The following is a 506,409-nucleotide window of genomic DNA, read 5'->3' as shown; positions in this document are numbered from 1 at the left end:
TGAGACAGCCAAGTTACAATGAAACACTCATGATGGCATTTTAGACATTGTGTGTGCAGGTGTGCTTGCCTGTGTGTGTGTGTGTTTATACCCCAAACCTTCCCCAGTGGGAGGACGAGTCCTCAGGGCACACTGAAGAAGTCCTGTAGGGGAGAGGGAAGAGGAACCATGCCCCTGTGCTGCTTAGGTTTTCAGGGGAGCACTTGGGTAAACAGTGGTGCCCTTTACTGAGATAGGAGCAGTTTTGAGGGGATAAGAAATAAAGGCTTCTGGCTATCTTCAGTTTATTTGAAAACTGTCTGCCCTGACTCTGCCTGAGTACACTGCCCGGGTACACTGCCCAGATACACTGTGGGATTCACCATGCTGTCCAGTTCCTGGCTCATGGCCCAGGCCCAGGGCCCCCTCCCCACCTTCTTTCTAGTCTTTGTTTATGGATGCTGGACTTTAGGACAAATTTACATCATTGAATTATTATTTTTATTCTACATGACTCATCTGTTGAGAATTAACTGTATACCTGAATTCAGATTTCAGTTCTATGTATAACAATTATTTAGATTTCATTCTGTGTTTAAACTTGTTTCAGTATTGATCACCTGTCTCTCGTATCATCTTTGCCAGTGTAAATGATTTCCCTTTCCATCCACTAGAAATATAGCTGAATAGATTATAGCTCAGCTAGAATATAACATGAACATTTTTTTTCAAGGACATAAGGGACATGACTTTGCTGAACATGTGTTTCTGAGAAACCTTATCTCTTTACACACGAATGTGTGTGGAATTCTTGCTTTCTGTGGTGGACTCTACAGAGATGGCCCTGGCAGCCTCTCTCATTCTGCATACACTCTTCCATCAATAGGTCAGTCCATCTCCCCCTCCTTGAATCTAGCCTCACCCTCTGACTTGCTATGACCGTTAGAACAGGAAAAAAGTGAAGCTGGATGGCTTTGCCTTAGGACTTCAAAGCCCTGGCAGCCCCCATTTTGCCTTCATGAGATCCAATGCTATGTAACCTTGTGATAGGCCACTGAATGATGGGACACCACATGGAGAGAGTCCGAGACTGGCAGATGCTCCTGCAGACACGTGAGTTGAGCCATCCCGGACCGTCCAGCCCTAACTGAGCTCCCACTGAGTCAGCCCGGTGAGCAACACCAGCTGACACCACGCGGAGCAGAAGAACCACCAGCAGAGCCCAGCCAACCCACATAATGATGGAAAATAAGTGTTTTTGTTTCAAGTCTCTAAGTGTTGGAACAGCAAATAAATAACTGATCTCTTTTCTCTTCAAAACTCTATAGAATTGCTTCATTACTTTCTAATATTTAATCTTAGTGAGAAGTCTAAGTTCAGCCTGATTTGTTTTTCTTCATTATCGTAAGCACTGCTTTCCTTTTTATTAGACTTTTTCTTCATCTTTCCAATTTAAGTGCTTTCTCAGGATGTGTTAGAGGATGAGCACCATCTCACTGATTTGGTATCCAACACAGTTAAACATTTTGATTTCTGTAATTATTTATTTTGCAGCTTTTAAAAAGCTTTCTTTAGTGATATCTCTGCTTATTGTTCCTGTTCTAATTGTTGATTTCTTTGACTAGACATGAGTTAGCAAACCACAGCTCGTGCCCCAAATCTGGCTCACCACCCGCTTTTTTTTTTCTTTAAATTTATTTATTATTTATTTATCAGCTGCATTAGGTCTTCGTTGCCGCACGTGGGTTTTCTCTAGTCATGGTGAGTGGGGACTACTCTTTGTTGCAGTGCTTGGACTTTTCATTGCAGTGGCTTCTCTTGTTGCAGAGCACAGGCTCAGTAGTTGTGGCACATGGGCTTAGTTGCTCTGAAGCATGTGGGATCTTCCTGGACCAGGGATTGAACCTGTGTCCCCAGCACTGGCAGGCAGATTCTTAACCACTGTGCCACCAGGGAAGCCCACCATCACCTGCTTTGTAAATAAAGTTTTATTGGAACCCAGCCACACACATTTATTTACATATTATCTGTGGCTGCTTTTATGGTTCAACAGCAAAGTTAAGAAGCTGCAACAGATAAATGCCATTTATACCTAGTACTGTGTGTATGTGTATGTGCATATACATGTGTGTAAATATATGTGTGTGTATATATAGATACATACATATATAAAATACAGCCTGTTACTATATGACACAGGTTGCATACCTGGGATTATAGTAAGGGCTGGTGAGCTGGGGGGAATAGTGAGGATATTTAATGACTACTTGTTTTTTAATTAATGAACACTTAGCCTTTCTATGTGCATAACAGCATGGGAGTTTGACACTTAGATGTTTGACAAACTGAGACGCTTGCTGTTGAGTTGTAGACTGGGGAAATAGCCTAGTATTTGGAATTAAGACTGTCAAGGCTGGCTAGGTCTTAATCATCACTCTCTGTCTTGTCCAATGGGGGCTTAACAAAAACTTTCAAACTTCTGGTTTGGGAGTTTAGATAGGTTTGTCTTTGGGTATATGAATAGTTGATTGCTAAATTTGGTCAGATTTCTCCTGACTGACAGGCTATTCCTGAATTCTTAGGATACATCCTGGTAAATTACACTTTGTGAATTAATTGTCCTATATGTAATTGTTGCATTTTGGATGTACCTAGTTTGATAATTTTTAAAAAATATTTCCATTTAATGTATCTGTTTGCAGGTCAGAAAATGAGAAAATGTAATTGTGTGATGCTCTGAAATGTAAAGAAAAACAAGTTGTAAATAAAATTGACTAAATCCAGAAAAAAAAAAAAAAGCTGCAACAGAGACCATATGTATTAGGCTCGTCTTTTTACTCTGATGCTTTGACATCTTGGGGCCTTGCTGACTCTGAACTGGACTGCTCTTCCCAGAGTTAGCTAATCCCTAGAGAAAGCAAACAGCTTATCCTCTGAGCCTGTGTTTCATATGAAAACCCACCAGTCAAAACCCACACCCCAGCCACTTCCCTCATCAGGCTTTCCCACTTGGGCCCTGTCTACCTGCCCTAATCTGGCACCCAAGGTGAGGTACCAGGCAGCTAGGGACAGTCACTACACCTTGGAGCCCACTGAAATTATTCAAACTTGCCAATCCTAAGCCTGCTTACCCAGCCTCACCCACTCCTTCCTGCAGAAACCACAATAAAGTCTCCTGCCCACATTTTCCCATGGATCCCTCTGACTCCTGACCCACCCTGGGGCTTCCCCACGAGCCCCCCTGTGGTGTGCTGTGCCCCCTCCTCTTGGAAGCTGTGAGTGACAAACTGTCTTTTCAGTGTCAGTCCTCCCCTGAGCCGTTGGCCTCACCAAACCTGAATAATAATAAAACCTACATTTTAAAACATCATCTTTCAGACTTCCCTGGTGGTCCAGTGGTTAAGACTCCATGCTTCCAATGCAGGGGGCTTGGGTTCCATCCTTGGTCAGGAAACTAGATCCCGCATGCCGCAACTAAAGATCCCGCATGCTGCACTGAAGATCCCACATGCAGCAATGAAGATCCTGTATGTCATAACTAAGACCCGGCACAGCCAAATAAATAAATAAATATTAAAAAAACGAAACAAAACATCATCTTTCTCACGAAGCCTAAAATATTCACTACCTGGCCCTTTATTGAAAAGTCTGGGGCTTCCCTGGCAGCACAGTGGTTAAGAATCCACTTGCCAATGCAGGGGATGTGGGTTTGAGCCCTGCTCCAGGAAGATCCCACATGCTGTGGAGCAACGAAGCCCATGCACCACAACTACTGAGCCTGTGCTCTAGAGCCTGCAAGCCACAACTACCGAAGCCCTCACACCTAGAGCCCGTGCTCTGCAACAATAGGAGCCACCTCAATGAGAAGCCTGCGCACCACAATGAAGAGCAGCTCCTGCTCTCCGCAACTAGAGAAAGCCCACACGCAGCAACGAAGAGCCTACACAGCCAGTAAATCAAAATAAATAAATAAATAAACAAATTTATTAAAGAAAAAAGTCTGCTGCCCCCTGGACTGGGCCACCAGTAACTCTGAGATCACCTCACTCTTGTCCCAGGTATGCATCTCCCTCACCCACCATTTGCTCTGCTGCTCCAACCTGCCCCTGATGTTAGGCTGAAGTGGCTTTTCTCAGTCACCATTGCCAGGACGTTGCCAGTTCCATGGGCACTTCCCTCTCTTCATTCTACTCCACGCAAGTCGATTTCTCTCGTATAATGAACCTCCATTTTCTCTTGGCTTCTATGCCAACAGCGTGTTCTCTGGATCTGCTCCCCCTCCTGGGCTGCTCCTCTTCCTTCTGCTTTGCTGCCGCCTCCTGTGTCACCAGACTCCTGCGAGTCCACCCCGTCCCCTGCCTCCCCATCTCTGTACGCATTCAGTCCCTCTGGGTAATTAATCTCACACTTTATCTATACCAACGATCATGCATCTATAACTCCAGCCCTGACCTCTCACGTGTTCAACAAACCTCTGTGCTTGACAATCCTCTTACATCTTCTACGCTTGGGAGGTAACAGCTACCCAGTGTTTTCATACTAAAGTTAGGACTCCTTATTTGCTCCCCTAAAACTCTCCCCAAACTTCCCTATTGCATTATCCTTAATTTCTTGTTTTTCCTTCTCTCACCTGTTTTTCTTCCAGTTTTACTGAGATATAACAGTATACTGATGTGACCTACAGGCCTCATGCAATGATGACCTCAATCAGTTTACTGAACATCTATCATCTCACAGATGGAAATAGAAATAAAAAATGTTTTCCTTGTGATGGGAACTCTCTTAACCACTTTCATATATAATGTACAGCAATGTTAATTGTATTTATCATGTTGTAAATTACATCCCTAGTGTTTATCTTATAACTAGAAGTTGTACCTTCTGACTACTTTTATCCAGTTCCTCCCTCCCCCCACCCATGCCTCTGGTAACCAAAAATCTGATCTCCCTTTGTATGTTTGTTTTGAAGTAAACTTGACCTACAACACTATGTTAGTTCCTGTTGCACAACACAGTGATTTGATATTTCTATGCATTTCAAAATGATTCCCAAGATAAGTCCATTTACCATCTGTCACCATACAAAGATATTACCAATACTTTTGCTTTTTCTTTAGTTCCAACTACAGACACATCAATGACACCTTCCTGCTCTCCCCACAAAATGTAACATGACTCTGTCCTCTTCTCTCCACCTCCATTGCCACCAGCCTCCGCTGAGCCACCACTGCTTCACAAGCCCAGGAACCTTCTCCCTGGAAAACTGCATCCACCCCTGCCCCCTACGGGTTTTTCTACACACAGCCAACAGAACGTTGTACTGCAGTCAGAAGGGAAATTGGATCCCATGGCTTTCCTGCTCACCCATCTGGCTTCTCATCATTCTTAGGAAAATCCAAAGTGTTTCTCAAGGCTCACAGAGTCCTCACACTCTGGCCTGTGCCCCCTCTTTAACCCCATCCCCCGAGGCTCCCCCTCCCCCAGCCACCTGACTCTGGTCTTTCCTTTGTTCCTTGAACACACTGGGCTTGTTCTGGCCTCAGAGCCTTTGCGCTAGCTGTTTTCTCTGCGGTCCTTTGCATATTTGCACCTCAGGCACAGGGCGTGCTTTTGAAGACGATATAGACCTGAGGATGTTTTTATGAGTCCTCACAGTTCAATGACAATTTGGCTAGTTATAAAATTCTAGGTCCAGAGTCATACTTGTTCAAAAATCTAACTCCCTGGTCTTCTTGAGCAGAATACCACTGTTGAGAAGCCTGAGGTCAATTTCATTCTTGCTCTGCTGTGGGTGGTCTGCTTCCGTCATCTGGAAGCTGAGAAATAATAGCTTTGTCTTCAATGTGTTTGAATTCCACTATGATGGGGTCTGAGCATTTTTCCTCACCCACAGTGAGGTGCCCTATGTACCCTTTCCATCTGTAGACTTTCATCTTTTTTAATTCTGGGGCACTTAAAGACAAGCCTTCAAATCTCTCCTCCTCTCCTCCTGGATCTACATGTTGACTTCTGTCCTCCCAGCCTTTTAACATCTCCAACTCTCATCTCCAGTCTCCCTCGCGGCCTCCTTGGAGAGGTCCTGGGTCACATCTTCTTGCTCGTCAGTTCTTTGTATCCGTTTATTCTTTTTTTTTTTTTGGCCACTCCGCGCGGCTTGTAGGATCTTAGTTCACCAACCAGGGATTGAACCCAGGTCCTTAGCAGTGAAATCGCGGAGTCCTAACTACTCGATGCCAGGGAATTCCCTGTATCCTTCTATATCCCACCTATCGTTTTCTGCATTATTCTTTTTCATGTAATATTTCCACTTGTTTCCCTTTTGTGTGATGTCTGATTCTTCATATGGCTAATTTCTTCTTCATGTGTTTATCGTGCTGATTTGAAAATTTTGGTGTGGCCATCCCAGTAATTCTGCTTCAGGTGGTGTACATTGTTACATTTGCTGCCCCTTTCTGGCAGTGGCACCCTTCAGGCATGGTATTCTGAGGGCACTGACTATTCTAACTTGTATATGAGTTGCGGGAGGGTCCAAGCTTGGCCCCAGGCTGTGTCACTTCTCATGAGTATAAGGAAGGGTCCGTGTGCTCGTTTTCTGTGGCCGCATGTCACATCACTCACACGTAGCAGCCTGACACAGCACACATGTATCATCTCAGTTTCCACGGGTCAAGAGTCTGGGTGCAGCTGAGCTGGGTTTCCCATCCTCACGAGACTTCAATCCAGGTGTTGGCAGGGGCTGTGGCCTCAGCTGAGACCCCTGCACCCTCCTCCGGGTTCTCTAAGCTCACGTGGTTGTTGGCAGAATTCACTTCCTTGCAGCTGTGTGGCTGAGGCTCTTGGCTCGGTGGCAATAAATTAAGATCAACCAAATGAGAACAAGGAAAGGCCATTTATTCAGCGCTTTCAATAGCAGGGGAGTCGGCCACCATTATTTGCATTTGGCAGAGACTCAAAGGCAGGTGGTGGTAGGAAAGCTTTACAGTGGAGAAAAGAGGCAACTTCGTTTCAGGTGTGCCTGGACGGGGCTGCTGGGCTGGGGACGCTGGAAGCGGGCTGACTAGCCGTGAGCATCCCACGTGGCTGGATCCGGAGGGTGTTTGGCTTCTCTGGTTGGTCCCATGTTGGAAATAGGGACAAAATCAGGAGGATGTCAATTATTAATCAAGTTCTGATTGTTCTGTCAAGGGGAGCATTAACCTTCTCTCCTTTCATACAACATAAGTTCCGGGCATTTTGGATCAATGGTTACAGGGGTCACTGTTTGGCTTCCTGAACCAGTGGCCAGAGACAGTGGTCTGATGTCCTACAAGCCTGACTTGTAAATGGTGGCCGGCTTCCTGGTCACTATAGATAATGGCTTGGTTTCCTGGGCTAGTTGCTGCAGGTTGTGGGTCAGAGTTCTTTTTCTACCTATGGCCTCGCCACTGTCTGTTAGTACATTCTGTTTTCAGCTCCTAGAGGCAGCCTGTGGCCCCTCTCCTTAGGCCGTTCACAGCATGGCAGTTGCTTCTTCAGGGCCAGCAGAGAGCATCTGTCACTCTAATGTATTCTAATATCACCAAACATTCAATTCACTATCAAGTTAAGAAGAAATAAAAGGGAATTTTATTCGAGCCAAACTGGAGATCGTAACCTGGGAAGCAGATTCTCAGAAAGCTCTGAGAACTGTTCCACCTGTTAGAAGTGGAAGGCATAGGCATATGGATTTTTGAGGCAAAGGATCAAACCTCAGAGTGACATCCTGATATTTCACATAAAGCTCACGAAAGACACATAGTCCTGGTAAGCACCTACAAAGCCAGTAGCGAGTCACCACAACTCCCTACAGAGCTGGGAAAGAGCACTGCTCTTTTAAGAAGTTGCATTGCTAGCATCAGACGAAAGAAAAAAACTGATCTTTATGGCTGGGCAGGCATGCTCACCTTTGAGGAGCTCTGGAGCTCTGGTGTAACTCAGACGCACACTGCAATCGGGGAGGGAGGGGGTCCAAACAGACACACAGAGAGAATTTTATGTTTAATTTTTCTTGTCCTGCCTTAAAATATAAATTTTATTTCATTGCTAGTAAGACGGAGTTTTCTATATCCGTCATTATGTAGTCAGAGGAGTGACCGCCATACCTTTACCATGTTCTATAGGCTAGAAGCAACGCACAGTCCTGCGCAGATGGGAGGAGAGGATTCTAGGATGAAACTCCAGGGGTGGGGAGCATGAGGCCCTCTGCCCCCACATCAGACTCTGCCCACCCCACTGGGAGAGGGAAGGGGCCCTGAGCTGCGCCCCAGGCCCTGGAGAACATCTGTTGGTCACGCCCATTACTGGCTTTCACCGGAAACATCCCTGCTCCGGGTTTCACCTTTAAACTCTTGGAAGAAGCAACACTGGGAGAAGACCACGTCCCCCCTGCTCTGCCTGCCCTGCCCGGGGGTCTGGCGAAAGGGATGCCCAGGGACTGCTGGTCCTAGGAGCCTCTTTCCAGGGGCCATCCCTGCAGAGGCTTTGGTGCTGCATCCAGGATGCTGGCTGATTCTTGTGGGGAAGGGGCCCACAGCCGCTGTTGCAGGGTAGTCAGGGGGAGACACAAGAGCAGAAATTAGAAGCTTTCTTCTAATTAAAAGCAGGAGTTGATCACGCAATCCACTCCCAGGTTCTCTATCTCTCTAATGATATAAGTGAAAAAGTCTATTCCCCCAAATACCATCACATGCCCTGTGGCTTTACTTGTCTCTTCCGTGGCTCCCTTCGCGTACAGGGTCCTCCGGCTCCTGGTATGGGGTCTCTCGCCCTTCCTCTTCCCCATCAGTGCTCTGTTATACACAGGGCAGCAGGCCCAAACTTGGCCATACATCACACGCACCTGGAGAGTCTGATCAAACCCTGAGGCCCAGGTCACAGCACTGACCTATGAGTCTTGAGGGGTGGGGTGCTGGCACCAGCAGCTTGATAGCTATCAAGTGATTCTAATATGTAGCCAAAGGCCTAAAAACGTCTAGAAGCTGCAGCCTGTAAATCAGTTCTTAGCCTTGCTATACTTGGGGGTCACCTGGGACGCTTTTGGAAAACACTAGCTCCCTGGGCGCCAGCACCAGAGATTCGGAGGGAACTGGTCTAGAGTGTAGGCAGGATTTCCAAAGCTCCCCAGGTGACGGCAGCATGCAGCCAAGGGTGAGAACCGCTGGTCCCGCACTCAGGCAGCAAGGTGCTCTCAGGGAACGGGCTGGGTCCTCTGCTCTTCTCAGTAAGAAAAGGGGCAGGTGCCCAGTTTATATGATTGCTGATGCGCGTGGCCAGAACACAAGGGTCTGTGCTGCTTTCATCCTCAAAGTTGAAATGACCAAGAATATTAATTCAAGGATAGGTCAGATTCCCTGCTGTAAAAAATTTTCCAAAGAAGCCCTTGGAATTTCCCTCTGCTACCACATTCAGCGCGCGTTTTGATTTTACAAGTAGTGTTAAGAGAACATTCCTCATCACCTCCATTGGGTAGTTGGCTTGAGCTTGTGAAGCTCACTGTCCTCAGACGTGCAGTGAGCTCACCGTGCACTGGGGTTGCTGAGAGACACGGCACGGACACTGGGGTTGCTGAGAGACACGGCACGGAGCCCGAAGGGTAGATCCCCTCGGCTGGGAGGGGAGGCAGCGGCCAGGCCCGAGGTGTGGAACTGGGCCCTGAAAGGCATGTAGAGCACCAGACAAGAAACCCAGCAGATCAGGAGAGGTTTAGTAGAGGACAAACGTCCTCTGACAGCCTCTGCGACACCGTCATCGTCAGCTACAGGTTTACTTTCACAGGTGCAGCCTGCTCTATAATCATAAATCACTTTTCTAGACCTTGTTTATAGGTTGATTCTGCAGACTGAACACCAATAAACCACATTTATGCCGTTATAGCCGGGGCGCACTCTGCAGCCTCATCGTGAGCTATAAAGAATTTTCCTTCTCTGTGAATACAGTGTCACGATTCCTGTGACATTTTTTTTTTCCGGTGACATTTAAAGGGAAATGTTTCCAGCATCAAGGTCACGAAGTCTCTTCTTGCCCTGCCTCAATTCCTCAAAATCATGATCACGCTGTATTTTAGCTCACTTCATGTTTGAATCCTTATTTTCTTAAATGGTCCCTTCCCCCCGGAGGTTTCTAATTGCCTTTCTTTTTCTTCCTCCCTCCCTCCCCTCCTTCCTTTTACAATTTTCTATTGTTTCTGCTGACAAGAGAGGACATTTACTATCACAGACCTTCAGAAATATCCAGACTTTCAATTCCACAAACTGCAGCAGGAAATCCACTTTCTCCCTGAAAAGTGCTTTCAGAGCCTTCTGCGTTTCTGCTCCAATCTGAATTGCTTGTTTTCCAGATCCGCAATGAATTATAGTCCCAAGCCTGTTTTTTTCCTGTATTTCCAGGGTAGATCCATTGTTTTCTATCAATAGATCTCAAATCTTCTTTTTTCCTTCCTCATTTTATCTCAGGAAGGACACCAAAAGGCTAACTTTCAGAGTCTGTGTATGTCTGAAAGCATATTTATTTTGCCCCTTGTGCTTGACTGATATTTTGACTAACAGTGACATTTTAGGTTCAAAATATGTTCCCTCTTAATTTGAGGACATTTCTCCATTGTGCTTCACAATATGATGCTGTTGAAAGAGATTTAATCCACGCTGCTCTGAATCTCCTTCTTAGAATTGATCTGAGTTGCAAAATTCATAGGCATGTGTCTGGGACTGGAGCGTCTCTTCATTGTGTGTTTTTTTTTTTAAGCTCTTTATTGGAATATAATTGCTTTACACTCTTGTACCAGCTTATGAGGTACACCAAAGTCAATCAGCTGTATTTATACACATATCCCCATATCCCCTCCCTCCCACAACTCCCCCCCACCCTCCCTATCCTGGTCCTCCAAGGCATCACCCATCACCGAGTTGATCTCCCTTTGTTATATAGCAACTTCCCACTAGCTATCTATTCTACAGTTGTAGTATATATATGTCTATGCTACTCTCTCACTTCGTCCCAGCTTCCCCTTCACCCCCCGCCCCCCCAACCCTGTGTCCTCCAGTCCATTCTCTGCATCTGCATCCTTATTCTTGTCCTGTCACTGGGTTCATTAGTACCATTTTTTTTTTTTTGATTCTGTATATATGAGTTAGCATACAATATTTGTTTTTCTGGCTTACTTCACTCTGTATGACAGACTCTAGATCTATCCACCTCATTACACATAGCTCCATTTCATTCCTTTTCATGGCTGAGTAATATTCAATTGTGTATATATATATGCCACATATTATTTATCCATTCATTTGTTGATGGGCATTTAGATTGCTTCCATGTCCTGGCTATTGTAAATAGTGCTGCAATGAACATTATAGTACATGCTTCTTTTTGGATTATGGTTTTCTCTGGGTATGTGCCCAGCAGTGGGATTACCGGATCATATGGTAGTTCTATTTTTAGTTTTTTAAGGAACCTCCAAACTGTTTTCCATAGTGGCTGTACCAACTTACATTCCCACCAACAGTGCAGGAGAGTTCCCTTTTCTCCACATCCTCTCCAACATTTATTGTTTCTAGATGTTTTGATGATGGCCATTCTGACCAGTATGAGGTGATACCTCATTGTGGCTTTGACTTGCATTTCTCTAATGATTAGTGATGTTGAGCATCTTTTCATGTGTTTGTTGGCCATCTGTATGTCTTCTTTGGAGAAATGTCTATTTAGGTCTTCTGCCCATTTGTGGATTGGGTTATTTGCTTTTTTGGTATGAAGCTGCATGAGCTGCTTGTATATTTTGGAGATTAATCCTTTGCCCATTGCTTCATTGGCAAGTATTTTCTTCCATTCTGAGGGCTGCCTTCTTGTCTTGTTTATGGTTTCTTTCACTGTGCAAAAGCTTTTAAGTTTCATGAGGTCCCATTTGTTTATTCTTGATTTTATTTCCTTTATTCTAGGAGGTGGGTCCAAAAGGATCTTGCTTTGATGTATGTCATAGAGTGTTCTGCCTATGTTTTCCTCTAGGAATTTTATAGTGTCTGGCCTTACAAGTAGGTCTTTAATCCATTTTGAGTTTATTTTTGTGTATGGTGTTAGGAAGTGTTCTAATTTCAGTCTTTGACATGTTGCTGTCCAATGTTCCCAGCACCACTTATTGAAGAGGCTATCTTTTTTCCATTGTATATTCTTGCCTCCTTTGTCAAAGATAAGGTGCCCATATGTGCTTGGGTTTACCTCTGAGTTCTCTATTCTTTTCCATTGATCTTCCTTTCTATTTTTGTGCCAGTACCATACTGTCTTGATCACTGTGGCCTTGTAGTATAGTTTGAAGTCAGGAAGCCTAATTCCACCAACTCCATCTTTCATTCTCAAGATTGCTTTGGCTATTTGGGGTCTTTTGCGTTTCCATACAAATCGTGAGATTTCTTGTTCTAGTTCTGTGAAAAATGCCGTTGGTAATTTGATAGGGATTGCGTTGAATCTGTAAATTGCTTTGGGTAGTACAGTCATTTTCACAATGTCGATTCTTCCAATCCAAGAACATGGTATGTCTCTCCATCTGTTTATATCGTCTTTGATTTCTTTCATCAGTGTCTTAAAGTTTTCTGCATACAGGTCTTTTGCCTCCTTAGGCAGGTTTACTCCTAGGTATTTTATTCTTTTTGCTGCAATGGTAAATGGAAGAGTTTCCTTAATTTCTCCTTCTGCTTTTTGTTGTTAGTGTATAGGAATGCAAGAGATTTCTGTGCATTAATTTTGTATCCTGCTACTTAACTAAATTCATTGATTAGTGCTAGCAGTTTTCTGGTAGAATCTTTAGGGTTTTCTATGTATAATATCACGTCATCTGCAAAGAGTGACAATTTTACTTCTTTTCCAATTTGGATTCCTTTTATTTCATTTTCTTCTCTGATTGCTGTGGCTAAAACTTCCAAAACTATGTTGAATAATAATGGTGAGAGTGGGTACCCTTGTCTTATTCCTGTTCTAAGAGGGAATTCTTTCAGTTTTTCACCATTTAGAATGATGTTGGCTTTTGGTTTCTCATATATGGCTTTTATTATGTTGAGGTAATATCCTTCTATGCCCATTTACTGGAGAGTTTTTATCATAAATCGATGTTGAATTTTGTCAAAAGCTTTTTCTGCATCTATTAATTGCTTTGTTTTATCCATCAGTATTTTTTTTTTCTTGGCCACACCATGCAGCTTGCAGGATCCTAGTTTCCCGACCAGGGATTGAACCTGGGCCCTGGGCAGTGAAAACACAGAGTCCTAATCACTGGATCACCAGGGAATTCCCATCAGTATCCTCTCACTGCTTTTATCTTCAATAAATTTATCATAGGTTCAAATTTCCTGATGAATTTCATGTAGATCTCATTGTTGTTATGAATTTGATTCCTCCTTTACACCTTTACTTTCATTTGAAGGGGACTTGGGGAGGGGAGGGAGGGAAATGTGTGTGATTAGTCTACCATTCGGAATGTAGTATTTGGATACTAAAGGAAAGTGGGAACCCCAAAGACAGAAGGACTTGGAGATCCTTGACTTTCATCTCGGAGACACTGGCTTTCACAGTGCTCACTGGTGGCCCCAAGACATAACATCAGGTGACCATGGGCTCAGCAAGCTATGACATCACTTTTCTAGTGAAGGGAAATGATTGGGAATATTCCAATATCTTCTGGACTATTTTCATAAGGCGCATGCGTATTCAGAGCATTAACTGAAGGGTGGAAATTACTAAGGGCAGCTTACTGTATGAACTCTAAGTGTCCAGTACTCCTGGAATATACCTGACGCTGGTCGGTGGGCACATCTCACAATTCTTAGAGTCCAGAGCACTCATCGTTGGCACATGAGACGCATCTGAAACGTAAACATGATGTTACTTATCTGCGTGAAAGAATGAAAAATCAACAGGCGTTGTGTAACTGTAAAGTGTCTGAAGGAAAGGTGTGGACTCCCTGAGAGTGGAAGGGGCTCTGCATCTCCTCTCCAGCAAAGCAGGCAGCCTCCGAGCCCTCCTTCACGTGACCTGACATGAGATCAGAAGAAATCTCTCTGGAGGACGGAGGTACACAGACTTACGACAGCTGCATAGAATCATCCCTCCCCAGGAGGCAGCAGGGAACCGCCTGGGCCTGTGAAGGAAAATGGAGCAAAAGAGGGCATCTCAGCAGATGCCAGAGTGAATACGTAAGGCTATCCCTGGGCTGGATGCCCCCAGAATATACCCCCAAGGCTGTGGACCGGGGTGGTGATGGGGGGGATGGGGTTTAACAGTTTCCTCCACTGTCTCCTCTGAGGGTGGGGCTGGCATGCTTGTGTTGCGAGGAATCATGTCTGCTGGGCTTCTTTTGTGCTGGTCTCCAAAAACATGGCTCTTGTGGCAAATGACTGCTAGGGGCGATGCTGCTCTCAAGCCAGAAGCCCCCGCGGGTGGACAGTTGGTGCTCAGCAGAGCAAGAAGCGGCCCCCTGCGTGCTCTGTGTCCCTGCCGGCCTTCTAGATGTCCAGAGGCTGGGCCTGTGATCCTCCCATACACCTCCAGGGAGTCTCTTACTGTCCCAGCCTGGCTCCAGCCTCAGCCTCTGCTTCTCTCAAAGGCGCTCTGGCTACGTGTCCCTGTTGGGGCTGATGTCTCCCAGGGAGAGCCCTCCCCCACCCTTTTGCCTGCCCCCGGCTTGGGCCCTCAGCCCACCCACGTAAGAGTGAATGGGAGCAGGAGTTGCAGAAGTCTGGGTCTCTCTTATGCACCCTGTCCCCATTAGACAGTGTCCCCCACAACTCCGTCTAAGCCTCATCCCACAAGCCCGTGGTCATGCCGCACTCCCACAGAATCACAGAGGGATCAGCCCCATCCTGGGCGCTTGCAGCAGTGTGTGTGCCTGGGTGCTGGTCAGTGGCCTTGTGGCCCTGGAATCTCCAGGGGCTGCCTGGATGGCTCTCCCAAAGAAACGTTGTTGCAGATAAACTCCAGGTAAACTTGGAGGGACCTATCAGGCCCGTTTGCACCATGGTCCCACCCCGAAAGGGACACGGAGGGGTTAAACAGCGTCGTGCCATTTTCCCGTGCTCACCAGTGGTTACAACTCTTCCCTGTAAATAACAGCTAAGGTCCAACCAGAGAGACCTGGTGTGTTGGTAAACTTGGTACTATTTCAGTGTGGAGCTCTGAATCGTGACAGGACTAGCTTCCCAGAGCTGCCATAACAAATTATCACTAACTTGGTGGCTAAAAACAGCAAATATATATTCTCTCACAGTTCTGGAGGCCAGAGGTCTGAAATAAAACAGGGTTGGTTCCTTCTCGGTGGTTCAAGGGAGAGCCAGTCCCACGCCTCTCCCTGAGTTACTTGGTGGTTGTTGGCAGTCCTTGGTTTGTGGCAGAATAACTCCAACGTCTGCCTCCATGGCCACGTGGCATTCTCCCTGGGTGTCTGTGTCCAAATTTCCCTCTTATAAGGACACTAGTCATTGGGTTAGGGCATGACTCCACTATGGTCTAATCTTTACTTGATTATATCTGCAAAGGCTGTTTCCAGGTAGGGTCACATTCACAGGTTGCCTAGCATAGGACATGAACATATTTTATGTGTGTGTGTGGCCGAGGGAGATATAATTCAATCCGTAAAGTTATTAAATTAGAAGATAATTAAAGTAGTAAAATGTGACAAATCTTGTTATTCTTTGGACGATAATATTGTGAAATTTTCCTAGCTTTGTCAATAGCCCCAACTTTTTCACATATAGAAAGATTAGTCTATAAATACTTAGATTACTGAAAAATGAAGAAATATTCTCATCTATGTTAAACTCCTAATTAATGCACGTAAATGGAAAAATAATGATAAACCAAGTAGTCCTCTACAACAAATGGCAAAACAAATATAGGGAAAGTGTGCTCATACAAGTATGAAAACAACGAGAGTATTGCAGAGGAAGGAATGCTTCTGAACTCATTGTACAAGGCCAGCATCACCCTAAAACCAAAACCAGACAGATACCACTGACGAACATAGGTGAAAAAATCCTCAACAAAATATTAGCAAACCGAATCTAACAGTACATTAAAAGGATCATACGCCATGACCAGGTGGGATCTATCCCAGGGACATAAAGATTTTTCAATATCTGCAAATCAATCAATGTGATACACCACATTAATAAATTGAAGAATAAAACCAAAGGATCATCTCAATAGATGCAGAAAAAGCTTTTGACAGATTTCAACATCCATTTATGATAAAAATCAGTGTATCTCTTTTAAAAAACTAACCAAAGTTTGTCTCTTGCTTCCTCTTACTTTTAAGGTGAAAATATTTGAGAATGAACTCTTTTCATAATTCTTCAATTTCTTTCTTTCTGTAGAATCCCCCCAAATAGAAATTAACACTATATCACATTTCAATTTTTCACTGTTTTGTGCACGTATTACACAGAGTCAGAAGCATCACAGGACTTTTAATTCCATACCCAGCGGGTTTCTTTTCACAGTCCTTGTATACACTTACAAACCCCAGACCCTCAAAATACTCCTCGAACCAGCTTTATCATCTCACTGGTTCCTGTGTTAATGAGTTAACAATTCTTAGACTAATACTTGTTCCCTTCTTTTATTTTTGTATGAGGGTCATCTAGAAAAACTTTTTGAAGATGTGCTTTGACATACTTTTGGGCTTTCTCTCTGTATCCTTGTTTTGGCGGTGGGATAGAAGAAGTTCCACATCAAAGCTCTGATGGTGCGATTTCTTGTACCAAGCCCTTGTAGGTCCCCCAGAGGACATCACAGACCAAATCCCCTTACCCCTTTGCTCTTACATGTGGGTAGAATCACATAAAATGCCAGAATTAAATACCTCCTTTGTTTTCACCTTGTGCTTTTTTGCAAATGAGAGTCTATAATTGCTTTAAAAAAATAGCTTCTGTATAAGGGAAGGAGAGGAGACGAATGCTGTTATGAAATCACTGAATCCGATTTCTAGGAGGCAGTACTTCGAATGGCCTGGACAGCTGTGAAAGAGGCGTTTAAAACCCATTCCCAGTTGTTTGTTTTGTGTTTGGGTTGGGGGTGCTACCTGGAGAAAGGAGTAGGGGGACAGGAGGTTCCTAGGGAAGGAAAATGCAGGGTTGTGTCTAGGCTGAGCATCCAGACTGGTCTGCAGACAGCTGTGATTCAATTACTCGCATGAGCTGCCTGAGGACCGATGTTCCTCCTCACTCACATCAAGACAACTGCAGGACACCGCCAACGCCAGGGATGACTGTTGGCGCTCCCCTGGGCAAAGAAATTATCCCAGCCCTCCCAGGCCCTGGGGGCTGAATCATCTGCTCCCCCACTTCCTGCCATCCAGCTGGGTCCCAATTATCATTTCAAAATGACAGCCTAAATGTCCTCATGCTTATCACAAAAAATTGCTGTTACATAAACCACTCCCCTCCTTGTTCTATTTTCTGGCCCCCTTTGCTACCTACGATGACTTTCTTGGTTGAGCTGTTTTTTTTTTTTTTTTTTTCCCTCCCGCATAGGAAATCTCTCATCTTGCAAGTGAAGCAAAATCTTATGGGGCTCAAAAGAAAAAATGTAGAATCAGTCCCAGATTCATTATAAAAAGGAGACAGCCCTGTTTATCAGTACCACATAGGAATTTCCAATATTAGCAGTACACCTGGTGGCATATCCACAGAAGTCCACATGTAAAGCGTGGGGTGAATGTGAAGATTGGACAAGGTTCACCCTGAGTTAAACCTTGGCCCGTCAATTAAGCTCTCTGCAGTTATTCCTTCATCCAAAGAAAATGGGAGCTGATTAGAACTAAAAGATGACTCTCTTGCCTTCCAAATTCACCAGAGCAGAGCCTGTCAAACTCCGATGTTCATACACACGACCTGGGGTCTTGCTAAAATGCAGGTTCTGATTTGGGAGGTCTGATTCGAGAGCGCTCAGGTGACGGCCTGGGGAGCGCCCTGTGAGCACAGCTGCCCTGAGGCACCCCTCCTGTTTCCTGGCAGCAGCCTCAGGACCCAGGTCAAAGCAGAAGCAGCACCTTCTTGATACCACGCAAGAAACTTTACCAGCTTTGTCGGCCAAATCGGCCCCTTGACATTCTCCATCTGCTCTGCCCAGTCCTGCAGTCACTCATCACACGTGGCTCTTTCAATGCAAATTTGAATTCATTCAATAAGATTAAAATTGTTATTCTTCGTTGCCTGAGCCACCTTTCAAGTGCTCAACAGCCACATGCACCTCATGGCTACCATATCGGACAGCACAGATGCAGGACATTCACATCATCGTGGAAAGTTCCAGCTGACAGTGCCGTTCTACAGGAATTCCCCAAATCTCTCGTTCTAGTCAAAGCTTCCAGTTGGAGGCCTACCCACCCTTGGAACAGCAAAGACTTACAGGACATACAGCATTCCTTTTTGGATCCGCACAAGAAAGTATCCTAAACAGTATGATCATACTTCCATGAGATACGATTCTGAACCAGGGACACAGGTAGAAACAGCTGGGCAGCCCGAAACAGGTGACCAGATCATCCCGTTCAGGGGTGGGGCGGGCAATCGTAAACACACCCCAGGTGATCCTAACGTGGGGCCAGTGCCCACTGCTTTAGGACTGAGGTCAGCACGTGACCTGCACTGACACACAGTGGGGAGGCGTAGGAAATGTCTCTGGGCTTGTTGTCAAGATACATGACTCAACAGGGCTGGGGGCTGGGGGCTGGGGGGGCGGTCTCTGAACAGCCAGCAGAAGATGGCTTGGTTTTGTCTACTCGCAGCTTTTTCAGTGCCCGCATTTTCAGGTGAAGTCTCTGAGACACAAGATTGCAGCTTTAACAACTATTATGACTTTAAAATTCTAACTGGAACTAAGAAACTGAGGCCCCTGTGCTGCGAAGTTCTCATGCAAGAAGAGGTGTTTTGCAGACATTAAGGGTAAAACAGAGTATCCTTTTGACATTTCTTTGCTTCAAGGGTCCCCAGACTGAAACTTGCCTCATTTACAGAAGTATAGTGGGGAGAGTAAAACATTTTTATGTTAACACATTTCTGACACCCATCAGGATCCCTCTGAAGCTACGCTCAGTGTATCTTCTGCCCCCTGAATGCCCCTCCCGCTGGAAAACAGACTCTGCCTGGGCCAAGCAAACAGTTACAGCTGAGCGAGTCTTCATGGGATTTGCGTCTCCAACTGCCCTTGTGTCCAGACCTTGCTGGCTCCTCTAAATTATGTCCTTCACAAGAAGAAGGATGCTATTATGGTCACCATGTCATTATCTAAGAGCTTGAAAGCTGGGTTACAAATGCCCTGTATCACGGAACCTGGGTCTCCCGCTACCCCAGCCCTCCCTGTCTGGGGACTTGGTGTGTCCGCATCACTGCTCAGCTGGTAATGAGAGCCCTTGAGAAACCCAGCTCTGCCCACCTCCAGGCAAGCGAAAGGGAGAAGTCAGGTCAGGCTGTGACATGTGACAAAGTGCCAAATGGGAACGATCAGGATCATTGATGGATGAGCTGTGGGGGGTGGGGGGAGGGAAAAGAGGGACCTGGCAGCGTCTGAGACAGGCCCCCCCCTGCTTTCCAGACCACTGATTCACAACCAGGAACTCTCAGGGGAAACAGTGATACATGACGTCACCTCTCCAGAGGGTGTGCAGGAAAACTCAGCACTCACCCGAAAGGCTGTCTTGTCCCAGAATTCACACGTGGAAACTGTGATACTTTCTGTGTAGCCAGCCCGCCCAGATGAAAATACCACAGGGCCAGAATTCCTTCCTGAAACAAATACTAAAACGGAGTTTACCATTTGGAACTGGTTTAGATTTCTTCTGAGAGTCATACAAACCACCCTGTGACCTGGTCATCCAAGGCACGCGAAGATCTCTTTTACATCTTCAAACTTCTTGTTCTTCCTCCTAAGAAGTGTCCTCAGTTAACATCCAGGCAGCAGATTAAATTCTGCTGGGAAGTGTAAAGAGCTACCTCCACTACCAAAGGGTCTTGGAAAAGGAAGAACCTTGCATTTAATTAAAGGGAACATGACACACGTGAGCCTCCCATTAGCAAAGCTGCCTCGGGAGCACACTTGTTACTCCACTGGCGATGCTATGGCTTCTTAGCGTAGGGAGTACTCTCCTTGCCTTGCGGGGACCACCCCTGTACCAACCAGCATAGGCCAAGTATAACGTGTTTTATTTCTGGAAAGGAAGACTTTACCTTTCCTCCTTGCCTTCCCCCACCCCAACTGTGCATACCAATACCTAAACCCACTTCTTGACTCTGAACAAAACTTTTAGTGCATATAAAAATGTGGCTTTTATCATGTCATTTTGGAGCCCACTGTGTCCCTGGAGGTTCCTGTGGATAAGCCAGGAGCCCAAGTCCAAGGTAAGGTCTGGCCACAGGTAGTCCCACGCCTGGACCCGTCTCACCTGGGTCATTTCCAGGTGGGAGCTGATCTCATCAGCCTGTGAATGCTGGTTTCTGAGTCCCAGGCAGGATCTCTAGCTGGGGGTGTTTTGTTTGTTTGGTTTGATTTTTGGGGTTTGTTTTTTTTTTTGGCAGCACTGCGCAGCTTGTGGAATCTTACTTCCCTGACTAGGGATTGACCCCTGGTTGGGGCAGTGAAAGTGCCGAGTCCTAACCACTGGACGGCTAGGGAATTTCCATTACAGGCAAGACCATGATGCAGACACCTGTGACTGTCTGAAGCACTTGGGCCATGAAGGCCGGCGCCGGTGCAAGCCTGTTACTTCTTAAATCCTGACATCTTTGTTGGATGGATTTGAATCAAAATAACATTTTTAGATCAGAAACTTACTTAGACATGCTTGTAAGTGCAAGTAGAAGTTTGTGCGTAGAAAATTTCTCCTGTGTTCACCATTACTTTGTCTTGTTGGAGTTTAGCACGAGATCTTTTTCACCTGGAATGAAATTGGCGGTTCCCTGCTGGCATCTCCCTCAAGCTAATACATCTCCAGAATCTTGGTTCTCCCGTGTCTTCATCTAAAATCACGTGCTTTGATCTGCTTTAGTTTGAATTTAAAGGTTGTCTTTGGCTGGGAGCAGAAGCACCCTGCCGGGTGATAGACAATGTGGGTTTTGAAGAACCGACCATATTGCTATTCCCTCCTCCAGCCATTCACAGATCTCAGTGGAAGTAGAAAGAAAAAGAATTTTGAAAGAATAAAATAATACATCTCTCTGTGTGTGTTTTCTATAAGCTGTAAACCAATAATACTGGTGGATGTTGGTGCAGGAAAAATGTAGCTTTATGGGCAAAGGACATTATTTACACCAGGGGTTCTCAAAGTGGGACCCAGACCCAGCAGTGGTAGCATCTGGGAGTTGGTGAGAAATGCACATTCTTGGGCCCCTCCTTAGACCTATGGAACCAAAACCTCAGGGGCGGGGCCCCCCAAAACTGGATTTTAATAAGTGTCCAGATAATTCTGATGCATGCTTAAATTTGGGAAACACCGATTTAGGCAATAAGATGAGTAAATAAGGTAAATGCATTTTGTCATATGTAAAGGTAAATAATATTTAACTTTTAAGCAAAACTGGAGGGAATAATTCAACCTGCCGTGATAATGAATTTTTAGATATTATGGAACTAGTATTTCACAACCCTGTAACTGAAACGGAGCAGGACCCTATGGTCCTGGCCCTCTATGTCCTCAGCCTGCCTTTGCCTGTGGAAAAACTTTAGCCAAAGAATAAGTTTAATCAGAGAAGTGAGAAAATACAGAAACAAAGGAAAACAGTCAAAGGAGACCAAATAATAGTTTAGTCATTAAGCACAGTCAAGGGCCTTTCGTTCTTTCTCAGGGTCTATAGATAATATTCTGAGCCATGTCCTGTGAGCTGTCTTGTAGGGGCTGAAACCCCCAGCAGGTGGAAGAAGTTAACTACATGATGACCAGGCTGTAGCCATGACATAAGATGCCACAATTCCGAGAACTGGCCTCAAGGAAATGGAAACAAACTGACCCAGGAACTGAAGATTAACTGTACCTAAAACAATCAAGATGATGCTAGTCAGATCACCGATGACCAGTTTCAAGAGGGCTGTCAGAGCTGACTGAGCTGTTTCTGCATGCAGCCCCCTCCCTTCACCTATAAAAGCTCTTGCCCACTGATTGTCAGGGGGAGTCGGCCTTTGGACAGTTGCCCACTCTCCTCACCACCACCCCCGCCCCTGCCAGCATCCAAAATAAAGCAAACTTTCCTTTCCACCAGCCTGGCCTCTTTATTGGCTTTTGAGCCACGAGCAGCCAGACCCCACTTTCGGTTACATAACCAGTGGACAAAACAGATTCTCCTAATAATAAAGCAGCAGGCATCTGTGGTTAGAGTAAGGGTGTCTGACCAGAGCACACGGTTAGCATTTAGCATTTGAAGAATGAATCATCTTCACCAGTCATGGGAGAGGGGTGAAACGTCTGACTTATGTATCAAACAGAAAGATATGAAACTGAGTGGGTACCTCTTTTTCTGCAAAAATTTTAAAATATTAGTTTTATGCTGAAAGCACTTTTGCACACATGTGCATCTCTTTTTAGCAATGACCTATAGGCATGGCTCAGAAGTATCCAAAAAACCACTGCAGGGATCCAGAAATTCCTTGTCATGTTTCATTGCCAGCTTTGTATGCCGTTCTCTGGAATCAGTTACTGGATTAATTGTCCCCCAAATTAACCAGAAGATGTGATATCACCAAATCCAGCTTTTGATAAACAGGGTAAGATGGATGTTATGTGAAGAAGAATGTGACTCATGTATGTTTGCATACGCTTATGAAATGACCTCAATTTATGCCCTAAATGGCATATATGCTGAAACTGTCATCTTACATCCTCCCCTTCAGCCCACCTGTTGCAGAAACAAAGACCAAAACCAGAACAAGTATTAACCATGATTATTCACTCTATTTAAAATCTCTACAACTTCGCAAGAGTTTTTGCTAAACTGAGGTTCAGTAAAAAGTTAATGGGACTCCTGGGTATACTTTATTAAGGAAATAAATGTCCTGAGTGCAGCAGTAAGCCATCTGAAAGATTCTGGTGAAACTTTACGACCCTGCTCTGCGTTTTGAAACAAACCACAAAGTTCAATGTGAAATCAATCCTGAGGCATAATTTATCTCGTGCACGCTGGTAATCTTTTCTGCTCGTCCACGGCCTCAGTCCCTGACTTTCCCTGCATCTCTGCAGTGCCCCGAACCTCTAGATGATGGTGCAATGGACGCATGGCTTTTTATCAGAGAAAAGCTGGCTGAATTCACCCCATTCCTGCAGCTGGGCTGTAACAGACGGCTGGATAACTGGAAATTTTTCAAAGAACTACTGGATTGTTTTCATACAAAGTTTTGGTGTCAGATGGGGTGTGTGTGTGTGTGTGTGTGTGTGTGTGTGTTGAGGAGCCACTGCAGAAAATATCAAAATAAATGAGACATTAATTAGTATGAGATTACACAAACTCCAATATGGAAATGTCCCATCTACTTCAAAATAGGTGATCAAAATGGGTCAGAATAATTGGCTAATGATCTATTAATGGGATAATCATCCTATTTTGAAAAGGCGAAAATAAATCTTAGAGCAACATCTCTCGTTTCCTACTTCTCTTTTCCCCCCAATGTATCCTCATGAACATTTAGATAAAGCTCAAGGCTACACTTACATTTATTGCAGGTTGATTGTTATTCGTATTTTATATACCACAACTGAAAACTGTCTGGACTTTGCAATATTATCCACCTCTAACCTCCCTTTAAAAAAAAATTTAGGCTTTTCTTTGAAGTCTGGGTGCTTAAAATGAGTTCACATTTGCTTTTTGAGCTATATGGAGTCTCAAACCCTAGCCTGCAAATTTAGGACTAAGCTACAAATGTCAGAAGCAACAGATTTAGGAAAACATAATAAGCAGGCCTCCAGGTCTTCTTGGAGGTAATTACAAACCATGTACATATTAAAGTGCACTCTCTCTAGAAAGGCAGGGTCACCATTTTCGCTTGGGAAGGGGCAAAGCCATCTGGAAACTTCCCCCATTGTGGCCTCTCAGTGTATCCAATGCCACGTAATGGCACGTGTGGGGACAGTGACCTCTGGCACGCTCGGCCACGTTGGGAACACACTTTCCAGAAAGAGGGTATTCTGGCAGTACCCCCTGTGGGGTCAACTAGGCAGTTAAGGGGGAAGTGCAAGCTTTGGGACACACCCTCTCCTGTTTAGGGCTACGGAGATGTCCCCTCATGTGTTAGATCAAAGCCTGGGAGTTTACTGACACCAGCACGTCTGAGAAAACTGCTGAGAGGGTTTCTCTGGTGATATTGTCAGGTTTGGGATACCGAAAAAAAGTTCTTCCCTCAAACCCATCCCAACCTCTCCCAAATAAATCCCAGCACAGTGAAAACAGCAACATCACAGTTCTGTATTGCTGGACAGCCGGCCCAGTTAGAAGCACATTCTCAACCCACAGGTCAAGACATAGTGTGCATGGGCTGAGATCTGGGTGGGAAGACCCCCAAGGCTCCTTTCAGAAAGGAAACCTCCCCAGCAATCATGATGCAGGAAATATGCAAAGAACCTCGTCCCAGAATTTTCTGAGAAATCTGGCATGGAACTATGCATTCTCAAGATTTCACAGCAAATGTGTTAAAAAAAAAAAAAGTCAGGCTTTGGATCAAATGTCTTTGCTAAAGATTAAGACTAACACTAATTAAGACCAGTATGACAGAATATTTAACCTAAAAGCATCTTATGCTTTGTAAGCACCAGTCAGCACAATAATAACACGGGGTCCACGTCTAGAGTGTATATACAAAAAGCACAAACACATGAGTAAAACATTTTTAGATGTAAACACTCAAAGCTAAATTTCTAGTATTTTCCCACCACCTGTGAAAAGATTTTTAAAAATAAAGTTGGTGCTGTGAATTACCCGCTGTTTCTTCTGATACCTATAAATCAGTTATATTGAGTTTCAGGTGGAAACTTGGCTTGTTTACTAATCTCAGTCTACTTTCAGATCCTGGTGATGATTTCTTTTCTATTTGTTGGCAGAGCAGCACATGGGATCTTAGTTCCCTGACTAGGGATGGAACTGAACCTGTGCCCCCTGCAGTGGAAGCCTCCAGTCTTAACCACTGGACCACCAGGGAAGTCCCCCTGGTAATGATTTCTTGAGTCATGCAGAATATGGCTTATTACAATTATGTGTGACTGTCTTTCTTTAGGAGTCAGCTTTGGGGAAGTCTTAATTTTCACAACTGAAAACTGCTAAACTCAGACAAGACGATGACTTGAGCCCTGCTGGACCTCACCGTCCGCTCTGGAGTGCTCTTCCTTTCAAGTCCAGTTGCAAGAATTCCTAATACAACGTCGCATGTATTCTACAGGACAACAGGCGCAGAGTCCCTTCAAGATTCAGAGGGGACCCACGATTTGTCACCTCGTACCTGCAATCTGCCAGACACGGACCAGCTTTCCGGGTGCATCAACCCACAAACAGTAAACATGCGGTGACGTCATCTTTTTACCCTCCCTGCATCCTCCTCACTCCGGGGGAGAAAGCAAAGAGCGCAGCTCAAGGAAAGATACAGAACAGATAAGTTTATTTTACACCATCCGTCCAAGAAAACAATCGCCATAAACCAGTGCAAAATGTGTAACAGAATTCATAAGTGTGTCTTGGCTCTGAGAGCCCAAAGTGGTGATTTCCTCTCCCACTCCTCCGGCCGGCAGGTGCCCCTCTGCCAATGCCGGCCTGGGTTTGCACCATCGACAGAAACATTCAACCCATTTGCAGCAGGTTATTTTTACAATTCATACCAGAATGTGTACAAGGGACGGGGGAAAACCATACCGAAAGAATAAGTGATCAGTGCTGAAAGTAAATACATGAGCCGGCATGGGCAAGAATCCACAGTTTCAATAAATACAAGTGAACAAGCATGGGTGGGTCTTAACTCGGTGGAATTATCTGCATAATTAATTCAGCATCAGACAAAACCTAGCAGGGCTGCTGAGCAGTGATCGGCAACAATGTCCATAATAACTTATGCCCTTGAGCGAGTCTGCACTGAACACATCCTGCGGTTTCCAAGGTGTCAGTTCTGTTTTCTCCTTGTCCACCCCCACAACCCCTCTCCTCCCCCAGGAAGGGAGCGGTGGCGCTGGGGCAGCTGGGCGGCGGCGTCCGGGAGGAAGGACGCTGGCCCTCGAGCCAGTGGTCAGGGTCCAGTGTACTCAGTACCGAGGGGCGACGTCTGTGCAAAGTGCGCATCTCTCCATGTTCCAAGAAACCAGTGTCTGTACCTCCTGCGTGTAAAGCGGTGGTGGCCTTTGGGTCACACTCCCTGTCACCCCAACACCCCAAACACCAAGCAAAGAGAGCCCATCTCAGGACTCACAGGCGGGGAAGCTCCTGCTGCTGGCTGCCTGGAGCTCTCCGTTGGAAAGGTAACCTGGGCCCCTTGTCAAAGGCCCTGGTAGCTGGAAGGCTACAGCTATTGCTTGAGAGGCTAGAAGGAACCTGGGGAGAGAGCAATGGTCAAAATGGACAGGTGAGCAGCTGTCTTCTTGGAAAACCCTGCGCCCCAGGGAAAGCCTGCGGGGCTTGCCGGAGGCCCCCCAGGTGCGACGCGTCACGCATTTGTTCCAGGGCCTCGCCAGCCTCTCCTCTGATCTGCACTAAATCCACACAAGCTCCAACGCGCCTGGGACTCGACCCCAGAGGACGCAGCTGGGACACCCGTGGAACATCGACGGATCCACAGCCCAGTGAAAGAAGATGCAAGAAAAACTCTCAATCTCTGGAAGAAAAGGAAGAAAAAGGGGGACCCCCCAAAGCCAAACAACCCCCAAGACCCAGTAACCTAGGAATCAGCCCCAAGCATAAGGAAATCCCAAACACTCCCTACCGTCAATGGACCTCGCTCTCCTTCCACAGTCTTGGGTCATAAATTAGGCTAGTCTTCCATCCAATAACTTAAAAAAGGACGAGGGATGTACTAAGTTTTGCCTGGCTCGGGCCAGTTAGCAGCCAGTTTTCCTAGAATCTCAGTCACTGTTCAAAAACGGAGCTTGAAAATTCACGCGGGTGTTGGATGTCTTCACGTGGAGGAGGCGGGAGGGCGGAGCCGGGGTGGGGGGTGGGGGCCGGGTCCGGGGACCGGGAACCGGCCCGGGCGGGAGCCCAGGCTGGTGGGCCGTGCAGAGGCCACGCCAGGGGGCCGGACTCGGGCGCCGGGCTCGTATTGCACAGAAGGAGGGGCCGAGGCTGGCGGAGGCCGCGGGTCAGTGGTCCCCACACATGGGCAGGTTCACGAAGGTGAACACGTTGAACTCGGTCATGATGGAGAAGCACAGGAACACTCCGTACAGGAAAAGGCATCCGCACCCGAGCTTCCGGTCCAGCTGCCACTTGTTCAGGTGGACGCCAAACACCTGCAAAGCACAGAGCGCGGTGAGAGGGTGCGGGGCGTGCCAGGGCCGCCCAGTCCTCTCCTTGGACCCCCCCCCACCAACCCCCGACCTGAAGCCCCTCCTCCAGTCGGCTCCCCGGACGCAGTGCGACCAGTTTCCTTCCTGCTTCTCCAAGGGCTCCCTCTCTGTTCCTCTTGAGGCTCTGTCCCCTGATCCTGGCCTCTGACTGTTGGAGGGCGCCGGGACTCACAGCTCGGTCTCTTTTCTGTCTACACTCGCTTCCTTGGGGGTTTCATCCAACTCCTCTGCTCTAAACCCCATCTACGTTCTGGCGTGTCCAGCGTGGACTTGCTCCTGAACGCGGACTCGTCTTTCCAACGGCTGTTCTGACCTCTCGCCTTGGAAGTCAGATGGGCACTGCAAACTTAAGCTGTTTGAATTCTTCCTCCCCAAACCGACTTCTTCTCAGCCTTTCAACAGCCCCGCTTGGGCAGCGGAGAGCCGGTCTCCCGGGATTGCAGGGCTGCGGCGCAGCGTACGGACGTGCCACAGCTACAGCTCTGAGCGCGCACTCCAATGTCAGGCACGACTTCCCTGCAGGCCCGGGTTGTGCGTCTGCATAATGGGGCTGATATCGGTGACTGCCTCGCGCAGGGTGGCGGGGGTGGGGGTGGGGGGGCGTGAGCTCCAGATGCGGGAGTATGAGCGTTAAGCAGAGTGTCTGGCCATTATAAGTATAACCCTGAGTCATACCCACCTGAAGAACCTCCTGAACGACAAAAGAGTGGATGACATGGGCTTTCACTTTTCTGTAAGGCAGCATTTGCTTTGGTAAAACCTGGACGTTGGACTTGCATCCTGACCCTGTACATCACCCCTCCTGCCCTTTTGAATTCCCCTTCTCTACCATATGTATGTTCACATGCCAGGTGTGATTCAACGAATAGTTCCTTCAAAAATTCAGGAAAAAGCACATTGCTCTTATTGTGAAAATTCAGTGACATACGTATACATTAACAGACACTTCAAGTGTGTCAGTCCCTGTGGTGGTGTGAACTTGTTCCTACCAAATGGGTCAGTTGAATTGGAACATTAACTTACACAAGTGGATGTGATGGCCAAGGTAGTGCAGTGGCTTAACAATGCACTGTCAATCAAGTCCGTGCTCAGCCTTTAAGTATGGGTCAAAGCCATGGACTTATGGAGATGTTTAGTAACCTGGAATACTCAGTTAACTGCAATATAATCTTCTGTTGACTAATCTTGAAGAAAAAGTGGGATCTCCCTTTTGCTTTTGATAAAAGATTGTGTTTGACCTGAGACAGACCCAGCTTCTGAAAGGAGACCAGCTCCTTTCAGAAAGGAAGGCTTTCTCGTGGGCTGCCAGCATCCACTTCAGGAAGAAACAGCCGCGAGATGGTGCATCTGGAGGCTGACTGTCCCCATCCACCAGGAGGCCAAGCCCATCTAGTGTCCAAATAAACTGTAGCTAGGGAACCCATGGGGGTCGGGGGAGAACATGGGAACTGGGGAGTGGAGAGAGCTGCAGACCCACCGTGACAAAGACGGAGGCCAGGAGCAAGCCCACGGAGTAGATCAGTCCCCTGCTGTTCAGCCGAATCTGAAACAAAGGATGACACGGCATCAGGCTCCTGAAAGCATGTCTGCTGAGTGCGGGGCCGTGAGTACCAGTGAGTCCAAGTCTCTCCTCCAGGATGGAGAACAAACAGCAGCTCTGCAGCAGGGAGGACGCTTTCCTGGGCACCCAGGGTGCACTCTTGTCTGGCCCACCTGTAGCCAGATCCCACCCCTCTCCAGCAGGGGTGTCCGCTGACTGCCCCTCAGTCACTTGAATTCTCCATCCTTTGTGGACTGATTCTTGTTTCCTGGGGACCTGAGCTTCCACTTTCTTGACACACAACTTTTAGGGTAAATTTAATAACATGGGTCATGGGAGCAACATTTTGAAAAATATTACTAAACTTTGTATCTCTTTTGCATTCAAATGTCTATAACCTTCACCTGAACTTGCTGGGAAGCCATGGATGAGGGTTGCTATCTTGAGCAAGAACAGAAGAGGAAAGAGTTAACGTTCCATTTCTGATATTCTGTTTTGTCTTTCACAGTAATACAGCGGGGTTAACAGGTAATCTCTGAAGAGAAAAAACCAATTTCTGGAATTCTTAGAGAACAGTGCTATCCAGTACAACTTCCTGCCGTGATGGAAACGCCCTCCATCTGTGCCATCCAGTATGGTAGCCGTGAGGGACGCGGGGCTCTTGACCACTTGAAAGGTGGCTCAAGCAATAGAGGAATGAAATTTTTAACCCTACCTTTAATTAATTCAAGTTTACATTTAAAGAGCCACATGTGATTAGTGGCTGCAGTACTGGGAAGGACAGATAGACAATATTAAGGGGCCAACTTGGCTGACAAAGGTGGTAAAGTTTCTTGTATAGTATTGAGAAGATGCCCCTTCTGCTTGGTGCTGGGTTCTGAGGCTGCTGTCCAGAAATAGGAGGTTACCTCAGGGCAGCCGTGCTCACAGGGCACTCCCTGGACCAGCAGCAGCATCACCTAGGGGCTTGTTAGAAAAGCAGAATCTCAGGCCCACCCAGACCTCCTGAATCAGCAAACTCTGGGGACAGGGCTTAGCAACCTGTGTTTTAATAGACCCTCCAGTTGGTTCTGACACACGAGAAAGTTTAAGAAAAAGTCCTAAGGCTCAACCCACTTCTGACCTCCGAGCGTCCTGGGGATGGGACTTTGACATTCATTTCCCCTGGTTCTCTTGGAAACTCTTAATGTGCATCCAGGTTTGGGGACCTCCCCCAACCCCCACCAATGTACACTGTCCTCCTGGGAGTCAAAGGCTCACCTGTACTCACAGAAGGGAAAGCGAGGTAGGTTGACTGATTTCATCAGAGAACTAGGTGGTTATTATTAGTGGGAGTGGTTTGGGTCCTTCTGACAAGGTTCACCCCTTTGCTCCAGTTCACCCGCAGGTGTGGGCGTGGTAACGTGTGGGTGTCTCTGTAGGTGGGTGTGTTGGTTCATCTTTTGGTGACAGGACACTGCATGCTCTAAATAGCCAACCCTTTCTGTGGGGACCCCGGAACATAACACATCTCACTAAGAAAAACAATGGGGAATGGGCCAAGCTCTCTCCTGCCCACACAGTCCCTGTGAGCCAACCATCTGCTGAACCCCAGCTGGGAAATTCCTCCCATACCATATGCCTCCTGAAGAATAAGGGACACAAATCATGTCTCCATGACACCAAAGCAGCGGGCTGACCCAGTGAAGCCATTGCAGACAAACGGGAGATCGGCCCCATCTCAGTCCAGCTGGCGGCCACACTTCCTGCAGATCCTCAGCCAGGCTGTGAACTGGCTTTCCCCCTCTCATCAGCTGTGTTGGTATAAAGAGGCCAACACCCAGGTGTACATCACAAATGCCTGGTACTGAAAGAGAGTCTCTTCTGAGCTCTTAATTCTCAACACTGCGTGGATTCTTCTAGGAGGGGGGCCAATGCATTCCCAGCCCAGTTTGCCCTGGGAGCTCCAGGGTCCGATCCTTGTCAGCAACAAGGACCAAGTAAAGTGATTTCCTGCCCTTAAGAAACCAAGAGCCAGTGAGAGCAAGGCGAAGCAGGACAGTCCTCTTTTGGCCAAGGCTTTTTAAAATGAATTATGTTCAACCAAAGCTTTGGAACTTTATTTACTCTTTCTACAGTCACATAAAATGTCAAAGAACAGTGCTGCTGAAATTGTAAGTCTGGCTCTAAAGACTAAAGACAACCTACTTTTGTGGGGTTTCTGGGTATTTTTCACTTTTTCACCTTTTTCGCTGCAGCTTCCTTTGGTAATGGATGGCCACACGCACCCAGGGGTGTATTTTTGTTTTTTTCATTGTAAGAGACCTGGGCTTTTAAAGGCTGCATTGGTTCCTTACTACCTGAACCCCCACTTCCCTATGGATGTGACAGTCAGGAATCAGGGTTCCTTCAGTTGCCCCTGGTCCAACCTGAACACCTCCAGCCACTGGAGACCATAGGTGGTTGGGGGCAGGGGTTGGCAAACCATGGCCCACGGGCCACATCTTGCCCATCGTCTGCACTTATAAATAAAACTTTATTGTAACTCAGCTCATTCACTGACATGTTGTCTGTGGCTGCTTTCACGCTACAGTGGCAGAGCCATGTAGTTCTGACAGAGAGGGTACGGCCCGCAGCACTTAATGTATTTCCTCTCTGGCCCTTTCCAGAAAAAGTGTGCTGACCCCTCGTTTAGGGCACAGGCTCCAGACCCAGCTTCCTGCTTAGTCACCCACTCGCTATATAATCATGGACAAGTGATTTAACTTCCCCAAACCTCAGTGTTCTGATGTAAAATGGGGATGATACAGTTCCCACCTTAGAGGGTGGTTGTAAGTACTCACTGAATTAATCCACGTTAAGCTTGAATAGGACCCGGTGTATAAGAAGTGCTCAGTAAGTCAGGGCCATTATTCTCCACCCACTCGTGATCTGCCCGGGCCCACTTCCCTGGCTCCCCTGGCTGCTACTTTGACACAGTCATCACCTGGCAGCTCCCTGGTCAATGCCTCAGTAGGTGACAAACCCCACGAGAGCAGGGACCACAGCACTTCATCCTCCACCTGGCACAGGGCTGGGCACAGACCACATGCTTGATACATAATCGGTGAATGGATCAGGGATGCCCTTGAGGTGGTGTTTTGAGTGTGGTTTACAAAAGGCCAGTGTTTCTGTGGGGCAGGGTGGACTGGCCAGAGAGACCCTGGATGACGTTCTAGAAGCAATGCGACCCGTGCCCCAAATTCCCTGTCTCCCTTCCCTGCTTTTATATGTGTGTATAGCTTTTTTTTAAATCCATTTTATTATGAACGCTTTTAACCATTCAGAAAAGCTGAAAGAATCAGAGCATCTTATTTTTTAATGAACTTCAAAGTAATCTAGGACACATCACCCCTATCACTTCAGCCTGCATCTCTCTACACAGGATTCACTTGTAGTTCACAGCTCTTTTACATTTAGATGCAATTTCCATATGGTGAAATTCACAAATCGTAATTGCACCATTCACTGTGTTTTGAGAAATGCATACATCCACGTCCCCCAAACTGCATCTGTGAGGTAGAGCACTTGCATCACCCCAGAGAGCTCTCCTGTGCCCTCCCAGCCAGTCTCACCCGGGGACAGTCACTGCTCTAAGCTTCTCCATCGTAGGTTGGTTTAGCCTGTCGTATAAATGGCATCTTACGGTGTGCACTCTCTTCTGCCAAGATCCTTTTACTCAGCCTAATTTCTTATGATTCCTTCATGGTTTTCATTGCATCAACAGCTCATTTCATTTTTTTACTGAGGTATAGTTGACATTTAACATTATATTAGTTTCAGGGGTACAAGATCATGATGTGATATTTGTATAAACTGGCAGATGATCCCCACAACCGGTCCCCAAACATAATTACAAACACTTTTCTTTCCTGTAATGAGGACTTTTAAGATCTACTCTCTCGGCAACTTTCAAATATGCTCAGTTCTTTTTATAACAGTGTACATATACGATGGATTGTTTAATTATTCTCCTGCTGGTGGACCGCTTCGGTTTGCAGCTATCACCATGTATCGATTTTATAACAGACGCAAAATGAAAAGAGGCCGACAGTGGCTCCTCCTCGCCGACAGGAGAATGAAAAGAATGAAGACAGCCCGGGACTATTCTGGGTCCTCAAAGGCACCTGCTCCCTGCCGTCGTCGGGCACTGGGAGCCCTCACCGAACTGGAGGACTCACCCACCCTGCTCAGCACACACCTATCCTCTTTGGGAACATTCAGATGGGGCCCTCTCCTTCTTCCCACCCCTCCTCTGGCCATCCCTCCCTAGGTCCCTCGCCTCTTCCAAGTTCACTGAGCCCCTGCTGGCTTCATCTCTCAGCTGACGCTGATCTCATCCTAACTTTCCCTGGTGCAGGGGCGGGGCGGGTTCTTACCTCCCCAGCTAGTCCCAGTGCTCTGAGGACAGATACCTTGGTCTTGAGTTTTCCCTCATTCCACACAGCACCTAACTCCCCCTGGCTCCACACACTGTATGTTTAAATGAGCATCTGCTAGTGATGCTGTGTGTGTGTGTGTGTGTGTGTGTGTGTGTGTGCGCACGCGCGTGCACGTGCATGCGTGTGTTGGAGGCAGTGAGGCTGGATGGCAAGGGACACGACTGGAGAGCTGGGTGGGGAGACTGACCACACTGAAGGTTGGCTTTAAGCCTGGTTTTTTCAAGCAAGAAAGTCAGAGGGCACCAAAACCACTTTTTCCCCTCAATGGAGGCAAATTTGCATATGGTAAAATGCACAGATCTCAAGTGTACTATTGGATGAGTTTTGACAAATGCATGTACCCAGGTAACTCACATCCCAACAAGAATATAAAACATTTCCATTACCCTAGAAATTTCCTTGAGGGCAGCAAATCTCACTCAACCCCCTGAAAAACTAGTTTCTTGGAGGCTTGCTAAGCCAGACAATCGCACCAACCTCTGGACCAATTCTGGAAAGGACCTGGAGCTCCAGCTGCACAGCGTGGATCTAAACCAACATCCCCCTGCTCCTGCCTCCCAGCTGCGAGGCCCAGCAAGTGCAAAGGCAGGAAGTCCCCATGGCAGTGCCCTTCTGAGAGCAGGCAACGCACTCGGAATGTTCAGCCCTGACATTTAATGTTGTTTTTACTTCTTGCCTTTAAAACTATCAACTTCCATTCCCCAATTCCCTCTTGGCAGTTGCTGGAGAGGAAACAGGAGGCTGGCTGGTTCCCAAGTCAACAGGAATTTAGGCTCCGTGGATGTGTGGTTTTTAGTACGGACAAACACAGAGACCGTGTCACCCCTGGTTTCCCATGTGCGTGTGGCTCATACAACTGCTCCCTGAATCCTACACCATTTGAGGACCCCAGCCTCTAAGACTCTGACACCCCCCCACATTACATTTTAAAATCTCTGTATGTTTTGAGGTCAGCTCCACCCAACCAGCAAATTCTTTTCGGAAAAACAAGAAGCCCCTGGATTTTTGCTAATTGGTTTATAACTTGGAACACATGTGGTGTGTCACTTTGCATTTTCTGACTTGGGTAGTTTGAACACTTGTTTGGGCTTCGGTTCCAAATGGATGTGTCCAGCCATGACTTTACGTTGTATAACATCACAGGGTGGAGATCTCTTTCCTTGAACAATTAAATGAAGTCAGAAAGTGAACAAGCAGACAGAAAAGAAGCACGTTAACCACAGCTGGTGCCCAAGTCCTTTCCTGCCCAAGTGGGCACGTGAACACAGGGTTGCACTGAATTCTAGTGGCCACTCCTCGAGGTGGCTTGTTCTGCCTGTAAAGTTGAGACAGCTCAGGCTGAGGGAAGTGAAGCCCTTAACCAGGGTAAGATTCTGCTCACCGGTGTGTGTGTGTGGGGGGGGGGGGGGCGGGGAGAGTGTTTCCCCACACACCCATCCAAGCAATTATGCAACACCACCTGGTATCTTACAATTTAACCTGACACTACCTACCTGGCGGCAGCAGCAGCTCCCACAGGTTAGAGCTCAGCCCTGCAAGGCTGTACCTGCCTCCCCCCAGTTGAAACGCCACTTGTAAGTCCAGGTTGTCACCTGTGCTTCTGACGACCAGGTTCTATAGATCAGAGGTTCCTACAGAGGCTCCAAGAAGAATCCCCCTCCTTGGGTTCTATTAGTTTGCTAGGGGGCTCACAGAACTCAGAGAAACCTTTTCCTTACTAGATCACCAGTTTATTATAAAAGGACATAACTTAGATGGAAGAGACGCACAGGGCAAGGTGTGGGGAAGGGCTGGGGGCTTCCGTGCCCTCTGGGGGGCCGGAGGAGCCTACTGTCCCTGAATCTCCATACGTTCACCAACCCAGAAGCTCTCTGAACCCTGTCCTTTTTAGGCTTTTACAGAAGCCTCATTACAGAGGCACAACTGATTAAATCTACGGCCACGGGTGACTCACTGCGCCTCTGGAGTGCGGGGACTGTGACGGAAAGTTCCAACCCTCCAATCGCAGGCTTGGTTCCCCTGCCAATCAGCCCCATCCTCAGGTGCTGTCCTAAAGTCACCTCATTTTGTAGCTCTCCTTAGGAAATCCTGAGGGTTTTAGGAGCTCTATGCTAGAAAGGAAACGCAAATGTATATTTCTTATCATAAAGCACAGTGTTACAAAAGGCCATGAAGCTGGTAAGGGGTCAAGTCTGCATTTAGTGGGGCTTCAGCCTGTAAATTCTAGATTCTTCCGTGCACCTTGCAGGGCAGAGGGAAAAAGCCAGAGTTCTCATTACCTGCGGAGAACTCCCCGAGGTGGCATCCGGGCCTTTCCCGTCTGTCATTTCTGGAAGAGTCCTGAATGCACCGCAGGAACCACAGGTGCCCGCGCAGCAGAGGCCTGGGGCCCCGCCCAGGTCCCATCTGCCCCCACCCTCTCGCGACTTTGGTGGGGCCGGCTGACTCCACAGAGCCAGTACTGGTGTCTGCGCCGGAGGGCCCCTCCCGGAACCCCGGAAGCGCCACCCGCCCCACCAGCGGCCCTCTGGCTGCTGCCTGTCCTCCAGTTACACTCCCGGCTCCCTGCTGGGCTTTCCTCCCCGCTCCCCCCGAATACGCTCCTCACCCCATCCCTGTCTCAGGAGGCAGTGGTTTCTGGGGCTCTAAACGTTGACAGACAGCGAGACTGAATCTGCTTCAGGGCTCGGTGACCCAGGTCAGCCCTTTCCTGGGGGGCCGGTCAAGACCCTGCCTTCCCTCAAATATCACCTTATTTTCCTAAAACAACGCCTGAAATCTAAAGGGCAAGATTCACCTTCAAGGGATTGGGTGTGTCACGGTAGCCCCCAGGGCCTTGTTAGAACAGCCTCGAGAAGAACTGAGAAGAAACATTCTTTGCAATGTCGCCAAACAATCCCCAGTTACCCTTCCAGGTCCGTGGGAACAGCTTGTAGACGGGCCCTGGCAGCGGTTTCTGCATTTTGCTGGTTTCCATGGTGTCAATACTCCTGCCAAGGTCAAGTGCAAGCCACCGATGCGGCCTCACGGAGGGTGGGGTGGGGAAGAGCTCCGCGCAGTCTCTTCTCCTGCACCCGCCGTCCAGAGGTTGGGGCAGGGTTTTCAGAAAAAGGAAAACTGGTCCAGCAGCTGAAGCAGGGTCCAGGTACCAGGAGCCTGATTCGGGAATCCTGGCTAAAAAGGTGAGAAGGGAGATGTGGACGCCTCGAGAACGGAGCGGTGGGTTATGAGTGCGCTGGCTGAGTCGGACACAGCTCTTGTTCTCAGAGAGGGAGGAGGGATGACAGCCCATGTGTCTGCAGAGGCAGTGGACGTGGCTGGGGCACCTTCCCAGAAGAGGTGACGGCAGGCGGACAGCTGGCCTGGGAAGAAGGACCACGTGGCCCCTCCTTCCTTCTGGAAACATTCTCCTGGGCCCACTTTCTCCCAATCTCCCTCCTTTCTGGCTGATCACTCCTCAGCCTCCTTCACTGGATGGTTTTTTCTACCTGACATCAGGATACGGTTCCAGATTCTGGGCTCTCTTCTCTATTTACACTTATTTCCTGTATGAGGTTTTATGCTTGAAAACCCACATTAATGCTCTTGACTGTCAAATGGAGACCTTGCCTCTGAACTTCAGATGCCTTTATCCCACGGTCTGCAGGACATCTCCACCAGGATGACCCTCAGACACATCAAACCTAATCTGTCCTAAATGGAACCCTGGACACTGCCTCTTAAATGTGCTCCCCTCCCCCTCCCCCAGGCTGTCTTTCCCAGGTCACATACTTTCTCTTTCCTACAAATCCTTCATAACTGGTCTTGGGCCTCTGTTTTGTGTGGCTCCAACCCTCTCCCCATGCAGTAGCTGGAATCTCCTTCCTAAAAGGACAGTCACTCCACCCTCTTCCTTGTCTCCATGACCACGGGCTCTCAGTGGCCTTGCCCACGTGGCCTCTCTGGGCTCTCATTCATTCCTGCCACTCATCTCTCTACCACCACGCTTCCCACCCCCACCGCCAAGCAGAGGAGCCGCCCTGGGGGTCCTTCCGTGCACGGAACTTTCTTTTAACTTGGTCTTCTACTAGCTGTTCCTTCTGCTCAGAAAAGGCCTCTCACCTTTACCTGCTTGGCTTCTGATAATCTCAGATTCTCAGAGGAAGTGCCACCTCCTCACATGCATTCCGGGTGCCCTGGCCCCTGCCACACACGGCCACATGCTGCAACGACCCCTGCATGACCAGCTCTCAGGAGAGCACACATCACACCTGGTTTGGAATTGCCTATTGCCTATACAGTTATCTCCTCCCAGAGGCTGGGGCTCCACGAGCACAGGACCGTGTCTGTGGGGGTCACTGAGGCGGCCCCAGCGACGGCGACCCGCTTAGCACACAGAAAGCGGTCAATTCATGTCTGACCAGAAAGAGTGAACCAGACAGGAGGGGTGGGGTGAGAACATTTCTGATCACTTCTTTTGACCTCTGTGGATTCTGGAATCAGGTGGGTTCTTGCTTGGAAAGAGACAGAGACAGACTCCTTTGCTGCCTCTGTCCATTGGTACTTAGATTTATTTTACATTTCTAAGCCCCAGCTCAGAAATCTGAGCTTTGCCCTGGCTGCCTGGTGAATTTCTTCATTCTGTGGGTGCAGGTAGAACAGACATTTGTCACCAAAATGGGACAAGAAGTACTCATTTTCCAAACTGATTTTTAGAAACAATTCTTAGGTAGCTAGCAGGCTTCTGAGCAAGACACAAGCGCTAAGAAATGTCAAAATCTGTAAAACTGCTTTCATTTCTCGCTGTCAGGTGCCTGAACCTAATCCTTGCACAAGACAGTTGTCTCAGTGGTAATTATCCAATCACTATGACCTGGAAACCCATCTCGGCGAGATGGGAAAATTGCTTCAGAATTGTAGTAGGTCGCTTACGAGGGCTGAGAGGCCGTTAAACCCACAGAGGCAGCTGGGTGCTGATGTCGGAGCTACAGAAAGATGTGGTGGGGTTACTGAAATGCTAATAGATGGAGACCCCCGAGGGTCCTTTGAGAAAGGACACGCTCTCCTGAGAAAAGCTGGAGGCGGAGTTGAGGGAAGACCAAAATATTCACGGCCAATAAGCCTCTAAATGCGCTTTTCCATGAACCTGGAACTATCTTTTGAAGCAACTTCTGCATCTTGGCATAAAATTACGCGTTGGTGCCCCTACAGTGTGGTTGGGGGTGGTGGGCTGGCCTCTCAGGGCCCAGTGAAGGCTGCGATGGGACCCAGGGCCTGGACAAATGGGTCATCTTCATGGAAGGATCCAAGCAGTTCCTCCAACACTCAGATGGAAACTGCTGTAGACTCACCACTTACTGTGGGCTTGGCCAGTGGCGATTTGAGTTGCACCAACGCCTGTAGGATTTTAGAACTGGAATCTGGGCGTCAGGAGTTCTCTTCCCTCCCAGTTCCTTCTCTCTTTCCACGAAGTTGAAGTGCTCACCGAAGCCTTAATAAGCAGACCCTGTCCTCTCTCTCGTCAAAGACTCAAACTCAAGGATGGGTCCCATCTCATGTTCCACCCCAGCAACGACCCTCACGCGCTCAGCCCCAGCAGGGCACGCCGGCCTCTGTGCCACGATTTGCTTTGGCCACAGTTCCGCCTCTCCCAGTGGAGAGAAGAAATCTCACTGTCCTCTCTCTGCCTCTTTCTGGCTGTGGGATTTAAGCCCTTGAGGCCCTGGGATCCTGGCCTGCAGAACTGGGCCTAGAATAGCACTGAATTCACAGTGAATCCGTGACCCCTGCCCACCTCACCCAGTGCCCTGGCCTTCCTTCTGTTCCCAGATGCAGCTGCCCAGCGTCCCTGCCCCTGCCGTCCCCTGCTTCTACAGGGTGCCTCCTGCCCATCACACCCCACACTTTTTGGCCACTTGCCGCTCAGCACAGAACCTACCGCCCTGGGCAGCAGATCCAGCGTGACGGGTGCCCCTCGATATCCCACACCCACCTCACTGTCTTCATGGGCTGCTCCTCTGGAGTCAGTGCCCCTGTGTTTGTGCCTCATGGATTGTCTGTCTCCCTTGACTCGGCACATGGTCCGAGGGGAGGGGCTGGCCTGCCTTGTTCACTCTGTAATTCCAGCTCCTTGCCAAGTTCCCAGCACATAGTAGGTCCACAATACGCACTGGTTGCAGAAATGATGCTTGGCTTCTTTAGCAGTTGTCAGAATTAGATGAGCCTGTGTGTGCATGGCCTCTCTGCAGTGCCTGGCGCATAGTAGGGACTCAACAAATGTTAAGCTAGTCTTAGTGCTGCTGTCTTTGTCCCCCACACTTTTCTCAGGTCAGCCTGTTCCTCCACTCTGCTCTGCTCATGTGTCTTCCTCCCCAGGTGAGGTAGTGCTGACGGGAAAGTTAGGATCCATCCATCCATCCATCCACCCATCCAACAACTATTTCTTGAGCACATTCTAAGTACCAGGCACTGTGCTAGGCAGAGAGGAAACATAAATGCCTAAGACGGGCACAGTTCCTGCCTTCAGGGAGATCACTCCTCTGGGGGAGGCTCAGACAAAGGGGCAAAGTCAGCCTTGATGGTACCTGCTGATGAAAAACACAGCACTGACACCTGACTCGGCTTTAGGAGCTCACGGTGGATATTCAAGTGTTACCTGAAGGATGAGCTGGAGAAAGAGACAAGGGGAGGCTCTGCTGGGAGCCCTTCCCACCTCTGTGAGCTGCTCTGGTTCCAGAGGGTCATCTTCTTCAACCTCTAGCTTCCAGGAAAACCAGAAGACACAGCTTGGTTGGGCCAAGTTGGGCCACTAGTTTGTTCTACTGTTATTAGACAAAGAGGTAGCCTGCACGAGTAAAGTTTCCCAGAAAATTAAAGTCCACCTTTCTACATGCCAGCACCTTGACTGCTCTTGATGAAAAGATTTTTCTTAATTTTTTTCTGGATGACTGAAAGTCACCACCATGAATATACATTGTTTAACTGGACTGAAATATGACAACACTCTCAGGAGCTACTGATGTACGAGGATTGCTTGCCCCTGCAATTGAGGAAATAAATTTTATTCTCTATTTAAACAAGGAAAATGTCCTGCTGTGTGGATGGCAAATGCAGAGTAGACAAGGTTTTACACTCAGGCTCCAGCTGCAGGGAGATGATCCGGATAAATGACTGTCAGACAAAGTAGGGAAGAGAGGGGATCAACAGGGACACGGGGAAGAGATTATGTGATATGATGCTCAGCATGGGCTGTACTTGGGGGCAGTGCCTGGAGGGATGAGAGGAGTCAGGAGTGTGGGCAGGACTTGGCGTGTGGGTTCTTCTGCTCGTGGAGATTTCCTCCCGCCCTCTCAATCAAAGAGATGAAACTATCTCAGTAAAAAAAGTAAAAAGTAGCATTTTAAAGAATGCCACTTGGAGACTTCCCTGGCTGTGCAGTGGTTTGGACTCCTTGCTTACACTGCCGGGGGCACGGGTTTAATCCCTGATCAGGGAACTAAAATCCCACATGCCATGCAAGTGAGCAAGCGGCCAAAAAAAAATTTTTTTTTAAACATTTAGAAAATGAACATCCGTGGTGATCATTTCACAGTTTATACAAATATTGAATCATTATGTTGTACACCTGAAACTAATATAATGTTACATGTCAATTATCCCTCAATAAAAAAAAATTAAAAACAAAAGAATGCCACTTGGATCTGAGGGTGCTTTGATTACTCTGCCCCTCCCCTGATTTAGCTCACCTGGCTGCCTCTACCTGCTTCTTGCCCCTTTACATTTTAGTTCTGATTCAGGATGAAAACTTTTCCTGACAGTGAAGATTATCACTATTTATTAAACACGGATTCTAGAATACACTGATTTAACCAAAATATAATCATGGGCTTCCTAACAGTTACTAAGTTGTGAATAGTACTGAAAATAAATTAACCAGATTTTTTTCCCCATAGAATTTTTAAAAGTTCAAAATGTAATCTCCTTTTCAAAAACTGATGCTGAAACAACTATATATCCGCATGCAAAAGAGTGAAGTTGGATCCCTACCTCACACCATATGCAAAGTGAAATTTCTTTGGTTTCCCTGGGGCCCATAAACTGTTTATAGATTGTATTATAGAATTTCTACTTTCAAAAGAGAGGGCCAGATCGGATGCTGGTATCCCTGGAATGAAATGAAGATCTCTCTGGCACTGGTTACAGAAACAGCAACATTTGGATGAAAATGCAACATGCCACATCTTTCTCTGGTCTTCTCAACCAAACGTTTTTCCCCAAGAGCACCCACCTGTGTGCCACAGCTGCTCATAAGCCAGAAGTGGCCTGCTTCTTCTCCTGCATTTCCCCCTCAACTTCAAAAATAACGGTGGTCTTCAACCACAGAATTCAATGTGCTCCTTGTACAATTCCAGCAGAATGACCAGACTAACCCAGTTATGTCATCCACAGAGGGAAAACATGAATTTTGGCCAGACTTCTTATAGGGCTGAATTTTTGTGTTCATGATATCACCCTGTCCCTAGAGTTGGAACCTTAAAAGGGTATGTTTTCATGGCTGTGGGTGTTACTGACATGAAAATTATGTTTAATTTTCTGCTCTCTAAAGAGTGTTGGGAGAATGACAGGAGAGGAAAGGAGGGTAGTTAGGGGATGATTTACGGCAAACAAAGTGCCTTGTGGAGTTGGGAGCTCATGTTCAATCAGGAGGATTTCAAAGCTGGTAAGAGGGGTTGGTTTACTTCCAGGACAAGTTCTGAGTCTTGTTTCTGAATGTTTTTGATTTCACCTTCTGTGACTGTACCCTGTAATCCCAGTAAAGAAAAAATAAACATAATGGATCTTAGGGACATTGGAAGGATTTGCATCCCTTGCTCCTGCCTGTCCATCCCTCCCTGGAGAGAGTCAAGGTGGTAAAAATCTATTATTCATGGACTGATGTTCCAGGTTATTTAGAGTGTAGTTTCTTCTCATCTTTTTGCTGCACACTTTTTAGCCAACACAGAAGTCAAAAATAGTTGAAATTCATATAAGGCTGAAGTTTACTTCTTCACAACTTTAACTAAGAGGAAAGTGAGAGGGTGAAACAAATAGAAATCAACCAGGTGGACTGTTGCTGAACTCAGCGGATCCACACCCAGTGCTCTGAGCTGGGTTCAGGGACACGGAAGCCAAGCAGAGTCTGGGGCGCTGATAAAGATGAGATGTAAAGATGGTTCGGGAAATGAAATGACGGACAGTATGTTGCATTTAGAAGAGCCAGAGCCCTCGGAGGGAGAGAGGAGACATCCAAGACCCAGCATGACCAGGTAACGATGGAAAGTCACCTGTAGTACATCCTAGGGAAGTCAGGGTGTGCTCATAGCAGGGCTCTTGCTTGGAGCAGGATACACAGGCTTGAGGCCCGAGTGGCTGATAATAGGGGAGGCTGAATGATAGTAATCTCCTTTCTCCATCCTCTGCTCAGGCAGCATCGTCTTGCCTCAAAAATAAATGTTGAACCAATTTTTTAAAAAACATACTGGTTTGGAGGGGCACCTACCCCTGTCCCCAGGTCTCAGCTTGGACCTGAAGCCTCCCTCTACATCATGAGAGGCAGCTGTTGGTGAGGCGAGTGCAAGTGCAGTGGACCATCTACTCAAGGCATGACATCCAGCACCTTGTTTGTGGCTCAAGTATGTATGAGCCCATCCTGTGTGCTCTGAGGATGCTCATCCTCCCCCAGCTGCCTGTGGTGAGGACACGAGGGGGAAGCCTGTGTTACAAGAAAGAAAAGAATATGCCCGTGCCATGAAGCTGCCCCCAAACCTCAGGAATGAGATTAGGACAAAATAAAATGAAACAAATATTGTCCTTTTGGAAAATAATGAGGCATGTGTAAAGAGCGCCAAAATGATCGTCTTCTCTATAGCAATTCCAACTCTGGGAAAATAATCAAAAGAAATAGCCTCAAATGTAAATACAGTTTTGTGGTTAAGTTTTGTAGCTCTTCAAACTCTGTAAGATTGATGTGCTAAGATGTCTGCGGCATCATTGGCTGTAACAGCGAAAATCTTGACACAGCATCAGTGTCCAGCCATGGCAGGATGATTAAGTAAGTTTAGGCATAACAAGGATATTAGGCTGCCTAACAATGATGTTTCTAATGAGTCTTTAAGGAAAATATGTTTGATGTATGTAAGAAGAAGTATTTTAGGACTTCCCTGGTGGCACAGTGGTTAAGAATCCGCCTGCCAATGCAGGGGACACGGGTTTGATCCTTGATCCGGGAAGATCCCACATGCCTCGGGGCAACTAAGCCCGTGCGCCACAATGACTGAGCCCAAGTGCCACAACTACTGAAGCCTGAGCGCCTAGAGCCTGTGCTCTGCAACAAGAGAAGCTACCCTAATGAGAAGCCCATGCATCACAATGAAGAGTAGCCCCCAATTGCCACAACTAGAGGAAGCCCGAATGCAGCAACAAAGACCCAACACAGCCAATAAAAATAAATAAATAAAATAAATTTAAAAAAAGAAGTATTTTAAAAAACAACATGCAAAATTGTATAGCGTGACCTCAGCTAGGTCAACCAGCCTAGGAAGAGAAAACTAGGCAGAAATGTTAACATTCGAGATCTCTGGATTGGACTATGCATGATTTCTTTTATACTTTTTTTTACAGCTTTATACAGGCTGATATTTTTAAAAAAATATTTATTGAAAAATTTTTATTTAATTTAATTTAATTTTATTTTTTGGCTGTGTCGGGTCTTAGTTATGGCACACGGGATCTTTTGTTGTGGGGCACGGGCTTCTCTCCAGTTGCAGCGTTCGGGTTTTTTCTCTCTCTAGTTGTGGTGCATGGACTCCAGAGCGTGTGGGCTCTGTAGTTTGTGGCATGCAGGCTCTCTTGTTGAGGCGCACGAGCTCAGTAGTTGTGGCGTGCTTGGGCTTAGTTGCCCCACAGCATGTGGGATCTTAGTTCCCTGACCAGGGATCGAACCCACATTCTCTGCATTGGAAGGCAGATTCTTTACCACTGGACCACTAGGGAAGTCCCTATGTGTGATTTTTATTTCATCCTTTAAAGCTGCAGCGTCTCATGGGCAGCCACAAGTCACATGTAGCTATATAAATTTAAATTAAAAGAAAATAAAAATTAAAAATTCAGGTCTTCACTTTTTGCAGCCACATTTCAAGCACTTAAATGTCTCATGGTGCAAGCAGCTACCATACTGGACAGTACAGCTAGAACATCTCCATCATTATGGAAAGTTCTATTGGGCAGGTACTGTGCTAGAGTCTTCTTTAATTAGAATTTCTCTAATTAAAGTTTCTCTAATTTTCTGTGAAGACCATAAGCTATTTTTATAATCAGAAAAAAGGAATAAAAAAGTAAAGTTTAGATTTGTGGACTGTAGGAAAAACCCAAGAGATTATTTTAGGAATGGCAAAACAGAATCAAGGTGACATATTGAAAGGAGGCAGTGAGGCTTTAATGAGAGTTTAACCACAGTGGAAAATACTGTTCTCAGTTTAAGTACAGAAAAGATGTGTTAACCAGAAGGGAGGTGGTCCACACATGACCCAGGAAAAGGAGCTCAGAGGCAGGATTAGAGGGAGTGGAGGGGGCAGCTGGGGGTGGCAGAGAGACAGGCCCTACGACATGGGTGTTGTTGGATGGCAGCAGCTCAGCAGCCCCAGTGAAAGGTTATCCAGCAAATCCCTCCTGTTTGGATTCCACTCTCAACCGGACAGCCCAGGCTGCAGGACTCATCCGAGTCTCTCTCCTTCCTGGACACACAGCTCAGCTGATGACCTGGAGCCCCCTTATATGCAGGTGGGAATGAGTGACTTATCTGGGTAGTGGGTGGGGGCAGCCAGGACACAGACCACTCCCAGGCCTCATCCACAACTGACATGCACCATCCTCCGTGCCCTTGCTCTCTCAGTCTTCTGAGTGGCTGCTGGAGAAGGACTCCAAGATGGTAGAAGCACCTGATAGGATAAGCCTCAATCCCTGAGTTTCTGCTTGAAGCGTCCATGGGAGCTGCCAGAACAGAAACATCTGCAGCAGATTTTGGGCAAGAAAAAAAGCCTTTGTTGGGCTACCCCCAGAGAGACTTTGTGGTTATTTGTAATAGAGTAGTAGCAATGCTTATTCTGAGAAATAAAATTCTAACTTGACCTTCTGTGGGGAAGGTATCAATGCAGCAGGCCTGGTAACTCAATCCTGCCTGCCTCCAGCAGAGCCTAGAACTCTCAGGCAGATCCCTGAGAACGTGGCCCTTGGAATGTTCTTTACGTCACTGACCGATGATGTTGGTGTGTACACCGGAAGCAATGGGGCAGGCTGGGCCAGTTTGGCAGGATGTGGGCAAGCTCTGTGATGTGTATCTGGTGTCTGCTGGGATTCTGAGTTTTGTGATCATGGCTGTGCATGGAGCAGGAGTGTGTCTACCTGACCAGCCCTCCAAAGAGCCTCAGACTCCATCTCTTGCACATGGCCCTGTAGCTGGGGTGGGGCAGGACCTGGAAGCCTACACCTGGCCTCTCTGGACTTCTCCTGATGCATCTCATTTTCCTGTGGCTTTTACCCAAAAGCTTTGCTCTGATAAACCTTAGCCGTGACTATGACCTGCTGTTGAGACCCATGAGTACTCCTGGTGAGTTAGTGAACTTGAAGGTGGTCACGGGGCTCCCCAGATACCTCCACACAACATCTTTCTCCAGGAAAACAGAGCACAAGTCATCGGGAATAAGTATGCTTTCTATCTGGCACTTGGATATCTTACTACCATCTGCTGGCATTCTAACATATACATCAAACTCTTGTGAATTTGGTTGATGTGAGTCCATCTGTCAGAGTCTGATTGACACAATCTCACTCTTATGAATCTTGGGAAGATCATCTGGAATCTTATGACTGCTCAATGGATGATGCTCCTTCAGGGACCAACCTATAGGGCATTCTTCAGTGTCTCTCTTACATGCACCACTTAACATGTGATAAGATGAAGCAAGTTCACAGATTTAGGACAGGAGTTATGAGTGAGACAGAAATAAAGGCTGTGGAGAGAGACCCCATTTGGTGGCAGCAGGGGTGGTGGGGTCCAGGAAGGAATCCTGAATGAAGTGGCATTTGAGACAGGCCTGGAAGAAGGGATATCACTTCACATGGGAAGAGTGATGGGGAGTGTGTGCATCTGAGTCAGAGTCTGCCGGAGGAAAGACTCCAGCAGGGGAAGCTCAGGGCACCTTCAAGGTCTGTGAGTCTGAGAGGCTCTGTGCAATGTTGAGACAGCAGGTGGTCAGGGAGCTGGATGTTTTAGGAGCACTGCTAGGGGACCATTGAAGGGCTGACCTCTGGTGGACATCTGTTTACCTTACAGTCAGCCAAGGCTAAGTGGTCCTTCTTCCTGGGCTTAGGACCCAGGATGAAAACTCACTCCTGGGCATATAGCCAGACAAAACTCTAATTAGAAAAGATACATGCACCCCTATGTTCATAGCAGTGCTATTCATAATAGCCAAGACATGGAAACAACCTAAATGGCCACTGACAGATGAATGGATAAAGAAGATGTGGTACATATATACAATGGAATACTACTCAGCCATAAAAAAGAATGAAATAATGCCATTTTTAGCAACAGGGATGGATCTGGAGATTATCATACTAAGTGAAGTAAGTCAGGCAGAGAAAGACATATCATATGGTATCACTTATATGTAGAATCTAAAAAATGATACAAATGAACTTATCTACGAAACAGAAACAGACTCACAGACAGAGAAAACGTACTTGTGGTTGCCAAGGGGGAGGAAGAGTGGACAAGGGGTGGAGTAGGAGGTTTGGATTAGGAGATGCAAACTATTATATGTATATGCATAACTGAGTCACTGTGCTGTACACCAGAAACTAACACAACACTGTAAATCAACTATACTTCAATAAAATAAATTTTAAAAAATCATTAAGAGAAAAAAAAAAATCAACTCACACACAAAACAATTAACCTCTAATAGAAAACTAGGTAAAGGGCATAAAAAGATAATTATACTAAAGAAGAACCCAAAAGGCAAAAACATGTGAAAAAGAATATTCAGTCTCTCTGGTAATTAAAGAAAGATCAATTAAAACACAGTTTAAAAAAAACTCATTCTGCTGAATCTCTCATAAAAGTCATCAAAAACATCATTTTGTAAATCCATATATCATGTCAGTTTGAATGTCGTCATTTTTTATTGTCAAATGAGCACCCACATGATACGGCCCTGCCTGCCCTGAAAATGCATCTCAGGCCGCCCCAGGCTCATTCTGATCCACTTACCCTGGACCCCTTCCTTCTCTCCATCAGGCAAGTGCATTGTTGCCTCAGGGCCTTTGCACTGGCTGTTCCTTTTGCCTGCAATGCTTTTGCTCTATGCTGCCCCAATTTTCCGATGGCTGTCTCTCTCTAGTTATTCAGCCTTCAACTTACCTCTTGTTACCTTTTCCAGACCCCCCAAGGTAATGTAATGCGGCCTCTTTCCTCATGTCATCCCCCAATTTCATACACAGCGGCAAAGAGATCTCGGCTCCTTAGGACACATTCCTGCCTCCTTCCAACTTCTTGTGCTTATCTTTACCCTTTGGTGAAACGTCTCTGCCAACAGGTAGCTTCACACGAACCAAAAATGTGTGGGCTTTCTGCATGGATTTCAATTTCACCGCTGGACACACCTTCCCTACTTGAAACAGCCATGAGTGAAGCAACTCGGAGATAACCGTGGTCTGATAAAATGAGCAACCATATTTTCTTCATAAAATACACTTACATACAACATGTTACACAGATAGACTAAAGCAGTGCTCAGTAACACATTCAGAGAAGCGCTGACACTGGGTTGGGTGTGACAACTTCAGAGGCATAAATAATACTGTTTTCTTCCAGATACAGAGAGAAATCTCTAACTGCAGTTTCTCCCTCCATCTTTGGACAGTGTCTGGGAGAGAAGTGCCTGTGAGCAGATGGGGGCCACTTTGGCAAGCTGGGAAAGAGCAGTGAAATCTACCTGGACCGCCCGTGCCACCCACCTGCATAGCCACCTGGAATCACAGTTGGCTTTGCCTTGAGAAAGAGCTTGTGCACCATCACCATGGGGGTCTGACTGTCGCCAGATCCCTGGCAGAGACAGCATCGTGTATTTTGTGTCCTTTCCTTCATGAATAAAAATATTTTGAGTGCAAAACAAATCCACAGAGCAGGAGTGGGCACGCTATGCCCCGTGGGCCAAACCTGGCCCCCAGCTGTTGCACAGCCTATTGGTTAAGAAGCGTTTTTGCATTTTTTCATTGGTTGAAAAGATTTGGAAGAATCATAATGTATCATGACATGAAAATTATATGAAATTCAAATTTCAGTTTTTATAAACAAAGTCGGAACAAAACAGCCACGCTCATTCACTTGCTGTCATCGGTGGCTGTCTCAGGCCACCACGGCAGTGCTGATGACAGCTGTGACAGAGACTGTGGGCCACAAAGCCCAGACTACCTGGCCCTCCCCAGAAACTCCACTCTCGAGTCCCAGTGTCCCCACGTGGGCCTGACCTTTCGAGGACTTGGCCACAAGAATTTGCTTCCTCTCTACGTGTTTCCATACCGCCTTTGCCCCGAGACACAGTCACAGTGGCTGAGGCCACGGAAAGCGGAAAAACCACTTACATAAGATCCATAATCCACAGCGAGGGTCTGCAAGGCCCAGGGGAGCCCGAGGCCGATGAGGATGTCAAAGACATTGCTCCCGATGGAGTTGGACACGGCCATATCCCCCATGCCTGCAAGGACAAGAGGTTACTTGAGTGAGGAAGGTGGTCCCTGGGGGTGCCCTGGCCCCCAAGGACTCTCCCAAGCCCCTGGTCTGAAAACCAGAGACCAGCCCATGTGCCCGGGTCTCTCCCAGGCCATCCATCACTGTAGTATGATACTGATTGTAAAATAGTCTATTGATACAAAAATTTAAAGCATTCCTTTCTTTAATTTTATAATTCTTTACTGTGGAATAGCTCAGAATGTCATTTCTGTTTTAAATAACAGAATTGATAACTGAGCAAAGAAACCTAATTTGGATTATAAAATTCTTGCTTTAATAAAAATTCCTTAAACAGTGAAAAAAGTCTATTGAATATGCATTTTCAATAGAATAGAATGAAATACACATTCTATTGAACTGCTATGCTTTACTTCAAGTATGATCATTGGTTAAATGTAATTTGAAAAACCAAATATGGTTCCAAAAATTCTGAGGCATCCTACAGAAAGGAATAAACTCAGCAGGCTATAAAGGGCTTGTGACTTCACTGACCCACACAGTTCAGTGTCATCACCCATCTGCTCTACGCTGTATCCAATTCTTCTTCTAAATAACTGAGCAATATTAAGGAAAATGATGTAACCAGTAAAATTTTGCGAGGACCAGTGGAGGACACTGTGCTAAGGGTGGCAGCTACATGTTGTGTTTGCTGAAAACTAATCTGCTCCCGCACAAATCAGGCACATAAATTAGAGTGGGTGCTGGGAGGTACACGGCCATCTAGGGGGCCTCCACCTGGGGGGAGGTAAACTGTGACCTTGTCAGAAACTGAAGAGTGACCTCTGGCAGCTGGCACTTTGATGGGTTCTGCAGTGGGTAAACCTTAGGCTATGGGGTCTGTCCTCTTGGAGCCTCAGTTTCCTCATCCATAAAATGGGTATAGGATTGTCCCTAATTCATAGCCTTGTTAAGTAATATCGTGTGCCTAAACTGCTCTGTTCAGCATGTGGCACTCAGCAAAGGGTAGCCACCATTGATTTATTACTATTTTTAATAACAGAAGTAGACCGCCTCCAGAGAGGATGTGGGCGCTACCTAGGAGGCATCCCTGCCTTTCTCGAGGGTGGATCTGCTGGCTTGTTTCCTTGTTATTCTGATGTCAGGAAGCCTTCGGACCAGTGTGGCACTGAAGCGGCCCAGCGCTCCTTCCCAGATGGGATTTGGTGCCCTGGTAATTGCCGTGTGACCTCCCCCTGCCCGCCAAGTAGGGAGGCCTGGCTTCCTTGCCCAGCCCCACCCCACTCAGGGCCCCACCTTGTCTGGCCACGATGAGGCTGGCCATGCAGTCGGGCACGCTGGTTCCAGCTGCCAGGAAGGTGATCCCCATGATGACGTCGGGAATCCCCAGCGTGTACCCAATGATCGTGACCTGGGGGAGGCAGGAAGAGGAGAGCTGAGGGCCGGCGCCAGCCCCACCTGCCCACAGACCCTCCCAGCAAGAAGCTGAAAAGTCTGCAATCTGAGCGGTCACTCTGGGGGCCACGTCTGCTCTCTGTGTCAAGGCAGAGGGCAAGGAACGTCTCGGAGCAGACGGGCTGCTGGCAGGGGACTGCGGTGCAGTTACGGAGCTCAGGCTTTCCAACCAAAGATTGGCCTTTCTTCCTTGTTCCTCTGGCAGAGGCAGGCAGCTTGAGAGAGGAGAAACAGAGTTTCTGGGAAAAGGCAATATTGGGACAATATCTGAACTCAGGATGTTGCTGGGAACCCCAGAATGGGTGGCTGCCACGCTGCGCTGGGAATGCGAGTACGCGCGTCCCACGCTGGCTGCATCATGAGACTTTACAAGAGCTGGGAAGGGGCTGACTGACACCATCCAGCCTTGTAGGAGAAGCCGTAAGCGGCTGATGCCTCTCCTCTCTTCCTGGAAGCCTGGGAACATCATCTCCGCCCACACCATCCTCTGCTCCACAGTGGCTACGTGTGTCTACTATTCAGGCACTTCTGTTAGTGCTCAGCAATGTTCGTGGGCTTTAACGTATTTAATTCTCACCACAATCCCAGGGAGCAGGTGCTTATATCCATTCTTCACACGAGGACAGGAGGCTCTGCCCAAGGCTCACACGCTGGGGAGTGGCCTGGGGGCGGGGAGGGGGGCATTCCCACCCGGGCAGTCAGGCCCGTGGGCACTGGCAGCGCCTCTACTTACACAGGAGGGGTCGAGCTGGAGGGGGAACAGCTGACGTGGGAGGCAGTGCTTCCATTACGTAGTAAATGAGCTCATCCTGACCCCCCCGTTTCCAGATAAGCAAACTGGGAGGAAAGTGGTGGGTGAGAAGGAGGGAGGAGGGGCTGGCGGCAAAAGAGAGTAAGTGGAAAGTAAGTGGGTCCACTGGCCTCAGGAGAGGATAACTTGCAGGAGCTGAACTGATGAGGTCATTGTGGGATGCCACGGGCCCTCCTTCACTTTCTATAAAGTGGCAAGAAATGTAAAGGGCCTGTGGTCAGCAGCCCACTTCTGCCAGCAACTCCGGGATCCTGCGCTAGAGCCTGGCCTTGAACCCTTCCCCTCCAAAAGTTTGGGGGCTGCCTGGCTCCGTCCCTTTCAAACAGAGAATGTACCTCGTTTCTGTCCAGTGCTAAACTGAATTTCGGGTGGCCTCGGGTTCTCTGCCTTCCCCTCTCCAGGGAGGAAAGTGAGCTGCAGACACACAGCCTTTCTTGTTGCTGTTCTGGAGCCTCCAGTGAAAGGGAGCTGCAAGCATCCCTGCTACCCCTTGCTTTTCCTTTCTCACCCTCAGCGGGCTCCCTGCAGGAACTGGTTTGGCTCCCTGGGGGTGGGGCTCGGCCTGGGAAGGGGCCCGCTGCCCTCTCTGTTACTGTGGTTACCATGGTTATGGCTGAGGCTGGCGTTTGGGGGAAGCGATTCTCTGAGTGGCTGGACCAGGTCACGGGGGCTTCTCCTGGTTTCCCCCTTACTGCCGGCCAGGTCTCAGGGCTTCTCCGAACCTCCCCCAGAGTGGAAGGAGGCAAACAGAAGGAGGGTGAACCTAAAATCAGTGGGCTACTCTGGGGAAAACCACGGGGCCCCCTGGAGGTCAGGGACATCAGTGCTATTCCCCAGACTTAGCACTCAGTGAATGTGTCACATGAAACTGTCAAAAAACACAGGGTGAGGGAGAAACCCCCGGCTGTAAGACTTGGGTTGAAAAAAAGTTGTGATATTGAAGGCAAGGAACAATTACGAGTTAATTGTGTCAGGTTTACACATTTGTTATTACCTCCAAAATAATCTTTTCAGAACCTTTTTTTTAGCTCTTGAGTTTAATTCTCCAGGATTTATGTTGCAACTCTACCTGACGCTCAAGCACGATTAGATGCACGTAATTTTGTCATGGCTCCTAATTTCTGCCCGACTCCAATTCTAGTGAATTAAGTCCACTCCCCAGTTAGAAACAGGAGTCGCACACGAGTAGTACACTCTGGGTGGCTGGGTTTTCTAGAACGGCTTTGGGGCAGAGGCTCTTTTAAGCAATGGTCCCTCAATCAATACCAATCCTTGAATCACTGTTTCAGCTTCAAAAGGGACCTTTGAGGGTTCACTTGGTCCAATGACTTCGTATTCTGGTTGAAGAAACTGAGCTGAGATGGGGAGTGACTATGATGGATGGGACTTTCACCACCCCGCGTGCCTCCCACCCTTCCTCCACGCTGGCTGCCTGGGACTCTGCTGGTCTTCCCACTGTAGCACGTGGACTATATTCACCCTCCCCGCCCCCCCCCCCCCCCCCCCCGCCCTGCCGGCCCTGCCGCCTCGGACATTGGGCCTGGCAGATGGAACGTGGGTGGAAGTCTCAAGCCAAGGTCCTAGGAGGCACCACGTTTGCCCTTGCCCTCTGCATTCCAATCATCCACCGTGAGAAGACATTTCCCAGGTAGCCACTGGTCCAAAGAAAATGAGCACACACACGGAGTAGACATGAATGCCACCTGCTGCCTGAATCAAAGGTAACCAGGCTGAAGCTGGAAGCAGACTGCTTAGCCAGTGCCCCCCAAGGTCAGTCATCCCACAGTCCACCTGCCGACACGTGAGCGGGAGGGTAAAGTCTTATGATTCTAAAGCACAGAATTTAGGGCTGGTTGTCATGCAGTGTGTTGCAGCAATAGCTGACGGATACAGTTACCAGGCTGAAAGCCCTGCCCCACTCCCCTCTGGCTGAGAGCGTTTCTCTCTGAAGAGATCAGCACCTCACGGGGCCCTGGACTCACCATCCACACCATCATGTAGGAGAAGGCTGCGATCCACAGCGTGGAGGAAGCAAAGGTCACCATAAACCACTTCTCCCAGCGGGGCTTGTTGCAGTTGGGGACAGTGAAGTACAAGACAAAGCTCAGGGGCCAGGTGAACGCCCATTTCACTGTTTCCAGTTTGCCAGCTGGGAAAACAACAAAGGCAAAAAGAAAAAAGAAAAAATCAGCGAGCTGCGTTTCTCTGCTCCACCCTCCACACGGCTGCCCCCAGACATTCACATCCTAATGGAAGGCCTGTGAAATAAGCCTGACCGTGCTGCTCTTTTCCCTGTAGGCGCGAATAGCTTCCCACCAGCAACAAAACCAAGCGGAATAAAAACTTACCCACCACCACCTGCAAGTCAGGCCTCACAATGACAGGATGCAACACGTCCTGAGTAAGAGAGGGCTGGGGGGATGGTTTGGCAAACGCAGCCAGGTGGAAGAGGACGAGGAGGATTCTCAGGACACGGACAGGGTGGGGGGAGAGTGTGGGGTGGGGGTGAGTGTGGGGTGGGGGTGGGGGAGGGGCGGTAGAGACCACCAGCTGCCTCTGGGTCCTTCTCCCCCTGATCGGGCAGCTACATTGTCCCAGATTCCAAGGCGTCAGCGGGCACAGCACCACCTAGTGGAACTGCTCAACATCGTCCGTCAACTTGCCGAAATCTTGAAAAGACCATGTGAAAGCTCTCAAGGTTGTCAAAACACTGCTTGAGTGTTTTGCCTCCAAAGCTGCTATGGATTTGCAACTTCATAATTGCTTCCTGGCTCTATCTACCTACTGCCATGGACAAGATGATGGATCTGTCAGTGATGACCTGATCCTACCATCTCGGCTGCCCGAGTACTGAGTGTGAGACACCCATAAATGCTTATTTTGGTGACTATATTACCATGAATTACTGTAGCCTCAGATCTGAAAAACACATTAGTTCTCCTTTGGCCATTACTACCATCCTGCTTAAGTGCTAACTCACCTCTGAAAAGAAATATCAAGATCTCCATCCTCCAGAAAGTTCCCTCTGCATCCTTTCTGGTCAACATCCCACCCCCTACCACCATAGATTAGTTTTTCCTGTTCCCCAACTTCAAATAAGTAAAATCATACAGCATTTTTTGTGTCTACCTTCTTTTATTCAACATAAGTTGAGTTTCATTCATGTGTCAGTAGTTCATTCCTAACTGCTGTGTAGTGTTCCATCCTGTCAATACACCACCATTTGTTTATCCATTCTCCTGTGGATGGGATTTGAGTTGTTGCCACTTTTCAGGTATTACAACTAAAGAGGCCGTGAGCTTTCTCCTTCAAGTCTTTTTGTGGGCGGGCATGTTTTCATTTCTCTCCGGCAAAGACCCAAGAAGAGTAGAATTGCTGAGTCATAGGGTGGGTGTTTATTTAACTTTGTAAGGAACTGCTAAACTGTTTTCTAAAATGATTATTCCATTTTGTAGTCCCACCAGAGTTAAGGAGGTATTTTTAAAACTACATTTTGAACAGTGATGAATACAATGTTTAACACAATTTATTTTATAATTTGATGCCAGCATCCAGCACTTATTTCATACACCTCTTACCAATCTCCACATAGTTTCTTAAAACTGCACAGTAAACTTATACAATGTCACTTTTGGCCCCTGGTCTCCCTAGATGCAGGGTGGTCTCTAGGGGGAGAGGGGGGCTTTCTCATCAGTGCCCTTTCTGTCTAGTGGCTCAGCTATACAAATCCCCTAAGCCTCAGTTTCCTCATCTGTAAAATGTGACACAGTAACCCTGAGCTCGAAGCGTTGCTGACAGAATGAAATGAACTGTTAGGACAGGGGCTGGACAACGTAAGTTTCCAAGTTACTGGAGTCAAACCCCTCAGAATCTTTCCTGACTCTCCATGTTCTTTCATGCCCACCTCAACCCTGGCCACCTGCCCAGGGCACTCAATCCATCTGCAGCTCCCCATCCCCATGGACTCTCGCTGGACCAGGGCCTCCATCCATGACCTGGCTGGAGACCTGGCTTCCTAAGGGGACTCCCAGCTCCCTCACCTGCCCCACCTCCATCTGCATGCACCGACAGCCAGAGTCTCAGGAAGCAAACTGTCCTAGAACCTTCCACCGGCTTCCAGCGCCCTCAGAGTAAAACCACATCTTCCCACCAAGGCAGATCACTGACTGGTTTGGTTCCCACCTACCACACCCCCTACTTGCACACTCCCCTGGCTTCAAGCCTGCTTCTGCCGCAGGGACTTTTGCATCTGCAGTTCCCTCTGGGTGGATCTGGCGGCTGCGTCTGTCCTGTCGAGCAGGTGTCCTCCCAGCTTAAATGTCACCAGACCCCACAGATCACCCAATTTAAGATCCCCACCCACCCCACTCCTTGCTCTCCCATCACCTGCATTTATTTGCTTCATGGCAAATGTTTTCTATCTGAAATTATCAGGTTTATTTGTTTCCTCACTATTTTCATTTGCCCCCAAACTAGAATATAAACTCAATAAGAATGAGTGTTTTCTCTAGCTTGCTCACCACTCTGTTTCGGTGCCACGAGCAGTGCAGGCCACACACCACACGCTGCATACACATTAGTGTCAACAGTAGTGACATTACTGTGAACAATCTAATCAAACCAAAGAAAAGTATTTGTTTTTGAGACGCTAAGTGCATCCCACTTACAGGTGCACAACAAAGCAAAGAGAACTCATTCTTAAGAAAGGGGATTCTTTTCCCATTAGCTGCTATGCATCTTGTTAGATTTAAGGTTTGGAGGTGGTAATGAACAATGAGAACACTGGCTGTGTCTGGCTGGATTACAAAGCAACGAGGCTGCCTGGGAGTTTTCTGTGAGGAGCTTTCAAACGCTGCACCATCCAGAACACGGCCAGATCCTTGGATCCTGAAAGCCTCCTGGAATTCTGCACGTTCCTAAAGTCTGCACTGTGGTAATAAGGCATGGATCCACCCCGGGCCCTCGGCATCGCCTCACCGGCCTCCCAGTCCTCCTGATGCCCTCCCAGGGGAAGAAATGGGGAGAGAAAGACAGACAGGCAGAGAGACAGACAGACAGGCAGAGAGGGGGGCTTGGTTCGTTTAAAATACACACCCAATCAAATAACAAAGAAACACATGAATGGGAAGAGAAATGACTCCAATCTGGCTCTCTGTCATTCTTCAGAAAATAGAGAAGAAAATGAGTTCAGATCTATGACTGTGAGAGCTTAGAAAATGATATTGCTGAGGGAAAGTCGCATGCAGTGTAAGTTAGCACAAATGAGTTCTGAGTTTTTTTTCTTTCAGTTGCTTTAAAAATTCTGCCTTGACACTGGAAGGGCATTTTATCTAGAAAAAGGTTTTCACTATCATTAAAAATGATAGGCTTTCTGTAACTTACAGCTCCCTTGTGACAGCAACAAACAAAGTAGAAATTCAGAGTATCATCCGGAATGAACCTTTAAATGTAATATAACAAATATAACTCCGTGAACAAACCAAGTGCTGCCGAAATGTGCTTTTTAAGTGATTTTGAGGAGCAGGAGCATTTAGATAAGGATCATCCAATTTAGCCCGTCTAAATCTCCACGTCTAAACACAGGGTAAGAATTGCTTGCTTTCTTTTTTAAGCCAACAGTATTTCTAGACATTTTCCCATCTTTTGTTCCATTGCCATGTGGTCTAAATAGAGCACCGCCCCCCAACTGTGGGAGTAGGTCTATTCATTAATTTAAAAAATATTCACTACACTGCTCTGTGCCGGCACTGCTCTTGGTGCTGAGGACACAGCAGCAAATTAAGAAAGCAACACTCCCTGCACCTAAATCTGATGTAGCAGTGATTAAGTGATGTTTCAAAAGTCAGCCAGAAGGTCAGGGGATGAAGCGAGGGCGTGAGCTGGGGACTCTGAGCACAGAGCACCCCTTTGAGCATCACTCTTCCTAAAAAGCAGAGGACTTGTTCTTAAGTTATGGTCCCTTAAAAATTTATTTTAAAACGTTTATTTTTTATATTTACTGAGTTATAATTAACATACAGTATGACATTGGCAGCAGGTGCACACACAGTGACTCAGTATTTTTGTGTCGGGTGAAATGGTCACTGCTTTGAGACAGCTGAGACCACACTGAATTACAGTCCTCAGCCAGCTTTTCAGGAAGCTTAATGCTATTGGTGGAGAAAAAGTCATTGCTCAGTATGGCATACCTAGAACTATTCTAATTATATAGGCAATAAAAATGCACATTGTGTTAAAATGGAAAGTAGAGAGAAAACAAAAATCAGTTCCACCTAGGATAAACATACTAATATTTTGGTGTATTTTGTTTCAGTTTTTGCTCCAGGGAAGTGTATTTACCTACATACACATGTAACTGTTTCTCTTTCTGTCAGTCAGTAGTAAGAAGGCTCTCCTAGTACAAGAGATAAGAATAATGTACAATTTATATGTATGTAGACATATAGACACATATATTGTGCACAGGTATATATAATAAATACATGCATGTAACCTAAACATATGTTATATGCACTTATTAACAAGCTATGTTAACATAGGTGTATGTATTATATAACATACTAAACGTGTAAATATTTGTGTATTAATATACCATATATTAAATATATAGTATATATAAAACATGTTATATGCACAAATTAAACCAATCACATGTGCACATGGTATATATATACACATACACCTATATTCATGTATACACACATGTCCTATATAGTCCTCTATTTACATACTTCCACATAATTACTTACTTGTTAATTATACACACTCTAGTCAAGTCCCAGTGGCAGAAACACAGGAAACCCAGGCCCCTGCAGGATTCCCTTGGAAGGGAAATGTCCTCACCCGGTGGAGGGGCCTTTTTCAGGCCGAAGGAATGTGGCGTGAGAGGACCCTCGAGTGCCCTCTGCTGGCCTGAGGGCCTCCGCCCGCTCACCGCTGTGAGGAGGCGGCCCTGCCCAGGGGAGGGCCTGGCTGGACACTCAGCCCCCAGCCTCCGATGGAGATGCCCAGCCCGGGAATGGGGTTTCTCAGCAGCTGGTGGAGGAGAACGGGGGGCCATGCTCGGACAAGCCCGTCCTCCACTTCAGAGGTGGAACCAGGCCCTGACCCAGGGCACCCTGGGTCGCAGAGGAGCCGTGAAGACGGCTGGTGGGACCCCGGGCCTCCAGCCCCTGCCACCTGCTGTGGGCTATGGACCCGTATCACATGGGGGCCTGTTAGACATGCAGAACCTCGGGCCCCACCTGGACCTCCCGAATCAGAGCCCACCCTTGGTCACGGATGCCCAGGTGAGAAGGGCTGGTGTAGGGGGACTCAGGACCCCACTTCCTGTCTCAGCAGCTCAGGGCCCTGGGGTGGAGCCAAGACCTCTAGGGTGAAGCCAAGACTCCTGGGGTGGCAGGACCACACAAAGCATCCCTTCTCCTTGAGGGCCTGTGCTTCCAAAGGGCAGAGGGTGCCTGAGGTGGGTACCTGAGCCCACACCTGCACACGTAAGAAGGCCCTGGGGCCTCCACATCTGCATCCTAATCCCAGCAAGGATGGGGATCAGGAGTTCAAGATACCCCAAAACCTCACAGTTAGGTCTGGCATGTACCTCATCTAGGTGAGAAACAGCAAACACGTGACCTGAAGGGGGCCCTTTTGTCCCACAGAGTGACAGGGTTTGTCTGCTCTCACACACGTGGCTCTGATGTCGTCCTGGAGGGGTGTACGTGGGGCTCTTTGGCTCTGGGGCCAACACAGCACTGGCCACTTACAAACTCGTCACCGGCCCCACGGCTTCCTTCATCAGGGGAAGACTTTAGCCAAGTAAGCATCTCCAGAGCTTGGTTACGGGCTGCTGATGGTGAACTCTGAAAACAAGGGCTGGGGGAGGCGGAATTCCAGACGTGGCCCCCAAGGTCTGTGCCCCTATTTTCTGAGCCCGCGGGGAGGATGAACCACCAGCCCGGAGGGTGCTAGGCTCTAGAGCAGAGCTGACCTCCAGACGGGCAGGTCCTGATCCATTACGGGAGCCCTCGGAAGCAGAAGGGGAGGCTAGAGGGGTGAGGAGTGTGTGTGTGTGGGGCCGGGGCAGGGAGCCAGATACAACACATGGTGCTGGTTTGAGGACGAGGGGCCGCAGGATGCAGAAGGCGGTGGCCTTGGGGCAGGGAGCAGCCGCGGAGACAGCCTCAGCCCCGCAACCACTGGAACCCACCCCTGCCAGGAGCCTGAGTGTGCTGGGGCCCCTGGGAAGGACCACAGCCCTGCCCACTCTCCCTCCATCACGGCCCTGTGAGCCTTGGGACACCCAGCCAGGCCACACCAGACTTCTGACCTGCAGAACCTGAGCTAACCAACGGGTTTAAATCGCCAGGCTTGTGCTCACTTGTTACAAAGTCATAGAAAATGAACATGACGACTCATGGCGGTGGGGGGGGGGGGGTGTCGGATCGTTTTATCCTTAACATATTTTTGTCCTGGAAGATAGGAAAGTTGCCAAGAAATGTCGCCAAAGGTAGCAAAATGGAGAAATAGACAGGATACTTTTTTTCTAGCAAGATAACCTACTAACAAGTAATGATTTAACTTTGGGCGGGTGATTCCGGAGTTGGGGGTCTAGGAATCTGGGTGGGTACTTTATAGTTAGTGTTGGTCAGCACTTGACCAGGCTGAGATCTCAGGAGCCCCGCGGGGGCCCTGGCGCCCCCCCGAGCTTGACTTGTTGTCCCTGGATACAAAGGGGGCACAGAAGGACCTTGCATCCGAAAGTAACGCGGGACTCTGACGCTTCACGCCCACCTCTCACCATGAAACAGCCTTTCACGTAGATCCAGCCCTTCCTCCTCAGAACTTACAGCCCCTGTACATCCCAGCACCTCAGAGAGGACACACAGGCTAATTAAGCTTCACACACTTGGCAGTAAATGTGAATTGGACCAGCTCACTCTTTCTTCAAACAGCCAGAAACTTCTGGAAGGTCTAGCAGAATTCTTGGGGTTTGGTCCACCTGTTCCACTAATGGGTGGGGCTGGGGGACAAGGCTGCTGGAACAGCCAAGTCTTTGTTGGAGGCAGTGGTCAGGGGAGGAAGACGCTGCCCTGGTGGCCCGGGTCCTGAAAGCTTTACCAGCCTCTGCCCCGCCCCCACCCTTCAGGGAGCCGGGAGATTCCCTGGGCCAGCCCCCCAGTGTGGTGTAGGCACTTTCTACCCAGGTCTGCGTCCCTTGTGACGCCCATCCTGGAAACAGCAGGTCCTGGGACAGGAGGGACCTGAACGGGGATGAGGGCCGACTGGGAGGGCTGCTGGGCCCCCAGGGCTGGCCTTCGCAGGACAGCACCCCCGCCAACCGCAGTGGGGTGGGTGAAGCCCCTCTCCCCCCAGCACCAAGCGCCTGGCCAACAGGGTCACTTGCTTTCCTCCTTAGCACCACGGGGCCCCGAGGAACAGCTGAGAGAGAGCCTTCCTCCTTGAAATGCCCACATTTCAACCCATGACCACATGTCGCCGTCTTGGTCATCTCTGGACCCCCTGAAACAGAGTCTCACCCACTGTAAAAAATTAATATAAATATTTCTATGTTCACATAGAGATATTTCCTTGAATTTACTATCAGAAAGGTCACCCAAATGAAGGGCATCAACTCAGTGGCTTCAAAATAGCTCCGGACCCCAACCCAGCCCAGCCCAGACGCGGGACCTCTTACAGGGGGGGTCGAATGGCGTGTACGGCCCTTCCTCGTCCTCCTCCTCCTCCTCCTCCTCGTTCTCGTCGTTCTCATCCTCGTTCTCATTCTCCGTCTCGTCGCCAGCCTCGGCCACCACGTCGTCCCTCCGCGTCCCATTCACGCCTCTGTCCGGGGCGCTGCTGGGCCCCGTCCCGTTCTCCACCATGTGCTTAATCGGGATTTTGATGGCCACCTCAGATTCTCCATTGGCGTAAGCCCTGCTGTTTATCAGTCTCTGTCTCTGGAAAAAGAAAGGCACATTCTAATATGGCCAGAGGAGCTGCAAATCCTCACACCCAGAACGCTGGCTGTTGGGATCTTTCCCAGGCAGCTGAGAAGGAGGTGCTTTCAGGAGACTCTGCAGACAAGTTCTAAGGGATTCCTCAAAGTAATAACCAACTCTGGGAGGAAGGATTAATCTTTTATGACCCACTGGAATTTGCAAATCCCATTAGAGGAGAATCCCCATGTCTCAGGTGGGCACTGCTTTTCTGTCAGGGTTCTTGATTCCCTGTGTGCTGGGTGTTAACGTTCTTCTCCAGATTGTAGGAATTCCTTGGTCTGTATGTGAGAAAGCCATACGAGTGTGTTTGGATTAGTGTATCAATAAGCCTGCCATTCCAGAGAAAGGATACCCAGGAAAATTCAGCTCAGAGCCTCTGTATTACTTTAAACTAAGGTAACCTTGATTTAGCAACTACTTCTGTGCAAGTTCACATCGGAGGGCTTTATTGCATGGAAGATAAAAAGAAGAAGGTAAGTAGAAGAGACAGAAGAGTTTTTCCATATAACTGGGAGCTGGACTATGTCTCTGGACGTGTGGAGGGAAGAGCAAGGACCGGGATGCGCAGCTGGTCCAGTGAGCAAAGATGCTGGGAAATGACTGAGGAATAATATTGTGTGAAACCGAGGTAGGTGCTTCTACTTTCAGACCAGGAAACTTTCTCCCCCTCCTAGTTTCCCACCCTGTCCGTGGCAAATGGACTGTGCTTTCCCAGATACCTCATTGATCAACATGCGACTGGCCATGGAGAGTCGGGTCTTGGGGGGAAAGTGGCTGGTGATCATGATTCGAAGACCAGCCTCAGAGAAAGAAAGCTGGTGCGGGTAGGCCGACAGCAGCTCGTCTACCATGATCACTGACGCTTTGCGGTGGAAATTGGCTGAGAAAATTAAAAACATAAAATAAAAATAACATCGAGGCTAGGAGCAGGAAAGAGATATTCATTCACCTTCCGTCCATTCATTTCTTTCCTCCTCTCTCCCTTCTTTTCTCCTATCTTCCCTGCCTCCCTCCTTCCTTCCTTCCTTTTCTCTTTCTTTCCAACCATCCATCCATCCATCCAACCATCCATCCATCCAACCATCCATCCATCCAACCATCCATCCATCCATCCAACCATCCATCCATCCATCCAACCGTCCATCCATCCTCTCATTTACCCATCTTTCCTTCCCTCCTTCTTTCCTTCCCTCCTTCCTTCCTTCCTTCCTTCCTTCCTTCCTTCCTTCCTTCCTTCCTTCCTTCCTTCCTCCTTCCCTCCCTCCCTCCCTCCCTCCCTCCTTCCCTCCAATCAACCATTCATCCTTCCTTCCAACCATCCAACCATTCATCCATCCGGGGAGGATTGTAGTGATCAAAATTGGAAGAAGAGTCAAAATCTGCTTTCCAGGGGGCTCATTGATATCTCTTTTGAGATGACTTGAAACGATGTAAGAGTCCTTCGCTGACGTGGTGAGAATGAGTAATAACATATGAGAATCCCCCTTTGTCCTCAAAGGATTCTTTTCCTGCCACTCACATCTGGGGCATAGGAAAGACCCCAATATCTTTAGTAACCCTTTACGCCCTTCAAATGTCAATGTGTTCATACTGAGCTGTTAAAAGCTGCAGGATTGATGTTAGTCCAAGCGGAGGACAGGGTGGGGAGACGCCGACGTTGCTGCACCCCAGCCTGTGAGCAGGGCTGATTGGGGGCTAGTGGGGAGCTGGCCACCTCACAGAGGCTCGAGTTCAGAGGGGGCTTAGGGCCAATCTTGTGTCACGATCTGCTGGCAGGCCTGAAAAAGAACTTCCACCATCTGTGGATGTTGCAATATGAGCACACAGCTCACGGGCACCTGGCCATGGCCTCACTCCTGTTCTCCAAGCCACTAAACCAGGAAATGATCTCTGGAAACACTGACTAACAATAGGTAGCTCTCTTTGGTTCCCTAAGAGTATCCCTTTTATGGTTATAAACTACCCTGAAGAGAAGAAACTAAATGAAATCCTTATGCGGGATGCCTCTGAATATTCATAAGTCTTTTGTTCAACATGCATATATTTAATGAGGAAAATATATCAGATAATTGATTTTCAAATTCTAATAATTACCCACAGATTTCAAACTTACATATGTATTTGAAAGTAACCTATAGATTTTCTAATTTCTTTTGTGTTGCCTGAAAAGCAAACCAAATGGGACCGAGAAGAAATAAACCCACACATTTCAAGGGGAAAGTTAAAAAGAAATTAAATGAAAAAATAAAACACATTCTAGGCAAACATAAATGATACTTTTCCATGTTCCTTGAAGAAAGAATATTATTAGAGAGCACTATGTTATTTCTCTTTGTGTATCAACTGCTTAATAAGCACCTATTGAATATAAGAATTACTTTGGAGAAAAAAAGGTAATTTTCTATGTCATTTTGCAGCTTGGAAACTGAGGTAATGTCGCCTGAAAGTGAATCTGGATATAATCATGTGCTAATAACTATAATTAATGGAGTATTTTGCATACTTTAATCTCCTTAACTTGTTACAAAAATTATCCTCATTTTGCAGAAGAGAAAACTGAGGCTCAGAGAGGTTAAGTCACTTGCTTCATGGTCACACAGCCAGAATGTGACAGAGTCGGCACCTCAACCCCCATGGTCTCCGCTCCTTTACCATCTCCCCTGTTTCCCTGTATCACCCCCGGCATATCTGGTCCAAGAACTTCCACCAGCTTTCGGAGGCTGCCCATCACCCGGATGAGCCTGCTCCCTGCTGACGCAGCCAATGGGAGGGAGGGAGAGAAGGGGGCAGGCACACCTGCGGGCTCGGCGGGGGACCTGCCCCCAGGGTTACCTCTCTTGAGTAGCACCACGGTTGCGTCGCAGTTGCCGCCGTCGTCAATCTCGGCGTTGCTGGCCAGGCCATTGACCATGTTTCCTGTGCCCCTGGTCCTCCTCTCGAAGCACTGGTGTATGCAGGCATTGTATCTGGACACGGCCGTGAGCGGAAAGAGCCCATGAGCACTGCCGTTCCTGCCTCCCTGGCTCCCCGCAGATCCCCCAGCCCTGATGCGTGTGGGGGAGCCCATGCCCTGAGTTACTACGGTTATTATTTTACCACCCTGTTTCCCCCAGAATATACAACCTGTCCATTTCCCAACTTGAGGATATACAGTATGTGAAAATAAAACCAACATCACATAGATAGATAGGGACACACTGCTTTCTCTTCAGTCTTCCATGTCAGCGGGGAGACCTCCATGATTGAGTTCCCTCACTTGGGGTCTGTGAGTGGAAGGGCTGTCATGAGACTTAAGGGATGGGCAAGGTCTCCTCCCTCCTCTGGGCCACGTCCCCGGGGGGCCTTTGTTGTCAGGGACAGGCTTGGTGGAGGAAGGTCAAGGTGTCATGATCGTGCTGCTACCCAGGGCTGCGCATCGCGGTCCATGTGCACAGGTGGGCTGGCTGTCGAGGCCTCTGCCTGCCTTTGCTTTCCTGAGGTCACAGGTTGGGATCCTGTGAATGTCTGTCACCATTATGTCTGTTGCGCCATAATTCCAGGTCTGCTGGCTCTTGGCTTTATGAAAAAATTCTGGGCTATGATTCTTCAGAATGATTGAGTGAAAAAAATCAAAACATTGTGCAGTGCTTCTTCCATGTGTGTTGGAAGGGAGGAAGCTTAGTCAAGTTCCTAGGATGTTTTGACAAGTAAATGTCCTGGTCCCTTTATCGTTGGTATTAGAAGACCCCCATGGAGGAATCCTAGGAAACTCATGGGCAAAGACAGCTGCTGGGCAGAGTTTCCAGGGCACTGCTGGCCATGCTGCTTCTTCCATTCAAAGACCGAAAGGTCTCGGGGGCATCCTGGCCATGGGACGACCCACTGCGGTGTCCAGCTTGGTCTGATGGCCTCCCAAAGAACGGCAGCCAAGCATGGGACTCTAAATCCAGCTTGCAGGCCACTCAAGCTGTGTTTCCTCCTCTTTTTCATCCTTTTTCCTGCTACAGACATGAGGCCCTTTGGAGTCCCTCCCCACTGTATCTGTGTCTGTCCTTCACTTAGGGCAGCCTACGGGTGGTGTGCCTATGGGAGCTTGACAGCCATCGCGGTACAGGTGGAGGGGTCCTTGGTGGCTGGGCCCTGCCTGTTCACCCCAAGAGCCTGTGATTCTTCCTACGGACCTAAGGGAGAAGGGAAAGCTAGTCTAAAGGGATGGTGGTAGCTGTGGAAAGGGCAGGGGCCAGGGCAGTCCTGGGGTTTACAGTCTCAGGGTTTATGAGAGGTGGGGACTAGAATGAGAACATCGCTCTTCTGCCTCCTGATGAAATAATGGAGCCAGATACTGAGAATGGGCGGCATCCAAGGTCACAAACAGAGAGACTGGAGACAGCCATGTGCCTGCTGTGGCGGGACCGACTGCCACCGAGGACACAGCCTAACCTGAATCGGATCAGTGGCTGACACACAGGGAACACAGAGGCCAGAAGAAGAGGCCACGCTACCCCACAGATGTAATCAACAACTTCCAGACTGTGGGAAACTCTGCAGAGCCATCAATCAGATTTTGTCCAAGAATAAATTACAAGGAAGAGAGAAAAAAAAAAAAAAAAACAGGGAAAATTTATAAATTCAAAGAAGTACAAAAGATGGGGCAGCCAATTTTAACGAGTGGAATTTATTTGGATTCCGGGTTTTAATATGACATTTATGAGATGAAAATAAAACTATAAAAATGATATGTATGAGACAATTGACAATTTGGACATTGACTGGATACTTAATCACAGTAAAGAATTAGCATTCATTTTAGGTATGATCATGATATTGTGGTTAGGTTGAAATGAGTCCTTTGAGAGACATGTACTGATGTTTGGGTAGATGAATGGTATGATGTCTGGGGCTTCAGGTCACGTGGCGGGAGGGAGTGTCTAGGAGTGAGGGTGGAGGAAGCGAGGTAACGGTTGTGGGGCTCGTGGTGAGCACGTGGGTTGCATCATGCTATTTTGCTGACTGCTCTGCACAGTCCTTCTTAATGGAAAGGTCTCCCCTCCTCATGGAGCTCTAGGGGAGAGTCAGTGTTTCTGGCATCTTGACTCAGAATCCATTTTCCCCACAGAAATAGTGACTCGCCTGGGGGTTTGCTTTAAAAGCTAACAACTGTGTGTTATACATTTATTTGGATTTAGATAACAGGATAATAACACTATGTATTGTATTATTATGAGCACTTTCTTGGATATTGGTTAATTACATAGCTATCCCATCACACTCCATCCTTACAAACACCCTTTCAGGGACAAAACATCATTCATTCCATTTTTAGAAGCAGAAACTGAGATTCAAAATGACTGAATCACCTGGCCCAGGTCCTGCGGCCAGGGCTGCGTGGGAAGCACTTGATCATAACCACCAGACCACACTGCCTCATCTGGGGACCAAAGCCCAGAGAAGGGACCCAGAAGTACAGAAACCAACCCTGGCCATGGCTGGGTATGCCTCAGGCTCCCGTAAGGTTTCTACCTGTTGGGCCAAATTGGAATTGCTTTTTGACCTTCAGACAGAATGTTTAAAGTCATTTTAAAGCCATCTGCCTAGGAGGCAGCTGACGATTCTAATACATGCTGTTTTTAACGGCTGCTGCTCTGTTTTATATTTTTAATTGAATGTTTTAAATTTTGTGCTTGCACCCCGAAGCTATTTTATTGTGAAGCATGCAATTTTATAAATCAGATTTTATAAAACCCAATGATTAAAGCCTCTGATTACGGAGAGGGATGGCTAAAGAGCAGAGATTTCAATTTAGAACTTAGGACCAGAATTTATGCAGAAAATTCCACGAGCACAGTGGCTGCCTTTCCCTGGTTTATTTGTATCCTGCTGGTCTGAACAGCTGGGAGATTGGTAAAGCTGAGGCGTCAGCAGAAACACACCTCATTAGTTTTCGCACTGGGCAGAGTCTGGGGTAGGGAGACTGTTCACCGTGTTATCTTCACGTCCACATGCCCCGCTGGCAACTCACGGGCGTTTCGACTGCTCAGCAGAGGGGTGCGGCGGTCACAGAATGCACGCAAGCAAAATTCCTCAGTCTTCCTTCTTTTTAGATGAAAAAAAACTTTCTGAAGACCTCATTATTCTGTGAAGCCTCTGGTGAATTCAGTATGAGACATGCTTTCATCTAAATTCAGATTTAAAACCCAAGATCCATGTTGGGCTTAGAGCAGACCCTCAGTCAGTTCTTCTAGAATAATTGACTTATTCACCTTTTTAAAAGGGAAGATGAGAGTTCTTGATTCTTTGGGGTCTCAAAGCATCAAAATGTAAAAAGAAAAAAAAAGGGGGAATAAAAAGTGCTGAAAGAAGACGTGTCTTGTTGAGGCTTCCTGACTGTGGCACCCATTCCCTAGGAGTTTTGCTCTTTGAGAGAAAGAGGAGCAAGTTGGCTGCTCCCATCTTTAAAGGCTTTTCCTTGGAATCTAGAAACTATGGAAAGCCTTTGGGCCAACTGTGGATTTCACGGGAGCTGATGTATTGGAATGTTTAAATGGAAGGTGATTTGCGGTGAAAGTACCTGGTTTCCCTGTCAGTTACTCACACCAGGATACACTTTGGTAAGGTTCTGTTCCAGAAATGCCCCCTCCCAGTCACAAGCCCCAGACACGGGGCCCACACTGACCATGTGATCGCTCCTGAGGCAGAAACTGGGCACCATATTGAGTGGAATGGCGACAGCTTACAGCCCACCCTGGCCATAGGTCAAGCCAGCTCCTACCTTCACTGTTCACGTGACGTTTGCCAACAGCCACACTGATTTCTCCCAACAGGGCTCTCAGCCACCAGAATTAATTTTTGTCAGGCCTTGACAGCAAGGAAAACTTGACACGTCAATTGCAGACTGCTACCTGATGGGTCCAAATGGGCAGCTGCTGAGAGCGGTCTACGGCCCTGCCCCCTAGAGAAGGAGGTCACTCCTGCAGTCACATAGGCTGGGAAGAGGATGGACTAACTTAGAGCAAAAGGAACAGCTCCCATGGGGGCAGCATCTGCAGCACAGAATGTCTCTGCACCATAGAAGACAGGCTCCTCATCTCGATGGCAAAACGATGAACAAGCAGATTCCGACCACAGTGCTCACAGCGTATGGGAAACATCAGCAACATAACCCTTGATACTCTGGTGAGCTGCCCAGACTCCAAGGGGAACAAGAACGCATGATGTGGAGGTTTTAAAATATATCCACACATTCTGTGACACTCCTCTCTTCAAAAGGCAAAGCAGACCCGTTGAGTGAAGACTGGACTGAGTGACTCATTTCTAATAAACAGAACACGGCAGAAGTGATGGCGTGTGACTCATGAGACCAGATCACAAAACGTGTCGCTGGGTCCTTCCTGCTCTCTCTTGAGTCACCTGCTCTGTTGGAAACCAGCTCCCTGGTGTGGGGACACTGGAGTGGCCCTGAGGATAAGGCCACATGGTGAGGAACTGGGGCCTCCAGCCAACTACCAGCACTGAGTGCGCTGTCCTGGAGCCCCTAATAGATGATGGCCACCCTGCCCAACTTCTTACCTGTAATCCCATGAGAGCCCCTAAGCTAGCACCCTCCAGTTCAGCTGTTCCTAGATGCCTAACTCTCAGAAACTGTACGAGATGGTACATGTTTATGGTTTTAAGCCATTAAGTTTTTGGGGTCATTTGTTAAGCAGCAGTAGCTGACTAATACAATAGGAATAATGGACATCTGCAGACATTTGATCCACAGTTTCAGTTATCTCTTATCCAGCTTTGGTTCCATCTTCCCTCCACCTCTGGGGAAGCATAACATATTCAGCATTATCTCCTTTCTTGTTATGAAGGTGAGTGAAAAAACAGCCAAAAGCTAGCTAGGCTGCCAGGTCCTGAAGAGGGGCAAGGGTTTGAGAGATTCCTCAAGTGAAACTCTGAAGCTTTGATTCTATCATACATTTGGGTTGGAAGGGTCTATGCTTTTGCTACAAGTGGAGATTGCAGTGATTCCTAGCAGGCTGCCCAGGGAGATGAGTGAGCCTGTGATGACAGGTACCCACCCTGTCCCCTGTTCCTCTGTCCACATTATCACACAGTGCTGAATTCAGGAAAGAAACCAAAAAGATGCTTTACTTACTTCATAATGACAATGTAGATGACATACATCAGCACGAGGACTAGAGACTCCCACCTGTGGACAAACCCAGAATGGTCAGTTAACGGAAGCCGCCCTAGACAGACATGCCACACTCCAGGTCCTCTTAGACACACGTGCTAACAGCTGAACCTGCCAAGCATGGCAAAGATGGGGCAGACGTGCAAACAAGTTACACATTTTTCCTGGTCTGCAGACATTTCCCAGGCTGCATCGGGCCTTCGAGGATCTTTCTCTTCCTTGTCTACTTAAAAGGAAAATGCTCCCTCTTCTCTGTTATTTGCTCACCCCAGGGTATTTTGAACACAGCAAGCCTTCTACAATATTGCTGAATATAGGACTACATGTATAAATATGATCACAGCTTAATCATTCACTAAAACTATTCAGCTATAGTTACAAAGGGCAAACTAGAGGAACTGACAGGGGGCAACCAAGAGACTGTTTGATACTCCAGAGCACGGTGTGCATGGGGCGGGGGGGGGGAGGGGAAGGGAGAAGGGAAAGGAAGACGAGTGGGGGGAGGGAGGAGGGAGGGGGAGGGGAGAGGGGGAGGGGGAGAGGGTGGGGAGGGGGGAGGGGGAGAGGGAAAGGAAGGAGAGTAGGGGAGAGGGAGGGAGAGGAGGAGAAGGGGGAAAGAGAGGGGGAAGGAGAGAGGGAAGTAGAGGGGGAGAGGGGGAGAGGGGGAGGGGAGAGTGGGGAGGGGGAGGGACAGACACACTTTGGGCAGGGGAGGTACTAGCAGGAAGGATTAGCGTGAATGTGTGGGAAAATGGTCAAGAGAAAGAAAGAAAAAAATAAGGAAACCTTCTGGAATGTACCTTGAACTTCTGATACTTTGAATACTTCCTCTATTTTCTTTATTTTAGTAACCTTCTGTTAAAAAGCAAGGGAACTTGATTTCTAGGTTCCTCTTTAGCTGCAGAATTTAATTAGTTAATTGAGGGAGTAATTTTGGCTTCAAGAAAAGGTGATTGGAGGATGGTCTATGAAGAAATTCTAGGTTATGCCTTTCCTTCATTTTTCAAATTCTGTGTCTAAAAACTGATCCTAGGGAGGTATGTGGTCAAATGTAAAAAGGAGGGACACACAGGGTTTTTGCTGCAGTGCTGTTTTCTAAAAATGAAGTGTTGGAAAGAAGCAAGATGGTTATCAGATGAGGGACTGGGTACATGAGTGATGGTAAGTCAGCCCACGCTTCGGCTGAGAGTGATTCTGCAGGTACGCATCTATTATAGTAAGTGCTGGTGATGCTACTGAAGGAAGAAGTCAGGGGGTCCAAACCCCTCCAGCTTCTGCCATATTTCTGGGCTTCTCTCTTAGTGAACCTTCTCTGAGGGCTGCTTGCACTCCATTTCAGTACTTCCCATTCACTTGGCAAACTTCTCTCATCCAACTTCCACACCCACCGGTCCCCTAAACACTTGTCAAGGGCACCAGCCACCTCCACCTACACAACTGCAGGGATGGTTCTCTGTCTTCCTGTCCAGTGTTTCCAAGGCATCTGCAGCTGACCCCCCACCCTCCTCCTGAGACACTCTCTTCTCCTGACTTCCGAGGGCCACACTCACCCCCGCTTTTCTTCTTATCCTCTAATTCTCCCTCCCTTTGTGTCCCCTCCACTTCTTCAGTTTGACTTCTAAATACAGCACTCCCTTCTCTTGTTACCTACACATTCTCTCTAGGTGACATCATCTGGTCCTATTGCTAGAAAACCAATGGACACATCCACCCCACACCTCTCCCTGCTCCAGGTTCACGATCCACCTGTCAATATGGCCTCTCCAAGTGGCACCTAGATACAGGCTGGAACAGAATTCGTAACTTCTACTGATATTGAGCAGGGTCCTGTGGGGCTTCTGGGCACAAAGCTTTTCTGTGTCCCCTACTTCTTTGATTATGGGAAAACAGCCTTCATTCAGCCTCCATGACCTCCCCTGAGTTCCAGTGGGCAGATTCAAGCAGTTGTTAATTAGGGAAGGGAGGGGATGCACGAGACCTGGGAGAAACGGTCCAGAGCAGCCTTGGGGCAGGTCCTGTTTCCCCAGCAACAATACACACAGCAATATCTTTGAGCTATTTAGCAGAAATTGAAACCCCCTCCAGGTGGCATAAGTTAATGATTAATGAGGGTATGCTGCCCACAAGCATGTAGACCCCAGACCAGTTGGATTTGAAGGTAGATGATGCTGTCTCCTACTTACCTCACCACCAGCCCATCAGAAGAACGCAAGACTGTTACTGCCTTGATCCTTATTGAATACCCCTGACCACAAGCCCCAACTATAAGACCTCTCCCTATTCCCCAGGGAGGGCGACACAGTTCTTGAGGCTCTAGCCACTGTGTTCCACCATTGCCTGGCAAAGTAATAAAGCTATCCTTTTCCTACTTCACCCAAAACTCTGTCTCCGTATTTCTATTCGGCATTGGTGAACAGAAGCCGGGTTTTCTCAGCAACACTACCCCCCAACTTCAGGCACTCCAGGGCTTTGCCATCTCAGTAAACTGTACCACGCCCTGTGCTGTCACACCCCACATCTGGAAATCAATAAGAAGCCCTTCTCTACCCTCCTTTATGCCCATCGGGACTCCGTGTCCAAAACATCACCGGAATTGTGGGTGTCTGCCCGCTCCACTGCTACCTCCCTCCCCCACCTTAATTTCAGCCCCTGTACTGCCTTCCTCGATGCTTCTGGATCCTGTCATTCTTCTCCTTAAGACTCTTCAACTGCTTCCCGACAGACTTGAGCAAAGAAATCAAAGGTGCCCCTCCCTGCAAAATCCAGTTCTTTCCCCTTCTCCCCCCAGCCCTCTCGTGTCCAACCCTGGCCTCCTTTCACGTGCACACGCCAAGCGCCTTCCTTCTCCTGGGAGCCTTTGCACTTCCTGTTCCCTCTGCCAGGAATGCTTTGGCCGTCACTCCTTGGCTGATCCCTTTCATCCTGAAAATATCAGCTTAAGTGTCACCTCCTCCAAGGAGGTGACTGACTACTCCTGACTACTCCTCCTTCACTTTCTGTTTGTGTTCTTTAAACCTCTGACCAGTCTGGGATTATCTTGTTTATTTACTTATTCACATCTAATGCCTGTTTCCAGCAATCACTCAGCACCACTCCTCACAGCTGATTCCTGCCTCAGCGATCTGGTTTCTCCTCAGATCTGCCTCCCTGACAGAGTCCCCCCAAGCAGACACCCCTCCCTCCCCAGCACAGAGCAGTGCTCAGCTCATCTGCACAGGTGAGACTTCTTAAACATCAATTTTCAGTTGCGAAACACCTCTGGTGGCCTGAACGTGGTCCTTATCTCATTGAAACCAATGTACATGTGGCACAAACTTAATTGGGAAAGGGGAACTTTTATTGCAGCTTTATTCTGAAGGAAGAGATGCCCAAGAGCTGAAGGGAAGCCACGTGATTGCTTCGAGGCATTTTTACAGACTCAGTGAGGGGTCATACGAAAACGAGCCAACGTCAAAAAACATCCCCATGAGGCTGAATTACATCCAGCACTTGGTGGGGAACAGATATATTTATACTCTCTAACTCCTTTAGATCTTTTTGATATTTTACAGAAAGCAAGCCCTTCCACTGCAATATTTGAGTGTCTCTGCAGTCACACTTCAGGGGTACCTGAGGAGGGTTCCTCCTCCTGCAGGCCTTTCAGGTTTGCCTTGTTGGCGCCCAGACTCAGGGCCCACCCAGTGCCTCCTCCTCACTGAGTACGCGGCTCTCTGAGGCCTCTCTGCCATGACTCTGCCGTCCCCTCTGCTTTTTGGCCTGATTCTGTGGTCGAGCATCAAGTCTTGGCTTCATCTCGTTGGTGTTGCCCCCTCAATCTCCTGCCTCTGGGGCCGAGTATCTCCAAATGACACCACGACATGTTTGCTCCCCTCTAACCCCAGATATCCTCAAGGCCATGGCTGCACTGGGTTTTGTGCTCTGTGTCCAATTCTGGAACAGAGCCTGGAAGACAGGAGGTACTTGAACAGTTTCGGACTCGAAGTGACTCCACCTGCAGACCCTGATGTCATGCAGCTCTTCCCATCTGCCCCTCCCGGACATGGCCTGCCGCTGTCCTCTGAGGACCTGGGCTTGTGTGATCTGGGCTCACCCTTCTCTTCCCGCCAACTTCCACCTGAACCACCTACAACTGGCCCCGGATTCTCCTGCTGGAGACTGCTCTTTCCCACGCTGGAGGGCTACTCCCTGTCACCACCCTCCACCCCTCTCCCAGAGGGCACATCTCTGAGTTCCTAACCAGGGTCCAGAATAGTGAAAGCCAGTCTCGAACACCGTGCAGGTGGGCACTGTCCAGGTCGTGCCCCCAAGCTCACCTTTCTCTCCCAAAGTCACGACTTGCTCAAAGAAGAAACAAAAACAGCATCCTGGATCCTTTCATTTTCTTGTCAGGACTTCAGACTGACTGAAGACATATTCTGAATTCCTTCTGGCAACAGTGGGGGCCTCGCTAAGCTGTCATTGTGGATTCAGGGGCCTTGCTGGGCAGGCTGAACACATATACTACTAGATGGACCTCTGATGCCTTCTATGTCAGATGTCTTTGGGGTAGGTATCTAACAGAAAAGCACCCAACCAGTATTCCCTGGCCTCTTCCTGTTAATGGAACCCCACTAAGTTGAGGCAATAAGTGGTGACACTTGATCTCAAGGAGGGTGGGCCCACTTCTAGGATAAATGATTGGTCTAAAGTTGTAATTCTATCCCCCTGGCCACTTATTGGTCAAGACAGGCTGAGTTGTGACCAAAGAGATATAAGGTGAAACTACATAACTCTTTCTTCTTCCTTCTTGTCTTCAATCCAAACTTGATGGCTGGAACCACAGCAGCCATCATGGGGCCATTAGGAAAAGGCCAAGAGAAATGCAGAGCCATTGTACCAACTACAAATGGGGTACTTGTTATGTAAGAAAAATAAACCACTATTTCTTTAATCCACTGTGGGGACTGGTTTTTCCATTACCTACTACTAAAAGCCTTCTGGTGGCCACTTCTTGGCTAAATGTGACGTGCTGTGGAATTCTGCCTCAGGAACAGGAAAGGAACCTGAACCAAGCATGACGAGGATCCCTGCCCCTTGTGTGTTTGTAGTTGACAAGGCTCCTTTCCTCCTGAAGAGTACTCTAGTTTCAAAATAAGCACAACCAACAGTTTCCTTTTGAGGATTTGGGGTGAATTGGTTACCTGTCTTGAAATTGCTAGAACATGCTCGAATGTTCTACAACAAGGAAAGGAATTCCCTGTTTAAGGTATTGTTGAAATATTACTGTGCTTTAATTGCACAGATGGAAGAAGCTGTCTTTGAGAAGAGAAATCAGAGAAATCAGCTCATAGACTCACCCTTTTAGCAAAATAAGTACTTGTGGCTGGCTGGGTAAGAAAGTAAGAGATGTGACAGGAAAAAATATCTTAAAGTTCAGTATATTTTGCATTCAAATGAGGAGCTGAAATCCCTGGAAATCCCAAAGCAGTGATGGGTCAGTGGTGCGGATTTTAATTTCTCATCCCCACTCGTGAAAAACGGTCTCCGTCAGCCCACCCACATAATAACCATGACTGCATAACAGGCCGGCCGTCTGAGAAGGATGCTGGGAGCCTTGAAAGCTTCCCCTAGTTCTTCCTGCAGCTTCGCCTGTGCACGAGTTATGATTCCAACCCACCCCAGGCTGGACCAAAGCTGCTCGGGAGTTTGCGACTCCTGTATCCGTGGCCCTCCCGCCTCCTCACTCCTGTGGGAGCCTGGGTGCCCAGGCTGAGGGTCTGATGACCTCGGAATCCAGCCTTCAACGCAGGCTCGGGGAGTAGCCTAGGAACCCGGGTTCTCTCCTCTGACATCGTAGGAAGCTCAGCCTTTGGAAAGGAGAGGAAATAGACACTCCCGTTCTTGCTCCGTTCCATCTGAAATATCCTAAAGGACACCTTGAGGCTAAGGACTGACGCAGGCTTGTCATGAACCTGCTTTCATTTCTTCCCGCCCAGGTTTTCAGGAGCAAAGCCAGGGAGATGTAGAGAGAGGGCTCCTTCTAAGACTAACAGATGGTAACCACCCGTGGGTCCCCTTTCTTCAGGTTTTCTGCACAAAAGCAGCAGAAAAATTTCTGAGACCAACTGTCATCACAACTTGTTTGTCCTTATGGCAGCACTGTTAGCAGAGAGTTGCAGCACTGAGCAACACTTAGGTCCTACTGTTTGCCAAGGCAGGGCACTGGCTGTGCTGTGCCATGAGTTCAAATGGAAACGCTTCTGCAAAGTCTTCTTGTGCTGTACTTAATTCCCACGGACATGAGGGGAAAATGTCACCACTCCACATGGAGACCAGGTCCAGGTGAATCCCATGAGGAGGTTCTCCCTGACCTCTGGCCTCTGACCTCTGACCTGAGGTGCTCCCAGACATCTTGGTCCCTTTCAGCCTGTTGATCACTGTTATTCAAAGGAGATTTCCTTCTTATTTTTATGAGTCAGTATAGAGCCTATGTGTCTTGGAGAAAGTTCTCCCAGCTGTTTCCCCCTCGTCCCCTTGGACAGAGGAGAGAGAGCTGGCAAAAGCACCTTTTTTTCTTTTTTTGCTTTATCAAGAAACTTCTTTTTTTTTTTTTAAGAACTTTTACTGAGATACAGTTAATATACAATAAACTGCATATATTTAGAGTGTACAATTCGGTATTTTTTTTCTTATTAGTAATGTATATATGGCAATCCCAATCTCCCAATTCATTCCCCGCCAACCCTCCCCACTTTCCCCACTTGGTGTCCATATGTTTGTTCTCTACATCTGTGTCTCTATTTCTGCCTTGCAAACTGGTTGATTTGTACCATTTTTCTATATTCCGCATATATGTGTTAATATACGACATATGCTTTTCTCTTTCTGACTCACTTCACTCTGTATGACAGTCTCTAGGTCCAGCCATGTCTCTACAAAAGTCCCAATTCCATTCCTTTTAACAGCTAAGTAATATTCCATTGTATATATGTACCACACCTTTTTTATCCATTCATCTGTTGCTGGACATTTAGGTTGTTTCCATGTCCTGGCTATTGTAAATAGTGCTGCAATGAACACTGGAGCGCATGTATCTTTTTGAATTATGGTGTTCTCTGGGTATATGGCAAAAGCATCTTAATACTCTGGATAGCACATAAGGTTTACGTCAACCCCCCCACCACCTCAAATTCTGAAAATCACAGAGACATCCTAGGACACAAGGATGTCGCCTTAGCAAAGGGCTAGCACTCATTTTGCTGAAAACAAAGACTGCTGGGCTCTGTACTTCTTTTTTAAATTAAAGGTATAATTTATCATCATCATCATCGTTATTATTATTATTATTTTCATATTCTTTTCCATTATGGTTTACTAAAGGATATTGAATATAGTTCCCTGCACTACGCAGTAGGACCTTGTTGTTTGTACTTCTTTTTCTAGCTCATTCTTAGCTGTAAACAATACCGGGGAAGTCATCTACCTACAGTGTCACAACTACCTGTTTCTGAGATGTTCTTTCTGAAGAAGTAGGTATATTTTCACATCATTCTGCTTCTGCAGATCAAGTGTTTAAAAAATGTAATGAGAACGCATGACACACTCAATTTCCATTTCCATTTCAAACACAGCTGACATACTCAGAACCCATCTCAAAAGAGGCAATTTTGGGCTTCCCTGGTGGCACAGTGGTTAAGAATCTGCCTGCCAATGCAGGGGACACGGGTTCGATCCCTGCTCCGGGAAGATCCCACATGCCGCGGAGCAACTAAGCCTGTGCACCACAACTACTGAGCCTGTGCTCTAGAGCCCTCGAGCCACAACTACTGAGCCCACGTGCCGCAGCTACTGAAGCCCACATGCCTAGAGCCTGTGCTCTGCAACAAGAGAAGCCACCGCAATGAGAAGCCTCTGCACTGCAGTGAAGAGTAGCCCCCACTCTCCACAACTACAGAAAGCCTGCGTGCAGCAATGAAGACTCAGTGCAGCCAAAAAAAAAAATACAGGCAATTTGGACGCTGACCCAAATGCAAATGTTCCCATATATTTAATTTGGGCAAATTTTTTTTTTAATCTATCTAAAAAAAAATCACTGATTTTTCAGAGCTCTAAGCTCTTCTCAAAAGTTAGGCAGAACTTTCATGTGTTAAAGATCACTGAAGTGCCTTCACCTCTGGTTCCTGAGATATACTGAATACATGGTATTCCGAATATGCCAATGTGGTTTGGACAATTGGAAAAGGTTTGTCAAATCTTAACAATGGCATAGCCCATGGCTGACTGCAGAAAGGCACAGCTACATCACACCATCTAATCTGGATGATAAACACATCGAGGTAATAGGGTCCCAAAAGGAGCCCCACCAGGCCAGCCCAAGGGAAAGGGTCTCTGCTCTGTGAAAGCTGATTTAATTTCTTTGTTGAGATGGACAGACAGTTCCCAAGAAATGCTAGTTGTTCTAAGCTGCCCCAACATTTCCCTTTCTTTCCTAACCCCTGACTGTGGTCTTCAATATACTGTCTCTGCCACATAGCAAGGGGAAACTGGGGTGGGGGGGGGGGTGGAGAGGTACTTACCAGGAAACTTGTTCATCATAAATGAACTGTGGAAAAAAAAATAAAAAGAGAAGATTAGACAGACACACACATACACATGCACACACATGCTTTATAATTGCACATTATCTGTTCTTGTGGCTGGTTGGTAGAAATCGGGGCTGGGGCTGGTTTGGGGTGTGAAGTGTTTGTTGGCAAACTCCCCTCTGTTCTGGTTTAGTCTCTGGTCAGTGTAGTGGAAGGAGGTCTTTTTGGCAGACTGGGGTGGGCATGGTTCAGAGGAGAGAGCATCAGAGACCATCCCAGCTTTCCTGTAATTTCTGTCTGAAGGTGGAGAGAGAGGGAGGCACACCCAAGCTTGTTATTTGTAGAATTTCAGATCTGGAAAGGGACGCGGAGCTTGGTGGGCGCTTCTAAACATTAGCCACTTATGGGTTCCCCGGAAGCTGTCTGCACGTCTCTGTGCAGCGAACAGCACCTTCAAGTTTTATGAAAGCACTTGGGCTTCTATGGACTCAATATCTGTCTTTCAGTCAACCTATTCTTTCGTTTCCATAAAAGAATTTATTTTCAAAGAAAACGCTGCATCACAATCGGAAGTGGAGAACCAGCACCACATGGCACCATGTGTAGAAAGAGGCGAAATAAGCTCAGTGACAACAGTGAAAATCCTGGCTGGACACTGTCGGCTGCCCACATTCTGGGGCCACAGGCCTGCCCTGTGTGAAGGCAGCTTAGCGAGGGAAGCAGTGCAAGACACACAAGGGCCAAAGAGAGATCTTCCCATATCAGTTAGGATCCAAAGAAAATACACAACAGGGCTGAATATTTTTAAGCCCTAGTCCCTACAGCATCTAAAATTACTTCTGAGTTTGGGGGGGAAAGTGGTATAATCCTGGCCCTTTGATTTGTACAAGGAACAGAGCTGCAGAGAACATGAGTAATTTCCCCAGCGCCGCTCCATTAGCTGCAGAGTTGGTCCTAGAACCCAGCCCTGGCTCTTAACTTCGTGTTCTTTCCATGACACCCTTATCTGCCCAGACGGCATGGTGTTGAAACCAAATGAATGCCCTTCTATTTCATTCAAAGAGGAAGCTCTTTCTTTCCACACTCACAGGACATGACTGATTTGAGCGTGATCATCTCTGAGCAGCTTTCTATCAGGGGCCCTCTGGAGACTCTCAGGCAGAAGCGATCTGCGTGTCAAGGGTGATTACTGCACCAATGTGGTAAACTCAGCTAACAACGGGGCATCGCTTCAGTCCCCAGTGATGGTAACCACCACCACCAGTTGTGAGAGACACAGAGAAACCCTCAAAGACCAGCAGGTGCAGCTCAAAAGGCACACAAGAGGACCTCCCTTCAATCACCCCGAGGAGCAATAGAGAAGGATGAGGAGAAAGGGGCCACTCTTCTTTGTAACTCACTCTTCCCAACAAGACACTGATCGGCTTCTCCAGTTTTCGCTGTTTGATCATCTGCCTTTATCGGATCCAACAGGTTGGCATTTGGATGAAGATGTCAAACCAGAATGGGAAGAGAAATAAAGAAGTGGGGAACCACCCCACGATCCAGGCTGGATGCCATGGAATCCAATCCCAGGAAGGCATTCACAGCCACTTTTATATAATCACTAGCTTTCAAAAAATCCAAGAAACCATGGAACAGAAGCAGTGATTTAAGTTGGAAAATGTTTTCTATTAATTGAAGTTAATTCAATATCAGTCTTGGGCAGCAGGCTGGAACAATCAATTCAGAGCCACTTAAGAGAGCACGAGATACTGGTAAAGAGTTGATTAGATCACCAATTTAATGTTCGTCTCTGGGGAGGGCAGCCGACACTGTAATATAAGAGCAGCTCTAAGGAAGCCTTATTCTGCAGCATCTAACTGACAGGTGAAAAAAATCAGAATAGGCTTAATTGTGCAAAGGATTCCAAAGTGAGAACAGAATTTACAGGGAACACAGTATCAGAGAAATTGTGGGGCATGCCTGGATGCAGACGGGTTGGGGGGAGGTGGGGAGGGACCAGAAACTTCCAAAACGAGAGAGGCAGCGACGCTGGTCTCTGACCACCCAGAGCCCTGAGGCCTCAGCTACCCTGTGGCCCGTGAGTGAAAACGGTCTGGGTTTAGCCCCACTGCTTCAAGAGGATTTGGTGGAAACACGAGGGGCCTCCAGAAAAGAACAATACAGTGGATAAAAGGGACTAGAAATCAGACCTTTGAGAAAATCTGAATGGCAAGAGGCTTTTGTGCGGTGAGGGAGACCTGCCTGCAGTCCGGTGGTGCCTGGAGGGGGCCGGCCAGCTGGCTGCCCATCACCCACTCAGAAGGACACGGCGCTGATCACAGTCTGTTCCCCTGGGAGAGCACATCTCAGGACCATCCTGGGGCACCCGTGGGACCGACCTGTCTGAAACCTTACGATGGCACGGCCGGTGACTTTCTCACTTGGTGTTGCCCACGGTTGGATGGAGCGGATTTCTTATTCTTTACAGATTTTATTTTATTCAATTCTCCTCAGACACGTGTTGCACATCCCTCTGTATTTTCATGCTCTCGGTGAGTAAAAGAAGACAACACTCCCTCCACCCCTGCTGGCTGGGTGACCAGGGTAGAAGAGAACCTGAAATCATGGCCTGAAACAAGAAACCGCCCCCAGTTCCGGCCGGTCCCACTAGGTGGCGCGCACGTCCCACTCCCGCGGCCCGGCGGCGCGGCGCAGGCGGGGAGGTTGAGATGAAGTTGGACCAAGTCCCCCCTTCGCGGCTTCATGAAATCTCCCGGGAGGGGGGCAAGCGGCCCTGGACAGACAGCCTCCTGCAGGAGCCTGCGGCCAGCCCACTGCGGTCACGGGGCGGGTGGCGTTCTGCAGGCAGCTCCTGCCCGGCGCTCCGAGATGGGGCCGGGTGGGTCCCTCGTTTACACCCACACGCAGCCCTGGACCTGCCGGGCGCGCGCCGGGCCGTCGGAGATGCTCCGCCCTTTTCCCAGGAGGGATTCCGCAGAGGAGCCTAGGGAGGGAGGCTCTCTGTGCTCTCTGGTTGTGTTTGGCCAGGCCCGCGATCGCCCCCGTGACACGTGTGGGTGGCGCTGATCTCTGGGCCTCGAATTTGCTGCACGGCTGGTCGGGGACCTGCTCTCTGACCCATATCTGGTTCATCCAGAGCGACCTCTGGCTTTGCCTACGCTTTCCACGTGTTCCGCAGACAACCTAAATGGGAACTCAAAGGAATGAATCTGAAAAAACACTCTTTTCCTCCAGGCCTCTGAGAAACGGTTGGGTACCATGGAAACCAGCGTTTCAGCGCTGGTGTCTGCTGTACAATTCTTCCGAGAGAGAGAGAGAGAGAGAGAGAGAGAGAGAGAGAGAGAGAGAGAGAGAGGGAGAGAGAGAGAGGCTTCCATCAGGCAGGTGAATCCCTGGATGCCGGAGCATCCCAGGGAACTCAAGATGGAACGGTAAGGACCAGACAGCTGGGAGTCGCAGGCAAGCGGGCAGGAGAGGAGAGGCTGGCCTGGCCCCTCAGCGCAGGGCGGCCCCTGGGTTGGCTGGTTGTAAGCGGTAACCACGGTGCAGGGCGGCCGCCTTGCTGAAGCTGAGATCGCGTAGCTTGTACCGTAATCTCTGGCACCATCAGAATTTTAAGCAGCGAAGGTAAAAAGGAGAAAATCAACAGCTCCATTCTCTTTCAAGAGACTGAAACCTTGAACACCTTCCCCGCCTTGCTGGAAAGGGAAACTGCTTCCTGAAGACTTATCCCTCCACCGCGTAGATGCCCTCAAGAGATGTACCCACTCAGAGTCCTGCCTTCCTTGGCTTTGAGGTCCGGGTTGCGGGTGGCTTAGCTGAGCCTATGGCGATTCCCTCTGAGATGAGAAATCAGATGGAATACACTGGAAAACAGCTGTGAGGCACAGATATGGTTTCCACTTGAAGGGTAAATAGTAATTCATTACATCTCCAGCCAGCCAACCTGACGAGCTGTGGGAGGGTAGGAAGGACAGCTGATCTAAGGGCAGGGCTTGAGCAGAGCTGGACATCCCATATCTACACACAGGGCAGGCCACAGCAGAAGAAACAGCGATGAGAGGACCAATTTAGGATACAGGAGATGATGGCTGTTAAAACCAAAGGCTGCGTTCACTCTGCAGTGCAAACACAGACGCAGAACTAAAGGGTCCAAGTTGCTGTCCTTGGGAAAAAGCAAGACTCCTGGAACTCCCAGGTCCAGCTGACCCGCTTCCTGGCTCTAGGAGCAAACACATGATGCCCCGGCCCCCTCTGTGACCCTGGCACCACTTACAGCAGCCCTGCCTCCTCGCCGTGGCAGGGATTAGGGAACAGGGGACCCTTTGGTTTGTTTGAGAAACTTGAACGTTCTCTCACATCCTTCCCTGTGAGGATCTCTGGTTGACAGAGTCATTCCCTCTTTGCTGGGGCCCTGAGATGTCATCTTGAGAAGGGGCTCAGGGTCTCCAAATGGGAGAGGGAGGAAGGGGGACGGGCCTCAGAGGCCAGTGGGAGCTGGAGGACAGTGTGCGTGTCAGGTGTCTTTCCTCTCACAGAAAGGGTGACACAAGAAGATTTAAGATGAGTCGTCTTAACGAAAGACTCCCATGAGAGGGAGGCAGACGTTCAGTCTCTGAACGTAAAGTACATGCTTCGGTGCCTCTGTGAAAGTGGACTGCGTGGTGGGCGGGGTAAAACCAGACTGCACGAGGGAGGTTTTGTTGGAGGGAAAACCCGAATTCTTTGCTGGGCTGATGCAGCTGTACATCTTATCCTCCTGCTTTGGCAGACCTGAGGGGTTGCAGCTCCCTCACCTCGAGCAACTCCCTGGATTTCTGGAGCCTGGGTGTTGCTGTCTGTAAAATGGGACTCCTATCACAGCTGCTTGCGCAGTGGTGAGTATTAAACAAGGAAATCTCCATCGATAGACCCAACACTGAACTCAGTCCTGTAGGAAGCATGGAGTCTCTGCTTGTTAAAAGTGCCTGTGAGAATATAGGTATACTTTCCACGGGAGGATTTGCTCTCTACCACTGTGCTATCCAAGGTGATAGGCACTAGCCACATGTGGCCACTTGCACTGAAATGAATGAAATAAGATTCAGTTTCTTGGTTGCAATAGTTGCATTTCACGAATTCAATGGCTAAATGGGAAAAGAATTGAAAAAAGAAGAGATACATGTATATGTGTAACTGAATCACTTTGCTGTACACCTGAAACTAACACGACATTGTAAATCAACTCTATTCCAAAATAACATAAAAATACAAAAGAGCTCAAAGGCTCATATGCCTGGTGGCTACCATAGCAGAGAGCGCTGCCTATGCTGTCTCCAGCGGATGGGTCAGCTGTGCTGTCTCTCTTTGTCCCCGTGGAATCCCCTTCAGAATGGGGGGCTGCACTGAGTAAGAGGGGAGTGTCACCTCGGACAAGGCTTGCTACTGCCCCTGAGGGGCCCCCCAACTGCCAATGGCCCCCCTGGCCCTTCTGCAGGTGGGCAGCACCCACCACGATGCATTTGTGAGTCCATCTAAGTGATGTGGAGCCCGTCTCAGAGGCCTCCCCATGCTCCCTTCTCCTGGTGCTCATAATCCCAATCCCGAAGCAGAGATGAAGGGTAAAAATAAAGTATTCCTTTTAGGGCAGCTGTTAGATTGACGATGTAATGAATCATTTGCATTTATGTAAATTACATGATTATGTAAATTACAGTAACATTTCAATAAAAGAGACTGTGGGGCCCTGCTGGAATTTGGAGAAAGAAGATGGGGAGGCCAGAGCTGCCACAGTCAGTTGGGGGTGGGTCTTTGGTATGAGAGAGAGGCTGCAAGAGGGTCTGTAAGAGTCTGCATACTATCCATCACGCAGATGCACACAGGACATGCTCTGAAGGACCCAGGATGCTCTCAGGACCTAAATAGCAGCACTTCTCTTGCAGAGAGAGACCCAAGTCATGGGGTGAGGCTCCTGGGCCACGCCCAGCTTCTCCAGGGCCTGATGCTTCATTTTACAGAATGTCACCAGGGCTAAAGGCGGATGCCTGATGGGCTGGGGGAAGGGAGCTGAGAGACATGCTGTATGCTTTTGTAACTAGAACCGCTTTAGATGAGAGCACGTTCTTAATTTCTTCTGCTCTTTTTTTTAAAAAACAGCAACAACAAACTAGAAAATAGCATAGAGCGAAGGTCAGGTGAATCCCAGATACCGACACGAATTGGGTCCCTTGTCTCTAAGTTAACTTTTTGAAGCTCTGTTGGTTTCAGAATATCCGTGCTGTGTTTTTACTTTTTGGCCCAGCCCTCTGCATCAGCTTCCACATCAGCTGTTTTGGAACCCAGGTAGTAACGACCCCACCAGCACTCCCTGGCTCAGGGCCCTAAGTCTCCCTGGAGATGCTGTCTTTTCTGCTCTTTGGATTCCCAGCCTCAGGGATTGTCCTCGGGGCTCCTTCTCGTGGGCAGAAGTGGCCCCTGGTCCCACTTAGTCGGGACTTGCCTGCCAGGTGAATAAGCTCTTCACTGTGTCACCTCAGGAGACTGTCTTCTGAACATTTCAGAACCAGTGAAAGGGGGAGAGGGTAAAAAAAAAAACCCTAATAATTAAAATAAATTATTTGGATGGTTGGTAATTATTTGTGGGTAGGAGGAGGGCTTCTAAATACAGGACTTTTCACTGCCCGTTGCAGGGTCCGATGGAAAAGCTTCGTGTTATACAAGGGAAAACCCAAAGAAAAGTGATGCTGTTACCATGACATTAGGGAAAACAAAGAAAGAGGAGACTAAGAAACCTTGATAAAAGATAGCGCGCGTGGTGCAGCAGCTCGTGGCTGGCGCGTGGAAGAGAGCGCTGGACGCTGAGGAACCTTCTTCGCTAAGTGCTGCTCTTCGGGTATTAGGCTTTTTTGCTCCTCATACTGATTTTAAGTCTCACGTGAAAATGACCCCAAGGACGAACAGCCCTCAGAAATCCAGACAACCAAGCTGCCACGATGCCGCCCCTTTCCAGACGATCCTTGCCCTGCACCTGCTGAACATCCAAGGAAATGGTGTCTGACCATATTTTTATTTATTTGTTTGTTTATTTATTTATTTTATTGGCTGTGTTGGGTCTTTGTTGCTGTGTGCGGGCTTTCTTTTTAGTTGCGGTGAGTGGGGGCTGCCCTTCGTTGTGGTGCGTGGGCTCCTCATTGCCGTGGCTTCTCTTGTTGTGGAGCACGGGCTCTAGGCGTGTGGGCTTCAGTAGTTGCAGCACATGGGCTCAATAGTTGTGGCTCACGGGCTCTAAAGCGCAGGCTCAATAGTTGTGGCGCATGGACTTAGTTCCTCCGCGGCATGTGGGGTCTTCCTGGAGCACAGGATCGAACCTGTGTCCCCTGCATTGGCAGGCAGATTCTCAAACACTGAGCCACCTAGGAAGCCCCTGTCTGACCGTATTTGAGGTTGAGTTTCTCCAAGTGCAGTGGGTGCCACTGGCATCAGAATCACAGGGGAAGATCCTGGTAAAAGAGAAGTTTCCTGGGTCCAACCCCAGGACCTACGGAATTAAAATCTCTGGGTTGCACATGTCCAGGAGGCATGCTGGGCGTGTCCAGTGCTGCTGAATTTGGAGAAAGCCCACTTACGGTAAAAAGAACCATGACCAAACCCTGAGGACTCAGACGTGCTCTTTTCCATTACTTCCTAACAGCGGAGAAATGTAATTTTTCTCAAGATCATAAAAATCTAGCCTTGATGTTGGGTTGGTAAATACACAGTCCAATCTCTAGGTCACGGCAAACAATCACTTGCTCTTGACTCTGTTGCCATCGGAAGGAACATGGAGCTGCCAGCATCCGGTGTGCTCTGATTCATCCTCAGCAGGTGATTGCTTTGCCCAAAGACCTCGCTCTGGTGAACGCTGCCCACAGCCTGAGGAAGCAAAACTGCTTTGCTTCTTCACACGTCATTAGTGACAATTACATGTGTTCTATCTTGAACACGTCCAGATAAATGTGACAGAAGACAGGTTACTTCACACACAGTCCAGGAGGTGTCTATGTGAAAACAGAGTGAAGCCAATGCTGGCAAATCTGCCCTCGGGCGTGGACGCTGCCGAATCCGCCCTCCTGGGGAGGGGGAGGGTCTTGGACTGCACTGTTCTGTCTCATCGCCTTGTCTCTAGGAGGGTGGGCATCTCCTTTTGGAATTCAGCAGAGTGGAGAACTGCGTTCATTGACACCATCCCCTAACACATCTCTTGAAAAAAAGTAACTTTTTTCAAAAATCATCCTAAAATACCCTGACAGTAGAAGAGCAGAGTGCATATGATCTGTTTGGGGTTGGATGTTCAAGGACAAATCTCCTGCAGAGCGTGTTCGAGCAGTCTGGGCTGGGTGAACAGAGGCTTCTAGATCTGGGAATGACTGTACCTCTTCCACAGGTACAAGAACACAGAGTTCATGGGCGTTCTTAAGTCCGCTGATCGGGAATTCAACAGACGCACTGCGTGTTCAGTCCAACATGGGCATCGGAGCCTTTCTGCTCCTTGGGGCTGGTCTCAACCCTTCTGATCATCAGTCGCCCCTGGAATGAGGGGGCTGTGGTTGTAAACCCAACATCTTCACTGTAGGAGCTGCTATTGATTTAAGTACCCACCTGATTCCTTAGGGAAAGTCTTGTATTAAACATCACTTTTGACTTATTTGTATAGAGATTTACAATTAAATAATATACAGATAAGTGCTTTGAAAACAGGTCAGTAAACCCTTCAGTGGACCTATTTCCATCCTGTAGGTAAGAAAACTAAGGCCTGGAAAGACTGACTCCTCCAAGGTCGTGAGAGCTAGTGAAAGGGGGACCACAATTAGGAGTCAGATCTCCCGGCTCCCATCACTGTTCTCCTGATTTGCTGCCTTTCTTCTCCTGGACGGCTCGGCTTGCCAAGCTACGGGGTTTGAGCTTGTCCCCACAGGACATGGAGCCATTGATCATTTAAACAAAGGACTGGTATTTGCAGGTGCTCTTTGTAGAGACACCATCTGAACGGCTCTGAGGATGATGGTGGGTGGGGGACGGGGCGGAGAGGAGTAGAGGCAGAGGGGGTGCGCAGCCGTGATGCTACTTGTTACAACATTAACCTGCAATAAGCTGCCTCAGTTCCAGCCAGAGACTCAAAAAGCCTCAAGTAAAATGGGCTACGGGGGACACACTGGAGAGATTTTTACAAAGTGAAAACCCACAGGACAATGATGCCGAATGCATATGGTGGGAGTTGGGAGGGCAGTTTAATATCATTCCAGGCTGGGTGCCTAGGATAGGAGTGGGGCTGAAATACAGGAGGGTCCAGTCTTGGGGAAGTGATCCTAAGTGTAGAGACATGTTGGGTCTGGGACATGAAGGTGTCTAGTAGAGAGTCGCTTACCCAAGGCTAGGGACACAGTGTGGGGGTGTCCCCAGAAGGTGGTAATGGCAACAGCCACTGTGGGACAGGCAGGGCATGTCCTGGGAGAGTGCACAGAGTGAGGGGGAGAAGGAAGGTCCACACCCAGGGATGCTGAAGGGAGTGACAGAGGAGCCCGTGAGGAAAGTGAGAGCAAAGGGTCAGGGATCACAGGAAAACAGCAGGGGATGCTCACGGAGCCAGGTGACCAGGGCCAGCTCCTGTTCTGAGCACCGGACCATGAGGCTGGGTTCTGGGTGATCACAGTAGCCGCCTCCCTGCACCTGCTCCACTTGGCGGAGCCGCGTGTCACCCCGAGCTAAGAAGGATGACCGGGGATAAGAGGCGACGGATCCAGGCGAGGTGCCCATCACACACTTACCACGATGAGCGCAACCACAGACAGCGTGTAGTAAATGGAGTCCCTCAGGAGGCACCAGGAGGACAGAGCCACAACCTGGGGGAAAAGGGGAAAGGGGGTGAGAAACAGGGCATTGACTGTGCGAGCGAGATAGCCTGGCTCCTGGTGCTGTGGCAGTGATGACCCAGACGCACAACCTAGCGCTCTGTCTCTGTCTGGACCCAGGCCATCTGCCCGTCGATAGGAATTTACTGAAGGTTTTTAGGCATAATAGTCTGGGTCCCCTGAAAATTGGATGCCGATAATGGGGTTAAACCTGCAAGGACTTCATTAGGGGGAGATGCCTAGGAGGGTAGATGGGGTGGGGGCCAGGGAGGCTGGGGGTGGGGTGGGTGCCCAGCCATGACTCGGGTCTGACCCCCGGAGAAGAGGGCAGGCTGGGTGGATGGACAGTCTGAGGAAGGTTCTGCAAAGCGGAGCCAAAGTCCCACGTCTCCCAGCCTCCGCATCCCTAAGGCCACGCGGATGGGAGGAACCACCTTACCCTGTGTCCTTGTCAACACCCTACCTTGGGCTGGGCAGCTGCCACCCTTCAGAAGAGGCACGGACAGCTGATGTGCAGCCCCCCCGCCACTCACTCCTTCTTCTCTCATCTCTAGCATATGCTTGGCCTTGTTGGCACTTGACCCCTGGCTTCATCAGAATTTTTAAAAGATAAATTTGCATATCAATCTGGAGAAAACATTATCTTAGCAGTGGGGAGATGTCCCTTTAAAGATGTGGTGCCTCTGCTGAGACCAGTGGACACCTTGCTGGAGGCTAAGCTGCCTTGGCCTCCTGTGTGCAGACTTCCTGCAGGAGAAGGAGACTCCTGGTGCAAAAGGATGCAAGGGGCCAGGCTGGGCATTGTGGGAGGAGGGGCTGTGGGGAGGGAGGGGCCAGGCTGGGCACTGTGGGAGGAGGGGCTGTGGGGAGGGAGGGGCCAGGCTGGGCACTGTGGGAGGAGGGGCTGTGGGGAGGGAGGGGGAGGAAGAGAGAGGGGGATGGAAGGAGGAGGGGCCCAGGTTAAGATCCCTGTTCTGGAGGAAGAGTCATTTCGCCTTGGTAAGTCCTTCAAAGTTTCTTTTGGAGCAAAAGCTGGTGTATTTCCTCTGCTCTGCAGAGTAGGTCCATTTTTGCAGACTCTCTCCCAAAGGAGCCTGGGAGAGTCCCAGCGCCCTGTCGGAGGTGCTGTCCTGGGCTGTCACTCACACTCCCTCCCACCTCCCTAGAAAAGTGTCAGCCGCCCCAGGGCCACAGGACATGTCTAGCTGCCTTCGTCCTTGGCCTCATAAGCGGAAAAGGACACAGCAAATGCCAGCTCTCAGCTGGGACAATGACAGCCACATGGTACACCACAGACAATAGGAAAAGGGATTCCAGGGACAAGGCCGCCTTGGGTGCCTCTCCCCTCCCCAACTGCTGTGTCCGCTATGAAGAAAAAAGAGTAGGAAAAGTCAAACCAAAGAGGGCTTTCTGGATTCAAATAACATGAAAGATATGACTTAAATAGAACCATAAATGAATAATGAGGCCAGCCTCTTTCCATTAACACATTCTTCCCCTGCTGTAGGGACACAGATATTTTCTGTTGCTAATTTTGCCTTACTAGGTTTCATATTTACAGATCTAAGTTACGGATGATGGGGTTGTCAAGAACTTGTGCCATGAGAATCACTGCAGAACAAACTGAGTACTCTTCACCCTTTTATCATCTCTTCTGGACTGTATAGTCTCAGAACCTGTGACCATCACTCACAATCTATGAAACGGAGCAAAATGCACTAGACTGTTCATTTTCCATCAGGTCATAGAACGTGGTGAATATTTTAAAATTTATTATAACTAGGCAAATGGATTTAAAACATGTGGCAAATATCAATTCTGAATTTTCTTAAAAAATCACTTGGGTTTTTAGTTAAAGATGGCAGATTGAACACACCCCAGTACCTTTGCTCTTTCTTGTTACACTATAACAGGGTAACAGCAAAGGGATTGTTTTTTTTGCTTGTTTGTTTTTTAACAAGACATAAACCTGGGAGGAAAAGAGAATAGAAGAGCTGATCAGAGCAACAACATTTTGGAGGCTGAAAGCAGAACAACTGGTCATTCAGTTGGCAGTGGGCCAAACGCTAGAAGTGATGGTAAATGTGGCCTGAAAACAGGATGACCGCGAGACTGTTTAAGAATTTTATCCCAAACTTCCTCCCTCACTTCAAGCAGAGCAGTGATTGCACATCCCTCACCTTATTGGAAACAGGAGACCTGGCATTTAAAGGCCAGAAGTTCCAGAAAAAGGAGAGGAAATCAGATAAATAATGAAAGAAAAATTCCAGAAGTGAAGGATGTGCATTTTCCAGCACAAAGTTGTATGCACAACAACGCATGTCATCATGAATTTTCAGAATACTGTGACCAAAAAAATGGTCCTAGAAACTACCTGAGAGAGAAAAACAGGAGTATATACAAAGGATGAAAATCAGAATGACAAGTTATTTCTCATCCAAAGCACTGGAAGTTGGAAGACAATGGAGGAACGCCTTCGACATTATGGGTAGAAAGGAAAATTATTTCAACCTGGAATTCTACACTCAACCAAATTGTTCATTAAGTGAGAGAAGAATAAAAATGAAATTTAATTACCTTAAAAAATTTACTTCCTATGTATCCTTTCCCAAAAAGCTACTGGAGGACGTGCTCCACCAAAATCAGAGAGTAAAACACTTGTTACATAGAATTATGTCACAATAAACTATTACACCAAACAATAAAAAACTATTGTAATCAGTGAAGAAGATTTGCAGAATGGTGGTGAAGGAAGATTCCAAAATGAAGGTAAAAGGAGATTCCAAATTGAAACTTTTGCAGCAGGTCAGAAGGCTGAGAAGAAATGATACCAGAAGGACAAAATTGTTGGAATATCTTATAATTTTGAACCCATGGAAAGGAGATGGGAGAGCTCTGGGAACAGAGCACAGAAACCTAAGCAAATGAGCAACAACAGAAAAGACAATTATAAACCATGGGGGAAACACAGAGTTGTGCAGGAAAGGAAGATGAATCATTACCTATTATTGGCTCAGCTGTAAACAGTGGTCACATAATCATAATAAAGGCAGCATTTATGGTGTAACTGTTTGGGGAGGACGGAGGGCTGGGCGGTCGGGGTGGGCAGGGCTGAAAGAGACCCTGACCCTCCTCTTCTACATGGTGAAGCTGTGGAGCATACTTGAAACTGAAAAGTCAAGTAACTGCCATAGAAGCACGTTATTTGGATACACTGAGCAAGGGTCAGGAATAACCAAACTAGTGGAAAGTGGTTGCCTTGGAAGGGTGGGATGGGAAGGTGGCTGTCTTTCATCATAAGCCTCCTGTAACTGGTTGCCTCTTTAAGCTCTGGGTGTATGACTTTAACGAAAATAAAAACTAAAATAAAAATAAGAAAGTATAATACAAGTTATCCACTTAGATTTATTGCTGCAAGAAATACACCTCATGCTAGGCCTAGATGTTCAATCTGCATGGATAGTGATCTAATTTATCTCTTTATAAATAGAATACTTTTCAAAGTAGAGACTATCTCCAAATTTCAGCTCCAGATTCAAAGCCTACGCTTACCAAAACCAATTTTTAAAAATTTACTTATTACAATTTTTTTTAATTGAACTATAGTTGACTTACAATGTTTCAGGTGTACAGCAAGGCGATTCAGTTATATATATATATCTTTTTCAGATTATTTTTCATTACAGGTTATTATAAGATATTGAATATAGTTTCCTATGCTATAAGTAGGTCCTTGCTGTTCATTTTGTATATAGTAGTGTGTCTGTGTTAATCACAGACTCCTAATTTATCCCTCCCCCCTTTCCCCTTTGGTAACCATAAGTTTGTTTTCTATGTCTGTGAGTCTGTTTCTGTAAAACCAATTTTTTTTCTATAGAAGCAATGAACTGGAGGACAAATAAGAAGGAGTCAAACTAGAGAATAATTTTTCTCCACACTCTAGAAGGAAGTAAAGCATCATTGATTCTGCAGTATCTCTAGTGAAAGCTGTGACCATGACCTCATGTCTACCTCTGCGTTCCCTTTCTGCGACCAGGACTCACCACAGTAGCAAAGGTTTATCTGACACTTCCTGCAAACAAGAGGACCAGAAGGGTTATTTCATTCAATCCTACAGCAACCCCAAAAGGTGGGCACTGTCACCCTCATTGGCCAGCAGTCTGGACTTGGCCAACGTGAAGTCTTGACCATGACCATACAACTGGCAGTGAGATAGGGGCTGGGATCTGAACTCAGAAGTCTGGGTCTCATGGCCCTGACCCCACACTCTATGCTACAGTGTGTAAACAGAGGCAGGGGTGAAAGCAGACACCCATTTGCGACACCTCCCATGGAGATTTTCTTTTCTCCATGGCATTAAGCCATTAGGCAGGTGTGTTAGAGATGGCAGCCAAAGGAGGGAAGAGTTGGAGGTGAGAGACCAAAAAGCAGCCACCACAGCTCAATTTAAAAATACACTGTTTTAAAGAGACTCAGGGCAAATAATCAAAGCAGAAGGAGTGATCACAGTGGCTACAGACAGGGATACGGATATGGTATAGACACATTGCAGGAGGGAGACAGTCAGAAAACTTGGAAACTACTTCATTTAGCCGGTTTAATTTAGTTTAAAAAACAAAACAATACAAAACAGCAATACAGCTGATTGTTTGGTGATGGAATATTTCACTTTTCCACAGACGTGGATACACTGATGCTTGGGTCCAAGCTACTCTCTTTGCTTCTTGGTGAAGGGGCTTTTATCTCTAGAAAGAGGCCAGCAACCATGTGATTCAGACCCCGAGCACATTTGTTGGCAGAGAGGGATCTGTCAGCACCCCTGCACCAACGTGGGAGGCTCTTTGGCATCTGTTGGCAGGTGTCACCCAACCCGGAGTGGGGGAGATGGTGATGAGAAGACAGTGCTTCCTGAGCACTTCGCAAAGTGAACAGGGGTCCTGGGAGAGAACCAACAGTGAGTAACGCTGCCCTTGACCTCATTAATCAATAATACAGATGGCGCAGATAAGAGGCCATCCACTGGCAGACTCCTCCATAAATTAAAGCCAGAGGCTCTGTTTTCCCCTAAAGCTCTAGGAATCTCTCCCAGCTGGAATTTCATCTTGATATTTCTTTTCTATTTCTGGAGTGCATTTCACACTTTTTCTATTGAATATGCAGCTTCCATTTCCTTCTTATAATTTCATTTAGTTTCAGAGTGGTATGAGGCGAAAAGAAAAAAAAAATCCACATTTCCAAAACAGAGGAAAATACCTTCTCCTTTATTCAAATGTTGAGTGATAATCTGGAATTCTGACTCCTTCCAGGAGGTTAAAGTTGTTTATGATAAAACTATATATTTTCTGTATATGGATTTGTATTGCAAATCTATATACAGCTATTGATATATATGGTAATATACTCACATCATACATATGGATAGTTAGCATATATAATACAATTTAATATTTATGATTTTTCTTGATGGGGAATGGAATTTGACACTGCAGATGCATTTTAAAAGGAACAAATACCCTCAACTTGTGAGCACTTTGCCTTTTTAAAAAGCCATTGAAGCAGTCAGAACACCATAACAGTTACATGACATAAAACATAAAACTGCTATCGTTTCAGAGAAATGTTGTCATTTCACACAAATTTCATGGAAAAGGGATTTGCAAATCATAACATGAGTTTTGTTCCAAGCTTTTGAGCTGACACAGTTCCTATAGGCAATTTTTACCTCAGGAAAGACAGCCATGCAATGTGGAGCAGGAATGGGGGCTCTGGGGTGTTCCCCACATGGTGTGAGGGCGTCCAGCAGTGCTAGGGGTCAGAGAAGGCGAGGGAGAGGTCTCAGGGCTACTGTCTGTTCATTATTCAGGTACACTTTCAATACACTTCCATCCTGGGAAAAGTCACCGAAATACAAATGGCTTCTGCTTTCTGGAAATTTACTGCTGAGAATGGACTGTAACAGTCAGGCTGTGCAAAAAGACAATCATAAGTTTTGCAAAATACAATGAACATCCTCTTACTCTTCTTCGCAAACAGAAACAGAAAATGAATTCAAATTTTAAATTTTATTTTTTTCTAAGAAAACCTATTCTGAGTTCTAGTTTTATGTAAGAAAAACAACTGACAAGTAAACAAGCTGCTCCTGGAGATACATTTGCATGAAAACGAGGCCCCATCAGGACGGTGCAGGCATACAGTAATCTCCTGAAGGCTCTTCATTGATCAAGTTGAACAATAACCACGGATGCTCTAATGACCCGAAGTGCCCGGGATGCAGAAGTGCCTTCTCAATCATTCAAAACATTAGGTGCAGGAGTTTTCATGTTGGATGCAAGTGTTGCCTGCTAGGCCTTCAAAACTTGGTTGCTCATACTGTTCTCACACACATCAGAATGCACGGGGAGTTGGCTCCACCTTAGGGGAGGACCGCGCAAGCTGTGCTCCTGGAGCCCTTTGCCAGTCACCTAGAACCAGGCATGGGGTCTGCACTCACTGCCAGGCATTGCTGTGCCAGCACTAGGGATCAGCACTAGGTAGTTTGCTCAGTAAAGGTAGGACATTTAGGGTAATTTCAGCTTGGATTTGTGTTAGCTTGGATTTACCCAGAAGCAGAGCCTGAGGCAAGGATTCGAGCATGTAGTTTACTTGGGAGGTGATTCTAGGAAACACTGTTGGGGGAAATGAGGCAGGTGATGAAAATAAGGTAATAAGCAAGTCACAGCAGCAGGGGACTGGGGCGAGATCCTGGTGGGGTGCAATCCTGGTGGGGTGCTCTGGGGGACCCTGGAGAGCATGCCTTGTCTCATCAGGGGGAGAGGGAGCTGGGGTATTTATCCATCCACTCCCACCGGTCATTGCTTGAAGGCTGCACACGGAATCTTGATTCTCTGGCCAAGGAAAGCCCTCAGACAGAGAAATGCAGGTTCTGGCAGGGGGAAGGCAGGCCAGTGGGCACTGAAATGGTAAGGGTGAGGGTCATGAGTGGGGCACCAGCAGTGTCTGCTTTAACCCTAGATATGGACTTGACACAGTAATTTGATAATCAGAATAAGCATTCACACACACACATGCACACAGAGTTTTGTAAGCTTAAAAAATACAACCCATTTTACATATGTACCACATCTTCTTTATCCATTTGTCTGCCAATGGACACTTAGGTTGCTTCCCTGTCTTGGCTATCGTAGATAGTGCTGCTATGAACACAGGGGTGCATGTATCTTTTCAAATTTTAGTTTTCTACAGATACATGCCCAGGAGTGGTATTACTCAGCCATAAAAAAGAATGAAAAAATGCTATTTGCAGCAACATGGATGGACCTAGAGATTATCATACTGAGCGAAGTAAGCCAGACAAAGGCAAATATCACATGATATTGCTTACAGGTGGAATCTAAAAAGATGATAAAAATGAACTTACTTACAAAACAGACATAGATCCACAGACATAGAAAACAAACTTATGGTTTACTAAAGGGGAAAGGGGGGGAGGGATAAATGAGAAGTTTGGGATTAACATACACACACTACTCTATATAAAATAGATAACCAACAAGGACCTACTGTATAGCACAGGGAACTCTACTCAATATTTTTATAATTACCTACAGGGAAAAGAATCTGAAAAAGAATACATATATACATACATATAACTGAATCACTTTGATGTACAGCAGACACTAACACAACATTGTAAATCAACTATACTTCGGTAAAAAAAATACAACCCCATCCCATTAACACAAGATTCTAAAGCAGAGCATATTAACTATGCTGTTTTAAGTCCAGAATAGTGTTCCCCTGGGGCCAGGGGAAGAGTCTGAAAGGGCACGAGGGGCTCCCGGAGGCCAGGACTGTTCTCTTTCTCGATCAGGTCCTGGTGACTGGGCTGTGCTCAGCTGTGAAAAGTCACTGAGCTGTACTTATGATACATGCACTTTTCTGAATCTACGTGGTACTCCAATAAAAATCTTCTTCGAACAAAACAAAACAAAAATGCAATTACAAGGTTAGTTGTTCAGATTAATTTTACATATTTATTTGAACACTAAGTACTCCATCACACTTGCAGTTGGCTTATTAGTAAAGTTGGCAGAAAAAATACAGGACACCCAATTAAATTTGAATTTCAAGTAAACAATGACTAACTTAAAAATAAAAGTATGACCTCAAATATCACCTGGAAGAATATACTGAAAATATATTTGTTGCTTATTTGAAAATTGAAATTTAACTGGATGCCCTTTATGAAATCTGGTAACACTGCTTATTAGATTTTTGGGTGTTGATTAAGATAACTATTTTGCTTTTCTTTGTATAAGCACAAAATTGGAAGTTTAGTGATTTGGGAATAAATATTCTTAAGGTGAAGGGAAAGCCGAATCTTTTCTATATTGCCTACTTATGCTGGATATTGACCACTTTTATTCTCCTTGTTTGGCTTGCTCAGAGTTTTTTCCCCTCTGTTTTTTGTTAATTGCAATAACTGCCCACATGTACATTACAATTTGGGAAGAGATTTCCACCACACCAAGACTTTTGGCTTCTCTTGAAAAAAACCCTCGAAGACCTGGCATCCGGGGGTTATTCTTATGCCACCCTGGAGACTGTCTGCAGAGCCCTCTTTAGGTGGGAAGTGCATCCTTCAGCTCCCACTGTCCCCTCCCCTCTAAGCCCTCCCCTCTGTTGCAAAGGCAAGAGCCAGACGCCACGTACTCCTGCCTTTCTGCTACTGATGTTCTCGGATCTGACTCCTTCACTCATTTATTCTGCATACCTGGGCCCTGCCGGGATAGGCGTTTGTGATCCTCGATCGAGAAGAATTATTTTATTTAGCCTTGACAATGCTGAGCACACCAGCGGCCATCTCTTTATACCCAACACTACATTTGGGATTCTAAACATTCTGTGCTACGTGTCCCTTCGCGCTCTCTGGACCCCTTTTCAGGATGTGTATTAAAAGGCATAAAGTAAATAAAGAACTACAAAGAAATGGATTCACTGAAATCCAATTAGCAAAACATTGAGAACTGAAGATATTGTTCTGTATGTTTCTTTAGTAACAAGAGCCAGGAAGCTTCTTTATTATAAGAAGGGAGTCATTTAAGAGCAGTGATCAGGGGGAAGCGTCTGGAGTATCTGCAGTAATTGTAACACAGCATGAAAACCGCTTATGTTCTATTGGAGGCAAAGTCCCAGCTCCTGTTACCCTGGTCTGTTGCTCACGAATAATGAAATGAAATGTTAAATGTAAGTGGTTAGCAAAAATAAAGATGTGTTTTTTCCTCATCCAAGTTCACAGACCCCCTAATCTAGTTTTTGGCAACAGAAGCCCTGAGGTGCTGCTCCTTCTTAGTCCCTGGCTTTTCGTCATTTAATTACTTGTCCCTCTACCAGAGAGGGGATGGGAGGTAACGTGGCTCTCCGTCCATCCTGGCTGTACTGATAAGAACTTGGATGGAGGAGGTGGAAGCTAACAGTAAAAACACGGTTTGGGGCTGCCTGTGGATTTCCATGATGTGTGCTTTCTGCTTCATCCATTATCACAGAGAGGAAGTTGGCTACGGTTATAGTTTTCCTGGAAGGATTGACCTGGCTCCCACAACATGCAGTCTCCTGTCTCAGCCCGGTAAGTGCAGCGTGGGAGTCGGTCCACTGAGAACTAAGAGACGCTCCTTCCACGGCTGAGCGCTGCCCCCGCTAGTCACCTAGGTGTGGTCAGGACAGCCTGTTAGGACTGCAACTCTCGGGCCCCACTCTAGACCTGCTGCATCCAAATCTGCATCTTAGCAAGACCCCCAGGGGAGCCATGTGTGTGTTACAGTGTGAGAAGCACTGGCTTAGGGGACAGAGAATTCTGGAGTCTGAGTCACACCTGTGAACTTGAAGTATGAACAGCAAGAGACTGGTGAGGTGGCCCATGGCCTTCACCCTGGGCTAGGGGTTCTAGACAGGATGCCGTGGGCATGGGTCGCCACTTAGGGTCTTTGCGCCAGAGAGCAACAGGGTATGTCTGAGTTGCAGGGCAAATTTGAAACACCGCTTGTCTGGTGTTTGCTACTTCATCAATTTCTAGCACCAACCCTGCTAAAGATGCTGGGGAAACCACCCCTTGGTACGATGTAGAACCAGAACATTCCTGCTCCCTCCTAAGCTCTCCTACTCAACCTGTTGAAAAGATGGTATGAGGAAGTCCAAATCAGCGATGCTGAATTTATTTTTAAATTTATATCATTTATGTTAGTAGCCAGATACACATAGGAGACAAATATTTCCTCATTTTATCAATTAGGGAGCCTAAAAGGACAATGTCAAGCTTGAGGGATCATTTCACTGTCCTAATCTGTAACAGTGTCTGGTGGGACTAGGGTCTCCCAAATGGGGTGGGGCTTCTCTGCATTTGTAGTGTTGATAGAAAAGGAAGTTAATACATATCATGTGAGCTCAGAAATCAGACAGCAAAGACCATGTATTTGAGTCGAAGCTTCTGGAAGTAAGAACCTGGCTAAAAGTACATGATTACATTAGCATTTGGTGTTTACATTACCGCATGATGTTTTCCATGCTGTCAGAAAACTGGTAATGGAAGCATGGGGGGAAGATGCTCTGTTTCCGTCTAGTCTCTCTGGAAATTAAAATGCTGGAGGCAAAGCGGATGGAAAGACAGGAGAGCCAGCTCCTTTCCAGTCCACAGCCTTGGATGTGGATTTGGAAGGGTCCATTTCATACCTGGAAGGATCCACGTTTCTCTGGCTTCATCAAGTTACAGAGGAGAGGAAATAAGGATTATGTACTTTAAAATGAAGATTTCTACCTACTGTTTGATAAAGAATGGGACTTGTGTCATATCAGGAGCTAATCTGACTTATGATGTGTCCGAAGGATACGAGGCTGGCCGCCACTCCTGGCAGTGCCAGGTTGGAAAGGAAGCACTTGTTCTCTCTCAGGTGTGGATGCAGGGTCACACCCTGATCTCGGGGGTGTGCAGTGATATTCTCATACCAAAAACACGTCTGTGTAGCTACGTATGTATGGCTCATCCGGCCCCAGTCGATCTGTCAGGCAATTTATTTTAAGCACTTTCTGTGACTCAGGGTAGGGAGAACAGGTGACGCCCATGAATCAATTCTGCAGCCACGGCAAACTGAATACAAGAACGTTTCTTTAATGGGTGCTTGGAAGACAATTTCCCGCTGCATTAAAGATCTTGAGGATTAGAATACGGTAACATCAAAACACAACTAGGTTTGATCTGCCTTAAGCAGTGAAGCAGAGACTAAGACAGCCAGTAAAACCTGCCAGCTGACAAAAGTCCCTTCCCCAAAGAGCGGACTAGTTTTTAGCCAAAATCACAGGGAGAAGTTATCTAAGTATTTGTTAATTTCACTTTGCAAATGACCATGTAAATGGAGAGGAGTTAGTGCCTTAGCGGTTCACAGGGTCAGAAGTGTAATCAAATACAGTGTGGATGTGATGCTTACCCTATTTGGAGGAAGCTGAGACCTGGGGTGGGCCTGGGGCCCATCTGTGCCTCCTCTGAGCCCCCCACTCTTCCTGGTGCACGGCCTGCAGGCCTCAGCTCCTCCGCAGCCTCCCCTCACACGTGCTGTGAGCAGGACATGGCCTGCGCTCATCCTCACTTCACTTCTCCACCTGGAATGACCATTGTTACCCGCACCGGCCCCTCCGCAGTGTGCATGGATCCACGCAAAAACACCTGAGAAGAACCTAAGGTTCTGGGGTGAGAGGAGGGTGGTGCGCGGAGACATTAGGAACAAAGAGTGGCTTTAGCTGGAGGGTCCTGTCTTGTTCCCAGGGAAGAAAAATCCTCTCTGAACAATTCGGGGCTTCAGGGACCTGGTATTAGGCTGTTTCCCAGGAGGTCATGGCCTGCGATGGAGCCCCTTCCTTGATAACCAACATTTAAAAATTGGCTCTTATGTGCCACACGCTGCACCAAGCACTTTACCTGCCTGCCTTTTTCCTTCCAACCTTTTACTCTTCCCCTCTTACAGATGAGTCAACCAGGGCTAAGTGAGGCTACATGACCTGCCCAAGGGTCACAGTTTGAAAGTGATTAAGCCACATCTTGAACCAGGTCTGAATACCTGCGGAGCCTACACAGTTACCCCCTTGCTGGGGATTACTCAACTTTGCTGGTCATAAGAATGACCCGGGTCTGTTGGGTGATAGATTCCTGGGCCCACCCCAGACTTTTATTTTTCTTTTGGCTGTGCTGCACAGCTTGTGGGATCTTATTTCCCCCCAAGCAGGGATTGAAACTGGCCCCGGCAGTGAAAGTGCAGAGTCCTAACCACTGGAACGCCAGGGAATTCCCTTTTTTATTTCCCACCCCAGATCTTTTGAATCAGACTCTCAACTGTGGCTGCACACGGGAACCATCTGGAAGCTTTCGGAAACACTCATGCCTGGGTCCCATCCCCCAGGGATGCTGAGTTAGCTGAGCCGGACTGCAGCTGGGCCACTGGGATTTTTTCAAAGCCTCACAGGGGATTCCTACCATCCAGCAGGGGCTGAGACCACTGCCCCATCCTGCTACCACCTGTTAGGCTGAGGGATGTCCAGATAATCAGAAATGAGAAACTACCAGACATCCCCTGTCCCACACAACGCATCCCCTGTGTATGAGATTTTTGAGAAATAACAACAGATTTTACATATTTCTTATGAATATTTCAGAGCCCACATGCTAGCACTGTTGCCATGCATCACTCTGCTTATAAGGTAGATCTGTTTAATATCTCTTCTGGATTTATAATAAAAATTTACTTTGAGAGTCACATCAGGATAAAACAAGAGTGTGGAATTGCTGGCTTTCACTTTTAGCTGGAAAGACTCAAAGGCAGGGTGCTGGAATCATCGGAAGATTTGTTCACTGGCGTGGCTGGTGGCTGATGTTGGCTGTCAACTGGGTTCCCGGCTGGGGCTACGTGGCCTGACCTACCAACGGCCTCTCCATGTGGCTGGGGCTTCCTCACAGTATGGCAGCCTCAGGGCAGTTAGGCCACTTAAATGAGGGCTCTAGGCTCCAAATGTAAGTGTCCCAAGAGAACAGGTAGAAGCTGCATAGCCTCTGATGATCTAGTCTCAAAGGTAATATATCAATTGCTTCACATTTAATAAGTCACAAGACTGATAAAGTCTAATCATTGTCTGGAGTCTTAAAATTGGATAGAAGTATTGGTAAGAAAGTTTTAGTACGTTTCCCTTCAAATGAAACAAATACTTAATAAAATGTTTAAATCAAATTTCCTAAGGGTGCATTTGGTTGCCCACGTCATGTACATTTATACAAATTATTTACAATCTTGGAAGACAGAAAGGTCATACATTGAATTTTCATAAATTTCTTCCTATTTCTATCTGATTTTCAATTAAAAGTCCACTGAAATTTGTAGGTTTTGTGTAAGGTAAATTTTCAAACATAAAATTGATGATCATGGTTAAAAAAAGTCAAGCAGTACAACTGAGTGTGCGTGAAAATGAAAATCTTCTGCCTCCCCTTGCCCTCAGCCCCTCGTCTCACTCACCAGCGGTAACCATTCTAAACATTTCTGCTGTTGGTTATTTTAGGTGTCACAAAACTAATACCAACTAATTTGCTTCTGCCTCTGTATCCTGATTTCTACTGACCTCTCACTATGAAATACGAGGAAAGCATGGTGGCAGATGGTGAAGACCAGGACCCCGGGCCAGAGTCCCCGAGCTCAAATCCCAGCCTCAATATTCCCAGGCATACGACCTTGGGCAAGCTATTATGTCACATCTCTGTGCCTCAGCTTCACCATCTTCAAAATGGGGCTAATGAGAGCATCCCTCTCCAGGGTTATTATGAGGATCAAGTGCATTGATCTATGTAACAGGTCTAGAGCTCTGATTAAAGCCCGTGTAATAAGAGACAGCTACTCTTGGTGTTTCTCTTCTCCCTGCTCCTCTTCCTCTCCTGGATACTTGAGTTAGTCCTTCTAGGGGTTATCTTAATGACTTTTTTTCCATATTAAGAAAATTAAATTGCACATATTTAAACAATTAGATAAGTACGTAAGGGTCTACAAGGAAAAACAACTTTGTCATCCCTTATTTTCATTTTCAGTTGTTTTATTCTTATTTCTCTAATGCCAAATAAAAGGATCATAACAGCTTTTTCTAGATTTACCCATTTTCGGCATCATCTATTGAATCCCACTATGAAAAATAAAGATGAACTCATTTATATTGTTCCTTACATCCCCTTATACTCAATATTTTGAAGGTATATTATTGTTACTGTGGCAAACATATCTTTGAAGGTTTTCTCCTCTATTTCATGTTCCATTAGCTTTCAGAAGTACTTCTTGATTCCACACTAGGTACAGCAAAAGTGTTCACATCCCCCCCCTTCAGCCACCTCTTCATCCCACCTTCTACATTCTAAACTTCTCTCAGGTATAACTTGATTTTTATGTTGTCAACATTAAAAACATTTACTTTCTAGTCTACGTCATCTTTTAGTTGTCTATGTTTTATCTAACGGTTGAGTCTGAATGTGAAAAAACAATAAATAGCAGTTATATTATTACTACTCGAGAGTGAATATTGCCCACTGTAGAGCCAAATAGTGTGCTCAGATTGTAACCTTCTCTTATGGGTCAATGTCATGACCCACTTGCCGTTTGACAGATAATGTTCTTTTGTCAAGATAGAGTCTATTACCTTAAATATCATCCTTAAAAAACAACTCTTCCATATTTTAGTTTGCACTATATATTCACAATACCTTTCCTGCATGGAACTTGGTCTTGGAGTTGGAAACTATATTTCTTTCCTTGTTGGGAGACTCAACATGTGCCTTCTTCCCCATATGACCAACACGTGAAGACACTTAACATTTGTTTAATTTGACTTGCAATGAATTCCATAGACATCTCTTTCTTTGAAAATTTGAGGCATTTCCTTTTCAGACTTGCTCAGCTGGCTTTTTGGGATTTCTTTTCATTAGACTTCTGTGTTAATTTTGCCAGCTTCTTTTTTAGATTTTACCCTCATTTTGCTGAAGCACATGCTTAAGCAGCTTCCTAAAAAAGGTTAAGTGATAGGTGAAATTCTGAAGCTTTTGCTAGAAAATATTTTTATTTTATCTCCCATTTGATTGATTGTTTAGCTAACTATAGAATTCTTAGTCCAAACTCATTTTTCCTAACATTCAAAGTATAGTTCTGTTGTCTCTGGCACTCAGTGTTGCCAGCTGAAGTCTGAAGTTCGTCCATTTCCATTCCTTTGTACAGGACCTATTTCCTTTCTGAAAATTTCAGGGTCTTTGGCCTGATGTTTCAACATTTCATGCAGTTGTTTCTCAGTACAGATTTACTTTCATCCTTTGTGTCTGCCATTGTGTCAGCTCTTTCAATATATAGGTGTATCTTTTCCTGCTGTTGAGAGGAAATTTCCTGCTATTGTATATTTATTGACTTCCTCTCCTCCAACGTCTGCTCTCTCTTCTTTTGGAACTCCAGTTAGATTTCATATTGGAGTCCCCAGGTTGATCCTCCATGTTTCTTAATTTTTCTATCATATTTCCTGTCACTTCTTCTTCCTTCTCTGAATGATTCCTGTGTCTCTCAAGTCTCTATTCTAGTCAGCAGCATGTCAATTTTATTATTTTAGTCCTTTTCACATTCTTAACAATTGGGAGTCACATTAAAATTTTTAAAAATGGGGGCAGGGGGGAGGGATAAATTAGGAGTTTGAGATTAGTAGATATAAACTACTATATATAAAATAGATAAACAGCAAGGTCCTACTGGATAGCACAGGGAATTATATTCAACATCTTGTAATAAACCCTAATGCAAAAGAAAAAAAATAAAGTGCAAAATCTTTAAAAAAGCTTTTAAAAACAGTTTACTGATTGCCTCCCCCCACCTTTTAAATAGCAGCCTGTTCTGGGTTTATGGCTTTAATATGCTTATGAAACTCATGAGGATACAAATTACATTTTTTAAAGTTCATTTCTGTCACCTGAACTATCTTTGGTTACTTGGTGGACAGCTGTTCTGTTTGTCCATTTTGATCCTTCTTTGGAAAAGACCTCGCATGCCTGATGGTCTTTGGAAGTGTGATCATACATACAAACCAGGGGCAGAGTCATATGGCAACTGGCTGAGCTTTCCTTGCAGTGAATGAGCCTACTTTCCCCAATTCCTCCAAGTGGGAGAGCTGATTGCTGGCTCTGTGAAGGAACGTAGGATGTGTAGGTAGGCACACTTTAGGGTGTGTGCTCAGTGTTGTAGGGCCCCAAAGAGGGGATGTGATACCTGAGTGTGTTTACCTGACTACTTACTTGATGAGTCTTCTGTCAGTACAATTCTGGACACTGTAAAGGTCCAGTGTTAGTGCAGACTTGGCGTTCTCAGCCACAGACTCTTATAGCAGAAGTCACAAGGCTACCTAGACAGATCGTCCCACACCTAAAGACCATTCTTCTGGTTTTGCCTTCGGAAAGCCACTTGTCAGTTGATGGAGATGGGAAAGGGCCAACTGATTCACTCGTTTTAGGATTAGGGTGGTTTTCAAACATGGTCACAAGTTCTTGGACACTCCTCTCATCAGGAGTTGGGGCTCTATGTCCCCTCCTTGTGAGTCCATGTGGGCTTGTGGCTTTCTGACCAACAGAGTACAACACAAGAGGCCACACAGCATCTGCTTTATTTTCAGAGCCCTGATCTGCCGGGAAAGTCATCTGATGCCCTAGAGCTGCCATGGTTTGAGGAGGCCCCCACCATGTGGGGAGGCCACAGGCGTTCCAGGTGACAGATGGTCCCAGCTGAGCCCAGCCTCAAGTTACCCGTCCAGGAATCTTCCAGATGACCCCAGCCCCACCATTCAGGTCATCTCCAGTCAGTCCAGTACTTCCAGTGACAATGCATAGCCCTAGTATTTCCTAGTATTTCCAGAATTCCCCTAGACAGGGAAGACCAGAGACAAGCCATCCCTCCTGTGATCTGTCCAAGTTCCCAGAGCACAGACTTACTGAGAATGAAACAGTTGTTATTTTACACCACTGATTTGGGTGGCCAGTTACAGAGCAATAGATACCCGAGGCACAAAGAGGGTCCTTTGATGAATGACTCTGATAACTCCTTCCCCAGCAACGGATTCACATGCCACACCCTCTGATTCTGTGCTGGGAGCTCTGAGAGCAGCTCCAGGACCCAGGACACCCTTGAAGTGCACCCATCTCCACCTCCATCCGTTCCTATAGGTGCTCTGGGTGGAAGTTTTCCCTGCTCTGGATCAACACAATCAGGAAAGTTTCCAGACTACTCTTGGTGTCCAAGAAAAGGCATTCACTCCCTCTGTGCATCATAGCTTCATTGCCATAAGCTTGTAGACAGGGAGGTAAGCATCCCTCCTGAGAACCAACCAGAAGAAAGAACAGATCCTCTGCTCAAAAATGGGCACATTTCACAGCCATCAGTGAATCAGAAATACCCTGTTCGTGTGAGATAAACACAAGCACAAATATGAAAAATGCAGTCAGATATCTGTTTTTTTTTTTTTTTTTCTAATTTCATGGGCTGTGAAACTGATGACATTAATTTTCTTCTGTTTGGTTGGATGTTGTTTTATCTGTGGATTGCTTTTTAAAGAAAAATTTTGGAGACTCATTTATAAGCAATAAAATGCATCCATTTAAGATGTACAGTTGAGTGAGGTATAAACAAATGTGTATGTTCATGTAACCACCGCCCCCGTCAGGATATAGAACATTTCTGTCACCCACCGAAGCGTCCCCCACCCCCCTTCCAGCCAGTCACACCATCCATCCCCACCGAATCTGCTGCTGACCCAGTTTCTAACACCATGGTGTAGTTTTTTCACTGTCCTAGAACTTCGTATAAGTGAAATCACACAGCGTGTGCATTTTTGCACCTGCTCCCTTTCACTCAGCGTAGTTCTGGGCTTCAGCTCTGCTGTGTGTACCAATAATTTGTTCCTTTTCATTGCTGATCATTATTCCATTTGTTTATCTATTTACCTGTCGAGGGATATTTGGGATGTTTTGAGGTGTGATGATTAAAGCTGCTCTGACCATTTTGGGACAAGTCTTTTTCTTCTTGGCTGTGTGGGGTCTTAATTGTGGTATGTAGGATCTTCATTGAGGCATGCGAGATCTTTCATTGCAGCGTGCGGGCTCTTCGTTGTGGCGCAGGATTCTTTCAGTTGTGGCATGTGGGTTTTCTTTTCTCTAGTTGTGGTGCGAGGGTTCCAGAGCGCATGGGCTCTGTAGTTTGCACCATGCAGGCTCTCTAGCTGAGGCGCACGAGCTCAGTAGTTGTGGCACGCAGGCTTAGTTGCCCTGCCATGTGTGGGATCTTAGTTCCCCAACCAAGGATTGAACCCGCGTCCCCAGCATTGGCAGGATGGATTCTTTACCACTGGACCACCAGGGAAGTCCCCATACAAGTCTTTTGATCTAGGTGAGTATCTGGATCCACATAGTGCAAAGCCTTTCATTTCCTCCTTAGCGGGACAAGAGTCTCCCAGGCAGAGTTCCCGGTGCCAGCTGGGCAATGGGGATCTGTCAATGTGAGAATCATTTTCTCAATTCTTCTATGAAAACTCTAGATCCCAAGAGTGAAAGGGCATGATCCAACCAGATCAAAAGTGGTCCAAGAAAATCAAAGCCAGCATTGCTGCACTGAAGACGGTGGCTCGGGCTGGCCTTGATAATGACATTCCAAAGAGATAAGCAGCCTCCTCTCACAGCATATGAATTCCACTACCATGGAGCAAACCACTCAAAACGCATCCCTTCCGACTGGCAGCATCTCAGTACTCAGGCCCGGCCATGAGCATAAACATAAACGCTGAGTAGGGAACTCCAAAGGAAATGCAAGGCACAGGAAGCTTTTCTGCCTCTTATAAACATGTGAACTATTTTATAGCAGATATAGAAAGGGGTGGGAGGGAGTGCTGGCTAACTTCCTTGGAAAAGAATAGCAGCAGCAGTAGCCTTTTATTGAATATTTACAAGTGCCCGGCCCCATCCTAATGACTCTTCCCTACAGGCTTCAGTGCATTTCATTCCCACGCAGCTCTTGAAGACGGGTGGCTGTTACGGGCTGAGTCGTGTACCCCCCACCCCCAAACTCATAATCTGTAGCCCTAATCCCCAGGACCTCAGAATGGGACTGCATTTGGGGATAGGGCCTTTACAGAGGTAATTCGGTTAAAATGAGGTTCCTAGGGTGGGCTCTAATGCCATGTAACTGGTGTCTTATAAAAAGAGGAAATCTGGACCCAGATAACACAAAGGGAGGACCACGTGAAGACACAGGAGGAAAGGGCCATCTACAAGCCAAGGAGAGAGACTTCAGAATAAACTAACCCTGCCAACACCTGCATCTCAGACTTTTGGCTTCCAGATGTATAAGAAAATACATTTCTGTTGTCTAAGCCCCCTGGTCTGTGGTACTTTGCTAAGGCAGCCCCAGCTGACTCAGGCAGGGCTACGTGATGTTGTCTGCATTTTACAGATGTGGAAAACCGAGGATCACGGTCACCTGCGAAGCTTGTGTGTCCAGTAACGGAGCCAGCTGACCGGCTCCAAAGCCCAAGCTTGTAAGCATTATATAAAAGACTGGTTTTGCCTCAAGTAATAAAACTAAAATGGGAGGCGGGTCCCTATCTTGTAGGAGCTTACAATGCACAATGAAGACAAACTCCTGCGTGGGAGGTAGTCTACGCAGCCTGGCTGTCAAATCCAAACAACCCAATACATTCCAGGACCAGGCTGAGCATTTTTAAAAGACTGCCTAGGACAGCATGCCCAGAGCTGTCCTGCTCTTCACCCCTTGGGCTGGGCTCAGGGGTGACATAGGGGCTGTTTGATGGTCTCCTGAAGAAACAAACTGCCTGAACAACGGCCCACAGAGACATCCACATCTGCATCCCAGAACCGGAGGGTAGATTAGCTTACATGCTAAGAGGGACTTCACAGATGTCAAATTACGGATCTTGAGATGGGGAGATTTTCCTGGACTACCTGGGTGGGTTCAAAGTAATTATAAGGGCCCCAAGAAGAGAGGACGAGGAGGGTCAGAGAGAGTAGTAGGAGACATGGTGACAAAGCAAGAGGCTGGAGTGATACAAGGAAGGGGCCCTGAGCCAAGGAAGGCGGGTGCCTCTAGAAGCCAAAAAAGACAAGGCATCAGATTCTCCCCTATAGCTCCCAGAAGAAACATAGACCTACTGGTGCTCTAACTTTAGACTTCTGACCTCCAGAACTGTCAGAAGATCAGTTTGTGTTGTTTGAAGCCCCTAAGTTTGTGGTACTTTGTGACAGTGATGGTAGGAAACTAATACAACTGTCCTGGCGTGAACCTCAACGCACCAGGTGCCAGGTGGGGCTGACCTCCACCGATTCCATGCCTAGCAAGGGTTCAAATCAGGGTTCAAATTCTTTTTCTGAGATCAAAGTGTCCTGCTTTCCTTAGGCCAGCTGGGGCCCCAAAGCCCTGTACCCAAGGCAGTGCCTGGGGAGTAGGTGTCTTTAATGAAACTGCCTCACCCTCCATCTCTCCCAAAAATCCTGTGTGGGTGCCTGTGGTCACTCCCACTTTACAGAGAGGCAAACAGAGGTTAGAACAGCAGAGGGACTTGCTAAGAGTGGCAGCCTCAGGTCCACATTTGCCAGCGTCTGAAGCCTACGTTGCTCGTATTTTTTTAAACTCTGTTTCTGTGGTAAAATATACATGACATCAGAATTATCATCTTCACCACTTTCAAGTGCACAGTTCAGCGGCATCAGTGAATAATGCGGTCGTTAGTAGGATGTGAGTATTGTCATGTAAAAGCACAAACAATAATTTTGAAACATGGGGCATATTCTTGGGAAATGGCACTTAAAAATGACTACTTAGTCTTTTTTTTCCACTTGGGTAAATGAAATCTTTAACACTTTGAATCCTACAAATGAACGGGATAAGTGAATTTTGTAAATGAATAGACTCTTTATCAATTTAAAGTCACTGAAACAGCAAAAAAATTGTTGTGCGACCATCACCACCACCCATCTTCAGAACTTTTTCATCTTCGTAAACTTAAACTCTGTATCCATTAAACACTAACTCCTCTTCCACCCCAGCTCCTGGTGACCACCCTTCTACTTGCTCTGTATGAACCTGATTATTCCTCTGGGTACTTCACATACGTGGGGTCATACAACATCTGTCCTTTCGTGTCTGGCTTATGTCACTCAGCATAATGTCCTCCAGGCTCAGCCACGTTCACACTTTTAACTCTTGCGTGATTTCCTGCAGACACACAGAGAAGCCTTAGCGTGGCTGAGGGTGGCGGCTGTGTGGACCGTCTCAGCACCCACAGCCCAGTTACAGAAACTGGGGACCCAGTCTTGGTCCTCAAGAATGCTGTAACACTGAATTCTGAGACTAAAGTGTGGTCAAACAGTCCCTGCGTTGCCCACAGAGAGGCTTACTAATTATAACAGAATGAAGGATAATTGCAAAATCCTTCTTTAAGCCCATAATTTCAACCTACCCTCCCTCTCCACAAATCCCACTATCGCGAAAGTACACAGAATGATGTTTCCACCACATGCATTTCCTCTGCTCTTCCCGATTATCAAAATGAGACAGAAGGAGAGGCAAGAGGCCTTAGGACTCTATAAAATTTAAAATGTAATTTAAAAAAAGAAGAGTTGCTGTATTTTGGCTTATTCTAAACATTCTTGTGCCCCTCTAGTGAATTTTTCCATTCAGTTACTTTATTCTTCAGCTACAGAATTTCTGTTTCGTTCTTTTAAAATCATTTCTCTCTCTTGGCTGATATTCTCCTTTTGTTCATACATTACCGACCTGATTTCATTTAGTTATCTGTGGTCTCTTTAGCTCGTTGAGGATCTTTACGATAGCTATTTTGAATTTTTTTTATCAGACAGTTCATAGGACTCCATTTCTTTAGGGTCAGGTTCTGGAGATTTTTTTTAGTCCTTTGATTTGACCATGTTCCCCTGATTTTTTGTGTGCCTTTTTATCTTGAGATTTGGGCATCTGAAAAAAATAGCCATTTCTCCCAGTCTTTACAGATTGTTTCCGTACCCGGGAAAATTGTCACCAAGCAGACCAGTGAGAGATTCTACAGGTTTCTCAAACCTTTTCTGGAGTTGCGTCTTCTCTGGGCTTTTATGTGTAATTTCCCAGCTGAAGAAATACACCTGTTTCTTTCTTCTTTTTTTTAATTAATTAATTAATTAATTTTATTTTTGGCTGTGTTGGATCTTCATTGCTGTGCGTGCTTTCTCTAGTTGCGGAGAGTGGGGGCTACTCTTCATTGTGGTGCTTGGGCTTCCCATTGCTGTGGCTTCTCTTATTGTGGAGCACAGGCTCTAGACACGCGGGCTCAGTAGTTGTGGCTCACAGGTTCTAGAGCACAGGCTCAGTAGTTGTGGCGCACGGGCTTAGCTGCTCCGTGGCATCTGGGATCTTCCCGGACCAGGGCTTGAACCCATGTCCCCTGCATTGGCAGGCGGATTCTTAACCACTGCGGGAAGTCCCAAAATGCATCTGTTTCTACTCATGAGCTCCCCTTGGTGTCTGTCTGTGAGGCTGCAGTTTCTCTGGTTCTCTGGCAAGGGGGGTCACCTTCCTTCTAGTGACCCCCAGACACCCAAAGATTGCTACTGCTTTCCCTGTCGAAGATCTGAGTCAGGCAAGACAGAAACTGGTCCCTTGGGCAGCACCCTCAACAGCCAGAACACTGGACGTGCGTTCCATCTTTCTCTTCCCTCCAGAGGGAGAGGCAGTGAGAAGGGAGTTTTCTCCTGATCAGGCTGCACTGTGCTGGGAGGCGGATGGAGTATGACAGGTAAGCGCAATGGACTTTCCTACCTGCCCCAATGTGCCTCTTTTTGTCGTTGCACTCACCTGGGGTGCTGTGACCTCTCGACTGGCTTTTTTTTTTTTTTTTTCCTCCCTTCCTTGACGCCCCCCCCTCGATTCCCCCCCACCCTCCCTGCCCCAGTCCTCTAAGCCAACTTCCATCCTCGAGTTGGACTCCCTTTGTTATACAACAACTTCCCACTGACTATTTTACAGTTGGTAGTATATATATGTCTGTACTACTCTCCCGCTTCTTCTCAGTTTCCCCTTCACCCCCCACCCCCTCCCATACCTCGAGTTCTCCAGTCCATTCCCTGTATCTGCTTCCCTGTTCTTGTCACTGAGTTCATCAGTACCATTTTTAGATTCCGTATATGTGAGTTAGCATACAATATTTGTCTTTCTCTTTCTGACTTACTTCACTCTGTATGACAGATTGTAGTTCTATCCACCTCATTACATATAGCTCCATCTCATCCCTTTTTATAGCTGAGTAATATTCCATTGTATATATATGCCACATCTTCTGTATCCATTCATTTGTTGATGGGCATTTAGGTTGCTTCCATGTCCTGGCTATTGTAAAGAGTGCTGCAATAAACATGATGGTACAAGTTTCTTTTGGGATTATGGTTTTCTTTGGGTATATGCCCAGGAGTGGGATTACTGGATCATATGGTAGTTCTATTTGTAGTTTTTTAAGGAACCTCCAAATTGTTTTCCATAGTGGCTGTACCAACTGACATCTGCGGTTTGCAGCGGGCCCGTCGCCTCCTGCGAGGCCCGCCGGGGCATGGCCGCTCCCAAGCGGTTTCCGACCCTCGTTCAACTGGAGCAGCGAGAAGGGACGCCCATCGAGATGCTCGGTAACCTCACCAAGCGGCCCTACTGGTTTCACTCCGAGTACCTGAAGAGTCCGAGGGCAGTTCACCTGGAGTCCTGGTTGGTGGAAGCGATCTTCGGCCCGGGAGGAGAGCACATCCCGCACGTTGAGTGTGTGTCGCAAACCCTGCTTCACGTTAATCACTGGGACCCGGACGGCGAGGCTGAGATCTTGATATTTGGCCGGCCTTATTACCAGAAGGATGTATCCAAGATGATCATGAACTTGGCTGACTATCATCGACTGGCTTTTGAAGTTCTCACAAAGGCAGTATATCATTCACACACCTGGTCCATATTATTGTTGTAAGTTGGTGTCTCTATGGGGGAAGGGGTGCCTGATCCACATTATTGGTGTAAGTTGGTGTCTCCATGGGGAAGGGGTGCCTGATCCACATTATTGGTGTAAGTTGCTGTCTCCATGGGGGGAGGGGTGCCTGATCCACATTATTGGTGTAAGTTGGTGTCTCCATGGGGGGAGGGGTGCCTGATCCACATTACTGGTGTAAGTTGGTGTCTCCATGGGGGGAGGGGTGCCTGATCCACATTATTGGTGTAAGTTGGTGTCTCCATGGGGGGAGGGGTGCCTGATCCACATTATTGGTGTAAGTTGGTGTCTCCATGGGGGGAGGGGTGCCTGATCCACATTACTGGTGTAAGTTGGTGTCTCCATGGGGGAAGGGGTGCCTGGGGCTTCCTATTCCACCCTCTTGCTACCGTCACTCTGATGCTCTCTCTCCTCACCAGTGACATGAGCATTTCCACGTTTGCAGGTATTTCCTTAAGGTATCTGTTCAGCTTGGCAACTGATTAAAATTTCCTTTAAAGTTACTTCAAATTTGCTTCTACCTGTGCTAATCCATGTCCCCTTCTAAAATCTTGTCACTTATTATTACCCAGTGTTTATACTTGTTCAATGAATGTGACAGCTAAATATCTCACAAATCACTCAACTGAACATTCTTCTCAAGGGAAGGCACCATGGGGTTCCGTCTGCTAACTAACGTAGTGGAACAATTAAAATAATATTGGTCAGGATGACTTAGTCTTCTCTTCTTTGCTTCTTACAATGTATGGTACCTTTATCTATTTTATCATAATCCTCCTCCCCCAAGAAAACTGAATAGTTTTCTTTCTGTGCCTTTTCATCCATCCTCAGCCCATCTGCCTGGTAAACACAAGAGTCAAGATTCCTTTATGTCCAAAGGAGGCGTAAGTGGCCTTGAGGTTTATAAAAACAGAATGGTAAAAAATCATGCTAAGCCTACGTGCTGAAACTAAGTACAGGCATACCTTGCTTTACTGCACTTTGCTCTATTGTGCTTTGCAGATACTGCAATTTTTACAGATTGCAAGTTTGTGGTAACCCTGTATCAAGTCTATTGGTGCCATTTTCTCAACAGCATTGTTTTTAAATTAACATATGTACATTGTTTTTTAGACATAATGCTATTGCATACCTATCCACTACAGTATAGTAAACATAACTTTTATATATGCACTGGGAAATCAAAAAATTCCTGACTCACTTTATTGTGATATTTCCTTTATTGCAGTGGTCTGGAACTGAACCTGCAAAATCTCTGAGGTCTGCCTGTAAAGGAATTCTCTCCTCTTCAAAAAAGCCCAAATCTTTAATGGTGGAGATGCTATGGTGCTAGTGGGAGAGACAGCCTAAGAAAGCAGAAAATCCAGATGTAAGGGAATAACAATAACAATATTTTTACAGGTAAAGATGGGGAGATGGTGACTGGGGAGAGTGGATAGTGTGCAACTGTACTGCTCCTTAGAAAGAAGAACAGGAACTTCATCCTTCAGTAGAAGGGACCCCACGTGAGTGCCTGCATTTCCTTGGACCTTCCCTAAGTGCCAGTTGCACTCAGACTCTGACTCTGACACTGACCTGGCTCACCCTTGCCTTGCAGGTAACAAGGGAGTCTGAATGGCCCTAATGGGCTTCACTCCTGGTCGACCTGAAGGTCTCCAGTGGGTCAGGCATTTCCTGGTCGTATAACCTTGTAGGAAGTGTCCCCAGTTAGGAGTTTGGGGATCCAAGTTCTTCTCTATGATCTCCTCTAAGACCTTCTACGTGATCTTTTCTCTGTGTTCAGCTGGCTCTCAGTGAGGGCCCACACTCATTTAGTAACTAAAGTAACCAAAGCCTCTCCAGCACTGGAAGATAGGCCATTGAAGCTAATCTTTTTCCTTTACATCAATATTGTTTATTCTTCCTCCTGATGCCTGGTGCTTAGAAAAATTGTGGAGCAGGGCTCCCAGAGTAATTTTAAGTAAAGTTTTCAGGTTTTATGTAGCGTATACAGAGTGCTGGCACTGACAGTTCACAAGGACACACTAATTACTTCAGCTTCATGTCTCTTATGTTTCCCAGGGAAGACCGAATCAGAACCCAGGAGGATAAGACCAAAAAATAGTTACTTCCTCTTGACATAAGTTGCCTTGGGACCCTAAGGATGGATTTGATTCTGTTCAATTAAACACTCATTTTTTTGGTCACCCTACTATAAACAGAGTACAAAAGTGGATAGTTTTGAGAAAAATACTGGAATTTCTGACTTATTCTATGTGTAACTTATGTCATAGCTTTGCCATCAGGAGAAGTGACATAAATAATATTCTCGTTCTTTTTTAGTCTCTTCCTAGAACTTAGAAAGGTGCTTAACCGCTCTGAGCCTCAGTTTTCTCAGCTGAAACATAAAAATAATAATCCTCCTCTTTCAAGACTGATGTGAAGATAAACAGGATAATGTCAAGTCTTACTGTGGAGCTTGGATGTAGTTGGCACTCAAGAAACATTAATTTACCTTATCTTAATCTGATGGATTTTTATTGGACTAAGTGACCATTAATAAGTTGAAATATTTTATAAATCCAAGCAATATTAAAATTATAACTGTTACTAAAACAAATTCATCAATATCCTACAAAGTTATGGTGGACCAAAGTGATGCAAAGTGAACAAACTATCCCCACAGATAAATGGGAAGAAAAATAGAATTCAACAAATATGGAGAAAGGGCAATCTAAAAGAAATTTGAACCAGATGAAGAGATTAAAGATATCTGAAGTAGGAGAGTGTTGCGTTAAAACTCTTGGTGGGACTCCACGGAAAAGATATGTATTTTAAGGAATTACTAATTGCATTCACTTGTGGCCAACTGTTTCCGAATAAATATACTCTTGTTGGGATAAAGGACACAATATATGTTTGTAGTCACTTGGCCTCCTAGAAAAAATGAAAGTGTAGTAACTTGTGGTTTAATGTTATTGTTGCAGCTGTTGCAGACAGCTGTTATAAGCAGCTGCAACTCCATCCCTTAGAAAAGACCTGACAGGTGGTACTGGCTGGGGCTGGACTTTCACGGAAATTGTCTTGGATCAGACCCAGTGAATTGTTGCTGGAGTGATGTTGGATTAATAACGACTGGCTGCTATCGTAGTGTATTATATATGTCAAATGCTTTTAAATGTTGTCTCACCAAGGGCATGCAGTGACGGCCTCACTGTGCAGGGAGAAACTGAGGAAAGAGACACATCCTTTTCTGAAATCTACCTGCACTTACGTTTTTCACTCCTCAATTGACTTTATATGGTAAACTTTGGATGGGGACCAAGCCTTATATTTTTATTTCCAATTGTGAAATATATATCCTGGATCTAACGAACAAACTGCAAATACAACCCAAGATTATTTGACGCTCTTCCCATCCAGAGGTGGACTCTATTCCCTCCTCCATCCCCTGAATCTGGGCTGACTTGCTTTGGGCTTTTGGATGCAGCAGTAGTTCTGGGGTGCCGGTTCCAAGCCTGGGTCCCTAGAGGCCTTGAGCTTGGCTCTCAGCAGTAATGCTTCCGCCAGCATATGAGCAAGCAGGGCTAGCCTGCTGGAGAATGTGAGGTGCAGCCTTCCCAGCCTGAGACCTTAAACAAACCCAGCCAAGAGCAGCCAGACCAGAAAGAGCATCTCACTGAGCTGAGCTCTAATGGCTGACCCACAGAATTATGAACTATATACAATGGTTGTAACTTTTTGTATAGTTTGTTACTCAGCAATAGAGAATGGACACTATCCAGAACTCCTCCACTGAATCAGAATTCAGTGAGTATGAGCTCACTTTCTCTTTCTAAGCACAGTGTCTCAGATTGAATTATTGGCCCTGATTCTTCACTCTGGAGCCACACTCCATTTCACATAACTTTGCAATTTTTCCTATAAAAGGTAGAATGTACTTTCCAAATCCTTTGGACACTGGAATGAGAGCAGAAGTGATGGTTCTCCCATTCTGAGCCTAATATGCCAGGTCTGGCATATTTTTCTTGCCCTATTACACTTCTGCCATCACATGAGAAGACCTTCCCTTGAGTAGCTGCTGCTATCTCAGTCTTGGCCCCAGAATGAATAGATATGTGAGAAAAAAATGCTTATTGTTGCATACAACTGAGATTTAGGGGCTGCTTGTTACACAGCAATAGCTGACTCAAACACACAGCTTTACTTTGACACAGCCAACATGTCTGAACCTCCTTCCTAGATAAGAGAGACACCATTCTAGGCCTGGGTTCCAGGATTCTGGGCCCACGGCCTGCATAGCAGTCACTGAGCAAGTTTAGAAAAAGCTCTTCAGAGGTTAAGGCAAGATCAAACCAAGCAGAGTTCTATCAGAGAAAAGGGATGGGCGAAAAGGCAGATGCCAGGTAAAGAGGCCTCAAAACAAGAGCTGGAGGCCCCTAGTCAAGGCAAGTAAGTCCTTGAAGAAAAATAATAGGAGGTGAGACTTGAAAAGACTTCCTGAGGCCTTGGCTATTTTGAGGGAGGTCTATGTTGTGCCTTCTGACAAGAGAAAGCATTAGTTCAGAAAAGGGGGCTTTTGAGAGTTTGGGGTTAGCAGATGCAAACTGTTATATGTACAATGGATAAACAGCAAGGTCCTACTGTATAACACAGGGAACTATATTCAATATCCTGTGATAAACCAAAATGGAAAAGAATATTTAAAAAAGAATATATATATATTTACATATTTATATATAAAAGAATATATATAATAAATATATAAAAGAATATACATATAAATATAACTGAATCACTTTGCTGTATATTAGAAATTAACACAACATTGTAAATCAACGATACGTCAATAAAAAATAAGAATTAGAAAAGGGGGGCTTTTGTGGAGAATTAAGTAAACTCCTCAGCTCTGTCTCTTCCTTGGAAGACACAAGAATGTGACTGGCCAGCAGGAGTCTGCAGCTGGTAGGTAACTCAGGCCACCTGGGGCCTCTCTTCTTAGGCAAATTCTTGCTCTCCTTCCCCAGATATTGGGCTCACAGTTACCCCAGCATTGGGTATCATGGCAATGTGTGTGCTTAAGTCCTAGAGCAGCTGTCCCATGGAACTTTCTGTGGTGATGGAAACAGTTTAGAATATTCCCTGCCTGATACAATAACCGGTCTCCACGAGCAGTTAGTAGGCACGGGAAATGGAACTGGTGTGGCTGAGGAGCAGAATTTTAAGTTTAAATTGAGTTAAATTTTAAATGTGGCTAGTGGCTGTTATCCTGGACAGCACAATTCTAGAGGGCGGTGTGCCGACCATCTCCAGGACATCATGAACCTTTAATGAATATTACTTGTTAAAAACGGGAGCCTGTTGAGAGGCTCAGCCTCGGCCAAGGGGGCCACGGGCTTGCTGCCTCTCCTGCAGCTCCTGCTTCAAAGCCGAGCACACGGAGCCTGGCAGCCAACACAGAAAGTTAAAGGGTTAAATTTCCAGTGCCAAGAACCATGCTTTTTGAGAAAGGTTTTAGAGCATGAGAGTTGCCACCATCAAAATCAAATGGATGAGCAGGGGTGGGGGGTGGGGGTAGGGAAGTGTTGGGGTGGGATGCATTGGGAGATTGGGATTGCCATATATACATCACTAATAAAAAAATATCAAATTTTACACTTTAAATATATGCAGTTCATTGTATGTCAATTATATCTCAATAAAAGTTCTTTAAAAAAAAATCAAATGTACGAGAGCAAAACGGGCCTGTGGTTTTTCAAGGCTGTGGGGCAAGTTATTCAGAGAACAGAGTGCACTGCTGCTGCTGATGGGAACGCCTTTCTCCTGCTGGTTGAAAGACTCGGAACTCAAGTCACTGCATTTAGTAGCTTCTCTTGTTTAAAAAAAGAAAGCAAAACAGACCCCCAAATCCCCAAAAACACTTACAACTGAACTCATCTTTATGCTCCGGGGTTGGAACCTAACACAGCATGTTTGGAACATGACCTCGGCTTTCAGAGACTCTACTCCCCAGTTGAGCCAAAAGCATGGTGTCTACACAGTCAAGAATGAGAGTAAGAACGTTCTGGACCATGCGCCCGCAAACGAATTTTTGACTTTTCAGCTCTTTCTCATCAGAAACCCTTCCTCCAGGGTGTGAACTGTGGCTGTGGTTGAAGACAAGCAGAGAGCTCTCTTTAAGCACTGGTACCAGCTCGCTCACAGAGCATGGGTGTTACCCAGACACAGTGCCTCAAGTTCCCCACATGGCATCCTCTGAGGCCTGGATGGACTTCCAGCCGTCCACAGGTCTCCTCGTGGCCCCTCTCATCCCTCCAGCGGGTCTGTGTTCACTCTGGGCACCATCTCATCTGCTCCTCGATGCATCTTCCCAGCATCCAGCCCCAGCACCCCAGCCCGCATCCAGTCTGACAGCTCTTCTCAAGTTCCTGAAGGCCGGTGGCACCGGCCCAGTGCAACCCCAGGCTCTTCCCACTTCCTCATCTGGTTCTCTCTCCGTGCCCTTGGCCTTGCAGGTGCACAGCAGGAACTCTGCAGGCCCTCTCCTCAGGACCCAGCACCTCACTGCATCTTCCCTGATGTTGGTGAAAGAAAGGGGCTCCATGGAGGCTTGACATCTGATGAAAATGACAGGTCTGCATTTGCAGCCAGGAGATGTGGCGTTTCTGGGCTTCAGTGCCTCCGGGTAACAACCAGCAGGAGCAGACCAGCGCAGGTGAGGGTTTCTGAAGGAAAGGGGGTGGAGCGGGTGGTTCTGGGCAAGACGGAAAGAGCGGAAAGCCGGAAGTGCCCTACAGCCTTGTTCTTGAGTGAGGTTTGGGAACTGCAGCCACAGCGTCACCCAGGAGACGGCTAGAAATGCAGAACCTCAGGCCCCACCCACCCCCAGGGATCTAGGTGCACATTAAAATTTGAGAAACACTGGTTTAGAAGTAAACAGACACTTGGGACATACCTAAGGGATAGGAGTCCTACAAAAAGGAACACTTTGCTCACATTGGGGAATTAGGTATTATTCCTGGAGGGACCAGGACCAACACTGGACAACTGGTCCGGCACAACAATTTTCTGAAAAAGAATGTCAAGATCTAGTTCCTTATGGGGTGAACAATATTAAGTAGCCTTAGTTAAACGCAACAAACCCCTCTATCCATAAACATGGCCTGAGGGCCAAGGGATGCTTGGGGATGAGTGGGGCTAACTATTTAAGGACCTAAAAGATCTAGGGGAAATGCACTTATTTTGTTTTTGTTTTTTTAATTTTTATTGGCGTATAGTTTTTTTTTTTAAGATACATGCTGTTGTGTTTTTGTTTGTTTATTTATTTTTATTTATTGGCTGCATTGGGTCTTCGTTGCTGCGTGAGGGCTTTCTGTAGTTGCAGAGAGTGGGGGCTACTCTTCATTGCAATGCACAGGCTTCTTATTGCAGTGGCTTTTCTTGTTGCTGAGCATGGGCTCTAGGCACTCAGGCTTCAGTAGTTGCCGTGTGTGGGCTCAGTAGTTGTGGCACACAGGATTAGTTGCTCCACAGCATGTGGGATCTTCTCAGACCAGGGATTGAACCTGTGTCCCCTGCATTGGCAGGCGGATTCTTAACCACTGCGCCACCAGGGAAGCCCCCTATTGGAGTATAGTTACTTTACAATGTTGTGTTAGTTTCAGGTGTATAGCAAAGTGAATCAGGTATACATACAAATATATCCACGCTTTTTTAGATTCTTTTCCCATATAGGTCATTACAGAGTATTCAGTAGAGTTCCCTGTGCTATACAGTAGGTCCTTATTAGTCATCTATTTTATATATAGTAGTGTGTATATGTCAATCCCAATCTCTCAGTTTATCCCTGCCCCCCTTAACCCCGGTAACCATAAGTTTGTTTTCTACATCTGTGACTCTATTTCTGTTTTGTAGATAAGTTCATTTGTACCCCCCTCCCTTTTTTTTAGACTCCACTTATAAGCAATATCATATGCTATTTGAACTGTACCTTTTCTGAATCTGTTGGGTTGATAATGTCAACCTCTGGAAATCCAGTTAAGCATCCTTGCAGGACTGTTGCCAGAACAGAGGAAGGCACAACTGGACAGATGTCAACCAAGAGGGACCCTTAAGGACAGGAAGTTTGGAGGAATTTTGGGGAGGTTGTTAGAAAATATGTTATTTGCCTCCTTGTATTACTTCCAGACTGTGAGGGTGAATACCCTGGAAAATGAACTCTCCAATGACCACTGAAGAAAGAGAACAAAAATCTGAAAGGCACCTTTCAAATCAAACCCAAACCGGAAAGAGACTGGCAACGCAGAAAGTTTTGTTTTTCAAGTAAGAAATCTTTTCAGAGCCAGTGCTATTTTCATTCTACAGGACACTAAGGTAGGGCCCTTGAAAAATGTCTGGGCTTTGGCAGCATGTACTCTGGCAGGTGTGATGAGAGCTGGAAGCCCTGCATTCTCTCTGTCTGTCCCTGCAACGCAGGCTCAGAATGAGGCCAGGGCTGCAGCTTCCTCCAGCTCAACACATAATCTCTTTTCTCATCTCTCACCCAGGACAGAAGCTCAAGCCTCATTTCTCAGATAAAGAGTGAACAAACTACCCATCCATCTGCTCTGCCGAAACAAGACAGAAGACCCAGTAATGTGCCAGCAGGCAGGGTCTTGTCTGCTTCCCGCATCAGTGTGCTGGGGGTCCCAGTGGCATCCCATGACAGCTAGGGTGGACCTGCAGCTGCCTGCCCCCCAGGTGAACCTTGGCCTGTGGTCAGGCTGTAATGTCAAACAGCTCACGTCCCCGCGATGTCAGTTCTTATTCTTCCCGTCTCTTTCCCTCAAGAATGCCTAATCTCTCACCGTCTACAAGGTTTCCCAATACAGACTCTGCAGAATGTACTGGTTTCAAAGAACTTTGAACTTGGTGATGTGGGGAGGCTTTGCAGGATTATAGCCAGGATGGGCTGGGAGACCCTCAGGCAAGGCAGATTTTGGTGGAACTGCCAGTTACTGAGTTAAGCTTGGGGATTGCAGAGTGAGTCAACCAGGGAAAAAGTGGTCTAGTTCTGAAAATGCAAAGGAGGGCCTTTTGAGAAGAGAGGGGAAGGAGATTTGTGACCTTTTGGTGGGTTCTAAGTGATTTTTTTTCCTGCAGAATAGTGTCATAAATGAGACTTCCCTTGTGGTCCAGTGGTTAAGAATCCTCTTTCCAATGCAGGGACTAGGGTTTGGTCCCTGGTCCGGGAACTAAGATCCCACTGAGCCCATGCGCCGCAACTAGAGTCCATGTGCCGCAAACTATAGAGCCCATGCATTCTGGAATCCGCACCCCGCAACAAAGATCCTGTGCTCCACAACTAAGACCCAACGCAGCCAAAAAAAAAGCATGCAGTGTCCTAAAACCATAGGTATTCCCCGCCCTCTGTCTTTTCCTTCTTGATCAACCTTCCAATCAGTTAAGATTTTCCCTCACTATGATTTAATTTGCACCCATACTTTATTACTCCCAAGACAAGCTATAACGAGAACTGGTTTTTTAAGGCCATCAACTATCATTGGCCAATAAACAAAAGTTCCTTCTGCCAGTTTTCAATCAACTCAACACAGCACAAACATTAACAGGTTGTAGAGCTCTTTATCATAGATCTACACCCCAGTGCTCCAAGGGAGGGGCAGCAGCCAGGAGAAGCACCCCACAAAGCCTGCCTGAAGTGGCTGAACGTTGGGGCTCCAGCGTTGTCAGTTGTATAACAAGTTACTCCACACATGGTGGCATAAACCAACCACGCCCATGCTCACAGATCCCGTGGGTCCACGGTGACGGCTCATCTCTGCTCTAGTTGGCATCAGTTGGGGTGCTTTGAGGGCTGGGGGCTGGAATCATATGAAATAAGATTGCTTATTTCACGTCTGGCCTCTGGGCCGGACACATTCACACAGCTGGGGCAGGAAGTCTGGGGCTCCTTGGGCATCTCTCTCTAACCTTGGATCACCTCTCCGGCACGGCAGATTCAGGGTAGCTGGTTTCTTTCACAATGGCTCAGGACTCTAAATGTCCATGTCCTGAGAAACTGAGAGAGAGCCAGGGGGAAGCCCTACTGCACGTTTTGGACCCGTCTGGGAAGCCACGCAATGTCACCTCCATCCCACTGTGTTTGCTGGAAGGGAAGCACCAGCAAGTCCACAGTCAAGGTGAAGGTAACCAGATTCTATTTTTTTTTTAACGTTTAATTTTACATTGGAGTAGAGTTGATTAACAATGTTGTGTTAGTTTCAGGTGTACAGCAACGTGATTCAGTTATACATATACATGTATTTATTCTTTCTCAAATCCTTTTCCCATTTAGGTTGTATTGAAGTACTGAGCAGAGTTCCCTGTGTTAGTCCTTGTTGGTTATCCATTTAACATAGAGCAGTGTGTACATGTCAATCCCAAACTCCCTAACTATCCCTTCCCCCGACACTTCCCCCCAGTAAACATAAATTCAGTTCTCTAAGTCTCTGAGTCTGTTTCTGTTTTGTAAATAAGTTCATTTGCATCATTTTTTAAAGATTCCACATACAAGCCATATCATACCGTATTTGTCCTCATCTGACTGACTTCACTCAGGATGACAACCTCTAGGTCCATCCATATTGCTAGAAATGGCATTAAAGAAGATGTAGTACGAATATACAGTAGAATATCAGTCATTCAAAAGAATGAAATAATGCTATTTGCAGACTCTAGTTTTTGATGGGAAAAAAGTAAAGAGATTTGCTGCCACGTATTGAGCCACTGCAGGTGGGCAGGAGTGCTGGCCCAGGGGTCCACCTGCCACGGCTTTACACTTTGGTTTGGAGGAACTGGAACCACTTGGCATTCTCAAACAGTAAAAATGACTGACCACAGACCCTTTCCATTATCTGAGGGTGGAGTTGGGCATGTCTCTCCCCAGTCGGTCACTAGAATGAAAAGGCTGTGCCTTTAGAATTCACCCTGCTTCCCTCGGAAATAACGATTCCTGACACTGTTCTAATTCATGCTTAATTCCTGAGGTATTAACTCAGTTAATCCTCCCAAAATCCCCATGAGGCTTGTGTGATCACTGTGCCCATTTTTCAGATGAAGAAACAGGCACAAGAAGCATAAAAATTACTTGCTTAAGATCATCTAGTTAGTAGACGGTTGTTATGAACTAAATTGTGTCCCCCAAATTCACATGGTTTAGCTCTAAACCCCAGGATGTCAGAATGTGACTGAATTTGGAGATGGGGCCTTTAAAAAGGTGATGCAGGTAAAATGAGGTCATATGAATAAGCCCTAATCCAATAAGACTGGTGTCTGTAGAAGAAGAAATTAGGACACAGACACGCACAGAGGGAAGACCATGTGAAGACGCAGAAGACAGACGGCCATCTGCAGGCCAAGGAGGCCTTGAAGAAACCAACTCAGAGACACCTTGATCTTGGACTCTCAGTCTCCAGAATTGTGAAAAAAGCATTTTCAGCTATTTAAGGACCCCAGCCTGTGGGACTTTGTTACGGTGGCCCCAGCAATCAAATGCAGCGGTGACATTGGGATCTGGACCCAGGCAGCCTGCCTCTGGTGTGCATTCTCAGCCATACCACTCCCGGGGCTGGAAACTGGGCGAGCATTCCTCGGTGGTCTCCATCAGTGACCCTCTTCCCAGCCCCCCCACCCCCCCAGTAACCAGTGCATTTTAAGACAGGCTAGCCCTCCTCCCCTGCACATTGCAAGGAGGAGGCTCAGTGCAAATGCTAGAAGAAGCCAATGCAAGTGAGGTAGGAAGAAAGAACACCTGAAGGGAGATCATTTAAAATAGGACAGTGGGAGATTTAAAGCTCCCCAGGATCTGGCTTGGAAGTCAGAGATCAAAAAGAAAAATCCCACGGCCCCTTGGAGCTTCCCTGCCTTCATTACCCCGTGGTTATATAACCTTCAGCCTCAGCTGAACTGGAGACTGAACAGTTCCTCTGGGGCACCACCGCTCTTTTTATTAAATCTCTCTTTTCATAACTGTTGCTGTGATACAGGCAGAAAGTGTCCAGGGCTAGCGGTGGTGCTGGGAGTACGTGGGCATGTGGGTGGTTCGGGAGCCAGACCTTGGCTGGCAGACCTCCTGCAGGACAGCCCCTGGCTCTGACCTTGAAGGGGACCCCGAACCACCCTCCACAGTCAGGCTTGGTTAGAACAGCACAGTTTCCACCCCTGTGTGTCCTCCCAGATCTGCTTCAGACAAATGTCATGGATGGTGTCCATGGTGAGAAGAAAAGACCTCAGGGATGAAGCTGGCCCCACTGGACATCTCAGAGTCTTGTGGCTTCGAGACCAGGGGCTACCAATGTTCATCACTGGCTGGCAGTGAGCGCGGCAGGAAGAAGGACCTGGACGTTTGGCTGCCACGGTCCCAGGGGCTTCTGTCCCAGCACCTCTGAGAACTCAGAAGTGCCCAGGGGTGTGGGGGGCCTAGGTGCCCTGGCACAGTCTGGATGTCCACACCTCATCAGCGTATGAAGTCCAGATGAGGTGGCACAAAGGATCTGTGCAGAGGAGCCTGTGACATTAGCTCCATTCGGAGCTTTGTCCGTTAAGACTCCAAGCTCTGCAGGCTGGGGCCGTGTCCACCTGACCCACATGCAATCTCAGCATGCTGACTGGTGGGGCACACACTCCCCCCACGGCCAGGCCCGTGAGGACATGGGCTTCCCCTGCACGGTTCGCCACAAGCAGGCACTCAATAAATGCCAGATAAATGAAAGAGCAGGTGATGGGTCCATAGAGCTCCCACCCAGTGGGGATGCCGAGACCTCTGCAAAGGTGGTTTGCTCTCTCCTTCCTCTCATTCCTGGAAGAGGCCCTGGAGGGGGTTCTAAGCTACACCTAAGCGGCACGTGGGCCAGAAGCAGCTTTGGGCTCTTGGCGGAAGCCGGCTGCAGGAGGATGGCGGTGCTGGAGGGGTGCTGACATCCTTATGGATGGGGCTCAACACGGATGGACCAATACTCCTCACTGGCTCCTAGGCTTCCAATACCCTCTGAATCAGACACCTCCAGGAAGACACTTCCTGTTTTCGTAGAGTGATTTGAACCTAGAGACTCCATTCCTAGCTCAAGTGCCTCCTGTGCGTGTGGCACAGAGGGCAGATCTAGGCCAGCCGCCTCAGATGGACAGTTGGCCTGAGAACTGGGGGGGGGGGGGGGGGGGGTCACGGCACTCGCCAAAATGTTGCTGAGAACTCACCCCACCCTCCCTAACATGCTGTCCCCTGACCGGGTGCGTGTGGATGCTCAGAGGTCCTGGGTGGCTCTGAGGGTTGAAAGGACCTGCTGCCCAGCTCTAGGGGTGAGGTCATCCGGTGGCCTCCAGCTGGCAGCTTCCCTGGGCTGCGTCTGCCTCAGCTGCAGACAGCAGCCTTGCCCAAGGTCATGGCCTTCCTGGGTGGCACTTGTCCACTGACTGAGAGACAGACAGTGTACAAAGTGGGCCATGTTTGTCCCAGAACTCTTTGCCAGGTCGGCCGAGGCTTTGGAGAGTCTGCATCACAGTCTGACTTCATCTCCCCGCAACGCCCCTTCACAGGTATGGATCCCTAAAAACATCTTCTTCCCAGAACTCTGTCTTGGTGGGTGTCTGCTTGCAGAAAACCCAACTGGTGACAGCATGTCATTAATTAATTTAAAATGTCTAGACTCTCCCTGATTTGATCTCTCCCTCATAGATTTTTTTTTTTTAAATGAGACAAAACCCAAACATAAACCAAACTACACCAAACAATAATAAAACCAACTGGAAAAGGAATTAAACCCCCTGGTGGGAAAGATCCTCTATCCCATAGAGGCCTGTTCAAAGATGAAGCTAAAGACCACATAATCTGTGAGATTAAAGCTTAAAAGATTACGGCTTAAAAAAGGGATTAAGGCTTGGATGAGGAGCAAACGCGAGAGATTCACTAATCAAAACACACATGCATACACCCCCCAACAAATGTTAATGTGGGTTATTGGATGCTAACCCAGAAGATCATTTGATTTTCCTTGAACACTCCTAGGGATTCAGTCTCATTCTCCATTATTGGTCTTGGTGCTTTTAGCTGAGAGATCCAAGTCAAGGATCCATCTGGGTCAACAGAAGCCAGGTCACGGGTAGCTGCAGAGTTGCAGGCAGTTTAATCAGAATCCACACAGCATCCTGAGGGGCCTCAGAGCCACAGACTGTGCTTTCCTGATTCTACAATGTGAGCTGGTCCTTGTTTAATAAGAGCCTGCCGTGCATCACGCACTGGATGGGATGCAGGAGTAAAGGAGAGCATGTGTGCTCCCTGTGCCCACAGGCAGGCTGGGTAACCCGGAAACCCAGAAGAACATGTGCAAAGTAGGGAAGAAAAGCAGAATGGGATCCAGAGCAAGGTTCTGTGGTGAAGAGCAATGTCTGGGTGAAGGAGAGTGGATAGGCCCTCAGCACGAAGGGACAGCTGCCCAGAGAAGAAGGGCTTGGGCTGGGCCCTGCAGGAAGTGCATTTCGGAGAAAGATACTACCCGAGCAAGCATAGTCAGAGATCGCCTTTACTGAATATTTACTATATACCTGGTGCCATTCCAAGTGCTTTACAAGTATTCATTCATGTAACTGTCGCAATGACCCCACAAGGTAAAAACTACTAACCCACTTCACAGACAAGGAAACTGAGGCACAGAAAATTTAAGTAATGTGTTCAAAGCCATACAGGTATCAAGCGGCAGAGATGGGATTCAGTCCCAATAGTGTGACTCCGATTTCCAGATTCTTCATCATACTGTTAATCACGAGCTTCTCAGGATGCCACTCCTGCCAGTCCCTACATTCTGCAGAAACAGCAAAGAATACAAAAGGCGATTATCTGCTTGACCGCAAACCCAGATTCGGGTTACCAGACTCAGGGGCATATTGTAGACAGCTCAGGCTGTGGAAGCGTCTTAGATGGCAGTCTACATTCTAAGTTTAAGTTCTAAGAGTTTGGCTGTCAGGGAGACATCAAATTGAAGCCACTGGTTACAGGAGTCTCAGGTCTCCCAGGACTACTTAGCATCTCTGGGAATAGCCTGGTGAAAGCACTGTCCTGGCCCAGATGCTGTGATGGATTTCAGAACGAAGCTGCCAGGGTGGTCAGTCAATTATAGGCACAGCTCAGAGATATTGCATATAGAAAAGTTGTGTGCACTAGCATTATGTTTAAAAATTCTTAATTAAAAATACTTCATTGCTAAAAATGCTAACCACAATCTGAGCCTTCAGAGAGTTATAATCTTTTTGCTGGTGGAGGGTTTGAAGTATTTAAAGAATTAGTAAAATGTGACACAGAGACATAAAGGGAGCAAATGCCTTTGGGAAAATGGCTCTGATAACTTGCTTAATGCAGGGTTGCCATAAACCTTCAACTGGCAAAATGTGCAATATCTGCGATGTGCATTAAAGCAAAGAGAAATAAAATGGGGTACGCCTGTACTCCTACTGCAGTTGGAAATCTGAGACGCACATTCTCAAGGTTGCTACTTATCCAAAGATGATGGACATTCATGAGGGGGGGACACCTGCTCTGGTCCTGTTCTCATCAGCACTCATATCTACATTCTGGAGAAAGACCAGTCTTCACGGGAAGTACATCAGATGTAAACCACCTGCACCCTCATCACACAGTTGGAACTGATTATCAGATCCATGGACACACACACTCCATGGGAGACAGAGAGAGCACTGCACGAGAGAATCAAGACTTAAAAAGATGTCAACAGCCTGTACCAAGACAAACAAGGGTGGTGTGAGAGGGATGAATGCAAAAAATTCTCACATCTAAACACAGAACAGGGTGGTGCATGGGAAAATTACCTGGAGATTGAGGCTGCTTCAAAGTTCCCACGAGCTAAGAATGAGACCCAGCTGCCAAACAGACCGATGCAGGCTCCAGGTGCATGAAAGGGCATTTCATGTGATGGGTAAGAGGTCAACATCTCCCCATGCCCAGCTAAACTCATGACACATCCAGCGCACAATATCCCCCAGGTATGGACAGCACACCACGAGAGGCATTGCCCATGCACGAACATCCCAAGAAGGAACAGGTGTCTTGAGGCCAAGTTACAAAGAGTAGTAGGGAGAATTGAGAGAGCCAGGCCACAGTTCCCATCCCAGGTGGAGGCAAAGCCTGGGGTTGATCTGAGATCGGGGTTTCAATACTGATTAAGCAGGGAAGAGATGTATTCTATTTTGGTGGTGAAGGTGGAAATGGGACCAAGGAAGGAGAGAAATTTGAGCCTAGCAGCATAAGGAAGAAGTCTTCCAAAAATTCATAGGAGCACCTTGCAAAACGGTGAGCTCGGCAGCACTGAATGACAAGCCACGGAGGATGGATGGACACTTGATTGTGATGTTTGTCCTTCCATCAGTCAGTTGCCAAATGGATACTAAGCACTGTTAAGGTGCTGGGGACATGGCAGGTAGCAACACTGACGAGCCTGCCTGCCCCATCACAGACATACCCCATGGAGGGAAGGTCTGTAATATATAAATACATACTAGATGATATAGCCTGTCCTGTGATGATATCCACTGTGGAGTAAAACAAGGCAGAGAAAGGGGATTGAGAACTCTGGGTGGGGATGTGTGTGACATTTTCAGCAGGATGACAGGAAGATCTCATGAGAGGTGACATTTGAATAAGCTTGAGGGCCGTGGGAGCATGGCTGTCTGGGCCAGGAGTGGTCCTGAAAGAAGGAAGAACAGGTGCAAAGGCAGGAGTTGGGGTGTGTATCAGCGAGGAGGCCAGTGAGGCTGGAGAGACTAAAGGGAAGGGTGGGATGCAGGAGACAAGGGCAGAAGTGCCAGAGGGCACCATCCAGCTTTTCCTCTGAGTGGGATGGGCCCCAAGGTGGGGCTGAAGCAGAGCGGTGACAGCTCCATCTTAGACCTGCAAATGTCATCCTGGGGCAGGGGGTCCACCGTGGGGTGCACCCGAGGAGGGACGATGGCGACTCTGCCAGGGTGGCTGCTGTGGAGGCCGTGAGAATGGTTGGATTCTGGCAGTTGAAGAGGAAAAAATGAGCCCAATTCCTGAAGGTCAGAAAGACTTTGAAGTGGGTCTGGCCTTAACCAAAGACTCAGCTGCAGTCAGATGTATTTCCCCCCGTCTATTTATTTCCCCCGGTGGCATTACTGATGAAAATGGCAGCAATCACTTATGGGCCCTCTCTTCTGCTCAGAGAGTCCTGATTGAGGAATCAGGAATCCTAGTTAAGGTATCAGATTCATGGATATTTGCAAAGAATCTCTTGAACAGTTACAGCCACTGCCTTTCCTCTCTCTGTTCCAAGAACAGCAGCAGTGATGGATTTAACCTTCACATTCAAGACTGAGAAACAGGCAGAGAAGTATAGAATCTTGCAGTGGAGACAGGCTGGGTGAGATGCACATTTTATCTTAAACTTAGTCCACAAACCTACTGAATTTGTAGCATTTTGTGTGTTGACGAGATTTGCCCCAAAGGATTCCTTCCGGTGGGGTGTCACTTAGATTTACGTCTGTCATGCGTTCTGGTTCCCCTTCCTCCATCCTTCCTGAGAAAGGAGGGCCTTCCCTGGTGGCGCAGTGAATAAGACTCTGTGCTCCCAATGCAGGGGGCCTGGGTTTGATCCCTTGTCAGGGAACTAGATCCCACGTGCATGCCGCAACTAAGAGCCAATGAGCTGCAACTAAGGAGCCCACCTGCTGCAACTAGGACCTGGCACAACCAAATAAATAAATAAAAAGAAAAAAAAAAGGAACTGAGCATCCGTAAAACCAGTATCTTCCCATGAGAGTAGACGTGGACTCTGCCCCTCTGTGGTGAGTTTCTGGGATGTGGTGCGTGAAGGACGTGGCTGGTTTCCTGCTCTAACCACTTCCACGCACATAGGCTGAGCTCCCAACTTCTGGCACCTGCGACCCTGCCTGAAGTTTCTCCCACTGCCAGAGCCTGCTCTGCCCTCGCCTGATGCAGGCTGAAGTGCTGGGGAGTCCCCCCCCCCCACCCCCAGGGCAGCCCTCCACCAGGACTAATAGGACTTGATGTACACATGCCCCCAGGCCCGCCCAGAGGTCCCTGGAGGACGGAGTCTCCAGGGTCCACAGCAGCCACCTGCTTGATAGCACGCCTTTGGGTGCCTTCGTTCTCTCTGTGGTCTCTCTCTCCCACTGTTCCACCAGAGTGTCCTGGGATTCAGTCCCAAACAAATCACTTGCTCTCGAATCTTTGTCTGAGGATCTACTTCTGAGGAATAGAAAAGTGGAGATGGGGGGGAAGTCTCCAAGATCTGGCGTCCCCTACGTCTGTGTGATTCCTCTTCTTGGCCATCCCTACCAGGAGGAGGGTAGGCCGCTGCCTGGGGGACGCACGTGGCTTTGAGCTGTGGATGAGGGGGATGCGGAGGTGCGTGTGCACGAGCTGGCGGGGCCCCATCCAGCTCCACCATCCTGACTCCAGCCCAAGGTTCCTCATCTGTCAAGTGAGTGAAGTGGGCTAGGTCTAAGGTCTGTAGAGAACCACAGAGGACATTGACTTGGAGCAACAATCCTGAGAGTGTGTGACCGGCTACATGGCTGCAGGCAGTTCTGAAAGCAGAACTAGTCTCAAGGAGAACCGACTGAGATAAAGCAGTCATATAGCCCGATGGCTCCAGGCTCCAGCTCCGAGTTAAAGATTAACTATCTCCCCTAGTAGTCATAAAAAACAAGGTGTTCTGCTTTTTTCTCTATTTGAAGCATATACCTTGTGATGTCCATTATCGTGATTTATAATCTAGAATGCTAGCATGCTTTTCTTCTCAATAAATATGCTATGGGAATCAGAGCTCGGGACTCCTGACTGGCTTGGTCTTCAGTCCCCTGACCCCATGCTTTCCTCTGCTCTTGTGCGAATTTTCTTAATTCCGCCATGCGACTCACATTCAGGTTTGTTTGTGTGGATGAGATCGCCACAAAGGTCTGTCAGCATTAATGTGCTGCATCTTGAAGAAGAGACAGAGTAGCTGGAGGGTCCCAATGTATCCCTGTGTAAGTGAAATAATATTTGGTAGACAAAACAAAACAAAAACCAATAAGAAAATAAAAAAAGAGGGAGAAAAAGGAAGTGGAGGAGGATGGTGGAGAGAAGAGGAGGAGAGAAGAAAAAGCAAAGAAAGGTAAAGAAAAAAGCACCAACATTCAGGAAAAGCTTTATTTTATTGGAAGTGGAGTGATGAACAGTAGCAAGCTCATGCGGAGAACAAATAAGCAGTTTTCTGCCCGAGTTCCCGGGATGCCGTCCAGCACGGGCATACTGACCTGGTGAGTGGAAACCGGGGTTTCGCAGTTAAGACCAAGATGAACAAATGCTCCCTCAATTGATGGCAAACACCGCCAAGTTCATTACGGCTATCACTTCCACCGACTCCCGTGAACAGAGAGACCCCCATGCAAAACACTTGTGGATCTCACAGTTCTTTTTCAGAGCTGGAAACCTCTCCTGTTATTTAAAGATAATAAACCTGGAGAGAGCTAGCAGAGAAAAAAACGACACCTACACCTAAACTACTTGAAATGAAAGTTGCATAAGTAAAATAAAGGTGGTTGTTTTTCTTTTTTCTTTTGTCTGCGTTGGGTCTCTGTTGCAGCATGCAGGCTTCTCTTGTTGCGGAGCACGGGCTCTAGGCACAAGGGCTTCAGTAGCTGTGGCGCACGGGCTTGGTTGCTCTGAGACATGTGGGGTTTTCTCCCACCAGGGATCGAACCTGTGTCCGCTGCATTGGCAGGCAGATTCTTAACCACTGAACCACCAGGGAAGTCCCAAAAGGGTTTTTTTTTTTTTTTTTGTCTTGAAAAACAAAATCTATGGACCTAATGTTTCCCTAAAAATGTGTGTTCTAAGAGCAATCACGCCCTGCTTGCTATAATGAACAGACTGGAATCAAGCACTGCTTGTCCCTTGGTGTAATTTCCCCATAAAATGGCGGAAGGACATGAGATCACACTGTCCACACCCCCCACACCAACCTCATGTGTTATTTTCTCTTAGTCATTGAGAGAGTCTGGGGGAAAATATTCAAGAGTTTCATCAAGTTTTCCAAGTCTCTGTCCTAATCCTTTAATATCTGAATCATTCTTTTTGGAAGGATTATAGGGTCTGTGTCAACATTTTCTCGTTTTCTTCCTTAATGGTGAGATCCTCATTTACTGATGCCTTTGTGAGTGGGGTGTGAACAATTCTCCAACACATCAGCTTCGTGAAATCTGCATTTTTATGGGATGTTAGAATGTCCAACAAATACCCATAAACTGGACACAAGGGCTGAGGTAATGGGTGGGAAGAGATGCTATTGTTAAGTAGGGAAGGATGTATGGAGGGGAGGCCAGTTGTTTCAAGTGCTCTGCTCATTAGCAAATGTGAGTTTTGGCAACTTTGCTTCCCTATGCAAACTGCTAGCAGCAGGGCTTGGGTAATGAATACCGGACGCAGGTCACTGAGGACCCCCAGCTCCATTATATATGATACTCTCTTTCTGTGCACTTAAAAAAGCACATCATTCTTTTTCTTTCTTGAAGCCTTATTGTGACATGGTGATTCTACAGAGGCAACAAAAGCACATGTGAAACATGCAGCAAGTGCTGCTATCTGCAAAAACAGTTACTGACTTAGTTATGCTTCTTCATAGAACTGTGTGTGCTGACGGGACACAGACACCACTGTACCTCCTGTTGTAGAAACACGCATTGGGATTTTGAAAACTGTACCATTCATTTGGTAACTGTTTACCAACCTGTAGCTTCACATTGTTTGCTGCCTTGACACGTATTTAAACCTTACAGTGCTAATTCATATTCACATTTTTATTAATTTCTCAACACCCTCACCCCCATGTCACCATCACCAAAGAAGCATATACCAGAAGAATCAGTTTGGACAGACAGGATCAGGAGTCTATTAGAGATGATCATCAGCAGGCATGAATAACACTACTAAAATGACTGCTATGGGAGTTTGAAGGAGAGAAGATTATGTCCATCTGGTGAAATCAGGGAAGGCTTCTGGCAGGAGGTGACATTGAATACATCCTTGTAGAACAAAAATGACTTGCACTTTCAAAATTGGGAGATGATATGGAGTGAACAGAGATGAGGAAGGGCATTCCAGCCAGGAGGAACAGCACACGTGTAAGCACTTGAATGAGGTAAGACTCTGAGGCACAATGAGCGGTTCAGTGCTGCTCTAAATGTGGAGCCAGAAACGGCAAATGACCGTGGAAGATGGGCCTTGCAGGCAAGAGACGAGGTCATGGGGAGGTTCAGAAAGTTTAGTCAATGTGAAAATGGATTTGAGGAAGAAAGGATAAAGAGCAGAAAGACGGGGTGAGGGGCCTCTGGTAGTCCAGTGCCCGAGTGACGGTCTGCATTGGACAGCGTCAGTGGACTTGGAAAGGAAAGGACAGATACAAGAACTGCTGTGATGGAAGAATCGATCAGATTTGACAATGGGCTGGACATGGAGAGTTTGCCATGAGGCTGAGGCTTAAACTGTTGGCACCAGAAACCAAGAGATGCACTCAGTGCACCTGAAGAACTTGGGTGGGAGGGTGTGACGGTTGACTTTACATGTCAACTTGACTGGTCACAGGTACCCAGATAGTTAGTTAAACATTATTTTGGGGCATGAATGTGAGGGTGCTTCTGGATGAGACTGCTACCCAGTGTGGGTGGGCGGGCCTCACCCCATCCGCTGAGGGCCTGAAGAGAATAAAAGGCTGAGGAAGAAAGAATTCTTTCTCTCTGCCTGTCTTCGGGCTAGGACGTTGGTCTCCTGCCTTCAGACTCAGACTCGGACTGGAACTTACACCAATAGTTCTCAGGGTTCTCAGGCCTTTGGACCTGGAGTATTCTACGCCATCAGCTCTCCTGGGGCCTCCAGCTTGCGGACTCACCCTGCAGCTCTTGGGACTTGTCAGTCCCCATAAATCACATACATATATGTATACGATAATATGATCTTATATATATATAGTATATATAATTTATCTGTATATATAATCTGTTCTCCGGAGAACCCCGGCTAATACTAATAGCCAATGGGTACAGTCTAGTTCAAGGTTTAGACCTTGAATTGGAGGCTGTCCCAGTGGACCCAGGTTGGAAAGGTCTGGCAGTCCATTTGTAAACTGAGTCCTGAGGATGCGAGGAAAGTCAAGGCCAGGGATGGAGAGGCAGTGCCAGCAGAGAAGGTTGAGCTCACGGGATCTGATGAGTCTGTCCCACATGAGGGGGGATGGGACTAAGGGCAGCTCTCGGGGGGAGGCCTGTCTCCACTGGGGTGAGAGAAGAGGGGATTCAGGAGGAAGAAAGCATTTTGCAGAGCAGAGCAGGAGAAGAGGATGCCTGGTGGGAAGAGCTCACTGGGTTTATCTCCAGGAGGAGATGTTTGAGGAGCTTGGAGGGACTGGGGGCAGAGGAACAGGCAAGTCACAGGTCTTAGGTTCTCCAAGAATATCATCTCTCGGGTGGCTTCCTTGAAGATAATCGTCTGGACCCAGGTAGCATGTCCCTGTCTCCTTTGTGCATACGCGTCTCTTTGGTAATTCATGAAGGGTTCTGAGGGGCAGCAGAGAGGCAGGACCGACAGCGGACCACGTGTAAAGCCCAGCTTGGCCACACACGGCCCCAGCCCCCGACAATGGAATGGCTGAAGGGGGCTGGGCTCGAGGCAATGCAGTGGGGCCCCATTCACAGTGGCACAGTAACCAGCCGTGCATGCGGACAAGCCACAGCCCTGCCCTCCTCACGGAGCCTCCGCCCGCCCGGCTCGCTGGTCGTTCTTCTGTGGTTCGTGACCCTCTGCACTCTCAGTCCTACATGCTCGGTGCCCCTTTAATCTCCCTCCCACATGTGAGGGCTGCACACACGCCTCCCATTTTACATTTATGGGCGGAGAGCAGGTTACTTAGCACACTTCCTTGGGCTCTAAAAATTCACTCATCAAAGTCCGATGAATACCGTTTGCCAAGCAGTTGTTCAGGTTCAAATGTAGTGAGAGGTCCTGGAGCTTTACTGGGGCTTGAAATCCCCTACAGTAAATGGGTGTTTCTGCATTTCAGTACCAAATAATTGTTAAACACTCTGAGCTATAGAACAAAAAATAAAATCAATACCAATTGCCATTACTTCTACAGGCAATGCCTGAATCAATCTCTGCCAGAATCATCCCTGCTGTAAGAAGCTCAGTTAAATGATATGTCACCCTCCCCCACGCTGGGAGCCCTAAGCCCTCAGCAGACAGTAACTAGAACAAGCCCACCCGCCCCCCACCCCCACCCCCCGCCCGCGCCCTACACACACACACACCCCGGCAAGCAGTGCTTTCACAGGGAACCCAAGAGGGCAGTCACTCTCCGCTATACCCCAGAACCAGATGAGGAGTCTGCTAGCACTGGCCTCCAGGTACGATGCCACAGGCCTAGCTTTATCTCAGGAGGTGAAAGTTCAAGGCTGCCTAGTTCGGCTGACTTTCCTTTGCTGGGTCGCTGACCAGGGCCAAATCGCAAGTCTGGGTTGGGGGGTGTCATAAGGCCTCATCTGAGAGTGATTCCAGGCTTTAGAAACGACTACTCCCAGCCTAGGGTGCGAGCTGGGTGTCAGAACTGGCTTCAGAAAGTCGGCACAGCTGTTCAGAGCCAGGAGAACCAGTGAAGGGCAACCTCTTCCTCCAAGGCCTACGGAACCTCTAGCTGATGCTTCCAGCCACCACCAAATGGAGGAGCTGGAAAGAAAGCAGCCCAATAGGTAGAATTTCTGTTTTCCATCCAAAGCTATTAAGTTGTACTCGTTTTCTTTTGGTTTGGCAAGTTCAACAGACTGATTTGTGGGGAAAACTGAAGCTTTAACAATTTGGTGGTTGTGATTTGCCGGGAAGATGTTGAAAATCAGGTCACAAACCACAGACTCTGCAGGTAGATATCAGAAAGCCCATGTACCACAGAATGTCTTCCCCAAAGAAGATGGCACGTGTTACGGCTCTGGATAAACAAGCCTGGTGATAATGTGAATGGCAGGCTGTGGGGTTGAACCTTCCTTTCTTAATGGCAGTGAATATAAATTGCTGCAAATCCTAAGAATCAGATGACATCAGCTTGCAAAACTCATACATTGCTATGAAATTCTAGCAGCAAGGCTACATTTTATAGAAAGAGAAGGAAAGAAAGAAAGAGAGAAAGAGAGAAAAAGAAAGAAAGAAAGAAAGAAAGAAAGAAAGAAAGAAAGAAAGAAAGAAAGAAAGAAAGGAAGAAAGAAAGAAAGAAAAAGAGAAAGAAAGAAAGAAAAAGAAGAAAAGAAAGAAAGGAAGAAAAGGAAAGGAAGGAAAGGAGGGAGGGAGGAAGGAAGGGAGGAAGGAAGGTAGAGAAAGAGAAAAGAAGGGAAAAGAAGAGAAAAGACCTCTTTTGTGGAGAAAGCCCTAATTGGAAACAGACTATTTAAGCTGTGGATTTAAGTGATTTTAAAAAAATTATAAGAGAAAGACCTAGACATAAACTCAATGAGAAAGTCTTTAAATATCAGTCAGCTGTAGCTGAACTGGGTGAGTATGGAGCTTTAATTAAATCTGATCAAACACTTCATACAAATTGTGACATCATCCCCTTGCATGTTCTTTGCTCATTCCACACTGTCTCAGGGTTCTCAACATCTAGGACCACTGCAGGACTGAGATTAGGTCAGTGGGGTCTGTTGCTTTTTCCTGATACTGTTTGCCTGTAAAAGTCATGTGCCACAGGCAGCTGGGCAGGGAGGTAAGAGCATCGATTTGTCCGTGAAACAGACGTGGGCATGATTCCCTGCTCTGTCATTTGCTGGAAATCCCTGCTATCTGCTTTGTCATTTGTCAAATGCAGGTAACTTTTACTGTGTTAGTTACCTACTGCTGTGTAACAAACCACCCCCCAATTTAGCAACTTAATACAATAAACATTATCTCACAGAGTTTCTGAGGGTTTGGACTTTGAAAGTGGCTTAGCTGGGTCATTCTGGCTCTGGGTCTCACTAGGTTGGGGCCACAGTCACCTGGTGACGTACAGGAGCTGGAGGAGTTGCTTCTACAGTGGCTTAGTCACAGGACAGGTTAGTCTGTGCTGTTAGAAGGAGGCTCAGATTCTCTCCAGGTAGCCTCTCCACAGGGCTGCTTCAGCATTCTCACACAACATGGCAAGTGGCCCAAGAGAGAAGGGGACGCAGAAGCTATGATGCTGTAGTTTTATGGCCAATCTCAGATGCCACATGCTGCCTTTCCCACAATATACATTTGGCCACATGGACAATCCTTGCTCAGGTTCAGTGTGGGAAGGGAACAGAAAGGCCTGAATACCTAGGAGCCTGCGTCAATAGGACACCATCTTGGGGGCTGGCTACTATGTTTGTCGAATGTCTTCACTTTCCAAATTGGGGTAACTTTACCCTAATGTTATTACAAGGAATAAATAAGGACATACACGTGCAGTGCCTTGCTCTCAATACAGCCTGCCCCCTTTCACTAGGATTTGGGGCAACTCCAGTCTGGGGGACACTCAGCTTAGGCACCATGGACAGAGTCTGGGACGTAGAGGAAGCACAACTTTAACAGAAATCTGACAAATCTCAACTCAGGAGAGATGGCTACTTAACTATGGAAGGTGGACCAACAACGTGGCCTTACCATGGACAAATATTGCAACCTGTTGTTTGTAATAAACAATCTGACCACTCAACCAAATTCCAATATTTCTGCACCCAAACTAGACTTCTTGACTTAACACTCAGACCTGGGAATACCATAAACCTTGGTCAGATTAAGTGTTCTGATGTGGGTGAGGGAGAAAGGGAGGGAGGGAGAACAGGTCCCAGAGTGCGGGAGGCAAATACTAGAGCTGGGGACTAGCTGATCAAGATGCTCTCTGGGAAGAGGGGAATGCTGAGAATTTAAAGGAAAAAGGATGAGATTTGAAATAAGACAGTAAGGAGAAGATGGCTAAGGTTAATGGATTCATCACTTTTCAGGAATCTAACAGAGGCTGAGGGGGCGGTAGAGGCACTGAATGGAGGTCGCGGAGCTCGAGAGGGATGGGAGGGGAAGGGAATGGGGGGGCAATTCCTCAGAGCCAGCGACCAGGGGTTTTGAGCCAACCCTCCTGCACCCCCACCCCCACCCCCCAGCATCCACGGTAGAGGCTCACACCTGGGTGGCGTTAGTGATTTCTGCACGTGGCATCGAACACCTGGACAGATCTCAGGTAACACCTGGATTTCCGACTCCTTTCCTCCCTCTGTGAGTCTCCCCAGGGAAAATGCCCCCAACCACTTCCCTAGAACACAGTCCTGATTGCAGACCCCTCACCAGGCCTCTAGAGCCCATGCCAGGCCCGCCTCACCCCCAGCTCTCCCCCCGGGCCCCTGCTCTCTGGCAGCACTGGCTGTCTCTCTGCTCCCCTCACCTGTGCTCTGCCTGGAATGTTCTAGGTCGTCACATGGCTCCTCCCTCATACCAGTCAGGTCTCAGCCCCACTGTGGCCTGGTTCCATCTGCTGTGGTCCCACTGCAGCTCCTTGCTCCCTGCTGGTCACTAAGGTTACCCTATTTTAACTGTTATCAGACTGCTTCTATCTGAAATTACCTTGCTAGTGTATTGGGTCCTTGTTTACTATCTCTCTTCCCTCCACTAGGCTTCAGTCACCAGGAGAACTCAGGGGCCTGTGCTGCCGCCATCACCTCCCCCAGTACTGGAACCGTCACTCAGGAAATATGCCCCGATGGACTAAATCACTAGACCTCGCTGGTGCTGCCGGGGCTTGTAAAAACCTCTGCCGCCCTTCAGAGAATAATGGCTATGGGAGTCCCAGGCCTTCCTTGGAAATCCTTACACAGACCCCGAGTGACAGGGCTCAGTGCAGACCCAGAAACGACAGAGACAAAGGCTGGATGTTCCTCTCTGCACCAGGCCCTGTGGACGGGGCACCGAGGAAGCTGGAGCCGGCACCCCAGGAAGTCACAGCAGTCTTTTTGGATTGTATGCATACATGGCTCCAAGGCCGGTGCCAGCACACTTGGTTATAAATGAACAAGCAATTTAAAGAATTAAAAAAAAAAAAAAAAAAGAACGGAAGGGAAGGGGAAACATGTACCCAGGCTCTGCAAGCTCCAGGAAACTTCTTCTTTCTTCTGATGGCAAAAGGACTTCCTGCTTTCAAACAACGGTTAAGTGGTTTGACAACAGCCAGCCTGCTGGGCGAACAGGTGTTCAGACCCCAAAAGGATTTGGTCACAGGTACGAAGTCATTTTGGACTATTTATGGAGTCTATTGATTCCATCTCTGATACAGCTTGCTTGATACATGAGCACCAAAAGCCACAACCTCAGAAATATCCACTACGGACCCCGCTTCCACACTGCTCTTTTCTTTGGAAACAGGGAGACATCAGGGACCCTGAAGCTGGAGATGTAAAAAGTCTGCGCACACCATCATCCTGGCCCAACAGTTGGGCAGATGCTGCGCGGTGGCCAGGAGTGCGCAGACCAAAACCCCGCAGAACTTCAGCCCAGGACTACGATGCAGTGAACGTGGCCCCAGCCCTGGCCAAACCAGGGCCAGAGACTTGATTATCTGTAAGGACCCTTTTCCTTCTACATCACACGTGGGGTCCATCGAGATGGAGCTGGTGGGGTCTGGAGGCTGGAGATGGGGGCAAGGAGGGGCAGAGAGGGCAGGAGGTGACCCACCACCAGGAAGGCTCACGGAGGCCTTGAGAGGTCGTGTGGGCAAAACCAAGCCACCCAAGGATTCCAGAAGGGAACGCAAACACCTCAGCAGGGATGCATCTGAGCTTTGCCTCCCTTATATGAATAGGAACCCCTTTGACCTCCCCTCAATCTCTCTTCTTTGTCCCTGAAACAGAGTTGGTTCCCCTAGAAAAGAGAGAACAGAGGGACCTCCCTGGTGGTGCAGTAGTTAAGAATCCGTCTGCCAATGCAGGGGACATGGGTTCAATTCCTGGTCCGGGAAGATCCATGGAGCAACGAAGCCCATGCACCACAACGACTGAGCCTGCGCTCTAGAGCCCACAAGCCACAACTACTGAGCCCACGCACCACACGGATTGAAGCCCGAGCACCTAGAACCCATGCTCCACAACAAGAGAAGCCGCTGCAATGAGAAGCCCGTGCGCTGCAACAAAGAGTAGCCGTCACTCACTGCAACTAGAGGAAGCACGTGCATAGCAACGAAGACCCAACACAGCCAATAAGATAAATAAATAAATAAATAAATAAATAAATAAATAAATTTTTAAAAAAAGACAGAGAACAGAGTATAAGGGCAGAGTAGGCTGGACAAATCACTGAGGGCAGTGCCAGCCAGCAAGGGACAGTGAAGGGCGAGCCCTCCACCGCTTCATGCTAGGGTAGCTCACGGGGCTGTGTTGGTTTTAGAAGCTGAAAACAGAGCCTTAAGATCCATCTAGTCCTCCACTAGGTCCTGGACCCTCCATAGTCAGGGCACATATAAACGTCGTTCAGAAAAGAGTCTGTTTCCAAAAGGAGACATCCTCTTGTTTCTCACTTGGAGACAAGCCCCCTGGGTCACTCGTCCCAGCACTTTCTATAAAAGGTTCTAAAACAAAAAGGTTCAAGGATGCCCTGGACGTGTTGACTTCTAGACCAGAGAAAAGACCTGTCTGACAATCTAGGACAGCCTCTTCCTCCAATCATGAGACAAGTTCTACCACCTTCCATGGAGAGGTGTGTGTGTGTGGGGGGGGGGGGGGGGGGGTTGGGGTTCTGCATTGTTCTGCTCTGCTGGTTTATAGAGTCCCACAGAGATTAAGGACACAAATTCTAGAACAAGCCTGCCTGGTTCTGAGTTCCAACTCTATTCCTGGATGCATGGTCTGGGGTAAGTTTCTCCATCTCCTTCCCTGAGCTCTGTCTTCTCATCTGTAGAATGAAGAAAAACAATATCTACACCATGGGGTTGATATAAGGATTAAAATGAGTTAATACATATAATTTTGTATTAACTCAGTTGAGATCCCAATAAAGATTATCTATTAACATGAAACTGTCTTTAAAATAAAAATAAATAGTAAAATAAAAATAGACAGGGAGCAGAAGAAAGCTGTATATTGTTAAAAAAAAAAAAGGTGGGGGGGGGCAAAGATGCCATGGGGATGCTGGGACACGGTTTTAGAAGCTGCATGTTGCAGTGACCAAAGGTTGCACAAGAAGGGGAAGAAATAATGTTCTCTGTGTGATGACCAAGGTCAAAATGATGAAAGCCAAGGGTCTAATATTACCTGACAGCTGACCTAGCCCTTGAGTCTCCCGGCTGCTGGCCATCATATCGAGTACCCTAGTTCTAATTTTCCGTGCCTCAACTGAAGCCATAGCTTGATCTTGGAAAAAGAATCACAAACTAATAAAGCCCACGAGGCTGTTTGCTTTCTCATCTCCTGGGGAGTGGCACTCACATATACTCACTACAGGAAAGGAAGAGTTCCCCTTGTCGTCAGGGAAAGAGCATCCCCAGTGGTTGAGTCAGGGGAGGGAGAGCCCCAGGGCCACTGCTGCTCCATCTCACTTTGCCTGTAAAAGCCAGACTTTTGGTACATGAGCTCACCTGTTGCCCCAGATGGTCCGTACACCATCTGGAAAGGTTAATGACTATTGTTTCTTTCTCTTGGAGATGCAGGTTCAGGAGGGAATACATTCTTACTTCACATAAATAAATGGCGATTGGCCAGACTAAAAAAGAATGGACTAGAAAAGTGTTCTGTTATCTTTTTGAAAAGCCCCCCCCCCCAAAAAAAATGACAAAATTTTCCTTGGTCACCTCCGCTGCATCTCTGAGTCCCTGTTGCCTGATGAATTCACAGGTAGTAAAATGTGGCTTCTCAGGAACTCAGGGCGCCTGGACACGCCCATGGCACCGCAGCCTCGTATGATCTGATGAAATATCCCAGCTTCATCTGGACTGAGGGTGGGCAGGGGGAGGGGCGGGGCAAGGAGATGGTGGAGAATATGATGGGTCAAGCTACACCAGGTTACATGCCGTGGATTTCAGCTGTTCTGATCTGGCTTCACAACTACAAGTGGTCTGTGGTGCTCCTAGGTGCCAACTGTAAATTCATACAGGCTGGTTGGCACGAAATGGGCAGTGCTATCCAGGACTCAGGTATCTCTGTGTCTGGGATCCTGGAAGGAGCTAATGAGGGCTCTCCCCACAAGTGACACCCATAGGAGCAGGGGCTCCATGTGAGAGTTGGGGGGCTGCTTGGTGAGGTTGAGCCGGCTCTCAGTGACAGAAGCCGCCTAGCCAAGTGACCAGTGAGTAACCGACAGCTGGCCAAACTTTCAATTAAAAACAATCTCACAGGGACTTTCTAGGTGGCACAGTGGTTAAGAATCTGCCTGCCAATGCAGGGGACACGGGTTTGAGCCATGCTCCAGGAAGATCCCACATGCCTCGGAGCAACTAAGCCCGTGCGCCACGACTGTGGAGCCTGTGCTCTAGAGCCCGTGAGCCACAACAATTGAGCCCATGTGCCACAATTATTGAAGCCCACGCACCTACAGCCCGTGCTCCACAACAAGAGAAGCCACTACAATGAGGAGCCCACGTACCACAGTGAAGAGTAGCCCCCGCTTGAATCAACTAGAGAAAGCCTGTGTGCAGCAACGAAGACCCAACGCAGCCAATAAATAAAATAAACAAACAAATAAATTTATAAAAAAATAAAACAATCCCACAATGTGTTTCAGTGACCCTACCAAGTCTCTGGATCGGACACACCATGGGAGACTTCAGAATGCATTCGATGAAGGGCTGTCTCTTCTCTATAAACAAACCCTTCAAATTTCCCATGATCATTTTTTTCTCATTTGTAGGGTCAGGACCCATGAACATCACTCAGGACAAAAATCCCAGAATCCTCCCTGATTTAACTCATTCAATCACCCCCGTTTCCAATTCACCAGCAAATCCTCCTGGTGTCACCTCCAAAAATATCCTAAACCCAATAACCTCTTCTTCTTGCATTTAGTGCCCAGACGTCAACTCATGCCTCTTTGAGCATTTCCCCGCCACCATCTTGTTACCATCGGGTTCCTTTCTCCATGCAGCAGCTGGAGCCAGCATTCCCAGAGGTTGAACCAGATCTTACTCTACAGCTTAGAGCCCTCCCACAGCTTCCCACAGCACCTGAATCCCCACCGTGACCTTCCCAGCCAGGGCTCTCTCCCAGCCACACCCCCTCCCCCCTTCTCCACTAGGCACCAAGCTGGCCTTTTCTCCGACCCTGAAACACGTGGTGCTTGTTCCTGTCTGAACAGCCAACTACTCCTTGCACCTGGAACTTTCTTTCCCAGGTCTCCATATGGTACTGCCTTCACGATTTGGGGTTCCTTTAGGCACTTTCCCGACCACCTCCCTAAATCTGCCCTTCCCCCTCCCCTGCAGCTCCCCCATCCGACTGCCCCACGTATTTCCTTCAAGGTCTGTTCTTTGTACTATTATGTGATCATTTATTGGTTTCCACACTCTTTGCCTGTGTCCCCCCACTGATCTAGGAGCTCTAGGAGGGGCCAAGACCTTTCTTATCCTGTTCATCTCTGTATGCCCTGCGTCTGCATATAGAGACAGTGAGTGGGGATCCTCAGAACACCAATAATTGTGTTTCAAGACTACGTCTCAAGTTCTTCCCAGAGAGTTTCCACTCTTTCAATCCACCCTGTCTTTGGGGCACCTGATGGCGAGCTGTGACAGGCATCCACGCGTGGTCTAATGCCCCAGGCACTGGTCAGATAGCTCCTGGGCGTGTTCCTGTCTGGCTGTGGGGCACCATGAGCTCTCTCTCTGATCCATACATCAACCCTCCCCTTCTCTGGTGTCAAAGGTATTGCATCACTTAGTAAATATATTGAAGATTGACTGTGTGCTCACCACATGCGGGCAATACTTGGGTGCTGCGGACAGAGTGGGAACCAGTAGAGGGAGGCTGGGCTCTCGGGGAACGCACAGCCTGGCACCGCGAGTGTCTCCCTCACTTCTGCAGCCTCCTTGTGCACCCCAACATCGCCGGGCTGGCGGTGGTCACCGCACACACCTCTTCCCGCTGCCCTTGGCTTTGCCCTCTCCTCACTCTAGCCTGTGAGGTGAGCCCACCAGCCTTTTACAGCGTCCCAGGGGCAATGGCAGTCTATCTGCTTGGCTGGCATGTTCCCTCTGCTCAGAGAGGAACTCAAATATTTGAAACAGTGACTGGAACCAGAGTCTTCCAAAAATTTTTTTTTATTTTATTTGGTGCTATTTTCTTTATGGAGTGGAATTTAGTAGTATTTTCTCACTCCATTAAACTATCAACGCTTGCAGAGGGACTGTCCTTGGAAATGCTTTATAAATCAATATCTCTTTTCCCATCCACTCCCTGTAATCCTTACTTTGCTTTATTTTTCTTCACAGCATTGACCACCCCTGGACACACACACCCTCTCCCTATTCACTATCCCACTATCTCAAACCCTCTTTACTCTTCTCTCCATCCATCCATCCACCCATCCCCCATCCATCCATCCATCCATCCAACCACCTATCCATCATTTCTGTTGCATATTCAACACCCAACAGCCTGCTCCCACTCTGTCCTTTCTTCACTGGTGTCTCTCCAGGCTAGAATGCCTGGTCCATAGCAGGTACTCAGAAAACATCTGTTGAATCAATGAATGGGCTTACTGCCCAGAGAAGGAACGTAGTAACCACTTCCCTCCAGCACCAGATCCATGGATTACTACCATGGGTTTAAATTCACAGATGACGATATCAAGAAACAAACCTTGAGTTTATATTATTGTGCAAAGACAGGCTTGTGATTCCAGGTACTGGATAGCCGCAGGTTTCAGGGACTGGTCAGACCCAAACCATGAAATGTGGTCTGTTCTGCCATAACCTCTGCAGTGCCCTGGGGGTGTGGGGTGACAGGAGGGGAGATGGAGACTCCAGGGGACACCTGGCTGTGGGATCAGCCTTCCTGGTCCTCTGCACGCACGTGGTCACTGGTCATTAACATTCCAGCCCCTTCTATTACGGAAGCTTCTGGGTGCCTTTCAGCCTGGGATGCAGTTAGAAGGCTGTGATTGGAATTCTCACCTCCCCTAGTTCTGCAGGCTCTGCCTAGAAATTAAGGGCACGTGTGTGGGGTAGGGGGTCTCTGTGCCCAGGCCGGGGGTGCCTGGGGCCCCCCCAGCAGTTTCAGGGAGCTCAGGAGTGGATGTGCGGGGCCCAAGATGCCCGCGATGCCAGACCCACCAGTACGCAGGCTCGGCAGACGCCACACGCGAATTTGGGGTGAAGGAGGCATTTGATGGCTCACCTTCCCCTCTTCTCCCGGCCACGTCCTTCCGCGTCCTTGGTGAGGCAGGGTTTACAGGGATGGGAAGGCACTGAGCTGTGAATGGGAAGGACGCTTGGTGTGGAGGGAGCTTCATGTATGAGGCCTCTGGTCCAGAGACACTCGCGGAGCTGGGCTGGAGGGGGAACTTCCCGTCGCGGTGCTTTCAGGACCCCTGCAGCCCTAAACGCCCCCCAACTTAATGGTTCTGACTGGTAGGTTACTTGGCCTCTCAGAGCCTCAGTTTCCTCTTTTGCAAAAGCACTGTCCTCCTCAGAGCGTTCTTGTGAGGACCAAAGGGGTTGATACGTACAAAGCCATGAGACTAGCGCCAAGCACAGGCTGATGCCTAGAGATGCTTGTTAAAGAGAAACAAACAGGCATCCACTGGCCAGACAGCCTTCCGTCCCTGCTCCACTCACCCTTCAACCCCGGGTTCAGCTGCTCGTGGGGCGGGGGCCTGGCTGTAACCAGAGACAGCACAGGGGCTGTGATGTCTGTCTGGACATGATCATGACAAGAAATGACATTTGTGCCCAAAGATGGACCTTCTTCTTGGGGTGGTGCTCAGCTGTGACGGCTGTAAGGTCCTGGGCTCCTTTCACATTGAAAGCCCTCACCAGCACCAAGGGCAGCCTTTCCAAGGACCTAGATGGCGACCTGAAACTCCATCCCCTCTGCTCACTTTCAAGGCCCAACATGAGACTTAATTACATGGAAGGACGGTTCATCCCCAGCCTCAGAGACTCCTGCTATCCTCCTCACATTCCGGAAGGATGCATCTCAGGTCTCGCTACATCTCAGGTTTGTAGGACGCAAGGGGAGTGACCTCTTCATTTTCACCCACACTATTAAAAAGCGCCATTTCAGAGGACCTCTCTTGCAAACCCAAATGCATCCAACAAAACCAACAAAACACTGCCATGATCACTTTAAAGCATTTGTAACAGCCCCAGTCTTTACTGATTTGGAGACTGAAATGAATTGGACAGTGTCTCAGAAGCGTGGTCGAGTGTCATGGTACAGAGACTGCTGGACCACAGAATGAGAGGGTGAAACCCCCACTTAAAAATGGGCTAAGATTTGAACAGACTCTTGCCAAACAAGATATATGCATGGCAAGTAAGCACATGAAAACATGTTCAACATCACAACTCATCAGGGAAATGCAAATGAAAACCACAGTGAGGTACCATGCATGCTCACGAGAATGGCTAAACTTAAACCAAACCAAAAACAACCTGATAATACCAAGTGCTGACAATGATGCAGAGCAGCTGGAATACACACGTTGTTGGTGGGACTACGAAAGGGTTTTAGCCACTCTGAAAAGCTGTTGGTGGTGTCTTATAAACACACTCACCGTATGACCCAGCAATCCCACTCCTGCCTTATTTACCCCAAAGAAATCAAAGCCTATGTCCACACAAGGGCCTGTGACGGATCTGTGTGTGTTTGATCATTTGTGTTACACCAGCCCGGAGAACACAGCCAGGGAGGCAGCATGTGATACTGTGCAGGCTTTGTTCTGTAGTCATTTATCTTCTTTCTATGATAACCAGGGACCAAAAGCTACGTATTTGGTGTGGATTTGATCATATCCTTAGCTCTGGGGAGAAGGAGGAAATGGGTGGCTGGTTCTTGAGTAATCTAAGCCAACTGGGTAACTCTAGTTCCTGTGCCACAGTGACTGTTTCAGGGATGGTCAGGTGACCTGAGTCGGCCCAATCAGATTTTTGTTTGATGATGCCAGGTGAGGGATGAAGGGTGGGGAGATATTCTCTCTGGTCAGTGGGGAATGTGTATATGAGGCCTGAAACTGCTACAGCCCCCCCTTTTTTTTTGCCATGAAGGAAAACAGGTATGAGGAAGGGGTCAGAGGAGGTTAGTGACAAGAGAATCACAGAAAATGGGGCTGAAGAGTCTTGATCAAACCATGCCTTATATCTATTTTTTTTTCTGTATTTTTCAGACACCAACAAATTCCTGTCATTTAAGAGGCCAGTTAGAGCTGGGGTTTTTTATTACCTGAAACTGAAAGCCTCCTACCTAATCTAGATGTGAGGTCTGATTTCCAGAGATCATTTCAAGGAGGCAGAACAAACTAGGAACAAGTACTGTGAGCCAAAGTCAAAGCTAACACAGAGATCTGGGATGAGGATGCAGAGGCCATTGAGATGGAGCAGCACAGAGCGGTGGGTGACCTTAAAGGAGCCCTGGGCCAGGAACAACAGCATCTATCAGGGGAAGATCAGGCATGGGGCTCTGTCAGGACCTGGCCTTGCCGGGGAATGGGAGAACAGCCAGGGAAAAGACACCAGGGAGCAGTGAGGGAGACGGCCTCAGGCAGACTGCCAGTCATACCATGGGGGCATCAAGAGGGGCCATTTATGCTACCTGGGCCAACTGCCCACGGAGGCTGTCTCCTGCCCAAGACCAAGCTAAGCCTGCAGTTGGGGCTCAAGCTGGTAGAGCTGCTCTTCTGATTCAGTTGGTCTGGACTAGGGCAGGGGATCTGCTTTCAACAAGGTCCTCCTGAGGCAGGCGGCCTGCAGATGACACTGGGAAAAACTCTCTTTTACTGGAATGTGGGGGAATCCAGTGACTGCACCAGCTGGACCTGACCCTGGCCTTGGTCTACTCCTGCACCACAAACTCTTCCCTCCTTCTCCTCACCAGATCAGCATTACAGTATACTGCCTCCTGCGTGAGGCCTCTGCCTGCACCTGCCCCTTTGATTTCTCCACAGATCACTCATTCTCTTCCTTGAGCTCTTCTGCCCCCACTCTGTGGGGATGGCAGGCCTCCAGCTCCTATTTTCAAGTTTGGCAACTAGTGGTGTGAGGCCTTTGGCCTCGCCTGTCCTCAGTCTCCAGACTCTCCAGGGAAACTGGATGCTTCTCAGAACTGGAATTTGATAGGTGATGTGTTGGCTTTTGTCTGGGGAACAGTAAGCCAGAACCAAGGTGTACACATAACTGGGGTGGTCTGTGCACCTCTTACCGTGTTTCTAAGCCTTAATCCCCCATCTGCTTGATGGAAACGTACGCCAAGCAGGGGACGATCCCATCTGAGTACAAGAGAAGCTTCTAGCTGAGCACTTCCATCACCCGGCTTGGGTCACACCATCGTGCTGGCATGTCCATTCTTCGCTTTGCCCCAATCTCCTACACTCAACATTTCTAAGGAACATGCATGAGCTAAGGGATAATTATAAGAACCCAATAATAACATCTGGAGATTTTTAGGTCATAAGGTCCCCATGTGGAAAGAGAATGGATTTGACAGTCAGCAGATGTGGGCTCAAATCCAGGCTTAACTACCTCATGGTAGCCCCCTGCCCCCAGCTACTCAATTCCCAGTCTGTAAATGAGGAATACTATCTTAAAAGTCAGGGGGTGGGGGCTTCCTAGGTGACGCAGTGGTTGAGAATCCGCCTGCCAATGCAGGGGACACGGGTTCAATCCCTGCTCCAGGAAGATCCCACATGCTGCGGAGCAACTAAGCCCGTGCACCACAACTATTGAGCCTGCGCTTTAGAGCCTGTGAGCCACAACTATTGAGCCCACGTGCTGCAACTACTGAAGCCCATACGCCTAAAGCCCGTGTTCACAACAAGAAAAGCCACAGCAATGAGGAGCCTGCGTACCACAATGAAGAGTAGCCCTCACTCACTGCAACTAAAAAGAAAGCCCGCGCACAGCAAAAAGACCCAACACAGCCAATTAAATAAATAAATTTATAAAAAAAAAAGTAAATAAAAATTAAAAAAAAAAGTCAGGGGGTGTATTTATACAAATATTTGTAAAGCATTTAATGTTGTGCCTGCACTTTGGTGAAACAATAAAAAGTAACATTATTTTTTAAAAATATATAACATCTACCTGGTTTTTCTTACTTTTTTCCATTTTTCTGCTGAAATCACCCTTCCTCACTTATTCTTCCCACCTTCCCTTATTTAAGATAGATTGTTTAAATTCTTTTCTGCCAATTCTTGTATCCTGATCATCTGTGGTTTACTTCTGCTGCCGTTTTCCCCTGGTTCCTGCCTCTTTACAGGTCCTATAATTTATTGTTGCATCCTAGATATTATGTATGGAAAAGTCAGAACTGAAGAATAATCCTGGTTCTTTTCCCTCTGGAAATTTCCAGCTCTTCTCTGGTCTGTTGGCTAAAGGGAGAAGGTGATTATTTAGATGTCAGCCTGGGTCCATTTGACCAGGGCTGAGCTGCAGCTCACCTCGGCTCAGCCCGACCCCATCCAGCTTCCTAAGGAAGGACCAGTCTCTCAGTTCTTATCAGGGTTTGATCTGGCATTCCCAATTCCCAATTCCCTTTGGGTCCCTCAATTTCAGGTCTCAGGGGAATGTGGGTGATGGGGCAGATGGAACAATTTCTTTCCGTGCATCGGCCCTGCCTTCACTTTCGTTTTCCTCAGCAAATCTGGGGTGGATGGATCAAATCATTATCGTCCCGCATTGTCTTTCAGACTGCAGTGCATCCTGCCTCTCTCTGCATCCCGCCTCTCTCTGCATCCCACCTCTCTCTGCATCCCACCCTTGCCGATGCTCAGCTGACTTGTCTCCACACAGTGAAGTTCCGGGCCCTGCTGCTCCCCTGCATCCAGACCCACGGGGGCTCACAGCTCTCACAGCTCACGTACGATGGACTACTTTCTCTGGAAATCCGTTCATCAAGCCTTTCTTACCTCCACTGCCCCTCGATATCCCCATATATAAGGGTGATTTTTACATTATCCAGAGTTCTCTTTGTGTTCCTGTGGAAGCTCAAGTCTTCTGCATCCAGAGTGGAAGCAGAAAGTGCCTAGAACGGCAGCTGTTATTTTGAACACGAAGGACGTTCCCTGCATGCAAGCTGTCCTGGCCTTGAGCTCTCAGGAGGCAGCCTGGCGCTGAGGCTTGTCTCCTTCCAGGGAGCTGGAGCTGAGACCCACTGGATGGCTTACGTTTGAAGGCTGAGTTGTGAGTTTGTAGCCATGCTTTACGGACCCCACTGATATCTCCCCACCTTTACAATTTCAGATCCTTCCAACAGCCAGCCTCATAGGTCTCTTTGCTTAGGGGTTTTCTCTGGACCCCAAAGTCCACCCTGCCTCTGCCCAGCAAATTGGAATGTCGGGGAATTCATGTCCCTCAAAGGCAGTCCTTAAGCAATGACAGGGGAGACTGGTGGATAAATACCCCTGCTCCCTCCTCCTTGGGTGAGATAACTTAGAGGCCATGTTCTACACCGTCTCCCAGTTCCCCAAAAGCAGTAATCCCAGCCGCCCACGCTGGGGACTTTCTGGGAACACACTTTCCTTGGCTGCTTTCTCTTCCTTACCTCACTCCCCCACTTCCCAGCTGGACTGTACTGGGACACCTTTTAGACAAACTACTTGAACTTGAACTTATTGCTTAGATTCTCTTCTGGGGAAACTCAATCCAAGACAGGTTTCGATTCAGAGGCACCACCACTGGGTGCTGCCTGGGTTTGTGTAAAGGGACTGGTATGGGCAGGGTGTTGACTGAAGAAAGGCAAACCCAGCCGAAATTAGGTGGACCTCACCAAAGAACACCAGGCACATTTCTAGGATGCAGGGGAGCTGATGAGGGGGCTCATCTGCCAGCCTGTAACACCGGAATATGAAAGTCCTGCATCTCGGATGCAATTAAACTGTTTACTGTCTGTCTGTGGTTATGCCTTTAAAGCTTAACATACTCCGAATGGTTGATTTATATTCATAAGTACGTTGTTTTACAAAACTGGCATGAAGTTCTTTCAGTACAATCTGTGAGGTATATTAGCATGTTGCTTCCTCTCTTTGTAATTATTTTTTGCTCTTAAATAAAGAAAACTTGTAGGACCATGGCCCTGTAAATGTCTTGTGGGGACTCCAAGAACTGCTCTGGAAGCCACTTTCCAAGAAGCAATTTCCTTCTTGTCCCATAAAACTCCCCAAAGCACCTTAGGCGAACACCAAAGCGCTGGCTATGTTTGCAAACTGCAAATACAGCAGACATTTAATTACATCGAATTCATCAAAACCCTAATTGAGACAGGAACTGAAACCTTATGGCTTAATTACTTTCTTTTCAGATGGGTAGCAGACTTGGTCACGAGCAGCCCTTCACGCCATGAAACATTAGAGAGAGGCCCACGGGCGCTCGTTGGAAATTCTCCCAGCAAATGAAAGTGTGGAGCAACGTAAATGATGCTGCTAAGTGAGACCCACAACTGGATGTATTAATCAGCTCAATTCCCAACATCCATCGTTTGCTGTAACGTTTCTCTCTCTGCACCAGTTCCACTGCCCGGGAAGCCTTCTCAATAGGTAAGGCAGTGCCTGTGTCTCACCGATTTTGTTTTCCTCCCACTGGTCAGAGAGCACAGAGTCAAGAACCAGTCCTCTGAGATCGTTCTTCTACCAGCACCTCCTCATCTTGATCCTCATTTAGAAGACCTGCTCCCTGACCTTCCTGTCCTTCCCCCTGGGCATCCTGTGGCTATTCCGCTATTTCATTGATAAGTTCTGCCAACGAGTAGGTCAAATTATCACAGTGACCTAGGCTGGAATCTGGAGACAGGGACTCCAGGGAACCTTATTCTTCTGAGAGCTGATCATGGTTTCCAACTTCTACTGAGCATTTACTGTGTGGGCTAGGTGCTACTTAATGCTGAACAAGTTATGTTTAATCCCTAATCCTTATCGTGATGCTAGGAGGTAGATGCCCTTGTACTCACTCTATAGAGGAGAAAACTGAGGCTTAGAGAGGAAGTAACTTCTCCAAGGCTCTGCAGCCAGCACATGGCAGAGTCAGGATTAATTCCCAGGCCTATCTGAGCCCCAGGCTCACGTTCTTTCCAGAACGTCATTTTTCTTCCTCTGCAAAGACTTCTGGGATTCTACAAAGGTCTGAAAAAGAGAGCTGGGTGGCCTTGGAACTCTCCAAGTGGGCACAGGACAAGGAAAGTCAGGAGGGAGGGTCAGCCCCCAGAATCATCCCATGGGCAGCTCCTAATACCGTCGGGGTGGTCGGTGCTTCTCTCCACCATCCTGTGAGATGAACTTGGCAAAGACCTTCCGGGGGTGGGGGGTGAAGTGACTGATACCAGCACTTGCTAAAGGTCAGGAAGCAAGGCTTTTCTGCAGGTGTCCTAACCAAGCCAGTAATTAACCGCATTGCTAATAACTTAGGAAACACAAATGTATTCACCCTACCCCCTACGGGATTAGCTGCGTAGCATTTACTCAGCACTTTCTAGCCACTGGTTTCATTTCTTTACATTATTTCTCCCTCTTTGGGCTTGACTTTGCATCAAGCTTCAGGTACAAATGACTAATGAACTAGTGACAGCACTAATACTGCTACTGCTAATGGTGATGGTGCTAATGAAGAGAGTGCCGACACCCACGGCCTCTGTGGAACGTGACTATTCATCTCCTGGAGGCACGGAGAGGGCGGCCAGCAGAGGGGGGAGGGGAGGGGGGAGTACAAGTGGCCCTGAAGGCAAAGACGGACACTCATTCTTTGGGTGTTAACCACATTTACAGGAGCTCTAAAAAACGCCATGCCGCAGGTCCACAAAACCTAAGGCAAGAGATAACTGACCAAAAGGATGAAGAAAGAAAACGTTCAGTCTAGCAAGTTGGGTGGAATTCAATCACCGTCTATGGACCCAGTGTCCAGCAGCCTCTTCTTGGAGGTAAGCATCCACCTGCGGGCTCTGGAGCCGACCCCTGATGAGATCAAGATGTCCCGCTGCTTGTCGCCCAGAAGCATCGAACCCACCAGGCAACCCAGACAAATCAGTCGGCACGGAGAAGACGGGAGTGAAAGGCAGGCAGTGCGGAGGGCAGTGGTGCCAGGGCGCAGCGGGCATTAAAGACTCTGGCGTCTGCCTGAGAGTCGGGTGGTGCTGGGTGCCCCTGGCGAGCTGCCTGCACAGCGAGGGGTCTGGAAAAGGGTGTGGGAGAAGGTTTACAGGAGCTCCCTTAGCCCTGCAGACCAACCAGCCGCTTCTAGCAGGACCTTGCACCCTCCCTCCGCAGCGAGGGGGCTGGTGGGGTCACTGGGTTCCTCAATACTGCAAGCGGGGGGCCCACATGGGCTACTAGAAGTCACTCTTCCTAGAAGATACAGAGTCCTGGCTGTCGGGCAGAGAGCCTAAAATAGGACAGCGTTTCTTAATAATCTTCCTCTAAAGAAACTAGGGCATCAGAGCCGGCGGGGTGGCTGCACACCCCAGCTGCCTCTTCAACGCTGTGGATGCCTGGCAGCCTCACACTTAGGTGACTTTGAGTGTCTTCCCAAGACTTTCCGAGACAGACACCAGATGGACATAGTCCCCAGACACCTCCTGGCAGTGGAATAGTCTCTGTAGATAACATGCAGGCAAGCAGAACCCCTCATGACCCCCAAAGTAAGCTAAAGTGGACACAGAAGTCAAATGCTTGATCGTTGTTGAAAAAGAGAGAACGCGCCCCAAACTGTGACAAGTACAAACTGATTTTAGCAGAACGAGATCTGTCATTTGCTCTCTCTTATTTACTCTATTTCCATTCCTAGGATTGTTTTACATCCTTCCAGGTCAGATCAATAACATCAAAATGAGCATGACACATTCAGATTCGCGGGCTGGTTGCTTATTCACGCGGACTTGTGGGCTCCGCAATCCACCTGCTTGGAGACCAAATCATGGTGCCTGGGCTTCCAGTCCCGGCTGGGCCACCCTCCTGGGGCCTGAGACCTCACGTCACCCTGCCCAAGGCCGCCGGCCCCCACGTGGGTGAGCTCCAGGGAGACGGCCTCTGCCTCACCTCCGCACTGCCCCCACCCCTCCCCAGGCCGTGGTCTGCCTCCAGTCTTACCTGCCCGGCGAAGAGCCCACAGACGCCAATAATGCACAGGATGTTGAACACGGCAGAGCCCACGATGGTCCCCACTCCCACGTCGCCCTTGGTGATGAAGACACCTGAAACACAGACCACTATCAGCTGGCTGCTGGGGCGGGCTGCACCCAAGGTGGGCGCAGGGGAGCTTCTGTAAGCATTAGACTGTTCTCAGGATCTACAGGAAACAGCGGAGGGTTGGAGAGAGCTTGCTAATCTCTGTTGGGGCCTTTGTGCACAGGACCACGGGCACTGGGTCTGGAACCCGTTCAGGCAAAGCAAAAGCATCACTTTAATAAATAACAACAGCAACCGCAGTGGGAGGAAGGCTGGTGTTCTGCCTCTCGGGGTCTCAGGGTGCTCGTCTCCAGCGCTCTTGTCCTTCAGGGAGGGCAGGGCTGAGACGTTCCCCAGGTGGACACCTACCTATGACTGATGTGAACAGCTCTGGGGCCGAACTGCCCGCCGCCATGAACGTGGCCCCAGCCACATCCTCGCTGAGGTGCAGGCGCTGCAGAGGAGCAAAAGCATAGGTGAGTTGGGATTCTCCTGGAATGGAAGTGGCCATGACCCCCCAGGTCCCAAGCTCAGTCCATCCTCAGCCTCCCCTCTTCCCCAGCTCAGCCTCTCCTTCCCACCAGCTGGGCCACACCTCCTCTTTGGGGTAATGTCAGGGAGGGGGCTACATGTTCCCTCCAATTAAAGGCTCTGACAAGATCCAGGGGTCCCAAGCCACATGGCCCGGGGGCTGCACAGACAATAGGCAGGGTGGGGAGTGGGGGCCGTGTGAGGTAGGGTGGGCCTTCACCTCCTTTTTAAAGACTCAGCTCCTTCTGTGTTTCCAAATATCCCTATTTAAAGAGGTGCCCAAATCCACATTTTTAGGTAAAACATTCTGAGTTTTTTCAATAAGATGCTGATGACTTCGGGCTGCGTTAGGCTCATGGTAACCAGTTTTCCAGCCTTGAGTCCAGGAGGCTATGGAGGCTGTGGGGGGTGGGGGTGGGGAGGGTCACCCTCCTGAAACCCACTCACCATCCTCAAAGCACTGTTTTTAAAAAAATTTTTATTGTAATATAGTTGCTTTACAAGGTTACGTTAGTTTCTACTGTACGGCAAAGTGAATCAGCTACAGGTATACATATATCCCCTTTTGGGGATTTCCTTCCCATTTAGGTCACCATGGAGCACTCAGTGCTGTCCTGGATCCCGGGGTAGGGAGAGTATGGGGGTGGCGAGAATGAGTAGAGAGAGAGGATGAGCCCCTGCCAAGATCATCCACACAACCAACTCTCCAGCTTCTCCTGCTTATTGATCCGGAAGGTGATTTGCAAGAAGACACGTGACATTGAGGCTGGGGAGTGTGGGAGCTTTTCTGCATCCAGCCCAACCCAGAAAGGAAGCTGCTGGCTGTCACTAAATAGCCAGCTCCCCTGGGAGTGGGGGGGCCCAGCTAAGAGTCCCTGGCCCCTCTTCCAAGATGCACCACAGCTGCACTTCCTTGTTCAGCCATGGAGGGGCAGCACGGCCTCGGCGAAGGCCACTGGCTCCTCTGACCAGCAAGAGGCTGCCGCCGGAGCCCCGGTGAGCCTTTTGACCTGGAAACCTGGGTTCCCTCGCTCTTGACGGCAAAGCTAAATGTCGCATGTGGTTCTGAGGAGACCCTAAGATGGAGGTGCTGATACCTCAAGGTGAAAGATGTGGCTGTGAGGGGTGCCCGGCATCCTGTCTCACCAGGCAGGTAAGCGAACACAGTGCTCACACTCCATGGCTGGTTTGTCCTCTCCCTGCTGTGTCCGCTCCAGCGCAGGCATTAGCTGTGGACTCCACACGGCGGGGCGCACCTCCTGTTCCTTTCCTTCCTTCCATCACTCACTTTGCTTCTTCCTCCTTCACCTCCCCTCCTCCTTCACCCCTCATTCACTTCGGCCCTGGCCACGTCTCACTGGGTGCTTAGAGTCACCAGCTGGGGGGATCTTCCTGCCTCTGGACCCTTTCCATCTACCAGATCAGTCATCAAAAGCTTTCCCAGCTCCCTCCTGCCACCCCCGCCTGGCATCCTCAGGTCTCCCCGCATGCACGCTGAGTCCTGCCCCGGGTTCTCCCGCTTAGACTCTTCTTGGCTCAAATATCCATCCTTCTAAGACGCTGCCACTGAGACTGCTGCTCCCATCCTGCCCTGCACAAGCCCTCCTCCCACCCCCTGTCTCACGCTGGAGCTGCTCCGGGCCCTGGGCCCCACGATAGCAAAGACCACGCTGTATTTCACCTTGATTCCTCCCCAAGGGCTGTGCTCACAGGTGCTATGTGTCTCCTCAATGGAGGAGAACATGTTCTGACAATTGTATGTACATTTCCAGCACGAGATCTTAACTTTACTATTAACAAAATGTGTGGGAAGGAGAGTAGATCGCTTTGCATGAGGAATAAACTGCCAAATGGTGGATTTCAGAGATCACAGATGATCCCGGTTACAGGTGCTTCCATGCTTTCTCCTCTTCTCCATCAGGAGACCCTGTTCTCAGGTTACATCACTTTGGACAAAAGGCTTCCACACTGGCCGGCGTCCGTCTCAGAGACCAGCTCACTCACTTCCCTTCTCCCACCTCCACCGTATTGAGGAACCCACTCCCGGGGCCTCTCCGGGGTTGCTGTGGCATGTTCTCTTTTATTTTTTTAAGTACACAAAACTAACAGACTTCAGGATGTGGAAGAAACTGCTTAAGTTAGTGGTTCTCAAGATGTGGCTTCCAGACTGGCAGCCTCCATATCACCTGGGAACTTACTAGAAGGGCAACTTCTGTTCCCCACTGTCCCCCTAGAGCCGGTGACTCAGACACAGGGGCAGGGAAGCAGGGAGGGAGGGTCAGCCCAGGCTGAAGGCTACGTGAAGGAGCAAGAGTTCTGGATGGACGGGAGGTGCATCTGGGGGAGAGACCTCTTCTGAAAATGGGATTCTGAATTAAAAATAAAATAAAACAGAAAGCCTCCAGATAAAGGAAACTACATTTAAACCAGAAAAAGAGATGACAGAAGCAAGAGAATGAAAGAGTCCTAGATATGCTAAATGTTTTCAGATGAAAGGATGTAACTTGGCTTTCAGCCTGGCCTTCACTGGGCTGAGCCCCTTTCCTGGCCTCTGTGGCCAATTCTCTCATCCTCTTGCCTTCCAGGCCTCTGCCTGGAGTGCTGCTGCACATTCAGAGAGGAGGGGAGTGGAGGTGTGGCTGAAGACTCCTTACTCTGTGAGGACCCCATGAATCATGAGGGAGGGTTATAGAGGCCGAAGGAGAGGGCAAGGAGGAACATGGAGAAAGTGAGGGGAGAAAGGAAGAGCAGGGCTTAAAGAGAAAGAAAGAGGGAGCAGAACATGAACAGTACCTTGAGTTACACCCAGTGGGGCAGGGAGAGCTGGGCATAAGGGTTAAAGGCTAACGACGGATCCGCATGCTGAAATTCTAAGCAGACTGGAGACGTTTTTGAGCTAATACTTCCCATGGCCCTGAAGCCTGCTGGTGCCCGGCTGCGTGGAGGGCTGCCCAGGACCTCAGTGGGGGAGGCTGGAGCAGTACCGGGGCCCGGCTCAGACACGTACCTCACAGATCTTTTCCAAGGAGGGGACGAAGAAGTCGTCACACACAATGGCCAGTGCGTAGAACATGTACATGGCCTGCAAGAGAGGAAAGAAGGGGTCAAAGTCAGAGTCAGGGAGGAGCCCCTGGGGTGAGGGTCAGGCAACTCTTTGCTTTAAGAGCATTCTCTGTCATCATTAATTCAACACGTTACACTACGTGCAGTCTTTGCAATGCCTGTCACCTCCCACCCTCCCACCTTGTCCACCTCCTAGGTCCCCAAACACACCACGGATGCCTGCCCTGGGGCCTTTTCACGTGCTGTTCCTTCTGCCCAGAACACATTCCCCCAGATCACCTTGCTTCAGTCCCCCATGTCCTTTGGGTCCCTGGGTCAACATCAATCTAAGCAAGAGGCCTTGGACTCCCCTCCCTCCCCTTTCTCTTTATTCCCCTTATTCTGCTTTGTTTTTCTTGACCTATTTGATGTTTGATTAACTTGTTTGTTGTCTCTTTCCCGCTCTAAGAGTCCATGAGGGTATGAACTTTATCTCATTGATCCCCAGCACAGGGCCTGGTGCGTAGTAGGTACTCAATAAATTTATGTGCAATGAGGGAATACATAGATGAATGCTTCCTGCTGAGCTTGTTCATGCTCCTGAAACCTGGCTTCCATATTCTTGGTTAGTCATGACCAGGGCATCCCCTGGAGTTCTACCTTTGGGCCATAAGTCATTTCTCTATCTTATCCAACTCTGTCTCCGTTCTAATTTTTAAAAAAAAAAAATTATTTTAATTTTGGCTGCGTCAGGTCTCAGTTGCAGCATGTGGGCTTCCCGTTGCAGTGCACAGGCTTCTCTCCAGCTGTGGCACACAGGCTCTCTAGTTGTGGTCTGTGTGCTCAGTAGTTGTGGCATGCGGGCTTAGTTGTTCCAAGGCATGTGGGATCTTAGCTCCCCAACCAGGCATTGAACCCACGTCCCCTGCTTTGGAAGGTGGATTCTCAACCACTGGACCACCAGGGAAGTCCCTCCTCTCTAATGAATGAAATCTTATTCACAGTCCATTGTTGGTTGACCACCCAGCATCCATCCTCCAGGCCGTCCTAATAGGACCCCAGTTTTGTCCATACATCCACCACATCCCATGTGGAGGTGGCCCCACCCTTCAGTAGATCCTGATGGGCCAATCAGGGTGTAGTATTCCCCAGGGATGGCTACCGGTTTAGGGTCGGGCACATGACCTCGGCTGGCCCAATCAGATGGCAGGAAAGGCCTTACAGTCCTTGAGGGTCCTCACCCTCCAGCTGTGGACCAGGAAGCTGGGCGTCCTGACTGCCATTGGCAGACAAATTGAGGGAACTCTGACTTGAGATGAAGTTGACCCTGAGTCACTTAGCCATTGATCACATGGTCCCTGCCTCTGGACTTCATAACATAACATACCGGCAAACAGGCCAGTTTAACTTGGAGTTTCCCTGTTACTTGCAGCCCAAAGCTTATAATGGGTGTGGCTGTTCATCCTTCAGGTTCCAGCATCCTCAGGAGTCACTTCTCTCTCCTATTTTGACCTCCCAGCATCTTTTCCTTTGGCTAACTGCTCTGCAGGAAGGGTCTCTCTCCCACACCCCACCCCCCTCACCACAGGGCACGGGTACAGGGCCCAGGCTGGGCACCGGAACACCCCGTTCTCCCCCAGGCAGTGGTGGGTGGGCAAGAGGTCTGCAAGGGGCCGGGATCAACAGAGAAGCTGGGAGAGGGGACCCCTCTCCTTGGAGATAAATGCACCACCTGAGTCTGGAGCCGTGGGAGGCAGCTGCCCTAGTAAGCCTGCCTGAGAGTGAGCCCACCCAGCAAGGAGCCGGACCAAGAGAGGGGACAGGTGGACACACACACATGCACACATGTGCACACACATGCCCAGCAACACCATTTGAACTCCAGGCCCAGGTCAGTCTGAAACCAACGTGCTCTCCAATTTCATGAGCTAATAATGTGCCTTTGATACTAGAGCTGATTTGTGTGTTGCAGCTGTCCTTCTAGAAGCCTTCTGGAGCAACTCGAGCACGAGACCATCTCTCTGACCTTTGACGCGGCGGCTGTTCTCATTTAGACACCCCTGCCCCTCCCCCCCCCCCCCAAACTGGTTCTCTTTTCACGTCTATGTGTTTGGTCTTTTCAACCAGATTGTGAGATCCTAAAGTGCATCTTAACACTTGAGTCTGTGGAAATATCAGACAAGGGCACAGGAACATATATGCCGGGGATATTCATTCCAAAATGCTGACTATAATAAATTACCAAAGCTAACAAAATACACCACAGGGGATGGGTTATATAAGCGATGATTGGTCGTTCAAGGAAATACTGTCAACAGGGATTATGGAAATTCACATTTAGTGACAGGAAAGGCATTTACCATCCCTTGTTAAATAAAAATGCTGTAAAACACTGGGTACAATCTCCTTTTTGTTAAATTGCCTGTGTATATGAGTACGTACACACACACACACATATTTGCCTATAAGAGTTTGTAAGACTGTAAATCAAAATAGTTTTCCCCTTGCTTGGTGTGACTCTATCTGCACTTTATAATTCCTATCCGTGTTTTCTTATTTGTCCACCTTGAATCTGTATTTCTGATGTGATATTTGTAGGTGGTGGGAGATTTGAGAGGTCAGGACTCTCTCTTACACTTTTCTAATCTCTTGTGAGCCTGGGAAACCAGCCATGCAGAGAAGCCTTAAAAATAACTTTCTACTGATTGGTCTATTCATAAGCTGCACAAAGTTATTTGCCTCTGGGGTGCTTCTTTTTCGGGGGGGAGCCGAAATGTCAATTTAAAAAAAATTAGTGCTATATTTTATAGCTTTGTGGGTGAGTCAGAATATACATTCTGCAATAGACTCAAACCTTCTTTTGCCGTATGACTGGGCTGATCCCATGTTACGCAGGTTTCAACATTATCTTTGAGGCAACAGCCAGATATAGTTATTGGAATACAGAGCTGCACATTTGTGGATTAACCAAGAACTAAATAAGCTGTTCGTAGCTGAGGTACTCAACAGCCTAAAACCCCCAATGCCACTTACAAGTCCATAAACTCTCTCTCCAAGACCATGCTCCAATATTATGTATTGATCCTGTTTCGAGGCAAGAAGTTCCATCTAACGCACGGCAATGTCAACACTTGGCTTAGGACCAGAAATGAACAGATCTGCCTGGCCCACTGTGCTTTCAAGGGTGATGGCTGTTGAAAGCCAAGTTAGTTCTGTGCACAAGGCAGCGTGAGGTGGGATGCCCACCCTCAGACACCCTGTGACAAAGCTCCTCTGGACACCCAGGGGCCTGCCAGGCCATGGGGCTCCTTTCCAGCTACAGAGCACCTCCTGGCATCTGAGGGCAGCCTGCCACTTTGTTTACAAGAAACTCTCTTCTAACTCTTTGCCACGTTACCCACTGGAAATCGGGTCCCACTGGAAAAACGAAACAGAACAAGATATTGATGGGGGCTGTGCATATGAGGAGGGCAGAGGGAGAAGGGAACTCTATACCTTCTGTTCAATTATGCTGTGAACCTGAAACTGCTGTTAAAAAGGTCTACTATTAATAAAAAACAAAACCAAAACAGTATAAAGGAATGTTTTACAAATTTAACTTGAAGATGCAGAGGGCCTACTGGAAGTGTGATATCAATGGTCCTATCAATATCGCTGGTCCAAATATTGTAAAGAATGAGGCATTTGGAGATTAACTCCTATATTTCCAAAGGCTATAATAATATCATCATTGACAAGGATAATAATACAACCTCTGTTAATAATATCTGCCACTCTTTGTCGGGCTAGGAATTTAGGCCTGCTCCTAATTTTTTTTTTTTTACAAGGACTCTCTCACTCAATTCTTATAGCTCCCGTGGCGGGCAGGGCGTTACTGACCCCATGTCCCAGGCACCTCGGAGAACATCGTAACTCATCCAAGGACCCTCTCCAAGCCTTCCCATGGGGCCCAGCTGCTGCCAGTGCAGAGGCTGTTTCTGATTTGCTACCCCATTTCCACTTTCTGTTTTCAGCTCACCTACTAATAAGCTGTCTTTTCCAACCACAGAGAGGGAGGGACAGTTTCAGAATCCTAGCCATCCACTTTTGAGGGCTGCCCGTCAGAGCCACTGATGTCCTCTTTTATTTTTATTTTAAAAGTTTTATTTTGATTGCATGTTCACATAAGTATACCATTTACCTACAAGTATAAATGTGATGAGCGTGAACACAGGTAAACCCTCGCTACCTCTGTATTTTGAGTGAATCCCTATTTTCCTCTATAAATGAACGGACCATAAACAGTGCGGCAATAAAAATCTTTAAACATATATCCTTTTGCATTTCTAGGGTAAACTTCCAGATGGGGAGTTTTTTTTTTACAAGGTGTGCTACAAAATACAAGACAGATTCGAAGTCTCACAAAGGGTTGAGCTGGCCCAATACCCTGGGACTGCCCATGTCAAAACTGGTCCCCATGGAAATTGTGGCTCGGCTACAGCAACCAGGGCAGGTGAACACAGGTCATGTTCTAAAGATGAGTGAGGGTGTCTGGAAAGGAGAGGGGACATCCGTGTGAGCTTCAGCTCAAGTCTCAGACCATAGGCGCATCTGTACTTTGACATTGACCATGTGCTGCGATGACCTCAGGCCATGTTTCAGGTTTATGCATCTGCCTTTCTTCTCTTGAAGGGCAGCAGCTGTGCCTCTACCCTTCCTCTCCACCCTGTTCCCGGCGTGCACAGAATGAGGGCCCCATTCACCTGGAGGGAAATGGGCTCCAAGGCAGGGAGTGCTCACAGAGTAGCTGGTGTCACCTTCAGAAGCTGTCAAGGTAAGTGGCCGGATAGCATGACTGGCACAGCCACTGCTGCTGGTTGTGCCTGCCTTCCCGGCTGAGGCTTTCAGAGGTCAGCTGGCAAGCAGCTCAGCCCCGCCGAGCCTGGCCAAGCTTAACCCAGTTCTGCTGAACCCCAAATACCCACGAGCTAAATAAATGTGTATTGTTATATATCACTGAGATTTTGAGGCCACTTGTTACACAGCATTATTGTGGCAACAGGCAACAGCTATAGCCAAGGTGATAAAAAGAGCCAGAGTGAAAACAATAATAACGAGAAGTAACTTCCAAGAAATGAAACTTTCTTGTTCTGAATGACAATATACTCAGCTTTTCTAATCTCCCTGGAACTAGCCATGGCCATGTGACACAATTTTGGGCAAAGAGAATAAGGGACATATTCAACTAAAGTCACCCCTTCTTCCTGCCTTGAACTCTGATGTGATGTCCGGAATGCCAGCAGCCATTATGTGACCATAAGACAAGAAGCATGACAATACACACCAACATGCTAAGGGTAGCAGAGCCTTAAGGATGCCATTCACCAGCTGATCTAATGCCAGAAACCACCTCCCTCTGTTCTCCTAACTATGTGAGAAAATGAACCTTATTTGCCTCAGTCACCATTAGTTGGGATTTCTCTACTTGCAGCCACGAGCCTCCCTAACTGACATAAGGCATAGAAGATTCATTCTGCTAGGCACGAATGAAGGAGGTGAGAGAAGGCTTCACAGAGAAAGTGGCCACTGAACTGGGATTCTGAAAGATAAATTCTATTTCATTAGGTAATTTTAAAGGTTGACTGGGACTAATAAAACTAGAGAACTTTGGTGACAATGGTTAAACTGAAAAATACCTAAGGTAACAGGAAATCACCATGGCCTGTGGCTTAATGGAGGCAAACAGGCTCTAGCTGAAATGTCAATACACATAAGGACTTCCGAATTGTGAGGGCAAATGTATCCCAATGGCATGACATTAACCCCACCGTTTTATGTGGCATCTACAGTCAGTGATTTTCACAGACAATTTCCTTTTACTACATCCTCTGCACTCGTGTTGCTCTGTCTTTAATTTCAGTGAAGGTGGTGCTGGAGAAGCAATTTCTAGGGAAGATCTATAGAACTCTGGCCTTGGTGGAAATTGTCCTAAATCTCCCAGGAAATATGGTTAGAATAACAACAACAACAACAACAACAACAAAGATCTTCCTTTTCTCCTTCTCTGTCTTTTTCATAGTTTCAAGTGATCCTATATGATTAGACTTGGAAAAAAATGTTATTTCTTTAAAAATCATTCTTCTCCCTGACAAGCTGGGTGTCCAGTGGCCCCATGATGTTATGGCAAGACTGACCCACACGCCAGTTCTCAGGCTCTGCTACCACCTTGGCCATCGTTCTCCTGGAAGTGCTCTCTGCCCTGGTGACTAGAGAGAGAAGCACAGCCTCAGCTAGACTCAGGTTCTGACCAAGAGTATCTGGGAGTGGGGGGCAGGCTGTGGGGAGGAAGAATGCAGCAGATGGCCAGGGCTGCCCCCTGGGCCTACCATATTCTTCAGGCGTTATTAATTTAGAGAACTCTACTGCCTTTCAATGGTCAGAATCTGCCTCAGTTTCCTTGCAGACTTGACCAATGGGAGTTGGTGCGTCCGTCTCCAGCTCCCTTGCCCCCTGGGTGGGGTCCCTCCATGCCATCTGCCTGGGTTCCCACAGGCGAATTAAGCTTCAGGTGCCCATAGTGGTGTAAGCTCCATCACTCGCCTTCTATTAGCAAGCGTCCCTTCTCTGTCTCACTTCCAGCGCCCCTCAGGGATGCTTCCCTATACTCCAAATGACCACTGAACTCTAATCCTCATTTCAGGGTCTGCTTAGAGGACAGCCCAAATTAAAACAAGACGGAAGTAGGTTAGGGCAGACTGTGGAAGGAATGAAACGCAGCATGAAACCAAGCTGGACCACTCTCAGACACGACTGTCTTCCCAAAGTCTAGTGGGGACAGTGGTGGAAGTGCCTGGCCATGAGCTTTTCTGGTTCTAAGCCCCTGACATTAGGCTTTTGATCACCAAGGCACCTGTTCCAATAGACACATCACCAGCTAACAACTAGATAAGGAGACAGGCTGCCCCATCCAGGAAGTTCCCTTTTCACAAATCCTGGGTGACCCAGATAAGTGACCACTTGAGTGACCTTTATTTTCCCAACCTGCACTCCAATTCCTGCTATTATGTTTTAAATTCGCCAATCAAGAGTGACCCAGAGAAAACCTAGATACCCAACCTTGACCTCAGGAAAGGCAGAACCCCAGGTGTCCTCTCTCTTTCTCTCTCTCCTCCCACCCCTGGTGACCTCACTGTGTGGCCTTGGACATGCCGTGTACCCCCAGGATCTATGAGTAATAAACCTTGTCTTTTCAAAGTTCCCTGAGGACTGTTGCTGAGGTGGGTCCTGCAATCGTGATAGAACCAGGAAGGCCAGTGGGTCCTGCTGGAGAGACGTCCACAGGAGCAGGCATGGCCCAGCTGAGTGCATTCCCAGCCAGGGCACTGCCCTCTACAGGCTGAGACCAACTGAACACGGGACGCTCTCCCTTAGTCCCACCCCAGTCCTTCTGTAGTTGGCATCAGAAGGTCTTTGGAGACATTGCCAACTGAAAAGGATACTCTTAAATGCAGGGACTTAAAGGCTAAAGGAAGTGAGTATATGTTAATGTACCTGCTTATCAGCACAAACCCTGTAACTATGTTCCCTGAAGCCTCTCTCGATGCCCAGATGAAGCCCATGGCCGACGGTGTTCTCGGAGGTCAGCACACGGGGGTCACGGAGCCTTGGGAATGAGACCCGCCTTCTCTGCAAAAACGTTCTCTTCCTTTTTTCTCTCTCCTCTTGCTTCCCCACCCCAGATGCCTCTCACACAGGGTCCACTCTGAGACTGCTCTGAAGTCCCTCATTTATTTCTCTTTGTTGTCAGTTTCGCAAGGGAGTAGGGGTGATGACTGCCATGTCCCTTCAATATTCTCTAAAGACAGGGTCTTGGGACAGGTTTCTGTAGCTGGGCTGATGTCCATGTGGGCCTTACAGGGGCTCCCTGGGTGCTGCGCACACACACGCGCCACTGACCTGCATGACGATGGCTGCAGGATGGGCACTGGGTTAATCCAGCCTCCTCGTGGTTGGGGGTGGGGGAAGCAGGTTCATTAACCTGGCTCTGGTCACACAGCTAGTAGGTGGCAGAGGCAGGATTTGAGCCCAGGGACCTACCTCCCTAGCACATGCTTCTCTCTCGCGCGCGCTCTTTATATATCAATAGATAGATAGAGGTACAGATATAAAGATATATACAAGGGTGAATCAAAAATTATCCACACCCTGGCTATAGAATTTATTTTAATTAACTTTTAGAAAAGACAAATACATAATTTTTTCAACATAATCTCCTTGCTTTACAATACAATTTGTCCATCGGTCAACAAGCGTTCATATTCCCTCATTAAAAAATGTTTTACGCTGAGCTACATGCCACGAATGCACCGTTGCTTTACTTCTTCATCAGAAGTGAGTCTTTGTCCTCGTAGGGCTGCTTTCAGGGGACCAAACAGGTGAAAGTCCGATGGACCAAGATCGGGAATATAGGGAGGATGCTTTAACACCTCAAGGTGAAGTTTTCACAGAGTGTGGACAGTGTGGACAGAAGTGTGAGGGTGTACATTGTCATGCAAAATCGCAACGCCCTTGGAGAGCAGTCCTCTGCATTTAATCCCAAGTTTAGCCTACAGCTCTTCAATTAGCATCTCACTGTAACGAGCACTGTTGATTGTTGAACCTTTTTCTTGATAAGGTTCCAATACTGACACTTCAGAATTCCAGGAAACAGAATCATTTCACGTGTACGCTCAATGTTGTCATCAGCCGTGGATGTGGACGGGCATCCAGCTCCTTCTTGATGGCTAACACTTGTGTGACCTTCCTTGAACTTCTCTATCCATTCATACACACTTTTTCATGGCAAAACACTTTCTCCATACTGCGCACAAAGTCTTAGATAAACAATGGCACCAGGTACACCCTCAGACCACAAAAAATGAATCACACTGCATGCTGCTCTTCTTTTGAGCAAATCACAAGTGGAACATCCATTTTTACTCGCACCGCACTTGCAAATAAACTGATGTAACATGTCCACACCTGCACAGCAGTGACTGGGGAGACAGTAGCCTTGAATGGAAAGTGCTGGTAAGATAGTGTGGCCAACGGAAATTTTAATATTACCAGGGTGCGGATAATTTTTGAGTCACCCTAGTATATATAGTAAAGAGTTACCTATATCTACATAAATGTATATACATATATATTACACCTCTCTCCATATTTTTTGATTTTTTAAAAATTTTGTTTTAATTTTTTATTGTGGTAAATATGCACAACACAATATTTACCGTTTTAACCATTTTAAAGTGTATAGTTCAATGGCATTAAGTATGTTCACAGTGCTGTTGCACCATCAAGTCCAGATATTTTCATCATCCCAACTGAAACTGTCCCCATTAGATGCTAACTCTCCACTCCCCCCAGCCCCAGCACCTGGCAATCACCTTTCTACTTTCTGCTTCTACGAATGTGACTACTCTAGGGACCTCATACGAGGGGAGTCTTACAGGATTTGTCCCTTTGTGACTGGCTTATTTCACTCAGCATAATGTCTTCAAGATTCATACATGTTGTAGCAGGTGTCAGCCTTTTTCAAGGCTGAGTAATATCCCACTGTATGGGTACACACATTCTGTTTATCCGTTCATCTGTCACTGGACATCTGGGTGGCTTCCACCTTTGTGGCTATTGTGATTAGTGCTGCTATGAACATTGGTGCACAAATACCTGTTCGAGTCCCTGCTCGCAATTCTTTGGGGCTAGATACACAGAAGTGGAGTTGCTGGATCATATGGTAATTCTATGTTTCCTTTTTTGAGGAACTGCCATACTATTTTCCATAATGGCTGCACCATTTTACATTCCACTAACAGTGCACAAGGGTTCCAATTTCTCTACATCTTCACCAAAACTTGTTATTTTCTGAGTTTTTGTTTTGTGGTTTTTTTGACAGTAGCCATCCTAGTGGGTGTGAGGTGTGTGATCAAGGCACAGTTTTGGGTTTTGTTAATAAGTTCATTTTTGAAAAAGTAAATAAAGTCCCCCTGAAGCCCTGCTGTCAGGACAGGAGACAAGTATGACAGGGAAAGAACAATGCTTCCCGGATCCCCTGGCAACCCTTCCCGCAAGCACGCGCACACATTCTAAGAAGTCCATTCATTCTTTCCAAAGGAAGAGTCTCCTTTGCAGAATCAGGAATGAAAACCCCCTTCCATCTGTGTGGGCTTCCTTCCTTTTCAGAGTACTGCCCAGCAGAGGTCTTCACTGGGCTTACACGGAACAGGCACAGATCAGCCCAGGGAAAGGAGGACAGTCAAGGCAGGGGTGGGGGCAGGGAGAGGTGGTGGGGTTGGGCATCCTTGCCAGAGGCTGCTGTCTGGTGCCACAGCCTCGACTGCCCACAGAGACCCGCAGGGTGTGGGGATGAGACACGTGGATGCGGCAGGGTCCGTGGCTCACTGGACAGCAGCCAACGTGGCATGAAAATATGTGCTTAGTGTGTCCAGGGCTTCTGATCTTCCAAGAGAGAAGCTGCCTATCTGGACTCTGGGGTACCATCTCTTGATGTCGAGTAATGAGTGCAGATGCTCTGCTGCCCCCACTCTCCCTCTTGCTGATTCTGCTCCCAGAACACAGGTCTCCCGCCTGTTCACTGAATGAGCCGGGCTGGCTCTGCCTCAGGGCCCTTGCACTGGCTGTTTTCTCTGCCTGCCCCACTCTCTCCCCAGCTGTCCACATGGCTCTGTCCCTCGATTCCTTCAGCCTTTGCTCAAACCTCACCCTCGTGGGGCCCCCTGACCCTTCGATGTGCTTCTCCTGTACCCTCCCCCCCTTCTGCTTCTAACCCTGCTCCACTTCCTCTTTTTCCCACTACCCCAATTATCTTCTAGCATACCAGATAATGCTTATTATGATGCTTATTTTATTGTATGTCTCCTTCCTTAGAATGTAAGCTCCACAAGGACAGGGGTCTTAGCCTGTCTTGTCCTCTGATGTATCCCTAATGCCTAGAACAGGGCTGGCACATAGTATGTGCTCAACAAATACTTCCTGAATGAACAATTGAACTCAACAATTGTAAAGCACTCAGCCAATCACGTGAAACCTGCCAGTTGTCAGCACTGTGACTCCATGTTGGGTCCCACTGCCCAATTCTTTCATCAGGAAAATGGAGCACCAACACATCTGCTAAATGTGTAAGCATAGCATTTGGTATTAAAGCTAAACATAGAGTTCTTCACTGGATTCTCTGTGAGCTTAGAGGAAAGACATGGAACCTAGGTTTCAGAGAGTGGGTGGAAGGGTGTGGTAAAACTCTCTGCAGCAGCTGATGCTTATATCATGTCTGAGAAGATGAGCATGAGTTAGCCAAGCAAAGAAACCAAGACAGAATTGACTAGGCAAAGGAACAGGATGAATAAAAGCATGGTGTCATAAATTAACATGGTTTGTGCTGAAAACTACACATTATTTACTATGGCTGGAGTGCAGGTTGTGAGTGAGGAAGCACAGACAGATGAAGCTGCAGAAACAGGCAAAGGTTAACTTGGGAAGGCTCCTGTACTCTAGGCTGAGATATTTGGATGTACAGGTGCAGACAGACTCTCTGTGATGATCAGCAATCATTGTTGACACTACTAGAAAAACCTTATGATGATGGTGATGATGAAAGTGGTTTTGATGGTGTGATGATGGCTGTAATGGTGATGATGGTGATGACAGTGATGGTGATGGGATGATGATGGGGACAAAGATGATGATGGTGGTGGTGATGATGGTGAGGATGGTGATGATGGTGAGGATGGTGATGATGATGATGACAGTGATTGTGATGTGATGGTGGGGACAAAGATGATGATGGTGGTGATGATGAGAAAGATGATGATGGTGGTGATGATGACAGCTAACATTTTTTGACTACTGACCATTGAGCACATGACCACTGAGCATATTGACCATATAACTAAGCACAGAGCTGCTTTAAAACTTAATCCTCTCAACTAGTCTATGAGGTAGGTACTGTAGTTATTCCCACTTTTCAGACAAGAAAACTGAGGCAGAGAGAATATAAGCCCAAGGTCACAGCACCAGTACAAAACAGAAATGGGACTTCAATCCCAACTGTATGACTCCAACCCAAGCTAGTCCTGGTTCGAACCCTAACTACTTTCAACAGCAAGGGATGTGGTCTGAATGCTCAGGATGCCCACTGGCTTGAAAATTTCTCAAGACGTCTACATTCTTCCTTGAGTTATGTCTTCCCTTTCTGCCTCTCCTACTTCTCCATGACACTCCCCGTCTCCCATCACCACTAAATCCTTGTGATATACTCTGGGAGTTCCGAAAACCCCATGTGAGATGGGCTGACACCAGGTCTGTTTGCCAGCACTGGCCTCTTCTTCTTCAGGCTCCTTGAGAAAATGACAATGACCTCTACCTTGAGGATATATTGTAAATAATAGAGAATTTAACTTTTCTGGGGGACTTTAAATTCCAACATTTACTCGACTATCTGCAAGATGGTAGAACTCTTCACTTCAGGGTTGGTGAGAAACCTGCTTCTTGCCTTAAAGTTTTTATTAGTAACCCAAGCTGAGCCTTTCTGAGGCAAACCACAATACGGTAGGAATTTCCATGCCAGAGTCAGAGCTAAGCTCATTGCGCAATACGGAGACTTTGAAAGGCACCAGGCTGGTTAAAGTTAATGAGACATTTGCATTCTTGCCTTTCTGTCATTTTCTTGTTATTCTCTGTCCAAACACAGTCTTGGGAGCTGGTGAGCACTGCAGCTGCCAGATAACATCAAACAGTGATGGCAGCCCAATCCGGGGCGGGCAACCAGGACTTCCAAAAACAGTGTCGGCCAGAGACACAGGCACTCCAGGCAGGTTCGTCATCTGGCGCCTCTTCAAACCCATGTTCTTTAAATATTTACTCAACATTTATTTAGTGGAGAGGGGAAGCGAAAACCCATTTTCTATTAATAAAAAAATGTATATAGAAATCAAGCCTCTTACGCATTTCCACCAGTGCTGGCATAGTCAATATTCTGCAAAATCTTCTGCAAAATCTTCCCCATTTTTTCTGTAATCATTATCCTCCTTCAAGTGTCTTTTGCAAAAGGGATTACTCTTAAGTAGGCAACTTCTTGTCTGTGAATTCAAAGTTTTAATATCTAATATTTAAATAGTGAAACACATTATGTCCTGTTCAACTTTAAATTTAAAATTTCAGCTTGTGACACTTTTTACAATAGCCAAGACATGGAAATAACCTAAATGTCCATCGACAGATGAATGGATAAAGAAGATGTGGTGTTATATACAATGGAATATTACTCAGCCATTAAAGAGAACGAAATAATGCCATTTTCAGGAACATGGGTGGACCTAGAGATTACCATACTAAGTGAAGTAAGTCAGACAGAGAAAGACAAATGTCATATGATATCACTTATATGTGGAATCTAAAATATGACACAAATGAACTTATCTACAGAACAGAAACAGACTCAGAGACATAAAGGGCAGACTTGTAGTGCCAAAGCGGAGGGGGGTGGGGAGGGAAGGATTGGGAGTTTGGGGTTAGCAGATGCAAACCATCACATATAGGATGCGTAAACAACAGGGTCCTACTGTAGAACACACGGAACTATATTCACTATCCTGTGATAAACCATAGTGGAAAAAATATGAAAAAGAATGTATATATATGTATACCTGAATCACTTTGCTGTGCAGCAGAAATTTACACCACATTGTAAATCAACTAGACTTCAATAAAACTAAAAAAAAAAAAGTCAGCTGGTGGGTTGATGTGAGCGCTTACAAAGCACATGTGATAGAAGTAGGCTGGTGGTGCCAAAAAGCAGGAAGATCTGTTTTATTTCTACTGTAGGTGGCTGTTTGCTTCAGGTGGAAGGAATGAATTTGTCTTCAGTTTTGTTGCTGCGGGAACCTGAGTTAAGTGGCACCATCTTTCTTGTTCCTTATGTGATGTTTTAGTGCTCCTGGGAGGTCAGTGACCTGCGAATGTGCTCAGATGGCCACTCCACAATCAAGCTTTGGGCACCCAGTTGAAAGCCACGGAGATGTGCCGGGTTGGAACCACTTCCTTAATTGCATGTCTTTACTGTGTCCTCTTATCCGAACTGACCCAGGATCACGTGCTCCTGGAGTGGAAGGCGATTTCCCATTAGTGGTGGAGGGTGACCGTGGGTCATCCTGCGTGTGACTGGTGCAAAGGGCCAGCCGGCTGGATGGCTGTGGGTAGGGAGGGGTCCAGTCTGGGGCTGTGTGTCTAAGTGAGCAAAACCAGCAGGCTTATGTGGGCCTTAAACTCTGACCTTTGTTTTATTGCTTAAGATCTAGTGCAGTTAACGAAGCTGGACCAAAGCTTCATATTACAGTACTTCCAGCTTCACACTTCAATGAGAATCCACTAAAATCACTCCCAGATGATTACTATGGACTTTTAACTAGGAGTTTCAAAACCTCTCTTGCCAGACAATTAGCTTAGCTGGGCACAAAGGGTCCTTCCCCTGGGCTGATGTTCCAGGTATTCCAAGGCATCCTTTGCACCTGGACAACAGCAGGAATGACTGCTGGTGTTGGGGTGTCCTTCTTGCATTCGGCTCATGTGGTGTGCCCTTAGAAAGCATCAGGGCTCAAGACAGAGATGCTCTCAGACGTTCTACTAAAAATCCTCCCTGTTGCTGGAGGAACAGTGCCACCGATAATGAGAAGGGGACTGACTTTTGCTGCAGTTTGTAGATGCTGACACCAATGTTAGGATCTGGGGCTTCAAGGCAGAGAGCTAAAACTTAATCACTGCCCCCAGGGCTCAGAAAAAGCAAGATGCAAAGTTGCAACTAAAAACCCAAGGCCTGGGAGTAAAGCACACTGAAGGACAAGGGAGAGAAATTCCCCCGAGATTATAAAGGGACTGGAGAACAGCCGCATCTTTGAGTTTTTGCAGTTCTCTCCTGGAACCTACAAAGCAGGAATGGAAGAAATCTGCTGGCCGGTTACTCCTGCTCTCCCCCAGTGTAAAGGAGTTGGTGGAGACTGTGATGAACCTTGGTTGTGAAGCAGGAATCAGATAGCCTGGTCCATATCGCAGCTGTGTGGCCTGAGGTGAGTATTTCAACCTCACTGAAGTTTCAGTTTTCCTTTTCTTCAAAATAGGAAAGATAACAGTATCTACCTCATATGGTTGTTTTGGAACTAGGTAATGCATGCAAAATTCTTAGCATCTTAGCTGGAATGTTGCAAGCCTTCAATAAATGCTGAATAATGTTACTGTTGTCAGAGTCATGGTTATTTCAATCAACCTGTTAGAAAAGTGGAAGCAACTGAACTGAAATGGACTCAGGCAATCATTCACACTTTGTTCTTTACACAGACACAAGGCAGGATGAACCAGCATCTTCTGCTCTTCAGCTGTATCTGGTGGCCCCTTAAACGGAAGCAGGCACTCAGGAAGGGTTTCCTTTTCCTTCCTCCTCTCATAAGAGCGGCTGCCCATCCACGGAAACCCAACCCTAGTTTCACATTCCAACAAACACATGATTTAGGATCCCCCAGAGGTCAACGGGGATGGCCAACGCAGTGGTAAAATCCAACCCACCCCTGGATCCGAAGTTAATTACAACTGAAAAGCAGATGGCATCGAAATCCAGGCCCATCTGTTCCCGGTCTGTGGGAAGTTTCCCTGGCAGAGAAGACAGAGCCACAGCCAACATCCTCTTGCCCCAAGAAAGACAGGACTTTTACATTTAAGAAAACATCTTATCTGTCATGATAAGATTGTCTCTGATCTACAAAACCACAGAAACGTTAGGTCAGACATCCAACAAGGCAAGATCAGTGGGACAACCTCAGGCATGCGGACGGCTACCCAGCTCAAGACTTTACCACAAGTGAAGCATTTTGGAGATAAGAAAATATCTGACTATGCCTTGTGTCCTGGTTTGTGAAACAGCCCCCACATCCCATATATAATTTCAATTATTAAGTGGCCTGGATGAGGAAATTCTTTGGATTTCATCACTCATACTTCCATTACCTATCTTTTTAAGAACTGACAAAGAAGTAATTTTCCCTTGCCCTTTCTTTGAAGGAAAGAAAATCTACTTACTAATTGAACAGAAGAAAAATAAACCTCACAGCTTCCATAGGGAATGCCAGTGTCTCTGGGTCTGGTCAGGTGGGGACTTCAAATCCACTGATATGAGTTGATAGAGAAAGCATTACCTAACGGACACGGAAAGCACCTCTTCTCCATTGTATTTTATCAGCTAGTTTGCACCAAACAAGGTGCCTTTGACCATGGACCTGGAGGGACCCAGGGGGTTGGTTACTAGTGGTAATCCAGTGTGTAAAGAAGTGTGTGGTGGTGGAGCAGATGTTGTTGATGCCCCGTGGACAACTTAAGACACCCTGGCAGCTTCCTACCCAGGACAGCTTCCCACCTCACCTGGGGCCGGTGGCTCCGCGCATTTCTGCCTGGGGCCACCTCCAGTGCTAGAGAGCTTTCCTCAGCCCATGGCAGAACTGCCTGGAGGTGCCCAGGAAAACATGGGTAAACTCATCAACAAGAGAGAGACAGGAGTAGGGCTCAGCACACCCACCCCCAGCCTGCTCAGCCCCGACTGCACAATTGTGAGTCGGGTCTACACCAAGATCTGCAGTGGGATTGAGCCCAGCTGCTCACAGTGTTAACCGGCTCTTTCCTACCCCCTCGGTTGGCTCCCCTCCTTCCCCTGTCTTGCCTCCCCCACTCCCTCACTTCTGCTTCCTGGGCTTCACCTCAGATAGACTCCCTGCAGCTGGTGGTGTGCTGGCTCAGGCGTGGGTCAGTTCACAAGGGCCAGTTATTAAACTTTCAGCAATGTTCTAAGTTCACTGATGTATCAGTAGCTTAAAATTGGTCGTGGTGTAGGTGTTTACACCATGGAAATGAGCACATGCTACAAATCACATTCCATACCTGCCCCCCCACCCCTCACCCCACCCAGAGAGCCTGTTGTTAAGTATTTACCAGCACACCACAGCCTTCCGCCTAGTCCTTGCCTCTGGGTTTGCACCCGAACTAAGAGCGTGAGTAACAGGTGCCCCACTGAACCAACCCATGAGCATTTAGGGAACAAAAGAAGCAAATTTGCCATGATTATTACAAGCATTCCTTCACTGGCCAAATTAATGATTCTTCATGGACTTAGCTAATGGAAGAAGATTTATTTCTAAATTAAGGAAGTAGGTAGAGAAATTGAAAGGAAAAAAAACACCAGGAGCTACTGCCACTTGAAACTCATTCAAGAGGAAAATACAGAAGAAAATCTTTGTGACCCTGGGTCACACAAAAATTTATTAGAACACTAAAATTTTAAGGAAAACCAGGAAAGATAAATATTGATAAAATGGACCACATCAAAAAAAAAAAACAACTTTGCTCTTCAAAGATACTGTTAAGAAAATGAAAAGGAAGGCCACAGACCAGGAAAAAAGTTGAGATGTCTATTTATAAAGTACTTGTATTCAACATATATAAAGAACACTTAGAACTCAAAAATAAGGAGACAAACGACCTAATAAAAATCATGCAAAATATTTGAGCAGATACACACTTAAAGAACATAAATGAATGAGAAATAAGCTCATTAAAAGATGCTCAACAGGACTTCCCTGGTGGCACAGTGGTTAAGAATCCGCCTGCCAATGCAGGGGACATGGGTTCATGCCCCGGTCTGGGAAGATCCCACATGCTGCGGAGCAACTAAGCCCGTGCACCACAACTACCGAGCCAGCGCTCTAGAGCCCACAACACAACTGAGCCCACATGCCACAACTACTGAAGCCTGAGCACCTAGAGCCCGTGCTCTGCAACAAGAGAAGCCACCACAATGAGAAACCTGTGCACCACGACAAAAAGTAGCCCCCCACTCACCACACCTAGAGAAAGCCCGCGCGCAGCGACGAAGACCCAATGCAGCCATAAATAAATAAATTTATATAAAAAAATGCTCAACATTATTAGTTATTATGGAAATGTAAGTAAAAACCACAATAAGATACCACTATACACCCACTAGAATGGTTGAAATTAAAAAAGACCAACAGTATCGAGTGCTGGTGAGAAGGTAGAGCTACAGGAACCCTCATACATTGCTGGTGGGGATACAGAAAGGTATATGCATGTTGGGAAAATGTTACAAAGTTGAACATACACTTACAGACCACGCCCAGGTGTTTACTCAAGAGAAAGGCGACCATGTGTAGACACTAACTCTTGTACATGGATGTTCATAGCAGCTTTCTTCATTGTAACCCCAACCTGGAAACAACCCAGATGTGGATGGATAAAAATGGAGGTACACCTGTACAAGGGGATTCTACTCAGCAATAACATGGGACCAACTCCTTGCAGATACAACCCATACACACGGCTACATGGATGGATCTCAAAAGCATTAAGTGATGAAGGTTACATGACCTGTAATAAGGCATATCAACGTCCCTGCCTCCCCCCCCCCCCCACCCCCCGTGATGTGCTGAAAAGAGCACCAGGTCACTGTGGTATTTTGGCAGAACAGGTACCACCTCAACCAAATCATGAGAATACAGAAGACAAATCCAAAACGGGCCTGCAGTCTTCAAAAGTAGGAGCGTCAGGAAGAATACAGACGAAGGATTTGTCATGAATTGGAAGCAACCAAAGAGACATACAACTAAATGCATGTGGGGTCCGGGGTTGGACTAGAAGAAGAAAAACTGGTAAAATCTGAATAAGTTCTGTGGTTAGTTAATAGTACCATAACAATGTTAGTTTCCTGGTTTTGATAACTGTATTCTGGTTAAAGGCGATGTTGCTATTAGGGAAAGCTAGGTGACATGCATGTGGGAATTCTCTGTACTATGTTTGCAGCTTTTTCTGTAAGTCTAAAATTATTTTTAAATAAAAAGTTTTTTAAAATGGTGGTTTTTAGGATGCAAATTATACCTCAATAAAGGTGATTAAAACAGTAAGCAGTTCCACATTTCTCAAAATATGACTCAGAGTCTGTAGTGTCTTCAGGGGGCCTGAAACAAGGATATGGTAAGCACAGAAAGCTCCATCCTCACGTCTCCCCCAACCCACCCCCTACTGTACGTCATGCCTCAATCAAGCACGACCTGTTTTTCCCTGTTTTACATACATATGTACATGCATACATATATATTAACACAAATATATTCTGCTTATGTCTTTGTTCAAAAAACGGGGATGGATGTTACTGCTAAGAATGGTTAAACTTTTTCAACAACTGGATTATATTGTGAAGTATTCAATTTAGCTCTTTTTGGGGGGAAGAAATCTATCTTCAAGAATAATGGAAGCAGGCAGGTGGTTTCAAGGATGGCTGTTGAGTTTGAGGTGGCGATGCCAACAGATGGACACAGTGATGAGCTGGTAGATGGTTCGTAACTGACACTTTAGGTGCAGGGGAAGCCCTGATATGTAGCATTTGCTGATTTTCATGGTGTAAATACCACCACCATGGCCAGTGTTAGGTCACTGCCATGATGATGAAGTTGGGAAAAGATGTGCGTGGGGGACTTCTCTGGCAGCCCAGTGGTTAGGACTCTGCACTTCTACTGTACAGGTTCGATCCCTGGTCCGGGAACTAAGATTCCATGTGGCAAAAAAAAAAAAAAAAAGAGACTGCATGGTTGGTTCTTGTGAGCCAGGTGTAGCCATCGCGGGTGCCCCATGGGACAGATGTGGCTGGCGAAGGGGGCAGGACTCAGTATATCACTGACAGGGAGAGAGGATTGCACAAGTGTTTGGAGGTGGAAGAGTCCTCTTTATCTGGCTGATAGAAGCCATAGAAAAGTCAAGCTGTCACCATCATGGGAGAACAAAGATGTGGAAAGATGAGAAGCACAGTTTGCCCTCACAAGAGTGTGAGCTGCAGAGTTAGGAATCACCCGGGGACCTGAGCCCCAGAGGATGCTGAGCCAGGGAAGTGCGTGCTGCCTGCAGGCCCCAAAGGGCCGGCTCTGCACACGCCCGGAGACCTGCGCGTCCCGTCTGCAGCACATAGCAGAGGCCCAAGAGCCAATCAGACTGCGGAGACGGCCCTACACCTCAGGCCATTGGGAGTGAAGGGAAGACTTTAAAAAACAGGTTTGGAGAAGTGTGGGGAATATTCACACATGGTGTTCCCTGGTTAGACTCCTTTTCTATAATTTTGCATTTTGAGGTCAGTAAGGATGTAGCACAGGCCTGTCTGTGCCTTAAGAGAGAAAATGCAGCACAGAGGAAGAATGACATGAACCTAATCACTTGGGAGTCTTGGGGAAAACTGTCCCAACCAGGTGTCACAAACCTGTTGGAAAAGTGGATTACATCTGAGTTGTTTGAGCAGCCAAGCTGAAACTCTTCTCTCCTCCCTCCCTCCCCTCCTCTCTCTCTTTTTCTTTCTTTCTTTCTTTTTTTCTTTTTCTTACTTTCTTTCTCTCTCTCTCCCTTTCTTTCTTTCTTTCTTTCTTTCTTTCTTTCTTTCTTTCTTTCTTTCTTTCTTTCTTTCTTTCTTTCTTTCTTTTCTTTCACACTTTAGCTGCTACAGCAACATTTTTACACTCTGGTTAAAAACACTGCCTCCTTCTCAATGTGACATGATTATTTAGGGTTTGCTGCAAGAAAGCCCACACTTATTAAGTGGCTTAACTCAATGGTGAAATTATTCAGCTGACTCGGAATTCTCTGCCCATTTGGGTGACGGGGCGGGAGAGAGGACGATTTAATAAGACAAACTGATTATTAACACCGAGACCAATTTTCCCATGAGAATACACTGCCAGTGAGGAAGGAGTTGTATTTTTGGGTTTTCTTTACGCCTAAGGCACGCAGCCGAGAATGTGAGCAGCGGGGCCGCTTTTGATGCCAGAGGTGTGTCTTTTTGTGCATCTTTCAGGTGGTCAGCATTTCCTCGGCTTGGGATGATGAAACCATCAGTGTGATGTATTTGCCACACAGAGGAGAGGGGTCCTTGAAAACTCAGGGCAATTCACAATGCCTCCCAGTCATTTGCAGAATGACTTTTGGGGTCTTCTTTTCCCTGTAAGATGAGAACTGGTTTAAGGAGGTCCTTTGATGTGCTAATGATCTTCATTTTATAAATGAGAAACTGAGTTCCACTGAAGAGGGTCTGGATGTTCCTGAGGGGATGGACCAAGTCGCAGGTGCCACTGCATGAGAAGCAGGTCTCGTGAACTCTTTCCAGACCAGCAGTTTTCGGAACACTGCCTGGAGTAATTTGGTGATTATCTACTGTCCTAAGTTAGCTAGGCATCTATTTTCCTTCCTCCTTGTCGAGACTAATGAAAGAAGACATACTGACCATTCTTGAGCTGTGACTCTGACAGGCTGGAACTGCATGATGGATTTCTCATCCATCAGTGTTCCTTGGCTTCAGTTTCCTTTAGTTAGGAAATGTCCAGTCACCACCGGGGCCTCTGAAAGAATGCACATTTGCTGCCGCTGAGCCCCACCAGGACTGCAGGACACTCTCCTAGAGGTGATGTCTCTTATTTATAAGTAGCACGTACAGGGTTCCTCTTCTCCTTGTGAGTCTTTGAGCTGGACAATAAGCACAGGTTCTACTGTCTTTTTCAGGGATGTGAACATCTGTTTGGGGGGTGTTAATGCCCCAGATTGCTGAGGCTGTGTCTAACTCAAAGCAGTTTTCCAAAATTGCAAAGAACTAGAAAACCACACTGCTTTACCTAACAGGAGCAAAAGTATCTGCTTAATCCAAGCATATCAGAGAGCAGCTTTAGCAACACTGGACAGGGCTCTTCTTCTGAGCCCTCCTGCATTCTCAGGACCCTTTCTCTGTCGCCATCCCCTGCTCCTTCCAAACGGATGGATGGCTTTGTCAGCGTGGGCTGGCTGAAGTCCTTTCTCGCTTCCATTTGGTTTCTCCACTGGACTTTCCTCTCCTCTCTCCACTTGCCCAGTCTGCTGCAAACCAGGACACGGAGGAAGTCAAGACACATTCAGAATTTGCTAACCTTCATCCCTGCTCCACCTCGCTGCCTCTGGATCCTCTGATGTATTACTCTGGGAGGAGGTGAGCTCTATTTGAGGACCCCCTGCTACATGCACGGTGTCCCCGGAGAGGCTCTGCATGGTTTCCTACTCAGGTGTAACAACAACTCCATGAAACAGACATCACCAGCAAGCACCGTGTTACAGGTGCAGAAACTGAGGCTCGTGGAGATGACGTAACTTGTCCAACGGCCCACAGCAGGAAGCTCACCCTAAGCCCAGCACGACTGCCACTCCCAAGATATTCTCTCCTCACCCTTCCTCTTCCCCTCGTCCTAAACTTTGCTACAAGTGCATCTGGAGTAGGGCTTGCAGAGAGAAATATAATGTGAGCTACACATACAATTTATACATTTCTACTTTTGAAGCAGTATTTTTAGTTCAAAAAAAAGTAAAATATGATGTTGCTTATATGTGGAATCTAAAAAAAAATGGTACAAAGGAACTTATTTACAAAACAGAAATAGAGCCACAGATGTAGAAAGCAAACGTATGGGGAAAGGGGGGATAGGATAAATTGGGAGATTGGGATTGACACATATACACTACTATATGTAAAACAGATAACTAACAAAGACAACTGTATAGCACAGGGGACTCTATTCACACTCTGTAATGACCTATATGGGAAAAGAATTTTAAAAAGAGTGGATATATGTATAACTGACTCACTTTGCTGTACAGCAGAAACTAACGCAACATTGCAAGTCATCTATACTCCAATAAAAAAAAAACTCAAAAAAGGAAAAATAAACAAGTGAAATTAATTTAGTGTTTTTAAAAATTGAATATATCCACATAATAATTACATAATTATATCACATGCAATCGATATCCGCATATTACCATGCTACCTTACATTCTCCTTTTCCTTTTAATGTCTAGAGAGCTGTTCTGCCCAATCATATGCAATTTGCAGCAAACGGGCAGTCTGACCGCCTGAGTATGTGTACCTGTGTGTGCACACCTGTGTGTGATGGATGGCGGTGGTAGCTGGTATTGACAGGACACTGAAAAGCTGCGGGGAGAGTGTGTGCAGATTACAGTTACCATAAGGTGACCGAGTGCATCACAAGAGACTGAGGTGACTTTCATGGTGAGAGGGGTTTGTGAACCGCTGTTGTGCCACACTTACACCACACCTCAGTTGGGACGTGCCACCCTTCAGGGGCTGCAGAGACACCTGTAGCTGGCAGCTGCCGTGCTGGGTATGTGCAGAGAATGCCCCACTTTCCATCTTTGGGTTATTTCCTCTTAAATCACATTGTTGCTGTTGGACCCATTCCTCTGCCTTCATGATTAACACCTTGGATCCACTTTCTGCCTTTTCTGAATCATCTTTCTCCCTTTCCCACTCTCTGCTTCCTGGCGGCACTGCCGGCTGTTCTCACGTGGTCTGCCCACCTGCATAAGTTCCCTACAACATCACCCAAAGGTGAACCGGCGTGTCTGGCTCTCTGAATGCGCCCTATTTTTATACCCCAATATTTTCTGTTTTCATGGTGTACGTTCCTGGAAACATCCCAAGGCAGACCTGTCCACTTAACGCACACCCTCTCTCTTCCTACCCCCCCGACCCCGGGTCCTGGGTGTCGCCTTCACTTTCACAAGATCATTTAAAAGGCTTGGGGTTGCCATCCCACAGTCAGCTGACACGAATGGCATCACCACATGTAAATGGTTTCATTCGCGTTACTTTTACACACCCATCAGTCATTCTGTTATGAAATATTTACCAAGTGCCCACAATGTCAGAGACATGTTCTGAGGGGCTGAGGAGGAGGTAAGGATTATTCCCATCTGGACTCCAGCCTTTTGAAGTTTACACAGCTGTGTTTCAGAGGGGCCGTTCTATCCTTTGATGAGTAAGAGCTCAGTTTCTGAGCTGAGTGTATCCCTCTCACCATGAAAGTCACCTCAGTTTCTTGTGATGCACTCAGTCACCTCATAGTAACTGTAATCTGCACACACTCTCCCCACAGCTTTTCAGTGTCCTGTCAATACCAGCTGCCACCTCCATCCATCACACACAGGTACACACACTCAGGCGGTCAGGCTGCCCGTTTGCGGCAAATTGCATAGAATAACTCTCTAGACATTAAAAAAAAGGAAGGGAGGGAGGGAGGGAGGGAAAGGCAAGCTGGTCTGGGGTCTTTGCGAGCTCCAAGAATTGCAACCCTTTTGACACTTGCCCACCACATGGACATGACAAAATCCTGCTGAGTATGGATTTATGGACTTTGGTAACTATGTCCCCCTTCTTTCCTCTGAGGATGCAAGATGACACAGGTGTAGGCCACCCTGTGTCATCCAATTTTGTTCTTTCTTGTTCATAGAAACTGACGCCAAGGTAGTCGGGGAAGGAACCTCTCCAACAGTCAGAGTTATGGACCAAGGAGAGTGGAGGCGGCTGAGAAAACCGAAACATGGAATTTCAAGAGAGGGCAGAAGGAAGAAAACAAGATCCTTTGAAGTGTTTAACCTCCAGGTCAGAAGTGAACGGAATCAGCTGAAATCAGATGCTGTTTCATAATGAAATTAGATTGGGCGCCTTTGCTGGAGCCCAGAGATCTAGCTCGTTGACAGTGAAGGAATGAATCCTGTTGGAGCACAAAATAATGGAAAGAAATGCTACAACTGGGAAAAAGTAGGGAGACCTGTTCTCTTTTCCTAAACTTCCAAGGAGATGGAAAAGCAACTATATTCTAAAGACCTAGGCAACATGGTGTTGGAATAATGTTCACATCAGTAGGATGTATTGGGTTGTCTTTCCCTCAGATGGGAGGCTGGTGTGTAGACAGCAACACAACAGGGCTGAGTTTTACTTTGCAGACATGAAAGCTGTCTGCAGAGATGGGGAATGTGGGAGGAGAGCTGTTCTTGTCTGCTTTCTCCTCTGCTAAAGGGAGAGGCTTAGAGAGGAATCTTTCTATTCCTGGCTGAAGCCTGAGCCCCAATTTTGTATCTTACGAGGAGAGGATTATTCCCAGAATGTACTAACAATAAGACATTCAAAGAGAAAAAAGAAGTTTTTCTAAAGATAAATCTCTAAGGAAACGGAAGTCTTTTAGGTGAGAAGTAACTACATTGAAAATTGTTTCCAAGCCAATAAAAGAGCGGGCAGCAAGGAAGGGAGGAGCTTCTTACACGGTCAGCAAAATCGTCTTTCGAGATTTTATTTTTTATGTTTCGGCTTTTGAGATTTTGATATATTTTGAGCCCCAGAAGCGGATCAGGCAGCTGAGGTCAGGCTGTTTGGTCCTCTAGGGAGTGAAGGGAAGGAGGAGAGAATGTCATAAAGTAGCCTCTGGAAAGCGATTCTAGGACTCATTAGGGGGAAAGTTGAGGGTGTGTCCCACAGGGTGGGTGAGCCGCAGGAGACTGGCCTTCTGTTGGAGGACTTTAATCCCTAGGAGCCAGAGGAGCAGAGTATTCCCAGGCTAAAGGTCGCCTGTCCCTCCAACACAGGGTAATATGTCTCCAGAGGTCTCTAGAGGAGGCTGGGAGGATGCAGAGCACGAAGAAAAACAAGAGACTCGTGGCATGTTATGGCAACTCCAGCAAAGAATTCGTTTTTCTATGCCCATTCTGACGGCTGTGCAAGGTCATATGGATGTGGGATGGGGAAGAGGGAGAGATCACTAATTAAAAAATAATACCACTTCTCTCTTAATTTTTGGAGATTTCATTATATTATAGATGTGGATGATCTTCTCAACACCCTGACTCTCCATTTCTTGAATTCTTCCCATCCAAGATACTACCCTACCTCAGATACTCACCTCTGGAATCATACCAATGTAGACCTTGTCATTATTAATACCTACTGTCCCCTCCCCAACCTCAAATCCATCCCTTCCACGCTGATCACCTCCTCCACCTCCCCAGTGTATTCCTCTAACACCCCAACTTCAACAATCCTTTCCCTAAATAGAGCCCCCATCTTGAAACCACAAGGACCAAAGAGAACCTTTGCCAGCCAGAAAGATGGGAAGGGCTTTGCACTTAATGACTGTGCAAAGGCACAGCACTAGCCCTTGAACTGACTCCTTGGAAGTCTCTCCCTTGAGAAAAATAGGCATGTAGGAGTTTAAAGCACTCTTCGTTGAGTTTTCTATTCCCTGCAACCACACCCAACTCTCGCAACGCAGAGCCTGCTTGATCCGTGGCACCAGTTCTCCTGTCCCCTCCCCACTCGTTCACTCTCAGCCCTCACTGACAACTTGGTTCAGATGTACCTACCACGCTCACCTTTACCCTCATTTGCTCTGAATTAGTGCCTCTTTTTAAGTTTTTCAGTCCAGTTTCTTAACTGTTCATGACTTTCAGGGCATTTCCTCTCTGAACCAGACTTAGCAGTTACCCTTCTACACAAGTACAATGTACGGGTCTAGCAGACACAGAGAGAAGGCTTGGGGCAACATCTCCTTGTGTAAAGACCTAATTTCATTTTGACATCATGCTGCTAGTCTTTAACTTAAGTTCAACATAAAAGGTAGAAATGCATTTCCACTTTTCTTGTCCACAGGGACATGTGTACATGTGGGCACACACATGCACACCCCCCCCCAAACCTCAAGCTTCTCTGAATGTGATTTTGTGTCTACATATGAGTCAAGAAGGTAGAATTCTTCTTTCAGTTTCCAGCTGTTCATTTGCCTCATTGCATGAACTCAGGTAAGTCCCTGAAAACGGCTGCCAGCCCCACCCTCTTACTGGGTCTCCCTTTTCCTCACTCCTCTGTGAGAAGTGTTGAATCTTAGAGGACACAACAGAAATTAGCTCAATGACACCACGGGCATTGTTTGGGGGTTCTCAAATAGCACATTTATAGAAAAAAATGTTTTTCCCCTAAAATTTCTTCTATCTGTTGTCTTTTAAAGAACCAAAAAGAAATATGTAAAGTAGAAAAGTTGAGTGGGAAAAAAAGGAAATTGCTGTAATTCTTGAGTTGCATCTAGAATAGCATGGCGAAAGTAACTTTCAGAAATTTGAGTTGACCACATTTAGTAAATGCTGTCTTGGCAATTCAGAACCTTTATTTTTATTTCTCCCAAACAAAGTTTTTCCTAATATGAAGGACTGACAATGATTAGGTATGAGTCAAACATAAGATTTTTTAAAGAAAATATCAGGAACTTTAATTTTCTAATTAACGTCATAATTCAAAGTAGTCAACTTGGGAGGCGATATCATTTTTCTCAAGTTTTCTATCTTTCAAAATATATTTGGAATTCAGATACTGAGTATCATATCCTCAGAAAATGTCCAGCCAGTCCACTCTTCATCATCTGGGAGTGGATGTGATTTTTCACACTATCCAAGGTTTTTGAGGTGAAAGCTAGTAACTGCAGTGAAATTAAGTTATAAGTAATATGCATGGTGATGTTTTTACAAATGGTGTGTCTTTTTTTACACTACCAACTGTAAAATAGATAGCTAGTGGGAAGTTGCTGTATAACACAGGGAGATCAACTCGATGATGGGTGATGCTTTAGAGGGCCAGGACAGGGAAGGTGGGAGGGAGTCGTGGGAGGGAGGGGATATGGGGATACATGTATAAATACAGCGATTCACTTTGGCGTACCTCAAAATCTGGTACAAGAGTGTAAAGCAATTTTACTCCAATAAAGAGCTTAAAAAAAAAAAAAGTGTGTCTTTTGGTCAGAACTGAGATATTGGTTCTATTATGTCAACTTTAAACCTTGGAGGACAATATCCTTCATTTGGGTGGATTCATTCTATACTGTTTCCCTAAAAATCAGCTGTAGCAGAGGAATGTCTAGCTATCCACCAAAAACTGGTGCTCTCCTAACCAGGCTGTAAAGAGGACACTGGGAAGTGGTACCCAGCTAAAGATAGCATGTCCCAGCATCCCTTGTGTTTAGGGGCCACCATGTGATGGAGTTCCAGCCAATCAAATGCAAGCAGGCAGAAGTGATGGGCACCACTCTTGGACCTGGTCCATAAAGACATTTCATATCATGCTCCTCCAGGTCCGACCCCTTCTGCTGGCTGCTGTCATGGTCAGGAAGATCTTGGAAGCCACACGTAGAAAATGCAAGAGGCTCCCTGGGTCCATATCCTTGACTGACTCTGGAAATGGGCTAACCCCACTCCTCAAAATGTTGTGTGAGGAAGAAATGTCTTTTGTTCTGTTTGTGCCTTGATGCATATAGGAGTCTGTGGTAGGCAGAATTCTGATGGCCCTAGTGATACACGTATGCTTTCTTGCAATGATCCAAACACTAATATAGTTGCTGCTAAAGAAAGAATTTGCAAGTATAATTAAGATCTCCTAGCAGGTGACTTTCAGATAGGGAGGCTATTCTTGGTGGGTGTAACCTAGACAGGTGAGCTCTTCCTAGTGAAAGAGATTCAAAGAGTGAGAGGCACCTGCCTTAGGGATATTCCCCGTTGATGGTGGACACTTGATTTTAGCCTCATGACATGCTGTCCAGAGTGTGCCTGGACATCCAACCTACAAACGGTGAGAAAATAAATAGGTGCTGTTTTAAGCTTCTAAGTTTGTGGCCATTTATTACACAGCAATAGGAAACTAACACAGGATCTATTTGTCACTGTAATTAACCTCCCCTAACTGGCACATCGGCCTGTTTACTTTAAAGGCCGACTCCATGTAACATCTCATTGTTAACTTTTTAGAAAATTAGTGATAAAGAAAACTTCCGATTAATGACACAGATTTTCCAAGGCCATTATTTATAGTATAGTGTATGTGAAAACAAAGATCTTACATTGTAGGCCAAGCCTTCTAATTTGTGACAAGCATGTTCCTTGAAAGCACAGGGGCCATTCTAAATATGCAACACCAGGGAAGAATGAACACCAGCAGGTCAGAATAGATACAGCCTGATCAGTGCTGAGATGGGCAGAATGTCAGCCTGGCTTTTAAGCCAACACCTTTCGTGCTAGAGCCACACTCTTCCTTGTACTGGGCTTAACTAATCTGCAGGGTGACTAAGAAAGCCATGCAAATGCAGAGGAGAGAAGAATGCAGTCAGAAGAATTCTAATATGACTAAAATTGGCTGGGCATTTTTGATTATCGGGGGTGAGGGGATTCCTTGACTGTACCACAGCTCTCAGTACTTGGTTATTTTGCTAAACTCTGCAGGGATCACTACAAAGATGTCCTGATTTCTGGGCTGTGCCCAAAGGAGATTTGTCTAATTAGAGAGAGCACGGAGCTCCAACCAGGGCTGAGGTTTATTAGAAATCATGAATCTTCTCTTGCCCTGTCTCTGGGACACCATCAAAGGAACTGCAGTTTCAGCATCTGCATCTGAGCTCAGCTCAGGGCGGAGGGAGGGGAGGGGAGGGAGTTGATTTTGGCCCGGTCATTCACCCAGCTGTGCTGAACAAGCACATCTCTGCGCTGGAAGCAGGGGGTGGGGGGGATGGAGGGGTGGAATATGACAGCAGCCATGTCGATGTAGTCACCTGTGAGATTCTGGTTCATTTCATTCATTTTCGAACAGCTTTATTGAGGTGTAATTTACATACCATAAAATTCACCCACTGTAACTGGATAGTTTGGTAATTTTTGGCAAATTTGTACAACTGTGCAACCATCACCACAGTCCAGTTTTAGGATACTTCCACACCCCGCCAAAGTTCCTTCAAGTCCATTTGTATCCTATCCTTACTTCCACCCCCATCTGCAGGCAACCAATGATCTGCTTTCTTTATCTTCAGTTTGACTTTTCTACAAATTTCACAAAACAGATCACACAGCATCTAGTCCTTTGTACCAGGCTTCTTTTCCTCAGCTTAATGCCTGTGGGGCATCTATGAGGTGTCAGGCATAGAGTTAGGCTCTGGGACAGAGTGATGAGTGAAATTGACACAGTCGCTACCTTCATGGAGAATTGAGACTAGCAGGGAGACAGATGTTAATCAAACAATCCCACAAATAGATGTATAATTACACATTCTGATAATTGCTATCAGAGGAATGGTACAGAGTGCTGTTCGCTCACATACAGGAGGTGTGATCCCATCTGGGTCAGAGGAGGCTACAGAAAGCAGGTGATCTGTTAGCTGAGATCTTAGGGATGCACAATAGTTAACCTTCCAAAGAGGGAGAACAGACATCTGAAGAAATGGAAGGAGGTCAGAGTTGTGGGAGCACATGGTGGGGGTGCAGTGGGTAGGTGATTAAGGAAGAACCTGGGGTGATGTTAGCCTCAGCCTGATCCCAAGGAGGACTCTGGAGTGTGAATGGCACCAGAGAGCTGTTCCATCCAAAGGCAAAAGCCCATGGGTTAATGGACAGTAGAAATGGAAAGTGGATAGAGGTGCGTGCCACTTGCTGCTCACCCTGTAATGTGCACACAAGTTTTCAGAAGATTTTGCTAAAACATAGATTCTGATTCAGAAGATCTGGGGTGGGGCCAGAGATTCTGCATCCTATCCACCACCCACGTGACACCCATACTGGTGGTCTATGGATTACATTTTGAGTAGCCAGGACCGAGAAGACCAGGTAGTGGATTCAGCGAGGCAGATGGTACCAGGTTTCCAGGTTCTGTAGCTACATGAAGCGCAGCTCCAATTTCAGAGCAAGGAGAGTCTATAAAGGGGCCAGACCTGGGAGGTGAGTCTTGGATTTGCTCCTGTGGGCAGACAGCTTGAGAGTGCTTGTGAGTCAGCCACAGAGAATCAGAGAACCTCTGACTGCAAGAGACCTTCAAAATGATTCATCTGCCTGAAACTGAAGGGAAACCATGCTTCCCAGTTCTCGGTGTTTCCTGTCTTGTGGGGGGGTGGGGGTGGCATTGGGATGCAGGATGAAGACTGATGGGGTAGGGAAGCAGGTCTTTGGTTCTTCCAGCAACTTCTGGAAAGCAGCTCTGCTTTATACACTGATGAGATTTGGTTCACAATGTATTTCTCAAAAAACAGAAAAGACAGTGGGAGGTATGAAAGGATTTGGTATCACGTGCCATCAAGAGACTGTGGCCTGATTTATGTCCATCACAGAAAAGTCCTCTCAGCTCCGGTCATCTTGGCTCCAGTTTCCTGAACAAGCTCAGGGGTGTAGGGAGGGCGTGGCTAAGGATTCCCCACCAGCCACAAAATGCTCCCCACCAGCTACATCCTGGGGAAGGCCCAGGGTAGAAAGGCTCAGGCCAGCCCGGAGGATTTTAAGGAATGGTGTTTACTTCAAAGGAAAAGGAAGCATCCTACAAATCAATCAATTTGTATCAGTAAATGGGAAAATGGAAGTTAAACAGCTGTCTCTTCCAGGAACCTGAAGAAGTACATGCCTCCAAACAGCACTTCATCCCTGCTTCATGGATATGCTGCAGGATGTCCCCGGTGGGGGCAGGTGGCCTCCGGATACATGGGGGGATAGGGGAGGGAGGGGGCAAAGCAGCGTGACCCAGACTTTGCGCCTCCAATGCTGTCTCTGAGGGACCGGGTAATAACATCCCTCCTTTCCCAGGAACAGCCCAGGAGTGCGGCTGACCTAGATGTTTGCTTCCTTTCAACTCCACATGGGAGCAAGAGTCAGAAAACAGAAGCCCTTTTATCTGGTCTTAATTAAACACCATCTGCATGGAGGGGAGCTGTTCTGAACAAGGGTGGGAGTGAGGCCAGCTGACGGCAGGGGGCAGCTCTGATGCAGAAGCTCAGTCGTGCCTGGTACCTGTATGGAAGCTGGGAGTCCTTCCTTCCAGGATTGCATTTGTCCCCCTTCTGTCTGAGCCACTCACCGACTCAGACCTGCTCCTGAGGGTTGACGAAGGGTGTGCAGCCATGTGTGTCTTCCCACCTGCACTGTAAACATCTCGAGCGAATGAGCCCCTTCTCCCATTCCCCATATGTATTCCCCAGGCCTCTGTCACCATGCCGAGCCTAACAAGGGAGTGGCGTTGTTCTTGAACCCCACGTGACCTCGCTCCCGCTAGGTCTCATGTTCATGATGCACACACGCAGCCTTATTCCTCCTTTATCCTTGGACCCCGCACCAGGAGGAAGCGGCGTCCCTCCTTCCTGCTCCGACCCCCCTGCCTGTTCCTCTTGGTCTCCTGCAGGGAGGCTGATCTGAGGTCAGAGCTCAAGTTATTAGTGGGCAGGCTGCTCACCTCAAAATGACTGCGTGTGTGCCTGCTCCCTTTCTTTCTGTCCCACGTGGGTATCAGGGCCATTCTGGCGACTGTGCTGCCTGGGGCTTGTGCATATACTTCCACCAGATTATCAGTTTGGCGCTGTGAGTGTCAGATGCTCGCCTAGTTCTTCATTTTGCGGTTGCCCTTTGCTAGGAGATGCCCCCAGACAGGAGGAGCAGGCGTGGTGATTACCAACCAGCTCCCCCACCGTCACCTCCTCCCTGGGAAATGTGGGGCAAGAATGACGTCACTCGGGCAGACTTTCCCTCTCACATCGATGCACAAGTGCTAGATTTTCAGGTGCTCTTTTCATGCTTTTTTGTTTTTCTTTCAAGCTCCCTGGTGACGTATTGCTGCCTGGATGGCTGGAATCTCAGAAGAAGACAGGGAATGAGAAGCATCCACCTTCCAGGCTGTTCTAGTTTCCCCTCTCTGCAGGAAGTTAGGACGGCTTTCTATGGGACCAGGTTCACACTGGGTAGCTCTCAGGGCCCCTTGGAGGAGGCGCCTGGGATGTCACTGCTGTCCTTTGGAATTGCTTTCTGAGCCTGTGGCCAGTCCTTTCTGATGACTTCAGATGTGGTAGATGAGGTCCTGAGTGGGTAGTTTTGATTTTGGAAAATGGCCCCAAACTCTCTGGAGGTAAAATATGTGAACCCAGTGGATGGCCAGGAAACATAACCATATTCACGATGGAAACGAAGAATGAAGGTAACACAAGGGTTCTGACTTTCTACTGGGACTCAATACACCCCCAAACTCTTGCCCAACAAGGAAGGGCTCTGAAAACACTAGGGATAAGGGCAGGCCAGTGGAATGAACGTGTGGCCTCCAGGACACTGTTTCGCAGAGGCCATGACTCAGATCAGTGAGTACATTCTGGAATGTATGTAAAGGCAAACCTTTCTGTTTACACTGGGAATTGCACTCGGGGCAGCACTGGATTCTAAAGTGCAGAGCTTTGCTGTCCTCTTTGCACAGACACTACCCTTAGGTAACCAGCTGTCCCTGGAAACATAGTTTATTTTTCAAATTAACCAACATTTACTGGTTGTCACCTATCTACAAAGCATGGTGCCTGGTTCTTCCCAGAACACACGGTTTGCCGCTTCCTCTATGGCCTCTGAAGACTTTCCATCCCACCCGGGGCTCCCTCCCCAGGGCTCCTGCAGGAGCCTCCAGGTCCCCTCCATGTTACTCGCCTTTGCATCCCCAGCACCAGCATGTGCTGGGCACATAAAATGACCTTGATGAACACTTGCTGAACGAATGCTCCGTGGGCCAGGTCCTCCAGAGGCTCACACTGACAGCCTGGTATCACTGGCTGTCCCAACATTCTCTATGACCCAGCACTTCAAAAAAGACCTCCCTATCTCTGCAAAAATCAACCAGTGTCCAGCTTCCCCCTTCCTTGTCATGGGCCCTGGGGCAGTGACACCCGCTTGAGAATTAGACACACATAGGACCACATCTCCTTATCATCACTCACTAGATGTATGACCCTGAAGATGTGATTTCACATAATAGAGCTTTGCTTTTTAACTTATAAGATGGAGAGAAGAAGATACACCTCCCTGGCTTATTTGGAGAATAGATGAAATTCTGATAATTACAATAAACATCCCATTTATTGCGATTTAGGATGTCTCAGGCCTTCAATACATACTTTAATTTGATCCCTTCTTTAAGGCTGTGTTAAGTATCATTGTCCCTGTTTAACAGATGAGAAAGCTGAGCCTGCGGGACATTAGTAATTTCCATGGGTCACTCTGTACAAAGGAGCCGGTCAGGCTTTGACCACTCTCCACTCCACAGACCTTTGCTGGGATGCCAGATCAACTGCCCAGCTCACATCTAGCATTCACAGTTCTTCTCTCCCACAGGCTCCAGACCTCTTTCAGCTCCTCCCCATCCTTCTCCCCTCCCCCACTCCATTAATCATTAACCACCCCCGGGGGCATTCCTTCTTTCTTCCTCAGGCACATCCTGAGTCAGGGCTCAACCCTCTGTACATTATAGTATCAGAAAGGCACATCACCTGGCAGCTACATCCCGAGACCTTCCTCTCATTCTCATTTGGGATGCTGCCTTACTTTTGGGGTGACTATCCTGCAGTAAATGTGGAAACACAGGTGGGGCCCCAAACTCACACTTTCCCCAAACGCTAATGTTCATCTTGCAGTCATAAATAACAACCACTCAAGACAGCAGGGAAAATCCCATCTTTGCTGCTTCAAAACCAAAACAGGGCTGATTTCCCCTGGAAGCACTGGTCCTGATTTCCAGTTAGTTTACCTGAAGCAGGAAACCTGCCCTGAGGTTTGCATTCTCAGTAAGAGGAAGTGGGAAAACAAGAGGCTTAATTTGGAAAAAGATGACCAGCCCCTTATTCTGATCCCCCGATTCTGAGTAATAAGTGATTATGCATTTATATATATTCAGTACCCAATAAATACATACACGCACCCTCCGTCAACTTCACGTGCTCCAGGGTTTCTGCATAGATGGGAGTGCAATTTCATCCGGGCCTCAGCATTCAATACCAGCTCAGGTGTGTCTGCTCTGGGCATTGCCTCTCAACACTGCCCCTGTCTCTCCCCTTCTGACTCCCCCTTCCAGCCAGGCTAAAGGTCCCCCAGATCGGCTGGTTGACTTGATAATGTTTTGCCAGGTGAAATCCCTTGGAGCCTCATTTGGAGCTGCCATTGGTTTGGATCCCTGCCAGACTGTAAACACTTGGAGGGCAGGAGTGGAGGTTTGATGCTCATCCTCTCCCTACTCTCCTGCCCCCACCCCCAGCCCCTGGCAGGCCTGGTAGCCCGCATGTAGCAGCAGTGTCACAATGCGTGTTGACTCATTCCTTACAGCTGATGACTTGTGAACCAGGAAGATGTGGGAGAAAAGGAACTCAGATAGACCAGCTGGACACAGCTCCCATCCCACAGGCCTGCTTGTTAAAGTCCCAACTGGTAAGCAGGTCCCCCCCACCCCTAGCGCCTTTTATTTCAATGATGCTAAAGGTTCTTATATTTCAGGTGAGCTTTTTATATTTTAATGGAGACACTGTGGAAATAATGACTGAGTTCCCTAGAAATGACTTTGATGAGGAATGAGACCACGCATCTTAAGACTGATTCTGAGATGCCAGGAGTATGTGATTCCAGGCAAACGGGGAAGCGGGGAGGGTTCTGCATCCTTGGATTATACCTCCAAATCCTCTTCCTTCAGGATTTGTCCTAACCAGGGATAGCACAAAGTAAACAGTGATACTTGTGAATGAAAGTTTTACGTTGACTTGGGAAGGAAGCTGGAAAGAAAGAAAGGAGATGGTTGGGTGGAGCAAGGAGCCCCATCCCCCAGAGCATAAAACGTGTGTGGGGATGGAGAAGGATTAGGGCAGCCTGAACATCTTCTAGAGATGTCTCCCTGTGCACTGCCATTGTCAGAGTTATTGCTATTATTAAGTCTTTCACACAAGTCATTCTTTTCTGCCTGAAAAGTTTCCATCATGGGTTTGGCCTAAAATGAAGGTTTAAGCAAAATATGTTCACTCTAAAGGGAGAATAGAGTAAAAAACTGCTTTTAAATCAGAACACATGAGCTAAATGTATGAGGCTTCTTAAACCAGCCAGTTTTCAAGTCTTCACGGTTTCACATTCTTACCAAGCATGGTTTTTCAGGGTTATCCCACAAGAAGCAGGGGAGGTGCATGCGAGAGTACTAAATTAACTGTAATTTTAAAATTGCTTCAATGCTTATACATTTCAAATACATTTAAAGTGACATTGTTATTTAAATAGATTTTATTAACACATAGATCTTTGGTAATTGTAACAGATGAGTTAGGACTACACTGTAAAGGGAAGGAAGATCAGAGATGTTTTGCTTTTTCCTCTCAACTTCCTTTACCATTTCTTAAAATAATTTTGGAAATAAAGCAAGTCGAATGCAAACTCTCCCCCATCCATGCAGCACAGAATGTCAGGAAATCCGCTTTGCCAGTCTTCATGCAATATTACCCACCCACATGTAACACATGGGATGTTTCTTCCTCAGTTTGGCACTGGCTTCATCCCTTCCCTACTGTTTGGAATTTGCAAGGTGGAGGAGTTGGTGTTATTGGCCTCTGAGAATCTTCTGGTTTCACATTTCTGTAAAGGAACAGCTTTTGCATTTTCAAGGCAGATTAAAGAATTAGTTTGCATTTTAACTGTGCACTCTGGAAGAGAGAACTGCATGGAGGGCTTCAGGTGGTTTCTGGGTTGTGCACCCAACCTTGTGCCAGAGCAGGACCTTCGCTGGGAGCACCAACTGAGGCCTCCATGCTCCTCCTCTTGGCAGAAGGGCCAGATACTTAGAAGGCAAGGTTCTAGAGTCTAGGAGACTCTGGTTCTAATTCTAATGTGTTTCCTGAGTGACCTTGGATGGGATACCTGTCCTCTCTAAGTCTTAGTTTCTTCATTTGTAAAATGGAGCCAATTATAGCAAATACATATATAGTGTTTACTGTATCTGTGTTATGAGTACTGATGTCTGTCAAAGACCAGAATCGAAAGAAGATTGTTCCAGGGTCTGTGCTAACCACCTACCCACACTGTGAGGCTAATAGCTGTGCCCCAGGCAACTTGGAACTCCTGGAGGAAAAGTGTGACTGGCAGACCTAGTGAGCTCTTGGGCCATTGGTGTGAATAACACCCTTGTTCAGCTGAGATCCAGCATGGGCTTCCACTCCAGGCTGCGGCCCAGGACTGCAGAGGGCAGGAAGCGGCCTCTGTACTTAGGCTGGCATCTCACCAGTGACTAAGGGATCCTGATTTATGCTTCCTTTGTTATTGGAATGGACATATAATTGAACAGCTTTATAAAGTTTGACATCTGAATGCATCTATAGCCTCAGTAACCAGATCAAGAAACAACAGAACTTAACCAGTACCCTACAAGTCCCTCCATAATCACTAATGCCTAAGACTAGCCATTACCCTGACATATCTGTTTTTGTACTTTAATATAAGTGTAATCACACAGTCCACACTCTTCTGTGTCAGACTCAATACCCTGTGTGTGAGGTTCAACCACACTACTGTAAGTAGTTATAGATCATTGTAGATAATTACCATTGCTGTGGAGTCTTCCATTGTGTGACATTAGCACAATTTATTTATCCCTTGTATTACTTATGGGCATTTGGCTATTAAAATGATGCTTCCATGAGCGTTCTAGTACATTTGGTACACACATAGGATGCATTTCTGTTGATGCATAGGAGTGGGGTTGCTGAGCCACAGAGAAACCCCATGTTGCTGTTCAGCTTCAGTCCTTACTGCCAAATAGTTTTACTAAATGATTGCATTAATACATAATTACACCAGCAACAGATGGGAGTTCCAGTTGCTCCACATCCTTGGCAACACTTGGGATTGCCAGTCTTTCATTTTAGCCATGCTGGTGGATGTGGAGTTGGTACTGTACTACATTTTAAATTTGTATTTCCCTGATGACTAATGGAGTTGAGCAACTCTTCATATGCTTACTGACCATCTGAATTTCCTCTTCATTGAAATGCTTGTTCAGATCTTTTGCTCTTTTTCTCCTATGGGGTTGCCTGTCTTTTTTCTTATTGATTTGTAACAGATTTTTAGTAGATTCTGAATATGCATCCTTTGTTTTGTGTGTGTGTGTGTGTGTGTGTGTGTGTGTATTTTGTGATTTGAAAATACCACTAGCCTTGGGAATGTGCCTCTGGGTAATGAAGTGTAAAAGGGAAATAAAGGGATAAGCCTGGGAGGGATGGGGAATGAGGCTGGAACTAGATTCTCTGCTTAGGACCAAAACCCTGAGCCTGGAGGAGGACAAGCGCATAAAGAGGAGTGAGAGGAGAAGTGACATTTCCGGAAGTCTCTGGGACAGACACTGGGAATTAGGTCTTAATCTGTGGCTAATGGAATTCTTTCTATTAAATAAGGCAAAAAACAAGGAAAAAAAAACTTCCTTGAAAATGCCAGACAAGAAGAGAAAGGATATAAATGGAACTAGAAAGCAGAGTGAAGAGACCAAAAGTCATGAGAAATTAGAACCCTAGAAAATCTGGTATAATCTATAAAATACAGGTGCCCCAGACTTAGCCAAAGGAGGGCAAACAACTGTGCAGAGGACATGTCACATGTCCCGAGTGGCCCTGTCTCTCAGGTGCTGTCAATAAGGATACCCTGGAAATATGATTCAGGATGGGGAGCAAAGAAAGAGAAATGTTCTCCTTGTACAGAGGTCTGATTTTTATGAGAGTCCCTCATCATTATGGAGCTCCTGCTGGAGGTTAGGCTGTATTAACTAAAGAGAGACCCAGTTTCAAAATTTACAATGTAGTAGGGAAGAACCTTTGTATTCTCTTACAAGATAATCACTAAAAGGATGTTGCCTAAAGCGTAAATTATACATAATGGCCCATCTCTGGGAACCCTGCCTCCCAGGTAATGAGCATTAAGCTAAAATGCCTTTGTTCAGCTCGCAGGAAACATCCTGGCCAGGCCCACCTGGTGAATGACTGCAGGGAGGAAGAAATTCACACATCCCCTCTGGAGGCTGATGGGAACCAGGATACTTTTGACTTTACTCCCTTTTCTTTTAGCATAAAAGAGGCCTGGATTCTAATGCAGGCAAGAGGGTGCTTTGGGAACCATCGTCTCGATCTGCTGGCTCTCTGAATAAAGTCTATTTCTTGCCCCAACAACTCTTATCTCAAATTATTGGCCTGTTAGGCATACAAGCTTGGGCTTGGTAACAGCAATGCAAATGAAAATACCGTTAACTCTCAACATCGCATTGATGGAGAGGGACATGAACACAGATGGTCCCGAATGCATTAATATTTGTTCTTGAAGGGGTCTTGGTATCAGCACACGAACACAGGCATCTCTGCCCTTCAGGAAATCCAAAGTGCTTGAAATAAAACAATGGTGTCACATGGTCCTCTTCTGATCCGCCCCTGCTCTCTGCCTTCTCCTAAGAAAGGCTGGTGTCTTCTCTCTCTTAACGGTCAATACACATTGAGGACCTGGTAAAGTCCAGCACTGGGCAGTGTTTGATATACATTTCCCATCTAATCCTCACAGCAACCTCACACTGTAGGTAATATCTTCTTGTCTTCGAGGAGGGAAAACTCAGTTCAGGAATGCCACATAACAGGTACACAGTCGTGCCACGGGCCCGCGGGAGGTTGAATTCCTACACAGGTCTCCTGCTGCCCACCCGCCTAATACCTTGCGGTCCAGCCCCCTAAACTGATGCAAGGTGTGTCCTGAAATCAGGGATCCTGCTGCAGTGAGATGGGTGGTCTACGCTGCTCCGCTATGGGTGCAAGGAGGCAATGCTAACACCACCCAGCCTCCTGTTCACAGTAGTCACGTTCCATCAAGTTGCCACAAACACTGAAATAATGAGGACCAACCCCTTCCTCCTGGAGGAAATACTCGGCCAGGTCCCCGTGGGCCTCAATTCACAACGTTTTCATCAAAAGATCAACCCAGAACCTTGTTTTATCAGTGTTTCTCTTTAAAAACACCTTATTTAACATACACTGTTGAGTCATTAGCACTGAACTCACGGCCGACAGCACCGTCACTCACGCCTGAATGAAGCTCCTCTATTACACGTATTTTCTCCATCAGGCACATCCCAGCCTTCACGCACAGGAAGCTTAGACTGCCCTTCAGCACTGTGCTTGGAGGCAACTGTAAACAGCAAAACTACCCCCCAAAAGCACAGAAATCAAAGTGCAGAAAGCATGGCACCAAGTGGGCTGTGAACAGGATGCTTGTTGCCAGCATCAGAGCCCAGGCAGGAGGCGAGCGTTGCCATGCCTGCCTCATTCGATCTCAGCTAAGAACGCGTGTGAGCTCATATTGATCTGGGGGCTACAAAGAAGTTTTAGCACGTAGGTCAATCTGCAAATGCAGAATCTGTGAATAATGAGATCAGCTGTGTATTTGTTGGTTGATTGATCCAGGGTAAAGAATCTTCTTTATTAAGTGCCATGCGCTTGAGCAAACAGTGGTCTCAAGTAAAGTATTGAACAAAGCAGAGCAACGGCCATGCTTTCACACTGCTATAGATCATGAAGGGAAAACTTTCTTCCAAAGACAGCAGAGACTTCTGGGAACAGCCGTGCAGTGTGTGGAGTTGAGCGGAGGGAGCTCCCAGCCTCTACCCCGTGGCTTAGTTCTACGCTGTTTGAGCCGCTCCACCCAGGAAGAGACACCATTCTGTCATGCATCCAGAGGCACAACGTCTGCCAGTGGTGGCCTCTCAAAGTGCTTCCTGAATGATTTTCTACAGACTTCCCTGGAGGCCTATGAGGTGAGCAGGGACAGGTAGCCACATGTTGGTTTCCCTTTTGGCAATCAAGTGGTTTGTCCTGGGAAATTCCAGAGCCACTCTTTCAGTGCATGGGTTCCTTTCAAGGCTGACAAACCAAGGGGTCCTCCGGGCAGTGCCACCAGAGTGTTCCTGTAGGCATTGCTGGATGCATTGGGCTGGACCAGCAGAGGGCCAAAACTGCCACCTGCCAGCTCAACTATTTGCCCCATTTGGGGATTCACTCTTGATGTTGCCATGCCTCCAACATGACCAAAGATGCCCAGGGCTGCAGACAGCAGATGGCCAAGCCTGGCACATGGTCAAGTCTCTAACGGACTGACCTCCATCCTGGCCTGTGATGACATAAAGATGTGCCCACAGGTGACCAAAGCCCTGTGTCCCCAACAGAACTGTGTCATTTCCACACTGGCCTAAGGATCCTGAGCAACGTGTCTAACAGGACATGGACCAAGTCTAACCCCAAACCCCAAATGACCCCCATCCTGCCTGCCTGGCAACTGCTGCTGCTCCCTCCCAGTGACATCAGCACCCCTGCTCATATCCTCCTGCTTCCTAGACAGACACCATGGAGACATCCAATCACCAATGGTTCCCACTTTCTGCATCCAGCCCAGTCCTCCTCTGCCTCCTCTACTATCTCTCTTTAGAGTCATGAAGCCCAGCTGCCAGAAAGAAGCTCCTCTGCAGCACCTCCCCCCCCCGCCCCCCGTCCCTGCTGCAGCAATGAAAAGAATTGAACTTTGTCCTGGAGTGACTATAGGAGCATTCCTGGCCATCTCTGATTGGTGGGCTTTGAGAGTCCTATTTTATTTGGAGAGAGAAGTGTAGACTCACCTCCAGTGGGGCACAGAAAAATGGATTCTAGGGTGGTCTTAGTCTTATGTAATCTCCATCAGCAGGCCCTTCCTCTCCCAGTACCCCAAACATGCCATCTAGGTTGAAAACTCTGTTTCTTTGTTCTGCACACTCAGCTTCAACAATAACCCCAGTCCTGTTCTCCCAACCAACTCGCCTCCCCAAAGACCCTCCTGTCTAGAAATGTGGAAGCCTCCATTTTCTCGTGCTCATTTTCCCTTGGCTTAGGGTCCGTGGGAGCTGCTCTGTGAACTGCCTTTACCAACGGGATGAGGCAGAGGTGACACCATGCCAGTTGGGAGCCTAGGGTAAATTGTGACTGACCTCTTGGGACCCTGTCCAGCTGCCATGTGAATAAACCTAGGCTAGCTCAATGGAGGATGTCACAACATGTGGCCCCAGCTGACAACCCATCATCTGCCCAAAGCCAAGCCTGGCTGCTGCTGACTGATGACAGACACACAAGGAAGTCCAGCCAAGAGAGAAAGAACCAATTGGTTGAGCCCTGCCCAAATTGTTGACCCATAGAACCAGAGCTAAATAAGTGGTTGTTGGTTTAAGCTACTAAAATGCAGGGTCCTTTGTTACACAGCTGAAGCTGACTGATACAATGTCATTCCTTTAGAGCTGAGGTCATTAATGAGCCCTGAGGGTGGTTAGTCACTGTTACTCAAAGTAGGATGTTAGCAAACTCCTGTAAAATACTCTGTGAAAAGGAGAGTTCTGTAGTCAGTTCTGAAAACCCTGCTATTATACTTCCCATATGAAGATTCATGGTCCAAATTCACATATTAAAAGTTTGTGAGAAACCCTGCATTTAGAAAATAATCAGGGAATAACTTAGCATTTCTTAAACACTTGATTAAAGAATCCTTTTTGTCCACACGACACCTATGGCGATCTTTCTTTTTGCAGTGTCCTGGAAAATGCTGTTCCAGATTGATAAAGGAGGCTTGATTTCCAACCTGTAGACCACAGAGCCACTGAGAAGCCCAAGTGATTGTAAGGGGGTCAGGCATCTACATGGAGATGGTGTCAGCATGGTCACAACACCCCTTGGATGGCAACCAGGTGTCCCCACACTATGGAATAGATGGAGGGGTCTCTGCTTTTGGCTCCTGACCATGTGAAGGCGTCCCTGTATCTGTGGAGGCCATGAGACTGGCCACCAAGAGGTGTTGTGAAGCAGCCTCTGGAAAGAGCTGAAACAAGACAAGTGCTGCCTCCAGAAGGTGGACGAGCTGCCTGGCAGTAGTTGCCAAAATCCTCTATTTACAGAAAACTGGCACTTTGTAAATACCAAGCTGTGCTATTTGTGTAGCTGTTTCTCATCAATATATGTGGGAATTCTGTAATTATCACGAGTGCTCTTCAAAGGTTTCCAGAATCTCAGAAAAATGAGGGTCACAGATCGTCGGCTGAGCCCTGCAAACCCAGGCCTGGGCTCCTGTTCTTTCACGCGGCTTGGCTGATAGGGGAAGAGCAAAGGGCAAGGCAGGGCAGGGCCCCAGCCAGAGCCATGACCAGGCTCTGGACTGATGGCCCCTCTCTCTGAGGTGCAGCTGGGGGAGTAACAGAGGCAGACCCCAGGGATCTGGACACAGAGGGGTGTGAAGCCCATCCAAGAATGTGCAGCCCACCCTGGCACTGGACTCGAGGCTGGCGACACTGCCCTGGCAGTGTGGACACAGTTGCCCTGTCCACCCCAGAACCCCTGGCTCCTAGGGCAGCTCATAGGAACTGGGATGTTTGTAGAGCTGTGACCAGAATAGAGGTTTTGAAAACGGAGCAAACAACGTGCTCACTGACCAAGCCTGGAGTCCCCTCCAAAGTCACCATTCACATCATTGCCATGGAAGGGGACCCCCCTCCTTGCTGCCCTCACTTGGGAGCCGTGCACCTGGTCCAAGTCCAGCTGTCACTCCTGAGCTCTGTGCGCTCAGCAAGTTGCCTAGTTTCTCTGTGCCTCAGTCTCCTCACCTGTGGAATGAGGAAATAATCCCTGTGTCTTAGGTGTTGTGTCATTGACCCTCTCAGAGCCTTCGTGATCTGTCTGCAAAATGGGAATGAGAAGAGCTCACAGCAGGAGAAGCTGACGAACATGCAGCACGTGCAGAGCACCTCACTTTCCGTGACTGTGTGATGTCTCCCAGTTCACGTCTTACAAGATGCCAGACCCCTGGGAGGTGAGGACCACATCCCTGTCCTCCACCACTCGCTTACAAACCTCTCTATAACTATTTCTTTGATTGAACCCGAGATATGTGAGCAACATTGGGCTAAACACGATGTCAGCAATTTGCTCCCTTGGACTGTTTACTCTGCCAAACCTCGCTTTACTCATTTATCAAACGGGAGGATTAAGGGAGGAGGTGGGGGGAAGATGCAGCACAGTCCTCCCTACGTCGTAGACCCCCAGCCAATGCCATTCCCCTCCCCTTTCCCTTCACAGCCTGGAGCAGACCAGCTGGACGTCGTGTTCATGCACCATATATTTACATGTGTCACGGTGCTCTCTCCCACTCTCCCTTGTCAGCATCTTAATGGGAGAGAAGAAATTCCTAACTACTTGGTTGACTGTTTTTCTTAGCTTCCGGGAAATTCTCTGATGTACCTGGAACACTGCCAGGTCCACTGATGGCTGAAATATCAGGCAGGGGCATCAGTAGCCTGTTACTTTGGTGGCTGAGCTTCAGTTGAGCAATAAACATCGGGGGACCTTTCTGCCAGCTCCCACCCTGATGCCTTGGACTCGTGAGCAAGTGATGGACCACTGGCAATCTGAGTCCAGAGTTATCTAGCATCTAGCCTCTTGCCATGAATATTATTTTGGGGGCAACAGCCCTCGTTTCTCTAGAGGGGAGCTGCTCCTTATATGGAGCAACTGTGGGCCTTTGTTCTGCCCACACTGGTCACATGACTTGATCTAACCCCAGGGCCATGGAGATGAGCCTATTCTCTTGTGACAAGAAGGTACAGAGCCTCCAAGGGTGCCTGGCTGTACCCCAGTGCTCCAGTTCCCAACTACCGCCTGGTGAGTTTCACTTGGGTAATAATATCAATACTCCTGTGTGTTTCTGCAACAGGGAAGAACCAAATCTGACTCCATGTTGGATCTATTTCTTTTACTTTAACCTTTGTTTCCCATTGCTTTTTTTCACTAAAAGGATACTGTCTATACATAATGGCCTGCCTTGGAGAACCCTGCCCCTCTGCCTGAACGTTAAACCAAAGTGCCTTTGTTCAGGGAAACATCCTGACCCTGTCCACCTGTGAATGGCTGCAAGAAAGAAGAAATTAACACATCCCCTCCCCAAGGCTGGCCATTCCAGGCGATATTTGCAAAACTTATGGCCTTTTTGTTTTACTTCCTCATCTCCTCCCCCTCTCTGTGCTATAAAATAAACTGGCATCCAAACCCTGATAAGATGGTTATTTACAGACACTAGTCTGCCATCTTCTCAGCACGCTGGCTTTCCGAATAAAGTCGTATTCCTTGACTCAACACCTCGTCTCCAATTTATTGGCCTGTTGTGCGGCAAGTAGAGTGAGCTTGGACTCGGTAACGTTTCCAGGCTGCCCAGGCTCCTCAGAAGGGGCTGCGTCCCAGGGAATAAGGACAGTGTCATGGCTGACCAGGGATGGACACCTGGAGTCACTCAGAAGCCTTTTCACCTTGTACTGCACAAATTGTGGATCTTGGAGTTGGCCTGAACCTTGAGAACATTTTTCTCATTTAAAGGTGAAGAAGCCAAGATCTGAGAAGGGCAAGTTATGACTTATTCAGTGTCATAGAGCTGCATGGTGATAGCTCTGGGACAGAATGACCCACCACCACTGAGCCGTCATGGAAATCCACAAGCTTAAGATACTGCCATCCTCATCCAGCCACACACTCTCTCCTTTGGTGAATGGTGCCATTGCCCATTTACCCCAAAGACAAACAGAAAGAGACCCTCAGTTCTCAGTTGATTTGAAGATATTCAAAGCAGCATGGCTCTCTTGTTGCTGCCCAGTGACTGTGACTTCTTTGCATCTTGTTATTAGAAATATCACAATGGGAAACACTCAAGCCTGTGCCACGTCCTACAGTGCAGGACATCTCCTTCCCTTCCCTCCCCATGCTGCGTCTCCATAGCAACACCAGCACTAAACCACGTAGAGATGGATACACTCACAGAAGAGCTTTTTCCCTCCTTTCTAACAGTTTTGTTGTTTTTTTTTTAAATGAGGGCCAGCTAATTTTATAAGGGATGACACAGTAAATCATCTTGTTAGTCATACTGAGTTCTTTCTAGTTTGGACAGATTTCTGTCTGAACTGACTTGTCTATTTACTATAGGAAGGGAGACAAGAGGATTCACTTTTTACCATTTTTGGTATAGGAAAATCTGGTTCCTTTGCCAGCAAAGAGTGGAGCAAAACTTTCAGGCAGTGGGTGGTTAGGGAGTGTTCACACGTGAGAACTGACACGTGTGTAAAAACCACACAAGACAGCAGGGTAGATGGTCAACATGGAATCTAAGGAATGGGTACACCCAGGTACCCAAGGTGGGGCAAGCTTGAAATGTTTGAGGAACAGGAGGAAGGTCTGTGGGGAGGAAGTGTGGTGGGGGGCAGGCCCAGAACATGCAGCCCAAACCCTTTAAAGGACTGCCTGGACCACAATGTGGAACATGGACATGAGGGGACATCCTGGTCCAGGAGAGGGATGATGGCGGACTGGATGATGGCCGTGCCAGCAAAGATGGAGAGAGGAGCCTGGCACAAAGACACTGGTTGGAGGTGGAATGGCCAGGACTTGCTGATGGGTGGGGTGGGAGGGAACGAAACCAAGGCTGAGTCCTAAGATTCCAACCTGAGCAACTCAATGGCTCGTGGCAATGATTTCTGAGATGGCCAAGCCAACGGGTAAGCAGGTTTGCAGGGGAGAATGAAAGGTTGCTGTCTTTTAATGACTCACAGCTCCATTTCAAACCATATGCTGACTTCATGTCAACCTATGCTCCCTCTTCAATGGAGTGCTGAGTTGCCAAGAGAGAGATTAAAAACAGACAGACAGGGACTTCCCTGGTGGCGCAGTGGTTAAGAATCTGCCTGCCAATGCAGGGAACACAGGTTCGAGCCCTGGTCTGAGAAGATCCCGCATGCCGTGGAGCAACTAAGCCTGTGCGCCACAACTACTAAGCTTGTGCTCCAGAGCCTGCAAGCCACAACTATTGAGCCCACGTACCACAACTACTGAAGCCCGCGTGCCCAGAGCCTGTGCTCCACAACAGAAGCCACCGCAATGAGAAGCCTGCACACGGCAACAAAGAGTAGCCCCTGCTCGCCACAAGTAGAGAAAGCCCATGCACAGCAACAAAGACCCAATGCAGCAAATAAATTAATAGATAAATAAAATTAATTAATTAATTAATTTAAAAAAACATACATACAGACAGACACACACACACGCCCTTTATTTATCCAGAATCCCACTTTAAGTAATTGTGCCTAAGGTGTTAAAATTTCTTTCCCATTGTCTTTTAAAAGAGGGTTATGGTATTCATAGCTAAGCATCTATGTGTATCACGCATGCATTCAGATGTGCTGTATGTGCACATGAGCCTGGGGATAAAATTACCCTCCAGATCCCGCCCTCTGCAAAGGCGAGTAATGGGTCTTGCTTTAAGCCAGCTCTGTAAAACAGAAAAGCAATGAAGTCAAATGAAGCTGGGCCTGTGTCCAGGAGAGGATGAGAGCGCCCAGCACAAGCCAGAACTGCTGGTCCCATCACAGCTTCAGATGCTGTAAAGCATTCTTCTAACTGCCCAGAATACGCATCTGCCTCCAGCCCTGGAGTCCACAGCATCAAGGAAACGACAGCTTTCGCAAGTTCAAGAGGGGAAAGAACAGATCCTCAGGCCTCTACCTTTCTACATAAAATGAGACCCACTGGAGTGCTAATGGAATAGCTGACAAGAGAGATGCCATGGTTAACTTTGGAATCCACTCCTGGGCAAGGAGCAGGAAGTCCTCAGTATTCTGAGGGTACATCATGAAAATCCATGAAGGCCCAAGGATGAGGCCACGTTTGGACCTAATTTTGCTTTGTGATTTCCAGGTGAAAGAGCATTTCATTAAGAAAATCTATTTGCAAACACCTCCTAGTATTCTTGGGAGAAAGGTGAAGTGTGCCTTAGGAAACAAGACTCTCAGAGACAGCGTCATAGGTGTCCCAGGAGTCGAGGACACACATGTTGGGTTAGAAGTTGGGTGGGTGGGCACCACCTTGGTCCCCAGCTGACAGTGAGCGGGAAGGTCTATGACTGACAGTTTATTCCAAATATCCTCTAAGCCAGTTCCTTGAGAACAGGTTCCAAATTCCCCAATAAAAGAGCGGGTGCCTATTGAAAGGGCAAGTTACCTTTGAGGGTCCTGAGGTTCCTTAATGTATAAGGACAAGAGAGCACTAGTGATGGGAACAGTTCTGGAGAATCTTCAGGAGCCTCTGAAGAGGGTGAGATGCTCTCTGGATCTCAGGGAAAGGGAGGGGCGTGGAGCCCTGGCGCCTGGGACACACAGACCTGGCTCCTTCCTCGCCATCGGCCCCCCCAGGCTGAATGGGCTTAACCAAAGTGACATCCCAAACCCCACCACCTCTGCCCATTCCTTAACTGATAACACAGCTGAGTGGTTTTCATACACAGGCCTTGGCTTTGGCTGCTGAAATAATAGCTCAGTAGATAGAGGCCAACACTTCAGGGAAAGAATTTAACTTAATAGAGTAAGAGAACAGTGTGCTTGTCATCAATGGCATGTTTGTTTAGATGCTACATGGTGGAGCAAATGTCAGTGTGAAATTGGGAAACAGATGCAGCTCTGCAGGGGAGGGGCTCTGTTGTCCCTGGATCTCTGCAAAGCCCAAGCTACCTGGTGACACCGACATCGTGGAAAGAGGTAAGGCTTGTAACTGGAGTAGGGGAGTCTGCGTTTTTCCTTTAACCTGCTCTCTCCTGCCTTGTACTCTGGGGTATCTTGAGTATTTAACTCAGGACACATCTCTCAGTAAAGCCCATCCCCAAAGACCATCTCATTATACTCAGGACTGATGGAGCCCCAGCCTTAAGAAACATCACATGATATTCATTGCTGTACGCTTACCCACCAGCCCAGTGGGCAGACCCCACACTCAGCAGCCAAGGTATCAAGCGCACATCACTCACTCACTCGCGTACACACCGCCTGCGTGCTAGGCACCATCCCAGCAGCGTGGTCCTCGCTTGCGCACACTAATCTGGTGGCGGTAGAGGTAAGACGCACCGTAACAGAGGGCGGCCTGCATGATGGTCCTTGGGAGACAAACAAACAAAGCGGGGATTCAGAGCAGGGGCAGATCCGAGCCAGTGAAAAGTCCCACTTTTCCTTATGGGAAGTAAGAAAAAGCTTCAAGGAAGAGGCGGTGTCCAGCTGGAGTTTGGAGGAGGATTCCAAGGAGACCAAGGGTGGTGGGGGCCTGGCCAGGAAATGGGGGCAGGAAGGCCCTGGCATTCCTTGGTGGGTGGGGAAGAATCTGATCTTCTTAGACTATGATAAGTGGTGCAGAGAAGAAGGGGAAAAAAGAAAAATGGCTGGCACATAGATGGTGGGGACACTGTGGAAAAAGAATAAGGACAATGGCTAACAACTACCCAGCCCTTTCCAGCGCCAGGCTGTGACCTAAGCGCTCGGGAGGATGGATTTCTATCACCCCCACACAAAGAGCTCTGTTGCAGACACTGTCATTATCCTCCTGTTACTGAAAACTAAGGAAGTAACAAAACAAGCAAAGTCACTTGCCCGAAGCAACATACCTAAAGAGCGATGAGGTTGGCATTGAACTCAGGCTCTCGGACTGTGACCTGCCCCCGCCCCAGCCAGGCTGGCCCTCTGGCCGTGGGGACATTGCTGGGAGAGAGTCCTGAGCAAAGCAGGACTTGGACATCGCACTTGAGATGTTAATCTGATGCTTGTGGTGCTTAGGGGACAGAAGGAGGCTGGAAGATCATTGTGATGGTTCCTGTCCGGGCAAGAGGTGACTATAGATGGATTCAGGGAAGAACAATGACAGTGATGGTTAATGTTTCCTTGTGGCTGTTACACGCTTGGCCCTGGACCAAGCACGTCACACGCTTTATCTTATCCCATAGTGGAACTCCTATGAGGGCACCGCTAGCCTCATCCCCATATACAGACAGGGACACTGAGGCCCAGAGGAATAAAGACCACACGGACATGTGGCTTACACTCTCCACCTGCACACTAGACCTGAGAAACGGTAGGACTAATAGAACGTGTCAAGTCCAAAGTCAGATGCAGTGCCGGAGGGGACGCACCGAAGGAAGCAAATGCCCTGGGGCAAGACAAGAGCTTTGCTATTCCGGCTCTGGGGCAGGAAAGGGAATGTGTGGGCTGAATAGAAAGAAAAGTGGTCTGGGGCCGGCGCGGTCGGGGGGGGGGGGCGGGGAGTGGCGGGCAGAGGCGGGGATGACACCACACACCTGAGGGCAGACGTGGGGGTGTCGGGGCAGGGGGGCTGCATGTCCATGCTCTGCCCTCCAGATCAGTGCATGAGGGATAACACCTTCTCCCACTCCCCCCACCCACCCCCGTTGGTTCTGACAGACTGTGCAAAGCTGCAGGACAGCCTCCAGCCCCAGGAGTTCCCAGCCGGGTGAGCTCACCCAGAGGACACTTACTGGCATCTGACTCTCCATCCCACCCCCCGAGCCTGTGGAGGTTGGGGCCGGGGAGAAGATCTTCAGGGTGAGCTCAAGGTGTGGGCACAGGTGCCAGTCGGCTTCCACTCGGGGCGGCCTGGCTGGCACGGGTCACAGCAGACCCTCATCCCTGGCACCCACGTTCCTGCAACTCCAACCCGACAATGTCCATCTACCAGCCAAGGGCTTTAAAGCAGTCACCTCCCCTGAAGCGCGGCCCTCTGCCCTGCCCGACCGGAGGTGGGGGAGACATACCCCTCGTGCTCAGTTGGGGGCATCATCAGAGGCCCACGTTCTCCACCAGCTGCCGGTCCCCAAGGGATAAGCTCCTGTGCCCGCCACGGGTACCTGGCTGCAGCGCACACCCTCCACTGGCCACCTTCCTTCTCTGCCTCACGCCCCAGGGTGGGGGCATCCTGGACCTTGTCTCGGGGTCGGCTTCTGGAGGGGCCTTAGACACATCTGGGCCATGGGAGCTCTTCTGGTACAGATTCGAGAGGAGAGAATGGTCCTCAGAACCAGCTGCAGAGCTGGGTCCCCGGGGTGTGGGAGCTTCTGGACTTTAAGGTCAGGTTTTTGGTTAAACTTGAACCCCTGTGTGGAGTCTCCATGTTACACGAGGGGCAGGAGGATAGAGGGAGATTGTTTGTCAAGATTGCTCTTGACAGAACGAAACCACCGAGAACCAACGTGTAAAATACAAGGAGTGTTTTCTGATAAATTAGAGCATGTAATGGACTATTTTATCCAGATTGACTTGTTGAATATTTGCTAAAGACTAGTTCTTTAGGCTAGGACATAAGATAAATCCCAGTAGCAGTATCTCATTGCGTCTTTAGCTTTTGAACTTACACTTTTCTGAGGAAAAATTACTACAAAATTGTAGTCAGTATAGAACTATGGTACACAGATCGGGACTGCTGGCAACGTCATCTCAGAGGAACACATACACTGGGTTTGTTCTGTATGTAAGAAAACAAAGAAAAATATAACAGAGTGGGGATGGGTGGACCAAGTGATAAATTAGATAAATAAGATGAAGAGGCTGCAGGTTTTCCGGTCCCCATGGGTACACATTGGGTATCTAAGCAATGTGTGTGCTCTCTCCCATCACCATTTGGGGCTTATCATAAGATAAAATGTGATGCTGTCTGCTCCAAAGCTCATTCCCCAAGCTTCTTTCTCTCTTGCACTGGGTTCAGGATGTGAACCAAAGAGACAGTAGATCAGCTCATGTCGCACCTTGGTGTGTGTCTGTCCAGAGGGGCTGGAGTCTCAGAATTCTGCATCTCCTGTAGCCTCATGGGTTGCAGAGAGGAAACGGATGTGCCTAATAATAATGGTAGGTGATATCTCTTCAGCCTTTGCCTCAGAAGCAGAAATGGATTCCACGATTCTGGTGCAAGTCTTTTAACGGGGAGGGGGCATCTCAGGAAGCATCCCCCAGAGAAAAGCAGAAAAATGAGTTGGGGAAGAATGGGCAGCTCATCAAGGTGTGTTATCCAGCAAGATGCCGGACGGGCACCTAGAGCTCATACCTGCTCAGGTGACTGCGGGAGACAGCGTGGGGCATGTTTTCATGAGCACATCTGAGGCACGAGGGAACCAAGGTATTTATCCCCCAACCCCTCTCTGTCTGAGGGCTACCTCTGGGGGCTGGTTATTTCCTGGCACTTCTGGGCTGCCCTGCATTCTGGTAGAATGGGCTCGGGGGCCAGAAAAAGCCCAGAGTCACGGGAGCTGGGAGCTGGGGGTCAGGCGGGCACCCAGAGGCTGTAAATACTAAGTGGGTACAGGTGGGGCATTCTCCAGGCAGCGCCAGATGCTCCCCCGAGAGCTCTGCACCCCTGCCTTTGTGTGTTCCTGCAAGCAGCCAGATGAGCTGGGTGCTGCGTTACCTCCAGTGACCCACAGGGAAACTGAGGCTGGGCAAGGTAAAGCAGCTTGCTGTGGCTGCGTGGCTAAGCAGTGGAAAAGCCAGGACTGCCACTCAGCTGGGTTTCTCTCAAAACACATGCTAAACCACCAGGCTTTATATACAGCTTGGGGTCCCGAGGAACCAACCACCAGCCAGCCTGTGCGCAGCTCATGGGGCCTACGGGGCAGACCTGGGCCGTCTGAGCTAGGTCTCACGCAAGGAGAGGAGCTAGTAACTTAAGGGCTATTGGAACATAATTTACCCTCTTTGCGCTAATCCTCTCTGGACACCAGTTTTAGCTTTATGTTGACACTGACAAATTAAGGACATGCTCAGCACTTTTCCAAGAGTAAACAGGAAATTCCACAAGCTCTTCTAATAATTTTTCTCTTCCAGGGTGAAATCCCTTAACTAAACACGTCTGCCCAGCCAGTCAGTTGTTGCTAGGACCTTGCTGACCAGATCCTGTGGGTCCCCTTAAATGTTAAAACCCCTGCGCAGCCCCTCTCCCAGAGCCCTGGGCTTGGTGGAAACGCCAGCTGCAGAGAGGCCTCTGGGACACCCCCTGTCCTGGTGCTCACACGGACAGGGCTGTCTCCTAGTGGGTCTGACTCTGGTCTTCTGTGATGGATTAAGTACAGGTGAGCTGCCCTTAGAGGGATGTGGGGTGGGGAGAAGGTGAGGACTAAAGAACCTAACATTTCTTGAGCACCTTCTATGTGCTCCCACTTTACAGAAGTGGAAATTGAGGCCAGGAGTTCCGCGACTTGTTCCAAAGCCCCCAGCATGTTGCTGATATACGAGCTTCCTCACTCCTAATCTGGGTGTCCTCGCTCATCAAACATCCCATCCTGGTGGCCTGGTGGGCTGGCAGTGCTTTCTCTGCATCCCGTTTGTTGGAGCTGCTAAACCCAGCCATCCCTTCAGAGGCCAGGGTAAAGAAGCTGCGCCTCTTTCCTGGAGACCCTTTTTCCCAGCCATCTCTGCTTCGTGATTTCAAGTTGACAACATAAGCAAAGGGAGGGATGATGCTGAATTAGAATTCATCTCTAAGTCTTCTAGGGGAACCCCTTCTGCTTGTGGCTATTTAAATTTATATGAATTATAATAAAGTTTAAAATCAGACTAACCACACTTCAAGCGCTCAGTAGCCACAGATGGCCAGCAGCACCCATATTGGATGGAGCAGAGAGAACACCTCTGTCAGCACTGAAAGTTCTATTAGATAGCACTGGGCTACACAAGTCAAGTTGAGTCTCAGGGCCAAAAAAAGCAAAAGGATGGCCTTGGAGAGACAAAAATAACCCCTGGGGCTGAGGTGGAGCTCTGACATGCAAAGCTGCCTCTCCAAGTGGGGGGAGGGTGGGAAGGGCGCCCTCCACCTCCTGCTGGTACCCTGGCCCCTCCATCCCCTGAGAATTGGCTAGGGAATCAATTAGTTTGTTCTTTGGCTCTAAACAAAAGCAATCTGGGCCCCAGGGAAGGGAGTGGATCCAGGGAAACAATTCCTCCAGATATTATCATTAAACAGATAACTGGAAGCAGCCCAGGCCCCATGGAAATGACATCCAGAGCGTCCTCTCCCCCCGGGACTGAAAGGGGATCGGAGCTCAGAGGCGTCAGGGAGAGGAAGAGAGTCCTTCCCACCTGGGATGGGGCTCTCCTCCAGGTTTCCCAGGAACACGTCCAAAGTAGCCTTCCCCCTGCTCTGGGTGACGGGGTTAGGCTGGAGTTGGGGTTCAGGCTCCCTCAGGATCTGCCCGCCCGCCTGGGCTTCCGTGGCCCTGGCTGATGACCCACGGTCTGGCAGGAAAAACGGAAGGCTTCTGGGGGCTGTGACTTAAGGGCTGGTGAACAGTGTGGGTGGGGTGGGGCGTGAGCAAGCAGAGCAAGGACACACAGGACACCAGTGGGAGCCGGGGTCAGCTCGGGGCAGAGACTGCGTGGAGGGGGTGGGGCAGAGAGAGCCAGGGCACCCAGGCACTCGGCTCGGGCTGGGATCAATACCGCAACATCGAGGAAACATAGACCGGACCTAGAGAGACCACAGTTCCGGAGGCTGGATGATACCTGAATAGCCTCCCCCTAGAATCCGAATCACATTTCACCGCCTCTGTCCCAGGGGCCTTCCTCTAGCGCCAACTGGTTTCCTCCACAGCTCTGGGGAGACAGGAGGTCTTCAAGGAATCATGAGACAGAAATGAGCAAGTTCTTGAGTTTACAAAGCTGATGTGTGAGGAAGGGAGAATCTTGATGCTGGCTCGCAGAGTGAGTTTCCCCCAATTCCTAGACCAGACTAAAAGCCTCCAGGGCAGAGAAGGAGGAGGGAAATGTGGACAGGAGCTGGGTGGGGGCTTGAGGAGACCACCAACCTTGGGATCCAGCCCTGGACCCCATCCTACGGGGCTGCTGCAGGGATCAGCATGAACGGTCCCTATGGCTGCTCCTGCAGCACCTCCCTGGGCAGGAGCCTCACGTGACGGCCCAGCACACGGCTCCTGCCTGTGCTTTTCAAATATCCACCCTGTTGGGAGAGCACCTCCTCCCCACACATGGGAGCCACTAAAATGGGCACTGGACAGTGGGATGCAGTGAGGATGGAGATGTGGACAAGGGAGTCGCCCGAACTGGGCAGAGCTGGCCTAAGGCAGATGGCCAGGGACATCCTAGTGGCCCACACATCCTTTTGGCCACCCCAGGAAGCCTGACATGACCCTAAAAGCTCCTCAGAGGAAGCAGTCTCCTCTGCAGGCACAGAGTGTGTAGGTCTTAGAACATGAGGATGGACACCAGACACATTTTTGTTGATGTTTTTTTTTCCTGGGCTGGTACATGGATGGGTCTGAGTTTCTGGATCAGTTAGCAGCCCATCTTTCAAACTCAGCAGAATTTGCATTTTGCTCTACATTCATTTCCAGGAGCGTGACACTTTACCACGTCACACACAAGCATGTAGAAATAACTGCCTGCTGAAAGAGAGGAATCACATTAAAAATGCTTCCCTGGTGGCGCAGTGGTTAAGAATCTGCCTGCCAATTCAGTGGACATGGGTTCGAGCCCTGGTCCGGGAAGATTCCACACGCCATGGAGCAACTAAGCCCATGTGCCACAACTACTGAGGCTCTGCTCTAGAGCCTATGAACCACAACTACTGAAGCCCACACACCTAGAGCCCGTGCTCCACAACAAGAGAAGCCACCGCAACAAGAAGCCCTCGCACTGCAATGAACAGTAGCCCCCGCTCTCTGCAATTACAGAAAGCCCATGTGCAGCAACGAAGACCCAACACAGTCAATAAATAAAAATAAATAATAATAAACAAATAAATAAAATTATTAAAAAATGCAAAAAGAAGGCTTGAAACTTAGGTAGAGTACCTTCAAAAGCTGGCAAGGTACACAGTGGGGGCGGGGGAGGGGGCCTTGGGAGCATTTACTTCTGCTGTAGAGGCTGATTTATTAAGGACAGACAGACCAGCCTTGAGAAAGAATTTCAAATATTGATTATTTAAAGTTTCTTTTACTGGAAGAGAGAATGTGGAGCCCAGCTCACAATCGCAAAGATTCAGCTGTCTACATGTGGAATAATTAGCAAAATTTCACAAAGTATTTATAAATCACAACAAAGCATGGTTCTAGAAAGTTATTTCCAGGCTTGTCCCTCTGTTTGGGGCAGGTCTATGAGTTTCCAGGGTGCACATTTCCTCACAGACAGGGAGCACTGTTTTCAGCATCTCAACATCAAAACAGACTGTACAGCCAGTTCTCAGACAAGTGTGTTTTCTTGGGGATATTCATTGTTGATAAGTTACACAGATGACGGATTTACACTCCAGTAAGGAACCCCTATGTAAAGAAAGTTGGAAGGAATCTTTTCCTAGTGCAGTCTCAGGCCTGAGGGTGTCTGACATCCACAAAAGCAGAAAGAGCCAAGAGAAAATTAAAGTCACAGTGTGGGGAAATTTTAACCAGAAATGGCTGCGTGATTTCCATAAAGCTCACACAAAACATGGAAGTATCTGCATAAAAAAAAGAAAAAGAGAGGTAAGCTTTGACATGTAAGATTAAAGGAGTGTCTCGGGGAGTCCTCAGCACCATCTGTGACCAGAGGCCAGCACTCGGCTGGAGGTCAAAGCCTGCGTGAAAAGCCTCCCGTGAAAAGCAAACTCACAGGGTCTGTGTGGAACAGGGGGTGTGAGTTTAGGTGCAAATGTGAACTTTAATCAGGTTTTAGGATATGCTCTGAAAGACCCAGGCGCTCTGGTGGAGACCTGAAATCACTGCTAGTTGGTCCCCAGGGCCCTCTCCCTGGGGTGGCCTGGGATGACAGGACACAGCTCTGGGACCCTCCCGCAGAAGGGCTTCCCTGCCCTCACTGGAGGAGGCCAGATGACGACACCCCACACCCCCTTTACGATCCCCTGAGGGGTGTTCCTCAGGGTACCTGGGACTCTGGGACCCCGACCCACATGGCCCTGAGCCTTCCTTGCTGGCCTTCCTGGACCTTTGTCGCCTGGCTGGGAAGCAAACTGCTCTGGGTCGCCTCTGGCCACGCCAGACCCAACTCCCCAGGCAAGGAGCTGCTTGCCCCCATTCCAAGCCAGTGACCGAGTCACTTCTTGGTGCCTCCTACCCTCCCAACCTTAGCTTCTTCTCACTTCAGACCCCCTGAACTCGATGGTCTGCATCTTTGATTGTGGGTTTCCGGTCCCTGCCTGGAATCCTTTTCCCCTTCTCTTTTAGAAAATGCCTGCCTGCTCTGCAAACACACTCAACTGCCCCCAGCACCAGACGGAGGCTTCACTGTGCTCCCACCGCGCTGGGGGGACCACAGCCGCACTCACACATGGTGGGAGCCGTCCAGAGGGGGCCTGCCCACGAGCCAGTGGACTCCTGCAGGGTGAGGCTTCTCGAAGGGTCCACCCTGGTGCTACCATATCGCAGGGGCTCAGAGATGCCTTCCGGAAGACTGAGTGCAGGAATCTGCGTGCAGCTCCTGCAGCTCTGACTCACGCACCTATGCGTTCCCTGCTGGCCACCAAAATGGCTCAGGTTAGCCCTGGCAGCCTTTCTTCCATCCCACGATGTACATCCGACAATTTCTGAGCACCCCAGATGTGCTGGGCGCCATAGTGGGTGGAGGGGTGAAAAGGGCCGCTCGTCCCAGTGCTGAACAGCCAGGGACTAAGCAGCTTCTGCTTTGCAACTCGCCAGACACTGCACAAGGGTTTCTCGTGAGGCTCACGCACACCCAGCCCAGGCGTGGGGGTGGGGGGCTTATACTCTCAAGGGAAGGATAACAGACTTGCTCCCTGACTCTGGGGAAGCCACCAATGGGCCCACCCTGACAGGTGCCTCTGCCCTGCAGAAGAGGGGCCCCTCCTGGCCCGAGCCTGGCCCCACCCTGTACCTGCCTGCGCATGGACCAACCCCAGGCAGCAGGTCAGGCTTCTCCACCAGGGTCTCCTCCCTCAAGGAGGCAGGTCCAGGACAGGCCTTGGCCATAGGCATAGGCCGTTTGGGTGGAGAATTCTGAAACTGCAGGTGCCTGGAGCGCAGTCTTGAAGGCATGGACACTGACCTTGGCCCCTGGTCTCCCTGCCCTGTGGTTTCTATGCTGCAAGGCCCAGGATGGGGGTGGACTGTGGGATCAGACACCAGTGATGACAAAGAGTGAAGCTGCAGGCTTATGTCCACTCTTCTAAGCAAGTGGGGAAAAAAGCACCTTTAAGCAAAGTGGGAAATTACCCTTGTTTTGCCTACTTGGCCCTCATGTCCGCCTGGGAACACACTGCCACAGACAGCAGGGGTCTCATGGGGACCCTTGGCTCAAAAAGGACAAGGTACACACACCCTCCTCTGCCTTCAGCTGGAGTCAGAGGATCCTGCAGGGAGATGGAGGTGGGGAGGAAGCGCCCTGCCGTCGGCTGGTGACAACACAGCCTTGGGAGACAGAAGCTCAGGCCATTTGGGCTGAGAGTGGAAACCTCATCTCTCAGATGTCGAGACATCAGGGCACTAAGGCTGCTGGGGAGTTCTGGACCCGACGCAGTGCCTGGGTCTTCTCAGCCTGGCGACAGGGAAGGCTCCCTGGTGTCAGGGGTGGCAGCTGACATCCACAGTAACTGTTCTGTTCCTGGAATTCCCCTGGAGGGCAGGAGGCTGCAGAGCCTGCTTCATCATTTGGTATTTTTAGAGAATGTCTTTGCTGCCAAAAGATCCCTCGTGCCTTATTTTCAAGTGGCGGGTTGAGGGGTCAGGGTAAGTGGGGAAAGACTTTGACCAGGAAGGCAGTCACGCTTAGGGCAGCTATGGGAGCAGAGAGTAAGTACCTTGCCGGAAGCCACGCACAAGGCAAGGACAGCAGAACTGGGCTCCATTCCACGTCCGGTCGGAGTCCAGAGCCCAGGGTGTGCCCACTGACCTACTCAGGTCAGCTGTGGATGGAAGAGTAAGGTCTCTATGCCCTCCCTCGAGTCATGGTGTATGTGTGACTGCAACAGAGGCTGCTAGAAGTGACGCGTGTGACTTCTGAGGCCAGACCACTCAGGCCATGGGCTTCCTCTTTGTCATTGCAACCCTCCCTCTGCAAGCCGTCAGCTGCCACGTGGAGTCAGGCTGGAGGGGCCACACCGAGGTGCTCTGGTCAACGGTCCCAGTCGGCTAGTCCTTTGGGCGCTGCAGCATGGACGCCAGACACGGAAGTGGACGAGGCGTCTCGGAAGGGTCTTCCAGCAGCAGTGGCTCCAGCCCCAGCTGTCGGCGTCACCACCAGCCATCCAAACCGCTCCCTCCCAGGCCCCGGATCCTGGGGTCCAGCATCCCCTCTGTGTCCTTCCTGAAATGCTGATCCCCAGAACCCACGAGCGACAGAAAGCGTTTATTGGGCATGTCGCTAAATTTGGAGACTGTTCCACAGCAATAAATAGCCAGAATGGAATTAAGAGCATCGCGGGACAGAGCAAATGACACCGAGAGGGGAGAGCACAGTGACGGACCTAGTGCGGCATCTGCCCTGGGTCTTTCCGGTTCTGCGGCCACTCCTTGGAGAGAACTTCACCCCCACCCCCTCCCCAAACTCTCCAAATGGGGACAAGGAAAATCAAAGGCCTTCCGTCCACTGGGCCTGCGGACAAAGTGCTAGGGCAGGGGTGGGTATTAAGAGCCAGAACACACTTTTATGGACCACCTATCACATGCCATTACATCTAATCCACAAATTTAACAAATACTTTGGCCCCACACCAGGAACAGGTCTGGCAAGGAAGCCACGTGCAAAACTGTGTCTCTGTTCTCATGGGGCTGATGTGTGCGTGAGGGTGACAGGACATAAGCAAATAACCCTATTCTCTTACGTCACAGAGTGCTGGGCACTGTGGAGAAAAGCGAAGCTGGGTGACGGGAAAGATGGGCAGTTTACAAAGGCTGGTAGGGAAGGGAAGGCCTCCCCAAGAAGGTGGCCTTTCAGCAGAGAGAGCCCATGTTCTGCTTGACTTCAGAGCCCACGCCCTGGGCATGAGCATTAAGGAAAGAAAACATCGAGGTATCTTCCAGCGTACATACCTGTGGCCTCTTACAAACAGTACATTTGGATACACACTTCTATATATAAAATAGAAAACCAAAAAGGACCTACTGTATAGCACAGTGAACTAAATTCAATATCTTGTGATAATCTATAATGGAAAAGAATCTGAAAAAGAATAGATACGTGTGTGTGTATACACACACACACACACACACACACATATATACTATATAACTGAATCATTTTGTTGTACACCTGAAACACTGCAAGTCAACTATACTTCAATAAGAAAACATTTTCTAAAAAGTACATTTGGAGATCGCCCCCTATGGGGCTCACAGGCCCCCCACCAGGTGTGTGAACAGGAGGGGAGACACCTCTGCGGGCACCTCCCTGTTCACCCCCTCCCCCCGCCCTCCCCAGCCAGGCTTTCCCTCTGCCCTGCAGGCAGGGCCACCAGAGGGGTACTTACACAGAGCACATGGAGGACCACCGCCCCCTGTCTTCTGTCCTCGTTGGTGAAGATGTCATTGGGGAACTCGTGCAGGGCTACAGAAGAGAGAGAGAAAACCAGCTCAGTACAGGTAACAACACTTTGAGGGCAGGAAGTCTGGGACAACGCTGCGGTCCTCAGTCTGCTATGGGGTCCATGAACTTGGAAGAGGAAAAATTACATCTTTCTGTTCACAAATCTCTAGCTGGAATTTGGTGTTTCCTCCAGATGAGAACGGAGGCAACAAACCACAGTCGTGCTAGAAGTCCTGGGCTCTGCCCCCCGGAGACAGGTTCATGACCCACTGCCCCACCATCTGCATGGCTCGCTCATCACTTCAGTGTGAGGGTGGCTTGGAGACGGCCACCTCTGACCAAAGATTCATGAGAAAACACGGGCGCCGCGATCACACAGGTCTATCTTCTAGCACCCTAACAACTTCATTTCAGCGCATCGGTTTCCTTCTGCCACCTCACACATCTTGCAAACACTGAAAGTTTTCCCAAGCAGAGGTCTGCAGGCTTCAAGGATGACCCAGTGGTCCATGGCACACACAGGGTTAAGTCCCTGCTCTAAACTGTCCTTCTGTCCTGCTTTTCTCTGTCCTGCGCCTGCCCTGGTGCGGGGCCTGGGCCTCTTACAATTCCCTCCCTCCCGGCTCTCACTTCTATACCTCACTGCCCTTTCCTCCCCAGGAAATTCAGTTCAGGGCAGAAACCATGAGAAATGTTCCTTTCTGCCCACTTTCCAAAGCCAGGACACTGATGGCTGCTGTGGGACAAAGCTAAGGAGAGGGAACCCTGTAGGGCAGGCCCGTCCCTCACCCTTGGGCACCCAGAGCCCAGACTTCCTGGTACAGTCTGGCCCAGTGTGTACCTGGACCGGGCCGACCCTGGGCCCCACTCTGTGGTTCTGAAGATGACAGGCATCTCCCACAGCTCTGCTGCTCCTTCCTGATGTGCCCTTTGTCTGTATGAACTCTCAGCACCTGTGGGATGGGCTGGCTGTGGACCAGCCGCAGTGGGTAGAGATGGAGGCTCTGATGGCAGGACGGCCACACGGACTTGTGCAGAGTTAACAACGGTGCATGCGGTGAGCTCTGCTCCTGGTAGGAGTGTGCCCTGCACTTCACACCCACTGACCCTCCCGGAAACCTGCTGCCCCTGTGCTGCAGACGAGGAACGGGGCGGGGGAGGGGGGCAGCAGGACTGGACACCATGCTAGAGGGTCCACAGCAAGGGCCCCGCATCCAGCAGACGGGGCTGGTGACACTCTCGTTGCCGTGATCCCAGCTCCCAGCATCCATTTGCCACCTTACTCCACCCGGTGACCTCTTCCTTCTGGGGGCCTCCTCCAAGCGGGGGACCTGGTCTGATCTAAATTCTGCTCCCCCAACACCAGAGGGAAGCAGGTAGGCTGTTTGTTCCTTTGCATTTCTCTGTGCAGCTGCCATGGGGCTTTTTAGTGTTGTGCATTTTGGGGGGTAAATATGACCATCCCATTGACCACCTACCCCCAGAAGTAGAGACAGGGAGGTATGCCAGATTAGTGTACTGCTCAGGATGGCCATCATCCTGGGGAAACTAAAGCTAGGGTCTGTCCTGTGATGAGTGCCATGCAAAACAATCACGTATGGAGACCACTTACCATCAGTGGGGAGGAGAGGGGGACAGTGAGGGGGCATCGAGGTAGTGAGGAAAATTTGGAATTCATAGCTTTATGCCTGCTCACCTTTGTTTGAAAACCCTTTGCATGTAACCCCTAGCAACTCCCATGCTCTGTAATTACCTGTAACCTATGAAAACTGAGTAGCCAATCAATTAATCCAATCAATTAATGCCAAATGTAGCCAATCAATTAATGCCAACTGTAGCCAATCAATTAATGCCAACTGTAGCTATGTGTTTTAACCTATATAAGCAGAGAATTCACCTAGAACAGTGCCCAGAATTTTGGAGCGTTAGCTTGTCTGGTTCCGCCGGCTTAATAAACCTGAGTTCTCCAACCCTCCAAGTGTGGTGCTTGGTTTCTCATGGGATCGATTTCTGCAACATTTTTGGAGGCCCCAGCGAGATTCCAACCACACCGGCCCCTTGAGCCGCCGCACCAGTGGCTTGGCCGGGTCGGAGCAAAGGAGCTCCCAAAAGAAAGAAGTGGCACGCCACCCAATGGTATTCCGGGTTCTCTTTCGGACCGGTACTCCGCTCTCCCGATGGCCAGGCCCCAGCTGGACTCATTGGAGGGACGGACCAACTCACCAAGAGTGGCCACAGGATCAGGTAAGGCCCCAGGGCACTGAACCCAGTCAGGTCCCAAGTCTGGATGGAAGAGGAGCTTGATCACCTCCTACAGTCTTCGGTGAGAAGACCACCAGTTAGAGACCTTCCCAGAGTGGGGAGGCACCCACCAGTTAGGGACTTTCCCAGAGGGGGGAGGCACCCACCACTTAGGGACTTGCCCGGAGAGGGGAAGCACTGTGATAAGCTCTGGTCTGAATGTGTGTGTGAGTGAGCAGCCTGGTTCGTCCTCACTCCAGGACGATTGTGTGGCTCCACGGCCTTTGTGGCCATGGAGTCTGAGTGGGCCCAAACCTGTGGTTCCATGGTGACCTCATACAGCTCAGGGCGTTATCTGCCTCTGGGGGACCCAGTCTCTCCCTGCGAGTCAGATTCAAGTCGGGATTCTATACCACCCGCCAAAGCTAAGAGGCACCTAAGTTCCCCACGGGGACACAGCCAGGTGGGCATCTGAGTGGTCTCCTCTTCGGAGGGGGCATCCATTGTTGTTTGTCTCTGCACCATCAACACAGGGTGGGATACACAGAGAGGAAAAGAATAATTGCCCTTTGCTTTAGAGCTCCTACAACTTTGGATTATCCTCCCCTTTCCTTAGCTAACCTTCTGAGCCAGTATATTGGGTTTTTCCTTCTCCCTCCTGTTTAAGGAAGCAGGCTTCACTTGTTAAGATGGGAGGAAATTCCTCAAAGCCAACTGTTTTGGATTGTATGATGAAAAACTTTGGGAAAGGTTTTCCCAGACACTATGTGGTTAAGATGACCATGGGAAACCTCGGCACGCTGTGCGAACTGGAGTGGCCCACCTTCAGGGTAGGACGGCCTACGGAGGGTACCCTGGATCTCCCTATGGTTAGAGCAGTGTACCGAGTGGTGACAGGGACCCCTGGGCACCCAGACCAGTTTCCACACATAGATTCCTGGTTACAAACTGCTGTTCAGCTGCCTCCCTGGGTTCGGTTCTGTGCAAATAAGCAGGGACAGTGTAGAATCTTTGTAGCCCAACCAGCTTCAAGAAATAGTAAAGAAAAACCAGCCAAGGTTATCCACTAAGAGGACCCTGAAGAAGAGCCCCCTCTGCCTCCGCCTTATATACCAACAGCTCCACCAGCTCCCATTCAGCCTCCTCATCCTCTACCAGACAGCCCTCTGCCCTCTATGTCTCCACTGCTTCCAAATCCAGAGCCCCCTCCAAGCCCGCGGCAGCTTCCCTTGCTGGCCAACCAGCACAGCAACCCACAGCCCTGCAGATGCCGTTGCCAGAGGCCCGAGGCCCTCCTCAGGTCAATGAGGACGGCTCCATTCAGCCAGGACACCCGGTCCTTTATTATCAGCCCTTCAGTACTACTGACCTCCTCAACTGGAAACACCATACCCCATCCTATTTGGAGAAGTGACAAGCAATGATTGACCTCCTTGAGTCCATTTTTCACACCCACCAACCTACCTGGGATGACTGTCGCCATCTCCTCCTGACTCTCTTCAACACTGAGGAATGCTGCCAGATTCTATCAGAGGCTCAGAGATGGCTCCAAGAGCAGGCACCAGCTGGTACAATAGATCCAGCAGCTTGGGCCCCCAGGAGCCAAAACGGTTGCGATGAAAATTGGGGGCCAATCAATGACTTTCATGGTGGACACCAGTGACCACACCTGTGGCTCCCCTTACAGGTCGGACAGCAACTGTCACTGGGGCCACAGGAGATAAGACTGCTTGCTCATTCTATAAAGCCCACTCGTGTCACCTTGGGGGGCACTTGGTGACTCACGAATTCTTGTATTTAAGCAGTTTCGTCCAGGAAGGACAACGCAAAGCAGGCTATGCCATAACAACAACAGATGAAATAGTAAGAGCTGAGCCCTTGCCCCAGGGGTGGTCAGCACAATGGGCTGAACTATGGGCCCTCATCCAGGTGATGAGGCAGGCCCAAGGGAAGCGAGCCAACATCTACACAGACTCAAGATATGCTTTTGCTACTTTACATGTACATGGAGGCATCTACAAAGAAAGTGGACTACTAACAGCAGGGGGAAAAGAGATCAAAAACAAAGAAGAAGTCCTTCAGTTGTCAGAGGCAATTTGGAAGCCCTCCTAGGTGGCAGTCATCCAAAGAGGCAGCCACTCAACCGAATCCTACAGTGAGCCTTGAACCCAACTCCGAAATCCTCTTGGCACCAGAATTGCCTTCATCTCTGAGGTATACCATAGAAGAAGACCAATGGGCTTTAAATGAGGGAGGAACTAAGGGGAAGGAAGGCTGGTGGAAGCTTCCAGACCACAGGCTCTTTGTTCCTGGTACTACAGCCGTTCAGCTAGTAAAATAACACCACGAGACAACTCACTTAGGGAAAACTGTGTTAGAAAGTCTACTGAGCCACTACTGTTTCGTTCCTAAGCTCCCATCCCTGTGTGCCCAGATCAGTGCTAGGTGCATGACTTGTGCACAGAACAATGCCAGCCAAAGACCAAGACCCAGCCCAGGGGTACAGACAATTGGAATGTTACCCTTTGAAGATTTAGAGGTGGACTTTACTGACATTAAGCCTTGCCGGGGCTATAGGTATCTGCTCGTGACAGTCTGCACCTACTCGGGATGGGCTGAGGCCTACCCCATGTGCACCGAGAGAGCATGAGGGGTGGCCAAGACATAATCCCCAGATATGGGCTACCTCTCCATAGGATCTGACAATGGGCCAGCCTTTGTGTCTGAGATAGTCCAGACCTTGTCCAAGGCACTAGGAATCAAATGGAAGCCTCACGCTGCTTGCAGGCCACAAAGCTCAGGGAAAGTTGAGTGTATGAATCGGACCCTTATGACTATGTTAGCCAAGCTCTATCAGGAGACCCAATTACCCTGGATTGACAAGCTGCCCCTAGCCTTGCTCCGAGCCTGGTGCACCATGAGGTCCTCAGGCTATTCTCCCTTTGAAATCTTATATGGGAGAACTCCCTCCCAGTGGTAGGGAGACTCAAAGGAGACCCCCAAAACTAGCTGACCTGGAGATGTCTCGACACCTCCAGGCCCTGGGAAAGGTCTTTTGCCATATTACCCGAGAAGCCCTAGAAAGGACTCCCATTCCCTTGGGCAATTGGCTTCATCCCTATCAGCCAGGAGATGAGGTATGGGTAAAAGATTGGAGGAAGGAACCACTTCAGCCAGTTTGGACGGGCCCTCACATGGTCGTCCTGGTGACCCCTACTGCTGTTAAAGTTACAGGAATAACACCGTGGATCCACCACACCCGGGTGAAGAAAGCAGCGCCTCTAGAAGGGTGAGAGCTGGACTGCAAAAGCTTATCCAAACCAGCTACTTCGGGTCTTCCTATGGAGACAACCAAATCCAGCCTAAGAGCTTCAACCCTGCTCCAGTCACCCCAGGGCTGACTGGTCTATGCATGGTGGAAGCTTGAGGAATTCGACAAGGGACATCTGAAAATCAGGGTTACGATGACATCCTGCCTTGTAGAGACTAGTTACACCTTCTGGCCCTGAGAGGTTATCAACCCATGGGTCAAGGTGACCAAGAAGTTGATGCCTTATAAAGATTTTTAGGGGCGTCAAGAGGGGGGAATGATGAGGGAAATTTGGAGTTCATAGCTTTATGCCTGCTCGCCTTTGTTTGAAAACCCTTTGCATGTAACCCCTAGCAACTCCCATGCTCTGTAATCACCTGTAACCTATGGAAACTGAGTAGCCAATCAATTAATCCAATCAATTAATGCCAACTGTAGCCAATCAATTAATGCCAATTGTAGCTATGTGTTTTAAGCTATATAAGGAGAGAATTCTGGGCAATAGAATGGTGCCCAGAATTTTGGAACGTTAGCTCATCTGGGGCCGCAGGCTCAATAAACCTGAGTTCTCCAACCCTCCGAGTGTGGTGCTTGGTTTCTCGTGGGATCGATTTCTGCAACAGAGGTACCTCTGGTGCTGATACATGGAAGCCAGCTTCTCCCTTACCTCCTACGCCCCCAGCTGAGGGCAGCAGAGGAAGGGAGTGAAAACCATGGTGCAGGCAAACCTGCCAGTTTGCGTCTGCAAGGTGCCCATACCATGCCAGCTCTGTCATCCTTGCCTCTCTACCAGGGCCCACAGGAATGGTTCGATCAAGGGTACTGTGTCAGTAAGTGATACATATATGTTCTGAATTCAGGCATTCTGATTTTAAATCCCTTGGTGCTCAACAGTGAGTGGAGGAGTGGAAGGACCATGACCAGGTGGATCCTCTGGGCTTTGAGTTTCAGTAGGGGAGGATCTCAGCGGAGGTCTGCATGCCTAGCCAATCCTGGGACCTGGCTGGGGCTCTTGGATAGGCCCAGGCTAAGGGCTGTGCCCTTGGATGGGGAAGGACCTACAGAGCCCAGTGCTGGCTCTGGAGGGGCTGAGCACTGTCCAAAGTCCTGGCCAAGCAGGTGCTGGGCAGGGGTCGGGGGTAGGGGGGTGGAGATTGGGACCACAACACTCTCCACCAGGCTCCTCCTTCCTCACTGCTCAGGGACCCTCCTCTCTCTTTCTGGGGAGTGGGGGGGCTTGGCAGTGTCGCCATCTTGATCTGCTCTTCCTGGCCTGCTGTCTGATTCATCAGCTGGAAACTCCTAGTCCTCAGTCAAGGGTGCCTACCTCCTGTCAGAACCCATGACAGGCTGTGAGAAAATTAGTGAAATTCTCTATGAGATGATCCCAGGGCAGCAGCAGGGGGGCTGGGGGCTGTGAACAGAGTAGTCAGCCCTGCCAGACCTCCTCACTGAGCTGAAGGTGGCTGGGCAGTGGCTGGGACAAAGGGTGGGTGGCAGGGGGTCAGTGGGGGAGCGGGGGGACAGAAGGTAGAGGAGAGTCAGCTAAATGCTTTCAAGTTGGTTTGCTTCCAGAATAACAACAGGATTCTTACTTGGTGGTTCCCAGCCGTGTGGGCAGAATGGCCAGGTGAAGTACACCTGGGAAGCCTCACCTGACACAGGTCCTGCTCCGACTGCCCCCTCCCAGCAGCTCCTCTGAAAGCATGCATTGGGCTGCTGATGACATTCTTGCAGAGATTTCAAAGAGCTGATGCACAACGTGCAGAGAATACTGCAGATATTTTACACTCCCTCTTAGAGATACATCATCTTTTGGAAAAAAGTCACGAGAACAGATTTCTTTTAACAGCTGAGCTGGGTCCCTCTCCTCTTGCCCTCCAAGAGATGAGCTTCCTTCACAGCTGGGCCCCTCCAGAGCAGGTCCCCAGACAAGGGTTTGAAGGTCAGCAGGTGATCCCACAAGGGAGTGGAGAGGTGAGATAAGGAAGGGAAGGAGCGGATACGCAGGCTCAGACTTGCCAGGGCCCCCCTGGGAGACACTATAGGCCCTGGGCTGTCCACGGACCCCCATCTGTTGTATTTAAGGTGTCCTAATCACTTTAGGGCGGATCCCGTAACACTTCTGCTCAGCTCTGCTCTGGCCAAATCAGGTGTGTTCCTGGAACCAGAGAAGGCCCTAGAGAGAGTCACAGGTGTATGAAGAAAGCACCCTCGCGTCTGGCGTGGTGATGCCTGCTGCACCCCATCCCCGTGATCTTCCAAGCTCCCTGTGCGGGAACAGAAGGGATGAGGGACGGAGTGTCGCTATGAACAGGAGCGAGAGCCCTTGGCTTGCTCATGCATACTGGTGTCAGCACACAGCGGCAGGCGTGGGGTGGAGGCAGGGAAGGGAGGCCCTGGGCCCAGGCTAAATGTCCGGTAAACCGTCGCTGGGATGTGCATTCTTGAGTGCAGCACGGCAGCGCCCCGGTGTTCAGAGCGCACCGTGGTGAGCTGCACTGTAATGTGTTCTCGGATTAAGCATCGAATCCACCACGTTAGGAGTTTGTCTGGCTCATTTGCAAAGGGCAGTAGCAGATGACCCTGGCCACAGCGGACGTGACTCAGGAGCAGCCCCGTCACCAGAGACCCACTGGGGCGGTAGCTTTGTTGGGGGGAGGAGGCCCCCAGTGCTCATCACTCATCTCATCAGCCCCTCCCATGCACCCCACACAGCGCCTACCAACACACACCCTGTTATTTCATGCAGTGTTGCTTTGTCCTGGTTCCAAAGCAGTCTGGTATGTTGGTGTTCCATCTCCCTAAGGAGGGGTCAGCCTGGGCCCAGGAAAGGCACCTCAGCTTCGCACCTGCAGAAGTGAGGCTCACTTCCAGGCCTCCCATGGTGTAGCCTCTGTCAACATGTCACGTCAACTCTCTGGGCCTCCATCCGCCTGCCGGCCCATCTGAAAGATGGCTGTGGTTCCTCGTCACGGCTCCCTCCAGTCCACGCACACCGTATGTTCAGTGCATACAGCAGGTGCCTAATACGTGTCAGCAGGATGAAGAGCCCTGAAGGGAGGGGACCAGGACACTGACCGGGAATGTGGTGAGGCAGCCTTGCCCGGCTGGCCCGTTGGTTCAAGGAAAGAGCTGCCAGCAGCAGCTGAGCTTGCCTCTCTGAGGCCGAGCAACCCCCACCCGAGGCCGGCACAGACTCTGGGCCACAAACACACCCCAGAAACAGCTTCAGAAGAGCTGCAGCGGCCCAAGAAGAGTGTATGGAGACAGGGTGGCCCATGGACTGGAAGCTCTGCCCAGGGCTTCTTGGCTTCCGTTTCTTCATCTGTAAAACCAGGTGGGGCCTCCAGCACGTCCTGCAGAGCTGATGGAGGTGCTGATGCCATCCCAGCGGCCCTCCACTTGGCGGTGCTTCTTGCATCCAAATCCAGAAGAACCAAGGGCATTTCTTTTCTTTTTTTAAGTTTTTTTTTTAAATTTTCTTTTATTCAAACTTTAAAACATGTTTATTTTATATTGAAGTATAGTTGATTAACAATGTGCTGTTAGTTTCAGGTGTACAGCAAGGTGATTCAGTTATACAGATACATGTATCTATTCTTTTTCAAATTCTTTTCCCATTTAGGTTATTACAGGATATTGAGCAGAGTTCCCTGTGCTATACAGTAGGTCCTTGTTGGCTGTTGGTTTTACATATAGCAGTGTGTATTCTTAATCAACACCTGACCTAGGGTGCTCACTCATCGTTAGGAACTTAATGTTTTCCTGGGGCTGTTGGTTAGATTTCGCCCACCATGGGGATTTAGGGCTGGGTTTAGCTCCCATCTATACCACTCATGGGTTATTTTTGCCCTCTCTGAGCCCACCTCCCTCATCGGTGAGATGGTATGTGGATGCCATCCATGCAGGGCTGCTGGGCAGAGACAGGGTGTGTGAAACACCTCCCGCCATGCTTCCTGGGTACCTGTCGCCATTCTTGTTAACTGTAATGATGGTGGGATGCTGCCTGGCAGGGGGCCGAGGACACATTCTCCGCGGTGTCGCTGTTAAAATCCACTGATCACGAACTCCTGCCTGCCTTGCGTCAGGTGTCTGTTTCTCCAGGACGGTGTTTAGTCCAAAGGAGCTGCATAAGTGCCTGAGCCTCTGGTAGGTGCTACCCAGGTTTGGGCTGCTGGGTGCGAGGTCTCTGTGTCATGCTGGGAACAGTCACATCCAGCTGGGGGTTCCCCCAAATACCTTCAAAATTCTCAAAGTCCCTTCCTGCTCCTCTCTTTCTCTCCCCCAATTTTCTTTCCAGTACATCTCACCAGCCCCGGGGCTGGCAGAGGCAAGCAGTGCTGTTCCCATGGAAACCACAGAGCCTGGAGGGAGCAGATTCCCCTTACCAAGGCAACGGCAGTCAGCGGCCAGCTTCTTTCTCCTGGCCGCTCTCTTGAGGCCTGAGTTTGATGAATCTAAATGGAGGTCTGAAGGGGATGGAGAGGTTTGTTTGTCTGTTTGTTTGTTTTTTTAATGCAGCAGGGACTTTCATGGCATCTTTAGATGTACTAATTGCACATTGATCAAATGGAGCCGCCCAAGATGAAGGTGAACACACTTGAAAAGGCCCAGCTCCCTTAAAACACCTGAGTGAAAGGCCTCTGTAACCAACACAACACCCTTCTCTCATCCCAGGTTTTTAAATTTTTATCACAAAATACCCAGAGCATCTTGACTAACTGGCCCCTTGGGGATCCCACCGAGAACTGAGGTCCTGACACCACCCAACTCCTCCCTGCAGCAGTGGGTGACTACGTGCTTCTATTTTAGACACTTTCATCTGTCCTGGTGCTCCCCCCGCTCCCAACCCCCGGTAAAGCCTGCTGCCCCCTGGCCCCTGGCATGAACATTGGGAAAACCCAGTCTGCCAGGTGTGGTAACACTCAGCCTCCCACAGAGCCTTCTTGACCCTCTTTTGGTGACCCTGTCATATTGTGTATGTACCCAACACATGACTTTCCAACAAACTGCACTCGTACCTTGGACTCAACCACCCTGTGAGCTCCTGGAGGGCAGGACCTCTCTCTGGGCAGCGCCCACCAGACCCACGTCCACGAAAGAGAATGACAAATACCAAGTGAATGAACTCAGAGAGCCTTTCTCCCAGGACACAGCTTTTGTGTGCATCCTGAACAGAATCATTAGCTGAGAAATGACACTGGGGGGGGGGGGAACAATTCAATAAAACACCCAACAACTGGATTCCAACTTGTGTGGCTTTGCAGGCTGTGGACAAATATCCCATTTCTTCCTGTTCCAAGACCTGGAAGGAGCATGCGTCTAGGCCCCCTGTGTGGTTAGGTGGGGCGATGCACTGTGCTTTGGTTAATGAAATGTAAACTAAACGACAGGCTGTCTGTGCTTTCTGGGCAGAAATTCACAGCCAGTGTCTGACTCACTACCTTGTGTGCTCTTGGCTAAGTCTTCATGGAAACATCTGTCAGCATGAATCTTCCATCAGCCTGGGTCCCTGAGTAACTGATATCAAAATCCCACCCCCTGACATGCACATTTGGTAGCATGGGTAATAAACAGCATTTGTAGTCTTCTTGGCCACTGAGACTTGGGGCTATTTGTTACTCAGCATATCCAAGCCCACTCTGAGCAACACAATAGCAAACACGTCCTTAGCAACCCCAAAGGATTTTGCATGCAAGGCATCAAGGCAACCTTTGGTTTCCCCTGTCTTCTCCACTGGGCTGGGGGAGGCTGGGTAAGGATGGAGAAGATTTATTCTTCTCCGCATCCCCTGGGCCTAGCTAAGTGCCTGCAACAGAACAGTTGCTTAATGAATGTTTGTTGATTAAATCAACACATTTGTCATGATTGAAAGCCCCTCAACAAAATTATCTGCAAAAGAATCTGTGAAAGTGTATGTATTCACAACTTGAAAAGTTTCAGGCTCAGCTCACACCAGTCAGAATGGCCATCATCAAAAAATCTATAAACAATAAATGCTGGAGAGGGTATGGAGAAAAGGGACCTCTCCGACACTGTTGGTGGGAATGTAAATTGGTATAAATACTATGGAGAACAGTATGGAGGTTCCTTAAAAACTAAAAATATAACTACCATAGGACCCAGCAATCCCACTCCTGGGCATATACCCAGAGAAAACCATAATTCAAAAAGATACATGCACCCCAATGTTTTTTGCAGCACTATTTACAATAGCCAGAACATGGAAGCAACCTAAAAGTCCATCAACAGATGAATGGATAACGAAGATGGGGAAGATATGTACAATGGAATATCACTTGCCATAACAAAGAACAAAATAATGCCATTTGCAGCAACAGGGATAGACCTAGAGATTGTGGTACTGACTGAAGTAGGTCAGACACAGAAAGACAAATATCATATGGTATCGCTTATATATGGAATCTTAAAAAGGGGTACAAATGAACTTATTTACAAAACAGAAATAGAGTCACAGATGTAGGAAACAAACTTATGGTTACCAGGGGTTAAGGGGTGGGGAGGGATAAATTGGGAGATTGGGACTGACATTTATACACTACCATATATAAAATAGATAACTAATAAGGACCTACTGTATAGCACAGGGAACTCTATTGAATACTCTGTAATGGCCTATATGGGAAAAGAATCTTAAAAAAAAAAAGAGTGGATACATGTATATGTATACCTGAATCACTTTGCTGTACAGCAGAAACTAACACAACATTGTAAATCAACGATACTCCAATAAAAATTTTAAAAAAAGAAAACTTTTAGGCACTTCAGGCTCAGTGAGGCTGAGTAGAACACGAGGGTACAAGGGGGAGCCTGATGGTAAGAGAAGGGTGCAGGCTGCTGTGAGGTCATCACTGGAATTTGCGCCTCGTTCTAAAGACCGTCAATAATATTGGAAAATTTACTAACAAATAAAAACTGTGCAAACAATATGTACTAATTTAGCCCTTAACATGCTCTGGGTACCATACTCAACCCCAGCCCTGGAAGGATGAAGGATGCACAATCCTGATCACTGAGGAGTTAACAGATGAGTGAACAAAGTGTTAGGCTGGGAGAAAGGGAACCCTCAACCCTGAAATCACACCAATAATTTAAGTATCCTGAATTGAAGCACAGAACTAACTTTTATGGAGTACTGTAAATATGTATTTACCACTTTTTCATAGCTTCTATGGGATAGGAATCATTATTCTCAACTTATAATGAGCAAACAAAGGCTAAAGGAGGCAAGTGCCCAGCCCACGTTCACACCATGTTGATGGAGCAGCCATCATAGTTGGGGTCTGACTTCCTAGCATGTCAGTCCCTCTGTGTTAGAGAAGGCAAACGGACCATTTTTTTGTCTTGACTTTTAAGGGCACAAGTCCTTCCTTTCAAAACCCAGAAATGAAGTTCTGGACTCAAATGAGTTGATGTGTATGTGGAAACACGGTCGTGAACAGCATCTCCATGAAGGAGGATGTAACACAGGCCATGGTAACCAGGAGTCTCAATCGAGGGCTCTTCAAACTATTACCCAAAAAGATACCACCAATCAAATTCGCTGATAAAGGTTGTTTCAGCCAAATGCTTATGCAGTGACATCTGCTTACCTCAGGCAGCCAGGGTTTTCTAAGAGCCTGAACACCTGGATTTGAAGCCCTCTTTCACCACTCATGAGTTCTGTGGCCTTGGAAAAAATTCCTAAACCTTTTCCAGACTTAATTTCTTAATGTGCAAATTGAGAGAATGAAAACAATCCTAGTTTATGTGGTTATTATGAAGATTCATTGTGATGATACTTATAAAATATTCTAGTACCTAGAATCAGGTAAGTATGATCAAATGGTATCTCCTTTCACTCAAATAATGGAGAAGGGGAAATAGGGACAGGGGTGTTTTCCAAGGCATCAGTGCCCACCTTCCCAGGTCCTACCATTTTCAGGCTGGGCAACACCCAGCACTTGCATCTCTTTGCCTGGGAGCTTTCTCCAAAGCTGAGGACCAGTGCTTTGCCCAGATCCTGCAGGCTGGGTGAGGTGGAGAATATTTATGGCTCTTTGCCCCAGGGGAAGCCCTCCACCAAAGTCTGATGGGAGGTGGGTGTATAAGTACCCCAGCTCCCTCACCACTTGGCAGCGAGAACTGAGGCATGTTCTGCACTGTTTGCTAGTCCTCAGCAGGATTTAGCTCTAGCTACCCAGAGTGACCACTGGTTTTGTAACACTCCTTTGACTGGCTGCCTTCCCCTCCCTGTCTCACCTCCCAACTTCCCTAATCTAAATCATCTCCAAAATAAACTTGTACTTGAGTTTGCCTCAGGGCCTACTGCTGGCAAATCCATATTTAGACAGAGGGAGCTAGGAATTTTGCACTCTTGCACCCCTCCGTTTCAACAAGGGTTAGTCTTTCCAGCAGAGAATTCATCCATATTCAGGTGAATTATCCCTCCAGTAATGGTCTCAGTTCCATGCATTTATAGACAAGTGACGCATCCTGCATTGTCAACAGCAGCACGGAACCACCTCCCTCCTGAATGCAGGTTGGGAGACTGTCTTTGCCCCTTTTTCACGGCGCCGAAGTTGGTCCAATGCCCATGACAAGCTCCTTGGTTTCCACTCCAGAGCTCTTTTTCTCATGTCCATATTGGCAGAAGATTCTAAACAACCATCCCACAAGCTTTTCTCCTGGAAGGGAACAGACATTCTTTGCAACTGAAGAACCCCAGTCATTAGTTACATAGAATTATGGCCTGGCAGGGCCCTGAAATGTAATTCGATGAACTAGAAACATATTTCTTTATCAATAATAAAAAGCCATGGCATCCACGCTGCTCAAGTGCCTGAGCCAGCAGCTACTGTAGAAAATACAGTGATCCCAGGGATAATGCTGAGATCTCAGGCCACAGGCATGGCCACAGAGAGAAGGAGGCCTCTTTGCAGAGGCAAGAGCCTACCACTCGCAGTTGGTGCTCCTGTGCAGTCATCACAGCTGCGTCAATAATGAGTTCTTATTGAAGGAAATGAAATATTTATGGTAAATAGCTCTTGGTATTCGGAACTCTATGCTCTCCTTGGGCTTCTCCGTTCCTCAAAATGTCCCTTGGTGCCAACAGCAGAGACAGAATGTTTGGATGGATGAACTGGGGTCTTATCCAGGTGCCGCATCTCTCGTGTTCTCATGTCTGCTTATCGATCCAGAGAAATACAGACCAACAAGCTGAAGTATGCAGAAATCCACTACATGGCTCCTTAGGACAACACACGAGGGTTGGAAAGAATGTCCATTCCTTCTTAGCACCCTTGGAGAGGATGGGGCTACGTGAAAAACTTTCTTAGGAAAAATGTAATTAAAATAGTTATTTTTGAATGTAGTAATTCCCTATAGGAATCTACGTTGAAAATGTTCACTCTTTAAGCATTTATTCTACTGAAGATAAAGTGTGCATGCTAAATGACTGGTAGTTTCAAAATCAATGATTTTTTAAAAATGTCAACTCATCACACGTCAGAGCTAGAAGCAATCTTTAGTGTTCTATTGGTCTATAGATGGAAAGGTAGTTAGCAGAAAGTTTTAGTGAGAAGTACTGTCAAAGTTCTCCTCTGCTTCCCCTTTTAAAACCTGCTTTCTTTTTTCTCCATGATGTTATTCCATGATCATCCATTTCAGGGATAGAAAGTAGATATCACCTCATAAGCTTATCAGTTGACTGGTAATGACGGACGGTCAGGCTGCATCTTGGATAGGGTTCATTGTGGTAGAGCATCGTGATCTGCTAACAATGTCTGCCATGGTTATGGGAAAGGGTATGGGGGGCATGTGTGCTTCTTATTTCCCTGCACTGAAGCTTTGCTGACAAAATTCTAAAAAGAAAGAATAACTGGCCCTTCTTCCTCCTGGTAATAGTGATTACTGTCATTTCCTTGGATCTGCACCTGCTTTTGAGCATAATCCATTGAAAAGCTGGAAGGAGATTAAAAGTGCTTCAATAATCAACTATACCTCAATTTAAAACAACATATTCAGAACTCAAATTGAAAAGAAATGTTTCAATATGATTCCCCCAAAGATGCCAAATATATTCAAGCAGATGTATTAGGTGGTTACCCATTTATAAAATATTAGCTTGAAATCTAGCCTATAATAATGAAATAAATATCTAAGAAAACTCACAGCTCATTGTAGGAAGAGATGTAAATAAATAGACAAATTATTGGCTAATTCGGTTGGCAAAACACAAGCTGTATTTACTCCTAATTTAGTATTTGGCAACCTTGGCCTCTCCTTGAGGGAAAAATGAAGATGTTACCATTTTCCCTTTATGTTCCCATACATTAGATATCGTTGACCACTTGCCTATGGTTTGGGATCAAAACACTCAAGGATCTTCTAGTTACACCAGAAACTCTTTGAAGGGTAGACTTGAACTCAAGGCTTTTTTGTTGGATCACTAAGTTTGTGCATCCAAAGTCTAGGTTCCAGATATCATGGATCCAACTTTTGGAAAACATCTGTCACTGAATATGAATGAAAATTAAGAGGAGTGTAATTAATCTTAAACAAAAAGTAATTCTTACATCCTTTCCTTTCTCCATTTTCTTAGCCCACCACTAGGCTCTAGTGATGGCACATTATAGCTTTGAATGAAAGAGACTAAGTGCCTTTTTATTCCACAATATGCTTTGTTCTCCAACTAGGCTTTCAGGGTATAGACCAAGGGTATATATGAACTGACGACAAGAAAGATATCTTAAGAAAGCCATCGTGCTGTCTTGTATTTAGCAGAGCAAAACTGCTCACAGTTTGGAGCAGGCAGATCAAAGCAAGGGGATCTAGAATCTACTTGATGTGTGTCTAGGAATATTTGATTTTATGTTTGACAGTACGGATGATGCACTGAGGAGACTCTGGATTCTGCTGTCTTCCTCTGAAGAGTGTTGAGTTTTGTTGGCAGAAAGTTAAATGACTGGTGGATCGTCTCTGGTGCTGGTTTTAGGCTTTTTTCTAATAAAGGCTATTTTTATCATACCCTTAGTCCTGGGATGTGGTCCTTATAGGTTTTCAATGGAAAGTCTGAGCTGTTTAGTGAGCCTCTTTAATTTCGGAGACTTGAACTGCAAACTCTGTATCCTCAGCGCTGGCAGCTACTGAAATCTCTACTCTGCAGTTTCAGCCTTTCAGCTGCTGTTCCGTAGCAACTGTCTGATTTGCCCCCAAAGCATGCACAATTTTGGGGTCAGTCATGTATTTGAGGGGAATTTATATGCATATTTTGGGCTCTCCCTCTCTGAATTCTTCCTTTCTGGGATGTCCCCCAAATTCCAGCTGCTCTGGGAGCTCCTCACTCTAATCTCTGATGTTATCAGCCCAATAAGATCACTGCTATAGCTCTGCTAGAGCTCTATCTGCATGCACTGCACATTCTGGGGACCTGCACTGGGAAAAGCCAATGGGTGTGGTCCTCACACAGTGTGCTTTCCTTCTTTCAAGCTTCATAAACCCTCCAGTCTTGGCTTGCTTTATTTATTCACTTTCCAGAGCTTTTAAACAATTGTTTTTCTTTATTTTGTTCAGAGTCGGTAACTGTTCCTACAAGAGCATTAATCTAACGCAAGCTACTCTACCATGACGGGAAGTCAAAGTCTAGAATATACCCTAGATCATAACCTGCTGCAGAAAATTTTCAGTAAACTAAATGAATATGAAAGTTTCCTCAGACATGCTACTAGTTGCATTAAGTCCTCCATGGAACTGGTACAGCTCGAAACAACTGTGTGGCCCACTGGTAAATAACACCCTGGGGAAAATGAAGGTGACTGGATGGGCTGGTAAGTTATGATAGAAGGGCTGGGAGGTAACCTAATTTCACACTAACTTATATGGATAAACTAAGGATTGGACAGAGAGCACGCTCAGTACAGTAAAAGATTGCAGGAAGAATGCTGCAGCCTTCCAAAGCCCTCAGCTATAAATATTTCAAGGTCAAGGCAATCCAAAGACACATCCGTGGCAGTTCTGATGTCTCTGACAAGTGATGTCAGAAGGCTCAGAGGCAAGAAAGTGTGTTAGGAGGCAAAGTGACATCAGAAACCAGTTACTGCCAACAGAGTGAAATCAGGTGCCACTTTCTTTTGGAGTCTGGAGGTTCTCTTACACGTTCCTCGAAGTGTCAGATTTTGACATCCCACACGAAGTTGGCAAATTGAAATTCACAGCAATAGAAGGTAGGTGTTTAATAAAGGCTTTTCAAGTCCAGACAAATTTATGAAGCTTCAGAAACAGAAAAGAATGGTAGGCAGCAAACAAACTTTTGACTAAATCTAGCCATTACATAAAGCACATAAAAGTAGTAACCTAATGTTTAATTGTTTTTCAAAGTAAGGAGGAGGGAAAGTTTTCCCTTTGTTCTGGTGTCAGAACTTCCTCACACTCCCCGTGACAAGTCAATGACTGCTGGCCCCGCTCAGAATCTAGGATTTCTGTGTCATTTCTGGCTAGCTCGTGTCTTTCTATGTGCTTATACTTCATTGCATGGTTGGTTGGAGTTGAAAACAGTCAAAGAAATCCTCCGAGAAATCAACATAATTCTTTAGGGACAGGAAGATGCAGAGGCAGTGGCATAAACTCTGTGATGTAATAAACTTCATCATGATGTCACAGAGGCCAGAGGCAAACGTTATCTAGGATCCAGAAGTGAAGCAAATCAAGTGGCTTATCCTCAGTGATTTCAAGCAAAGGGTTCTCTCCAAGGATACAAGGTTCCTTTGAGAATGATTCAAAGACCAAAGACTCATTTCTTTACGATCACAGATGCATCCTGTAATGCTAGCAGGCTTTTCAGAGACACAGACGTGCACATACATGTTTCCCCATCCATTTAACTCAACACTGCACGCCATAGTTGTTGCACCCGTCGTGCTGGTCTAACTCTGGCAGAGGATAACTAGGCATAGACCACACAGCCTTGCCCTCCTGGAGTTTGCAGCCCAGTCAAGGAAGCCTGGTTGAAGTGCACAAACACACAAGGTGCAGGACGATGGAAGGCAGGCTATATCCCCAAACATATGTGTAGGTATACATGCGCACACACAATATGTGTATGCGTATATGTGTATCTGACATACACACACACAATGCTGGATAATAACTATCCCAGAAGGTAGTGGTCTAAGACAACCAGAACATTTCATCATTGCGGCTCAGGACTCTGGGGATTGATTGGCCCCAGGTAGGTGGTCCTTACCTCGCCACTCACGCAACTGCAATGACCTAGCATCTGGGACGGGAAACGTGTGCTTTCCGGCACCTGTGATGGAGAAACTCAAACACCCGGGGCTAGAACTGCTGGGGCTCCTGGGTGCCACTCTCTCTTCTTCAGGGTCTCCTTTGCGTGAGGACTTTTCACACAGGCTCAGAGCTACAAGGCATGTGTTGCAAGACAGAGACCCAGGAGGAAGTTGTATGGCCCTTTATAAGGGATCCTGGGAAGCCCCACAGAGCATTTCTACCACCTTCTGTAGGTCAGGTGCTTACAAAGGCCTGGCTGCCCTGGTGGGGGGCAGGCAGTAGACTCTGTATAAATTTTTGGTGGGGGGTGGGGGAGGGACAAGATGCTGGAAGCACACATGGTCCTGGAGTTATTGCTGCAACCATTTGGGAAGATGAACTCTGCCACTGTTTCCCTCTGTCTGAGATGATAACTTTATCTATAACTACATTAGTAATTTATCTGTATCTACATTAACATGGGTCAGAGAGTAGGTGGTATTTGGGGTCAGGAACTAAAGTGCCCACATGAGCCAGAGTAGTGGGTTAGGGTCACATGGGGTGAGTTAGTCCTGAGTGGAGCCTTGAAGAAGGGGAGCCCATCAAGAACCCACCCCCCAGATGGGGAGGAGGCGGAGATTAAGGTGCAGAGGTGGGAGGAGTACAGCTGTTTTGGTTCTAATGAGGTAGGGACTCTTCCATGTGTTTCTCCTTGAACGAAAGCCAAATTCTCCAGTGGAAACAGTAGGAGTTCTTCATGCATGACCAGGTCATGGCTTCCCTCACCTGACCTTTCCTAATCCTCATGGCTACCCAGACAGCGCTGTGCTTTACAAAGAGGGAAACCGAGGCCAAGTTCACAAAGCAAGCGTGCCCCTGGGGCAGGCCCTCTAAGGTAGGCGCCCTTTCTTCTCCATCACAGTAGTCTCTTCAGAATCCACAAGTCGGGGCTCAGCTCACATCTCCCCAGGCTCCCAGAGACCAAGCACACACTTTTGCAAACCCCAGCTTTGTTTTTTCCAAAAGAAAAGACTTCACCCAGAATCTAAAAGAGCACGTGGAATCGCATTGAATTTCATGGTACATTAGAACCCAGAATGGGACCCAAGACGAAAATTGGCCAGATTTCCTGATTAGCCGTTTACTAAGCCTCGGGCTAGAGAAACAGAACTCTGGACTGTGTCGAGTTTGGGATTCTGCTCCACCGCGCGCCTTGCGGTGAATAACTTTCTGCATCCAGGGCTTCCTATTCAGATGGAACAATTTTCTAGCCCCTTTCACCCCAAAAGAGACTGGCTCAGTGTTCTCGCCTTATGTAAGTACAGAGAATGTCTACACGAGTCTTGATGTTTGTCATCGGCTGAGAATGAGTTAGGAGTCGACCTAGATCCTCCTGGGACCTGAGCTACATCCTGATGGAAGGCATGTTGGCACCTTTTGCAGAAGCTCCATCCCGGGACGCCATTTTATCCTTTGCACATTTCTGGCCATTGGTACCCACATATCTGCTTTGGTGTGTTGGTGCAAAGAGTTGGTATCAGGGCTCCCGAAAGATGCCAACTTACAACAGAGCGAGGTTTGACATGGAGGAAGCACTGTCCTGGCACAGCTACTGCTCCCATGAACTCCTCGGAAAGTTGCTGTGAGGGACCGGAGCCAGCCCTGCCTGTCCTGTGCCCGCCTCCCTTTGGACCCCATCACCATTTCCTACGCTGGCCCCCAGGGTGTTTCCATGCCCCGAGAGCCAGCACCCGGGGCACCCCGAGCTAAAGTCTCTGCTTGGCATAGTGTCCCACCCTCCCTACTCCCACCTCCCGATCCCACTACGCGCTCTCCCACCAGTTTTCCAGGGAGCCCTTTCTAAATCTCTCTCACATGAGTGCTCATGCCAGGCGCTGCTTCTGGGAAGCCAGGCTAACCCGGGAACCACACGAGCGCTGCTTCTCCCACAAACATCCCCTTGATCATCCCGAAGGAATCCTGCACTCAGTCACCGCGGGAGCGGGATCCAGACCACATGAGTGCCGGCTGGGTGGTGGGGGAGAGGGTAACTTGCTCCCACGCCCCTGGGTGTGCAGATGTCCATCCGCCCCTTGCCTACAAATGACAGGGTCCCAAATGCGCCACACACCTCGCCTGTCCGCCCATCAGCTCCGAAGCAGACTGTTCGTGCTCAGTGACGAGCATCTCATCGTGGGGACCCCAGCACGCCTATGAGTCCCTGCAGCCTGAAGATGCACTGGCTGGGGTTTAGGAAGGGACAACGCTGGACTGGACCTGCTCTGAGACATGGGTGGGGAGAAGTGGAGTGGGATGGGGGCGGGGGGGAGGCAGTGGAGAAGCCTCAGAGACAGCTACCCGTGGCCAAAGTTTCCATGGCTGGTGCCAGCTGATGGAGCCAGGGGTGTCCCAGGGGCACAGCTGACTTGTCTGAGCTGCGAGGACACAGTGGGATCATCTTCTCACAGTGTTTTCACTGGCATTGAACATGTTCCAGACACTTCTACGTTCTCCCGTCACATCATTAAAAAAAAAAAAAAAAAACTTTTCACCAGGAAGCTTAGATCCAAATAGCCACACAGAATAGGATTTCTGGTTCTGTCTTGGTCTGTTGGAAGCAGGAACAGACTCAGGAGACAACAGAACACCCAGCCCCAAATCTGGGGTGTGTGAAGGGCGTGGATATGGGAACCTCATGGTGTGAAAGGAAATGGTTTGGGAATGGAAAAGTTGTAAATTTTGGTGACCATTTCCAATAACAGCAAGGCAAGTGCTAGAGATAGCCTAAGTATGTTTACGCTGCACAGTGTAAGTAAGTGGGTATGACTTAAGCAAGAACCATGGTAACAGCCGGGGGAGGACCAGGCACATACAAGGGAGAAAAGTCTTGAAAACGTCTTTCACACAAAAGGTATGGACCACACACATCTTGGCCAGTCTTGCCTTTCCTGGGGGAAACTGCACTGCTATAAAATGAATGAAATAAGCTCTTTGTATGCCCTCCTTTTTAACAAGCCAGGGTGAATAGCTGAGTGCTTACATCCGTGGCTGGCGGTGCTGGGTCCAAGGGAAGGTTATAAGGTTCGACCAGCTACACTGGCTTATGTGTCCACATCTCTCTCCATCCCTCTACAAGACATCTAAAACCTGCTAAGGTATGATGGCCTGGAAAGGAAAGTGAACCTCTCACAGACAGACAAGTGGTGCCTCCTTGTCAAGGTGACGGGAACTTGTAGTTTTATTATAACCAGTCCCGGGTGAAGTCGAGCAGGACAGCAGGGAGCATCCCTGTGGTGGACACTGTTAGTGTCTGGGGCACCCACCACCCACTGCCATGAAGGTTGAGTGCACTATTCTCCTGAGAATTGCCCTCGGCCGACGCGCGACACCTCACCCTAAATGCCTGAAAGATGAAGTCCTTGTTTCAAAAGCTGGTGCAGTCACCCCCTGCCTCAAGGTGGGATAACTCCGCAGTACCATCCCTGCTCTCTGATCCCTACAGGATCAGGCTGAGGCCAGCCTGCAGCTGAGAACACACCTTGGCTGACTCCTCTTGCCTGAGCCTGCTTCTCTCCTTCCCTTTGCCTGCGAACTGTCCAACAGGAAATCACTATCCCAGGGACCCAACCCAAGATGACCCCTTGAGTTGCCTTTTGCTCTCAAGTCTCCAAGGGAATGAGGGCTCTCACTGAAGTGTAAAATGCACATCCTGGGGAGAGGTGAGTGCCCATGTACTCAGGGATGACCAGAGCAAACGTCACCTCTTTTGATCCCTCCAAATCACTGCAGCCCAGAGCTGGACCAGTGGTTCTAACTCTTTCTGTTCCGAGCGAAGCCCTAGGCCTGAGCAAAGCTGCAGTCCAAGCTGTGTGCCCTGGATATTGACTGATAGCACGGAAGCAGATTTGGATTTGGTACCAAGAAACAATTCTGCTTCCTGCCACTCCCCCTCTGGCCCCCCCCCCCGCCCCCACCCAGCCAAACATCCCTGGAATAATTAAAATTGGGTAGGATTTCCTTTCCCCAAATCTCCCTTTGAAGTTTGAAGAGGGATTCTGGGGAGATTTTATATTTTAATAAGAAATTTATTTTCCAGATGATTTCATCACTTGGAAGGTAATGAATTTGGACAAGTCCAGCACTGCTGTTGAGATGCCCCAAAGATCAGTGTTCGCAACATTTTCCTTGGTTAATTTTGAACCTCTTGTCATCTTGGAGTCTGAGCCCCATCACCGCAGGAGCGTTTCATGTTTAGAAAGTTCCAGTTGCATGACTGACTTGGGTAGGAGGGACCACAGATGGGTAACCCCAGGCTCTAAATGTTCAGAAAGCACAGGCGGCATCTCTGCCAGTCCCATGAAGGCCTGGTGGCCGAGGCTGAGAGGCATGGATAGACGCCCATCCAAAGGCAGAGTGACAACCACAGACCCTCCCTCCCTCCCTCCACGCAGATCTACACCCCAGGCCCTGGGGAGGCCGCCAGGTCCCACCCGGAAGGAGCGTGAGCTATTTTAACTTGGAATGCAGCAATCGAGGCCAAGGGAACCACAGCCAAGAGATACAGTGTACAGCAAGCACGCCCAAGAGAGCATTTTCCCAACAAATCAGCACTCTTCCGAGGACCTGAAGAGGCAGGCAGCACTGTGATCTGCCAGCAGCTCGCCCAGGAGAATCAGCCGCATTTCAGCATGTGGGGGTGGGGCAGGCTGGACCATCTCTCAGGGTGTTGGATGAGCAGGCAGTGGGCAGGACAGGTGCGCTCCTGACTGGACCCCTGACTCCGACTCCTGACCCCCAGTGTTCCTGTTTTCTGATTGGTTCTCTTCCTCTAAGAAACTCCCACATCTTCCACCCCTCCACCCACCCCCTACAGCACATTCCAGGAGCACTTCGCATTTTGACTATTCTGCTCTTTTATCCTCAACCTGGTCCTAAAGCGCAGAAAATATTCAGTAAATGCTGATCGCAGGAAATGCATGACTATTGTACAGTATGGTTTTAGTACCCAGTTTATTCATTCGATAAAAATTCTGGAGTGTCTATTCTGCACCAGGCACTGTATCTATAGGCAATTGGCAATGCTTACCCTGTTTTCTTATCTTTCTCACTGTTTTGGGCTTTTTTTATTTGTTTTTTTACATATACACATATCACTGCATCACGTACCTCTTCCAAGGTACACACAGTAGATGGCATTCCCTGGTTTTCAGGTCCTCCCAACGGAGATATTGGAGGTGTAATCTGGGATGGTACTGCTGGTGTGACCCGCTCAGTGGGATGGGAATGAGAGTCACTGAGAGCACCGACAAAGAATGGCTCACACCTGTAACACGTCCCCACCCAGCTGGTCACCTGGTCAGTTGGTACGGATTCCTGTTACCATGGCAATAAGGTCAGAACCAATCATTTAATTCAGAAAGCTACCGACCAGCCCCACCAGCAACCTCAGGGTCTAGAAAGAATTCTCTGCCTAGAGTCAGACATTGGCCATCAAAAATATAAACATTATTGGAAAAATTAGGAATACCTTACTTGTAAATGCTCCCCAAGCCATAGTGCTATTGAAGACCATCGCTGGGACTGAATGGCACCTAAAGAGCAGGTAGTGTTTACGACGGGAACACTGGTGTGTTTCCGGGGATCTGTGAGGTGATGTTGGGCCATTCGAGGACAAACTATTTTTCATGTTAATAGTTACTTTCATGTTATTACAAAACATCCATGTTCATTTATGGAAGAGAGAGATACAAAACCACCTTTAAAAATAAATCTTTTTTTGAAAGTGAGTTTAAGAAACATGTAAAAGAAATAATTATCCATGAAGTATGTGGGTGGCAAACATGTAATTATAGGATGCAGGCAACTAAGTACAGGCACCTCAGGATTAAAGAGTCACATGTCGACAGTGAGTGGGGTCCTATGGCGGCACTGAACCTTGGGATTCCTTGGCTCCCAGATGGCAAAGATGAGTGACCATAAGCCCTCCCACATATCGATCGGATACGGTGGGCTGGACCCTGGTGCCAGGCCACGTGTGCACCCTAGCAGATGAAGGGAATTCTCACCATCACAGAGATGCAGAGATTTGACTCAGGAAGGCAAATAACTTGCCCAAGGCCTCAGAGTTAGAATAAGACCTAAAATGAAGTTTCCTTTGACTCCAGATCCCAAGCTTTTAACCATGAGGTTCTCCTGGTCACCAGGAAGCAAGCATCTGGCCCAGAGGTTAAGGAAGATGCGTATGACTGTCAAGGTCAGAAGGTTTCAGAGTTTCCTCTCATCCCAGTTGACACTTTCAGTCTGGTGCACAGTGGACAACAGTGGGGACCTACCTTAACCCCTCTGCTCATGGGTACTTAACCTCCCAATCTTAATAACAGCTCTAAGTGTATCGATCACTGAGTCACTACTGTCTTTTGGCAAATGTCTAAGTCAGGCTTTTTCAGTGGTTCAAAGATGTGGTCCTTGGAGCTTTTCTAAGGTAGTTAATTCTGTAAAGGATAACATGGGGGCACCCAGACATCTCTTTCCCCAGAAAACTAGGTGGTTTAGCAACAAAGAAAGCCAGGGGGACCCCTGGGCTCTGACCTGCCTCTCTCTTGGGCTTAGTGGCTGGAGGAGGATGCAGTGAGGGTTAGGAGATGCCAGCTTTCTCATGAGTCTGAGAAGAGTTTCCTCCATGGGAAGTTGACCACAGGCTGTGCGTTAAAGAAGTGCTACCCTGGGCTCGAGACTGATGTCTACCTCATTACTGTCCACAGGGAGAGATGGGAGAAACGTGGACCTTGTGCTCAAGAGGACAGTTCATATGGCCAACGATGAGCAGGAAGCATGGTTTCTGGGATCTCTTTGGGAGGGATCTTTGGAAGTTTACCGATTGCGAGATAAGTAACCAATTCAGGATCACACACACACAAATGATACAAACTTGCTCTATTCCCGAAGAAGAGTTTTCACTTCTTTCTACCCAAAGCCTCCAAGACCTAGTGCTAGATGCAGAAAGAAAATGGGGCAACACTTGACTCCGTTATTCCATATGGTCAAGGGAATGGCACACTGCAGAGGGAGCCACCGTCAGGATGCGAACACACTGGCTGTCAATTAAAAAGACCACACGCCATAAAACACACTCAGCACTAACATTTTTTGAACATGATTTTTCTTCCAAGTTCAAAACACAGTTCAGGACCCACAGACTCTCGGGGCCACTATTAAGCTCAACAGCAGTTAAAACATCACTGATAAACATGCTGGTGTCTCTGAATAGTGATTTCTGGATGACAGAATCCTGGAACACCCTGCTTCTAAATTTCTTCCAAAGGCCCTTGAGCTCATTTGAAAAAATAAATTAGGGGAAAAAAATCCATAAAAGAGCAAAATATGTAAATGTTTACAGTAGTATCTACCAAACTTCAGGCATTTAGTAAAAGTAAATTATGAACTGAGAACAAAGGATATGACCCTTGTTGAAAATATTACTCGGGTGTTTGCTTAACTTTCTGGAGTCATGAGCTGCCTTATCCTGCAGTCATAATTAAAATGAAATAATATAAAATAAAATGAAATACTTGCCATTAAAAGCTATGATCTTACATCAGGATCCTGAAACATGAAAACCCATATACACCGAGGAAAATAAAAATAAAAACCTCACGGAGCCAATGTGTCAATCATATGGAGAAGGGGGGCTGTTTCTTTATTGATTAGTCCCTGTGGATGAGGCTGAGAGTCTAGCAATTCTCCATCACATCGCGGCGTGATGCCTTTGTGTCTCAAGAAGTTATAGGAAGCAGGAGGGTTTTTTTAAATTACTTTTCTTTGGAGTCTAGTTGCTTTACAATGTTGTGTTAGTTTCTGCTGTACAGCAAAGTGAATCAGCCACATGTATACATATATCCACTCTGTTTTAGATTTCAGAAGCAGGAGTTTTTTTTTTAATGTATTTACTTATTTATGTATTTATTTATTTATTGGCTGTGTTGGGTCTTTGTTGCTGTGTGCAGGCTTTCTCTAGTTGCGGCGAGCGGGGGCTACTCTTCGTTGTGGTGCGTGGGCTTCTCACTGCTGTGGCCTCTCTTGTTGCACAGCATGGGCTCTAGGCGCGTGGGATTCAGTAGTTGTGGCACATGGGCTCAACAGTTGTGGCTCATGGGCTCTAGAGTGCAGGCTCAATAGTTGTGGCGCACGGGCTTAGTTGCTCTGCAGCATGTGGTATCTTCCTGGGGCAGGGCTTGAACCCGTGTCCCCTGAATTGGCAGGCGGATTCTTACCCACTGCGCCACCTAGGAAGTCCCAGAAGCAGGAGTTTTGAATGTATGGGTTATGTAAGGCCTTGCATCTGCCCCAGAAATTCTAAGAGCAGCTGACATATTCCATTTTTCTGAGTGAAGAAAAAGGGAAAACAGCTAGGAAGTATCCAGGTTTCTGTTCTGTGATTGATCTCAGCGGGTGCAGCTTAGTTAAACTACTTCTGCCCATCGGTAACTAGGCTGAAATGTAGTTTGGCCAATTTTCCAATTGGGCTCATCCAGAGAGACTTCGGAAATGAGAAATCTAGGAAGAGAAGCATCGCCTGGTGGCACCTGGAACAGACAGCCAAGAGTCCCAGGTGTTTTCTCTTCCATGAGGTTGCTCAGTTGGGTGGGGCTGGGCTGCCCCTCTCGCTCATGTGCAGAAAGTACTTTCTTAGATCTTTCTCTTGATCTGAAGTAGAACAGAATCCAACCTGCGAAGTTCTCTAACAAATCATCACCCTGTTTTTGATTTCCCTTCCAATGTAAAGGGTCACCTCCTAACTTCTCAGCCCAGTCCTTGACGCTCTCAAGACAGGAAGGAGGAGGTGTGATGGATCCTTAGGGGTGGGCAGGGAGCAGAGCTGGGGTTAAGGGTCTGACTCTGCTTCAAAGCCCCAGCCCTCCGGCCTCTGCCCTCCAGCCTCTGCCCTCCAGCCTCTGCCCTCCAGCCTCTGCCTGGCCCGGATGAGGGAACAAGCACTGCCCGAGGTCCTGCGATTGCAGCTGTGACCGTGGGAGGAAGGCGGGAGTCAGCACGCACAGTCACATGACCTCCTCTTCCTCAGTGGAAGAAAGCCACCCTTGGTGATGCTGTCTCCTCCCCATCAGTCTTTGGAGAAGGGGCTACAATGACATAAGGGTTTTTTGGGGATGCAGTGTCATAAACATGCAGAGAGGATTAGCGATTTCCCAATTTAGCCCACATTTAAAGAAGGAAACATCCCACCTATACAGTCTTACAGGAAGAAAACAAGCTAAACGAAACTCACTGGGGAATTCGACGATAAAACTGAACCAGCAGCTAATCCCAAAGAGACATCAGCGAGCATTTCTAGAGGTCAGTAGCTACAGCTTGCCGGGTAAATTCACTGGGAGGTTGGTGGGGTGTATAGAGCTTTGTCTTCATCTTCTCAACCTGGAGACTGACTAGGCTTAGGGGGTGTGACGGACTCAAGGTAGAATTTCTTGAACTCTTCTAATACTGATGCTAAACTGTGCACAAGCTGGGATGCAGTTCCTTGGAAAGGTCTGAGTCCACCTGGTGTGAGTCATGTATCTCCTCTGAGCCGAGGTCTCTTCATTTACCAAATCAGGCAAAAGATATTTTTGCTTTGGAAATTATAAGGTGCTGTCATTATCATTATTATTACTCAGAAGCATTGATTCTGGTGCAAGAAAAACCAATCAGATTTAGTCAAGGCGTGATGATAAAAAGGGAATGGTGGAAATGAACACAATGAAAAGAAAAGAGGGAGAGTGAAGATGGCGAGAAAACAGAGAGCCCTCCTGTGCTCCAGGGAGATAACCAGGAGGATCCCCAGTGGCTCTGAGTCCTCCAGACTCTGTGACCCTCTTGTCACATCACAGGGCATTTAATTCAGTCCAAGAGGAACTATTCAGCATCTGAGCCCTTGGTTCCGTGGGTGATGCCAAAGAGAAGCTGGAAGAAAATAGTTAACGCTCGGCATTTACCAGATGGATCTTCCAAACTCTTCTTTGAAGGTATTATCATTATTGTCCCCATTTTATAGATGAGTAAAACTGAGGTTTAGGCATTTAAATAACTGCTTTCAAGGATTTGGGGCCAGAACTCAATCCCCTGTTTGACTGATCCCAGTGTCTGTACCTCTAACCACCACCCAAAGAGGCAGGCTCCAGGTCCCAGGCTCCCAGTGCAGAATCACATTCTTTATTGATGCTACAAGGCCTAGGGCAGGGGTCCCCTGGGATCTAATGCCTGATGGTCTGAGATGGAGCTGATGTAATAATAATAGAAATTAAGTGCACAATAAATGTAATGCGCTTGAATCAGCCCGAAATCATCTGCCCCCCGCCCTTGGAAAAATTCCATGAAAATGGTCCCTGGTGCCCAAAAGGTTGGGGACCACTGGCCTAGGGGGTCTGGTGGGGGACACTGGAACCCAGGTTTTCTCTTCCAATTCAACCACAACATAAGCCACACCCAAGTCTCTCTTTTCTTAGGTGTTTACGTCCCCATGGTTAAGCCACTGGATTGACAAAGTACAGGAGAATTGAAAAGAAATGGCTCTGTTGGCCCCAAATCAACAGAATGAGGGACGGGGCTCTGTCTCTCCTAGAAGGGGGTGTTCTCTCTCTCGAAGTGGGTTTAGGGGGGCAGGGTTTTGGGGGAAGAAGCAGATCTGTGGCCATGGGCCCCCTCCCCAGACTGACCGGTTTTGCACTTTTTGGGGCCTTCTCTCTCCCTCCGGGCGGAAGCTGGGGTGGAGATTTCTCTGAAGCCCCCAGATTTCCTCAGCACGAGCCCTGCTCTGCATCCCCAAATTCCTTCTCTTTTTTTTCCTTTTTCTCTCACAATTAAAACTCATCTTCCTTCAGTAGAAAAAGGATCAAAGAAGTTTTAAGAGGAAAGCAAACTGATTCAATAAATATAGATGAAGTTAAAAATGACAGATAAGGATATTTTTTAAAAATCATAGAAGTCCTGACCCTCAGCGACCATAGGCATCTTGAACTGTTACGATCTCAGGCCGAGTGCCTCTGGCCACGTGGCGAAGACTCTTAGCAGCAGGGCCGTTTTCCACAAGTGGGTGAATCTTGGTGGTTTGGTCTGCAGAGCTGGGGACCAAAGAGGCTTTTGAGAAGTTGGCCTTCCGTATCACAGCCAACTCCGGAAAAGTTGTTTGGATGCCTACTTTAGGCGTGCATGCACTTGTTTAGAACAGGTAATATAAACTTGTGAAGACTCATCTTGCAAGAAGGAATGAACTCTTCCAATCGCCCAACTCCAGGCCCAGTGACAACCAGGTACCCAGTCCCTCTTGGGCATTGGCACGGATATTCTTAGGCAGCTACAAACATGTAGGCATGTGTAGGTTCTCCTTTCCTTTTCCATAAGTGGTAGCTAATTTTACACGAATGGTAGCATGGTCTGCGTGCTGCTATTTTCCTTTAACATATCTTGGAAAGCTCTTCACGTGGGCACATCGATCCAGCTGCCTCAACACTGCCTGGGGCACAGGACGGACCCATCCACCCAGGGCCCTGGCGGCGGCACCTCCACGGCTCCCAGTTGTTAGCTGTACAAGTCGGGCTGCTGTATGCTTCCCCACACTTCTTTGTGTACCTAGACAGGTATATTTATAGGGTAAACTCCTAGAAGGGGCACTGATGGCAAAAAGCAAGGCACATTTTTAAACTTTGATAGAAATAAAATACCTTCCAAAGGGTTTGCACCAATTTTTACACCCACAGGCAATCTTTTAGAGTACCTGGTCTCCATGCCCCTGCCAACCCTTCACATCATCTAACTTTTTTACCTTCACCACTATGATACTGAAAACATGGTGTCCAGTGCAGCTTTAATTTGCTTACGTGATGAGACTATCTTCTCATATTTTTTCTAAGTTTATTTAAATTTATTTTCTTTTTAAAGGGAACCCTGTCACACTGATGGTGGGAATGTAAACTGGTGCTGCCACTATGAAGAACAGTATGGAGGTTCCTCAAAAAACTAAAAATAGAGCTACCATATGATCCAGCAATCCCACTCCTGGACATATACCCAGACAAACTCTAATTCAAAAAGATGCATGCACCCCTGTTCATAGCAGCACTGTTTACAGTAGCCAAGACAGGAAAACAACCTAAACGTCCATTGGCAGATGAATGGATTAGAGAAGATGTGGTACATACATACAAATATTACTCAGCCATTAAAAGGAATGAAATAATGCCATTTGCAGCAACATGGATGGACTTAAACATACTAATTGAAGTAAGGCAGAAAGAGAAAGTCAAATATCACGATATCACTTATATGTGGCATCTAAAATATGACACAAATGAACCCATCTATGAAACAGAAACAGACCCACAGACAGAACAGACTTGTGGTTGTCAAGAGGGAGGGGGGCTGGGGGAGGGCTGAACTGGGAGTTTGGTGTTAGCAGATGCAAACTATTATAAACAGGATGGATAAACAACAAGGTCCTACTCTATAGCACAGGGAACTATAGTCAATATCCTGTGATAAACCATAATGGAAAAGATATGTATATATTTTATATACATATAACAGGATACATATATAACTGAATATATATATATATAACTGAATCACTTTGCTGTACAGCAGAAATTAGCACAATATTGTAAATCAACTATACTTCAATAAAATTGAACTTTTTTTCTTTTTGATTGTGCTAAAATATATATGACGTAAAATTTACCATCTTAACCATTTTTAAGTGAACGGTTCAGTGGTGTTAAGTACTGCAACCAATCTCCAGAACTTTTTCATCTTACAAACTGAAATTCTATTCACATTAAACAATAACTCCTGATCCCTCCTTTCCCCAGCTCCTAGCATCCTCCCTTCTACCTTCTGTCTCTCTGCATTTGACGACTGTAGGTACCTCATACAAATGCAGTTGTACTGTATCTGCCTTTCTGTGCCTGGCTTATTTCACCCAGAATGTACCTTCGTTCATCCCTGTTGGGGCATGTCTAGAATTTCCCACCTCTTTAAACAGCTGAATAAGATTCCATTCCATTGAGGTGCAAACACCACATTTGTTTCTCCATTTCATCCGTTCACGGGTGGATGCTTAGGTTGCTTCCACTTTTGGCTACTGCGAATGGTGATATGTAAAGGTATCTCTTTGAGACCCTGCTTTCAATGCTTTTGGGTGTATACCCACAAGTGGAATTGCTGGATCATATGGTAATTCCATTTTTAACTCTTTCAGTATGTTTTGATGCCATTTTACTTTCAGATGACCCCTAAGCCCCAGCCAGGACCTCTGTTCCAGGAAGCCTCTCTCTCCGATCCTCAAGCCCATCGCCGAAGGCGTCCTCAGCTCCTTCCACTCCCCATGATGCTCTGGGACTTTGCCTCCCAATGTGACCCAAGAATAAAGCCTAGCACTGCAGACCCAAGCTGGCCCTGCAGTTGCAAAAAGCTTGGCCACGAACAGAGGCAGCCCCTCCCAAAGCCCCCGACACAGAGGCCTGCTCAGGCCTTGGGGCACTTGGCCCAGCCTCCTGGCCATGTAGACTCCAGCCTCCTGGCCGTGTGGACCCACCGACTTCTCTCCTGCTCACAGTCGCAGAGACTCTGGTGCCCACACCAAGGAGGCTGGTCCTTTGCGCATTTGGAACATCATCTAACCTCTCAGGCAAGAAAAACAGCTGGTACAGCTGATGTAAATGCCATCTATTCTTCAGATCCTGCCACATATTCCAAATCCTAAATTTAGGTTTGGTTCAAACACACATACAACTACTCCACAACTCCACAAGCCACTGAAATGTGATAGCCAAATACTGTGTCCAGAATCCCAGGCTGGCTGCCTCTAGAATTTCTTTTCCCTTTGTTTCAATGGCAAAGAACTCTTTTTCTTTTCTGGTTCCCCTTCCCACTGCTTTGGGAAGCCAAGCTCAGTCAAAAATCTTCCAAGGAGCTATTGTTTGTGAAACATCAACCTCCACTGCCTGGGTAGGAGGAGAATTATTGGTGACTAAGGGCAGGTGCTTTTAGAGGCCTTGGTCAGTGGGGCAATTTGTTCATTGAGTCAGATCTGATCTGCCCACTGGCTCTGATCTGCCTGGACTCAGCAGTCATTAATCACAAGCAAACAAGCTGATCGTGAGTAGGTAATTTATTGCTGCAGAGCCTTGATGCCTGCAGCAGAGATGGGAGGTGTGCGGACAGGTGAGCTCAGCCAGAAGGCCATGCCTCCTAGAGGGAAAGCCCAAGGCCACCCCATAGCATGTTCCCATAACCCGGCCCACTTCCCCTCTGCTGGGCTGGGCTTCACGCAGGATCATGAGCCCTGAGATTCAATTCAGAGCACACGGTGGCAGAGGCTTGTACCAACAGAGCCCAGGCTCGGGGTGTCCTCAGACTCTGCCCAGGGCTCCTTCCTAGAATCTCTGAGGTCCCACCAAGTCAGCGGCAGGAGGGTTCTCATCGTCCAGAACATTTCAGCAAAGGATGGGTTCTGTCCTCCCAGAAGCAAGAACACTCTCCAGATGGGAAAGAAGGGAGACTGTCCCAGGCTTGCTACACTCATTCACTCATTCATTCACTCACTTGTTGAGGTAATACTGGTTGAGTACCTGTTGCCTGCCTGCTGTTTGCTAAATAAGCACTGGGATCCTGAGAGATTCCTGCCTAGGGATTGATCGTTTAATGTCATTAATGAGCGTAAGGTTTCAACTGGGATAAGCATGAGGAAGATGTTCCCTGGGGCTCTAGGAGCCCGTGCAAGGACTGTGACTTCCCTGCCTACATACAGAGGAAGAAGAGCAGGGGGGATGTAGGGGGTGAGCAGAGGGAAACCTGTCGGGGAAGATGAAGAGCCTAGCAGAGCCAGGAGGCAGGGAGGCCAACGTGGTGTTATGCGCCTGAAGGAGAGTGAAGCTGGAGCAGAGAAAAGTAGGGGAGCGTGAGAGGAGAGGAGGCGGTGCCAGACCCCAGGTGGGCCAGGCAGCCCAGGTGGGCCTGCTGGGCCAGGTGGGAAGTGCTGCCTTTGGTGCATTTTTTAAAAGGGAGAGCTTGATCAGGTTACATCTGTAGGAGGATCACGCTGGCCCTCACATGGGGAGAACATGGGAGGGCAGAAGCCACGTAGACCATAGCACAGCCCAGGAGAGAGGAAGAAGGACAGGCATCCGGCGAGGAGGTGTGGCCAGAAGATTTGAGCGCTCTCGAGGAGGTGTGGGCAGCTGTGCTCAGCAGGGAGCTGGAGTGGGGTGTGAAGGAGAGGAGGGTCTAGGATGAAGTCCGGGTTTCTGCCTCCAGCGGTGGGTGGGTGGTTGAGTGGGGCACAGAGGATGGGAAGGCAGGAAGGACACTGGGTCTGCGGGGTGGTCACAGGGTCAGTTTTGACACTTGGGGTGTGAGGACCCCATGGCTCTCCAGGAGGAGGTGTCAGCTGGGTCTAGAGCTCAAAGGAGAACCCCGGGGGGCAGAGGTCAAACAGGGGAGGCACTTGAACCTACTGCTGAGAGGAGGTCAAGTGGGAAGGTCACCCAGTGACCTGGACTGACTTTTCCAACTCCCCAGGGAACCCCCCCTCGGCATCCCACCACCACCTCACTCCACCCATCCCCACCAGGCTCACTCTGTCCCCCCGTCGCGGAGCCACGCTGGGTTCTCATCCCGCATCCTCTCTATGGATGGGCAGGACCACTCCTTCCCTAGGCACCCAACCAAAACATCCGAGTCTGCCGGAATTTTCCAGCCACTTGATGGCCCCAGACCCAGATCTCTGAGGCCCCTCCCTCCACCCCATCAGACTCTTCTCACCCCGGGCTGAGTGGATTTCCAGTAAGGTCTGAAGCCAGGCCTCTCAGATTCTCACTCTGCCTCTGGCTGGGGAGTTCTGGGCCTCAGTGTCCTCATGGGAAGTCGTGGCCACCGCCTCCTAGCTAAGCACGGAGGCATGTAGAGTCCTAAAACTATCTGACACACAGTGATTGCTCAATAAATATTTGTCATCATTATTTAATTTTTCTTTCAACCCACTTTGCGCACACTGATGGCTAAGACATAGCAATACGGCATCTCCTCTTGAGAGCGGTGCCTCAAATACCTATTTATTCCTCTGGCCTCCAACCCCTCGCAGGCAGGGACCGTCTCTCATCCATATTTGCCTTCCGAGCTCCCCCGACAATGCCCTGAACGTGCTGGGTAAATGGCCGTTCCGCCAACGCACGTGCAGCCATAAGGCATCTGACAAGTCCAGGCAGCTTGTCGGCAGCAGGAAAGGCAAGCATTTACAACATTCCTGCCAAGAATGCGGAGGACGCTCAGAAGCTTGTTATTAAATGGAGTCAATATGCATTTGTTGAATCCTACTGAATTTTTCTTATATAACTGAACTCAGTTTTGCAGTTTCGAAGCCCTCCAGGAGGACACCAAGGCCCTGGCGCCAGGAAAGACAGGTCTCCCAGGACCCAAATGTTCCTGAGCCGTAAACTCAGCTCCCAGACTGAGCCCTTTGCCCCAGGAAACTCAGCAAAGTCAACTGTCCCCTTGGGACTTTTCCCTTCTCCAAGATCAGCACATAGTCTTCCCCCGGCTGAGTGTGAAGATAAGGATACGGAGTCTACAGAAATGTTCTGGATTCTTCTAAGAGCGGGCTTGCAGGAGCTAAATGGGCTAGTTCTTTGACAAAGGCACAGAACCAAGTCTACAGTGGAGGACCCCATCTCCTATCAGCTGGACCACCTGTGGGGCAAGTCCCCAATTAGTTACTGCAAGTACACCTCAAATTTGGCGCCATTTTTTTGAAAACTCCAAACTCAGGCAGCTGTGTGTCAAATGGCGTAAGTGTGGTTCCTAAGTCCCAGGTCGCTAAGATGTGCAAAAATGGGTTTGGGAGGCAAAACGAACAGTGGGGAATAAACCACAGCTCCCGTGAGTGTTCATTTCACAGAATCATCAAAGATTAGAGGCCCGCCTCCCCCTCTAGTCCAAACTTTCCAAATGAGAAAACGGGCTCAGAGAGGTGAAACGACTTCTTAGCTCACTCATCTTAAAGCCAGACATCCAAATCTGTGTTGAACAAATTTCAGTCTAGAACAAGCGGCAAAAGACAAGTAGGATAACACCACCATTGGTGGCTACAATGTCGTTGTACTTTCTCAGCCAGGCCCCGTGCAAAGTGCTTTATACGCATTTCCCAGTTTTTGCAACCACTGTATGAGGTGTGTCCCACCACTGTCCCTGTTTTACCCAGGGAAGAGCTGCATCTCACAGAGTCTGGGCACCCGCCCCAGTCCACTCAGCAAGCACATAATATGGCACCAAGTCCCAAGCTGAATTTTCCTTCAAGGTCCTCAAAACCTGAGTGTCCCAGCCACATCCCCTGCACACTCGTGGTCCTCATGCAAGGGGCAGAGACCCTCCCCCCAAGGGCTTTCTCCTATCCTGCTGGTGGGACAGTGGAGCAGACCAGGAGAGCCAGGGGTGGATGCCCCCAGGAGCAGCCTCAGCCAATGAGGGATGGGAGTGGGAGGTTACCAACCCCAGCCTTCTCCTCCTCCTCCACGTGTCCCAGAGCTCCCCAGCAGGGCTGAGCCCCACCTGCCCACAAAAGCCACCTGCTCGTTAACACATTTTGTACTGATTTCCTCCCCTCTCCTCCCTTCCCCACTGGTCCACCAATGTCTATTGGCATCACCTCCCAGGGAAACCTCTTACTTGCATCTTTGCTTGGGGGTGGCTCCTTGGGGAGCCCAGGCTAAGACGGCGAGAGAGAAGGGCAGGGCTATCCTCTCTACAGATCTGTGAGAACGGGGAGTATAAGAGAGATGTCAGGAAAGCCAGTCAGGGGGTGGTGGCTTCCCCACAAATGCAGAAGAGGAGCGGTTACTAAACCAAGCAAAGCTGCGTGCAACATGGGTAAAGCAGAAGACTCTGGCAACAAGTAATTAACCTGTGGACCTGCCCGTGGTCAGCCGTTTCTGCAGCGGGGGTGCTGAAACCAGTCAGGGGTTGGCAGAAAGGGAGCCACAGGTGCCTGTCTCAGCTCAGAAGACTCAGAGGACTGGGGCGGTGACCGCTGGACCCTGATCTTTCCATGCAGGGGTAGCCAGTGAGCGAACCTGGCTTGGGCATGTCAGAGGCCTGGGAGAATTCTGCAGCGTCCCAGGAACCTGCATGCAGAGATGGCAGCGTGGGTTTCTAAAGGAGGAAATGAAAAGCTCTGCAGATCGGGCCTGGGCAATGCCTCCTTTCTCAGGAGACTTGGCCCTGGCAATCAAGGCCTCCCAGTCCCCATTTGGCCACGGAGCTGACCATGCCAGGCCCCGGGCTGTGTTTTGGGACAGAGATGAACTTGAGACAGTTCTTGCCCTCAAAGTGCTTATAGTTTACGTTTCCTTGTCATGTAATATGAGTGGCCTGATGAGCCTGACCTTTATCTTACTGAGCATAAAAGCTCTGCAGTGACTCAGCCACAGTGGCTGTGGGCCCAGACTCCTGCTGGTGGACATGCTCCCCTCCTGCCCCCAGGGGGCTGAGAAACACTGCTGGTCCCTGGGAGTACAGTCATGTTTGGGGCACACTGTAGCTTTCTGAGCTTGACTTAAACCAAACGGATCAAGGGTTGTGGTCCTGAAACTCCCCTTTTAAAAAAATCTTTGAAATTCAAGTTCAGCAAATCCCCCCTAAAAAGAAGAGGGTGTACCTGAACCCCATGAATATTCTCCATGTCAAATGTAAAAGAAAAAACCACAGCACAAAGGATCACGCCAAGAAGAGCAGCGGCAACATATTCTGTCAGCTGATTTACGGACCTGAATCAGGTCAGAAAGCCACTTTTGAAATCAAAATAGTATCCTAAAGATGTATCTGTTCTTATGGAAAATCAATAAGGCCCTGAACCTGCACTTCATTTCTCCCCAGGGGTTGGGGGAGGGCTGTGTCATTTATCAGTTGCAGGAAGGCTGGGACGGGACCAGGGCTGCCATACAAGGTCGCCTCTGGGCTCGTGACTCCGGACAGATAATTTCTGGGTTCAGGTCACTAAATGAAACGCCTACAGATAATCAAGATGACAAATGGCAATAAATGAGTGTGACTGAGGACTTCTTGCTGACACCATGGGCGGGATTCCTGAAGGCCGTCCAAGGGAGGGAGTGAATGTGCAAGGACCTGGGCCTTCAATTTCTCTGTAGGGTTTTCTATCCCCCTCTAGAGGCTATTTCCTTTGTAAAAATGACAACCACATTACTTCATTTACTTCCAATACCTTCCAAGCCCAATATTAGTCATTTGATTCCTTTTGGCATCAAGTCTAAATGGTTTGATACAGAGCATATACAGAGTTTCTGTTGTATTCAAGTACCAGGCTGGCAAATGGGAGAAATCGTCAGAGATGCTAACCAAGCCACTTGCCTTGACTGTGGGTGTCACTGACGCCAGATCTTTAGGCACGCGCTGCCCCCTGCCCCCAAACCCCCACCAACAGGCGAGGCCAGGGAGAGCTGGTGACCCCTTGGCTGATAACTCTCCACCCTCCACGAATTAGGGTACCTGTGATCCTTAACTCCTGGTTAAGCACTGTTCTTTCTCTGAAGAGTTCTTTAACAGATACATATATTGTAGAAGAGGAACTCTGTAACTCAAAAACACCTCCAGGTAGCAAATTAATCTGCAATTAAAATCCCTCCTTTTTGTGGACCGAACTTGCCTTCAGCTAATTTGGGAATCTGTTCCCTGCAGGTCTCTCCAGCTGCAAAAACCTGCCTCTTTCTCCTGCTTTCGTTATTTCTATAAATAGCAGCAGCCCCTACCCAGGCTCCAGAACAGACGATCTGGAATCATTTGGCCTCCCTATGCTGGACCCAGCTCATGTCCAGGGGCTTCCAAATCAGGGGGCCTATTCCCTCCACCCATCAGCTCTTCTCTATCACGTGACCATCAGGGGCAGGCCCTTCGGAGGTCCACGTGACTGGGCATCACTGACAAGCATCACAAGCTCTACTCCAATCTCTCCTGCTCACTTCTGCTCATGTGGTGACCCTATCTCCACTCAACTGCCAACCGAGTGGGGACCACAGTCTTTACTGGGATGCTCTATATGCTCCAGTCCACGTCCCCACAGGTGCCTTGTGGGCTCATCCCCAGGCCGGAAGTTGAGTCCTTACTTTGCAATGTTACTTGTGCCTAACTCACAGCTCCTAGAAGTCCCACACGGTGCCCAGAAAAGTCAGGACAGTGACACAAAGAGAGAAAAGGAGGATTGAGAAGCATGCTCTGCTGGTATCTCTCCTCCGGGGATGGCCTGTGGAATTCTTTGTGTTTTGGGAGAGACCCCTTGAGGTTTCATAATTATGGATGATGACATCCCAAACCCTCCTCCACAAAAGCCACAAGCTCTCAACCACAATCCCCTCCTCCTTTGAAGCAACCACCTCTAAGCACTCACTGAGGTCTCTGCAACAACATGCTGGACAGCTGTACCTATTCTGCAGGCTAGTCCTTTATCAGATCTGCATTTTGTAAAGATTTTCTCCCAGTCTGTGACTTACCTTTTTATTCTCTTAACATAGTGGTTTTCACCAAACCAAAGTTTTCCATTTTAATAAAGCCCAACTTGCCATTTTTTTCTGCCATGGATTGTGTTTTTGGAGTCGCATCTAAAAAGTTATAGCCAAACTCAAGGCCATGTAGATGTTCTCCCACTGTTACATTCTAAGAGTTCTGCATTTTACCTTCAGGCCTCTATTTTATAACTAAAGTCATTTGCTAAGTAGTCTGAACACCAGGACTGACTTTAGCTCTGTCTTCAATCAGGTCCAGGATTTGCATCCGAGGCAAGCTCAGCGTTATCATGACTTAACCACAAACATCTTGGGTTTACAGCAATTGCTCATCAACATGGACCTCCAGGAGTATTCATGTAACCAGTGGCAAAGCCAGCGAAAAAGAGGCCAGGAGGGTAGATGACTTGCACTCCCCCATCTGCAAGTGCAGTGCTGGGGTCTGACAGAGCAGTGGGAGAAGAAGGAGGACCTTAGATGTGTGCTCAGGTGTAAAGCTAACTGGAGTCTTCCCCGTCAGCTTTATCTGCCAACATTCCCACACACTGTTAAAGATCCTTCACCTCTGCTTTGGTCAAGGCGGTTTCCTTCGTTAGAGATTAGGCTCACGTCCTCACGTCAGTTTTGGGCTATCTCTTGGGTACCACTCACCTGTCTGGTTTAATGCTGTGGCTTTAATAAAATGTAAAACACATTTCCATACAGGGTAGGGGAAAAGATGTTCCTTCATTGCTCCTCTTCAAAATATTTTCTGGGCTTCAGGTAAAGCCAAAAATAAATCTTACGGATTTCTAAATTAAATTGGAAAGATGATTTAAAAATAAGTTTCCATCTTCTCCCCAAGAACGCCTATTTATTAAAATATTTTAATATATATTTAGACACGTGTTGATATTCTCTTTATAGAGGATGTGCACTGTTAAATCAATCCTAGTTATTACATTACTACTTTTTTGTCGATATTATCTCAATATAAGATTTGGTGCATCTTCTAACTGGTCACCATCAATATATGGGGAAACTATTGATGTCTATATATTTACCTTGTATCTGACCATTTAAAACCTTCATACTAATTTTAAGAGATTACCAATAGATTCTTATGATTGTCTAGGTATATAATTATATTATCCGCAAATAACATTCACCCTTCAACCGATAATAGCTATTCACCAGCATCTTTGAAGGGAGCATGTTAAGTAAACATGATCACAGTGGCCATTCTTTACCACGGATGTGATTTTTATGGACCTTGTGTGTTTTCTGGTCACCTCCACTGATGATTGTTGGTATCAGAGAGAGTCTTTTTGACATGGGGGGATGCCCTTTCCTTGTACATCAAATGTTTTTCCTACAATGTTTTCCCCTACCCATGGAGACCCATCTCTACAAAATAGGACACTAATAGATGTTCTACTATTAATCAATCTTTGCATTGCTGAGATCGACTCCTACCTACTCACAAGAGAAACTTTTTTTAATATCTCGCCAAATCTAGTTAGTGTTTCCTTTAGCCGTTCTGGATTCTTAATAGTGCTGTCAGTTGGAGTCTAAACTTTGGGTTATGATGAAGTTCTAAACCGTTGGGAATAAACACTGCCCTCCACCTCCCAGACTACCCCGCCCAGGGCCAGTGGGAGAATCCCTCGCAGACTTGGGGGCCTTCTCGGTAACCCCACGTAGCCCAGGCATCACCCATGTGCTTTGCCTCAGGTTGGTGCTGTGGAGACCACACTGGGAACTTCAGAAGCAGCTGACACCAAAACCACCCCAGCTTGGGAGGAAAGCTGGACTCGATTTTCGACTGTAGCTGACAGGCCCAGGCTCAGCGAGACAAGGAGAAAATCTCCTCAGACAGTTTAATTAAGTTATGTGACTTTCACTGTTCTGGAAAATAAACCCAACCTTTTCTTCTATTAGCAAAAATGACAATTCAGCAACCAGGCAGATTGCTGAATTAATAAAAGTTCATTAAAAAATCCATCTTTTAATTAGAAGTCTCTGCAGACCCAACAGCCGAATTAAGGACCAATCCACCTGGAAAGAACAGGGAGGGGGTCTTGGTGCCAAGGCCTGCCCATCTGCCCAATCCTCCTACATCACCCAGGGGCCCTGTCCAGAGCTCTTCAGCACATCCACATCTGCAAAGGAGCTCCCAGGCCCTCGGTGGAAGCGAGGACGGCTCCCCTGGGGGGAGGGTCTTATGTGGGCTGCACAGATCCTACTAGAAGGTGGTTAGTGAGGTCAGGGAGAGCTGGGTCAGATCCTGCCCCCATCAGAGCCCCAGTTGCCTGGCCGTGGGTGACCAACTCGCCAGGTGAGTCAGTGGGAATAATGCCAGTGCTCATGGATGCCACAGACTGGTGTGGAATGAAAGAAGAAAAGCCATGTAAAGGACTGAGCACGGTTCCAGGAAGCGCCTGTATCAGCTGTCGCTGGTGTCACGATGAAGGCCACCACTGCTTCATTATTATTATCTCTCCCTGGCAGATGGGGGTGTGGATTGTGCGCTAGGAATCTAGACCTCTGACCTTAGCCAATTCCATAAACTCCCAGCCTCAGTTCTCTTACCTTTGTAATGTGAATAAATAATATTTGTCTAGCTTGTTCTACAGAGTTCTAACGAACATGTGTTTTAAAATCCTGAAGACGAAGGAAAGAAAAGAAAGAAATTATCCCATGGATTCGCAAACAAAACTCATGGAGAAAAAACATTCCCTGTATAGCAGCTATGTTGAAATACTCACATTCCTCAGAATGATGTGCATCTACATACCAACCCTGTGAAGATGTATCATTCGCGCATGAGTTTTTAAAGAAAGCACTGCTTCTGTGGAAGAGGAGATGCCTGTCCAGAGATGCAAAATACCACCTGCAGGTGGTGCAGGGACACACCTGGAGCAGGGCAGGTGGAGGTGGGCTGCCTGACCGCACGGGGTGTTTACCGAGTCTGAGACGAGAACTCATACTGACCCTGCTGCATGGGCGCCTGAGAGAATCCCACCCACACTGGGTGCAGCCAACGTGGTCGTCACAGGGCAAAGTGTTTCGTCCTCTCAGTGAGTTTTCTGGTGATAATCAGTGATTTACAAACCAAATTCAATCCCTCTCACTAAATGATGGCCATCTGCACATATCAAAAATATCAAATAAAATCCTGAAGAGTACGGTGGTTGCGAGGCTTCCCTCTCTGCTGAAGGTGTAACTGTAGCTCCCCGGATAAGTAAAATCCTGACCCACCACGTCTCAGGAGCGGTATCTGTGGTTCTGAACGTGGCAAGGCTAGGCTTCTGGGGTCAGAGAGGTGGGGAAAGGCCATGTGCTAAGTTTGGGACCAGAAGCCCTAGGGGCCCCACGCGGCGGTCAAGCCATTTAAACCCACAGCTCCCAACACCTTCAGAACGTGTACACAGGCTGAGAGTTCCAGGCCATGGCCTGAAGGCTCCGTGTTCCCTTCTCAGCCTTCCTGGGGTCCTGAGGGGCATCTCCCACCACTGCGCACACCCAGGCCTATGCAGACCTGTGAGCGTGACGCTGGCGTGGAGATCCCGCCAGGGTCTGGGAGCCTGGGGTCTCCAGGGCAGGAACGTGCAGGACTGAAAGGGGTGGAGCACCCCAGCTCTGCCGTCTCAGGAAGTGCAGGGGGAGGGACAGTCAGCCACAATCCCCTTCTTCCAGCAGAAAATCCCCCAGTCCTGGGGAAGCTCAGATGCAAGGCCTCGGTTCCCCTAGGGAGCCAGGCGCCTGAGACCAACTTTTTGTGAGACACACCCCCACCCCCGGGTGATTAATATTGTCCTGGAAGATTGTCTCTCACAGCCCTGGGGAAAGCACATGTGTTTTAACCCCAGAGACTCATAAACAGGCAAAGTGGCCTCGTTCACGGAGAAGGGAGGCCACGAGCTTTGGCGTCTGGCTTGGTTTCCCTCCCACACTTGTAAAGCTGAGGTGGCATCATTACTCTCACTGTTACCATCAAACTGACCTTTCCTCGAAAACCCCACGTCCTGCCTCTTATCCCAGGGCAAGGACAACTTCTCCAGCAGGTGAAGGTGACCATAACACAGACTAAGTTTGCACCAACTTTAAGTGCGCCTTCAACTCTGAAACGCCTTGTTGGATCCTCAGACGTGACCACCTGTGCATTCATGACGCGCGTGACGTGGGGCCCCATGGCAGGTGACACAGTCCATTGTCTTCTGAGTATTTCACAGATTGAAGAATCTGCTGAAGCTCTACCATCTCCACACAAAAAGCGCATGTGCACGAATGCGAAGTATCCACACACCCTCTAAACTCTCCCCTCAGTGCATCCTTCCCAGGATTCATGGACGCCAAATGAAGAAACATTGCTTTATACAAGATGAATATTTTAAGAAACAGTAAACTAAATATTTGCAAAACTGAATCGTTTTTAAGCCCCAAGATACTTGGTATTTTAAAAACTACGTGGCAAATTCCTTTGTAAAGCAACAATCACTCTGTTATGCAGAGATTTACAGACTATTATATACATAAAATATTATATACATATATTTTACAGTGTGTTTTATATACTATATGCATATCTATCTATCTATCTATCTATCTATCTATCTATCTATCTATCTATCGACTGCGCGGTGAGGCATGCAGGATCTTAGTTCCCCAACCAGGGATTGAACCTGCGCCCCCTGCAGTGGAAGCTCAGAGTCTTAACCACTGGACCGCAAGGGAAGTCCCTATTTTTATATTTTAAATTTTCAAATGTTGCTCTATTTTAAAGGAACAGTTTGAAATTTTTGGAATAGATACATAAACTGGTTGCATCCATTCAGTGAAATTTTTTTAAAAATTTGAAACATAGCAACTGTTGATGCGGAGTGCTGTCAGAGACAGCAGGACACGAGGGAAGGAAACTTTTAGACCTTTCCTGCTTTTACTTCTGCATCCTCACCCTCCCTTCCGCCCACTGGTGGGCTGGGTCCATCCTGGACTAGCTCTGAAGCCACATGTTAAACATTCAGAAATTTTACAAGCCACCAGTTGTTAAATCATTTTTACCTTGACATTGGCCATTGCGGGATTATCTACATCAAGAAATCAGCAAAGGCTACAAATCACAAATGGGGTTTTTTTTCCTTCCCAGAGCCAGTTTACCAGGCATCCTGTCTCTCTCCCTAGTTATATACATGCAGTCAACATCTGCAATGTTCATGGAGATAGCACCTGGCTTTCTGGCTTCCAGACCAAAACCAGAAATGCATTAGCAATGAACCCTAAGGAAGAAATTGGTGCCAAACTTGATCTTAATGGAATATTAATTAAGGATGAAGTCTGAAGCAATTTCTGTGAATGTTTTGGGACGACATTCATGGAGTGACTGAAACAGTAGCTGAGAGTGAAGATCGGGCAAAATCCAGGATCTGCCATCAGTGGGGGTGTCACAGCCATGCCCACACCCCCGCTCCCTCCTCCAGATCAGCACAGAGGCTCCCCCTCTTCCTCTGCTTCTCCCTCTGCTTCTTCAATGCCATCCTGACCTAGAAACCTCACGACAGGCACAGAATCCCTGAAGTGCCCTCCGAGCCCCGACACCCACTCTGCTGGGCCCTTGCTCCTTCCCAGACCCTACCCGGTGAAATTGCAGGCTTCCTCACGCCTCCTCCCACTGACGCCTTCCTGAATCCTCCTAGGAGAAATTCACCCTACTTTGAACTTCGTAGTGTTTGGCTGATAGGTACCTTATGTCACTTACTACACTTGCAATACAGCTTGTGTGTGTGTGTGTGTGTGTGTGTGTGTGTGTGTGTGTGTGTGTGTGTTCACCTCTACCAGACTACATCTTCCAAAGTGTGGAGGATAGGGACTTCCCTGGTAGTGCAGTGGTTAAGAATCCGCCTGCCAATGCAGGGGACATGGGTTCGATCCCTGCTCCAGGAAGATCCCACATGCTGTGGAAGGAACTAAGCCCATGTGCCACAACTTCTGAGGTTGCGCTCTAGAGCCTATGAGCCACAACTACTGAGCTCGTGCACCACAACTACTGAAGCCTGCTCGTCTAGAGCCTGTGCTCCGCAACGAGAGAAGCCACTGCAGTGAGAAGCCTGAGCACCGCAATGAAGAGGAGCCCCTGCTCTCCACAACTAGAGAAAGCCTGTGAGCAGCAATGAAGACCCAACAGAGCCAATAAATAAATAAATAAACCTTTAACAAAAAAAGTGTGGGGGACAGCGTGGGTTTCCCACCACTAACACGTGGATGAGGAATCAACAAGCGAATGAACTAACGTTTGCATCTGTGACCTACTTGTGGGCACAGGCAACGCACAGGAGAGAAGCAGTCATCCCTTGTCTCTAATTTCCAGGATTTTGCACTGTTATTGTCAGCCAAGAGTGGTCTTGTCTGCGTGTGTGCGTGTGTGTGTGCGTGCATGTATACACACATGTATGTACAGAGGAGGGGGAGGAGTTTAGTGTGCAAAATTCATACAGTCATCTCCCAGCCCATGATGTGATCTGTATTTTAGCATCTCAGCAAAAGCTACTTTGGAGAGAGAAGAGCCCTCTCTTCACACTTAGACAGTGCAGCCTGGTTTCCTGTTTCAGTCCACTCCCTTCTCCGAGAAGGAAGGCAGGTCCAAAAATTCCACACCTGGAGTCACTAAGAGCCCTGCTCAGGGACCCTCCAGGAATCCTGTCTCAAATCTGGGTCTTGTCATCTCGGAGCCACATGCCAAGCCACTCCACTTTGGGAAGCCAGATATATCACTAGTCCTATAGCAGAAAAGAAAGGAAGGATGTTTGGGTGAACCTCTGCGGATAGGACTTAGCCCCCTAGTTTGAATCCCAACTACCAGACAAGGCAGGTCATGCTGGACTCTCCAAGGTGCTGAAGGGACAGGGGTTGGGGGGCCCCTCCTTGCACACAGAGGCAGCCCAAAGGTCCCCGTTGGGCTTGAGAGCACCTGAAAGGTTGTGGGGAGAAGGTCCATGTAACAGATATCCCTTGGCACTGAGATGGGTGTCCCGTTTGCGTGGGAATCTCTTTAGGCTCAAAGAGTTGAAGTTGGCAAGGTAACACACATGCATGGGCTTGCGACAAAAGCCCTTTGATTCATCAGTACTCATAAACTAATGGCATCCTTTATCAATGTAAACAAATTGAGGTTTGCTGGTTTTTCTCAAGACTTAATGGAGAGACCTCAGGCCAGGTGCGGACATGAAAAGACACGAGAGGCCAGAGCAAGAACGAATCTAGATCAAGGAGAGCATTTTCTCTCTCAGGTTACACATGAGTAAACTGAGGTGGCATCACATGTCCAAAGCCACACAGAGATAGCCTGGCAGAGCTGGCTGGTCCTCAGGTTCCCTGACGTCCTCAGGTGAATGCACCTGCTATACAGACTTGGCCACTCAGGAGGGGAGGCAGACATGGGGCATGCCCCCTGCTCAGCCCTGAGCTGTACTTTATCCCACATGGCAGGTCCGTCAGGAGTAGCTGGGAGTCCTCAAGGTTGGGGACATGTTCTCCAAAAAGCTTCTGCAGCATTAAGTACAACCCACTCCCAGCCCAAACTGTGAGGAAACTCAAGCATCCCAGAGAGCCTTAATTTCCACCAAAGCCCCCCTCTGCTGCTGCCAAACCATTTCTTCTCTTCCTTTATTCTCAGCTCCCAGCGAGGTCCCTGCTTCGCCATCCCTGCTCCTGGCATCATCATGGTGATGTCAGCATCCCCGGGACAGTGGTCCAGAGCCCCAACCTCTCACTTTCCTGACCCCATCATTTCCAGGTTCTCTGTCCCTCCTATGACTTCACCCTTGTTATCATGAATGACTTCACCACATCCAACATCCTTGTTACAAGCATCCTTTCAGACCACGCTCCCCTGCCACCACCCCCGCACCCCGCCCCCGTCCCAGCAGTCCAGGCCACTTACTCTAGAAACACCCTGCAAGGTCAAAACCCCTTTTTCACTATCTATCATCTTCCTTTCTTCACTCTCCTTGTGGCCCACTAGGTCCTACTGTCTGTCTTTCTAATCACTCCTTTCAAATCCCCTCACCTCCTTGCCCATCTCATTTTGTGTGGTACTCAAGTGACAAAACTTCAGATTGTGGTTAAAGCCAAGCCCCCACCTCCTCTGGGCCACCACTGAGCAACTGACATGGCTGGAGAAATGTGACACAACTGGGCTAGAAGGGCTCCCTTCAAACGGGGCCACCAAACCCCAAAGGGCACCCAGGGAGTGCCAGCTCTGATTTCACTTTCTATGTAATTTGCTCCCTGCTCTTTGGGGTGATGGTTTCATACTTTCTTCTCTCTTCTCAAATGCATGCTCTCCATCAGCTCATCACTCTGTCTTATGTTGAGAAAAATTAGGAGCAATCAGGCTCTCAGCTTCCTCTGCCAGATCCCAGAGGCTCCCTGGGTCTACACCAATATCCTCTCTCTCCTGCTGTTAAAGTGGAGCGTCCCTGCTGCTTTAGAAGGAGGTCGGGGAACACGTGTTCTAGGTCACCTCACCTTCCAAACTGTCCACAACTTCACCCTCCTAGTTCTCCTTTCTGCTCCTAAAACACTGAGTCCCCCCTTTCTCCTCCAATGAGCAAATAGGTTCCAGAATCTCCATCCAAAAGTATTTCATCGTAAAGATAAAGCCTTTCCCAGTTCAACATCCTATAAGCTGCTGCCTCATTTCTGTGCTTTGTTTTCAAAGAAAAATTTGCAAAAGGGTAAACAACTTCCTCATCTTGCTATTGGACTCAGCTACTCTTTGATCATTTAATGCACTCCCCACCCTCCAATCTCCCTCAAAAACTGCTCTTGCCCAGGTTGCTTTAGACTGCATGGTGCCGGGCATCTCAAAGAATGCTTCTCAGACCTTGTTTCCCTGGTGACCACCGTCTTGACTTCTCTTGAGTTTGAGGATGCTGTGCTCTTTCTTTCCTTCTTCCCCACTGGCCACTCCATCTTGGCTTCCTTCACTGGTACCTCTTATACTGGATCCAAATGGCCAAGGACCAGAGGGCTCAATTGCCAACATCTGTCTAGGTCAGTTCAAAGTTCTAAATGCCATCTATAACTTACGCTTCCAAAATGTACTTCTAGATATGCCAGAACTCCAGGCACATCTACGCTTAGATGACATCCATACTTAGGCCATTTACTCTCAGATAACTGTACATTCGATATTTTCCCCCAGACCTGTCCCTTCTACCCACACCTCCATCCTTCCTGTCTTGGGAAAAGTTACAACCATCCACCCAGTTGTTGATCCACATGTTCAGGAGTTTTTCTTGCTTCTTTTCCTTCTGCTCTCCCATCCAAATCACTGCAAGTCCTCACCACTGTCCTCTCATATAGGTTATAAGTCCACCCTGACCGTCATCACCATCTCTTTCCTGGACCACTGAAATGGCCTCCTCATTGGTGTCTTGGCTTTCACTTTTGTGCCCCTTGCAATCCATCTCTCCTTCCCCCGGGCTCCGGCGACCAGAGTTGTCTTTCAAAATGCAAATCAGGTCATGTCACTTCTGTGCTTAAAACATATCACACCACCCTGCTTATTGCTTTCACAGCAATTATCCCAGCCTGTAATTACCCTGATTATTTGCTTCCTTGTCTGTTGTCTATCTCCTCCAACTAGAACACAAGCTCAGGGTCAGGGACCCTGTCTTATTCACCATCGTGCCCAGCATGAGGCCAGACACGTAGTGGACAGTCACTATCATATGTTTTTGGATAAATTAATAAACACTTGGTAGGGGAGGTCTTATCTAATCTCAAGTCCAGGACAGTTTCTTGTGGTCAGCAGAATCTCTGTGCATTAGAAAGACGAGATGTGCTTTAAATAGGCCCCAGGCCTGGCAGAAGACAGGGCACTCGGAGAAGTCCATCTCTGCAGGACGTTTTATCGCCCTCAGACTCTGAAAGCCCCTAAATATAGGCCAGCCATTAAAGATTCATGAGCTCCCGCTGCCATGGATCACAGCCATGGAAATCGGAGACTTCCATCATGGAGGACACTTTGACATTTGTTCCTAATCAGCAAAGGCACATACTTTATTACCTTTTGAGGGAAGGAGGACCAGGGCGATATTCCAGAAGCACGAGAGGCTTCCCTCTGGAGCAAGAATTATGCTTTGCTCTCCAATGCAAACACACAACACTCAGGGCCACTTCCACTGATAAAAGACGTGGCCCTGGCTAGCCTTCCTTCCCCGTGTCGCTGCAGGCATCCTAGCTGCTCACTGCCCTCTTTTCTTAGGTGCATGTGATTTAATCCCCGTGTAGGAGAAGTCAAAAGAACTATTGTGCAGAGTAGCAGCAGAGGGAATCGGTCTGAAATAATGCCATCATTGGACGTTTACAGCAATGCTGCTCACATTTATCATTTGGGATCCTATATTCAAGAAAAGCTAAACTTCTATATATGGTGAAAATATGTTATACTTTCTCCAATGGGTAGGATGGAGAATTTTATTTAAGGTTTACCAGTCTACTTCTAAATGACCTGGGACAGCTTACAAGGAAACGAAATACAGCATTAGACAGCTTAGGCGAACACAGAAAAGACCATCGAAAGCCGGGTGCCGCATGTGGGGGCACAGTATACGCTCCCTGGTAGCTTCAAAAGATATGAGTTCTTAGGCTACATCTAGAGAGTCTGGGGTAATTGGCCCAGGGTGGAGTCTGGGCCTCAGTGGGTTGGTTTTTAAGTTCTCTGGTGATTCTTCCAGTGGTAGAAGGGCCAGCCCAGAAGAAGCACAGTTAGATTCTGCGACATCCCAGAGATAAACCACTGAACACGAGGGGGCAGTGACTTTGCTTGACTGTTTTAAGACATCTACAACAAAAGGGAAACGCGCCATGCCTCACCAGTTTCATTTTCTGCTGAGGGAGACCGCAAGTTGGTCTGCAGAGATAAGATTTCCTGTTTTCCTGGAAGACCCCAGAATCGCGCATGAATTGACCACGTGGATAGAATCAGTAACATCCCAGGCACACAATCCACTCTGGCTTTGGTGGGACACGCCTTAACTAAGTGTCATTGCTCATTTTCTAGGTCACAGCAAAAAAATATGTATTCTAGCAAACAATGTGAGTAAGCATCTTATATTTATGGAAAAAAAAATATGGCCAAGTCCCTTATGGGAGAACCTGTTCCAAGTGGGAAGTTTCTGCTGGAGGACTGGACACTGCAGATGCTTCCACACCATTAATGAGCCCTGGGCTTCACAGTTCTCCACCACTCCACCCTCCCAACCCACTCCCAGGAAGGATTCCCACATGAAAGACCACCCAGAAGAGCCTACCATCCACTGCATGATCTCGACCTTCCTAATAAGCGCATGCTACAGGCCTGTCCAGGATGGCAGCTGCAGGCCACATGCAGCTAACTAAAGTTAAATTAGTTAAATTTCAATAAAATTAAAACTTCAGGACTTCCATTGCACTAGCCATGTTTCAAGTGCTCAACAGCCGTGTGTGATGGATGCCACCGTATTGGACAGGACTGGTGCATAGCATGTCCATCACTGCAGGAAGCTCTCTTGGGCAGCGCTGCTCTGGACCTACAGTTTCCTGGCCAAAGTCCCTGCAGTAACACCGACTGGGGGCTGAGGAAGTGAAAGAAGAACAAATGGCTAAGTATCACCCACGACTTCCTGGGAAAAGAGGAAATCATGGTGTGTTTGGGGGCCTTGGTTTCTTACTCCGTGTAATGAGCACACTCTCTCCTTTTTTCTTTCGGCTTCAATGTACATAAAGCCTTGCCCAAAAGGGAGACAAATTCCTGAAAAATGTACTGTGGACATAAAATATGCTATTATCATTGTTCATTTTAACCATTATAAGCACTGACAAACAGCCCCCAGAAACCAGGCCCAGGAGGAAAAATGACAGGGAGCAAACTAGCGGGGAGAGGTCCTCACATGGTTCGAGACCAGATAAGAATCTGCAGGGTCTTTCTTTTCCCAGCTGGCCTCATCCCTCGCTTTGCCCCCTTCTTTGTGAACACACACTCGGATGAGCCACACCCCTGCACACCCCGACTGGCGGTGCATGTGTGTGGGCATACACGTGTGTGCGTGTGTGGGCATGTGTACGTACACATGTGCGCACATGTATGTGAACCTCAGGAGCTGATGGTCACAGAGGAGGGTGGGCAGGGCACAGGCACCTCACAGAGCAGCTCTGTGCGGACAGGATGGCCCACCTCCAGCAGCCACGGCTGGCCGGCAGGTGGGCGGCCCCGACAGCCCGGGGGTGAAGAGCCTTTCACTGTAGTGGCAGCTTTTCACAGGTTCTATTAACCTGTAAGAAGGTCAATAGAAAGCCATTAACTCCCCCAGGGCCTTGGGGACAGTGGGCTGCACTCAGCGCTTTGCACAAATGAGGAGCCAGGAGCAGTGAGCATCCAGGCCTGCGGATGCGCTGTGCAAATGGCCACTATTTTCAACAGAGCTGGAACAGCACGTGGGGAAAAGGCCAGGTCGTCCCCACCTCCCACTGGGCCGCCCCACAGCAATCCTGGGAGAGCCTGGTGGGTGACGAGTGCAGCGTGGGCTGAGCCCCCTCCCCACAGGACCCCCGCCCAGCCAGGAGGAGCCCCTCACCCCCTCTCCCCTTGCCCTTCTCAGCCCTGATCCCATCTCCAGGCCACCCCTGCCAGATGGATCTACTCTTGGATTTCTCAGTCCGCACACATAGCAGAGGAGAGGCCTCCCATCCGCTTGGCCCAGCTTCTCAGCAGGGTACCCACTGTCGTGGGGAAGGACTCCCGTCCTCGTGTCTTGGCTGGCTGAGCCCACCACAGTGCCCACCATCTGTGATGGTCCACGACCCCTTGTCTATCCCTCTCCTGTCACCACCTCTAATTCACCGTCTGCACTTGCCCGGGGAGCCGTCTCAGAACAAATCATGGAAAAGATGGTAAAAAGTTCTCCTGTATCTTGATATTTGCTGATAGAAAAAGAGACAATGATGAGGGGTAGATACTTCAGTGGAGGGATTCTGGGGGTCTTTCTCCCCACAAATACATGAACAGACACCTGCGACATTATGGCATCATGACTGGAGTGCTAATTGGTGGAGGGACTGTGCGTGGCACCCTCGTCCTGGCAAAGAGGGAAGCCAGCCGCACGCACACAAGCTCATTCAGGAAACACCGGCATGGCCGAGCCCACCAAACACCCTCCAGGAATCAGGAAAGGTGGATGCACAAGGATGCAGTGGAGTTCACGATGCAGAGAAACTGGGACTCAACTTAGTGCCTCACCAGAGAAGCCTCGGAGGACAAACACAGAGCATCCATGCAGGGTAACGGCATGCAGTTATTAACCGCTATGGAATACTTCTCTTTATGTTGACAAGGAAAGGCGTCCGTAGCTTGCGGGCTAATTGAACAAAGCCCCTTACATGGCCGCCTTTGGAGAGCTGGAGGGTGGTCCACTGCGGAGGATGGTCCCACTGGTCTCACCACTTACTTAGAACATCATTAATGAGGGTGTAGGGGGTTCGTCAGTGCTTTCCCCCAATTAACAACAGAATTCTTTAAACAGAATCCTACTCCATTCACTGATATTTTCTTTTTTCAAGGCGATGGCAAGAGACAGCTTGAAAATCAACAAGAGGGAACCTTTTCGGGAAGATGGATGTTGAGAACAGACTTAGCCTGAAAAGCTTCTCCAAACACATTTTAGGGAATGAGTGGAGTGCCCAGAAGGAGGCTGGACACAGCAGGGGGAAACCCACGCTCAAAGCAGTCAGGAAGCCGGTTCCTCGGTGAAAAGCTTGGGAGGTGTAGTCAGCAACTTGAACCTGCCTGACGGAGAGGGACGGGCCTACCTGAGGACAGGTGACCCTGCACCTAAGCAGGCGGTGTCACTGGGGTGGGTGAGGCCACGCTGTGGTACTACACACCCCGGGTGGTTCTCACTCACACGTGCCCTGCATGGGGCGGCAGGAGGCTGAGCTCCCGGGAATCACTCAGGGAGGCTCTGTCTCAACCCCACCCCGCGGTCACCCTGGTGGGGGAGGAGGAGGTGAGGAATCCTCCCTCATCCGCTCTTCTAGCTCGCGCACCGGACAGCACACGCGCTTCTGCCACGTCTCATTGGTGGAAACCTTGTCACATGCCCACACCTGGCTTCAAGGGCGTGGGATGTGACGGGTAGGAGGACCGGGACTCTGATGAACAGCACTCAGCGCCCGCTAAGACCACAGAGGCGTGGGCAGCAGCAGGGGCGGTGTGGCCACCCGCCAAAGACGCAGGCCCTGGAGTGTGCAGCTGGCGGGGGGGGGGGGTGGCGGCGGCTGCAAGGGGGAGAATCCTCGGCGTCAAGTAGGTTCTTGGTCGGGGAGGGGCTCACAGCAAGAGCCGGCATCAGGGAGTGTGAGGCACGTGGCCCAGACGTCAGGGTGGGGTCTGAAGCTGTGACAACCATCAGGCCCCTCGAATGAGGGAGAGCCAGTCACGGCGTGCAAGGAGGCGCCGGCCCTCGGGGGGACGGCAGCCTGTTTTTGCACACGTAGAGAGGGCGAGCCGCCCCGCGTGCGCCTGGATAACTCTTAGGGCAAGCGCGTGCCTCCTTACGTTTTGTGCCCTGGGCGCTCCTCACTGACCCCAGCCGTGGCCCCCTCCTTCCGCGCCCCTGCTCCCGGGAGCCTGGCTCTGGGAGCGGTCCACAGACCAGCAGCACCGGCACCACCTAGGAGCTTGTCAGAAATGCAGAACCTCAGTTCCACGCCAGACCTACGGATCACCATCTGCATATTAACACGATGCCGGGTGATGGATATGCGCAAAATTAAAGTTTGAGAGCTGGCAGGGCCCAGGAGTGGCAGAAATTGCGGCTCGCCTGGCATTTGCTGTCTCTCAGGCTTGCTGGCGCTCGGGCGGGGGCGGCTGATATTAGGGAGGAAGGTACTCGGAGGGTTCCCAGATCTCTCTCAGCCACCGGCAGATCACAATTTCACGCCTGGCTCCCAGAGAGACAGCACACTGGTTGTGTTAAAATAGTTAGTGACCATTTATTAAATATGTAACAAAGCTCACACATTACAATTGGATGGAAGAACCACCGCCCTATCAGGTTCTACCCAGTACTAAGAGTCTGTTTAATTTTGCATGATGTCAATACAGCCTGTGCAATAAAAATCAATCCATATTTACATGGTGTCTCAAATGTATCCAGAACTTAAAAGAACACTGTGTCAGGCACATGCCCGAGTTCCCACTCCTGGCACAACTGAGAGATGTGAAGAATGGCAATGAGCATGTTACTAAGACGAGGAAGTCTTGCAAGAAATCCACGGTGACTTCACCGTTTTATCTGATGAGCCTTAGGTGCGGCGATCTTAGGGGCTGCTGGTGACTGGGAAGAAGATGCTGGTGATGATAACAAGACTGGCTGAAATGCGCAGGGCTACGCTCAATATCTCTTAAAATATACCCGAATGTATATACTTTCCATTAAAAGCAACCCAACTCAATAAGCCACGTCAATCACCCAATTCAAGCCAAGGGAGACGGATACGTCCCCCACCATGCTCGCAGCCTCCCACAGGCTGGTGCTGGGACCTGCCCTCCACAATCTCAGGACTCTCCAAGGACCCCCAGGCCCACACTGTGGGGGAGAAGTGAGTGCTGAGCGAGTCTGATGATAACACTACTATTTTAACCACTCGAATGGACTAAGGCAGGTGCGTTAACTAGTCCTAAGTTCTCAAGTGCCTGCAGTTAACAATTCTTAAATGCATCAAGGTAAGTGACTTGACAAAGTTCATACGGTTAAAAACTCAGCAATTTTTTCCCACTGTCCCCAAGATACAGACAGACACACAGAAAGACGCGCATGTGTGTACAGACGAGTTTGTATGCATGTGTTACGTGTGATATGTGTACGTGTGTGTACACGTGTGTGAGAAGGCTGGAAGACAGCCCTCCTGCAGGACACAGGACTCATGAATCCAGAGCACGTCCAGACCTCCAACCCACTGCAGCTCCCACCCAGCGCTGCCAACCCAGGTGTGCAGAAGTCACGCAGAAAAAGATACTTATGTAACCGCAGAGTGTGTACAATCTGGACGTTCTGGAGGACAAACCTGGGGAACAGATCCATCGCCGCCCCCCAGATGCTCTGTGATTCGCCTGAGGGCACCTAATCCCGAGACTCTGCCCCCCTGAGCCTCACAGCTGGAGCTGCCACTTTCAATTACCACGGGCTGGACGTAATTAATTCCTGGAGAAGCCATGCGGGCCTCTCCGGGGACCAACCTGCGTGTTCACCCAGCTGACTCCCTCGACTTCCTCCAGATGGGACACATGGCAGGCCAGTCATAGGCCCACAGAGTGCCTGTCCTAAAAGGCAGCCTACATTGAAGCCTTGGTCCTGTGATGAGTGATCTGCGGCTGTCAGGACACATGTGTCTGCCTGGCCTCCCCAGATAGCCCGGAGAGCCAGGTCAGGGCAGAACACTGGAAAGCTTCCCCCTTTACACCACTGTTCAAAGCACCCAGCCACAAACACTTCACAGGGTGAAAAGAAGCGCTGACTTTTTCCCTGGAGTTCTTCTATTCAGTAGAGGAAATCATCTAATTAAATATACGTTTTCTCAAATAGAATCGAATCAAGCATTTTCATTTTGAGTTTAAAAAAATGTAGGCCATAAATAATTTTTAGTTTATTCTGAATTTGTATCATGAAAAAAAATGCTGCTTGAAAACGACCCAGTCTAATTCGTTCATCTGAAAGTTCAAGCCCAAGGTGGTAAACTGATTTGCCCCAGGGCACCCAGCAAATTAAGCCCAGAGGCTTGTTCTCCTCTGGACATTCCACCACCAGGACGGGAGACTCTCCTTGTAAAATGTGAAGCTCCAGGAAGATCTGGAATCCTGCCACTAGGGTCTCCCTTTACATCCCAAGCCACATTTCCTTAAGTACTACATTATTCATTTTTTTTTTCTTGAGTTCAGACGGTTTTCTGGATGCCCTTTGCGGTGTTTCTTTTTATAGCATCACAGAGCTCACGGAGGAGCGACATCTGGCACACACCTCTGCTTGTATTAATCCCCAGAGAAAGCTCGGAATCTAATATTTAAGCTTCCAAGACATTAATAGGGGTGGGGGGGGGGGCTTTGCCAAAATTCTCAGTATCATCTTTTGTCTCTGCAAACACAGCGGGCCCACCAGAGTGAACACTGGGGAGTGCTTTATGCCCAGGTCAAAGGCCCCCCAAGGCTGAAGTTGCCACCCACAGCCCCTCCCTTACCCCTGCCAGCCTGCCCTGCTCAATGACTGGAGTTTGGGATTCGTGGGCTGACAAGATTTCTGAGCACCTGCGAGTTGCAGAGAGGCCGTTCGGGAGACAGTCTGGTTGCTGAAATGCTGGCCATCTCAAGACAAAGTGGCAGGATTTGAAAAGGGGGATGGATATTTGCTCTGAGAAGAAATGAACACAGGCCTTTCTTTGGCCATAGGCCTCCTCCCAAGACCACCCAGTCGTGGGGCCCCAAACAGCAGCATCCCGCCAAATCTCTTTTCTAAAGGGTCTTTCTTTCAAGGTTAAGAAAAAGTTTTATGGATACAAATGGGGAAGAAGAGCAGAGCACAGGGGACACTGCACTGTCTGGTGGCAGAGAGAACTTGTGAGGTGGAATGTACCTACTTGACCTTCCCCAGGCCACTATAAACCAATAGCTCACTCATTTGTGTAAAAACGTCTAATATGGAGTGTTGTTCCTTGTGTACAATAGGTGCCTAATAAATGTCACTTAAGGAACTGCTTATATTATGGTGACACTTGTCATTTCAGTCTCCCAACCTGAATTATTCAGCCTCTATCTTCATTTGGGCTCCCCTAGAAGCTGACCCCGCGATAAGCAGTTTATCTAGGGAGTGGTCTCAGGCAGCAGCAGTAAGGGGATGGGGGCATGAGACCAGGGAGGGCGGGAAGACAGTCCGGGGTGTAGTGATGGGGTTGTGACCTCAATGGGCAACTGGGGCTCAATCCCACCGAGGATGCTCTGAGAGACGAAGGTGAATCACCTTGGAACAGTTCCACGAAGAGGCAGGGAAGCTAGTGTTTTCCTCCTAACTCCCATACATCACAGGCTGAAGATTGCTCCTGGGGCATTAACTTCCTGCAGTTTCCAGCTTACTCTATGTTCAGGCTAAGCACATGGCCACAGTGCGAGAAAGAATCTGATAGCTAATCCACCCAACACCGGACCAGATTCTATGCAAGATAAGAAAGAACTAGAGAAACAGAGAGTAGCTGACATTTCCGGCTGCTTCCCCAACCCCCAGCTCCCCCTCCCTCCTCTTACCCAGATCCCAATTTTACTCAGCTGATGTGTTCTCCTCACAAGCAGGGATTCAGGAACCAGTAGTGGTGGTTCCATTCTACCTGGATGGGCATAAGATGTGAAGGGGACGTCCTCAAGGAGGCACTGAGAGTACATCACTGAGAAAAAGAGACAGAGCAGGAAAGGAGGGGAGAGGAAGAACAGGAGGTTTGAGAGCAATGCTGTCACGCACACTCTGTCCCTAATAAGGCACATCCTCAGCCCCATCCAATCACATGGACACGGACAAAACCAGAAGATTCAAGCCCTCTACAGAGACTGCTCTGTAGCCAGAGCTCCCCACCCTGCACTCGTGTAGTTGGTTTTGGGAGCATAGTTGGTGTCGGACTTTGCACTTATCCTGATTAAATTTCATTTCCTCCATCTGCAGGCTGGGGAGACAGTCTCAAACCTTGGTTACCCCCTACACTTTGTGGTTACAACTACAACCCTTGGGTCTCTTGAAAATGTGATAATTATGCCTTTTATGTCTTCAGCAAAATTCTTTATGGCTTGACTTTCCTCATTCAGTATCGTTTGTAAAAATGATGAACTTGCTGGGGTCAAGGGGGCCATAAGAGAGGACCCCATCCCGCCCAAGGCCATTAATCACAGTTTTGAAGCTGTCAGTCAACCAGCTGCTAACATACCAGCTGTACCCCATCCATGCCCAGTTATCCATCTGGCCTCCAAAGAAATCATAACAGGTTCTGCAAATCTCACGTTGAAATCAAGACCCCCTTCTGTCTACCTCGTAATCCTGAAGTACTAGCCTGGAAATCCTATCATGAAACAGGAAACGAATGACCAGTGCAAAAGACGCCCTCAAAGAACCTTAAATCCATCATGGATCAGAGGGTTACAGGTTGGAGACCACACAACATCAACGCATCTTCCCCTCACTGGCCTGATAACAGTCGACTCCTTAGAGGGTCGGGAAGTGAGCAGGACTGGCTGCCCAGCCTCTCCCCCAACCTCATGTCCATAAATATTCAATGACATCAGAACTGTCTCTAAATCCCTGGCTTTGATGCTGGGCTTCTTAACCCCAGGATCTCTACCTCTTGAACTATGAAATGGTAATGTCACCAAGCTGGCTGGATTTCTGCAAGGAGTAATTCACTAAAATTTGGAGACAGAAGCTTGTAAAATGGAAAATGGCTCTGTCCGTGGTATTGGCAATCTTTTGCCCAAATGATTGCAATAAATGAAGTCTTCGGGAATATTTTTTAGTCTTTTTTTTTTAAGGGCAGCCTGAAAACACTCTCAGTCCCCAAAAGCCCTCTCCTGGGCACTTGTTTTTGGATGCCCTCATTGCTCTATCAGTGGGCAGGGCCTGCAAGTCACCAGGGGAGAGGCAGCAGGCTCAGGTTGGGGGTGAGAGCAGCCAAGGGTCCTACATAAAGGAAAGGAGGGCCCAAGCACATGGTGAAGGCAACACAAGGAGACAGGAAGCATGTGAAGCAGACGTCATGAAGATGCTTTAACCAGAACCTGAACACTCTCACGAGGCAACAGAAATAAAACCAAAAATAAACAAATGGGACCTAACGAAACTTACAAGCTTTTGCACAGCAAAGGAAACCATAAACAAAATGAAAAGACAGCCTACAGAATGGGAGAAAATATGTGCAAACGATGCAACAAGGGCTTAATTTCCAAAATATACAAACAGCTCATACAACTCGACAACAAAAAAACAAAACAACTCAATCGAAAAATGGGCAGAAGACCTAAAGAGACATTTCTCCAAAGAAGAAACACAGATGGCCAACAGACACATTACTACTTATTAGAGAAATGCAAATCAAAACTACAATGAGGTACCACCTCACACCTGTCAGAATAGCCATCATTAAAAACTCTACAATAAGAGATATGGATGGACCTAGAGACTGTCATACAGAGTGAAGTGAGTCAGAAAAACATGTATCATATTAACACATATATGTGGAATATAGAAAAATGGTACAAATCAACTGGTTTGCAAGGCTGAAATAGAGACACAGATGTAGAGAACAAACATATGGACATCCAGTTGGGAAAGTGGGGGAGGTTGGGGTGGAACGAATTGGGAGATTGGGATTGCCATATATACATTACTAATAAGAAAAAAATATAAAACTGTACACTTTAAATGTATGCAGTTTATTGTATGTTATTTGTATCTCAATAAAAGTTCTTAAAAAAAAAGTCTACAAATAAATGCTGGAGAGAGTGTGGAGAAAAGGGAACCCTCCTACACTGTTGGTAGGAATGCAAGTTGGTGCAGTCACTATGGAAAACAGTATGGAGGTTCCTCAGAAAACTAAAAATAGAATTACCATATGATCCAGCAATCCTACTCCTGGGCACAGACCCAGAAAAAACTATAATTCAAAAAGACACACACACAAAACTATAATTCAAAAAGATACATGCACCCCTATGTTCATAGCAGCACTATTTACAATAGCCAGGACATGGAAACAACCTAAATGTCCACTGACATATGAATGGATAAAGAAGATGTGGTACATACATACAATGGAATACTACTCAGCCATAAAAAAGAATGCAATAATGCCATTTGCAGCAACATGGATGGAACTAGAGATTATCATACTTAGCAAAGTAAATCAGAAAGAGAAAGACAACTATTATATGATATCACTTATATGTGGAATCTAAAATATGGCACAAATGAACTTATCTATGAAACAAACAGTCTCACAGACACAGAGAACAGATTTGTGGTTGCCAATGGGGAAAGGAATGGGGGAAGAAAGGAATGGGAGGTTGGGATTAGCAGATGTAAACTATTACATGTAGGATGGATAAAGAACAGGGTCCTACTGTATAGCCCAGGGAACTATATGCAATGTCCTGGGATAAACCATAATGGAAAAGAACAACAAAAAAAGAATGTATATATATGTGTGTATAACTGAGTCACTTTGCTGTACAGCAGAAATTAACACAGCATTGTAAATCAACTATAATTAAAAAAAAAAAAAAAGAACCTCACCACTCACCACCACGGTCCCCAAGCTCCTACCCTCTGGCGTAAACCACCCCCGGCCACACACACCCTCAGGCCACCACATTAGCCACCTGCTTTCCATTTTTTAAGCTTTGCCACTGATGAGTTCTAACAACAGAAAATACAATTGACAGAAATTCTGCTGGGAGCCTGATGGCCCGATAGTAGGTCTTTGATAAATCATAACTCCGCCCTTGGAGAATTCCAACCCCGTTCTTTAAAAAGTATGCCATCTCTTCCCCTTGGGGTCTCAAATGCTGGTCTGCAGCTGAAATAGAACGACTGCACTTGTGGGATAAGCCCCAAGCGCCTTATCTCTCACCCGCCATGCTTCCCCAGAGTGGGGCTGGGCTCCTCTGAACAACGTCCTTGTGTTGGGATGAGATGTGGTCTGGGCTCCTGAAAATAGCCACCAAGACTATCCTGTCTTAGAACATGGGGACAGATGGAGGAGCGTCAGGAAAAACAGATAAGGCTAGGGAAGGAGGCTCTTGGTAAATTTTTGCTTCTGTCCCATTATTGGGGCTGAAACCTCATTCTAGCAACGCTAGGAGGAAAAAGGAAACAGAGGCAAAATTTGATTTCCCTCTGACAGCCTGAGATCTAAGCGGCACAGGGTCCCCTCTGGAGGCAGGGAAGAGGGAAACAGCACCAGAAAGGGATGGAGTCATTAAGAAAGCAGTGGAAAGTTATTTACCGACAGCTGAACATGTAACCTCCTGATGACCTTGAGAACTTCCCGGTCCCACGTGCACTTGCAGCCATCACTCAAAACGCGTTTCCCACAGGGGCTGCTGGCCTGCCGTTCATTTGCTCTTACAAAGGCAGCGGATTGACTCGAGTGACAAAACTCTCGAGTCTGCACAAGAGACCTCTGCAGTGAGCCACAGAGCTGAGCCGTCATCAGCAACGCAGGGTACAAAGAGCTCAGGGGGCTGGAGAGACCCCACATGATTGATGAAGAGACCAAGTGAATGCTCACTGAGACGATGACGTGCCAGGGGCCAGGCACAGTTAAAGGAAGCCCCCCAGAGGCACCAAACGGAGTCGGGTCAGAGCGGCCATCATCAAGTTATGCAGGATGTGCAGTCCACAAGGGCCCCTGGCTGAAGAGGCCCCTGGGTGCCCTTGCCAAGCTCAGCTGGAGGAAGTGGTATTTTTTTAAAATATATCTTCTTATTCTTTTAATATTTTTTGGTAAATGTCATTGAAGTACTACATATATATATATAAGAAAAGTACATAAATCGAGTGTTCCAGGTTTGATGAATTTTCACAAATTGAACGCACCCAGGTCATCAGCATCCAGGTCCAGAAATAGAACACTAGCAGGACCGCAGAAGTATCCCTCGAAAGGGCACCTTTAAAAAATGTGAACCAAGGTGCCCCCTATTCACTAAGCCAGTGCTCCCAAGGCTGTGAGCAGCCAAGCGGCACCTTTCCCTCCAGACCTTACCACATGCTAAGGGGGACAGGCAGGTACCAAGAGGACAACTGTGGATTGCAGGCTGTGTCCGGCGATGCTGCACAGGGGGCAGGGCTGGGGGAGGGCTCTCCCTGCAGCCATCTCTGTGAGACAGCTTCCAGGACTGGTGTGTGCAGCTCTCACACCACGACGCCTTCTCTGCTCCCTCCTTGCCGGCTCCCATTCCCAGCCCCCAATTCTATTTGCTGCCATCGTTCCCCCAGCCCTGACTGCTCCAGCCCTGACTTGGCTCTGATGCTTCTAGGGGTCCTGAACCATACGGGCAGGGTGCCTGAAGGTATCCACCCTATGGCTGTGCGCACAGGGGCTGCTGAGGGCCTGCCCCAGCTGCTCTCTCCCTGCCCAGGATGTGAGGTTCCTCCCCACCCCACTTAAGAGGAAGAAGAGAAATGACCTGCAAGCCTCTGCTTTCCCTCTAATACTAACGAATACTTCACGAAACATTTACTAGGTACCAGGACCACGTTGATTTGCTTTGCAGGTTTATCTCCCTGAATCCTGGACAACATCCTGTGAGATTGGCTCAAGTGTCACCCACACTGCACTAAGGTTTCAGGATGATATGCTACCAAATGGTAAGGCCCAGATTTGACCTGAAGGTGGTGTGAAGTCCAACCTCACATCCCTGACCATGAGCATGGAGGCCTCGTCCAATTAACCACGGGGATACAGCATGAACATAGGGAACCATTCAAGGCTTCTTCTGGGGAGAAAGGACAAATAATCACCTATCTGATGCTGTGATTTCAGGGTTCAGAGAAGTCAGGCACCATCCACATAGCACTGAAGTAAGGCCAGACTAGGCTTACATTGAGGGTCAGCCACGTACCTTTTCTGAAACACAAGATTTTGTTTTCACTTTGGAAAATGTGGGTTATAAAGACAATTTTATACTTATTACTGAGATTAAAAGATTATGCAAAATAAGCATCAGTGACTTGCACATAACATGCCCCATATACGGCAGCCATCAGTACCGACGTGAGGATTAGTGATGTTAAGATAGGCTCAGAGCACTGTGTCTGCCGTTTTGTCTGGTGCTGAGCTGGGGCTGGGCATTTGGAGACCAGGTCCGGCCATCCTGGCCTGAGCAGGACTGGTGGTGACCCCGGATCCTGCATTTTGGAAGGAGGGAGTAGCTGCTACTGCAGGCTTCCCTTAGGACTCAGATCTGGCTAGAGCGGCAGGAGCTGGAAGCAACTGCTCTTGGTTCCTGAGTCACTGTATGGAAGGTGCCTGCTGAATGCTGCATTGGACCTTGCAATAGCGAGAAGTAACTTCTATGGTGTTAAGCTGTTGGAATTTAGGGTCTTATTTATGTCAGCAGCTAGAGCTACCCTAAGTAGTTCCACAAGGTGCTTTCTGCTCATCCTTCCAGCATTGTGGGATCCATAAGGTGGGTGTGGATGCTTTCAGTGCCCTCATCCAAGTCACAGGGAAGATGTTGAATAATGGGGCCCTGCAGTAAACCACCAGGCTTGGCCTGGGAGAAGCCACTTAATGACAAAGGTGCCATGAGCTGGTGGCAGATGCTGGCAGCCGACCCGGAGCCTGTGGGCGCAGTGCGGGCCTTTGGACAGGCTCTGTTGTCCACGCGTTTGCCTGTCTGCCACGTGCACTTAACAGAGCTCAGCAGGACCTGGCAGAAAAATCACTAAATCCAGAGAGTTCTGTGGATTTGTCCAAAGCCCAACAGCTGGTTGGTGGCAAAACCGAAGTCTCTTTGTTTGCAGCCCAGAAGATTCCCGCTAGGGGCAGACATTCTGGTGGAATGAGTCAAGGTCACATGAAGGGCACTCTCCCTTTCTGACATTTGCTGCTCAAAAAGCTCATCCAAGCCACCTGCAGGCAGATAATAAAAGCAACTGCCTCCTTCCCAGAGTGATTCCCTGCGACATGAGCCTCCAATCAAACACCTGAAGACGCATCCCTTGGCAACAGGCTTCAGCCGGTGACCAAATTCAGGGCAAACCATGGACCCAGAATTAACATCTTCGTCCTTATTGCTAGGAAATGGAAAGTCGGTAATTATACTGCACCTAATGAGAGACCTGGATCTTCAGACTTTTACACTTTTTTTTTAATCTGTAAATATTAGCTTTCCCATTGAAGCAGCTTACTTTCAATCTCCTGTGCTTTCCAATGTTTAATTAAAAGGCTCCTAACTCTTTGTAGCTGCCTCCAAAAGTTGGCTCAGAATAAGCTTTCTCTGCCACCACAGACTTTTCCTTCCTGAATGTTCTCCAGGGTCACTAAGCCACACTCTCTGAGAGGCAGCTTGGGGTCCTGGACTGGTAAGTCAGTTCTTGTGCTGAAGTCGCACCAGCCTCACTTTCCACATCTGGACAGTGGGGGTAAAGGTCACAACAGCTCCTCACAGCGTTCTTACAAGGACAACACATCGCATGTACTCTTTTTTTTTTTTTTTTTAATTTTTACATACTTACTAAATAAGTTAAGCCTCAGAAAAGGCATTTTTGTAAGAGGTTTTAGCAGATGCTTTTGGTGGGCTGCTCATATCCCTTCACCTTGACCAGCGCAGTGCACACCTGCCTGACTTCCATCTGCTGACACCTGTACGTCTCTGCCGGAGGGCTCCTTCTGGCTGTCTGAGCCAACTTTGTCCTCAGCCAGAAACTCCAGGGGCTCAATGTCCCCCAGGGCCTCTCTCAGCCAACAGCTGACAAGAATTGTGGATAAACATGCACTTCCTCTTTTCTTGTGTGTGCTCTACACCCCACCTCCCATGTCCCCACAGGGACCGAGCTGCAGTCGCCCACAGGATTCAAGGGCAAGTCACTTGTTCGGCAGTGGAGCCAGGGAGTGGGAAACTGAGACAAGGAAGGGAAGAGCACTGAGAGAGGCTGTATCATAGGGCAAGTTATAACTGTGGTTACAACAGTGGTGCATAACTTCCCTGGTGAGGTACCCATCTCGGTGCTCTTCCCTTCCTTGTCTCACTTTCCCACTCCCTGAACTGCACTGCCAGACAAACAACTTGCCCTTGAATCCTTAACCCTGGGATGTGTAGCCAGAGAAAGCCCTCAGACAAGAAGAAGTGAGTGCCAAGAGAGTATGAATAGAGTACCTACAACTCCATGTCACATGAAGGACTTAGTAAAAGTAATGATGAGAAACTAGACACTTTTCCCCTAAGATCAGGAACAAGAAAAGGTGCCCCCTCTCACCATTCCTGTTCAACATCATGCTGGAAGTCCAAGCTAACACAACAAGACAAGAAAAATAAATAAAAGGCATACAAATTGGGAAGGAAGAAATAAAATTGTCTTTATTCCCCCACAGATTAGATGACTGTCAATGTAGAAAACCCCAAAGAATCAACCAAAAACTCCAGGGACTAGTAAGTGATTACGCACATACCTCATTTAATTGCACTTTGCTTTATTGTTCTTTGCAGATCTTGCATTTTTTACAAATTGAAAATTTCTGGCAACCCTGCATCAAGTAGGTCTATCAACACCATTTTTCCAATGGCATTGTCTCCTAATTAATGTATGTACATTGTTTTTTAGACATGATGCTATTGTACACTTAGAAGACTATAGTATAGTATAAATATAACTTTTATATATACTGAGAAACCAAAAGGTTCATGTGACTTGCTTTTTTTGCAAAATTCACTTTATTGTGGTGGTCTGGAACTGAACCCACAATATCTCCGCTGGATGCCTGTATAGCAAGGTTGCAGGATACAAGGTTGCTATACAAAAGTCAAGTGTTCTTCTATCAGCAATGAACAATTGGAACTTGAAATTAAAAACATTTACATTAGCATCAAAAAGGAGAAATACATAAATATAAATCTAATAAAATATGTGCAAGGTCTACATGAGGAAAACTAGCAAACCCTGATGAAAGAAATCAAAGAGCTAAATAAATAGAAAGATATTCCATGTTCATGGAGAGGAAGACAGATTCAACATTGTTAAGATATCAGTTTATCCCAACTTGATCTATAGATTCAATCCAACTCCAATCAAAATCCCAGAAACTAATTTTGTGCATATCGGCAAACTGATTCCAAAGTTTACACGGAGAAGCAAAAGATGAAGAACAGCTAACATAATATTGGAGAAGAAGAGCAAAGAGAAAGGCCTGATATATCACCTGACTTGAACACTTACTATAAAGCTAACGACTAAGAGAGTGTGATTTTGGTGGAAGAATAGACACATAGTTTAATGGAATAGAATAGAGATCTCATAAATAGACCCACTGAAATATAGCTGACTGATCTCTGACAAGGTAAACAAAGGCAATTCATGGAGAAAAGATAGTCTTTTCCACAAATGCTGTTGGGATTAGACATTCAAACACAAAAAGTAAAATATAGGCACTGACGTTACAACTTTCACAAAAAATCAACTCCAAATGCGTAACAGACCTATATGTAAAATGCAGAACTATAAAACTTCTAGAAGAGAACACAACATATGAGAAAACCTAGGTGACATTGGGTTTGGTGATGACTTTTTAGATATAACACCAAAGGCCATGAAAGAAGTAATTGATAAGTGGGATTTCATTAAAATTAAAAACTTCTGCCCAGCAAACGATACTGTCAAGAAAATGAGAAGATAGCCACAGGCTGGGAGAAAATATGTGCCAAAGACATGTCTGATAAAGGACCGTTAATGCAAAATATGTAAAGAACACTTAAAACATAACAGTAAGAAAATGAACAACCCAATTTAAAAGTGGGCAAAAGTCCTGAATAGACACCTCACAAAAGAAGATATACAAACAGCATATAAGCACAGGAAAAGATACTCAACATCATATGTCATTAGGGAACTGAAAATTAAAACAACAGGGAGATATCACTGCACACCTATTAGAACAGCCAAAATCCAAAACAATGACAACACCAAATGCTGGTGAGGATGTGCTGTGGAAATGCAAAATGGTACAGCCAGTTTGGAAGACACTTTGGCAGTTTCTTACAAAACTGAACATAATTTTACCATGTGATCCAGCAGTTCCCCTTCTTGGTATTTACCTAAATGACTTGAAAACACATCCACACAAACACCTGTACATGAATGTTTACAGTAGCTTTATTCTTAATTGCCAAAACTTGGAAGCAACCAAGATGTCTTTCAGTAGGTGAGTGGGTAAACAAATACCCAGACAGTGAAATATTATTCAGTGATAAAAGAAATAAGCTATCAAGCCATGAAAAGACACAGAGGAACCTTAAATGCATATTACTAAGTGAAAGAAGCCAGTCTGAAAAGACTGTATGATTCCAACTGTATGACATTCTGGAAAAGGTAAAACAATGGAGACAGTAAAAAGATCAGTGCTTTCCAGGTGTTGGGGAGGTGAGAGGGATGCACTGGCAGAGCACAGAGGATCTTCTGTAGGATCTGTAGTGGTGGATACATGACACTGCATATTTGGCGAAACCCATAGAACTGTTGTCAACTATGGCGTTTAGTTAATAATAATCTACCATCATTGGTTCATCAACTGTAACAAATGCCCCACACAAATGCAAGATGTTAATAAAAGGGGAAACTGGGAGGTGGAGGTGATGGGGTATACGGGCACTTTCCACTCACTTTCTATAAACCTAAAGCTGCTCTAAAGTGTAAGATATCTTAAACAAACAGTAAACATTTATATGCACATACTCACACATATTTTTAGTTTGTAAATGTATTTCTCTTTCCTGGGGCTCTAAGCAGTATGATCCGGTTGGCGGGGGAGGGACTGTGAACAGAGTGAATCCACACTCCCTCAGCTCCTTTGCTTTTGATGCAAAGCATTTCCTCCCCTGGAAACAAGCGCGGTGTGTCCAGAGCTGGCCGTGCGGGTCCTGCACTTGACACTGAGATGCCAGCTGTCACTACTTTCGGCGCTTAGGTGGGGATGTCAGGGGCCCAGGAAGATGAGATAACGTCACCAAGGTCACAGAGTTTGTCAGCGTCAGAGGTAGAATTAGACACCGGTTTCCTATGGATGAGGAAAGGACAGCCTGGGAGGAGGTCAGCCTGTTCCTGGCTTGATGGGGCGGCAGGAAGGCTGAGGTGTCCAGCTGCGATTTCAAAAATGGCCTGACCAGGCCTCATTCCCCAGTCTCGTCTGGAACACTGCGGGGCTGCACTGTGAAATCCCAAAGTCGAGCGTCTCGGAATCCAGCCTGCTTCCCACTCTGAAAACTTGGCTTTTGACGCTTCCAAGTCACACGGCCCGTGGGCCACGTCTGAGGAAAGTCCTGTCTGAGTCTGACCACAGCCCAGCGGCCACTGCCCGGCCTCACCTTCCACGCATCCTCCCCCGACGCCCGCCAGAGCCCTGCTCACCATCACCATTGCCCCCTTCCTCCCTTCTGACCCTGTTTCTTGAACCTGAACTTGCCCTGGTACCGAACTGTACTCATTCTATAAAGAGTAACTCAGACAGCCTCTCCTCCGGGAACTGTTTCTGGATGTTTCCAAGCAAATCAACCTCTTCTGGTTAGAGCAGTATGGGGATGGTGGCTGTGGCCGCCATCTCTCTTCGACCTCATGGTCTGGGAGCCGTGTGAGTGGTGCCAAACACAGCTTGCCCCTCGCTAGGGGAGACCACAGGGTCATTATTTTCCTCACGGCTCTGAAGCACTTAGAAGGCACTTACCACAAGCCGCTCTGTGCACATGTGTGTATCCCCTTTCTCTGCCCCCGTCCCTTTCCTTACCAGCTCCTTCCTAGATTACAGACAAAAGCCTTCACCTTGGACACCAAATGGACAAATAGGTGTTTGGCGGATACAGTGGGAAGGCGGATGATCATATGGCCCTAGGATGACAAAAAGTACGGCCTGGGGTACAGTTTTGCTCTTCCATTCACATTTTATCGCCGAACTTTGGAATGAATTAAATGTACCCACGTGGGAAGAAAATATGAGTTCTAGAGCAATGTCTGATTTCAACGCCCAAGGATTCTCAGAACACTATATTTCAGCAAAGAAAACTGTCAAGGTTACGTCTGATTATTTTCCCCACATTTGACAGAGTGAAATATAATAAATCTAAAGGAACACGTACTTGTTCTTATGTAGGAGTAAAATCCCTATATCCACTCAGAAACCCAGCCACCAACATCACCCCACCCTCCCCACCACCCGAAGCTGGCTAAACGCAGAACCAGTGATGGTTCGAACTTTCTCTCCCTTTCTGATGCCCCACAGGAGGGAAAGACTGAGTCCTTTGCCCCATCAGACACTGAGCTCTGAGGTGTTCCGTTTGGGAAGTCCTTATTCATTTAGAGGCCTCTGAACTGCCCACCAAAAAGATCAAATCACCAAATGTTCTGACTGTACATAAACATAATTTATGAATAAAAGAGAAGGAGCTTTCAATTGATTTGGAAGGAAATCCGTTTGGTTGGTTTTTGGTGAATACAGGCTATTACTAATAACTGTATTTTTGTGGGGTCCTAAAGAGTCACTTACACGTGCCCACAAAATTTGTACAAAATTACATAAATGGCATGAGATAGAAGTCACTCACAAATGTTCCACAAGTACATCTCTGAGTCAGAGAAACCCAGTAAATGGACCTGCTCTGGCAGGGCCACGCTGCACTCCCAGCATACGATTTTGTTTTCTATGGGAGAAAACAATGAAATAAAACCAAGGAGAAATACAAAGATAAAAATGTTCTGCCACGTTCCTACAAGGCCTTAAACGTACAAGAACACTGCTGGGGATGAGGGAGGCTTGGCCCTCAGGGCAGGGATGGCTGTCTGGTGATATCAACGCAACGACGGGGTCGCAGCCCAGACAGGAGCCTCCGTGTGCTCGGGGGCCTCAGGTCCACTGGCGACTGTGGACACAAACAGCAGCAGAGGGACCCTCTGTACGGGGCGGGGGGAGGGGGGAGGGGCCAACGATGGGGCAAGAAGACATTTTCAAGGACGCTGCTTCCAATTCCAGAAAGCCAAAGGGCGTCTTCGCCCCGGCTGTGCTCTGGGTGGGATCAAAGGGCTCTGCTTGGCCGGGGATGAGGGGTGAAAATCACTCCATGGGGCACAGAGGCCAAGGGACGACTTGCTATCCACACCGCCTACTGCCCCCCAAACAGGCAATGGGTCTGGGAACCAACTGTAAAGGTCTCCAAGATCATCTTTCTATATCACTCAGAGATAGTCACTGTACAACCCAGGCCTCCCTGAAATGAAGGCCTCCTTTTCAAGGTTTAATTTATCCTCCTGAAAGTGATGAAAAGCCACTTCGTTCTGCCTCTGTCAGACGCCTTTCGTATGCTCAAAGGCCAGCGCTGTCCTCTCACAGCTCAGAGCATGGTGCCCAGATGCTGGGGACCCACCAAGCTCAACTGACTTCCGTTTCTCAATGATTAGCTCACATTTGGAAAACACAGGGCCACTGGGTTCAACCTGGAAGCAAGGAGAGTGCTTGGGACACCGATGCCATAGGCTGTAGGAGAACCACGGTGTTCTCCACGGGTTCACCAGGGAGTGAGGCGTGTGCTCAGAATATTGTTCTGAAAATACAGCACTGACCTCAGTACGGTGGCTTCACCATCATGTGGGGAAGTGTCAGTGGGGAATTTTCTAGAACTGTGATGTGAGAGGCAGGCGTGGTCCATGGCTGGGCCCCAACAGCAGTGGGGGGAGGGGGCAGGGGGAGGAGGATGGAGCCGGGGAACAGGACCCACATCACACAAAGCACAAGGGCTCACCCGGCACCTGTAACCTACTGCCTTGAAACCTACTCCCCCCCACCCCGCCCACCAACCCTGACACATGCATCTGCTACAGAGCAGGCAAAGGAGGTCCTGCTGTGACAACCCAGATGCCCACTGCCCGTCACCACCGCGGACGTTCAGATAAACTTACTGAGACAAACCCTCACCCCACCCTAACGGGTGCAGGGGGCCCGGGGCCCTTCCCACCATCTCCTGGGAGTCTTGGGGGCACCCTGTTGCCTGATCACTTCTCGCTCTTTCCTCTGACTCCCGGGTCCTTCCTCTTCCATATCTTCTCTCCTTTCTCTCCTCCCCACATTGGCACAGCCCATCTGCTTTTGACTTTCCCATAAAACCATCACTCATACAGGGACATTATTCCTCCAGTATTTATTGAGCGCCTACTAACTGCCTAGCATTGCATAGGCACTGACAATATACAGGTGAGCCAACAGCCAGAGCCCAGAGGCAAGGAACAAAGAAACAATTCAGTGAATGGCTAAGATTTGTTATGAGTGCTCTGAAGGAAAGAGGGGTCTCTAAAGGAGAAAAGTAAAGTGGGACCTGACTTAGATCAGGGGCTCAGGGATGGCCTGAGGCGGTGATTTTTCCGCTGGGATCTGAAGGATGTAAAAGAGGTAGCTCTGCTCAGTGTGAAAGCATGAGCGTCAAGCACGAGAAGGCGCCACGTGCAAAGGCGCCGGACCACTCGGGCCTCAGCTTCCTCCCCGGGGTGAATACACACATGGTGTGTCCATATACACCCTCATAATAATGGTCCTCGCCTCACACAGGGGATGAGGACTCAGCTGACCGTGTCACATTCTCAGGACAATATCTGGCACGTGGCAAATACTCCATAAATGTCAGCTCTTGTCACCTCTTTATTGGTATTTGGAGGAAGACCTCAAGCCAGTCTCCTCACTGAGCCCGGGTCAGCACCAGTAGCAAGGAGATGGCAGCAGGTCACTTGGAACAAGGAGCTTCAGGTGGTCAAGCTGCAGACCCGAGAGACAGGACGAGTGTCTGGGTCACCACTGCCTTGTTCTTGGAACCAGTATGGATGACCACTACGATGTTGGAGGATAAACTTCTCTCTGTCCTGTTTCTCCTATAACCACTGACTGTCCCAGCTGGAGGGGACCTGCGATAAAGAAAGCTGTCACCGACTCTCATTGGACACATGAGAAAACTACAATCACCTTTGGATTCTGAGTCCACATGTCAGTGCCTGCCAGGAGGGGGATCCTACTGGGTCACCCAGTGCCTGGGGAAACAGCTCAGTAAAGACCATGAGCCCTTCCTCACATACCAACTGCCCTGAAACACCCCCAAGAGGCCAAGCACCCCACTGTGAACACAATCTCTAGGCAAACAGATGCTTCTGGATTCCTAACATTTTTAATGGGCAGATGGAGCTCCTTCTAAAATACTTCTTCTTGAAACTGTACTTACTGCTATAGTATAGAATATAAATGGTGACAATAAATGCCTTTTTATTTTATTTTTGTATAAATTTATTTATTTAGTTATTTATTGGCTGTGTTGGGTCTTTGTTGCTGCACAAGGGCTTCCTCTAGTTGTGGCGAGCAGGGGCTACTCTTCATTGTGGTGCACTGGCTCCTCATTGCGGTGGCTTCTCTTGTTGCGGAGCACGGGCTCTAGGCACGTGGGCTTCAGTAGCTGCAGCACATGGGCTCAGTAGTTGTGGCTCACAGGCTCTAGAGCCCAGGCTCAATAGTTGTGGCACATGGGTTTAGTTGCTCTGCAGAATGTAGTATCTTCCTGGGGCAGGGATTGAACCCGTGTCCCCTGCATTGGCAGGTGGATTCTTAACCACTGCGCCACCTAGGAAGTTCCTAATGCCTTTTTAAATCAAAATGCTTTTGCGTTGTTTGGTGTAGAAATAGAAAAAAGATATGAAAACCAAAATGAACTTATTTACAAAACAGAAATAGAGTCACAGATATAGAAAACAAACTCACGGTCACCACAGGAGAAAGTGGCAGAGGGATAAATTGGGAGACTTGGATTGACACATACACATTACTATATATAAAAAAGATAACTAATAAGGACCTACTGGATAGGACAAGGAACTCAATACTCTGTAATGACCTATATGGAAAAATAATCTAGAAAAGAGTGGATATATGTATACGTATAACTGAATCACTTTGCTGCACAGCAGAAACTAACACAACATTGTAAATCAACTATACTCCAATAAAAATTAATTACAAAAATAAAGTAAAGTGAACAGTAAAAAAAAAAAGAAAGAAAAACAAGTCTGCCCCGTGGCAGGGCTTTCACAAACAGTGCCATCCAACGCTCCCGTTGCGGGCAGGTGGTGCTGGTGGGCCCATGTTACAGAGGAGGAAATGCCGGTTCTGGGAAGGTGAGGAAGTGGCCCAAATGTGTCCAGCTGGTAACTGCCTCAGCCAGGATCTGCACCTGGACCTGCATGGCGTGGACGTCTGTTCTCTCACCATTACAGACTGTCCCCGGATAGAAAGGGACAGTCATTTTGTAGTCATTTTGGCAGAATCCAATGCTGGAGGAATTGGATCCGTTGATCAAAAAGTACCTGTTGAAAGATGTGCTGAGTACCCCAGCGCGAGCGGCCCACCAAGAAAGGGGACTCTCGGCTGTGGCTGAGAGAAGTGTGGGTTGTCATTTAGCTTCTAAAACGAAAAATGAAATCACTGCATGCCGTCAACCAGAAGGGAAGAGGCTCCTTCCCTCCACTTATGTATCAGTGTTTTCGATTCCCTGCATACAGGACTCTCTGATTAGGCATGAGCTCCATTTTTTCTAAGAAAAGAGGGAAAAGGTGGGTTCTCAGCTGTAAAGACTGTAAAATCCCTTCATTATGTAATTAGCCCAGAACAAATAACCACCAAGAAGCAGCTGTGCAGCCCGTGAAAGCCATGCAGAGGGAGAGGAAGCAGGGTGTGCAGGGAGGCACGTGGTAGGAACCATGGACAGCCACCTTCCCTCTTCCTAAGTAAATGGCAAGTTCTCCAAAAAAAGGTCACTCATCTCCAAAGCCAACAGTACAGGCTGGAGGGCTATACAACCCTCCCCATCTCATCCAGCAATTGAAATGTTATTCCTGCAGGGTAAACCTTCTTGGGCTGAGGCCACCTGGAAAATGTTTTCTCATTTGCTCCCCGCCCCCATCACCCCGTGCACTGGAGCTCAACCCTGTACTCCCCTCTCACAGAGCTGGCGGAGCCGCCTGAGGCTCTCCACTGAGTGACCAGCAGGGGCTGATGAACACCAGGCTTGCCGACTTCCATGGGAGAATAATTCTGTGATTTCTTGGTTTTAATGCCCATGAAAATTTCCCTTATATGGGGGTTTCTGTGAACACAAATGTAGCTCTAAATCCTCAGTCCTCTTGTTTGATAAACCACTGGAATTTCACCTTGGAGATGTGCATGTATCATGGCTTTTACTATCTGAATGCTAACGGGCTGCTGTCTAGGGCCTTGCTGGCCCAGGAGGGAGGGTCTCTCGCAGGGTCAGCCAACTCCTAGAGCAAATGCCTGGGTAATATTGAAAATGAGCACACTTTTCTAATGCAAGCCAATCAATCCAGAGCCCACATGCCAACCACCTCCTTTACCACCCTCCGGCCACCATCCACTTGCCCTAATCTGGAATTCAGGGCCTGTTACCAGGCAACCAGGACAGTCACTATAGCCCAGAGCCTGCTGAAACTAACCAAACCGGCCAAGCCTGAGGCTGCCCACTCTGCCTCTTCTGTTGCTTCCCGTGGAGGCCACAGAAAGCCTTTGTCCACAGATCCCCCTCCCCCCTGACTCCTGACCCAGCCTGGTACTTCCCCACGTGGCCCTGTGAGCCTGGCACACCCCTTTCTCTGGGGAACCGTGGGGACCAAACTGTTTCCAAAGGCGGTCATCTCCGGATCTGTTTTATCATATCTCAAATTTTCTATAAACTATACCTTCCAGTTTTAAACAAGGTAGCAGTCTCTACTAAGTCACTCTCACCAAGCTCCACATTCACCTCTCACAAGACAGCAGAAAAATGTGAGTGGCTTCATATTTATCGTGCTTTTCAAAAAGGAAAACCAACAGTTGTGATTGAAAAAAGAATCAAAGATATGCAGATGTAAGTTTAATACTCTGCATATTTGAGAAAATTTACCTAAAGTGACCTAACTTTGTCACTGCCTGATTCAAAGGAAAAGTCTGGGTGCATTCCCTGTGGAAAATTCATTAAAACCACTGCAAACGCATGATTTCTGAGGATTTGGATTTTGTAACCTCATTAGTTTGTGTAAGAGCTCTCTGGGATTTGACCCAGTTTCAACTCCCAAAGTCTGAAAATAAAATATAAATGTTTTCTGCATAAGGATCTGGTCATGTGTCATTAATCTACTAATAAAATTTGGGGGCCATACTGCCCCATACATAACTTAAAATGCCTCCAGATGACACACCATGGAGAAAGCCCATGTGCCACTAAATCTTGGGTGGCAGGAATTCTGATTAGAATCCTGACATTCTTGCACTGGATAAAATACCTACATCTTAACTGGAGCTACCCGAAGAATGGAACGACAGTCCTAAGGTCAGTGAAGATACAGAGAATGACAACGACCACCATTTAAAAGAAAGTTCATTGGAAGCTTGAAACATTCACAGGGATTTATACTTCTTGCAATTTACAGCACAAAATCAGTGTTTTAAGATGCTTTGGTGAACACACACGCTCACTAATGCACCTGGCTGCTAAGAATTGGCAAACCATTCCCCCTATTAGCGGAGGTAGCACAGCTGAGCGGGTCTCTGCAGTAACATTACATGCTCTTTACCCAGTCGGATGAGAGACCCTGCTCCTGACCAAAGACTTCCTTTCACTTTTGTTGCTGACATTTTTCCTTCCCTTATGAGCGTCTTGGGGCCTGAGACATGCGTGCAGTGGTGGAATCAGACCTCAGCTTGGAATTCTCCGCGGGGTCATCCACCTCTACCTGGATTCCTGTGGGCGGTAGAGAAAGCTTGATGGGCAAACGTAACGATGGTCCTGGGAAAAGAGCAACCACAGACGGAAAATAGGCACCCTCTTGTCTTCTGCGATTGATGGGGCGCTTTTTTTAACTCAGAAATTTTCCATTGTTTATCAGGATGATCATTAAGATTACACATAAACCTGTTTGATTTCGTGAAAATGATGTTGGGTGACCAAGGCTCTTCTCACACAACTTGCTTTGGGGGTGGGCGCTGGCTAAGTGCTGTGTCTATATGGACCTTTCGTTGGCCTCAATGGGAAGACCCTGACCTCCTGTCACCCCATCCATGCCTTTCGCTGATCCCAGCCCAATGCCAAGGGAGGGGGGCTTTTAGGTCGTCGGGGAAGTTAGGACGACAAGTCCTTTGCCCTCAGACAGGGTCATTCAACTGATCTGAAACTGACAGGATTAGAACCAGATTTTTAAAGACCCTAAAATGAAATGATTCTACAACACTGTGCAACGTTTAAGGCTCCCCTCGCCACCCAGAAAGTCCTCCGTACCCCCAAGCCCGCCCACTGCGCTGAGTCAGCTTACGACCCTGGTGGTTCTTGGTGCCGGGAACAGGGGCGCCTGCATGGTGCCCAGCTGGCCGTGCAGAGACCCCACCCCCTGCCGAATTCAGATGGAGAAAACACCTTGTTAGCAAATGGTTATTTGACGAAGCTTATTTTTTAAAGTGAACATCTTTCTTGAATTGTTGATTTCTGTTTCAAGTCAGTACAAAAGGGAGCAGGTCAGTGCTTCTGCCTTGGGGCTCGGTTTCCATCAGCTTCTTTCAGTTTGCTCTGGTGTCACACACCCACCTGGCCCGCTGACCATGGGGTGGCGGGATCCACGGCCACACGGGCCGGACACTAAGGCAGGCCCATCCCTGGGAGACATGGATGCCCTGGAGGGCCAGCCCTGCCTCAGTGATTCCCTGACGGCCCTAAGGAACCTTTCCTAGGCCGCGGCCCTCCTGGAGGAGGCCCCCGCAAGCCTTCCTCCTGCCCCCCTCACGCTGCCCTTCTGCCTCCCCAGCTCCCCTCCTACAGGCTGTGCCCTAACAAAGTCCCTGCATGTTCCATCTCTCCTTGGAGGCTCCCACGACCAAGGGCAGAGGCCAGGACTCAAAACAGGAGGGCTGGGGCAGGGCATGATCACACCTGCACGGGCACACGTGTGTGTGCCTGTGCACAAGTGTCCCTGAGTGTGCGTCCACGCCTGGGCACGAGTGTCCCTGTGTGAGTGTGCGCCCACGCCTGTGCACGTGTGTCCCTGTGTGAGTGTGCATCCATGCCTGCGCATGAGTGTCCCTGTGTGAGTGTGCATCCATGCCTGTGCACGTGTGCAGGCATCCGTGTGTGTGGTCACTGGCTGGGGCAGGGAGCTCTCAAGGGAGCAGGGCCACCTACCAGGGATCAGCTGCGTTTTTCTGCACTATTTTCCCCATTAACGCTCTCCCCAAAGGCTGCGGAAACCCTACAGTCCAGGGTCTGTTTTTAATTTCCACACAAATCACCTGGGAGAGTGGGCTTCACCTCCCCTTCCCCTCCAGCCCTCCCTCCGCACCCCTCTCCCTCCTCCCTCCCTCCTGCCCCCTCTGCTTTTCCTCCTTCTCTCCCTGTCCCCCTCCTTCCTCTGGTTTCTTTCTTTGGGCATCAGGCCCCCTGGTCTGGTTGGAGATGGGACCTCCTGAGCAGGAAGCTGAGGGAGGACCTTCTTTAGATGTCTATTCCCTCTGCTCTCAGCCTCTGTCCCCTCTTCTTTGATGAGCCTGGAAAGCCAGCAGTGTCTCTGCCATGTCCTGAGAAAACCCGTGCCCCAGAGCTGAGAGCCCCAGGACCTGGACCCAGGGACGGGCTTTACCCCAGCAAGAGCCTAACTGAAGCTTAGAGCAAAGGACATGGCGGGGGGGGGGTGGGGAGGAAGAGACCAAGCAGAGCCCCTCCCTGGGCCTTGGACCCCAGGGCCCCCCAGGAATGCCTTCCTGCAGCCAGCAGCATTGCAATGCCTTCACCTGCATCTATTTAATCACAGGACCAGGCTCCTTTCTCTAAGCTGTGCAGACAGGCTTCCCTGCTGCAGCTCTGGACTGAAAATGAGAGACGGGCCGTGAGGACGTTCTCCCTGCTTTAGGGGGACCTAACTTCAAATCAGATGACAAGGTCGTCATCAGTCACACAGGCGATGCCTTCTATGGGTCAGTGGGAAATAAAGACAGAGTGCCGCAAGGCTGTGCTCCTGGGAGGACTTATTTATGGGCCTCTGTGATGCACTGTCTATAGGCTCTGCTGGCTCAGGTCAGTATTTATTTAGCAGATCAGCGGTGCTTCAGAAAACGGTGCTCATCGAAACTCACTGTCAAATAAAGGGGGCAGAATATTAAAATGACGAAATAAATTCAAGTTCAATTCCCAACTTCCTCATGGACATGTGTCTCCATCTCGGACTGAACCAGACTCAAGAAAGAACCATGTCACCTGGATATGGGACAAAATAGAGTAGTGGAGATGCTGTGTGTACTTACTGCCTTTGCACTTATTTAACAGCACTCACTATGTTTATTTCCTGGATTTCCCACCGTAAAAGTGAGAGGTGCAGCATTACCTTGCAATACTGCTTGAATAACCCTGAACCACGAGGGTGATTCTCTTCTCCAGGAAGTCACTGGGATAAACCATTGGAAACTGGCATTTTTATGTGCTAAACGTGGTCAAATGTCGGCAGCTTCCTATGGGTCAGCCTCACACCCCAGCCCCTAGATTGCTTTCTGGATTATAGAGGTAAAGGTGAGACCAGCGGGGAACGGCAGACTTGTCTACTTTTGTCCACGTGGTTCACACCTCTTCCTACATCAGGTGACCTGCAGAGAAGTGAGACTCTGGCTGCTGGTAATTACAGCCCTCCAGCGGGGACCCTATTTCAGATTTTTAAAAACAGCATTATATTTCCTTCTAAAATTCTTTGGGGGTAGAAAAAGGTAAAAAAAGCCCTGGAGGGGAAGGGGGAACTTGAAGATGGAGAGAAAACATCCCCCACTTGCTGTAGCTGAGAAAAATCACAACTGGAAAACCATACCTTGTCTATCATATGTTTAAACAGCCCCGAAGTGCAGATAAGTGTATTTTGTGTTTGTAGCCATATCACTCGGGTAAAGCCTTTCCACGTTCACCACTTGGGCGAGGCAGGTAACACTCTCTTCTCTTCTGCCTCCCAGAGGTAGACCGCCCTTACCGCCCCCACCCACTCAAAGGAGAGAATTCACACCTGTGATTAAACCAGACGCTTGCCTTCGGTCCGTTGTATTGGAAGTTTTACCACGTCAAGGGAAAGGAACACCTGTAGGCAAGTGCAGAGGCAGGACTCTATCCAGACATCGAATTTCCTCCCCATCCTCACTCCCAGGGAGAACTCCTCAGCCCTTGCTATTCCTGCCAGGAAGCCCAGTCAGGCACTTATTCTGGAGACGTCTTTCAGAGCCTCATGACTCCTCTTCAACACAGAGTATTAACACTACAGAGGCTGCGTGACTGTGTCCCAGTCCACTGCATGTTCAAGCCAGCAAGCGGAAAGGAGAGTGACTAGGTTGTACGGGTGTGAACAGAGCTGTTAGCAGCAGAGATAGCAGCTGGCAGCCAACCCCAAAGAGAGCAAACAGAACCTGCAAGCATCACAACCAGGCTAGGTGAATTCTCTATTAATTCTACTGAGTTATTAAGAAATGACTAATCACGTGCACTAGGCAGGGTGAGGAGGTGAGAAAGATTTTAGAAAGATTGCCCTGGAGTCAATGAAAAGCAAAATAAATGACAAACCAGTTTATTGTTGTTGAATGCGTGCTTGAAAGAATTTTTCAATTACTCGAGTAACATTAGGAGCACAGGCAATGACACACCTCTGACGTCTTCCTGCAAAGATACTAGTTGACGTGTGTGTGGAGAGCACAATTGATAAGCTTCTAAGAGTGGGGATCTGTTCACTATTATTTTTTTTAACTTGTCTTTTTATTATTTATTTATTTATTTATTTATTGGCTGTGTTGGGTCTTCATTGCTGCACACGGGCTTTCTCTAGTTGCAGCGAGCGGGGGCTACTCTTCGTTGTGGTGTGCAGGCTTCTCCTTGCGGTGGCCTCTCTTGTAGAGCACGGGCTCTAGGCACGTGGGCTTCAGTAGTTGCAGCACATGGGCTCAATAGTTGTGGCTCACGGGCTCTAGAGCACAGGCTCAATAGTTGTGGCGCACGGGTTCAGTTGCTCTGTGGCATGTGGTATCTTCCTGGGGCAGGGATCAAACCCATGTCCCCTGCATTGGCAGGCAGATTCTCAACCACTGTGCCACCTAGGAAGTCTCTGTTCACTATTATTTAAGTTGTGCATGAACACATGGGCCCACCTTTAGCCAAACATAAACTACCCTGGACGTGAGGACGTGTTTCCCAGTGGAAGGTAAGGGCTCCTTTCCAGGGAGCCTGTGTAGGTCCCCCAAGGGCACATCCCTGAAATGACAGCCACCGCCTCCAAGTGCTCCCAGCCTCCTGCAAACACTTTACCACCCTCGGGTCAGCCCAGGACAGGCCAGTCAGGGGACCAGGACGGGCCTCTGATGGACAGAAGCGTCAAAGGCACCACCCACGAGGCCCTCGGCCAGCAGCTTGTTTCATAACCAGAGTCGTCGTATTGGGGCCAGTGGGCATCCTCCTGTCCCCAAAGGGGCTATGAAACCATGTGTGGCCTGGGAAACATCAAGTCCCTTTATTATTTTTTTTTCTTTAAGAACTTCTATTGACATACAATTGACATACAATAAACTGCATATATTTAAAGTGTACAATTTGATTTTTTTTCCCTTATTAGTAATGTATATATGGCAATCCCAATCTCCCAATTCATCCCCCCCAAACCCCCCCCCACTTTCCCCACTTGGTGTCCGTATGTTTGTTCTCTACATCTGTGTCTCTGTTTCTGCCTTGCAAACCAGTTGATTTGTACCATTTTTCTACAGTCCACATATATGTGTTAATATACGATATTTGTTTTTCTCTTTCTGACTCACTTCACTCTGTATGACAGTCTAGGTCCATCCATGTCTCTACAGATGTCCCAATTTCGTTCCTTTTTATAGCTGAGTAATATTCCATTGTATATATGTACCACATCTTCTTTATCCATTCATCTAAGTCCCTTTATTTTTTAACAGCAGTTATTTACATTTTTACATAATGTGTTCACTATATTTTTCCTCATCCTCCAGATGCCCTTTTGGATGAAGGACCTCTAAATTTAAAGCAGTGGGTCCATATGTGCATCTGAGGAAAGTAAAATAAATGTACCATTTCCCTGTGTGTCCAGAGGTTGGGGACACTCGGCGGTGCATGGACTGGTCTCAACCATAACTGTGGTTTTCAGGGCCCTCTTTGTGCCAGCGGCTCACTGCTGCTGACTGCCCCACGCCTGCTCCAGGCTCCACACATCTGTGTCCCAAACTCACATGCACACATGTGCGTGCACACACAGACAGGCACACACATGCACAGATGCACACACAGACACACATACAGGTCCACACAGACACACACATCTTCTTCCTCCGCCTGTTTCCTGTTTGAGTGTGGACCTCTGCCTGAATACCTGGGAGTCCTCATTCCCTTGTCCTTCTGTTCTTCTTACTCCCTTGCCACCCGCATCCAATCAAGAGCTAAGCCCCTTGGTCAGCCCCCAACCCCCTCCCCCCAACCCTGGCTCACTGTCCCAGTTGAGACCCGGAACCATTACTTGCCAGGATGGCCACGGGGACCTCCTGTGTCCGACCTCATTTCCTCTCAAACCCACTGTCCAACAGAACTTCCTAAAAACTCGAATGGTACAGCCCGAACGGAAGGGAATGGGGCAACATCTCACAAAATCACATGTGCCTCTGTCCGTCAGTACGGAACCCCATTTTCAGGAGTTCACCTGGATGACGCATGTTCACAAACTGAAATAATTCTCTGTGGCATCATTTGCAAAAGCAAAATATTGGGAACGACCAAGTGCCCATCCCTCAGAGACTGGCTGCATAAACAATTTTCTATGTACTGACTTTTGAAATGTATCTCACATTCCCCAAAAATAAAACTGAAGATGAAAAAACAAACTCTAACTATACACAGATGAATCTATTTGTACACATTTATAAATCACACACACAAATAATGCCGTATGCAACAACATGGATGGAACTAGATATTATCATATTAACTGAAGTAAGTCAGAGAATGACAAGTATTGTATGATATGGCTTATATGTGGAATCTAAAAAAAAAAAGATACAAATGAACTCATTTACATAACAGAAACAGACTCCCAGATTTAGAGAATGAACTTACAGTTACCAGCAGGGAAAGGTAGGGGAGAGGGATAGATTGGGAGTTTGGGATTGACAGGTACACACCGCTGTACTTAAAACAGGCACTAACAAAGACCTACTGTATAGCACAGGGAAATCTGCTCAGTACTCTGTAATAACCTAAATGAGAAAAGAATTTGAAAAAGAGTAGATAACGTGTATATGTATAACTGAATTACTCTGCTGTACACCTGAAGCTAATACAATATTGTAAATCAACTCTACTCCAACATAAAATAAAAATAAGTAAATAAATACATTCAGGTACTTGGACTATACACCCTTGGTGAGATATATTATAAAGAGGAAAACAACTGCAAAGAAATCTTACCTCTCACGGAGTAAATACGAGGTTGAGTCAAAAATGACCCCCACTCTGACTGTAGAATTTATAGAAGTTTTAATATAACTGGAGCGCAGATACTTTTTGACTCACCCTTGTATGTTGGTGGGGGCGGTGTTATTGGTAGAGTAGTCCGTGAACAACTTTGTGGATACTGTAAGATGCAGCAAATAAATTAATGTGTTAATATATTTGGGGACCAATGTGGGGAAATGCAAGTGGAGGGAAGAATCTTGTGATGAATTGGTATTACTAGAGTAAACTTGTAAGTTTTCGAAATACACATTTCCTAACACTCTCCACCCCAAGGCCTGGAAGCAAGGACGTTTCTGAAGTCATGGAGCACAGTCAGTGCCCAAACTGTGGTTTCTAATGGTCATTCCTCAAAAAAGGCACCAGGGCTCCTTGGAGAAGAGGTCAATTCCACATCTAGGCCACGAAAGTACCAAGTGAGGCAGAAATCCTGGAAGTGCTCAAAATGGGAAGGGGACCCATGAGGACCCGGAGCTGGCCTGAAGGGGCTCCCAGGCGCCCAGTCTGGGACTATCTGAGCACCCACAAGCATAACAGCATTAATGAATCAACAGCGGCACCGACACATTGAGTAAAACATGAATCCCGTGTCTGAAGTGATGATTTTTAAAAAAGGGGTGTTGTGGGGTTTTCTTGAGAGAATGCCAATCTGCAAATGGAGAAAGAAGGACAGAGCTGCAGAGCCTCAGCTGTGAAGGGTACAACGTGTCTGTACAGTGCAGGGAACTGGTGACACTGAGGCAAGGACTCAGCTGGGCTACGTGGGGACAAGCTGGCACCACAAGCCTCCTGCAGTGGCAATGGCAACACCATGCTTTGGTCAAAAATGTCTAACCCTTGTCTAATTATGAGTGAACCATCACACAGTTCCAGCCTGGGGGACATTCTGTGCAAGCGGCCTGTGCTCTTAACAAGCGTCAACCCGGAAAAACCAAACACAAGAAGAAGATGGGGGCCATTCCACATTAAAGGAGACTTGAGACCCATGTCCCCAAACGCACCATGGCCCCCTGATTAAACTCCAGATAAAGAACAGAAGAGAACAAGAGGGCAGACAGCAGTATCAGCAGTATTTCGTCTTGCAGAACTGAAAACCACAGCCACAGAAAGATAGAGAAAATGAAAAGGCAGAGGACTTTGTGCCAGATGAAGGGACAGGATAAAGCCCCAGGAAAACAACTAAATGAAGAGGAGATAGGCACCCTTCCAGAAAAAGAATTCAGAATAATGATAGTGAAGATGATCCAGGACTTTGAAAAAAGACTGGATGCAAAGATCGAAAAGTTTACCAAAGACCTAGAAGAATTAAAGAGCAAACAAACAGAGATATGCGACACAATAACTGATATGAATAATACACTAGAAGGAACCAATAGCAGATTAACGGAGGCAGAAGGGCGAATAAGTGACCTGGAAGACAGAATGATGATAATCACTGATGTGGAAAAGAGTAAAGAAAAAAGAATGAAAAGAACAGAAGACAGCCTAAGAGACCTTTGGGACAATGTTAAATGCGCCAACATTCACATTATAGGGGTCCCAGAAGGAGACAAGAGAGAGAAAGGACCTGAGAAAATACTGGAAGAGATTATAGTTGAAAACTTCCCTAACATGGGAAAGGAAATAGCTACCCAAGTCCAGGAAGCGCAGAGAGTCCCAGGCAGGATAAATTCAAGGAGAAACATGCCAAGACATATAGTAGTCAAGCTGACAAAAATTAAAGACAGAGAAATGTTATTAAAAGCAACAAGGGAAAAACGACAAATAACATACAAGGGAACTCCCATAAGGGTAACAGCTGATTTCTCAGCAGAAACTCTGCAAGCCAGAAGGGAGTGGCATGATATATTTCAAGTGATGAAAGGGAAGAACCTCCAACCAAGAACACTCTACCCAGCAAGGATCTCATTCAGATTCGACAGAGAAATCAAAAGCTTTACAGACAAGCAACAGCTAAGAGAATTCAGCACCACCAAACCAGCCCTACAACAAATGCTAAAGGAACTTCTTTAAGCGGGAAACATAAGAGATGAGAAGGACCTACAAAAAACAACAACAAAACAATTAAGAGATGGTAATAGGAACATACATATCGATAATTACCTTGACTGTAAATGGACTAAATGCACCAACCAGAAGACACAGACTGGCTGAATGGATACAAAAACAAGACCCATATATATGCTGTCTTGAAGAGACCCACTTCAGACCTAGGCACACATACAGACTGAAAGTGAGGGGATGGAAAAAGATATTCTATGCGAATGAAAATCAAAAGAGAGCTTGAGTAGCAATACTCATATCAGATAAAATAGACTTTAAAATAAAAAATGTTACAAGAGACAAGAAAGGATATTACATAAAGATCAAGGGATCAATCCAAGAAGAGATAATAATTATAAATATATATGAACCCAATATAGGAGCACCTCAATACATAAGGCAAATGCTAACAACTATGAAAGAGGAAATGCAAGGCAGAAATAGAGACACAGGCGTAGAGAACAAACACATGGGCACCAAGTGGGGAAAGCGGGGAGGGCTGGGGAGGAATTAATTGGGAGATTGGGATACCAAATTGTACACTCTAAATATATGCTGTTTATCATCTGTTAACTGTATCTCAATAAAAGTTCTTAAAAAATAAAAAATAATAATAAAAAAAAGAACAGAAGAGCTGTCAGGTTCATTTTGGAGGAAATGGAGGAAATTTAACTATGGATCGGATGTCAGATAACACATCCAATGTACCATCAAAGTTCAATCCTTGGGTGTGTTAATGGCATTGGGGTCCTGCAGGAAAATGAATGTGTGTTCCTCGTAGAGATCCACGTTCAAATATTTAGTCATGACGTCTGTAATCTGCTTTCAGAGATTTTGAAAAAAATAATATAGAGCGAAAGATAGAAGGCCATATGAGCAGATGTTAATTTGGGAATCCATGTGTCCAGTTATTTATTGTACTAGTCTTTCAATGTTTCTGCAGGTTTGGAAGTTTCACAATAAAAAGTTGGAGTAAAAGTCTTTCCTTGCCTCGGTTGCTCACAGAGTGAAGTCTAGACTCTGACCCAGCAAAGGGTCCTGGGTGTCTGGTCTCCGCCTGCTCTCCCAGCTTTATCTCTTGTCATCCCCCCCCAACACCTCCCAAGCCCTTGCACCTGTCGCCCCATCCACACCCGTCTGTGAGCAGTTCCTCTGTCACATCACACTTTTCCTCTCCACTGTGCCAGGGCTGATGTGATCCCTTCCATCATTAAGGATTCCTTTCTGCCTTTTCATACTATAACTTCTGCTCCTTCAAACTCGTCTCAGACAAGACTCCTTGTTGGACAAACGCCTTTCCTGCACATCCCCCAGCCCTGCTCCAGGCTCAGGTGTTACCTCCATCACATCCTGCATCATAATGCTTAGAAATGAACCCATGGGCCTGCATCCTGCTATAAACAGGAGGCTCCCCAGAGAGAAGTGGCTTCAAATCCTGATGTTACCGTCAGGACCTGGCATCTACAGAACTGACTGACTGTGGGAGCCAGACAGAGATGTCTCGGAATACACTGCCCTCTGTACACAGCAGGACGCCTGCTTCCCTGACTGCCTGTCTCTGCTCAAGCTCTGGATGATCCTGGGTTGTGAGTAACAGCACGCGGGGTTCTGGAAGGCCAAGGCAGTTCAGTGCCCACAAGACAGAAAGTGAACCCTGGGAGCAGAGGAAACAGTTCTGCAAACCCTCCTGCTGCTGACGGCCAGAAATCCCTCCAACCGCCGGCGGCTCCTGCTTTGCTGCTCTTGGGGAGGGAAAGCACCCTGAAAGTTTGCAACTGACCGTGGCCAGCAGCTTCCTTCAGACTGAAGAGGTCTTTCATCAAGTTGCCCTTGAATTGCTGTTTGCTTCTGGTTCCTCAGGTTGGGGCTGAGTGGGTGGGGCAGGAAAAGCTGGAGGAAGGGTGATCTTCCCTCTCAAATGTCTCCACAGCATGGCATCCGGCTGCCCTGCCCAGGCTCCGGCCCCGCAGAGAGGAACGGACAGCCCCTGCTCCACTAATGCCGCTTCGCCACAGCCCAGAACACAGCACCACCCTCAGCCCTCCAGCTGCACGTGGGGCAGGCTGCCCGCGTCTGCCCTACACAAGCTTGGCACACAGTGTATGTGAGTTTTCTCAGGCAGCGTGCATATCCCCATTTTGGGGATGTGCAAACCGAAGCTTGGGAGCTAAAGAGGCACAGCTGGTTAGCAGGTTTTTACAGCAGGAGGTGACAGAGACAGCCTTCGGAACAGCGAACCTCTCTAAATCACTTGTCAGTCCATCGCTAATCAATTTCACGTAGGAACGGTTGGATTCCACCAGTGGCCTGCAGTAAAAAGGGACTTGCTCACACATCCCTCTGCTGGATCTCCTTCTCCCCTCAACTCCGTGGGTGGGGTTTCATAAAGAAGTGAGAAATTCCTTCCTGATTGCTAAAATAATACTTACTTGCAATAGGGACTTCCTGCTTGAGCTTTTAGAATTTTCTTATAAGCTGCGCTCATTAGAAACACCTGGGGGGGATTTCAAAGTTCCCCACGCCAGCACTCACCGCAGACCAATTCCTTCCGTCACTCGGGATGGGACAGCAGCATCCGTCTTTTGAAAGGCCCCCAGGTGACTGTAACGTGTTGCCAAGGCTGAGAACCACGGGAAGCATTTCACAGGCACGGGGCAGAATTTCCTCATCTAAGAGGTGGCTGCCAAAAATGCCAAACTCGGGGGGAATTTCCAGGTCAGAAGCCAGGCCCTTGTCAGCACACGGAGCAGAAGAATATCCCCGATTCTTTCTGGGGTGCATCATGCCAGAGTCACCCACGCGCAGCCCTAGCTACCTAAGCGCCTGCTCCCCTGACACGTGACACTTGCGTCACCACCCACTGGACTTTCGCAAGTCCAGCCATGTCAGCCTGTCCTCTTTCCCCAAGTTCTGGGACCGTACCTTATAAAAGATCCCACGACCAATTCAGGGCAGTAGTTACAAGCACAGCACAGGAGCCAGGAAGTCTGGCTCTGCTGACCTTGACTTGCTGTGGAGGTCACCTGCAGGCAGTTCCCTCCAGGTAGGCAGTGTCTCATGTGCCCCTGACGGTAAGACTTCTCTGGCCAGAGAGCGGGCTCAGTGGGACCGGCCAGAGTGTCAGGGAGCAAGCACCCCAATGACCTTCAGCCTATGGGGGAAGCAATGGGTGGAGGAGGACCCCTGCTTTCTCCTCCCTTGAGGGGTCATCCTGGAGGTCCCCAGTGGGGCTGAGTCCCTGGGGACCCTGCTGCCCACAGTGACTGGCCCCCTGATGCATCCTGCACAGATGTTCCTATCTCCCTCCCTCACCTTGCTTCTTAGGATTAGCTCCTACACCCAAGCCCTTGTCTAGGCTCAGCTGTTGGAGGGACCCAAGCTGAGACATCAGGAGACCTTGAGTTCACTTCTCTGAGCCTGGGCTTCTCTAAAAACCGCAGAAGTAGACAGAGGCACCACAGAAGGCGCTTGGCTCACTGCCTCCTGGGGAGGGGACAGGTAGGAAAAGTGAGAAGTTGCATCTACGCCATCCCGGGGCTCCTTCACACGCCTCCCTGTGGGGTCCTGAGGGGCTGCAGCACTGTCCCACCTGATGGATGGACAGCTGGGTTAAACCTCCAACATCCCTTCTAGGCAGGGGTTCAGGGACTTTTGCTTGGAGGCAACCAGGTTACTCATTTAAATGATTAAGTCAATCACCTGCGAAGGCCTTTATGCCAACCCAGTCCCTGTGCAAACTGGGTGTAAATTCAGCCTCAGCCTAAAGTTTTGTCTTCTGTCTTAGGGAGCCAGGCAAAGGAGAGACTGGCCTTTTACTGTCTGGTGGTGTGTGTACTTCTACCAGGAGGCACACGTATCTCCTTGTCACTTGTTTCTGTGATGTCAGTGACAACCACTGGTCTTATGAAGTTCTCATTCTTTCCTTTCCTTTTTTGTTTATTAGTTTTATAGTTTTTCTCTCATCAACTGTTTGGTCACCCAAGGTACAGTTTTACAAGGAAGATAAAATAAATGCTTCATTCTTTCTTGTTATTTGGCATCTTTCAAAATAAAGAGTTGGCTTCCTAGCATCTTCCAAAAGCAACCCAATGAGTTCTCCTTTTAAGTGTCATGATGGACTTGTGGTTTGATGTGTGCAGCCCTTATTCTAGGCGAGGCTCAAGTCATTACATCTTTGGCCAGTGGAAACCTCTCCAAAGTGGCTCCTGAGTCCTACTGATGTGACCCAGATCTCGACGACTGCTTTGCTGTCTGGTTTGACCCAAGTTCCATCTTGTACATTTCCTGCCCCAGATCTAGAATCAACCACTTCTTCAAGGATCTCTGGTTCTTTTAAAGGGGAATGGTATTTAGAGATAAGGGTCTTTTTAAATCCATTGTCATGGGCGCTCAATGGGTCCTTTCAAAGTGGGCAACTCCTACCTGTGAGTTGGACATTTTCTTGTGTTTTTTATTTGATAATTTCTTTTCCTTTTCCATATTCCCTGTTTTTTGTTTGTTTTGTTGCTGGAGCTCATATTGACCTGGGTTTTAGATTTCATAGACCCATCCTCTGATTTAAAAAAAAAAATCCCTCTACTTTATTCCATTCCACTTTTGTTTTATTCTACTTTCTGGGAGATTTTCTCAACTGTATGTTACTACTCTTTTGTTGAACTTTTTGCTTTTGCTATTATATGTTTTATTTCCAGGATTTCTTTTATGTTCTCTGCACATCCCTTTTTATAGCCTGCTGTTCTTGTTCCATGGGTGCAATAACTTTCTTACATTCAAGGCTATCACTCACCATCTTCTGGATGTTTCATACGTGTTCCACACTCTCTCTGTGTCCATCAAATTCCTTTCCTTCCTACCTTCTTGCTTTGGTTTCTGACACTTCCCCTTCGAATGTCTGATGGCCCCTTGTTGTTCATTCTAGCTGAGTAAGGTGCTGAAGTGCTGATGGAAAGCTCTGTTTCTAGGGAGGAAGAGGCTGTCTCCTTCTAGGCTTCAGTGCAGACAGACCAGGCAGGGACCTAGCAATTTCTTGGGGGCCTCCAATGTCTATATTACACTATAGGTCTTTTCCTTTAGCTGATGAGCTCCTCCAAAGAATCCCCACTCCAACTTCCTACCTGGAGCGTATAGGTCTGGCTCCCATTGCTGGGTGCAAGCAGGGGTCTGGCCATTCAGTAGGTAGACCTTCACTTACTCCCCACCTTGCGGCAATATGGGGCCACATCCAGCACCCTCAGCTCAGCTGATACCTAAGTCAGGGCATCTCAGGGTCAACTCAGAGAACGTGCCCTCAGTTCTCTGCTGGGGCTGGGGTGGGGGCTGGTTTCCTGACTCTGTGGTGTGGGAAGAGAGGATATTTACAAGGTTACATCACTGTTCTAACACAGAATCAGCCCAGTCTTCTATTTCCAGCCCTTCCTCAAGTCTGCACCTCCACAGGTACAGGCACCGGGACGCCTGGGCCTCCTGGGGCTTCCTCCCCGTGAGCCAGCTGCCTTCTGCCTGGCCCCTGCTAGTCCCCATCCTGCAGGGGTGGGGTCCGGCTTGTCTGCTCAGTCGGCGTTGCTCACCACCCAACAGGTGGTGGAACCCTGTTGACCGCTCTCATCTGCTTCTGCTCTCTTAGAACTTGTGAATTGATGCCTTTCTTTTTTATTGAGGTATATTTGACATATAACATTATATTAGTTTCAGTCGATGCCTTTTTAATTTCTGTTATGATCCCATCCACGGGTTTTGTGAAGGAATATATAATGTGCCACATTTAGCCAAATGTCATCTCTGATCTATTTTCTATACTTCTGCCAGAGGAATTCTTTACAGAATGCAAATCTGACCCTCTTACTTCCTTTTGGACACTCCTTACTGTCTTCAGGATAAAATCTGATTTGTTAATATTTAAGGTTCTTCATGGTTTTTTTTTCCACCATCCGCCTCTCCCGTCTATTACACGTGAAATTCCTCGTGGTTCCCCAGACACCTCACATTCTCTCCTGCCTTAGGCCTTGAGCATGCTGCCCCTCCAGACTGTTGTCTTTCCCATCTCCCCTCATTTATTTAATTTCTGCTTATTCTAAAAAATTAAGCTTCAATGTCACCTGCTCCAAGAAGTCCTCCAAGATTATTTCTGCGGGTTCTGGGTTGATGTCACCTATGCAAAGCTTTGCTATATCACTCATTGCATTTTGTGGTATCTGCATGTCCCTCCCATTAGTCTGGAAGCTTCTTGCAAGACTCCTTGTGTCTGTTTCTCAGAAACTTAGCACAGAGCTCAGGAACCAGTAAATGCTCAATATTAATAGAATCACCAAGCAGGGAAATGAGTGAACGTTCTTATTTCCAAACTTAAAATTCCTATTCACCTCTCCTCCTATTTAAGTCCAGGCTCTCATCAGTGAACTGTTCAAATCCCATCTTTTCCCTAAGTCTCTCTTGCACTATCAATTTACTCTAATCAAGGAGGCATCATGGCACCAAGCAAAGAGCACTGATTAGGAATCAGCAGGAAAGGATGCCAACCTGCAGGTGTCTGTGGCCAAGTCCACTCTCCTGACCTCAGTTTTCCTCACCTGTGGGGGGGGGGACTTTTATCAGCAAAAGTCATTTCAGTCAAAGGGAGGGGGTGTTAACGTCCCTCCCAAGGTGTGACTTCTGCTGATGTCACTGTCTGGAATTGGGGGTGAGTGGGGAATGGGTCACATGACATTCCATCTACTCCTTCAGGAATCCTTTGGGATAGATGCTACCAGCCAGGGCAGGACAGTTAAGAATACAGGCTGGGGGGGGGGGGGGGGGGGGCGGAGTCAAGGAAGGGAGGGAATACGGGGATATGTGTATAAAAACAGATGATTGAACCTGGTGTACCCCCAAAAAAATTAAATAAATAAATAAATAAATAAAATAAAACAGGAAAAAAAAAAAAAAAAGAATACAGGCTCTCTGGGACTTCCTTGGTGGTCCAGAGGTTAAGACTTCACCTTCCAAAGTAGGGGGTATGGGTTCCATCTCTGGTCTCGACCTCTGCTTGGGGAGCTAAGATCCCACATGTCTTGGGGCCAAAAAACCAAAGCATAAAATAAAAGCAATGTTGTAACAAACTCAATAAAGACTTTCAAAATGGTGCACATCAAAAAATCTTAAAAAAGAAAAAAAAAAAAGAACACAGGCTCCAGGGCCTCGTTTCCTAAACAAGAATCCAAGCTCTGCCACTTACGAGCTGCGTGAACCTCAGCAGACTGTTTTGCTTATTTGCGCCTGTTTCCTCATTTGCCATAGGCCTCCACGCACAGCCCACCTCACGGAGGTGGTGGGAGGTGAGGTGAAAGAATACATGTGAGGCATTCAGCCCAGAGTTAATTCACAGAACGTTAGCTATTGTTTTTGTCTGCATTTACAAATGGGGAAACTGAGGCTCAGAAGAATTAGGTGTCACCTCCTAGCTCACAGTGCTGATAAGTGGGAGAGCCATGATTCCAAGGGTCCAGAGTCCGTCAGGCAGGATGAAAAAGCTCCAGAGATCTCAAGTCCAGCATGGTGACCGTGGTTAAGAACGCTGTAGTGCACCCCGGAAATGTGTTAGGAGAGTGGATCTCAGGTGCTCTGACCCCCCCAAAAGGTGACTCTAGCAGGAGAATGAAGATGTTAATTCACTTAACTGCAGTCATCATTTCACTGTGTATACATATCAAAACATCACGTTGTAGACCCTAAATATATACAACTTTTTATTAAAAAAAAACAAGCCAGGTCAGTCTGACCCCACAAATCCTGCTATACCACGTTTCACATCCAGAAGGAAAGATGCAATTTCTTTTAATTTAATACATTAATTGGAAGCTGAAATGATATATCCTAGGTTTCCCCTCCTGGAAATAGAATCTGAGGACAGAAATCAGAGCAAATTCTCTGAAATGTGTGCAGGGTTACAATACCTCACACCAAGAGAAAGCAAAAGACCCTGGACAGGGCCCCAGAGTTAGTTTTGAAAGGTTGTTTCAATCCTCTTTTTTCTTTTTATAAAGTGGAATTTCAAAAACCTATTTAGAGTTTTTTTTTTTAAGAGAAAATGAATGAATGAAATATTTGTTTCCACCTCCACTTTGATGCAGAGATGCATGGGACTGGGCCCTGGAGCCTGTCATAAGATTTTGCCCTCACTATGTGAACAGAGCTGGAATTCCTCTGAGAAGAAAGAAAAGGGCTGACAGCAGCCTCCCCTGGGGGTGGGGTGGGGTGTGTCATTCACACTGTCCAGGAACTGGCTGCATGACCCAGGCCCAGAGTCTTGCGGTTCTGAAGAAGCACATCGTGGTAGGAAAGGATGCAGCCTGAGGCTTTTGTTCTACGTGGAACAAGGAAGGCCTAGCAGTGTGTGTGGCGCATGCGTGTGCTCCCACATGTGTGCGCATGTGTGTGCAGGAACACGCAGCCTCCCAGCATCTTGAGGATCTTTACACCACTTCCCGCACAGCCCTCCCGCTGGACGACACACCTTAAAAACCAATTGTGTTCAGCCCTTTCTATCGACTCTAAAATCTCATAAATATCAATGTCTGTATTAATAATGGAATTGCTAGGTATTTTCAAAAAAAAAGGACTTGATGTGGTTTCTAATGAAAAACATGCTATAACCTTAAATATAAAATAGACAAAGTGATATAAAAAGAGGTGGGGAAAAACAACACAAAGTCAACACTATTATTTATTTGGGTTGAGAATTAAATCTGAACTTAGCTTTTTGACAGGCAAGGCCAAAAGGACAATGGCATTCTCTAATTTATGGGTTAGTTGTCCACAGCTGGGGGGCGTGCTGTAAAATACCTATGAGGGGTCATTATTATTTTGTTTCTTTGCTGTTTCTTTTCTTTCTTTCTTTTTTTTTTTTTTGGCTGCACCACGTGCCTTGCAGGATCTTAGTTTCCCGATCAGGGATTGAACCCGGACCACAGCAGTAACAGCGCTGAGTCCTAACCACTGGACCTCCAGAGAATTCCCAATTATCTTCTATTTTAAAAGGAAGACAATCTTTCTGGAAAACCTGGGAGAAGCATTTTAAAAGAATATAATAGTTCCCTGTAATCTCATTACCCTAAGAAAACTGATGTGAGGATTTGATATTTTCTTCTAATCTTCTTCTATTTTTAAAAATATAGATGAAATCATAGGTGGTGATCGTTTCCTCTTTTTCTACTCATGTTCTATCTTAAGAGCTTTCCATGCCATGACAAACTTTTCACACGTATCATGTTTAAAGCTCACAGAACAGATAAGCCATGTTTATGAAGCCAGTCTCATAATTTGGTGCATTTCAGCTCTTTTACATTTAGTGCTTGAATAAACCATGTCTGTTATGAATGTATACCAACAAGGGCTCATGTTTCCGAGGACCTCTTCAAGATACATTTCTAGAAGCTGACTTTTGGGGTCAAAGGGCATCCACATATTTTAAGGCTCTGGATGTGTACGGGGCCAACTGTTTTCCAGAAAGTCTGTGCTTTACCAGAGTGGCACAAAACATTCTATCTGACTGCACCTTTTTCTAAACCATCGTCTTAGCATCTTTGTTATCTTGATAAGGGAAATGATGTGCCCTGACTATTTCAATGTGCATTTTGTTGAAACCAATGAGGCTGGACGTTTTTTTTGTATGTTGATTTGGCATTGGCATTTCCTCTTTGGAGATTTGTTTGTCCTTCCCTCAGGTATTGAGTATTTTGGGTCTTAATGTTTTTCTTATTGATTTGTATGAATTCCTTATATATTAGCAATATTAATCTCCTTGTTCTGTCCTATTTGTTTCAAACATTTCCCAGTTGATGTCTGCTGGTTAATTTTGTTAATGGAATGGCGTCACGGAGAGAAATTTTAAAATGTTGTGAAGTCACACCTATGACTGCCTCCACCTTGCTTTCTTTCAGTGAATTTACATCAAACAATTCCAGCAGGGAGCTTGACTAAAACATTCCTGGTCTAGGAAGCTACAGTAGAATGTCACAGAGACTTCAGTTTTTCCTTCTGCTCACTTGCTTCAGAAAAGGAAGTTGCAAATCAAAACGTGATCATTAGTCTGTACAGCAAAGGAGGGGTTGAGGGGAAAGTAAAAGGTGATTATTGGGTGTCAGAATCCTTTATAGGAACAAAACCAGGAACCAGGGAGGCAATCAGTGTAGCTGGAACTTCACCTTCAGGAATCTTCCTGGGTGGGACTCCATTAAAAGACTGGGCACATGTCCAAGCAACTCAAAGGACCCACCTAGAACCTGGCAATCCTCTCCTGGATGAGAAGTTGGGGAAATTTTCTAAACCTTCATTCAGTATTTTCTCCAATTCTTCTGTACTTTTCTGTTGTCATAAAGACCTGGGAATCTCAGTGTCTGGTGCCATTTATTTATTTATACAACAAATATCTTAGCTCTGCCCAAGACACCCCATGAGGCAACACAAACCTGTGTTCTCATTTTTCCATCTTCTTCATTTGCTTGTAGAAAAGGGTCTGACTTAAAACACCACTACCTACAAGTCCAGGCCAATTCCCCCAGCCTTAGACCTCTGGGTTTGGCTGTTCTCAGTGACTAAGGAGGTGGCCAAAATGCAGAAGGGTTGAACGTTCCTACAGGCGCTAACAGACTGTGGAAGGTCCCAGCTGGCCCTGCGCTGACCTCCCTAATTTGAGCACTCATACCAAGACGGCACAGCCCCACAGCACGTGTCAAGTTAGAAGGCTCTTTCCCATTTCCACTATCATTCCCAATCCTGATCATCGTTTATCTCTATCCTGAAAACAATGCAGAAGCTTCAATACAGACAATTCGAAGAGAAGACGCCTACAAAATAATACGAACTGGCCAGTGACTGGGAATGCTGAGTGGCTAGAAGCCGATGACGTAATGATTTGCCAGTTGTCTGGCTGTTCCTGCACACCTGGAGAAGTGCAGGGGACTCGGGCTATGAGTCAGTGGCTCATACCTGCAAGATATCACACCCACGTGGCATCTGAAATGAGCTCCCTATACTGTGCCGTGAGCGATCTTGAAATAGTTTCCTCTGGTCAGGCTGGCCAAGCTGTTGTCTTGGGGTGGTGTTTCCCCCTTCGTCTTCCTCCCCTTTTATTTTCCAACTTGGCATTTCGCCCATGAGGGAAATGCAATGGTCAATCTTCTTCATTATTTCCCCATCTCTGTCCTATAGGAAGGTCTTCTCCATGAGCTTTCGGCTCTGTCTTGCCATCCCAACCAGCACTTTTTTCTTTGTCTGGGTCACTCCCTCTGCCCGAATAATGTCATTAGGTGTGAAAAAGAGATGCCTTGGATGAGTCTGAACAAAAATAGCAAGAGATAAATTCACGGGCGAAATGCTTTAAATTCCTGCTTTCTGGGGCTTGAAATCTGCCTAGTGCTATGCTCAATAATACTGTCATTAATACCTTCAAAAGTGTCCCCCATTGTTGCAGAAGAAGGAGAGGCCATGACCCTGTGCACACCCACAGCTAAAAACACAAGAACGGGTACGGGGAGCGAGGGGTCACAAGGCAGCCCTGCTGTAGCTCACACTGTGCATCCCTTACACCCGGTTAGATCCTGGGGTGAATACAAAAGAAGTTCACCAAACACGGCAGAAACAAAATGTGAGCATTTTGGAAGTGTCAAGGGAAAGTCCACGCCCCCAGGCCCACAGCCAGTGTGCAGCTGCCGGAGAGAGTCCGTATCGGAGGAGACTAAAGTGGAACATGTGGGTTTTCACTTCTCAAAACCATAACCCACAATTATCCAAAACGATGGAAAGATGGTCAAAGCTTTGATGGAGAAGCAAACAGGATGCTCCCCAGTGACTCCTCCATTGCTCCCTGCTGATTTTCCTTCAGTCGCTTCTACCTCACTCCTGCATCAAAATGAGGCTGTTCCAATGGCCAGAGCCTTCTGCTGCCTGAGAAATCCAACTCACATCTTGCCACCGATGCCCTTGAAAGATCCAGACCCAAGAACTGGGCCGAAGCCACCATCAAGCTGCTTGGTGATGGCCAAGGCCACTAGGTCCAAAGATGTTTCCCAAATACTGACTTTATTTTCTTGCCAACGAACATGGCACCAAAGGATACTGAAGACTCATGCTACCCGGTGGTGTCAGTGTACAGACTCACTCTTCCCCTAAAAATACCACACCATCTGTTGAAGAGGAATTTGAAGAAGGACCATTTCCAGGCACACAGGGGGTAGGCCCTGGTTGGGGACTCTGAGGCGATTCACACCTCAGGAGAAGAGGGATTTGGGGGCATCGAGATGCAACATTGTGCTTGGGGGGCCACATCACTCACACTGTGATGACCCCGGGGCCAAAAAGGCTTCCCCACACCAGCCAGCAGAGGACCCACCTTTGCTCTGTCCAGGACACAACCCCGAGAGGTGACTCGACTGGAAGGGATTCAGAAGCAAGTCAGTCAATGCATGGCCACTGTGAGGTACCAAGGAACCAGGAAGGGACCACGTGGCTTCCCTCAGACTCCACCTCGAAAGGGCAGACATGTTTCCAGAAACACCACCCACCCCTACTCCCTTTCACAATCCAATGTGGGCACTGATTTGCGTCAAATTTGTTATGAACTCATATTGGTTTTGAAGATGGTGTCTTGCACAGGAAAACACTCAATACGTATTTGTAGCAAGAATAACTGAATTTGTTCGTAGCGTCACCTCTTAAGGTACCTTCAACTCATGCTTCACTGGATTCTTTTATCCCTTTATTTTCAGTGTTTCCTGAGCACTTAACGTGACAGACAAGGTCCTTGGTGCTGGGGCTCCGATGGAGAGCAAGACGGGATGTGGTTCTGCCTTCGTGGAAGTCACAGACCTGACGGCAACGCGGACCTATTTTTCAGTCTCGTTGGGGAGGAAGTGGCGTATTCCCTTCCGTCCCACCTTTTTATCATTTCATGATCTGATACATTCTTCTTGTCTTTCCAGATCAAACGTTGTTCCTCTTTTAAGTCTGTCTTCAAATGACCATCACTCTTCCCACAACACAAGCTCCACATCCCTGGTCCACAGTGGGTGTGGCACCAGGCCTGCACCGGAGGGCCCACCACCAGAAGGAGGACTGACCTCAGGCTTGAAATCAGACCTGGGCAGGGGCCTGACTCTCTGCCTTCGGCCCACTCACCTCTTAAAGATGGAGAGTGCGCGCGCATGGTGGCGGGGGGTGGGGGGTAACCAAACGTTAAAGTACCCCACCCCCAGCTGCCTTTTCCCCACACCCCTGCCCACATTTCCTCTTCCTCGGACCGTCCTGCTTGCAGTGAAATGGTCTGAGTCTCATCCAACATCTCAGGACAGAGCACAGCAGTTTCTGTGCTGAGACGCACAGCAAGGCAATGCCTTCCTTTTTTCCTTCCATCCATCTTTCCGGGTCACAACTGTACAGTGGATCAGTTTCTTCAAGGACGTTGTCTAATGCCTCTTGGCAAATGTGTAGTTTAATTTTTCCCCCTCTGGGGACCACATCGCTTTGCTTCTTTGTAAGTATTTCTTCTAGGCCTTAATAAGCTTTCTGATAAAGTCTCCCGGCTCCTTGTAAGGCACTCGCTTTGTTCCCTGAGCCCTTTCGACATTCTTCTAAGAAATGTCCTTATTCTCACCACTCTTTCCTATTCTATAATTGAATATCTGTGTGATGAATTTCATCTTAATTCTGGCATTCAAAAAAGCATCCATATATTTTATTTTTCAGATTAGAGATGTAATGCATGTACGTGCAAAAATTGGAAAATGCAGAAAAGTATAAAAATGAAAGATAACCATAATCTAACTTTCCAGAGACATCCCCCACTAACATTAGAGACCCCTCTATTCCTTATATATTTTGTGCATGCATACATCTTTTATATAACTGTGCTACTATAAAAAAAGTTTTAGCTCTTTTTAAAAAAACTGAATATAGTATCATTAGCATTTTCCTATGTTATTAAAATTCTTCACAGCCATGACTTAGTGGCATAATGTTTTATACTTGGATCTAATTTATTGCATCATTTCCTAACTTGACACTTGGGTTGTTTTCCCTTTGGGGCTGTAGTTGCGTGAGGACTTTCTCTCCCTCAACCCCTTCTCCAGACAGACGTTTGGATTTAATTGTGCTGCACTCTTCTGACTCAGTGGCTCGCCCACAAGCGTGCCCTGAACCTTCCCCAGTTTACTGGTCAGAACAGGCACAGGACGTTCTCCTCCTTAGGGCACCTGTCCTGTCCAAGAGCTGCACAGCCCAGTCTGCACCTGCTGGGTACACCCTGCACCCAGATCCCTCAGTGTCAACGTCTGCGTTCATGTTTTTGCTCCCTTTAGCCCACTGAGCCTGGCCTGACTACACCCCCCCAGGCCTGCCCCTGACCTCCTCCTCCAGCACACACAGGGAATCCCAGCCAGGCCTGGCACTTACTGCTCCTCTTCCTGGAAAGGTCACCTCCCAGGTCTTCAAAAGCCATCCCCTTGTAATTCAGATCTCAGCCTCCGGGGACCTACCATCTAAAGAAACAGTGGGTTCTCCTCCCCATCCTCCACTCTCAATGCCATCACCCAGGACCACCGGCTCCTCACCCAACCCTCCTGAAAGTGGCTGGTTCGTGAGTGTGTTTCTTGATTCTCTCTCCCTTCAGGCAAACCCAGCTTCTCTTGTTCATGACCGTGACCCCTTTGCCCAGAACAGTGAAGGCACACAGCAGGAGCTCAATAAATGTTTCCTGAATGAATGAATGAATGAATGAAGGTCAGTCTCATTTCCTTGGTGAACTACTCTATAGATTATCTGTCACAGTACAGGGATGTACTTTATACCCAGAGAATTTCTTAAATCTTGAAAATATCCAGAAACTTTTGGCCAGTATTTTACCTCTAGGAATCTCTCCTGATGACATGGACAGAAATGGAGACAATTCTGGCAAAGAACAGTCATCAGAACGCTATTTATAGTATTAAAAATGGAAAGCAACTGTAATAAAGAAAAATGGGGAAACTGTTACACGTGTTAATTGCACATCAATGGTGAAATCTGCAGCTGTTAAAACCATGCTTACGAAGAATTTCAATGACATAAGAATGATAACAAATGTAATGCTAATGATATATCTCTGATAAAATAAGGATACTTCTCTATGCTTTCAGCGTTTTATCAAATTTTTTTCAATGAGAATGTGTTTCTTTTACAGATAGAGTAAAACATTTAAAAGGTTCCAGTTTCTAAGTTTAAAGGCATTTGCACTCACCATTTTTCTCTTACTTTTTTTTTTTGAAGCCCCTGGCTTCTTTTCTATGCTCAGAGGTACTTTGCAAATAACAGGGATTTTTTTTAAGTGTTATAGGAAGAATGGTCAAAGAAGGAATTCGTTTTACAGGTTTAATCCTATGAAACCCCGAGGTTCCCTTGGAGGTGCCAGCAGTCCTCACCCTTGCCCTCCCCCAACACCCACGAAAGGGGGAAGAGGTTCTAGGACTTATTCCTATCTCACTGACACCCTCTGCCAAGTTAGTTACAGTGTAGACACCAGAATAGAAACAGAACATTGTCAACACTTCCTTGCTAAACTAGAGCAGGTTCAGTATATATACATATATACATATGGTTCAACACGGTGGAGAAAGGGAAATATATACCATGGACCACAGGGGGAACTGACATGTCTAAATGATTACTCTCATTATTATCGGTGCTGTTGTAGGTTAGATTTTTTCCTTTTTTTTTTTCTTTCCATGCCTCAGATAATCATCAGTAACTGGACTTCTAAAGTAGACATTTTTGCAATTCATTTATTCTCCTTGAAGACCTTTTTCTGCAGCATCTTTCCTGCAGTTCTCTTCTGAAGGCAGGAAAATTTTGTTGTGTTTTCCCTTCTCTGTTTCTGACATGAAAGGCAGCACTCCTTTGCTAGGTGGCCTCCTTGGACGCTGGAAGCAGCTGGAGAGGGCACCATCAGAGCACAATCCGCCCCTTCTTCACTCCCAGGAGGAAGATGGAAAGTGGGACACAGAGAAACTAAAGATGAAAAATGCTTGCCATCTGAAGGGCACGTCCCACTGTCCCCAAATCTCCCACCTCCATCACTTCACAGGATGACCACAGGGCCCCGTCACTACTTCCTGGCCTTGGACCTTCTTAGGCAGCCTCTGGACACTGCTGCCCAAGGCTCTCCCATAAGACGGCCAAGCTGCTCTGCCCAGGGACTCACTGACAAGAATGGGCTCTGGTCCCTGGGAGCCTCCACTGTCCCTGGATCAACAAACCAAATAAACCCCCACCTTTCTACTCAGTTTTCAGAAACAGACCCTCTGAAAGAGTCAACAGGTATCTTCCTGGTACCAACCTCACTGGTTGGTAGAAACTGCCTGGTTCACCACCTTGTCAGAGCTCAACAGGAAAGAGTTCCATGATCGATTAGTGGTGTCTGTCTGTGACGGTTGTGGAGGGGACCCGGGAGTATTATACATCTGCCAACTGCCATCTCTTACTAGATATGTTCCCCCCTTCCCCAAGGCTTGTGCTTGTATCTTTGCAACTTCATTCCCTATAAGTGGGGTGGGAGGTTTCTCTCACATAAAACAGATAAAGCAACTAAATAACCTCACCCATGCACTGGGAGGCCAAGGCCACGGCACTGCCTCACTGCAGCCAGGGGGATTGCACTGGCCCCCATGTCACATGGGGAATGTCACGGACCACGTTGTAGCCCCAGGCCCTCAAATTTAATTGCGCTCTCTCTCCTGCTGCCTTTTCTTTCTGTCATACTCCTGGACCTCGACCCATCCCACTCACTGCAGCCATCACTCCATCCTAGTAAAGCTATCATGTGTCTTTCTCCCCTGCTAGACAGTAGATCCCTTTAAGGTAGGAATCACATCACACCCTGCTTGTGTAGAGTGGCCAGGCAGAGAATGGCTTCTCAATAAACATTTTTGAATGAAATTCAATTGGGTCTCTGGATGAAGATCTAAAAGTGGGTCAACACATACACACTACTATATATAAAACAGATAATAAGGACCTACTGTATAGCACAGGGAACTCTACTCAATACTCTGTAATGGCCTATATGGAAAAGAATCTAAAAAAGAGTGGATATAGATATATGTATAACTGATTCACTTTTCTGTACAGCAGAAACTAACATAACATTGTAAATCAACTATACTGCCATAAAAATTAATAAAAAAATAAAAGTCAATTCTCTTAGTCTCTGTATGGCCATGAAAGGAAGAAGTAGAAAAGCTCTTAAATTGAACTCCAAGCCTTTCAGTTTCTAAATCAAATCTGCCAATCCTCTATCATTTCACAATTGTTCTCACATATAAGTAAATATAAGAATACTCATGTGGAATTTCAAAAGAAATGAAATCTTCTGAATGGTGTGTGATTTGATACCAACATTCAAATACTCTCTCTCATACACACACACACACACACACACACATCATGTATATTTAGGAACACTAGACATTCTGCTAAAATACCGGGTGCTTTGGGTGAGGTCACCCCAATATTATGGAAGTCCATTAAGCCTCTCAGACTGAACTGTAAGTTTTCCAAAGCAATCAAACAAAGAAGGAAGGGCAGGTACAAGATTTCAATGAGTTCCATGAGGCAATTCAAAATCAGGTTTTCAGAGGTTCTTTTCTGAAACTGCATCTGCTGTTGGAGTATTTATTAATACACTCCTTCGGCACAGGAAATCATTCACTGAACAAACATGAATGTATTTGCAAATCCATGTGTTAAAACGATTTCATTATTCCACCTGAAGTTCTCTCTACAAAAAAGAAAAAACACCTAAATTTTATATACTGTCCAGTGTGTACTGTACCCAGACAGCTGTACCTTTTGGCAATTTTCCTTCGTAGAAATCAAATTTAAATTCTTCAATTTAAATTCTTCAATTTAAAACAAAATTTAGGATTTTGTTTTAAACCAGTTGGAAACAGTGCTGATGCCAAATGTACTACTAGAAACTAGGTTAATTATGTCAGGATGATTTTCGATGAAAATGTAGAGAAAACAACAATTGTGAAAAGATTTGCAGCTGAAGTTCTGCTTCCAACATTGTGATCAAACCCAAGGTGCCACTCTGCCTTTTATGTTTCAATTATGTTTCCATCTATGAGGCCAGGGTACTAACAACATTTTGGTTACATGTTTCTGTCCTACCTCAAAATGAAAAGGAATTTGACTTAGCTAGGATAGAAGGCTCACCAAAATTTTGTCTTCTCCAACATGAACTGATTTTCCTGGCTGTAAACTTTACGGCCGGAACAGAAAGATGGATTAGAGACTGATGTTCTGGTAGTACTGGCGGGTCCTGGTTTCTTGAAGAGCCTGATGGGAGAAGCACTGAACTGGGAAGCTGGTTTTGGTTATACACACTCTAACCCCTATTCCTGCACCCACGCTGGAGAGGATGCCAGAGGTGGGCCCTCTGGGTGACACCGTGACTGGCTATTAAGAAATACACCAGACCTTGGAATTAAGACTCCAGACACATGGAATAGAATAGAGAACTCAGAACTAAGCCCAAACACATATGGGCACCTTATCTTTGACAAAGGAGGCACGAATATACAATGGAAAAAAGACAGCCTCTTCAATAAGTGGTGCTGGGAAAATTGGACAGCTACATGTAAAAGAATGAAATTAGAACACTTCCTAACACCATACACAAAAATAAACTCCAAATGGATTAAAGACCTACATGTAAGGCCAGACACTATAAAACTCCTCGAGGAAAACATAGGCAGAACACTCTATGACATACATCAAAGCAAGATCCTTTTTGACCCACCTCCTAGAATCATAGAAATAAAATCGAGAATAAACAAATGGGACCTCATGAAACTTAAAAGCTTTTGCACAGCAAAAGAAACCATAAACAAGACTAAAAGGCAACCCTCAGAATGGGAAAAAATAATTGCCTATGAAACAACGGACAAAGGATTAACCTCCAAAATATACAAGCAGCTCATGAAGCTTCATACCAAAAAAGCAAATAACCCAATCCACAAATGGGCAGAAGACCTAAATAGACATTTCTCTAAAGAAGACATACAGATGGCCAACAAACACATGAAAAGATGCTCAACCTCACTAATCATCAGAGAAATGCAAGTCAAAGCCACAATGAGGTATCACCTCACACCAGTCAGAATGGCCATCATCACAAAGTCTGGAAACCACAAATGTTGGAGAGGGTGTGGAGAAAAGGGAACTCTCCTGCACTGTTGGTGGGAATGTAAGTTGGTCCATCCACTATGGAAAACAATTTGGAGGTTCCTTAAAAAACTACAAATAGAACTACCATATGATCCAGTAATCCCACTCCTGGGCATATACCCAAAGAAAACCATAATCCCAAAAGAAACTTGTACCATAATGTTTATTGCAGCACTATTTACAATAGCCAGGACATGGAAGCAACCGAGAGATGCCCATCAACAAGTGAATGGATAAAGAAGATGTGGCATATATATACAATGGAATATTACTCAGCTATAAAAAGGGATGAGATGGAGCTATATGTAATGAGGTGGACAGAACTACAGTCTGTCATACAGAGTGAAGTAAGTCAGAAAGAGAAAGACAAATATTGTATGCTAACTCACATATACGGAATCTAAAAATGGTACTGATGAACTCAGTGACAAGAACAAGGAAGCAGATACAAAGAAGGGACTGGAGAACTCGAGGTTTGGAAGGGGGTGGGGGGTGAAGGGGAAGCTGAGATGAAGCAAGAGAGTAGCACAGACATATATATACTACCAACTGTAAAACTGATAGTGGGAAGTTGTTGTATAACAAAGGGAGTCCAGCTCGAGGATGGAAGATGCCTTAGAGGACTGGGGCGGGGGCGGGGGGACTCGAGGTGGGGGGGAGTCAAGGAAGGGAGGGAATACGGGGATATGTGTATAAAAACAGTTGATTGAACTTGGTGTACCCCCAAAAAAATAATAAATAAATAAATAAATAAATAAATAAATAAATAAGTAAAAGACTCCAGACACTCGGCAGAGGGTGGCCTGGGACACTGGCTAGTAATCACCCAGAGGGGGGACCCCTTTGTACCCTCCGCTATCTCTGTCCTAAGGACCCTGAGAGAGAAAGTGGAACAAAATGAGTGAGCTTTTAAAAATAATACCATGTCAACCCTGATAGGCTTCGAAGAAAACCAGGAGGGGGAGGGCACCTGGCTTGGATGTCAGGGGAAAGAACCACAGCTCCAGGAGGGGGATAGCTCCTCACCCCTTCAGCTGGTCATCCGTCATCACTCCTGTGAGGAGCTGCAGACACTGTAAGATGATTGCTTTGTACCTGGAACAGGACACCCTGACTGTCCACAGGTTGTTTAACCTGACCTCTGAACCCCATCATATCATGCTGCAATGCATCAAAGTCTACCTGGAACGGGATTAAAACTTGTGCCTGAGTCTTCACCCTGGGCTGATACAAAGGAACGAACACATGGGGAGGGGCAGTGGAAGGGCAGGGAAAGAACCAGGGTAAGCCAAGACCCCGTAGACTCCTGTTTCCTGGTAACACCCATCCAAAGTCTCAGTCCCTGGACTCAGTGACCACCGACTTCTCCACTTCTACCCTCACCAGGGCAAGTGGATAAGGGCATCTTTATCTGCCCACAGTGCTGTGTCACAAGAACCTAAGGATTTCCACCACTTAGAATGGCTATGGGCTTATCCAGCCCAGGATTTCACTGTCTGAACACAAGCTCAGGAGAGTTAGCTCCACGTAGGACTGTGGCCTGTTTTGCTAACTGACACAGGCACATATAATAGGTGCTCAAAACTATTTGCTGAATATAACTGAATTCTGAAAGGGGTGCTAAGGAATGCCCAGCAACAGGATCAGAATGTTTTCCTTCTCAGTAAAGCAGAAACAACACACAGCAGGACTGGGGTCGGGAGGTGGGGAGGCAGACAACCACCATGCTGGTTTCCTCTGCCCTCTTCAGGCTGCGGGGCCTTCACCAAGCCACACGCCTGAGCCTCAGTCTCCTCACCTGTGAAAAGACAGGAGCTGACTCTGCAGTGTTTCTAGCTCTGTTACATCAAGCCCCCAAGCTTTGCAGAGATGCTTCTGTGTAGGAGATGCCCAGGAACCCTGCCTGCACCTTCATCTGTTTGATTATGAGACTTCCCACAATTTTTCGTTGGACTAAAGAATTCCACTGCTAATGATACAAGGTAGTAAACACCACTTGACCTTCTTGCTGGTAAGACACTACCACCCGACAATAATTATAATTTCTTAAATCCGCTTACATTGGCATCTCATGGTTCCTAGAACACCCCACAGTTCCTCACTCCCCAGGACCTGTCTGCATGCTGTTCCCTCTACCTGGTATGCCCTTCCCTGCCCCCCACGGCTTCATCTTTGGTGGAATAATTCCTACTTAAAGGTCACTTCCTTAGCAAAGCCCCCTGCTGTTCTCAGAGGAATCTTTGTTCTCACAGGATCTGTCCTATTTATTGAGTACTTTTCACAGTTAAAATGAACTAAATCAGTGCCACCCTTGGTCTAATGTCTGTTCCTCTTGCTAGATTATCATTTATTTCCTAAAGGATGAGGACAGAGACTGGGTCTATTTTGTTCACCACTTTGTCCTTATACAGAGCTGAATTCATGTCTTACCCAATAACTGCTTCTTTAAGCAATGAATGACAAATTAAACAGGCATTAAGATGCTACATAAGACGCTGAGTAAGAGTTCATTACTGTGGGGGCACCATCCCATGTACTTTAAGGCACCGGGCAAGCTAGGGCCAAGGTCATACTTCTCATATAAAAGAGAAGAAACCACACCAGGCCTGCCCCAGTCTTCTGGCTCATTCTCTGTCTTGTGTGATGTCTCAAAGTGACAGCTCAAATTACCCTGGGTTGCCCCTTCCAGACCTGGGCTGGAAGCCACTGGCCACATGTAGTTATTAAGAGCACAGTGATTAAAATGAAATGAAATGAGAAATTCAGTGCCTCAGTTACACTGGTCACACCTCAAGGGCTCAATAGCCACATGTGGCCAATGGCTACTGGCCTGGACAGTGTAGATACAGACTGTTTACCACCTCACAGAGCCTTTCTTTTGTTTGTTTATTAATTTTTATTGGAGTATAGCTGATTTACAATGTTGTGTTAGCTTCTGCTGTACAGCAAAGTGAATCGGATATATACACACACACACACACACACACACACACACACACATACACACATACATATATTCATTCTTTTAAAACTTCTTTTCCATATAGGTCATTACAGAGTATTGAGTAGAGCTCCCTGTGCTATACAGTAGATCCTTATTAGTTATATATTTTATATATAGTAGTGTGTATATGTCAATCCCACTGGTATAGCCACTACAGAGAAGAGTATGAAGGATCCTTAAAAAACTAAAATTAGTTTTGAAAAACTGCCATATGATCCAGCAATCCCACTCCTGGGCATATATCTGGAGAAAACCGTAATTCGAAAAGATACATGCACCCCAATGTTCATGTAGTACTATTTACAACAGCCAAGACATAGAAACAACCTAAATGTCCATCAACAGATGAACAGATGAAGATGTGGAACGTTTTTTGGCCAGCACTGCTCTAGCACCTGCTTAGCCCAACACATGCCCTATTTCTGGGTCATCCTGGACCACATGGTCCCTTATCTGGGTTTTGCCTTCCTTCCTAACACCATAACTGGAATTAGCTCACTGCTGATCTTCTCTGAAAGGACAGAGTGAGATTTTAAAAGCTTTTATCTGTCAAAGAAACTAGCTTCTCTGATCCTTTCCTTCTACGCCATAGATTTTAAATGTTCTAGGTTTTTTTTTTTTTTTATCTTTTTTCTTTTTTTCACTATTTTCACACCCTTTACTAACAACTTCCTTTGGACGTCAGCCCTCTCAATGCTGCCCCTGGTGTTGTTGGGTCACTCCTGGAAGATCCGGCCTCATTCCCTATGAGTCCTAACTCTGGGGTCTGGTTTTTCATCATTTCTGTCCTTCTGATACTCTGGCTCATTTGTTTCTAAAGAAAACTTTAGGCTGTTGAATAACAGCTCCAGTATCTGCATTCATCTCTCACTTTTCATATAATGCTCAGGAAAAAATAGCTGGAGAGAAAACCTAAGCAAATCTGCTTTCCTGAAATGGACTCTTCATTTTGGGCTTCATTCCTATTGAGTTCATCATGGATTTGATTATTTGTGATCATTTCCTCCAAGGCTTCTGCCTAATCTTTAGATTAGAGCTTTGGAGCAGTAATTCTTTCTTTTCTCTTTCATAACATCACATTAAAAAGGGATTTCTGCCTTAGCTGATTCTGCCCTTCCTGATGCTCATAAATTACCCTCATGCAGCTGCCGACCTTCATCTGGGTGCCTCCAGAAGCCTATTCTGAGACAAAGATTCCAAGTAACACCACCGGATCCGAGAGCAAAACTCAAGAATACTTATAGGGGTATGAAAATACCTAGCACTGAGCCACGTACCATTCACAACATCTGAATAACCAGTGAAAGATTACCAGTCGTGCAAAAGAGCGGGAAAATAGGACCCATGTTGAGAAGATAAAGCAATCAGTCAAAACCAAACCCAAACTGACAACAGATGTTAGACATGAAGGACAAGGACATTACAACAGTTGTTCTAACTGTATTCCACAGTTCAAAAAGTTATGCAGAGACATGGAAGATAGTAACAAGAGTTAAACTGAGCTTCTCTAGATGAAAACTGAAACATCCGAGGTGCTCCTGTACTGGGCAGGATTCATGGCTGACTGGACACTTCAGAAGTAAAGACTAGTGATCTTAAAGATACAGTAATAGAAACTAACTAAATTAAAACAGAGAACAAAGCTATTTCAACACCCCTCTCTCAATAATTAATATAACAATGAGACAGAAAGTAAGTCAGGAGACAGAAGACTTAATCCTACCCACTGGCTTGGCTTAATTGACTTATATGGAACACACCACCCACAACAGCAGAAAGCACGTGCTTTGCAAGAGTGCACAGAATGTTTATCAAAATAATCCATATTCTGGGCCATGAAACAAGTCTCCATTGGGGTAAAAGGCATCAAGTCGCACAACAGAATTAAATTAGAAATCAATCACAGACAGATAATCGAAAACCTCCCAAATATTTGGAAACCAAATAATACATTTCCAAATAACCCATATATTAAAGAAGAATGCAAAGAGAAATTAGGAGGCATTTTATTTTGAACTGCATAAACATAAAAACACATCCAACTTTGTGGAATGTCACAAAGAGGAAATTATAGCACTATACATCTACACTGAAACAGAAAAAAAGTTTCAAATCAACAACTTTGGTGTCCTCCTTTTAAAAATTAGGAAAAAAACAACCTCCATACTATTCTCCACAGTGGTTACACCATATAGCATTCCCACCAACAGTGCACAAAGGTTCCCTTTTCTTAACATCCTTGCCAACACTTTATTTATAGCACAGCCATCCTAACAGGTGTGAGGTGATATCTCATTGTGGTTTTGATCTGCTTTTCCCTGATGATTAGTGATGCTTTTCACTTGCCTGCTGGCCAGCTGCATGTCTTCTTTGGAGAAACGTGTATTAGTTCCCTCACCTATTTTCTTAATCAGGTTATTTGTGTAGCTTGTTTTTTCCTTTTGTTTTGTTCTTTGTTTGCTATCGAGTCATAGGAGTTCCCTTTATATTCTGGATGTTAATCTTTTTTCAGATATATGGTCAGCAAATACTTTCTCCTATTCCATAGATTGCCTTTCCATTTTTTTGACCGTTTCCTTTGCTGTGCAGCAGATATTTAGCTTGTTGTGGTCCACCATAAGACTTACCATATGATTCGGCAATCCCACTTCTAAGTACGTATTCAAAGGAACTCAAATTAGTATCTTGAAAAAATAGCTGCACTCCCATGTTTACTGCAACATTATTCACAATAGTCAGGACAAGGAAGCAACCTAAATGTCCATTGAAAGATAGATGGATAAACAAAATGTGGCAAACACATACAATGAAATATTATTCAGCCTTAAAAAATAAGGAAATCCCACCATCTGTGGCAACTGAACGAAGGTGGATGAGATGATGCTAAGTGGAATAAGCCAACTACAGGACAAGTACCATGTGATACCACTTATATCAAACTCACAGAAGCAGAGAGTAGAACAATGGTTGCCCGTGGCTGGGGGAGAAGGAAACAGGGAGGCATTAGTCAGAGGGTACAAAGTTTCAGTTACGTAAGATGAATACGTCCTGGACTGTACGGCACAGAGTTTATAGTTAACAATATTGTATTGTACCCTGAAAATTTTTCTAAGAGGATAAATCTTATGTTAAGTGTTCTTATCACAGAAAATAATAACAAATAAAGAGGGCAGGAGGAAACTTTGGAGGTGATGGATGTGCTGATGACGTAGACTATAGTGATGGTTTCACAGACGTACACTATCTCCAAACTCATCAAAGTTGTATACATTTGCTATTTCTGTATGTCAATCATGCCTCAATAAAGTGGTTAAAAATGAACAATTAAATTCAAAGTAAGAAGTTAGACAATAATAAATATCAGAGTTGTAATTAATGAAATAGAAAAGAAACACACAAAAGAGCAATAGAGAAAATCGATGAAACCCAAAGTTGGTTCTAGAGATTATCAACAATCAGGAATGAGAGAAGTGTCATCACTGCAGATTCCATATACATATTAACAGGATACTAAGTAACTATTATGAACAACTTTATGCCAATATATTTGACAACTTAAATGAAATGAAAAATTCTTTGACAAAAAGCTACTAAAGCTCATTCAAGAAGAAATAGATAATTTGAGTAGCTCTCCAATAAATAAATTGAATTTACAGTTAAAAACTTTAATATAAATAAAACTCTAAACCCAGAAGGCTTCACTGGTAAGTTCTACCAAACACTTTGGAAAGAAATAATATGAATCTTACACAAACTCTTCCAGCTCCAATACAACTTAATTTATGAGGTCACATTAATCTGTTACCTACTATAATCAGACAGAGACATTACAAGAAAAGATAACTATAGACTAATATCCCTCATAAACATAGATGCAAAATTATAAATAAAAATTTAGCAAATTGAACCCAAAAGTATGTGAAAAGGATAAAACATCATGACCAAGTGAGATGTGTCTTAGGAGTCAGGTTGATCTGACATTCAAAAATCAATGGATAATTCACCATACTAACATTTTAAAAAAGAAATCTTATGATCATCTCCATATATGCATAAAAAGCACTTGACAAAATCCAATATCATTCTTGACTTAAAAAGAAACTCTCAGCAAACTAGGAATACAGGGGAACTTCTTCAATTGATAAAGAGTATCTAGAAAAATCCTACAGCTTACATTTAATAAATGGTGAAAGATTGGAAGGCTTTTCCCCTAATATGGAACAAGACAAGGATGTCTACTCTCTCCACTTCTGTCCAATAATTACAGAAGCTCTAGCCAGTGAAATAAGGCAAGGAAAAGAAATAAAAGGCACTCAGATTGTAAAGACAGAAGTAAATCTGTATTTACTTGCAGACACCATGATCCTCTATATAGAAAAATTACTGTACTCGTAATTCACAAAAAGCTACTAGAATTAATATTTGATTGAGCAGGCTGCAGAATACAAGATCAATATGCAAATATCTATTGTAATTTTTAATGCTAACAATGAACAATCAAAACTTGAAATAAAGATGAAATACCAGAAATTTAAAAGTTTCAAAAGCAATACCATTTACAATAGCATAAAAACATGATAAATCTGGGATTAATCTGACAAATAATGTGCAAGTTCTGTACACTGAAAATTACAAAAGATTGCTGAGAGAAATTAAACATCTAAGTAAATAGAGAGGACTTCCCTGGTGGCACAGTGGTTAAGAATCCGCCTGCCAATGCAGGGGACATGGGTTCAAGCCCTGGTCGGGGAAAATTCCACATGCCACAGAGCAACTAAGCCTGTGTGCCACAACTACTGAACCTGTGCTCTAGAGCTTGTGAGCCACAACTATTGAGCCCATGTGCCACAACTACTGAAGCCTGTGTGCCTAGAGCCCATGCTCCCCAACAAGAGAAGCCACTGCAAAGAGAAGCCTTAACACCACAACGAAGAGTAGCCCCCGCTTGCTCCAACTAGAGAAAGCCTGTGTGCAGCAACGAAGACACAACACAGCCAAGAAAGGAAGGAAGAAAAGAAGAAAAAGGAAGAAGGGAAGAAAGAAAGAGAAAGTAAAGAAAAGAAAGAAAGAAAGAAAAAGAAAGAAAGAAAAAAAGGAGGGAGGGAAGAAAGAAAGAAAGAAAAAGAAAGAAAGAAAAAGAAAGAAAGAAAGAAAGAAAGAAAGAAAGAAAGAAAGAAAGAAAGAAAGAAAGAAAGAAAGAAAGAAAGAAGGAATGAAAGAAGGAAAGAAATGGAGAGATATACCATGTTCATGTGTTGGAAGACTCATTATTGTTAAGATGTCAATACTCTCCAACTTGACCTGCAGATTCAACAAAATCCCAATCAAAAACTCAACAGGCTTTTTGAAGAAGAAAAAAATTATGGCACTTTAAAGTTAAATTAAGTAGTGAAGGCAGATCAGTTAGGAGTCTTAGAAAGTAAATCATAAGCCCAAGGAAATGATTACCAATAGGAGAAAAGGATCGATCCATTCTTGAACTAAGCAGAAAGGAAAGATTTTAGAGAAAGAAGTATAAAATGCCTGTAATTATTCAATAAGGTAGGTTACATTCTTCTAAGCATGTAAGAATGTAAGCATGTTCTAACCCTAACCCTAACCCTAACCCTAACTTTAACCATAACCCTAACCCTAAGAAAATGGTATTCATTTCCTCTGTGGGTGACGGAGAATGAGCCACATTTCTCACTTTCAATCAGCATCTCACTTCCTACTGGAATCTCACCTCCTGTGGACCGAGGTCCTCAGCAAAGCTTGTGCTGTAATACTCCTCCTTCTTCAAGCTCTCATAAGACTACACTGAGAACTAACAGCCCTTGGAAATTCCCTGCTGGCCCAGTGGTTAAGACTCCACGCTTCTAATGCAGGGTGCCCAGGTTTGATCCCTGGTGGGGGAACTAGATTCTGAATGCCACAACTAAGAGCCCACATGCTCTAACTAAGGATCCTGCATGCCACAATGACGATCCTGTGTGCCACAACTAAGACCCAGTGCAGCCTAAATAAATATTTCTTAAAAAAGAAAAAGAAAAAAGGAGCTATCAAATTAAAAAAGGAAAACAGCCCTTTCAGCATCACAAAGATAGTTCTAAATTATATTCTTTACCTGAAGCTTCCAACTTACCTAATAGATGCAAATAGCCTCACTGTTTTCTCCAGCCTCAAATTTGAGAGTTTTCACCTTGTTTCCCTTATCCGTTTAACGACCACTTTTTTTTTAAAGCATAATCTTTCCCTTTATAACCATCCACATTTTGAAAAAGGCACATATTTTCAAGGTAAAACAAAATAAGAGATAAAGACAAAGCCAGTCCTTCTTCGGAAGACAATAAATGCTTGTTGTCTAATAAGCTGTTTTTAGGATTTTGTTTTCGTTCAAAGTTTGAAAACACTGCTAAACTCCTGGGCTCAGGTCTCACTTTCTTTCCAAATGCTATGGTTTCCAACTAGTTCGTTATCTTGATTGGAGGGCTGAGCTTCAAGATTTGCACCTCAAATGATTATTTCATACCTTTGGCAAGAACCTAACTGGTTATGATGAAAAACAAATCACTTGTATTTTGAGGAGAGAAAAACATATGGCTTGAGGAAGAACCTTGCTAATGAGAAAAAGATAATGTATGATTCAAGAGTTCCAAATCTGTAGGTTAAAAATATCCAAGAAAGGGAATAAGGGAATTTTGAAGAGTGGGTAGAATGCACATACATTGAGACTGAAAGCACTGACTCTATGGCGTTGGGTTGAAACACACACATGACATACAACGCGTATCAAAGTGTCTCATGTTTGCTACCTCGAACAGTGACATCCATGATCACTTTCTCATTTACCCTTCAGGCCAAGTTCTCTTCTACATTCAATGCCAGCCCTACTAACACAGGCCGCGTGGATGTATCCCAAAGCAGAATTCAGTTCCATTGACTGGGATGAAGATGCAAAAGAACATCCGTATGCAGGGTTGCCAAGGGGAGGTGATGGAGCCTGCATGCCTACCCCTGGCAAACTTTTCCTGGCACTAATTACCATGATTTGACAGGACTGCATATTTTTAAGACACCATATGATCCTGGCAAACGAAAGTGTCAGTGAAAATTATACTCCATCAGCTTAAACCTTCCTAAATGCCAGGGGAGTAATTTGATCTTCGTTGTGATCAAAGTCTCTAAAAATGGTGCTGATCCTGATCATGTTTTATTCCAATCGAAGGGTTAGTGAACACATGGCACTTATTTTTTTCTCTTAAACCCTAGTGTGTTCTAGACCTGTTCTGTCCAATGGCATGTGGCTCCTGAGTGCCGGCACTGTGGCTGGTAAGTGCTGTAAGTGTAAGAGATTTTGAATGAAAAAGAGATTGTAAATCCCTCATTAGTGACTTTACATTGATTACATGTTGAAATAACATTATTTCAACAAATAATAAGATGGGTTAAATATTAAAGTTGATTTCACCTGTTTCTTTTACTTTAGTTAATGTGACTATTAGAAATTTAAAAGCACACCCGTGTCTTGCATTGTGTCTCTATTAGGTAGCACCATTCTAGATAATAAAGGTTAATATATCTTGTAGACTCACTACTTGATCTACTTTAAAGTACGTAGATTTGAAAAGCAACCAAAAAAGGAGGCTATCCTTTCGGTGAATCCCACACACATTAAAGTTTAATTCCCTGGGAGCACCAGGTGATGGATAATTTCCTCTTTCAGAGCAGTAAATAGTCACCGTCACGGGCTATTGTGCAGCTTCTGTGGTGACAACTGGTTCTTGGGGATCCTTTTAATGTCATGTTGCAGCCAAAATGTCATTCTCATTATTAAAAAAACAAACCCCAAAAAACCACCTCTGGGGCAGGGAGTGGGGGATACCTCCCCGGCTGACAACCAGAGGACTGAAGCCCCCAAATCAGGTCCAGCCCCACTGCTGCCCATTTCATCCCAATAGTTCACCAACATCCAGAGACTTCGTCACCCTTTCCCAAACTCCTTGCAGCCTTTCCCTCTTCCTGGAATGCCCTGATCCTCCTTCTCTGCCTGTAAAACTCCTACTCATACCGTAGAACCCAACTAAGATGCCTCCTCCTTTGCAAACCCCTCCCGCTCTGCCTCCACAGCGCTCTGACATTCTTAGCATTTAGTTAGTTACTAGAGCACAGCTAGGTTTCCCTGTAATGATTCAATTAGCTCTATGTCTGCTCTCCTTTCATTTGTCACTTTCCAAGCATCTACAACACTGTTAAGCTAACACAACGGATGGGGTGTGTGTGTGTGTGTGTACGCACACGAGCATGCATGCAAACGTTTTCAAACACACTCGCATAGGAGAGAAAAATCTATAAACCTAACACCGTTACTCACCAAAATGTTGAGTGGTCAACTCTGGTGGTGGAATTATGGGTGATTTTTCTTAATTGTGGTAAAATGCACATAACCTAAAATGTATCATCTTAACCATTTTTAAGTGTACAGTTCAGAAGCATGAAGTTTATTCCCATGTCATGCAACAGATCTCCAGGACTTTTCTCTTGCAAACAGAAACCCTGTCGCCATTAAACACCCCCTCCCCCAGCCCCTGGCAACCACCATTCTACTTTGTTTCTATGAGTGTGGCTATTCTAGAATACCTCATAGAAGGGAAACCATACAGTCTTTGTATCCTTATGACTGACATTTCTCTTAGCATTGTGTCCTCAAGGTTCATCCGTGCTGTGGCAGGTGTCAGAACTTTCTTCCTTTTTAAGGCTGAATAATCTTCCAATGCATGGATACACCCATTTTGTTTATCCATTCATTCACGATTGGACATCTGTTCACTTCTACCTTTTGGCTATTGTGAATGACACTGCTATGAACATGAGTGTATAAATTGCTCTCTGAGAGCCTGCTTTCAATTCTTTTGAATATATGCCCAGGAGTGGGATTGCTGGATCATATTGTAGTTCTATTTTTCATCTGTGAGGAACCTCCATACTGTTTTCCACAGTGGCTGCACCAATTTACATTTCCACCAACAGCGCACAAGGGCTCTAATTTTTCCACATCCTCACCAATACTTGCTATGTTCTGCTTTTTTTTTTTTAACAGCAGTTGTCCTAATGGTTATGAGGTGGTATCTCATTGTGGTTTTGACTTTTATTTCCCTAACGATTTGTGATATTAGACATCTCTCCATATGCTTGTTGCCCATTTGTATATCATCTCTGGAGAGATGTCTATTCAAGCCCTTTGCTCGTTTCTTAATTGGGTTTTTGGGTTTTTTTGTTGTTGACTTGTAGGGTTCTTTATATATTTGGGATAGCAACCCTTTATCAGATACATGATTCTCACATTATTTTATTCCATTCTGCAGTTTGCCTTTTCACTCAACTGACTGTGTCCTCAGCGCACAGGTCCAATGTATCTACTTTTACTCTTGTTGCCTCTGCTTTTGGTGTCATATCCAAGAAACCATTGCCAGATTCAGTGCTGTGAAGCTTTCGCCCGGTTTTCTTCTGAGGGTTTTATAGTTTTAGGTCTTACATTTAAGTTTTTGATCCATTGTGAGTTCATTTTTGTATATGGTATAAGGTATGGGTCCAACTTAATTCTTTTGCATGTGGATATTCACTTTTCCCAACACTATTTTTTAAAAGATTTTTTCCTTTCCCCATTGTATGATCTTGGCACCCTTGTCAAAATCATTTCACTATACGTGCAAAGGCTGATTTCTGGACTCTATTCTATTCCTGAGATCTATATGCCTGTCTTTATGTACCCACACTGTTTCAATTAATGTAACTTTGTAATAAGTTTTGAAATCAGGAAGTGAGAGATCTCCAACTTTGTTTTTTCAAGATTTTTTGGCTAGTCGGGGTCCCTTGAGATTCCATATGAATTTTAGGATGCAATTTTCTATTTCTGCAAAAAGCACTGTGGGGATTTTGACAGAGGTTGCATTAAGTCTGCAGATTACTTTGAGTAGTACTGACATCCTGCAATTTTGCTGAATTAGTTTTTTTGGTAAAATCTCTAGGATTTTCTAGATAAAGATTACATCATTTGCAAAGAGAAAAGTTTACTTCTCTATTTGCAGTTTGGATGGCTTTTATTTCTTTTTCTTACCTAACTGCTCTGATTAGGACTTGCAATGCCCTACTCAATAGAAGTAGTGAAAGACGGCATCCTTGTCTTGTTCCTGATCTTAGAGGAAAAACTTTAATCTTTTACCACTGAGTATGATGTTAGCTGTGAGTATGAGTGATTTTTATGTTTTCTATTAGTTAAGCTATTGTATACATAATTTTTGGTTTTAGTAGTGTCTGGTACTGTCCTTCACTTTATTTTTTGACATACAATAAACTGCATATATTTAAAGTGTACAATTTGATTTTTTTTTCTTATTAGTAATGTAAATATGGCAATCCCAATCTCCCAATTCATTCTCCACCCCCCAACCCTCCCCACTTTCCCCACTTGGTGTCCATATGTTTGTTCTCAATATCTGTGCCTCTATTTCTGCCTTGCAAACCAGTTGATTTGTATCATTTTTTCTATATTCTGCATGTATGTGTTAATATACAATATTTGTTTTTCTCTTTCTGACTCACTTCACTCTATATGACAGTCTCTAGGTCCATCTACGTCTCTACAAAGGTCCCAATTTCGTTCCTTTTTACAGCTGAGTAATATTCCATTGTATATATATATATATATATATATATATATATATATATATATATACCACATCTTCTTTATCCATTCTTCTGTTGATGGACATTTAGGTTGCTGCCATGTCCTGGCTATTGTAAATAGTGCTGCAGTGAACACTGGAGTGCATGTCTTTTTGAATTATGGTGTTCTCTAGGTATATGTCCAGGAGTGGGATTGCTGGGTCATATGGTAACTCTATTTTTAGTTTTTCAAGGAACCTCCATACTGTTCTCCATAGTGGTGGTGTCAATTTGCATTCCTGCCAACAGTGCAACAGTATTCCCTTTTCTCCACACCCTCTCCAGCATTTGTTGTTTGTAGATTTTCTGATGATGCCCATTCTAACCAGTGTGAGGTGATACCTCATTGTAGTTTTGATTTGCATTTCTCTAATAGTTAGTGATGTTGAGCAGCTTCTCATGCGCCTCTTGGCCCTCCGTATGTCTTCTTTGGAGAAATGCCTATTTAGGCCTTCTGCCCATTTTTTGATTGGGTTGTTTTTTTGATATTGAGCTGCATAAACTGTTTATATATCTTGGAGATTAATCCTTTGTCTGTTGATTCGTTTGCAAATATTTTCTCCCATTCTGAGGGTTGTCTTTTCATCTTGTTTATAGTCTCCTTCGCTGTGCAGAAGCTTTTAAGTTTCATTAGGTCCCACTTATTTACTTTTGTTTTTATTTCCATTACACTAGGGGGTGGATGAAAAAAGATCTTGCTGTGATTTATGTCAAAGTGTCCTTCCTATGTTTTCCTCTAAGAGCTTTATAGTGTCTGGCCTTACACTTGGGTCTTTAATCCATTTTGAGTTTATTTTTATGTATGGTGTGAGGGAGTGTTCTAATGTCATTCTTTTACATGTAGCTGTCCAGTTTTCCCAGCACCACTTATTGAAGAGGCTGCATTTTCTCCATTGTATATACTTGCCTCCTTTGTCATAGATTAGTTTATCATAGTTTATCTCTGGGCTTTCTATCCTGTTCCATTGATCTATAAGTCTGTTTCTGTGCCAGTACCATATTGTCTTTATTAATGTAGCTTTGTAGTATAGTCTGAAGTCAAGGAGTCTGAATCCTCCAGCTCCATTTTTTTCCCTCATGACTGCTTTGGCTATTCGGGGTCTTCTGTGTCTCCATACAAATTTTAGGATTTTTTGTTCTAGTTCTGTTAAAAAAAAAATGCCATTGGTAATTTGATAGGGATTGCATTGAATCTGTAGATTGCTTTGGGTACTATAGTCATTTTTACAATGTTGATTCTTCCAATCCAAGAACATGGTATATCCCTCCATCTGTTTGTATTGTCTTTGATTTCTTTCATTAGTGTCTTACAGTTTGCTGAGTACAGGTCTTTTACCTCCTTAGTTAGGTTTATTCCTAGGTATTTTATTCTTTTTGTTGCAATGGTGAATGGGATTGTTTCCTTAATGTCTCTTTCTGATCTTTCATTGTCAGTGTATAGAAATGCAAGAGATTTCTGTGTGTTAATTTTGTATCCTGCAACTTGACCAAATTCATTGATTAGCTCAAGTAGTTTTGTGGTGGCATCTTTAGGATTTTCTATGTATAGTATCATATCATCTGCAAACAGTGACAGTTTTACTTCTTTTCCAATTTGGATTCCTTTTATTTCTTTTTCTTCTCAGACTGCTGTGGCAACGACTTCCAAAACTATGTTGAATAGTAGTGGCGAGAGTGGACACGCTTGTCTTATTCCTGATCTTAGAGGGAATGCTTCCAGTTTTTCACCATTGAGAATGATGTTTGCTGTGGGTTTGTCATATATGGCCTTTATTATGTTGAAGTAAATTCCCTCTAATGCCTACCTTTCTGGAGAGTTTTTATCATAAATGGGTGTTGAATTTTGTCAATAGCTTTTTCTGCATCTATTGAGATGATCATGTGGTTTTTATCCTTCCGTTTGTTAATATGGTGTATTACATTGATTGATTTGCATATATTGAAGAATCCTTGCATTCCAGGGATAAACCCCACTTGATCATGGTGTGTGATGCTTCTAATGTGTTGTTGGATTCTGTTTGCTAGCATTTTGTTGAGGATTTTTGCATCTAAATTCACCAGTGATATCGGTCTGTAATTTTCTGTTTTTGTAGTATCTTTGTCTGCTTTTGGTATCAGGGTGATGGTGGCCTCATAGAATGAGTTTGGGAGTGTTCCTTCCTCTGCAATGTTTTGGAAGAGTTTGAGAAGGATGGATGTTAGCTCGTCTCTAAATGCTTGATAGAATTCACCTGTGAAGCCATCTGGTCCTGGACTTTTGTTTGTTGCGAGATTTTTAATCACAGTTTCAATCTTATTACTTGTGATTGGTCTGTTCATATTTTCTATGTCTTCCTGATTCAGTCTTGGAAGGTTATACTTTTCTAAGAATCTGTCCATTTCATCCAGGTTGTCCATTTTATTGGCATATAGTTGCTTGTAGCAGTCTCTTATGGTGCTTTTTATTTCTGTGGTGTCTGTTGTAACTTCTCCTGTTTCATTTCTAATTTTATTGATTTGAGTCCTCTCCCTCTTTTTCTCAATGAGTCTTGTTAGAGGTTTATCAATTTTATCTTCGCAAAGAACCAGCTTTTAGTTTTATTGATTTTTGCTATTGTTTTCTTTGTTTCTATTTCATTTATTTCTGCTCTGATCTTTATGATTTCTCTCCGCCTATTAACTTTGGGTTTCGTTCGCTCTTCTTTCTCTAGTTTCTTTAGGTGTAAGGTTAGATTGTTTATTTGGGATTTTTCTTGTTTCTTGAGGTAGGATTGTCTTGCTATGAACTTCCCTCTTAGAACTGCTTTTGCTGCATCCCATAGGTTTTGTATTGTTGTGTTTTCATTGTCATTTGTCTCTAGGTGTTTTTTGATTTCCTCTTTGATTTCTTCAGTGATCTCTTGGTTATTTAGTAGCGTATTGTTTAGCCTCCATGTTTTTGTGTTTTTTACAGTTTTTTTCCTGTAATTGATTTCTAATCTCATAGCACTGTGGTCAGAAAAGATGCTTGATATGATTTCAATTTTCTTAAATTTACCAAGACTTGATTTGTGACCCAAAGTGTGATCTATCCTAGAGAATGTTCCATGTGCACTTGAGAAGAATGTTTAATCTGCTATTTTTGGATGTAATGTCCTATAGATATCTATTAAATCTAGCTGGTTTATTGTGTCATTTAAAGCTTGTGTTTCCTGATTAATTTTCTGTTTGGATGATTGTCCATTGATGTAAGTGGGGCCTTCACTTTTTTTATATTGAAGTATAGTTACTTTATAAGTTGTTAGTTTCAAGTGTACAGCAAATCGATTCAGTTACATACATATACACACGTATATGTATATGTATATATGCATATACACACACACACACACACACTCTTTTTCAGATTCTTTTCCATTATAGGTTATTACAAGATATTGAGTATAGTTTCCTGTGCTATAAAGTCCTTGTTGTTTACCTATTTTATATATAGTAGTGTGTGTCTGTTAATCCCAAATTCCTAATTTATCCCCCCACCTCCCAACCCGCTATCCCCTTTGGAAACCATAAGTGTGTTTTCTATGTCTGTGAGTAGTTAAGCTATTATATTTCCATTGAATAGAAATGTACTGGGTATCTGCTATGTTAGTCACTGCTCTAAGCTGGAAATTCAGCAATAAACAAGAATCCCTACTCTCTTCAAGCTTATACTGAGGACAGGGAAAAATTAACAAATAAATACCTGATGTCAGAGGTTGCAATACATCTCATGCCGCAATGCAAAGCAGAAGGTACCTGTGATGGTAAGCCTGTAATCTTGGATCAGGACAGCCCCCCTGATAAGGTCAACAGAACCACTGGCCATTTGGGGGAAGGACAAAGGTTTGATTTAATGACTGTGTACTAAGCATGCTGTGGGGAGTGGGGGAAGTACAGAGACGGATGAGAACACCATCCCAAACCAGGTGAAGCCTTGGGGTCTAACTGATCGTGAAGGAAAGTGAAAACAAAGCACTGAACAGTTGAAAGTGCTGAGGTCATAAGAAATTAATAAGCAATGCCTGAAGAAAGCTTTCAGCTTTGGGGTGGAAGCAGTTGGTGAGTAAAACAGGTCAAAAGACAAGTGGTTCTCAAGGTTTACACGTACGAGTCAAGAGGTAATGAGAAAGTCATGCAAATACACCAAGTTTCACCCAATCAAGCCCCTAACTCAGCAGGTCAAACAAAGCAGGTAAAATGCAACCGGAAGCTCCATAGATCTGACGTATAACACAAAACGTCGGTATGTGCATGTGAACTGTTACTATGGGCATGATGGCCACATGTGAATTGATTATTACGTGTATGTTATGTACATGCTTATGTCATTTCACTGGACAAACGATCATTCCATTTTTGTCCAGGAGGAAGTTAAAAAAAAAACAAAACCCTCAACTTCCATAGAATGTTACAGGGCTCCTCCTGTATCTTTTCTGAATTCGACTGCATTCAAAATACCACCAGATTTCTCTTCCTGAAGTACAGGGTTAAACAAAGAACTCAAGACCAGCAATGGAACAGCAGCTGCCTGAAGTGATAATATCTACGGACTGGATTAGCCAAGCAGCATCCAGAGAAATATGTACATCATCACGATTGCCTCCCATTTATAGCCCAGCCTCTTGGGAGGGCGCTCATCAGGGCTGCCAAAGAAGATAAATCAATTTATTCCAATTGGACTTGGTGACTTTACCACTTGCACTCAGAGAATTGGGCTGGAATCACTTTGAAAAGACATCATCTCTCTTCCCCTCTCTATTTAAACAGAAGTCTCTGTCAGAAACGGGTGGAAAATATGTTTTAGCAGGCGAGTCAGTGGTAATTGTAAGCGCTGAATGCTCACAATTTTGCAGGCTTTGCCACAGAGGGGTGGGACAGCCACTCGAGTACCTGTATTGGAGGCCGAGGAAATGGCAGCCCATCGCCTGGCCCAGCTGCAGTCAAACAGCCTTCAGCTTGGTCCTCTTTGGCCCAATATGCTGTGTTTGTCCACAACTTGATTTCTGGGTAGAAAAAGACATTAACAGGCAATGGAGGGGGAGCTGTAATTAAACCCTCTTTTCCTTCTCCATCTGTGAACTTCAGTTATCTCATCTCAGTAAGTTCCAGAGGTTTCTATGTTGCCTGGAAAGGCCAGAGGGAGGGACACTGCACAGAGAGACTCTGGTCACATGGGGCCCTGGGCAGCCGCTGATCAGGAAGGACACATAAGTCCACGTCACATGTCCACTAGCCGCCAGGCCCCCAGAGCACAGGTAACAGCCTCTCCAGGTTCTCCCCTAGAAAGAGCAGGAAGCTGCTTGATTTTTATCACTACGACTCTCAGGTGAAAAAAAAACTCTCTTCTCTTTTCAAAACAATTTTTTTTCTTCCTCCCACTGTGGTAAATTAGACTAAGTTCTACGTGGCTTCAATTAATCATATTCTCATCATCAACAGTAATCGAGTTTCTGGAACTTTTCACAGACTCAGATCGTTCGTTGTGTAACGACCATCCTGGGGAGAGCTTCTGGCTTTCGCATTTCCGCCCACGGATAAGAAGTGGCATTTTCGCCCACATTTGCGAGCCCTTGCTTCCCGATCAATCAGCCAAATCATAGCCTTTATGCACATGGAGTGAATCACACAAATCGTTGACGTGTTCACTGAGATGCTGACGCAGTGAAGAAAGCTTCCCGGCCCCCAGCAGAGACCTGGCTCATGGCAGGAACATTATCTGTCGAAGGCAGAGCAGACACCTCAAATGTCAGTGAGTGGTTCCATTTCCTCCAAAGGTGTCTTTCCTCCCACTTCTACTGCAGCACATCAACTCTCATGGATTCTTTCCGTGTCCCGTGTTCAACAGGACGCTTGCCCCTCCTGTCACCATGCTGCTAGACAAATGGGGACTTTTGTCAATCCTGAAAATTGTCAGAAAGGAGACGCAATAATACTTTGACTTGCTAGAACGCTCAAGACATTTCTTCTGAGAACCTTCACCTTGTACAGGAATGGCTGCTAACCTAAGCTGTGTGAAAACAGTAGGAGGGAGGTGGAATCAGAGGCCCAAGGAACAAAGAAAGAAAATGAAAGTGGATGCCAATCACTCCTAGCAGAGCTGCTCACTCCTCCACCAGGAAGGGGGGCCCATGCCTGTTATTAAGGATTTGTGGTTACACAGTAATAGAAGCTTGGGCCACACAAAGCAGAGCACTCCCCAAGCTGCGCGAGCCTCCTTGCTCCTTCTCAAGTCCTGAAAGCAACACCCCCCACCCCCCGCCACAGGGCCTTTGTACCTGCTGCTCCAGCTGCCCGATCATCTGCGCAGTCCATGCCCTCCACTCCTATCTTGGCTCAACACTGTCTCCTCAGAGAGGCCCTCCTGGGCCATCTTATCCATCACTCTCCATCCCCTTTTCCTGCTTTAGTTTTCTAATCAGCTCGTATTCCCATTGGCCAGATAATGCACTTCTTATTTGATGTTTATTTCCTTATTCACCTCCCCCAACCAGAATGTAAGCTTTATGGTGACCAGAAGGTAGTTTTGCTCCCTGTTATTTCTCCAACACCTGTAACAATGGTTGGCTCAATAAACCTTTGCTGAAAGGATGAAGTGGATGAATGAGTGAATAAATATACAAGGTGGGAGAGCGATGCAGCACATTCCTGCCTATAGTCCTGTTGGTAATAGTGGAACTAACGTTAATAGTAGCCGACATCAATGCAGGACACCGACTTAAGTATTTCTTTACTTTTCCCCTCCTCCACCCCCCACTGGGTCTCTTCATCACCCAGGTGTCTTAACCTATTTTGATCTTAGCCTGGCTCATAGTTACAAAGAGCTGGAAATCCTTCCCCAGTGCTCTGTAATTTAAGATTTGCCGCCAAGGAAAACCTCTTATACTTTATTCTGGATGTCAAAGGAAAAACCGGTTTAAAATAGGAACGTATCCTTCACAGCCAAGGTTTGGTGGATGGAATCACTTCAGACATCAGTTTGCCTTGTCAGCACCATAATTACCCAGTTTCACCCATTAATGCTGGGACATGGTGTTCCTACTCACTCCAGATCCTAAGGAATACAGTTCCAGACATTCCATCCACCCTTCCTTTAATAAATACCCATGACCTGTCCTTCTGCTCAGAGACCACCACAGACTAAGTCAGCCCAGAGCCCCGCCATCCAAAGGAAAAGTGAGAGAAGAAAAACAGACGGGTGGAAAGTCATCACCATCACTGCAGGCTGAGCCTCCCTGCTGGTCCACACCAGACACTGGCTAGAGCGAGCCTTTCAAATGTGATTCCAAATGCACTTTCTACAGACGTGAATCCACCCTGTGAAAGCACTGCCACAGCTCCTGCTTTTCTTGGAATCCCGTTTGCCTCCTGAACACGACCCACAGAGACCTGCACCATCGGATCACCACTGAGCCTCCAGCTTTACCTCGAAGCCCTCCCCTCCTCCCCACCCTGCAGCCCTCTTCCAATTACTCCAATGTGCCACGCTCCTTCTGACCATGGGCCTTTGCACAACCTCCCTCAACATCCACCTGGTCAGTATCCTTCCTGTAGGTTCCAGCCCCACGGTCACTTTCTTTTCTATGAACCCCTCCTGACCCCAAACCCACTGTGCGATCTCACGGTACTGTGTCACTTACAGTACTATACAGTACTAAATGGGCAAACAGACATTTGAATATTATTTGATGACAGCCTTTATCTCCTACGATGCTGTGAATTCCCTGTGGGCAAGAACCAGGCTGGGTTTTGCTCACCACTACTCCCTGGCCCCAAGGATGGCACCTGGCAAAGGGCAACCTGCCCCATCAAGATGAGTAAACTAATGGACAGATGAGTGGATGCATATTCAATGCTACGCAGCCAGCGTCTGGATCACAGGGTTACTGTTAGCAATTCTATAATAACACTAACACATACTAACAAGAGAAACACTTCATAAAAACCTGAAAAACCGTATTCTCCCCCTAATCCCAAATCCATACCCGAAGCCATAAGGAAAAATCCATCAGATTATGGTGTATGTGTGTGTGCATGCGTGTGTGTGTGTGTATATTGTGGCCATTGTTGCTATTGTTGTCAGCAGGTGCAGTGGCCCCAAGGGAGGAAGGGAGGCTTTTGTATAGACAATTATTTTAGACACGACCATGCAGTAGAAGCAGTGCTGGCTAAGTTCTGTTGAGCACCTGATAATCCTTGACTATCCTCCAGTTAATAAAGGTAACTGAGAGGTGCGTGAGTGTGAGCACAAGCCTCGGGGCCCCTCATTTCTAAAGAAGTGAAAAACAGCACCGCACACCGTCTGACACTAGGAGGTTTTATGTATACGCGACTGATGAAGAGAACGGGTCCCACCCAAGAGGCACAGGACACATGATCAAATCAGTACGGCTCCACTTGGTGAGCACATCTCCGCCACGCGTGACTCATCTGCTTGTTTCTGAAAGTCTCTCGGTTAGACAGTAATTTTCCAGTTCCAACAATTATGCCTCACCTGCTTGCAGCCATTGGAACCTGGGGCCATTAAGGAACAGCCTAATGTACCGCTAAAGCACTGCCTTGATTTTTTAAGTCCCCACTTAGGTGGACTCTTGGGGTCTATAATTAGCTCCTGGCATATATACATATATACTTTTTTCTCTTTTTTCCTTAAGGAGAACAGAGGTCTGCATCTCAAGCTTAGGTGATACTGATCACATTTAGTTCTTTTCACTGAAAAAACTATTGATCTCTCTTCCCCAAGACCTAACTCTTTATTTCTGGTAACCACAGAATAAGGAAACAGGCGGATGAAGGAAATACAGAATAACTGCAAAATGAAGACAGACCCGGCTTGGTGGCCCGTATGCCACATCACCAAGCCCTGCAGAGTTCCCGCCTGGTCACTGGCATTCATCTTGGGGAGAAGGCACAGCAGAAAAGGAAGTTTAAACTTCTGTAAACAATTGACAACAGTAAAGAACATTTTCAACAAAGTGGCTCACAGAGCCCCATACTCAAACCTAAGTTTTGACATCAGCTTCTCTGTTCAACGTGTTCCTCCATTTACATAACAAACGTCACCAACCACGTGGATCAGGTCCTTACCCAGATCACAGGTACTTTTCTCAAATCAATTGGCTGAGTTCTATTTTCCCTATAGGGATAATTTACAGGCAAAGGCTGAGGGTTTAAAATGGGATTCTTGCTCTGGCCATGGATATCTTCCAGGTCCTATTTATTTCTCCCTCCTTAACAGCAGCAACACAGAAAACTTTTTTTTTTAAACCTTATATAGGCCAAGCTATACTCCACAGTTGGTCCCTGGCACCACGTGTGCCCAGCAAACTCCAGGGGGTGAGAAGCCACTGATCTAAACTGTGATATCTATACCTGACTCCCAGTGTTCTCGGTCCTGAACCTCTACCCACACAGGGCTGAAGTGAGAAGTTCCAAAAAGAAACGATCCTTTAGACCAAGCTGCTGCAAACCTTTTCTGGAAAGGGACAGACAGTTGATATTTCAGGCTCATGGACCGGGGTCTCTGCAGCATACAAGAACGGGTGTGTTCCTGTACAACTGTTGTTACACAAATGGGGGTGAACGGATTTGGCCCGAGGGCTACAGTTTGGCCTCATGCATTGGACTCTGCTTCCATCTAATGAAAGGCTTTTCTGAATAACTCAGCGAACAGGAAAAGGCTGCGTGGTGAGGATGGAGCACAAACGTGAAATCTGAGAAAGACTGATCAGGGTTCAAAACCCACTTCAGGGCACAGTACGGGAAGGTCTGTTTTCACATTTCTGTCATTGACGAATAACTTACATGCAATGAAATGCACAGATTTTAAGTGCACATCCAATGTATTCTGAAACATTTACATCCACCTAAAACTAATCTTCAGTCCAGGAAAGAAAGAGAGCAACGAGGAACCCTGTAAAATTCCCTGGTACAGCCACAGAGCTGACATCCATCACTAGAGCTGTTTAACCCAATCTAGAACTGCATGCAAATGGAATCAGGCAGAATGGACCGTGAGGTCTGGCTTCTTTTGCTCATATTCGGTATCCAATGTGGCCGTGCTTCCACTGCCGCTTCAGTGTCCGCACCCCGTGACGGCTGTGTTGCAGGCCACCATGAGGTATATCGCTTTGTCTATGATGGGGTCACACTGCCCCAGACCCCTATGATCAAACTCATTTCAATCAGAGAGAATAAATACTTCCAGGAGTGCCTAAACCAGAAACAACCTACTCCACCATTCTCCCCGCTACACTCAAATTTCTATGTGGATCAACCCCCCTTCCCCACCCCCATACACAAGGACCACCTTGGCTCAGTGTGAAATAGAAAGAACGCACACACTCCAACTCATACATAATCCCTGCTTCACCAGAATCCCAAGTAGGCAGCCCTGGCAAATTCACTAGAAACCATGAATGTCTCTCCCCCAAGCCTTTCAAGCTGCCACGTGATACACAGGCCCATGGCATTTCCTCCACTAACACTGGTCTGTGAAGCTGGGCTGCATAATTAACACCCACGGTTATCTTTCAATGCCTGCACCTGGCGCTCTTAATTTAATTATCTCTCTGCTTCTACAACCCACTGCACACTGGGGCCGCCCCACCTAGCCAGCCTGGCCCTGAATCTCCACTCGCCTGCGGGACTTCTCATCCAGAAATAATGAGGAACACAGGGTCCTCTGTCTCGTGGCCAAGTCAGCCGTGAATGCTACTGGACCAGGAGGGAAGTTTTCTCTCAAAGAAATGGAGTCAGCTGGAAGCCCTGGTTACAGGGACAGGGTAGACATTCAAGCATTTCTGCTGAACTGGGAGCAACCAGGAAAAAAGTGGCCGTGACCTTTCGGAAAACCTGGAACACTCTGGTTCTGGGTATGTTCTTCTCCTTGGCTTGTTCCTGGAGGAAAGTGAACTAATGAATTGGGAACAGGCTCCCAGCAAGGCTAGAATGACAGCCTGCTCACAATTATCCACGCTAAGGACACACAGATAGAACTGGGTCACAAGCTAGTCAGGGAGGACGCTGGCCCCTCGTGGCATCCAGTGGTTCCAACTTATTCTCCCTCCTGGCCTTTCTATGACTATCTCTCAACAGAAAACCAGCAAGCAGGCACTTCCCTGGTGACACAGTGGTTAAGAATCTGCCTGCCAATGCAGGGGACACAGGTTCAATCCCTGAGCCAGGAAGATCCCACATGCCACAGAGCAACGAAGCCCGTGCACCACAACTACGGAGCCTGCGCTCTAGAGCCCATGAGCCACAACTATTGAGCCCATGTGCCTCAATTACTGAAGCCCATGCACCTAGAGCCCGTGCTCCACAACAAGAGAAGTCACCGCAATGAGAAGCCCAAGCACTGCAATGAAGGGTAGTCCCCACTCAACGCAACTAGAGGAAGCCAGCGCACAGCAATGAAGCCCCAGTGCAGCCAATTAATTAATTAATTAATTTATTAATAAAAAAGAAAACCAGCAAGCAGCAACCTGGAACGCAGAGGGGCCTCCGTGTTTCCTTTCCCTTATTGGTTTCTTATTGGATGCGGCGCTTGGCACCCAAAACAGTGTTCCCACACTGGCAGTTCATGAACAACAAATAAGATGACAAACAAAACAGAATTACAGGAACTGTAAATTGGGATCCACAATGCATTCCATGAGCTCTCCTTAGAAAAGATCTGCCCACTTTCCCTCAGCCTCATCTATTTTCTTCCAACGTTTGCCTTCACGCGTGTGTGCACACACATGCTTCTTGTGTGGGGCTAGAATGATCCAACTTAAATAATCAGTTTTCAATAAGAAAGCCAGGCTGTCCTCACCATCGTCTCTTTGTCTCAACCTCTTTCAAGACACACAAGAGAAGCTTCTAAACAGGCATAAGAATTTTGGACACCTTGCTTTATTTAAAAAGGCCCTCCCCACTCACGTGACAAATCCCAGTTCCTCTTTGCCAAACGCAGAAAACACGTCTCAGGAGATTTGGACGTGTTTTTCTCAGCTTCTCTGATTCTCAGGGGTTTCTGAGGGAGGTGCAGAGCCCCCCTTCTCAGCGGCAACCCCTCTGTTCGCCAAGGCCCAGCCCAGGGGATCGAGGCCCACAGCCTGGCCTCCTGATTTGACAGATGGCTTCATTTCCAAGCCACAGCACAGAGGTGGCCGCAGCGCACGTCTCATGCGTCACAACATCTGCCACAGACGTTGAGACAGCCCTTCCTCCACTCACAGAATCTGAGTCCACATGCGCGGTAAATGCGGTAACTTGGTGAACTCTGTCACCTCTCTAGGCCCGGTCTGTCCTCTGAGGCCAAAAGCTCGGACAGTGGGGTTTCCTCCTGGGTCTCTGCCCTCCCCAGCTTCCCTTTATGGATAAGATGCCGTGCTGGTCTGGGAGGTGGATGGGTGTGCGCCAGGGAGTGCAGTCAGTTTCCCTTCTCTTCAGAATAAAAGAAAGAAAGAAAATGCCCCGATTGTAACTACATGCTCCGCACCACGGTATTATTAAGACTGGTTGGCCTCAGCCTTGGAAGACAGCGTGGCTTCTCTCTAAGGAGCTCGGTGAGACTTTGCACCCAGAAGGTCATGGGGGAAACACTGCTGCCCAGATGGGAGAAGCCAGGATTTGGTGTCCAGAATCTGGGTCTCAGTTCCGGTTCTCATGGAGGCAGACTCTGAGACAAGTGACTAACTGGTGAGGTGAAGGAGGGCCAGCAGGAGGGGGGACGTGACCTGGGAAGGTCACGTGGGCAAGTGGGGCCTGACCCCAGTTCCTAGGGGATTCTCAGGAAAATGCATACGCCACACCCCTCAGTGTTATTCTCGCCCCAGGGGTGAGGGAGCTGGGGTATTTATACACCAGTGAATGTCCATGCAGATGCCCCAACCAGAGAAATGAAGAACAGGGACACCAGGCTCCTGCTGAAAGTGGTTTAAGGCAGGCATGGAATCCACTATGGGTATTATTCCCAAAGTATCATCTTTAAAATTCAAGCACACTTTACATGAAGAGCATAACCTACTCATGTTTGTTTTAGCCTCAGAAGTGATTCTCCTCCCTCAAATCTTCCAATAAATCGATCGCCCAGCAGGCTGTCTGAGTTTATCGGCGACACATACTCAACGAAGGACAGGCAGAGAACCCTGGAGATGAGTGGGTTGAGACGTCTTCGTGGCCTCAGTGGTGGTCTTCTGAGGGTTCCCCAAGATGCGTCTAACATTCAAGGAAGATGCAGTTAAGTGATCTGCCCCAGGCTGGCAGCACATCCAGCCCAGGCCCCTGGCTTTGCCTCTGTTCCCCCTGGTTCTCCTTTTGGGGTTTAGAGGTCACACTGCACCATGTTCTTCTTCTTCCAATGAGGAAACAAGGTCCAGATTTTCCAAAGGCACATGGTGAGCTGGAGGTGAGGGTAGAGTGTCATGAGTTCCCTCCAGGGCTGGGACCCTTCTCTAAGAAACCAAACTCCATCCTCTCCCTCTCTGAGTCTCAGTTCTCTCTGGTTTTCTGAACTTCTGATGCCATAAACCAATATGGTGCACTGCTCCATCCAGACCCCAGCTCCCCATTCAACCACCCAGCTCAGGCCCTGCCTTTGCAGAGGCAGTGACAGTGGGGCTGATGCCGGCGGGACCCAGAGGGGCCCCCACAAGAGGCCTCTGCTTCGGGCTGGATTCCCTTTGGCCTTTGCTGAGGGAGAAATTAGCTTGTATAAGTCAGATCCTCTCTCAGGAACTAAACACCAGCAGCAAACAAAAACCAGACCAAAAAGCATCCGTTTGAAAAGACAAAGTGGGACAAGGGCAGGGAGCCAATCTGTAGGCCCCCAACCAGAGCCGAGTGCCAGATTCTTCCTTTAATGAAAAGGGACAAAAAGTCACAAAGCTAAAGGATTTCTCTCTCATTCTCATTCCTTCTCTCTCTTTCTCTTTCTTTTTTGGGAACTAAGTCAGGCATGTGCCCTCTCTATGTAATTCATTTCCCTTGTGGTCCCAACCAGCCCCAGGCCACCACAGGAAATGGTGCAGCAGAAGAACTTTCCATAGACAGGTCCAAATATTTGCCTTCTGATGCCACCTGATTAAATCTGCGATTCTGGCTGCACGGAGAAAGGCGGAAACTTGCTGGTTGTTCCCGAGTCCTCTGCTTGGTGCTGGTGAGCCTGTGGAGTGAAAGCCCCACGGGCGCTGATTCTCCCTGGGGGCCCGTCCTTCCTGACCCAAGTGTCACTCGTATAACAGGGGTTATAACAGTGGGGCTCAGAGCAGGGAATGCCCATTTTCCCCAGGAGATTCCACTGCTGGTAAACAGACAGGAAGCTTCTCTGAGGTGGGAGGTTGGCTTTGTCTGCCTGTTGCTTTGTTCCTTTTTTTGCTTCACCATTTTCTTAATAAACATACGAATGACATAACTGGGTGGGTACTACAATGAGGCCAAGGTCACGACCTTATTCCCACATGAACCTTTTTCTGTTTTCAACCTGCTCTTCTTCCTCCCAGAGCAGCCCTCGCCCTCAGAGGGCCACCATGACCGGGTGCCACGTGGCAACGACTAAGGATGCCAGGGGGTCGTGCGCCTGCCTCCTCCGGGGCCTCCCGCAGCAAGGCTGCTGTTCAGAGTCTTCTGTTCTCTCTCCTGTCTGCCCTCAGTTTCTGCTTCTTCCTGGAAATAGAAGATACTGAGCAAATACAGCCGCAGCACAGGAGGAATTTTAGATGTGGAGTCACAGACTTAGTCAGTGTCAAGCGGCTGGGGTTCCAGACGTGGGCTTACAACGGGGTCTCGGGTCCCACCCTCGAGGGCAAAGAAATCCTTCACCTTCAAAAGCAGGGGCAGCCTGTGGAGGGAGTGTTGTCGGGGAGCCTGCCACACCTTGGGGGGGTGAGGGGGTTATTGCTGACCAGGCACCTGGGAGGCCGAAGCCCCTTTTAAGGAATGAACCAGAGAACCCAATCCCTCTCTCCTCCCACTGCCTTTCTGAGCCACTGCCCGGCCACTGGCTGCCGGGCAGAGGGATCTGATTCCAAGATCTGGCTGAGAGTCCAGGCCATGATGCTCTTTTCCTCTCAAAGCTCTCAGAACCTGTTCCCCATGGTCTGGGCCTTGACAGGCAGCCTGGCAGACCCTGGGGTACCCCCACCTCCTCAGTCCCTGCCCCCTCGACTTCTACTTCCAACATCAGCATTTCTTTGCCCAACTGTGTGATGGATGGGATGATGCACACCCCCTCCCCACAGCCCTCAACCAACGACTCAGGGGCATGGGTGTATGGGTACCCCTGCTCCCTCCCCCTCCAGGGCCTCCTTGCCTTCCCTGGGTCACCGCCAAAATCAAGAACCACACTCAAGTCCGAGCTCAGGGCTGCTCCTGGGAACCTACACTAAACAAGCTGTGTGATGAACCTCGGAAAAGAGAGAAGGAAGCCTAGACTCTAGGGATTAGGTCTCTCTGAGCCTCGGTGTCACCACCTGCAACAAGAGTCGAAATGCTGCCCAGGGAACCCAAGTTTGTGATAAAGCACGGGAACCACCACAGTGACCTGCCAGGCTCCCGATGGCCGAGCACTGGCTGGACGTGGGAGTCGGGTTCCTTTTCCGAGCAGCCAGAACCACAGTGAGGTGAGATGCTGACTCTGCTTCCTCTGCTCCCTCTGCTCCTGGTTCAAAGCCCGGACTTCACATCCTCCCTCCCCGTCCTCTAGCTGGGCGAGGTTGGCATGAAATTTTTACTCCATCTGACTCAGAGGTGGAGAGATGACAACACCCTGAAGCTTCCTGGCACAGGAGGGTGATTTAAAAAGCAACAAATACATTCTCCAACCTTTACAGTCAAAGCGGGGAGCTGGCTGGGGTCCCTTAAAAGGAAACTCCAATAAGCAGACTGTCAGACTCCAAACCACAAGCCCCACAGCTGGCCTGGTAGATGGAGGAGCATTTCCTAGGGTGGAAAGTGTTTCCATCAAGGTTGTGAGCGCCTGGAAAGTTCTGACCTGGGGTCACTTTCTGTTCCTCCCCTAGAAACACAAATGTCTCTCCTGTCTGCCAGGTCTCAAATAGGAGAAGTGTTCAAGATGGCAATCATCAAACAACGGGCTAATATCCACGGTGCACCACATGATGCTAACTGCTAGGAGGGGAAATCACATACAACCAGGAAGTGGTGAATTACTTCTAAAAATTAACATGCTTGGATCAGGGACGACTCTAGAAGTTCAACATAGCCATTCTGGAAGGATTTTCACCCACCTCAATGGCTTTATGCACTAAACAATTTTGGAATTGTCTTTTTTAAAAAGTGTTTAATTTTTTCTGATTTAATTTTTCAGTGAGGCATAACTTGCACATGGGAAAATGCACAGAAGTTCACTGTAGAGGTCAGTACGTTTCGACAAATGCAGACACTCTGGTGACCCACAACACAACAAAGGGAGAGAGCATCCTGTCACCCCCAGAAGGTCCCTTGGGCCCCTTCTAGTCAAATGCAGGTTTCATGCCCTTTACACCTACAAGGTTCAATGTACTTCCCAAGAACAAGGACATTCTCTTACACAACCTCGCAAAATTGTCAAAATAGGGACATGAACAACGGTGACGATGCCACGATCGAACCTACAGACCAGATGTGTTTTGTTCCTTATCTCACTTACGTCTTATAGGAAAAAGAAACATTTCTGCACAGGATTCGGTCAAGAATCACACACTGCACTTACCTGGACCATCTCCTTAGAGTCCTCCAAACTGGGACAGCTGCTCTGTCTTGCTGGGCTTTCACGCCCTTGCAGGCCGGATTTTGTAGACTGCCCCTCAGCCTGAGTTTGCTTGACGATTCCTCATGACAAGACAACCCGGGAAGTAATGTGTGTCCTTTCCAGGGCATCCCATCAGGAGGCAGGATGCCAGCATGTCCCTACACTTGGTTAGGATAGGGTGGGCCAGTTTCCTCACTGTCAGATTCTTATTTTCTCCTTTGTAATTAGTAAGCATCTCATGGGAATATGCTTTAAGACTATGTAAATATCCTGTTTATCAAGTATTTAGTCACTAGCTGTAGTATTATTAATGGCTTTTGCTTGAAACAATTATGATGCTTGCCATATGGTGATTTTTCTAATTCCACCACCTCTCCTACTAAAAGGAAGAATTACTTCCATCTCATTCATTCATTCATCCATCCATCCACTTATTCAAATGTGAACTCACAGCTTCTTATCTTATTCTATGGATTATAACCTGTTACTGTCATTATTTCTTTTGATTTCAAATTGTCCCAGCTTTGGCCAGTGAGCGTTCCTTCCAAAGCTGGCTGCTGTGTCCTTTTGCCATGTCAGGACTGAGAAATTCCTGAACACTGAGAGACCGTGGTCCCCAGTTTTGTTTCAGAAGAGATTTAACTTTTATTAAAGGTTCTTCTCTCAATAAAGCATCCTTTGGCTCCACTGTTGGGTCCTGGGGCCAATGGCTGTCGTGGCTGCTTCTCCGGGGAGAGAGGTGTAGCAGGGGGCCTGCGACCGCAGAGGGGGTGCGGTGGGACCCACACAGCACCCAGGATGAGGGCCGCTGCCTGGCCTCAGCGGAACGCAGTGGCCCACCGTGTGGACACAGGGCACACACCAGCCCCGCAGCCAGAGCCGGAGAGGCTACCAGGGCGGACACCGGCCACAAGCGCGTGCCAGGAAGGCTGGTGACGGGAGTCAGCATCGGGGGAGGGACAGGCAAGCAGGGCGCCAGGTTCCCAGCACCGCCGCTGGGCCCCGGCCGGCTACGTTTAACTCTGTCTTCCCTGTTTCCTCTCTGGTGGAGCCTTCCCTGCCAGCATTCGTGGTCACCACTTAGAAGACTATTCTCAGTAGAGACACCGGCCAAGAGGGTTCTCAGCTTAAAAGGAACCCAACTTCCCTCCAGCAACACTTCTGTCCCACTGACTGCCACTGACGTGTTAGCTAAATGAGCATGTGTACGCACACATACACACACACACTCACACTCTTACTCTTTACTGAAAAATTAACACTTGGAAAGCTACCTCTTCCATCACTTATTCCAAGAATGCGTATTTTACCTTTCCTACACGATGGCACCACGCGCTGTGGTAATAATGCTTCTGAACCTCACAGCATGCAACAAGGAGCCTGTTACTCAGCAGATGTCCAGTGATGGATGCTGGTCCATCGTCATAAAGAACACTCCAGAACAGAGCAGTTTTCTTCGACAAACATGGTGAACACACCAGTGCCAAGTGGTATGGGTACAGGGCTACCTGGGATCTTCCAGATTTGGGGATATGTCACACCACTCCTCACCAGGCCCTCTCTGAACACGGCCAACAAGGGCAAAATCAACTGGTGCTCATTTCCTCCCCTCCCAGGTAAGGTGCAGATGGGAAAACGGAAGGCAGGCAGACCACAGCCACTCTGAAAACCTGGGTGCCTAATCAGATGACTATTTGCCCAACCCTTTTCCTAGGCAAAATAAAAAGCCCCTGGACACTCCCAGAGTTTTCTCCAATCTGTCCCTAGTGGATGAAGAAGGGTTAAAAAAGGGGAAAAAAACAAAAACAAAAAAACAGGCAAGCCTTTCTGCTGAGCCCTCTTGCTTTTTACTCCAAGCCTATATGTTAATAATGAAGGAAGGCTCTGTTTCACCTCAGTGAAAATTTCAAGCCTCAATTATCTCAATTTCTTGCAAAAGCATGGTCTTTTCCTTTCTCAGCTTCCAGGTTTCATAAAGGAGGAGAGCCTCCTCTGCGGGGAGCCAGGCTGCTTTGGTGCCACTGTCCCGAGGACTTATCCGGTGGCTGAGGAAGAGCTGGCGCCGCTCCGCCCCTCTGCTTCCTTCCCTCCGGCTCTGCACCGCTCAGCGTGGCAGCGACTAGCCAGCGCGGGCCACCTCAATGGAAATTAAACAGAATTAAATAAAAGTCAAACTTTAGCTCATCCGGTGCACTAGCCCCATGTTAAGTGCTCAAGGGACACATCTGGCAAGTGCCTTCCGTGCGATACACAGTGCAGAGAACACTGTCCTGCAGGGGGTTCTCCTGGCTGGGGGGTTGGCCGAAGGGCACCCCCCCCCCCATGTCAAAGGAGAGGGAGCGGGGTCAGAGCCACGTTGGAACCTCACACAGATCCTCTCCATTCATACCCACGGACAGTGGTGGGTGCAGGCTGTACATATGGGGGTGGGCAGGTGGGAAGGGGAGGCATTGGACCTTTATCTTTCTTCTACCGACCTTTCACCTTCCGAATCCTTCCCACTCTTCATTTCTCGGCAAGTCGAAATATTCGCCTCAACATGGAACCCGATGGCTGGTCCCTGCTGTTTTCCTTAACTTCTGATAAAGTAAGTTTGATGTTAACAAATTTCATCATCATTACTCAGGGTCTCATGAAGCGAGAGGCGTACGTAGTTTGGGGGCCCTCTAGGGCTAGAGAGTTGACGAAAACCACGGTTTTTGAAGGACAGAAAAAAGTCTAATCATCAGGGCTGGGTGGGGCGGCGGTAGGGGAAGACAGTCTGAAGCCACGATCCGCAAGCGCATTCAACAACCCACTTCATGAAGGAACTACAAGGAAAGAAAACTCTCCAGAGGTCTCCTTTCAGTATGAACGTAACTCACGTTGGAGACAATTATTAGCTTAAATACCGTATGCCATGGGCCTGCGGTATTTAAAAGTTGTTCTTTAAAATAGTCACAGTAACTATCACTTCCGGGAGGCTGGGATAACGTTTAGGAACAATGAGATGAAGACGAACTCACAAAAGGCGCGACTATTCACAAGGGGCCGTGATGACTGCTTTGCCTTTAAAGAAGTTAACCTTCCACACTGAACATCAGGACCCTGGCAGTGGAACAGGAAACAGGACACCCTTCCCCACCCATGCTCCCCCTGGCCCCACCCCGCCACACACACACACACACACACACACACGCACACAAGCACACACACGCACACAATGACCCTGTCAATTTGTAGTTTGAAAAAGTAAGAACAGACCATAGGGCGAATTAAGCAGGAGAGCTGGGCAGGTAGAGATGGATTTCCTGTTCAAAGGAAGCCCCTGCCACACCTGGAAGGGGGTGTGCAAAGACACAGTTATTTTTAAGACTTGCAAAGTCTGAACTGGCTTAAATACAGTCCTTGCCTGGAGGCAAGGAGCAAAACCAGATAACAAATAATACCTGGACCCCCACTGTGTCAGGAAAAATCAGAAAGAAAAAAAAAAAGGATCTTCATTTTCACAGGGTAAGTCCTGAACCAGGAAATAGACAGCCTCTGCTCTTGGATGTGTCCATGACAGAGCCTCAAGGAGAGGCTGGGGGCAGGGGCCCTAGCACACGACCCCACACAGACCAGGGTTACTAAGACTAGCCTTGGAAATGAACACTGACATCTTCTCATTCTTATGTAAAGTGTGAACAAAAACATCATTAGAAAGACATTACTGCTTGTAAGGACCTATAACCTATCATTTAGGAAGGAACCTTGTGCTTTTCTGTATATCAACTCAAACGAAATCCCACCCCCCGTGCCCCCATTCCAGCCAGATCCTGCCCCAGATCTGCCTCAAGGCCCTCCCATATAGAAACCCCACTAAAGCCCAAGGAAAGAACCTACAATGTGGAAGAGACTTGAAAATGCCCACAGCGAAATCCCCATTCTCTGAAGGAGCCACTAGGTTCCTCTCCATCTGTGGGTCCCGAACTAGGAGTGTAACCAGGCTCACCAGGAGGGCTTGGGAAAACCCAGATTCCCGGGCCCACCCCCAGAGTGCCTGACTCGGAACAGGCACTTCTCAGAGGTTCCCAGGGAACTGCTGGTCCTAGAACTGCGTCTAGAGAAACGCTCTCCACTTCAGTGATTTCTGCAGTTCCCACAAGCCTGCTGGAAGGAGTCACACCGAGGAGGCCAGTGGGGGAGCACCCTTCTCGTTTGCTGTGGGTCCCAACTGCAGGGCCTCCCTGGAGAACGTGCATCAGCACCAGCCCTGCTGCATGCCGTATGAGGGTGTCGCTCTCAGGAGACCATCAGCACCCGCCCGAGAGCCCCTCCGTGGTCTCCGGGGAGCCCTGGACAGATGGCCAGATAAGCTGCTCCTCCGTCTCCTTCCCCTGCTCCGGCTGCTCCCCGTGCCATCTCCCTGGCAGCCCTTGACTTGGGCCAGTTCTCAGCCCTGCAGATGACAGCACTGCCCAGAGAACACCTGGGGTCTGGGGCCTGGGTGGGTCGTGGAGGCAACGTATGCTTTACAAGTTAACTGCTCCTGAGACGCGGACACCAGGCCCGCCTGGGGAACATCTGCCCAGTGAGGCTCTCCCTAGTCCTGTTCCCCATTAGGTTTTGGACATCGGCTACCCCGCAGCCCACATCCCTCCCGGCCAGGGCTGAGGTCACTACCGCACCCGCAGCTCCCACTCTGAAGAGGGGGGAGCTTCCCAGGTCAGCCCATCCGCCTGGCTGCATCTGCATCCCCCAGGACGAGCATTGCTCAGGAGAAAACGGCACCTTGGCCACCAAGCCCAAAGGCCCCTCTCAAGTTGCAAACTGACCCGAGAGGTGTTTTCATTCTCCAGGAACTATTTTTCCTGGCATACGTGTAACACACAAGGAAAAAAAATCCTTTGCCTTTTTAAAACATCCAATACAAAATAAGTGATTGTTAAGGCTCCAAACAGTCTGTCGTAACTCCCCAGCATGCTCTAAAAACAATAAGCCCCTTGAGGGTGTGTGTTCTTTGGCCATTGCTCCTCTCCCAGGATTGGTTTCACTGTATTTTGTCCCTTCCATGGTCTCTGTGATACCACAGAGCACCCTGAATGGGCATCCCCACCGGACACACATGCTGGGCTCTGGGCTCTCCTTTCAGCATTGATGGGGCCCTCAAACAGCTGACATTGTTCTCAAGTGGACACTTTTCTCTTCCTTTATGCGGCAAAGCCAGTAGCCAATTCTGAATGATGAACTTAAGAAGATGGGCAACCCTCCATTGAAACTGAGATGTCTGCGATGGACTGGGAGGTTGGGGTTAGAGATGCAAACTATTATGTATAAAATGAATAAACAACAAGGTCCTACTGTAGAGCACAGGGAATTATATTCAATATCCTGGGATAAATCATAATGGAAAAGGATATAAAAAGGAATGTGTATATATAACTGAATCACTTTGCTGTATAGCAGAAATTAACACAACATTGTAAATCAACTATACTTCAATAAAAAATTCACATAAAAAAAAAAACACAACAACTCAGATATCTGGCATAAGGCTGTCCAGGACAACCAAGTCTGAGGCAGATGCGCTGTCTCATGGGAACGATCTGGTAAGTAACACAATTGTTCTTCAGTTGCCATCTGCAGAAACTCCACAGCCTTGGCCAAAGGAAAGGAAGAAAAGAAGAGAGCAACTGGAAGGGACCTGGGGCCTTTTGGAAGGCCATCGCTGTGCCACTGACCCACTGCTACTGGCTGAAGCAGAAACAGCAGCAGACTCAGAGGTGAGAGTTCAAGTCCTCTGTCTACTTTGGGATACCCACAGGGTTGGGGTGTGCAGGCTTGAACGTCTCCAAACACCAGTGCCCTCAGCCGTGCCCCGAACTTCCTCACCACTGCCTGGTCCCAGGTGGGAAGCACAGGGGACGGAGGACAGTGAAGGTCTCAGAGGGATGGAGTGAAGAGCAGCCAGATGTGACCATGTGGGAACCGTCCTCACACCCGGGACACTCCCAGCGATGGGAAGACAGTGGCTGGTGCCAACAGTGTGACCTCAAATGACTGGTAGTTGTCCCAGACCAAGCCACCTGGGGGACAAGTGTCAGGCTCAAATGTTTAAAGATTTTGTAAAGGTCTGCACAAGTCTGCTGTGTAATTTCAGCCTGCTTTTTTACTGTTCCCCCAAGGATGTTTATAACTTTCAACAAAATTCTTTTCAACCTTCAACAGTATGAGGCAAACTCCTTTTGGTCCTGAGACCACAGGAGATTCCAGCTCAGTTCATCTGCACACTCTCCTTCTACTTCCTTGATCATCCCACTAGATCTGGGGGAAGATTGGCCGAAGTGGAAACAGCAGTGGACTGAGAGATGTGTGTTCAAGTCCTCCATCTAAGCTGGCATCCTACACAGCTGGGGATCTGCAGGTAATTGAACATCTCCAAACGCTAGCCATCTTCTCTGGGAAACATGTAAGACAGTGTTCATTCTGCTTCACAGAAAATGTTGTGGTGACTTTGGGAACAGAACTGAGCGGAAAACTCCACCCAATGAAGAGCCTACTACAGGGTCTTTAATATGTTCTGCCTGCATTATTTGACTTACGTCTTATGGGAAACCTGTATTTCAGGTGTCATCATGCATTTGTCACATAAAACATCACAATCAAACAGATCAAGAAATGTCACACACGCAGCAAGTAGACAATCTAGACAGAATTCAAACCTGGGCAACTCTAGCCCCAAAGCCTGAAGTGATACATGTAAAAATGCCCTGAAAACGCTGAAGCCAAGTCAAAGGTAAGATGACGTGATCATCCACGAACCAGAAATGCTAATTAAAATGGCATCTCACACATCCCATACAGTCAGGGAATGAGCTATTTCACTTAAGTGGGACGTTCCAGGTATCTAAAGGTTACTCCTAATTAAGAATCGATCTTGCACAGACTTTTAATGGAAAAATTCCAAAATTAATTACATTCTCTTTTGCTGTCTTAAATACACATGGATCTGAATTTTAAGATTTCTAAAAATAATCCAGGACATTAATGAGTATGAAGCATGAAAATGAGATACAATTGAGCAACGTTCTCAAAATCTGTGATGTGAGTAAAGCAGCCCCAAATGGCTGTACTTGTTCATTTAACAAGCCTACTTTTTTCCGGAATATTTTATTATGAAAATTTTCAAATATGCTGAAAAGTTTAAAAAAAGTTACCTGCCACCTAGATTGTAACATAACATTGTAAAAGGCTTGTCTTATCACACAGATACCCATCTATCCACTCCTCTGTCGATCTACCAAATGAATTCTTCAGCATGCATACCAAATCAATACTTCTTTACGGTACTTTTCTATAGAGATGCAGTTCACATACAATGACACGCACAAATCTTAAGTGGTCATTCACTGAGTTCTGAGAAATGAATACACCTTTGTAGCCCAAAGCTCTATCAAGATTCCCACCGTTATGACTGCCCCAGAAGGTTCCTCGGCACCCATCCTAGTCAATTCCACTCTCATTCCTGAGGGAGTCTACATTCTACAGGTCTTCCTTCTGCTTTCCCTGAGATCAGCTTTACAAGTGTCAGAGGTTCTGCTTCTCATCTGTGACCTCATTTTATCTGCAAGTATCTGGGTGGGATCGGTAATTCACAGCCACTTTCAGGAAAGTGCATGGGCCTTGGGGTTGTCTTTTCCAAGAGGCTGAGAGACACTTCCCCCAGTAAGAATTTGGGAGTATCTGATCTTGCCAGCAGCCTGATTTCCATATAAATGGAGAGCTAATGGATTGTTAAAAAGCTTGACCAAGTATCTTTCCATCTGTAAGATTCAGTGCTGCTTTATACAAGAATAGAATTTCCACAAGAGTTAAGATTTCTGTGTGCTAGTATTTCACCAGGGTTCTGAGGGACTAGGTTTCGAAGGAAGACAATGGCTCACTCAATTCTTTGGAGCTGTGGTCTTGTGACATTCATGTGTTGTTACGTTGACAACCATATGTTGAGATGGTAAGACATTTGCATATTGAGATGTTGAGACATACACAGGTTCACGTGTCGAGACATCACACATTGATATGTTGTGACATTTGCAAGTTGAGATTTTGAGACATGGTCGCCTTAAGACTGTTGAAATGGGGGCTTCCCTGGTGGTGCAGTGGTTAAGAATCCGCCTGCCAAGATGAGAATGGACTGGAGGACACGGGGTTGGGGGGGCAGGGGTGAAGGGGAAGCTGGGACCAAGTGAGACAGTAGCATAGACATATATACACTACCAACTGTAAAACAGCTAGTGGGAAGTTGCTGTATAACAAAGGGAGATCAACTTGATGATGGGTGATGCCTTAGAGGGCCAGGACAGAGAGAGCAGGAGGGAGTTGCGGGAGGGAGGGGATATGGGGATATATGTATAAATACAGCTGATTCACTTTGTTGTACCTCAAAAGCTGGTACAAGAGTGTAAAGCAATTATATTCCAATAAAGAGGTTAAAAAAAAAAAAAAGAATCTGCCTGCCAATACAGGGGACACGGGTTTGAACCCTGGTCCAGGAAGATCCCACGTGCCACGGAGCAACTAAGCATGTGCACCACAACTGCTGAGCCTGCGCTCTAGGGCCTGTGAACCACAACTACTGAAGCCCCTGAGCCACAACTACTGAAGCCCACACACCTAGAGCCCGTGCTCCGAAACATGAGAAGCCACTACAATGAGAAGCCCAAGCACGGCAATGATGAGTAGCCCCAACTAGAGGCAACTAGAGGAAGCCCGTGAGCCAGCAACGAAGACCCAACGCAGCCAAAAAAAAAAAAAAATACTGTTGAAACAATCACAGGTTGCCATCCACATGTTCAGATGTTGAGCCATTCTTATGTTGAAATGTTGAGACATTCACACATTGATGCGTCAAGATATTCAATGCTGAGACATTCACAGGTTGACATACTGACACATTCCTAGATCCAGATGTTGAGATTGTCACATGTTGATATGTGGAGACATTCACGGGACCTGGGAGACGTTGCATGTTGAAACATCCACAGGTTGAGATGTAAAGACCTTCTCATTCATCTGACTTCAAACATGATGACTTGAGCCAGGCCTAAGATGCAGGTACGGGCTCCTTCTCAGCACTATCTTCCACATCCCTTCCCTGCAGCAGTGCCGGCACCACCCTGGAGGTCTCCGTGGGCAGTTTCCATCCATGCCTGTGGCATCCTGCGTCTCCCTACCAGAGGATGTTATCTGGACCCAGGTGGGTGTGTGGTCTCTATGTGGGCAGGCTGGGGTGACCCTCAATCTATGTGGATAAGATTTGAGGGATAAACACCCCAGTTTCTTCACCCATCAGTGGCTGGGCACTGTCTCCCAGAGGGTCCTCACTAGAACTAATCCCAGCTGTCCTCAATGGTAATGTCCCCTACTGGTGTTTCTTGAGATCACCTCCCAAACAATCTATTAGTACCCAAATCCTCGTTTCTGATTTTGCTGGGAACCCTAACAAGCCATCTCCGAAGTACCAGTCCTGTCTCCAAGCAGACAGTTGGGAAGCAGAATCAGGACCTCATCCCTGCTGGAGGGGACGCTTCCACTTCTTCAGGCCGCCAGGTCACCATCTCTTCACTGCACCTTTGCTGAAGCCTGTGGGCGGGACCTGCTCCTTGAGGGAGAGGGGCACTGATGACAGAAATCCAAGGAGGTGCCTCACATCCGCGACATCCCTCCTGGGTTGGGGACAACTCACCTCCCACCTTCCCCACAGGGAAGGGCCGGTTCTCTCCCCGATCCCCAGATGCCCATGTGAGGCAGTGGCAACAGGAGCTGACAGCTCTCTTTGGGGTGAGGGGTGAGGAGGGGGCTCTCAGAATGGGTCCCTCTGTGGGGAGAGGAGGTGCTACAGCTCCACGTAGCGTGTTCACAGCAAATGTCTCCTAGAGTCTCTGGGTAAGCGGACACGAAGGATGCTTACAGAGACAGAGGAATCTTAGAACATGGGCAACTTGAATAAGAATTTTTTATTGGGCAAAAAGGATCCAAAAAGATACAAATCGTGAAACTTCTGTGGAAAATAGTTTGGCAGTTCTTCAATAAGTGGACCATAGGGATATTCAAACAAAAACTTGTACACTAATGTTCAGAGCAGCACCATTGACGGCAGGCTTAAGGTGGAAACACCCAAATGTCCATCAGCAGATGAGTAGATACACAAAATGTGGCAGAGCCTCACAACGGAATATTGTTCAGTTCAGCCATAAAAGGGAATGAAGTACTGGTACGTGCCAATACTGATACTGATACATGATAACATATTGATACATGATAATATATATACATATACTGATATATGATTATATATAGAGAGAGATACATGATTATAGATAGTTTATATCTTGTAAACATTATGCTGTGAAATCAGACAGACACAAAGGGTCACATGTTGTATGATTCCATTTATATAAAATATCCAGAATCAGCACATCCATACAGACAGACTGGTATTTTCCAGAGGCTGGGGGCAGAGAGGAGCAGGGAGTGACTGCTAATGGGTACAGGTATTCCTTAGGTTGATGAAAATGTTTCAGAACTAGAAAGAAGTGATGGTTGCACAACACTGTAAATGGAATAAATGCCACTAAATTGTATACATTCAATGGTTAAAAGTGGTAAATTTTATGTTATATATATTTTACCACAATTTTTTAAAAGTAAGATAGAAGTCTGTGAAAGTGGACACCTTTGGATTTCTTAAGGGTCAATAGACACCTTTGAGCTAAAAGTGGCCTCAGAAATAAGCAAGTCTCTAATCCCATTTTAAAGCTCACAAAGGATGCAGAGCAGTTAATGACTTGGTTGAGGCTACAAAGGGAATCAGAAGGAGTCACCTTATTTGCTAGAGGTTCTACTTCTCTTTTTTTTTCCAAAATGAGGCCACAGTTTTTCATGGTGGCGATCTATAACAGGTCGTCAGGCAGGGAGCCAGAGCTCAGGTGTGACAGGCAGGTGGGATGTGCCCAGGTGTGATGGACAGGGGGGATGTGCCCAGGTATGGTGGGTGGGTGGGATGTGCTCAGGTGTGATGGATAGAATGTGCCCAGGTGGTGGGCAGGTGGAATGTGTGTAGCCAACATCAGGTTCCAGATGGGACTCACCCCCAGGCAGCCACCCCTGAGCTTGCACACCCACCTCCTTCCTCTTAACACTACCTGCCTCACCCTTAAGGCATCTGAGGTCATGACACTTGGTCTGGATTATCAACAGGAAAAAACTAAATAAAACTGTCATTACTGGAATTTTAGGAACGACAAATAATAAACAAACATGATGATACAGCTGGAGCAAGGTGGAGAACAAAACTGGCGACTCACAGCTGAGATGAAGGGGCAAATCTGCCTTAGTTGGCTCTACAGTGGTAGTAACTGAAAAGTGGCAAATGATAAGTGATGATAAAAAAAGTACAAAAGTAGATATAGCTTTGAAAGCTAAACATCAAAATAATTTGCATGGGCATTTGGCAAAATCAAGGTTTGAAAAAGGCAGCCAACACTAGTTTCCATGCCAGTGCTCCATGGTGGGCTGACGAAATGTAAGGCGGCTTTGCTTTCCCTGCTGGGGTCTCTCACCCAAAAGGCAGGGGCCAGCCAGGTTCCTAAATAGCAGGAGACATTGAGAAAATGATAGCAGGATATTTGTGTCTCTGATCTCAGGGTAGTAAAGAACTTGCTAAATAAGACGCAACACATTGGATGAGAAAAAGAAATAAAAAGAATCCAAATTGTAAAGGAAGATGTAAAACTGTCACTGTTTGCAGATGACATGATACTATACATAGAAAATCCTAAAAACACCACCAAAAAGCTACTAGAACTCATCAATGAATTCAGTGAAATTGCAGGATACAAAATTAATATGCAGAAATCTGTTGCGTGTCTATATACTAACAATGAAATATTACAAAGAGGAATTAAGAAAATAATCCCACTTACAATCAATTCAAAAACAATAAAACACTTAGGAATAAATCTAACTAAGGAAGTAAAAGACCTGTACCAGAAAAATACAAGAAACTTTTTTTGAAAGAAACTGAAGATGACGCAAACAAATAGAAAGATATACCACAGTCATGGATTGGAAGAATTAATATTGTTAAAATGATCATACTGTCCAAGACCAAGTACAGATTCAATGAAATACTTATCAAAATACCAATGGTATTTTTCACAGAACTATAATGACTAAGATTTGTATGGAAACACAAAAGACCCTGAACTACTAAAACAATCTTGAGAAAGAAGAACAAAGCTGGAGGTATCATGCGCCCTGATTTGAAACTATACTACAAAGCCACAGTCACCAAAACAGTGTGGTACTGGCAACAAAACAGACCATAAGTCAATGGAACAGAATAGAAAGCCCAGAAATATACCAACATTTATATGGGCAACTAATCTATGATAAAGGAGGCAAGAACATACAACAAGGAAAAGGCAACCACTTCAATAAAGGGTGTTGGGATAACTGGACAGCTATATGCGAGAGAATTAAAGTGGACTACTTTCTCACACCAGACACAAAAATAAACTTGAAATGGATTAAAGGCTTAAATGTAAGGCTCAAAACTATAAAAATTCTAGAAGAAAACCTAGGCAATACATTCTTTGACACTTCTTTTAGCAATATTTTTCTGGATATGTCTCCTCAGGCAAGGGAAACAAAAGCAAAAATAAACAAATGAGACTACATCAAACTAAAAAGATTTTGCACAGTAAAGGAAACTATCAACAAAATGAAAAGGCCACGCACTGAATGGAAGAAATTTGCAAATGATACATCCAGTAAGGGATTACTATCCAAAATATGCAAAGAACTCATATAACTCAACATCAAAAAAACACATAGCTGGATTAAAAGTTGGGCAGAGGACCTACATAGACATTTTCCCAAAGAAGACATATGGATGGCCAACAGGCACTTGAAAAGATGCTCAACATGACTAATACTGAGAGAAATGCAAATCAAAACCATAGTGAGATATGATCTCACACCTGCCAGAATGGCTATTATCAAAAAGACAACAAATAACAAGTATTGGTAAGGATGTGGAGAAAAGGGAACTCTTGTGCACTGTTGGTGGGAATATAAATTGATATAGCCACTATGGAAAACAGTATGGAGGTTCCTCAAAAAATTGAAAAATGGAACTACTATGTGATCCAGCAATTTCACTCCTGGGTATTTATCCAAAGAAAAGGAAAACACTAATTTGAAAAGATATATGCACCCCTATGCTCATTGCAGCATTATCTACAATAGCTATGGAAGCAACCTAAGTGTCCATAAATAGATAAATGGATGAAAAGGATATGATACACACACACACACACACACACACACACACACACACACGAATACTACTCTGCCATTAAAAAATGAATGAAATCTTGCCATTTGAAACAACATGAATGGACCTAGAGACTATTATGCTTAGTGAAATAAATCAGAGAAAGGCAAATACTGCATAATTTCACTTATATGTATAATCTAAAAAATAAAACAAATGAACAAATATAACCAAACAGAAACAGAGTCATTTGTAAGATAGATAAGTACTAGGGATGTAAGGTACAACATGATAAATATAATTAACACTGCTGTTTGCTATATGTCAAAGTTGTTAAAGGAGTAAATCCTGAGTTCTAATTATAAGGAAAAAATTTTCTATTTCTTTAATTTTGTATCTATATGAGATGAATATTCACTAAATTTATTGTGATAATCATTTCATGATACATTAAGTCAAATCATTATCCTGTAAACTTTAAACTTACATTATGCTGCATGTCAATTATATCTCAATAAAACTGAAAGAAAAACATTTAAAAAACAAAAAGAAAACATTTTTAAAAAGACAACACAAACCACAAAGGAAAAAAAATGATGCATTTGACTACATTAAGGTTTAAAACTTCTGTGTATCAAAATCACCATCGAAGAGAGAAAAGACAAGCTATGGACAAAACATAATGCTAACAAAGAATTTATATCCAGGACTATGTAAAGTTCTCTTACAGTTCTCATAAGAAACAAACAGGTAACATTTATGAGTAAGCAGTGCACAGAAGAGACCATGCAGATGCTGAATAAACGTGTGAGCAGAAGCTGAACTTGATCAGCTGCCGGAACACAAATTACCACAAATCAGGTGCCTTAAAGCGACAGAAATTTGTCCTCTCACAGCTCTGGGGACCAGAAGTCCAAAGTCAAGGAGTCAGCCTCCACTCCCTTTGGAGGTGCTTAGGAGAATCTGTTTCTTGCTTTTCCCAGCTTATGAGGGCTGCTGGTGCTCCTTGGCTTGTGGCCACATCACTCCAATCTCTCTCTCTGTCTTTGCATCACCTTCTACCCTCTGTGTGTGTCTAACAACCCTCTGCCTCTCTCTGAGAAGGACACTTGTGATGGCACTTAGGGTCCATGAGGATAATCCGAGGTAATCTCCCCATCTCGAAATCCTTAATATAATCACATCTGCAAAACCTTTACCCTAAGATAACAGTCGCAGGTTCCAGGAGTTGGAACCTGATGTCTTTGGGGGACACCATTCATGTCACCCCAATCAGTAACCAGGGCAATGCAAATTAAAGCCATGCTTAGACACATCATCAGACTGGCAGATATTAAAAAGTCTGCCACACACACACACACAAAAAGTCTGTCAATACCAAGTATTGATGACAATGGAGAACAATAGGAACCCACATCTCCTGCTGGTGAGAGTGCAAATCTATCAATAAAACCATGGCAGAGAGCAGTTTGGTGGAATCTATAAAAACTAAGGAGGCACATACCCTACCGTCCAGCCATTCCACAGCTCGAGAAATTGATTCCACCCAGAGACCCCACATGAGTGTTCCCTGTGGCACTGTCACGTCAAAAAGCTGGACACGATCCAAACGTCCACCCACAGGAGAACAGCTGACTAAACCATGATGTGGTCGTGCCCGTGGATACCATGCAGCTTTGAAACTAGAAGCCTCAGTGAACTAGAGCCTCATATATTGACATGGACAAACTTCACACACACGACGTCCAGGGAGAAACGCATGTTGCAGAAGGACACACACAGTGTGAAATCATTTATACTGAGTTAAAAAACATGCAGCTGGTACTTGATGCTGTTTCTGGACGTGTACACTTATGATAAAAGCCTGGAGGTACATACTAGGATCACAGACACCCGGTTCTAGACACAGGTGGTCCCTGGCAGGGAACAGAATGCAAATGTGAGCAGTAAGAAGTCCAAAGGGGATTTCAAAATGTATTTGCAATAGTTTACTTCCTAGGTGAGTGATGGCTATGTGGATGCTCATTATGTTATTCCCTATACATCTTTATGTCTGAAATATTTTGCACAAAGTTGCTTTTTCTTTAATTTAGGAGGTGATGTATGGCTGGCAGGAGTGGTGGCAGACCAGTGGGAAGGCCTGGCAGACTGCTGAGTTTAGTCCCAGTGCCAGGGATTCTTAACCAAGGGGCCTATGGAGAGAATTTAGGGGACCCTGAACAGGGATGAGGAAATACATCTTTTTTTTAATTAACTTCTACCTGAAATGTAGCATTTCCCTCTAATAAGAATGTGGGCGGCAAACCACATGGTATGTTAGCTATTTCTTTGCCTTTATCACCAATAGCTGTTGGGTATTTTACAGCCCACGACAGTGTGCAGTATCTCAAGACAGCATTTATGCTTATCAACAATTCAAAATGACAGTACTTACCAGACCCTCCACCAGATCTTGCTATTGAATGTGGGAATGATAGTACATAGATTATTACTCCATCACCAGGTTGTTTATTCACTAAACCAATTAGTGTATTTCAACATAAGTAAAATATTGATACTTTCTGTAACCTTATGCATTTTATCCGGTGTATTCAAAACAAGATCCTTCGCCAGACTGCCAATGGGGTTAAGCAGCCCTGGAGGAGAGAGGGGCTGGGGTCTCCAAGGAGTTGGGTCAGTGGCTACGGAAGGTGCCCGGGGGGCCCCACAGCTTCAGGACAGAGATGTCAGCAATAAAAATAAGATCCCTGCATAAGGAGGAAAAGAAAGTTGCACTTGTTTATCTCAGCAGGTCAAGAAAGCAGAGCCCAGGAATTCAGAGGAGCTACTTTCGAATGTGCCTTCATCCTTATCCTGTCTCCTCTCTGCCTCCTTTTATTGGATTTTACCCAGGGCCTATCTTGTGAATTGTTCTGAACTCAAATCAAAATGTAACAGAAGAACTGAACTAGTGGATTAAGGCTCTGAGGGAGCCTCCAAGATGAACTGAAACCCAAGTGAAGGCTGAGTTTGTAATTCCGTGATTAGACCCACATGAGGCTTCCTCCCCTCTGACCAGAAGGATGCCCAGGTGGGGCAGAGGCACGTGGAGTCGGCTGTTTTCCCTATTTGGCCCGACCAGAAGTTGGCCAGGCCTTGGGACGTCTGAACCCAAGTCAAAGGATGCCAAGATGGAAGAGAGCACTATTGCTTCTGGGAGGAAGCAGCCTTGTCCGCCACTCAGAGCTGCCGAAAAGGGGAGCTGGGTCGGTGTTTCTGCCCCACAGGGAAGACCGTGGGGGTTTTCTGTACCCCACTGCTGCCCACAGAAGGAGAAGTAATGTAGCGGTGAGGCTGGCGAGAACCTGGCAGGTGGTGGGCCACATATATATTTTTTCCCTTAAATCTCCCATTTGCTATGTGCTAGGCATGCTGCTAGGTGCTTTTTAAAAATCAACTTTATTGAAGTACAATTTATGTGCAATAAACTGCAGCCATTTAAAGTGGATGATTCTATCAGCCCCAGAGTTCCTTTGTGTCCCTTTGTAGTGTATCCATCATGGGCCCACCAGGCACCTGCGTAATCACGGATCTGCTTCCTGCCTCTGCAGATGAATGTGCAGTTTCTAGAATTTTATGCAAATGGAATCACACACTATGTACTCCTTGGTATCTCCCTTCTTTCACTTAGCATGACGTTTTTGAGATTCATTCATGCTGTTGTGTGTTTTGGTGGTTCATTCCTTTACGAGCTGAGTAGTAGTCTGATACATGTATATACCCCTACTTGTTTATCCATTAACAGTTGATGTATATCTGGGCTTTTCCAGTTTAGGGCTATTTTGAATAAAACTGCTATGAACAATCGTGTGCATGTCTTTTTGTGACCATATATTTTCATTTCTTTGGGGGAAATACCTACAAGTACAATGGTTAGGTCACATGGTAAGTGCGTGTTTAACTTATAAGAAACTCCAAACTGTTTTCCAGTGTGGCTGCACTATTTTACATTTCCATCAACCATATATTAGAGTTCCAATTAATGCACACCCTTGTCAACACTTGGCATTGTCAGCTTTTAAATCTGAGCTGTTCTAGTGAGTGTGCAGCGGTATCTCACTGTGTTGCATTTTCATTTCCCTAATGACTAATGATGCTGTGCATCCTTTCACAAGCTTATCAGCTTGTACATGTTTATTAGTTGGGTTAATGTGATGAAGGACCCTGCTCAGGGGAGACACTCTAGTTTCTTGCTTCCTCTTTAAGCAGTTTTTACAATGCGAATTCTTTATGGACAAGAACCATGTCTCAATAATCCTTGTGTCTCTACCACTGTACCTGACACATGGTAGGTACTCAATAAATTATCTGTTGAAAAAAGGAGCAAAGGAATTCCAGTTAATTCTGGGATGTAATATACTGACATTCTTAGGGCCTACTAGAGTGTTAAGCTGTAGGTTTTTCTACACTGAATGGCACAAGACTTAATTTCTTTTTTGATTGCTGTGATTAAACCATCTCTCCTTTCTTATCAGACCTTCGGCCTCCCCTCAGCCTGTAAATAACCCATCTCCCAAACTGATGATTTGAATCTACTGTGGGCTTGTTTGGGAAGCAGACGAAAAAGTTTGTTTTGACTTCTAAATGTGCAGCCACATACATAAAAGCAAACAGGTCTGAAAGAGAGCCTTAAAGACTTTAAAAGATGACTTTTGGGAGAAGTTTCCAGCAGATTCCTATGTAATGATTTTCCTCATCAAGGGCTAAGAATCCACATGTTGAAACTGGGATCCCTGGTGCAGCATTAACTCAGCAGTGAGGTTCCGTGAAGACAACTGGGCTTTGGGGAGAGAAACCAGGAAAGTGGGATCTGGGTTCAAACCCCAACTCCTCTATTCTTGATTTCTCAGACCTCAGAGAGCTCCTGAATCCCACCGAGGGGAGAACAATGCTGTGTTTATGGGGTGTTTTAAGGATTAGATGAGGGGATAGGAGTGGAATTGCCCTACACACCCACTCACTGCAGCCTCGCAATAATCACTAGCTTCTTCCTCCTGAGCTGCCACTGCCCAAAGCTGCCCTGGCAGCTGGAACTGCATCCCCCAGCTGCCGGAGCTAAAGCTGGGACTCTGTCTGGGACTGTTCCCTGGAAGGCTGGGCTCCCCAGCCCTGGGGATTTCCAAGGACTGACTGGTCCAAGTACCCTCAGGCCCCCAACTCAAGCGTGGACAATCCCGGGTGTGATTTGAGCTACACGATTGACCCCTACTCTGCATCAGGTCAAGGCTGAACCTGACCTGAGAAAGCATCCCTTTTGGCCTCTTCCTCTGCCTTGTTCTGCTTCTCTCCTCCTTTCATGGACTCCCGCTGAGAGCCCTTCCTCAGCAAAACATGTGCTCATGAATCCCCATCTTCCACCTTCAGGAACCCGAGACACTTAGGAACTCGTGGGCACCATTTTCTCCTGATGCGTTGACACCAAGGGTAAGACTTTTTGAAGCCACACTCTGGTCAGCAGAGTGTGAAGGATCTGAAGAAGTTTTCCATATACTCTGTGCTTGTTAAAATCCACGGAATCTCTGGGTATTACAGGGTTCAGCTGATCACCTAAACCAATCCCATGGGGAACATCAAGGCAATGAAGCAATCAAACAACAGGCAATTTCTGGAGCCTTGGGAGATGTAGAGAAGGTGGCTGCACAAAAACAAACCTCTGGTCAGGTGTCAATGGACTAAAAGACCCTGACAAATACCCCAGGAGAGGAACGTGGGGGAGGCTGCAAGTGACCAAGGTTGATGCCCACACGAGGGCTGGTGAGAAGCTTAATCACTTAACTCAGGGGACACGGCAAACACTGGAGAAGTTCTCCAGGCTGATTCCCAGGCTGGAACACAAGGACAAGTTGGGAGAAGAAGCTGGAAGGGATAGGGATGGCCAGAAAGTCAGAAGCCCAGGATCCTGTTAAGTCACGTTCGGACTTGGATAGAGAACAAGCAGCTGAGCCTCACGGTCAGCCCTGGTGCTGCTTAACCCGCAAGGCAGAGATGAGATAGGGAAGAGCCAGCGTGAGCTGTGATTTCTGAAAAGCAGGCCACAATCCCCCCACACCTACAGGAGTCAGCCCGCGCCTACGGCAGGTGCAGCGGGAGGTGCCCACAATGTCAAGGCCCGGTTTCTGGGGAAGACTGATGAGGCACAGATGTAGGGAAAACGTCTCGAAAGACTCTATGGAGGCCAGCCCCGGACCTGAGCCCTTGGGGACCATCACAGAGAGCCCAACGTGAAAGCATCCGTGGGAGGTGACGACAGTGATCAAGGGACCTGGGAGCTAGTTTACAGAGAAAGCCAGGGGCATTCGTATGTATAAAACCCCTGGGAGGAGAGAACGGTCTTCAATAAACTGCCCCTGGGGCTGGGACCCAGGAGAGTGGAAAACTCAGCTCATGGGTCTCCTCTTCCTTGGATTTCTCTCAAGGTGATGAACAGGTTAGCATAGTGTTGCACCCAAGACTGACCCACAACCCACAGAAATCAAGGAGAAGCTGTCCTGAACCTCCTTTCTTCTGATATTCTCCTAATAAATGATACGGGAAAGAACAGGCATATCAAGCATCTGCCTAAATTGGTCTCCCTATTCTAATCATTTATGTTAAATCATGAAAATTTCATCTCCTATGTGAATGCCAATCAATGGGCCATGGCTTCCTTGAGCTCTGTGTTGAGAAGGTACAGTGACTGATTGCTGATGTCTGGCAAGAGCAGTGGAGGGGAGACTGCTGCACGTGTGCCACGGATAGCTTCTTGTTTTGTCTAGAAAGTTCTAATGACTCCAAATGCTAAACAGTTAGATCAAGTTATTTGCATACATATTTTGAAAAAGAAAACATTTTAACATCATCTAAATACAGTAGCACAAATAATAATGGCAAAAGGAGAGGCAGAGAGAAAGGAAGGAAAAGAATGAAAAGAGAGGACAGAAGGGCACAAATTCAGGAAAAAGAAGGCGCAAACTCAGATAAAAATAAGTCTGTTAAAGAAATTCTGCAAAGTAACTTTGATCTCTTCCACCAAATTCTATTTTAATTAAATGTTCTTTTTATGAACTACAGAAAAAAAAAGATATTTAACATTAAAACAGTATTTCACATTTTTTTGTATATAAACTCCCTAGCTATGAATTCATTCCTTAGAAACAGCAGAGCTGGTAACTCTCAATAATCCCTGGCTTAAGGTAAAGCTAGGGCCACTAAGAATGTCACCGCACCCTTTTCTCTGGAACTCCTGGAGCCTCCAATCGTGTGCACACTCTCAAGGCATGTTCCTCATCCTGCCGGGTCCCCGATTGAACATGGCACTCCCTAGGATTAGCCCTATGACATGAATGAAGCAATCATTCCAGTTAAGAGCTTAAGGATGTATGCATCATAGAAAGCAAATAGTGTAGACAAAATACCAACCAGAGCCCACTGAAGGATGACAAAACCAAAGAAGCCAGAATGTCAGAAGTGAAGGTGACTTTGCAGTCATTGAATCTGACATTGGGTTCCCGGGAAGCGGAATTTGAGATTCAAGGCAGCTAGTTTACTGGGAGGGAAAGGGAACCCTAATAGTGGGGAAGCAGGATGGGGCAGGAAGGCGGTCAACAAAAGGTTAAGTTATCAAGCCAGCTGGGCTGTGGGATGGAAGCTCAGTCCTCCCGGGAAACCACACACAGCACTAGTTCAGAGCCACCCACACAATGCGAGAGGGAGCTGGGGTAACTATACACTGACTCTCATCAGTTCTTGGTTGAGGATTGTTCCCAAGGACGCTCATTCCCTGGAGCTTCTGGTCTGCTTTGTGGGGCAGGTAGAGGGGTCTTCTCGGGCTTTGGAGAATACCCCAAAACCCTCAGGTAGAGATTCAAGTTCAGGCAATGACAAGCATGGGTAGTACACATGTACAGAATAAGGCCCGAGAGACACAATCTGAGCATCAACAGTGTTTGGTATACAAGCAGACACATGACCAGTGTGGCTAAATGTTGGTCTAGGGGAAGAAAGACAGGGAGAGACAGGAGTCCTGTGGGGTCTCCCTACGTGGGGTCCGTGAAAGTGTGCTGGCTTGTTCCTACCATGGTTTAGGAAACTGCTTCTTGGAGAAGTGACTCTAGAGACTGTTTCTTGGCCCAAGGGTCTTTTAATTCACCCAGTATGTATTGCTCAGCAAAGCACAGATGAAGGAGACAGAGCACTTGTCCTCAAAGGGATGTACATTCCAGGAGGAAGTGAGGATGGGTAATGCAAATAGATTTCCTGAAGCAAGAGGTACTTGGTATCTCAAGGGAGGGAAACTAAATTGTCAGGGCATTTCCCAGAGAAAGAAACTATCTGGTGGGGTGGCCGTGCAGGCCTTCTTTGAGGAGGTGACATCTGAGAAGTGTGCCACAGAGTGAAGGAGACTTTGACAGGACAGGTGGAAAGAATCGAGACCACTTCAAGAGTGGAGGGTAACAGAAGACCTTCCACAGGGGCATGGAGGGGAATGATGAGCTCGTAGGACAGCAGGAAGCCTGGTGTGCACAAGCCATGCACTCAGGCATGTGCTGGGGAGTGGGAGGAGGCAGGGTGGCACAAGTGAGTTGGGGTCCTGGTAAAGGCTTGAGTGCGCAGCAGAGGCACAGCTGTGCCATTCAAGAAGCCAGAGGTATAGCATTTTGCCAGCCTTGCTAAAGGACAACTCAATCAATCAATCAATCAATCAATCAATCAATCAATCAGCATATTAATGGGCTTTGAGGGCCGGAACTGGGGTGGTGGCCACACACACAGCAAGGAGCAGATGCAAGCAGGAGATAAAAAGGCAGTTAGTGAGTTAGACAGAATACTCCTTATCTGTATCATCTGACAGAACCTCTGAGATGCTGGAAATAATCCACATCTGCGCTGTCCAACCCATGACAGCTCAGCCCCACCACAGCCTGATGGAGTGTCGAGATACAACTGTGTTTGCACATATGGAAGACTCTACCGCAAGTGCTAAAACAAAAGTGAACAGAACCTTTCAATCAACTGAGAATTCCCAGTTCTTCTTATAGAAAGCACATTATCCTCAAGAGGTCCACCTTAAGTGTGAAACGCCTTTGCCACCCATAAAAACAGTCTGGAGTGGCTACAGTGTGAAACTGAAGCCCCACATGGGGAGCCCATGGCTTCTAGCAGAGCCTGAACAGATGTCCTTGAGGGGCAAGGTCCATTTCCACCTTGTCATGACCTGCCAGAGTCGCTGTCTGTCCTAAGTTGGCATCCCAGCTGTAAAAGAGGAGCCAAAGATGGACAACCCTTGATTGGATCAAAGAGAAGCATTGTGTACAGCACCCTGAGAGGTCTTGAGGCAGGGCAAGGGGTTAGGGAACTGAGCTCCAATGGCTGTCGTCTAACCTCTTTACAGATGGCATCTCCCTTCCCCTCCACAGCCCCACACTCACTTGGCAGATGAGAAAGCTAAAGCAGAACTCAAAGTCTCTGCTTCTAAGGCACTGGCTGGGATGGGGCTCAGCACAGTCACTCCTGAGTCCAGGGTCTTCTACTGCACCATATACATCCCCACGGTATCTTATATTTTGATTATGTCACTCTCTCATCTTCACCCTGGAATCACTTTTTATAGGCCAGATCTGGACTGTTCTTATTTTATGTTAATCCCTCACAAGTATTAATATTTTAAAAACTCCAATCTATATAATGTTTGCTTTATTTTTTCATTTATGAATAGACTTAGTTTTAAGAGAAGTTTTAGCTTTCTAGAGAAGTTGAGTGGAACGTACAATTGAGAGGTCCCATTTGCTCCCCCATCCCCTCCTCAGCCCAGTCTGCCATGTCATGGATATCCTGCATTAGTATGATACATTTATAACAACTGAGGAAAGAATGTTGATACTTTATTATTATCTAAAGTCCAGCGTTACACCAGGGGTCACTCTTTGTGTTGCACAGTTCTATGGGTTTTGACAAAGGATGTCATGTATTCCCCATTACAGTAACATACAAAAGAGTTTCACCACTCTGAATATCTTATACAGGTGGTTAAATGGTCCACCTGTTTATTCCTCCCTTCCTCCATCCCCTGGAACCCCAGGCAATCACTGATCTTTTACTGTCTCTATAATTTTGCCTTTTTCAGAATATCATATACTTGGAGTCATACCGTATGTAATCCTTTCAGATTGGCTTCTTTCACTTAGCAATATGCTTTTAAGTTCCTCCATGTTCTTTTGTGGCCTGACAGCTCATTTCTTCTTATTGATGAACAGTATTCCATCCTATGGATGCACCACAGTTTGCTCCCCCATACACATATTGAAGGACATCTTGGTTGCTTCCAATTTGGGGGCTCTCTATTCTGTTCCATTAAACAATTTGCCTATTCTTTCACCAATATCACAGTGTATTTTTTTAATAAACAGAAGTTCACTGAAATCTTTAGAGGTATAATTTACGTACAACATTAAATTAGTTTCAGGTGAGTATCACACTGCCTTGATTACTGTAGCTGTATAGTAAGGGCTGAAGTCAGCGTCAATCTGACTTTGTTGTTCTCCCTCAACACTGAGTTGGCTATTCTGGGTCTTCTGCCTCTCTGTATAAACTTTAGAATCACTTTGTTGATACCCACAAAATAACTTGCTGAGATTTTGATTGGAATTGCATTGAATCTAGTTAAGATCAAGTTCAGAAGAACTGACACCTTAACGCTATTGCATCATCCTATCCATAAACATGGAATATCTCTCCATTTATTTAGTTCTTTGATTTCTTGCATCACAATCTTCTAGCTTTCCTCATATACATTTTGTACATGTTTTATTAGATTTATACCTAAGTATTTCATTATTTTGCTGTTAATGTAGTATTGTGTTTTTAATTTCCAATTCCAATTATGTTACTTGTATATAGGAAAGCAGCTGACTTTTGAATCCTTGTATCCTGCAACACTGCTATAACCACTTATTAGTTCTATGAGTTTTTTTGTTGATTCTTTGGGATTTTCTCATAGGCAATCATGACGTCTGTGAATAAAAGCAGTTTTATTTCTTCCTTCTCGATGTCTGTGTGCTTTATTTCTTTTTCTTGTCTTATTGCATTGGCTAAGACTTCCAATATGACATTGAGCAGGAGTGGTGAGAGCAGACATCCTTGCCTTGTACCTGATTTTAAGGGAAAAGAACCCAGTTTCTGGCCATGACTGCATTGTTAAGCCTTCCGTGTGACATGGAGTAGTAGATACTCCACCCATATTCCCTTGGCACCCACTTGTCCTTGTCTGAGGGCTTTTCTCTGGCCACAGAGCAGTTTCAGCCCATTACATGGAGAAGGCCAAGAATGCTGGTGAGTTAATTCCCCAGAAGTAATCCTCAACCAATGGTGGACGGGGGTTAGCTGATAAATGCTCCTTGGTACCTTCACCCCTTGAGGGGGACAACCCAGCATGTACCTCTGCAGGCTGCCAGTGGTCCCCAAGGGTTGAGCCCTGTTGCCCAAAGAAGTGACCTACACATTATTACATTGCTTTTGTCTTCCTTGCCTTACCTGTTTAATTTCCCACTCCACTACCAGTGCTTCTTGGGATCACCTCCCAAATAAACTAGTTAAACTCGAATCCTACTCTTAGAATCTGATTCTTAGAAAACCCAACCAAAGCCCAAACCCTGTATAAATGCAAAGCTATAACTGATATCACTGGTATCACTCTATCTACAGGTGTAGAAATTAGGATTCAGAAGCCTTGCACATACTGTTCAGAGATGGAATGGCAGCTCCACTAGAAACCCAGCCAGATATATAACTCAACCATATTACTAAGTTTCAAAAATAATGATAGAGCAAAAAGTTAAGTTAAAAGACAATAAAACGGCAAACAAAAATGTTTCAGTGAAATAGCAATACACTTTATTGTGGCCTGAACATGTTTCCTGCTCTCCCTACCATAGACGAATGTCCTGTTTATTCACTGGAGGAGGCGGTGCCCACAGATACTCAGCTGATTTCCCCAACCCAGAAACCAATGCTAAGAAGTGAAGTCTACCATGATTCTTTCCAGGCTTGTAAACCAGGGCTTATTTTTCCATGACAGTGGACTGAGGTCCAAAGTACTTTAAGATCAGTATTGGCTCCAGGTGAGGTCCATGACCCAATAATTTAGGAAACATGGCAGAGGCAAGGCCCCTTATGCTCCAACATTTATAACAAGCGTACAACACATCCTAATGCCCTATCCCTTTATGGGTGATAAATCTACTGCCAGGCTTGGAAGGCCCTCCATCATCCTGTTTCACTCAACTTATCCAACACTGCTTCCCAACACACCTGAGTCCTTCTCTGTTCCAGCCAGATCTCGCTGCAAACCCTAACTGGCTGACCATCTGCATATGGCCCAGCCATTTCCAGAACAGGCCATAGGCTTTCATTCCTCTATGCCTCCACAAATGCTACTCCCATTTCTCAGGATGGCCCTCCTGCCTTTTCAACTCCTACACATCCATCAAGACCCATTTTGACGACAACAACAACAACAACAAAACAACACAAACAAACAACAAAAAAGACCCAATTCAAGGGAAATCACAACTATCAGGCAGAATTAGTATTTCCTTGAAAAATGCCAACAGATACAAAAATGAAAACAAAAATACCCTCTTTCTATCACCAGAAACCCATTCTTAACATTTGTTACTTATATTTCCATATTGTAACTTGCTTTTTGCATCTAAAACACTTATCATAAATATTTTCCCATGTCACTCAACATTTAACAACCTAATTTTTAATAACTGACCAATATTCCAATGTATGTTTGTTCTACAATTGAATATAATCTTCTGATCATCTGATCTGTCCAAAGATTAACACTGCCAACTCAGCAGAAATTTATCTTGATGGGTACACCTAAAGCAGGGTATAGGTGCCATGGCTCCAACCCAGCTTCCCATAGCACTTGGACAAGATATAAAGGCAGATTCATTAATGAATCAGCTCTGGCCAATGGCCCAGTCACCTTTATCACTGCCAATGCTTTCTGCCTTAGATTCTAAGCTTCAGAACAGAGAGCTAATCATCTTAACTTACAGTGAAGGGCATTATATTTCTAAATTAGTTGAAAGCTGGCAAAAGAAAACCAAAGCCACAAGTAGAAATTGTAGGGTTTGTTTCAACTCTTTTTGAAGGTACAAAGTAAAGTTGGTGCCCCATCCTGAGTTTCCATATCGACCTGATCAAGACCAACATTCCAACAATAGCAATAACAACAGCAATAACTAACATTTTATAAAGCTTTAAAGTGCTCTTCGATACTTACTATCTTGTGTACTCTTCGAAACACCTCAAAAGTAGATATTATTAGAGATGAGACAATGAGAGTGCAGAGAGCCCAATGGGTTTCTCTAATGCGATTAAGGCTGGAGCTAAGACTAGAGCTCAGGAGTCCAAGCCCAGACGCTGTGCTCATTTTCACGCTCCCTTTCCAAGGTCTCTTTTCCACACAGAATGATGGACAGGACAGAGTGTCCCAGATGTGTGCAAGATGACACGCGCAGGTCTACAGGATGTGCAATTAGGGTGGTGTGGACAACCTTCCAGAGAAGGCCATGTCATTCATTCCACAGAACAACCTGAGTAGAAGCCCTGACCCCCTTTGCCCTGAGCCATGCAGTGTGGAGTGTGCTCTTGCTCTGATTGGGCAGACTCCCCAGGTTCTAGCTTAGGTCCTAGCCAAAAATAGCCTTGCTTGTCACCACATCAGAGTGACTCTTGCAGGAAGGGCCCCATCCAGAGCACAGAGCTTGCAAGACTGTGGTCAGTGAGCTGCAGCCAGATGGCCACAGGGTCAGAAACAGACCCAACGAGAAGGACATCAGAGTTGGTATCTGGAGCCTCCAATCCTAGACCCACCTTTTGCAGGGATTAGACAGATGGCCACACCCTCTATAGGCTTCAGTTTCTTCATTTGTAAAACGGAGAAATCAGCCCAGTGATGTCCAAAAAGCTGCATTCTATGGGTTTATGGAATGGGAAAATGCTTCCACTTGGTAGATTTCCACAAAACTCTGTAAAATTCCAAAACAGGCTTCCTGGGGGGCTGGGAGTTACACCCAGTTACACTGCAAAAGTATTTACTCCATCTTTAAGTCTCGGTCCTTTCTGTGTGACACTATAATATTTACCTTCAGAATCTCTGAAGTGAACAGATGGCCATGCTCCCTAGGTCAGCAGGTAGGGTGTTACAGCCCAGGCTTTACGGGAAGACATAGAGCTCTTCAGGCCTAGAATCCCTCTAGAACACACTCCAGAACCCAAACCTGTATGATCCTCTAATGACCTTCGGACCTTTTGTCAAATACAGACACCTAGACTCCACTCCTAGAAATTCTGATCCAGTATGCCTGGAGGGGGCCCAAAATCTGTACTCAAGTAAAAATTCCGCAGGTGATTCTCACCAGCCTCTGTGAAAACTTCTCCATAAGCTAACTTTAAACTTTCAACCTAAAATATTTTGTTGGTTTGCTTGTTGTGGTGGATCTCAACCTGGGAGACTTGAAGAATCCCCATGCCCAGGCCATCTCCCAGACCAATTATATCAGCCCCTCCCAGGACAACCAAGGCATCAGTACCTTCAGAACGCTCCAGGTGGTCCCAGCCCAAAACAGTGGGGAGACCACAGAGCCTACAGGTCAAGAATCATGGACTTGAACTCTGGTTCTCTCACCTCGCACTAGTCACTTCCCATCTGGAGCTTCAGGTCCCTCACAAACGGGCCCAACAAGACTTTCATTCACTGGTGGTAGAGACCAAGCGTGGCCTGCATGTGAATTATCCCGTGCAGGTGCGTCACTCCCTCAATGGAGCAAGCCACACAACTGTACTTCTAATATTGTCATTATTGTTATACACAGAAAATCTAGATGATCAGAGGCAGAAATCTACATCTCATCACATTATTTTGGGGTGTTTATTAGAGGTATATGAATCTTAGCTGCAAATGGTTCCCAGCCTCATTTGGGGGAAACTGGAAATCTCTGATCCCCAAGCCCCTGCTTTCCCCTGCACAAGACAGTGGGGTGACGGGTGAGACATCTATGCCCTTTATCACAACGCGAGCCGTATTCATTTGCTAGGGCTGCGTCAACAATGTACCACAAATCAGGTGGCTAAGGCAACAGAAGTACAGGTGCCACAGTTCTAGAGGCTAGAAGTCAAAGATCAAGGCATAGAAGGATTGATTCCCTCTGAAGCTGCAGGGAGAAGCTGTCCCGGCCTCTCTGCGGCTTCTGGTGGTTTGCTGCCCATCTTTGGCATCCTTGGCTTATAGAAGCATCACCCCATCCCTGCCTTCACCTTCACATGGCGTCTCCCTGGGTCTGGGCCCAAATGCCGCCTTCCTTCCTTCCTTCCTTCCTTCATTTATTTATTTGTCTATTTATATATACCTGTTTATTTTATACTGGAGTATAGTTGATGTACAATCTTGTGTTAGTTTTAGGTGTGATTTAACAGTGATTCACTTACACATACATATATACACATATTCTTTTTCAGATTCTTTTCCCTTATAGGTCATTACAAAATATTGAATATAGTTCCCTGTGCTATACAGTAGGTCCTTGTTGGTTGTGCTGAATTTTTTAAAAATTTTTATTGGAGTCTAGTTGATTCACGATGTCGTGTTAGTTTGTGCTGTGCAGCAAAGTGAATCACCTCCAAATGCCTCCTTCTTCAAGGACATGTGCCATACAGGATCAGGGCCCACCACCATGACCTCATCTTAACCTAATTACCTCTGCAAAGACCCCATCTCCTAATAAAGGCACATTCTGAGGTGCTGGGGGTTAGGATGCCAGCAAAGCTCTTTGGGGAAAAACAATTCAATCCATAATGGACACCATCGTAGCGGAATATAGGAAAATGGTACAGATCAACCGGTTTGCAAGGAAGAAACAGAGACAGATGTAGAGAACAAACATGTGGACACCAAGGGGGGAAGGCGGCGGGGGGGGAGGGGGGATGAATTGGGAGATTGGGATTGCCATATACACATTACTAATAAGAAAAAAGTATCAAATTGTACACTTTAAATACACGCAGTTTACTGTATAAGAAACAAACAAACAAAAAACAGACACCATCCTAGACCTAAAGATCTGAGACCACCCCAGATCCTCCAAGTGTCCCATGTCCCAGTGACAAGAGACGGCTGCAGAGTACCTTCAGGGATGTGGGTTCCAGCAGCCCTTGCTCACACACCATCACAGGGACGTCCTTTGGGGATTATTCAGAACTCACTTTATTTCTGTCTGGAATCCCTTTGTCTCCCTCTACCCAACCCACCACGGCTTAAACATGATGGATCAAACACTTAAGGTGTTACTAACTCAGAGCTTCATTCAAGCGACTCAGCTGGTAGTCAGGACCTGACAAAGGCCGTCTCCAGCCCAGCCGTGTCCCCACCCCTGTCAGTTTCTGGCCCTCAGCCCATAGGGTTTGGCAAACCTCACAGCCCTGGGTTAAGAACACAGTTCTACCCAGCAGGTAGGTCAGGGTGGGGTCTCTCTCTGAAACACCACGTGGAAGTCAAATGCAATGTGAATGCCAATATTTATTAAGCCATTTCTGTTTCTTCCAATGCGGCCACCCCTTAGCTTCCATGTTCCTAGCCTGCTCCTTTTCCTTAGAAAACTGGAAATATCACAATTTCTGAACAGCTAAATAAATGAACTGACATTTTGTTCTCCTATAAATTGTTACACGGGCTCAGAGACAACATAGGAATAAACATCCCCACAGATTCTCACCGAGTCTACTGAGGCCCGAGCTCCCCTTCTGCAATGCAAACACCCACACAGACACTGAGCAGGGAGAAAAACAAACGAAACAGCTACCTGGAGACAAAAAATAACTGCCCTCCATGCAACGTGGCCTGCACAACAAGAATGAGGCCTGCAGAGAGTTTTTCCAAACCATAGCCACAGCCCAATGAGCACCCTACGGGAATTCACCAGGGCAGGTTTGATACGACGACGCTCTGGAAGCGTTCAAATTAATGACAAACAGGGCCTGGTTTGTTGGGAGTTTCAGGTCCAAGGATGCCTTTCCATGATTAAAGTAAGTTTATAGCTCTTTCAAAGCATGGCAGGCGTCCCTTTGCTGAAGAGACGCCACCCCCTTCTCAAAGTGGAAAGTCCCCGTGCGAATCAAAAATGACATCTTCGTGGCAACCCACGGATGTTTCCACTCAAACGGGGCCGCCTAGACCCAGCCTAAGAAAGGAGGTGGAGACCCCTTCAAAGAGGCAAAACCAGGCCTATAACTCAAACAGAAATCGCCCAGGGCTCAATATGCTGGAGTCAGACCCATAAAAATAGTCTCGATAATAAGAGCTGTCATCAAGTGAGTGCTCATCCCACACACTGAAGTCAGATGCATCCCAAGCACTAACTCGCGGCATCTCTGCAGCCCCAGAGCATAAGCCCTGCTCTTGCTCACAGCTTACCAATGTAAAACCCGAAGCCCTCAAGGTCAGCATCTTCCCCAAGATCACATCTGCAGGTGGTGGAGCCAGGTTTTCTTGTTCTATTGGCTCCAGAGCCCAAGGTCTTGAGCCTCAGCCTCTCAGGGTCAACACCTTCCCCAAGGTCATACCCGCAGGTGGTAGAGCTGGGTTTCCTTGTTCTGTTGACTCCAGAGTCTAAGTTCTTGAGTCCCTCATACTTTCAAGAGTTAGTCCAACTGTGAACAAATATCCCAAACTGAAAAGCCAATAAGATCAAACTGACAAGCCATCCAGGACTGCCTGATCCCAGAGGCTGAGACGGCGCCCCGTCCAGCCACGGTTTTCACTTCTCAAGTGGCCTCAGTGGCAGTAAGCAGACAGGGCCTCAGGGAACTGCACAGGGCTGAGAAGTGGGGGCTTGAAGGCTCCTCTGCAGACAAATCCAAGGGCTGTGGTGTTTGTGAAAATGTCACAGAAACCCGATATGCAACCAGCCAACGGGCCCTGAATTTTGCTGACCCTACTACATGACAAACTGCAGGAAGCAGACCCCAAACTAATGTCCCGTCAAAGGCTTTGCTGGCCCAAGTCTGCAGGGAGAACAGGGTAAGGGAGAACTTGGGTTTGCCATGTAGAACTTCCTCATTAAAAGTTTCATTTCATAGCTTCTTTCTGTGAAAGGTAGAGACTGTACATTCATTGTCTTAAGATAAAGCTAAACAGTAGTAGCTGAAATATTTGATAGCTGACAAAACAATTCATTTGGATGAGAGGCATGACGTCTATGATTTCCTGATTGACATTTTATCACCTTGGTGAAGGAGCCAATGTGATCAATTACAAAAAAAAAACCAAAAACCAAAAAACAAAAAATGTTCCTTGTTCCTCATTCATCCTTGTCCACCACCCTGGCAATCAGATTCTTCAGCTCATTCCATCGTTGGGGGGGAGCTATTCTTTGCATTTGGGCCGTCCTTGGGACCTGATTTGGCCAAGAGACCACCCTATCCAGCCAGCCCCCAGCTGACCCCCAGCTGACCACAGGCCCAGTAACCAACTCATCTGACATCAGTTGAGCCCGATCCAGATCAGTGTCACCACCCAGCTGACCCATGGACTCAGGAGCCACAGTAAATGCTTATTATCTTAAACACTTGAGCTTTTAAGGTAGCTTGTTACACAGCTATAGCTAACAGATTCAACAGGGTCCCCAAAGTATGAAGGGATAATATTTCCCCAAGACACTCACATGGCAGATGTGAGCTTGTTCTGAGCAAGCCATTTCTCCTAGGCCATCATCTTATTTACGAAAATATGCTGCTTCAAGTCCATTTATGGACTTTTACTATGTGTGAGGCCCTTGGATAGCACTTGTAGTCCATTTTCTTATTTAATCCTCCCTGCAAAGTTCTCTCGACAGCCACACACAGGGATTGTGATATAACATTCTCCTATTCATGAGAAACAGAGACTCAGAGGGGCCAGCTGGCCTGAGGCCACACACTAAGTGACAGATCCAACATGCGACCCCAAGGCCAACTTCTCCCAAGCTCACATGCTTACAGAGTGTGCCTCAGAAGTTATGTCTCTGTAATCCATTAACAGCGATGTGCCGGGGTTAAAAAGTTTGCAGTGGGGCCATGTATCAAGTTCATATATATTTTACAGATTGGAAGTAGCACCAGCTTCACCCAGTCCAGAAGAGAACAAGCACAGGCTCCTCGAACTGCTCCCTGTGCCGACAGGAAGGAGAGATTTTCTCGCCATAAAAAAGTCAAAAGGAGAATCTAAGTCAGGGTCCAGGAAACTTTTCCTATAAAGGGACAGGCAGTAAATATTTTAGGCTTTGTAGGCCATATGGTCTTAAGTGTGTTCTTGTACCAAAAGAGCAGCCATGGACAACACACACGACTGGGTGTGGCTGCGTCCAAGAAAAATGGGTCATTTGCTGAGCCCTAGCCTCGGGGGTAGGGCCAGGGCAGGGGAAAGAAGCTATTTAGTGCCCTCCATCCCCAGAGTCAAGAAAAAAGCAACAACAAAAAGTGCATTAAAAGCCTCTTAGATATAAGTGATCTCTAAATCACCCACTCTTTTCCGTCAGATATGAGACTCATTGCTTCTTACTGAACGTACTACCTTGATTGACTTTCAGTGTCTGCCAGGAGTGCTGAGTTAAGAAAGACCCAGAGACTCTATCTTGGATTCACAAGAAAGAGCACTGATTAGCAATAGCTACCTTGGGCAAGGGAGGGGAGAAAGATGGCATCAAGTTAGGGGTCCCTCACCTGTGTAATTTGTGGTCTATATTATTGCTGCCTGTTTCCAATAAAAATTAATTTTTGATCATTCAGTCTGCTTTTCAGACAGACATGGATAGTCTTCTGAATGCCTTTAGCCCAGGCATCTGGCATCTTTAATCACACCATCCCCAAAGTAAAGAGCTGCTCAGTATAATGACACTAAAAAGGACTGAACGAAATTGCCTAACCAGTACTGTGTTCAATTATACGCATCAAACCCAATGAATAATTCCAGTAACCCCCTTGCAATGATATTTACCTGCGCAGCCTTGACCTGGGCAGAGCCAAGCACTGGGCAGTCCTATAGGCATGGACTGCTATCAGCAGAGGCTCTCACGTGTGACCCTTTTCTGTGTTCAGAGCTGGGATGCAGAAACACAGAACCGTCTTACAGCAGTCACTGGAAGACCTGAATTGCATTAATTAGCAATTCTCTTCAGCTGAGCATATAAAGTACCACCTGTGTCAACTAACAGATGCTGAAAACCTATCCAGCTAAAGTGCAAAAGACCGAAGATTTAAGAGGCAATGAAAATACACCTTTAGGTACCACTCATTCTATTCTAGTCATCTTGATGCCTAGCTTTGAGATTTTGAGACCATGAGGGATTTGTTTCCTACTATTTAGACTTGCACCATCCACAATGGTAGCCACTAGCTGTATGTAGCACTTTAAATATATATTTAATTAAAATTAAATAAAATTAAAAGTTCAGTTCTTTACTCACATTAGTCATATTTCAAAGTGTTTAGTGCTATCTTACCATACAGTGCAGGTTATAGAACATGTCCCTCATCAAAGAAAGTTCTATCAGACAGCACTGATTTAGACTAAAGTAGTAACTGCTACTAGCATCTCTCACTCTGCCTGGGTGCTGTTTCTGGATGGGAGAGCACCTAGGCCCACATGCAGGGCAGCCCGGCAGTGCTCAATAAACGACACATGGAAATCAGTGGATTCCTAGCTCCCTGGCTTGGGTGACTTGGGGCTGTTCCCCAGGGGCTCCCAGACGCGTCTGGTGACAGTGAGTGCCAGCTGCCCACCTGCTGTTTGACTGGGTGGGCTTCTGAAGGAACTCAACTAAGACATCCACACAGGTCATTCACAGATCATAAGATGGTCCTATTTATCTTGACATCTTATCTCGGTGTTCAGAAACCATCTAATTTCACTGAAGAAAAAGGTGATCACGTATGGAATCAGTATATGGGATCTCCCAAAAGGAAATATCTGCTCTTACTCTATAGTATTTTTTAATTTTTAATTTTTAATTTTACTGCATTGATATTTCTCAGCTTGATCATTCACTTAATTGCCAAATCTACCTTTGAATCATTTTAACTATTTCCAAATATCAAACCACCCTCCAAAGACATTTGACCCCATTGAGAAAACCGAAGACAGTGAGTGCCTGGTTCTGAAAGCTATTCCCAGAGTCCAGCTTAAGGACCTTTCAGCCAATATCAAATCTTTACAATAAGCAGACTGTATCACATGGAAGACAATGAACAACTCTGTGTGTGTGTGTGTGTGTGTGTGTGTGTGTGTGTGTGACCTCCTGTGTGACTTTTAAAAATTTGATTTCTTCATGTCAAACCTGTCCAATTCTCTTTTGCTGTCTGTTTTCCTAACAGCTTTATTCAAATACAGTTCACATATCATATAACCCACCATTTAAAATGTGCAAGTCAACATTTTTAATATTGTTCCTCACCCGCAGATTCAACCAACCATGGATCGAAAATATTTTTTAAAATTCCAGAAAGTTCCAAACAGCAAAACTTGAATTTGCCTCGCTCTGGCAACTATTTACATAACATTTACATTGCATTAGGTATTACAAGTAATCTAGAGATGATTTAAAGTATAGGGAGGATGGGGAATTCCCTGGTGGTCCAGTGGGAGGACCATGTGTTCTCACTGCTGAGGGCCCAGGTTCAATCCCTGGTCAGAGAACTAAGATCCCACAAGCCATGTGGCACAGCCAAAAAAAATTAAAATAAATAAAAATTTAAAAATAAAAAAATAAAGTACAGGGAGGATGTGCATCTGGAGCATCCGGAGATGTGGTACCCAAGGCAGGTCCTGGAACCAATCCCCTTTGGACACAGAGGGACAGCAATACATTCACAGGGCTGTGAAACCATCTCTTTGGTTGTCTTCTTTCACCATACATGGTAACAGGCAGTGAGATCTCACACATTATTCCTGCTCAACTGCCTTGTGGCTACGTCCAAAAATCAAAGTCATGTTCACTGGAGGATCATTTACTCCTACTGAAGAGATATAAAAGAGTAAGCAATAGTTATGCTAACGTTGCTTTCTTCCCTCCCATTTTTCTCAAATTGCCACGTTCAATTATCGATTCACCTACTTACACTGCCAAAAATAAAAATTAGCAAGACTGGACTCAGTAACATTTTGTTTGCTCAACAAAATGCAAATTAACACACACAAATTTATTCTATTTTTAAAACTCCATTCCTTCTGAGTTCTCTGATTCTTATTGATGCCACAAACTGCTTTGATGAAATAATTCCCTCTTCTTTCTACATTGCTCTGCAATAGGCCAAGTCCACCATCTCCCCTCAGACACTCTCACGCAACATCCGTTTGGGACCATCTGGTTGTGGCGGAGGAGTGAGTGCTGTAGACCAAGGAAACCAATCCAGAGGGAAGATAAAAGGGTACCACTCTTCACGACCATCAAAATATCTGACTAGGACCGTTGATGTCACAGGAAAATGGCTTTCCTGAGACATCCACCGTCCCAGTGTGCAACCGCCCACTCCCTAGTTGTGCACACGCTCACCATACACACACACGGCCTGATGTTCAAAGGTCAAGAGCTGCACGCTCTGAAAAATCACTCTTGTGTTGGAGGACCCCTTTTCCAGGCCTCACATCTCTGCTTTCTGGAAGGACTGTGCCTCAACAAAACAGCCATCCTACAGCCACAAGAACCCAGTCCCCAGGCACCTCCAGCTGCTGAAGAAAAACCCCAGTATACCTGACACCGAGAGAAAAAAAAGGGGGGTTGTTACTTAGAATGTCCTCCCTAAACGGTCCAGGCTCCCGGACTTCAGGATTCCAAATTCTAGAAAAGTGTGGCTGACGGCACAGGGTGGAAGCCAAGGTGAGAATCCATTAACAAGAAAAGCTACAGCCTCTAGTGCTTTAAAACAGCCCACAAAGCCTCAGAGTGCCCACACGACTGACTTCACCTTGTCACCCCTCCTATCTTAGGGGCTCCCGTGATCCCCCAAATACTTCTCTGGAATCTTGGGTGGTTTTCCTCCTGTGGAACAGGGCCTCTTTAGTCATGATCTGAGTTTCTCCTTATTCTTCCCCAATACTCAGGCCTGAAAGTAGCTCAAGAGCAAAAAAAAAAAAATTGGAGAGAGATGCATTTTTGTCATTCTTGGCATGTGTCAAAGTCATGTTGGAAAAAGAAGTCTGGTCAATTTTTAGAGTTGCTGAGAGGCATTGAGTGACTGCACTAAAGGCATGTTTTGGTATAAAAGACAAAAAACACAGTGTGTGTACACGGTCACACTGTATTCTGACAGACGGTCACACCAGTGGGGGTGGGGAGGACAGACAAGGGGAGGGACGCCCAGGTTGCTGCTCCTGGTCCTGGTGGGGGCCACAGAGGTGGTCCCCGGACTTCCTCTCCTGCTCACTGTCCCCCTACAACCCATCTCCAGGAGGTAACCAGAGTAATCTTTGCAAACATGCATCCGTTAATGTCACCTCCATTCTTCCAACCTTCCATCAGCTTCCTCTTCTATTTAGAATAAAGTCCCAACTCCTTACTGTGGCTGATGAGGCCTCAGATGGTCCGCCCCTCAAGGCTCTGACTCTGCCCTGTCCCTAACCCCTAGTCCCAATGTCCTTCTCTGTCCCACAAGCATCTGTGTCCTGCAAGTGGGTCTTCCCAGTGGCCGGTCCCTCCACCTGGAAAATCCTTCCCTGGGTGGATATAGCACCAACTCGTTTCCATAACCAGGTTTCCATTCCCCCAACGGCCCCGACCTAAACGGGACCTCTCCCATCAACCCTATCACCACCTCATGACCCCGTTTCCCTTCTCTGTAGCAACAATCACCATCTGACACTTTGTGTTCTTTGCATATTCCTTTATTCTGTCACCTCCCCCTAGAACAGAAGCTTCATGAGGACCAGGGGCTTGTCTGCATGCCTGTATTTGTCTGATTTACTTCACTTATTATGATAATCTCTAGGTCCATCCATGTTGCTGCAAATGGCATTATTTCATTCTTTTTCATGGCTGAGTCGTATTCCACTGTATATATGTACCACATCTTCTTCATCCATTCATCTGTTGATGGACGTTTAGGTTACTTCCATGTCTTGGCTAACATGAATAGTGCTGCAATTAACATAGGGGTGCACGTATCTCTTTGAATTATAGTTTTATCTGGATATATGCCCAGGAATGGGATTGTTGGGTCATATGGCAACTCTATTTTAGGTTTTTTAAGAAACCTCCATACTGTTCTCCATAGTGGCTGCACCAATCTACATTCCCACCAACACTGTAGGAGGGTTCCCTTTTCTCCACACCCTCTTCTGCACCTGTTATTTGTAGACTTTTTAAAGATGGTCATTCTGACCAGTATGAGGTGGTACCTCACTGTAGTTTTGATCTGCATTTCTCTAATAATTAGTTATGTTAAGCATCTTGTCATGTGCCTGTTGGCCATGTGTATGTCCTTGGAAAAACGTCTATTTAGTTCTTCTGCCCATTTTTCAACTGGGTTGCTTGTTTTTAAAGGGAGATAATTTTTAAGTACATCGATAAGATCCTGGTTGCCTTTTTCCCCTAAAGTTTGACTTCGGGGAAAAGAAGCATTCCCCCATGTCATAGTCAGTTTGGTATAACAAACTACTGTAACACAATATCATAGCCTGGGTGGCTTAAACGACAGATATTTATTTCCCACAGTTCTGGAGACTGGAAGTCCAAGATCAAGGTGCCATGTGCTTCACAATCTGCAGCCTCTGAAACCTCTTCCTAGTTTGTAGACAGTCACCCTTTGATTATGAGGTAGGGCTCTGATCTCTTCCTCTTATAAGGGCACTAATCCTATCATGGGGGCTTCAACCTCATGACCTCATCTACACCTAATTAGGGTTTCAGCATATGAATGTTGGGGACACAGTATCACAGACTACAGCACCCCACTGAGTCTCTGGACCATAGGGGGCCATCTAATTGGCCAAGCCACAGCTCTGCAAAGATCCTGACCACCTCCTCTGGGGTGAGGAGAAACCAGCCCTGCAGTCTTAGCACATCCAAACCCAGAGCCCGACAGACCCTCCTCGGCAGCCCTGACCACAGACACCTTCGGCTGAGAGACACCAGAACTTCGTCCCTGAAAACAGCTAAGGTGGTTTCACATGAAGGCATAATTATGTTTCAAAATACGAGCGTGTGACCTGGTTCACTGGAGAATCACGCCACAACAGACACGGGATAAAATGGTTTCTGGTGTGTGTTTAACAGCCCCTTTCAATGAAAATCATGTTTAGAGACTCCAGATTATTAATACACAGATTTCAAACAGCTCGAGGGATGTCCAGCAACGTGACAGGCCTCCAAGCTAGAACAAGCAAGATTTCACATATGTCAGATCACAGTAGTCCCTGCAAGCGGCCAAGGTCAAAATCTTGACCTTGAAATGGCACAGGTGAAAGGACAGCACGCACTGTGGATGGCGTAGACAGGATGGGCCAAACCACAGACTCAGGACTTGTGAACATGGTTTCAACCACAACCTAACAGAACTGGGTAAATCAGATGTGAAGGGGAAGGACCATTTCTGGGGTAGGAGATCTAGAAAAGGGGATTTTATCTGTTCCCAAACAATGACTCTATAGCTCCCACTGCCTTGTAAACTAAATAACAAATGTAATAACAGTACCTACAAAACAGCTTCGTGGCTATATAATAGAATACACCATCAAATATCATAATCATCAAAGTAGCAGAACAGGCCTATCAGCTGAGCACTGTCAGGTGGCTTACATGCACCCAGTGAACAGATGAGCTAACACTGGAACTCAAGGGTGTCTTATTGTGCATTTCCTGGAGAAAGGATGACGGTTTGGATCTACTGAGGAGAAGGCACACTTGTAGAGGAATAAATGTATTAAATGAGAAAGAAAAAGCTTCTGTAAAGTCAACACATTTGAATCTAGGTGAGCAGAGACTATTCCACTAGCAGACAAGGATATTGGTTTTTTTCTAACAAGAATTCTTCTCATTCCCACTTTTCCTATGAGATACTGTACAATTTCTCTTCACCCTTTTGTAGTAAAACTTCTCAAAAGAGGACCTATGGGATCTGCCACCAATTCTCCCCCTCCCATCCGCTTCTGAACACATCCAATCAGGAACTCCAACCCACCAGCTGCCAGACTGCTCTCGTGCACATGACTGATGGCCTTGGCGTCACCCAATGGATAAGCTGTGTTCAATTCCCCTGCTCATGCCCTATTCCCAGGTGCTGGGCTGCCAGGACTGACCACATCCTCTGGGCCTCCTGCCTTGTAGCAGGCTCCCAGTCTCCTCTGTGAGCTCCCTGCAGGGCCCCACTTTGTCCACGCTCACTCCGTGGTGGGCCCACCTCCATCGCGTGGCTGTAACTACGAGCTTGGGTACACTGCAGGGTTCCTAGTTGTTACCTCCAGCCTGGCCCTGTCTACCGGACTCCAGGTTCACACTTCAGCCTCCTACTCATTACTGCTACCCGGACACCTAGTGCACGTCTCAAAATTAGCATCTCCCCACGGAGCCTGCTCCCCCAGTCCTGCAACAGCTTAGGTCAAGAATCCCCAGATTCTCTATTTCTCCCCTACACACATCTCTCCCTTCAAGGCATCCTGTTGCCTTCAAACTGGAGCCAAAGCCCGATGTGTCCTCACACCCTCCCTGGTCGCCACCTTGCTCTGAGCCAAAACCACTTTAATAATCTCCCAGGTCTGCCCCCCACCCCCAGCCTCGCCCCCTACACTTTATGATCAACACACATTCTTCTGGTCGATCCTTTAAAAACAATAAGCCTGGTCCTGTCACTTCTTGGAGTAAGAGGCAGCTCTCCATCCACAGTAAAAGCCAAAGACCTCACTGGCCTCCAAGGCCCAAAGTGGTGAGGTTCCACCAACCCCTCTAACCTCCCATCCCCCTGCACCCCTCATCCCCCTCCCATCACACTGACTCTGCCCAGTCCCCTGGGTGCAGCAAGCACTCGGGGCTCTCCCCTCAGCCTGGAACAGTCATCCTCAGACACATCATGTCTCCAATGCCCCTTCTTCAGAGACTGATCAAATGTCACCTTCTCAAAGACGCACAGAACCTCTTACCTAGTTCGGTTTTTTCACAGCGGTGACACATGGTGGGCGCCCAATACAGATGGAATGAATGAACGCGTCTCTACACAACCTTGTAGAAAAGCAGACAGAATAAGGAGTAGCCCTTTAGAGTACGATGAGCCAATAACGCGGCAGAGGGTCCCAAGGGTGGGTGCAGACAAGTCCAGATCAGTAACATCCTCACGGTAGGATAATGCTGAAGACCATGTACTAGAGCGAGTCAAGAATTATCCGCACTCTGGCTGTAAAATTTACAGAAGTTTTAATATAACTGGAGTGCGGATAATTTTTGACTCACCCTTGTAACAACAAGGACCTACTGGAGAGTACAGTGAACTACAGTCAATATCTTATAGTAACCTACAATGGAAAAGAATCTGAAAAAGAATAGATATATATGTATATGTATAACTGAATCACTTTGCTGTACACCTGAAACTAACAGAACATTGTAAAGCAACTATGCTTCAATTGAAAAAAAACACGTATAAATGGAATAAACAGTCATGGAGGCAGAACAACACATTCTGTGCAGGTAACAAATCTTGTGACATCCATGCCATCTTGTGTGTTTTACCCTCTGGCCTCTCTACCTGGGGGGACTCTTGCACAGGGAAATGAAAGTAGGTCTTTCTCCTGATGACCTGTGTGCCCTGACTTTGGGGATAAAGCCATTGTAGCCACCTGCCTCTGCAGCCCTCTCCAGCCCAGCCACGAAGCAGGAGGACTTGGGGAGGCAACCAGGACCCTCTCAAAAGCTGAAGAAGCTCTCATGGAATCTCCCAGGATCCGCCACTCCAGCCATCGCGAGAGGGCAGGGCTTCAGAAACTCTCTTCCCATTGTGTGAATCATAACAGAACAAAAGAATCTGATACTTGGTATAGTGAAATATTAATAGGATACTTTAAAAATAAAATTAAAGAAATAAAGAAATGTTAATGAAAATAAACGGAGAGAACAGTAAACCTTCATGAAACGGTCAGGCCACCTCTCTCCCCTGGTGCAAAGTCCAGTTCTAATGAATCTCTAAACAGAACCTAATTATTGGCAGGATTTATTTTTCCTGGCTTTCCACAGAATCCATTTCTGTAAAACAAAGGAAACAAGCTTGCTCTGTGTTTTTTTTTTTTAAAAGAGGAAAACTGAATGTGCTGGAAATTCTCTCTCCATCCCCCCTGACATGGGCCCCTGCCCCTGCTCTGAGTCCCAGAAGGCCAGACCCTGTTCCTGGGGCCTCTGGCTCCCAGGCTGATTTGGCCACTGGTGGGAGCTTAAAGGGTGGGAGAAAAGAGTCCAGGGCACTTATTCCCTGTTGCCCTCCTGGCCCAGAGCTCCTGACAAGCAGCCCCTCCTCTGATCCTCAGGCCCAGGCGGTGGAGGCCCCTCACTATGGTGTCTCCCGGGGCTGTACCATCTCTTCTTGATCCTCTTGGTCCTCTCGTCCTGCCCACTTCTTGATAAGTGGCTCTTTCCTGAAACTACCCCCATAACCACTTTAGAGCATCCCATCTGTTGCTTCCCAGACCCTGGCTGAAGGAAGAGTTCGTGTTCCAAGAGGGACACCGCAATCAGAGGGAAAGACATCTCCCCCACCCCCTGCAGTCCTGGCAGCTGTGCATCCTCGGCCACAGGGGCAGTTAGGAGGGAGCAGGGCTTAGAGACTGGCCGTGGACTCCGAAAATGGGCTCAGGCTATTATCCAGGCTCCTCTCTTGATGGAATGGACCCCACTTTGACCTCAAGGCCACCTAAGTTATTTTAGGAATACAAGAGGATGATGCCCAGGGCTAAGAATGAGAAGGTGTCATCTCAAAAAAAATTCCCACCTTCCATTCACCTCCACAAGCTGTCAGAACTGCAAAGCTGTGCTCCTGGGCTGTCAACTGCCAGGGCGAAGACTGAAATGTGAACATACTGGGAGGATGAACTCACTGAACCAGTCTGGGATGTTCCGGGGGACAGTACGTGTCACAATATTAATGCAAATATCAGGCTGTGTTCAAGTCCTTGGGAGAGTAAAATCATTGACTTCCCCCATGTCCAGCTGCATAACTGGCCGTCTAGAGACATAACCTAAGTGCATCTCTTTAATGAATCCACAACTTGGTTTTCTCTGATTAAATGGATGGGTAAAATCATCAAATCATCATGGTGTGGAGTCCAGAAAGGATGATGACCAGGGAAGCCACGACCACACAGCTCTGCAACCGTGAACTCAGGGTTCGGGGTACTGTGACAGCTCTTGGTGTGAATCAGAGAATGACCTTTTCTCAAAAGCAGAACTTCCCATCCACCAACTGTAGCAATGAATATGCCCTGTGGTTTTGTAGCAACATGGATGGACCTAGAGATTCTCACACTAAGTGAAGTAAGTCAGAAAGAGAAAGACAAATACCGTATGACATCACTTATATGTGGAATCTAAAATATGACACAAATGAACTTATCTGCGAAACAGAAACAGACTCACAGACATAGATTTGTGGCTGCCAAGGGGGAAAGGGGGCTGAGGAGAGATGGACTGGGAGGTTGGGATTAGCAGATGCAAACTATTATATATAGGATGGATAAACAACAAGGTCCTCCTGTATAGCACAGGGAACTAGATCCAATATCCTGGGATTAACCATAATGGAAAAAAATATGAAAAAGAATGTATATATGTATAACTGAACCATTTTGCTCTACTCCAGAAACTAACGCAATATTATAAATCAACTATACTTAACTAAAATAAAATTTTTTTTAAAAATGCCCCATGGTAAACATCAAAGGGTTTATAACTTGGATAAGATGATATGTTTGCTACCCAATCTCACCGTGGATCTTATCAGTCCTCAAGGAAAACATTAAAACTAAAAACGGTTTCAAATGTATCTGAGTGGAGTTTTAGCACCAAGAAAAGCAGCATTCCGGCTGATTTCCCTCCTCTACCGAGGAGGAAGGGTAGTCAAATGAGCCCTCTGACATCAATTTGTAACTTACCAGCCACCACAGCAGACAGCCAGATTTCAAATGCCTGAAAAAAGAGGAACCACGGAGTGACTTAGGAGAGCATTTTTTATACTCTGAAGTGTTCCAAGGCCAGATAGTCACAGCTGCCAAATAAGTTCAATAATCATAACTGATGTTTTCTGAGCTCCAATCCGGCACCAGGCATCGCGTGGGGAACCCGCTGTGCCTGGTCTCATTTGGTGCTCAGAGATCTTGTGCTACACAAGGTAGTCTTGCCTCTGACATGCTAGAAAGCAAACAGTCCTAATTTAGTAGGCTTGTTTGAATGTTAATGATGGTGTTGATGATAATAACATCAATTAAACAGTTGGCCAAGCTATAAAAATAATTCATAAAACGGAGCAGGGGAAAGGAATAATTTTCCAGCTAAAGCCAACTCTTCAGCCCTCTTGGCAAATGAGGCACTGGTTTTAGTTTCTCCGGTGGTAAGTGTGGTTTCCAGCACCCCTCTGATGGAAGGTTCCATAAAACGTGTAAGTGGTTGCAAAGTCCCCCTTAGGCCTGAGCCTCCATGTTACCCTCCTGGTGAATCCACGGGGCATGGGATGCAGAGGGAGAGCAATGACAAAGAGGCCTGAAGATGCCGCTGGCCTCGTGGTGTGTGGTCACCTGAGTATGCACGTCTGGTCCTGTAGGCTTTACAGGACATGATCCCATTGCTTCTTGAGGTGCCCTGACCAAAGAAAGTCTTTGATATAAAAGAAATGAAAAACAACAACATAAAAGAAATGAACAATCCTGACAAAAAAAAAAACAACAAAAAACACCTGCCCGAGGTGAAACCTCCGTCCTAGAACATCTCCGGGCTGGGCTAGCCAAAGGCTTCTGTGTCAGCGACCTGCTTACTCTCCACTCACCAGTTAGCAATTTACAGTCAAACATGGCCCCAGGTCATTCTGTTTACAACACCCTTCTCAATTCTTCATAGGCTGGAAGAATAAAGATTATCTCTCTCCTCAAAGGAAAATGCCGCTCTCCCAAAAAGGTGCCTTGTGCCCCCTTGTTTTGTGTCCCGCTGTCTGTCCTTTTGTCAGCTCTAGCGGACAAGAAGGATCCACCCCGACAAGCTCAGAGAAGGGCTTCGCTTGCGTTTGTGACTTCCACAAGCTCCTGGCTGCTGGCTCAGGTCTGGCCTGGGGATGGTGTCAGATTTTTAAGACCAATGCTCAGTAATCACAACAAAAACTGTTACAGTCTAACTGGATTTCATAGAACAGGTAGGTGCAGGTGGAGAGAAATCCCAGGTCTCTGAAAGTCTAAAAACCTCTGCAGGAAAGAGCAGAGCAAGGGGACACTGGAAAGTTATCAGCAAACGTGTCAGCTTGACTGGGCTCCTGTGGCCAAAACTGGGACAATTTGCGCATAAAAAAAAAAAAAAAAGATGGATCATTACCAAATTGCATTCCCACCAACCAGTGTAGGAGGGTTCCCTTTTCTTTACACCCTCTCCAGCATTTATTGTTTGTAGATTTTTTGATGATGGCCATTCTGATCGGTGCGAGGTGATACCTCATTGCAGTTTTGATTTGCATTTTTCTAATAATTAGTGACGTTGAGCATCTTTTCGTGTGCTTTTTGGCCATCGGTATGTCTTCTTTGGAGAAATGTCTATTTAGCTCTTCCGCCCATTTTTTGATTGGGTTGTTTGTTTTTTTGTTATTGATCTGCATGAGCTATTTGTATATTTTGGAGATTAATCGCTTGTCAAGTGCTTTGTTTGCAAATATTTTCTCCCATCCTGTGGGTTGTCTTTTCATTTTGTTTATGGTTTCCTTTGCTGTGCAAAAGCTTTTGTGTTTAATGAGCTCCCATTTGTTTATTTTTGTTTTTATTTTCATTACTCTAGGAGGTGGGTCAAAAAAGAGCTTGCTGTAATTTATGTCAGAGAGTGTTCTGCCTATGTGATATGTGGAATCTAAAAAGATGGTACAAATGAACTTATTTACAAAACAGAAATAGAGTCACAGATGTAGAAAACAAACTTATGGTTACCGGGGGGAAGGAGGGGAGGGATAAATGGGAGACTGGGATCGACATATATAAACTACAATATATAAAATAGATAACTAGTAAGGACCTACTGTATAGCACAGGGAACTCTACACAATACTCTGTAATGACCTATATGGGAAAAGAATCTAATCTATGTATATGTATAACTGATTCACTCTGCTATAGAGAAGAAACTAACATGGTAAATCAACTATACTCCAATAAAAATTTTTAAAAAATGATGATAATGAATTTTAAAAAAAAGGGGGTAAAAAAGACTCCATTGTGATGCTAAAGAGGGAAGGGCTCATTTTTAGAGCAGTAGGCCAGCTCATGTAGAAGTGACTGGATAGGAAAATCACCGTTTTGCAGATCCTGATAATAATAACTGGTCCAGGTGAGGATGACCTGCAGATGCTAAAGCTACAGGGCAAAGGCTGCTGGGAAGCAGTAAGTGACAGAGATGCCACGTGTCAGTCTAGGGGATGCACCGTCACCAACCAATCAGAATTAATTACGGGACACCCTGGCGTCATGCCTCCGAGGGGATGCACTGGGAAGGGCACTTATGCAGAATTCTTGTTGAAAGCGTCCACCCCGCGTCGGATCAGGGACAGACAATCAGGCAAATCCAGAGCGTGGGGCACCCTATGGGGTAACAGGCCCAAACTCACCAAAGTGTCAGCGGCAGGAAAGAAAAAGAAAAAAGGCAAGAAATTGTTCCAAAATAAGGTAGATTAAAGAGACTCAACCACACACGATGTGTGAAGCTTGACTAGATCCCTGATTTTAAAACTAAAACTCTAAAAGTCTTTTGGGAACAACTGTGAGAAATACCAATACGGGTACATATTAGATATTATTGATGTGATTTCTTTGACCAGAAAATGGAGCTGTGTTTATTTAACATATTGGAAGGAAACTATACAAAACTCTACAGCATCTTTTCTCTGCTGTCCTCTGACACCCTTTTAGTTATTTCAGTTATTTTAAACACATTTAAATGCAACAAATGTCTTAGAGACCCAAGGAATAAGATAATCCTACTCCTTAAGATGATCTGTATTGATTCCTGGATGATCTGACAGCCTGGAAATAGAAGTGGCTTTCAATTTTCCAAGACTGAAGTCATTTAGCATGAGCTTCAATTTTTTTTTTTTTTTGCCCTTCACATATTTTCAGTATCTTTATCAATTCAGTCTTTCCTCTACCCTCTGCTTCTTTAGTTCCAAGCCCAGTGACCCATGCATACCAGTGACTTGGTAAATGTCTACTCAATAAATTACTAATAATTTTGCATGCTTCTGAGACTCAGGTCTTAATTTGATCAAAATTTCATTTGTATTGTTTTAAAAGGTTCTGAGGTGACTGTTCCATTTATCAAATATATTTCTTGAGTAGTGTCATGTTCGTGGATGCAGATGTACATTCTTAGGAGATCAGCCCCAAGTATTTAGAGACAAAGGGTCGTGATGTTTGCCTGAAATTTACTTTCAAATGATTTTGCCAAATAAATGAGTTTTGTATGTGTATAAACATATATATGTATACACATACACACACTTATGTGTGTAGATAATAATACTACATGTTCAGTGTAATACATTTGGTCTTGGTGCCTGTCCTGGCAAAAGCTCCTAAACTCTTGGAATTTCCTGAGTGATGGGAGTGGTTTTCTTACTCTTAAGCAGCCCCTTTGGGGCTAATGAGGTGACTCAGGTGGGGCCCCTGGAGAGCCTCAGGATGGAGCTGCTCACAAGAAAGACCAAGTGATTAGAGAGTTGGAACTTTTAACCCCACTCACCAACCTCTGAGAAGGGGAAGGCAGGGTCTGCCGATTAAGCTCTAGCAAAACTCTTGAACAACAAGAGTCGAGCAGCTTCCAGGTTGGTGAAGGCGTTCATGTGCTGAAAGGTGGTACACCCCAGTTTCATGAGGATGGAGTTTCTGTGCAGGAACTCACCCATATACCTCTTCATCTGACCATATCTGTATCCTTTTATAAGAGCCTTTTCCCATTTTTTTGCTGAGATACAACGGATGCATATAATATCCTTTAAAATAAACTGGTAAACATAAGTAAATGTTTCTCTGAGCAGGGGGTTGTGGGAACCTCCAGTTTACAGCTAGTGGGTCAGAAGCACAGGTGACACCCTGGACTTGTGACCTTTGTCTGAAGCTGGAGCAGCCTTGTGGACTGGGCCCTTAACCTGTGGGTTCTGATGCCGTGTCCAGGTAGATAGTGTCCGCGTTGAATCAAATCTGCAGCACACCCAGTCAGTGTTCTCTCAGAATTAGAGAACTGCTTGGTAGTGCTGGAAAACACAGAGAAGAAACACACACCCTTATGTAGAGACACATAGAGAGCGATCAAGCGCATGTGATACCCCCGACACAGGATGCGGACACAGTCAGAAATGCTCAGCGTCCCCAAGAGCAGCTCACTCGAGGTGGAGGGACCACAGCATGAACCAAATGAGGGACTACATGCCTCCCAGAAAGATGAGCAGATGTCCAAACCCAGGAGCTCCACGATAGCGATGCTGCAACAATCTCCCAAATGAGGTGGAAGTAATCTTTGAAGCTCCACGTGGGCACCCCCTCATGTTAATTTCATAACACGTCTCTATGATGTTAATAAATCACATTTCGACTGGAACACAGAACACACGCGTGCACCACCTCTCCAAACAACAGCCTGACCTGTCTGCGCCCGACGGGACTCAACAAAGCCACGAACCAGCTGCAGCACAAGACGGGGCTTCGGGGCTTCCGCGCCAGCTTTCCTTTAGACGCGTTGAGCTCCAGGTACAGGCTTGACATGCCGGCAGATTTAAGTGAATGTAATTACAGGTGAATACGCTGGGTGGACCCTGCTTTTCCAATCCATCCCTGCCACTGCCCAGGAGCAAGGCAGGCCCAGGAGAACTAGGCCCCCTGGGAGTTCGTGGCACGAAGCTTTGGGAGTCCTCACCGACTCACCTCCCCCCACCCAGTGCCAGAGGAGCAGCTGCCCTTCCTTGACGAGCCCCATGAACCAGCTCCCTAGGCGTCAGGGACCCACGCCCCACCATCAAAGGGGCACAGGTGGCTGTGCACGTGGTATGGGTCGATGTACCTGTTGTGAAAATACCAAAACACTCTGTACCACCCGGTGCATAACTGCTCCCCCAAACCCCACCGGCACCCCCAGTACCGCGTCCCCGTGATCCAAACAACAAGAACAGGGCTCTCGCTCCATCCCACCCGGCAGCTGGTTCTGAGCTGTCAGGGCCGCGCTTTGTCACCGCTGAGTATTTTAAACCTCACTCTTGCCTTCCAGGGCAAGGGGTCTACTTTATTTGCTTCTGCATCGCACGCCAGCACTTCCGATGGCGCGTGCAGTGCATCCGAAGATGCAGGGGAGCACCTGCGATGGGGCAGGTTTGGGTGGGGTGGTCGGGGGGGCGCACCCGCTAAGGCCACACCTGCGTTAGAGCCACACCCGCTTTTCCAGACAGGTCCCAGGAGGCGCTGAGCCTGAGGCCCTGATTGCCCTGTAAGGTGGTTCTGCTGGAAAATGCTGACTTGAGAGAAATGTTAACACCACACACACACGCACGCACGCACGCACGCACGCGCGCGCGCGAACTAAGCCTCTTCTGTCCCTCCCAGCATCTCCCACCACACACTCTCAGGACAGTAGAACCCAGGGTTCCTTTCGCTTCATTGTGGTCTATTCCCACTTCCCTAGCGGAAGCTGAAACTGCTTAGAAAGTCTAGAGCAGGAGGAGGCCAAGAAGAGCCCTGGAGTGAACTCCCCGACCGCAAATTGGGGGGCGGGGGGCCCTGGAACTACTGTGAGGACATGCATGCCCCCAGACCAGGACCCTTTGCAGCTGCCCCCTGATGTCTGGACAAGGCTGGAAACAAAGGGAAGGTCAGTGTGCACGCACAGGGGCTGCCCCAAAAGGAGGAAAGACCCCGCCTTGGAGATGGGGTACCTCTCCCCCCTGTGTGACTTGTGACCCTGTGAGTGGCCGGGGAGGGGCCCTGCTGGCACCACCGCCCCTGCCCCTGGTCCTCACCACCGTCCTGTCCCACGAAGGCCCCTGACCTTCTGGCCTGTCCCCAGGGGAGTGAAGCGGGCTCTGACTCCAAGGAAAGAGGGCAAGAGCGAGTGGGTAGGTGGGGTCCGGTGCTCAGAGTGGACAGAGTGGATGGGAAAAGGGACCAGGAGCAGGGCCTGGCGGCCTCTGGCCCCTGAGCCTGCCCCTCCAGGCAGCTCTAACCGCCCCGCCAGGCTGCCTGAGGCCACAGAAACGTAAAGGAAGAGAGGTGCCCTGGAAACACTGGCCAGGACCACCTACCCAGAAAAGCAATCCTATTTCCCGACAAGAAGGGGAGGGCAACAGAGACCCCCCAAAGGGGCATGAGCCCATCACAGTTACTCAGGGAGGAGAGGTAGCCCTAGTGGCTCTTCCTGGTCTGTGTTCTATGGACAGGTGCTCCCAGCAGGTTGTAGGTGTGGCCAGGGACCCAAGTCTCTCCTACCACTCGGGTCACAGAAGTGAGGGTGGTGGCCTTGCAGGGCTGACTGGCCCCAAAGAGCCCTTTTTCCTTCCACCTCTTTTCTGTAAACACAGCAGGTCAGGGAGGAGTCACCGCGGGAGCAGAGGAGAAACATAAGCATCACTGAGACAGAACAAGGTGACTGATCCCCGTGAAGGAGGCGTCTGCCCAGCCCTGCTCATCCCGAAGAAGATTCAGGAAACTCAGCATTTCAGAATGTTGCTAAGAGAGCTGGGAGCCCTAAAAGCCCTAAGTCCTCCCCACTGTCTCCCCTGCAAGGTCCACCTCAGGACAGGTCATACCCCCCGGCCGGGAGTTGGGGTAACTTAGCTTCTCACCCATCAACAATGACAGAGTTTCTGAACTGCTGGACATTTTCAAGATTGGATATTTTTATTTGACTGATGTAGGCACCGTAGCTCAGATTACACAGGGAACCCCTGTCCTGTCAAATAGACCACCACCCTTGCTTGTGGGAGGCCAGATGCTGATCTTTCCCACCCCCCTGCCCCCCCCCTCCCCCATCCCCAAGGCTGCAGGCGGGCTCCCTTCCTTGGCTGATGCAAACCCAGGGGACCTGCTTACCTCCTCTGGCTGCTTCTGAGCCTCTATCTCACCTCTCTCTCTCCAGCTACATATCTCGTGTGCAGAGGTAGGACCCCTCACACCAGCACGTTCCAAATATTTGTGCACACACGTGAACCAAAGGACTGTGGCTTCTGGTTGCAGTGCTATCACTTTCTCCAGCAGAGTAGCAACCTTCCTACCAGCAGAGCCGCTGGACCCACACAGACATAAAATCACCAGTGTGCACGTTCATGGTAAAATCATGAGCACAGGGTCCCCTCCCCTGAGATCACTGTGACTACAGCCGGGAGGGAAGGGAGGCCCTCAGCCCTGCAAGGGCAAGGCTCTATCCCCAGGCATCCAACCTACTTGGGGTGGGACCATGACCCCACCTCTCTCCAGAACATTCCACTTATTCCTATTTGGTGCTGGATGGAAGATCCCTCCAATGCATGCCTCCTACTTTGCACCTGAGTGGGAGTCTCTGATGCTCACCTCCCGCCACCCTGACAACCGGTCCTTAGAGTATCACACTGGAAAATCAGCACTGGGGCCACTGCCAGGCCGCTGGCCAGGGTCTGCTTTCCACTTTTCATTATAAACATTCCTAGTCTGATGGAAAAGAGGGAAACGTAGGTCTACCGGGCGCAGAGGGAACCGACCTATCATGTGTGAAAGCACAGGAAACAGACACGGGTGTGAGGTGAGCAAGTCTGAGTACAGCGACACAAAGGACGTTTTCTTTGCAAAAAGGCAAAAACAAAACAGATGATCTCCTCCAGCCGGGACAGAGTGCAGGTGCCCCGAAAGCAGACGACTTGACTGCCAGCCTGCTTGACCCCACAACCCATAAAATCAAAGCCAGTTTCTCCTTCAGCATTTTTTTCTGCGTGGCCTTTGCCCAAATGCTGAAACATGTAGTCGCTGTTTTAAGATGATGGGTGATTCTGCATTTTTGTGCAGGGCAGACACCACGTGTAAATCACACAACTGACGTGGCCTCCTGCCCGTGTCCAGACACACTGACAGGCCATGGCCTGGCAAACGCCAAGCTGTGTCAGGACAAGCCGTCGCTGGCGCTCCTCCTGGGAGACTGTGCAACGGGCAGAGTGCCTGGAGGTGGAAGGACAGGCTGCCTGCTCAGCCAAGTACCTTCCACAGCAGCTCCCGTCAACCTGCAGACAAGGAAATCCCTCACTTGAGTGAGGAAACTCAAGTGTCCAGAACACCAGCGAAGATGCTTTAGAACAGGACCAGGCAACAGCTACTCCCTCCTCTAGCCTTCCTTGGAAATTACTGGCTCTGGAAGGAGGGCTGTCTGTCTGCAGCCCTGTGACCCTTGACCCCTGCAACAAAACCAGAGAAACACTCAGGGCAGAGAGTTTTCAGGTCAAAGCTTCTGTCGTCCCTCAACAGTACCTGACTGTATATATAAAGGGGACGTGGATAAATGCACAGATGAGTGGTCCGCGAACACCATCAGGAAATGCTCACAGGAAAAGGTTTCTTCCCTGTGCCCCGAAACCTGAACTCGTATCCCTCGGCCCACATGTGTAGCATCACCCACCCTCTACCGCTCTCTACAACGCAGAATCTCCCCGCGAGGGACAGGGAGGTTGCCCAGCAAGGTTCTAAAGGCCCAGAGGGATGAAACTTGTTAGCGAGGCACCTCCCTGTCACCAGCTGGAAAAGGGCAGAAGGAAAGGTTCAAGCCCAGAGCCACTCGCCCGACGTCTCACAACCTCAGGAACGACGCTTAGAGCAGAAGCTGCCACGTGTCCACTGGAAGCTGGAACACCATGGCCACGGGAGACGTCACACCTCAGATTCTCAGTTCAATCTCAAAATCTGACTCGTCAAGTCAACTAAGGAAAGAAAGGCCTCCAAGAGGCAAGTCCGGACCTTGGAGTTGAGACGCGTCCTGACCCATAACAGGGCTAATTTCCAGACTCGCCCAGGCTCCTGGGGCCCATTCAGCGCCAGGGAGGTGCAGAGCTCGGGGCAGACCGGGGGGACCAGCCTCCCCCCAGCTCTTCCTGGGGAGGCTCTGACTCCCTTCCCCCTTGGAAGGTGGCCCGTGGGGCTCTGAGACACTGAGCTGTGGCATAAATGCATGCAATCTCCTTGTTCATGCAAGAGCTAAAATAAAACTCACCACCACCCCACGCCCTTCCCCATCACACGTGTCACATGTGGTCTGGACAAAGAGGTGAGCAGAAAAGAAAAGAAAACAAATCCATCAGGAGTAGCAGTTCTGTAAACAGCAAAATAAAGTGTAAAACATGTCCTGCTTGTGTTTTAATAATCTGTGTGTACCTGTGAATGAATAAAAAGAGGTCCTGAAGGATGCTGCCCTCCCCGCTGCCCTGTTTATAATGACTGTCTCCCTGGAGCTCAGGTGGAGCAGGTGACACGTGCGTGAAGAGCAAATGGACGTGAGCCTATAATCTAAGAACAGGAAATGTTGACTCTACAGGGTTCAATACTGTGTGGATTTTCTAGGCTAAGTGTGTGTTCTTAAATGACTCTTACAATTTATAAAAAGCCAAGGATATAAATATAAAAGCTACATATACTTAAGCTGTTCTAAGCTCCCGTATTACCGGACCTTTGGATGGATTCCTGGAATGCCTTCTCCCCCACCTGCCCACACACCGGGCAGCTGGCCCACGTCCCACACACACATGAGAAGAAGGAAAGGAGCCCTTTGCTAAAGGGAAAACGGAGCCCTGGGCCTTAACCTCCAGAGCACTCTTCCAATATGTGACAACTGAGGAACATCCATTGCTGCTTGAAAATAACCTCATCACCTCTATAAAGTCATCAAGTGCCCCGGTTCTCAGGGCAATTTTCCATCCTGACAGTAGGCTACCCTGAATTTACTGTTCTTAGATTACAGGCTCACGTCCATTTGCTATTCCAGTGTTTGGAATGTGAATTAGAACATGAGCAGGAAATGGGTGCAAAATTTCTCATTACTCGTGACAGATGAAAGAGAGAGAATCAGAGAAAAAAGTCCTCATGTCACAAACGGACCCTGGGCAGCCATGTTCTCAGATGGGCCAAGGTTACCCCAGGCGACTATAACTGCCTTTCTTCGGGTCATCCTTTTGAAAGACGATGCTGCAGAATGAGCTCCGTGCTGACCAGGGCGGCGAGAAGGGAGCTGCGTGCCGTCGCTGATGCAAAACAGGGTGCACTGATCCTGCCACCCACTCCTCGGCTGAGCCACAGTCTTCCCAGGGGTGACAGAACATAACCGTTGTGTTCCTTTGGAGATGCGTGTCAACTCAAAGACGCCTCCTCCTGGAAGCCTTTCTCCCCCTGCCCCCGCCATCGTCCTGACCTTCTCTGGGCCTGCCGGGCGTACACACACACCTTCAGCAGAGCGATCACCACCCTGCGGGGAGGCAGCCAGGTGTCCCCCGCTACATTCTGACAGTGAGTCCTGTGGGCCAAGCCCCCCACCCCCAGGAGACCTCCTGCCAGCTCCAAAGTTGGGGGAGGGGGTTCTGCCTGTAAGTCAGCGCCTCGTCCTGATTTCCTGCGAGTGGCTCTGGAGTGATTCGTCACATGGTGAGAAACCACTGGTGGCCCCTGCAGCCCAAAGCTGCCTGCTGTGAGGCCAGTTCTCCTCCAGCCCTGGGCCCTTGAACATGGGTCAGGTTCACATCCCAGGTCCTCCGAGATCTGGACTCAAGCTCACAGGAGCATGTGAGCAACCAAAACCGAGGCTCCAATGGCCCCAAACTGTGCTCTTGAGGAAGGGAGGGAGGGAGGGAGGGAGGTAAGTAAGGGAAAAAGATTACAGACAGAGAGAGAAAAATTCTTTCAGAGAGACTCCAGGAAAGCAAATAAACACAACTTAGAATGAGCTCAAAAAAGGCATTTTAGCAGAAGATTTAAAGCCCCTGGCTGTCCTCGGAGCTTGCCTTTGACCTTTCCCCAAGAAGCTGAACACAACTAAGGAAACAGGTAGGTGCAAGTGGCGGGAGCAGGTCTGTCCACAGCATCTGCAGAGCAGGACTCCGGGGCGGTTACATAACACGCCGACAGCACCATCCCGCTCCGTTTACACTCCTGCGGCCCCAAGACTGCGACACAGGTGACGGATGTCCCCAGCCAGGGCTCTGAGGGCAGCAGGCATGTACGAGGAACAAGTGGGGAGCAGCACAGTTCCTCCCCAGGTAACCACGGGTCAGTCCCGGCGCAGCCCAGCTGCCCCAGACACGGAGGAGACGGCACATGAAATGCCTGCCTGGAAATCTTGTACTTCGTTCCTCAAGCTCTCCTGCAGAGCCTTCTTGATTTTTATTTGATACACAATATTTAACAAAGAGAGAGAGAATTAACATTTGCTGAGCACACACTAGCCGAGCGGGCGCACGTCAAACTCTCCTGTGCACGTGAATCTTCAGGATCGTGTGAGATTCACGTTCAGGTTCAGTGGGTCCAGGTGGACCGGAGGTTCTGGTGGCTGACAAGTCCCCAGCCATGCCGATGCCTCCGTCCTCAGCCCCCACCAAGTAGCGTGAGTTTAGAACGAGTTGGAACGATGTTAGAAGGGGCCGCGTGGAAACAAGGGCCCATCTGTTCAAGAAACTGAAAATTGGTGATTAGACGCCAAGGCTCCTGGGTAAGGTCGCCGGGAGGTGGAACCAGCAGGCCAGGCGCATCTCCTGGTGCTGCCTCTGGCTTTGAACCTGGCTCCGCTTCAGGCCCTCAAGACCTGCTGGGCTCTCCTGCTGCAGGGTCAGGACTTGGGCAGGTTGGATGCTGTAGCAGAGAAAGGGTGACTCTCTGCTCCCCCCTCCCTGACCTGGCAGATGACCCAGGATCTTCCTGGAGCACAGCACACAGGCGGGAAGTCCAGCTTTCCTGGAGGAGGGGCGTCCCTGTCTCTACACCCCTCAGACGATGACCCTACATCTGCTTGTGGACGGCTGGCTGAGAAATGAACAAGAGGGCCATCTCACATTAGCCTGCCTATGTGGAGAAGAACCCAGAACCCAGTTCCCACTCTCCTTTTGTAGGCCACTTCTCAGGAGGCTTAGGACCTGCCCCGTTCCAGGAAGCCCCTTGACTTCCTAAAGTTGGCTCAATGCTTTCTCTCCCAAATAGGAGAGGAAAGGGGAGCTCTAGGCCTGTGCTTCTCCAACTTTGATGTGCACAGAATCACCTGGGGAAATGAATATTGGACCCTGAGTCAGTGGGTCTGGGTGGGTGTGAGACTCTACATTTCTAACCAGGTCTCAAGAGGTGCTAAAGCTGTTATGTTGGTCCCTGGACTTCACTTTGAGAAGCAAAAGACCAGCCACCTGGTGAGGCCCTTCATTTATATTAGTTAATTTAATATTCTAGCAACACCATGGGGTCAGGCACCGACCCTCCACCTGACAGATGACGTCAACAGTCATTGAGATCAGGAAATTTGACTGAGTTTTGCAGCTAGAAAATGGGGGTGTCTGGATTTCAAGTCTAGTCACCAAAGCTTATGTTCTTTCCTCAACAAAATGAGGGTCCTAGTTTATCACAAGAAAATCCAATCTAGGTTCAGTGCATTGGGTCTCAGAAAGCAAGAATGTATGGAATTTCAAAAAGAGATCAATCAAACACTTGTCACCTTTTTCAATGGTCTGACCTTTGAGGGGATGTTTCATTTAGTTCATTTAACCATACTCAACAAACATCTGTTGCGTTCCTAGATGTGCAAGGCTCGAAAAGATGCTATACCAGATAAATGAGGTACTTAGGTCATAATACATGCTCCTTGACAATAAAATCAAACCCCAGCTGCAGCCCACATTCCAAGTGACACAGCTGATTTCAGATATTTTAATAAAAAAAGAGCTCAACAAAGGTTTTCGGGGTGCATCAAGTAAAACATCTGTCCCAACAAGCCCTCAGCCAATGGGGGCTCCAACATCTGCTTTCGGAAGGAATCACAGATGCCCCCCACCCCCACCCCCAGCTAGTCATCTGCAGACTGCAAAGCTGAACTCCCAACTTTGATTTCTGGACTCATGTGGAAATAAAAGCATCTTTAGTCTATTGCAATTTCAAAATGAAACCACACCCAGTCTAAGCCGGAGCTTTCTTTTTGCAAGGGTGATTGTAGCAAGGCTTACAGCCGTGGAGCTGATGAAATGAACAGTGAAGGAGTTGGTAACATCGGGTTGGCCAACACGCCTCTAAGAGACCTTCCCCTTTCAGAATGTTTATTTGTCCATCAGAAAACTTCATAACGTGGAAGCAAGATCTGCTTAACACGATCCATTCGCCATCTAAACCACGGCCGGTTTGAAGGGAAGAGAACTAACCAGGCGCTCATCCACCTGGGAAACCCCTGTCTGCTTCCCTAGGTCCCTCTTTATACCCCTATGGAGGGAGCTCAGTGTCACGCAGCTATTAGGTCAATAACAACAAACAAAGATAACATTTCACTTTCAAAATTTCTTGGTTTCCATTAGAATCAGGCCCAAGAAAAATACCAATATCCCCATGCTGACTTAGGGTAAGTAAATCAGCATCTGTTTGGTCACCACAGATATATGACTGGATCAGAGAGGGTCCCCAGGCACTAAAGACATGTCCCTCTATAATTTTAATCAGTTGCCCAGAATGAGACATTTCAGAGGACCACAACCTGATTTTGAAAACAGCTGGAACTGTATGTCTTGAATAGAAAAGCACAGTTGGCAACATAATTCACGTTCACTTGATTGGGCATTTCCCCAAGTGTTTTTTTTAAGGAATCCTCGACTCCAAGGAGGCTAACAAGAATTACCAGAAAGGGGTTCTGTTACCCAATTGGGGAAATGCGGGCTTAAACAAACTCAAACAGGTTTCTTCCTGCAGTTCTCAGAGGCTTCGACATGAAAGTGTCCGACCTCTCCAAGAACAGGAGAAGCCCCTCCCCCAGGTTTCCTTTCCACTTCAGGCCAGATTGCTAGAAAATGGAACACATTCTCAGTATGTGCTAGGCTGCACTTACTCCTCAGGCAAGTGTTACTATTTGTTTTATTTAAATTAGCTCAATGAATCTTCGAGCAGGAGGACAGACAGCTGAAGCCAATTCCTCATCCACAGAGCTGCCCTCCTCTGACCTGCCCCATCTGGGGACCACCGCTGACGCTGGGCTCTCATGTCCTCCAAAGACAGGCATGCCATCCATTCATTCATCTCCCACTCACCCAAGCCGAGCCGCCTCTGTCGAAGGCCTGGTGCAGGCACTGAGGAAAGAACAGGAAAAGCCAGACCAAGACCTGCCCTCAGAGGGTTTCCTGGCGTGAATGTTGCTCTGCAAACTGCTTCACAAACAAGACACCCTGTTCACTGAGGTTCTATCTTTTCTCATCACTTCAGAAGCACACAGAAAGAACAATCATCTTTCACATTTCCTCATGAAAGAGGCAGCGTTCAGGACATCCTAAAAAAAGGGGGTGCACTGGGGAGCCTGAGTAACTAACCCCAGGCAGGGGGAATATATACGTCATTGTAGAGAAATAAAGGTGACATCCAAGAGGTACTAACCCCCAGGCTCCCGGGACCATCCCTCCCCAGGTTTCCTTCCCCAGGGCTGTGACAGGCCACTGGCAGTGTTGATCCTGCATGGAGAGCTGTTCTCATCCCACACAGGTCTTCCGTGAACAAATACTGCAAGCAGCCAAAACAGGAAGAGTTAAATTTAGAAACACAACTGTCACATTGCATTCAAGAAGGAAAGAGAAAAATAACTCATCAGGTCTTAAAATTCAGTCGGGGCCCAAAGATCCTGGTCCACGTTTGCACGGTATGGATTAGCTAAGAAGCCGAGGCGCCAAGGATGCCCAAGAATAAACTTTCCATCACTGCTGCGCCCGCCTCCACAATCCCATCCTCTCCCAAAACACTCTTTTGTTGGGTAACTGGCATTCTCTCATAAACTTTTCTTTTTCCTGTAAAATGTTTTGCCATTGCCTTTTAGTTGAGGCATTTCCATATTCATGTTCTTTTAAAAAGAGGAAAAAGCACAGAAGATGACACTCAGCCTCTTGGTGTCCCTGCCTAGTTGTCTGCTTGCCTCCCTGTGGGGTGAGAGGTCAACTGGACCCCGCGGGTGAGCCAAAGGATGGAGGGAAAAAAAAGAGTAAACAGGTGGGAAACTCTTAAGGCATGAAAGGATTTTTGTCTATTCTATCACAGAGAATCTGTGGCAGTGGTCGGAGAAGGGGGGCAGGTACCTCTGGTCCTTCTCACATTGTCCTCGAAGATAGAGACCCTAGGACAGCTGAACTCCGCAGAACTTGAGAACCAAAGCTGCCACTAACTGAGCCCCCACCCAGTTCCAGGCATGGGGTTACACTCACAGCGCATGCTACTCATTAAATAATTATCCCAACAACGGTTCACAATTACTGTGCGCTAATTATGCAACAAGCATCTTGACTACAGCCTTATGTGCAAGGAGGCAGGGCCAGGGCTTCTGGGGCCGAAGCTTACACAATTTGGGGGACCCTCTATAAAAAAGCGTATCAAATTATGAATAAAAATTAGATAGAAGATCTTGGCAGGGCCCGAGCGAGTGAGAAGCCCGGAGGCTCACATTCCCGGTCATTTGGTCTGGCAGGGAGGTGGTTATCAACAGCATCTGCTCTGAAAGACAAGGAGACTGAAACTCTGGGAAGTTAGGAACATGGCCCTGGGGCCTCTCCAAAGCAAGTAACCGAGCCAGGTGGCATCAAGGCTGTGATGCCATCCTCCAGGAGGGGAAAGAAGGTCATTATTGTCTCAGAAACTCGACTGTCTTTTGGTAAATGTGTAAAACTTGATGAGTGTTTTCAAAGCCCTCGTTTTTAAAGAGCAATAAGGAAAGAAACGATCAGTCTCTTCTTAAGTTAACTGGTTTCAAAACCTGCTCTATGGTGACACTAGTCAGTTGAAATAGAAAAAAAGGATGCCCCCGCCCCCCACTGGGACCCTTCAAGCTGGGAGATAAAGTCACCAGGGCCTTTTGCTGCTTTTGTGAAATGCGGGCAGGCTTCAAGGTAGTGGTAACACTCATCCTGTCCTGTTTGCCCAGGAATCCACCCGGACAACGCAGACAAGACCCCGAGTCGGGGGGCGAGCCTCCTACTCACATAGGTCGGTTCTCCGCCTTGAAACACCTGTGGTGACCCCATTTGGCATCAAATATTTACACTGTTCTCTAAAAACGGTCATCTCCTCCCTGGAGCTTTTCCTTTACCATCTCTTTTCCTGAAGCGAGACAGCAGTGGAGAGACCACTGTCTGAAACAGAAGGCAAGTCTGGTTCATTCTCTGCTTCTAGTCTCTGTTAAAACTGTGACGCCTTAGACAGGTCACTTAACTGCTGGCTCTAAGGCCCCTTGTCTGAAAACTTAGGGTGAGGAGAATATTAATCACCCCCAGCAGGGAACCGAAAACAACGCACATCTGTATTACTGGGGAATGAGTAAGTAAATGGCAACAGATCAGATGATGGGAAACGACAGAAGTTCAAGTGAATGAACTGGCATGTACACACAGGTCCCAAAAATATAAGAGCGGAAAAAACATCGCAGAATGTTAGTCTAGTAAAATAACATTTATGTACATTTGAAAGCACACCAAACAATATTAGTTATTATGCATATATACTAATACATGAGGCAAAAAATTTAAACACAGGTCAACCACCTTCAAAATAAGGCTGACGGTTGCTTCTGAAGGTAGAAGGCCGGAGGAGGTGAATAAAGAGAATGTCCACCTGGCCTGCAATGCTGTCTTTCTTATAACTGGAAAAAGACTGGAAGCAAATAAAGAATGTTAACATTTATGGATTCCCAGAGCAAATACATTGGCATTTGTTATATTTTCCCTTCTTGCTTTAAAACTGCTGTTGATTTGAATTAAAATGTGAAACAAACAAAAAAAACCTGTCACACAGAAGTTCCAAGGATCCATTCATTCATTCAATCACTTGTTCAACTAGGAATGAACATCAACAAACATTTGGGACATTCGAGGAGTACTCTAGACCCTGGGGATACAACAGGAACAAGACAGCCCCGCCGCCCACACAGGGTTTCCCTCCCGCAGGCAGGACCAGGGTCACTGTGAGCTTCCTGCCTGGAGTTCAGTACAGGGAGGAGCGGGGTGCTGGAAGGGGCACCTGGGCATGGCGGGTTTCACTCCAGCTCTGCCACCCTCCCCTCGGTGCCCAAGGGACACCTGACTCACGGGCGTGGTAGGAAAATTACGGAGCTACTGAAGGTAGAACACTTAGCCCAGCCCTGACTCCAAGGAGACGCCCGACAAATGCCCAGTCCCTTTCCCTTGCCCCTGGAAAGAAGCTATGGATTTAAACCCTAGCTCAGGAACGCTGGGTTTGCATCTGAAATAATTACATCTGACACCTGAGCCTGGCTGAATTCGGTCCTACTTCTCCACGTGCTGTTCAAACATAACTTTTAAGAGTTGAAGAGGAGATTAACGTTTGGCCTGGAAGGTAACCAGGATAGCAGGGGGTCTCCGGTCACACAGGGGCCAGGGCAGGGTGGGGGCAGCTGAAAAACTGAAGAGAGGGAAACCCACACAAGGAAGACCTGAAGCTGACCTTACAGGTACGCCACGCAGAATAGGAATATGATTGATTTTACAGAACTCAGAATGACTAAAAGGAAGGTGGCTCTGCTTCAGCACAAGGAAGACAACTGTGATAATCCCCTCTCACAGGAGGCGGGAGTGAGCTCCCCGTCACTGGGGACATCTGAGGATATGACCGAGGACCACTTTCCAGGGATGCCGCAGAGGGAACTCGGGCCTTTTACGGGCTGCTGGGCCACATGATTTTTCAGAATCTCTGAGTGTCGAGAGTTTGTGACTCTAACTTATGGTTTTCAGAGAAGATAACGCAGCCACAGAGGCACGCCGCTTCCGCCCAGCCCAGGACCTGCTTACTAATCCCTTAATAGTACCTTCCATCTACAGCAACACCTTTGCAAGACTTTCAAAGTTCCCTCCCGTGCATTTTCACATCTCTCCCCAAGACAGTGAAGAAGTGGGGGAGCCATTCCTGGGCTGAACCAGGAGAGATGCAAGGGCGGGGGTGGACAAGAGAGAGAAGCCCCCTGACTGGACGCACGGGGACCCACCCTCCACAGGCCTGAGGCACTGGACAGGGCCGTGGAGCCCCACTGCTGCACACCCTCCAGCCAGCTACTCCCCAGGCAGAGGCCAGACTCTGGAGGTCACTGCACGAAAGCCAGCTAGGTGCACAGAGCCAGCCCTGGAGCCCAGAGCTTGGGGACAATGCGGAGGGGTGCTTCCTCGTGGCTGCCTTTATTGCTGTGATCTGGAGTGATGGCGACAGACAGCCACTGCTGCCTCCCCCCTCCCCCCCATGCCCCTGCTGCAGCCAGACTCAGACCAGGCCCTCGACCCCCAACCTGCTGAGGTCAGAACAGCTGGAAACCTCGTGCCACCCCAAGATTGCTAAGCTGGTGGCCAGCTGGTAACTCAGGTTATCCCAAGACACACATCCGTCCTTGTCTCTTTCCCCCCACATACCCAGACGCCGGTCCTGGGGAGCAAGAAGTGAGTCACTGGCCCAGACAAAAGAAGTAGCTGATCAACAGCAGAGATGCTTACGGGCCCCAGAAGTTCTTCAGCAGAATGACCAAGAGGGTGTGCAGGTACCAGTCACTATGGCTGCATAACAGAGCAGCCCAAACTGGCCGCTCAAAACAGCAACAGCCATTCATTATTATGTCTCCTGGTTCTGGGGTGACTGGGCTCAGTCCTCACTGGGGGGGCTCATGTGACTGCATGTGATGGCGGCTGGGGCTGGGGTCATCTAGAGGGTGTCTCCATGCCCGTGTCTGGGTGTGGATGCTGGCTGTCCGAGAATGGCAAGGCCCTCAGTGGGGCTGTCAGCTGGAGCACCTGCCCGTGGCCTCTGAGATGCGTGTGCTTCCTCCCAGCGTGGTGGACAGGTTCCAAGAGCCACCATCCCAAGAGAAAGAGCTGGGTGGAAACTCTACTGCCTTTGATGACCCAGCTTTGGCGATCACAAAGCTTCTGCCACAGTCCATCTGTTAGAAGTGAATCACGGAGGCCAGTTGTATTCAAGAGGAGGAGAAGGAGAGCCCGTCTCGTGTCGAAAGAAATATCAGAGCACTTGTGGGCACGTTTCAAAACACCATGCAGTACAATTCTTCCTCCTCAGGGCTACAAACAGCATTTCTCAGCCTTCAAGGGACTTACATGCCTCAAATTCCAGGTGGGAATTACCTCCCATCATGCCAGGCTTTGGGATGAAGAATATCACTCAGTTGGAAGTATTTTTTGGGGAGCCTTTGGAAGTCCCACCTTTGGGGAGCTCTAGAAATATGAAAGTAGTAGGACCTAAATACCAGGGCTACAGGGTTCCCCACTTTAAACATAGCAAGTCATGTTGAAAGATGACTTTGTGCAAAATATGGATTCCATTTCACACAAGATAGAGCCCAGTAAGGGATTAAACAGCGACCTGAGGATATAGATACATGGGCTTCTGACTCTGAAGCTGGAAAAGCCGGTGAATGCCCCTAAAATAACACACATGCCAGAGAGCAAAGGACAGGCCACATGTGCACAGTGACACCACATTTCCCAATTTCTATTCAGGGTTCACAGACCCTGGGTTTACATAAGTTCCAGACTTCAGGCCCCGGCAATACTTCTAGAAAGAATTCTTTTATTTTAGTTGATTGCAAAAGGAAAAGATCTGCCTGGTAGGCAAAGGCTCAGTTTTCTTGCAGAAGGAGCTTAAGTGGGATTTCTTGGTTTCCCCTTCTCTCAATTTTGACACATCCTGAGCTTCCCTCAGGTCCCCCAAAGGCCAACTCAGGCACAGAGGCAGTCAGATGAATGATGACGGGAAGGATGTCTCCAGGTTTTCTCGAAAGCCCTCTGCTCTCTGCCCGGCCTGGAGGGCTCCTCTGCTGGGTCCACCTAAGCTGCTGCTCGTGGCGGAAGGGCCTGGTGAGCAGCCAGCACTTGTACAAACACCTTACGACGCGGTAAAAACGAATGGGGCGAGTCGAAGGGCTTCTCCTAGCCAGACAAACCCGTGCACACACAGTGGAAGTGCAGAGTGCCGCCACGTGCTCTTGCTGGGTTAGGACGAGCTTTCTAACTTGTTCAACATGAAACCATGTCCTTGGAAAGAGGGAAGTAGCTGTTTAGCAATGGCTATTGCTGCCCTGCTCACCTTCCCTCTCCTTAGCTCTTGGGTGCTCACTGGCCCAACTTCCAACTGCCAGCACCTGCCCTCCTTCCCCTGGGGCTGCTTCCACTCATGGGCGCTGCTCTACGTGCCAGGGCATCACCGCCCCTGGGAGAAGCCCTCAACCAGTGACTGACAGGAGCTGGTCTATCAATACCCCAGCTCCCTCACCCCTGGGCAGGAGAACATCAAAGCATCTTCTGCATTCTATCCCAGGTCATTAACCCCATTGCCCACAGAGGTAACTGGCTGATGACATGCCAGGCACTGGTCACCCTGCCCTACCTCCCATCTCACTTCCCTACTCCCTGCTCCCACGTGTTTCCTGGACTCATCTACCAAATAAACTACACGCACCCAAACCCTTGCCCCAGCACCTGCTTCTAAGGGAACCAGAACTGAGTCAAGGTACTTGATGGTTATAGCAAGAAATGAACAATCGCCCAGAGTATGCCATCACTGGATAGTCATGTGTGCATCTCTGAGGACCTACTCCAAGTCAACTTGTGTGGCAGGCACCAACAAGTAAACATGGAGCACAAAGAAACAAATGGAGATCTGGTCCAACAAAGGGTTCTGTCTGGGACAGAGCTTGTTTGGGAAAACAAGACTCTCGGCCTTTCCAAAGACCCTAACACACACACAGTTCCCACTCGAGTGCAGGGCTGTCCCCTTCCCTAACCAGGCATCTAGTTCCCATTGCAGGTGCTTAGAGAGGGAACACCTTTCTCTCTCTGATGCTGTTTGTGACGAGGAGCACGCCCAGCTCCAGTGGGGAAGGAGGCCACACCGGCCCCCGGAAAGCAGCTCCCACAGCAGAACATGCGTGGCCGTTGACTTAATGAATCAGATCAATTTCTGGACCTTCATGGCCCTTCTTCCCCCACCTCCTGTTGTCACCAAATAACTGAATGTGCAGCGTTGCATCTGGAGAGGTTATAGGGCCTTAAGGATGAGGGAGATGGCCTCTACCCCTCCCCATCCCTCCCCTTCCTATCTCATAACCACAAGGTTACAGAGTTCAGTTCATGGTTCTGCTCCAGAGGGAAGTGAGAGGGAACATAAGGACAACTGGCCCTCTCTACGACTAACCTCCCCTGGCCAACCAAAGCTCTTACTAATTTCCCAGACGTCACAAAGGTCTCTTTGAAAGTGGACCGAAAATAAGCATCTAAGAAAACTGACCAAACTCTACAAGGCACTTCCTGGAGAGCATTATCCCCAACATGTTAACATTTACATAGAAAGTGTATCACACGTGTGATATCTATGTGTGTAATCTATATGCATACATGTCTATCTGCATGTGTGTATGTGTGTGTGTATGTGTATAGTCAAGGATGTATCTACACACAGAAACATGGATGAATCTCAAAAACAGCATGCTGCTGAAGAAGCCTTACATCGGAGAGTGCAAGGTGATAGAAATCAGAAGAGTGGTTGTGCAGGGGTGAGCTGGGCTGGGGATTTCCTGAAAAGGGACATGAGGAAACTTCCTGGAATGCTGATACGTCCTGTATCTTGATAGAAGCCTGGGCACAGGAGTTTGCATGTCATCACTCATTGGTGGTACACTTAAGACTCGTAAGCTTCACTGTGTATAAATGTTACCCAAAAAGAGGGGTAAATAAATCATAAACTCCAGTTAATGACAGGCATGCTAAACCTATATGAGACGGAGTGTATTATTTCTGCCAATTACTTCAAAATCCACTAAAAGAAAACAGGATGGATTGATGGACGGATACAGGGGTGGAGAGATGAATAAACCTCATAAAGCCAGTAGAGTGAAATGCAAATTACAGAACTTAGGTGCTGAGTCTGTGGGTATTCACTGTAAAATTCTTTCAATTTCTCTGTTTGCAAATTTTCTTAATAAAATGCTGGAGTGAGGGGAAAAAAAGTACCTAAAGGCAAGATTCTGGAGACTGGATGGGGAGAGAGAGGATGCAAAATTTTAACAATGTGTGACACTGTGGCATTGAAAAGACAATAATGCTAGATTCATAACAGCTACTACTGAGAGACTGTGTACCCTTGGAACCGCTAAGCAGAGCCACCAGGCACCACATTATTTTTCCTGGGCCCCATAAAAGGAAACCTCCTTCCGTGAGCCACAAACACACAATGATTCCTGCAAAGAGGCCAAGGTTCTGCATGAAACTGGGGTCAATGGTTAAAACACTGGGCAGAGGGATAGGTACAGCTGTATTACATCTTTCCTTCCTTTAAATTCAGTATTAAATTATAATTTAACTTAATAAATTGGTCTAGTATTTGTGCTTTGTTTCTGAAATATGGAAGGACAGTTGCCCATGGGACACGGATCACCTTTTTTTGGCTGAGTCGACTTAAGGCTTGTCCAAAGGGCAGACCCATCACGGTGAAAGCGGAGAGAACTGAGCACAGAACAAGCCCAGCTTCTTCCCCAGCTTCTTCCTGCCCTTTACTTCTTACATCCGCTGATATCCTCTGTGTACCCCCAACCTTGCATACTCAGTCTTAAAATCCAAATTCCCATCATCGGTGACGTTTCTGTGGATTCTCCCAGGGCAGTCAACAAGACTGCAGCATAAGGGGAATTCCCATTCTCCAAGACAGGTCCCCTGGGAGGCAGGGGCTGATGCTAACAGGCTGTTCCTGTGCCCAACATGTATGCTTTGGAAATTAAGAATGTTTTTACTTTCCACCTACATATTATACTATTAGTACAGGCCAGGCTGACTTTACTCTCCTCCTATGGAGAAGTCTCCATGCCCTAATCAGTGCCTGAGCAATAACCACATGCCCCTAGGCATGACCAACTGAGGCTCTGCATGTGGGACCCCTGAGCACCTGGTGCTCTGGAAAAAGGCATCCATTCACAGTTGGGCATTTGCTGTGCGCTAAGTACTTCACACACTTTATTCCGCTGACTCTTCATGGCAACCCTTTCTGTTTGTGCCACGAATTATCCCCGCTTCGCAGGAGGGGAAACCCAGGCTTGGAGAGGTTAAATGACTGGTCCAGGACCCCACAGCCCATGGGTTTCAAGCAGCACTCCTCTTCAGGTCTGTGGGACCCTGGACCGCATTCTTAACTCCATCCAGAAGTGCTTTACAATTACAGAACGTGGGTATCCCTTGGCTTCTGGGTCTCACAATGACCCTGAGGCAGGGTGGGTACTGAGTGCCTATGTAGTGACCTTGGACCCCAGACCCATGCTGCTGCCAGCGTGGCCTGACCCGCTGGTCTGCAGCCTGTTCTCTTCCCTTCCTCAGCCCGGTGTCCCCAACCCCAGCGGCATGAGCCCTGAGATCCCACTGCAGGCTCAGAGCTGGGGAGCAAGGCCTTGGCCGGGACGGACAAGCCACTGGGCTGGGCTCACGTCCACTTTGTTCTGAGTCAGCTTCTAAAAAAGGCTGCTAATCTTTAATTCAGGGATTTTATTGTTACATGATAGAAATTTCAGCCACACTAATGGTTTCACACTAAATCAGGAACCTCAGAAGTGCCAGTATGACAACCCAGACATGGACTCATTTAACCTCACTCTCCAAGGTGGAAAGGCAACCTTGTCATCCCAGGCCAATCCCGGAGGATGCACACTGGAGGGTGGCCATCGGCCCCCTGGCCATGAGGAGCCCCCGGGTGGAGGAAGCAACAGGCTTACTGCCCAATGCTCAAGTTAACTTGGAAACGACCTTCCTCTGCCCTCGGCCAAATTTCCTGCTGTTCCTGGGAGCCTGTTTAAGAAGTCTAAGCCCTGGGAGGCTGCTGGGAGCCTCTGGGGAGAGAGGCCAGTCCCTCCCTGGGCCCCATCCTACCCCGAAGCTCCCAGAGGCCATCCCAGGCCTGAGTGAGAGGCAGTCAGCGCCCTGAGGCCCTGCCCTCCGAACCACAGTCTGCCTGTGTGTCGGCCCTGCGCCTGGGTCAGCCCTGCTGCTAAGGAGGCTGGGAGAGGGGGAGTGCAGGGTCAGAGCCTCGTACAGGACGAGGCAGACATTCCCTTCCAACCCTCACAGATACACATTTTAAAACACTGCCAAGTGAAACTCCACCCTGGTGTGTCTCAGGGGAAGAAATCTTAGGGACCCCTGAGATGGAGTCTCACAGTGAATGACTGTCCATGCAGCTCACGAGAAATGTTGAATGGATGAGGAGACCCTGGCAAGACGGCCCTGGTGCCTTAACTGTGGTGGACACCCTCCCTCTCTTTGCTAGTTTGTCTGCTGAGGGGCAGCAGGAGATGGGGTCCAGCTGCCTTCCCCTCAGCCAGACTCCCAGGGCCGGCTGACCAGAGCCGGCCAGGACGTGCAGGGGGTCTCAAGCTGTGCTCTCAGCCTCAGCCGCACCCTGGCATCACTGGGAGCTTTCCAACCACTGGTGCCTGGTTCCCAGTCCCAGAGACTCGTGCTGTCCTGGCCTGGGGTGGGGCCCAGGCTGGCAATCTCCCCAGGGCTCCTCACACCACAGTGCATGCAACATGCCTCAGGAGCCTGGGACACTCAGACAGCCAGGACCCCACTCAGAAGTTCTAACCTGCAGGGCTCAGCTGGGGCCCAGGGAGGGGCATTTCTGACAAGCTCCGGGGCTGCTGCTGGGGCTGATCTGTCCCACTTTGAGAACCGCTGCCCTCAGGCACCTGAGAGCACTCACATGAGGACACAGCGGTGCCCTCCTGGGGACCCCAATACTCAGATGTGACTTCAGACTGACTCCACTCAAAAACAAGGTGAGGTGACAAGCCCAGCCTTGTGGCCAGAGGTCAGAAAAGCCGGGAAATGCAAGCGCTGGTCCTCTTTCTACTGCCAGCCAGAGGTGGACCCTGGAGACGCCCCTTCACGCCTCTAGAGCTCGGTCCTGGCATCATCAGTGAAACGAGATCACCTGTGGAACAAGATAAATTCCCAGTGCGTAAAGAGTACGGAACCCCTCGGGCACCCCAGGCACGCTGCTGCTCCAGAAACGGTTCAGGAGTGGGAACCAGGCAAGAATGAACCCCAGACGGCTGGAGACGCACCCGGGGCCACATTTGCTCCTTGGCCAAAGGAAGAAGCAGCCATCGCTGTCACAGGCCACGAGGGTGCAGCCAAGGGGTGCGGTGGGGCCAGGAGGTGGCTGATGCTTGAGCTGACCCCATGGCAGGTGCCCCCAGCCCCACCATTCTACTGTCTGTGGCCTCCGCACACAGGAGCGCTCACTGCCCCCATGTGCTCACCTGTGGCCAAACCCACATGCACGCGTCACCCTCTGACCCAAAAGGGAAGCATTTCAAGGTGCAAGGAAGATGGGACAGGGGGTCTAGACACCCAGACCCCCCTTGTTCCTTTGTCTGGAACAAACCCTTGGTCCAGACCAGGGGTTTACAAGCATTTTTAGAGGATGAACATCTATTCTTCTCTTAAACAAGATCCCCAAGGATCCTTCTGGTAACAAAGATAACATAGCTATGATTTAAGCACCTACTATGATTGACATTTTGCTGTTTTACAAAGCTTACTTCACATTATGACTCGGGCATCTTAATCTGCATTGTATAGATGGTGGAAATGAGGTTCAAAGAATGTAGGAAACTCACCTGGCATCACATAGGTCGAAAATGATGGAATTAAGATTCAGGATTTATTCTGGGACCCAAGCTCTATCCACATTATCTCAAATGACTTCATGCATCCTCAAACACACACTATTTTTCCTAGGCTCCTTGCATTTACAAAGAAAAAAAATTGTTCAGTTTGCAAACAGACACAACTGGGACAATTTCTACCTCACTTGTGATCCTTTCAAAGTGAAAAGAGAATCACACTGTGTCACCTGACCAGGTGAGAATCATGCAGGTTAAAGCAAGAGCTAAGCCAGCCTTAGAAGATGTCAGTCTGGGTTATGATTTCTCTATACAGGGAGTATATTGCTTTTGAGATAAGCATAAAGGAAAATTGAGGCATTTGTTTTTTCAATAAGAAAAATGTTTGGGGGGAAAACCTGCTTTCTCTTCTTCCAGGGCACTGGGCTAAAATCCATGTCCCAGGCTCCCTTACAGTTAGACATGGTTATGGACTGAGCTCTAACCAATGGAATCTGAGCAGGAGGGAGGGTCTGGTCCATAAAACTCAGCTACGCACAACCCTCCTTGTCCTTTCCCCTTAAAGAAGAGAAGCACAGTGGCCTTGGAAACCAAGTGTGAGGACAGGAAGCCTCAAAATGGAAGGTTCCAGAGTTCACAGACCACTTCTAGCAACAGGGCCACCCACAGACCAGAACTTCATGTGAGAAAGAAAGAAACTTCTTTTATGTTAAACCGCCAAGTCTGAAGGACTCATTTATTACAGCTGCTACTATTACCCTAATTCAGTAAAGAACTTGATACATATTAAAGAGCAGATCCCAAGTTTGTAAGGTGTTCCACTTAAGAATGTCAACAGCAACTATGTGAATCATTATCAAAATTACAACTGCAGAGAGAAGTTAGTGAGAGTTATGTGAGCTAGTACAATAAAGTAAACATTTTAAGATTTAAAAAAAATCTTAGTTGTTTCCTGGGTTTGAACCCAGGGATAAAACACAGAGGTAACTGAAAACTGTCATTCCTAATACTCTGGAAATATTTGGTTAAATAAAATAAAGTATTAAAATTAACTTCACCTGTTTCTTTTTATGTTTTTAATGTAGCTACTAGGAATTTTAAAATTCCATCTGTAGCTTGCATTATATTTCTACAGGACTGCGTTCCTCTAGATCATTCAAAGGTCAGATTTTCTAGATAATTATTTTGATATGCACTGATTATCCATGGGGGACAGTGGTGGGCCCTGCTCTGCTTCTGACAAGCCCTGTGACCTCAGGCAGGTCATTCATGCCCTCTGGGTCTCATTTTTTTTTCTTGCAAAAGGTGAGAGATTTGGACCTTTAGTGCTCTGTAGATTGGTCATGCCTGTGGTTTTAAACCAGCTGACCCTGTTGTTATGCTTCAAACTCAAAAAACAGCAGGATCCCACCTCTTCCTTTGTTCACACCTGCACCTGAACCAGCCTGCACTTGCTCACCACTGCAAGCCTCGTCTCCAGGCTCTGTTCATGGTCCACACCTACCCTTGGACTCACCCCTTGTTGCTTCTCTCACCCCGACCTCTGACCTTCCTTCTCTAGGACAGCTCACATGTGATTCTCAGTCTCTGTGGTTTCTGGCCTGCAGTACGGGCTCGGGGCGGCCTCCCCACCTCCAGAGACCTCGGACTCTACAAGCCAGGCAGAGGGTGGGAGCCGAGCCCTTTATCAGAAGAAAATTAAAACAGAAACAGACTTATAGATCTCGAAAACAAACTTATGGTTACCAAAGGGGAAATGTGCAGGGCAGGGATGTTTGGGATGAAAACACACACACTACTAGATATAAGATAACCAACAAGGATCTACTTTGCAACACAAGGAACTCTACTCAATATTCTGTGATAACCTATATGAGAAAATCTGAAAAAGAATGAATATATGTATATGTATAACTGAATCACTTTGTTGTACACCTGAAACTAATGCAACATTATAAATCAACTATACTCCAATAAAAATTTTTTTAAAAAAAGAAAATGCAGCCATCTCAGAGCGAAGCCCATGCCAAAGGCTATCATTTTAAATAGCTTCCTTCTTCCAAAGTTTCTTTGAAAGAGGTACTCTGAGGAAAAGCTCATTTCCTTAAAATATTAAAGAACTAAAAACTGAAAGATGATAGATTTTTTTTTTCTGGAAACAGACTGCAAAGTGTGGAAATAAAAGTCTGCAAAGTGTACCAATAAAGATTCCCAGGAACCCATCTCTGCTACAGTTGTCTACCACCCTCAATATTACATTTGGCTAACTTAATTTTCCGTGGATCAAATTTATTCAAAGTTACATTTCTCATAATAAGTCATCTGAGTAAACAGTTTCAAGTGTTATTTGCCAAAAGACAATGTTTCCAGGCTTGAGATGAAATCGCAGTGTCAGGCTAAGAAAACAATCTTAAAAATTCACAGAGGGCTAGCACGATGGCAGAAAAATTAGAGCCTGGAGCTCAGTCTTCTTCATACAGATCTAGAGGAAAAAATTACAAACTTTCAACAAAACCATGTCTTGGAGGGGCAGGGGAAAGAATGCCATTTAAAAAAAAAAAAAAAGCAATCCCCAAAAACATCCAACGTGTCTTTAAAATGGCAGCTGCCATATGAAAAGTGAGCCATCTCAGGGTTGCCACACCCACCCAAGACAGCACAGCCACTGTATAATGGGCCCCAGGTATCCTGGCTGTCCCCTGGTTATCAAAGAGGGAGAGGGAGGGAGAGGGGAAGGGAGGGAGAGGGAGATGGAGGGGAAAGGGGAAGGAGAGAGGAATGGGGGAGAGGGAGCGAGAGGGGCAGAAGAGGAGAGGAAAATGGATGGGGGAGAGGGATAAAAGGAGGGTGGAGGGAGGGCATGGGATTCTGGGGAGGCAGAGAAGTAATTTACTAAGGGAAGTGGAGCTGGGCATCTTGGGGGTGGAAGATTTTGTGAATCTCTATTCTTGAAATCGCTTGGAATGACTGCACTTGTGCAACGGAAGGGACAGAAGGGATAAAGCAGTCCCAGGTCTGTTTTCCAGGTAAGGAAATGAACATCTGCCAAGCAAGTCAGCCCCATCCCCCAACTGTCCTCACAACCAGAATGGAGGCCACCCGATCACCAGCCTCCAAAACAACCTCACTCACTCCCATGGCATCTCCAGCCAGAGGTTCCAAGAACACAGCCTGACAGACGCACTTTATGACAAGAGCCAAATGAACTCCCGCCTGTGACCTGACCCCGTTTCTCCCATGGCCACCCCCACCCCAAACACTCAGGTCCCCATGTAAACACTCAGCCCTCGGCACAGAGGGAGCCCTGACGTTGTCCCTGTGTGCACCCATTGCTCTGTGACACCATCACAAACAGGAAGGAGGCTGGTCCAGATGGCTCACCACCCAGCCCCGCACAGGAGACTCAGAGCAGAAACCCACACCGACCCAGTACGAGTAACACCACGCCAACCTCTTCAGAGCAGCTGGGCAGCATTTCCCGGCCGGGCCCTGGCTCATCCTCCAGTGGGCTGGGGGTAGAGAAGATGAATATTATTCCATTTTAGTTCGATATCAGGACTTTTTGCATGCTCTGGCTCTCAACTTTCTTCATAAAAGATCTGTTCAGTCAAGACTAAGAAGCAGACATCTGACAGCTTTCTGGAAAGAGCGCTGAGGCAACTGGGTGGCCGTGTTCTGATGACGCTCCTGTAGGAACAGAGGGCTCCTCAGAGGCGCTGCACTCAACACCACAGGGGGATCTTCTGTTATAAGAGGGTGCTTGAGCCTCTCCGCCCAGCGGGCCACTGCTCGGGCCTGGGCCACCTGAGGAAGTGGCCTGTTGACTGACTCAGATGGGCCACATCTGCCCATTCCCAAGAGGAGGGGCTGGACACTGTAGTTCCTTGACGCACATGTGACGGAGGGACAGGTGCCCCCAGCAGACAGTAGGGAATTCGGGAGTGAGGTTCCACTGTGGGCCCACCATCCGCAGCACCAAGCTGGTACACCCCCCCGACGGCATCACTCCCAACTCTCACGGTGGCTGTGAGCAGTCAGAATGATCACCTCCATCTCACAGAGAAGCACACAGAGGCTCAGAGAGTCTGGCTGTCTTGCCCTCAGCTTCTGAGCTGAGATCCAAACCCAGGTGAGTATGACCCCAGGACGGGGCTCTAGATTTACACATCCGCTCTGTGTCCTTGAGACGTCTGCAACTGAGCTGGAAAGACAGGAGACACGTCCAAAGACAAAAGGACATTCTACACCAGCCTGTCCAACGGACCTTTCTGCGATGACAGAAATGTTCTATGGGGAGCAGTCAAGGAAGGGAGGGAATACGGGGATATGTGTATAAAAACAGTTGATTGAACTTGGTGTACCCCCCAAAAAATAATAAATAAATAAATAAAATTAAAAAAAAAAAAAAAAGAAATGTTCTATGTTCTGAGCTTTCCATGAACCACACGCAGTCATTGGGCATTTGATGTGTGGCTAGGGCAATGGAGACCTCAATTTTTAATTGTATTTCATTTAAATTAATTTGAACTTAAGGGGCCGTTATATGTCCATATTAAACAGTGTAGGTGGGGGGGGGAGACGAGGGAGGGAGGGAATACGGGAATATGTGTATAAATACAGATGACTGAACTTGGTGTACCTCAAAAAATAAATAAATAAGTAAATAAATTTAAAAAAAAAAAGTGTAGTTAGAGATGTTTTATACCAAAAACGTTCAGAAAACAGAATGGTCGCAACAGGCTTCGTGCAGGACAGAGGCTCCAGGCAGGCCCTTGATGTGCTAGGATTTGAACAGGACCCTTGTTTCAGGCATGATCACCTTCCCTCTAGGATCTGGTTTGCAGTCGAGGATCCCAGAAATCAAGCCCAGTGCCTGTGGTCCACAGAGGAGGAGAGGAAGGCTGCCCCTCCCTGTCCTTGTTCTTCCTGGACCTACCCTACGAGGCAGCATGAGGAGCTCTTGTTTGCCTCCCCGGCCCCCGCCGTTGCTCCCCTGGAGCCTTTCCTCCCCTCCTTGTCCTGTGCCCTCCCTGCCAACACCAGCAGGTGCTGGGCTCAAGCTCTTTTTAGAAACCTGGACATATTCTGTTCAACTTGTGAGCTCAGTCATTCCTCTCCTGCGATGGCTTTTCACATGCTTTATTCTTTTACACCTGTCACTCTGAGAACAGCGTTTCTTGAAACAGTAAGCAGTGCCACTCACAGAGACACAGCACCCTCCCCCAACACACAGTCCCCACTACAGGGAGCAGAAGCCCCCCACCGCTGCTGGCCCTGTGCAGAGCAGGATCCCAGTCCCTGAGCAGGCACCATTATCTGTATGACTCCATTCTTTCCCATCCAAAGGTATACCCAAGGTGACGCTGGACCCCCTAGTACTGACTCTCCTGTCTCTGACATCCCAGTCACCTCCTGCCTACTAGTTGCAGAAAGATGCTGACAAATCTTTGGCTGTAAGACCAGATCAGCAAACACCATTCCTGGCAATGGCAACGACTCGCCTTTCAGGCCAGGCCCCCACAAATGCCCACCTCTCAGAACACACGTGGCTCTGTCCACACAGTGGGGCCACTTGAAACCTTTGTCCCTAGTTTTCATTTCTAGCTCACGCTGCCGCCATAGGCTACCCTCACCTTCAGGAGCATTCCTTCAGAGCATTTAGCAACAGCCGCAGGAACCCTTGAATTCTCTAGCTTAGGGAATACAGATCATGTAGGGTTGTAGGTTGTTTTTTGGCAGGGAGGGGGTAATCTATTTTTAGTTCTTTCTGGCGTGGGAAAGGGTACCTCTATCCACCTTTCCAAAAAAGTGCAGACACACAATTTCACCTTCTATACTCTGAGGTCTAAGGTTCTTTGGGCTGCAATGAAGACTTTCTATGTCCTTCGAGCATGACACTCAAATGAGGCCAGCCTTTGGAGGTGGGATCACCGTGTGGTCGAGCTCCTGGGCCCTTAAAGGGGCAACCTTGAGGCCCGAGACCCCACCAGGCAGGGAAGGAAGACCCCCGAGATCTGAGAACTCAATGTCAGATTTGACAAAGTGGCCACAGGCCTGGTCTGGTCCCACACCCCATGAGCTAAAAATTGTTTTTAAATTTTTAAGAATTATAAAAAAAATTTTTAATATACTATAGACAGTATCAGGTCTGCAACGCCTAAAATATTTACTGTCTGGCCCTTCCCAGGACAAGGTTGCAGATCTCTGGTCTAAACGCGCAGGACCTCATCCGTCCAGAGGGTGTCTGCCAATTCCTGAGATGAGTCCCCATCTTGCCAAGTCCCCTTGATCCCCTTGTGTTAGTTTTATCTTTCATTTTCAGTAACACTTAATTTAAAACATTTAATGTTCAGTAACATTAGAGATAAAATGTTCCGAGGAAAGACACAATAGCTATCAAATATAACTCTGATAACGAACACTCACTTCTTCCAAGAAACTCAGCATCACAGGTGAGGATCTGGTTCAACACCTGTGCCTTTACCATGATAGAAACAAAGCTCTCGATTAAAAAACAGCCAGAGAGGATTCCAGGCATCACAGCGAAGACGGCCACAGAACGCCCTCACCCACCCTGCTCCTGACCCACTGTCCCTCTGGGTAGCACCAGCATCCACATTTGACACCAGTATTTTGACTCACCTCCCCCACTGCCCGAGGGAAAAAACAGAGAGGTAGAAACACACCTGAATCATCCCCTAGGATCTTGCCTTTGAGTTTCTAGACACCTGCCCCTAAATATCCTCAGAGTCTTTATGGATTAAAACTCAAAGGAAAAACACAACATCCAGCTCTTCCCTGGCTTCCATCAGAGAGAATGGCAGCCCCGCCCCCAAGCGCAAAGCCCTCAGCACGGCCACCATCTTACCTGGTTCAGTGCAGTTCTTGCTGCTCCGCGGCCCTACATCTTCTGAAGTCAGCGAGTCATTCACCTGCATTAACTTCCTCCCCACGGTCCACTGTCTGTCTTGCCCAATGAGGTCCATGAAGTCGAGGTCTGGGGAGAAAGAGGTCACAGCCACACATCACTAACAGCTGAGTGTTACCTTTCCCCAGGCTGGGGGCCCAGTGCCTTCAGCCATCAGCGCTCCGTCCCGCCAACACCCCTTAGACCTCTCACCACCGGTGCTCACCATCCTGCCTCTGACTCCTGAGGGCTTCCCTGGCTGCTGGATCCTATGGGGCCGGCCCACAAAGGCAGCCCTCAGCCCCTGACTGGGAGAGGCGGTGTATAAACGCCTCACGGCTCCAGTGGGATGACTCTGAAGTGTGTGTTCTACACTGGATTCCAGTTTTCTCTGCTGGGTGACTCTCCTGATAAAGCACACTTTATTGGCCACCATCCTTCCCTGTCTTAATTCCATGCGTCCAATGACATGCTGAGAAATACTGAACAACCAACTCTCCAGGGGAAAAAGTCCTGGTTTGTAGCCACTGGCCGATTTCCATGGTGTAAATAGTCCCATCATGTCCAATTTCAAGCTACCAATGTGACCTCCCTGAACTTGGACTTGGAAAAAGGGGGCACCGTCGAGTCCACTAAGTCAGTATGACTGGCTCCTACCCACCAGCATCTACTCCCCAACCAGTACTTCCCTGAACTGTCGCCCCAATAAACCATCTGCAATTGAACACCTGCTCCGGATCTGCTTCTCTGCGGTGTCTCACCCAGGCTTAGACACCACATCAACGTGCCCAGAGCCCGGACCCGTGAATCCCGCATCACACGATTCTGACAAACACCAGATGAGAGCCTGAGCAAGGGGAAGGTCACTCACTGCACGTGTGACGAGGGCTGAGCGTCTAACAGGGCGGGGATGTCTGGCGGAGATGACCGTGGTGACAGAAGCGCCAGAAGAAAGAACAGAGACGGAAGGGCTTGTCAGGGGAGAATATGGTACTGGATCTGACGTGTCGGTGGACCACGCACAGGGCGGGGTGCTGCCAGGGTAACGTTGCTGCAGACACCTCGGGGCAGCAGCTAAGCTACACAGGACGTTAGGAGAACCATCAGCAACCGGGGAAGAGTAGCGCACGTGTACGGATGGGGTTTCCTAAAGAGAAGGGAATGGAAGAAGAAACCGTGGGAAACTCAACATTCCTTGAGACCGCAAGTAGAGTCAAAGCATTCAGTAAAAGAGCACGAAAGGAAGGAAAAAAGCAAGGGAAGGGGTGTCGCAGAAGGTAAGCAGGAAGAGAATTTCGGAAATACAAGAACCTACATGATGGCCAGATGTATCAGTTTAGCCATAATTGGGAGGACAGTCCCAAAGATATTTCAAGGTCAAAGCAACGCATGTGTGCAGTCTCGTTTACACGAATGGTTCATTCTTAGCACTAAGAATAGTGACACGCAGAGAAAAAAATTGCAAAAACTCATAAACAAGGAATAAGGTCAGTGGTCTTAAAATTCAATAGGCAGACCTAAAATGTGAATATTACACCAGATTATCATAAAGGATATATAGAGTGTGGAGAAAGACACCCCATTTGTCTCAGGCTGGGTTTCCACAGAAGCAGACTCTGTGAGGACAAGGATTTGAATACAGGTGGTTTACATGGGGGGGTGACCCCAGGAAGCATCTGTGGGGGAACAGGGCAATGGGACAGGGTGGGGAGCCAGCCACTGGAGGTGTGTTTCAAGTCCATTGCTAAAATGGGGTGAACCAGAGCTTGACCCTTCTGGAAAGCTCTGGGAGCCAGTGTAGACATGCAACTCAGACACCCAAGGGGTGAGGGAGCTGGGGTATTTATCCACCTGCTCTTGGTCTGCTGTGGGTTGAATGAAGGCTGTTCCCAGGGGACATCAATTCCCTGGCACTTCCAACCAACGTGGGCTCTGGTGTCCAGTAAAAGGCCTTAGAGAATGAGACACAGGTGCTGAAAGTTGGATGGTGCCCGTGTGCACCGAAGACGTGAGGACAAAGTGATGCGGGCAGGACACTGATGGCATCGTCCTGCCTACACAAGACCATCAGATTGGCCGTTCTGCTCTTCTCATAATCTGGGTCAAAGAAAAGTGCTCTGCGGTGCTGCAATCCTAACATTCGGGAAGATTCCAAAAATTTGCAAAGAAGCAAGAGCATCCCTTCCAAAGACTTCCAAAGTTCTTGCTTAGGCCAGATTTCCATGGTTCCATAATTCTGATAGAAAAGCTGATACCAATTAAGAGATATAAAAATAAAGCCAGCTATTGTAGCAGAAAATTAGAGGATTTTTTTACATGATGATTCAATAGCTTCAGGAATTAGAGACTATTAAGGCAGTGCCTCTGGATTCTAAACCCTACAAACTTTTATCTCAACAAAAATATATTTGACCACTGACCACTGATATACTGATGGGAAGACCAGAGTCTGAGAAAATATGAATGATGAAAGCAAAGCATTGCATTCACTTACTTCCCACTGAGAACCACGTTGTGACGATATTACACCCCATTTTCTTTGTCCTCACAAAATTGCTGGTGAGGTAGGAAGAGGCAGTTGGTTCTCAGGTCAACTTACCTTTGGAGTAAATAAGCCAGAGTAGAAGTGATCTGCCTAAACTCAGAACCCACCCAAGGCCACATCAACCCCACGTTAACAGTCATCATGACAGCCAGTTACTGAGCGTCTATTATGTGCAAAGAATTTTCCATTCTTCGCCATGTTTCATCTTAACAACAGTCTTATTTTGAACTATTAACTCCACTTGCAAATAAGGAAACTGAAGCACAAAGAGATTAAAAGACTTGCCCAAGATCACACAGAAGGCAAAGAGGAGCAGAATGGGGATTTGAACCCAGATCTGGTGACCCCAAAGGCCACATTCTTGGTAGATCCCTAGAGAGGATGAAATCCAACTGGCGATATTACTCAGCTATAGCAAGACAGATCCACAATGCAGCCTGCACCTTATAATAGGTCAGGGGTGGAGACAGGCTCACTGGACCGACTTCCCCTGGAAACTATTAGGAACAGTGGTGAGTCAGGAGCATCACCCCGTGAAAGCATCACACACACAAAAGAAAACGGTCCTGAAACCCCACTGGATGCAGGATGCTCCACTCCATGTGGATTTCTCAGAGACTCAGCCAGTCCCTTGGTCACGACATGGAGGGTTACAGTCTCGGTTTAGGGAGGAGGGGTGGGTGGGCAGCGGGGAAGGCAGAGGGGATTTGGGCAGGTGCTCTCCCTTCATCACCCCCAGCTTCCCTGGACTCCACTCGGCAGAGGCTGCTCCGCGTAGCTACACTTGAGCAACATCAACAAAACCCCTTGGCCCCCATCCACTGCCTTCCTGGCTCCTCCTGCCAGGCCCTGGAAGTTGCGAGTTCACCTAATTAGTCAGGGAGGGGATGCGGGGGGTGAGGAGGGAGGCAGCAGCTCACACGTCACGTGTCACCAGCTCGGAGCAGGGGGACAGGAGTGGGCCGCGGAGATAAGGCAGGGTGCCTCCTGGAGGGGAAGAGGTTCTGGACTCAAGACTCAAGCACAGGCATTAAGGAAGGAACGAGTGTGAGGCTGGGAGCCAACTTTCCATTACAGAGCTGTGCGCTCGCCCTCTCCTGCTCTCAATCTCTCTCTCTCTCTCCCTCCCTCCCCCCTCCCCTCCCTCCTCCCCCAACCAGGGCTTGGAAAGCCCAAGGATTTCTGACCCCAAGAATGGATATCCTCGGGTGCCCTGGGTCCTGGCTTCACCCTAAGACCAACTCACTTTCTCCTGTGTGCACCCTCAACCCAAACAGGGTCCCAGGCCCAGCAGAGAGGTGGGCCTACCTGTCCTCCAAAGAGGAGAGGACCCCCTTCAGATGAGGGTCTACAGAGGGTGGGTTTGCCGCAGCAGCATCAGAACTGTCCCGCAGCCCCCTGCCCGTGTGCCTGCAGCTGTCCTGAGCCTTCTCACTCCGCACTCTCCCCGGAGTTTCACCCATTTCACTGATGGGGTAAAACAGCACGAGCTGGGACTCAAGCCAGATATGACTCCAAAGCCCAGGTGTGCATGTCCCACCTTGTCCCAGAGCTTGAAGCCCAGGGAAAGTGGCCTCCTGGGGTCAGAAGCCCCCCTTGAGGGGTCATGTTAACTCTCCCCTCCCCCAGATCTAGAACACAGCATTTCTTCTTGAAAACCGGGATGGAGAGAACCACCCAGAGGATCAGGGCAGCAGGTGCGGAAACTGAGTCTTGCAGAGCCTAACACAACCCTGAGGACAGAACGTCCAGAAGACTCAGTGAACAGAACAAGAGATAGAGCCCGTGGCGGCAGGCCTGGCTACAGCCCTCCAGACCAGCGCAGTGCACTCAGCACGGCTATAAATACCCCACCCTGCAGTTTACACAGCTGTCCCCGCTCTGGGCGCCCTGGGTCTTCACCCCGGGGTCGGAGGGCGGGTTCGCATCAGCCCGCAGCCCTGGGACCGCCTTCTGCAGAGTGAGCGAGTGCGGCACAGCTGCCCCTCCAGCGCCCTCTCCCAGCGCCCCCTCCTGACCCCCACCCGCCATGGTTCTCACCCTCTGTGGGTGAACAGGGGGAGGAGGGCAGGGCTGGCCTCTGCATGTGGATCTTCACACGGATTCTCCAGCTGCAGGAAAAGCGTGGCTCTGCGTGGTTCTTGGTCTTTGGAAAGGAGCACAGACTGTGGAGAGGCTGCGAGCTCTCCAAACACAAGAGAGGAAGAAGCTGGAGGCAGAAGGGCGTGGGCACTGGGTACCTCCACAGCCTCAAAGCTTCCAGAAAGACAGAGGAGGGCAGATCCAGAGAACTTAAAGCTGCGGGGAGGCCACAGGCTCCGTTTAAACCTCTCCTCTCTCTGCGTCTACACGCCCTGCCCAGCGGGTCCTCCATCTCCTGCGCTCTGGGTGCGCCACGGTGATCAGAAGCTGCAGCTCTCACGCTGCACTTAAACCGCATCTCAGTATCAAAGCACCGCACCTCCACCCAAGAGGAAAACCCTGTGGAAAGTTGAGGCTTCTTGGTCCCTCCGATGGGAAGAGGGGATAGTAACCCCTGGCCACCTGCACACAGACGAGGGCCCTCCCGCCGATGCCCTCCGCAGGGCTCCTGCACAGACAGCTGTCAGCAGCAGCAAGAGCATCTCTTGGAGGCAGGAAATGCAGTGTCCGACCAGGGGAGTGGGACTCTGCAGGGGCACAGTGGAGTCTGAGCTGCTGCGCCCAGGCCCCAGGAAATAGTTTCAAGTGTTATTTGCCAAAAGACAGTGTTTCCAAGCCAGAGACGCAGAGGGAGGCTGCAGGGCATAGGGAGAGAGTCCCTGCCCAGCGAGCTGGGGCCCCAACGGAGAACCAGAGCGGGCTGCCAGGGCTCTGGGCCGCATGGTAGGATGTGTGCTGTCCAGTCATGTCCTGCATCCAGGAGGCCAGTCCCATGACCAGTCCCTGTGCAAACCCCCCCACAGGAGGGGAGTGGGAAGGCCCAGCCATCTCTCTACTCCCCCCAAAGTCCTGACTGTTGCTGTGCCTCCCCTCCCCTCCTGACACCCACCCCTCACAGCCCAGCCCACACACCCTCCCCAGGACACAGAGGCCAGTGAGTCCGAGATGCAGTAGCCTTGGGAACAAGGGCAGCCCAAGCACCCAGCCCGAAGGTGAGAGTCTGAACTGGCCCTGGATGCAGATTCTGCCATGGCTGTCGGGCAAAGCAAGACAGGTCTGGTTGTGAGACTCGGAGGCCAAGGTGGGGGAACCCATAGAAACCCCCACTGCTACCAGGGAGAACCCCTTCCTCCACACAGCCTTCCCGACCTTCCAGGACGCCCCCTCAGCACAAGTCCCCGGAACTACTTCTCCTCCAGGGCTCCCATCACAGACAGACTCATCCCTGACTGTCTCCACTGCTCCCCCTGACTCCCGCCTGTCGAAGGCTCCAGGAGACCCAGGCTGACTGGGCTTTTCTCCTCCCTGTGCCCCCACCCCCACCCCAGACTGAAACTTGGTGGGTGCCCGACAGCCACATTGTCACAGCCCTTGGCTCACGCCACCGCCTGGGTGGGATTGGGGAGTCATTGCCCAATCCCCGGGAAAGACCCCCCCAGGTGATTCTACATCATCCCTCAGGGGTCATGCCCCTTGATGTGGGGCTAAGTTTAAATGACAGGCCCGGGAATTTTAGTGGCAAACCTAAAACAGAATCTAAGTGTTCTGGGTTCCCAAACAAAACTGTTTGCATTACAGTCTTGCTACTCAAAGTGTGGTCCCTGGACCAGCCACATCAGCATCCCCTGGGAGCTTGTTAGAAATGCAGAATGAGAACCCCCCTGAGTGAGACTCTGCATTTAAACAGGTGACTTGTGTGCACACTAGGGTCTGGGCAGCTGTGCAGCCTGGTGCTGGGTTGGGTCTTTCTTTTCCCATTTGTTTACAGGCATTGATCGCTGAGCACCTTCAAGTTCCCAGGACAGCGCTTGGCTTCATCTCTCCACCTCTAAGTCCCAAATGCAGGGTCCCCTCCTCCTCCCCAGGGACGGGGAAGGCCCCTCACTGAGCACAAGCCCCTGCATCCATGGTGGTTGCCCTGAGATGCTTCCTCTGTATCTGCCTCAAAAGGCTTGAGAAGATCAGGCCCCAGCAGCCAGGTTTCAGAACTTCCTCTTTTCCAAACAGCTCCATCTTTCTTCACTGCCCTACTAACTAAAGCAAACTGCTATGTTCCAAGGACCCCAGAGGCTGGGCTTCTGGTCACAGGACTTCACCATCTCGGGCATTTGGTGATTTGGGATTCTAGGGCCAGATCTGTCGCTCACGGTGGACTGCTGGAGAAGTTTACTCACTTTAACTCAGTTGCAGCCTCTGAAAACTGAAAGGCTTGAATAACCCTTGAGCTTAGATTTTTTTTATATCTAGGGTAGAGTTGTGTACCCCAGGAGGCTGGGCTACATGACTTATTGAAGAGTGGGAAGAAAATATGAGAACCCCCACATCTGTATCACATGCTGATCTAAAAATAAGAAAAATACATATTTAATATTTATAATGCAGGCTGACAGTAGCACCCCCACTGAGCCCACGTACCAGCATGTCCCATAATTAATGTAATAGCAGGGCACTGTCACCCAGGGCAGGTGAGGGGCCTAAAGGCCCAGCGCAAGGTGGGCGCGGGGCCCTCCTGGCTCACTTGCTCTCAGTGTCCAGCACAGCGCCCTTTATGTGTGCTCAGGGAAGTACATTTGCAGATAGTATTTAAGACAGTAAAATATTTACACTATTTTGAAATGAGATGGGGGCATGATCATGAAATCTGTTTATATCATATGGATGTTCATCGACTATCCCTTGGCAAAAAATTCTTTTAAACTGATGAACTTAAAGATGAATTATGCTTTCTCTCTTACAAAAAAAAAAAGACAACTGCTACAAATATGCCAACCTTTTCTGAGAAGACATGTGGCCACCAGCTAAGTATGTACCTAGCAGGTAGTTTCAGAAAGCGCGCATACACACACGCACACACACACCCTTCAAGGTGATATTTTAACAACCAGGTGAAAAAATACCTACTTTTCTAAAGAAGTTTGTTCTTTGGAGAGAACATTTTGAAAACAAATATCAAGAAATTGTGTTACCCTCCAAAAATGACAGAAATCCGTAGCATCTAAAACAATCATATTTTCCACCGTAAAACGTGGAAGTAGAATTATGTTACCTGATTAAAAACATCCACACACAGAGTTTCAATGAGTTTTGAATCAATTTGTTAAAATTATGTAAATTCAACACCTTCTGAAATGTAGCATGATTGATTGAAACCAGGAAAAATGGGAAGATGTGAATAAAGTCTTTGCAGAATTGGTGGGTGAAATGGAAAAATTAATGTGTTGATTTGGTAGGTATGACCTATGATGCGTTTCTTCCATTTGGATCTGTGTATCTTGGTGAACTGTCTATTTCAGTTAGGACAGCCACTAAATGTCAATATTAAACTGAAACTTAAACAGACTTCCAAATGGCTGTATCTCAAAGTATGGAACTAATATTTTCAAAAATGATTTATATATATTCAATCATGTTGTCGTCAATAAAATAGCACTCATAGACCATAACAATATTAATGATTATAATACTTTAGTAAAATTGAAATGTTTTGCTCTATTAATAAAATCTTTATTTTCTTCCTCTTAACTTTATGTTTCTTGATATATAGAAATCAGGGGGTAGGTCCAGGTTTTGTGGGGCCTGAAGCTTATGCAATGTTGAGGTCCCTCTTTTATTTTATTACTTTTAAAAATTTTTCTTTATTTTTTGGCCAGCCACGCAGCCTGTGGGATTTTAGTTCCCCGACCAGGGATTGAACCCAGGCCCTTGGCAGTGAGGGTGTGGAGTTCTTACCACTGGACCACCAGGGAATTTCCAAGATCCCTCTTTTAAACAGAAAAACTTACAAATACCAAATTAGATACAAGGTTTAAATGTAAGTATACACAGGGACTTCCCTGGTGGTCCAGTGGTTAAGAATCCACCTTCTAATGCAGGAGACGTGGGTTTGATCCCTGGTCCGGGAACTAAGATCCCACATGCTGCGAGGCGCTGCTCGGCCATAAATAAATAAATAAATAAAATGTATACATAATATATATTACAATATTAATTTCAGCACAATTTCTAAATAAATGTCCATTCTCCAATAGTTTGGAGATCACAGCTTCAGATGACACATTCTGTTCCAATACCTGTATATGTTTCTTATTTCTTCCATTAGACTGTAAGCTGCCTGATGACACCAATTTTTTCTAATTGGCGTCCAGTTCTTGCATAGAGGAGGGATTCAATAAGTCTCCATCAGGAATTAATTTTCTTAACTAAACTGGAGTTTAGTGCCTGCCGCCCTCCCTGCCAGCATCCCTCCTCCCCTAATTTGAATCAACCTCAGAATTTCCTTTGCGGAATGACCCCTTCCCCATGCTATGTTTACCTGGTCTGGGTGGAGCATCACTCACGCACTCGCTAAGGGCCTGGCCAATCAAAACCCCACATCCTGCAGGCCATGATGATTGGTTTCCAGGTGTGCCTATAACTGAGACAAGCCAATCAAAACAGAGCTCCCAGGAGAGAGCCTTGCCCACTCTCTCCCTGTGAGCCAGAAACTGGAAGGAGAGCATGGATGCTGGGAGTCCAAGAATGCAGCCAGCATGCGAAGGTGAGCAGAGCCAAACCCAGAGGCGGGGGTAGCCCAAGTCTTGAGGACCTCACATTGCAGCCCCTGAGAGGCTGAAGCCAGACTAACCGTCAACGTTTCATTACATGTGGCAATGTGTTCCCTTTTTAGGCTGAGCCAGTTGGGGTTGGTTCTTCTCTAAGAGGAACAGAGAGACTCCTAGCTGATACACACTTCCACCTGTTATTCCATCCCATGTAAAGTCTGGTAGAATCCAAAACAGAACCCCAGTAAGGCTCTTCCCCAAACCTCCCTGCCTTCATCCTCACTGTGTCCATCAGGTGCACTGCCGAGCAGAGAGCTTTCTTTTCTCTGTATAAATGGCCCCCATCCTGCCATGAACACAGAGCCTCTTGGTGACTTCTATGAATCCAGGTGATGAAGCCATGAGGGCACCAAGAACACTGTGTAGGAATTACGATGGGGATGGGGATCAAGGGGTTCACGTACAGGGTGCAATGGGTGAAGGCTGGCCCCTGATGGTGGAGACACAGAGGCTATACAAAGCCCCCCAAATACCCCACCAGCCTGGACCAGACGACACCCAGAGGCCAGCCCAGACAAACAAGGAAAAGCCTCAAATGTCACTGTGAAATTGTAGCAGATTAGATTGCAAAGGAGCGTTTGCCACGTTGGGAGGTGTCCTGGTTTGCGTTTTCTGAAAGCCAAGTCCAAGAAAAAGACTTGAGTGCAAGTAGTTTATTCTGAAGGGGATCCCAGGACAAAAGAGTGAGGGCACGTGGAAAGCAAGATGGGGAAAGGGAAACAGGAGCTATACGGGAGGTTATAAACGGAGGATGTATATGGTGGTTGCTGCCATGGCAACTAGGGCAGGATCCCACTGGAAGCTCGGAGATGCACCCAGGATTTCTCCCAAAACTGTCCTCCAGCAGGATGAGGGCTGTGGCTCCCACTACCCTCTGGCTGAGGATGGCCCCAGGAGCATGAACTCCCCTCCAAATTCCTGGCTGCGCTTTTGGGTGGGCCACGCCAGCTCCCACCTACTGGGAACACCCCGAGCCAGAGAGACACATGGCCCTTGCTTGAGGAGGCACCGTCACTGCAGCAGAGTCTGAACCCACACTGCACTGCCTGCTACAGCTGCAGCCTGAACCCAAAGGAGGGTGGGGGTCGTCTCGAGGGACATCCAGGGATGCCAGCTACAGAAGGTAACCTTGGCCTCATCTTGGAAATAGTCTCTCTTGAAGCAAGAGGGAAGATGTGGTTGGTCCAGGACCACAGACGCGTAGATTTTCTGATGATGTCTTCCTTTTACTCCTCCTCTCTCACCACAGAACCTGGCAGCAGAACTAAAATATCCTCTGCATACTTCACAATGACAGGACATGACTGACAAGGGGACGGGCTGTGTGGGTTTCTTTTAGATGGAGAGCCACTTGGTTCTCACAGTTTCCCACTCTTTGGCCAACTGCTTGCACCTTTCCAAGTTGCAAACTGATGCTAACCACAGGAGAGCAACGAGGCTGAGCAGAGAGAAAGGAGCATCCACACCCCACCCGCCGAGTTTCCATCCCAAGTCAGAGATCCACCAACAGGAAGGGGAAGACAGGGAGTGAGCCCACGAATGGCCAGATGGGGACGGGCTGGCATACACCACCTTCCAGGCCACCACCTTAGCAAGGGCAGGTTTGCTTCTGTTGTTTCAGCCCGATTGCAGCACCTCCCCTGCTCTCATCCCATGAATCCCTGCCAGTGAATTTCTATTGATTCGGGATTTGCCTAAGGAATCAGGCTTTATTTTATGGAGTCCTAAGGAGAGCAGAAAACGATCATCAAAATTCAGTATTTGGGGCCCACCCGCTACGTGCTCCAGCCGAGCACTCCTCCTACTCTGTGCGGTTTGCACGTGCATGCCTGTCTCCCCGCTGGCCCACTCTCTCTCCCAAAGCCTGAGAGATCCGCCCATCACAGCCACCACCAGCCAAGGCCAGTAAGTCCTCTGTCAGGGAGCCAGAAAGAAAACAAAAAGGTGAAAGGCCTCTTCCATTGTTTCTAAAAGTGAAGGAACAGGGAATGAGGGAAAGGCCGTCGATAAAAGGACGAACACACACACACACACGGGCTAAGAAGGGGTAATACAAGAAAGGATTCTGGGAACCAAGGGCCATACCTATCTCTTCCTGAATCGTGTACTCACATAAGGAAGGGAGAAAGGGGAGAGAGGGAAACTGGGCCCCTGTGACATCCCTGGTCCGTTGATGACACCAGGCTACCTGCAGAAACAGCCTCCAATAAATCCCCCATTGCCTTAGGTATTTCGAATGGTCTTCTGGTTTTGACACCATCAAGGGTCAGGACTGATTTATCAGATTAAACCTTCTGTTAAGATATAAGAATTGTCCTGAGAAACATCACACTTTGGTTCAAATTCTGGCTCTGCAACTTTCCAACCTTATATTGCATGAACGTCTTCCTAGAAGCTGGCCTTACACGTGTGACCTGTCTCAAATACCAGTCTACCTGGACCAAAGCTTTTTAATAAAGGTGGTGAGCCTATCTTACACCTAATAGTTTGTACCTCCAATAGTACAAACCATTGGGTATAAGACAGGCAGGCTCAAGGATGTACTGTACAACACCGGGAATACAGCCAATATTTTACAACTGTAAATGAAGAGTAACCTTTAAAAATTATATAAAAACAAAAAATTTTAAAAAATAATACAGGCAGTGAAAGCTCTTCACTGTCCCCCTCTTCAGGGATCCACTACTCATCAGGTCACATCAACATCACCCTGCAGCATGAGCAACGACGGCACCTGGCAGGTTCTCACACATCCCCTCGTCCCCCTCCCCGCCCCCCCCACCCCGACCCATCGCAGCAGCTCGACAGCCCACCCAAGCATCCCTCAGCTTGAAACTGCAATTCAGAAGGATGGAAAAGGATGAGGAGTCCCAGAGTAAATCCCCATCTCTCCGAGGGGATTCTCCTCCTCAGAAGAGTTCGGCAAATCCATGAAAGGCACTGTGAACGGTGTCATCTGATTTACAAGGGGCCTGGAGCCTGTGATGAGCCCCGGGAGCGGGTGGAGCCTCCCAGGTGCTTGGAAAGCCTCTTCTTGTGGGACCAACCTGCTGGGGTTTTCAATTAGAAACACTGCATCTCTGACTTGAGTTCATCCCATCCTTTCTGATGACAGGTGTGAGCTGTCACCACTGCCAGATGATCAGCGGGAAGTCACCAAGTAAGAGGAGAGTGTCCATCCAGGCCGGGGCGGTCACCTAACTCAGGAGGGCAGAGCTCCCGGCCCCGTGTCCTCCACAGCCAGGGAGCCTGGGGCCTTGGTGCCCACAGCATCTCCAAAGAGCCACAGAAGGCAGTGCTCTTGTAGCTTCCATACTTCCATCTTTTATGGGAAGCAGTGAAACAGAAAATTCTCTTCTCCAGAGGAAGATGTAATGGCTCTTTCCACAAATGCCTACAGAGGATGCCCGAGCTGTAAACTGGGACATTTAAAAATCTCTAGTTGTTATTGTCTTTGGTTCAGGTTTCCTTAACCTTACAGTCACTGCCGCTCTTGCTACTATTACTATTTCTAAACACAATACAGCTGTAACTTCAGCAGCATAATGAACGGACCTCCTTAAGCATCATGCACTGGGCACCACACAGAGGTGCATGTGGACCCAGACTCAGGATGCCTGCCTTCCTGTGTGGGCCCACCTCCTGCCAGGCACCATTGCCTTGCATCTCAACACCTCACTCATCTTACAACAGCCTTGGGAGGTGGGTGTTCTTATTCCCACTTCCCCAGTGAGAAACCAATCACTTGGACTCTAGGCCAGCGACTTGCCCAAGGTCCAGGTCCTGAACTAGACTGCAGGCACCACCCAGTCCAAGGTCGGCCTTTCCAGGCAGGAAAAAGATCTGAGATGCTCTCCAGTTTTTTTAGCAGCAGAGCCTGGCCTGGCACCTCACCTGGTAGCTCCCATGCCAGGAATCCTTCCTTTACCTTTACCTCCATAAGCTCTTAATTTGTATAATCTTCCCCTTGATGTTTCCATCTGAGACATGGGGGGAACAGGGCTGGTTTTAGAAAAGTAAAATATGATGCAAGAATCATGAGATTTTACTGCAGCAAAAAAAAAGTCGCAAATACTGTATAGCAAAACGTTAATGGGGAAATTTAGGTGGTGGATATCTTTCCATGTTTCTGCATGGATGGATATTTTCATGTAAAATGCTGAGGGGAAAGTAATGTTGCAGAAGGTCCCAGAGGTACATGAATATTCACGGTGTCCCCTTTATAGTATCTGAGAGGGATAAAAAGAAGGATTATTGCAATGTGGCCAAGATCCATGTGTACAGGGACCCCTCCAGAGGGGCCCAGCCTGGGGGCACTGTGTGGTCCACCAGCTCAGCTGCGGTCGTGCCGCTCAGCCGTGCTCTGAGTCCAAGAGCATATCTACTATGCCTAAAAGCCCTTGGGTGGCGTGATACCCACAGCATGGCCGAGTACATCACAAACACTCATCCTTGAGAGTCTCCAGGCAGCGTCCCTTCCAGAACCAGCACTCGTGAACACCAGTGCCTCTGCCCCCACCACATCGTGTGCTGGAGGCAGGACATCCCAGCCCCCTGTCATTTCCCAAGCCACAGACTTATTTCATTTCCTCTTCCAGAACGATGGCTGGACTTATCTTCTCATCAGAGGGGTCTGGAGGGCTTTCCCTCAGTAGCAAAGCTGTATCAGCAAAGTGTCCTCTCTTGGGAGAGCCAGGAAATGACTCGGCTCAGAGGCCAACTGTCTCTGAATAGCTCTATTTCTAAGCCCTCCTCCGGATATCACCCTGACAGGAGAACGTACCTGACTCTAATTCAATTGTGAAACAGGCCCTATCCCTGCATGGATATTAAAATGGAAATCTAGAGGAACAGCATGTTTCTTTGGTGAACTACTGCCAGGACAAGATAGGGCCTCAACGTGAGTCACTCAGCATCCCACAGGCCACTCTAGCCTTTGCGGAATTTTCTGCTCCTGTGTTCTACCCCTCTGTGCAAGCTCAGGGCCCACTTATTCTTCTTTGGAGGTCTCTGGAAAGCTCAGACTTAGTGGAAAAGCTACAAGAAACTGTTCACTCTCCTATCTTCCTCATCATGACTGTTTCAATTACCCTTTCTCTGTGAATTCAATTAATTCAAAACAAGCCCAGGAACTAAAGAAGTTTCCTTTTGCCTTGTTCACTAAAGAAATGTTAAAAGTGGCTTTTACAGAAGGACTTCGTGCTCCTGCCCAAACTTTGAAAGGGGCGGGAAGAGCTCAAGGTGCAGCAAGTAGCCCATCAAAGGACTTGGGGTGACAGCTGGTGGGAACAGGTGGCACAGGGATGCCAGCCTCCAGGAGCTCAAAACTGTGAACACTGGCACTGCCTGCTTAAATGGAAACAGGTACAAAGAGGTAAAGAAGTTTCAGGACAAACCTCCCAACAGGGACGTACCCTTGTGCAGAGGCTGCAGAATGCAGAGCTGACAGGGCCTGTGGCCCCAGGGCTCAGACTCTTCCAGTCTTAAAGAGGTCGCTGAAGGAACAAAGGGGAAAGACCCAGCTCACAGGGGAAATAAAGCCAAGTCCAGGGGCTTTTTGGAACTGATACTTCCCAGTTCCGGCAGGAGCCAGGTCTCTCCACAAAGGGCTGTAACACTGACTTCTGAATTACCCAGCATTCAGCAAAAGGCAGGAAAGAGGATGGGCCTTCAATGAATCATTCCTGAAGGACAAATGAAGAAAAAAGATGCCTCCTGGGATCATCTTCACCCCTCCTTGGAGGTGAGATTGGAGGCCAAGTTTCGGGCTTTGACTCTGAGCCTTTTAGGGGACAGAGAACATGCTAGTGGTCTCTGACTCCGGTAAGGACATGAGGGACCCAGGTACAAGGGCTCGGCCAGGCAACTGGTTCTTGCAAAGCAGGGATTTACTGCCTGTTCCTCTGGGCAGCAGCAGTCCCAGAGTCAATTTTCCAAGAGGAAGATCGATTGAGGAAACCATTGTTGAGGCTCAGACTGTCAATTTTTTTTTCTTTTTTTTTTTTTGAGACTGTCAATTTTTTTAAACAGCCCTGTCCACTGTTACAGATGGCTCTGGAGGGCTCATGGGGGCAGGAGAAAGTGACAGCCCAGCTCTCTGGCTCACCTTATGTGACTGTGTCTCCTTCCAGGATTTCTCTCTAAAAACCTATTTTTGCAAATGGTTTAAAAAAAGACCCAAATGAACTTTTTTTTTCCAAGCTGGGTTTTAGCCATGGTACTAGATGAGTCATCAGAAGTCCAAACCTGGGAGGGTTTCGTGGAAGAATATAATTTTGGAACCAGGAAGGTCCTTTGAGAATGTGAATGCAGCGCAGTCCAACAGAAATACACTGCGGGCCACGTATGCAATTTCACGTTTTCTGCAGACACATTAAACCAGTAAAGTGCAGCAGGTGAAATTAATTTTAATCATGTTTTACTTAGCCTCATATATCCAAAATATTATCATTTTGCCATGCAATAAGTATAAAATCTATTTCATCACCTTTACTGAGATATAATTTACATACCATAAAATTCACCCATTTAAAGTGTATAATTAAATGGTTTTTCTTATATTTACAGAGTTGTGCAATCATCAACATAACCTAATTTTAGAATATTTTTGTCACCCCCAAAACACCCATGAGCAGTCACTGTCCACTCCCCCCTTGCCCACTAGGCAGCCACTAATCTACTTTCTGTCTCTTTGGATTTGCCTTTTCTGGACATATCACATAACTGGGATCACATGCTATACAGTCTTTGGGGACTGGCTTCTTTGACTTAATGTTTTCAAGGTTCCTCCATGTTGGAGCAGTATCAGTACTTCATTCCTTTTAATGCCTGAATAATATTCCATTGTGTGGATAAAAATTATCAATGAACTATTTTATACTCTCTTTTTGTACCAAGCCTTCAAAAGCTATTGTGTCTTGTACATGTGGCACACAGCTCAGTTGGATGAGTCACATTTCAAGTGATCACTGGCCACATGTGGCTCATGGCTCCAATATTACTGCAGATCCCATCATCTTTCTTCAGAAAATTAAATAAAACCCTGGAAGGACAATTACTTGTCCAAGGCCACATGCTGGTCAGTGGCTACATCTCAGTGTGAACCCAAGTGTTGAGCCCATCCGATGGCACCATGCTTTTCCTTCTCACTTACACTTTGGGCCACGTAGAGAGGATAAAGATGAAAAGGAACAGGCTAGACAGACATCCATGAGGGTCCACCCTCACTCTTCAACAACACTCCCAACCTGGTTGGCCATCATTCTGTTTCAACCAGGGCACAGGCCCAGAGGGGCAAGGGCGGGGCACCCAGCCACTGTCACCCTAAAGAAAGCACTTCCACCATCCAGACCAGCTGACTCCAGAGTAGTAGCTGCTGAAAGGCAACAAAGGTTAAACTGATGGGTCACCATGAATAAGCCACTCACCTTCCCTAAGACCCCATGACAGAGGGACAATACGTACATCCCCTGATTTACGGGGTATACATGAGAGGAGATACAGACGTACCAGGAGGACAGTCTGTCGGGTCAAGGAGAGTTGGTGAACCTCTGCCCTTTAGAAATAATGCTGCCCGTGGATCCTCACCCAGTGAATCAAAGGCATTTACTACTGATGGGAAAGAGCAGATGCATTCTTTCTTCTGTAGGTGCTACAGTAATAATTATTAATAGCAAATACTTCTATGGCAGTTATTTTGCACAAGATGATCTTCTAAGCAGTTTACACAGCTTTCATCCTCACAACCTTTTGTGGGAGGTATTTTTTTTAAGTATAGTTGATTCACAATATTATATTAGTTTCAGGTGTACAAAATAGTGATTCAATGTTTTTACAGATTATACTCTATTTAAAGCTATTATAAAATATTGGCTATATTCCCTGTGCTGTACAACATATCCTTGTAGCTTATTTATTTTATACATAGTGGTCTGTATCTCTTAATCCCATACCTCTATCTTGTCCCTCTCTCCTCTCTCCCCACTGGTAACCACTAGTTTGTTCTCTATATCTGTAAATCTATTTCTATTTTGTTATATTCATTCGTTTTATTTTTTAGATTCCACATATAAGTGATAACATATAGTATTTGTCTTTCTCTGTCTGACTTATTTCACTGAGTATAATACCCTCCAAGTTCATCCACTTTCCTACAAATGGCAGAATTCCATTCTTCTTTATTGCTGAATAATATGCCATTGTATATATATACCACATCATCTTTATCCATTCATCTTTTGATGGACACTTAGGTTGCTTCCATATTTTGGCTACTGTAAATAGTGCCGCTATGAACACTGGGGTGTGTATATCTTTTTGAATTAGTGTTTTCATTTTCTTTGGATAAATACCCAGGAGTGGAATTGCTGGTATCACACTCCCTGACTTCAGACTATACTACAAAGCTACAGTCATCAAAACAGTATGGTCCTGGCACAAAAACAGACACACAGATCAATGGAACAGAATAGAGAGCCTAGAAATAAACCCACACACCTATGGTCAATTAATCTACAGCAATGGAAGCAAAAATATACAATGGGGAAAAGACAGTCTCTTCAGTAACTGGTGCTGGAAAAACTGGACAGCTACATGTAAAAGAATGAAATTAGAGCATTCTCTAAAACCATGTACAAAAATAAACTCAAAATGGATTAAAGACCTAAATATAAGACCAGAAACTATAAAACTCCTAAGAAAACACAGGCAGAACACTCTTTGACATAAATTGTATCAATATTTTTTGGATCTGTCTCCTAAGGCAAAAAAAAAAAAGCAAAAATAAACAAATTTGACCTAATTAAACTTTAAAGCTTTTGCACAACAAAGGAAATCATCCACAAAACAAAATGACAACCTACTGAGTAAGAAAAAGTATTTGCAAATGATATGACTGATAAGGGGATAATATCCAAAATATATAAACAACCCATACAACTCAATATCAAAAAAAAAAAAAGCTGATTTAAAAAATGGGCAGAAGACCTGAATAGATTTGTTCCCACAGAAGACGTATAGATGGCCAACCGGCACGTGAAAAGATGCTTAACATCACTAATCATCAGAGAAATGCAAATCAGAACCAGACAGATGAGATAGCACCTCACACCTGTCAGGATGGCCAACAACAAAAAGTCTATGTATAAAAAATGTTGGCGAGGGTGTGGAGAAAAGGGAACCTTTCTACACTGTTGGTGGGAATGTAAATTGGCACAGCCACTATGGAAAACAATATGGAGGTTCCTCAAAAAACAAAACCAAAAAAAAAAAAAGAGAGAGAGAAAGAGAGAGACTGTTTTTTAAAATTATTATTACCCACATTTGGAGATGAAAAGACCACGGCACAGAAAGGTTAAGTAAGTTGCTCAAGGTCACTGAGCTAGTAAGCAGCATGGCAGGCATCTGAATCCAGGCAGTGGACTCCAGCACCCAGCCTCCTGACATCATGCTGCCCTGGAGAAACCTGGCACATCCAGGGAGCTCAAGTCTCTCCCCACAAAGTCTCCTCCTCTTTGTCAGACCCCCGCAGACCTCCCCACCCATGCAGCACGATCTCTGGAATCACACCTTCCAGCTCCAGAGAACCCTCGCTTGTGGACACTCCCGCCCAGATTTCCTATGCTAACAGCATGAGTCAGAAAGACAAAAACAATGTTCCTATGAGTTATTATTACTTGTCATCACACTTGTTGTATGAGCCACAGGGGTTTGGATTTATTAAATTGGAAGGAGAGCTGCTGAGTTTGTTGCTGAGGAATGACAGACTCCACAACACTTGGATTCACTGCTTTTGTCCCCAAAACCATGTTCCCCACCCCCACCCAACTGCCTGAAATCCTAGCCCAAGACAGCAAGCAGCCCAGTGCGGTGGGAAAGGCAGTTTCCCCACAGGTGAATGATCTCTCTCCAGCCTTTACTCACGGAGGATGGAGTGGGGTCCCCATGACCCCACTGGGGCCCCCCGGGGCATCTGGGGTGACCATACAAAGGCTCTCAGGCAGCCTGGTGTCCAGTTAAGAGTAGATGGAGATCAGGCTGCCCCAGCCATGTCATCCTGTAGGACAACATGCTGGGATGGCAAAGGCCAAAGGTCACAATCTGGCTGGAGGCTGGCAGATATGCTGAGTTTGATTCATACAGTGTTGCAAAAGTTCTCCAGTTTCATACAAAAAGCCAGATTTCCTGCTTCTCTGGAAAAACCAGAAGATCTGGCAAGACAGGCCTGAGTCCCTGCCACATAGGTACTTAGCGGGCCACCTCCTCCCCTCTGGACGAAGAAAGCCCCCTTGCCCTCACCTCTGTCCCCACCACTCCGTACCATCCCTCACCAGGCCCTCGGGCACAGACGCAGAGCATCTGGACCTGGCAGGAGGATGATGGTGAAGCTTCACACACCTGGAGCTGGGGTAGCCTACATCCCTCCTGCTTTGTGACAACACACACCCTCTCTACACTCGAGTCCCTTCCTTCTTTGCTCTCCCATTTCTGGGCTGCTCTTGCTCCTATTTAATTATGAAAACTCTGAGCTTGTGTTTCTCTCACACGTGAATTTTCTTCATCATTTCTTCAACTATCCCAAAAGCTCTTCGAGGAAAAGAAATACTTTTCCCAGCTCCTTTTCCTGCCAAACTGGGTTGGGCCCATGGTATGCACTTGACAAGGGTGACGTGCATGAGAATGGTCTGACAGGGGCAGAGATGCAGGACTTCATGCACCTTCTTGCTGGTGGAAGACCTTGGAAACCACGGAGGATGTACAGACAGGGTTCCTATCATTAAGTTGCCAATGACTCAAAATAAACAACCATGAGACAACGGAAGAAGTGAATGTCAGATGACATGGCTCAAAGGTCTGAGAAGTGCAGAGGATTCCGACCCGACTGCTTAGAAGAATTCAGGCCCTGGCGGTAGTGCTGGGGCTGTGCCAGGGAGATGTTTGGCATGGGATTCACCAGGATGTGCCATGCAAGCCTTCATTAGACCCTGGAGTCTGAAACAATTTCATGCCTCTCCTATAGGGAGCACGCCTTAAAAACGACTGACTCCTCAAACCAACAGGGCCAGATCACTTACCCACAACACGTGGGGACACTGATTGAACTTTCCAGGACAAGATCTGGACCCTGGGACACCCGGACAGAAGCTCAGGGGATGGGAAGCTTCACATCTGTTCCCCTACCCCACCCACTCCTATAGGGAAGGGAGAACAAGCCCACCGACCTCAGGGGCAAATGCTGGGATGCCGTCCATAAATGATACCATTCTGTCCACTGCCGGAGGGCCTACTGGACCAGCACTATTGCCTAATCCCGTGGCAGACCAAGCATCTGGGAGCGCTCCAGATGTTTCCACTTGACCTGGCTTCACTCCGAGAGGCAAAGGACCCACTGAATTAAAAAATAAAATAAAATAAAATCTAAATGCACACACAGCTCCCATGAGATTGGGAAATCAAGTACCACCTCTTCATGTATCTCTTCAGAATGTAACACAGAGCTGGCAACGCAGGAATTCTAAATATATGTTGACCCCTCCCCCATACTGGAAGCTCCACCAGAAGATCCAGGGAAGTTTATCATGGCAGCCATGAGAAAACTGTCCACTAAGAAACGTGGACTTGCCCTCTTGTCTAGTTCATACCGAAGAATGTACCAAGACAGCTCAAGGGAAACTGTAAGGGGATTCTTGGGGGAAAAAATGTGCCCCTATTCTAATTTTAGGCTTTTGTTAAGCTAAGAGGAGGAGTAGAAAGGGGAAAGAGAGCAGTTGTTGAGTATCCGCCTGTCGGAAAAGATGAATCCGAACCACTCTGTCAGCTAGCTGATTTCAAGAGACGACAGCAATGATTAAAACCAGCTGTCCGGGTTGATCAGTGTCTGTCACCGCGAATCCATCGTCACCCTGTCACTGTCACCCACAAGTCACAAGTCCGGGCACCCGATGCACCACGAGGCCAAACGACACCAAAACGCCAGAGTGTGGAGCAGAGAAAGGTTTATTGCAGGGCCGTGCAAGGAGATGGGCGGCTCATGCCTTAAAAAAACCCTCTAACACCCCGAAAGCTTTCAGCAAAGCCGTCTTCCAGGAAAGGTGCGGGAGGGGCGTGGTGCCGTGTTGCAGACCTCTCTCCTGCGCTCCCAGGTCAGGTCACGGTCAGGTAACCACGTTCCTGTAAACCTCCGCCAAACAAGCGTTACTCGGTTCCGACAGGAAAGAGCGAGGTCCCCAGGCAGCTCTCACCCTCCCAGGCCCAGGCCTGGCTAAGAGAAGGGGTCCCCGCGGGGGGCAGGGGCGGTTACCCTGCCCTGGATCCTTCCTCCAGAGCCCAGGCCCAGCTGACGAGGCCGATCTCGGCTGGCAGCTCCCTCGGGGCCAGGTCCCCAGACCCTGCCCAGCTGCCATGGCTGAGGGAGCCGGACGCCCAGGACCCAACCGCCCTCAGGCTCCTCAGGCTCCTCAGGCCACCCAGACGGCGGGGGCCAGATCCCCTAGGCTGTGTCCCATGCAAACGGCCGCTGCCTTCAGGTCGCAGAGGCAGGGATGGGGGAGGGCGTCACCACCGCCTCAGGGGGCCCGGCCGGGGGGCGGTCCAGGTGAGGGCTCTGGAGCCCTGCGGGACTCACCCCTAGCCTGTGCCCTGGGTCCCCTCCAGTGCACCCACAGCCCGAGCTCCCAGGGAGAAGGCCTGGATCCGCCTCTGACCTCACTCTCCACCTGATGACCACCACTCCAGCCATCCACCCTTGGCTCAAGGCCCCTCTAACGGTTGCTCACTGGCAGTGGCTTGCTTCGGCGAAGGGCCCACTGCAGCACGGACCAATGGCTGAAGAGGACCACTAACCCTGCCCACTGACAGTTGCTCACTTGGGGGAGGGGCCACTGTGGTTCTGACCAATGGCTGAAGAGGACCGCTAACCCCACCCACTGACAGTTGCTCACTTGGGGGAGGGGCCCACTGTGGCTCTGACCAATGGCTGAAGAGGACCACTAACCCTGCCCGTTGAGAGTTGCTCACTTGAGGGCAGGGCCCCCTGTGGAGCTGACCAATGGCTGAATGGAGTCCACTGTGGCGCTGACCCATGGCTGAGCAGGACCTCTAACCGCAGCTCTAACTATCTGTATTAATGCTCTCCGGGTAACCACCGCCCTGGTAACGGGGTGCAGATAACCCCAGGCAGCAACGGCTGAGTGCTAAGGGCTGTGCGCTGCAGTGCTCTGTTATATCACCACCACTGCTTTTTCTTCCTGCTCCAAGCTTTGGTGGCAAAGATTGTGTTACCCACAATTTCAGAGACTTCTCAAAGGGTCTCTTCAAAGCAAAGGTCTTCTGAGTTCACCCTGCCTCAGATCTGCCCCTTCCACTGGTGAGAGACTCTTTGGCTCCATTTCAAAGCTAGTTATGTTGGCCCCAAAATTCTTCAGCCTTCAATTCATGGCTGTCTGGGGTAACATTCGCTCCGGCTGACATGGTGTTGGGAGGGATAATGCTTGCTCGAGATGGTTGTAAAAGATTAACAAAGAATTTATTAGGAGCCCTCTGTGTTGTCTTTGATGGAATCAACCACCACCATAAATTTCAAATCCACTCTGCTGGGCTGCAACCACTAAGAATGTAGCCTGGCCACAGAGAAAGGCCATTTGGGATCTATACATCCCATGGCATCAGGGGTTCAAAATATAAGCAATCTGGGTGACTTTCTAAAGCGAGGGAAGTGGCATCAGCTTAACTTTCTGCCCACTCTCTGGGAAAATCGCCCAACAGAAGCCAGCTAGGACAGACACTGGGGAAGCCCACTCCAGGCCCCTGGGCCCCTGCATGAGTATCCCTGAATCAGTGCCCCCTCCCCGGCTTCCCCACCCAGGACCTGCAACTGCTGCTTCTCTGCCTGAGGGCCTTCTCCAGCACCAGGGGAGGCTGATCAGCACAGAAGCAGCTGAGAAGTACAGTTGGCCCTCCGTATCCTCAGGTCCCCATATCCATGGATTCACCAACTGTGGATTTCGAGGTTGGCTGAATCTGTGGGTTCCACATCCATGAATACAGAGGGCTGACTGTGCTTCACCATTTTATATAAGGGACTTGAGCATCCGTGGATTTTGGTATCAGGGGTGTCCTGGAATGACTCCCCCACAGATGTTCAGGGACAAGTATTAGAAGATTTAATTCTGGGGGAGGGGACGAATGTAAGCAGCCCTCTCCCAGGAGGAGATTGGATATGGTGGCTCAACAGGCCTGCTCCTGCCTGTGAGGCATGTTACGCACAGCCTACCAGACATCTAGGGTTGACCAGTTGTCCACAGCAGCATTTTGCTTGAGAAGGCACCCCTCACCAACATGTTTCCCCATTCTGTCTCACTTTCCTCCTTCCCTGTCTTGGAGGAAGTCCTGGCTCACCTCCTGTGCCCAAGTCCTTGGCAAAGGGTCTGCTTTTAGGGAAACCCAAACCAAGACACAGGCTCAACAGACAGGATTTAAATTCATAATTGTTTGTCTTCCTGTCTGTGGCTTATTCCACAGGGAGCACTTTAACTCTCCCTTAGTTTCCCAAATATAGAAATAGTGGGCAAAGGGAAAATACTAGAAGGAGGGAGGGACACCTTTGTCCCAACAGTAGTAAGAGGCCAAACTGACCTGAAAGCTGTCCACTAGCAGCTGTGCCAGTACCTCCCTAGTCTGGACATCCCTAAAAGCTCATGACCTTTCAGTTAAGGGCTAAAATGGATTTTTCATTCTAAGCACCACTCAGCATCTTCATGGGCAGCAGCATGGCATAAGGCAGGGAGAATAAATTGGTTCTCAGTTAGTGATGTCTGTAATGGGACAAGGATGAGAGAATGGTGGCCAGTATACCAGGCATTTACAATCATTTCTATAAAAGCTGAAAACTCAACTGTAACACTGAAGATCTTGGGTATCTCAATCTACCTGTCTAGGTCTCAGGCTCCTCAACTGTATAAAGGCAGATAATGGTTCCTATTCTACAAAACTCTTACAGGGATTGCACATGATAATGCATAAAAGCTCCTGGCACACTTCTAGCTCAATAAGGTTCCCTTCACCACTGGGAGCCAGAGAGCTGTTTAATAAAACGTGTTTTTGATTTCTTAAGCAAATACATTATTTGCCAGAACTACTTAATGTATTTAATGGCAAAGAATCTCAAAAGGATTAAAACATTTTTTAAAGCTCTAAGATCATAAACGTCTCCCTCTGGCCACACCTCTCCTCTGGCTGAAGTAGTTTTTCCATGGAATTTAACCCTCTAGGCAAAGACATTTGATTCTGAATAAACCATAACACACCCTTTAGAGTGTGGTAGCCATCCCAGCTCAATTAAAAACACAAGAAAGAAGATGCTGAGAAATGTGATTGGCTTGGATGACACATGCTCTGAATAATTAACCATCAACTATGCAAGTTGAGACTGTGTCCAGTAGTTGACTGTTAGATTTAGAAAGGGGACTGTCCCATCTGGCATACCAAGACCATACCCCCATCTCAGGAACACGATGCTCCTGCATCCTAGCATCAAGACGGTGGGAACCTGTGCCAGAAAGAAGTCACTTTAAAACCTAGTGCAAATGGTGTAAGTGCTGGTTTGGAAAATATGCTGGAAAGTTAGCTGCCAAAAACCAAAAATGAGAGCAATTTAAGGCACTTTCAGTTGCCAGCAAACATGCCAGTGCCTAACACAGCACCCAGCACAGACGGACACAGACCACATAATCATCAAATGACTTAACAATCACCAACCCCTACATATCCCCCCTGCACACATGGCATGTCCACAAGATAAGGTCTGAGAACTATAAATAGGAAAGGTGGACTTTCAGATCAGACAAGAGACAAGAGGCAAAAATCGAAGGCACAGTGCATCTCTCCCCCCAGGAATAACCTTCCAAGAATGCCAGGAACAGGTAGTCCTCGCTCTGCGCAGTTTCTCAGAGGCACTCGTTTCAGGTGCCACAGTCTAGCTGAATAACACCTGTGCCCCAACAACATGGTTCAAGTTTCTGTTACCATGATGTATTAGCTGTGAGGAACTGCTAAAGCACAAACTCACTGCCAGCTCTTGGGTCCACAATCACTATGTAAATAACATGCCTGCCACGATCAGCGGTCAGCACGTCAGTGTTTTCAGAGCCCACCATGATCAGTCACGGCATCAGCAACTCGGGCCATCAACAGATCACAAATCGTGAGGTAGTGTTGCTCCTCATCTCCCAGTGATAAACCCATGTGATGTTCTACAATGGGGGTAATCACAAGAAGGACCCAAAGGAGACACGCCGAATGAGGGGACGCTGACACTCATGTGGTTGGAGAGACTTAAGAGGTGCCGCCAGAGGAACTCAGGGAAGACAAACTTAGCTACACAAATGGAGAGAGCGGTTGCGACAAAAAGGATGAAGGTGTCCCAGAGGCACTGAGGCTGGCGAAAAGATTCAGGTTAAAGGAACTCTTGGAGATGCTCCATGACACTGAATGTTCGCAAGAGAAAATATCGGGGGCTAACCCAAACTCAGAAAGTGGTGGGACAGCTCACCAAGGCGCAGAAAAGATGCTCAGCCTGTATCATCAGTGCTATTTCAACTACTCTTGATAAGTTTCTTTATAAAGAAACACTTTAATTCTTGATATTTCTAATATTTTTAGTTAAGTGTACTAAATCAATACTCTTTTTACTATTCATTTCACTATACATTTAAAACCAACAGTAAGACAGTTTTTCACGATGTGACAAAAAACTTCAAAGTTCATAAAACCACCGCCATTTTTCTCATTGAGTATTAAGATTGCTTTGCATAGTTCTACCTTGTGTGGTCATTTTTACCACTCTGTACAACCCTGGCAGGATTAAATGGGTGTCAGGCACACGGAATTCCAAAAAGTGGCTCATAAAGAAGACAAATAGCGAAGCTTTGCCTAGAGGTTGGTCCTGATCCCTGCCTCCAATAAATAAGAAAGATGCCAGAAACATGGTCAATTTTCTCCAGGACCTCTTTTTTCCCCCTTCCTCATTCTGGGACTATTCTGTGCTCCAGAACAAAAACAAACGCACAAGAAAAAAAACCATTTGGTGCAGGTAGAAACCTTTACCATTTATCAAGTACTCATTTGGAGAATGGACTTCTCCCACTGAAAATTCTCAACTATCTACAGTACCTGAGACACTCATCACCCCTATTAGTAAAAGAAGAAAAAAACCGTGAGAGAAAATGAAGCACTAACCCCAAACCATACAAGCAGGAATCAGAAACCTAGAACAGTGATGAACAACACCACCAAAAAACTAAAAACTAAAAAATAAATGCAAGCCACACATGTAACAAATTTCCTAGAATCCACATTAAGAAAAAAAAGGGAAATTAATTTTAGTAATTCATTTTAACTAACCCAGTATATCAAAAGTATTATCATTACAATACATTAATCAATACAAAATTACTAAGGAGATATTCTCATTCCTTTGAACCAAGTCTTCAAAATCTGGTGGCTGTTTTCCACTTACAGACCCCTCAGTCCACATGCAAGTGCTTAACTGGCTGCCTGTGGCCCTTGGCTACCGTGCTGGACAGGACTGGGAATCGTCTTCTGTCTCCAGGAACGAACATTTCTGTGGCTATGGGCTTCATATTTTCATCCACAAAATTACTGCCTTGGCAATTATACCCTTGCCTCCTAAAGAGTGTACTGGGAAAGTCATAGATCTCTAGAAAGAGCTGAAGACACTGAAGAAATTGGATTTACTTTTTTTCTTTTAGTCAGAAAACTATGAAGCCAAGTAACTGAGGAAGGAATTCTGGTGAGGACGGGTATCAAGCTGTACAAGGAATAGTCTCTGCACCTAAGCAGGAGGGTGGCCTGGTCACAGAAGGCCCCACAGAGGGACACAGGGTGGCCATCGGCTTGGCTTTCTAAGTGGTATACGTTATTCTACTTATAGGTGGCTGATGAATAGATAGGAAATTGATTTTTGAATATTGATCTTCTATCCAGCAATCTGGAAGAACTTTCTCATTAATTCTAATAATTTGCATTTTTAAATTAGAAAATCACAATATTTGTAACTACATTTATTTCTTTTTTTAAAGTGATTTGCAAGTTGATCTCAATCTTTTTTTTATTGAAGTAGAGTTGATTTGCAATGTTTCACGTATACAGCAAAGTGATTCAGTTATATATACATAGATACATATATATATATGTATATATATACACATACACACACACACATAGTCTTTTTAAGATTCTTTTCCCTTATAGGTTATCACAAGGTATTGAATACAGTTCCCTGTGTTCTACAGTAAGTCCTTGTTGGTTTTCTATTATATATATACTAGTGTGTAACTGTTAATCCCAAATTCTCAGTTTATCCCCCACCCCTTTTCCCTTTGGTGACCATAAATTTTGTTACTAAGTTCATTTCTCATATTGGAATGTCTTCACCTTTGACCTATTTTCCTGACTTATCACATCAGCTACAACCTCAGATAAAATGATCACAAGAGATAAAGAAAAGTTTTGCTTATTCCTAATTTTAAAGGAATAACTTTTAATGTTTAATGATTACATATTTATTCTCAGGTTTTGGTATACTTTACCTACCTGTTAGCCCTGGTCTGCAGAGCTAGAGATGGAAATCGAGATAGAAATACACAATAGCTTTGAACTTTTTAATATTTTCCTGCATCTTTTGAGATGATAGCATTTCTCTTCTTTTACCTGTTCATGAGGAAAATTACATTAATGCATTTAAACAGATGAGTAAATGTATGTTAAACTACTGATTAAAATTTTTAGTATTACACAGCTCTTGAGGTTTTCAGTTTCTTCTTCAGTCATGTTGTTGTTATATCTTTCTTGAAAAATGCTAATTTCATGTGAGTTTCCTAATATCTTGAGTGTCATTTTTTAAATCTCTGCTATAGCTGTACCTATGCACCCCTTTTCATGCCTAACATTATTCATTTGTGCTGGCCAGGCTTGTCAATAAGTCTGCGTATTTTATTGTTCTTTATGAAGAACCAAATTTCGGTTTTGGTAATTCTACCGATTATAGCTCAGTCTCCTATTTCATTGATTCTACTCTTACTTTTATTATTTCTTCCCTTCTAATTGCTTTGGGTTTATTTATTGTTCTTTCCTCTAACTTCCTAAACTGAAAATTAACTCTTTTATTTTTACTCTTCCTTTATTCTGATATAATAAAATACAATGTAATACAATATAATGTAACATACTATATATAATAAGGTTATACATGTCTTACATGCCTCTCTGATCAAAGAATTTAATCTACATGATGTCAATTCTGTGACATTTTTTGAGACTTTTATTATGGCCTGTTACAAGGTAAATTTTTTTTAATTGCTTTACACTCTTGTGCCAGTTTCTGCTGTAAGACAAAGTGAATCAGCTGTATTTATACATATATCTCCATATCCCCTCCCTCCTGCGACTCCGTAATATATGATCTATTTTATATGTTGAAAATAATGTGTATATTTTGAGAAGAGTGCTCTACACATGTCCCTCAGATAAAACCTTTGTTCAAATCCTCCCTTAATGATCTTTTTATTATTTGATCAATGAGTTACAGTAAGTCCTCTACATACAAACCTTCAAGTTGCAAACTTTCAAAGATGCGAACGTGCATTTGCACATCCAATCACATAAGTCAGTTCACGTCTGGCGTACACTGTCATGTGCGTGCATCCTCTACAAGTGGTTGTGCTTTTGTGTACATTACTGTACAATACTGTATAGACACAGTAGTACAGTCTCTTTATTTCGAGCTCAGGATGTCCAGAAGCAAGCGTAAAAGCAGTGGTGATGTAGCTGGTCCTGCTAAGAACCACTAGCTGTTGTATAGTACTACTGTACTTTTCAAGGTACTGTACCATAAGATTAAAAATGTTTATTTTTTGTTTTTTATGTATTATTTGTGTGAAAAGTATTATAAACATATTACAGTACAGTACTATATAGGCTACAGTGTTAGCTGGGTACCTAGACTAACTTTGTTGGATTTAACGAACAAACTTGATTCACGAACGTGCTCTTGGAATGGAACTTGTTTGTATGTAGGGGACTTACGTGGTACTGAGAAAATTGTATTAATATCTCTCAATATGATTATAAATTCATCAGATGCTTCAGTTTCTTCTTGAAAACCATCAGTTTTTGCTTTGTTATTTTGAGACTATGTTATTAAGTGCTTAAAGCTCAGAATTATTACATATTCTCAGTTAATCGTATCACTTAAACACTGACTCTTTAATCCAAAGAATAATTTTTGCCTTAAAATCTATTATAGTGAATAATAATACCCAATCTTATCCAACCCAATGCTGTCTTCTGGGTAGTGTGTGCCTACATCTATTGGTTTGGAAATCATATATCCTAGTCTTATAATTTTAGTAATCCCCATAACTTTTAACATGCACATTTAACTTAACTAATAACACTGTAATCAATCAATACAGTCACTCCTTCTGGCAAAAGTACAAAGACAAAATTTTTTTCTGATTACCTGCACAAATTGATCTACTTACAGGGTCAACATGACTTTATACAATCTAAAACATTTTCAAGTTCTTCATATTTATATTTATATGTGTGTATATATATATATATAGAGAGAGAGAGAGAGAGGGAGACATACACACACATATTCTATCATATGACATTCTTTAGGATTTAATTCTACTTACAATTTCAGAGAAAATTGTGATGCTTCTAGAATCCCAGGGTGATTACCAGTGTGAGACTGATTACTAATTTCTTGCCATGGGGTTCCAGGTAATATAAAGAGTCCCAAACCAACTTGGGGCATTTCCATGGTAAGATGTTCTTGGATAAGACTTGTCCCAGCCTCATCCAAAGCCCAGGTCAAAAGAGACAAACTTCCTAGCGTTTTCTTTTTTGGAGAGACTTATCATATGGTACCCCTTATACTAATCACAGGGTTCCTCTTTCATGTTATGGTCTCAGAAAACTTCCCCAATCCACATACACCCCCAGCCTTGCCATCTCCCTTGTTTACTGAGATGGGCCAACGCCAGCAGAGAAGATGAAGCCATCAGGGCCATCATGCTCCCTGGTATTCTGCAGTCTCTCTATGGACAGTTCCAACGACATCTCTTACTTCTGAATAAGTTCAGCTCAGCTATAATATTATCCAGCATTTCCTGTTGTTTTGGATCAGGGGATTTTCAGGTTATCGTGTCTTCTGGACACCACACAGCAGTCACAATGACCTCTTGGAAAGGCTTATCTGGGCATGTCATTTCATTCCTGCTTTAAACCCTTCAACGATTCCCTTTTTGGACCTAGAGACTGTCATACAGAGTGAAGGAAGTCAGAAAGAGAAAAACGAATATCATATAGTAACGCATATATGCGGAATCTAGAAAAATGGTACAGATCAACCGGTTTGCGAGGCAGAAACAGAGACATAGATGTAGAGAAGAAACATATGGACACCAAACGGGGAAAGTGGGGAGGGGGAGGGGATTGGGGTGGGATGAATTCGGAGAACGGGATTGCATATGTACATTATTAATAAGAAAAAAATATCGAATTGTACACTTTAAATACATGCCAAAAAAAAAAGATTCCCTTTTGCTCTGAGGATAGACACCTGAATTTTTTCCCCACTTTACTGAGATATAATTGACATAAAACGCTGTGTAGTTTAAGGTGCACAACAGGGTGGTATGATACACACATATGCTGCAAAATGATTATCACAATAAAGCTAGTTAACACCTCTCATCAGTGTGGGTGTAATGGTATGTGTATAGTGAGAACTCTCACAGCAACTTTCAACCACATAATATGGTATTGTTAACTACAGTCACCACGCTGAACATTAGATACCCATCGTACAAATTCAAGTTTGTACCCTCTGATCAACATCACCCCACATCCTCCTCCCCCAGCCCCTGGCAACCACCATTCTATTCTCTATTTCTATGAGTTTGGTTTTTTTTAGATTCCACATATAAGTGAGATTATACCGTATTCATCTTTCTCCATCTCTTTTCACTTAGCATAACACCCTCAAGATCCATCCATATAGACACCTGAATTCTTACTGCATCCTAGACCACCCACCCCGCCTTTCCCCACATCCCTCTGCCCCCCTCACTTCGCCGCAGCATGTAGGTCTTTCACACTCAGTCTCCAACCACCTCCAGGACCTGGGAAACACTGGACTCCTCGCATTCATGATATCAGTGCCAACTCATTTCTTAGACGCTCTCTTGGTGATCACCTCCTCACAGAAGCCTTGTCTGGCCCTCCAGGCTAAGTCAGGGTTTCCCACTACATGTTCTCGCAGCAGTTTCCTTTGTGAAATAAAATTCATATTTTATGGCAAGACAAGAAAAATCTAAACACGAAAAATTCTTCTCTGCCCTTTGCCCTCCTCTCTCCCCTCACTGTGCACTGTGTATCTGCATTACACATCGACCAGATTTCCGCCATCGGCAGATATACCTGCTCAACCATAAAGAGCAACATTCTTTCAGCATCCACAAGACAACTTCCTTTTTAAAAGATAACATTCCTTCTTGATCTTGTACAGGGTCACATGACCCACCACGATGATGCTTAGACCCGGATTATGTAAACTGTCAATAATACATCATTGATGTACAGCCATCTGTCTCAAAAAAACGTACATAACTGTGCCCTGAGTTCTAACAGGAAGAACAGTTCTCAGAGCTTTTTAAGATGCTGTTCCTGGGCTATAATCCTCAAATTTGGCAGAAAACTTTTTCTTTCTTAGGTGAACTGATTCATTTTTCGTCGACACCTTCTAGCTCTTAGCTTGGCTTATGATGACACACTTAACAGTGCATCTCTCTGATGTCTGTCTTCTCAGTGGACCCTGAGCATTGGAGCCCTCACAGCTGGGTCAGGGCTTGGCTCATGGTGTCCACTCACTGGGCACTAAAGGAAGACAGAGTGAATGACATCAATGCAGAAGTCACAGTAATGACCCACTGGGGAAGGGAGGCCTGGATTATGGCTCAACAATGGAATGAGGGGAAAAGTCAGGTAGGAGAGATAGTGGGAAGAAAGAATTGACAGTGTTTGGTTCTTCGGTGGAAGAATGCTTTCAAAGAAAAGCAACATTTCATTAGAAGAAATGGATCATCTACATTTTAGACGTACTGAGTATGAAGTGTAAGAATATTCAGGTGCAAATGTCCAGCGGCAGCTAGAAATGTTGGTGTGGGGTTCCGGAGCGGAATGAAGACTGTGATCATGTGAACAGGGCGGGGGGCATTCTCCAGAGGAGGACGCAGCATCAGGGGAGGTGGCTGGGTGAGAAGAGCACAGTGCCTGGGTGGCATCCTAGGAGCAAATGGCAAGAAGGGGGAAGGGGGGCCCAATGAAAGACACAGGAAATAGCTCCTGAGATGAAAAACAGGGACCATAGAGGGTCAAGAAAAGAAGGGCTGGGTTTCCAACAGGAGAGGTGGGTTAGTGATGTCAAGGGCTGCAGTAGAGTGTCAAGAAGAAATGCTTTCACAATAACCAAAAGAGGCTGCGCAAGTTAAATCCTGCCAGAAATACCCCAGTCCTCCCATTTTTCATAGCAATACACATCTTTTCAGAATAAACTCCAGAAAGGCAGACAAGATAGAAGCATCCAAGATTCTGGGTCCTTTTGAACTGTGAAAAATGTTGGCTTCAATTAAATTGTTTACAGCTTTCACAGACTAAAAATTAATGGATGAAGAAATTCCCAATTATTTTAGGGGGAACTGTGTTCGGGAATTATACAGATGTTTCCCACCTCACAACAGCTATGATTCAGAACCTTCTATGTTATTTGAGCCAATTCATTCCTGGCTCACAGATTTACCATTCCAATGTTATTAATATACCCAATATCTTATAAATCATACATGTAAAATTATAAATCATACTTTCTACTCACCAATTTAGGTCACAGGAAACTATATAGGGTAATAAGTTCAGTAATTCTCTTCCAAAATAACTCTTCAGGTTATTTGGAGAGTAATAACCTTGCTTTAGTACCATAAAAATAGACATTTAAGCAACCCAAAATGAAAAACAAAAAATTTTTCTTTTTGCTACATATACATTAAAAAGGAACAATAAAGGCACTTTTTGATCCTTAAAAATACTGGACTTTACTAAGAAGAGCATAGGAGAAAATCTGCACGTCAACAAAAAACTAAGCATGTCTAGAACACACCTTTCTAGGCTGTCTGATCCTACCTTTTCTTTGCCTTTGAGCTATGGTACAGTTCTGTAAATTGATAGTGATACAAAATAATTATTGTGTACACATGCAAATGTGTTCAGTAGGTTCACCTGACTTCTCTCCCTGACTGTGGAAGAGTCCAATTTTGCACATTCATTCCAATATTCCTGATCTATCCAGGTGTCTGCTCTGTGGATTCTCCTTTAAAATGTCTGTAACATACCAGATTCCTCATCCATAATAAGTTCAATAAAATCATTCACGTGTGTTCATTTTACATCTGTATAAGAGTTAAGGTTTACCATCTCTGAAAATTATTATTTAACAAGGAGTGATGGAACTTACCCCATGAATTTAGAGAGAAAATTAAAAACTGACCCATCCTTCCTGAACACTGACTGCGTAGAAAATGTCAGCTGCAGTCCCAGGGGCTCGCAACAGAGTCTGGGGAAAGAAGAGCTCCTCCCAAAGCCCAGGTCTCTGTCATCCAAACCCCCGTCTTTTGGGACACCTCAAACACAACACCAGCAAAACTGACCTCATCCCACACCTGTCTGTTGACTCAACGGATGAGTCCATGGATGAATGAGGCTAAACACCTACAAAAACCGGGGTTTTTATTTTCTCCATCAGGGCCCATGCAGACTTGCTCTAAGACTAAGCCGTCACTCCTCGGAGATGTAAACAAATCTTCCTCTCAGATCTGGGACTCCAAGACACCCACTCCCAATCCCACAGGTTACCTCCTCCACCTCTTCCAGGAAATCCTCTGAGTTTTAATTCTCAAAACCTAAAACTCCCAGTTGAGATGAAAGTCTGTGGTGGAGATCTGATAGCATCACAGCACACAGCGAGATAGATGCTGGAGCCAATCATTTTCCCAAAGCACCGGTCTTGGGACCTTGACGCTATAACTGGGTCAATCAAAGGGAGCCTTTCAGACTTTGCTGCCTGGTGGGATCAAGTTCACTTACTATTCAGCTTTTCTACAGCCCTTAACAATTCATTTCTCAGCACCCTTTTGCCAGAGAGACAAAAGACAGCCTTTCTGCAGTAAGATGACCCCCACCATCCAGGATGCTGATTCACTATTCATCACCATTGCCCTCAATGAAAGATGAGGGCGCCAAAAGCCCTGAAATCAGAGCCAGCAGGTGAGTCTGGACGGAGCATCTTAGCCATAAGGGATGGAGCTATTACCTGCTCATCAGTGTGCCCTGGGAACCCCACGCATGCTCAGCAAACGCACCTGCAAGCATTTTTTCAGGTTTTGGAATTCGGACCTGCCTTGCCTGACCCGACCTGAGTGAGACTGGGAGAGATTTTCCTGACCTCCGGCCCCACCTTGAGATCGCAAAAACGCAGCAATTGCCTGAAGGGGAGCCAGGCCCTCCTGAGACAGGGTCCCCGGCCTGAGAAGGGATGGCACAGTCGTGGAGGGCCCGGAAGCAGAGCTGCGGTCCTGGTGGTACGTGATAGAGCCTCCAAGACCCACCTGGTGTCTGCACAGATTCCAGTGCCTCAGAGCCATGGACTAAGCAGAATACACGGCTGTCAGCTGCAACAGGCCCCCACACCTCATCCGCTCCTCAAAGCCCTATGTCTGAAGCCCAGCTTTGCCCTCGCGCATGGACTTCTTGGATTCAGGTGGTTTGCTTTCCCCAAGCCTACTGCGAGTTTCTAGCAGGCTCACAGAGACCTGTCCCAGTAGCATGACCCAAGCTGGAGGGTCCCTGTTCACAGGGATGGGGCCGGGAGAGGTGGTGGCCTGTTGCCGATCAGGTCCACGGGTGGTGCAGGCTCACTTCTGGTACCTCCCAGCTCTCCTTCATCTCGCAGACACCACCCCTGCTGCAGCGAACACTGGCCGTGAACGCCTCTCACCTGCCCCTTCTCCAGAGCAGCTGCCTCACCTGGCAGGTAAGCCCGCCACCCATGCTAGGGGCCGCCAGGAGCCAGTGAGTGGCTAACGGGGGTGTAAAGGCAGCCCCTGTGCCCCCAGACAGGATCGACTCTGGATGTACCTGCTCTGGAGCTCCCTGTGGGATCAACGGACCCTGGCTCAGCCTGCATTCCCCTCACCCCGCTTTACCTGCTTCCCTCCCTCATAACTCACTCGCCTGGGAATCAGGCCCTGCAGACCAGACAGAGTGAATACCCTGCAGAAAGGGGTTTATGACTCCTTCCCAAGGAGGACGAGGTACCGCAGGCAGCACCCTGGCGGGCTCCCCTGTTGTCCTGGAGCCCAGCTGCACGTCTGCACACACGCAGCTCACGCCACTGTCGTCCCTGGAGATCCCAGCACCTGAGAACCCAGGAGAGCAATGGAAAGGTCCGCCTTTACAATGGAAATGCACATTTCTGAGCCATCCCCTCTCCAAGCGGTGGGACAACGCGGTATCGAGGATCTGCATGTTGTTTCAAAATTTCAGAAGCCTCAGATTCACTCCAGTTAGGGCCGCGGTGGCCGATGGAAATACCACCAGCCTCTGCGTTCAGCCGCAGTTATAGACTCGGGTGGCAGCACCAGTCATCACGGGGGAACCCAAAGCCCCGAAAAGCAGCCACGTGGGCCTCTGACGATCTTCAGGGGAAAATGAACAGATTCATGCTTTATTGACATGGAGGGATGGGTGAACAGAATCTTCTCAGACATCGGATGGGTGGAAGAACATAAAACAGGGGCACTGAAAATCGCCACCCTGAAGCCTCACTAAACTCTCTTGGGTCCTGGGAGGGGCAGAGAGGAGATGGAGGAGGTGGGGGAGGACCCCACCCTGGGGACCGTGATGCCCCCCCGCGTCCAAGGGGCGTCTTCCAGTCCCGGGCTCTGCCAGAGATCAAGGGCAGAGGGCTGTGGGCCTGCTCAGCTCCCGAGCCGCCTTCCAGAACAGCCCCATGTCCAGCCCTCGGCCAGGGCCACTCGGCCTGTGGGCCCCCAGGACATGCAGCACCGTGACCGAGACCTCGGGGGTCTGAGCTGGCCTCTGCAGACGTCCCCAGGCAGCAGCCCACGTGTGGGGACAGTCACCGCCCAAGGCGCAGCCTCCACTCCCAGAGAAACGCCCCAAACAGGTTTCCCAGGGGGCACCCTGGGATCCAGGGACCCTGAGCGGGGACACGGGGGGTCCCCAGGCAGTTCCTGCCTCAGACGCCGTGACCTTGGGAAGACTCATTCCTCCTGTTTCTCTCCTTAAATAAGCTTTTCCCTGAAGCGCTCCGGTGATGCTGATCCCACCGTCTCCTGTGTAATTAACACTCTGCTCCACACTGTGACTCCCCGGCTGCATCCCGACCTCAGGAGCTGTCCTCGCTCACAAGGCAGGGTGTGTGTGTGTGGTGGGGGGTGAGGAATGGGAACACAACTCCTTTCTGGAGAAGTCCTGAGAGTCGAGAAAGCGAAGTCTGTGGAGAAGAGGAGGAGAAGGAAGGAGAGGAAGGTGGAGGAGGAGGGAGGGAGAAGCAGAGGAGGATGCATAACAGTAATAATAACTGTGTGGTTGTTGTTTCAGCCTAGAGAAGGCCACCCCCTGCCTCCACACCAAACAAGGATGGGGACACCACGGTGCCAGCGACTCCATCCCAAAGTTCTGACCCCTCTTGGCTCTGCTTTGCCCACGAAGCCTTTCAATCCAACAGACGGGACCACAGAGTTCAAGCTCCATTGTTCACTTTGCTTTAAAATCCAAGGTGCACTTTACAAAGGCATATCCACTGTGGAAAACTGCTTATTAGGACCTACAGAAGCTGAGCACAGGCACATCCCAGGACCCCGTGATTCCATGCTGGGGGGCGAGACCTCATCGAAAGGCACACAGTGACCATGGAAAGGCACGCAGGAGAATGTTCTGCACAGCACGACTCACAAGAGACAATGACTCAAATGCCCATCAATTCTCACCATCAAATACTAAGTGGCCATGATAATGGGTAATCTACCACCAGCCACAGCGATGTGGGTGCATCTCACAAGCATAATATTCCTCAAGAGAATACAGACACGGGCTACAGTGAAACAGCACAGAAACAGGCAAAACTATGCTGTTAGAAGTTGGCTCAGCGGTGACTCTTGGGGGGACCAGGAAAGTCCACAAGGAGGGCTTCAGGAGTGCAGGTCCTCCTCTGTTTCTTGATCCGACAGCTGCTGTTTAGCCTGTGAAAATTCATCAAACTATACACTTATGGTAGATACACTTTTCTGTGTGTGTGTGTGTGTGTATCCTGGAGTTATATATACATATATACTTTTTAAGTTTTTAAAAGTAAAAATGAATCACACTCTCTGCACTGAAACCATCTTTATCATTTCCAACTTGCGTTGAAAATAGAAGGGAGTGAAGAAAATGTTGGAGGGGCTTAGACTCGAAGTGAAATCCAGGAAATCAACACTCTGGTCCGGCTTAAATCAGATGAAGTGACACTGGGAGGAAAAGCGGGGGTGGGGTGAGAAATTGGTGAGAAGGAGATGAAATCAGAGCCTCACATGAGAGCTGGGTGATGCATCTCTCCATTCTGCCTGCTCCTCCTCTCACCGGGCAGATCTCAACCCAACCAAATCCAGCCACACACTGATGCTCCACCACCAATCTCTCACACACATTTCCCTGTGTGTGTAACGAGGTGACACAGACCAGAGGTGGGGGTACCACACGAGGAGAATGCGTGAGGGCTCAAAGGTGCACCCCAAATTCCAGCCTGGCCCCGCCGGTTTTCAAATGCCTCAGAGAGACTGGAGAAACAGAACTCGCATGTGACCTGAACAGATGCTGGACCCGGAGAGCACAGATTCCCACGCCAGGCCTCCTCCCAAGGTAATTCTCACAACATCGCTTTGCAGAACGACTTACAGACGGCTAGGCGGGCAAAGGCAGGTGGCCGAGCTGGGAGAGCAAACCCTAATACCGCATTCGCCACTGAGCCTGAACTCACCCCTGCCTGGCCAGCAACAGCGGACCCCATGATTCCTGATCCCACGCCCTCCCTCTCCACCGCAGAAAGAACTTTGCTTTACAAGAAAAAGAATGTACATCTGCAGCTCCGGAAACCTGGAGGGTCTCTCAATTCAAAATTTAAAGAATCCTCCCCAACAGGGGACCCCGTGTGATCTCTGCCCTGTGTGTGAATGAGGGCGGAGCACATCCAGTGTTTGCTGTGTTGCCGTAACTTCTCATTATCATCGCTTCAGGCCAAGCATGGCATAAAATATAATATTCCTCTTAAAAGTTAGTTGTAGGATTTGGAAGTTTCTGGGCAGTTCCCTGAGGAAAAGGGGAAACTCTACCAGCTCAAATATTATTTAAAAAATAAGGTTTACTAACCTGCAGACACTGAGCTACAACATCTAGTACCCCCAAGGGATTCTCCCTCCCTCCTTCTCCTCACCTGCCTCCCTGGCCATGGGTATTCTGTCACATCTGTTGGCCTTTCAATATGCCCTAGATGCTCATTGTAAGCTTTTTTGTTTCTTACCTAAAAACATCATGGGGGTGGAGTGGAGAAGCTTACCATGACATATGGGCCAGCCTATAGCCTCTCTAGGGAGGGATGGAGACCCCAAGCTTCTACAGGCATAAGCTGCTTACTTCTCCTGAGTTGTTTTTTAGTCTTAACTCACACGGCTCACTATCAACACCCACGCCCACCCTCAAAGTCACAACATTCTCCCAAATCACAGCAGACACCTGGTTTCCTAAGCCCTGTTGTAGGGAAAGGGAGGAGTTTTCTCTGTAGCTCTCTTTTTACACCAGCCACACCACTGCCCCTAGACACAGTGGTGGATCCTGAACAAAGCTACAGACCCTGGTTCCTGGATCAGCCTCTCCAGGGCAAGGGGCCCTTGGACTCTGTTCAAGGTAAGCAGGGCACAGAACAGAGCCAAAGGCCTGGGGGTGTTCCACCTGAGGTCAATTAGGCAATGCTTGTTCCATCTGCAAAAGCCAATCATTCATTCATTTATTCAACAGTTACTTAGTCAACTATTCTCTCTGCAGAGTAGCTAACTATGTGCTACAGGGATGTGGAGGCATCTGAGATCCAGGACCTACTTGAATAGATTTCCCTGTTAAAAGGTGAATAACTGAGCTGGTGACCCCACTGCTTGGTGTCACCTAGAGAAACCACTCTCACACACAGGCACAGGAGCTGTGTGCAGGAATGTTCACCTCCAAGCACTGTGATGGGAAAAACAATGAAAACAACTCAAACATCCAACACAATGCGAAGAGCTAAAAAGCAAAATCACCTCTGCAATATCAGGATGAATGAGTCAAAACAGAGAGGAAAACAAGCCACAAGTATTTCAAGTGGAGGGAATTTAATACAGGGAATTGGCTCTACAGGTGATGGAGTAGCTTAGAGGCCAAAGGGGCTGGTGAGGTACCCAGATTAACAACAGCAGGGAGCTGATAGCATCCCTAGGGTGGGGGGGCAGAGGAAGAAGGAGGTATTAGCAGAGCTCGGGAGCCAGGCCAGGAAGGGAGGGGCTTCCAGCAGGAAGAGTCATAGCCAGGGAGGCTGCCTGAAGTGAGGGAGGGGAAGGGGAGGGGAGGGGGAGTGAAAGGAGATGCTCTTCTTTTTCTCCCACCCCTGCACTTCCTCCTGCTGAACCTGCCTGGAAGTCAGAGAGCCAGGGAGCTAGAGAGTGCAGCATCCTGAGATGACAGCAGAGCAAGAAGGACAGCCTGCCATGCTACTCTGACATGAAAAAGCAGGAGGCAAACCAATCTCTAACATACATTGTTGAATGAGAATAAGCCAGACACAGGATGAAATACACACACTGAGACCACTAAACTACAGTGAAATACCACCCATCTACTACAGATAAAGAAAAATGCACATAAATGGAAACATGCCCAATCGATTATGGTGTGGCTTCTGGGAGGGCCACAGATATTGGGGACAGAGCTGGGGAGGCTCTACAGGACACCAGCATTACCTGTGATGTCTTAAATTTTTACAAGCAGGAAGTAACCCATGAATTACTTCGGGAATAACAATTCATTTAAAAAGGTGAATGCACAAGCCACCCCTAGCGCGTGTTGCATCCCAACCCTGCCAGCCAGACCTGGTGCCCCTTCCTGAAGCTTCTATGACTCTCCTCAAGGGCACTTCACATGTGGCATTAGAATCTATTGTTTACACATCCTATTTTCCTAATGGACTCGAGGTGCATCCAGGGCAAGGACTGTGTCTTACTTAGCTCCAGATGGTACCAACAGCGAGTGGTGCCCCAATAAATATTGGTTGAATTACATCCAATTAAATTATGGATAAGTTCAAAAAAAAGAAAAGTTCACCATCAGATAAAGCATCAAGGATACAGGAGCTGAGTCAGGTCTTGAAAGAGGGGTCGGATTAAATACTGGAGGGTCTGCCATAGTGTAAGCACTCAACCTGTGTGGGAAGATGGAGCAAAACTGTTGCTTCCTTTGGTTTGTCACCCAGGGTTCCATCCTGTCAAGTTCACTCACAAGCCACATGCACCTTGACCCTACCAGCTGTGGAAGTGGCGCTCTATCTCCAAGGGAGGCTGGAGCCACAATCTGGAAGCTTCAAGTGGAGACTTCAGAGATCCGCCTTACTTTATGTCATAGACTGAATATGCGTCCCTCCCCCCAAATTCACATGTCGAAATCCTAATCCCCAAGGTGACAGTAATAGGAGGTGAGCCTTTGGGAGGTGATTAGGGCATGGGGGTTGAGTCCTCATGAATGGGATTAGTGTCCTTATAAAAGAGACCTCATGGAACTCCCTCACCGCTTCCACTGTGTGAGAAGACGGCTGTCCATGTACCAGGAAGAGGGCCCTCGCCAGACAAGGAATCTGCCACTGCCTCGATCTTGGACTCCCCAGCCTCCAGAACCATGAGATGTACATGTCTGTTGTTTTAGCCACTCTGTCTAGGGCATCTGTGTTGTAGCAGCCCAAGCTGAGAAACTCACTCCAGAAGGAGTGAAGAATAGGGAAATACGAACAGGTGTTCAGTGGGGGATGCACCTGCCACCACCCCAGCACGGCTTCAGGAAGCTCGGTTCAGAGTCACATGCTAGAAGGGTCAGCGCTGAGAGCTGGAGGCCAGAGAGGCAAGGGGCCAGAAGGTGCAGGTACAAGGTGATAAGAACCTGGACCTGAGGGGAGATGAGCTGAGAGTAAAGACGATGGAGAAACTGAAGGAAGAAGGTATAGAACTCCAGCCACCCGGATGCTGGTATAGGGAAGACACAGGAACCCAGGCTGCTCGGGTATCACACCTGGGTACCCAAACGGGAAGGGACCCTGCTTTAGCAGGTAAGTCCATGAGTTTTCTTTTAGCAACATTCACACTTGAAGATGAAGGTAGGCACCTTAGTGAAAGTCAGTGCTTCTCTGGGGTGGCAAGAAGGATGTAGGCCATCCCATAAGGAAAGAAAGCCCATTGTCCCTTCCACCCCAAGGAGGTCTGCATTTCCATCTTAACACCCTCAGGCCCTCAATCGGGCAGCAGACGCTTCAGGAACGAGAAAGGTCTCTATCTTGGCATTTCAAGGCGTGTTGGAAGTACAGTCACTTAAGGAGCAAACTGTATGCTTGGGGTTTTTCACATGCAGAGGGCAAAATCCCAGCACCTGTCTGCTCCGTGGTGCTTCTCAAACTCCAGTCACATGCAGCAGGAGACCTTGCTAGAACCAAGTGTCCTGGCTTCCATCCCCAAAGATTCCAATTCGGCAGGCTGGCGCTGAGCCCCTGGCTTTGCCCGTCCAGCAAGCTCACAGGGTGTGCCAGCTGATACTGATGTTACTGATCCAAGGATGTGGCTTTGAACCTCACCGGCTTCTAGGAGCAAAAATTTATGACATGTAGAAGAAATTCATCAAGCCGTGCAATGTCAATGGCTCTGTGAAACCAATGGAAAAGCACATTTATAAGAGTAATTCTCATGAAATAAAAATGAATAATGATTCAGGGCCGGCTCAGCAACAAAACTATGCAGGTCCAGCTGTAAATTAGCCTTCGAAGGAAGCCTATTTCCAACTTCTTCCAGGAGGCTGGTGATTTAAAATTAATGACAGAATTTGAGAGTTTAGCGTTACTAATGTAAAGACAATTCATATGGACAAATTCACAACTTGGCACAAATGCTCACGTTTTACACATGAGGAAACTAAGAACAAAGGTGAACCTGCTGGTTAGTTACAGGAATGGGAACAGAATCTGTGTCTCCAGACTCGCTGTCCAGCACTCCTGTTATGAACAGTAAGAGCCAAATTTCCTACCCATGGACGTTTTCACAGCAGAAACTATAAAGATGCAGGAGGATCGTGAACTTTTACTGTCCTTCATGGTGGAACAAGACAGATCAGCCCTGCACAATATCAACATAAAAGATTTCATTCCTGGTGTCTCCTAAAATAAACCTTCATTCTGGGCTGACACTCAGAACGTTCATCTATAGAGTGCTCCCAGACGAGCACACCTCTCACCTCCCTTTCCTCCTCCTTTCTTTCCCACCCTACCTCCCAATGGACTCAAAAACATTTATAAAATAAACACCAAAATGAAAGAGCCATCAGGAGACACTAAGGGACCCCAGAAGCCTTCCGGAGCATCCCTTCCCCAGGCAGGACAAGATGTGTCCATTTATGGCTTTCTTGGCTCAAGATTGAAAGCTGATATTCTTGCCATCTTAGGCAAAAGAACTGTCCAAATCTACCTCGGAGGGGACATCCTCCTCCCAGACTGAGAGCTGTTGTTTGTAATTCAGTGCACACTGCTGGCTTGTACAACCACAGGGAGCCCGGGGAGATCCCCTCCCCCACCCCTGGACCTTTCACCGCTCTTGCGAAATTGAGTCAACGGTTAAAATTTTGTTTTCCCTTCTTATTTTGTTATCAGAGGAGCAGTCAGTGTGTAGGAAAACCGAAGCAACTGTCAAGAGGAGAAGATAAGGAAAACAAAATGTCTGCTTAAAAAAGGGAAGGTCATCACGTGACATATTTTAAGGCGATGCCTTCTGTCTGATATTCATAACACTCTAGAGGTGTTTTCCAAGTGGGTATTTCTTCTTTGTCATCACTGTCCAATCAACACTCTCTGCTTCTGCCTCCAGTTCTTGTAGAGGTTCTGGGAACTCCTAGTGAGGAACAACTTTCGGTAGAGGGGCACTCTGAGGTTGAGACAGGTGGGGACACTTGATGCCAGGCTGAGAATGCTTATGAATAAATTAAACAAAAATTTAAAAGCCATTCAAAACACTCTAAGACTGGGACCCTCACGGACAGGGCTCTACAAAGAAACACGTGGAAGCCCTATAACTCCACTGGCACTGTCCACAGGTCTACCAGTTAGCCCAGACCTACTGGATGACCTCAACCACAGTAATACCTGGACAGCCACAGGGACTGGATACAGACTCATGCACAACGGTAATCAAATTCTTTCAATAAACTATATTTTCAATAACTAACAATAAATTAATTATATGCATACATATTCAATATATTTGATAGACTATCCTACATAGTCAATGGAATGCCAACCAGTCTGTGAAATGGTAATTATAAAAAACTGATAGTTCTCTTTATTTAAAATACATTGTTCCCAAAATGCAACATGAAACATCATATCTAGAAGTCAAAAATGCAACATCCGGCACTGTATTTATTTTATGATGACCACCTATCTTATTTTATGGGAGGATCATTCAGTGTGTGAGGAATATTTACTAACTATATACAAATATTTATGCCCATGACCAAATACAAGAAATAGCACTAGAAATTAATATTTGACCTTGGATAATTTTAACTCAATTTCTTTTTTCTTCTTATTTGTTACCTATATGGTTGGCCATATTCCATCCAGGATGCAAATTAGGTTTCATTTAGTTGGTACAAAGTCATTTGGGCAAAAAGAAATAATCCAACAAATACTTATGGAGCTTCTCCTCCACCAGGCTCTCCCTGCTCCCAGAAACCTGACGTTCCCACTGTAGGCAGGGTGGTGGCAGCAACACAATGAGAAAACACCTACACAGCACATCAAATGAGGACATAGCATCTGCTCAGGTAAATGCCTATGTGAGGTGCGTACAGAGTCGACCACTCTGGGACTTCCTATTCGCTTTTCAGAAAGTCAGACCACGGCCAATATCTGATATGCTGAGTGTATTAGTTTCCTATTGCTGCAGTAATAAGTTCCCACAACAGACCAAAAGCTTGCATTTCTGGAGGTCAAAAGTCCAACAGAAGTCTCGCTGGGCTAAATTCAAAGTGTCGGCAGGGCTGTGCTCCTTCTGGAGGCTCCAGGGGAGAAGTTCTTTCCCTGCCTTTTCCAGATCCTAGGCTGCCCACATTCCTTGGTTCCTGGCACCCCTCCACCTTCAAGTCGGTGGTGGTATCACATCATCCCATCACGTTCCCTGACTTCTCCTGCCTCCTCTGTCCACAGACTAGGACCCCTGTGATGACAGTGGGCGCACCAGGATAACGCAAGTTCATCGCCCAGCTCAACATCAGCTAACTAGCAACCCTAAATCCACCAGCAACCTTAATCCCCTCTTGCTGTAGAACAGAACATGCTCACAGGCTCCAGGGATTGGGTCATGGACATCCCTGTGAGGGACCTGGAATTATTCTGCCCACCACACTGGGGCAGCTGCTACTTGCACTCCCCGACAGGAAATCTTCAAGAATCTCTTTCCTCAGAGATGTTTAGCACAGTGGAAACTACCGCTGCCTCTGTGTGAGACTTTGGGGTGTCACTTTAACTCAAACGAGGGTACGAAACCTAATCCACAGTTCTGTGGAAATAATTCAGTGAAGTAAAATGTGTGAAAGTGGTGTGAACCTGGAAAACACAATGACCAGTTGGTTAACATGAGATCAATCTACCTGTTGCTAAATCCCTCTATCCATGAATTAAACTTCTTCTTTGCAACAAACTAGAACTGCTAAGCTAAAATCTCAACAGGCTTTCTGGGATATTATGGTAATTAGCCAATGTCATACGATTACCCTTTCCTGAGTTCCCAATGAAAAACACAGGAATACATAAAAGCTGCTAAGTGTGGTTGAGCCCCTACAACACAAGAACGGGATGTGACAGGTGGACCTGGGAAAGCACACAGAGCAGTGTGAACCCCTCTCTCAGAAACAAGCTGCTGAAAGAAAACACTTTCAAGGGGACCCCCCACCCCATGAATACTTCTTTCTATATCCAACTACTGAGAGGCCCCCAATTCCTGGAAATGCAACTCAACCAGGGAAAAGGGTATGGATGAGGGTATATTGTCTCCTGGAGAACAAGAGAAAAGAGGAGAGACAGGAAGAACCACAGGGAGGATATGAACTGAGATTGCAAGTTTTAATGCTCCTGGGAAGAACTATCAACTGATCAAAACCATATGAATAAACATTCACACTACCAGGTAGCAGGAGGTCATATTCCAATCAAAGGTCCTATTCTCTGGACAAAATGAAAGAAAATTAGAAATCGGTATTTTAAAACATATACATAAAAGCACCCTGACAACTCAGAAATTAAAAATCACTTGCCTAAATAACTAATTGCACAAAAAAAAGGCTACAAAGTTATTTGAAAAGTACTATAATGGCTGCATGACATTTTAAAACTTTTAAGGTGAGTCTAAAGCTGCTCTCAGAGGCAAATGCATCATTACAACAAAAAATAAAAATATATAAATAAAGCACTTAAGATATTAGAAAAGAAACCAAAGGAATTAATGGAAGATTTTAAAGAACTATTAAAGCTGTAATTAATGATTCATAAAATAGGAGAAAAAGTAATATTGATAAAGATACAGAAGAGATGGATCTTCCAAAAATAATAAAATACACCCAATACAGTCAGATTTGATCAAGGAAAAAAGAAAGAGAAACACATAAGTTAGCAATGAGAAAACATTACATAATCACCATTATAGAACAAGTAAAAAATTTTAAATGCAATGCATAATTTTGTTCATTTTTAAAAAGTCTTAATGAAACTGACATTTCTCTGGGAAAACAAATTACCTACACAAAAAAGTAGTAACGGAAGAAACTTTGTCCAAAATTACCTTCAAGAAACTACAGGCCAGGCAGTACTAGAAAGTGTTCTTTCAAATTTTAAAGTTACAGATCATCCCCATGCTTCATAAAATATTCCAGAACGTAGAAAAACAGGGAAATCATCAATTTGTTCAGTAAAGCAAATATAATGATAACACCAAATCCTGGCAAAGGAGCTACATGTCACTGTCATGAATATAAAAGCAAAAAACTCTACAGAAATATAAATAAACCTAACATCATTTTAAAAGAAAAAATATATCATGGCTATCTAGGATTTACTTCAGGAGCAGCTTAATATGGGTATTACTTACATTATGTTACATTAAACACTTCAATGAATGTTAACAAGGCATTTGACTACATACAACATTCATGGAAGATTTTTTTCAAAACCCCTAGAAAACTAGAAATAAAAGGAAACTTCCATAGCATAAAGAAAATTAACTAGATTAACCAACGGCCAAAACTAAAAAACTATTCAACTACAGCATGAGTCTTAAAAATTCCCTATAATAACAAATTATTGTTTTTATTATTACTTAACATTTAAGAATAAAATTAAGAAGAAATTATAAAGAAAAAATATTTCAAAAATATATATAAGAACAAAACAATAGCAACAATCAATAATTAATGCCAGAATAACTTTCACAAATAAATGTAAGAAAAGATAGGGAAATGATAATGAATCTTGACAGATTTTTTTTAAAGCCTTGATTTAATGAAGAAGCACATGATGAATGAGACAAATCAATGCTGTAAAATGCCATATTTCCACAATTTTTTTATAGATTTGTCAAAACCCAGAGGCATTTGGACAAAATTTAACAGAGATTCTAAAGTTCACCCAGAAGGATAAACGAGTTATAATAGCAAATGATTTTTTTTCCCCAAACAAGAGGCAATGAGGGACTTTCCTATTGGTGCAGTGGTTAAGAATCCACCTGCCAATGCAGGGCACACGGGTTCGAGCCTGAAGCCATGAAAATCCCACATGCCGAGGAGCAACTAAGCCCATGTACCACAATTACTGAGCCTGCACTCTAGAGCCCATGAGCCACAACTATTGAGCCCGCGTGTTGCAACTACTGAAGCCCATGCATCTAGAGCCCAAGCTCCGCAGCAAGAGAAGCCACTGCAATGAGAAGCCCACGCACCACAATGAAGAGGAGCCCCTGCCCGCTGCAACTAGAGAAAGGCCATGCAACAACAAAGACCCAATGCAGCCAATAAATAAATAAATTTATTTATTTTAAAAAAAAAGAGGCAATGAGTCTTGCCCTACCAGACAATTAACATGTGAATTAACTGCAACAATTAATGAATGGGAAAACAGAACTAAAGAGACATCACAAAAACTGCTTCTGGTACATAAGAGACTAAGCATGGAATACAGGCGGCACCACACACGCGTGGGTCAAGGCAGTATTATTCAATAAACAATTTGACTGTTCAACCTGTTAACCTGTTTCAGTCTTCATCTCCGGCTAAGATAAATTTCAAGTAAAGTAAGGGGTTAATTTTTTAAAAAATTAAACCATAAAAATAGGGGAGGAGGAGACATAAAGGATTATGTAATATAAATATATAATTGAGATCCTGGATCTGAGAATAAAACAATGAAAAAAAATCCAAGGGAAAAGAGGGAGAGTTTGGACTAGACAAAAATAATTTGTTCCGAATGCTAAAAATCCAGGCAAAATTTATGAGACAGGATAAAATATTTATATACAGAACATATAAAGAATTCAAACAAATCACTGAGGAAACATGGTTATCCCATTAGCAAAAAAAGTGGAGAACTGACAGGAACAAATTTTTCTCACAGGGGAAAACATATAAATGACCAATAATTATCTTTAAAAATATTCAGTTTTACTAGTAAGGAAGGCAAACTAAAGCAATGAGATTCTGTCTTTCCGCAATCAAACTGAATTTAAAATACATAAAATAACCGTAATACTCAATTCTGGCAAAGAACACTAAATTGAGCATTCTGAAACAGTGCTGTTGGAATTTCTAATTTGTTCAAATTCCTGGAAAGTTATACAGCAGTGTGTGTTAGCCTTTATAATGGGCACATGTTTTCACACTGAAACAGCACTTCTAGGAATCCCACCTAAAGAAACTGTCAGAGATTATCAAAGACTTCAGGACAAGAATATTCATCACAGTGAGGACATGGAAAATACCTAAATATCTCAAATGGAGGCCTAAATAAAATTCTGATATAATCAGAGGATGCAATGTCATAGTTAAAACCGTGAGATCTAGAATCAAACAACCTGAGTTCAAATCCTACTTGGCCACATAGAAACTTTGTGAGCTTGAGCAATTGACAAACTCTGTGCCTTACTCTTCTTTGCCTGTGAGATGGAGGTAATAATTGTAGCTACTCCACTGGTACGGCTAAAGCACTTAGAACAGTGCCCCAAACACAGAACAGTGTTCAGTAAATGTCACTTAGTATATAAGAAGTACTATATATACACACACATATATTTATATATTATAAATATATAATAAATGTCACATAATACTAAGAAATATTGTGATTTTTAATATTATTATGCAGACATTAAAAATTAATTTTTAAGTTTTATGCCACAGAGAAATGTTTATGATAAATTAAAAAGCAGACTCCACCAACACTACACAATCTCTTCCAGAAAACAGAAGAGAAGGAAATACTTCCTATTTCATTATATGGGCCCAGCAAAACCAGACAAGGACAGTACAAGAAAAGAAAACTAGGATTAACACCCTGGGTAATCATACACGCAAAAGTCCTCAAGAAAATATGATCAATTCAAATCCAGGAAAATGTACCATGAAACACACACCCTTGTCCAGTAGGGCTTATCCACGGTATGCAAGGCTGATTCTATATTCAAATATCAACCCATGCAGTCCACCATATTAATGGTCTACAGAAGAGAAACCATGGGATCGAATCATTTACTGCACGAAAAGCATGTGATGAACTTCAATACCCACCTCTGATAAAAATTCTCAACAATATAGGACTCCAGTGTCAAAAGATTACATACTGTAGAATTCCATTGGTAAGGCATTCTCAAAAGGACAAAACTACAGTGACAGAAAACAAGGGGTTAGGGTTGGGGGAGGGTGTGATTACAAAGGGATAGTTTCAGGGAGTTTCGAGGGGTTCTGGACCCTGATTGTCAGTAAATTCCACTGTACGTTAGTTGCTTTTAATTTTAGAAGCAGGATTCATAGTATTACATCAATTTTAAAATACGTAAAGGAGGAAATATACCACAATGTTGGAAGATACTGAAACTGACCTGTCCTCATGCCCAGATTTATCAAAAGTAGGTTCAATGAGTTTTCTTTCTGCACATACCCCCAAGAAACACTTGTGACTTCAAATGACCAAACTGTAAAATCCCATGCAGAAGGTCATTACCATCAGATTTGCAAAGTTGGGGTTGTTAAGGTCCTAGAAAACTTTGCTTTCTTTGGAATTCATGTTCAGATCACAGACTAGAATTGCAACATGAGGGATGAAAAGACCCCTAACAAGAAAAATTAATGTACACTAATTTCCAAAATGATCAATCATTCTCATAGCTATATGAGGTGACTACCCAGGTAGAAGGTAAGCCAAAATGTTAACTTTCTCCTAAAGCAAGTTAAGTGTGTCCCAAGAACCAGTATTCCTGAATAAACAAATCTCTTATTTGCTACAGAAAGTAGCTCACTCTAAAATTCCCTAATTTCCCCCATTTAGTGACCACACCACATACCATATAATTCCCAGCAAGAGGGCAGCACTTCAGAAACATTTCAGAATTTGAAATAATTTCACCCAGTCCATCTGCATTAAATATATTTCTAATCCGAACTTTCTATTTTTTTTCTTAAGTATTTACTAAGCAACGAGTCAGAAAACCAGGGTTCCGGCCCCAATTTAAATTCTCTTTCACAGCAGTTTCCTCAAACATAAAATCATATGTTAAAATACCAAGGTCTCCAAGATCTCCATCTCCAATATTCTATAGCAGTAAACAACAGTGAAAGCAGTGTTTCAAAGAGCATGTCTAAACTGCTTGGAGGAACAAAGTACTCAAGTGAACTATTTTCACGGAGCATTCATTCAGAAATATTGTGCAAATGACAGAAAAAAATTATTCATCAAAGAAACTGTTAGCTAGCCATGCACGGCCTTTATCTGGCACTTAGCTCAGGGTACTGTACCTGAAAGTAATCAAACTGCAGTGACTGAGAAACCCTCCCAAGTCCATCTTAACTTCACTAATGCAAACTGACCTTCCTTACATGTCTCCCTGCCCCCAACTTACAAGCGGTCTTCAGAGTATAGCAACATTATTGGTGGCGGAATTTCCCTTAATTCTTAAAGTTATAATTTTCTAATTAGCTTTATTTTTGGAGTAGGTGATAGGAGCTACTTAACATGACTGTTCCTTTTGTACAAAAAGGTACAGGGAGTGTGTATGGTTATAAAAGGGCAACATAAGTTATCCTTGTGATGTTGGATCAGTCCAATATTTTGACTGGGATGGTTACAAGAACATACACAGGTGATAAAACTGGATAGAATGTAATACACATACGGGTGCATGCCTGCACAAATATAAATGAAACTGGGGAAATCTGAATAAGGTTCGTGGGTTGCATCAATGTCACTGCTCTGGTTATGATATCATACTCAAGTTTTGCAAAAATGTTACCATCAGAGGAAACTGGAGGAAATACCCAAGGGATCTCTCTGTATTATCTCTTATAACTGTATGTGAATCTATAATTATCCCAATAAAAAATTCAATTAATGAAAAAGGTCATGGTAAAAACTATGCCTCCCTCCCCCCCACCCCAACCATTAGCCATCCCAGGAGGCAACAATTCTTACCAGTTTCATGTGCATATGAGTTAAAAGCAAGAAAGAAGGAAGACAGGAAGGGAGGAGGGGAGGGAGGGAGGGGAAGGAGGAAGGGAGACTTTCAAGCAGCTTGGGATGGTCCTACAATGTATCAAAATAAATTGTCAGCTCTTTCATACTCACAACTGTCTTTGAGTATAGGAGTGTTTCTGCTGAACAACCCTCTACATACACACAACCCCCACTTCATCTCCCCTGGATTCCCGGAAGTAACCAGGTCTCTGCCCTCAGGACAGGACACTGGGTGACCCTCCTGTAGGAAATCTTACCACCCCCTGATAAAGATCTAAAATTAGAGACAGGAGCATTACCCAGTGACACGGCCCAGTCAGATCACCTCACAGAGGCACCATCAGCAGACCCTCCTATTTGCATAGTTCCCAATCATCTTGCTAATGGCCTCACTTAAAGATGAGTAGAGGCCAAAGATCCTTTGACACAAGAAGAAAAACAACAAACAGACAACAGCAACTTGGAGAAAGAGTCCATACAAAGAAAAGAAAACCTCAAAGACTACTACTAATATACTTAGGGATATAAGAAATTATACTGTATTGATGAAGCAGAATAGAATGGTACTAAAAATAATTTTCAGAGGAAAAAGGAGCTCTTAGAAATTAAAAATATGACAGCAGAAATTAAAAGCTCAGTAAAAGAATTAGAAGATATGGTTAAGAAAACCTAAAGAAATCAGAGCAAAAGGATGAGAAAAAAATAGAAGAGATAAGAAAATCAGAAGATCAATGCAGGAAGTCAAACACCCAAATAATAGACAATCCAGAGAGAGTAAAGAGAGAATTTAGCATGGAGGAAGTCACAAAAGACAAGTTCCCAGACCTGAAGGACATAAGCTTCTAGATTAAAAGAACCAGGCAAGTGTCCCCAGGAAAATGCATGAAAACAGAACTGCAACAGTCACACAACTGTGATAGGACTGAACATCAGGAACAAAGCAAAGAGCACACATGCTTTCAGAGGGAGAAAAAATAGGTTTCACACAAAACAATTAAAAACTAGGACAGCATCAGACTTCTCAGAGGCGACACCAGAGGCTGGAACAGCTACGCCTTCAAAATTCTAAAGAAAATGTGCTCCAACCCAAACCCTTGATCCAGCCTAACGATCTTCTAAGTGTGGGGGTAGAATTAATATATTTTCAAGCCCACAATGTCTCAAACCTTTGTTTTGTTATTTCCACACCCCCTGTCTTAGGAGGCACTGTGAGTGTGTGATCCCAAAACCGCACACCAAAAATGAAGGAATAAACCAAGAAAGATACATATGTGGGTTCTAGGAAGCATAGCTTTCAACATAAGGAAGGCTGGGAGGAAAAGAAAAAAAACATGGAGGATGAAGCTGAAGGAAGATCTCAAGATGACAGCTGGGCAGCAGGTTTAACAAGGCACCTGTCCAGATTAGAACAGGCCAGAAGAATCTGGAAAAGATTTCTTCCAAAAGAGAACTGGATAGAATATCTAATGGCATCGGACATGTGGAGGAGGTGAGGGCAACTGGAGGAAAGTCTGGGCTTCAGTTAGTGGTGAAGGCTTAGAATACTAAGCACACAAACGAATATTCAGTCATGTTCGGGACAGAAAAATTAAGCCCACTTTATTTCACAGCTCAGCTACTAAGAGCATTGAGGTGGCCGCACTAACATAAATAATGACCACTGATCTTGGCCAGTGGTGCCCAGTGTCGGCTGCACAGTAGACCCATCGGCCTCACTTTAGAAAAATCCCAAAGTCCAGGCTACACCCTGGAGCATTACATCACAATCCCTGCAGGGGTAGGACCCAGATGTGAGTAAGGTTTACAGTTGCCCGGTGATCACGACATGCACAGAAGATTGAGACCCACAGAACTAACCAAAGGTACAATTTTCACCCTCATGCATACTCTCACAGACCTTTATCTGTAACAACTACTTATAATCTTGACTTTCAACCATCAGCTATATTCCACGTAGGTATCCTACCAGTAATCAAAGTCAAAATGTCCAAAAATGCATATTTCATATTCTTTCTTAAAAACAGCACTAATAAAAACTAAAATTAGAGTTACCCTCTGATCCAGCAATCCTACTCCCGGGCATATATCTGGAGAAAACTCTAATTGGAAAAGATACATGCACCTCAATGTTCACTGCAGCACTATTCACAATAGCCAAGACATGGAAGCGACCTAAATATCCATCGACAGATGAATGGATAAAGAAGATGTGGTGTATATCTACTATGGAATATTACTCAGCCATTAAAAAAGAATGAAATAACGCCATCTGCAGCAACACTGGATGGACCTAGAGATTATCATACTAAGTAAAGTAAGCCAGACAGAGAAAGAGAAATATTTGATATCGCTTATATGTGGAATCTAAAAAAATGATACAAATGAACTTATCTAGAAAAAGGCTCACAAACACAGAAAACTTATGGTTACCAAAGGGGCAAGGGGGTGGGGGAGGGATAAATTAGGAGTATGGGATTAACAGCTACAGACTACTATATATAGAAGAGATAAACAACAAGGTCCTACTATATTGCACATAAAAATGTATTCAATATCTTGGAATAAACTATAATGGAAAAGAATCTGAAAAAGAATATATTAAAAAATGGCACTTGTGACTTCCTGATGTCCATTGTGACACCCCCTTTCTCCTGGTCACCCACGCCCTTTCTTCTTACATCCAAGTCCTGCTCAAGAAACCCGTTTGTTACTTCCCGTCCTTCACAAGTTCAGATTCCACAGCATGTCACCAAAGTGAAAACGACTTCTGCTAATGCCAAACAATGCAGAAGCACAAAGGGAAAAATGAAAAGAAAAATACAAAGTTGCAATGTGAAATTCCCCTGAACTAGGTCAGTGATGAGCTTACTTTGTTCCTTCTCCCTCCCTCAGAAATGAACAGTGACTGACAAGCAAGAACAATGGCTGGATCTCACGATTTGAATAAGCAACTTGTATGGGTTTGGACAGCTCCAGAAACTGCAAGGGCTTTCCCCCGGAAGTTCCCGGGAACTCTCAGCTAATCTCTACACTCTAGATTCACAGCGTCAGGACCAACCTGCTCCACGGTCACGGTTGGGTCCAGGCAAGTTGAGTTTCCATCCAAGTCTCAGATACCCCTGCACTGTCATTCTTATTCCACCTCTCCCCTTTCTACACATCCATCTCATCAAAAGGCCGAGGCTTCGTGGAGGGTCTGTGCCTAACACCTAAGCAGCCTGCCACAGCTTCCCACCATGCTGGGTACCAACGTCTTTACATCTTCACCTGCAGTAAATGAGAGAAGCAGTCTCCCCTGCGCCTTTGCCAACACCTCGTTTTCATTTTTGCTAGTCATTTTAAAATTGAGATTTCCCTGGTTACTACTAAGGCTGAAGATTTTTACTTGTGTCTATTGGCCGTCTGCAGTTTGGTTGGTTGTTCTGTGAATTGCCTTCCCATTTCTTTTACCCGTTTTTCTATAACTTCGTATTTTTGTCTTCCATTCTTTACCAACCTAATTCCTTTATTTTCCAGGTTCCAGCTTCTCCTGATCACCAGCATCTCCTCCACACCAGGCTGTACTTCTCATCTGTATCTCTTATAATTCTTGAAAATTAGTGCCTCTCTTCCCACTAAAGTCTGAGCATCACAAGGATACTCTGGGTATCCATCTCAGACACCGCTGTCACTCCAGCAACAAGCAAAACGCCTGCGATGTGTTCACTGAATGAAGGAGCGAAGGTCCCTGTATCTTACACAGTCAGGTCCAGGCAGAAACTGTTGCTGTTGAAGGGAGTTTCACAAGGGACCATTTACAAAGGTGGGGGCAGGGTTGGGAAGACCAGTGAGGACTCGCAATAATGAAGAGCATCACCAGCCCAGGGTTGAGGATGAAGAGAGAACAGCAGGGGGACTGAGACCTCACAGTAGGAGGCAGTCTGGAAGATTCCAACCACGTCTGAGACTTCATGACTCCACGATTTAAGCTGCCCAAATGGTGGCCATCACCGCTTCACTCATACAAAACCTTCTTCCACTGGATCCTCAATACTTCAAATTCTCAAATCCCACAAGACAACACCATGTTTGAGACCACTGCAAATGAGAAACAAAAACCACTGCCATTGCCAGACAAGCTCTACAGAAACCGAAGGCAGGAAAAGGCCAGGAAACCTCGAATTCCCTTCCTGGCAGGACTACCCATTTGCTCTGCAACTTCAGGAAGCTTCCTGAACTCCCAGACCTCAGTCCCCTCATTACAAGAGTCTGTGAAGTGTTATTTCCCCCTCTGAAATGATTCTGCTCGAGGAAGAGACATCTCCTTAAGGAAAAAGAGAGTAGCCAAAATCCTATCAGCCAACTTCCACCAGGCCTTGGAATCCTCAGCAAATGGCTGGTTTTGCAATTCTTTTGGCTTTGCCAACCCTCCAGCGTAAAAAAAAAAGTCTTCCCACAAGGATTCAAGACTCGCAAGGGGAGGAAATCTTTGCGAAAAATCTGGGTTGATGAGCAGCTAAGAAAAGCCAGGAGGAAGGAGAGACATCTATATATGTTTAGGCAGAAAATAGAAAAGGTTGACAAGGAATGTTTTGCTAAAATACTGCTTCTATGAAAGCAACCTTCTGTTACTCCTTCACTCCCCAGTCGACTGAAAAAGGCAGAGTGATTCCCATTTTCTATTCGCGGCCTCCTTGGCTGGGGCTAGGGAAGCAGAGGCACGCAGCTCTGATGCAGGCGGGCTTGAGTTCAAACGCTGCCAGGGAACGAAGTGACCCTAATGGGTGCTCTCACCTTTCTCAGCTCAGGGTCAGTCCATGAAAAACAGGTAACAGCATCGAATTTGCTGGACTGGAGGCAGAATTAGACATCACGAACATACAGTGTGCTTGTAAGTGGGGCGCTGACACACAGTCGCTGGGTTTTATCCCAGGCACTGTTGCTCAGACATCAAAACAGCTTCCGCACTTAACAAATGCCTTCTGAGCATCTACTCTGGGTGAGGTGATGAGGTGACAAAGGTGAGGAAAGGTCATGAGGTCCCTGAACTCCTGGAGCTTAGACTCTGGCGAAGAGGAGATGGTCCTCAAATCGTAACCAAATAAATACATGATTGCCAACTGTGAGAAATGCTGCAAAGGGAAAACATGGTGTGTCCGTAGAGCAAACTGGGGGCACCTGGTCTGGTCAGGAAGCTCTTGTGCCCGGAAGTGAAGGATGCAGGATGAACTAGCTGCGGTGGTGACAGTGGGACCAGCATGCACTACAGGTCTGGGGCCTGAAGTGTCCCCCTTCTGAGGAGCAGAAGAAATGCCTGAGTGGAGATGCATGGACAGGGGAGGGCAGGGAGGGAAGACAGAGCTGAAGAGTCCAGCCAGGCCTCCCAGGAAGCCACATGAGTGACCAAAAGTTTGTGAGCAGGGTCTTCTGAGGGATGGGAAGGCACAAAGCTAAAGCGGGGCTCTCAGCTCTGCAAGGGAAACGTGTACTTCAAATCCCCACAGCAGCCACTCTTCAAATACCATCTCTGGACCCCAACCAGGTAAGGCGAGCAGCAATGTCTTCATGATCGGGCGGTATTTCAAAAAAAATTGTATACACACACAAATATACATACACACACGCAGATACACATATATACATACACGCATATATGCACACACGCACATATACACACATACACACACATGTACATGCATGCACACACCCGCATACACACACATACATACACACTCATACACACATACTTACACACACATACTTGTGTGTGTGTGTGTGTATACATATATATTATTTGCTTTTACCATCTCGGGGAATGTCTACAATCACTCTTAAGTTATCATCCCTCTAGATCCTGGTTTTCCAGACGGCCACAACAGTATCTCCCATCACACGTGCTCGTCTTACCACGTATCTTGACACTCCTCCATGTGTAACTGGTGGCATCTATGTCCCCTCTCCTTGAACTCTGGCTGACATCTGTCACTGCCCTGACCAAGAGAAAACAGTGGCAGCGGTTCCATGCAACACCTGAGGCTGACACATAAAAATGCCGGGCACGTCCACCGTGTTCTCCTGGACCCCAGCTGCCACCTCTGGGGAAGTTCAAACCAAGGCACGTGGAGAGGCCATATGGAGAGGCCACATTTGGATGTCCTGGTTGACAGCCCAGCTGAGGGTCCAGCCAACAGCTGGCATCGACCCCAGACGTGGGAGTGAAGTTGCCTCCAGACAACTGCAGACCCAGCTGTCAAGTCACCCCGGCCTTCAATGTCCCCAGCTGAGGCACCAGGCATAGTGGAGCAAAGGCAAGCCATCCCCACCCGGCCCTGTCCAAGTCCCTGACACAGTAAAAATGTAAAAGAGTCATTTTACACCACTATTTGGGATGATCTGTTATGCAGTGACAGGAACAGAGCCAAAGAGTGGCTCAAAGTTTATACGTACACACGTATGTATGACTGTCCTTCTTCACTATTCACCACCCTAGGGACCTTCAGGAGGGGGTGTCTCTAATCATTCCCGAGTTAGGACCTCTGGACTTTGTCCACACCACTTCTGAAAAAAGAGGACCAGGTTCCTTACTGCAAAGAAAAATTAAACACTTTTAAACCACTCAAAACGTACACAGTAATCCATTCGCACTGCAAAAAAAAAATAAAAGAAAATCTGCATTACCAAAGCTGACACCTTATTTTAACTGGCTTTGTAAATGGATCAAAACTGAGATCTTCATCGACAGCTAAATAGGGCACTGAGGGCTCGTTTCCTTCTCCACCGCTGGAGGCTCAAAGGTCTGCAGAGTGTCTGCAGCTGAACCAAGGCAACGCATAGAAAGGGCACTTAGCTCAGGGCCTGGCACTTAAAAGCCCACCAAATTCCAGCTAAATATTTTTATTTAATAAGTAATAAATATATTATTGCTTTTGTTCTTTGGAGAATCAATATTTTTCTTGATTCCAGCGCTAATTCTTTCTGACTTATGCTAACAATGCTCCTGTCCCATCTGTGGGTTTGGTTAGATGTCCTGAAAGGGATCTCCAATTCCATACAATTAGAAATATTATACAAGATTATATAACATACCTGCCACACATCTCTATTTTGGTTTGGTAAAAGAACTGTCCTTTTTATTAAAAAAAGAAAAATCAATTTGTGTTAGAAAACAGGCTTCTGAGAAGTTACACTTAATCACTGCATGGTTTTCAAGGTGAATAAATAAAAATATCACCTTTGATCATTACAAAGGTACCCCCCCCAAATGCAGTTATATAAATGTCACAAAGCTGCATCTAGACAGTGGCATGAATACCAGGGGACAGAAATGGGATCAAAGAGCCAGGTCACCTAGGGTTGGTTTCTTCCTCTGCTCTTCAACTGCTGTGTGACCTTAAGCGAATCTCTTGGCCTCTCCAAGTCACAGTGTCTCTAAAACAAGGCTAAATTCCAAACTTTCTATCCATACTGAAGGACCCTCAAGTAGAGCAGCCCCCAAGTTTCAGGGGTAAAACTCACTATTCAGATGGTTAAATATGCTGGATAGCAACCCCTCAAGCAAAATAATCACTTGCAGATTCACCCACATTAACTAGTATCTTAAAAATTATCTCGAAAAACCTGGGCCTTGTAAAATCTTGCTGTGCATCATGTAATGAAATTATCACTACCTAGTGGAAGAAAGGTGGTATGAGACAAAATTACAACTAGCATGCCATCCGGGGGCTCGATGGCATATGCCCCCCCCCCCACTGATGGTTCACTGTTATCCTCAGTTGCTGGAGTGGGGGTCTTTTCAAGCCCCACATTTATGGGAGGGGGTGGAGAGGCAGAAGGAGAACATGGATGGGGACCTCCTTGGCAGTCCAGTGGTTAAGACTCCACGTTTCCACTGCAGGGGGCGCGGGTTTGCTCCCGGGTCAGGGAACTAAGATCCCACAAACCATGCACATGGCGTGGCCAAGAAAAATAAAATAAAATTTTAAAAAAGAAAAAAAAAAGAGAATGTGGGTGGTAGGAAGGAGAGAGACAGATCAAGGGAAGGGATGGAGGAAAGGGCGGTGCATGAGTCTCTAGCAGGGCCATTTCCGTCCATCTCCAAATGACATCTAGTCACCAGGTTTCAAGTTTGCATAGTGTCTGACACCCCCTCCCTCCGAACATCCTAGCTTTCCCAGGGCCCAGGCAGCCCCTGCCATTGACGGACTTAACCATCTTGGTTACATTTTCCATCCAGAAAAATGTCTTCTGTAGCCTCGAAAGTGGGGGGAACTCCATGGTTCAGAGAACCCCAACCTGCAAGAAAATGGCCGCTGTGTGATTGACTTGGAATGGCCCTTTCCAAAGGTGTCATGAAGTATGGACCGGCTTTGCACTCATCAAAACTGAGAAGGCGAAAAGGGGGTTAATAAAACCCTCTTAGTGAGACTGGGCCAGGAACTGCTTTTAGCAGGTCAGACTCTGCCCTTGGAAAGGTCCAGCCTCCCTCACTCAGCACAGTCCCCTTCCTGATGTCAGTCCCCATGGCCAGAGAGTCTGGGACCCAGGAGAAGTGGAGAGAACATGGGAGTCTCAAGGGCTCCACTGAAGACCAGGACGGGCTCTCTCATATTACCATATATGCTGAAGTCTGCTAAGATCTGAACAAAGACTGACCATCAGCTTTCCCTACCAGGCATGAGTCAATTGGGGGAGGTCCGTTTTTTAATTGATGGCACCCTTAAAAACATTTGGCCATCACTGTTCAAATGCCTTCTTTCTACACTTCATAACACCTTGTATTGGAGCTCCGTCTATCTTAGCCCCAAAGCATGTATCTGTAATTGCTTTTCCTTACGACCATTTCCACGGCTGTCTTCCCACGAAGCGTGCCATTTGAATGGCCGGGATATAAAACCGTTTTACAGCAGTTATTCTCCCAAGCCTTTCCTCCATTTCTTTGACAGCTGCACACCCAGGGTCCAAACTCTTCTCCGTGGACAACTGTTCTGAGCACATTTCTCTACCAGGTCTATTTCAGCTCAAGGAAGGCCAAGGACAAAAATAAGACAAAAGTTGTGGGTGATGGTGGGGACCCACCGCAGGGCGCCCTGAGAGTACTGTACAGAATGATGGGCAGTCCAGTATAATGGCTTCTTCCTGAGCTGCAAGTCCACAAAAGGGACCCGTCTTCCCAGCGAGTGGTCAACGGAAGAGAACCAGTCCCAAACCCTAGCCGGAGGCCAGCACTTTTTTCCTACCAGGAGTTCCCAGCACCTGTTCTGGAAAGGCGGGACGGAGCTTCCTCCCCGGTCCATCCCGCTTGTTCGGTTCCGAGAACTAACTGTGTGCTCACCAGTCAACCAGCCCTCTTCCTGCCCTCCCTCCACAATCCAAGGAGGGCACAGGTGGTCACGCGCACAGGTGCCGAAGCTCGCCAGCACAACTTTACTACGGGGGACTTGTTGAGGGGAGAGTCCCCACCGCTGCCGCCCCCAGTCCCTCCAGCTCCTGGCAGGAAGCGCTGAGCCTGGAGGCACAGGTGAGGGTTCCCGGGGCAGCCAGGCGCCCGGCGTGCCGGCCGCGGCCCCACCGCGCGCGGTCCTCGCCTCCGGAGCCCCCTCCGCGGGGAAGGGGGCGTCCATCGGCCCGGCACCCCCACCCGCCGGCCCGGCCCGGGAGCCCCGCGCCGCCGGAGCCGCAGCGCCCACTCGGGGCGGGCTGCGAGCACTCACCGTCGTGGTCCTGCATGCTCGACAGCGACCAGAGCAGCAGCGCCACCAGGGCCAGGAAGCAGATCTGGCTCAGCAGAAGGTCCCTCCGGCGGCTCCGGCGACGCTCGCGCTCCTCTTCGTCGGGCGACGGCATCCTCTTCGGGAGGCAGGGCAGCGGCCCCGGCGGGGGCCCCGGCGGGCGGCGGCCGCTCCGGTCGCGGGCGGCCGCGGCGGGGACGGCGGCTGGAGGCAGCTCCGCGCTCGGCGGCGGCGGCGGCGCGTCCTCGCTGCGCTCCCGCCCGGCGGCCGCCGCCGCCTCTTCCTCCTCCTCCTCCTCGCGGCCGCCGCGGGTCTCCCGGTCTTCGTCCTCGTCGTCGCTGTCGCTCAGTCCCTCCTCTCCCTCCTCCTCCTCCTCCTCCTCCTCCGCGTCGCCGCCGGCCCGCGCCGCCGCCTCCCGGCGCTCGGGGTCCCCGTCCTCCTCGCGCGCCATGGCTCCCACGCTCGGCGTCCGCGCTCGGCCTCGGGCGGCGGCGCGGCGGGGGCGGCCGGGAGGCGGGGGCGGCGGCGGCCGAGGAGGAGGAGGAGGAGGAGGAGCGGGGAGGACCGACGGGAGGAGGGCCCGCCGCGGGCCAACGCGGCCGGCGGGCGAGGCCACCCGGGGCTGCTCCGGCCTCGCGGGCTGCGGGAGCGCGTCGCGGGGCCGCCCGCCTACTCCATGGCCTGCGCGCGGGGCCGGGGCCGAGCGGGGCCGAGCGCGCCGGGAGCTCGGGGCGAGGCGGCAGCCTGCGGCGGCGCAGCGGCTCGGGCGCGGGCGCGGGCGGGGGGCAGCGGCGGGGACGCGGCGGCGCCGGCCAGCCCGGCGGAGAGGGGGCGCGTGGGGAGGAGACTGAGCCGGCGAGGGAGCCCGGCGCGCGGTCTTGCGCTCGCGCCGGCGCGGGAGGCCCCCTCGCGGGACACACGCGTCGCCGAGAGGCGGCTCTCTCGGAAAAAGGGTTCGCCCGAAACTTTCGGAGGAGCCGAGGGTCTCTCGCGCCCCCTCCCCACCCTGCGCCCGGAGCGGTGCGTTGCGAGGACGTTCGGCTGCGCGCACCCGGCCGCCGGGCTCGCTTCCTCCCGCGGGCCTCCCGGGTTTCCCTCCGCCCCCTTGTGGGGATCCCCCTGCGCGCCCTGCTCGGGCCCTGGAACAGGACTCCCCGGAGGCGCTTGGCTCACTGGGGGTGTCCTGGCTCCCCCCTCCGGCCTGGGCTCACACTTCACTCCTGATCGTCCTGGACCAAGCCCAGGGCTGTGGCTGAGGGAAGGGCAGCAGCTGGCCCTGTCTCGGGGCAAGGCGGCCCGAGGGTCCCGGCCAACCTCAGGAGGAGGCCCCTGGCCTCCCGCAGAGGGCAGAGCGTCAGCCTGTCCCCACCCCTGAGGTCAGAGGCTAATCCCCCCACTCCCCTGCTTCCGGTTCTGCTCCAGCGCTCACCTGCAGCCTTGCAGAAGGTGCCCATGCAGAGACTAGTGGTCTCCGGCATACCCACCCTCCCTCCTGGGGTTTCTGGCTTCCTCCCTGGTGCCTCGCTTGGGCTGCTGGCGGGGATGGCGGATCTAGCCCCAGGAGGAGATGACTTTGTGGTAGAGCCGAAAACGGAAGGGCTTGTTCAAAAAAAAATCACTGGAACCCAGGTGTTGGTCTGGGTGACTGTCTCCCTGAAGTCCGGTCGTATCAGGGACTCTAACTGCAGACATCTAGGAAGGTGAGGAGGAAGGAGGGGAACCTCTGTACCGGTTTCTCCACTCCTAGGTCTGGGAGGATCCACAGAGTCCAAGTATGTGCCCACCTGTGGGTGAGCTCCTAGCCCACACTTCCCAGACGACCCCCAACAGCATCTGGGGACAGCAGGTCTCAGCAAAGCACAGAACAGGGCTTCCTGGGTGGCTTCCTTACCACAGAGGGGTCATTTCACCCAACAAGCCTGGGAGATCCCGCTTCCTGGGCGGATCATTTCTTTACTCCTTTCTCAACCTGGCATCTTCCAGGATGCACCACCCCTATGACACCCTGTGGTTGACCCTTGGCTCTGGTTGGCTACCGGGTACCCAAGAGGATTTACACTGTGGAAGTTCAGCTAGGCTGAAGTGGGGGGAGGGGGGGTGTTCTCCAATCGCATTACCTCCATCAGCATTCAGAGACACAGACATGAAAGTTTAGGAGCTCAGAATAACTGTCCTTTATTCAGCTAACCGGGAAAGACACTCAAATCACTTTTTCTCATGTAAGTAGGAAAAATAAAAGTGAGAGAGGGAATCTGGAACTAATTGGGTTAGGGAATGAGCCACAGGCCCAGGGAATTGTGTAATCTGGGGGTGGGAGAGGTGTCAGAGGAGGGAGGAGGGGAGAGACCAGGAGTTGGCAATTCCCTGGAAATGCTCTCAGCACCTGTGCTGAGAGGGAGAAAGGTGGGGGGGGAGGGGGGCGGAACGGAGAGACAGAGAGACGGAGAGATCACTCCCCAGCACACAGAAATGATTTCGTTCATGTTCATTTTGACAGGTTTCAGAGCAAAGTGGGGTGTAGCAGAGACAAAGACCGCTGAGAAGCCAACCACCCAGGGAAGGAAAACAGGCACTTCTGGTCCCCAGCCTGACCGCACCTGCAGCTGGTGGTCCCTCACCCCACACAGGGTTGGCTCCTGGGCAGGAGGAAAGGTCTGGGAAGCCCTGCCCCCCTCCCCTCTCTCCAGCAGGCAGGCTTTGGGGCTAGGGTACGGGTGGCCGGGAGCAGGTTCTCAAGACCTCTGGCAGCACTGGAGGAGGGAGACAGACCGCCCCACCCCTGCGGGGCACCTCTTCCCAGGAAAACAGTTATTTCTGCCTGCCTGCCCTCTCCCAGTCTGCGGAAGCTCCCCCAGGAAACTGAGTTTTGGAAGGAGCCGGAGCTGAAAGAACTCGTGTGCTATTTATCTTTCCCCATCAGGATCCTCATCAATCCCGAGGCAGCTTTTGCCTTTTATTTCTTAATCTGTTTGCATTTGATCTCACATTTTATGCAAAGAGCCTCCGGGAGAAAATTCCAGGCCCTGATACATTAGTCTGAGAATTCGCCTGCTTGGAAAGAGGCATCACCCCAAGATGTGCCGGGGCCTGCACCCTTCCTGGACCAGACAGGCATGTGTACACGGCACCTCCTCAGCCTGGCACCCTGGGCTGGGTGCTGGGGTCACCTTCCATGCCTCCTGTTCTTACCTCCTAGAATCATTCTAGTTTCAGTTTCACGCAGAGACTTTGGACTAGCTCTGAGGGCACAGAAGTGGTTGTCTTTCTCGTTGCTCTGTCTTGATCACAAAGGACCGCATGCACTGATGGTCAGCCCAGCGACTGAGGCCCAGACCACTAGGGTCTCCTGTGCCCTCCGGCCTCATTCCCAGGCTCCAGCCTCCCCTGCCCACAGCACCCAGACCTGGCAGAGCAGTTTCCAAAACAGGCAAGGTTGTGTCTCCACAATGCCAGCTGTCAGACAAGCCACCGATTGAGAGTGAGGAGAGGAGAGAACTGGGGAGCCACTGGCTTGGTGAGGCAACAGGTCAGTCTCCTGGCTGTGGCCACCACTCACACAGGGAGACAGGCCCAGGCAAAGAGAGGGAAGACACTTAAGTGTTTGTAGCACACCTCCAAGCACAGTACAGCCAAGTGTCAGTGGATGAAATAGGGGACAGCCCCCGGATGTGGCACCCCTCTCACACCTACCTAGACACAAACTCCCAGGCCTCCCGTCTTGGCCATGTCTGGTGAACCTCGGCCCTGGCAGAACCGACCAGCTGCCTTCACCTCCAGACATGTCACCTGCACATTAGTCACTCAGATGCCAACAAAACCCCGGCTTCACCAAGGAGGGCCTGACCACTTATCCCCTCCCCATTCTTGTTCAATGCGCTCATGAAAAAGCCAGTAAAACTGCTCCTTTAGATACTTCCTGAGCTTTCAGCATTTCAAAGAGCACAAAACAATCACTCCTAGATTTTCGTGTGTGAGTCCACACTCCAGGTCAGGAGGTATGTGAGAGCGCCCTGTCCGTGAGGTAGGGCTCACGGGATTTTAAGCGTTCAGTTAGAAACGGACTTGAAGTTGCTTGTTTTATGTTTTTATTTTTATTTTTTTAATTTTTATTGGAGTATCGTTGATTTACAATGTTGTGTTAGTTTCAGGTGTAAAGTGAATCAGTTATTTTATAATTGTCTCCAATTTTTTATTTTCTTTTTGCCCAATGGTTGGCATTTGTTGGGTGATTTTGACTCACTACATGGATGTGACTGTAGATTTTTTTTTCCTAGTGGGCCACTATCATAGTCACAGCTGACCATCATTTTTTAATTTATTTAAGTGTATTTACATATAGTAACCTGCACAGAGCTTTAGCATTTAGCTCAATGACAACCTACTTGGGTTCCAGAGCACGACTTAGAACGTTCTCTGTCCCCCTGAAGGTCCCCTCATGCCAATCCCCCACTAGATGATAACCCTCTGAAGGTAACCCCTCTTCCCACCTCTCTCTCACCGTAGGTCATGGGTGCCTGTCCTTGAACTTCAGGTGAACAGAGGCTGTTTTTGCTCAGCCTTGTTTCTGTGGGATCCGTCCACACGGATGTGTAGAGCTGTGATTGTTTCTTTTTCGTGCTGCATAGGTGTAGGTTGTTTTTTATCTGATGCTCTTTTCCAAGTGTAGTGTAAGCCAAGAATAACCAAGCCATTGCCTCTGGATCAGACACAAGTGACCTCCCAGATTGGCTCCTTTTAGAAGGAACTTCAGCTGAAACTGAAACAGTCATGGGCTGCTTCTCAAACCGGTTACACCACCCAAGGGTAACTGCAGGACAGCAGGTCAACTGGCAAACTTAGGGGGTCACGCTTTTCAAGACAAGCCTAGAAGAATTCCTAAGATGTGCATAAAATTTGGAGGCAGCTTTTAATGGAAAAAGCACAACCCATTTCATGTACATTCTTTCCATCTCCTTTTCCTTCTTAATGAGAGGAAAGTAGAGTTAAGGTACCATCAGGAGAGATCCCCACCCCCACCCCCCACCCCCAAGCCACGGAGGATCCTTTCAATCCGGTGTCAGTGGACATAAAAAAGCACAAGGGATCTTGTTAGAAACATCCATTCCCAGCCCATCCTGAGGAAATGGGGTTCAGGAGGCCTGGAAATCTCCATCATTCAGAAGTTTCCAGGGATTCTTCTGTGCTAAAATTTGAGCTCTGTTGTTCTAGAGAAAGGGACAGCTTGGCATGTATTTTTGGTGGATTCTGGAGAGAAAATCTAAAAAGGAAAATATATTACCTACCCCCTTTTTGTCTATATTTTTAACTGACTTATTTTGGTTATTTGGAAGAAATAGAGAGTACACAAGAATACTCTATAGCTATGTACATCTATCTCCTGTTTCACGCAAGTGCTATTAAAAAAAAAAAAAAGATTCCTATTAAAAAAAGAAAATCCAGAACCAGGGAAAACAATAAAGAGGTTAAAATTTTAAATCCTCAGAGGACAAAAATTAAGCATTTACAATTTGAGCGATTTGCTCATTCTATCAGAATCATTTGGAAAGAAAACATGTGAACCCCACTCATTTTATTTTCTCTGTAAACTAGTGCAGACAGGATGCTAAGTGTGGCGGGGGAGCCAAGAAGGGCCCTGGGAGCCTATTTTTGTTAAGATATAAATATATAGGCTTAGGAATCTGTTTGTAATCAAGGAGACAGATCTGTAAAATGCTTTATCATTTTTAAGTTTCAAAACCTCATCCTGACAGACTACGATATACATCTTAAGTGGCAAAAGCAAGCTGCATTATGAATTGTATGATGTCATTTTTGCAAAGTTAAGCAAAATCAGTTGCATCTCTCTCTCTTGCTCTCTATGTATATATACTTGTATATAAATATATTTATATTATATATAAATACACATATCCATATGGTCGGCAATGGTTACTTCTGGAGGTAGGGTTACAGGATTTGAGGCAGGGGTTAGTGAATGAAGAGGGACTTCCACTTTTTATTTTATACTGTTTTTTATTTTTAGAATTGTTTTTCTGGCATCAGGAGGTCCTATTTTTCTAATTAAAAAAATAAGGAACAATTAAAAGAATCTGTTCATGTTTAAGTAGTTAAGACAAGTTAACTTAAGGGAATTGGCACGGTCTGGTGCTGGCCCCGAGTGAGCCAAGTGCCCAGCGCTTCTCCACCTGCCCTGTGCCCAAGGCTGGTTTCTGAGGGGCCGGAAGATGGCAGGGGAGGGCAGCCCGCTCTAGGGGTCGGCCTTTGCAGGAAGTGGGACTTGTGCATCGAATTGGGCCACAGATCTACACGCAGGGCATTTCTTCCCTGGCTGGTAACCAGAAAGATGGTGACAGCCCTCCCCCGGCAGGATGTTTGCAGCAAGGAAGCCTTCTGGAGACATACAACGTTCAAAAGAAAGAGATGCTCTGTTATCCGCGTGAGGGTCCCCACCACAAACCCCGCCTCCCCCACACCTGAAATCTAACCACAGATTGGAATTAGATTCAATTCATGCCCCGCTAACCGCCAGTGTAACATCCTAAGAGTTGTTCGCACATGACCCATCACCGAGTCCCTGTCACCGCAGAAACCCAAGGTCAGGTTCTGAAACAGTGGGATGGCCCCACCTTACAGTGCTGTATCCATTTCCTTATGTCCTTTCATCCCTCCCGCCGCTCAAGGTGACGGTCCACACGGCCGGCTTGGAAAAGCTGTGGCGGCGCGCCCCCTGGTGGCGGTGGTAGACATGCTCCTGGGGATGTGTTTGCTTCCACCCTATGGGCCGAGCGTGGACTGGTTCAGCTTCATCTCAGATTAGATCCAGTCTCTCCTTTGACTTTCTGCTCAGGCCACACCTGACACTGGGGTTACTGGGACGTCACCGGCAGCACTTCCTTCCTCCAGACTTTGTTTCATTGGAAAGATTTTCTCAAATTTTTACTATCAGTTGCACTACCTTAACGTACTTTAATATTTCACTTGTTTAAAATTGAATCCACTTTGAAAATGTACACCTGCGGTAGACAGTCTTCATACCAAGCATGTCCTTTCCAGCCACTTAGGAAACACAATGTCATCCATGGACCAGGAGCATCTCCTGGGAACTGGTAGTAAATGCAGAATTCTGGAACCCACCGCGGGCCTGCTGCGTCAGAATCTGCATTTTCGCAAAATGCACAGAAGATTTCTATACACTTTAAAATGGAGAAGCATGGACTTGGTTGGTACTTCCTCTTAGATGAGGTGACTAGGGCTTCATAACGTCCCCTATTTATGGCTAACTACAAATTATAACGCTCAAGATTACATGTACCATTTTATTTTGTTCAATTTTCCATGACTCATTTGCTTTAACACTTCTTAAATATGGAAAACAAACAAAACCAAATTCCTAATGTTTAAGCATTTAAAATAGTCTACAAGCAATAGATTCTGAAGTCCCTAAGGAATAAGAATTCAAGCTACACCATTAAACGTTTAGCTGTAAATAGCGAGTCCCTCCAATTTGGAAAATATTCAAAAGAAGAATTTCTAAGTTAAATTCCATGCCTGTCATAAACTATGTGAGTTCACAGCACCACCAGTGTACAATGCATTTTAAACACAAAACCGGGTCAAATTAAACTTTGAAAAAACAGCATGAGAATTTGAGAATTCAACCTTATGCTGGTATAATACTTTTTATTTTCTTTCAAAATGTTCCCACCCATAGTCTGCGTTAGTCATATTCTCATTAGAATATTATGTTCAAAAATATCAAATTTTCGAGTAGAATGACAAAAATGATCAAAGGAATGAAAAAATAGTCTTCTGACATGCTAAAAATTGAGTGCAATGTTCTTTTTTTAACTTTCTGAACTAATTTTAAGCTTACAGAAAGTTGCAAAAATAGTACAGTATTCCTGTCGACCTCTTATGAACTTTCCTTAAGGTTATCAAATTGGGTATCTATAGTATGATGATCAAATCCATAAAATTAACACAGGTACAATACTACTAACTAAAATAGACTTTATTCAAATGTCATCACTTTTTCTTCTAATGTCCTTTTTCTGTTACAGATAGAATTATCCAGTCCCCCCACAGTGCATTCAATTATTTTTTTCTCCTTAGTCTCCTCCAGTCTCTGACTATTCTTCAGTCTTTGCTGATCTTTCATGATCTTGACATTTTTGAGGAGTACTGATGGTTTATTTTGTAGAATGTTCCTCAATTTAGGTTTGTCTAATGTCGTCTCATGATTTGCATGAGGTTGTACATTTTTGGCAGTGAAATGACACCGAGTTCTCAGAGCACCGTATCGAAGGGTCTGTAATGTCAATGTGTCTGATTACTGCTGATGTTAACCTGGATCACTTGGAGTTAATATCTTGGAAGGTAAGACTTTGAAACTATGTAAGCTTGTTTCTCCTCAAAATTTCACCCATTAAGTTTAGCATCCATTGGTGGATCTTGTCCCCCGATAATGATTATTGTGGTATTCAACCATTTTATAAAAAGTTACCATTTCCATTTACCATTTCCCTGATGTATTTAATAACTACTAGAGGAGACTTAAGTGTGTGTGAGCAGGCTGGGAATTTGAGAAGGCAGGGGAGCTACATTCAAATAATAAATGAGAGGTGGGGAGAGGAAAACAGAAGGACTCCTCTACATGTTGTATTTCTATCCTATCTTGGAATCCCAAGGAGCTGTAAGTGTAGCACCCAATTTCAAGACCTCCAGGATAAGATTTCACAACCTCTCCATAGATATGAATCCACCAGTTAAGGAATCAAGGCTTATAAGGCTCAGAATTGTGCTTTTAAAGGACAAGAATTTTGATCAGAGTGATAAATGTAATAACTAACTGCCTACATGATCCCAAACCTAGTGTTAGTAAGGTGCGTGAATCAAGCTGAGTAATTATTTACAGTGAAATAGATGGCATTTTTAAATTTTTAAGTCATCCGTATTTTATTATATTAATAAATTCTTTTGATAGACACCATTTTTGTCTTTGATTACTTGAAATAGTTTTCATGAAGAAGTCTTTGGTCAGAATTATTGGGTATTACACTATTGGTGACCAATTTAAAAAGTCATGATTCAAGGGTGGTTTTTGTTGTTGTTGTTCTTAGAACATGCATTCTGCTCTCTTTGTATTTAGAGAAACCTCAGAGGCACTGAGGTTACAAGGGCTCTTTGCTCCGCTTGTCAATCATGTTTATTCCTTCCTAAGTAACAATCTCTGGTTCCAGAACTATGAGGGAATATTTTGCCAGGGCTAAAACCAGGGCTAAAAGGAACCAGGAGATATTTCTGAGTTTTCCACTGATATGGAGGATTAGGAGAATGTCAAAACCCCCAGGTGTGTTTTTCCTCAATCATAAAAACTTCAGTTTCTTTCCTCTCTCTAAGATAGAGAGCTATTATATCATCACTCCTAGTGGTATACAGTTATCAAGGAATTCAACATTCTGGTAGAAAAGTTGACCCCTCCCCTGGTGGTCACAGGCATAAAGGCTTTTGATCTTTATGAGTTCCTCGTTATAGTAATCATCACATGTAATACGATTACTGAGATGTTCTATTGTGCTGCAAAATCTCACTTGGGCAGTGTTTCACTGGCTCTTTAAAGTTCCATGAGCAGAAGAAAGGTAAAGGGAATATGTTCAAAACCCTTTCCCTCCATAACAGATATGCAAACACTTGGGAAATAATTAGAATCAACTTTTTCAGGACTCTGAAAATTAACCAGCAATCTTAGGGGACGGGCATTTAGTCAAGAAAAAAGTGACTGAAGCTAAATAAGAACAGCACCTTTTGTAGCATTTTAACTTGCCCTATTCCCACCCCCATGTCTCAGCTCCATTGTAGCCTTAAAAAAAACAAAAAACAAAAAACCCACAGCCACAGTGAGAACAATCAGCCTAGCAGCCACTGGAAGGGGTAGTTGTCATTATTTGACATTTTGACATGCCTGATGGTTCCCTGGAGGACCTCTTTTTATTTGATGTGACTTAGAGTTCATAAATTCAAACAGCCTTCTACCTGTGGAAATTTGCTGAAAACAATCAGAGACAATTGTTTAACATCATAGCTGCCTATAGCAGTGACTAACAGAGGGGACAAACATTAGGTTAATCAAAAGCTTAGAAATAAAAAATAGAGAATGAGATGTTCATAGAGGGCTTTGAAAACTCCTAGTATTCCTGGGAATATGGAAAGCCAAACATATGTAGGGAGTGTGCATGCCCAGGGCTGTGCCCATGCTGTGGAATGACCCAAAAAGGCCCTAAGTTCTCACTTCTAGCTGACTTGAGGCTCTGAGCAAGTAGAAAGAGAAGGATAAGACAGCGTTGTGAACTTCCTAGTGTTGAAAGACAAAGAGAATATTGAAAGCAGTATGAGAGATGTGATCCATTACATACAAGGGCAGCTCAATAAGATTAACAACTGATTTCTCATCATAAATCATGGAAGTCAGCAGACAGTGGGATGACAAAGTCAAAGTGCTGAAAGAAAAGCACTGTCAACCAGGAATTCTACATCCAGCAAAACTATCCTTCAAAAATAAAAAAGAAATTAAGGCATTTCCAGATTTTTAGAAAACAGAAACTTCTGCATTAGCAGACTTGCTCTACAGGAAATATTGATGGGATTCCTTTAGGCTGAAATAAAAGGACACAAGAGAGTAACTCAAATCCACATGAAAAAACAACAAGCATGATAAAGATAGCTACATAGGTGTATATATATATATATATAAAATGACACTATAAATGTATTTTTGTAATCTTTTTGTATTAAATGATTTAAGAGACAGCTGAATAAAGCTATAATTATCTGTGTTGAAGGCAACACTTATATAAAGATGTAATTTGGATGACAATAACAGCATTGAGGGAAGGAATGGAGTTATATAAGAGAAAATTTTTTATATACAACTGAATTTAAGGTGGTACTAATCTGAGACATTGTTAAGATGTTAGTCATAATCCTGAAAACAATCACTAAGAAAATAACTTTTTTAAAAGTAGAATGACAGGATAATTAAAATAACACCCTAGAAAATATCTATTTAACACAAAATACACCAATAATGGAAAAATAGAGAAACAAAAACAACATCAGACATATAGAAAACAAAAAGTATAAAAAATAGCAAAATGGCACAAAAAATAGCAAAATGGCAGATGTAAGTCCTGCCTAATTACATTAAATGGAAGTGGATTAAACTCTCTAGTTCAAAGGCAGAGATGGGCAGAATGGATGAAAAAAAGTATCCTTCAATTGTATGTTCTCTGTAAGGAACACACCTTAGATTCAGAGACACAAATAGGTTGAGATTGTAAAGGTGGGGAAAAGATTACCATGCAAAGGCAACAAAAAGAGAGCTGAGTGGCTATATTAATATCAAATAAAATAGACTTTAAGGCAAAAATTTATTACTAGAGACAAAGGACATATAATAAAAAGTGTCAATCCTTCAAGAAGATATAACAATTATAAATGTATATGCACTTAACAACAGTACCCAAAATATATGAAGCAAAATCTGGCATAAGAGAATGGATAAATAGACAAATCAAAAATAGCAGTTGAAGACTTCTGTAGCCCACTTTCAATAATGGATAGAACAACTATAATGGAGATAAACAAGGAAATAAAAGATTTGAGCAACACTATAAGCCAACTACACCTAACAGACATCTATAAAATACTCCACCCAGCAACAGCAGGAAATATATTTTTCACAATTACACATGGAACAGTCTCCAGAATAGACCGTATGTTAGGATAAAAACCAAGTTTAAAACAAATTTAAGATAATTGAAATCATGAAAAGTATGTTCTCTAACCAGAACAGAATGAGATTAGAAATCAATAACAGAAGGAAAATTGGGCAGTTCACAAATTGATGAAAATTAAACAAGACACTACTAACAACCAATTTGTCAAAGAAGAAATCACACACACACACACAAACACACACAGGAAAGTGTACCTAAACTTATGAGATGTGACTAAAGTAGTGTCAGAGGGAAATTTACAGCTGTAAATGACTATATTTTTTAAAACAAATAACCAGATAAATAATCTAATCTCTTACCTTCAGAAACTACAAAAAACAAAAAGCAAACTAAACTCAGAGCCAGAAGATGAAAGGAAAAAAAAAGATTGGAGTGCAAATAAGTAAAATTATAAAAATAGAGAAAAATCAATAAAACCAAAAGATTGTTCTTGGAGAAGATCAACAAAATTGACAAACTTTTAGCTAAACTGACCAGAAGACTCAAAAAGAGAGGACTCAAATTACCAACATAAGGAACCAAAAAGGTGACACACTACAAGGACCCCAGAAATACAAATTATAAGGAAGTACTATGAACAATTGTATACCAAGAAATTAGATAACCCAGATGAAATACACAAATTCTTAGAAAGGCACAAACTACCAAAACTGACTCAAGAACAAATTAAATATTTGAATAGACCTATAACAAGAGATAAAATTAGTAATCAAGAAACTTCTCACAAAGAAAAATCTCAGGACCAGATGGCTTAACAGATGAGTCCTACCAAATGTTTAAGGAAGAATTTAAATGAATGCTTTACAAACTCTTATAAAAATAGAAGAGGAGGGAAAATTTTACAACTTATTCTATGAGGCCAGTATTTTTCTGATATCAAAACCAGACAATGACATCACAAGGAAAAAAAAAAAGCTTATGAATATAGATGAAAAAATCCTCAACAAAATACTAACAATCTGAATCTATTGACATACAAAAAGGATTGTACACCATGAGCAAATGTAAATTTATCCTAGGAATACAAGATTGTTTTGACATACAAAAATCCACTTGACAAAATCCAACATGCCTTCATGATAAAAATACTCAACAGACTACAAATAGAAGAGAAATTCCTCAAAACAACAAAGGGCATCTATGAAGAACCCTATGAAACATCATAATAGTAAAATACAGAAGCTTTCCCTTTAAGATTGGAAGAAAAGAAAAGGATGTCTGCTCTGAAAACTTCTATTCAACAAAGTACTGAAGGTTCTAGCCAGGACATTCAGGCAAGAAAAAGTAATAAAAGGCACCAGATTGAAAAGGACAAAGTAAACTTATTTCTATTGGCAGGAATCTGCACAAAAAGTATTAAAGCTAACGAATGAGTTTAGCAAGGATGCAGGATACAAAATCAACATACAAAAATCAGTTGAATTTCCATACCATCGTAATAAACAATTTGAGAATAAAATTTTAAAACAATTCCATTTACAATAGGCTCAAAAAGAATAATAAAACATAGGAATTAATTTAGCAAAACAAGTCCTTGGAAACCCACAACCCATCACTGAAAGAAACTAGAGAGAGACCTAAAGAAATGGAAAGACAGCCTGTGTTCATGCATTGGAATACTTAGTATTGTTAAGATGGCAGTATTCTTTAAATTGATCTACAGATTTGATGCCATACTTCTTAAAATTTCAGCTGCCCCTTTGCAGAAATTAACAAGTTGATCCTGAAATCTACATGGATATGCCCTTCCAGTTTCCATTTCAGCATATAAGGAGGTTGGAAGTTGTCACTCTTTCCTAACAACTTGACTTACATCTTTTAACATAATTGAAAAGCTGAACAAACTGGAAAACCAACAACTCTTTTAAGAACCATTAAGAGAAGTGAGGTCACAGGGCAAACTGTTGCCCTCAAAATTAAAGAGACAGACAGGCAAATACAGAAAATCACAACTTACCAGAGCAGATACCGCTGAGCACAAGCCTCCAAGGCGCCCAGTACCAAGGTAGGAAAATACAAACTATAATTGATGAACTGCTGGAGGCTCAGGGTGGGAGGAGTCTGGGAGTTAAAAATTCCAGGGGGGAGGGTGGGAGGGGGGCTAAAGAGGAAGGGGATAGGGGGATATGTGTATACATATAGCTGATTCACTTTGTTATACAGTAGAAACTAACACAACATTGTAAACCAATTATACTCTAATAAAGATGCATTAAAAAATTAAAAAAAATAAACTGAGAATATTTAGTTACAAAAACTATTTCTAATGCAATTCAAAAACTAGTTCTGAAAAGAAAAAAATGTGAAAATTTTGTTCAACATTAAAGCTATGAACTGAAAAAAAAAAAAAGACTATAGATAGGTTTGGTTAGGGAGAGAAATAGTTGTGAGACAATAAATAATAAAACAAAATACACAAAAAAAAACCCCACCAACATTCTAAAGCAATTATACTCCAATAAAGATGTATAAAAATAAATAAATAAATAAATAAATAAATAAATAAATAAGAATTAAAAACAAAACAAAACTCCAGGGAGTGGGGTAGTCATAGGAAGGATCTTACACTTTTGTGATTTTTACCTCCTGGGGCTTGATCTTCACAGAGACACTGAAGAAAAATCTCATGTTTCCCGCATGGGGAGAGGAAAAGGAACCCTTTGAAATATGATAGAGCATTCTGTTCTTCTTAATCAGGCTTGTCCTCAGGAGAAACTCTTTTATCAGAGCCTAAACTATTGGGGATTTAACAGAGGCTAAATGACGCAGGAAATAGCCAACTCCAGCCCACTCTAGCCATCTGTCCCACCTGAGGGGGTAGGGGAAGGGAACTGAGAAGCACTTACGAAGGTCACATCTCAGAGGCACAGGATACGGAAAGGCTGAAGCCTAATCACAGGACTATAGAACACTTCCGCTCCCCCTACACCTTACCACCACTTTACTAAAGGCCTGTTTGCGGCAGTTCCATTTACCCAGTATATCATGTCTATCAAGAAAAAATTACAAGACATACTAAAGTACAAAAAAAGCAGTGTAAAGAGACAGACATCAAATCAAACTGAGATATGACAAGAGATGTTGAAATTATCAGACCAAGCATTAAAACAATCATGATTCATACAGAAAGGGCTCTAATGTATAAAGTAAAAACCATGTAAGAACAGATGGGCAATGGAGCAGAGAGATAGAAATTCTAAGGAAGGATCTAAAAGAAATGCAAGGAATTGAAAACTTTATAAAAGAAATGAAGAATGCTTCTGATGAGTTCACGAGTACACTGGGCACAGCTGAGGGAAGAATCTCTGAATTGGAAGATCTGTCAGTAGAAACTTCCAAAATGGAAAAACAAAGAGAAAAAAGACTGGAAAAAAATCACAGAACCAAATATCCAAGAATTGTGGGATTACTACAAAAGGTATCACATACACATAATGGGAATACCAGAAAGAGAAGACAGAGAAGAAGGAATAGAAATATTTGAAGCAATGATGACTGATAATTTCCTCCAAATTAATGTTGGACACCAAATCGCAGATGCAGGAAGCTCAGAGAACACCAAGCAGAATAAATGCCAAAAAAAAAAAAAAAAAAACCCACCTAGGGCATATCATATTTAAATGTTAGAAAATCAAAAATAAGGAAAAAATTTGAAAGAAGTCAGACCAAAAAACACCTTACCTATAAAAGAGCACAGATAAGAATTACATTTGATTTCTCTTGAGAAACCATGCAAGCAAGACAAGAGTGGTGTGATATATTTAAAATGTTGAAAGAAAAATACTCCAACCTGGAATTTGGAACACCATGGAATTAGCCTTCAATGGTGTAGGAGAAAGACTTTTTCAGACAAATAGAAATTGAGGGAATTTGTTCCCAGTAGGTGAGCCCTGTAAGAAATGTTAAAAGAAACTCTTCAGGGAGAAGGAAAATGATATAGGTCAGAAACCTGGGTTTACGTAAAGAAAGGAAGAGCACCAGACAAGGGATAAGAGAAGGTAAAAAGAAAAGCTTTTATTTTTCTTATTCTTAATTGAGCTAACAGACAAAAAGTTCATGAAAACAACAGCAACAATGTACTTGATTGTGAGATATATTAATATATGTATGTGAACGACAGCAATGAGCAACGATACAGGGATGAATAGGAAGATTAGGATTATCTTGTTACTATAAGATATTTGCACAAACTGTGAAGGAGGGTAGCATTATTTGAGAGTGAATTTGGATTAGTTGTAAATGTATATTACAAACTCTAGAGCAACCACCAAAAAAAGTATACGCCAAGAAAAAGAAAAAATGAGTCATGTGAAACGCTAGATAAAACCC

General features: G+C 47.0%; 2 protein-coding genes and 1 pseudogene across 3 annotated transcripts; 1 reads left to right on the top strand and 2 right to left on the bottom strand.

Moving 5' to 3' along the window:
• Positions 1 to 7,112: 7,112 nt before the first annotated feature.
• LOC130834241 (U6atac minor spliceosomal RNA) lies at positions 7,113 to 7,198 on the bottom strand (annotated as a pseudogene).
• An 18,404-nt stretch (positions 7,199 to 25,602) lies between these two features.
• SLC24A3 (solute carrier family 24 member 3) lies at positions 25,603 to 490,775 on the bottom strand. 2 transcript variants are annotated; one of them, XM_057702549.1, is made up of 17 exons: positions 490,268 to 490,775; positions 429,014 to 429,142; positions 218,222 to 218,298; positions 158,107 to 158,181; positions 154,938 to 155,022; positions 154,491 to 154,594; positions 88,028 to 88,102; positions 78,234 to 78,259; positions 69,640 to 69,693; positions 64,353 to 64,486; positions 62,240 to 62,400; positions 61,217 to 61,478; positions 53,508 to 53,674; positions 50,556 to 50,670; positions 49,154 to 49,266; positions 28,968 to 29,033; positions 25,603 to 27,433 (listed from the first exon to the last, which is right to left on the bottom strand). In XM_057702549.1, exons 1-17 carry the CDS (start codon positions 490,734 to 490,736, stop codon positions 27,284 to 27,286), a joined length of 2,262 nt encoding a protein of 753 aa, XP_057558532.1. In that variant the 5' UTR covers positions 490,737 to 490,775; the 3' UTR covers positions 25,603 to 27,283. The 2 variants fall into 2 exon arrangements, with proteins under 2 accessions (XP_057558532.1, XP_057558533.1); XM_057702550.1 differs by lacking the exon at positions 158,107 to 158,181.
• LOC130832986 (KH domain-containing protein 3-like) lies at positions 111,803 to 112,201 on the top strand. Its single transcript, XM_057702142.1, has one exon. The coding sequence runs from the start codon at positions 111,803 to 111,805 to the stop codon at positions 112,199 to 112,201; it is 399 nt and encodes a 132-aa protein (XP_057558125.1).
• Positions 490,776 to 506,409: the final 15,634 nt, after the last annotated feature.

This window comes from Hippopotamus amphibius, chromosome 12, assembly GCF_030028045.1.
Source record: "Hippopotamus amphibius kiboko isolate mHipAmp2 chromosome 12, mHipAmp2.hap2, whole genome shotgun sequence".
NCBI classification, from domain to species: Eukaryota; Metazoa; Chordata; class Mammalia; order Artiodactyla; family Hippopotamidae; genus Hippopotamus; species Hippopotamus amphibius.
The sequence above is the reverse complement of the archived record's forward strand: the minus strand, read 5'-3'. Positions and strand labels throughout refer to the sequence as shown.

Coding starts and splice junctions, on each gene's coding strand:
- LOC130832986 (XM_057702142.1), top strand. CDS start 111,803: ATGGCCGCTCCCAAGCGGTTTCCGACCCTCGTTCAACTGGAGCAGCGA.
- SLC24A3 (XM_057702549.1), bottom strand. CDS start 490,736: ATGGCGCGCGAGGAGGACGGGGACCCCGAGCGCCGGGAGGCGGCGGCG. Junction 155,023..158,106: donor CCTTGGAAAAGATCTGTGAG/GTACGTGTCTGA, acceptor GCTCCTCTGCAG/CGCCTGCACCTCAGCGAGGA. Junction 88,103..154,490: donor GTGGGCTCTTCGCCGGGCAG/GTAAGACTGGAG, acceptor CTTTTCCCCCAG/GTTGTGGCTCTGTCCTCCTG.